Below are 576,716 nucleotides of genomic sequence, written 5' to 3' on the forward strand. Positions count from 1 at the left end.
CACTAAAGGGAGCTGGCCGAAGCTAGCATTCCGTCAGGGAGCGTGGAGAGGTATGTATAGTTTACTATTTTACAGGGGCTGCACCGTATATACAGTATGGGCTAAGGGAGCAGATTGGCGCTCGCTTACACCAAGTCATCGGGACATGTAATACAGCTCTCTGGTTTCCATCCTGTAGATCTCAAAATCTTTTAAACAGACTATGATCTGTTCCTGCATTTGGCATCTCTTTATTATGTTTAATATGTTATGGTAAATTTATGTACAAGCTTTGTTCAAGATGTAATTGGAGGCTGTTACCTGACCTTTATACAAATGTCACAGAGTATGTTCCCATATTACTGTGCTAAAAATATAACTTACTTTGGCTAATGTGACAGAAGGTCATTGGCTTATTTAGAAGATTTAATAAAGTTATGTTCATCCCAAAAGAAAATCACAAATAGTTTACATAAATCTTACAAATATCCTGTATACAATATATCATTCTGCCTGGAAAGTAATCTGATCTCATTTCCATTCATTAAGATCCCAAAATATGTATCATATCTTGCATCATATGATATAATACACAGTGGTGCCTTAGATTATGAGCATAATCTGTTCCGGGGCTGCGCTTGTAATCCAAATCCACTCTTAAACCAAAGCAAATTTTCCCATAAGAAATCATAGAAATGCAGACAGTTGGTTCCACTCCTCAAAAATAATGCAAACAATGAGAAACAGATGAATATGTGATATTATCAGTTACTGTACAGTATAGCAAGCAGCATGTGGAGTAAGTATAGTAAGTGGAGTAATGTATAGTAAGTACATAAACCTGAAAATACAGTCACAGTTTGTAGATATAGGATGGAACTGCAGATCCCCATAATGCAGTAGCGTAGTACAACAGGCTAGAAAAGAGACACTTTTTTCCAAGTGTGAGTGCAGACACATTATAGCAGCAGTGTTTATAGCTGAGTGCGAGTGCAGGCACATTATAGCAGCAGTGTGTATAGCTGAGTGCGAGTGCAGGCACATTATAGCAGCAGTGTGTATAGCTGGGTGTGAGTGCAGGCACATTATAGCAGGAATGGAGAGGATAGGAAACACAAGGGCTGACAGAGACTGCAGGGAGCAGGAAGGAATGAGCAGGGCAGATGTGGGCACATACATGCAGCGCTCTCTGTCCAGGGAGAGAGGGGTTACAGCTATGGAGAGATTACCTCCACAGTCCTGTCAACTGATGCAAGCTTCAGCCTACAGTGCATCTGCTATGATTTGGAAGGTGAGCAAGACTTCCTGGGTCAGAGTACATAGCTGTAGACCGCGCTATGCAGGCCATGCCCCTCCCACCCAGTACAGGGAGCTCCTAAACCAAAGCAATGCTCTTAAACCAAGTTACAATTTTGAAAAACTGTGAGCTCTTCTTGCAAAACGCTCTTAATTCGAGGACTGGGTATATAAGATGACCCTCGACATTTCCAGTTAAAATATAGAGCTTGTGATATGCTCGGCGTATAAGACCACCCCTCTTCTAACACACACCAAATAACAATTAATAAAAAACATCAGACAGCAGCAGGATCTGAGAGGCAGAGAGGGAGGTACAGTAATACTAGTAGGATACAAGGGCGGCCAGGTGGGTGAAAGAGGTGTGTTTTTCTGGGCACAGTGCCAATCTACCGTATCTCTTTTTTCCATACCCCAGATGCCTGCAGCTTGCTCTGCCCTTCATGTGGTCGCTCATACGGAGGGGATGCGGCCATTTTTTAGCTCCCCCCACCATATGCGATGACTGCAGATTGTCCAGTCCGGTTCCAAAGTTTTCTCAGCACCCGCCCTATAAGACGACACCTGGTATATAAGACGACCCCTGACTTTTGAGAAGATTTTCCTGAGTTAAAAAATAGTCTTATACGCAAGAAAATACAGTATATATAGTAGAATTGTCTTAGTTGCCCCTAGCAACCAACCAGGTTCCACTTATCATTCTCACAGATTCCTTGAAAAATGAAAGGTAGAATCTGATTGGTTGCTAGGGGCTACTTTACACCAATTTGATAAATCTCCTCCATATTACCCAATATTTACATAATGTCTAGATCCATTACCACATGCAATAATTTGACATTTGCTATGAGTGTTTCTCTTATATTTGGTAGTAAAAACATTTTTCTAATCCTGGATATCTCTCCTTTAGCTTCATTGCACACAGAGTCTCAACAACACAGTAACATTACTCTATAATGTAAATAAAATCTGGGGTTTTTGTTAAAAACAAAAAACAAAAAAAACTTTATGTTGCAAAGAATATATAAAAGAAATGCAGCTTAACAATGCCAATCAAGCATTAGGAGTCCATGCAGGCTATTGCTCAGCCCCCAGCCAGCCTTTGGGTTGCTGCTGTGATATTTAGCTCTGCAGGGTCACATGTGCATTTCTTGGAGGCCAACTGGTGAAGCATTTATAAGCGTGTGGATAGTTGGAGCAGCTGCGAGGAGGCAACAAGCAGCATTATTGTTTTTTCTGTGAAGAAGATTGACTCCTTTTCGCCAAAATGTCAGACAGAAGCCCATTTGAAACGGATATGTTAACCCTTACTCGATTTGTAATGGAAAGGGGAAGACAAGCTAAGGGTACTGGAGAACTGACACAGCTCCTCAATTCCATGCTGACTGCTATAAAAGCCATTTCTTCTGCCGTGAGGAAGGCTGGCATTGCTCATATGTGAGTCCTTACATCTACAAGTATGATCTGCATTTGTTAGACTTGGTGCACACCATTTTTGGTCTGTAATTTGAGGTTTAAAATATATCTCATTTACAAGCAAAAGCTATAGGAAGCGATAAAAACTTTTTTTTGTTTGTTTTTTGTGTAAAGGACATGGGGGGGGGGGGTGTAATGTGCCAAAATACAGACTTATTTTGCCAAAATCCAGACATATTTTGCAACATAAATGGCGCAAATTATGTTCTTTGCGCTTAATTTCACATCCAAAACATTGGCTGCAAACCATGCTGGATGCTGCAGAAAACAGTACCAAACATGAGGTGGTGAATGGCCGTACATAATTGTGCAGTAGTTCGGCACTGCCTGTGGGTGTGGTTTTCTATTGCATGCAGCTGCCACCATGTGGGAACACACACTAGGCCACGTTTACACACTGTGGGGGAGATTTATTAAACATGGTGTAAAGTGAAACTGGCTCAGTTGCCCCTAGCAACCAATCAGATTCCACCTTTCATTCCTCATAGACACTTTGCAAAATGAAAAGTGGAATCTGATTGGTTGCTAGGGGCAACTGAGCCAGTTTCACTTTACACCATGTTTGATAAATCTCCCCCTTTATTCTTGCAATAAACAGCAGCCGCTGTTGCAGGTTGCAACAATGGCGTTGTTAATTGACAGCCATTGATTACATTTAAGTGTATGGAACAACGGCTGTAGTGTATATACACTACAGCCGTTGTTCTTTTCGGTCCCAGGAAATAATTGACAGGTCTATTTTCTATAGCTGCAGTTCATTAAACAGTGTGCCTGCATTACAAATTAAAATCATGCAGCATGATTTATGTGTGATGTTTTCCGTTCATAAACCTCTGTTCACACCATACTGTCGCATCCTGTCGAAACATCCTGTTGTTTTTTACAGGATGTGGTAGGAAATTTTGGGTTTAGATAATGTCTTGAATGTATGTTTAGGATGTACACTGGCATACCTCCCAACTGTCCCAGATTCCGCGGGACAGTCTCGTTTTCGGGGTGCTGTCCCGCGGTCCCGGAACGCCACCCAGTGTCCCGCATTATATGTGGCCCCAGCGAAAAAAACAATGAACCAGTAACTCGTAACTCACCTGTCCGCCGGTCCCAGCAGCTCCTCTCCCGGCAGAGCGCGCACTCCCGTCATCCTCCGGGGCGGGCAGCTGGGTATACAGACACTGACTGTGCCGGAAGTGACCTGCAGCCTCCATCATGAATCACTTCCGGTACAGTCAGTGTCTCTGTACCCCGCTGCCCGCCCCGGAGGATGACGGGAGTGCGCGCTCTGCCGGGAGAGGGGCTGCTGGGACCGGAGGACAGGTGAGTTACTGGTTTATTGTTTTTTTTTTCGCTGGGGCCACACTAATGGGGGGATTGGCTACTCTGTGGGGCGCTATATGGGGGATTGGATAATATGTGGGGCACTATATGGGGGCATTGGCTACTATGTGGGGCACTATATGGGGGCATAGGCTACTATGTGGGGCTCTATATGGGGGCATTGGCTACTATGTGGGGCACTATGTGGGGGATTGGATACTATGTGGGGCACTATAATGGGGGACTGGATACTATATAGGGCATTTTTGGGGGGATTGGATACTGTATAGGGCACTATTCAGTCAGCAGCATGTGGTGATGTCACGGCCGCGGCGGCGTCCCGTGCTCCGGGCCGCCGCCGCGACCTCCCTCCATCTCATGCAGCTGCCGGGGTCCCTGTGCAGGGACCCGGCGCTGCTACACGTTCGGCCCCGGGGGGCGCCTCACCTCTCCCCGCTCCTGTCTCTCGCTGTGCCGGCCGGCGCGCGCGTCCCCGCCTCCTAGGGCGCGCGCGCGCCGGCTGTCTCAGATTTAAAGGGGCAGTGCGCTCCTAATTGGTAGTTGCACCCAATCACTCCCCTATAAATCCCAGCATGCCCTGTCCCCTGTGTTGGAGCCTCTACATGCTTCCCATAGCGTTTGGCCCAGCTCCCTGTTGTTCCTGTGTCCTGTCCGTTACCTGGTCCCAAGTCCCTGTTCCTGAGTCCTGTCCGTTACCTGGTCCCAAGTCCCCGTTCCTGGTTCCTGTTCCCCTGTCACTCCACCTGTTCCCGTGTCCAGCCTGTCACGTGCTCTCTCATCTGCAGACTATTGCCTGTGCCATCTCCTGCCACGCCTCGCCTGCCGACACCAGCAACCAAGCCAGGGGTAGCGACCTGGGGGTCGCCTGCCGCAGCAAGTGTATCCCGCCTTGCGGCGGGCTCTGGTTAAAACCAGCGGCCCCTTAGACTCCGCTCCCTGGTGAGGTTTGTGCCATCGCTGGTGCCGGTCCAGTGGATCCACTACTCCGGGCGTTACAGTAGGCTCCAACCATGGATCCCGGCGAGGTGCCTGATATCCGTGAGGTAGCCCGAGTGGTCGCCCTACAGGCTCAACAGATCCAGCAACAGTCACAGCTGATCCAACAACTGACTGCAGCCGTACAGCAGCATACCACAGCTCAGCAGTCATCACCCCCGGCAACCTCTTCAAAACTACGACTGGCTCTCCCAAGTAAATATGGAGGTGACCCCAAGTTGTGCAGAGGATTCCTGACCCAGTGCACTATGTATATCGAACTTTTAAGCAGTCAGTTTGCCACCGAGCGCTCTAAAGTGGCTTTCATTATCAGCCTATTGGAAGGTCGAGCTCTGGCCTGGGCCACACCACTATGGGACCGTAATGATCCGGTTGCTGCCAATTTCCGAATCTTCTTGGACGAGTTCCGCTCTGTCTTTGAGGAACCTGCCCGTGCGTCTTCAGCTGAGACTGCTCTTCTCAATCTATCCCAAGGTACTTCCTCCGTTGGTGACTACGCCATCCGGTTCCGCACCCTGGCTGCGGAGCTAGACTGGAATGAGGCCGCTCTGATTGCCACCTTTAAAAAGGGCCTGTCCAGTCAAGTGAAGGATGTGCTCGCTGCCCGGGACCTGCCTACCTCCCTGAACGAACTTATCCTACTAGCTACCAGAGTCTACACCAGGTTCGCCGAGAGAGAGCAGGAGGTCCGGCAAGGACGGCGTCTGAGTCTGCCCCGTCGCCATCCCCGGCTGGCACCGGTGTTCCAGAATCCCGTGGCTCCCATGTCTCAGTCGCCTCCAGAGGTTCCTATGCAGGTGGAACGTGCTCGCCTGACGACTGATGAGAGGAACCGTCGACTGGCCCAAAATCTCTGCCTCTATTGCGGTGGCGCGGATCACTATCGGCAGAGATGTCCCCAACGCCCTCAGCGTCCGGGAAACGCTCGCACCTAGGTCCGGTGGGAGAGGCCTCCCTAGGTGTGAATGCCACCTCTCCAAGGTTGACTATGCCCGTCTCTATCCAGACACCCTCAGGGCAAGTTTTCCAGTCTACTGCCCTCATCGACTCTGGCTCTGCTGGCAGTTTCATCTCTGCTTCGTTGGTCCAAAGATGGCGGCTACCCGTTATCCAGCTTGCCCAACCCCGGTCTATCTCTTCGGTTACGGGGGAGATTCTTTCCGAAGCTGTGTACAGCCAGACGGCACCCCTAGTCCTCCAGGTGGGCGCCTTACATCAGGAGAAGATCTCCTTCTATGTCTTGCGCCATTCCTCTTCCAACCTCCTGCTGGGTCTTCCTTGGCTGCAATTCCATACCCCTAAGCTGGACTGGAGAACTGGGGAGGTTCTCAGCTGGGGTCAGGACTGTCATAACCGGTGTCTGAGATCTCCTCAACCCAAGTGCTCTACAAGGTCACCTGCTTATGTCAAGCCTCTATCCGGGCTACCGGAGGACTACCAAGACTTTGTCGATGTTTTCTCGGCCAAGGAGGCAGACTCACTACCACCCCATTGGGCCTATGATTGCCCTATAGACCTCCTTCCAGGGGCTTCTCCTCCACGTGGTCGAGTATACCCTCTCTCTGTGCCCGAGACTGAAGCCATGTCCTCCTACATCCAGGAGAACTTACAAAAGGGCTTCATCCGTAAATCCACGTCTCCAGCTGGCGCCGGATTTTTCTTTGTTCAGAAGAAGGACGGTTCCCTCCGCCCATGCATAGACTATCGGGGCTTAAATAAGGTGACCGTTAAGAACCGCTATCCTCTTCCGCTTATTCCAGAACTATTCGACCGTCTTCGTGGAGCTAAGATCTTCTCCAAGCTGGATCTCAGGGGAGCGTATAACTTGGTCCGAATTCGTAAAGGAGACGAATGGAAGACCGCTTTCAACACCAGGGATGGGCACTACGAATATCTGGTCATGCCATTCGGCCTATGCAATGCCCCAGCGGTCTTCCAGGAATTCGTGAACGATATCTTCCGAGACCTCCTCTATGTCTGCGTCATTGTCTATTTGGATGACATTTTGGTCTTCTCCCCGGACCAGCAGACTCATGTGGCACAAGTGCGTCAGGTTCTACGAAGACTACGGGCCAATCATCTATACGCCAAGCTTGAGAAGTGTGTTTTCCATCAGCGCAGCCTTCCATTTCTTGGCTATATCGTCTCCGATCAGGGCCTACAAATGGATCCAGCCAAGCTCGCAGCTGTCCTTCAATGGCCACGCCCTGTGGGACTTAGAGCTATCCAACGTTTCCTGGGCTTCGCCAACTATTACCGGCAATTCATCCCTCACTTCTCTACCCTGGTCGCACCCATTGTGGCTCTCACTAAAAAGAAGGCGGACCCCAGACGTTGGCCTCCAGAGGCCGAACAAGCCTTCAATAGCCTCAAGTCTGCCTTTGCCTCTGCTCCTGCTCTAGTCCGCCCGGATGTCTCCAGGCCGTTTTCTCTCGAGGTCGATGCTTCTTCTGTGGGCGCAGGAGCCATTCTCTCGCAAAGGGACACATCAGGCAAGACCAGAACCTGCGGGTTCTTTTCCAAGACTTTCTCCCCTGCCGAGAGGAACTATACCATTGGGGACCGCAAACTCCTGGCCATTAAGTTGGCACTGGAGGAGTGGCGTCATCTACTAGAGGGGGCTAAACACCCTGTTAACATTTACACGGAGCACAAGAACCTCCTCTACCTCCAATCGGCTCAACGCCTCAATCCCAGGCAGGCTCGGTGGTCCCTCTTCTTTTCTCGGTTCAACTATACCATCCACTTCCGTCCAGCCGAGAAGAACCTAAAGGCCGATGCATTATCCCGAGCATCCGATGTCATGGGGCAAGAGGAATCTCCTCGTCACATAATACCTCCCGACCGCCTAGTACCAGTTGCCACTTCTGCTCTGCAGAGACTGCCTCCCGGGAAGACTTATGTGCGCCCCGCACTCCGTAAACGCATCTTGAGGTGGGGGCATTCCTCCTTGGTAGCCGGGCATCCAGGAACCCAAAAGACCGGGCAATTGATCTCCCGTCACTACTGGTGGCCCAATCTCCTCCAGGATGTCAAAGATTTTGTGGCTTCCTGTGCAGTTTGTGCCAGGAATAAGTCTCCCCGTCAAAGACCTGCCGGCCTACTTTTGCCCTTGCCAGTCCCGGACCATCCCTGGCACCACATTGGGATGGATTTTATCACAGACCTACCTCCATCTGCGGGCAATACAGTCATTTGGGTGGTGACGGACCGCTTCTCCAAAATGGCTCACTTCGTGGCCCTTCCTGGTCTGCCCTCTGCTCCTCTTCTGGCTCAGTTGTTCTTCCGACACATCTTCCGCCTGCATGGACTTCCTCTTCACATTGTGTCCGACCGAGGCTCTCAATTTGTCTCTAAGTTTTGGCGTGCCCTCTGCTCGCAACTCCAAGTGAAGCTGGACTTCTCTTCGGCCTATCATCCTCAGACTAACGGGCAAGTGGAGAGAGTCAATCAGATTCTGGGTAACTACCTACGCCATTTTGTTTCCAGCCGCCAAGACAACTGGGCCGATCTACTCCCATGGGCAGAATTCTCATATAACCATCTGGACTCGACTTCCACAGGCAAGTCTCCTTTCTATGTGGTCTACGGGCATCATCCTCGTCCTCCTCTGCCTCTCTCTCCATCCTCCGAGGTCCCAGCCGTGGAGGAGTTGTTATCTGACCTGCAATCGATCTGGGAACAAACTCGACAGTCATTACTCAAAGCCTCTAAACGCATGAAGGATCAGGCTGATAAGAGGAGGAGACCTGCCACAAATTTTCTCCCAGGTGACAAAGTCTGGCTCTCGGCCAAATATGTCCGACTCAAGATTCCCAGCTACAAGTTGGGCCCTCGATTCCTCGGTCCTTTCTCGGTGCTAAGACGCATCAACCCTGTCACCTACAAGCTCCGCCTACCCCCCACTATGCGGATTCCGAACTCCTTCCATGTTTCCCTATTAAAACCAGTGGTTCTGAACCGGTTCTCAGATAAGTCTTCGTTCTCTGCTCCTCAAGCCGTCTCTGACGACGTCTACGCTGTTAAAGACATTCTGGCCATGAAGACTGTCAGAGGGAGAAGGTTCTTCCTGGTGGATTGGAAAGGATTCGGTCCTGAGGAGAGGTCCTGGGAACCCGAGGCTAACATCCTGGACCAAGATCTCATCAAGAGGTTCCTGCAGGTTAGAAAGAGGGGGAGGCCAAAGGGGGGGGGTACTGTCACGGCCGCGGCGGCGTCCCGTGCTCCGGGCCGCCGCCGCGACCTCCCTCCATCTCATGCAGCTGCCGGGGTCCCTGTGCAGGGACCCGGCGCTGCTACACGTTCGGCCCCGGGGGGCGCCTCACCTCTCCACGCTCCTGTCTCTCGCTGTGCCGGCCGGCGCGCGCGTCCCCGCCTCCTAGGGCGCGCGCGTGCCGGCTGTCTCAGATTTAAAGGGGCAGTGCGCTCCTAATTGGTAGTTGCACCCAATCACTCCCCTATAAATCCCAGCATGCCCTGTCCCCTGTGTTGGAGCCTCTACATGCTTCCCATAGCGTTTGGCCCAGCTCCCTGTTGTTCCTGTGTCCTGTCCGTTACCTGGTCCCAAGTCCCTGTTCCTGAGTCCTGTCCGTTACCTGGTCCCAAGTCCCCGTTCCTGGTTCCTGTTCCCCTGTCACTCCACCTGTTCCCGTGTCCAGCCTGTCACGTGCTCTCTCATCTGCAGACTATTGCCTGTGCCATCTCCTGCCACGCCTCGCCTGCCGACACCAGCAACCAAGCCAGGGGTAGCGACCTGGGGGTCGCCTGCCGCAGCAAGTCCATCCAGCCTTGCGGCGGGCTCTGGTGAAAACCAGCGGCCCCTTAGACTCCGCTCCCTGGTGAGGTTTGTGCCATCGCTGGTGCCGGTCCAGTGGATCCACTACTCCGGGCGTTACAGGTGACTGTAGGGGAGTGGCTATGGAGGGTTGCTATGGGGGCGTGGCTATGGAGGGTTGCTATGGGGGCGTGGCTATGGAGGGTCGCTATGGGGGCGTGGCTATGGGGACCGCGGCGCACATGTCCCTCTTTGCTCTTTGCAAAAGTTGGGAGGTATGCACTGGGTGTTTATTAGGCCCAAAGGCATTCCTAAGGGTATGTCCACACTACGAAATATGTGCTGAAATGTCAAGCTCAATCCACCGTCAGCCCAAAGAATTGGCATGTCAATTCTTTGGGCAGAGGGCAGATTGAGCTTGAGAATATCATTAAGTCAATGGGACAGGTGGAACTTCGTCTGCCATGCAGCCTCCACTTGAAATTTCAGTGTGTATTCTGTAGTGTAAACAAAAAAGTAGACCATGCTATCTTTCTGGGGGCTTATACATAGACCGTTATGTAATTGGATTTCCCTGGAGGAAACAGAAAGCTGTTCTGTTTGAACATTGCCCAGGTGTCTTAATGATCCAGCCCATGTGCCGTGGTAACACAGGTGGGGAATAGGAGGCAATCTGCCTGGAGCATTCCTAATGATGAGGAGGGCGGGGAGGAAGGACAGAGAGGGCGTGCAAAGTTAGGGCACAGATACGCCCGTAGGGCACAGAGCTGCAATTTTAAAAGTTATTTTTTATGACAATAACTGCATCACCTGCCAAACTGACCGCAGGACAAATCTTGGATTAAAAGCAGCTATCTGAAGGTACAAGTGGTTTGGGGTCAGATTGTGGGTACAGAGTCGCTTTAAGCTCCATTTACTTCGATGGAACGGAGTAGAATAGCCTGCCCCACCATATAGAATAGCCTGCCCCAGCATATAGAATAGGCAGCCCCTGCTATGCAGCCCCCATGTGAAAAAAACAAAACAAAAACATGTTCACCTGCCACATCGCTCCCCAGCAGCAGTGTCTTCTTCTTGCTTCCTGCTGTTCAGCTTAGCCCTCCAGGATCCTCTGCTGCACGTCTAGTTAGTGACGTCGACCGTCATAGGTGGGCTGTAGCAGACGTGTCTGCGCGCGGCACGTGTGCTATGCAGGGATAAATTTTAAAGGGGTAGCGTGAGGGGTGGGAAGGGGGCCCATCCCAAACCTGGCAGAGCGAGTCAGTGAACCACTGCACTCAGTTCACAACCACTGCAGAGGGTCGCCGGTCCAAGTGGGGGGACCGGCAGCAACGTTTCGGCCTCCTGGCCTTTGTCAAGCAAACTGATACAGTGTTCACAGAGTGAACACTGTATCTGTATGCTTGACAAAAGCCAGGAGGCCGAAACGTTGCATTTTTGTACCCTGATGTGTGAATAAACACACCATTAGTACTTTGGATGCTGTGGGGAATCCTTTTTTCTACGGTTACCAGCGCTCATACCATGAGCCTTCCTGCGTGCATCCCACTAACCTAAGTTGGTCATTTACGAACTATCTCTAAGGTGCTGTTGGATTTATTATTTTTTCTAATGTGGTATTGTGTCTCAGTTCTCCTTTTCAAACCTACTAAAGCGAAACGAAAGCTGAGATCTGTCATGAGGTTTTCTGCAGGCGATTTTAAGCATGTCTTCTGTTTGTTTTGTGTCAGCTGTCAACCCCTTTCTTCAGTTAGTTTGTAAAACAATCTAAGTGAAAGGTCATGATTTTAGGAGGCAATATTTAGTATATTCTGTGAACACAAACAGGCTATGTTCACACACTGCCAAAATGATGGCCGTTTTTATTGGATAGCCACCATTTCATAGTAAATAATGGTCATAATTTTATAACAAAGGCCTATATTATACTAATAATCTGCATTATTTACCGTTAACCCCTTCAGGACCAGGCTAATTTTTGTTTTTGCACTTTGATCTGTACTTTCTATCGGTAGCTTGCTTGTTTTTGTGCGATATTTTGATCACTTATTACCATTTTTCTGGATATGATGTAACAAAAAATCTGCAATTTTGTACTTTGGGTGGTTTTAATGCTTATGCCATTTACTGTGTGAGATCAGGAATACAATAATTTAATAGTTTGGGTGATTCATGCACGGAGATAGCAAATATGTTTCTTTTTATATTTATTTATATATTGGGAAAAGGGGGGGGATTTAAACTTTTATTATGGCATGTGATTTTATATTAATTAAAAAAAACTTTTATTATTTTTTAACTGTACTTTATAGTCCTCCTGGGGGACTTTTATGCTAACTACACTGATCTCTCATAGAGATTAATGCAATACATATATAGTGCATTGATCAATAAGATCAGTGCTTGATTACTATGGGCTGCTGCAGCCCACAGTAATAGAGCGCCAAGCCGGGATCAGTCTCATTTTGGTGCTAAGGCCTGGCCCAGGTAGAAGCAGGGCCCATCCTTAAGTGATCGTATTTTAGGGGTAGATCCTGCTACTAGACACCAGGGAAGGCTTTTCTATAGCCATTTAATTGCCGCTGTCAGTTATGGTTAATTAGCCGGCTAATGGCTAGATGGCTAACATTAGCTACAAATCAGACAACTGGACTAGAATTTTTTTTTCTATTTTAATAGATTTCATACTTTTTGTACGTTAAAAATGTACATATCCTTATGATGAGTAGGGGCAAATGATAGTTGGGGACTGGCTTCAAGTTATGCCTCTGAGAATTCTCAGGCAACGTTCGCACACTGTTTTGACTCATTGTTTTATTAGGCAAAAACATCTAAAAATTTTAGACCTTTCTTTAGACTGTTTTTACATCACATTGTGCCAACATGGCTGTATTTAAACAAGGATTTAAGGAAGGATAGATGGGACCAACTGGGAAAATTCTATTTGTGGCCCAAAACCAGTGTGTGCACATACTTTTCTACAATAAGAATATTAAAGAGTCTTTCCAGGCTTTAAAATCTTTACACACTTGATATTTATGCACCTTTAGGTTTGGCATTGCTGGAAGTGTGAATGTAACTGGAGATGAAGTGAAGAAATTGGATGTCCTGTCTAATGATCTTGTGATTAACATGTTGAAATCCTCATATTCCACATGTGCTATGGTTTCTGAAGAAAACAAAGAAGTCATCATTACACCAAAAGATAAAAGGGTCAGTAATCATTGTAAAGTATTGTGGAAAGAAGGATAAGGTAAAGAAGCATTTTGATGCCAAATTTTGGAGGTAGCTTTCCCTAAAGTCAATGTCTGACTCCTATCAAAGGCTTTAGAACATGACTGGAGATTTAATAAGCCAAGCTAGACACTCCTCCAGAAAGGTAAGTTAGCCATCAATAGACAGCTGTTTCTGTTTTTAGCCCCTCATCAGTACAAATCAGGTTAATGATTGTGTGCAGAGATTCCTTGAGGTTCTCCCCAAGGAGAACCGTTGCTCATTTGGTCCCACAACCATAGACATCGCTTATCAAATCCCCAGTCATGTTCTATGGCATCTTAAAAGGGGAAAGCAGCCTCCAAAAGATGGCATTAAAGAGAGGCTTTGCATATCTTTTTTTCCCGAGACTCTGAAACAAAATGGAATTACTATGTGTAGGTTCACATATACAATGTGCACAATTAGAAATAAGTGAGAGCTATAGCCATAGGCTGTATCCATGTTTTCCCAGTATCCCTAGGGCTGCATCCAACTTCAGTCACTGATATTCAAATGACAAAGGATAGGATTTGAGCATGCTCAGGTTGTGCTCATCTCTAGTTATAATAGGTAGCGTATTATATCCCAGTTATATGCATGAACTCCTTATAAGAATTGAACAGTTGATGTATTACTGTCCGCCGTCCGGCATCTTATTGTATGTACTTTGTGTTTCGTTTTCTCATGAAAATCGCTAGTCTTCCCCAAAAATGTACGCAGACCATGCCATTAGATGCCAATATTGTCCACTGTGCACTTAGAATAGTTGAGATTGAAATGGAATAGTCTGGAGAAAGTAAGATACCATGTCATGTCTTATGCATCAATTCAATGTGACTGATGTATTTGCTATGCTTGAAAATCCAAGAAAGTGCCAAGAGGTCCAATGTTTAGCTGAGAAGGAAGTGCCCAACTCCTCTTCCCATTTACACATATGGGAGAGTTTCTGACATTACCACATTTTTCTGAGTTGGCGGGGACGGTGTAGCACAGCTAAGACAACGAAGGAGATGATGAGAGTGTAGCAGAGCTGCGTTGGCGGGGACGCCGGTGTAGCGGAGCCGAGTTGGCGGGGACGCCGGTGTAGCGGAGCCGAGTTGGCGGGGACGCCGGTGTAGCGGAGCCGAGTTGGCGGGGACGCCGGTGTAGCGGAGCCGAGTTGGCGGGGACGCCGGTGTAGCGGAGCCGAGTTGGCGGGGACGCCGGTGTAGCGGGGCCGAGTTGGCGGGGACGCCGGTGTAGCGGGGCCGAGTTGGCGGGGACGCCGGTGTAGCGGGGCCGAGTTGGCGGGGACGCCGGTGTAGCGGGGCCGAGTTGGCGGTGACGCCGGTGTAGCGGGGCCGAGTTGGCGGTGACGCCGGTGTAGCGGGGCCGAGTTGGCGGGGACGCCGGTGTAGCGGGGCCGAGTTGGCGGGGACGCCGGTGTAGCGGGGCCGAGTTGGCGGGGACGCCGGTGTAGCGGGGCCGAGTTGGCGGGGACGCCGGTGTAGCGGGGCCGAGTTGGCGGGGACGCCGGTGTAGCGGGGCCGAGTTGGCGGGGACGCCGATGTAGCGGGGCCGAGTTGGCGGGGACGCCGGTGTAGCGGGGCCGAGTTGGCGGGGACGCCGGTGTAGCGGGGCCGAGTTGGCGGGGACGCCGGTGTAGCGGGGCCGAGTTGGCGGGGACGCGGGCGATTGTGAGGGGCGGAGCTTGCCGCCGCCGATTGCGGGTGGGCGGAGCCAGTCGCGGGCGCTTGCGGGGGCGGAGCTTGCCGGCGGCGATTGCGGGGGCGGAGCTTGCCGGCGGCGATCGCGCGGGGGGGGCGGAGCCGCGGGTGAGGGGGGGCGGAGCCGCGGGTGAGTGAGGGATGCCAGGGGGGAGGGGGGCTGTGTGCTGCGGGTGCTGGAGGGTGCACCGGGAGGCTCTGGACACACGGGGTGAGCTCTGGGCTGGGGGTGAGCGGGCGGCTGCTATTAGAGAGGGATGCAGTCACAGCTGCGCTGATCACTGTCTCCCTCTGTAACAGCAGCCGCCCCATCAGTGTTCTCAGTCACTTCACTGTGCTGGGACTGAGGACACGTGATGCCGACACAGAGGGTGGGGGCCAGGAGCAGGGAGCGTGTCGGTGTGGACTGAGGTCTGATGATTCTATGCAATCTGTGGAGGTGAATGCAGCTGGATAACAGCAAAACTCTGCAGAATCCTTAATAACTGTATATTGGAAAGATGGAAAGCTACCGGTGGGCAACGTATTAATGCAAAAATAATTTTTTGGGGGAATACCCCTTTAAGTCTTCTGTTCTTCAGTGCTGAACCCCCCCTTTCCACATGTAGAGAGACAGGGCTCAACCACAATCATTGCAACACCTACAGTGTGCAATGTGCAGATCTAAAATAATAAATACAGTGGTGCCTTGGATTACGAGCATAACTTGTTCTGGGACTGTGCTTGTACTCCAAATCACTCTTAAACCAAAGCAAATTTTCCCATAAGAAATCACTGACATGCAGACAATTGGTTCCACACCCCCAAAATAAGGATTTTTTTAAATTCTGGATAACATGTACAGTAAAACAAATGAAACAAACATTCAGAAACAGCTGAATATGTCATATTATAATAAGTTGTGTACTGTACAGTATAGCAATCAGCATGTGGTGCATTATGTGCATAAGAATGAAAAAACAGCAGCAGTTTGTAGATACAGGATGGAACAGCAGGTCCCCATAATGCAGTAGCATAGTACAACAGGCTAGAATAGAGAAGCAGGGCTGCTGTCAGAGGTCTGTGTGGTCACATGACAGCAGTGGGGAAGGGGTGTGTGTTCAGCATAAACCAAACAGGACGTGAGAATCACAGAGCTGTACAGGAGGACAGTGACAGAAACGTTTCTATAAAGCAGTTGAATGGCTGAGTGTAAGTGCAGGCACATTATACCAGGAATGGAGAGAATAGGAAACACAAGACTGCAGACAGAGACTGCAGGGAGCATGAAGGAATGAGTAGGACATATGTAAGCACAGTATAGCAGCGCTCTCTGTATGGGGAGAGAGGGGTTACAGCTATGGAGAGATTACCTCCACAGTCCTGTCTTCTGACGCAAGCCCCAGCCTGAAGTGGATCTGCCATGATTTGGAAGGTGGGGTCAGAGTACAGAGCTGTAGACCCAGCTATGCAGACCATGCCCCTCCTCAACTCACCCTCCCACCCAGTACAGGGAACTCTTAAATCAAAGCAACGCTCTTAAACCAAGTTACAGTTTAGAAAAACTATGAGCTCTTCTTGCAAAACTCTCTCAATTCAAGTTACTCTTAAACCAAGGTACCACTGTAAATTTCTCTAATAGTTAAAATTCTTATCTTTATTTACAAAAAATGGGAAAAAATAAAAATAAAACAAAGTCCAAAATTGCAGATTTTATTTTGGTCCTACCCCCCCCCCCCCCAAAATGGAATAAAAAATTATCAACAAGGTCATATATAGACAGGTACCATAAATAATACCAATGAAAACTACAGGTCACAGTGCAAAAAATAAGGCTTCATACAGCCATGCAGACTGAAAAATAAAAAAGTTATAGGGGTCACAAAAGAGGCAAAATGCCGTCGATAACATCCACTGCAGAATACAGTATCAGCATTTTATAAACATCATCCATACGCTGTAGACATTTTCTGCTTAGAAACTGACATGTGGTGTGGACTCTAAATGCGGAATATCCGCTTCTGTTTTAACAGCAAATTTCACCTCTATCAATGTAGAAGTAGTGAAGGTCAAAGTGAATCTATAGAAAAACATTATGCTAGCACAGGGGTAGGGAACCTTGGCTCTCCAGCTTTAGCTTTGGCTGTCCAGGCATGATGGGAGTTGTAGTTTTGCAACATCTGGAAAGCCAAGGTTCCCTACCCCTGTGCTAGAGCTACACAGCAACAACAGTCACACAACAGTAAATTGACACTTGCACACAACTTGCAGTGCGGTCAATGCTGACAAAGTTGGAAGCGACCTACAACCAAAAGTCCATCAAAGCTGTATTTTGTGCTACTGTTGTGTTGCGGTCGCATTAGGTCACAAGTTGCATCGCAAACACATTGACAATCATGCAACATTGTGTTCATGTAGCACAACCGAGTCGCCATCTAGCCATACCTTTATATATGTGGATGCTGCTACAAATTTCATTTCATATTCAGTATCCGTATGTAGGACTAGGAATAACCAGCAGGTGGCAGTGCAGCTTAAGTTGACTGCTGTTCCTAAATTACATAATAACTTATGTCTGTCATATGATTTTGGTGTAAACATGAATTGACATTGTTTATTATATTTTTCCAATCTTCTAGTACATTATGATGCAGTTATCTGTATATTTCTGCCAAAAATAACTCCTAATAATTTCTTTCAGGGTAAATATATTGTGTGTTTTGATCCTCTTGATGGTTCCTCCAACATAGACTGCTTAGCATCCATTGGAACAATATTTGCCATTTACAGAAAGGTAAGCTACTTAACATGACATCTGGGAAGTGGTCTCCGCAGAATGGTAAGTTTTAGCCTACTATAAGGACCAGTGGTCAGTGTAAAATAATTACAATATTTAAGTATTATTTACTATACATAGTGGCAAAAATTGTTACAAATATGTTTAAACATAAAAATATGATTTAAAGGGGTATCCTCATCACAGCTTATTGTTCTACAGATAGGGAACAACAGGTTGATCCCTGTGGATCCAACTGCCAGGACCCCCACTGTCCCTGCAGTAAATAGAATGCTCCCCACATCTGTGCTCCATTCATTCTTTATTAGGCCACTAAATGTTTCCAGGCAATGAACTCACAAACATTAGGCTGCCCCCATAGGTAGTTCCTGGGATTGTTGGGGGTCCCAAAGAGATCAGGTCACATTCTGATGTCACATTGCCTTAAAGTGTGTTTTGTCTACATTTACTTTTCTCCGTAAATCTATTATGTTACCGTGTTATCAGTGATATGCCGTGTCATGGAAAAAGGAGTTTAAACATTTACTGAGATCATGATCCAGAAGTCAATACCTGTGCGGGCCGAATAGAGAGTAATAGGTGTGACTATAGGAGGCCCGACTGGCAGTACAGACTACGTATTCCTAGATGACTGTTTAGAGGACGTAATTGCCGATAAGTAATTTCTTTTAGGATTTTCACACTGGACCATAAGAAAAGACTGTGAAATCTTACTAGAAATGCATCAGCTATACACAGACTAAATAACATTTAAATACCCATACTGGGTTGCTTCAGTAAAGTTATTGGTTTAAAGCGACTCTGTACCCACAATCTGTCCCCCCCAAACCACTTGTACCTTCAGATAGCTGCTTTTAATCCAAGATCTGTCCTGGGGTCCATTCGGCAGGTGATGCAGTTATTGTTTTAAAAACAACTTTTAATCCTGCAGCGCTGTGTCTAACGGCCGGGGCTTACATTTGTATATGCATTAGGCTGGCACCACCTCTCTGTCCTTTCTCCCCACCCTCCTCATGATTAGGAATGCTCCAGGCAGATTGCTTTATATTCCCCAGCTGTGTGTATAATGAACATGGGCTGGATCGTTAATACACCTGTGCAAAGCTCAAACAGCAGTAAATGTTCCTGGATCATTCCTAATGCTGAGGAGGGTGGGGGGGAGGGAAGGAGAGGTTGTGCCAGCCTAATGCATATACAAATATAAGCCCCGGCCGTTAGACACAGCACTGTAGGATTAAAAGTTGTTTTTAGGACAATAACTGCATCCCCTGCCGAATGGACCCCAGGACAGATCTTGGATTAAAAGCAGCTATCTGAAGGTACAAGTGGTTTGGGGCTGTCAGATTGTGGGTACAGAGTCGCTTTAAGTGTTTTGCCAGTGCAAGTTTATCACTTTGAGGTCCTCAGATGACCTTTAACTCCATCAGAGGGCTGCACATTAGATTGGGCCCTGCATCCTCCAGAGTGATCACAAATGCACAATCACTCTCCATTAGAATCTATAGAAGATAAGAAGACTGTCCAGTTTTGGAGTCAGCCGATCACACATCCTGGAGAATGCAAAGTGATTATGACTGTGTCTGAGCGGTCACACCTCTGCTTGAAATAAGGATGAAGTATATATGCAGAGCCTGGCAGAGAAGCAATGTATAGGGGGTGGGCCACCAGTTTTAGATTAAAAATTTCACATTGCCATTGGATAGCACACAAACTACAATGCACAGCATTTTACGTAGATGAGACTATTGCTTCCATAACATTGTGTGGTTAATTTTTCAGACAACAGATACAGAACCCTGTGAGCAAGATGCTCTGCAGCCTGGCCGAAACATAGTGGCAGCTGGCTACGCTTTGTATGGAAGTGCAACACTTGTGGCGCTCTCTACTGGCCAGGGAGTGGACTGCTTCATGTTAGATCCTGTATGTATTGTGAAATGTGTTCTCGGTCAGAGGATACAATAAATACATAGTAACGGCTGTACTTTCTTTGCAGGCGCTGGGGGAATTTGTTTTGGTTGACAGAAATGTTAGAATAAAGAAGAAAGGAAAGATTTACAGTCTCAATGAGGGATATGCGAAATACTTTGATCCTGCAATAACAGAGTACTTACAGAACAAAAAGTTTCCTCCAGTAAGAAAAAGTTTCTCTATTTATTATATTATGTTCATTTAACAAAATTTATAGATGGACTAGATCAGGGGTCCCTAAGACCATCGTAGGGCCGGACTATAAAAAAACAAACTATAATCAAATCCCAGTGCAAAATGCCCTCCCTCTTTCTTTCCACCCCTTACCCAGCCCCCACTCAACCCCTCACTCCCCCCTCAACTAGCCTCCCCTCACTCCCCCTTCACACACTCAACCAGCCCCCTCACCCCACTTTCAACTCCCCCCCTTCACCTTCACCCCCTCAAGCAGCACTCAAGCAGGTATGTGAGTTACCCCCTGTATGCAGGATCCCCTGCTGTGCCCCATATAGTAATAATGTCCCCTGCATTGTCCTCCATATACTAATAATATGTCCCTGCATTGTCCCTCATATAGTAATAATGCTCCCTGTTGTGCTCTCTATATAGTAATAATGTCCCCCATATAGTAATAATGTTCCCCTGCAATGTCCCCATATAGTTATATTGTCCCCCTGCAATGTCCCCCATATAGTTATATTGTCCCCCATATAGTTATATTGTCCCCCTGCAATGTCCCCCATATAGTTTTATTGTCCCCCTGCAATGTCCCTTATATAGTTATATTGTCACCCATGTAGTTATATTGTCCCCCTGCAATGTCCCCCATATAGTTATATTGCCCCCCTGCAATTTCCCCCATATACTTATAATGTCCCACTGCATTGCTACAAAAAAAAAATTATACTCGCCTAATACTGTCTTCTTCTGTCCTGGCCTCTTCTCTCCTCTTCAGCCGGTCAGTCGCAGGAGGGATACCCCAGCAGGTACAGCAACGTCATCACTGCCCCTGCCGGAGAATCCCTCAGAGATCATTTCCAGGTTACATCCGGGGCGGGGATCATTTCCAGGTTACCTGCTGGGGGATCCCTCCGGCGACTGACCGGAGGGATTCCAAGAGTGCGAGGGGCCCCGACCCGCCCGGGGATGACGACAACGGCGTGGATACGGGGCAAGGGCAGGGATAGGATAGGTGTGGAAGCGCGGCGGGGGCCGTAGTTTGGGGACCCCTGGACTAGATACTTGTGCACATATCAGATTACGAGTTTATTTTTTTAAAGTGTCACTGTCGTTTACATTTTTGGGGGCAAAAATCAATAGTACAGACGATTTTAAGAAACTTTGTAATGGGTTTATTAGCCTAAAAATGCATTTTTATCATGGAAAAAGCAGTTTGAAGCTCTCCCCCTGTCTTTATTGTTTTCTATGGAGAGGGAAGGGGTGGAGGGAGATGAGGCACCAAAACAGGACAATAATGAGTTAATTTATAGCCACATCACCAGGCTATCTTCTCTCAGGTCAGCATTGACCTCTCTGACCTCTGAATATCTGCTTTCACACAGTTCCCACTGTGTAATCATTTGTTCTCGGCTGCCGACTAATCTCCCTCCTTCCTCCTCCCCCTCCACTCTCCATAGAACAGACAGGACCTGACTGTGTAAAAGAGTCGAGATTTCCTGATAATGAGCAGTGGATGAGAGAGAGGAGGGGGTGGGGACCCAGGGTAAGTCTTTTTGAATGCAGATAATGGCATATTTGCCTAATAAACCCAATTACAAAGTTTCTTAAAACTGCCTGGACTATTGATTTCTGCAAAAAAATTAAAATGAAACGACAGTGACACTTTAAGGCCTTTATAAACATCTGGCCGGTTACAATGGTTCCACTGCTCCTGTGCACAAGGTGCAATAAATCTCCCCCCCCCCCCAACTTTTCTCTTCTTTTGCTGCTCATCTGTATTTTCTTATACTCCTGCCTACTTTATGCTGTTTCCAGCAATAAAGTTAAAATTGTTGTCTATGTGGTGCTAAAGTACTAGGCGGCTGAATAAAGTGGATAAGGGAAAATCCTTCGCAGTGTTCTAGCTCTTATGTCATAGAGGGAACCCTAGGCTGTCTGCCAGGGCTCGTGTCTACTTCCATTTTACAAAGTGAAAGTTATGGGACTATGTAAATAAATGTTCTTCAGGAAAAGAGCTAGAAACCGAAAGCATGAATATAAAGAGTACCTCCGCTTCAGAGGCGTTCGGGATCATATATTATAGAGCTATATTAGTATTTGTTATTAATACTGCAAATATCGATCCTGTATGTATGGTGAAATGTGTTCTAGGACTGAGGATGTAATGAAGTCAATAATGTAGAACACAGGCGTCAAACTTAGGCCTTCTAGCTGTTCCAAAACTACAATTTCCATCATGCCTGGACAGCCAAAGCATGATGGGAATTGTAGTTTTGGAACAGCTGGAGGGCCTGAGTTTGACACTTCTGATGTAGAACTTTCTGACACCAGTTTAATGGAATAAAAGAAAACTCTCTGAAATATCCCTTTCACCAGAATAAAGGGGATCATCTGTTCCTTTCTCTTGCTCAGGATGGCAGCGCTCCATACAGCTCCAGGTACGTCGGTTCCATGGTCGCTGATGTTCACAGAACTCTGGTGTATGGTGGAATCTTCATGTATCCAGCAAATGAGAAAAGTCCAAAAGGGAAGGTAACTATCCACACTTACACATTTGGATTAACGTGAGAATTAACTCAGCGGATCTGTCCCTGAATAAGCAGATTTGTTTTGTTTTTACTAGTTGCAAAGCTATATGTAGTACAGGGAGGCTGTCACATGTGCCTTATTTGCATTATACTTCACCTTCACATTATAGAAGTAATGCAATAGTGGGATATGTCCTTAAAAAACAGATCAAACATGAGTATTGTAGATTTTCAGTCATAGACAACAAATCTGCCGGGTGTGAACATACTCTAATTCAGTTGTTCAGTTAGTGTGGTCAGTTGTTGTTTTAATTACATGTTTTGACTGAAAATACAGATCAAATGCTGACCAAATGTAATGGATGGTCTACGCATGAGGAGGTAGATGCTGTGGATCACTAAGAAGTGCTAGAGTGTAAGGAGCTCCTGGTTTTCACCAGTGCCCACCACAAGGCAGGATGGACTTTGCAGCGGGAAACTTCCAGGCTGCTACCCTCAGGGAAGGATCTCAGTGACCACTGACTGAAGAACTGAAGGAGTGCTGGAGTCTGGGACTAGGTACTCTTCCTCGGTGGTAGAGGTGCAGGAGGCAATGTTAGGACGTAGTTCAGAGTGAAGTTGAGCTGGAACTAAGAATGGACTGACAACGACAACAACTGAGCAAGCAGGTGGAGACTATAAATACCCTCAGGAGAACATGCCAGAAGACTTCAGAGCCTTTGGGCTGTGCTTATAAATACAGGTAGTCAGGCGCATGCCTCCCACTAGAGGGAGCCCAATTCTCCAGGAGGCCAGTTAAGAGCAAGAGAAGCTGCCAAAGCCGGCTAAGAGAAAGGGAGATGATCATTGCGCAGTGCAACCCAGAGCAGGTAGGGCGTTGCTGTTACACCAAAATACTGTACGTGAACCAAGCATAAGGCCCCTCTCACATATCTGTTAATTCTGACTAGACTAGAGATGAGCGCAACTCAAGTTCACTCGAGACCAATTGTTCGCATTCGGTGGGGACAGAAGTTGGATGCAGCCCTAGGGAGTCTTGGAAAACATGGATACAGCCTATTATGGTTGTATCAATGTTTTCCAGGAATTCCTAGGCCTGCATCCAATTTCTTAATTCACCAGTATTTAAATATCGAACGATCAGTCTCGATCATGCTTGAGTTGTGATCATGGCTAATGCAGACCCATTCATTTCTATGGCCCCATACTCACATCTGTACATGTAACGCATGTGTGCTGGGGCACCATTGAGAGGTTGCGGGTGCACATCTATAGTTCTGTCCGTATTATATTGGACTTAGATATACCAATAACACCTAAGAACAGGATTGTGTTTTAAGTTGTTCTGTATTTATGATGTTCCTGCTGCGATACTTATGTAAGGTTGCCACACTTTGAGGAGTCAGAGGAAAAGTTACTAGGCTTGTACAATATGTCTTAACTTTATCATGAGTCAGTGACTCTGGTCATCCTCCACCCCAGAACAGCTGACAACTGATAAGAGATATACGGAACATGGTTACCACAGGAGTGTGTAAAAGACATGTTCTGACAAACTATGGGTATAAACAAAAAATGTGGAGCAAAGTCGTCTCGCTCATCATCATATGAACAAGAGGGTGCCTATCCTGACATAAACTATGAATAACTATGAACTGGAATCATATTTCCTTACATTATTGCTGACAGTTATTGTTACCTAATGTTCTATATGACTCTCCTTCTAAAGGTGCCTATACACCTTCATGACTGTTCTCTCCTATCCTTCAGAAAAGGGATACACAGTAGACCCTTATGTGTTAAAATCTTTCACCTACTTAAAGGGAATCTGCAAGCTGAAATTTACATTTCAAATTGCTGACACTGTTAGATAGCTGTTATATAGCACATAGTACCTTTCGTTTATCAGTCTGTGCTTCCAGAACATAGAAAAATGCTTTTATTCTCCAGTGATATGTGTTAAGAAAGGCTTTCCTAAGCTTTGATCTGCTGCCAGCTGGAATATCTGATAACTAAACCTCTCATACCTGACCTTGCCTGACTGATAGACAGCTGCAAACTGGGCTCCAAGCAGAGCAAGGGATAGGAGGAGGGAGAGAAAGGAGGTGTTACAGATTTCAGAAGATCAGGAACTTGGGAAAGCCTCCCTGACACTTTTTACTGGAGAATAAAAGCAGAATAAAAGCACATAATGGAAGCACAGACAGATATATGAAAGGTATCACGTGTCCCCTAGACCTAACGGCTATCTATTAGTTTTAGTACTTTTGAATGTGAACTGCATCTAAAAGATTTACTTTAAGGCTATGTTCACACACCTAGAAAAAGCTCACTTATCTACACAGAATAAAAAAAAAAAATGCTAAATGCATTAAGACCACATTCACATAACGCAAGTTTTCATTAAACAACGGCCGTCGTTGCAGGTTTGCAACAATGGCCGTTATTTAATGACAGCAACCAATTGCATTGAACTCTAAGGAATCCTGACCGGAGTGTATACACACTGGCCGCACAAAAAAACTCATGTACATTTTGACACGCAATTGACAGTGCAGACAATGTAAAGTGCGGCTCTGGCCGCACTTTACATTGTCTGCAATGGTTAATTGGAAAGCGGGCACATCCGAATGTGTCCCTGTGTCCACCTCACCTACTCTCCTGATATGTTTGGCATAGCTTTATTAACCCTTAAAACAGAAGATATCAGTCACTTTTTCTGCCTAGTAATCCTTCAGTTAGACCTATTGGTATGGCTCATGTTTCACATTGAATTGCGACTAATCCAAAAGTATATCAGAAGGCTTTGCCATGTAAAGTGAACAGGCACATTAAGGTATACATTTGGAGTATATGTCCTTGTGCATATATATAAATATAGTATGATCAATTAAAAATGTATTTAAGCAGGGTGATCTACCATATATATTGACTGTGCATGATGGCACCTAAAGGTGTTTGCTCACACCTGGCCTGACCTTTGTTCCACTGATAGAGCACAGTACTGTATGTTTTTATTTTGAGCTGCTTCTGAGAAAAGTCAGTAGTTTTATTGTTTTTTTTCTTGATCCGCCTGCTCTTTGTGAGCGTCCCTCCCTGTCATCCCTGCTTTATCACACAATGTTCCTGTTTATTGAACTCAGGCAACACAGTTCACCTGAAACACAAGTTACTTGGCTGAAAGCCAACCTGTTGCTTTGTAATAGAAGACCTGACACGTGTCCGGATTCTTACCCTCCCCCCACCATCATACCACAGGAGAGTGTTTTTGTTTGCAGTGCTGGCTTTTCCAATGGGGAAGTCTAAGATGTTTACTCTCATAGTTAGTGTAGAGGCAATTTTCTGAAGTCATCTTACTCTAAATTTATATATATATATATATATATATATATATATTCTGCCTTTTGATCAGTGAGCAATGTGTAACCATTAAAGCCCTGTAAATATTAGGCCCTTTGTTTTATAATGTGTCCAGTATAAGGAACTTTATTAATCAAATATACCAGTAAGACACTTATCTATGGTAAGACTTGTGTAATCACTTAGGATAATGCTAGTTCAGAAAACTGACACTGATCAAATCACCAACAAGTGGCAAACAGGCATAGGACACTGAGCTGTAAAGCTTGTAAAATATACATAAGATGTTAAAGGGGTTATCTGGGTAAACAATCCCCTTTCCTAATATCTCCCTTTGTTTAATATAAATGTATAACCTATATTTCCCTTTTTTCTCATATTTACCTGCTCTGGATGCCTAAATTCATCTCCTCTGTGTCCACTCTGACAACACGCTGCTCCCTCTTCCCTCCTCCCTTTCTGGACACAGGACATGTGATCTCCTCTCTGGGGGCGGGGTTAGCTGTCTGTTGACTTGTTACCCTGACCCCCAGGAGACATCATCTGCATCATCGTCATGCAGCTGTTTACTAGTGAAAGTGCTGCTTCCAAAGACTTACGTGTGTTCCTGAGCCTAGATTTCTGTAATATGAAAAGTTACTGCTTGCTGTCAGTGAATGCAGGCATATGTACCTCTCTTGGTGTCACAACTCTGTATATTGTAAGTGTTATGGATGTTCTTATAGTCTGGATGGAAGAAGAATGTTTTTATTCACAGTCAGCAAGCAGAGATCTAAACCTACATTACAACCCCCCCTCCGTAAACAGATGCCCATTATGCAGCACATAACTACACCATGTGCACCTCAGCTCTGCTACATCATCAGCTAGCATTCCATTGGGGTGATGTGATGCAAAATCAGTGAATAAAACAGTCCCGTGGTTACTGTGCAATAACAATGACAGCAGTGCGCAGGAAAGAAAGCTAAGACCAATTAGGGAGATGCATAATGGGAAATGTAGTTTCCTGGCCGGCGCCATCTTGGTTATCGGCTTTTAGAAAAACTTGTAACTCAGGAATGGCAGCAGCTAGAAAGACAGGAGACGGCTCAAAATACTCAGGGGGGTTTGGTGAGTAAGACCAGCTAGCATTTCATTTTTGAACTCTTAGGTGGATAACCCCTTTAATGTAAAACCATACTCCACTATACATCCCTGGTCAATGAGAATATTCAAGATGTAGGCTGTAATGTCATTAGAGTAAAAACAAGTAAGGACATTTATAGCGGACTGATTTTAGTGCAAAAAAGTCAAATTGTTCAAATTTAAGCGATAATTTTCTGGTGTAAACAAAGCAATGATCGAACTACAAACGAAATTTCATTCGTATGTCGTTGACCACATCTTTTGAGCTGACCTCAAAACCATTGTTAATCGTTCTCAAGTCTTTTTTTAGTGTAAACACTCATCATTCACAGAATTTCGATATAAATGCAGTTACAATCTTATTTACTAAGGATGAGCGGATTTACTATAGGAATGAAGCACTGTAAATTTGCTCATTCCTATAATTTAAGAACAACTTTTTATAGCAATTTATCTTCTTGTCTAAATGAGCGCTTAAGCGATCTATCTGTACCTGTAAAAGGACAATTACATTAGCAAATCAAAATCCCTAAGGATAGGGTTTTCTGAAAACTCTGGTGAATTAACAGATTTAGGCTATGTTCACACTGCGTATGATTCCGTTCGTAGATCGTTCGCCGCCGTACATGTGCGGCTGAAACTATGGGCGTGGGAAAAATAGACATGCGGCCGGATGCGTACAAACCGCGAACATACGCCCGTAGTAGAGTTATGCTTCCCTAGCTTGATTCGAAGCGATCTGAGGCAGGTCATTTACTTGGAAATCTTCGCCCAGCCCCGTAAACCACGCAGAACTTTTTGGATTGAAAAATCAAGTTCAATTTGGCTGAAATAAGTACTCCGTACGGGACCGCATGGAAATCCACGGCCGTGAGTTTCAACATTTCCGTCCTCAAACAATGGTCTTGTTCATTTTTCACGCCGCCATATACGATCCGGCCGTAAGCTCATACGTAGTGTGCACTGTGCGGGCGTATATCGTATACTTTCAAGCGAACGCATCAACCTCAAAACTACATGCGTATATTCGCGGTTCGCACTACAGACGGAATCATACGCAGTGTGAACATAGTCTCAATGTTTAAAGGGGTATTCCAATGTATTTAAAAACTAAACTGCAGCCTGATAGGGTTGTATAACATCCTCCCACGCCCAGTTCAGTGCTGGCACTTCATTCCTCTCCACTGCTTGTGTGTACTTACAGAAACTAACAGTTGATCCAGCACTTTGGGACACCTTGGGTCACTGAATATGTGTGTGTGTTATTGTTGGATTTTAATGAACATTTAATAAAAGTATGGAAATTTTACTCTAAAGTGCTGGATCAACTGTTACATTCTGTATGTAAGTCTACACACTTGAGAGAGACTGGACAGGTGAACTGATACCTTTTGCTGTATATATTACAGTACTACACTTACCCTGATGACATGCTCTCCCTGTTCTGCTAATGTATGTAGCTAGGTCTGTAACGTCCTCTGCAGCACACTGTATAAACAGACAGGTACCGCTGGACTGGGTTAGGTGAGTGTAGTGCAATTTGATATTTTTAACACTCTGACTCCAACCTTGACTTCAACTACATCATAAATGTCTGATGTTTAAAGGGATCCTGTCACCATGAAAATGCTATCTAATCTATCAGCATCATGATATAGAGCAGAAGGAGCTGAGCGGATTGATATACTGAATCTTTTCCATAAAGCTATATAACTTGTAATTTATTGATTGAAATCTCTGTTTCCAGGCTAAAGAGTCCAGGTCATTGAGTAGCACCGCCCACTGGACTCCTTATCACAGAATAAACAGGGAAAACCATTAGCAAGTTGCAAGTTCTACTGAATCTTTTGCCACAAAGATACATATCTATCGGCTCAGCTCCTCCTGCTCTATAACATGATGTGGATAGAATAGATAGGTTGGTCTTGGTGACAGGTTTCCTTTTAATAATTCGGAACATCAAATTTCCTGTACTTTAATTTTAACTTTGAACTTTAAATCACCTAAGATGGTACGGCTGGGTTTACACACAGTATACTATAGTATTTGGAACTCATTTTGGTTACTATTTTATTACAAAAAACAGGGTGGATCCAACACAGAAAAGGATGCATTGCACATCTTTCCATTATAGTTTTTCACTGCGTTGAATACTAATTACCTACAACTGCTGTGGCTTTAGAGGTCGGATACGCACTAAGCATTATATATAAAAAAAATTATAGAAATACAGAAACCATGAATAAGAACCAGGAAAGGTTTGAAATGGGTTGGGTTTTACCTGAATGAAAATAAAGAATATATGATTTTATGAGCTGAAGAGATTCTGACTTCTTTCCTGCATTAATTACCCCGGAGTCCAGGGGCTTCTCTTACATGCTTTCACCTTATTGGCAAAGGGCCAAGAAAGCATGTTTACACATTACCATGGTGCTGACCACAACACCTTTACTTTACAAATTTGCAACAAGCTCTGCATTTCATAAATTATACAAATATATATTTTTATGTCCAGTGACTGACCATATACTGTTTATGAGGTTAACCTTATTACATTACTTATCTAGAGCTGAGCTTTGGCCCATATTAATACACAAGTCTCTTGCTAGTGGCGGAAAGACTGTTCACATTCCTTAAAGCTTATCTAAGCTCCCATACGGTAATGTGGTCAGCTTTGCTGCATTTCTGCAGTTTGTTTTCCCTATGGCAAATGACTGGACAGTGTTTGGTTTACCAGTGAGCAGTTTTCAGACCCTGAAGAAGGACATACTATATAATACTATGTATGCTATATAAAGAATGAACTGTAAACCAATACCCAGAATTGGACTAGCGGCTATGGTGTCTTGTGAGGCAATATTGAATGTGATCATGTTGAGTGTTTTCTGTTCCAGTCATTTTAAAGGGATTATCCAGGCTTTTAATAACTGGACACTTTCTTCCAGAAACAGCACATTTCCTGTCTTCAGTCTGGGTGTGGGTTTGCAGCTTAGTTCCACTAAAGTGAATGGGGTGAATTGTAATACAACTTGAGGACAGGTGCGATGCTGTTTTTGCGAGAAAGTAGCTATGCTTTTTCTAATCCTTAATTACACTGTGGTGGTTGCTCCACCGGTGTGGTGGATGACCGGTCACTTACCAGATGGTGAAGTGTGACTCCACTGTAGAAGTGGTTGGTCGGGTATTAGCTCAGCCAGGTGTTATGTTGTTGTGACGCCAGTGCTGGTTGGGCACATAGGTATGCTGGCACACCTGCTTTTATTTTAGTGAGGGTAGCTATACCCTTTTCCCTGTGGTCAGTAACCTGCCGGCCTGTTTGGGGGTCCCTTGGGCGCTTATCACGGTGGTCCGGAGTGGAGTTGTGACCCACCCGGACTATCGGTACCACCACCCACAGAAAGGGCAGATGACCTAAGGAAGATGTAATGGCTGTGTAGGTGCTTAGAGAATAACCACTGAGTCCAGTTAAATAAATAACTTCTTTACTTTTAGAAATACTTGATACAGTGATATACAGCGGACTTCTATCTTGACAATACACTTAAGACTTTAGTGACAGTATCTGTGCTGAGAGCTTAGAGAGTAGTGCAGCCGTGCAGGCTGGGTTGCGTGCTGAGAGGTAGAAGAGGTTCAGAGAAGTAGAGAGGATGTCGAGAGAGTCGCAACCCAAAGTAGTATTGTGCTCTGCCGGAAGTTTAGAAGTAGAATAAATGAAATATTTGAGAGTAGATAGAATACTTGTGCTCGTGTTTTGACTCCTTGGTCTTTGCACCACCTATTGCTCCCCAGTGTCGGGCGACATGTCCAATGAGGGTGACACAAGCCTCAAACGTTGTTACCTGGATTGAGCAGAGTGTTCAGAGTTTTCGGATTACACCCGCGTTGTGAGATAAAGTACGTAGGCTTCTAACAACTTTGCTCTATCCGGATCAGTTCTTCTTTCTTCAGGATACTGTCCTGCACCTTTAGACTTGTTCAGTAGGGTTATGCTGTCCTATCTAACGGTAGAATAAACTAATGACAGAGAAGCTGAACAGAATTATGTATGACTTACATTGTTCTGTGCAGCTAATCCAGAGATATCCTCCTGAACAACATGGACAATAAGTAGTCCTCTCCATTATGTGCATGAGCCAGGTAGTCCTGGATATTCATGATCAGTAGAAAACTCCAGCCACCAGCATCTGATTGGCAGTTAACTGCCTATACACAGCATGGATAGATAACTGTCAATCATCAGCTGGAGGGAGGGGAGAGGGGTGTGGCAAGAATACTATTCTCCTGCATATTAGGAGAATGGCTGATCAGAATCATGTGAGTAATACACCGATCTGTTCAGAATTTCTGTCACTAGATTATGCTGCGCTCATTTAAGGCAACATAAACCCAGTGACAGATTCCCTTTACCTACAAGCTACACAGAAGTTAGCCTACTTACCTCTGTAAAAGGCTTTGGGCTCTGACACTTGCGTACTTCCACATTTAAAGTGTCCTTAGAAATGAGTCTGTACTTTTTTCAGTTACTATGCATAGATATAAAATGTCACCAAGTTGTTTTTTTATGTCCTTTGCAGCTCCGTCTGTTGTATGAGTGTAATCCTATGGCCTTTATTATTGAACAAGCTGGTGGAATGGCAACCACAGGAACTCAGCCAGTGCTGGACGTTCAGCCGGAATCTATCCATCAGAGGGTGCCGCTCATTCTTGGCTCTCCAGATGATGTTGAAGAGTACTTGGCTTGTGTGAAGAAACACCAGAAGAGCAACTAGTTGTGTTGTACATTCATGTACATGTATTTCTGCAGCTCTTAACCTGTGTGTGAATAAATGATAAAAAGTAATGGACAGATTTGGTCTTATTATATAATATCTTATTATCTCCGTAAGTGCTGGATTCTCCAGAACTCAGTGCTCTTTGTGTCTACTATTTGCTTTGCTACCATATGAAATAATTCTGTTGAATCAGTCATTTGACTCAATATGCTGAAGCCTATGCCATACAAGATTACACAGACAAGAAAACTGATGTTCCATGGAAATCATGGAGCAGAGTCCAGAACCCTTCATTCTATAGTCAGCAAGCAGAAGAAGCTGAAAACAAGGGAGGGGTGCTCTGCTGATCCTGTCATGCTTCACTTCCCTGTCAGCTGGTGTTACCATTAACTTCACCCACTGGCAGTACCGACAAGATTCATGCATTCCCTGTGTGTAGCAATGTGCGGGGATCACATGACAAGGGCTTGCTGGAAGGGAAGTCTTGTCTGACCTGAAAGGGTTACTCACACGCACATTAGGAACATGAGTGCTGACTCATGAGAGATTGAAGCAATGCTATCACATGTTGTTGGTTCAGAACGCTTGCCATTGTTAGTTGACAATTGACCTGTATTTCCGGTATAGTGATTGTCATTGAATACATTTAGTTCTAAATCGATCAAGTGCTGATCTTAACACAATTTCAGAGGCATCTGTGTTTGTATAATAAACTCCAAAAATTCTGCAATTTATCAGCAAACCTATAGCAATGTAATTCACAATCCTATCAGGAATAGTAGGCTGGTTTTGATGTGATTGTTTCCATTATTTTGGTGTGAATTACGCAACTGCTGTAAAATAGCAGCAAAATGAGCATTACTTTACTGCAATTCTGCGAAATAGTGGAGAGATTGCATAAAAACACAGCACTAGACTGAGTTTCCATGATGTTCCATGTATGTAAAGGGTCGGTTCACACCATTTAATTTGAGGGTCACAAATATGCTTGTTTTACATGGAAGAAGACCCTACAGTTTTTGCAAGCTTTTTTTGTTTCTTTTTGGAGCCTTTTTATGCATGTCCTGTTTCACAGGTATTCAAATCAGGTCTTTGCTTGTAATTTTTTTACTATTTTAAAGTGTGCATGCACCAAAAGGCTCCACAAATGCAATTATGTTTTTCATATGTAAAATAGCTTAAGTGTAGCCTCACACGTACCGTATCGCAGCGGATTTGACGGTGCGGATCCACAGCAGATTTAATCTAAATAACTGAACACAGCATCAAATCTGCTGCCGATCCTGTACCTGTAAATGCACTCTCAGGCTATGTTCCCACTAGTTATAGACTAAATATTATATAAATATGAGCTGGTGTTATAAAATAACGTCCAATAAAAACGACTGTCATTTTGACAGTGTGTGAACGTAGCCTAAGACAAGTACCATGCACTTATTTTTATGGCTGGTATAATTACCTCTAAAAACTCAACTACTTTTGAACTTTCCAACCTTTTGCCTTAGAATTTAATGCAATTCAATGGGAAGAAATTGACATAAAGTAGGTGTTTTCTGAGGGCGTGAGACATGCTCTAAAGAGCTATGTGTGCAAAGAATGCTATGAGGTTAAAGGGGTATTACGCTCAAACATAACATTTCATATATTGTTTTCCATGGTGAGATTAACAATTTGTTTCTATTATATTATTATTCAGTCTCCTTTCCCCAGTTCTGAGCTGCTGCTTTCTGCTAAAATCTGTGTGAGTTTTTCTCTCCATCTCTCCCTCCTCCCCCCTTCCTTCTGAGATGGTTGATGTAAACAAGTCCCTATTTGCAACTTTGTAATGCCAGCAGGTAATCACAGTAAATTCATTAGCAACTTGATCTCAGATGGGCTCGTTCACACTGAGCAAAAGCAGCTGAATTTCTGCGCTGAATCAGCACTGAAATTTCAGCTGTTAAAATAGGTGCAAAGCTAATTTCCATTGTGTTGAACGGAAATTCTGCTCTGCAGTTCACACGGTGGAATTTCCGCACTGAACGTTCCGCGGCTAATCCGCTGTCCGCCAGAAGAATGAACATGTTCATTCTTCCACTAGCGGAAGCCTATACAAACCAATGGGGCTCTGATTTTCAGTTTCAGCGTGGAATACACGCGTATTCAGCGCGGAATACAAGCGTAATACAAGCGGAAATTACGCGCTGAATCAGTGCGGAAATGGGAAAAAAAGGGGGGAGGAGGATCCTAGTATATATTCTGGTAAAATCTAGTTTACTCGCCAAATACTCGCTGAATTTCAGCGCTGAATGCATGCGGATTCAGCGTGGATTCCTCGAGTATTCCGCGCTGAGTTTGTCAAGAGCTGATTACGAGCTGAACACTTTCCTAGCGGAATACGCAGGGATTCTGCTTACATTCTGCTTATATTCTGCTCGGAATTCAGCGTCAGTTGATTTCAGGCGGAAATATTTCCTCGCGTAATCCGCCCCTTTTGCTCTGTGTGAACGTAGCCTAACCCTCCCAGTATTACAAAGAAGCTACTATGTTGCAGATATAGTCAGGGACTTGTTTACATCAGTCATCTCAGAAGGGAGGGGTGGGGGAGATGGAAAGAAAGGCTCACCCATATTTTTGTGTCTTAAACAGAAAGCAGCAGCTCAGAACTGGGAAAGGGAGACTGAGCAGATAATATGACCAGAACATTCCCATTGAAGTCTATGGGAGGAAAAAAAAAGCCACACCCTCAACTTGCTGCATTTTGGATAAAAAGCCAAATAGCCTCAAAACACACACAAAATAAACATAAAAAAGCTGTGTGTGTTTGTTTTTTATAAAAAGAAATATACCAAAATGCTTTTACAATTTACAATACATCAATTAACATTGTGGAATAAAAAACAACAGAAAAACAAACCACAATAGCACAAGTTTTCAAGAAGTAATGTATTCGGCATAACGTAGTTCATTGTCACGTTCCTCTTATACTTAGGCTTCCTGCCAAAAAGAGAGTCATGCTTTTGAGTCCAAGACAAAACTCCATGGTGGGACGCTGCAGAATATGTTGGCACTGTATAAAGACTATAGGCAGTCATGGAAGTAGAAGACTGACATACGCAATCTTGGCCCGCTAACAGGTCATGTTTTGAGGATTTCCTTTTGTATTTCACAGGTGATATAATTATACTCCGTGCATCAGGTGTTCTTTGTATGAGATAAACATGACCTGTTGGTGGCCATAAGGACTGGAATTGAGAAGCAAGCTCAGACTGGCCCACAGGGGAACAGGGGAATCCCCCGGTGGGCCCTACCCCTTGGTGGGCCCCTGGCAGGAGATGGGCCTCCTAGTCTAACTCTTTTTGACCTAACAGCATTTGGAACACGAATTACAGCTGACAGAAGTCTCGTAACAAATGACAGGCAGGCAGTGGAGTGAGGGAAGATAATAAAGAAACTATACTCACCAGTCCCCGTGCCCCTGGATCGCTCTCTCCCTTAGCAGCTGGAAGTCATTTTCAGTCATTTTTGACAGGGTCCCGTGTATGTCATGGCCCCAGCAGCGGTGTCCATCCTCAGTCAGTGATTGGCTGAGCGGGCGATCCATCAGCCAAGTATGTGATGTTGCAGCTGAAGGAGCTGTAGGAGGCTGGTGACTACTGGATATCATTAAGGAAGAGCTTCGGGGGCACAGGGATGGGTAAGTATATTTTCTTTATTATGTTCCTGCACCTCCCAGCCTACCTGAGATTTGTTAGTTTCATGGGACTTCTTCTTTCAAGAAACTTAAGTGCCATGTTATGCTGTTTGCATAAAGTGACTGACAAGTTACTAGTAGTGAGCCAGCATTGCTGGTCACATACACAGCGCTGTGCAAAGTCACTATAGTAATGTGAAAGGTTTGGTGCTTGTTATATCTGGTGTAAGCAGGGTGGGCCCCAAGAATCAAAGATCCTTAATTTACTTCTACTAAAAACCCTCAAGCTTTCCAGTACTTATCAGCTGCTGTATGTCCTGCAGGAAGTGGTGTATTCTTTTCAGTCTGACACCGTGATATCTGTAAGACTGGAGACTGGAGATTTTATTGATAGAAGTAAATTACAAATTTCTGTCACCAGTTTATTTGAAATAATTTTTTTTCTGCAGTACCCCTTTAATACTGTGGACTATTTTACTTTTAGGGTAGCTTCACACACACCATATCGCAGCGGATTTACTGCTGCAGATCCGCAGCAGATTTGATCTAAATAATTGAACACCGCATCAAATCTGCATCATCAAATATGCTGCAGATCTGCTACAGATCCTGTACGTGTGAACGCACCCTTAAACAGCTTGATCCCCCCTTTTGTACAGTCAATGCAGTTTCTCCGTTGATTAACTAATCAGGTCATGACCGATTTCCTATAAAAGCCTGGATAATATACTTTTACATGGCACCCATACTGTCTTTACTCTGGAGGATTTCCAGGTAGGGATTCCCTCCTTCTCTATTCATTTCAGCAGCTTGATGTATAATACTCTTTGGCCGCCCTTTCCACATACAATTACATCAGATTGTCAGCAGTCTCCTTCATGTAAACAAATCCGCCATATATAACCGTATACCAGTGGATTCTAAACTGACCGGAAATGCTGGGAACTGTAGTGTATAGAAATATCTGTGAAGTTGGGAGGTATGAATGAAGGAAGGACTGACTGCAAAGCATTATAGGGATGTCATGTGTTTTCAGTCATCATCATCATCATCACCATAAGCTTTACAGCAATGGAGCAGCTTTATCAATCTGCCAGAGACAAAACACGGTCTAATTTCATATCTTAACAAGCTCTTATAAAATTAAAGCAGATATTTGATTGGTTGCTATGGGCAAGTTAGACTGTCTAAATTGTGTATGGCAACCAATCACAGTTCAGCTTTTATTTTACCAGAGTAATTTGAGAAATGAAAGCTGAGCTGTGATTGGTTGCTATGGGCCACATAAAACTATAGTTAGTGTGGCCTAACCATAAGCTGTTTGCTTGGTCACAAGTATGTTTAGTGACCTCTGCAGTAAAGCGCATCACCAGTCATTAATGGGTTAATGCTTCACATTGTGTTTACCTTCAGTAACCATGGCAACCGTGCACTGTGATGACAAGCGCTTATGTCATAAAGAAAGTTCCATAAAGCAATGCACCGCGCCCTGATCAGTGCCATCTTGGATGCGCCAGAGGACCTTGAGCTTGTATACTTTACTGCCCCCTACCCTTGATGTAATTTGGAGGTTCTAGCAGGGGAAAATGGGTGGTTTGCTTTAGACTACTCCTTTATCAAGTCTCCACCTTCTTGAGAAGTGGACCTGGATCTGTGAAGGAGAAAGGATACAGCCGCCATCAATAAGGTGACAGATATTGCAGCCAGATCTCTCTCACATCCAGTTTATTATATTTATAATATGGTTTTACCCTCTAAGCCCAGGGGAGGGGCAACTCTCCAGCCATGGCTCCCTCGAGGTTTCCCCCACAGGGGGTTTTTCCTCGCCTGAGTGCTGGAGAGTGACTCTTTGTGAGTCGGGGGTCTGCCATTTTCAGTGTAATGTAATTTTAAATAAAATTGGGCACCTTTGACATCTGATTACAATGTGTTGTGTCTTTATTTTGCGTTCTTTGGTTTAATTTATTTTGCTTGGCAGTTGGGGATCCATCACATATAGCAGAGTCATAAAGCTGCACAATGAGAGCAAGTAGGATGGAGCAGTAGATAGTAGAACTGCATGTATGTGCATATCCCTAATTTGAAGGAACACCAGGGTCACACCAATCATAGCAACATGGACACAACTGTACAAATACATCATATATACACAACCTAGTGGCTCTTATGTGTGGACAGCATGAGGGGCAAGGCAAAGTATTGCGCCCCCACAACTATACATCCAGGTGTGGGCTAGGTAGCTGCCCCCTCCCCCTGCAAAATCCACAGGATAGGGGATATTAAGCTGATTGGTTGGGGTCCCAGTGGTCACCAGAATGTGGGGAACGTGTCCCCCTCAAATAAACAGTAGGGACAGTGCTCCATTAATTTTTTATAGGTCTTGTTTTCCCTTATCCTGTGAATAATTTTGGGAGAGGGGTATGTTCTCATGTAGTATACGGCTGGACCCAGTCTAGGCTTTTTTTCAGAAATATGGCATATAGCATTTTTTGGGGTTCAAAAACGCAGAGACCAGATGTTAGCTGATGGGGAGAAGCTAAACGCAATACACATAGGACATTTTTCTGCTATGTTTTTTTTTTTTGTGAAATCATAGCAGGCTATGCGGGAGATTTATCAAAGGGTGTAAAATTTAGACTGGTGCAAACTGCCCACAGCAGCCAATCACAACTCCTCTTTCCTTCCAGCACTGCCTAAAGCTGAGCTGTGATTGGTTGCTGGGGGCAGTTTGCACCAGTCTAAATTTTACACCCTTTGATAAATCTCCCCCTATGTGTTTGGTACAGTATTTTGCCAGACTTCTATAGGGGGGACTATTGTCATGTCTATATGGAAATTATTGTTTTTTTTCCCCAGTTCTTCGACAGCAAACCTGGAATCACATGATAAAGAATCACATGACTTGTACTGAAAAAAACAATAACAAAAAACAGTAATTTACACTAAAATGGGAAAAAAAGTGCCTGAAAAAACACCAAACAGCAAGAAAATGTGCAACAGTCTTATTCTTGGTTCAGATTTATAGTAAATTAAATGGGTACTCTGGCAAATTTTTTTCTTTCAAATCAGCTGGTGTCCGAAAGTTATAAAGATTTGCATTTCACTTTTATTTAAAAATCCAGTACTTATCAGCTACTGTATGTCCTGCATGAAGTGGTGTATTCTCTCCAGTCTGACACAGTGCTTTCTGCTGCTACCTCTGTTCATGACGTGAACTGTCCAGAGCAGGAGAGGTTTTCTATGGGGATGAGCTACTAGAGAGGATCGAACAGGGCAGATGTTCAGGTTCGTACAAACCCGAACCATCGGCATTTGACTCCCGCCGCCTTCCCGTTCCGTGGGGAAGGTGGAGACAGCCCGAGTACTGCCTGGAAAACGGATACATTCTAGGTAATAGGCTGTATCCCCATTTTCCAGGCGGTATTTGGCGGTAAATGAAAAATGAAAATTGAAAGTATACTTTCGTTATTATGTTCCCACACACCCCTGCCTGCCTGAAATTTATCAGTTTAACGGGACTTCTCCTTTCAAGAAACTTATGTGGAGTGACTGAAGTTACTAGCAGTGAGCTAGCATTACTGGTGACATACACAGCTCTGTGCAAAGTCACTATAGCAATGTGAAAGGTTTGGCGCTGGTCATATCTGCTATATGTAGGGTGGGCCCCTAGTATTAAATTCCCTGGTGGGCCCAAGGTACCCCAGTCCGACACTGTTGAGAAGCATTGCGCTATAGCACCTTGTTAACCCTTAGACGACCCTGGACGTAGGGTTACGTCATGGAAGTCTGTCCCCAGACGACGGACAGAGCGCTTCATAGCAGGTGGGGGCGGAGCGCGCTTCATAGCAGGTGGGGGCCGGCTGCAATCAGCAGCCGGGACCTCACCGGTAATGACACGCTGCAGCGATCGCGCTGCCGCGTGTCATTAACCCCTTAAACGCCGCGATCACGGCGCGACCGCGGCGTTTAAGTGTAAGTGACAGGGGGAGTCCCCTGTCACTTACCGATCGGGACCCCCGCAGTGTGACTGCGGGGGTCCCGATCGTTGAAACGGACTGCCGGAGGTCTCTCACCTGCCTCCGTGCGGTCCGATCGGCGATCTGCTACACTGAGCCTGCAAAGGCAGGCTCAATGAGCAGATCGCCGATAACACTGATCAATGCTATGCCTATGGCATAGCATTCATCAGTGTAGAAATCTAAGTATTGTATGTACAAGTCCCCCAAAGGGACTTCAAAAGTGTAAAAAAAAAAAGTTCAAAACACCAATACACTACCCCAAAGCCCCTCCCCCAATAAAAGTCTAAATCACCCCCCTTTCCCATTATATAAATAAAACATATAAAAATGAATAAATAGATAAACATATAATATACCGTAGCATGCGTAATTGTCCGATCTATTAAAATATAACAAGCGTCATTGTGACCGGTAAACGGCGTACACGAAAAGAGGGGAAAAAGTGCGCAGATTACCGATTTTATGTTACATTATATATTAAAAAAAATCAATAAAAAGTGATCAAAACGTCCGATCTTCACAAATATGGTATTAATAAAAACTAGAGATCATGGCGGAAAAAATGACAGCCCATACAGCCCCATAGGTGAAAAAATAAAACCGTTATAAGCGTCACAATAAGCCCATTTTATTAATATTTAATTGGCAAAAAAAAGGATTTCATAAAAAAATATATATATAACATTAGAGAATCTGTGTAACCTGCATATGGTTGTGTTCGGACTGACCTATAGAGTAATAGTATCATGTCGCTGTTACCTTATAGTGCATTACGTAGACACAGGAACCCCCCAAGCCTTTCCATATTGCATTCTTTTTTACGATTTCACCTATTTATATCTTCATAAATAATATATTTGGAATTCCATCGTACATGTTATGGTAAAATGAATGACGCCATTACACAGTACAACTATTCCTGTAAAAAACAAGCACTTACATGGCTTGTAGATAGAAAACTGAGAGTGCTGGAGCTCTTAGAAGGGGAGGAGGGAAAAACGAAAACACTAAGATCAAAATTTGCGCGGTCCACTGGGTCATTTTGGGCCTGGTCCTCAAAGGGTTAAAACTAAACATAAAAGTGTGATAATTGCAGAATATGTAAGAAAGTGCAATGTAAATAGTGATATTTATTTCTTTAGGGTTCACATATACTGCAGCGCTTAACAATGCTGATACTACATAAACAGCCAAAATCAGACTTTAAGATATTTTAAAAAGAATATAAAAGTAAATTCCAGCTGAAATAGCTTCACATGAGTATAAAATAGCAGCAACACCATGATGACTAAACATTGCATAACTGCACATTCGGGATGTGGTTAAGATATCACGTCATTATGCCTGTCTCACTTTTGTGGTACTGCATTACAGAACATAAGGTTTTGTCTTTTTCCTTTTGTTTGCATTAAATATTGAAGACTTGACATATTTTATGAAGTCTCTTCCAAATTGAAAGTACAATATATGAAACACCTACTCAACACAATAGACTTGTCATTACAAAAAACTAGAGAACTAGTTTTATACACCAATCTGCCATGACATTAAAGGGGTTATCCAGCGCTACAAAAACATGGCCACTTTCCCCCTACTATTGTCTCCAGTTTGGGTGGGTTTTGAAACTCTATTACATTGAAGTAAATGGAGCTTAATTGCAAACCGCACCTGAGCTGGAGACAACAGTAGGGGGAAAAGTGGCCATGTTTTTGTAGCGCTGGATAACCCCTATAAAGCCACCTGCTAAATATTGTGTAGGTCTCCTTGGTGCCTCAAAAGAGGTGGTGTGTGGCAGATCCTCCAAGGATTGGCACATCCCACAGATATGTGATCAGACTAAAGCCCTATTCACATGTCCGCAATTCTGGACAGAAAATAGGATCAACGTATTTCAATGGCCACATATCCGTATTTGTGTACAGAGCTGTGACCCGTGCCGCAAAAAAAATGACGGGCCCTAGTGCGGACTGAAATTCCTCTATGGACAAACCAGTAGTACCCTATGAGATCCAAAATGAGATACAAAAATATGGATTTGAAATCCTCAAATAGTCACTAGATGATTATTAACCATAATTTTTCATTTTTGAGAATCAGCAAAAGATTGTGATGTAATACAGATCGAAATTGGGGGATTGCTAATGAAAAATATTTGTCAAATTTGCGGAGTGAAAAATATACTGACGTGTGAATAGACCCTTACTTGTAGATCTGAGGAAGCTGGAGACCAAATCAAGACCATGAACCATTTGTCATGTTCCATTCCTGGACAATGCATGCAGTGTGATAGGGCAAATTATCCTGCTGAAAGAGGCTACTGCCGATAGGAAATCCTTTTAGGGGTGTACCTGGTCTACATAAATGCTTATAAAGGTGGTACCTAATCTATCTACATAAATACCAGAACTTAAGATTTTCTACCAGAATATTGCTTTGTCTGTGTCGGCTTGCCTTCTTCTCATAGCACTTTCTGGTGCTATCTGTTCTATGGTCGTCCATGTGATGTAAAAGAAAACGTAACTAGACTAAACCGCCTTCTTCCATTGCTTTATGGTTTCAGAATTTTTTGCTACAACAGTGATGTAGGGTCAGCCCATGCGTCATTTCTAGAGTTGAGCATACTTTGAGCGTGCTCGGGCTAGTCCGAACCCGAGCGTGTGACATTTGATTAGCGGTGGTTGCTAAGTTGGTTGCAGCCCTAGGTAGCTTATGGCTGTATCCATGTTTATCTGTACCCCTAGAGCTGCCTACAACTTCAGCAGCCACCACTAATTAAATGCTGCACGCTCGGGATTGGACAAACCCAAGCGTGCTTGAAGTTTGCTCAACACTAGTCGTTACCACTGATAGTAATAGCTGTCTGGTATAAGAGAACCCAAACATGTTAAAGGGAATCTGTCAGCTCCCTGGCCCTACCTTAGGTGCTGACAGTGTGCTGTAGCTGGCAGTCCCCTAGTGAGCATTGTGCCTTTTAGTAATTTTCCATACAGTGGATTATGCACAATTTCATGTCTTCTACTGTAATGAAGAGGCAAAGAGGAGTTGTTTGTGCCACACTCTGGCACCCCTCACCACTCCTTCCTCCTCTTTCTTCTTCATGAATAATCAATGCTGTCACTTGCTTGCTCATCTGTCAGTTTATCTGACTGCAGATCAGTCCTCTGTAGGCAGGTTGTGTCTGAAAGAAACACTCAGATATAGATGAATCTCTCAGCCCAAATGTGTTGGAGCTGTGGTCTAGGATAACTCACCTGTCTAGAGACCAACAGTTCATTCTCTTCCATCTTCAGATTCTTTGATGGAAATTAAATATAGGTCTTTATTTTTTTCTCCCTCATCATTGTATAATTTTTAAAGCTATGTTCAGACAAAGTATTTTTGTTCACTATTTTGAAACCAAAACCAGGAGTAGATTAAAAACGAAGAAAGGCTATGTTCACAAACTGTGAAAACTGTGTAAAATATTGACCAAAATACTGAGCAAAAATACCGTGTGTGAACATAGCCTTAAAATTACACAATAATGAGAAAAAGAAAAAAAAAGACCTCTATTTCATTGCTATCAGGGGATTTGAACCAGATAATTAACTGCTGGCAGGTCTCTAGACAGGTGAGTTACCCCTAGACCACAGAGATTCAACTATATGAGTGTTTCTTTTAGACATAACGTGCCTACAGAGAACTGATCTGCAATCAGAGACACTGGCTGACAGCTGAGGGAGCAGGAGGCCGGGCAGCATTGATTATTCATGAAGAAGAGGGAGGAGGAAGGAGTGGTGAGGGGTGCCAGAGTGATGCACAAAGGAGACACTTCATTACAGTAGGAGACCTGAGATTGTGCATAGTCCACTGCACAGAAAATTACCAAAAGGCAAAATGATCACTAGGGGACTGGACTGCCAGCTACAGCACACTGTCAGCCCGGGAGCTGACAGATTCCCTTTAAATTCAGCTATTTAGTTACCTGTCGCAGGTCTCTTCCTTATCACGATGCAAATGCCTGAACCACAAATCATTGGGATGATCCTGAGCAGCATCTGTCTGCCCTTCCAGCCTAGACTAATATATTTCTCTTTCTATATCAGAACAGGGAGAGATCTATTATTCAAGGCTGGTGAAACAGAGAGAAACTCTCTCTGCCAACCTGATGACTGACAGAAAGTATGACTGTAATGACGGTTTCCCTCTAAGGACCTTGCAGAGAATTTGGACAGAGAGAATTAATTCCGGTGAGACCATAATGCGCATAACCCCCACTGGATCCAGCGGGGGTCATACGCATCATGGTTTCATTGCAGCTCCGTTTCCAAGAAGACCTGAACTTCCAGATTAACAGAGGATCACACCACTAATCCGGAAGCAGGCCGTAATGACAGGTACACTTGAAAGGTATGTTGCAGATTTTCTTTTGATGCCCTATTTGAATACATTGCTCTGTACTTTCCTTTGTAAAAAAAATTCTGACAACTGCCAAACAGCTAAGAAATTTTTTTTCAGACCGCAGTATCATATAACACTGTGTACATTCCACAATTGTCACAAACACTTCCTTTCTACTAGGTCATGATAAAGGAAACAAAGGCATGTTACGTCCAAAGGTCTCAGGTGTTATCCTAGGATTTCCAACATGTCAGCACTATAACAGGAACTACTCGGTGAAAAGCAGTAGAAGAGTGTTTCCCACCCATGTTGTAAGGTTTTGCCTGGGCCTAAGGGCTCATGGATGCCACGGAAAAAACTTCAAAAAGCACTACAATTACACTAGGAAGGCCCAATCTAATATACTATATAAAGTCTCTAAGATGAGATTTTAGGAACCACATATTTTGCTTTATACGTCTTCTCTACTGTCTTGATTGATGATTCTCTAGACCGCTTGTGTCTGAAAGTTTTCCCTTGTGAATTATACATCTCAGACATCACATTCCCTTTGTTATATATATTATTGCAAATTGTGATGCTGGAGAGTTATGGTGCGTTCACTCCAGAAATTTTCATACTTCCATCAAATATATTGGAATTTCAGTGAAAAGGTGCTGAAACATTTACTAAGTACCTATAGGGTTCAATAAACCAAAGATAGTCCACTCTATCCCACAAAGAATAAGCATACTATCGACTAGGACTCTATTCGATCCTATAAATGAAACATTTAATGGCATAAAATAGACTAAACAGGTCACAAGTAGACTATGTTTGGTCTATTGAACCTTATAAGAATTTTGTTCTATACGTTTGAATTCCTTGGTGCTGATATCATATGTATTTCGTGTGAGAGGCTATATGCTGTACCATGTACAGCACCAAGCATCATATCACAAGCAGGTTGCAAATGGATGCTAAGGATGGGCAGAGGGAAAGATGACTAAAATAATAGCCATAGCCATACCATGTTAAAGTACATTTAAAGAAAAAATCCCTATTTCCTTACCCACAAAGCTCTGCATCACAGGCTCCAGGACCCCTGGTGGAAGGCATTTAACCCCGAGTTCCAATGTCGACACGACGCAGGGGAAAATAATTGTCTCATAAGCTAATCAGTAACTGCAGTGGCATTGTCACGCCCCAGTCACTCACTGGCTGAGTGCGCTGTCCATCAACCGGGTTGTGATGTCTCAGCCAAAGGAAATCCTGGAGCCCAGCGGGGATCCAGAAGAGGCAAGCCAGCACTACAAAGTCACGGTGAGAGGTAAGTAGTGATTGTTTATTATTAGTGATGAGCGAGTACTAAAATGCTCGGGGGCTCGTTACTCAAGACGAGTATTTCCCGATACTCGAGTGCTCGTTTCAAGTAACGAACCCCATTGAAGTCAATGGAAAACTCGAGCATTTTTGCAGGGGACCCAAGTTCGGTAGAGGAAAGGTCGTGTGAAAACCTGTCAACCTCAGAAAATGATGGAACCACCACGGAAATGGACAGGAAACAGCAGGGGCAGCATGTATGCATGCCTCTGAGGCTGCCTAATGGCAACATTATGCCTAATTCTGGGCAACAGCTGTGGGATACAATCTGTTGGTGGCTGCACCTATATACACTCTGTGACACCCCCTTTACACTGTGGAAGCAGTAGTGAACTTAGATATGCCTTGTGTAAGAAATACAGAAATCAGAAAATATAGTAGAGGGCCCAATAAAATAGTACTGAGCACTTCTTAGGGGTCTGTGTTCAACACCTAATGTCCTCTTTCTGCCAGCAGCCAATCACCACAGTGTGCTGCTAAAATCGTGGTAGCTGCACTGCAAGTCCCAGCCAGCAGTCCGTTTGGTTGTATTGCTAGTATTCCCTGCCTACTGAAATGCTAATTCCCTCCCTAACGCTCTCCCTGACCAGCAGCAGCTCTGTCCCTGATCTCTTCCAGTATACGTCTGAAGCGAGCACTAGCGGCCGCGATTTTTATATGGCAGGGTCATCTGATCTGGCCAACCAATCGCTGCTATCGACATGTATGGGTCCCACGTGATCGCAGGATGTACCAAAGAGTTTCCTGCATGTTTATTGGCTGAGAAATAGCGCCCAAACTTACAGGAAATGGATGATGAGATTTTCTCGAGTATCGCACAAGCGCGCTCATCACTATTTATTATGTTACCCCCTGCCAGCTGACAATTTTTAAAAATCAGCAGAATTCTCCTTTGATGACAATGACAACAATAAGTGTAAAGAAAGAAGTAGTACGATCACTTGGATTTATCAAGAGGTGTATGTGAAATCTACACCAGCTCTGAGTTAGCAGGCATAAATTGTCCTCACTTGGTCCTGCCCCCTTCACACAAAACTTATGTTTCCTCTGCGCTAAATTGCATCAAAATTGGCAACCTCTTACTGTTCTGCACCAGAAGTGGACTTTGATAAATCCCCCTTATTGTTGATTGTTATATGATTTAAATTGCCCCTGCCCTGTGGTTAGGATGTGTCTGCAATGTTGTCAGTTTAGTCATAACCTAGGATTCTGATGGTGAGCCACACACAGTGGGTCATCAGCCCAAGTCACTGGTGGTGCGGATAATCTTACAGGCAATGCTTCTTAGGGAAAATTCTGCAAAATTATCTGAAGGAATAATGCCACATGTACTTAATAATAATAGAAATGATGATTGTTTTATTGTTGAAACCTAACTGCCATTGCCTAACACTCCACTCATTCTTTATGTTTTGCAATTTTTTCCCACTTACATATAGTGTACATAACTTAAAAATTTCCGGTTTCTTTTCACATCTTTTTTTTTTTAACTTTACCCAGATAAGAATTGCAAGCATGTACAAAATAAGTTAGACAACTATGTTCACGTACAAGCTTTGAACTTCATTTCCTCATTGCTTCACTCTTAAAAGGGGTTTATACCATGAGAAAGAGTTACAATAAAACTGGAATCTGGTGTACTCCAGGTGCAGTCAGAAATAGGTTCGTTAACATCATGTTATAGAGCAGGAAGAACTGAGCAGATTGATATATATCTTTATGGAAAAAGATTTGGTATAATTTGTAACATGTTGATGGAAATCTCTGCTCATTCTGTGGTAAAGAGTCCAGTGGGCGTGTCACTCAATGGCCTGGACTCTTCAGCATGGAAACATCAGAGATTTCAGTCAATAAACTACAAGTTATACTGAATCTTCTCCCATAAAGATATATATCAATCTGCTTAGCTCCTTCTGCTCTATAACATGATGCAGATAGCTTACATAGCATTTTCATGGTGACAGGTTCCCTTTAATCAGTACTTATAATTATAGTACTCTATTATAGTACTCTATTTTTCATTATTTTCCGTTTTACTCTGCATAGATCTAACTCACGGTTTTGGTTACAAATATTGACCAAAATACATTGTGTGAACATAGGCTGATCACCAATGATCTAGTGTATTTTTATGTAACAATACATGGTCATCATGGGCGGAAAGAGTGGGTAGTATATGCTACCATTTTTTTCATTCCATTAATTAAAATACCCCCCCCCCCCCGATCCTACAGCAGCACAACAACGAGGAACATGCTCTAACTTGGGGCACAACGTTGGTACTATTTTTATTGTTCCCTTGAGTTACCTGGCTAAAGTTGTTTTAGGCTGGGTTCACACACAGTATATTTCAGGCAGTATTTGTTCCTCATGTCAGGTCCTCATAGCAACCAAAACCAGAAGTGGATTGAAAACACAGAAAGGCTCTGTTCACACAATGTTGAAATTGAGTGTATGGCGGTCATATATTGGTAAATAACTACCATTATTTCAATACAACAGCCGTTGTTTTAACCCTTTGAGGACCAGGCCCAAAATGACCCAGTGGACCGCGCAAATTTTGATCTTAGTGTTTTCGTTTTTCCCTCCTCCCCTTCTAAGAGCTCTAGCACTCTCAGTTTTCTATCTACAACCCATGTAAGTGCTTGTTTTTTACAGGAATAGTTGTACTTTGTAATGGCGTCATTCATTTTACCATAACATGTATGATGGAATTCCAAAATTATTATTTATGAAGATATAAATAGTTGAAATCGTAAAAAAGAATGCAATATGGTAACCTTTGGGGGGTTCCTGTGTCTAAGTAATACACTATATGGTAACAGCGACATGATACTATTATTCTATAGGTCAGTCCGAACACAACCATATGCAGGTTACACAGATTCTATAATGTTATATATATTTTTTTTTATGAAATCCTTTTTTTTGGCAATTAAATATTAATAAAATGGGCCTATTGTAACGCTTATAACGGTTTTATTTTTTCACCTATGGGGCTGTGTGGGGTGTCATTTTTTCCGCCATGATCTCTAGTTTTTATTAATACCATATTTGTGAAGATCGGACGTTTTGATCACTTTTTATTGATTTTTTTAAATATATAATGTAACATAAAATCGGTAATCTGCGCACTTTTTTCCCTCTTTTCGTGTACGCCGTTCATCGATCACAATGACGCTTGTTATATTTTAATAGATCGGACAATCACGCACGCTACGGTATATTATATGTTTATCTATTTATTTTTATATGTTTTATTTATATAATAGGATAGGGGGGTGATTTCAACTTTTATTGGGGGAGGGGCTTTGGGGTAGTGTGTTAGTGTTTTGAACTTTTTTTTTTTTTTTCACACATTTGAAGTCTCTTTGGGGGACTTTTACATACATTACTTTGATTTGTACACTGATCATTGCTATGCCATAGGCATAGCATTGATCAGTGTTATCGGCGATCTGCTCATTGAGCCTGCCTGTGCAGGCTCAGTGTAGCAGATCGCCGATCGGACCGCACGGAGGAACGTGAGATACCTCCGGCAGTCCGTTTTACCGATCGGGACCCCCGATCGGTAAGTGACAGAGGACTCCCCCTGTCACTTACACTTAAACGCCGCGGTCGCGCCGCAATCACGGCGTTTAAGGGGTTAATGACACGCGGCAGCGCGATCCCTGCAGCGTGTCATTACCGGTGAGGTCCCGGATGCTCACTGCAGCCGGGACCCTACGTGCTCCGGAGCGCGCTTCATAGCGGGAGAAACACCCAGGACGTACAGTTACGTCATGGGTCGTCTGGGGACAGACTTCCATGACGTAACCCTACGTCCAGGGTCGTCTAGGGGTTAAAATAACAGCAAATATTTGCCATTAAATGGCGGCCATTTCAATCCACTCCTGGTTTTGGTTGCTATGAGGACCTGACATGAGGACCAAATACTGCCTGCAATATACTGTGTGTGAACCCAGCCTTAGTGTGTTTTCTTACAGAGGGCACCTTAGGAAGAAAACTAGCAGTAGTATGTAATAGTAAAAGATAACCAGGTCTCTAGGATATGCTTTTAGTATAAGAGTGCCTGTAGTTCACGGATATTGCATATTGCAGTTGTGGTTAAAAAAAAAAGAAAGAAATGCCAAAACAGTTAGAAGTTTTGGGGAGGATTATGGGCAAAACATGCAAGTCCCAGGATGGAGATGACGTTTGGCAGGTAGGTCTTAAAGGGGTTGTCCACTTTATAGTAAAATTGCTCAGTGTACAGTATTAGTAACTGTACTCACAGTATATAGTGACAGCAAGTCCCTGTGTACCTCATAGAGCTACAATCAGACTCCCCTCCTCCAGGCTGTGCTGCCCTGCTCTGTGGTGATTCTGTCCATAAAATGGCTGAGCATGGAGGAGCATGTGACTACTCCCCCACCCCCATAGGCATATACGGGCTGAGTGGTGGACACAGGGGGCGGGACTATGATTTTAGCTCTATGAGGTACACAGGGAGCTGCTGTCAGTAAGTGCACTTACTAACTGTACACTGAACTATTTTACTATAACGTGGTGAACCCCTTTAAGAGGTTTAGGAGTTATATTACTTTGTAATAGGAAAAATTTCAAAGTGGAAAAAAACAACAAAAATGACAACTAAGCAATATAGTTTACTAATAAAGCCAAGGTATAAAGGTTACAAAGGTGCATTACACTGGTCACATGCCTATTGCTAAGTATAGCCTAAGCAGCTATTCTGTACTTAGCATTTTCTAAAGGTAGCAACCCACTAACAATTTTCTTTTATGTCATGAATTCAGAACCTATAATCCAGTTTTAGTAACCAGCATCACTGTATACAAATAAGCCCATTTTAAAAAAAAATCTTTATTTATCCAATTTTTACATGAGTACATACTAATAATACTAATAATATATACTAAGTACACAAAAAAAAAAAATAATAATAATAATTTTATGGGCCCACAAACGACCCTTTCCATTACCCCAGCTACACTGATTTATGGTTCTTAATTCATAAACCTCAGAAAACGTTGCAATTCCAGGGATTGAACCCATGGTGCCCATACCTGCTTATGGGTACCCACACCTGACCTTTCCTTCATCTCTAATTCTTCTACTCTTCTAATAAAATTTACTTCATCCACCTATTCAACTATCGTAGGTGGACCAGTCTCCTTCCAGTGTCCTGGTATTACCGCTCTTGCGGCCACAAGCAAGTGCCTTAACAATCCGTTCTTAATACTCAAGATAGATCCAGGCAAAATTGACAGCGATGCAACTTTAGGAGAGTATTCGACACTGACACCTGAGACCTCTTCATGAACCGCAAAAACCTCCTTCCAGAATATTTGTAGAACCACACACTCCCACCACATGTGTAACACAGTACCCTTTTCTTTGCTACATCGCCAACACAGGTCAGAGACCCCGGGAAACATTGCATGCAACCATCTTGTACCACCTTGATGACTTATAATTCTTCTCCTGCATAGTACATGCTACCGACATCCCGTGTGAAAACAAACGCTTTATACCAGCCCTCTGTCGCAATTGGTTCTCCTAGTTCTCTTTTCCATCCTTTTGTAAATGAGGGTGGATTTTGTGAGGTAGATTCGCACAGGAGGGAATAGTAGAAAGACAGCATATAGGTCGGTGCTTCCTTACATAAGAACACTTTCTCTAATCTAGTGGGCGATACACCACAGCCATCCCCTTTACCTAGCCTACCTACAAAAGAGGATAATTGGCAATACTCAATCCATGATAACTGTTCGTCCGGGAACTGTTGCCGTAGGTTTTCCAGGGGTGGCAATGGGGAACCGCCCAGAATATGCCAAAGTCTGGTATCCTCCTCTCTTGACCACCCCAGAAACTTCTTAGCCGTCAATGCTGGGAGAAAATCCGGGTTTCGAAACAAAGGGGTCAGTGCGCCTCTACACCTTGTCGAGTCCCCTTTTCTCACAACCTTATCCCACATTTCGAAAAAAACCTGAGAAGATAGTATGCTGCATTTCTGTTGGCCTTTTGTCAATCAGAATCCATGGAATCACTTAAAGGTCAGAATGGACCATAAGAATCTTCAACATAACCCATTGTTTAGTCCCTCTGTGGAATCACCGCCACCATATGGTATGTTCTTGGGTCCGGTAATCCTACACCTCCTTGCTCTTTCGGCCGAGACTTATTCTATGCCCTCGTCCTCCCCATATAAATTTAGTAACAGAGACTTTAGCCTGCTGAAAAAGGCAACTGGGGGTTGAATTGGTAGTACCTGAAATAAATACAAGAAACGTGGAATAAAGCCCATCTTTAAAGCGGTTATCTTACCAAACCAAGACAATACCCTACCAGAGTATCTTCTCAAGTCCCTCTCTGTTTTCTCTAATAATGGTAAATAATTCAGTTTAAATAAAAGAGATGGGTCTCCTGGGACTCTCACTCCCAAGTACCTAATTGATTGTGTCTCCCATTTAAACGGGAGAACATGGGACAAATTTTGTACCTCCTGTTCCGGTAGGGAAATGTTTAAGACTTCTGTCTTTGACATCTTAACCTTAAGGGTGCCTTTACACGTACCATATCGCTGCGTTTTTTACATGCACGTTTTGATTTTCACATGATTTTCATGTGAAAATCAAAACTCGCATGTAAAAATTGCACCAAAAACGCAGCGTTAAAAGCGCAGCGATACGGTACGTGTGAAGCTACCCTAAAGTTGGATAGGCGGCCAAATCTCCCAAACTCCTGTAGGATCACATACATGAGCAAGTCATCTGCATATAGAGCTGTTTTTACTTGTATTGGGCCCCAATTAAGACTGTGTACACCGGGGTTCAAATAAACTCATTCACATGCAGTTAACCATAGCGACTACTAATCCACAAAGTAGAAGTTTTAGATTACGAAAAAAATAAATTAAAGGGGTCATATAAAAACAAAAAATAAAAATAGTTGCCTTCTATGGGTCTCTGGGCCCCCACAGCGGATGATGGGCTGAGCGTGATGTCACTGCTGAGAAGAGTCTGCCTCGAAAATGGAGGTGGGAGCATTCAAGGAAGACGCATAGGATGACGCTGGGCGAGCAAGAAGAGCATAGCTTCTTATTCTAGTTACCGTACTTCTTATATAGGCTTTTAGCTTTATATAGATTGTCCGTTCTGTCATCTTTGTATAAAGTGGATGTTACATTACACTTACTGCCACAGAACATAAATAGGAATAATTTTTTCTAGGAATGAGCAAATTTACAGTGCTAGCGATGTGAAGCACTTTGCTGAGCTTGGCGGTCAGCTGTCAGCCAACTGGCTTGGAACTACATGTGTGATGGGGCAACCCGCTGGGGGTAGTAGTTGTCAGCGGTGGTAGGTAGCCAGAGGTTAGGTCACGGTTATGGCACGAGGGGAGGTGACTAACCCACGGAAACCTGACCATGCGGGGCCTTCGTTGCCCTTAGTCAAGGCACCAATAACTAGATCAATGCCAGGGTTCAGAAACATCGGTGGTTGTGCGTTTATTAACACAGTGATTGTCAATAGCAACAGTCTCTCTGAAAGCAACCAGGAATGGGTAGACTTGAATATAGCTAAGCAGATGGGTGATGCTGCAATAGGCCGTGGTGTGACAGAGTTACTTGGAGTGAAAGGAATCTTTAACGGAGAATGAGGGTAGTGGTTCCCTGAGGATGATGCTGGGCGGACTAGACTGAATAGAATACTTGCTGTTAATGATGATGAAATGATAGTGACTTGAGAACGACACCCAGATCTTGAATATACTGCAGAATCTTGAAGATGAGACTGGTCAGGACTGGACTGGAATCTGGAACAGGGCAGCGGATCACCCTGAGTTGCGGCCTTGTTTGGGAAGCAGCAGAGCACGTTCTCTCTCCTGAAGGTGGAGGAGAGAACAACACGACCTCCTCTCTTGAGGGTAGAGAGAAGACTACTGAGGTAGAGAGGGAAGTGACTAACTGACCCCAGCCAAAAGCTCGACAGCTATTGGGGTTACTATGGCAGCCAGGGAAGTCACATGACACTAGGCCAGTTGCATCATCACACCACTAAAAACAGGGAAATAAATATGCATAAAGAAATATCAGACTTGAACACTGGGGGGCAATATAATACAACCAGTTTGCAGTGGGCATTAACCCTTTCTAGTACAGGTACAAATGAAATACAGATATACACAGAGATATAGAGAAAAACCTTCTGTACTGGGACACTGCACATGCAACTCCAGGTGCCTGGAAAAACTGGATGCAGTCTTGGGAGAAGTTTCCTGGGACTGTATCCAGCTTTTTCAAGGCACCTGAAGGGGTATGGAGTTCAGAGGCAACCAGCTGACAAGCCGACCCTTGCCTAACCAATCACGGCACTAGCACTGTAAACTCACTCACTCAACACCTGTTCTTTTCCTTTAAAACATTAATTCATACTAGTCTTACTATAGACACTGAAATGATCAGGGCCAGACTATGAATAAAGAATATAAATTATTCATCATCTCTTCCAGTAAATGTTTGCCGTTCCTCTTCTTGACTTATGTACTTTCCATAATCATTACAAGAAATAAAACATTTTGCTGAATTGAAGGAAAATATCAGCTACTGAAACCTAGTGACTTCTTCAGCGTTCTTGCTCTTCTGTAAGTCCTGACACCCACTGCTCTCATCTGTCTGTGGAATGTCTCCATACATCTGTAACGTGAATACCACTTTATAGCATAAAATATATAAAAAACTAAATTTGCAAACTTTACACAAAGAATTTCCTGTGTCTCTAAATGTGCAGTTTAGCAGAATTACCTGCATTATACATACACTTATGTTAACCACAATAAGGCTGCAGAGCTTAGATTGAATTAGATGTCAAACATTCCAATATAAATGCAGCTGTCCATCTCAAGGGCAGCAAGTCTTTCACTACAAGTGCAAGGTGCAGACCTGCTGCCCATTAATAAGAAAAAATAGGGCTAGACATAGGAGAGTACTAAAATACTTGTTACTCGAGTCAGATCAGCGGCCACAAAGCTACTCCCAGAACACCTCCTGGTTGTACTCCACACCGGTATTACGTAACGACTGGAGTCATGGTCCGCTGTACCACCACTAGCGATGGCGTAAGCTACACCAGGGAGCAGAGTCTAAGGGGGCGCTGGTCGTCACCAGAGCCCACTGGAAGGCAGGATACTTTCTGCAGCAGGCTACCCCTAGCCAGGTTTGCTTCAGCAGCAGGCGACGTGCAACTGGATACAGGAACATAGCAGGACTCTGGACTGAAAGCACAGGCAACAGGAACCACATGCAGAAGGCTCCAACAGGAAATGTCAGGAGAGGTGCAGCTTTAATAGGGAGGTGATTAGGGGCACAATCAGGGGCGCACTGTCCTCCTTAATCAGAGCTAGGGCACGCTTAGTGTTCTGCTGTAGAACAAAATGGATCTCAATTTGTATGTAATGATTAATTTCTTATGCTGGGTTTACACGGAACGATTATCTTTCGAATTTTCGCTATAACAATCGCATTTGAGCGATAATCGTCCCGTGTAAACACAGCAAACGATCAAGGGATGAGCGGAAAAATCGATCATTTTGATCTTTGAACATGTTCTCAAATTGTCGTCCGCTTTTTGCTAAATATTCGCAGATCGCTTCGTGTAAACGGTCTTTCAAAGATTCACCCTGTGAAAGATGGTCTGAAACGATCGCAATAAAGATTAACGATTTTTCTCCTTCTAAACGCTGATAGTTATAAAAACCAAAATTGTTGCTTCAAAACCGTTAGATTGGGCGAATTATTTTTCCGTGTAAACCCAGCATTAGAAAAACATTTATCACCAAAGTATTGTGTGCTCATCTGTGATGGAGCTTTTTAAAGAACATTTAAATGGGCATTGGGCTGTATTCATTGATACTAGTGGAAACACTGGTAAAATAGTTGCAGCAGCTAGATACCTTGAAAACCAAATACATTTGTATGTTGCCCGCACTACTGGTCAGCGAGGGTCTGAACACCCAGACACATAGGATCAGAACTGGTGACATGCAATTTGTTTTTTTTAAATGACAGTAATATTGCAGAGATTATACCAAGATCAACTATCACCTATGCTCTAGCTCATTAGTGGGGGTCTGACCACTGGGACCCCCCACCTGAAGAGTCACGTCTGTCAAGTTAACCTAAATGCAGATGTTTCTCCTACACTGATGTCAGCAGGCAGCTTTGTTATAGGCATCCTGCTGCAGTTTGAGATTTTCACAGTTCAAAGGTTCATGAACACAGCGAAGTGTGTACAGGGGCCACACAGCCACTTATGGGTCTGTGCTACAATACATGCACAACCTCTTTGGAAAAATTCTCACTAGAAGCAATCCCTCTACCACCACTTCCATGCTTCAGCTTTGTGGGATTTATATGAAACCCAACAAATATCCCTTTGTATAAAACAGGGCATTAACCCTAAGGGGACACAGCCAGCTTTCATTTCTGCGCTTCGTTTTTTCCTCCTCGTGTATAAGGCCATAGCGCCTGCATTTTTCCCTTATTTTTTGCGCAACTAATTGTACTTTGCTATGGCAGATGTAATTTTGCCTAAAATGTGGCAGGAAACCAGAAAAAAAAAAAGTGGTGAAATTGAAAAAAAAAGATTTTTTTTATTGTGGGGGTTGTTTTACTCCGTTCGCCCTAGGGTAAAACAGACTTGTTATACATGTTCCTTAAGTTGTTACGATTACTACGATATGTAACATGTATAACTTTTTTGATTTGATGGCTTGTAAAAAATTAAAAACCTTTTAAAGAAAAATAAGTGTTCCTTAAAATCGCTCTATTCCCATGCTTATAGCACTTTATTCTTTGGTCTATGGGTCTGTGTAAGGTGTCATTTTTTGCGCCATGATGTGTTCTTTCTATCGGTACCTTGATTGCGCATATACGACTTTTGATCGCTTTTTATTACAATTATTCTGGATTTGATGTGACCAAAAATGTGCAATTTTGCACTTGGAATTTTTACGCTTATGCCATTTACCCTGTGAGATCAGGAATGTGATAAAATAGTTGGGCAATTACGCACGTGGCGATAGCAAACTTATTTATAAAATGGGGAAAGGGGGGGGTGATTCACACTAGGGGAGGGGGATTGTGTTATTAAAAAAATATTTTTACTTTACACATACTAGAAGCCCCCCTGGGGGACTTCTAGTATATGCACTCTGATCTCTCATAGAGATCCATGCAGTATAGTTATACTGCATGAATCCATGAGATCAGTGTTCTATTGCTTTCGGCTGCTGCAGCCGAAAGCAATTGAATGCCGAGCCGGGATCAGCGCCATTACAGCGCAGACCCTGGTCCGGGTTGGATGCGGAGATTGCCCCCCAGCAATCGTGCCACAGGGGGGCAATCCCCCCACTAGACCACCAGGTATGGAGATGAGCAAGTATTTAGAAGCAGCTGTCAACTTTGACAGCTGCTTCTAAGTACTTAGTGGGCACTGCGATCGGACCGTGCCCGCTAATAGCCACGATCCCAGGCTACATGCGGCACCCCCCTCTGAACTCCCATAGCGGCACCAGGACGTTCAGTAACGTCCTGGTGCAGCTATGGGTTAAAGAGGACCTGTTGCCCACCCCCAAAAACAGCGGTACCTTGGTTTAAGAACATTTGAGCTCAGGTTGTCAAAATTGTGACTTTGTTTAAGAGCTCCCTGTACTGGGTGGGAGGGTGAATGGAGGAGGGACATTACCTGCATAGCGTGGTATACAGCCCTGTACTCTGACCCCAGGAAGTCTCCCTCACCTTCCAAATCCTAGCCGATCCCCTTCAGGCTGGGGCTTACATCAGCCGACAGGACCGAGGTAATCTCTCCATAGCTGTAACCCCACACTCCAGACAGAGTGCTGCATGTATGTGCCCACATCTGCCCTGCTCATTCTTCATGCTCCCTGCAGTCTGTCAGCCCTTGTTTTCCCATTCATAGAACTTCACATTCTGCCGTTTCTGAATGTTTCACCTGTTCTACATGTTAATGTTATTCAGAATTTTTGTGGAACCAATTGTCTTTATATCAGGGACTTATGGGAAAATTTGCTTTGTTTTAAGAGTGGATTTGGATTACAAGCACAGTGCCGGAACGAGTTATGCTCGTAATACAAGGCACCACTGTATTTGTGAAACTCCAGAAGTCTGTCCAGTTTGATATGGATGCTCCTTACAATGCCACCCATGTTCAAACCCTTGTGCAGCAGCCACCCAAGTTATATGCAGAGTGTTAGATGTGAGGGGAGGTACAGAATATGGTGGCCCCAGCCGCTTTAATTTCATGTCAATGTACTTACACAATTCAGTCACTAACTGTTTAGGCTTACCAAATTGTGCTTTACAATTACCCATTGGATTCTGAATGGGCACTCCTGCCTTAAGTGGCCCCATCTATGAAGATTAACAAAGTTAGACCAAACACCTGTTTGTAGTAAGCTCTAGATCCTACATCTTTTCCCAAGTTAGTGACTTTTGCAGCCTGATTTTATACCTGTGCTATTCAAGACAGGATCTGTCCCACCATATCACAGTAGGCATGCATTCGATTAAACAAGTTTTATTTTAAAATATAAAAACAAATAAAAACATTTACACAGTACTAACAATGCAGCTTCATGGTGATGGTTCCCAGCATAGTTGTGATCCTGCAGCATATTCACAATTGTTAAAACTCAAAGTAAAAAGATCAGAACAGGTGCCTAGTGTCAAAATAAAAGTCTTTGTAAAACTACACTAGAGGATAGCTAGCAGATGTCGCAACCCCGCAGTGATTTCCTCTGTCTTTTGCAATGTAAACATATCCTCCGTCACCCCATTTTTCACTCCAACTAAAAGTAGAAAGGGAAAAAAAAAAAAAAAAAAAAAAAAAGTTACAAATGCTCAGCAAGACAAGACTAACGCATTTAACATTGCTACCCTGTACTAAGGCATATTAAAGTGACTTACCACCAGGCCCAGGCTGAAGCACTGGAGGGGGGCTGACCCACCCTTAGTGAGAGGAAACCCCAGCCCCTCTATGATAGGGTTACATTGATCCTAATAGAGTCACGTCATGGAGGGGCTGGGGTTTCTTCCCACTGGTGGGGGTGGGTCAGCCCGCCTCCAGTGCTTCAGCCTGGGCTTGGTGGTAGTCACTTTAAGGCCAATAGTGCTTTATAATAGCAATTTGTTAGCAACACTGAGCCTGGTTAATATATTCAGAATAGATTCCTAAAGAGCTAGCTCAAGTGATTTTGTGAAACTACTTATCACATTAATTTTCACACCAGATGAGTTAATGTCATTGTGGCTTTAATGCTTGAACCCCACACTTACCTGTTTTTAACTATCCAGTATTTCTTTCCATCAACATCCTCTCCCTGGAATCCATAGCCAACGACAAGGACGCCATGATCCAGTTCTGTGCTGCTGCAGTCAGGCTCATAGTAAATACCTAAAAACGTAGGAGTAGGAGTGTGAGTACACGTCAAACATAACAGTGTTACATGTGTCTCAATGTTAATGAGAAGTCTTTAGAGTTAGTGTCATTTGCACCAATTTACACTAGGAAAGTGGAATAGTTTAGTCTGGCCATGCCATCTGCATCAAGCAGTTGATGGTCAGGTGTTAGTACAGACTAGAGCAGTGCCTCAATTACAGTCCTCACCAACAGGTCATGTTTCCTTAGTATTTCACAGGTGATATTATACTCAGTGCGCATCAGGTATTATCACAGGTGTTCTTTGTATGGGAAATCCTCGAAACATGACCCGTTTGAGGCCTGAGGACTGGAATTGAGAAGCACTGGACTAGAGAACTGACAAGTCTACCCAAGATTGTGTAGAGATGCAGCGGTTTTAAAAATTGAACATTACATATGTTGGACCAAAAATCAGGCGATTCTGCACATGAATTTGATCTGGATAGGGAGAGTTTTCTGTTCAGGTAGAAATGAGACCAACATCTTCCCAGGTCTTGTGGGACACTTACCACTCTGGTAGAACTGGAATGATTGATGTCCAGCATCAATGGCCACAGACACAGGGCCAACTGAAGCCACGGCCTTCATCAACTCCTTCTCACTTCCAGAAGTTACATCCATAAAACCAGTGTCATTTGCAGCATTGTTATCAGGGTTGTATTTACACTCCTGGTCATCCTGTAACAATAGATAAGCGTCAGTCATTGCCTATAACTTTACAGGGAAAAAGAAAAAGCCACCAGTAAGTTCACACTTTAAGCTTGAAGGGTAGGATGGAACATACCTTGCCAAGGTATGGGTAAGACTCTTCAGAGTCAATGCCTTTGTTGTCCAAAACATACTGAAAAGCTTGATCCATGAGACCTCCATTGCAACCCTCATTGCCTTCTGGTCTAGAGCAGTCAACAAGGTTTTGCTCACTAAGAGACACCAGTTTTCCAACCTTTCTGAAGTGTTGTCCTTCTAGAGCACCGGTTGCACTGAAGGCCCAGCAAGAACCACACTGACCCTAGAAGACAGAAGATACACTTTTAGACATGTACAGCAGTGCCAACATTCAAGACGAAGGATTATGGAGAGAGGCTGAATGTCTATGGGTTAAGAAATTACAGACCAGGAGTGAAGCATCCTGCCTGGCTAAGCCTGAACTTACTACTTCTGTATACATACCTGATCTTTAACTGGTGTTACATATCCTTCTTTGCGCCAGTCAACACTCTTGGGGGGTTCATAGTTGTTTGGAGACATGAAGGTTGACCCCCTTTTCCTGTCAGGCTTGTGCTTGTAGCCATTCATCACCTGTTGGAATTCTTCTAGAGTCTGAAATGGAAGAGACCAGGTTGGCACATGGCATACACTGTACAAGGAGTTCTTTCCATCAGTAAGTGCCCCATCTTAGAAGCTGAAAGGAAGAGACTAATCTAGTACATAGATCACCGACTTTCTGCATCACCGAGCCCTCCTTTCCACTTTGCCGATGAAGCTCAGGGTATACAGGAGTCTCTTGCCAATATACTCACCATATCACCAAAGTGATTCATGCCAAGCCTGTAAGTGTGCTTTCCCATGGAGTATTCCATGTTGTGCATTTCAATCATCTTCAGGTTTTTCTCCCATAGCATTCGCCTCCAGCTAGCTTCTTTCTGTAAAGGAAAAAATAAGTTCATATCCAGTGCAAGTCTTATTCCAGTAACAGACAAATGTAAGAATTAACCCTTTCCTTACATGCTATATATAGCACTGTTGGGCAGTATAACCTGCTGACCACACATTAGCAGCCGTGTCAGCTGTTGACTGCCAATCACATGCTGTAATGGATGGATGAGAGCTTCAATCCAATGTTGCAGTCAATGGCAGCTGAAGAGTACACTGGACAGAAGGATGGACAAGCCACATTCGTACACCACTTAGGGCCCAATAACATACCCCCCGGAATTACAGGATAACACCACAGACTGTAGAATATACAACTGCATAGCAAGCTCATCTCAAGCCACAAGACCTCTGGCACATGTACACAGCCATCCACACATTAAAGGGGTATTCCACTCAAACATAACTTTATATTTTGCTGCCCATGGTGAGAATTCTTTCCATACTTAACTATTCAGTCTACATCCTCCAGTTCTGAACTGCTGCTTTCTGCTGAAGACAAATGTGAGCTATTCTGTCTCCATCCTCTCCCCTCGCTTCAGAGATGGCTGATGTTAAGTAGACCCTGGCAGGCTGTATCTGCAACATTGTAGCTTCTTTGTAATGCTGGTACAATTAATCAGTGAGTTCATTAGAAATTTGACCTCAGAATAAGCCCCCCAGCATTACAAAGAAGCTACAATGTTGCTGATAAAAACCTGCCAGGGACCTTTTTTACATCTGTCTCAGAAGGGAGGGGGGAGTGGAGACAAACACTCACAGATAGCAGAAAGCAGCAAGTCAGATCTGGGGGAAGGAGACTGAATAGATAAGTATGAAGTGAATTGTTACTCACCATGGGCAGCAATATATCGAAAGTTATGTTTGAGTGGAATACCCCTTTAAGGCTGCACCATAATGTCCAAAAACAATTGCCTGTCCTCTGAGCACCTAGGAGGAGTCTGTGGCACCAAGGGTCCCAGCATTACCACAACACTCCTTGGGTAACTGGGTTAACAGCATCTTTTCAGGATTTGAGCAAAACAGCCCATGAGAAGTAAAAAGCTTAAAGTGTTTGGTTAAAAACACAAAAATGAGGCAGAGATCACTGGTCACACATCTTTCCTATAAGCTAGTGATCAAAAAGTAAAGCAGAACTTGAAAGATTAAAAGGGTACTCAGAATGTTTGTCTTTTTTTAAAGCTGTGGTGTCAAGTTATAGACTTGTAATCTATTTTTCTTCCAGTGCTCTCTGCTGCCACCTCTGTCCAAGTTAAAAAAAAAAAAAAAAACGTGGTGCTTGGAAAGTTCATGCCTGCTAGAGGTAGAAGAGCACTGTGTAAAGACTGAAAATACACCCACTTCCTGCAGAACATACAACAGCTGTAAGTACTGGAACATCTTTAGAATTTATTAAAAATCTACAGAGCAGCAACACCCATTAACCTGGAAGGTGGAATATTTATAACTGATCCCCCTTATATGACCATCATTCAAGTTTGGTCTCTTCTCCGCTTCTGAGCCAATATTTCAGATCTCCCTCTATGCTTTGAATCCTATGATACCATCACATACCACTACATGGTTGGCCAGTACTCTGCACAGAACCTGCACATGTGAACAGACACTAAACTTACCTCTGCAGTCATATACCAAGAGTACTAAAACAAAGCAGCAGCTCAATGGAGGGAGAGGCAAATTTAGGGGGATTTTGACCAACCTCTGGAATCTGCTTGCTGTTTGCAACTGACCCACTGTTGCCCTGCACAATCTGTTGATATAAGTGATCCACTGTCTTGTGGAACAGTTTGCTAGATCTCCCTCACAGGTCCCCGCAGCAAGACCAACTTAGACACCTAGATGACCAAGTTATTCAGTCAGTACTGTTCAGTGTAAATGTTAAGCTTATACTTACCGCTCCGTAAGACTTAGCGTGGAAAGTTAAGTATTGCTCCCAGTACTCATTCAGTGTAGGATCAATCCCAGGGGCAGCAAGTACAGTGGCTAAACATAGCCCTATGGAGAGTATATATAGCATCATGGTTTCTGCAGAGAGATAAGGGTTAATCAGTATTACAGGAACAAAGCAGAGGATATGGTGATCAATGGGGTGAACAAGAGAACGCGTCGGGGGGAGGGGCGCTTCCTTACACAAAACAGGTAGAGGTCCTGAGAGGACATCTGGTACTCTGTAGGGTCACATACGAGTAAGTTATTCCTGCAAAACTGCCCTCCCTAGGAGCAGCATTTTGGAACATTAGAAGCCAGGCTATCCAGCTATATAGATCCCTGATGCAGGCAGTTCCAGCCACTGTTACTGAAGGCCCATAGACACCTACAGCCAGTAGTTAGGGCCCTATGACACAAATGCAAAAAACTATATTGGTTGAATTTAAGCAATAATTTTTCTGTGTGTAAGCAGGCACATTATTGATCAAAGTTTTAGTAAGAATTGCAGATATAGAATCAATTGTATACCCTACTGATGTATAATCTGATAAGTTTAGGTGGTGACAGTCCCTTTAAGGTGCAGGCAATCTACATGTACAGGCACTCCATGCAAGGTTAGCTGGGGCTCACATCTCTGGCACTACCAATGCTTCCAGTATACTTGCAAGCCAAAAACTACCATTACACCTGGCTCTAAGATTATGACCATTTATGTGTGCAGTGATGGGATACAGAGTGCAGCTATAACATTGGCATTACCCAAGCCCAGGCAGCTATAACACACACAACCATTATCCAAGCCAGGGCAGCTAACACGCACATCAATTACCGCAGCTATAACACCGTCATTACCCCAGGTAGTTATAACACACACATCCATTACCCAAGCCCAGGCAGCTATAACATCCATGGTAGCACATCCATGACCCCAGCCCAGGCAGCTATAACACGCACATCCATGACCCCAGCCCAGGCAGCTATAACACGCACATCCATGACCCCAGCCCGGGCAGCTATAACACGCACATCCATGACCCCAGCCCAGGCAGCTATAACATCCATGGTAGCACATCCATGACCCCAGCCCGGGCAGCTATAACACGCACATCCATGACCCCAGCCCGGGCAGCTATAACATCCATGGTAGCACATCCATGACCCCAGCCCGGGCAGCTATAACACGCACATCCATGACCCCAGCCCAGGCAGCTATAACATCCATGGTAGCACATCCATGACCCCAGCCCGGGCAGCTATAACACGCACATCCATGACCCCAGCCCGGGCAGCTATAACATCCATGGTAGCACATCCATGACCCCAACCCGGGCAGCTATAACACACACATCCATGACCCCAGCCCGGGCAGCTATAACACGCACATCCATGACCCCAGCCCGTACAGCATTCCACCCAGCAATCCGTCCGGAAGGACACAGCCCCCCACCATCCCCCATCCCTGCAGCCCAGATGGGACAGGAAGCTCCCGGTTACGTAAGCGGGATGTACGAGCCCGGGGGGACAACAACACCGGGAGAGAACGCCGAGCAGCTGACTCATCATGACCGAGCTGGGAGGGGAAGCATCACCGGGCAGCCAGGTCAAGCCGGTCCGGTATACAGGAGGAGAGCAGAGAGGGAAACGGGTTACATCCCAGTGATACCCGGGGATAGGGAGCGGCAGTGAGATGGAGCACACATACAGCCAGGATACCCCGTCCCGACACTCCAGGCCCCGCTTTCCCCCAGCTACAGCCCATCATACACCACGAGCGTTACCTCTATGAAGGATCACTTGCTGGAACTGCAGGCATTGTGCGGCGCCGGCGCTGTTATATAGTGTGGCTGTAGCTCCGCCCCCATGACGGAGTCCGCCTACAGGATTGGTCCAATGTTTGCCTGCGGGGCTCATGTGACTGGCGAGCGCGTGACCCGCCGTGTTGTTGTGTAGACGAAATGGGGGAGGATCGTGAGGCGGTTACCTCATACCTCCATAGTCTCTGTATACTGGTGGAATACCTCAGTATACAGGGCTCTCTGGGAGGGGATAGCTGGGGAGTTTTCCCATAGTAAGGGAAAAAAGTAAAAATTAAAACATGATTTTTTTTCAAAGTTTTGCACATATTTTTTAACAGTGACTGCATAAGCTTTTTTTTGTTCTTTGTGCCTTCCTGGACAAGTGGGCGTTGCTTTTTGTCGCTGGGACAGTTTTAAAAGTCAAATTTTTGCTGTCCAGAATCGAGAAGATGGCGGTGTAACACTCACGGTTTTAGCATTAAACTTGTAAAGCTCATTGGGAGAGATTTATCAAACTGGTGTAAAGTAGAATTGGCCCAGTTGCCCCTAGCAACCAATCAGATTCCACCTTTCATTTTCCGAAGAATCTTTGAGAAATGAAAGGTGGAATCCATGCTGTAGTTTCATATAGTGAAAAATAAATAAAAGTATCATTATTAACCCTTTCCCTGGCTCAATGTATCACAGGTAACAATGTGCTAATTATTCCGGACGTTACAATAACCTGTAATAAACCTGTGAGGCCCCGGACGTGTCCCGCAGCCGTCCGTCTCTACACATTGTTCCCTCCTTACCAAACACAATAACTTCTTAATTTCACAACTTCATAAAATACATGTCCGTCCGTCCGTGCCGTAAAGACGCTATTGGGACAAGTGGTGAAAGATGTTTCCTGATAAATCTGTGGTCAGTGTAGATGTAGACGCAAAAACGGGAACAGAGCCAGGACTGGTCCTATAACTTAAAGGGAATCTAGTGTATAACTTAAAGGGAATCTAGTATATGACTTAAAGGGAAACTAGTGTATAACCTAAGGGAATCTAGTATATAATGTTAAGAAAATCTAGTGTATACCTTAAAGGGAATCTAGTGTATAACTTAAAGGGAATCTAGTATATAACATTAAGGGAATCTAGTGTATAACTTAAAGGGAATCTAGTATTTAACATTAAGGGAATCTAGTGTATAACTTAAAGGGAATCTAGTATATGACTTAAAGGGAAACTAGTGTATAACCTAAGGGAATCTAGTATACAATGTTAAGAAAATCTAGTGTATACCTTAAAGGGAATCTAGTGTATAACTTAAAGGGAATCTAGTATATAACATTAAGGGAATCTAGTGTATAACTTAAAGGGAATCTAGTATATAACATTAAGGGAATCTAGTGTATAACTTAAAGGGAATCTAGTATATAACATTAAGGGAATCTAGTGTATAACTTAAAGGGAATCTAGTATATAACATTAAGGGAATCTAGTGCATAATTTAAAGGGAATCTAGTATATGACTTAAAGGTAATCTAGTGTATAACTTAAAGGCAATCTAGTATATAACATAAAGGGAATGTGTCATCAGAAAACGATCTTTAAAAAGTCAAGTTTTTTTTATGTTAAATGTATTTCTCTAGATTTCTGTAGATTTCTCTAGACAACGGCCGTGGTTTTACGAAAATATACCTTGTGTGAACATAGCCTTATTCTGTATATTATGCAATAATCCCCAAATCTTAGATTAGAGCTATATAAAGAACCATTGATATGTGTGGACACCGAGTAACAGATTTAGGATACATCGTACAATAACTGAGCTTTAATTGTTACAATATGAAGTTGTATTTTTGCCCACAAAAGCACAGAAGTATTAGTGTGGTCTGCTAAGTGTGTCTGAGTAGCTGTTATGTAAGAGGACCCCTCCCCCGCCCACTATCTATAAGACCTTAGCCCAGGCCCGCACTTATCTAACACACCGCATGAAGCCTGCTCACCGGTGGCAATGCACATATGAATGGCATGTAAAGAGATGGTAACGCATGAATCCTATGCAAATAGATGGTAATGAAATCTTAGCTAGGACAGATTCACAATGCTCAAAGCAGCCATGGCTGAACGGAGCTAATCTGTATCCTGACCAAACATTATTATGTGCCCAACATTCCTAAAGCTGCCCATATACATGTAGCATAAACTGCTCCCTCTTATTCTATTAAAGGGGTACTACAGAAAAAAATCTTTTACATCAACTGGTGTCAGAAAGTGCCAGAGATTTGTAATTTGCTTCTATTGAAAAAACCTCCAGTCTTCCAGTACTTATTAGCTACTGTATGTCCTGCAGGAAGTGGTTTATTCTCTCCAGTCTGAAACAGTTCTCTCTGCTGCCACCTCTGTCCATGTCAGGAATTGTCCAGAGCAGTAGCAAATCCCCATAGAAAACCTCTCCTGCTCTCCAGACTGAAAAAATACACCACTTCCTGCAGGACATAAAGCAGCTCATAAGTACTGGATGACTTGAAAGGTTTTAATAGAAGTAAATTACAAATCTATGGCAGTTTCTAGCACCTGTTAATTTGGAAGATTTTTTATTTTTTTTTGCTGGAGTACCCCTTTAACAATATTACTGATGTATCCCTTATCCATGGTGGGGAAAAGAATCATAGAGGTCAGATCCTTCTTAACCTAAATGTATTAAAATCTGTGGTACCCCTAGAGAATCCTATTGAAACAAACTGGATCGGCAGACATAGGGCTATATCTACAACAAATATTAAAATGGTTTCCAGCCCCATATCTATACAACATACATTACACATAGGGGGAGATTTATCAGACATGGTGTAAAGTGAAACGGGCTCAGTTGTCCCTAGCAACCAATCAGATTCCACCTTTCATTCCTCACAGACTCTTTGGAAAATGAAAGGTGGAATCTGATTGGTTGCTAGGGGCAACTGAGCCAGTTTCACTTTACACCATGTTTGATAAATCTCCCTCAAAGAGTTGTTACTCTGTACACAGGATAAGGCCATGTTCACACGCTGTATAAGACCGGCCAGTCTCAGAAAAGATCATCCCGGCCGGTACTGCAGTACCGGGCGGATGATCTTTAGCGCCACAGGGTTCTGATGCGGGCGCATCCGTGCGCGCCTGCATCAGAACTCCCCACTGCACACACTCTAGCTGGGATGCCCTCAACCTTCAGCACAACATAAGTTCCGTACTAATCACGGCCATTGCAACAACTTGCAGGGACTTAAAGGGATTGTCTGGTTTGTAAATCCCATGTTAAAATACCAATTTCAGTTTCTTTTGCGCACTCATTGTGGTTGTGTTTTTGTCACTATTTCCTTGAAATGGTGTGTTTTATTAGATTTGTCTTTTCCTGTACTATATTGTTACAGTAGCGGGAAGATTTGACTAGGTTTGGAGCTCCAGGTGTTACACTGCTGGGAGTTCCCGATGCCGTCCCGCAGCCTCATGCTCTGTTGCATCCGTAATCTACAGAGCGCGTGCATGCCTCCTTATACCAGTTTCTGCTCCAACTAGCGGTTTATTGCCCAAACTCACAGCATTGTAGATCTGTGTAATTATATAAAGTGTAACTGATCTGTTTTTAAATTTTTAGTTTTACAGAACCGCATAGCAAACCACGTTTTTGTGTACGTTAAAAAAAAAAGGATCCGTTTTTTTATCTGTTTTTTTTTCTATAATGTAAGTAAATGGAAAAACGGATCCTAACGAATGGCATACAACTGCATCCGTTTTTCCATCAGTTCCCCCCCCCCCCCCCCCCCCCCCATAAAATGGATATGTTAGTGTGAACCTAACCTTTGGCATCAAAAACTGCATGTGTGGTTTAAACCTCATAGATAAACTACTACTGTATGTTGGGTAATGTTTATAGCAAGAAAATCACATTTTGGGAAACAGCAGGGTTTCACTATGAGGGTAAAAACATGACTGTGAGTAAATATCCCGCTCAGACTGATGTCTCAAGATGTTATTACCAGAATAACTGATGGAGCATTGATTGCCTAATATATGATTATGGCGATACCGAATATGTATACGTATCTTTTCCAGTTTCAAGAATTTACACAATATAAAATACTTAAAAAAATTCCAAGAATTTATTACCGTAGCCAAGTGAGGGCTTGTGTCTTGTGTGCCAGATTGTATTCTTTAAAAGAAACATTTTTGGTAATTTTTACATTATTAAGGCTGGGTTCACACTGCAGTTTGTTTTTTTTCCTCCATATTTTTGCACCCCCCCCCCCAAAAAAAAACAAAAAAACGGATGAACTAATACATTTGTGTGCATCCGTTTCCATTGACTTCCATTGTTAAAAAAAAAAAAAAGGATTGAAAAATGGATCAAAACGGATCTTTTTTTTAAGAGTGCGACCATGTTTTTTGTGTATGGTAAAAAAAGACGGGATTTTATCCTTTTTTATATTATATATTAAATGTAGCTGTTATGTAACAGGACCCATCCCCCATATACTATCTATTAAAGCTTAGCCTGAGATTAACATAGGTTATAGGGCCACATGGTCGATCATGTTATGTGTACACTGATCTGTTTTTTTAACCCCTTAAGGACAGAGCCTGAAATGGCCTTAATGACAGAGACAAATTTTATGAATATGACCTGTGTCACTTTAGTCATTAATAACTTCGGGATGCTTTTACCTATCCGGCTGATTCTGAGATTGTTTTCTCGTGACATATTGTACTTTACATTTCTGGTAAATTGGAGTCGATACTCATAACAAATCTTTATGAAAAAATCCCAAATAATGTGAAAAAATGTGAAAAAATGCATTTTTCCAACTTTGAAACTTTTTTGCGTATACAGAAAGTGGTTATACCACATAAATTATATATTAAATAGCATAAGCAACATGTCTACTTTATGTTGGCGGCATTTATTAAACTATCTTTCATTTTTTTAGACAATAGGGAGCTTAAAACATTAGCAGCAAATTTCCAAATTTTCAGTAAAATTTCAAAATCAGATATTTTTAGGGACCTGTTCAGGTTTGAAGTGTATTTGAGGGGCCTGTATGTTAGAAAGCCCCACAAAGCACCCCATTTCAGAAACTTCACCCCCCACACTCTGCAAAAGCATATCCAGAAAGTGTTTTAACCCTTAAGGGGAGTCACAAAAATAAAAGCTAAGTGTGTAAGGAATTTGAAAATTTGAATTTTCTGTGCAGAGATTTTATTGTAATCCAATATTTTTCATAATTATAAACCTATTACCAGAGAAATGCACCCCAATAATTATTGTCCCGTTTCTGCAGTTTATAGAAATACCCCATATGTGACCCTATTGCGCTATTTGACGCAACCACAAGCCTCAGATATAAGGGAGCGCCTAGTGATTTTCAACGCCTCCGTTATATTTGGTCATTTTTGACTGTACCACTTCAGGTTGGCAGAGGCTCTGGGGTGCCAAAACCTAAAAAACACCCCTAAAGGGACACCATTTAGAAAACTACACCCCTCAAGGAATGTAACAAGGGGTGCGGTGAGCATCTGGACCCCACAGGTGCTTCACAGATTTTCCGAACAATATGGCGTGAAAAAAGAAAAATTTATTTTTTACACTAAAAGGTTGTTCTAGCCTTCAATTTTTCATTTTCTTAAAGGGATAAGAGGCAAAAAAAGACACAAAATGTGTAGCGCAGTTTCTCCCGAGTACGGAAATACCCCACATGTGGCGATAAAGTGCCAAGGGGGCGCAGGACGAGCCTCCAATGGGAAGGAGCGCCAATTGGCTTTTGAAAGCTGAATTTCACTGAAAAGGATTTCAAGCGCCATGTCGCATTTACAGAGCCCTCGTGCTGCCAAGACACTGGAAACCCCCCACAAGTGACCCCATTCTGGAAACTACACCCCTCAAGGAATCTAACAAGGGGGGCAGTGAGCATATGGACCCCACTGGTGACGGGCACAAATGTGGAACAATGTGACGTAAAAGTAAAAAATTTCATTTTTTCACTTTCATGGCACAAATGTGCCCTTCATCAAGGGGTCCATATCCTCACTGCACCCCTTGTTAGATTCCTTGAGGGGTGCAGTTTCCAGAATGGGGTCACTTGTGGGGGGTTTCCAGTGTTTTGGCAGCACGAGGGCTCTGTAAATGCGACATGGCTTTCATCATCCATTCTAGCCAAATCCAACCTCCAAAATCCAAATGGCGCTCCTTCCCTTGGGAGGCTTGCCCTGCGCCCACATGGCGCTTTATGTCCACATGTGGGGTATTTACGGACTCGGGGGAAATTGCTCTACACATTTTGTTTTTTTTTCCCTCTTTTAACCCCTTGTGAAAATGATAAATTCAAGGCTAAACCAACATTATAGTGTAAAAAATGTAATATTTCATTTTCACGCCACATTGTTCCACATTTGTGCCCGTCACCAGTGGGGTCCATATGCTCACTACACCCCTTGTTACATTCCCTGAGGGGTGCAGTTTCCATAATGGGGTCACTTGTGGGGGGGTTCAACTGTCTTGGCAACACAGGGGCCTTTTGAATGCAACATGGCCCCTCGAAATCCATTCCATCCAAATCCAGCCTTCAAAAACCAAATGGCGCTCCGTCCCTTCGGAGGCTTACCCTGCACCCGAATGGCGCTTTATGTACACATGTGGGGTATTTCCGTACTCAGGGGAAATTGCGCTACACATTAAATGTTTTTTTTTATCTTTTAACCCCTTGTGAAAATGAAAAAATCATGACAAGTTTAATGATTTAGAGTAAAAATTTTACAAAAATTACACTAAATGTTGGTCTAGCCTTGATTTTTTTCCATTTCCACAAGGGGTTAAAAAAGAAAATGAACACAAAACGTGTAGGGTAGTTTCCCCTGAGTACGAAAATACCCCACATGTGGGCATAATGTGCCATATGGACACAGGGCAAGTCACCAAAGGGACAGAGCGCCATTTAGAGGCTGGAATGGAGGATGGAGGCCATGTCGCAATTACAAAGCTCCTGTGCTGCCAGGACAGTAGAAACCCCCGACAAGTGACTCCATTCTGGGAACTACACCCCATAAGGAATCTAACAAGGGGTGCAGTGAGGATATGGACCCCACTGGTGACGGGCACTTACGTAGAACATGTGCCGAGAAAATAAAAAATACAATTTTTTTCATTTTCACGTCCCAAATATGGCCGTCACCAGGGGGCCATATCCCCGCTGCCCCCCTTGTTAGATTCCTTATCGGGTATAGTTTCCAGAATGGGGTCACTTGTGGAGGGTTTCTACTGTCCTGGCCGCACAGAGGCTTTGTAATTGCATCATGGCATCCTCTAATGGGAATGGCGGCCATACTTACTTAGCTGGGGAAAAGGGACAATTCTAATTTATTTGGGGGTATTAGGGCAATTATTAGTTTATAAGGTTGGAAATGACAGGTGTCCATCAAATTCAACCTGTGTTGATCCAGGGGAAGGCAAAAACCCCTCGTGAGGCAGACGACAGTAGCCTCATCACAGGGGAAAATTCCTTCCCGACTCCATAATGGCGATCAGAATAATCCCTGGATCAACGTGACCCCTGAAATAGGAATAAGGGACAGAATTTAGATAATGTAGAACTCCAGTGACGTGTGGTACGTCTTGAAGCGATCCAGTATGCAGAGGCCGGGGTGATCAGGACAGGTGTCACACTGGAAAATGGTGTCCTTCCTGATCCCCCTGTTACGCCACACTCTGCACTTCTTCTGGGGTCTCCCTTTCTCCAGTGTGGGGGACGTCACCTGGAAAATGTTGTCCTGGTGCGATACAGGGTCCTTCATATCCAGAAGCGCTGGGTCCGCTCCATGGCTGCTAAATATTAGGGCACTATTACGGCTTCTGATATTTACGGATTGTGCCGCAAGCTACAGTAGCTCGGGCAGCGAGGGACCAGAAGAGGGGGTGCTGGTATAAAAGTTATCCCCGTACAGGTGGTAACCTTTATCCAGCAGTGGGAAGATCAGTTCCCGGACGATCTTCCCACTTGTTCCGAGGATGGGGGGGGGAGGGGGCATCTGGGGGCTGGATTCGGGTGTCCCTTCCTACATACACTCTAAGGGTACGTGCACACTGCGGAATCGCGACAGATAACCCTTCGTGCATTCCGCAGTTGGCACCCGCCGGCAGACTAATGCAGGCGCACGTCTCCGTCCGTGTCATAGACTCCATTCTATGCACGGGCGGATTCCGCTCTCCGTCCAACGTGTTCATTCTTTGGACGGACGATGGAATCCGCCCATGCATAACATGGAGTCTATGACATGGGTGGAGACATGCGCCCGCATCAGTCCGCCGGCGGGTGCCAGCTGCGGAATGCACAAAGAGTTATCCTTTGCCATTCCGCAGTGTGCACGTACCCTAAATCTGTAAGTGTACCCTGAGGTACTCTCACACAGTTTGTAGAATTTCACACCATACCGTCATCTCTTATTGGGACGGTACTGGCGGAAAAGACGTGTCTGGGGGGCAGCGTACGCTACGCTACCCCCAGACACGTCACTGGATGATGAGGATGATGAGGATGAATGGAGGAAAGAAGGATCCCCCCCATTCATCCTCACTGGCTGTTTCGGTGTCGGAGGCAATAACGTATGCGTCCGACACCGAAAACACCCTGGGGGCCATCTTTATACGGGGATTGGTATATGGGGTATGTAGTGGTGTAGTGTCAAACTTTATTCAATGTAGTGTGGTGTAATGTAGTGTTTTTTTACGTGTTTTTTTACAGTAAGTATAAAAAAAAAAACCTACGCCAACAAAGGAGTTGCTGATAAATGCCGCACTTATGTGCGGCACTTATCAGCAGACCGTGGCAGTAGAATATAGAAAAAAAACACCCTACACCAAAAAGGAGGAGTTGCTGATTAGCAGCGCACTTTTGTGCGATGCTGATCAACACTCAGCGGCGATAGGGTGCGGAAAATAGAAAAAAAAAATTTGAAAAAAAAAATTTTTTTTTCTACATTATGAACATCCCTGTAGCTGCTGATAAGTGTATTACACATATCAGCCGCTAGAGGGCAGCAGAGCGCAAAATACGGAAAAAGCCGACGCTGGAGCCGAAAATAGCCGAGAGAAGCCGAACGTGACGTCACGGAGGAAGCCGAAGACCCGAACGAAGACGATGACGCCGCGAACCCGGAAGACGCCGATCAGGAGCCCGGGACAGGTGAGTAATGTACAAATACCTGCTCTGGACCCCTCGGCTACCTAGCTGAGGGGTCCAGGGCAGGTATTTACTATATTGTGGGACTCTGATCGCCGTGCCACCGGCCCGATCGCCGTGAACGGCCGGCCGTTCACGGCGATCGGGCCGTTGGCACGGTGACCACCATTACTTTTTACAGTAATGGCGGTCGGTGCCGTCCGCGGACAGCACCGACCGCCATTTTTTTCCGGGTCATCGGGTCACCCGATCGCCGCTATTGGCTGATCTGAATTGATCAGCCTATAGCGGCGATCGTAAGCACGGGGGGTGTTAACCACCCCCCGTGCCGTGAAGCTAAGATGGCCTGCTATGATTTATAGCAGGCCATCTTCCCCGACCGCTGTGTGTGAACACACAGCGATCGGGGAAACATCGGGCGTACCTATACGCCCGTTTGCGTTAAAGCCCACCCTGCGGGGGCGTATGGGTACGCCCGATGTCGTTAAGGGGTTAATCTTTTTTTTAATAATGGAAGTCAATGGAAAAACGGATCAAAACACATGCACACAAAAGCATAAATTTTTTCATCCCTGTTTTGAAAATCAACAAAAAAAACGGATGAAAAAAACGCAGTATGAACCCAGCCTAACTTTTTTTGGGGTGTGGGAAAACAATTATGTTTTTTTTTTTTTATGATATTAACCATATAGTATATAACACAATAATGTATACAAAATCTGTGTAAGTTGTTTAGTACTTTTGCAAAAAAGTTTAGATTTTACATTGCATTCTTGAAGTAATCTCTGACAATGTAGAAGTGGAGGAACACTGCTGTCTTACGTGTCTGTATGTTTTTTTTTGCACCTGTCACCTCGTCCTAACAAGTATATACAGTATTGCAAAATAGATAAGCCACTGTTTACTACTTAAAAGGGTACCGCAGGTTGTACACTCTTGTGCGACTTTCACACTGCAGTATTTTGGTCAGTATTTTGTATCAGTAATTGTAACCCAAAACCAGGAGTAGAACAGACATGGAGCCTAATGGAAAGATTTGCATCTCTTTGGTATTTTGGAACCACTCCTAGTTTTAGCTCAATGGATCCCTGGACAATCGAAGACAGCCACAACACTAATAACCTGTTCTACACTGAAATCCCACCTGCACCTAGAATACTGATAGCTAAGATATATTGTATGGATATAGTATGGATTTGTTATTTATTGTGTACATCTCAAACCCAATGGAAGCTTTTCTCTTGTAATGCTCTGGAACCATTACCCTTAAAGGGGTACTCCGGCCAGGACCCCATTTTTTCACAATGGCCAGGGAGGGGTGAGTGAAAGAAATGTCATGACTTAAGTCCCATCTCAGACCAGGAAGCACCAGGAGACAGGAAACCGGAGCAGTAACATTAGGGCAACAAAGATGGGTTCAGGTTGGAGAACCCCTTTAAGTTTGCCTACCATTTTTCTTAATATGTTTAACCCTTTCACGTCACTGATGTGTATATTATGGCAGTGGGCATAAAAGGGAGTATGGAGAGAACTATCCTGTTGATGTTGGTCATTTAATCGCAGTCCTTCAAAGCAATTACAGGGTGCTGATCAGTTAATATGTCCTATCCAGTCATAAGTAATAATTAATCATGCTGCTGTGGTTACAAGAAACATAATAAACATGTATACTTATACCCCTATTCCACAGAACGATTATCGTTCATAAACTCGCACCAACGACCGCTCGTTAACGATCACCAAACATTTTTTTTTTAACGAACGATAACACATAACGTGAACGATATATGTAGTGTAACGATTATTTTGCGGTCGTTACATGGTCGTTTAAAACGTTCGCCGGGGTGATCATGACCATACGACACACCTACTTTTTTTTAAACCTTTTTACCAACAACTTTTTTTCGACATGCTGAAAAACAGTTTTGAACGACAGTATAACGATTTCGTCTTTGTCGTTCGCTCATTTACACCAGTTCCACGAAGCGATTATCGTTAACAAGCGGTCGTTGGAGCGAGTTTATGAACGATAATCGTTCCGTGGAATAGGGCCTTTACCCTCAGCTGCTGTGCTGTGCAGACAAGAAATAACCACTTGACATAGACAGCATTGAGAGGTGTATAGGGTGGGTAAGGGCCCTATCACACGGCGATTATCTGACAAATGAAAGAAGACAATGATCAGCCAAGAAACCGATCATCGGCTGATCGTTGTCTCTCTATATGTTATAAAGATATTTTACCTGTGTTAGTTTTCCTGGCCGCCGAATAATGAGAGAGGAAAGAAAATAATAGAGATTTATACTTACCTGTTCACGCTCACCCGGTGTCCTTCTGGCTTTTTTCTGGGATTTCCCACTAACTTCACTAACTAGCTTCTGAACCGTCTCTGAAGTGACAGGCTGCTCAGCCAATCACTGGCCGCTGCGTTGTCTTGTTGGTTCGGAAGCATCGGAGGCAGCTGCTGTAAGTCAGTAACTATAACGATAATTAATTGTAATTGGCTCTTCAGTATACATTTTTGATATATTCCCCACAGCAGTAAAATAAATTTTTAGATAATTATTAGTGACCAGACAACACCTTTAAGAAAAAGTTGGATTTTTTCCTTTTCAAAATATGGTAAATAATAAAATAAAAGAGGTAATTTTAGTGCAAAAAAAAAAAGCAAAAATGTAAATTGCTTTGGAGTGGTGAAAGGGGTATACAAGGAATAACAATGTCCTACACACCTTTCTTTTCCGTGTAGACATGAATGTGAGCTATTTATTAAATGCTAAGCACACAGTATGAGGGGGAGGACCATTTGCTTCTGGCAACCCCCCTGCTGGCTGCTCTGCTTAAATAAAAACAGGAGGCTTGTTTTGCCCAACAAAAGAGTGTCTAGACTAACAAGGTAAAACCTTTGGTGAAAGCAGATGCAAATTTTCACATTTCCAAAACATTCTGTATTTTTAGCATTGACCCAAAGATAACGCACACTTGATTTACTGCTACTTATAGTATGTACACTTCTCTCATTCTCATCTGTGGTTCAAAAACTGACCATGATATAGGCCAGGGGTCCTCAACTGTCGGACCGCGGTCCGAACCCGGACCACGGAGGCCAGCTGTCCGGACCCCTGGTCAGACCTCTGAACCGCCCCGGATCCGCCGTCCTGGGACGGTCCCCATGTGTCCCACTCCCCACCGCAATGCCTCCCACCCCATAGGCGTACTGTCCTTAGATTTCAGTACGCCTGTGGGGCTGGGGGCAGTGTCGGCCAGGCCCCCGGCTGATACGCGCTTTTTGGGGACGTCCCGAGGATTCCCCAGCAGAGCGCGCATCAGTGACCTTAGTGTATGCCACCGTCCTGAACTTCCCGGAAGTGCAGGCCAGCGGCGTACACTGAGGTCACTGGTGCGCGCTCTGCTGGGGAATCCCCAGGACGTCCCCAGAGAGCGCGTATCAGCCGGGGGCCGAGCCGACAGGAGAAAAGAAGAAGACAGGCGCAGTGGGGAGCGAGGTGCTAGGTGAGTTGTGGTTTGTTTGTTTTTGTCTGGGGGCCATCTATAAGGGGAGCACGCACAGGGGGGCTATATGGGAGCTGGAGAGTGCACAGGGGGGCTATATACTACTGAGGGGGAGAGCGCACAGGGGGATATATACTACAGGGAAAAGCTCGCAGGGGGGCTATATACTACTGGGGGAGCTCACAGGGGGCTATATACTACTGGGGGGAGCGCACAGGGGGGCTATATACTACAGGGGGAGAGGGCACAGGGGGGCTATATACTACAGGGGGCTATATACTACTGGGGGGAGTGCACAGGGGGGCTATATACTACAGGGGGAGAGGGCACAGGGGGGCTATATGCTACTGGAGGGAGCTAACAGGGGGCTATATACTACAGGGGGAGAGCCCACAGGGGGGCTATATACTACAGGGGGGCTACATACTACTGGGGGAGGTCACAGGGGGCTATATACTACAGGGGAGAGCTTACAGGGGGGCTATATACTACTGGGGGAGAGGGCACAGGGGGGCTATATGCTACTGGAGGGAGCTAACAGGGGGCTATATACTACAGGGGGAGAGCCCACAGGGGGGCTATATACTACAGGGGGGCTACATACTACTGGGGGAGGTCACAGGGGGCTATATACTACAGGGGAGAGCTTACAGGGGGGCTATATACTACTGGGGGAGAAAGCACAGGGGGGCTATATACTACTAGGGCAGTCACCCCCTTTGTACCTAATATCAATGGGCTGGTGAGAGAGAAAAAATGCCAGTTTTCCCGCTTATAAGCAGCAATTCTGTATGTAAATAGTTGAACGTTTGTGAAAAGTAACAAAACACGTTTCCCACTGATGTTCAGCTCGGCGCTTCACCTGACAATAGACCCCGGTAAGTGGACCTTCACTAAAAGTTGTTGAGTACCCCTGATATAGGCTATGGTCACACATCGTATTTTGGACAGTATTTGTAGCCAAAATCAGAATGACATTAAAATGACAGAAAAAAATTATAACGGAAGGATTTGCAGAGTTTGGCTACGACCACACAATGTGTTTCTTTGGCCATACGACAGAAGTCTTTTTGGACGGCCGCCCAAAAAGACATCCGTCAAACGACCAAAGAAAGACGTGTGGTCGTGGCCTTTCTGCGTTTACAACCAACTTCTGGGTTTGGTTGAAACAATACTGACAATACTGATGCAGTTACTACGTGTTGACACAGGGGGAGATTTATAAAACATGGTGTAAAGTGAAACTGTCTCAGTTGCCCCTAGCAACCAATCAGATTCCACTTTTCATTCCTCACAGACTCTTTTTAAAATGATAGGTGGAATCTGATTGGTTGCTAGGGGCAACTGAGTCAGTTTCACTGTACACCATGTTTGATAAATCTCCCCGATAGTCTTATACTGATTTATCTCCTCGGCATGTTCAGAAGGCTTCATCAACACATCTTTTTTTTCTGTCTCTAAACCAGGATACTGATTTACAGACAGAAAAGGACCTATTGATTTCAATGTGGTCTATCACACATCTGTTTTGGATCTGGATCTGTTTTTGGCCACTGATCCAGTCCAAAAGAAAGTAGGACTTGCACTTACACTTATATACAGTCTGTTTTTGCGGAGTAGAAGCAATGGGCAACATGTGGACAAACCACCCCATGGCCTTCCCCCCTATCTGTTTTCTGATGCATCAATGATGCCATACTGATTTCTGGGGTCCAAGAAGAAAAACTGATGTGTGGATGAGGCCTAAAACTACTCTCCCATGATAACTTGTTTGTATTTTTTTCTCTTTTATCCTCACACTCACCAATTGTTTTTGCAACCATGGTCATTGTCTCAGAAGTTAGTAGTACATGTGTTGGCTATTCCAAGTCTGTAATGGCCTATGCCATCTGGGATGTTTGTACAAACACTCTAATTTATGACCATCCAGCAGTTGTGGAAGCAAGATGAGGCCTGAACAGGTTTTAGACCTTTAAATGTAAACAATGCTGACAAGCTGGAAAGCAGAGATCTTGTCAACAGCGAGGAAGTTAGCAAAGTATATAATCCAATGATTACAATTTATTTACATAGGATTATAGAATGTAATAAGAGCAGTGAATCTAGGAATAGTTATCCAAGGAGCTGCTCACAGCAAAAACAACTGGTGGCTTAAGAAAGACTAAGGGCCCTATTCCACCGGATGATTATCGTTCGCATAATCGTTAATGATTAACAATCTCAAACGACCGCTATTGCGAAAGACCTGAAAACGTTCACTCATTTCCATGGAACGATAATCGTTACTTATGATTGTATTTGCGATCACTTTTTCTTCGCTATTGCGTTCGTATCTACTGCGAACAACCGAACGACGATTATTCAATGCGAATGATTTGCGAACGTTTTGCAAATAAGCAACGATAAAAATTGGTCCAGGTCTTATAAAGCATCAACGATTTTTTGTTCGGTCATTAATCGTTAATTGCATTTCAACTGAACGATTAGATTCGTTTAGATTCGAACGATTTAACGATAATCTGAACGATAATCGTCCGGTGGAATAGGGCCCTAAGGCCTTATTCACACGTCCTGTTATCTAGGGATCCATGCTTGAGTTAGTGCACATTGATGTCTATTGGGCTATTCAAACCAATCCTGAAAAAAAAAAGACATAGATGAAGTGATTTTTATATTGCTAGGTACGTTGCTTTGTGTTTTTTACATTAACAGCCAGGCAACGGCGTGGGGATGCCGATGCTGCGGTCCTTTTTTTAAATTGCTGCCCAGTTCTTGCACATGCTATTCCTGAGCATCTGCTCGGCATGAAGCACTTTTGACTATATATCTTCCTTATGTACAGGCCGATAAGCTAACCATGTATCGTTGTCCTGTTTAAACAGCTGGGGTCTGGCCGACAATGATGCAATGAATGGGCCGCATAAAGAATTCAGTGTTCATTTATTGGTCCAGCCGCAAAATTGCTTCTGCCTTATGAGGGCCCAACAAATGACAGAGTTGATCACTCACTTGCAGCCTATCAACCTGTGTAAAAGGCCTGAACAATAATTTTTTAGCAACTATTTATCTTGGCTTCCCTATTAAAGGAGAAGTCTGGCGAAAATTTTTATTAGGGTATTGTATTGCCCCCCAAAAGTTATATAAATCACCAATATACACTTATTAAGGGAAATGCTTATAAAGTGCGTTTCTCCCTGCACTTACTACTGCATCAAGGCTTCACTTCCTGGATAACATGGTGATGTCACGACCCGACTCCCAGAGCTGTGCGGGCTGTGGCTGCTGGAGAGGATGATGGCAGGGAGATGCTCAGTGTCCCTCCACTGCCCTGTGTCCCTCAGTGTCCCCCTGCCATCATCCTCTCCCGCAGCCACAGCCAGCACAGCTCTGGGAGTCGGGTCGTGACATCACCATTTTATCCAGGAAGCGAAGCCTTCATGCAGTAGTAAGTGCTGTCAAATGCATCTATCAACAGACTACTGGAGGAATAGAGATTTGGGCATGTTGAAATCCAACTCTTTTACCCTTTTCCCTTACCATAGCTCATGTCTGGGGACCTTTGGGTTGCCCTCATATGTATTCAGTCATCATATAATCCCACCATAATCAGCAGGTTTAGATTAACCCATTTCATGTTACGTTTCCTAAAAAGATCAGGTCCCGGTCTCAGTAGTTATGGCAAACATAGAGCTATGTTTTCTGTTGCTTATACTATTGTAAATCAGCACTTTTCTGCCTAAAATACTCCCAAATCCCTGTATGAATAGTTAACCTCTGAACTTGGTGAGGTTATGTTGGTAAAGGACCGGTTTGTCTAGCCTTCAACAGATGAAGCCATAAATAGTTTTGTAGCTTAATAATTAACCATGTAAACGTAGATTTTCCTCCTATCATAAACATTACATATTTCTTCACAGTTTGAACATTTGTCCAATAACAACATATATGCAATGATGCATTTTGGAGATTCTTCCCCCCCCCCGAAACTAAGCTTGTGCGATAGCAAGTTATATTGTCGTAGTGATAACAATTAACATATAGCCATGAAATTTTCTCAGATTATAGCTACTTGTTCTTACTTAAGGGCCGAATGCACAGTGTAAGTGAGCGCCAATCTGCTATGTCAGCGCTCACTTACTGAGTCTATTGTAGGGCTCGACGATCGCGCAGCAGGGGTTGCACGTACATTGTTAGCGATGTTCGTGCAGCCCTTGCTGCATATAAAGAAAATAAAAACATTTTACTTACTTCTCCACACTCAGCAATTTCCTTTTGGCCTCTTCCTGCTCACTGCAGCCGCCGTACTTGACACGTACTGACACGTCTCTAATGTGACAGGTTGCCCAGCCAATCACAGACCGAGACAGAATAGCATTGGGGCCAGTGATTGGCTGAGTGGCCTGTCACTGCACAAACGGCTTAAGAAGCTTCAGTGGTGGCTGCGGTGAATTTGGAGAAGCTAGAAGGACACAGGGGAGCGTGGACAGGCAAGTATAGCTTTATTATTTTCTGCATACTCTCATCAGCCTAAAAAAAAACGATTGTCTCATTGTCTTCATTACATTAAGCAATATCTGCCCAAATCGCCCTGATTCAGCAGATAATTGCTGCATATAATAGGGCCCTTATTCATTTACAGCATCATATGATGTATTAGAAAACCCCCACCCGTTATGCCTAGTTTACTTCACTGTCATAGCTTTATAAGTTTATGTTCACACACAGTAAAATAAAGGCAAAATACATGAAAAAATAAGTATAAAACATGTCTGTATTTTGAATCTAATAATGTACTATATTAGGCCATGTTTCCATGGCGTAAGAGACAGGCTGTTCCGTGACCCGGCTGGGTCATGAAACGGCTGGGCTCTGAAGAGATCATCCCAGTACCGGCCGGATGATCTTTCGGGCCGCAGAGTTCTGATGCAGGCGCATCAGCACGTGCCCGCATCAGAACTCACCACAGCACACTATAAAGCAAGCTGCCAAAGCCGCTCACTTCATAGTGTCCACTGACAGAGCTTTTTGCAGCCGCTATTCAATGAATAGCGGCCGCAAAAACTGCAATTGGCAACAACGGCCGTAGAAATACGAAAAAATATGTTGTGTGAACATAGCCTTAGGCTGCGTTCACACTACGTATATTTCAGTCAGTATTGTGGTCCTCATATTGCAACCAAAACCAGGAGTGGATTAAAAACACAGAAAGGATCTGTTCACACAATGTTGAAATTGAGTGTATGGCCGCCATTTAATGGCAAATATTTGCTGTTATTTTAAAACAACGGCTGTTGTATTGAAATAATGGCCGTTATTTACTGTTATATGGCGGCATCCACTTAATTTCAACATTGTGTGAACAGATCCTTTGTGCTTTTAATCCACTCCTGGTTTTGGTTGCAATATGAGGACCACAATACTGACTGAAATATATGTAGTGTGAACCAAGCCTCAAAGTGTATGGGAAAATTACACTCTCTGCTGTTTTTCCATAGACCTTAATGTAGCACTTAATTAGATTCAGAATACAGACATGTTTTACACCTATTTTGTGACATATTTGCCTTTTTCCCCCCTGCATTTAAAGATTATTCATTGCCTTGAAGAAAGTTAAATCATGTGCTATGAACTGATGCAAGAAAATTTGCAAAATATTAGATGTATTTGTAAACTTTGGGGCATTATATTATTCACTTGCAACAAAGTCTGTATCTGAGGTATAGTACATATGTGAGTTTTCCAGTGGTGTGTTTTACTATATCCTGTGGTACATCCTGATCTGAAATCCAAGTCATCCTGTAGTATGGCAAGGCTATGCAGGACACAGGATGCCTATGCAATCTGGTTGAAAAAGCCGTGCCATTTGTTTGCAAACTGTCCATTATTGTTACATTAGAATCCTTTGGACAGCAGATGACATGAACCTCATGAACGCTAGGGATCTGCAGCAACATATAGTGGAAATAAACTAGCGGAGATAATCATTGTGACTGACTATATAGCGCATACTGTATTATTTGTATGTTTATTAGTGGATGAAGCTGTTTGTATAGTATACACTGGATGTTGCCTATACATAATGTACAGACTTGTTATGCAGCTTCACACAAACAAATCACAGAAAAAAGCAACAAGTAGACCAAAGTGTCTCGTGTTCCCACAAATCTGAACGTAACAAAAAAACAAAAATAATAGACATAAACAAACTTATAAACAAAAATACCATAACACGTTTTAAAGGGGGCATGCCTGGGGAACCCATAAGGAACTCCTTTAAGCAGAACTTAATTATTTGGCACTGATTTGCTGGAGACACTTGTCAATACGGTATATTTTTAGGATGTGTTCACACACATTGGAGTTTCGTTGTAGTACTGTCACTGTACTGCAGTGTCTTCACAGACATAATGCAGTACTGCAATGAAACTGCAATGTGTAGACACAGCCCCAAGGGTTTATTCCTGACATTACTTGTTAGCCCTTACTGATGATATGTCTTGTGTGTATGATGGGGGAGTTTTTCAATAGCTTGTTCTTATAACTACTGATGAATGTACCTGTACATCCAGTCTGTGGCTGTCCTGCTGCAATTGGTCATACAATTAATTCTAGTTATGACAGGAGCTGTGCCCACCCAGTTCCAGTTATAATATGCAGCTCAAACCCTGCTGTAATTGCCAGAATTGGACATAATACCAATTCCTGATCCTTACAAATGTTGTCTGGAGAACCCCAAATTTTTCTTTAACCTCCTCCCCCTTGCATAACACAATTAACCAGCCATACTTACCCATTACCCCACTGCTGGAGTTCTGCCATCTTCTAGTCGATGCTGTGTTCCCATTCTACCAGCTTGCCCTGATGTCCTGCTCATCACTCAGCTCTTTGATTGGCTGATTGGGGAGTGGGACATTAGCAGATGTTGGCAGAGCAGAAACACAGCCAGAACTGGAAGATGGCAGAACAGGAGCAGTGGGAGGAGCCAGTAGGGTAAGTATTGCTGGTTGATAGTGTTATGCCAGGGGGAGGTTGTAGGCATAAGTTTTCCCAGTGACCACTGCATCTACGTTTGCAAAGGCACTATATATGCAATAAGATTGCAATGTGAAGTCTCCTTTGCTATTATGTAGCAAAAGTATTAAAAATAGTGACATGTCAAAGGTATGGATCAGTGAGGTTACAGGGGCTGAGACTGCTTGGCTGAGTGCTGCGCCTCTTCGTTTCTGTTCAGCTCTCCTATCTGCAGTGTACAGAATCAATTAAAGTCTCTTTGTAAGATATAGCTGGGTAAAGCACATGGCCGTGAGCTTCACATCTGGCTGTCTGCCCTATTAAACCAATTAGAAGAGCCCAGCTACATAGACTTATAATAAGGCCCTTCTTCTGTAATGATTCAGATGAGGCAGCCAGCCAGGTAGTAATGCTTACGCTCTTCATCTGGCTACAACCTATGAGAGCATCAGGTCGACATGTCAAGCATTTTTACAAATTACACTAACACTTTAAGAAGATGAGACTCGTAGGCAACCACTGACAAGAGTGGGATTTCCATGTCCTCCATATGTTTTCATTGGTTTCCTTCTGCATAAAAGGACAAAAATATTGGTTTATTTACAGTTTAGATTGTGAGCCCCATTGGGAACAAGGACTGATGGGACTGTTGATAAGTCCTGTACATTGCTGCAGAATATGTCAGTGCTAAATTAAAGTGACTCTTTACCCACAACCTGCCCACCCCAAACCGCTTGTACCTTCGGATAGCTGCTTTTACTACAAGACCTGTCCTGGGGTCCGTTCGGCAGGTGATGCAGTTATTGTCCTAAAAAACAACTTTTAAACTTGCAAACTTCCGTGGCCTAGAGTATCTGTGCCCTAACTTTGCACCACCCCTCCATCCCACCTCCCCACCCTCTTCATCATTAGGAATGGTACTGGCAGGATTTTTCCTATTCCTCTGCAGTGACAACTGCACAGGTGACTTAACGATCCAGCCCATGTGCAGTGTTCTCACAGCTGATGAATATGAGAATACCTGACTGGAGTATTCCTAATGATGAAGAGGGCGGGGAGGAGGGACAGAGAGGTTGTGCCAGCCTAATGCATAGACACTCTGGGCCACGCCAGTTTGGCACAGGGCTGCAAGTTTAAAAGTTGTTTTTTAGGACAATAACTGCATCACCTGCCGAACGGACCCCAGGACAGATCTTGGATTAAAAGCAGCTATCGGAAGGTACAAGTGGTTTGGGGGGACAGATTGTGGGTACAGAGTCGCTTTAACAGAGAAATCATTATCCGTTCCCAAAGAAATAATAGGAAAGCTGCTCGGTCTCCTATGCTTTAAATCTCCTTTTGACGGAAAAAAGATATATGGGAAAGCAGGAAATCTCCTTGAAATGGGATCTAACTCTTTTTGTAAACATACGCAAAAGTGAATTTTGGGTATTTTAACACTTCTTTTCAGCTTTTCCTGCTCAGTTTTCATAAACATAACCCATTCTATTGTTAGGATATGCTTAGATATTAGACTGCAGTAACCATACAGTCACCTGGCATAGCATGGCTGTTGACTAATAGCTGCACACGCAGCTGTGTTATGAGTCCTCATCAGGCGTCTGTTCCTTGCAGAGATAAGTATACATGTGATTAATCACTTGATACAGAGTTATGTGATTTAGAGTGACTCTTCATGCAACATTTAGTGATGACACTGCTAATTACCCCTCCAGTGTTCAGACGGATTGTGTTTCCTGTCTCACACAATGAGCTGGTCCTTGCTTGTTGTTTTGTCAGCTCAGTCACTTATGGATTTTGGCAGTGCAGTAAGTTGCAACTCATGACCTGAATGTCTTTCGGTGAGTAGAGAAATTGTATGTTTAAAGGGGAAAAGCAGAAAAGGTCCGATCTATTCTGCTCTCTAGTACTCCACTTCCTCCGTCTGCACGTTTGTGCGGATACCGCAGACAAGAGGGGGGCAGGAGCATAGCTGTCTGATGTCACCAATGTTGCGGCGACAATGAGCAGCTATAGGTTATTATGTGTGGGCGTGGTTTCTCTCACACGCAATGCTTGCAGTGCCCGCAACATGCTCCCGCCCCCCTGCTCTCCAGATAACCCCATAACGGCCATGGGCACCAGGGTACCGAGCTATGAAGTGAGCTTAGGAGCTGAGATCACTTCATAGCGGGTAAGGATCTGCAACTGGGTCCTCACCGTCAATGACAGGCCATCACACTTGTGCAGCAGTCCACCATTAACCCCTTAAATGGGGTTTAAGTATAAGGGACAAGAGCAGCTCTGCGTGTCTGCGGGGGTCCCGATCGCATGGCCTGACTGCCGGAGGTCCCTTAGCTTCCTCCGTGCAGTTAGATCTTCACTCTTCTGATAAAGTCTGCCACAGGCAGGCTCTATCAGAAGATAGCAGATTACACTGATCAATGCTAAGCTATGGCATAGCAGTGATCAGTGAATGCAGTCTAATGATTACATGTAATAGTCCCATAGGGAGACTTAAAAAGTGAAAATAAATAAATAAATGTTTTTAAAAATGTGCCTAAGCCCCTCCCCGAATAAAGGTCTTAATCACCCCCCTTCCCATTTTATAAATAAAACATATAAAAATAATACATTTAATTAACATATTATATGTCGTAGTGTGTGGAATCGTCCAATCTATTAAAATGAAACAATATTATTCCCGCACGGTGACCGGAATGAACAAAAAGCGGTAAACATTTTTTATATATAAATTTTTTTATAAAAAGTTATGAATACATCCAATGTACACAAATATGAAACTAATAAAAACTGGTGCAAAATATCATGCCCCATACAGTCCTTTAGGTGAAAAAATAAAAGCGCTATAAGAGTGACAATAGGGTCATTGCAAATATACCTATTTGCAAAAAAAAGAAAAGATTTACTGTTATTAAAAATAGTAAAACATTAGAAAATCTATGTAAACACGCATATAGCTGTATTCAGACTGACCTAAAGAATTTTGCGGTAGATTGAAAGGCGCCATTACAAAGTACAGTTATTCCTAAAAAAAATAAAAATAAATAAGCCCTTGCCTGGCCCTGGAAAAATAAAAGTTATAGCTCTTAGAAGGCAAGGAGGCCATTTTAGGCCTTAGAGAAAAAATAGTAATGCTGTGTTAATACAGCTTTAAAAAAACAACAAAAAAATAACAGAACCATATTTTTTCACAATTTTAACACAAAAACTGCAGCAAAAACTGAATCCATATCTATGGTAGTATACTTTTTGTTCAGTAAGTCAGCAAATCCACATGTATGGCCTCCATTCCATTCCAGTTACTTTGTTAAATTCCAAAACAGTCATCTCGTTCTGGTTATTGAGGTCACCTGGGGCCTAGTTCCTACGTTTGTGATCAGAAAACCACAACCTCATTTCTTCACCTATTGGTTAAATAATGGGGGCATGGTTTCGGCAGCTTTCATGGGAATGAGGGCTAAACCAAATCTTCTTTTATGAGCAATAGCGTATAACGCACTCCTGTGGTCAAGAGTATTCACTTTTATTATAGAACCAGCTGGATGGGAAAAACAGTGCTAGTAATACCCAAATAGTGTGATATACTGTAACATGACTACAGCCCAGGCCAAAAGAGTTCAAAAGAAAAATTCTGAGTGAGCAAAAGAGGGGTTCACTTCTAGGGATATAGTGACGGAACCACAGACTGGCAGACCAGACAGGGCTTGATCTCATGATGTGGGTCCCAGGAGTTGTAATTGCATCTTTTGGACTTTATTGCATACATATCACCATGGGAATACCCCCTTAAAGCCTAGTACAGTGGTGGATATTAAAGGAGAAATTGGGTCAAATAAAAAAAATTAAAAAATCAGAACAGGCAGGGGGTGGGGAGAACATAACAAACAACCTATACTTACTGGTCCTCATGTTTTTCCAGCGCTGCATCCCACTAGGATTCTCCATCTCTCCCCACATCACAACCCGGCTGGTGGGCGTCACACCACTGCAGTTACTGACTGTCTGAGTGAGCTATCTCCCACCCTTTCCTGCCGAGTTGTGAGGTAATAAGAAATGGAGAGAAGATGACATCTGGAAGGGTCTGGGAGCTCCCTGATGCGGCACTCCAAGGGCACAGGGACCGTTAAATATAGGTTGTTTATTATGTCCCCCCAAAACCCCTGCTGGGCCTGTAATCATGAATTTGGTTGGATTTCTCCTTAAAGGGGTTATTCAGCACTACAAAAACACTTTCTTCCAGAGACAATGCCAGTCTTGTCTTCAGTTCGGGTGTGGTTTGCAATGAATCTCCATCCACTTCAATGGAAAGGAGTTACAAAACCCCACCCAAACTGAAAACAAGAGTGGTGGTGTCTCTGGAAGAAAGTAGCCATGTTTTTTTTGTAGTGCTGGATAACCCCTTTAAGGGTCTGTTCACACGTACAGACTTGCAGCTGAAATCTCGCTGCGAGTTCAGCTACGAAGTAAGGTCCTGGCAGGTCCTAGTACTACATACTCACAGCAGTCTGAAAGACCGATGCGAGTATGTAATGCAGCCGCCCCCTTAACCCCTTCTGCTCCCGCTCGGCTTCCGCTCCGCAACCTGAGGAAGGCCCTGACTTAATACAGGGCCAAAACACTTTTGAATAAATAGTTTTTTAATTTTGTTCCAAGATTGCATAGTGTGTTGGTGATTGGCTAAAAGCGTTCACTCCTATGCATTGCTACAGCTGATGTTTAAACCTGCGCCTGGCTCACGTGAAGGGTATCACTGTCCCAGATGGCTTCTGCTGGGTCTCTGTGTTTCCTAATTGCTTCATTCCTCGGTTTGGCTGTGAATGACCCGGATCTGGCAGTGGTGTCATTGGAGCAATTGATAGAGTTGTGCCTATCGTTTTCACAAGTGTACACATTATCCTCACTCCCTTTGTTTTACACATATTACCGCACTAGAAGGCGCCCCTTCTCTCCTGAAGCAGTCATTTTCTATAGACGTCGGATTCATCTTTACTGCTTTGCATAACGCGTGCACTCAGCTTTGGGCCATGATTTCTCTGCCCAGGGACCGAATGCAGGAGCGGGACTTTTAGGGAGGGTTACATATGCCGGGCTCCACCGGGCGGGTCGGGTGGACTCCGCTACGGTATAACGGCTGCAGGTTCCCTTTAAGAGAGCAGAGAACATTCTTAGTAGAATGGTTAGTTAGAAACATAAGATTTGTATTGACAATCCCATTGATGTTTTTGCCCCCTTTGACCATGGAGTATCCCAGTAGTTCTGCTCTGCATTGTAGCTTCAGGTCTTACAGTGTGTAGTTATATATTAGCTTGCTCACTTGTCTATATAAAGGAAGTATAGGTGAAGAATGACTCATAAACGTGACAACAGGGTAAAGGTCGTCTTTAAAAAGATACAAAACAAATGACTTAGATTTGAAGAATTATCCATGGCAATTAAAAAGAACCTGTTACTAGGCGAGGTCCTGTATATTAGGTCACTGTACACATGCAGTATTGCCTCTCCATTGTGCCAGCTAATTCAAACAGCAAAATGCCAATGGGCAAGGCTATAAAATAGTCAGAAAGCTTATAGTTTTCTTGGCTGTTCAGCAGTTCCTATAGGATTTCCATGCCAGGATTTTATATTCTTGGGCTACTGTTCAGGCGGACTCATGAGAAGGGGAAGGATGGGATGGATACATGTAGCATAGGAATAGACCTATTAAACTAGGTAACAGGCTGTATGTGGTTCAACCTAAAAGGGTCTGCATGTCCACAGAGTAATTTTTAAAGATCGCATAGCTGGGTGTAATGCTTCTGAGTGCATAAAAAAGGATTTCATTTAAATATAGTAAAAAAAGAAAAGTCACCATCCATACGTATGTATTGTAAGTACACACCCTAATTAGTGCATACAGATCAATGACATCATCTCTGTTCTGTGTAACTTGTATTCATAGAAAGATTATAGTGCATGTGCCACAGCCAAGTATACATATCATACACGTGCTTCTTATTAGGTTGTCATTCCTGTCATTCCAATCCAGTAAACTGGTAAGTAATGGGAGTCCGTCAGGAGATTTAGGCTGCCCAAACAATGGCCAGAATGTAATCCAGACAGGCTTGTTACTGACAACTATATTTTACTCTGCAACTTCTTGGCATTTCCGAGAAAACAGAGTTTATAACCAAGCTATGGCTTCTGCCCCATCTGACTTGTCTTGATAGGTCTTTCACTAGACAAAAATAGGAGGAGGATCATCTATAGGTTCCGCCTCCCAGACACATCACCTGGTGCCACAACTCAGATTTCAACTATGCTTTCTCTGAAATCCCCCCCTGAAGTTTTATTCGGTACTTGAACATTGTTCCGTATCTGAACAGAATCAGGGGAGATAACTGTCAGCTGAACTATTGTCCGCCAAGGTTACAGGATTGGGGATTCCCATCATAATGATGGAAATCCTCACTCTAAACGTATGTTTTCTCCGGTGGAGATAAGGAGAGAGACAGGAGCGGGGCAGCGGCTGGGTGAGAGGTGGCGACTGTGATAGCAGCGATCTGCTGCCGTCGTTCCGTGGAATATCCTCTATGGGCTGCCTGGATGATCTAGCGATTACCCGCGCCCCCCCCCCCCGTACTCACCCACTCGCTGCCCCCGCGTGTAGTAGCGTCGGCAGCGAGCAGGGAACGAGGAGCAAACAAGCGCTGACATCGCTTATTTGCTCTTCTATGTCGCTCTGTGTAATAGGGGCTTTAGACTTTAGATGGTTAATCCCATCCTGAACAACCACCGACAGATGACATGGTCTTTTTGGTTCTAAAAGAGATAATCTGCAGCAGGGGTGCAAGAGCTTACCCCTCCCCCCCATAGAGAACACAGGGTGAGGGTATTTTTTAACCCACACTTCCCTAAGAATAATATACATTACATCTACAGGAACCTTTTACAACATTCCATTCTGAATCCACAGGCATTAATAAGGAGTCAGTCCCCCTTTACAAGTACAGCAACTTTGGGAAGATTTTGGGGTGTGTCATCCAAAAGAGTATTTGTTCAGTCAGACACTGATGTAGGATGAGATGACCTGGATAGCAGTCTACATTTTAGTTTATTCCAAAGGTCTTCGATAGAGTTGAGATTAGAACTCTATGTGGGCCAGTCAAGTTCTTCCACACCAAACTCAGTCAACCATGCCTTTACGGACCTGGGGCATGCGGGAACAGAAAAGAACCTACACAAACCGCGCCTACAAAGCTGGAAACATACACTTGTCCAATTTAGCTTTCCTTTCACTGAAACTAAAGGGTCCCCTGAAAAATAAACTCCTCCTTTCCTCTCCAAACTTTACAACTGGGGGGGGGGGGGGGGGGGGTGACTTCACAGTCTGGCTGGCATTCTATTACAGAATCGTGCTGGAATTCTATGAGCTCTTTAGAATGACCCATTCTTACTAAGGATGAGTGACATTACCAAGCACTTGGCATTTGACTCCCAGTGGCTGGAGAAGTTGGATGCAACCCTAAAGCTGCCTGGAAAACATGGATACAGCTTGTGGCTAAATCAATGTTTTCCAGGCTTTTTCCAGCCACTGGGAATCAAATGCCAAGTGTCTGTGTTCGAACGACCCCGAAGGTTTGGTACCTTCACCGATAACTAATTCTTATACAGATGTTTGTAGAGGCAGACACTTAATTTTATAGCTGTGGCAATGGGACTAAAAACAGCTGAATTCAATAATTAAAGGGTGTGTCTCCATACTTTTCTCCATATAGTGTATGACACATACCAATGCTTGTTTAATAGCTGAACCTTCCGGCTTCATGAAACATACGTCCAACAAAAGTAAGGAAATAATGAATTAATGATATATGTTTTTTCAGATGCAATAGAGAAATTTTTAATTTAATGTTTTGTAAAACAAAAGCTTACACAAGTGTTGTAATGTACATTGGTCTACAATACAAATGTGGGGCAGCACCATTAAAGCTAGGAAGAAGATTGGGTGCAAGCTGCAATGCTGCTAGACCTTTTTTCCCCTACAGTTATAAGAGTAAAGGGGCAGTGCTAACAGACCTTACTTTATTGAGCTGTTAGACTTGGCTAGTTAATCCATATTGCCCCCCCCCCCCCCCCCTTTCCCAGCAGACAGGTCCCAGTTTGTGCAGGGTTGAGCTGCTGGTAATAAGGTATATGTGAGAATTCCTTTCCACGTGGCCTCAGTGTCTTTATTTACAGAAAGTCTGTTGGGTTATTTGCCAGGGAGAGTGTACTGGAAGTGGGGCTTTTTGGGCTTTGTGCCCTCCCCGTTTCACTTCGGTCCATGGTTTAATTTCATAGTAATGTATTAGCACAACTTTTTGCTAATATTAAGATTTTGCAAACGTTGTAAAAATCTTTGCGACATTTATTAATTGGTTTGCAATTTATAAATTTTTGCACTAGAAGGGGGTATGGTTTTCTATTCGCTGCTTTTTTTGTTAGATATATCATGTATGAATTTTCAGTTTTTACACAAAAACGCCACTTCTACCCTGGCATAGTTTATAAGTAGAGATGAGCGAACCTGGAGCATGCTCGAGTCGATCCGAACCCAAACTTTCAGCATTTGATTAGCGGTGGCTGCTGAAGTTGGATAAAGCCCTAAGGTTATGTGGAAATCATGGATATAGTCATTGGCTGTATCCATGTTTTCCAGACAACCTTAGAGCTTTATCCAAGTTCAGCAGCCCCCGCTAATCAAACACCGAACGTTCAGGTTCGGATTGACTCGAACCCAAACCCGGTTCGCTCATCTCTATCAAAATGTATCTTTTTTAAACTGTGCAGAATTTATGATGGCCTTTGCACCTTTCGAGCTGTTACCTGTAATTTTTCACAGCGGTCAAATGTTTCTACTTGTTCAAAAATATATAAAATATATTTTGTGTGGTTCCGTGCCCAAATAAGGGTCCTTGTACACACACAGATATCTAACAAATTATTGAAGCCAAAGCCAGGAATTGATTTGAAGATAGGAGAAATCTCACAATCTTTTCTTTATGACCTGTTCTGTATTTATAGCTTGTTCCTGGCTTTGGCTGCAAAAATCTGTCAGATATCTGTGTGAGTAAAGGGACCCTTAGCTCTCTTCAGAGATTATCTATCCTGCATATATAATACCTAAAACCTGCTCTTTAGCAGTATAACATATAAACATGTCTATGGTTCTGTATACATAATGCATGGTGAAACCCATGAGGTCATACACTATATAAAATGTGTTACTAGAGAAGTAATAAACTGTATACAGGGAAAAGCTGAGGCATCAAAATGTTATTTATAGATACAGTATATGGGAGTCTAGGTCAGCCTAAAAGTCACTGTCAGATGATCCTATTATATCCTGATTTGTTTAGATACAGTCTTGCTGGTAAATTTAGGTATGAAAATAATTTTATTATATTTATATAATGCTGTGTACTTTTCTTCTATGTTATAAGTCTTTCACTGGCCCTTATGGCTCACTCACATTGGCAGTATAGGGGGTAAAGCCAGCCAAACATCACAAAACAAATCACTTTAGATTTCTTGAATAGTTTGTGATGGATCAAATGCTGAATAAGTGTGTGGTCATTATGTCCTATTTGCTTGGCTGGTGTTGGCAGACAGTAATAATACCAGGAGCCTGGCAGTAATATTACTGTATATTATCACCAGCCATATAATTGGCAGTAACTTCTCTTTGTAATCTGCTGTATAAGCAGTGAGTGAGCACGGGTCAGGACACTCAAGTGACGTTGGTGGGATGTGGTGATAGCGTATAATGCAGAAAGCAATGACCCTTTACCAGCCTACAGTCTGTTACCGTCACCATCTTGTTCGCTCAGCTGCTCACACTGTGGCCTTTCCCAGGTGAACGCTGTGTGTGTATTGGGGGTGGGTGGTTATGTTTAGCAGGGACAAGTAAAGATAGAATCCAGAGCTCAGCAACCATATTTTTCCTTTGGAGTGAGTATATTACAAATTTGTTTATTCCCATACTAAAGCCAAATATACCTATGTGGCTCATTGTTTAACCTGTAACATATGGACTGTAGGGAAGAGAGAGAACTATCCTCAGTGCACCCCAACCCTGAGGACAGTTATGTGGCCCCTTCTATTCAGGACCCTGAATGACACCTCCACTACAGTGACAATGATATCAGTCCAAAACAGCCCCAGCACTTCAGAACAGAATCAGTGACATGACCCTACAATAGTGGCAGTGACATGACCTACAATAGTGGCAGTGACATGACCCTACAATAGCGGCAGTGACATGACCCTACAATAGCGGCAGTGACATGACCCTACAATAGTGGCAGTGACATGACCCTACAATAGCGGCAGTGACATGACCTACAATAGTGGCAGTGACATGACCCTACAATAGTGGCAGTGACATGACCCTACAATAGCGGCAGTGACATGACCCTACAATAGCGGCAGTGACATGACCCTACAATAGTGGCAGTGACATGACCTACAATAGTGGCAGTGACATGACCCTACAATAGCGGCAGTGACATGACCTACAATAGTGGCAGTGACATGACCCTACAATAGCGGCAGTGAAATGACCCTACAATAGCGGCAGTGACATGACCCTACAATAGTGGCTGCTCTTCTAGAACTATGACAGGAACGTGTCTTGGAAAGTAAAAAGGCATTTTTGTCACAAACAGATTACCCGAACAGACCTGGCTGCCAATTATTGCTGAAAAAAGTGGCAACTCTATTTACATGATAATAGATAAAGGAAACGCAGGGCACTCACCGTTAGTTGCTATTCACACCATCCAATTTATTTTGGTATGCACGTAATTTATTTATTTTGTTCACTTTATTGCACGTAAAGTTTTCCTTGTCTGAGCACATAAAAGGAAGTGACGTCATGGTCACGTAAGGGTTCGTCAAAGCGGCACACGCCGCGAAACTGCGGTCACCCATTCCTGTCTCCCCCGCTACCCCTGCATACCAAAATAAATTGGATGGTCTGAATAGCAACTAACGGTGAGTGCCCTGCGTTTCCTTTATCTATTACCTGTTACACGTGTGAATTCTGGCAGGAGCACCGCCAGCATATGGTCCAAGCTACCCCCAAGTGTGATCAGTGCAAGTGGAGCCTAGGTAGTGCCATCTAGCTTTGTTTCTCAGCTCTATTTACATGATGTCTGCACAACTAAATGCCCAGCAATCCGGCTTCTACATGCTACTCTGCTGTGGGAGCACTATGATGTCATTGTCGGCACTTCCTCACTGATTTATGTCTTAAAAGTGATGAAGATGTACCTAGGCTATGCGCCCACACTGTCTTTTTTTTGGCAGTTTAAGTCTAAATAACAGCTGTTATTTCAGAATAATGGCCGTTATCATACAAATGACGGCTAGCATTATTAAATAATGGCCATTATTTGGACTCAAACAGCCCAAAAAAAGACAGTGTGGGAACATAGCCTTAGGCTGATTTGATCTTTTGTGCAGCTGTGAAAATCATTGTTATTGGTCACACATCTCTCGGGAAAACAGGAGATAAGATGTGTGGCCGTATGTTAAAAGAAATATAGAAGATTGTTGGCAGAAAAAGACCACCTGGTCCATCTAGTCTGCTCTTTTAGTATCTCCCTACTTATTATCTTCAGGTAGATATATGTTTATCCCAGGCAGGTTTACATTGAGTTACTGTAGTTTGGAAGTTTGTTCCAAGCATCTACTACTCTTTCAGCAGAGTAATATTTTTTCGTGTCGCTTCTGATCTCAGATTCTGTTAGGATATCAATTTAGCAGCACATCAACAAAATATTTATTGTGGATTGTCAAAAATAACGGACGTTATTTGCACAGTGATGGCCGTTATTATACCAGACAGACTGCATTTGTACATAGTGTGAACCTAGCCAAACTCTGCCCATCTTTTCCTATAACTTTTTACTCCCACTCCTGATTGTGGCTGCAAAAATTGACAGAACTAATGACCAAAATACTGCAACAGATTCACATAAGAATCTGCTCTGTTTGGTGAAGATTTTGGTGTGTAAATATTATGAACGTGTCTGGACCCTTACATGTCCCTGTGCACATTGTGGCCAGTGGACTTGGTTCTATGATATATTACAGAATCTGAATACTGCATGCTTCCGTTTTTAGCCATACCTATGCACAGTTAATTCATTTAGGACTCCATATGTAGAAAACCATGTGGCTTCATTTCGAACTGAATAACAGATTCATTGAATAATATACTCTGGTAGATTTTCTGGTTGGTCTAGGAAATGAGCTACATCTCCAGATAATCTCTCCTACACTGCCCCCTAGTGGTACAGCATGAATCACAGTTTAATTAAAAATTAAATTGCTGCAATATGCAATCTTAAAGCCATGTGCATATAAACTGTTTAGTAGTAAAAAATATACAGTAAATTTAATTTAAGGTGCAATTATGCAGGGATGTTGGATCTGTTGTTACCATTGTTATCTAACAGGACTGAGGTCCTGGGTTTAAATCTGACCAAGGAGACCATCTGTATGTATGCATGTTTGTATATTCTCCCTGTGTTTACTTCATTTTAATCCCACACTTCAAAAACATAAAGCGAGGTAACTTTGGATTGGGGCTCACAATCTACATTCCTGACGGGCACTGAGGTGAGTGATGGCGGTCTATAGCCCACAGAGCATGTTGGGGGGCAGAAAAAGTATTACGCGTCCTGCCGCTGCACTGCTGCCGTTGGCGCGTCTGGTAAGTATTCCTTCTAAAACAACAGTCATTGCCTGTGAACAAAACCATGTCCACACACAATGTCCCATAGCTGCACAATTTACCTGTAATATTGTATAGCATTAAAGGAGTCCGGCCAAAATTTATTTTTTATATGTTATTACTTATGGAAAGTTATACAATTTTCTAATGTACATTAATTATGGGAAATGCTCATATACTGCTATTTCCCTTAATTTAGTGTATCAGGAAGTGTTAGAATTCTCAGAAGCAGTGACGTCACGACGAAAGGTGTAATTCCTATGGAGTGTCCAGCAGGGGGCGCTCTCTATATAGAAGTCAATGAGTACCATTGACTTCTATATTTAGTACGCCCCTGCTGGACACTCTATTGGAATTACAATGGATGTGTGTATGTAATGTAATGTACTGTACTTTGCGATTGAATACATTTATGGAATACTTTGGGGAGCAAGTGGATAGCACAGGTACTACTCCCCCATTATCTGCAGATAATGGGGGAGTAGTACTTTGTATATGTTCCCAGCACCGAGCAGGGAGGGGGGAGGTAGATGGCACCTCTCTCCCTCCCTGCTCGGTGCCCAGCAAATGTATTTATTGATTACATTTATGGGATACTTTGGGTATTCCATAAATGTATTCAATCGCAAAGTAAAGTACATTACATTACATACACAAATCCATTGTAATTCCAATGGAGTGTCCAGCAGGGGCGCACTATATATAGAAGTCAATGGTACTCATTGACTTCTATATAGAGAGCGCCCCCTGCTGGACACTCCATAGGAATTACACAGTTCGTCGTGACGTCACTGCTTCTGAGAGAATTCTAACACTTCCTGATACACTAAATTAAGGGAAATAGCAGTATATGAGCATTTCCCATAATTAATGTACATTAGAAAATTGTATAACTTTCCATAAGTAATAACATATAAAAAATAAATTTTGGCCGGACTTCTCCTTTAAGGTTAAACCCTCTTGTGACAGAGCCCTTGTGGTGCAAAAGTATTTATTGGGATACTATCAAAAAGGTATTCCTACATATACCACATGTGGCAATGGAGTTTAACATACCAAACTACTAGAAAATACACTTTACACAAACGTATACAATTTGTTTGTATGATACAAAAGGATAGTCTATAGAAATGATTTTTACCTGTGGCATTATGCCCTGAAGGAAGTGGTGTATTCTTTCCAGTCTGACACAGCGCTCTTTGCTGCCACCTCTGTCTGTGTCAGGAACTGTCCAGAGCAGTAAAATCCCCATAAAAAACACCTTTCCTGCTTTGGACGGTATCTGTGGCAGACAGAGGTGACAGTAAAGAACAGAAAGTATATGTAAGGGTATGTGCACACTGAGGAATTCTTGAGGAATTGTAGAGGAAAGTTTTCTGCTTGAAATTCCTCGCCTATTTAGCTTTGGCAGAATTCAAGCGGAATTTAAGCAGAATGCAAGCAGAATTTAAGAACCCATTGACTTCGATAGGATTCCTCTAGCAGAATCCTATCGAAGAATTGACATGTCAAAGAATTGACATGTCAATTCTTTGGGCAGAAAGCAGATCAGGGCAGAAAATTCTGCTCTGAAATTCTGCAGTGTGAACAACAGAGCGAAAATCCCATTGAGCACAATGCGACATTGCTTTGTTTATATTTTACGGAAGGAATTTCAAGCCGAAATAAGAGCGGATTCCTCTTCAATTCCTCACCTGTTCCTCAGTGTGCATATATTCCAACAGGACATGTATCAGCTGATAAGTACAGAAAGACGCAAGATTTTTAAAAAAAAATTAGAAGTCATTTACTAATCTTTATAACTTTCTGACACCAGTTGATTTGAAAACTATTTTCTCCCCTGTCCAAGTACCCCTTTAACACCAAGATTTGAACTTGGTAAAACTAATTCACAAATTTTTGAAGTATCATTTGGACACATGGAACCTAAGAGGTAATAGTAATCACTGAAATTGGTACCTAAAATCAAGGGAGACTTCAGGTAACAATTTCGGCATTTACTATTACCTCTTAGGTTCCATATGGCCAAATGATGCTCCAAGAATTAGGAAAAAATTAAACATATAAAATTTTAGAGACAAGCCCACTATTGATTTTAAGTCCGGTACATAGGGAAAAAAATGGTGCAATGTTTTTTTTTTTTTTTATTAAGGCCATACACCTTTAATAACTAAGGGCTGTAAGTCCTCTTGTAGATGTCATTTAAAAAAAAAAAAAAAAAAAGTGAACTACTGTATAAATCTGAAAAGAAAACTCTGCAACAGGCAACATGTTTATTAATAGATATATACATATATAAAAACAAGTTTTAAAATTGTTCTACAAACAAAAAAAGATTAAAAATGGGAATGTCATTCCTGTATATTCACATAAAAGATTTCCTCCATCGCATGCATCTTCAGAGAGAAAGCACACTAATGAAATAGGTACTCATTCAGTATTGGCAGCAAGCAAAACTCCTACAAACAGCTCTGCTTGTTGTTTCAAGTACAGGAAAATCACAAACACGCCCTTGTATATAACAACAATAAAAAGATGCCTGTTGTGTCTAAACTAGAAATATTGCAATGGGTGTTTGTTGCAGGATTCCTTTCGATACAAGTCTTACACTGCAGACGGAGGTTTGTAAGAACCTATACCTGAGATGTTGTAACTTCATCTTGCCCATCTACTCTCAAGGCCTCGCAACAAACTATAAAATAAAGCCTTTTCTGTGTTAAAAATAAAATCTTTCAATCAGTAAAGGAACCAACTGGACAAGCCTATAATACTTTGTCGTGAAAATTTCAGATATTCTTTTGACTCATCAACCATGTACCTGAGCCATACAGTCACATTGAAGACTGCACTGGAAAAATACAAGTACAGTACATATTTCAAGTGAGTTTTGTATATTGAGAGTGCTTAAAAAGTAAAACGGACAGTCTTGTCATGATTATCATGCAAAAAAGTGATGAAGAGGTAGAGAGCATGATGAGATTCTAACTCCAGGGCTGTAGCTATACTCCTGTACTCCTCCCTCCTCCAGCAAGGCACTCACACTATTGTGTTCACTCCGAAAAGAGAACCCCTAAGCCTACCTTCAAATCCACTGAAGATTTTTTTTTTTAAATTGATATATCAAGCAAACCCGAGTGGAAAGTGTGAGTTTCAATTCTAGATATGAGCAACTACGCCTGTCAATTCCTAATATGTACAAAATAACTTCATCTCTTACAGGACAGGGACGGCTCATATCCATTTAGTTGGCAGTCATTAGCAGCACATTCATATAGAAGTTTTGAAAATTCCAAAGTATGAACCTTTAAAAACCTATGACAAAAGGCAACAATTCTTATTAAAAGTAGAAAGGTCACAAAGAACAAAGTTTATAGAGCATGTAACATTCAGAGATGAAATGCCTATAAATTAATAAAACTCATACCCTAGTAATACAGTAAGGTAGGGACTAAACTCTTTACACTGGTTTCAGAGTCTATAATGAATAATAATTCGGTTATCGAGATACTACTGAACTAATGGAATTATAAGATGTGCCGCTGTTGCAGCTTGCGGCATAAGCCTCCTGTCCATGGACATCTAAATTCACCCGAAACACCGACGAGGATTTCAGTAAAAAGTCTGCTGCATCTCGCCGGCCAAGTTCTCTTAGTTTTGACATTAGAATTGCTACAGTGCTCTCGGGAGCATTTCCCCATTCCTGAAGAAGAGCACAGACTGGGCTCTGGAGGAAATCTTTTTGAGTGGCACTGCCAGCATTGTATTTGGCAACTAATTCTGGAAGGCCCAAGTTCATAGCTAGAAGACACCAGTCTTTGCCCATAGGATCTGGAGCATCTAGAAGCCTGCTGAGCTTCCTCCTTACAAGTATATTGAGATCTGAGATGTGATGATCCATTCCTAAGCTTCCTTGGGAGTAAATTTCCAGACTTCCAAAGCATAGGATGCTGCTAAAGCTTTCCTTATACCCGGCCATGGTGTTCGCCAGCGAAGTCTCCTTTTGGGCCTGAGCACGGAAAAAGTCTCTTGGTTGGTAAACCATCACTGGTTCATGATGTTCCCTTAGCTGTTGTGGGCTTAAGTAATGTTTCACAGTTAAAAGCCCAGGTAATGTAGTAGCGAATAAGTTATCAATGATACTGCAGATCGATTCTTGAAGTAAACAACACTTTATCTTCTCAGTTTCCAGTCCTCTAACATGCACTTCAATTCCCTGACCATTGTTGACCAGCAACACCAGAACTTCAGCACCTCTATTTGCCAGCTTGCACCCATTTACCCATAAACGTATATCGGCATCTCCTTCGGCACTCTGTTGGTGTATCCACCGGCACAGGTTAACTTGAACTTTGTGAAATATTCCACATGGGAAAGGGGTAAGATGTTCCACAGGAACAATTCTAACACCTCCATAAATCAAGATGTCCTCCTCCTCATCGGTCCATGACCTATGGAGGCTATCAGTTTTAATAAGAGCTGGGATATCCACCATTGTACCACTGCTTAGATCTCGAGCACATATGTCCATGGCATCTAAAATTTGAACAAGTTCATCCACATCACTGTCCGAGACTAAACGTTGGATATCTTCCATGGTGTATCTCCCTCTATAATGGTGAAGAGCTTTTGGGTTCTCCACGGAGAGCAGCTTCCCCAGGACATTGGAACATAACCATCTAGGGTCTAGGAGCACCACATCTTGGACTGTTTCACTCTGCATGATGTTGATCTTTAAAAAGTAAAAGGGATAACATTAAGCTTATCATGTTTAGATGTTCTTCAGTAGCAGTAACAAAAATACAGGAGGGATCACTAATAAACTGGTAAAAGAACTACTGTAACACTTTCCTAATCTTTTCTGTAATATATATTTTACCAGATTTCTAACATTACTTACAACATTTCATTGTATATATTATTTAGGTAGATGACACAATGAAACATCTTGCAGGTATAAACATCAAGGGGGAGATTTATCAAACATGGTGTAAAGTGAAACTGGCTCAGTTGCCCCTCGCAACCAATCAGATTCCACCTTTCATTTTCCAAAGAGTTTGTGAGAAATAAAAGAAGGAATCTGATTGGTTGCTAGGGGCAACTGAGCCAGTTTCACTTTACACCATGTTTGATAAATCTCCCCCTTTAAAGTATCCAGTCTGTAGAATCTCTAATAAAAGGAGCCGATTTACTTGCCTCTCCCATGCTGTGAAGTTGTTGTGCTAGATTCCGGACGTCATCCTCTGTGGCCAATGGATTAAGTTGTTCTTGCACATCATAGACAAACTGCTGAAACGAAAGCAACTGGTTGGGGCCATTTTGCTTTCTCCATGATGGCAAAATTGAGATAACTTTCTCGCACAATGGAGTCATTGTTGGGCAGTTCTAGAGGGGGTAAAAAAAAAATTTAATCAATAAGTGAAGCGCACATTATTTACAGTCAGACACTCTGGACAGCTGTAAAGTTAAGTGTTAACAGCTTAAAAGCATACTTATATGTTTCAAGAAAATTTTTTAATGATCTGTGGGTGTCTGACCAGCAGCTCAGCTGTATAAGGAGCGTCAGCCAACCCCATTCAATCGAATGGATCTGTGCTGTAGATCCTTTGTTCACTGAAGTGTCAGGAAAAAAAATCATAAAAAGTGATGGTACATAAGGCATCGCTTAACAAGATGGAAAAAAGCCATTTAAAATTATTTTTAACAGTAAATGTATAGATTGACTAGAAAACTGCAATTTGTTACTACTACAGAAAGCCATCAATAAAGAGTTGTCATACGACTTCAATAACTGTCGGCTGACATTTATCTCTCTCGTCCTCCAATACACTGGGAAGTCTTATCTCTCCGAAAACAAATGGATCAGGTAGTGGTTTTCCATCACACCCGACCTCCATCTGTTGTTGTCTCAGGAGACCCATATACATCTTATACTGATACAACATTACGAAGTGTATGGGGGGCTTTAGGCTGGTCAGTGTTTTGTCAGTATTCTAACCAATAGCAAGAGTGGCTCCAGCACAATGCAAAAAGGGTGCACATCTTTCTGAGTTTTTCAGTGTTGGTTTCACTTATGCTTTTTGGATAGAAATATTGACCAAAATAATGACCAAACTAATATGTGAGTGAACACAGCCTTATGCATCACTGTAATACAGATGTGTTGTTCTGACTATTTGTATTCAAATTTATTTAGCTTAAAAAAAACCCCACTACAAATACCTCTTAGAACCCATAAAATGAAAGAAAGATCATATTTTATGGGGAAAAAAGAAAAACAAGTTTAGTGCACATATGAGAATTTCACCACTAGAGGGAGCAGACACCACTCTGAACATAGCAATAGGAAAAGAGCAATACTGTTAAAAAAGGATGGAAAGGCAAAACTACTATTCAAGCTTAGAATTGTACAACTGGGTGAGGGACATCATTTACATGTGTCTATAAGAGCAGAATTCATGACCACAAGAGGTAACAAAGGCCAAAAACATTGTAAGATTTAATTAATTTTACACCTGGCTGTCATTCTATATTGTGTATACACTGTCGGCTAATTTCACATTAACTACTTTGCAGCATATTATTACAATTAAAATATGGACGTATTTTACCTCGAAATTAAAGACGAATTTTGGTATTATTTTACTGTGTGTGAACATAGACTTATAATCTAAGTAGGGAGTAAATATAAAGAACTGATAACGGATAATATAGGAATATAGCTGAAACACAGTGTCACATATGCAATGGCAATTTACTGTGTTCTTTTATAAAGTGAGACATTTTTTAGAGCAACTCTATATCATAGCAGGTATGCAAGTTACACAGGCCGTCTTTCCATCACGTTAAACCTTACTCAGATCTTGATTTTTGACCTTCCCCACTCCCTCACCACCCTCCAAAACAAAAGAGAAAAAAAGCCTGTCATTGACTACAGGTTATCTTAATATTCTAGTATATCACAATGGCAAAACACCCAACACAAGAGAACTATGTGCAGCCAAGGACTTACAGAAATTAACTGGCTTCTCAGTTCCTGAAGATGATTGCGCAGAAGCTTCATATCCTTAGAACCAGATGCTCCGGCATCCAGCACAAAAAGCTTGTCAGAAATCTGGAGGTCATTACCAAACCTGTCAGTGTAGAGAAATAACCATTATTATCCACTATAGGCAAAAGGAAAGACTTGATAAGAAACCTGTCACATACAGAGGATCTTATGGAGAAAACTAAAGGAGCTTATGGCTGTATTCACACAATATAAAAATAAGGGCAAAAAACATCATGATCATTGAAGGAAAACTCCAGTGATTTTTCTTTTCTTTCAAGTGCACTGGCGTCACAAAGTAAGACAGATTTGAAATTTACTTCTATTTAAAAATGTCAAGTCTTCCAGTACTAATTAGCTGCTGTATGTCCTGCAGGAAACTATGTAGTCTTTTTAGTCTGACATCAGTGCTCTCTGCTGCCACCTCTGTCCATGTCTGGAACTTTCCAGATCAGGAGCAAATCGACATAGAAAACCATTCCTGCTCTGGACAGTTCCCAACATGGACAGAGGTGGCAGCAGAGAGCACTGTGTCAGACTGGAAAGAATACACCACTTCCTGCACTTAAACTAAAACTTTTTGTTCCTAATTGATTTATAATTTTTTCGTGATTTTGCACACATCACGACCTAACCTAGATGAGCTGTGCTTACTGTGTGGTTTCTATAGACAGACTAGTTGATAAGTCTTCCCAATAGCCTTTGGCTCTTTAAGGCTACGTTCACACAATGTAGTTTTGCATCTGTCCTCTTGGATGATCGTCATTTTGACGACAAAAGACAGCCATTGTTTGATAATTTTGCCGTAAATAATGACAGCTGTCTAAATGATGGTCGCAAAACGACAGTGTGTGAACATAGTCTACATTTGCAATTTCACACAAAGTACTAGAATGGCTTCCTTATTTTGTTGTGGCTGCTTTGATATATGGTACAAATTTTGGGTTAATGTAGGTTTATAAATATACCCCCATGAGGTTGAAAAAAATCCCAAGGGATATTCACTCTTTTTAATTTGTTTTCCACCATAAGGGTATGTTCAAATTGAGCAAATACGGCAAAAATCCGCAGAAGATTCCTGCCGTGCTCAGTGTCCCTCTGTGAGTGAATGAGAGGGGGTGCGCTCCTCCTCTGCAGCCGCTCTCCGCTTAAAGAAGTGACATATCAGCACAGCGCATGCTCTACCATTGAGAGGATATGACACACTGAGGCAGGCGTAGTTCCGCTGCGGAATTACGCTTATTTTACTCAGTGTGAACATACCCTAACTTGGGCATCCATAGGAGGCACCCAGCAATCATGTGATCATAGAGTCAAGAAAGACAGTTTATGCTACCACATAATACTGGTTAGTATTGCCCAAATTACCTATTCCTAATTTCTTTGAGCAGTGACATATCCTTGTCATATCCAAACTCTCCTCCAGCAGGACGTGGGAGATTCACAATGTCTGCGTGGGTTGCCACCAGGACTACTTTGAGAAGGTTCTTCAGCTTTCCTCCATAGGCTAAATTGACAAAGAGGAACAAGATCATTACACATGATTTTACAATAGTATTCTTACACCTCATGTCCACATTACACATTTGCTGTTTCTTATGATACAGAGAGAACTCCAATGTCGGGTGATGGACAAGAGTCCCAATGGGACCATACTTATCTAGGCCCCCACCACTTATGACTGTTGTAACATGTCTGAGAAGGGGGCATAGTTTGCAAACCTTTACTTTTATTATTATGTCCTTCTGTTACTTAGGTTGGGTTCACACTGCATTCTTGCAATCCGTTTTTTGCAAAAAACGGATGAAAAAAACGGATGCATTTGTGTCTATCCGTTTTGATCCGTTTTTCCATTGACTTCCATTGTAAAAAAAACCGGATCAAAACGGATCCGTTTTTTTTGACTGACTACTTTGTGTCAGTTAAAAAAAACAGATCCGTTTTGATCCGTTTTTTTTTACAATGGAGGTCAATGGAAAAACGGATGCACACTAATGCATCAGTCTTTTCCATCTGTTTTTCATCCGTTTTTTGCAAAAAACGGATTGCAAAAACGCAGTGTGAACCCAGCCTTATTTAGAAAAAAAGGAGGTGGAGGTGTAACCTGGTAGTATACCATATTACAGTATAATTACATAATAGATAAAATAGCAAAAAGATAAAAACATAGAAGATTGTGGGCAAAAAAAAGACCACTTGGTCCATCTAGTCTGCCCTTATATTATTTCCTTTCTTATTATCTAAGGGTAGATATAGGTTTATCCCAGGTAGGTTTACATTCACTTAGGCCTTATTCACATGTCCCGTAATTTACGGATCTGTATTTCAGTATTCGAGTGCACATTGATGTCTATTGGGCTATTCACACAATTAGTAGATTACAAGGATGCAAACCAATGCCGAAATAAAACGAAAAAAAAAACGGACATGTCCTAGTGTGGATCCAGATTTATTTACCGATCCTCTTATAGAAAATAATGGGATCTGCTATTCTTTACAGATTGTAACCGGTTTGCCATCTGCCTGTGGCAGACTGAATCAGAAGATTGAAGACCTGACTGCACGGAGGAAGGTAAGGGACCTCTGGCAGTCAAGCTATGCAATCGTGACCACCGCAGATACGCTGCAGGGAGTCCCGATCGGTAAGTGACCAGAGATGCTTCAGTCACTTACACTTAAGCGCCGCAGCATTTAAGGGGTTAATGGCGGGCAGCCGCGCAATCACGGCGGCCCGCCATTGAGGGTGAGGGCCTGGCTGCAGATAGCAGCCGGTCCTCACCCGCTATGGGGCGAGCTCAGCTCCTGAGCCTGCTCCATAGCCCGGGAACCTGGCAGGGCGTACATTTACGCCCCCCCTACGTTAAGGCCCAAGCAGCAGGGGGCGTAAATGTACGCCCATAATCGTTAAGGGGTTACAAAAACATGGCCGATTCCAGAGACAACACGACTCTTGTCTCCAGTTCAGGTGCGGTTTGCAATTAAGCGCCATTCACTTCAATAGAACTGAGCAGAAAAAACCCGCCCAAGCTGGAGACAAGAGTGGGGCTGTCTCTGGAAGAAAGTGGTCGTGTTTTTCTATCGCAGTCAGTAAAAAAAAAAAAGATTTACGGAAATACGGATGCAATACGGACGCCCAATCTGTAATTTTTAATGGATTGTGTGGGAGGACTCTACGGACTTGAAAACAATACTGAACATGTGAATAAGGCCTTACTTTAGAATCGCCTACCACAACTGTTGGAAGTTTGTTCCAAACATCTACTACTCTTTCAGTAATGTCATATTTTCTTACATTGCTTCTGATCTTTCCCCCAACTAACCTCTCACTGTGTCCCCTTGTTCTTGAGTTCAGTTCTTTTTTATTAAAAGCTAAGGGTTAAATAGATACTGCTGCGAAAGAGGGACAATGGTGCAAACAATGAAGCATTCATAGTGGTGCATGTACAAGCAGAAAGAATATTTGTTGTATATATTTAAGCTCATCTCATGCAGCGAGAGAGATTGCAGGAAGAAGCGCAATTCTCCCAGCTCTATCTAGAAATGGGTGGTGTTTAAACACTCAAATCCCAACTAATCAAAACTTTCAATATGGTTCTGCAACTTGTGGGACACTGTAAATCTCCCATATTTATATACTACTGGAAACATCATTACTGGTGGTGCACAGATATGTTCTAGTTGTTAAATACTTCCCTGGGCCAAAAGTAGAAAGCAGCTCCTTGGGCAGGGATTTACAGGATATATGCTGCTAAGCAGCTCAAAGAATTTGACTACACTTCTAAAACCTAAGCTGAGAAAGTGATCTTATGGTGTGGAAAATCAGGATTAGTGTTGGGAGCTGCAGTCCAGCACCCACTGACCGCATGAAGCAGCTTGCAGCAAGAACACTTGTACTGTACGTAGGAGTGGATTTGCTTGTTTAGCTTTCCCAGTGAACAAATCTAGGACTATGTGACATATATAGAGCACAGAACAGTCTCATTAAGAGGATTTTTTTGCGCCATGATATCTAGTTTTTATTAATTTCATATTGGTGTAGCAGACAATTTTTGATTGCTCTTTAGTAATTTTTTTGTGATATATAATTTAATAAAATCAGCAATTCTGGTGCGTTTTTTTTTGTTTTCGTTTACACTGTTCACCATGCGAGAACAAAAATGTTAGATTTGAATAGATTGGACTATTCCAATGTTTATTTATATTTTTATAATGGGCAAGGGGGTCTTTTAAACTTTTGTTGGGAGGGAGTTTATAAGGTTTTTTTAATACTTTTAAAACCTTTTTTATTACACTTTTTTTCTTTTTACACTTTTATTTACTGTAAAATATGCAGTCATAGGGTTGCATATACTGGTCTATGCTATGCCATAGCATAGCATAGATCAGTGTTATCTGCGATCTATCTATAGAGCCTGCCTGAGAGCAGACTCTACACATAGATTGTGGATCCGACAGGACGGAGGTAAAGAGCTTACCCCCGCCTGTCAGGACATGCGATCGGGACCTCACAGCACGGCTGCAGGGGTCCCGATCACTCAGTGACAGATGCTTGATCTGTCACTGAGAACCTTAAACGCTGCGATCGCTGTAGATCACTGTGTTTAAGGGGTTAATGATAGTCAGCTGCGGGATCGCAGCTGACTCTCATTACCTGCGGCCCCGGACCCTGATGTGAGCAGGATCGCTCTCACTGCAGCGATGCCGCTCAAGTCAGGAATCCCAGTCAGTGCAGGAACCTATATACCTCGGCTCTCGAACATAATTGGTTCTGGAAGGCTGTTACAGAACCGAGCAGTTCGAGAACTGAGCTGTAAGTTCCCATAGGGAACAATGTAAATGTGATTAATTGGTCCTTACACTCCGTCGGTCAGGTGCAGAGCACCCAGCCCACAGAGTGTAAAAACACTCCATATGCTCCACAACAGTGAGAGGCAGGAGCGGGCGGCTATTAAAACTTGCCGCCGCGCTCCTGCTCCTTTCAGCTGCGGGGAATCCCATCATAATGAGCGGAATCTCCGCTTCTTTACAAGGTGTCCTCCGCAGCTGAGAGGAGCAGGAGCACGGCGGCAATTTTAAATAGCCGCCCGCTCCTGCCTCAGAATGCGGGGACGCCGTGTAAAGAAGCCGGCTCCCTGCACTGTCCTGTTTCTCCCCACATCCCCTCCGCCGGCTCAGAGCGCTTCCTATGCTTACCCAGCCGGTACTCTTCTATAGCCTACGGCCTGCCCGTGCTGTTGCGCCCGAAGTCTCGCTCACCAGCTTCTTAGCTTCTTCCTCCAGCTGCTCCTCGCCACCTCTCTAGGGTGAAGGAGAGTCTGCAGAGGCAGCGGGGAGCAGCGGGAGGAAGAGCAAGGCTGCAGGCGCAACAGCACGGGCGCCGTTGTAGGCTATAGAACAGTACCAGCTGGGTAAGCATAGGAAACACGAGTACCGAGCAAAACATCAGGGGGAAATTTTGTTCGAATACCGAATTGTTTGAATACCGAGGTGTTCGGGAACCGAGGTTTTACTGTATACAGATTACTGACGCGAAGGGATGTCACTGTCATTATAACTTTCAAAATCTAAAATCAGCAGAGGATGTAATATAAAGCAAGTTTGCAATTTACATTCTTTTTCTTTTTTATATAGTTATCATGGAAAATACGGCACTTCCAGTGTTTAGTCTCCTTTTAAAAGAAACAAACAAACAAAAAACACATGAAGTCCTGGTCATCTGAGCGCTCACAGAGAAGGCATCAATCAATTTATTGATGGACACATTGAGCCGTGACACTCTGTACTTCTGGGACTTCATGTATTTAGTCTGTTTTTTTCAACAATCACAAGACTAAAATCTGCCTCCAGGAGACTGGACCCGGATTTCTGGTAAGTATAGCTTTTTTTTTTTTTTTTTTACAGCATGATAAAAAAAAACAAAAAAAAACAAAAAAAAAAAAACAGAAAATGAATGTTAATTGCAAACTTGCTTTATTTTACATCTTTTGTTGATTTACAGTTTTGATTTAAAGTTTTAACAGTGACACTTTAATAAAAAATATAACTCATGAATTAATCTTAACACTTTAGGGTGCATGCACACTACAGAATATGCACGTAACGGCCGCTGCGGATTCAGTCGCTGGCCCCTGCTCGCGGCAGCACGCATCTCCACCCATGCCATAAACACAATTTTATGGCCGAGTCGATTCCGCCATCCGCCGAAAGAATTGACATGTCATTTCTTTTGACGGGCGTTGGCATCAGTCTGTGCCTAGAATGGAGTCTATAGCACAGGTGGAGATGCGCTCACCCGCAAGCAGGGGCCAGCGACAGAATCCACAGCGGCCTTTACACACGTATTCCGTAGTGTGCATGCACCCTAAAAAGAATAAATGCGTGTTGCTATGAAGCTGTGCATTCACATTGTTAGGGCTCATGCACACGAAGCAATAGACGAGTAACTGAATAGGAAAGATTTCTGCTTGAAATTCCTCGTCTATTCTGCTCTGGCAGAATAGGAGCAGAATAGAAGTTGAATTTTAGCAGAATTCGAGCTGAATTCAAGCAGAATTTTAAGCAGAATTTAAGCCCCCATTGACTTATATAGGATTCCTCTAGCAGAATCCGCCCAAAGAAGTGACATGTCACTCTTTGGCCCGTTCACACCGAGCAAGAACGCTGAAAATCTGCGGTGGAGCTCTCCGCCACAGAATCCTGCCGTGCTTAGTGTCCCGCTGTGAGGGAATGAGAGGGCGCGCGTCCGCTTCCTCCCCTCTCTGCTCAAAGAAGTGACATGTTTGCTTAGTATGAATGGGGCCTTTGGGTAGAAAGCAGATCTGCGGCAGAAAATTCTGCTCGGAAATTCTGCAGTGTGAACAACAGAGCAGAAATCCGATTGAACACAACAGGACATTGCTCTGTTCATATTTTACAGGAGGAATTTCAAGCGAAAATTAAGAGCGGATTCCTCTTCAATTTCTTTTCTATTGCTCAGTGTGCAAGGGCCCTTAGGCTGTATTCACACTGTGTTTTTGCTGCATGTTTAATGTATACATTTAAAAGAAAAACGGAAGCAAAAATAAATGCTGTTTTTTGCCATACTGCCATGTGCCATTCATTCCTCTGCGAGTATGTAAAATGCCCTCCCCCTTAACTCTGTGGCTCTTACCTACCTGGCGTCCTACTGAGCCAATCAGTGCGCTGTCCTGTTGCAGCCGTGAAATCCAATGCAATGCCGGTACATGTTAACCCACCCATTTTAAGATATACGTTAAACAGACAGAAAAATGCAGTGTGAACCTAGGACTAAATAAACACGCATGAGAACATGGATTTTTCTTACTTACCTATTGGTTCCTCAACAGGCACAAGGGATTTTAGAAAATTGAGCCAGAATATGACTTGATTTAGTTGAATTTCATACGGTTCTTCAAGGCTGAAAACAACTATGTGCACAGATGTGGGATCATTAGTAGCAAAATAATCATAGCTGCAGTGATATGTGGGGTTCCCTGAAAACTCCCAGACACTGAAATCTCCAACACCTAAAAAACAAAAAAAAAACGCGTCATCAGAGGAATGTAATAAGTCCTAAAGAAACTGGGTGCAAACTATAAAGAGTACATGCAATTCCCTAAGACACTTTGAGAATCAGTATCTGAACAGAGAGCAAAGCAACCACAGACGGAAAAATTCCCCAAGGCCCGATCTTTTTAGAAGCAAATTAGCAAAATACAGCAATCAGGTCTGTTTTTTTCCATCTTTATTTTTAGGAGACCACTAAAAACAATTAGAGTCATTAAGGCTAAAGGTCCCCATACGCCTTCAATAACCGATGGCCGAACGATCATCCAGCTGTCCATTATATCTCCATCCACCACCCATTCTCCCCACATACAGGAACGTCGGCATTGCCGAGTGTTCTCTATGGGGAGGAAGAGGTTAGCCGCAGCATTAGTGCTCTTGCAGTGGCTTATCTCTTTCTGAACAAAAAGTTCATGGCTGACCCCGATCACCACTAAAATAGTCAGTGGTTGTTTGGGGGGGCCCATACATGCTAGGCTGTGAGTGGCGGGTTACGCCGACAGTAGTCTAAAGTGTATGGGGAACTCAACAGCCAGATACTGGACAATAAGGGGGGGGGGGGGCATGGCTGATCTACTAGGACAAATATAGGACATGACTTGATTTCTCAGTTTTAACCATAATATGAGGAGATGGAGGAGTATTTTTGTGCATTTTCTATGTTAAGTGGTCAAGGTTTCAATATAAAATACAATGTAGACACTGCAAAACAGACTACTATAATTTACTTTACTGTGGGGCTGTGATGAAATTGTAAAGAAATAATTATCTGAAAATACGGTGCACAATTCTAAGAAATCTTAATGTGAAGAATACCCAAAATAACATACCATTCAGGTTGGCATTCTGGATGTCAATAGCTTTTGTGGACTGGTCGTCAACAGAGCAGTGAGGGTGATGGGATGGAGACACAAACACCTCCAATACTCCTTTGGTGAGGCCCGGCTCGAACATCATACTCCGACTCCTTACGCTGACATTTTCGCAGCCGGGGTATAAATCACAGATGCTAACTGAAACTGAACAGCCAAGAAGAGCAAGATAAGAAATAATTTACAGCCATACATGGATACCAATACACATTTGCTGTAAGGCTCCCGTAAATAATAGAAAAGAAGTAGTAAAAGTGTATGGTACCTTTGAACACTATTTCAGAGTAATTTGCATGAGAAATTGTGTAACTTTTTTTCAACAATTTACCAAAAATACATTTTATATTCAAAAGTAGCTGCCCGTAGCAACCAATTAGATTGTGTTTTTTATTTTTAAAAAGGCCTCTAAAAATGTCACCTAGAATCTGACTGGTTGCTAGGGGCAACTGTTTCCCTTTTCCTCTGCACAAGTTGTAATAAATCACCCCCATAGTTCCTTTATTTATATAGCTCCAACATATTCTGCAGTGCTGTACAGAGATTGTAGTCACTCATCTTGGTCACTGTACCTATTGGGGCTCACAATTATTTAGAGCGTGTGATAAAACCCATGCATGCATTGGGGGACATACATGCAGCTGTTATCTCAGGACCCCAACACTAGAAAGCAATATGGCTAACCTCTGTGCCCCCCACAACATGGCTAACCTCTGTGCCCCCCACACTATAGCTATCAGCTCCTGGTCTCCTCCATGTCATGCTGTCCTTACTGCTGCAGTTTCTACTAGGCTCAGATATTAGCTCCTCCTACAGGGGTGTGGCTAGTGAAATGGGGATGCATAACCCCACCCACCTGATGACTCACTGTTCCCTCACTGGCAGGAACAGGAACCAGAAAGAGAACGTGACATCACAGGAAGTAAAGAAAACACAGGCAGAGTGGTCATGTGACATCGTGAAAACACAATAAGCACCCTAAAAAAATAGAAGTGTATGTAGATAATACAACACTCACAAAGGCCAATGCAATGCTAATAAGGAGGAAAGTGGTGCTGTTTTTGGAAGAATGTGGCATGTTTTTCCAAGCCTGCACAACCCCCTAAAATGTTTTTTTGGTTCTTTTTAAACAAATGCTGATAAACCTTATAAAAAAAAAAAAAAAAGTTCCAAGCAAGGGACTCCTCTCTATGACATCCATGTGTATTAGTATAGCACAAAAATGAAGTGTGGAAGGACATTGAAAACTATGCTATTATTAAACAGATGCTATAATACCCTATGGGTGATAGATGCCCCTGTATACCTTTGTTTAACATACACTATACAATAAACCAAGTTATAAAAATGAGATGTGAACAGAGCCTTACATACACAAACGTTTACACGCCTATCTGTAACAATAATATTCTTGTCAGATTAACTTATACACTGTCCACAGGCCAGACACAGAAGCGAACAATAAAAGAACGTTTGTCTACAGAAGCCGGGAACATAATAATCCCATAGACATTTGCTGCATCCATTCTTTGACACTTTGGAAAATGTTGATGGTCATTACGACGGCCGTTATGGTATGTATTGTATAAATGTTCTGCCGCAGAGTTTGTGGAGAGGGCACAGGCTTTCAGATTGTAGAAAAAAAAAATATCTCTATTTGCATACACCGATCTAATCAGCATTTAATGAGTCCGGCACACAAAAACCCCCTGTCTAAGCTTCTTACAATCATGGGAAAAGAGATTTCAATGAAACCCGCACGGTTCTACTTCCCCACCTTAATATATGCCTCAAGGATGCATTTAAAGCATAACAAATGGGTGAATGCCTCCGTCAGAAGAGGAACCCTGAATAACTAAAATTAATTATCTCTTGCTAGTAATTTTGGATTCCACTTCAGCATAAGGGGTCTTCCTCTCGAAGTGATCTCTATTCATTTCACCAGTGTCAGCATGTTCAGTGTAATGAATAGATGCTTTTACAGCTGCCTTGTTTTCAATAGTGAAAAAAAAAAAAAAAAAAATCACTGGATTAAAAGCATTTTCATTTGTAACCTGAGCACTTTACTTAGCTAGCCTTGAGTGTCAGAGTCATTATATCATACCTTGTTATTATTGCACAGCGGCCCTGAATACAAATCACTCCAATGAAACTTGTGCCACTGCTTAGTGAGTAGAAATTGGACACCTAAGGAATGTTCTAGTACCTCTTGGACTACTACTCATATTAATGCAGCATGTCTCCCATTGAAAGCAATTCCCGTTAAAGGAAATGAAACCGATTTATAACATTTTATCTTGCCTGAGGTTTTGGAAGACATCGGAGAGGGGGGGAAGCGCACTGAATTAGTGGATGCAAGCCGGGGTCTGCGTCTTCTGAAGAAACTGCGAATGAGCCCACATTTCAAGGACTCCACAAGTGTAGTCTTCCCAGATCCGACATGTCCAAATAACTTCAGCTTTAGCCTTGGCTGCGGGGTTTGGGTCGGTCTTAACTGCTGAATGAATAGAGTCCGATAGGTGTCCTGTGGATCAAGGAAGTAACGTTTTAAAAGTAGGTTCTCTCATTTAAATAGTGTATGGCAAATATATATGAGACATGGGCACTAGAGATGAGCGAACCGGGTTCGGGTTGGAGTCCATCCGAACCCAAACTTTCGGCATTTGATTAGCTGGGGCTGCTGAACTTGGATAAAGCTCTAAGGTTGTCTGGAAAACATGGATACAGCCAATAACTATATCCATGCGTTCCACATAGCCTTAGGGCTTTATCCAAGTTCAGCAGCCACCGCTAATCAAATGCCGAAAGTTCGGGTTCGGATCGACTCGAGCATGCTCGAGGTTCGCTCATCTCTAATGGTCATAATACATTACTCTGGTGATTCTTGGCAAAGTTTACAAAATAGTACGTATACATTTCAGTAATATTGTACAAGCCCACCTCTTTCAAATAACTAAACTAAAAACTAGCACTACATGGTGACCACTACAGTAACATCAGCGCCCCACAATGGTAGAGACCCCACTGCGGCCAGCCTAAGGACCCTATTTTTGGCCAAAAAAGGTTGGTATTGCCTGTTGAAGAGAGCCAGCAATGAGGAGCCAGATAGATAGATAGATATATCATCAACCGCCAGCTGTGCATCTTCCCATGTAATAAGGCATGTGTGGCTGACAACCGATTTTAGCATTATAAGGCTTTATGCCCTCCATCACTGAGCCACACCAACACATGACATCAATAATGGTGGCCACACAGAAACATAATCAATTATAAAATTAGATTGCATTATATATTATAGTGAAACTTGTGCTCAGAAGCAGAAGACCAATGTAAAAAAAACACCTGGATGTGTCACCAAGTGTTTTCCTCTATTTGCGGGTCATTTATACAGAGTACTATCCTGTCAACTAACAAAATTCAATTTACAGTAATATAAATATCTTTACAATGTCACTATCGTTAAAACAGCAGTAGTAGATGTTATATAAAGCAAGTTTGCAATTTACATAAATTTTTTTTAATTATTGTGGAAAACACGGCACTTCCTGTGTTTAGACTTTTTTTTTTTTTGTCAAAGAGTCAGAAAACAGGAAGTCCAGTGTTTCCCAGGCCATCTGAGCGCTCACAGAGAAGGCAGTCATGTGATTGATGGACACATTGAGCTGTGACTCTCTGTACTGGCTGGAATTCCTGGGTTTAGTCTCTTTTTTACAACCAGCACAAGTCAGAGAATCTGCCATCAGGAGACTGGATCTGGATTTCTGGTAACTTCAGCTTTTTTTTTTTACAGAATGATAATTACAAAAAAATAAAATGAATGTATATTGCAAACTTGCTTTATATCGCATCTACTGCCGATTTAGATTTAGAAAGTTATGACAGTGACTTATTTAACCCTTTATGCTCGTAATATGAAAGATTACTAAATACATAAAGACATCTAACAGTCCTTGTTAACAAGTTTTTTATTCATGTATACAAGCACTGGAGGAGCAGCACTCTCTACTCACTGGCTGAATATCTCTTACATGTGGGTCCACACTCGGATATATGAAGTGGTGCTTTGCAGCTTGAAGCTTAAGGTTCCATACATCCAACGACAAAGGAATAGAAGGTGCGGCACTCACTCACTTTATCTTTCTTTATTAGTCTATCTTTCTTTATTAGTCTAACACCATCATGACATGTGCAAACAAAAACTTGGCAACAGTCGTTTCATGCTCGTTGCCTCAGTTAGCCACATGGAAACGCAACTAGCGCAAAATGGTTGTTGCCACATGTTATGCTGATGTTGGACTTATAAAGCAATAGAAAGTACTTTAAGTGAGTGCCGCACCTTTTATTCCTTTGTTATTGGACATCTGTATTTATATGATTTATAAAACTCCCATGATTTAATTTTTTTTCTTTTAGATTTTTTTCCTTTGTTATTCCTCCAGGAAACGTATAAATAATCAGCTCTGGTTTTTTTTTACGTCAGACTAGACTGTACTTATATATGTACTTCCATCAAAATTGATTGAACTGCATCATGGTGAATTTAGATATATAATTGCCATATAACTAGTAACAAACACATTTTACAATGACTAAAGAAACTGTGCAGAAAATACCGACCAGGTAATAAATACTGTCACTCCATTGTGTAGTTTTTCTTTTACAATGTATCAGAGCTGGCATTTTAACGTTCACATTGACTGAACTTGATGTTATGGCTCAAGACGCCTGACTGAGCAATAAAAGCTCACTGGTCATAGTCATGAGACATGAAGAACACTGAAGAAAGCCGTATATATTTTACCTGCCCTTATTTACAGCTATCTTATTAGGAAAGCATTGCTAATAAATAGGAATATTTGCATCGCCAAAGTGTATACGGCAGATGGTCCTGATCACCCAGCCTAGCAGCGGTTTTCTGTATTGTACTGACTAAGCGGAGAAATTACCTCTTCTCAATAGGAAGGTCAGGAAGTTAAATGGTCCCATTCCAAGCACAGTATGCCCATTATACAGACAAAGCTGAGGTCTGTTACATACTACATCATTGTGTATCTCCTGGTATGAGCAAGTATATACACAATAGAACAGGGGTGGGGAACCCTGGCTCTCGAGCTGTTGCAAAACTACAACTCCCATCATGCCTGGACAGCCAAAGCTGGGAGTTGTACTTTTGCAACAGCTGGAGAGCCAAGGTCGCCCATCCCTGCAATAGAATTAGAAAATGCACAGCAACTATAAGAGAACATATTATTTTGCAGTATTGTATAAATATAGCAGAAATTCCAGAATTTACTAGAATTTCACCTTGTATTATTTTGCCCTTTATCAAAAAGGAAATATAGTTAATATTGTAATCACGCAAAGGAAAGTGGAGACGTTGCTTCTGTGTTTACTTCACGTCAACCCTGATGTAGGGAGAAGCATTAATCACAGGGCCGACAGTAATACAGGCTGTTCAATCCTATTAGTGTTATGCTGTAAATATGGGCTGGGAGAATGAATGGGATAAGCATATCTTGACATGGGCTCAGCGGAGCTAGACATTTCCTGCAGGAGAAATCACCGCAGTATAGTGCTGCTCTGATGACAAGTGAAGAATACTTCTCTTCTGTACAAGCTGAGCAGACAAATCAGGGCTCTCGGGTTAGTATGTCTGCTGGAATCGAATTGAACCACCTAAATATCAGCAGTTTATTATTTTGCACTATATACCACCAAATGATGAATGCTTAGAGTCTCGACACTAAAGAAAATTGCATTTCAGAAAGAGTTGTTAATGTCGGGAGTGAATAAAGATTTTCTTCTATAGGATTCACATGTAAGAGAAGTATGTCATCAATATAATCAATCATGAATGGGCATATACGCGAGGCCTGGTCTCTCCATTTCCTGGCTGCTGTTTGCCATATTGGATGGCAGTTGGATCACTGGACCTCTACCTCCTATAGTTACTCCAGAATTCTCTATGGTTAGAACATCCCTTTAAGATGCCGAAAAGTAAACAAATGCAAGTTCAAATCAGGTCATAAATTTGGTATATGGACCCAGTGTAATGTAGAATTGCTGAAAATGGGTGTCTTAGACTACACTCCTGTTCTGTAACTGCTTGCTCCTAATCTATGTAATAAAAGGCCAGTCATTCCTACAGCGAAAGGATTGGTTCTTCACAGTGACCACTAAGGCTAGGTTCACACTGCGTTTTCAGCATCCGTTTAACGGATCAGTTTTTTTTAACGGTCAAAAAAGTAGTGTCAACAGTACTTTATTGTGCGTAAAAAAAAAACGCATCCGTTTTGATCCTTTTTTTTTTTTTATAATGGAAGTCAATGGAAAAACGGATCAAAAAACGGATGCACACAAATGCATCTGTTTTTTGCAATCTGTTTTTTCCAAAAAATGGATCCGTTAAACGGATGCTAAAAACGCAGTGTGAACCTAGCCTAACCTGTAACTTATTAACAGATCTGTCATTCCAAAGTTTGGTTGCTGGGTTTAGTTTTTCTGTAACAAAGTAAAGTTGGCTACATCTTGGGGGAGATTTATCAAACATGGTGTAAAGTGAAACTGGCTCAGTTGCCCCTAGCAACCAATCAGATTCCACCTTTCATTTTCCAAGGAGTCTGTGAGGAATGAAAAGTGGAATCTGATTGGTTGCTAGGGGCAACTGAGCCAGTTTCACTTTACACCATGTTTGATAAATCTCCCCTAAGGCTTGTGTCTATATGATGAGGACATAACTACTGCAGAAGTGTTCATGCTTGGGAGCAGTAGAAATGCATATACAGTGGTACCTCGGTCTCAAACTCTTTCTCATTTCGCAAACACTTTTTCAAACTTTAAACAAAAATTCACCCGGAAGTAACTTTCAGAATTCAAACTTCGTTCGGTATCTGAATGATTTTGCGAGTGTGGATGGTGGGTTGTACCTGGTGAGTTTAGCACTGGTGAGGCCTTACATACAGTACAGTGCTTTATAAGACTGCTGGAGTGCATATACAGTACAGTAGTAGTACAGTCAGTGCACCACCATCTCCCAGTCTGTACTGTATAAGACTGCTGGAGTGCATATACAGTGCAGTAGTAGTACAGTCAGTGCACCACCATCTCCCAGTCTGTACTGTATAAGACTACTGGAGTGCATATACAGTACAGTAGTAGTACAGTCAGTGCACCACCATCTCCCAGTCTGTACTGTTTAAGACTGCTGGAGTGCATATACAATACAGTAGTAGTACAGTCAGTGCACCACCATCTCCCATACTTTACAGTGATGGCATGGGAGGAGACTCTATACAGTAAAGGATGAGCTGGTTTTGTTGAATGTTTCTTGTTTAAAATGTTCTGTATAGTATCGTACTGTACTGTACTGTACTGTAGTGATTAAACTTGGCACTTTTCAATGTAATAAATGAGTATTGTAGGTAATTATTGGTGGGTGCTGGAACCAATTAAATACATTTACATTGTTTCCTATGGGAAGACACTGCTCAGTTCTCAGACTGCCTTCCTGAACCAATTAAGTTTGAGAACAGAGGTACCACTGTACTAGATTAGTGTGGAGTGGTGGTGCCAGCTGCCAGCGGTCAGATGCAATAATCTGCTCCATTCTGATTATCTAGATCAGTGATGGGGAACCCTGTCACTCCACCTGTTATAAAACTACAATTGCCATCTTGCCTGGACAACCAAGATATGGCTTTAGCCGTGCATATATAATGGAAATTGTAGTTTTGCAACAGCTGGAGGGCCAAGGTTCACCATGACCAGGGGCGTATTAACTTTACTATAGGCCCCTGGTTGTTCACCAAGCCTGGGCCCCCCCACCCCACTGTAACTATGGAAGCACTAGCCTGGCGTTCATAGTACAGGATTGATAATGTCATGATGTCCTGATGTCCTCATTTGTGCAAAATTGCCATAAAAAAACAGTGATTTTTTGCAAATTATGGCAGAAGTATAGCCAGGAGACAGTACACCATTGAAAGTATAAGTCTTTTTGGGTGGTCATGGGCCCCCCAGGAGCTCAGGGCCCCGGGCTGCCACCCAAAACGCCCCTATTATAATCCACTACTGACCATGACTGATCTAGATTATTCTACCTTCTGTGTTTCTTAGAGCTAAAGTGGAAGGTGCTAGAAGTAGGAAATATGGGAAACATTATTACCTTCCGAAGTCTTCCAAGCAAATTGACAACCTGTTCATGCTGTTCGGCCTTGCCAAGATCTTCCGCAGTTTTGCCATCCTATCAAATCAAAGCACATATGAAAGCTTTAACATGAACAGAGAAGCTTAAAGATGAGCAGGGAGAGAAGGGCATGGCTGAGTGCTTCTCTCCTGGAACAGAAAACATGCTTAGCATGTGCTTCTCCCAGCTCATTTTGCTGACCAATCAAAACCTTTGACATGTCTCTACAACAAATAGCAGTGCCCTTTTAAGTAGGTCTGAGTCTCAGGACCGCACACAGCCATGAACAAAAGCAGAACAGTTTCAGTTTAAGAAATAATTTTTTGTCCATTGTCAACATGGCTGGTTTTTCAAGGTGTTACTTATCCTGTCCAAATTAGATTTAGATGGATTACCAAAAACCTAATCTGTGTTCACACATGAATTCTCTGACAGATTTATGAAGCCAAAGCCAGGAATGGATTTGAAAAGAGGAGAAATCTCAGTCTTTCCATTATGACCTGCTCCCTGTTTATAGTCTGTTTCTGAATTTGGCTTAAAAAAATCTGTCAGATAAATCTATGTAAACGCACCATTACTGCGTGATTTAATTGCAGTAGTTAATCATTTCATTGCCTGACTGCAATGAAACTCCAACGCGTGTGAACATAACCTGATACCACAGCTGTATGGCTCATTTTACTGTTCAGAAAGTCAGCCAATTATTTCCTTACCATGGTCAGTGCTTCCACATTGGCACCGGAGAGACAGAGATAGCGAACAACTTCAAGAATACCATTGTTAGCTGCAAGGTGTAAAGGGGTACGGCCATACTGTAAGAAATAAAGTAATACAAAATATGCTGACAGTAATTCTAGATCCCAGACAGCTAATAAAAAAATGTGAATTGTGAATCACAATCTAAAAAAAATGTCTAGGAAACTAAAGCCTAGTCTCTATAGTTAACATATAACATGTACAAACATAAGCCTTTGTAGACACATGAAACATATTGTCACATGTTACAGTCAATGTGCAGGCGACCCTTGATACAACAGTGAACACTGACACATACTAACTATGGATTCCTAGCTAAATGGGTGCTTAATATTTAACTACCATGCAAGAAACACTACAATATACATGTTTTACAGTTGAAATACTGAATAATGGTGGTAAAATGGACCGGAATCATAACAATAATGGCAACTGACAATGTTATTCCATTTAGGAGACAGTTGAGATTAGTAAAAATAACAGAAAATGAAAAAGGTAGAATTTCTGCCATAGCAGCCTAAAGAGGTTTTACATTGATGCCCCGTTCTCTGCAGTATCTGGCACAGCTTCATCTATACCAATGATAGCGAACCTTAGGCCCACAAGCTGTGGCAAAACTACAATTCTTAGAGTACCTGGGCAGCCAAAGGTCTCTCTGATGATGGGAATTGTAGTTCTGCAATAGCTGGAGTGCCAACGGTTTGATTATCACTGATCTATACTGTATGTAAGCTACTGTGTCTCGTACATCAGACAAAGCTGCACTACCAGATACGGCCACACAAGTATGAACGTCGCTGTGTCAGGTGCTGCTGATCCCAGAGTATGAGCCATTAATGCAAAATTTAGCAAAATCTCTTTAACGCGTCACTCTGTAGACAGTAGACAATACGCTGGGTGAAAATAAAACAATGTAAGAATTGTAAGACATGCTTGATACTTCTGAATTAGGTTATTACTAGTATTAGTGGTTGTTCGGCTCACCTTGTTAGTAATATCCAAATTACAGTTAGCTTCACAAAGTGCCTTTACAATGGAAATATTGCCATCTTTGCAGGCGACATGCAAAGGTGTGTTACCATGACGATCCTGGAAGTCTACATAGCACCCCTGATTGATCAAGGTTTTAACTACTTCCATCTGGCATCTTCTCACTGCAAGATGCAGGGCTATGTGGCCGTCCTGAAAGAGGGGGACAGGAAAATTGGTCAGCTCATTTCAATGGAATGATGATGATATAGAATAGTCACCCAGATCCCACTGGCCACCTCTCTTACAAAATGCAGGCACTATTTTGTCATGTTAATTGCCCTAAAAATTATCAAGAAAGGTGTAGTTACAAACGTGTTATGTAAAAGTATAAAAGTACATGGTAGAACAATGATCTAGTTTGGTCGCCACTGGGGGTCAGGAAGAAGTTTGTCATTCCTCCTTTACAATCTTGTTCTATTTCATATAGGTCAACAAGAGTAGAGATATTTTTTTAAATCAGTTCTGGCTATGCATTAATCTTTAAACGTTAAAGAGTCACGGTCGTTTTTTTTTTGTTTTTTTTTGCAGAAATCAATAGTCCAGGCGATTTTAAGAAACTTTGTAATTGGGTTTATTAGCCAAATATACCATTATCTGCATTTAAAAATCCTTTTCCCAGGTCCCCCCCTCCCTCCTCTTTTCCATCCACTGCAAAAAAAAAAAAAAACAGAAAATTGTGACTTGTTGCATCAGACACAACCTGTCTGTTCTAGGGAGGGGGGAGGAGGAAGGAGGGAGTTAGCCGACAGCAGAAAGCTGAGAACAAAGGGATTACAGGCATGGAGCTGGGTGACAGCTGTAATCAGAACTCAGAGAGGTCAGTACTGACTGTCAGAGGAGATAAAGGGTGAGGGATTTGTAGATTAACTCTTTGTTGTCCTGTTTTGGTCTTTTATTTAGCTCTCCATAGGAGAACAACGAAGACTGGAAGAGCTTCAAACTGCTTTTTCATGATAAAAATGCATTTTTCGGCTAATAAACCCAATTACAAAGTTTCTTAAAATCGCCTGGACTATTGATTTCTGCAAACAAAAATTTCACGACAGTGACACTAACATTATAGGGTTAACTTTTAAACATATTTATTATCAAGTAAGTATTTGAGTATAAGGAGACTACTACCACATAAAAGTATGAAATGAGTCCATGCTAAACAATCAGCATGTACATGCTGCACACATACAACAGCTACAACAACAAAGACAACAACAACTAAGAATGAATACGCCTAAATGGAGTACAACTTTGAAGGGACTTCTAAGTAATGTCCTAAGAATCTGTTGTAATGTGTAACATTAACAATGGCTACAGGTAGTAGACCACATCATGACTTTGGCTCTAAAAAGGCAAAGAGCCTTATCTATTTCTTATATAAGGGCATCCATCTCATGACATATACACCATCTAAATATTACCAGCAGAAACTTTCTATTGAAGTGCGCCCCATTCTGAGTTTTTCCATGTGTAGCAGCTTTTAGTCACTTTGGTGTGCAGAGAATTGCAGCCTGCCCCATTCAATACAATACCAGACACTGCCTATGGAAAGGAATGGCGCTGTTTTGGGAAGAAAGGAGCCATGTTTTTCTAATCATATACAAGGACTTTCATAAAAGCAAACAGGTGATTCTATGAGCCTACAGACAGGCTGTTGGTATGATTTATGAACATGACATTACAATGCAGTGTACAGGTGTTCCTAAAAGAACCTGCCATGTCACTAGTAGCAATGTACTGTAGAAGTAATGGCAGCATTGTTGCCGCCAGTGTAATGGCCTAATGCAGGTTTCGTTGGCTGTCAGAGACTGCTGATAAACTGGTCAGACAGGAGATGCTTTGCACATGTTTTGCATGCTTGTTTAAGTTCCACTTTGGAGTCTATAAATAAGTATAAGGGTACAAACCCACACACCGTATACGCAGCAAATACGCAACAAATACGCAACAAATACGCAACAAATACGCAGCAAATACGCAGCAGTTTGATGGTGAAGATTTAATGCTGAGTTCAGTTATTTAGATCTAATCTGCTGCGTTTTTGTTGCGTATTTGTTGCGTTTTTGCTGCGTATTCGCTGCGTATCGCAGCAGTAAATACGCTGTGTATACGGTGTGTGGGTTTATACCCTAATGAGCATTCCGTCCATCCAATTATTACCCTTGGTGGTTGTAAACATTGCCATTTTTCAGAAATTTCTATACTATTCTCTTTGTGATTTTGTGGGTGATTTATCTTACCCTCCTTAAAAAAATATATAAATATATATATATAAAATTATATATATATATATATATATATATATATATATATATATATATATATATATATATATTTTTTTTTTTTTTTAAATATAATATTATATTTTTCAGATACACTGAAATGAAAAACAAACAGATTATCTATCTCATAACATGATCCAACAATCAATCATTATAGTAAAATGGTCTAAAGCAGTGCTTCTCAATTCCAGTCCTCGGGCCTCACCAACCGGTCATGTTTTGAGTATTTCCCATAGAAAAAAAACACCTGTGATAATACCTGATGCACTAAGTATAATTATATCACCTGTGAAATACTAAGGACATCCTCAAAACATGACCTGTTGGTGAGGCCTGAGGACTGGAATTGAGAAGCACTGGTCTAAAGAGTTAACCAGTTTATGGCCACTCTGGACAACCTACTTTTAATGTTATTATCATGGGCAGAATATTATTAGAACTATTTTTGACCAGCGCTAAGGTACCTGTCAAAATTTTTGAAATTATGACTATGTCTTAGCACTCCAAACTGTGGCTCCACTGTAACAACCTGAAAAGGCTCTGTGGTTCAGCCCAGGTGGCTTGGCACTGGCCATACTGAATATAGCATATAAGCAGGGAGAAGGGAAGCCTTATCCTGTGAAGGGGGCCATTTGCAAATTGCTATAAATCAGAGGCTATATTTTTATTTTCTATCAACTCATGTAGAGAACTGAAGAGATTGTAATTCTATCTAATTATTCGTCCAGTCACATAATGTGAAATACTACTCTGCAGACTCCTGAATAGGTACAAATTGCCAGCAAAGCACAGCATTTACATCCCACTGACTAGCCGCTCGTATATTTTCATGTTTTACTGCCAGGGTTTAACAATGAGGAATTGCAGGTTTCTAGCTGCCGATTAGGTATCAGAGGAGATGTATTTCATGGACATAAATGGCCCTTGAGCCTGTGTGTGTGTAATTTGTGACAACGGGAATCATTCACCTTGTCTGTTGCATCAAGGTCAGCTCCATGTTCAGTCAAGCATTCCACAATATCATGGTATCCTCTTGCTGAGGCTGTCAGGAGGGGAGTTTCTCCTTCCCTGTTGCGGATGTTAACATCGCAGCCAGCCTGGCACAAGGCCCTGGCCACAGGATAGTAACCATGCCAGGCGGCACAATGTAGTGGTGTCTCTTCTTCCTACAAGTGGCACATCAGGAAAAAGCAGTGATGTCATTTATTGAATTTAACTCCTTACAGCACAAATGTACCAGAGAAATAGAATTTTGTTCCCCCTATGTATTGAGTGTACATTAAGACCTTGTTTCATGTAAACCTTAAATGTGTCCATAGGTTTCCACTGTTAGACTGAGACCAAACAACGATCCTTTACCCAGTATAAAAAATTGACCAGTTTAGCGTACATTTAAAAAACGTATCCATTAGCCTATGGACATTATATTAGCCTATGGTTGGCCGATGGTGTGGAAGTATGGTGTCTATCACTGGTATCCATTTAATGGATACCTTGTGAGGCCTTCGGTGATGCCACTGTCCATTGATGAGCACTATCACTAAGCTCCCTGAGGTGCAGATGCAGGGGCACCCTATCTTCTCCACGTTAACTCCCTCCAGAGCAGTGATACTGCAGACACCCATCAGAAATTTTGCATTAAAGTGTGTGTCAAGCGGCTGCCAGCGCTACCATCTCTCTGGAGGAAATGCAGGTGGAGGAAGTAAGGACCAATTGTCGTCCAATGGTGTAACTGTCTATACAGTATATGTAGATTGTGCATAGACAGGTAGTTACATTATCAGAGCGTCCTTGAGTCCTTCTTCTGGAAATGGGTGACATATTTCATTGTATGCCTTTACAGAGGGAAATTACTATTTATTTCTATGTGTCAAGTAATCTTTTAACAATAACATTTAATGGCAAATAACAGCCGTTGTTTCAAAACAAAGGACGTTTTAAAATAACAGTAATTATTTGCCCTTAAATGGCAGCCATCCACTCAATTACAACAGTGTGTGAACATAGCCTTTCTGTATTTTCAATCCACTCCTGGTTTTGGTTGAAAAAATACTGACCAAAATACTGAGCAAAAATACTATGTGGGAAAATAGCCTTATCCTGTATTTATTTTAAACCACCAAATTTCTATGTATGCCTGTGCACTGATGTATTGCCTTCTCCCACAGTGTTTTACCCGACATGGTACCCCAAATAATAAACAAGTGGTAATTGATTTCTTCAGGTTGTCATCTTTATGCAAATGGAACCAGACAAACGTTTGTGCATATACAAAATGATGATTCATCCGTTTAGTATCACTTTCATCCAATCCTATACACTACATATTCAAATTTCCTTAGCACTCTGTACGCCCTATCGCTGTTTAGGTGTTGAAATTTATACATAGAAAAGCCAATGAAAACCATTTATTTCAGCCAATTTCTTACAACTCACAAACACTGCTTCCACCTATTTGTTTTGTTAAACATTTTCTATTTTTAAGGGTGCCTTCACACCTACCGTATCACAGTAGAAAATCCGCTGCAGATCCGCAGCAGATTTAACTAAATGAATGAACACAGCATTAAATACGCACTGTCAAATCCGCTGCGGATCCGCAGCAGATTTGTAAGTGCGGATTTGATGCTGTGTTCATTCATTTAGTTAAATCTGATGCGGATCCGCAGCGGATTTTCTGCTGCGAAACGGTAGGTGTGAAGGCACCCTAAAAGGTATATTGTCATGAATTTACTATTCTGACACTTTGGTGTCTTCTTTGGCCTACCAATATGTTATCATTATCCTTTTAAAACCTTTCAACTTTTTAACTTGCATCATATTTTACACATTGGTTACTGGGAACAACCAACATCTTTTGCTACAATCAATGTTAGATTTCCACCTTGGTAAGGTTTATGAACACATTCCTTTTTAACTTCAGATGAATTAGAATTTTAGCAGTATTTGTATTATAAATGCAGATTACAAGGTCATTTCATGGGTAAAAGTCATGAATATGGAGATGGTTTCACAAAGCCAGAATTGTTCAGCTATTAAATATTGTTTTTCATTTTTGCTATTTTGTGTTTTTCTAAAAATAGGAAGGCTGAGTGCACATCCTCTTAAGTGCAGAGAGTCCACATTTTTTGAGAGGGTGTATCTTACTCATCTGGCAGAGGCTGGATATATGTCAGGAGTGTGTGCTGTGCCTGTATAGCAATTCACATGACAAATCACTCACTGTGATACAGCTATATGTAGGCACATATTATATATACAATTATTGCAGAAATTGTGCAGCCCATTATGTACCTCACATAAAAGCTCTATGTGACACAACTGGATTGTTTAAAGCGCAGTAAGAAAGCTAAAAGACATTTGCGTGGAAAATGTTTTGTAAAACGGTCTCCCATGTTTCTCTCAAAGGCATATAAAAGCATCAAGTTTAGTTCATGGTGTCTTTTTGTGTAGAGCAATTTGTAAGGTAAATGGCCTGTGTCTCCCACTCAAATCGTTCTTAGTCCTGTATATAAGCAGAAAATGACAAGTGATATCTCGTGCACACTCTCTTCAACATCCAAGGGGCAATTTTGATTTTGTAGAGGTACAATTAATCAGTCACAGCTTCACTGTGAGAAGACATGGAGGAGTAGGAGGAATATCGCTCATGTAAATATATATATATATATATCTGCAGGAGATTATATATATATATATATATATATATATATATATATATATATACACTCATATTATGCAACTTACTTTGCTTACGGTTTGATAGCTGTTGTTGCTTGCTAACAAAATATACATAAATACCAGGATTTTCGGGACCCTTTTACATGGTGCTCATTTGTTAGGCCAGAAAGCAGGACTAAAAATTGCAAAACTATTATATTGTTCCATCAGGTGTAGAGATGAGCGAAGTGAATCCAGCAAAAAAATGAATTTTTTTTGGTGGCAAGTTTGTTAAAAAAAAAAAAAAAAAAAAAGAGTAAAATTTAACTGTCCACGCTTCCCCAGTGTTTTCAGCTGTACACTCAGGTAATCACTGACTAAGGGTCCATTTACACAGAAAGATTATATGACAGATTATCTGCCAAAGATTTATAGCCAAAGCCAGGAATGGATTGGACAAGAGGAGAAATCTCAGGCTTTCCTTTATGACCTGATCTCTGTATATAGTCTGTTTCTGGCTTTGGCTTCAAATCTTTGGCAGATAATCTGTCAGATAATCTTTCTGTGTAAATGGACCCTAATGCTGGGTTTACACGGAACGATTATTGGCCCGATCGTACGATCAACGATGTCAGAGTAACGATTTTTTTTTCATAACGATCAGTGTTTAGACGGTACAATATATCGTATGGAAAAATCATTTTGCGATCACGCGCCCGCAGCCCGGCGCCCCGCTCGCTGCCCGGCCCCACGGTCAACCACAGCCCCCTGAGCCGCCCCGATCGCCACACCCGCCGCTCCCCTTTTCAGCCAATCAGTGCTGCCATGCATTGATTGGCTGAAGAGGGCAGCCGGGGGGCGGACGGACTTTCGCACGATGACTGTTTACACGGAACGATCGGCTAATTTTTTGCGAACAACGATTTAAGAACAAGATAAAAGATCAAAATGAACGATTTCTCGCTTGTCTTTCCATCGTTCGCTGTGTTTACACGAACGATTATCGTTCGAATTCGATCGTTATCGTGCAAATTCGTACGATAATCGTTCCGTGTAAACCCAGCATAAGGGACAGCATCTTGTCTCAAACGTGAAAGCCCGCACAGCCTATCGCTAGACGCAGTGCTGACCATTATCAGTCAGTTGGTAGGCTGTCACTCTCTACGCAGCCAATCACTGACTGAGAACAGACAGCGCCGTTGCCAGTTTTTGGCCGAGTGAGTTGTCATTTTGTGTCTCAAAACTGACAGCTCGCTCGGCCAATCACTGGCCCTGGTGCTTCCTGGTCTCAGTCAGTGAGCTGTCACTCTCTCCTCAGCCAATGACGGACAGCGTCGCGGCAAGTCCTTGTGTGCTGTAATTTTTGTATCTCGAGATTGACAGCTTGCTTAGCCAATTAGGGGCCATAGTGCTGTCCCTCAGTCAGTGATTGTCTGAGTGCCCGGCTGAAGACATGGAAAAGGACAACGGAGAAACGCAGACAGGTATGTATAGACTCGATAAGTTCGGTTAGTGAAGTTTGAGGTAAAAAACGTAAAATAAATGTTGTGGCATGTTGGATGAGGTGCTGTACACACAGGGGTCTTCCCAAGTAGCATTGATTCGAGGTGAAAATATCTTCATACATAAGGCCCACAGTACAGCATGTAGAGCAGGCTTGGTGGCTTCATACTTGGAAGGCATAGGCTCTGTGCGCTGCCATAAAAGCTACAGCTCAGTTATGTGCAGGGAGCCTTGGAATCTCAAAAAGCATTTGAGGCTGGCTATTCCTGAGACACCAGACACTTAACCCTAAAGGTCGCACCTCCTCAGTGTTACCAGAGTTATTAAAATGTCCTGTTTAAATGGTAGGACCCAGTCATATGACTCCCTGTCCAACCAGTCGGTGTTCCCGGGTCATTGGGTAACAGAACAGCAGATGCAATCAGTGAAGTAAATCAGTATACATGAAATGCCTTCCAGACATACTTACCTTATCCTGAATATCTGGATTTGATCCAATGCTGCACAGGTACTGTATGACTTCTAGGTGACCGTATCGAGCTGCCACATGAAGGGCGGTTTCTCCTGACTTTTGGATATAATGAGATAGAAAAGTCTAATAAGTGGAGGCAGAGCAAAACAGATGCATAATAGCTGCTTACCAGGCACAATTTATAGAAGTATACGGCACTGCTGTTAAGCAATGACAAACCGTAAACACCTCTAATGTCTTCCATCATTTCCAAATGGAACAAAAGTCACTGAGCAATCGTGCAGTTTCTGGAAAAAAAGCAGCCATGTTTTCCTAAGCCTGGATAACCCCTTTAAAGACTGACTGGTGACAAACCATTCTGTATGTAAAATCAGTCTTATCACAGCATCAAAACTATATAAAGTGAATTTAACCTTTGGTAGATTGTTTCCTTAAAGGGGTAATCCAGCAACAAAATTATATAGATTTGTAATTTTACTCCCATTTAAAATGTCAAGTCTTCCCATACTTATCAGCTGCTGTATGTCCTGCAGGAAGTGGTGTATTCTCTCCAGTCTGACACAGTGCTCTCTGCTGACACCTCTGTCCGTGACAGGAACTGTCCAGAGTTGTAGCAAATCCCCATAGAAAACCTCTCCTGTGCTGGACAGTTCCTGTCTCAGGCAGGGGTGGCAGCAGAGAGCACTGTGTCAGAATGAAAATAAAACACCACTTCCTTCAGCGCATACAGCAGCTGATAAGTATGGGGAGCCTTAAGATTTTTTAAATAGAAGTAAATCACAAATCTATATAACTTTATGAAACCAGTAGATTTAAAAGAAAAATATTATCATTGGATAACCCCTTTAACCCCCTTCCTAACATATAAGGATGTGAAACAGCTGTGAACATTTGTGATAACCCTATAGCAGTGAGGTTGTGCTGCACATTTCAAAATATTTTGCACCATTTCTATCACAAGCCTCACCTTATCTTTAACATCCAGTGGACATTTGTTCTGATGGAGGAATTTCAGTGTCTCAACATGACCATGCCGGGAGGCCCAATAAAGTGCATTGGATCCGGCCTAAGGGAAAAACACTAGTTTAATTGAGAAGACCTTCTCAGAACTGCTAAAAATACATGCATAAAGTGTGTACTAAATGAGGAAATTAAAAGCTGCAGACCTTATCCTGCACATCAATATGTGCTCCACGCTTAATAAGCAATTCCAGCATCTGAATATTTCCACAGCCGGCGGCTATTAATAGCGGAGGGGTGCCATGCTGAAACAAGGATGCAGAATTATAGGAGACAAGAAACAAGAGGCTGTAGCAGCTTACTATTAAACTTTGGGTCAAGTAGTGTTCAAAAACAAGACAAAAGCTGCTTTTAATAATAATAATAATAATAATAATAATAATAATAATAATAATAATAATAATATTTATTTGTATAGCACCAACAGATTCCGCAGCGCAATGAGATCTAAAATCTACATACACAATATAGTAAAAAGAGGCGGTAACAGTGCAAGTAATGTTCTTATCAATGTTCTTTATTACTTACAAATAACATGGGCATTATAGCCATTTGTTAGTGCATACCTCCCAACTTTTTGGGACAGCCAAAGAGGAACACTAGTGGTTCACACTAGGAAAATTTAACAGACATTTGTTTTTAATTCAAGGATGCAATCACATATACAGGATCTGCTGCAGATGTATGTATTTAGTTACATTGACATCTTCAAACCTGCAGAAGATCCTGTGTGTGTGACTGCATCCTTAGGTCCCGTTCACACATCAGTAACCCTGTCTGTAGTTGCGGACAGAACCCTGTCTGTAATTGCGGACAGGATTACAGATGTGTTTCAGTAACTGTCCACATTTGCAGGGATCCGTAACACCTAGAGATGTCTGCATGTGTGAAATAAAGTGTGAATGGGCCCATAATGTCACATGATTCATCCGAATGGAACAATTTTTAGGAGCCAACGTGCATTACATGATAGAATAATATGGAAGTTTGGGTCTATACAGTAAGAAATCAGACACTTTCTAAAGCAACAAATAAAAGTTCATTAATGAAAATCTAATTTTTAGGTCAAAAAGAGGGACATGTAAAGGGCAAAGAGGGACAGAGGGACGTGGGTCAAAAGTGGGAAGTATGGTTGGTGTGAGGTGTTACCTTGTTTGGCTGGTTTACATCATAGTTTGCCAGAGAGCCCAGAAGATGCTGTAGACCAGGAACATTGTCATCATTGATAGCATGGATGATGGCCTTCATAACAAAGGAATCCTCTTCATCCTGGAATGGCAGTAAGATTGTTGATAACAGTAAAATATGTAAACCACTTAAATGCTTTATCATATCACAACATCCATGTTACCACCGATATGTAGCAAACATATTTACAAAAATCATCCAAAAACTTGTAATATACTTAAAGCGACTCTTTACCGGTGCCAGTATTTAGAAGAAAAATGACTCATCAATGCGGCACGGCAGGCAGTCAAACTGGCGTGGCCTAGTGGCCTAGTTCCGGGGCGCCACTCTCCCCGTTTGCCTTCACTTTCAGAATGCTCCTGGGCAGGATAGAGGCAGCGAGAGAGGTGCTGCTGGCCTAGGGCACAGATGCTCTAGGCCACGCCAGTTTGACTGCCCGCCACATTGATAAAAGTCGTTTTTCTTCTTAAAGGGGTTATCCAGTGCTACAAAAACATGGCCACTTTCTTTCAGAGACAACACGACTCTTGTCTCCAGATCAGGTGCAGTTTGCAATTAAGCTCCATTTACTTAAATGGAACGGAGTTTCAAAACCCCACCCAAACTGGAGACAACAGTAGGGGGAAAGTGGCCATGTTTTTGTAGCGCTGGATAACCCCTTTAATCCTGTCCATGGGAGACAGGCCAACCCTCGAATTGGCCACAGTGTGAGGAGCTCTACAACACAGTGTTGGCAGTTCGCTTGTGTAGTCTCCAAGAATTTTTTTTTTTTTTAAAGAATTTTTGATGATGTTCTGTACAGATTAGTACAGTGTTCTTCTTATCACAGACAGTTGACACCAGTATATAGATAAGACAATAGGTAATGCTCAAAGCTCAGCTTCCAACTCTGTGCGGAATGACCTTTGCGCAAGTACAGAGCATGTCCAGGGACCTTTCCTATCCATGTCAATGGGACAGATTATGGCCTTTTTCCATGGGGCTTAATGTAAAGCATATTGCTAAATGCTGTTAAAATACCTCAGGCCAGGCAAGATGGTTTCCCCAATAATAATGTACAAGAAATGAAATAGTACGATCATAAATTGATACAGGTTAGGAAAAAAATCTGTATCTGCCTCTAACCAACAATAAGAAAAATAGAAAAAAAGGATATATTCCCTTTAACCAACTTCAAATGGTTAAATATATCATAGGTTTTGGTGTCTACCCCTCTTATGCAGACCTCTATATCTCCATGGTAACAGACTACATTTGAAACTAGTGTAGTCTGGTCTTGGAGTCATACCCCCTTCCAGCTTGTACTTCTTGCCAATGTGCATTTAACTCAGTCATGCAGAGAGACACAAATCTAAACGATAAGGCCACTTTCACACAGCAGTATTTAGTATCAATATTTGTAGGCCAAAACCTGCAGTGAACAAACAGTAAAGTATATAAATGGAAAGATCTGTATCTTGTTTGTGCGTTGAACCAGTTTTTCGTTTGGCTGACAAATACTGATTCAAAATACTGATACTGAAATACTCCTGTGTGAATGTGGTCTGACGGCCAGATATAGACTGATAAAAACAGCTGGCCATAGTGTTAAGTGATAATAAACAGAAATGTACAAGATGGTGGGCATTATCAGGTAAAACTAATGACATGTCATATAATCCTGGTTAAGTAGACACAACTTTACTGCATACACTTATATTTCTGTCACGTATTATACTCTTTTGATTATCTCCAAGTCTAATCAGTGACCAGGCTACCTAATGGATTTTACCATGAGGAATATGCATCAGTAAGTTCCATCTCATTTATTTGCCCAACTACAGCATGTATTCCCTTTCCAAACATTCATGTTGGTTTTCAATGTATTCAGACAAAGAACATGCATGAAATATATGCAGTGGGAGCATAGCCTAAACTCTTCTAAGCTCATAAGTGATCAAGCCAAGCAATGCAACAGAAGCCAAAGCCTGGTATTAACACCTGCAAATCATCTCTCAGTCTATACAGTGTTCCAGAGCCAGAAATGTTTGCAGGACTGGATGACACTAATGTTTATAGTGCAAAATCCCCTGCAGTAATGACAACACTATTATATGAAGGCATAAAAAGTGCTATGAGGATGTGGAGTTTTCATAGGGGCTTTTTAGAAAGCTATAAGAAGGAATTGATAATTGCACAAAACACTGAAGTGTTTCCAACTCATCTACTGTGCGGCTTCTGCTTTACATCCAACACAGAAGTGACAGGGAGCGGCCATTTAAACAATAATGTAGTAACATTGAAATACCACAAATACGATTGATAGCAGTCCCATATCAGGTACATACTGTATGTATGGCTGGATTCATGCATTACAGAAGAGAATTGGGGAACATTTAAAGTGTCCCTGTCACTTACAAATACTTTTGACGGATAACATTGACATTTCTAAAGATTTAATCCGTTGGGTTTTGAGCGTTTACACCCACGCCGATTGTTCGATAGGGCCAGGAGAAGAGATCTACTGGTTTCTATAGGAAATCCCCTTATTCGCAATTGGGTAAGTGTGGGGGAGGGGGGTGGTTTCAATTCCGGTAGTTGGTCACTCCAAAATGTAGCTGCAGCCGGGTTTAGGGAGAGCCCCAGTGTACTAGGACAGCACTGAACACAGCACCAGTCCTAGAGAAACAATGGAGGGCCTAACCCTTTTATTCTCCATGTTTCCTGTCCCTGGGGGGCAGAGTTCCTCTCTCTAGATGGTACTGTCACGTCGATAGGGAAAAAGGGCAAACAATACAACTGCATTTACATTGGAATCCACTTTAAAAACAGACTGTATATGCATTTTTCCTGTCAGAGCCACTTTGTGCACATAATGCGTTGTTTTGTTCCGTGTATGTCTATAAATGTTAGCAAGCTGTAACCTGACTGAAGGTTAATAGTGTTTATGCATTAGAACTAGTAAAGATGCTCTACAAATAATTGGAGTAAAAGCCACAAATGCTTTTGCAATGATGTGTGTACATAACCTTGTGCAGAATCCACTGCTTGGCATACTACGCTGGAGAGATCATACACTCTCCACACTAAACTAGATTAGATAACACTGCTAAAACCTATGGGCTTAGACAGATTCATTACTTACCAAAGTATCATCACTTCGAGCTATACTCATGTTGCTCCTTGACAAGAATGATCTTGACAGTCTTTGGCACAGGGATATCAAGCGGACAGATTGCTTAAAAGGGAAATTAAAAGGAGACGATTTATTGCAGAAGTGAAGGGTTTATCGCCAAGTATTTTTGCAAATAGATGATCGATAGATAGAGATGGAGATAGAGAGATTATTATAGAGAAATGAATGCATACCATATATAGGCCATATGCCTATTAGGGCATTAAAATATAGATTAATGTCCGCCATCTGTCCATTGGGTTTAAAAATTGTGTAGGAATTAAGAGATAAGAATAAATTAAAAAAAAAAAATCTAAATACTAGAAACACCCTTGTTTTGCATACTGAACCACTATGCACTCGACCAACCTGATAATAAGTGGTAGTATATATTAGCATATATGGCCGATTCTAGTAACAGGGCATTATATATATATATATATATATATATATTAAATATGGGAATATATATATACACACACACACACACACACACACACACACACACAGTACATATTCCTCCACCAACCCATAAAACATCACCTTCCCTGTGTGCTTCCTTGCACATGAAACAAGTCGGGCCAATAAAGTACCAACCATAGAACAATGGAATCATGCACCATAGAGATAGAACACTGCAATTGCATAAAAAGGGGGAAAAGACATACTTTCCATTTCCTCCTGGCAGCAAACTTCTTGAATTTCTCCATGTTCACAGCGGAGGCTTTTCTGCTCAGTGCTTGTAGTGTATCTTTAGGCTGCAACAAGTTGACAAAGAGTAAGAACAGCTGGGACTTTGCGTGTATGGGGGGTTTTGTGTGAAGTACAGATATAATAAAAGCCTACACAATAGATGTAATCACACAGCAGTGTTTTTGTCTGTGTGATTACAAGTAATAAAAGCCGTAAACTGAAAAAGATTACTCCAAAAGCTGGAAGAGGACTAGAAATGAAAGATTTATGTTCTTTATTTTGTGTCAGCAATGAGACATCAGGGGCAGGAATATAGGCCACTTATTACCTCTGCAATAAGCTGCAAGGTAAGATGGAGTTCAGCTTCTCCCAGGACGGGAGTGAAAAGAACGTTGCCACCTATTACAATTAACTCCATCAGTAACCCTGCACTGTACAGTACAAGATGAATTCCGACACTTCCCAGCATGTGGCCTGTGCTCTGAATTATATTAGTTCAAGTCTTCAGCTTCCTGTACCGACATGTGGGTCTACAAATTGAATTCAACTCTACTGGGATGTAGCCTTCTGCTAGAAAAATGTTCCTTCCAAAATAACCAACATGTCACAGCGTCTGATAGATATTTCCCCCTTCACCATAATATTACTAAGAAATATTGCCTAGAAAATGGGAAAATCAGATGTACTCTGAGCATCCTGTCATTTTGGGGTTTCACTAGGTTTATGCCACCTTAAATAAGGGCAGCATAAACTAGTGACAGAAAAGCTGAACAGTTCGGTGTATTACTTACATTATTTCTGTTCTCCCAATATGCAGGAGAATACAATTCTTGCCACACCCCTCCCCCCGCCCTCCAGCTGCTGATTGACAGTTGACTGCCTATACACAGCATGGATAGATAACTGCCAATCAGCAGCTGGTGGGCAGAGTTTTCTTCTTCTCATAAATATCCAGTACTACTGGGCTCATGCACATAATGGAGAGGACTACTTACTGTCCATGTTATTTAGGAGGATATCTCTGGATTAGCTGCACAGAACAATGTAAGTGATACACCATTCTGTTCAGCTACTCTGTCACTAGTTTATTCCACCCTTAAATAGAACAGCATAAACCTACTGACAGAGTCTCTTTAAAGACCATTTTACGCAAGTTGATTATTGGTCGAATGAGCCCTCGTGATTGGTCAAATAAGTCTGTAGAAAATAATTTTCTTTTCTGCAACACTTAAAGGTAAGCTTTGGCCAGGCTGGTGATGCACATCTTCCTGTCTCTCCATCTTCCTATCCCTGTCTATAGCTATAGCAGCATTCCATACAAGTCTCAGGGAAATTTATTATGCGCCGCCCTTACAATCCGTATTGTGTGTAATAAAGTGAAGGATGGCAACAGTATGAGCAACAACAAAAGAAATAATGAACTTCTTTTATTTCATCCCATAAAAAATGTACAGTGTACTGTTCTAAAAATGTACAGTATTGAATGGGGGGGGGGGGGGGGGGGTTCTCTTCCCTCATACGTTCACATAACACACTAATACAGTTACTGTTCTTACCTTAATCCATGGGTGATGCAAACTATCTTCAATGGTCATTCTCTTCCTGTTGTATAATGCAAGAAAATATTGTTACAGAAGTTAAGGTATGAATTATTTACGTATACTACATGAAAACCTAAATGAGTTCCTAGTTTAGCCAAACCCACATTCCCTGGTAAGCAGTGTTTACTGGAAATGCTCATTGGAAGAACAATTTCCATATCCCATGCATGAGCTCTTCATGCAAAAATATGGCATAGGACTCAAATGAAGCAGAACCATGAAAGCCTAATGATTTCCTAATGAATGCTTACAGGTAAATGTGGTGTGCTGACAGAATGAGGAGCCATTGGTTCCCTGGCCTTCCAGACACTCTTGTGACTGCAATATGCCTGCGGTCACTAGAGGCCACTGCTAAGTTCCGTTGCTCGAGTGTTAAATGATACGATAGAAAGTCTCTAATATCTAACATCTAAACTATCCTCTGAAAGAGCAAACAAGAGTAAACCATAGCATCTGACTGATCTCTCTTTTCCTAATATTTTTTTTTTCCACTCTCTAAAGATCCCTATACACAAAGTTCATGAAAATGGAGGACTACAACCCAAACATTCATTATCAGATTATTGTTCTTTCAACTATCAAACTACCTCTAGCTAATGTGTATGGCTATGTGTATTATTTCAAAGCAGATAACAAGATATGGCAGCCTTCAAAGCTCTTAAAGAGGATGTATCACCAGGTACAGTACGTCCTCTAACCTGACACAGGGATAGAACAGAGCCGACACAGGGATAGAATGGCGCAGTCACTGGGAAGCCGGTGTAGCGGTCCATTTTTCGAACCGCGGCCTGGTTCCAGTGTACAGCGCTGTTCTATGCACGGTTACTAGCCGGTGCTCAAGCACTGGAGTTAGGCGGGCTTGTCCCCAGTGGGAGTGAATTCCCTCCCCTGTATGACGCGGCTCCATTGATTCTACCGGCGGGTAACCGCGCATAGAACGGCGCCGTACACGGGAGCCGGGCTTCCCCGTGACGGCGCCGTTCTATCCCTGTGTCAAGTTAAAGAGGACGTACCTGGTGGTACATCCTCTTTAAAGGGGTTGTCACCTTTTGTTCCCCCAAACACTTGAATGTTTAAAGGGCTTGGCCATACATATTACTTTTCAATTTTTGAGAATAGTTGACTAACAAATAAATGAATAAACGAATAAAGCTTAAAGCGACTCTATACACACACACACACAATATGACCCCCCCCCCCAACGGCTTGTACTGTTGGATAGCTGCTTTTAATCCAAGATCTATTCTGGGGTCCATTTGGCAGATAATGCAATTATTGTCCTAAAAAAAACCTACTTTTAAACTAGCAGTCCTGTGTCAAATTGCCAGGGCCTAGAGTGTCTGTGCTCTAGGCTTGCACTGACTCAGTCCCTCCTCCCTGTCCTCTTAATCACTAGGAATGCCCCAGGCAGACTTTCTCCTAATCCTCACCTGTCTGAACACTGCACATGTGCCTTAACAATCCAGCACACGTGCACTCCTTAGACAAGTGATGATTAGAGAAAATCCTGCCATGGGGTGTTTCTAATGATAAGGAGGGCAAGGAGGAGAGACGGAGAGGAGATGCAAGCCTAGGGCACAGACAATCTAGGCTATGCCAATTTGACACAGGGCTGCAAGTTGTTTTTTAGGACAATAACTGCATCCCCTGCCGAAAGGACCCCAGGACAGATCTTGGATTAAAAGCAGCTGATAGTACAAATGATTGAGGCATGGGCATATTGTCGTTACAGAGTCACTTTAAATGTATTGGTATTTTCTGTGTTTTAGGTTACTTGTTCTTTGAATTGCACCCTGGTGCCCCACAGGTCCTCTGCCAGGCTGGTTGTTAGGGGCAGCTGTCAGGCAACCAATAAAGCCCAACTATTAGACAGTGATATTATAATTGCACTGGCATATACAGCAAAGAACGGGTATAATAGCTTGGCAGTAGTAAAGCCAATCTAGACCATATTATTAATCAGATTTTTCCAATATATTATACAGTAGCAAGCAAAATCAAAACTCACTTTGGATCCTTGACTAGAAGCCGTTGTATAAAATCTTTGGCCAGATCACTCGTGCTGCTGAAAAACTCATCTTCAAATTCGTAACTCACAGCAGATATATTAGCCAACGTCTCTTGCTTGGTATCACCAAGAAACGGGGAAGCACCACTTAACCTAGTAATAAAAAAGCAAGATTTCTAATCATTCACATCTTTCAAAATGGTAGAGTTATAAATGTACTTTTTAACTAAATATTATTTAGCACGTTCCAGGATGCAGACATTTGCGTAAATCAGGTACCCGATTCAGATAAAGAGAGTATACTATAATACATTCAATGTACTTCTGTACTCTCAGGCTTAGAAAGCTTTGCTAGACTATAAAATTCATCTTTCTAAAACTAAGAGCATAACACTTAAACACCAAATTGTGCAACTTCTCTAAACATGGTTGACACGCATTTCTTCAGACTTCGTACAATACAAAACATGAAATCCAATACAAAATGAGTTACACCTGTATCTTTCTGCAGATTTTACGGTCATTGCCTAAGTGAGCATCTATTTAGTTAAATAAAATAGAAAAAGGAAAAAAAGGTTTTAAAAATACATAGGGTACTTACAGAATGTATGTAATTACACCAATACTCCTATAAAAAAAAGAATAAAAGCTTAGAATTATAGATACGTCTTGCACCTCACTTCTCTGACCTGACATTGGAAACAACATTGAATCAGTTTCTGTAGAGTTCCTACCCAATACTGGAGGTGCACACTGGCTAAATAAAGTGCAAGGAGTGCCAATATGCTAATTCAGAAAATCCAAGTAATTATAACTAAAGAAAAAAATCCCAAGATAAAAGAAAACAAACTATGCACATCCCAATGTAAAATTGTGATATATGTAATTGAAAATAGCAGACTAAAAACTCTGTAGAGTTCCTTTGACAAACCCAGCGACTACGAAATTGGCTTTGCTCTTCTGTTATCCATCATAGCTAGTTAAGTGCAGTTAAGTGGACTTACCACATATCAGACTCCAAACCAAGTGGCTCATAGTTTACAATTTCTGGAGCTGTCAACACAACAAAGCAACTAGTGAGAAAAACGAAAATGGGGAAAAATAAAAAAAAATCTAAATGACTAGGCCAAATTTTTATTTTTGATTGTTCGTTTTTCCCTCTTTCCCCTTTAATTACTAGAACTCTTTTATTTTTCCTTCTACAGGGCCATGTAAGAGCTTGTGTTTTTCGGGAACAAGTGTACTTTGTCATGGCACCTGTCAATCTACCATAAAATGTATGACAATGTTTCACAATTTTTCTAACAGTAAAAGTTTTTTTTAATTTTTTTTGCAAATTGATATAATTAAAATGGACCTATTGTAACTCTTATAACGGTTTTATTTTTTACACCATGATCTCTGGCTTTTATAAGTATCATATTTATGCAGATCGGATATTTGCATCCCTTTTTAAAAAATTTTTTTTTTATACATAATGTAATTTTAAAAAATGCTGACTTTCCTCCCTCTTTTCGTTCATGCTGGTCACCGTTTAAGAATGTTATTGTTATATTGTAAATTTAAAGTTCCTCTGTGGAACTATTACATGTAATCATTGCATTGCATATACTAATCAATGCTTTGCCATTGCATTGCAGTGATCAGTGCTATCGGCCATCTTTACATAGAACTTGCCTGTGGCCACCACAAGTACAACTCCTCTGACAGTCAGGGAAAATGATAAGTGACAGGAGCCGCCCCTTTCTTAGACTTAAAGGCAATGATAACGGTGTTAAGGGGTTAATAACAGGCTGCAACACAATCGCTGTGGCCTGTAATTGACGGCAAGGACCCGGCTGCCTGGTAGCAACCGGTCCTCACGCTATATGAAGAGCTCAGCTCGCAAATTTGCTTCAAAGTTCTATGCTCTGGGTGGAGCGTACATGTACACGCAAATGCGGGAAAGTTAAAGGGTCGTTAGGAACTTTGACATTGACAGCCTATAACAGTGGCGTTATGAATCTTGGCATCCCCACTGGTCAACTAATTAAATAGGGGGCATTACTCCATACAGCGAGACCCCTTCATTGTTTACCAGGAACAGCTCCATGTTTTTTTTTCGTAACTGTGGAGCTATAGCATTCTGCACCTCAATTACTTTCCAGAGAATGGGGCTAATCTGCAATTCCAGACGGCCACTACAAAATGTAAGAAGCTATGCCCAGTAAACAAAAATTTAAAGTCCCAGTAAAATCCTTTTTTTTCCCTTTGTTTACAATAAAAAATAAAAATATATTTACTTACCAACAAATTCAGGAGTTCCAAATATATTTTTAAATTCATTACTAGTATCAATTTTATGGGCGAGACCAAAATCGATGATCTTAATCCGAGGCTTGGGCGAGTTCCTGTCCAGCAGCATGATGTTTTCCGGCTAAGTATAAATAAGACGACAAAGATAGTAAAGAGGAGATGAACCATATGCCTAGTACATCCTAGTACACTCAACAATATTCATTTAGCAAGCAATCCTCTTAGTTTAACAATATTTAATATTCATAAGTAACTACATTTTTGGATATATTCTGTACCTTGAGATCAAAATGAGCAATCTGCAGCGAGTGAAGGTAGTTGACACCATTCAAGATCTGTTTGAGGAACTCCGTGGCTTCTTCTTCAGTCAAGGATTCTTTCTCAGCAAGAAAGTCGAACAGCTCTCCCCCTGCAACACTGGTAAAAAAAAAGTGTACAATGTGTTATATATCAAGCATTGGTTAATACATGTTTTACAAAAATTATTATATGAATATCAAAATCAATTAAAAAATTCAATATTTACAGTGCAATGGCACAATAGGGAACAACTAGTGCCATTATGTTGATTATTATACAGTATAAAATGCCATAATACCTATGCATTTTCCCGCTGACTTCTAACTTTTGGAACGACTGTATTTTAGGACTTTGGATTTAGGTAAATTTCCAACAGAAACCTACCATATGTTGGAGAAGGAAAACTTTTAACACTATTGCAGAAACAAATGCTGGTACTTCTGCAAGGTTTGAGGTGGCAGGACACACAAGTTCTCTCTATAAATACCTGCATTATGCACCCCTCCTGAACTCCTGCACTAGGGATAACACAATACATTGTACTTGCAAACAGTGTCGCTTTGAAGGGACACTTTAATTATGATATAATTCTTAAACTAAACAAGCTCCATGCTAGTGCCGGGCCGTCCCACAAGACTAACATGTCATACCGCAGTCAACAGTGCTCCCTGTGCAGTGCATGGCTGCACAGCTTAACGGGAAGCCCCACTCGCTGATGCCAGCCACCCATTCAGCCCAATTTCATCTAGCTGCAGGCGGCATTCTGCCTCTGGCCACAAGAGGGTGCTCCCTCAGCACTCCGGTGGCACATGGGCGACGTCACTTATGTGCTTGTAGAGTAGAGAGGGGAATACAATGCCAGAGGACAGAGGTGCAAGCCAGGTGAGTATGTGTTTTTTGTTTTGACATAGGAGGTGTGCCACCATGGGGTGGGAGGTTAAGCTAACTAACAAAGGATATGCCTAACATTGGAAATGCCATCTACGTGGGGGGATGCAAGAGATATGCCTAACATTGGAGCATGCTATCTAATGGAAGGGGGTGTAAGTAACATGAGGATTACTACACTGGGAGATACACCATTCTTGAGGGGACTATCTGCCAGGGGGATGCCTACCTATCACTATATCCACTATATTTAATTTGCTATGCCACATAGCTTTTAGACTAAGGTACTGACATTCCTGTTAAGTGTTAAGTTTTTTTCCCATTGGCTGTCAAACAAAGACTTGGTGTTTGACAATGACTTGTATTGATACTGAAGGTGCTGATACACAGTAAATAAATTTTAACTGTCCATGTCATCTAGTTAGGACCAGGTATGCTGGACTTACAATATACCCAATCATTTGCTCCTGCTGAAGGTTAGCGGCTGCCAGTGGGGGGGGGGGGGGGTGGCATTGATGTAAGACTTGGTGGAAACATATCTGCAACCATTTCATTATTCATTACAGCTGAAACCCCACTGAAATCATTAGTATATTCATCCATGTTGTTTGAATTCATTAGGGATCCCACCTGATCGGCCTGTAAACCATGATGACCCCTTCGTCCTCTGCGGTCACCAGCTTTGCCCTTATATGAGCAGGGTTAAACAACGAACCATGAAAACACTCTAAATAAGACATGAGACATAAGTGCCATGCTTTCTTGAAGATCTAAGAGATACCGAGCAGACAGCACAAGACACTGATAGACAAGTGTGTTAGATGATAATCTGTTTCTACTGTATTTATTCTGCTATCTGTTACCATGTTGCCATGCAGGTTATACCCAAAACTGCCTTCCTGGGAAATCACTTTCATAGTAGATAAAATTTCAGAAAAAAAAGGAACTCTATAAATGTCTACAGGCTATTTACAGGTATGACTACTGGATCAGTATAGTGACAAAACATAGGAAACATGAAGACAAACTTGTCAGTGTAAGCCATTGTGTAACAATAAAAAAAATAAGAAAGCAAGTTTCATAAAATGTATGAAGTTCATTTAAAGAAAAAAAATTAGGCAGAGCCCAGAAATTAGAAAAAAAAAAAAAAAAAAAAAAAGTCCTCAATAGTTGATAGCTTTTATAATGGTTAGGCCCCATGCACATGACCATATCAGTTATTGCTGTCCACAAATACTGATCCGCTGCAGCAGTCAGCAATTGCAGAACTGCAGTAGACTTCTATGGGCTTGTATTACAATTGTGGATAGGAATAGGACCTGTCCTACATTTTGCAGAGCCTTGCTATGTCACGGACATATACAGCGTCCGTATTCTGTCAAAATGTATGGTTCTGCAATTTATCCATAAGAGGGTTTTTGTTTAGGCAACTAAGTTGTCTTTTCTGATCTGTAGGGATAGATAATATTCGGTTGCATCCGATTGCTAACTGTAGGCAGTGTAGCTGTTTATGTGCTTGGGATGGAAACTGAGATATGTTGGATGGTCAATTGCCTTTCAGTACAGTGATGCCTCTATTTTGTAGTCTTGTATCTCAATAACAGTGTCCAGAAAGTTTCTTTAGTAAAGGAATACTTGAGTGTAAAGGCCGTACAACACGAAGCGATTATCGGCTGATATCGTCCGTTTTGGCCAATAATCACTTTGTGTAATAGAAGACAACCATCAGCCGACGTGCTCGATGTCAGCTGATCATTGTCTTTCAACAGGCTGAACACACAATCAAATCAGACTAGCAATGATCTGCTGCCGTCACTCTGTGTAACAGGAGCAGTAGCAGACTGCTGCTATCTCCTATGGGCTGCCCGAACGATCTGACGATCCCCCGGACAGCCCCCCTACTCTTACCCTCTCAGTTGTCAGTGCATGTAATAGCGCCGGCAACAAGCGGGGAACGAGGAGCAAGCGAGCACAAACCTGACAGGTTGCCGCTCGCTTGCTCCTCTGAATCGGTGCGTGTAATAGGGGCTTTAAGGTAGCCATACACCTTCAATAACTGACGGCTGAATGATAGTATAGCATTGTATGTATATGTATCTGAATTGCAAGTTTCTCCAAATCGCGAGTAGCCTGGTCTAATAAAATAAAAAAATTTAATGCATAAGGGCAAATATTTAACCACTTTACATAATAAAACTAGCTGACCCCACAGGCTGGCAGAGTTTTACATGGGTACACTGACAAGGAATGGATCGGATGGGTGTTTGCTAGCACTTTCTGTTCCATGTTGGACACTTCACAGACAGACCTAACTGATTTGTCTAAGGAGACCCTCAAGCTGGATAAGTGAAGGGCCCTTGAAATAACCGGCTCAGTTGGTGCTGTGTTTTCTTGTGGTTGCGCAGGAAGCACATTACATCATCCTTTCAGCCAGTGAAACACAAACAAGTGTTGGGGGGGGATAAGGATTGTGACACTTACAGCTCAAGAATGAGAATGACATCTGCTTTGTTCTCGAACACCTCATGCAGCGTGATCACATTAGGATGTTGGATTTCTTTCAGTATGCTGACCTCCCGTTCTATATCCTCCCGGGTCACCCCACGGCGGCTTGATTTGGTTCGCCTCTTCTTGATAAATTTTGCAGCATACTGCACACCTGTACATTTCTCCTGGCATTTCTTTACCACAGCAAACTGCCCACTGAAATGGGAAAAACAAAGACTATAAATAAGGAGTCAATACATGTAGCAGGTAAAGCCCCAGATCAACAAGCCCATCTGTCATCTCACACATACAACAGCATCCATCCATCCATCCTTCTAAGGGTCAACTTCTCCCTAAAGAGTCCTGCATTCAGATTCATCATTTTGTTCACCCCCTCCCACCAAAGACACCTTTTAAAGTTTACAAGAAAAGTAGATGCCACAATTATACAAACTAATAAAATATAAATACCTGTAAACACAATCCTCCTCCAATTTCTCTATAATGTAAGAGGTAATACACGTAAAGCAAATGTACCATCAGGTTTATCACTTTAAGATTTTTACATCGATAAAAGGTCTGGCTCTGGCTGCAGCTCATCTCTCCCAGGGTCGGGTAGTGATTTTTCATCATGCCGACCTCTATCTCCACCGAAATCCCATACACCTTATACTGGGCGAGCAGCAGGTATGGCTGCCAAAAGTATAAGGTTTATGGGAACCATAAGATAACAGCAGCTTCCTATGGAATGACTTTGTTGTAAAGCATATTACTAAATGCTGTTAAAATAGCTTAAGCAAGATGGTGACCCCCTATAACAATGTTGATAAAATGAAATAACACATTATAAGCAGAAAATACAAACAAATTAGAAAAAAGAACATGTTTCAGTATGTGGCTCTAACCAGTTAAAGAAAACGTAGACGATACATGTCCTTCAAGTATGGCCAACTTTTGCTCAGCATAGTCTTAGGAATAGAAGGTTTGCTACAGGGTGCTTTAGGGATCTTTTACACAGATATTACAGCCTAAAAAAAAACAGATTATTGTCTTGTGTAAAGACTCTACTACACTAAATTATTAATAGCCTTACTCGGCCGATTACTGTCCGTTCAAGCTGGCAATCGTTTAGTGAAATAGCACACATTGAAAGGCAATGATTGGGCGACATACATGATGTCAGCTGATCGTGGGCTTTCAACATGCTGAAAAATCATGGTTATGTCAATAGGAGGGGAAGCAGCAGACTGCCACAGACCTCGATGGGCAGCCTGAATGACCTAAGGATTGTTGGTTGGCCGGAAATCTTGGTTGGTCGCACATCTTCCAGTGTAAAAATGACGGAAGTGAAGGCCTGCCTTGTAAGAGGCTTCGAAAACAAGCACCGATCTGCTAGGGCAATGCTTGTTTCAAACATGCCCATGTAAAATGGCCTATAGTTAAATTTACAAAACAAATAAGAAAACATAGTACATACTGTACATTTAACTATAAATGCAACTCAGTATTCTTTAATGTACCTGTAATGTCATTTCCCCCAAACCTCTCATCTTTCCCCACAGAGAAATTTGCAATAGCCTCTACAGGAGGAAAGATGCTTGCAGTGTAAACCAAGACTGGAAATACCAGGGATAAAGTACATGTGTAAGCTTCTAGCCTACTTAGGCCAATTTGTTACACAGAGCAGGATCAAGTCACACAATGAGTGCAGATGATAGCTTTGTGCAGGAACAAATACTTCAGCAATAACAGTGATTTGCTGGGTGATCTTCTAATGCCTATTGAATTACTTGTGAATTATTAGCCTGAAATAGATCTTTTAAATGAACTTGGCAGACTGCCCCACTTCCCCGCACCTAAGGTGCAAAACCGCTGCTACTACTCATCTGGAGGTGCCATCAGAACACTCCATGTCTATATGCCCGGGATTACATCAATGTCCTAACACTAAACAGAGCACCGCTGTCATATGATGGGGTTAATGTGCGACATCTAACGTCAAGTGACAAATGCAGGAGTATAATTCCATGGTAACCTGAATTTACTTATGCAAATGGTATAAGATCAGATATTAAGAAGTTTGCATTTCCCATGAACTCTGTAATACCATGAGATTGGGAAGTAACAGCATAAAAAGTATGTTCCTTCTAGAGTAGGAATACTTGAGCTATTTTATTAAAGGAGATGTCCTGCAAAAAAGTCCTGCAAAAATTTTTATTAAAGTATTATAATGCCCCCCAAAAGTTATACAAATTACCAATATACACTTAATATGGGATATGGGAAATGCTTATAAAGTGCCTTTCTCCCTGCACTTACTACTGCATCAAGGCTTCACTTCCTGGATAACATGGTGATGTCACTTCCTGGATAACATGGTGATGTCACAACCCGACTCCCAGAGCTGTGTGGGCTGTGGCTGCTGGAGAGGATGATGGCAGGGGGACACTGAGGGACACAGGGCACTGAAGGGACACTGAGCATCCCTCTGCCATCATCCTCTCCAGCAGCCACAGCCCGCACAGCTCTGGGAGTCGGGTCGTGACATCACCATATTATCCAGGAAGTAAAGCCTTGATGCAGTAGTAAGTGCAGGGAAAAAAGCACTTTATAAGCATTTCCCATAATAAGTGTATATTGGTAATTTGTATAACTTTTGGGGGGCAATACAAAACTTTAATAAAAAACTTTGCCGGACTTCTCCTTTAACTATTTAAAGAACAACTCCGGGGAAAAGTAAAAATCCAGTGTGGGCAGGGGGTGTTAGAAACATTAAAAAAAGAACCACTGCTTGTTCAGTCTCTAGTTTCTAGCAGCTTCCTGTTTAGTCACGACCCAGAAGGCACTCCTCACTCAACCGGTCAGTGACTACAGAGGTGTCCCGCCTCAGTCACTGATTGGCTGAGCAGGCATTTCTGAGCCGGGTTGAGACAATGCAGAAACAGGAGCTTATGGGGGCAGAGTAGGGGGCCTGTAAATGGTGAAGCTCCGCTGCAGGGGCACAGGGCTGGGTAAGTATAGCTTCTTTTTTATGTATTACAACAAGGAATTTATAAAATAAGCACTTCTCAGGTAAAAGGTTGATCATGCTGAAGGGTTTGCACTTTGTTATCTTGAGTATTTTATTGGAGTACTCCTGAAGTTGAAAACTGATAGTGTAGGCACTGGTGAACTCACACTACCGCTTCACATTCCATTCTTATCATACAACTATTATATGGTGATGTGTCATATTCAAGACTTATTTCCTCATTGTACTGCATTCAATGGAATGCTCAGAAAAGCCCATACAGTCAGGCTATCACACACATTCATTTATCTTACAAAATAAGTTCATTCCCTTTGTAATCTACACTCCAAAATATATTTTCTATCTAGACTGTCAAATACTGTATTTACAGTAGGGTGTTACATAGTTCTACAGTACACTGCAGTGTTAGGTTACGACAGATGCTTAGTGTATATTGAGTTCAGCCTTATCTGCAATGTCCTTTTTGATCACGGGAAGGTACAAAAAAAAATCTCATATATAGTGGACTTTTAATATAGTAATCCATCCACACTGGCAAATGCAGGGGACATGGCATTAGCGACTATACTTTATAATTGTAAGGAGGCTATGCATAACATTTTAGCAGAAAATTTTCAAACCCCAATTCCCCAATATTTTGTGTGGCCAGACAGCGGGGGTCCCTGTAGTTGAGATTGTGGAGAGGTCTTACCAATGTGCCCCACACAATCTCTTATGCCCAATCCTGTGGATGGGACATACTTGCTCCATATGGGTCAATAAAACATGGGTCAATAAAAAATTTAGTTGCCATACCCTTCTTGATCTAATCCAATATACATTTCAGTGAAATGGGGGGCATAAGGGCAATCTAAGTTTATTAAAGGGGCTTTAAATCGCTTAAAAAAAAACAAATAAAAATATGACGACATGGCCCCTTTATTTTCAAACCAGTTACAAGCCAGGTTGTGTGCTGTATACACAGCTTATTTCTATTCGAATTATTTGGACTGAGCTGCAATACTACATAAAACCTTAGGACTGAGGTGGCACTGTTTGAGAAAGACAGCCATGTTTTTTCTGTATTCTAGACAAGCCCTTTATTTTTGACATGTCTGCAGCAGAATGAGCAGGGAGAGAAGCAAGCTGCTGCAGGCTCCTCTCCCCACTCTGTCTGCTAGGCCTGGACAGCCCTGTAGACTTGCACTGGGAGTCAGCTGGGAGGGAACAGGCTAAGGGTATAGGTCTTCTGTCTAGTTCTCCTGATCGGTCGGGGACTGAACACTTAATACAGTACGTGTTTATGACAATTTTTTTTTTTCAAAAGACAGGTACACATTCAACTCTCTAAGGCATTTTATAATCTGTACATGCAGATACAAGGCAATACATACAAGGAACACATGACTAAAGCTCCATTGTCCACACAACAACAAGATTAGTGTGTAGACTAGGAATCAGTAGTACACTTCTACCTAAAGGCCAAATCTGAAATTAGCTTGGAGGAGTTCATTCTCAGTAATATTGAATGATTTAAGTTTAAAAGGGGTTATCCAGAATGAAAGGAGAGGTGGGTAGTGGTTATGGGGAACATAATAAAGATGTCATACTTACCAGTCCCTGTGCCCCCCAAAGCACAGCATCACCAGCTCTCTGTCGGCTTTTGGTCTTCAATTTCTCCCAGGTTCCTGCATCCTCACATCCCAGCAGGAGTAACTTGCTCAGCCAGTCAGTGACTGCAGTGGATTCCCACCCCAGTGACATCACGGGACCGGCAGCTGCAGGAAGCTGGCAAGGGTCAGTTATTGGTGACTCTGTGCTGCAGGGGCACAGGAGTGGGTAAGTATGACTTCTTTGTTATGTTCCCCCCACCCTCTGCCCACCCTGGATTTTTATATTTGTCCAGAGTTATCCTATAATTTTGGATAACCCCTTTAAACTTTAGTCATTCAACATAACTGAGAAATGTATATGGGAAGGCAGGCCATTTTCCCCATCTCCTGTTACTTTAAGTCAGAACAGCAAGAATACACTTTGCTCCAAGCTATTGTTAGCAGCAGCGCTTCCTTATCTTTATGGGTTATTAGGTGTAATGATAGTTGCAAAACTGGTATTTTAACTTGCAGTAGTGAAAAGAACATGTCATCCACAGTAAGCCACTCCTTTCTGTTTAAACTCGAAAACCCACAATATTCTTCTGTTAAACAAAGCGCCGTTTGCTGAAAGTGAGAATGGCGGAGGTTTTTGGAGCACAATGCACGGAGATGGCTTCAGAGCTCTGGTAGTATAATAAGCTGGGAAGTGATAAATGGACTTTATTATTATGTGTAGAGATTTGCGGAAAAATAGGTTAATGAAGCTCCGGTGGCTCCTGTTTAATATTCTACAAGTCATTATACAGCGGTAAGCTTCATGTATGCAATTACAAGGGGCTAATTGTCAAAGGATACCGCGGATTTAGGGTTTTCATTACATATAATAAGGAGTTTGATCCATCTTTTATATTGTTATGCAGACTGTGCTCATGAGAACACAGAAAAAAATAGAAAAAAGTGTAAATGGTGTAGGAGAGTATATATTATATGCACAATACACACTCAGGCTGGGTTCACACACAGTATATTTCAGGCAGTATTTGGTCCTCATAGCAACCAAAACCAGGAATGGAATTTATAACACAGAAAGGCTATGTTCACACAATGGGGAAATTGAGTGTATGGCCGTCATATAACGGTAAATAACTGCCATTATTTCAATAAAACAGCTGTTTTAAGATAACAGCAAATATTTGCCATTAAATGGCGGCCATTCACTCAATTACAACATTGTGTGGACAGATCTTTTCTGTGTTTTCAATCCACTCCTGGTTTTGGTTGCTATGAGGACCTGACATGAGGACCAAATACTGCCTGAAATATACTGTGTGTGAACCCAGCCTCAAGCTGTATATATGTCACAAGCCGCTATCACGTGCAATAAATGGCTGGTTCAGTCAACGGCAGGATCCTGCAGTTTTATGTCTTTGTGTCCCTTGCTGGTTACAGAGCTCTGACCTTTATTTAGGCCACTTGAAAAGCAGCAATGAACCATCACAGGAACCTCATTGGTTTTAGGTTCTAATGGGTTGGATACATTGGTAATGGGTTGGCCTATTACCTTTGGAAGGCAATGTATAAAACGTTAAACTGGCATGGATTTAGTCACAGTCTAGTGGTGTGACTGACTTCTTTTCTGAGGAAATGATGTCTACGGCTATATATACCAGCCAGATCACTGCTTTTAGAGCATAGTGGTGGTCGGTAACCTAGACAACAAGATGTTCAAAATGGAAGGGAAAAAGTGGGCATATCAGGAGAAGGCTAAGTGTTTTTGCAAAAATATTTAACTTGACAGATGTCAGATGTTAGATGGTGATACCCCTTTAAGGCTTTTCTCAGACAACTTTTGCATAGCCTTATTTTGGGCTTAAAAAGCCATTTTCAACCCACCATACTGAAGTCTATGGGGAAATAATACTAGTTTGGTGCTCCGGTGGTGTTCCCCAGCTCCTACAAGCATCGGTCCTCCCACCCACCAGCCTCTTTAGCGCCACCTATCTCTGCATATTTTATTCTGCATAATACTGTGTCATGACTCACATCAGAGCTCTTCAAGCCTTTAGTCATTTACAGTCTCCAGGTCACTCTGACTGTTGTATATGAGGACTTGCTTTATCCATATTAATTATCTACTTTTCCTTTAAATTTTCTTTTCTCATGTTGGGATGACATTTTTGTGGATTCAGAACCAATTACCAGTTTTCCATAGAATTTTGGTCTCAACTTACAAAATTTTCAACAAACAATAGTCATCCTGGAACCAATTAATATCGTAAGTTGAGGGACCACTTTATTTTTTTCTTATCTCTTATCCTTTGTCAGCCATTGTTTGAGGGGGATGACTAAAATTTTGCAGATTTGTTCAGAGTTAAAAAAAAGAAACAATCTACTGGACATTTTTGTATTTCAGTCTTATTACGATATGCCCCAATATTTCTCATATGTGCAGCCCAGGTGTAGACAGGTTTATCAGTCGCTTCCATTTCACATTTTGAATCACTTTCCAATCTTTGTTTTTTTTTATGGACTAGATGCATCTGAATGGTTAAAAGCATTGCAAACAAGTAGGTGTTCCACGCTATGCGTGTCATTTACTTCAGCACAAAGAACTCTGGGTAAGGTATATGCATTTTCCTCGTAATAAAAAAAAAAAAAAAAAAAAAAAAAAGAGAACATGGTATGTTTGCTTTGAAATTCATCAGCAGGGACCCACATAGGGCTTTGGTCCATTACATCCGCCAAAACACAAGCTACTGATAATCCAGTCACTGTTCTAACCCTTCATCAGACTGGCAGAAAAGAAGAATTAAATTGCACAAGATCAAAGTACAAATTCTCACTTGGTTCTCTTCAAAAGGATGTCAGCTTGCCAACACTATTACATTCTATCAATCTGTAGTGACAAAAAGTTAATCCGGAGCCATGAAGCAAGACAAGATCAACATGGTTCATACTGGTGCTTGGGAATGATGGCTGCAGCACCCTAACAAATGGTTTTCCTGCTGAATAACTTGTCCAATGCCCATTCAGGTGCTGTTTATTGTACACTTTAATGTTTTTATAGACTTTTACCAAGTACAGACCATAGGCATTACTCAGAAGTGGATCTGCCAAAATCATTTGTCTGATCACATGTAACCATGAACGATTGTTATAGCTCACTATTGACCGACTGTGATCATCTGCAAAGAAGTCAGCTGTGTTTATTATTTTTATCTGACAATCTAAGAACTATTTTTCTGTCACAGAAAGTTCCCAGGAAAATAGTTTGCCCTAAGCCTGGTGTCATTGATCGTGTGTCTAGCTTGAATAATTAACATCCAATATGAACTAAAATTATAGAGGAGCGAAGCTGCCAAGGTTGGGGTTTTTACGAACCCAAATGATCAGCTTTTGAATCCCGCTGTCTGCAGACTCCGTGAAGGTGGTGGATACAGCCAGAAGATTAGCAGGAAAACATGGATACAGCGGCTGTATCCATGTTTTCCAGGCGGTCCTCGGGCTGTACTTACCTCCGCGGAGCGGGCAGACTGTGGGAATTCGTACAAACTTAAACCCCGACAGGTTCACACATCAACTAAAACGTGTATGGTTGTGTCTTCAAAGTGATCACCCTGAACAACCATTGAACGAATGATTGTCTACCTTTAACCTGATTCTATCTAATGTGTATGGCCACCTTTGGACTTTTTTTTACTTAATAGCCTTTGATTCCCTTAGTTATTTATATCAATTTTGGGGGGTTATGGCTTTATCTAGTGTATATTTTAGCTTTGGGCATTTACATATAAAAATTATAGTGGATCATAAATTTTAATAGGGCCTGTCTTCTTTTTATTTATTTATTTCCATTGCATGTAGGGTCTGTACCAGAAATGCACCCTACTAGTATATATAAATGGCTCTTTCTTTTTCCAGTTGTTTATACAGTGCTTTACCAAATCATGAAGGCATCCGGTCCAAATGGAGTTCACATTCTTGCTTCATTCACACACTAAAGCCAATTTTATGGGAATCTAATAGAGTTTTCTTTTTTATTTGGGGGTGAACGCAAACAAAGACGGCAAAATCATACAAACACCATTGAGATGTTGCCCCTGGATGGATTTAAATTGGTGCCGAAAAGCAACAATGCAAAATGTGATGTGTGAATACCATTTTAAAAAACACACATTGCTGCAGTAAATATTGTGCTCACCTATATGAATGACAAAATGTTACAAAGCTTGTTTAAAAGCTTGCTTTTTTCTTTTTTTAATCAATTCCTGGAAAGAAGACCGTATGATGAAGTCCTAACACAGATTTCTAGGAACAGCCAAGAGTTCTCTAGAGCATTTACTAGGTCTTAAATATTTAATAGCCACATCTGTTAATTAAATAGCCAATAATCTAATAACAAGACAAAAGCAATTGCGAGATACTTAACTGAATGAATGTAAGTGGTTACACATCTAAGGAGGAGGAGAACAGCGTTCGGGTAAAGTGCCAGCTTTTCTAATGGGCTAAGTAAAATCACTGCCAAATGAGTCTACTGCAAGACATTTTCTCTGTAAGATAACACAGCTTCATGTCAGTGTAAAACATGGGAGTGTACAGTAGTATGGACTGAATACTTGGATGCATTTGTCTTAATTCTGTATACTTCTAAGGTGTCCATGCACAGACTGTGTTCTGTGGAATGGACCTGGAAACTCCCAGCATCATGATTAATTATGGTGTCAGGAGATCCTAAACAGTTTAAAGGTTTGCACTAGTGTACTGACACAGCAGTGTGGCTGTGTCAGTACACTAGAGCAAACTTTTAAACTTTATTGATTTCGTTGGGGAATTCATGCCCTGATCAGGGTCCGCACTAGGACATCGTGGATCTGCCAAAACATGGATTGTGTGACTAGCCCAATAGAAATCAATGGGCTCTATAACTGGCCATGATCACCAACAACTTTGTGGGCTGTGTGAATAAGGCCTAAAAAAATGCAGCACACCTGCCCCACGTGACTATACCATAAGCTGATCACCTTCTATAAAGCGGAAAGAAGCAGATGTTCTTCTGTTCTTTTCTATATGTAAACAAGGCTATTTGCTTCAATAGTTATATATGCCCTTGCAGACAAATAGGTAAGTGCAGTGCTTACAAACATATGAAGCCTGATGGGCAATGCCTCAATTATTTTTGGGTAAAACTTACAAATGTATAAATCCAACAAAAATATACTCTGTATTTCTCCATTTAAAAACAATGGCACATGGAGTTACATGCCCCCTCCCCTCCCCACCCCGTGCCCCCAACCCCCACATCTACATATTGATTAAAGTAAGGATTCAACAAATACTTTGACAAGAATGAAAATTACCTTCATTCTCAGAGTTGTGTGTGCTATGGGAACATAGCAGGTTACTTGCTTCCAGAAAGACCTAGGGTGCCTTTACTGTACCTGATTGAGGGATTGTCCACTGGGCTCCATATATTTGAGAGCTCAACAATTACTTATAGTCTATACTGAATTAGATAACTTTAAACTATATAATCATATTTATTGGTATTTGTGGGGGCCAGGAACGTTTTATGTTCTTTGTGATTTTTTTTTCATAAACATTTCAATAGAACTTATACAGAAAATAAAAGGAAATAAATGCTTCAAATTGCAGTATTTCACCTACAGAAGAAAAACCCTGCAATGGGGAGGTGGCAACCAACCCTTAGCCCCCTTTCACACATCTGCATATTTTGTCCACAATTCCTATATACATAACCGTAATTCTTACAGATCAGCAAAGGAGCTGTAATTCATTCAATCAATGAGTCTGTGCAGATGAAGATGGATAAGGATACACATCCATAATGCTGTCCGTAGTTGCGGATCCACAATTATGGACAGGGACAGATGTGTGAACAGGGCTCAATTCCAATAATTTTGGTTAGGTGTGGTAGTCCAGTCATCTCTACTGTACATACTGAATGGAGAGTGGTTTCCTTATCCTTAATTAAAACTAAAAGGAATAACCTCACAACACATCTGGAGGGTCTCACGGTGACCAACCCAAGACAAAGGGCTGGTATAGCAATCGTGACCAGTTTTGTTAAACATTCCGGTACATAAAATACATTTGCTTCCTTTTATGCCAAACACCAAACAATGTTCCCCAATATACAGAAGAAATATTTATTTCACTTGGCATTGTGTCTTGATAGTCTTTTCAATAAGCTAAAGGAACCAAGACATCTTGTTTCTGCACACCCACAAAAACAGATGGTAACATAGTTATGTAACTTCTGCCACAGTAGAGGAAAAATAAAAAAAAAAAAAAAAGATCTTAGCATAAACCGCTCTGCTAATCTGCTCAGGATACATTTAACCAGTTCTGTGAAGCATCAAGTACTCACTACGGTAGGCCCCGAAATGTGATACCGATAAGGCCTAACATGGTCTACTCCTGCTTGCTTCTGTTACCCAGAGAAAGTAACGACACGGATTTTGGGGGACCGCCATCTATTGTATTCGTGAAGCTTACATGGAAACTGACAGCAGGTAACCTGTTACATTCCCATAGCACACGGGTTGCTAAGGAACAACACATTTTCTTCATCTTCAGCACCGTTTAATGCAATCTTTTTGTTTTATTAATATGATAACTAGGTAGGTGCACTGGGGGCAGGACTATAGAACTTGGTGCACCAATCTGCCCGCCCTTCATGAATATTGAGGCGGAGCTCTGCAGTGACATCACTTTGGTTCTCATCACTGGTGAGTGTTGGATAAAATATTCATAAGGAGTGCTGTAGCCTCACCCCCAATGCACCAACCCACCTAATAAGCATATTAATAAAACACAGGATTACATACAAACAGTGCCAAGGATAAAAGGCAAGAAAACTGCCCTAAGGATTTACTAGACAGTCTGGGCCACAGTTTAACAACCGTCTGGGAACGAGACAAAAAGTCACCAGGGATTTCCCAGCGGCCTCTTCCCTGCTGGATTTGATTGCTAGATCTCTTCATACACACACAAAAAAACAGTTTATAACCAACTATTTCAGACAGAGAAGAGTTTTTTTTTGTGGGGGGGGGGGGGGGGGGGGGGGGGGGAAGGGGTTATCTTCTGGAATTAGAAGGGAAAAAAACCCAAAAACTACTTTTAAAAGAAAAGGCACCAACCCTGTCCTTAGGTTATGTGTGGTATCACAATTCAGCTCCATTCTCTTCAATGAGACAGAGCTGCATAACCACACCCAACCTTAAGCCGCTGTTCCTGGGGGGGGGGGGGGGGGATTCAAATGCAGTACAAGCACAGTCTTACGTCTCAGTGGCAATTATGGATGGTCCGTATGAACCCGAATGCTCGGCATCAGATTACCGCTGTCTGCCCGCTCAGTGCAGCGGGTGGATACAGCAGGAGGACCGCCTGGAAAACTGGGATGCAGCCTATGGTTATGGCTGTATCCCAGTTTTCCAGGCGGTCCTCCCGCTGTATCCACCCTCTCCACAGAACGGGCAGACAGCGGGAATCATTTCCGAGAGTTCGGGTTCGTACGAACCCGAACCTCGGCAGGTTCGGACCATCCCTAGTGGCAATGAATTTAGATTGACCTCCCTCGGCAACATATGGCAGTTCTGCAGTTCCTGACACAAACATTTGGGTTCAGCTGAAAAGATGTGATTAATATTACACTAACGATTTCTCGAGCGCTGCCAGCATTCACACAACGATTATAATTTAAATTCTAACAATATAACGACTTTTTGCATGACAATCGCCCCGTGTAATAGTGCCCTTGCTCAGAATCTTAGTCAGAATCTTTGTTCTCTTCGGGGGATAATTCTCAGTTGTGATCACACCAATCACAACCATAAAATTAATTATGGTTTCTAAAAAAAAATATCTCAGCATGTCATTTATGCCAAACAGAGAAAAAAAATATTATCTGGGTCAATCCATTGGATTCTATGGTTTCTCATTTAGATTCAAGACCTATGTGTTTTAACAATAAACCAGCTGTTCTAACACTATAGATGCATACATTCAATGGTTTACTTATAAACAGTTAAAATCCATACCGAATCACTGACGCACTTTCACAGAGCCGTGATTTTATGGATTAGGATCACGTCTACATTTATTTGTTGTTGCCAAGTCATTTATTACTATAATAAACAGCAACACAGTGATACTTCCCTAATACACTAGCCTCGTGACAGCAGTGTGAACGTTTTATGGGGGGAGGGGGGGCAGTGGCCGCTACTTCTCTAAATGACTGGAGACAAGAGCGGACTGTTACACAACAGTATCCATCTAAAAGGGGCTTTTCATGTACTGGATACAACACCGTTTCATTCCTTTATTGCAAATGCCAGACTCCCCTTAGTATAGGTTTAAAAGAATTTAAGATTTAAAGAGTTATCCGGGATGGCTGTGTTTTTTTTTCTTTTTTCCAGAAACAGCATCAAACCTGTCCTCAGGTTGTGTGTGGAATTGTCTCTATTCACTTCAATGGAAATGAGTTGCAAAACCCACACGCAAACTAAGGATGTCCTGGATAATTTACAGAAAAACTGCTAAAAAGGTAGAAATATTGTAGTCTAATGGACCTGTGAGTAAGGGTCCTTTTACACGGGTTGATTACATCCCGATCATTAGTAAACGAGCGCCAATCTGCTAACTCATTACTTGTTTACTGGAACTATTAGACGGCAGTAAGAGCTGCATGGACATCATTAGTGGTATCCATGCAGCCCTTGCCCAAAGACCCGACAATTTACCTCTCCCTGCTCCTGGTCTTCTCTCCTGTGCTCCGCAGTTTCTCAGCTGACAGGCCGCTCAGCCAATCACAGGCTGGGACCACAGCTCAAACGCTGCAGCTGCTGGGACCGGGAAACTGTGGAGCACAGGAGAGAGGACCAGGACCAGGGAGAGGTAAGGTTTAGGTGTTTGGGGAATCGTCAGCTGTCAGCCGTGCATTGCTATTACACGTAGTGATGCGTGGTTGGCATCCGACGATTTTAGGTCCAAACCTAAAACGACAATCAGCCAATGATCGTTGTCATCGGCTGATCGTTGTCTCTATTACAGTAATCAGCCCGATTCTGCTGATTATTGCTCCGTGTAATAGGGCCCTAACTCATGAATCAAGTCCAGAATATTTTTTCTTGACTAAAAGCAGTTTTGATAAAGATAGATCTAGTAATAACTAAACAGGGAATAAAGCCACCGGGACAAAGGAAATTGGCTTTTGTTATATAAGGGGGTGTACAGTCTATTTAAAGGGTACCTGTCATGAGGTTTTCTGCCCCAATTGGCATGCAGTTGCAGAATTTTTTCATTTAATTATTTTGAATATTGAGAGGGTTTTTTAATACGTGGCCTGGACCACAGCAAAAATAAAGGGATACAGTAAACCGGCCTTCTCCACTACTGCCGCTAGCTGCCCAAGCACATGTCTTCTTTGATAGTTTATTAGTTGCTTTCTCTACAAAGAGGTCACATATAATAAAACCCCCTTTAATACATGGAAAAATCATCATATCCATAACATTAGGATATTGACTACATCAATGCTTACCTGTACAGAAACATCTACATTTCCTTGTTCCACTCAAGTGCTATGGTGATACATTATATACACCAGCAATGTTAGAGGCAGCTAGGTAGATGTTGGAGATACAAGTGGTAGAAGATGTTAATTCCTCAGAATCTTTCCTGTAATGATCCTGTTGCCAGCAGGGCAGATTGATGAGAAAGCCATGTGACTCCTCCGTATGCCATTCAGCGTTTAGGTTAAATTTAGTTGAAAAGCTCTCTGCTAACGGATGTCAGATTGATTATCTCTCTATCTGACATGCACATTATCTTCACAGATTATGTACACTTAATGGTGCAAAGAGGAAAAGCCAGCCTTTGATGTTCTTTAAAGCACAGAATAAACATGAAATTAGCTACTTGACAAGCCGGCCATGTTAAACATAGGTTAAGGCTGGCGGACAGGCTTTGAGCGTGCAACACAGGCCCTGCACCAGGTGTTTACAGCAAACATATTTGTGTGCAGTCTCAGTAGGATTATATAAAAAAACTGCAGTATTACAGCCACTTCTTGGTTAGACATTAGGAGTGCAGCTAAGTATCAGTGATGCCTTTTGGTTTCATTAAAGTTCCTATCTTGAACTGTTCTCAGGTATACACAAGCCATGACTACCATTAAATCTTCTGCGACCGGACTCTGTCAGTAGATGTGATCCTATCAAACGTGTCCGAGGGAGTCAAGTCAAAACATACCTACTGTATATCACTAGTGATACTAAGCAGAGAAAACACAGAAGATGATGCAGCCAAGGGTCTACTGGGTGCTCATGAAACAGGAAAGCATCCTTACTTTAACAGTAGAGTAAGCTTTAAACATAATGTAAGTTTTACAATGGTATTCAGTCTTCAATGTAGTTTACCAGTTCAAGCCAATTTGTCTTTTTTGAATGGCCTAACAAGATCTTTCATAGACCAGAATGGTAGTTGACCAAAACTATTTTCCAAGCCCGTTGGCTACCTGGTCCCTGACATTTGGGGAGTCTTGGTTAAGTGAATGTTTAGTGTAAGCTTTCTGCTCTATATACACAGTCACTAAAAGATGACTTTTTCAGGATGATATTTCAGAACACGATGCTTGTTTTTCTAGTTAATGCACAACTATCGGAAATGACAATTTCACTTTTTCTTCACTATGACTGCCCCTGACATGGTCCCAGAATGTACAACATGTATTTCTGGCACGAGTTGCTAAATAGATAGTATGAATGATATGGAATTCATTGGAATTATACAGCTTAATAATATTTCTACAAAAAAATATGTTACTAGCATTTTTTGCAAGCAGGTTTAGTGAGGGCCCATTTACACAGAAAGATTATCTGCCAAAAAATTTAAGCCAAAGCCAGAAACAGACTATAAACAGAGATTGGGTCATAAAGGAAAGACTGAGATTTCTCCTCCTTTCAAATCCATTCCTGGCTTTGGCTTCAAATCTTTGGCAGTTAATGTCAGATGATCTTTCTGTGTAAATGGACCCTGACTTAGAACAATAATGCTCCTGCTCCTCATCATCAGTCCTACTACCAGGATTATGGGGTGGTGTGGCATAATATAGAGTAGCCAAATGCTTCTAGCCTTCATTCCGAGCACTCCGTTCCATTCAGCTCAGCGTTCCATTGATTTGGCTGTAGAATCAGTGGTACAGGCACTATGGACAGCCTGCTTGGCCTAAATGTGCTACCATGACCTGCAGTAACTCTAGACTCCTGATTAAGCACATCTGGGATGTCATTGGTCAATAAGTGCAAAGGGAGCTGCCAGCAGCGGATCTGAGTGCATTCAGAATGGCAGAACATTCCTTATACAAACATTAACACCCTCACCAATGACATGCCACGGTGGTAAGTGCATGTAATTTTTGTGAACCTCTAATATGCAATACTAAAGAAATCATATTAGTGTTGAACAATTTTGCTGAAAATTGTGGTTTAACCAAACACCTGGCATTTGACCCCTAGTGGCTGGAGAAGTTAGATAGACATATATACTGTACATATATATGTGTGTCACTGTCGTTATAACTTTCAAAATCCAAAACTTTGATGCAGGAAAACCAGGAAAACTTGGAAACAGCCTAGGACTGCATCAAAGTTTTGGATTTTGAAAGTTATAATTGACAGTAATACTTTAAAGAAAAAAATAAATACCCTAACTCATCTCTACAGCTCTTGTTCTAGTGCTTTCCCTTCACCCACTCTTCATTGCTTGTTTCTGCTTCTGAGACGGGTTTCAGCAGGACCTGCCTGCTTAGCCATTCACGGAGTGAGGCGGGACATTGCTGCTGCCAGTCATTGGCCGAGCGGACAGGTCTTGTTGAGACAAATAGTCTTGGAAGCATGAACAAGCAGTCACAAGTGGGAGGTCCAGGCTCCAATGGACTAAAGCTGGGGGGGGGGGGGAGGAGGACGAGGACAAGGACGACGAGGACAAGGACGACGAGGACGAGGACGAAGACGAGGACGAGGACGAAGACTAGGACGAAGACGAGGAGGAAGAGTCATTCTTTTCTACTGCATCCTCAGCATAATAAAAATATCCTTTCAACTAAACAAAAGGAAAGGTAAGGGTGGATACATCTGTAAATGCTAAATATTTCTGTTATTCTGCTCACATCGATGCAATTTAACAACTTCCAAAAAAAACTAATCTTCTAAAACAATATTAGTTATCTGTTAAAATCACACATTATACATACTAAGATCAAAAAACCCCATTGGTATCAGTCTAATACATTCATGGTCTAACCCTGTGATAAAACAGGTCAATATAAATATATGCTAACAGTCTCCATGACTCCAGTCAAATCATAGCAACAGGTCACTCTACTTCAAGCATCTCTTATAAGTACTTCCTCTAACAATTATCACCTTGGTCACTGACCAGAGCTTACCCCTGGGTGTAAACAAGTTCATATTAACTCTATAGGATAGTATCCAGTACTGTATATTGTCTGTACACACTGCAGCCTATGAGTTGGCCTCTTCTCGGGATGCTCTCCAGATGATCTAGGTGCAGCTGTGTTGTACTTTGACCTCCAATACAAGCCACACTCTCTAAGCAGAGGGACCATCTTAGATTAATTGCCGTAGGTGACAAGTTCTCCATAATGTTCACGTGAGACCTTTACAATCTAGGCTTTAGATCTAGAGTGCCTGGAACCAGTAACTTATTGCATGAGTCCATTGTAAGTGATGTTATTCTACGTCCAGGAACAAAGACTGCATTGTTTAAGTCAGCCACCAACCACAAAGTGCTCATGGTATCTTGCCGTGCCACTTTCAGATGGTCATTACAGCATAACCAGATCTTCACAAGCTAGACATTGATAAACGATAAGGTGTTCAGAGATGGACATTTGAAATGGCTGATACATGGTTGATGATGGATCCCTGCCAGAAGATGTCAGATGAATTTCCATGTCAGTAAAAGTTTTTCAGCCTATGTTAGCTAAGCATGTTACATAGGTGAGGTTCTGCCACCACTGCTAGTATAAGAGCTCTTATCATTAATAACTGACTTGAATATCAGGTTCATAATAAATGAAAGAGTATCTGTCACCAAAAAGAGCTTTTGACACCTCAAAAGTTTTTATCGGTCAGGGTATTAGCGTTCAGACTGCGACCAATCAGGAGAACGAGTGAGGAGAAACATGCTCATCATGTGGTGATCTTGGTCACATGAGTCGGGAGAGAACACGCTAAGTGTGGACTTATCCCAGCTTGTTGTCCTGATTGGTCACAGACCGAACACGCAGACCCAGATAAAACTTTTCATATGTATCTATGACATATAAAAATAACATTTTTGACAGTGTCAAATTAAGAAGAAAAAAAAATTCAGTGACCCAGAAAGGCTGCATTTACAAAAGTCATTTTACCTTGCCAGCTAAACAAATAAACTAAATTCACATGCTGATAAGGACAACAATATTGCAGCTACATTGGTTGATAAATGCAATATTTGCTTTTGGATCTAATGGACAAACATTACTGTAAGAAATAAATAATAAGGTAGAGATACAGATACAGAAAGCTGGAAGGAAGATCGTAAAGACACGGCAAGGAAGTAGTTTCAAGTACCAAGAAACGAGCTTGCGGATAGAACAGCGAATGTTGGTGAAAGGATTGCCAAACTGCAAGAAGCTCTATCGAAATGGGATAGTTTGTCATTTGTCTAAATGCTTTACCCACAAATGCCCCCTCCATATGGTTAAAGGTGCAACCACTTTACATATTAAAGTCAATCTAGTCAGTTACTATGGGCTGTGTTGCCTCCACTCTCCACCGCCCATCCCCGACCCCATTTGGGGTTCAGTTTGTGTCAATAAAGCAGGAACAGGAGAGGGAACGAGGAGATGTTCCAGCTCTCAGCACTTCAGGAACTTGGGAAAGCCTCTCTCACACTTTGCACTGGAGAATAAAAGTATTTTTGTACCTTTTTGCAGCATTGGCAGGTATATGAAAGGTACCATGTGTCTCCTGCCCCCAACAGCTACCTAGCAGTGCCAGCTGTTAGGATCCTAAATTCAGCTTACAGGTGCTGCAATTATAAAAAAAGTGTTTTCCCCAGGAACAGAATGCTTGGGACCAACAGCATCAACGTTAGAACCCAGTGCTGCACCTGCCCTTTAACTGTAAACACTTCTAGAAGCTAACTACCTAATGGGACTACCTACTGGGAGATTTGAGGTGGCTAAGCACTACGGGAACAACCTACAGGGGTGGAGGACTACATGAAGATACTACCTACTGGGGGGTGCTACATAGAGGATGCTACCTATTAGGACCAACCTGCACAAAGATGTCTAACTACTCTATAGATGCAAGGAGGTATCTTACTGCTATTGTTGGCACAGATTGATCCTAACTACTATATGGTGGGCACAAGGCAGACCCAACTACTAAACTGTCCCAGCAGAGAAGACAGCTTGATGTACTGTATGTGCCAGAGCAGCTCCCAGTGCAAATGTGTCTCATAGATGCTGGTCCACATTTCATTGTCAAGAAACGGCTGTTTACCGTTAAAAAAAAAAAAAAGTGTACTAATCTACTGTTTTATAAGCTTCTTGTCAGCCTTATGTTAAAACTTGAGATTTTTTTTAAAGCAATATACAGTTTGCCATTGACCCAAACATACAAAAAAAAAAAAAAAAAAAAAATGAGCTGTAAAACTGAGAATGCATTTAGCGACTAAACAAAAAAAGTAGCCCAAAATACTGTGTGAATAGAGGCTATGAACAGAACATTAGCTCCATTATATCTATACCCTATATTATCAGGTACGCTTGTACACTTTAAATAAATGAGAAGATAATTCTTTTTTTATTGTGCACACACAATCCATCACATAGGGACTGCAGCAACAACATGTGTCCAAACACAGCCCTGGCAACTGGCATTAGGTTTGGAACATTTTAACAAAAAGAACAAAGTAGAAAACAATATAGACCGTGTTTTTCTTATGAACAAAGGCAATCCCACACAAGCATTGGCAGAGCACCATGTGTTTTGCAAGGCACACCTCTCCACATCTCTGAGCCAAACTGAAGCAAAACTGAAATATAATTCATCGGTGGAGATAAAAGCAATAGACCAATTTTCCTTCTATTAGAAGAAATGTTACATAGAAACAAAAATTATTTTTATTTTCACCCTTGCAGCACGTTGACTGTATGGCCAAAATGTAAAGCACAATCTGCCCCCCGAAACTGTACCTTCGCATAGCTGCTTTTAATCCAAGATCCAAAAATCCTGCCTGAGGCATTCCTTATAGTGAAGAGGGTGGAAAGGAGGGACAGAGATCCGATACAAGCCTAGGGCATAGGCACTCTAGGCCACACCAATTTGACACAGGGCTGCAAGTTCAAAAATTATTTTTTAGGACAATAACTGCATCACCTGCCAAACGGACCCCAGGATAGATCTTGGATTAAAAAGCAGCTATCCGAAGGTACAAGCGGTTTTGGGGGAAAGTTTGTTGGTACAGCGTCGCTTTAAATTTTGGCCATACAGTCAACGTGCTGCAAGGGTGGCAGGACAGGGAGGAAGGGGGGGGGGGGGGGTTAGATTGTAGGTACAGAGTCGCTTTAAATTTTGCCCATACAGTCAACGTGCTGCAAGGGTGGCAGCACGGGGGGTTGGTTAGAGTGTGGGTACAGGGTCGCTTTAAGCCAGTGTTGAGTAAAGTGAAAGCAGATCGCAACAACTATGAACACCCCCATGGAGGCAAGTTATGATTAGAGATGAGCAAACTAAATCTTCTGAGATTTGAGATTTGATCCAAACTTTTGTATGGAAGTAATCTGTACAGATGATGGCCTCCTCTGGGTCTCTTGTGTCTGTTCGTAGCCGCCTCCAGCTCTCTCAGCCAATCACTGAGACGGGACACCACTATGACCAGTGATTGGCTGAGCGGGCTGTCATTCTAGAGACAAGCCCATCTCTGTAAGCAATTGGTTGAGTGGGATTTTGCCGACTGCGGGGGAAACCAGAGAAGCACGGTCAGGTAAGTAGAGATTACACGACTTTTGAAACTGCACTAAACAGGCGAACATCTGCAATCATTTGGTGGTTTTAGTGTGGTTCATTTAAGGTTTGGTTCAGATGAATCCAAACTTTATGTCAAAGTTCTTCGAACCTACCGAATCTAATTTTCGAAAGATTTTGCTCATCTCTAGTTGTGATGTGTATTGATGAACGCTTACACTGCTGAGAAATGGTTTAGGGTCTCATGGAGCAGAAGCCATACGAACTGCACCGACATGCTGTTCCATGTGGTTTTCCATACCAAGAGTGTGACAGGATTTGGCAGCCAATAATGAACAGATCCTAATGATGTATAATTTTGCAGGGAAACTGCTTCCAAAACCGCACAACCATCATCAATCAATTTGAAAAAAAGATATAAAAACTAAAAAAGTAAAAATTATAAAAGTGATGAAAACATTGTGTAGCTAGTAATTCCCCAGCTTTTACCATGGGGGAACTCCTGGAACAATGTCTCCCTCTGGGGAGTTCCCACAGCCATCTCATGCCTCCCGTAGAAGGGACAGCCCTTACTGCTACAGTATGTACTGGGAATCCCTTCGGGTTTCATAGGACTTTCTGACGAGGAAACAAGACACTAGCTGAACACTGTTTTAATAATATTTTTTATAGCCTTTTCCTTGATCCGCTAAAGTACTGGCATTTTTATGCTAATGTTTTACATCACTTGCCCACCTTGTAGGATGTTTCCTCTTCTTTTATAACAAATGATAATCATCCTGATCTTTCTACAATTTATCACCCACACACATTTACCTGCTGTCAACAAGTCACACAACAAAAGTGTGCAATGCAGGAAACGTGTAGATGGGCACAGACGCGTTTCTGCATTGAAGCTACATTACAATCCAGCCATTCTTTATATGTGAAATCTCATACAGATTCTTTTTTTTGATACACAATGTACAGAGTTTCTCTGTGGATGCTAAAGCCTCAGCACTGACAGCTCCATGTGGTGCAGGGTGTTGGACCCACCAGTCTGACATTAAGTGCCCACACTGTTAGGGCCCTATTACACGGTACGATTATCGGAAAATTGTTGCATCGTTCAAATTATAACAATCTGTGTACTTGCAGGCAACGATCAAAAAATAGTTTGTGTGTCGTTGATCGTTCGTTTACATCTGACCCTAAAATCGTTCGCTCATCATTTAGTATAATTCCACATCGTTCATTCTTTTGCTGGGATCAGATGGAAAAAACAATCATGATAATGTTATTTATGGTGCGTGCACACGATTATCTTTCAAATTTTTGCATTAACAATCGCATTTTAGCTGTAATCGGCTCGTGTAAACACTGCGAACAATCAAGCGACGAGAGAGAAATCGTTTAACATGTTCTCAAATAGTCATTGGTCATTTGCTGAAAATTCGCCAATCACTTTGTCTAAACAGTCTTTCAAAGATTCACCCTGTGTGTGAGATGGGCTTAAGCGATTTTAAAACTATCACAATATCGATTTTTTTCTAACGATTTATCTGATCGTTGTGAAAACCAAATCGTTGCTTCAAAATCGTTAAACAATTGATTGGGACAATTATCGCTCTGTGTAAACGAACCATTACGACTATCATTCTGTGTAATATGGTGAACGATCTCGGGTTAACGATAAACAATCTAGTTTCCGATCGTTTATCAATAAAGACAGCTTCGAGCCAACCGAACCAGAGCATGCAGCATTTGATTAGCGGTGGCTGAAGTTGTTGGATGTAGCCCTAGAGAGTTCTGGAAAACCTGTATACAACCTATGGCTGCATCCGGGCAGCCTTAGGGTGGCATTACACGGGCTGATGAAGGCCCAATAATAACTGTACACGAGTGCAGATCTGCTAGATCGGCGCTTGTTTACTGGGCCTATTACATGGCCCGATTATCGTTTAACAAGGGCTGCAGGAACATCATTACTGATGTCCTTGCAGCCCTTGCTTAACTTTATACATTACCTATCCAGGCTGCAGGGCTCCTCTTGCAGTCTTCTCCCCGGGTCCCGCGTGCTCAAGCTTCAGAGCGGCCTGTCTCAGCTGACAGGCCGCTCAGCCAATAACTGGCCGTGGTGGTCCCGGCCAGTGATTGGCTGAGCAGCCTGTCAGCTGAGACAGGCCGCTCTGAAGCTGGAGTGCGCGGGACCTGGGGAAAAGACCGCAAGAGGATCCCTGCAGCCTGGATAGGTAATGTATATCGTCAGCTGCGCACCCTATCGCACGTAGCGATGCGGGGTCGGCGCCTGACAATTATAGGTTCAAACCTATATCAGGCCAATTGGGCCAATTATCGTTCCATGTAATAGTACCCTTAGGGTTGCATCGAACATCTTCAGCCACCGCTAATCAAATACCTGTCTGCTTGAAGTTTGCGCATCTTTATTGGTGACCTATCCTTAAGACACAGCATAAACAAAAAACATTCTTGACCATTAAATTATTATTTTTTTCAGACACCACAATAATGATGGATTTAAAAATAAATTTATATTATACATATTTATTATTTAAAACAGCGTTCACCAGGTAACATGATTTCAGACATCTCTACTCTTATTATGGAAGGGAAATCGGGAACAAGATTTGCATCCCAGACGTTCTATTTTAGTGATGTGACACTCAGGGTAGCTGAACTGTGGATGGTATACACTGCACGTCCCATAATTACAGCATGTAATGTCTACTATGTATATTACTGCAGGGCAGTGTCATATAGAGCTTCCGGTCGCCTTCATGGAAAGGTTATTGTAACAGGGTGTGTATTCTATTACAACACAAAACAGAATATGGGTGGGGTAGGGTGAAATGAATGGTCAGTATCAGTAAAAACATTACACTATGTTAAATTGTCAGTTCCTCCTTCCAATACGACTAACAGACAATTATATGTTTCAGTGAGTGTGACTTGTACGCCATTCCTCAGAGTGGCCTCTCTTCGAACAAGATCATCAAAATGAAGGGAAGACGTTCCCAACCGTCCCAGTAATGGCTCGGTAAACTGTTCCAACACTTTGCACGCACTGCATCCATTGTTCTGCTACGCTTTCTGCTGTGGGACAAACAGCCCTGTGAATGTACACACCTGCTTAGATAAACCGCACACCTTGTTGGATAGAAAACAAAGCTGTATTTATGTTTCTAAAATATCAACCCACGAGATGATCACATCAGAGCCGGCTACAGAACAGGCCAAACTAAGCACTTGGAGGATTCACTTTATTTATATAGTCCCATTGTATTCTAGGAGGATTTAAACACTTGTCACCTTTCCTTGAGATGCAAGTCTTAAAGGGGTTATTCAGCAAATATCTTTTTCTTTCAAATCAATTGAAATCAGAAAGTTATATAGATTCGTAATATACTTCCCATATTTACTAGCTGCTGTATGTCATGCAGGAAATGTTGTTTTATTTTCAGTCTGACACACTGCTCTCTGCTGACATCTCTGGCCGAGACAGGAACTCTGTCTCAGTTTTCTATGAACCCCCATAGAAAACCTCTCCTGCTCTGGACAGTTCCTGTCTCGGCCAGAGATGTCAGCAGAGAGCACTGTGTCAGACTGAAAATAAAACAATTCCTGCAGGACATACAGCAGCTAAGTAGTAGGGGAAGACTTGAGATTCTTTAATAGAAGCAAATTACAAATCTATATTACTTTTTGACACCAGTTGATTTGAAAGAAAATTTTTTTTTGCTAGACAAACCCTTTAATGGGAACCAATCACTTTCCTGAGGGAGTGTGAGTTTACCCCAGTACCTGCCGGTACTGCTCTCCGATGATGTGCCCGGCAAATACCATTCTATGGGCCCGCGTATTCCACTATCCGGCGAAAGAAGTGACATGGTGTCTATGGAGCTGGCAGAAAGGCACACGGCCATGCGCGCTGACAGACAGCGGAGTTCCGTGGACATTATCCCCGAGAATTCCTCAGTATGAACCCACCCTTCAAGCGGAATTCAAGCCCCATTGGCTCCTTTAGGATTCCACTAGTGGAATCCACCCAAAGAGTTGACATGTCAATTTTTGGAGTGGAAAGCGGATCTACAGCAGAAAATTCTGCTATAAAATTCTGCTGTGTGAACAAAGTGGAAATCCCATTAAACACAACGGGACATTGCTCTGTTCCAATTTATGGGAGGAATTTGGAGCAGAAATTAAGAGCGGATTCCACTTCAAATTTTTTTAGTGTGCACATACACTTGGGTACTAGGCCAAGTCATACTCCCTCAAGGAGGTGATTGGCTCCCTTTAAAAGTTAATGATAGTTGCCCACACATACACCTGTGTAAATGGGATTGAGTGGGCAACTATCTTGAAGATGCAGTGATTGTTTGTGCGTCCCGGCCGTATGATTGATTGACACTTGTAAAGACTCTGCAAACAAGCACTGATCTCGTTGATCGGCTGTTGCTTGCAGCCCATGTAAAAGGAATGGCTGCAGACAAGAGACAAGTGATAAATTCCCCCCAGCGTGTTTACAGCACTAACATGTACAATATACAACATGTGATAGTCTGCAACACTTCCTGTATGTAAACAGTTAATACAAACACCGTTAACAAACACCCTATTTAACCCCTGTACACGTGTCTATTATACCAGTGTTATGCATCTCCATGACATCCACACACACTGATACACACCATTAAACTGAGATACTTGCTATAAATATTCAGAAGGGTTTGCACATAATGATTTACCAACACCCATTTAATCATTCTCTTGGCTATAGTAAAAATCTACAAACCGTTCCTATTTGCCTGTGAGGCATCATAACATTTACATCCAACTGGTTCCATGATGCTATTTTTGCATTGTCTATGTATATTCCAGTCTCTAGAATATGCCATCACTTTATGATTGTGGGGGTCTGACCTTAACCTTTGGAACCCCCACTAGTCACAAAATGAAAGAGGGCTCCACTTCAAGTCTACCACTACTCTCTTTTTACTGTCTTTTTTTTTTTTGTAATTCCCACAGCAGCCACCTCGTCACCCATGCTGCTGTGCATATTGCAGTTCCACAAACAGCCAGGAGGCTACAGGGTGCGATGCAGAAGAAAAAAAACAAAAACAAAAAAAAAAAAAAAAAAAACAGAACACCCTTTATCTTCATGCTGGTGTCTTTTTCTGAGGTAGCCTCAGATACGCTAGCGTATGGCTACACCCCCCACACTCACACTTGCAGTTTTATGGTGGCCCAATAGGTTTGTTGTAAATATAAAATAAATTTAAAGAGGCACTGTTTTTAATAAACAACATTAAATTAGCAGGGGATGTGATATACTATATCTTTGCAATTTACTTAAAGTGTGACTGTCGTTATAACTTTCAAAATCTAATCAACAGTAGATGAGATATAAAGCAAGTTTGCAATATACAGTCATTATTTTCTTGTTGTTATCATGCTGTAAAACAAAGCTGTACTTACCAGAAATCCAGGTCCAGTCTCCTGAACGCAGGTTTTTAGACTTGTGCTGGTTGGAAAAAAAACAGACTAAATACAGGAATTCCGGCCAGTACAGAGAGTCACAGCTCAATGTGTCCATCAATCACATGACTGCCTTCTCTCTGTGAGCGCTCAGATAGCCTGGGAAACACTGGACTTCCTGTTTTCTGACTCTTTGAGAAAAAAAACCCAAAAAACAGAAAACAGGAAGTGCCATGTTTTCCATAACAAAAAATAAATAAAAAAATAATGAATGTAAATTGCAATCTTTCTTTATATAACATCTACTGTTAATCTAGATTTTGAAAGTTATAACGACAGTGACAATCCCCCCCCCCCTGTTTTCTATATGAAATACAATGCTATAAAATCAGACAGACAAAATCAAATTTTCTGTAAAACTGCAGTCGACAGTCCATCACTATGGAGACCAAAATGCAGGAAGTGATGTCAGTTGGCCCAGTGAAGATGAATACTGAATAGCCAGCAGCTGAGTAAACTAATTTTTATTTTTTCATGACAGGTACACTTTAAAGAGGATAGAACGGCGCCGTAACGGGGAAGCAGGTGCCGCGGTCCGTTTTTCGAACCGCGGCCCGATTCCCGTGTACGGTGCCGTACTATTCACGGTTACCGGTCGGTGCTCAAGCACTGGAGATACTGTAGGCCGGCCCGCCCCCAGTGGGAGGGAATTCCCTTCCCTCTATGACATTAGAATCAATGGAGCCGCATCATACAGGGGAGGGAATTCCCTCCCACTGTGGGTGCGCCGGCCTACCTCCAGTGCTTGCACACCGGCCGGTAACCGTGGATAGAACGGCAGTGTACATGGGAACCGGGCCGCGGTTCGAAAAATGGACCACAGCACCGGCTTCCCCGTGACGGCGCCTTTTTATCACTGTGTCAGGTTACAGAGGATGTACCTAGTGGTACATCCTCTTTAGGGTCTGTTCACACGTACAGACTAGCTGCGTAAAACTCGCAGAGAACTCGCATCAAACTCACATGAAAGTAGCTGCGTTTTTTGTGGTGTTGAACTTGCCTGTGAAAATCATGTGAAAATCAGAACTCGCATGTAAAAATCGCACGAAACATGCAGCGAGAATACACATACATTGGCTTGATAGCAATCAGTATCGCTGTGGATTTATGTGTGAGAAACTCACAGCAATAAATACGCAGCGAGTCTGTACGTGTGAACCGACCCTTAAGGTTATGTCTATTCCTTCCATTAATAAATAATAATTCTGAAGTAGGCTGCAGGATAGTCCCATTGTAGTCTAGTCCCCAAGACACAAGTCCATTTGTACAAAAGTACATAGGTGGTAGTGCACCAAAAAGTCTATAACCAGAGTATACCCTTGTTTCATAGAGAAAAAGCAAAACAACTGTTCTACCATAGAGTAGGCACAGGTACCTAATAAAGTTGCAGGTTAGATACAAGAAGAACAATTTGTACCCATGTCTTCCAACATGCCAAATATCTGCCATTTCACTTTAAATTACTGCAGGTTTCTGGTTATTTCCAAGAAAGTTACCGTATCTAGACATAGCTGCATGTATTTCAAGCAAATTCACCTATTGCTCATAAATAATGCAGAGACTGCAAATGTTTTGCAACTCCAGTTAGAAATTGTAGCAAGGCTAGCAAATCTACCCGTCAGCTTGAGGAAAGAGTAGATATAATAGGTGCACTATGGGAAAATAAGAAAATTCCTAGAAGTCATTATTTAGATACTAAGCAAAAAAAAAAATCTTTTAATATTAGTGACAACGTGAACAAAGTACCAGCGGCGTAACAGTAATAGGAGCACTATTGTGATAGTGGATGCGTTCTTTGATTTCTTCTAGAATGCTGAACACTGCTGTCGGCGCACCGTGCCATGCTTGAGTATTCCTAGGAGACAGATGAACAATTTTTTTCCACTGTAATTGCTCAGGTGTAAGGGAAACCTGCACTCCTTTGGGATTAATCATTTATGCAATCTGGATAATACTGCCGGGCATGTACTTGGGTTCATCTAAGCAGATCCTTCCATTTCCCGACATATTAATCGAATTCAGGGAAAGGAAGAAGGAGGTCTGGGTTTGAGGGGGTTCCAATGAGTCGTACTGACGGAAAATGTACAGTGATACACATATCAAATCTATTTACAAAAATTCCATCATCAATGCCACCTGCCATGTTTTCCACAACTCCCTAGGGTGACATCCAACTTTCCAGCTTTGGGAATCAGATGCAAAGTGTACGGGTTTGGGGAACATTGCCGAAACTGAACAGTTTGAAAGGTCTGCTCAACACTACCAGTGGTGCCTCCCATTATTAGTAGTGAGAGGTTTCCTGTTTTTCAGAGTTAGCGCTGTAATCCAGAAGCACTTGGGAAATAGGTGGAGTGTGGCTACACATAAAGAATGTGCCGCATTTTAGTTACATTGGTAAAACATTAGCATTTCTTTCAGTTAAAGGGCCCTATGCATTGGTTATTGCCCCGTGTAAGGGTATATGAACTTGGAGTAATTCTCACAAAAAACTCAGTGAGGAATCCGCCGCTCTCCCTCCCCCGCACCCCCACTTGAAGTTCCGCCCATCACATAGGCTCCATTATATGCTCGGGCAGATTCAGTCGTCCGCCCAAAGAAATTACATTTTTTTAGTCGAACAGCAGAATCCGCCCGACCATAGAATAGCGTCTATGGAGCTGGCAGAAAGGGAAGCTGGAGCGTGCGGGGACGAGCGGCGGATTCTGCACTGGGTTTTCCGCGAGAATCACTCCGTGTGCATATACTCTAACGGTATATGTACATTCAAGATTTTAATTGCAATTATTAATACAAATGCAGGAACAGATCATAAATAGGGGACACGTATACAAGAAAAGACTGAGACTTCTGTATTTCAAATACATTGCTGGTTTTGATGAAAGTTTAGGTCTCCTTGGATACAAGCACCCAATGAGAGACTTTAAAATGCACACAACCCCTTTTGGATCCTTTGGGGACTGCACGCATTACGGTCTTATTGCATCCAAGTGGGCATCCAAGGAGATCCGTACTTCCGATTTAACAAAGGAATTCACCACTGATCCGGCTAGACAGGTACACTTTAATGCCCTTTTACAGGGGCCGATTATCGATAACATACACTCATAGGTACGCTCAATTAGCGGATACCAGCTAAGAGTCTGCCATCTAAAAAGGGCCCTAAATCTGCACCACATCACTGTACCGTATATGTCACACGTGAAGAAACCCTATGTTCCTTCCACATATTCTCCTCACATTTCCATTCTATGCATACGTTTGTCAATTAACTCCTTGTAGATTGCTCTTTACTGCCTTTAATTCTGCAGTATTACTTTGTTTCATTGGAAGGTATTTCTTCATTACAGTATTCTATTGGTAATTCAGAACAGATACAGTATATGGCATAAAGACTTGGTGAGTAAAACACATCTAGAGTTATATAACTCTATATGTCATTTTATCCTTTTGGTCTACTTGAAACCTGCAGCAAATGAAGCAGCCAGATCTGCTCTGAATACAGCATTGTGTTCACAGCGCACAAGATAATTGATTTAAATGAGACATATGATGTTCCCACTGGAATTGTACAGGAGGAGGCTGACAAATTATGTTAACTCTCTAAAATCCAGACACTTTGTAACATTGCTGTTTGCATTTTACATACAGATTGAGGCTGGGTTCACACACCGTATATTTCAGGCAGTATTTGGTCCTCATAGCAACCAAAACCAGGAGTGGATTGAAAACACAGAAAGGCTCTGTCCACATAATGTTGTAATTAAGTGGATGGCCGTCATTTAATGGCAAATATTTGCTGTCATCTTAAAACAACGGCTGTTGTATTAAAATAATGGCAGTTATTTACCGTTATATGGCGGCCATCCACTCAATTTCACTATTGTGTGAACAGATCCTTTGTGTTTTCAATCCACTCCTGGTTTTGGTTGCCATGAGGACCTGACATGAGGACCAAATACTGCCAGAAATATACTGTGTGTGAACCCAGCCTAAAAAAAAATATAGTAAAACTTTGGCTTCTAGCTATACAGAATTTTCAGCTAAATAAAACTACCCTTTTGTAAATCAACAAAACTTAGTACTAGATGTTCAGCATACCTTTATCCCAATGTATACTGGTTACATAAAATCTAGAGAAGAGCAAACCTTGAGCATGCTCGAGACCATCCGAACCCGATTGTTCGGTATTTGATTAGCTGGGGCTGCTGAAGTTGGATAAAGCTCTAAGGTTGTCTGGAAAACATGGATACAGCCAATGACTATATCCATGATTTCCACATAGCCTTAGGGCTTTATCCAACTTCAGCAGCCCCAGCTAATCAAATGCCAAACTATCGGGTTCGGATGGACTCGAGCATGCTCCAGGTTCGCTCATCTCTAATAAAATCAAAATGTGGGATACACCAGCTTTAGGGATAAGCTGTTCCGTCACATGGCTGAAAGCAGAATGAGGCTAAACCACCATATTGAAAACCGTCCAGATTCAAAAGGCAACCACCACTTGAACTGAGTTAACCAAAGAAAATACAACACTCCCACATAAAGGGTATAGTGTAATGAATATAAACGATTCTACGCCCAAAACTACATTAGATCTGACAACAATCTGCATTCTATGCATGTGGATGCTGTTTCTGCAACTCCATTCAACTCCATTCTGCAGAGAAAAGTTACGTGTCGCTGAATCTCTGTGGGAATCTGTTGCTTATTTGCTGTACATTCACAGCACATCTATGGCAGACATACTACGGTCAGCCTCAGATTTCTTCTGGGAAAATAGTCATCAGAATTAAAGTCCAACATACTGTATAAAGGTATGTGGCAGAATTTCGCAGCAGAAAATCCCACCTGTCTCAGTGTGACACTGCTTCTCTATGAGAGGGCTCGCGCACCTCTGCTCCAGCCACTCTTCGCGCAAAGAATTGACATGTCAATTCTTTGTGCAGAGAGCGGCTGGAGCTTAGGTCTGTAAGCCCTCTCATAGAGAAGCAGTGTCACACTGAGACAGGTGTGATTTTCCGCTGCAGAATTATGCCATTTTTACTCAGTGTGAACATACCCTAAAGCTGCAAACACACATACTGTACACACTGTCCATAATCATACCGTATGTCTCAGACTGAACTGTCAGAACTCCCTGCATCATAATTTATAATGTGTCAGCACAGTAGCGCAGAGCTTTAACTGTTTCGGAGCTCACTGTATCATAATGAATTCTGATGCATGGAGACCCGATAGTTGACTCCATGCCATGCTGTCTGCCTATGGACTCTATATTCGGAATGTGGGAAAGAAGCCTTGGTTTAACTGTTTTGATTTAGCAAGTGCTAAAAAAACAAAACTATACTCCTTATAAACAGAATTTAACATTTTTTTTTCCTGGGGGTGATGTAACAAACATGGGTGATTCACTCTCACTTCCCTTGATTGAAGCAGAAGTGTAAAATATGATGAGAAGTCATACACAGCCTTTGCTGTTATGTCCACAACTGGTGCTCAACTTCAGCTTTTGTACATTAGTAATGTATCACTTACAGGATCAGCACCTTCTGCTATTATACAGGGTTATAACTATAGGGAGTGCCAAGGTAGCAAGTGCACCAGCAAGGCCCTGCAGAAAAAGACATCTTATACAAGTGCCTGTGTAATAAATATTCTATGTTTATTGATTACACATATTCCCAGTCTTGAGCTCTTTTCATACACTAAAATAGCTGTATTTGTTAATAATCACATAGTATATCCACGTAATATCGCTATGTATGAGAAGTTCTCTGCTCCCAGCCGCACTGCTGACACTTTAAAACATTCCTTTCTTTTCTAACAATAAAAAGGTATATAACTAGAATTGAGGGCAACTTGAGCGTGCTTGACTTCGATTGTTTGGCATTTGGATACTGGTGGCTGAAGATGTTGGGTGCCGCCCCAGAGAGTTCTGGTAAACATGGATACAGCCATAGTATGACTTGAGTTGTGCTCATGTCTATTTTTAAGACTATAAATTAAGTATATATTGGTATAGAAAATACAATCCTAAATAAAAGGTTTCCTTTGATAACAAAAGGGTCAAGCCCTGCTAGAATGTCACAGATACGGATGATGCATGAATAAGGAGAATTTACCTTTCTTTCTCTTACAGAGGCATAAAAGTGGTAACAGTTGCTTTAGGTGGTACAACACGCTTGGCTATTTCGCTCACATTTGGTGGAGCTATGGTGGAGGCGAGTGCTCCTAACAGAGGCCCAAGTGCTCCTATTAGTATCACCGGACCATGGGGCAAAAGACTAACTGCACCAGAATGGCAGAGGGGAGGAAGGTAAGACACATACCTTCATCCTCCGTGTCTCCTGTGCAGTAGGAAAAAAAAGTCTTTAGATGGAAAAAATTCCACCAATACTGTAAAGATTCAATCTCAGCACTCACCATAAATGCTTTATAGTTTTATTGTGGAAAATTCATATCCATTATAAACGAAACAGGACGTTTTGGCATTAGCCTTTCTCAGCTTTCTTGGCTGACAAAAGCTAACACCGAAACGTCCTGTTGTGTTTATGATGGATATGAATTTTCTCCTTTGCAGTAGGGACATATCAGTAGGTTAGATTCGTCTAACCTCCCGATAGTTCCCCTCTCAAATATTTAGGTCATACATGGTCCCACACCTATCCCTAGAATGAGGGTCCCATGACCTATCTGGGCCTACTTGCGGCAGCCAGAGGTGAGAGACAATTCTGAAGACAGTTAAGTGGACTATTTTATACCATTTCCATAGATATTAATGGGAGTTGAACAACAGAAACAGGGTAGTTTGTGATGCCTATGTGTTTGCACAGCTCCTGTTATGTCTGTGTTATGTGCCTTTTTCATCATGGTGTTTATGAGGTAGGTGATATAATAAAGCTGTGCAGTTCCCTTTATTTGTAACATATATTCCAAACCTATGCACTTGTAGAGATACGATTTCTTGTTTATGATGTTACAGAGCTGATTGATATATAGTTTTGCAGCAACAATTCGTTATACAGGGGAAGGCAGTCATGTAGAGATGAGCTAATTTACAGTATTCAGAAAGCAAGGCGCTTCGTCAGCTCCGCAGTTGGCGTATCAGCTTGCTGCGTTTAAACTTCATGGGGGCCTGGAAAAGCTGGATACAGTCCTGGGAAACTAGGAACAGTTTCCCAGGACTGGATCCAGCATTTATAGGAACCCAGAGCGGCACAGAGTTCAAAGGCAGCCGATTGCCAAGCTAACGAAACACCTCACTTCCTTTATACTGTAAATTTGTTCATCTTTACTGTCAATCCCCATCAGTTACTAAATAGGGCCGCCCATTGGACTCCCAGGCATAGAAAGGCACAAATACAAGCTATACTCATTCTATAACTCATTCCACCCTGTTCAACTTTGACAAGATACCTACACATCCTGACACTTTAGTTCAGTGGAATATTGCTCATCCTCCCTTGCCTTTTAAGGGCCCGCTCACACTATGGATTCGCGCCACATCCCCCCTGCTATGTCTTTGAATGGGAGGGCTCCCGCATCTCCGCTCAATTTATGTCAATTCGTTGAGCGGAGGCGTCCAAGCCCTCCCTTTCAAAGACATAGCAGGAGGGATTCGGCGCAGAGTCTACGGATGGAGGTTCCCGGCAGAATCTCCGTGTCGAATCCATAGCGTGAACAGACCCTAAAAAGGAAGGATGTATACAGAATTTGGGGTCATTTTTGGAATTAAAAAATACTGATGTTTTCATGGAAATGCAGGTGCAACAAAAGAAAGTATGACGGTCAACTGTGTTCCTTTACTCTCACACACAACTTAGATAAAACAGGGCGGAAATAAGATGCGGCTGCAAAATATTCTCTACAAAACAAAACAAAGTGAAATAATCAATCCCTGGCCAGCAGTGTGAGGAGATACTGGTGACGGGATTACATTATCATTGTACAGCTTATCTAACAGGCATTTCCAGGCAGCCATAAGGAAAGGCTTTTACAGAGATTTCTCCAAAGACGTCATTGATGTGCATGGCCAAAATGCTCGGGTATTAATTAAATAAGGTATTGCACACAGAATCGATAAACCATAGCAGGGTTCCCAAAGCAACAAGCACATTTTGTAAGCTTTAGCATCAAGTTAGCAACTATTTCCAACAACACAATACCCCCTGGGTGTCTCAAGTAACTTAATCACTGTGCGAAGAGAAATATAGACTATGCTTCAGAGATTACCTGGCTTATCTATAGTCTGTCATGTGGAACCTATGGGATGATTAAAATAAGGACATCATTAACAAACAACTATCCAAACAAGCAAACAAATGTATGTCAGTCAATGACCCCCGATACAGTACATAAAATCACTGGCTTAAAGGGAGTGTTCATACGATAAAATGTTATAGAAATTGATAGGGAAATGCCTTAAAGGGACTTTATCATCTGGTTAGGGTATCCTAACCTGCTGTCCGATCCTTATAGAGAACATTATGCAAAAGGCACTAAGTGGCACATTAATCATTATGCGCCCTGGTGTAGACCACAGAAAAGGCACATTTTCTGTGGAAACCAAAAATCTGTGCCTTTTCCGTGGCATTAGCCCTTTTCACCTCATGCATCTGCAAACAGGTGTAAATTAAGACAGAAATCTACACCTGCTCTGGAATGGGTATAGATTTCTGCACCCACTGTGCATCAGACGCAGGTTATTTAAGACCAGTATGCTGGTCTTGACAAACGGCCCTCATAGTGCTTTTAATAAAAGCAGATTACCAGAGCGCCATATTAAGGCTATGTTCACACAACAAAGTTTTTTTTGGAAAGAACGTCCACTGTATTCAATTAAAACAGTGGCTGTTCTTTTCAGCCTGGCGCGCATTGCATTAAAATCGATGCAATGCCGCCCACTGTTTACATGCGCGTTGTTCGGTGCAGCTGTGAAATGAATTGATAAGCTGAAACTTGTAGCGAGTCTAGAACATGGATAGACTGTTTTCCATTATAATTTTTCTCTGAGTAGATTCCACTTCTGGTTTTGGCTTACAAATACGTATGCAAAATACCAACTAAAATGCTGCAGTGTGAAAGAAGCCTAAAGCGATGTTTACAAGCTAAAGATTTGACAAGCATTCTGGTGCAAAATCTGATTCACATCCATCAGTCTGTTTTTTTTCTTGCAGGTTTTTGGAAGAATCACTTATTTAGAGACATTTAACTTTAACATTAAAATTGGATTACTCCTTTTTATAGTTAAAGAGATGACTCAGTAACCCACCGAAAGCTGCCGTCACTCAGAGCGATAGTACATCAGCCTTTCCCAACCAATGATTCCCCAATTCATTGTGTACACAATACCGAAGAACGTTCCTCTTACTCGGCATCTTACATGAGGCTAATATTTATAGACAATATTTTAGAACATGATTTCATATAATGTCATGTTTACCCCTCAGGGCCTCGACAATAAAGAAGTACAGTGTTGGCTGAAGTTAAAACAGACTCTGCTTAAAACACAGAGACTTCCGCTCTTTGGAAAATGAATGTGTATTATATTAATGCCAGCGCAATGTGCGCAAGATAGAAGGAGATAAATATGACATTTCCACGAGTTGCATAAGATTTATAAAGCCATAAATGTCACAATCTTAGCAGAGCACCTGTTGAGGATATGGCCGTTTATCACTGAAAGTAAAGGTCAAAGCGTTCTAGCAAACACAAGTACTGTACATGTCTTCTAGCACTGCAGCCTGACTTGTAGCTTGATAGTGAAGTGGAGGTCCAGGTTTTCCTATAGTGCTTGTCTTATAATCAGCGCCATCTCATTGCCGGGTGTCATTAAAGTGTTAAACTGCAACACACACACACACACACACACACACAGCGCTCAGATTATGTAAAATTATAATGCAATGGTTGGAAAGGCTATTCATCCTGCATGTCCACAGGTTACAGATGGTTTTATGAGTATAGACCACCATAGAGAGGGTCTTTAAATCAACAGGCTGTGAGAATTTCCTTGACAAATGTTTTGGCAGCCATTGTTTCTGTAGGGTAATACAGGGTATGGGTGAGGGTCAGAGTGGTGGGGTCACCCTCTCTAGGGTTGGAGCTCTGTCTGGAGGGAAAGCTATACAGAGGATAATTTGGGAATATAATAGGGCACAGCAGCCTATATCCCATATGGAACACTTCTCTGCCCTCCAGCTACAATATGTGAAGTGGTATTTGCCACTCACACACGATATGAAAGTTCTTCCTGCAAATGATGAACACCAGTAATATCCTGGCCTGCATCCATCCCCGTGGTTTATTTGCTTGCTCTCGACAGTCATCTGAATGACAAGAAAGGTTTTTTATCCTGTTTTATTGCAGGTTTTCAGGATATTCATTTTTTCATGATTTTCTACCTTCAGGCTATGTTTACACTATGTAAGTTCTGCAGAAATTATGGCCGTTGTTACTCTGTGATTTCTGCGGCACTTTTGTAGTGCTGCAGGCTGAGGAAATCCCGTCCGGAGTGTATACACATGGTATACACTCCGGCCGGGATCCCTAGCGGCGTCGCAAGAAATTGACATGTCCGTTTTCTGCGGCCGCTATTCACACTATTCTATTGTGTGCGGTGGGAAGTTGTGATGCGGACGCGCACGGATGCACCCGCATCAGAACTCAGCGGCGCTAAAGATCATCTTTTCTCGCGGAACGGCCGGTCTCTTACAGAGTGTGAACATAGCCTTAAAAAGGAAAATTAAAAGATATTCCGTCTTCTAATATGATGGCTATATAGGTTAGCATAGATTTTCTGAAATTTACTACTAAGGATTAAAGGATCTAGATTTGTAAATGCTGAGAAAAAAAATCCAAAAGAAAAGCAGTGGCTGCAGGGGATGTGTAATATTACATGGTGGCTATTTAGATGAAGGTCCTTCACATAATGAATGGACTGCCGGAGCACTGGCTATGGCTTTCTGTTATGTCTTATTGGAGGATTGTGGTGATGCAGATGTAGGTCAGAGCCCCCTTTTTACTATACATGAGGGCAGACTGTAGGACAAAAAACAAACAACCCTTGGTGTCCCATATCCCATATGCAGTCCGTTCCCTTGATTATCCCACTACTTCCTATTTCCTGGAATGACTCATCTAGGCACTGACAGCCTGCTCAGCCACTGACTTCAGAGGTGTACTGTATCAAGTAAGGCTGCATTCACACTTTCCCTTAAGTTGCCCGTGCGCAAAGATCCGTGCACAGGGACAAATTTATAGCCTATTGTTCAGTATTTTCACGGATCTCCAATCAATTCCGTTTAAAAATAGGACATGTCATAATTCAGAACAGAGGCACGGAACAGATTCTCCCTAGAATTCAATGAGATCCGTGTGACATCCATGTTCATGCGTGAAAAACACGGATGTAATGTTATCAATGTAATTTAAAATGCTTTAAACAGATCCGTGAAAATGCAGACGCAAAACGGAACCAAAGTGGATGACAACACGGACGGTTTTGTACATATCACGAAGGTAGCTAGCAGACCACAATCACGTACCAGAAAAACCACTGCCTAAGTCTCTATAAACTATTTTTTTTGGTGTCCGGATAATCCCTTTTAAATGTGCCAAATTGGCTCATACTATATCCCAGAAGTTTGGGAAAAGTGCAATAGTAAATTTACCTCAGTACTTTATGAATTTCATCCACACAGAATAAGAGAAAAAACTAAAATAAAATGTCTACAGGGGTTCAATTTAAGCGTGAGGGACAAAAACAACACCATCACGACTATTCCTTCCAAAAAAAGATCTCAGAATACACAGTATAGAATTCCATCCTTCAACACAAATATGGGTAATTAAACGTTCCTTCTCTTTGTCACCCAAGGTGGCTTTTTTTTTTGCACTTTCCTACATTTGTGACAAGTTCTAAACCTTTTCCAAAGCTATTCATTATGGGATAAACAAGGCCTCTGCAGCTGCAGTGCAACACGGCTTCTTACACCCACCTAATCCAAGCTAAATATATGCCATGTTCCTTCCACCACATATACATATACATTCAAAGCTGACATTTTTAAACCAGTCCTGGTTTGCATTTTTTTTTAAAGTTACAGCTGAAGTTAAAGAACTCTGTTAGAAAGCAGCAATGGAGTACAGTCAACAGGTGACATTTACAAGGTCAATGACAAATACTTACAAAGCATTTACACAGGAAGGGTTTCCTCGCTCTAGCAACTAGAGGTTGAAGCAAGCTTTATTTTATTAGTTATTCCATTGTCTGTAAGGTTCAAACATTTTAAGATACTGTTCAGAAAACATGCCAAGAATTTACTGTAGTGATTGTCCTTATGTTCTTCAGACAAAGCTAACGCATTAACATCTCAGCTCCTCCTGGCAACTAGGTCTTATGGACGTCAACTGTTCACAAATCGAGAAGGTGGTTAGTCAGCGTCAGCTTCTTGCAGGTATATCGGTGCTTTGAGTTTTTTATTAGGACTCCTGACTGCATAGCATGCAGTATTTATTTTTTTTTGTAAGGTAAATTTAAGTAAAATAATAGACGCTATGTCAAAATGGGAGTTCCATCTTGTGGTAACCCAGAGCAACTAATTTCTGCCCAACGTAAGGTAGAATGAGGTGTCCCTCGGTTTGACTCTGTAGTGTGGTGTATTTAACTGCAGAAGCCTCTGTAGAGCCCTCCATTTTGTTTATTAGCTATCTCAGCTCAGCTACATCCATGTTCTAACATGTGCTTGTGTATTTCTTATCTGTATACCAAGAGTTAACAAGAGATCTGTGAGGTGAGCCTTGTATCCTTGGTACCAAGACAGAACCCCTCTGATAACTTGTGCCCCAACTCTACCCTTCTTCTGGGAGGAGTGAGATTCCCTGGTTAGGACCAGGGTAGTGTGTAGTGTCTGGCTTTGCCAGGTGAAGTGACCACTGTTCTCAGTCCACCTTCAGGTCTGGGAATTAGAAGAGAAGCAAAGCAGCATCTTTACTCCCAGAACTACTAGATTCCTTTGGTAGAGGAGCCTGGATCATCTGTTTGGGACCAGTGTAAGAGTAAGTGATCTACTGGATAGAATCCTTAAATGCCAGAGGACTTCTCTGAACCAGTATACCAAAGTGTCCCACTTCAGTTCAAGCTACTGAGATATCCTTCTCTAATTTCTGCAATTCAGAAAACTTCAGTCATTAGGTTCACCCTGCTCCAGAGACCTTCTGCACCGGCCCGAGTGTATGTGAGACTCTCAGCTCTGCCTAACCTATTCCTCAGTAAGCTGCTCATAAAGATAGAAGACCTGAGAGGACCAAAGAGTTATTAGCTGCCTCAGAACCCCATTTCATCACTAAACTGAAAGCTACCACAGATCTCACCATTAACTCCTGGTGTTGGATCATCCTGACTGCATAGTCACCTTATGCAACTGTGTGAACTGTACCAAAGTTTTACCCCAAGTAAAGTGCCTTATTGCTTCCATCCTACAAGTGTGTGGACATTGCTTACTTCAAAGTACATATTACTTTGCATCTCCTGTGAGTGTGCTGAGAGGCCAGGCCACCATAACACCCTCGGACCCCACCGTGACAAGTAGGTTCCAGTTAGGCCCCTGTTGCACCCTAACACCCAGCAACCCCTCACAGTTACCCCAGGATACCACATTCTCACCTACATATTTTGCATACAACGCAGGATCTATGTACTATACGTCGGACATTACAGGCACATGTGCTAATTTTGTCTATTTTAACATTCAAGCAAATCTAGCACTAACCTTGCCCATGCCAAGATCTTAGTATGGGAACATATCTTGGGCACATTAGCATTGCCTGGTTGACTTTTTAGGACTGTTAAAGCAAGCAGCAGATAACTGGGCTCCATATCTAGGATCCCCAGGTACCCCACCAACTAGCTATAAACCTCCAGCCCTGAAAGATGTCAGCAAATCTTTCTGTGCTATAATAATCTCTCTCCAGTTGGGTTAAGGAACCCGTGGTTAGCTAGGGGGTAAGAAGATCCCTGCAGTACTAAGTATCAAAAACAAATAAATCACTTAAAGAAACTGTGGTAGGAGTGTTATAATAAAAGTCTTATAGCATTTAATAATAGTGGAATTACACACATGGTGGATGTTGACAAGGGTTTCTATGGTACAATAGTGTCCCCTGTCTGACCCTGCCTCTTGCTAGGAGGGGAACCCCTGGTTTAGGCAACCCAAAAACGCCAGGAGGGACTTATCCTGCACTAAAATGTTTGTGGGTTTGTCCGGTCAATGGAAAGTCTGTCTTAAGTCATAAAGAAAGAAGAATTGGTGTATATGTGAGCAGCCGGTAATAATGAAGATTGGTGTTGTGGTCTCCCTTCTTCCGTTTTTCCAACGTGTTTCTCTTGTTCGGTAGTTCTTCAGGGAATAGGAAGAGAGTTGAAGCAGAGTTGTGGGGATAGACCTAGCATGAGGCAGGGTCAGACAGGGGAAAACCCTTTGAAAACCCTTGGAAAACCATTGAAACCCTTGTCAACTTCCACTTTGTTAACACTTTTATGCTTTATTTTACCTTTTCTATGTGTAATTCCACTATTAATAAATGCAATAAGACTTCTTATAGCAATCCTACCACAGTCCCTCTACGTGATTTATCCGTTTGTGCTGTAATAATAAGAAATGCACATCATATTGCGGCACAATTACCAGTGCCACAGCATACGTAATAATGGCACATCGGCATCACGTGGATTCCCTGTCGGTGTGCCAGCAGAAAGATGTGACAACATAAATACTTGAGGACATTTCCACTTGCTTATTTACTCAGCTATTCCCAACAAGACCACTCAGCAAAAGACGCTTTAACTTGGACTGGAAAGTTGCGCAGTGAACAGAATGTGATTCCAATTGAAGGCATCTCCTGGTATAATTAAACTCTAGAGAGAGCGAAGCTGTTATTAGCGGCCCCTGCCTTACAAGATTACAGGGCCGCTCCTTTTTGGAACTGCCAGAAAGGGAGATAAAAAATAGACTTTGTTAAACTGCTCCATATGGAGGACGTTATGCAAGATCATTTAGTAAACTCTCTAGAGGAGAAAGCATGGACTCAGGGTCACAATAAAAGGAAATTCACTGTTTCGTTCTTATCTACAATTATGTATGAGATATAAATGGAATATGATGACCGTTTGTCTCATAACCTTAGGGCTATTAACCAATCACACAGTGCAAACATTACAGAGATCAAGTCCTAGAAAAGTAATTGCATCAAGTATAGACAAAGTTGCATTATATTCAATGTGTCCGCCATTACCATTTTCTTAGCCTCCCCTAAATGCGAAAAAATATAACGTATGCAGGACGCCGACCCCACTGACTTATAATGGTTTCTCTCTGTTATCACCAAGATATGCTACTATTTTCCTCATCATTATGGCACAGACTCACAAAGAGCCGTGGGTGCAGATGTGAACGTTGCCTGAGGCCACATTCACACGTCTGTGTCAGTACAGTAGCGTAGATCTTCAGCTGTTTCGAAGCTCACTGCATCATAATTATAATGTAAAAAGTTCAGTCCGTGATATATGGTCAGTTACAGACCATATATCAACGTGTGGATGAGGTCTAAGGCTCTCAAAGCATACATAGGAGACGATTCAACTCTAAATTCATATTTCTTTGAAGTATCAAGTCAACATGGATATTCGCTTGATTTTTCCCAGGAAAGTCCATTCTTAGAAAACATATTGATGGCATGTGCTGTTAGGCTAAGTCCCAACTCTTTATACATCATGTCATAGCCTTTCAGCAGACTTATACAGTAAGGGCCCTATTACACAGAGCAATAATCGGCTGAATCGGGCATCGACAACGATCAGCCGATGAAAACAATCATCGGCTAATCAATGTTTTAGGTTTGGACCTAAAATTGTCGGGTGGTGACTGCGCATCACTATGTGTAATAGCGATGCGCGGCCGACGATTCCTCAAACACCTGACACCTTACCTCTCCCCGCTCCCGGTCTTCTACCCTGTGCTCTGCAGCTTCCCATCCCGGTGGCTGCAGCGTCTGAGCAGCCTGTCAGCCCAGACACTGCTGCCGGCAGGATCGGGAAGCTGGGATAGTTAGACCAGGAGCGGGGAGAGGTAAGGTGTCAGGTGTTTGGGCAAGGGCTGCATTGACATTGCTAACTCCCCGATTATCGGGCAGTCTAATAGGTCCAGTAAATGAGCACCGATCTAGCAGATTGGCGCTCATTTACTAAAATGATCAGGCCATACTCGGCCTGTGTAATAAACCTCTGAATTAGAATTATTGCCTCATACCTATGCTACTGTATATTCCTTTGTCAGCCATAGCCACCAAGGTTAGTTTTCCATTTACTGTAGTGGCTTACTGTATAAGAAAGCACAATCTAATGTACATTGCACTAGCTGTTCCCATCATGCCTGGATAGCTAAAGCTTTGGCTGGAGGGGAATTGGAGTTTCGCAAAAGCTGGAGGGCCATGAGTTTGACACCCCTGATTTACATTATGAAGACACATATTTGCTCCATGGGGCTAGTGCTAGACAGACAATACAAAGTACATTCAAATTATCCCAAGATACAAAGGATAAGTCATAAATATCTGAAAATGGGAGTCTGACTGCTGGGACCCTTAATTCTAGAATACACAAAGCCAATAAACCTCAATATTTTCTGCTGAAGGCTAAAACATTTACATACAAAAAAAACTACGCAAAAGGCACAAAGGAGCTTTACTAAACTTTAACCAAGCATAAAATACAATCCAGCGGCATTGGTAAAACTACGGTATGATAGATAGCAGTACTTGATTTTATAGAACAGCATTTATTTGGACATTGTCCAAATGACTTGCAAGTACAGTAATGGTCTACTAATGGTCTGCAACTAATAAGACTCCAATTTCCATGGGACATTGCATCAGCAGTCATGGGTCTTGGCGACTTTATCACTTAAGAAATCTGCTGAAGTTGCTCATCCAGGAGTAGATACATTTTCCATGTTCCACAAAACTATAAGAAAGAACAGGTACTTGTTCAGTGCCAGAGATCTCAGTCACTCACAAAGACTCTGATAGTGGATGGAGCTTGTTGTCAAATGCTGCAAAAATTACTACACATAGACTGATATAGCAGAAATTGTAATATGGTGCCATTGACTGGGAGCATGGCTGAGACATGACCTCTCCATTCTTTGTCATCAAGCTCATAACACTATTCAGCAATCCCTAAAGCAGTGCCTCTACCGCAAGTGCATTGAAGATTCCCTGTTTGCTATTAGGGTCCGTCACAATAAAGCTAGGCTTACATGGCGACTTTATTGGTGACACAGGGATTATTTCACTTCAATCATACCTGTTATGGCCATTGGCATGACTGGCTGAGAAGCACTTCGTGAATACAACGTCTCTTTCAAGCATAAATAGGTTACAGATATAGCCATGTGATGCTGGTCGACAGACACAGTAATTTACATATAGCATGAAGGATTGACAGATCTGTCATTCTTTGCACCCCCAGCGGAGGTATATACCCATCGCTGCATTATAGAATAGATTATACTTAATACAGGACTATTTTTAGAACAGCACGTCTAAATAAAGATGTCGTCAGGCTCATAAGTGCAACAAATAGGTTGTTCTCTTCCTTTAACTCTTTGGTGTGCTCTATCTGTGCATGCTTTTTAGTGACATGAGATTTTTTTCCCCTTTGGCTGCAATCAATCAACGTGAGCGGATGAACAACTCATGATATAAATGTATCCAAATCCTAATTTTTTTAATTTATTTATTTTTAGCTTAGGAAATCCCTTCAAATATGATCTATTAGAGACAACGTTGATATAACATTGTGATACAAAGTGCTTCAATTTTGAATTTGGTGCCTAAATACCTTAACAGAGGCACCATTGTCCGAACCCCCTATAACTGTGCATTAGGAGACAGAGTTTCCTCCTCCATCCCCATAGCACCTGTCCCCAGCATCAGACCCAGAGTAATGTGATTCTATGGCACAGAGTCGTGCACCGGAGAGGAGCGTTATAGAGCAGGAAGCTCAATCTTTTAATGCATAGTTTTATGGATGGGGAGAATGGTGTCTCGGATAAGGCATATAGGCACCAAATTCAAATTGGAAGTTACGAGCATGAGAAGTGCTCGGCATGATACTTTAAATATAATGTTATTTATCCCGTTCTGTGAACGCTACTTTACCATAGTGCTGCCATAGTTACAGAGTGGGGGGGGGAAGCTTTGTGAACAGCCCATGGTCTATGGTACACTTAATCTGCCTCTGCATACTCAACATTTTCGTTTCTTCATTCATCATTATGCAATAACCTGTAACATATAACTTTGATCTGGTGAAAAAAAAAGTGCTGCAATAAAGCAGGTGTAAAGTACATGCAAATTCATTTCTTATCCTGATCATCATTTTCCCAGCAAATCCACAAAGCACTTGGTAACACAATTTCTAAATACACTATGGAGATAACAAATCATTGCACAGTGTGAGAGAAATGGCCCATCCAGGGGTTTCCCCTCTGTTTCTGTAAATGCAACTACAATTTGAAAGTAGTTATCTCTGAGTGGACACTCCTCATAGGACATTACTCCACCTACTTCTTATATACACCTTTCCTTTCACGCTTCCATTAATATTAGCATGCCGGCTTTACACCAGTGTATGTAGGCTGCAATCAATTGGAAATCCCAGGAGGAAAACTGGGTGGTGCAATTAAGCTCCATTCACTTCAATGGAACTGAGTAGCAAAACCCTGCCCATGTGGCCATGTTTTTGTAGCACTGGATAACCCCTTTAAGTAAAATCAGGTATCTGTAGCTTGTGGTCTATAGAATGTGCTGGCCCGCCCGCCTTATGTAAGGACTCCTTCCCATATAGCTGTCAAAGGTTCCATCCAGCGTAGAAGAAAAACACCAGAGGGACACTAATGGCAGAACTTGTCCGATTGTTGTCGATAGGGTTGTTCCTGAGTTGGATGGAAAAACATCTCCAGCAGAGGTTTCCTATTCTGGGATATTGTATCAGGTGTGGCATCAGTTGTAGTCAGCTTCTGCATAAATAACTAATCCAGATGCACCACATATATGTGGACTGAGCCTAATAGCATGCAATTGGAATTGACCAAGCTGTAATAGTGCATGTAGGTGTAAATGGATGTTAAAAGGTATTTTGACCATGCACTGTGACCTTTCTGCATCCTGCAGGTAACTGCAGGTCTTTTAACCTATGTATTAGTAAGTGTGGCCTTTGTTGGTGATAAAATATGTATGGCTACTATTTCTCTTAAACAGTAGCTCTTACAAATCCTACAGAGAAATATGCCTGTCCATTTGCATGGCCAAAACTCTTGCCATTCTGAATGATTTTTCCTCGGCTACTTATTAATGCTGTTTTTAAGGCTTGTTTATTATGTGTTTTTATTGCACAGGTGTTTTTCTGTATTCATACTGCTACACAGAGGTCTTTGTAACAAAAATGCCACTAACGTCATCCCTAGGCCATGCTGCATTGTGAAAAACTACAACCAACCTCCAAAACATAACAGTGAATAAAAATGCCAACACAAAAGATTTATAAATCTGTAAAACAAAAACGGGTGTAACTTGCCCATAACAACCAATCACAGATTGTGTGAAATAATAATTTGCCCACAGTCACCAGATTGATATATTTGGGCCAAAACCGTATGTGAGACACTACATTTAAGAGTATTCCCTGCACTCAAACGTTACAATCCCACGTAAGAGGAGTTTTGAACTCCTTGTAAGAAGCTTAACAAGGCTTTACTCTGAGCAGGTACTCCACAAATATAATCGCGCAAACGTTTTGTTAGCTCTCCGTAGTAAGCGCACACAGATCCAGGACTATTGGACAAACAGCTGAAGAATGCTGAAGACCAGCACTGTGATTGGTAGAACTCATACAACCATGTTTCTCCTATACCCATACTGGATAAAGTTTTTCCATTTGTGGATTGCTCATTTGAGACCTTGTGTTTTTTCTTATCTTTATTAAGACTTTTAAAAATTTTTTATAGCCAAGCTGCAGTATTAGGGCCCTATTACACGGGACGATTATTGTGCGGAAAATCGTTAAATTGTTCGAATTTAAACGATAATCGTTGTGTGTAATTGCAGGCAACGATCGAAAAATCGTTCGTATGTCGATCGTCGATTTAGATCTGAACCTAAAATTATAGTTAATCGTTCGCTGTAATTCCACGTTCGTTCAAGTTCCGCATTTTTTCACTAATCACTCGGTGTAATTGCACATTGTTCATTGTTTTTCTGGGATCAGAAGGAATAAACGATCATAGTAACAATCGCAATAACGATCATAGTAACGATCGTAACTAACCATTATTGTTCTGTGTAATATGGTGAACGATTTCAGGTTAACGATAAACAATCTCATTTGCGATTGTTTAGCGTTAGTCGTTAATCGTTAAAAATCGCTCAGTGTAATAGGACCCTTAGCTTTTAGCTACGCACTTCTCCTGGCTCTATCTAGAGATTGGTCAGATTCTGGCAGATCAAAACTTTTCAGTCCCCACCCCCACTCCAAAAAGCACACTTTAAAACCAGGAGAGGGTATAATGGTTCAAGTTGTATATTTTTGAGTTTCTACTGTTCTACTATTCAATGTACTCTATAAGCTGCATCAGATCAGCTCCTGAGAAATCACTCCACTCACTATACTGTATTATATTATATATGCTATACTATAATATATTGAATATCTGGGGAACAGTAGTTATCGACTAATGCAGGTTCACACATATAGTGTGCTACAGAACACTATACAGTTACTATATAATGGCAGTAAGCAGGTCAGAAATGAATGAACATATTAGTGGCATCCACATACACCCACAATTGCTATATAGACAATGATATGGACCAAGTTATTTAATGGGACTGTGGGGGGTTTTAGTATTTGGTCTCTGTCTGGGGGAGGGCTGGAAATAAGTAGATGAGACCTATTGTAAATGAGGAATCCCATTCATTGTTATGAAACTACTGTAGTGTGAGTGATGGGGGAGGGAAGCCACCCGCTGACAGCCCTAAAGCAGCTTTTTAGATGTGAAAAGTTCATATGTGTAAAGTGCAGCAGTCAGAGCACATATGTCATGTGCAGATTGCATTGTCACAGTATTTCCAACAACTCCGGTGCAAGTGTTTGATTTCCAACTGGTGCAACACCCCCTCCTATAGTGATGAGTACACGTGACACCAGCCATATAAAGCACACCTACTAATGAGAACATCAGATCAGCTTTCTTCTCTCGCCCTGGACTGCAAGATACCGACTAACAATAGTTTGTCTGTACAATTAATATACGTATGCAAGAGCTCTATGTACATAGCCAGTGTAGACAAAAGCTATTATACAGAAAGCCAATACACTAATGCAAGCAAGCTACAAATGTAGTCCATGTATCAATGCAAAGGATAGCCCTTTACCCTTAATGTTACACTCTCAACTAATACATAGTATATTTTCATCTTTATGTACAATGCGAAAACTAAAACTAAAAGGTCAATCGCTATTTGCATAGGAAACAGTGAGTCACAAGTGTTTAACAGCTAGGGCATACTATATCATTTTCACATGAGCCGGCTGAGTGTAGCTTAACCAATTTAATGGTCCTCCTATTACCAGAGGAAAGTGGTAATTGTAATTATACATATTTAGCACAGTGGCTGCATAAAAGAGAACCATCAATCAGAAGAAGGGCTTGCCATCCCGTCCAGTCCCTGCACTCAGCTAAACAGCCAGCCACAGGCATACAATACCCGAGCCAAACTCGCCGCTCCTTACCTTCCAAGCTCTTCTCCAACGTCATAATAATCCTCCAGGTTTTCTTGTCTGAACACTGTCATGGCGTCTCAATGCTCTGTACAAGCCCAGTGTTTTAGGCACCCGCTTAGATTGTTGGGATCACTTGACATCTTATACTTCCTGTATGGGAAAACATGTATGGGAAAACAAAGTAAATAAATATACTGTACACACAAGTACATTGATATAGCAGTCATATTTTTAAAAAATCTGTATGGAATATTTTAACAGTACAATTTCAGCTTAGTTTTCCTGGATGGCAATCTGCAAAATTTATGGAATCTGCATGTGTTGGAATGTTACTTTCTAGGGTTGGACATTTCCCAGGAAGCTCCTTTAGGCAAAGCTGATGAAGGCCACGCTTGGCCGAAAGTCATCCCTACCGTAATCTGATGCATACTGCACTACAATAAATGAGCAAAACCATTTTGTGAGTGCCGGGTTTTCTCTGCATTCTTCTGGATATCACCGCCTCAAGCACCACCGACCTCCGGAGTGTTGTCCTTCCTACATCTATCAAGCTCAGTAACATAAGACCTGACGAAGAAGACAGTATTGTTCTTCAAAACACATTGGGGGAGATTTATCAAACTGGCGTAAAGTAGAATTGTCTTAGTTGCCCCTAGCAACCAATCAGATTCCACTTTTCATTCCTCACAGATTCTTTGGAAAATGAAAGGTGGGATCTGATTGGTTGCTAGGGGCAACTAAGACAATTCTACTTTACACCAGTTTGATAAATCTCCTCCATTATGTTAATATTAAAACTTTGTTCTCTGCATAATGGCTTGGTATTTAACACAGTCCCCGGCAGGAGGACACAGAGGTGGTAGCGCTATTGACAAGCTACCATTTCCCCATCCCCTTTTAATGATCTGTAGCTTTAAAGGTATTAATGTAACAGCAAAATATAACAGCAAAACTGTCTAGTTTATGTTTAGATAGTTTTTTAAATTTCTCCATGCCATCCTGGACAGCTGACTATTAAACAGTGTTGGAAGGTTCCAAAAGACGGCTCCCCTGTGCCAACTTTCTAAACTTCCAAGATGAGAGGGGGTGGGTGTATATCCTGTTCATCATGTCCAACCAACAGCTGCATGATGTTGCCGATGTTACGTAAGAAGATAGGAAATTAGCATCGGAGAGCAGGAGGCTTTGATTGGGAAGTATTCTGGTCAGTAAAAAGGAGTAGAACAAACAGAGGAAAGACTATAAATGTAAGGACTTGCACCTTTTTCTGTACTTTGATCCATCTCTGGTTTTGGCTATATACTGTACATATTGATCAAAATACTATAGGGCACATTTATCAAAGTTGCACCCCTGGCGTACACCACAGAAAAGGCATCCGTGGCATATACCAGAGGCAAGCCCAGCTCACCAGAACAGTGGGCAGGAGGCATGGTCTCCTCCCACGCCTAAGTTATCATGGTTTATGTCTGAAAAACAGGGATAAACCATGCAGAAATCTACCTGCTGCGGAACAGATGGAAGGCTCTATTACACAAAGCAATTATCAGCCGTATTCGACCGATATCAACTGATAATCTCTTTGCGTAATAGAGGACAATGATCAGCCGACATGCAGGATGTCAGCTTATTGTTGTCTTTCAACATGTTGAAACGTCAACGATCTAGATGGCACCGATAAGCTGCCGTCTCTCCGTGTAACAGGAGCAGCTGCAGCAGACTGCCACGATCTATCGATCACCAGGCAGCCCCCTCCCCCCCCTCGCTCTTACTCAATAGCTGCCGGCACATGTAATAGCTATGACAGTGAGTGGGGAACGAGGAGCAAGCGATCCCTGACTTTCTCCTCTGAATCACCCCATGTAATAGGGGCTGTTGCTCTCTGTGCAAGTCCTGTAACAGGTGCAGGTCTCGCCGGCACAAGCCTCTTAGTAAATCTAGCCAGGTAGATGGAAGCGGGGCTTTAAGACAAGCGTTCTCCTATGTGTGATCCTAGCCTTTGGGTCCAGAAGTGAGTGATCTGTAGAATCATAGGTGTAGCACAGTACTGTAATGTGTTTCTTTCATAGGCCAACTCTACCTAAACTGATTTATAATCTAGGTCAAGTTGGCAGAATCTCTCCTCCATGTTTTATTAGGGTATAAAAATAAAAAAGGGTGTCTTCTGCCTCAGCTTTAATTCCTGGGCTCATTTCAGTGTCAGGTAACGTCATTGTGAACACTCTTACTGGTTACTGATTTTCATGAAAACTACAGGAAACGCATTGTCCAGGAGATTAGGTGAAACTGCTGCCAAAAGGTAGAAACCACAGAGCAGCCCAAACACAAGAGAAGCCCATGAGGGTGGGGGTGGCATGAGCACCAAAGCATGATATGGTTATTGTTTCTAGGAAGAACGTGCGTCTCGGCCAGGACATCTGATGGAGCTTCTTAGCTAAATAACAGCTGTCAACTTTATCTTTAGAAAAACATGTCTAAGCAAACAATGCAAACAAGTTACATGTTTTACATAGGTTGCAAATGAAAAATCACAACGCAGAGAAAAGTTTCACTTCCTTTAACTTGTTTTCTAGTCTGAGCACAACAATATGCATAACCTCCTTCCCCCCTGGAAATGTCCAATATGTCAACGGCCTTCAAGCTGTATAGAGTAAGAACACAAGATTGCTACATCAGTGTAACCCAACATATAGCAGGTTATCAACTGGTCATGAAAAACTATAGAAAAGTCCTCCAAAATAAAAAGTCTGCAACTATCTCTGTTTCTAACCAAAGGAATGTCCTACTGTAGCTGGTATTCTCTATTCAGCCTCTCCTAAAGTCTTGTGAATTTCCACATTATACTGAGGTTCTGTGCTAGAAACAAGACTTTCTAGATTGTTGGGTGCTGTATTAAAGGAATTCCACTGTATATACTCTATACCGATACAGTGGTGCCTTGGATTACGAGCATAATTTGTTCCGTGCTTGTAATCCAAATCCACTCTTAAACCAAAGCAAATTTTCCCATAAGAAATTACTAAAAATGCAGACAATTGGTTCCACACCCCAAAAATAATAATTTTTTAAATTCTGAATAACATGTAAAACAAATAAAACAAAAATTTAGAAAGAGCTGAATATGTGATATTATAAGTTACTGTACAGAATAGCAATCAGCATGTGGTGTATAATGTATAGTAACTGCATAAACATGAAAAAACAGCAGTTTGTAGAAATCAGGAAGTGATAATCACAGAGCTGTGCAGGAGGACAGCGACAGAAACTTTTCTATACAGCAGTGTGTACGGATGAGTGCAGGCATCAGTGGCACAGTGACCGTGGTCGCAGCGGTCGCCGCTGCGCCCTGGCCCGCCACGGAGGGGGGCCCGAGGCCCCCTCCTTGCCTCAGCACTTCCCTCTCCTGCACCCGCCCACCGCTGCATTGATTGATCACTCTTGTGACCGCAAGCAGTGTTTCGCTTGCGGTCACAAGAGTCAGTGTTGGACAGGCCCCCAGCTGATGCCCGGGCAGCACAAGCACCAGGGAGCTGTGTGCGCTAGGGCTGTTACTTCTGGGTCAGGGAGTGCGGCGCTCCCCGTGTCGGAAGTACCAGCCCCAGCGCTCACTGGGAGGCAGGGGCTACAGGCAGCACACATGGAGGAGTCGTCCCTTCTGTCACCTGGTGCCCTCTCCTCTCATCCTTTTCTCACGATCCTGCGCTCCGGGCCAGTATGCAGCCTGCTTCTCGCCCGCTGCCATGATCCCCTGCCCGTAAATGCTATGTCTTCCCATACGAATGGATCTCCGATTATGTCATGACCACGTGACCGGCATGTGTGAGAGGAGCTAGCCTGAAGTTTACATGGAGTGGGGTAGTTTTACAGAAGAGACAGAATGCAGGTGGGAGCAGTGGAGGCAACCTGAGGAAGAGGGTATGGGGAGCAGCATAGGGGCAGTGTGTGTGGTGCAGGGTATGTGAGGAGGCACATAGGGACAGTGTGTGTGGTGCAGGGTATGTGAGGAGGCACATAGGGACAGTGTGTGTGGTGCAGGGTATGTGAGGAGGCACATAGGGACAGTGTGTGTGGTGCAGGGTATGTGAGGAGACACATAGGGACAGTGTGTGTGGTGCAGGGTATGTGAGGAGACACATAGGGACAGTGTGTGTGGTGCAGGGTATGTGAGGAGCCTAATATGTCTGTCTGGCAGATTCTGTGGATTCGTGGCTCAAAGAAGTTCTCATAACGGCCCAGGACGGATGAAGAAGATGAAAAGGGAAGAACTCTGATCAGAGAAGACCTCCCCTGTGAGTCACTGGATATAACTGTACTGTAATTTATATGGTGTACAGAACCTGTGTGAAGCTGCGTCTGCTTCTGTATGACTGGATGAGGTGATAGTGATCTGTGTACAGTGGATTTTGTTCAGTAGCAGTGGTGGTGTTAGTCAGTATGTAGTGTAATATTTGCTACTTGTAATCTGGTACTGTGTTTTATTGGATTTAGCATACAGGATTTAGTCAGTAACAATATGGTGGTGATGGTAATGGTTGTGGTGTGGTGGTAATATTTGCCCCTTGTATACTGGTTTATTGGTAACATTGGTCAGTATACAGGATTTGGTCTGTAACAGTATGACAGTAATAAGTATGGTGATAATTCCTTCCTATATACTGGTATTGTTGGTAATATCGGTCTTAGATAGATAGATATTATCTATCTATCTATCTATCGCATCGCTTGGTCGAGAAAGGGGGGGCCCCAAGTTGAACTCTTGCACCAGGGCCCAAGGGACATTAGCTACGCCCCTGGCAGGCATATTATAGCTGGAATGGAGAGGATGGAAAACACAAGGGCTGACATACTGCAGGGAGCATGAAGGAATGAGCAGGATATATGTGGCCACAGTATAGCAGCACTCTCTGTCCAGGGTGAGAGAGGTTACATCTATGAAGAGATTACCTCCACAGTCCTGTCCCCTGATACGAGCCCCAGCCTGAAGTGGATCTGCTATGATTTGGAAGGTGAGGGAGACTTCCTGGGTCAGTGTACAGTGCTGTAGACCGTGCTATGCAGACCATTCCGCCCCCCTCCCACCCAGTACAGGGAGCTCTTAAACCAAAGCAATGCTCTTAAACCAAGTCACAATTTTTAAAACCTGTTAGCTCTTCTTGCAAAACGCTCTCAATCCAAGTTACTTTTAAATCAAGGTACCACTGCATACCATATATGACATGTGAAAACAATCTAGGAAAGAAATGGACCCCAGGAAAGCTGTGCAAAAAAGAAAATGTGAGTACTCACTAGTCACAAGTTTCAGAGATAAATACTTTATTGGCTTCAACTAAACCTAAGGGCCTGAGGGTGTTCACAAGATCTAATATACTTTTTGATTCTTTAATTTCACAGATTTTTAACCCCTTCAAGACCGAGCCCTTTGATGCGCTTTTTTTTCCCCACCTACAGGGCTGGTTGAGGTGCAATTTTTTGCGCCATGATCTCTAGTTTTTATTAATATCATATTGATGTAACACAAAAATTTTGATTGATTTTCTGATATATAATTTTTTTAAAAATTCAACAATCTTGGTGTGTGTGTGTGTTTTTTTTTTTGTTTACGCCGTTCACCTTGCGGGAACAATAATGTTATATTTTAATAGATCGGACAACTCCGCATTCTACGATATATATTATGTTTATTTACTTATAATTTTTAATAGTTTTTATAATGGGCAAGAGGGTATTTTAAACTTTTATTGGGAGGGGGGTTTATAAGGTTGTTTTATACTTTTAAAAACAGTTTTTAAATTACACTTTTTTTTCACATTTATGCGATGTTCACACTGCGTATGAGTAAGGCCGTAGTGCGAACCGCGAATATATGCACGTAGTTTTGAGGTTGATGCGTTCGCTTGAAAGTATACGATATACGCCCGCACAGTGCACACTACGTATGAGCTTACGGCCGGATCGTATGCGGCGCCGTGAAAAATGAACAAGACCATTGTTTGAGGACGGAAATGTTCCAACTCACGGCTGTGGATTTCCATGCGGTCCCGTACGAAGTACTTATTTCAGCCAAATTGAACTTGATTTTTCGATCCAAAAGCTGCTAGACATTGTTAGCCATGTTTGTGCAGCCCTTGCCTTTAGTGTAAAATAATAAAATATTAACTCACCTTACCATGTGCAGAGACCAGAACAGAAGACAGAGTTGCAGACACCGGGGAAGACCCGAGGACACCAGGGAACATGGTGTGGTGAGTTAATATTTTTAATATTGGTGAGTTAATGATCAGCCAATGATCGTTTCATTGGCTGTTCATTCTCTCTATCAGGGTGGGTTCATACTGAGGAATTCTCGCGGATAAACTCCGCTGAATTCCGTAGGCTGTCCGCACGCCTTTCCGCCGGCTCCATAGATACCATTCTATGGGCCAGCGTATTCCGCTATCCGCCGTGTACGGCGCCGTTCTTTCCACGGTTACCGGCCGGTTCTCAAGAACTGGAGGCCGGGCGGCCCGCCCCCAGTGGGAGGGAATTCCCTCCCCTGTATGATGCGGCTCCGTTAGAATTAATGGAGAATCAACGGTGCCGTACACAGGAACCAAGCCGCGGTTCGAAAAACGGACCGCGGCACCGGCTTCCTTGTGACTGCGCCGTTCTATCCCTGTGTCAAGTTAAAGTGGATGTACCTGGTGGTACATCCTCTAAGTTTTGCCCATGGATAGAACAGAGCCAGCACAGAGAAGCCGGTCTTTTTTTGAACCACAGCCCAATTTTTTTGAACCACAGCCAATAGAATGGCACCGTACATTGGAACCGAGCTGCAGTTAAAAAAAAAGGACCGCGACATCGGCACCGTTTTATCCAAGTGAATACTGCTGGTACATTCGCTTTAAGCTGCATTCACTCATGTTTTTGGGCAACTTTTTGACGAAAAGCTTCTTTTGATGTTTGTAGCACAAAGAGTGTATTGGACATAGAATTTCTCCATATTCTCTTAAACTGACTGTAGGGGATGAAGTGTAGAAAAGCTAAATATTACTATTAAGTGTTACAGTGTATAAAATTAATCGTCTGAATCCACTGATTTCTTACAACAAAGTAATCACCCGGAAACAGCACAGCTGGGCACACCTGCAGTGCGTCTCCCCGAGGACTGTGGAGTCACATTAATGCTCCAACCTCTATTCCTCTAATTTTACAAACTCCTGTTCAAACTTCAACTACTTCATAAATTGCTCGAGTATAATAATGTACTGTAGTAAAATGGTAACAAAGCTTTTCATCACCTATATAAAGTAAACATGCAGCAAACTATGCCTTTTATAAATATATATAATAAATCTATATTGGCCAAAATCTTAGGTGAATACACAGTGTTAGCCACAAAGTTCTTCCACTCCAGCCACTAACAGAGCCTGATTACTTACAGATGCCAGAATTGTACCTGTCTACTGGCATAAGACTCTCCATAGAGCCTGTACTAAGTCTTAAAGGGGTTATTCAGCGCTACAAAAACATGGCCACTTTTCCCCCTACTGTTGTCTCCAGTTCAGGCGCAGTTTGCAATTAAGCTCCATTTACTTCAATGGAACTGAGTTTCAAAATAACACCCAATCTGGAGACAACAGTAGGGGGAAAGTGGCCATGTTTTTGTAGCGCTGGATAACCCCTTTAAGGTCACCATACATTTTCATAAGCCAGCTATTTTCCTCTCCATATGAATGCTGGGCTCACCCAAATGTTCATGTGTTCTGAATGGGAAGATAGGAGGTAGGCTGCTGCCAGACACCTGCCAGAGAACCAAAGCTCTCGGCAGTTGAAAGCCACCATGCCCAATCCTTCTCTCCTCCGACAACCCCCTATACATGTTAGACAGTTGGCCTAAAACTTGTTGTTTGGAAAAGGACACTATCATGACAGTATCACCCTAGATACACCCCTTAATTCTTCTGGTACCCTAGGTTACATAAGTATAGCAAATTAAGTTGGAGTCCCAGCCCACACACACGGCAGAGCAATAGGGTACTTTTTTTCCATTTACTATAAGCTGAAACGGGACATGAAACAGTTGGGCCTTATTACAGGAGCCGATCTGGAGGAGTAAGCGAGCACCAACCTGTCACATCAGTGACTGCTTTCTCCTCGTTCCCCACTCACTGCCAGTGCCATTACATGAACTGACAGCGAGTAAGAGTGGGGAGGGCCGCAGGGAGCTGCGGTAGGGGCTCCTCGGATGATTTTTAGATCATCTGGGGAGCTGCTGCTCCTATTACACAGAACGACGGCCAGCAGACCATCGTTATAGTTCTAAATCCTTTCAACAAGTTTAAAGACAAGGATCAGCTGACATTGTGCATGTCCGCAAATCGTTGCTTTTTTCACAGGAGCAATTGCACCAAGTGATTATTGTCCGTAACAGCCGATAATCGGTCAAATACCGCCAATAACTGCTTGGTGTATTAGGGCCTTAACGCTCACAATTCAACTCAGCCAGGTTCCGGACCATTGTTCTCATCAAATACTTAAATTTACATTGGTCTGTTCATCTTCTCCAGAACCCATCCAGCTTTCCCATAATCATTTCATTTCTGCCTACAATTTTTTTCTTTCCATTACATTAATATAAATTTGTCCAACTCCCCCAGCACTAATACCATTTTTTTTTAGGATCCTCTTTGCTGCCTCCCCCCATTTATCATTATTCATACTTTATGATTAAGCTCCGTATGTGTCATGTAAAGAAAGTTGTGACTAAAATTGTAATGACCAGTATGGAAAATCTCTTTACCGTTTTATTGTTGCAAGAAACAAAGATAAGAAAAACCGCATGGGAAAATTGTCAGATTCCTACAGCGTCTCTATACTATATGCCCATAGGTTGATGGGAGAGGGGGGGGTATCTTTGGGACAGTCACTGGAGCATGTACACCTGGTGTCCGCTTTGTGAATTTAATCTTTCCGTATGACAATGGTTTCAACTTTCATATCTAAACTGGCATCCTAAGGACTTATTCTAGCCGGCTTATATCTTATAACGTGTATATAACCACCTATATCCATAAGAGAGGACAGATGCATCAGGAAGCCAGTCGCCCATCCCTGGATGCGTGCAGCTGGCCATACTGATCTGGTCGCTGCAGTATATACTCCATTCATATATGGAATATGACTCTATATACAGAGCTGCAATCCCACCTGCTGTTGCCACTGTCATACACTGTTACTACAACCATTACACATTACATCCACACCACAGAGACATCATTATTACCAACCGCCTGCATCACATTATTAATTATGGTCAATAATTAATCGCCAGCCACGACCGCCAAGCTTTATCGTGACAAATGAGCTGGGGGGCACTGCTGTCCCCACAACCACCATATCATGCACTACAATAAAGCCCAGCCTTTTCTATCAGTGCCAACAGATAGGAGCCTGCCCCTTCTTCCCAATCACCGAGGCAGCAATAGCAACAAGGAAAGCTGAGAGCGAAAGAAAGGGAGCTGCGGCTTACCAGACAATACCAGGGCGCCATAGGGCTGCAGCAGCACAGACCAAGGGACAATGCTCAGGAACAACATGCGTCCAGTCCAGAGGTGCAGCGTCTTCTCTGTGCTGTCCAACAAGCTGCCACCAGCACAGCCAGAGTGCTGCCTGGGAGTGCACTGACTGAAGGAGGAGGAAGGCTGTGAAGGAGGGGAGAGGTGGGAGGAGGAGGCGACAGGGCAGACTCTCATGGGGAGGGGTGGAGGGAGAATGTGGCAGGTATACTACTGGGTGAGAGAGAGAAGGAAAGCATGGAGTGAAAAGCTTTACCTCAGGGCTGAAGTTACCATCATACTCACATCTCATCCTCGCCGTAACGCAATGTTCTGTATGATATAACTGGTAATAAAATAACAGAAAGCTGCAGAATCTCCTGCAGAACAATCCTTCAAAAATCATTGTGACTTAACCCTTTGAGGACCAGGCCCAAAATGACCCAGTGGACCGCGCAAATTTTGATCTTAGTGTTTTCGTTTTTTCCCTCCTCCCCTTCTAAGAGCTCTAGCACTCTCAGTTTTCTATCTACAAGCCATGTAAGTGCTTGTTTGTTACAGGAATAGTTGTACTGTGTAATGGCATCATTCATTTTACCATAAGATGTATGATGGAATCCCAAATATATTATTTATGAAGATATAAATAGGTGAAATCGTAAAAAAGAATGCAATATGGTAAAGTTTGGGGGGTTCCTGTGTCTACGTAATACACTATATGGTAAAAGCGAGATGATACTATTACTCTATAGGTCAGCCCGAACACAACCATATGCAGGTTACACAGATTCTCTAATGTTATATATGTATTTTTTTTTATGAAATCCTTTTTTTTTGGCAATTAATTATTAATAAAATGGGCCTATTGTGACGCTTATTACGGTTTTATTTTTTCACCTACGGGGCTGTATGGGGTGTCATTTTTTCCGCCATGATCTCTAGTTTTTATTAATACCATATTTGTGAAGATCGGACATTTTGATCACTTTTTATTGATTTTTTAAAATATATAATGTAACATAAAATCGGTAATCTGCGCACTTTTTCCCCTCTTTTCGTGTACGCCGTTTACCGATCACAATGACGCTTGTTATATTTTAATAGATCGGACAATTACGCACGCTACGGTATATTATATGTTTATCTATTTATTTATTTTTATATGTTTTATTTATATAATGGGAAAGGGGGGTGATTTCAACTTTTATTGGGGGAGGGGTTTTGGGGTTGTGTAATAGTGTTTTGAACTTTTTTTTTTACACATTTGAAGTCCCTTTGGGGGACTTGTACATACACTACTTTGATTTTTACACTGACCATTGCTATGCCATAGGCATAGCATTGATCAGTGTTATTGGCGATCTGCTCATTGAGCCTGCCTGTGCAGGCTCAGTGTAGCAGATCGCCGATCGGACCGCACGGAGGCAGGTGAGAGACCTCCGGCGGTCCGTTTCAACGATCGGGGTTACACTGCGGGGGTACCGATCGGTAAGTGACAGGGGACTCCCCCTGTCACTTACACTTAAACGCCGCTTAAACTTAAACTTACACTTAAACGCCGCTTACACTTAAACTTACACTTAAACGGCGTTTAAGGGGTTAATGACACGCTGCAGCGTGTCATTACCGGTGAGTTCCCGGCTGCTGATTGCAGCCGGCCCCCACCTGCTATAAAACGCGCTCCTCTCCGGAGCTCGCTTCATAGCCGGAGAAACATCCAGGACGTAGAGTTACGTCATGGGTTGTCTGGGGACAGACTTCAATGACGTAACCCTACGTCCAGGGTCGTCTAGGGGTTAAAAAAAACTTTAAGGGCTTGTTCACATAACTAAAAACCACACAGAAAAATCTACCAAAAATCAGCATGGAAGAATGCTACTTCTGTGGCAAAAAAAAAAAAAAGTTTTTCTTTTAAAGCGTACTTTTTTCCCACATCTCCCACTGAAACCAGTCGGAGATGGTTTTAAAGTGAAACCATTCTGGGACTTACTACGCATATGAACATGCCCTATCACATACTTAAAAATGCCTATTGAAGAACAAACATCCGTATCAATAACCACCAGCAACAATGGCCGTTATTTGCCCTTATTTTTACATTGTGGGAACATATATGTATTAAGTAGCACCTCTTTGGTGTTGTTTTTTGTATTAATACTTTTTCATTTTGATTATTATCTACTTCTTGCTCTTCCTCTGTAAAGCAGCTCATTCCCAGTTTTCTTTTCTGTTGCCTTACCTGACCAGCTCCAGGCCCACAAATTAATACTATGGCTGTCCTTAAAGTAAAAAACTTTTTCTTTTAAATAAACTGGTTTCATAAAGGTATATAGCTTATCACTTTGTAATTTACTTCTATTGTCTTCTAGTACTTATCAGTTGCTGTATGTCCTACAGGAAGTGATGTATTCTTTCCAGTCTGACACAGAGCCCTCTGCTGCCACCTCTGTCCATGTCAGGAACTGTCCAGAGCAGTAACAAACCCTCATAGAAAACCTCATGGATAGAGGTGGCAGCAGAGAGCACTGTGCTACACTAAAAAGAGCACTTCTTGCAGTACATACAGCAGCTGATAACTATGGGGGACTTGAGATTTTTAAATAAAAGTAAATTACAAATCTATATAATTTTCTGAAATCAGTTGATTTTAAAGAAAAAGATTTTCACCGAAATACCCCTTTAAAGGGGTTGTCCGGCGATAAAAAATTATTCACAGAATAACACACATTACAAAGTTATACAACTTTGTAATGTATTTTATGTCTGTGAATGGCCCCCTTCCCCGTGTTTCCCCCCACCCACGCTAGACTCGGAAGTGTGGTGCATTATACTCACCGCATCTCGTGTCGTCCACGGTCTCCGATCCTCAGCAGTGACGTCTTCTTCGGGAGGCCGGCGGATCTTCCGGAGTGCCGGCCGCCCTCTGCAGCGTCATCCGAAGCTCAGCCGCGTTTGGCTGAGCATAACTGTGCTCAGCCAATCGCGGCTGAGCAGCTGATGACGTGGCCGCGTCATCAGCCGCTCAGCCGCGATTGGCTGAGCACAGTTATGCTCAGCCAATCACGGCTGAGCTTCGGATGACGCTGCAGAGGGCGGCCGGCACTCCGGAAGATCCGCCGGCCTCCCTAAGAAGACGTCACTGCTGAGGATTGGAGACCGTGGTCGGCACGTGACAGGTAATGTATAGCGCACCACACTTCCGGGTACACGGGTGGGGGTGGTGGGACACGGGGAAGGGGGCCATTCACAGACATAACATACATTACAAAGTTGTATAACTTTGTAATGTGTGTTATTCTGTGAATAATTTTTTATCGCCGGACAACCCCTTTAAGGTGCATAATGTAGACGCACCAGCTTAGGGGGATACCGTTTTCTTTTTGCAGTATCATTAACCTATTCTTCAGCAAATTCCTCCCCTCGTCCCCATAGAGCTTACTAGGGATGGTTACTGTTGTATTTATCCCTGACCTGATTACATGGGGGATTCTGGGATGATGGGAGATGGTGTGAGTGGCTACTATGGTGCTAGTCCATATTAATGTGGTGAATATTTTCATCTTGGTCAGGTTTTTATGTCTTGCTACTGAACGTCTGGACAATAAATGTTGGGGCCAGAGTTTAGCTGAGAGTCAATGGGAAAAATGCTATACCTATGGGGCGATTTTTGCTGTGGAGCACTTACAGGCAGTTTGCAGTTTTCTGAAATCACAGCAATAAGAGCAGTAAACTGCTGGCAGTTTTTTCTTTTTCTTCTTACGCATTGTGGCATTTTTTCAGCCCCTCCAAATAACACCATGCAAAAGTTGTGTCGGAGGGAGTGTCTGACAATTGATGTCATTATTACAGTTTAGTGAACTTGGAGTACACTCAGGTTCTTTCCAGGTTAGTCAAAAGTGTGCAGCATTTGATTTTCGGTGACTGCTGAAGGTTGATGCAGCCCTAGGGAGTCCTGGAAAACATGGGTACAGCCCATTGATACCAAGATATTCACTCACCACAAATTCCAGCAGCCCCGTCTTATGTGCCGTGGATGGGGATGCTGGCACTTGTGATATAGTTATTCCTACAATATCATTTCTCCATATACTGCGCCCCCTGATGGACACTTCATATGAATTACACCTAATTTGTGTCGTTGCATTTTTTTTTAGAGAAATTGAAGCCTGTCTGATCTACTAAATTGAGGGAAATAGCACCTTATGTGCATTTACCGTAATTAGTGTATATTAGGAATTTGACTAACTTTCCTTATGTAACAGCATTAAAAAATGCATTTTGCCCGGACTTCTCCTTTAAGAGGACATTTTATTGTAAGTATGTTATACAAATATGTAAACGCTTTATTTATCGAGTAACATTGGGATGGCAGATAAATATATGCTGTGAAACTGCTATGTGCTAGCAGAGTTGCTGGGCAGCAGAGATGTGCCAGAGATTTGTAATTAACTTTCCATTATTCTTTCCAGTCTGGGAATGTTCTCTCTGCTGCCACCTCTGTCCGTGTCAGGAACTGTCCAGAGCAGTAGTAAATCCCCATAGAAAACCTCTCCTGCTCTCCAGACTGGAAAGAATATGCCACGTCCTGCAGGACATACAGCAGGTGATAAGTACGGGAAAACTTGAGATTTTGTGTTAGAAGTAAATTACAAATCTCTGGCACTTTCTGGCACCAGCTGATTTGAAAGATTTTTTTTTTTTTTATGCTATGGTACCCCAAAGGTCAAAGTGCTAAAGCACTGTTCTACAGTGCCAGCCTTGCGGTCAGGCAGGGGTTAACTGCAGCTAAATTAAAACAAATAGTTAACTCACCTGTCCCATCCCGGCGCAGCTCGGGCTCTCCCGGGCAGCCAAGTGTCTGATTGGAGAAGCTCTGAGACGCTCAGCTGCCGGGAATGCTTCGGGAGAATGACAGAGGCTTCAGGAACCTCCGGCACCTCTGTCATTCTCCCGAATGTCTTCCGGAAGCCAAGCGTCTCAGAGCTTCTCCAAAAAGACGCTCGGCAGCCTGGGAGAGCTTCTGGGATTTCCGGCACAGGCAGTGTACATCACATAGCCGGCACCAGGAATGGGAAAGAAGACCCGCAGCCACCGGAACTGTTTTGTTTTTTTATAATGGTGGCCCCATACGGTAGGGATGCGGCCATTTTTAGCTCCCCACCGTATGGGGCAACCATACCTGGCGTATAAGACTCCGCTGGAAAATATGGTATATACTGCAGGGTCATGGGCTGAAGACCACAGCAGATTGTTCATCTTGAGAACATCAGTGAGCTGGAGGCCAGAGTGCCTTGCCTATTGTGAGAGCGTCAGTGCCCTGAGGGCTAAAGTCTCTTGTCTATTGTGAGGACAGAGGGCTGGAGGCTTGAAAAAGGGACTAATGCCTGAGTAGCAGATGTATGATAGTGACTTGAGAGACTGTCACAGACTCTGAATCTAGGAAGAGAGCAGTGAGATACAACATAAACTGTTCCATAAGCTAGTAGAGGGAAGTATCCTGCCAGTTGCTATGCTTCTGGAAGACCTTGTCTCTGGAGAAAACTGCAAAGGAATTATAGCTGTGCCCACCATTTCAACTATACACCCCCACTACTATATAGTTACAGAGTAGCACAGTAGCCATATCCCTCAAAAATCATAATTTTATTTTGTCTTGATTTCTATTATAAGGGAAGTCTAGAAGTGTGGTGACCCACCGGTTGAGAACACATCTAAAAAGCGTAGGGCAGTATCCTGAACACAAGAGGAACTAGCCTGGATAGGACAAAGTTGCCGTAAAGAATGTCTACGTATCCTACCTCGCAGTGTAGGTAACTGGGACACCTACAGACACTTAGCTATGCCCAGATAACCACGGCTGGGGCTTGTAGTACCCTGACAGGATGGGTATGACACTCAACACTGTAGGGCACAAAGTGGTCAGACACAGTCTAAACACAACTACATGTTTCTCTCTATAAGCCGGGAGGTGGGAGAGGAGGTGTCCTGATCAGGAGCTTAGAAAGGCCTCTTTGACTCTTTGTACCAGACAATAAAAGCATGTCTCTACACCCTGGAAGCACAGACAGATATATGATAAGTAACGTGTCTCCTTGACCAAACAGCTACCTAACAGTGACAGCAGTTTGGAACCTAAATTACATCTGACAGATTCACTTTAATCTTTTGCCACCAACACAAGCGTTGGGCCTGTTTTGCCCCATTGCCCTATACTGTTGGCCCTTAACGGAAGTATATATATAATGGTATATAACTATTATAGCAATGTATTATGGGGAAAAAAAACACATGAATGAATAGGCAGAAGTGCACAACAGCATGCTGTGCCCATTCATCTTCGGTCTAACAACTACAATGAGCATTTTATGATTAAAATGGAAGTCAGACTTCGTGTATATTTATATATGTCTTATAATTGCCGAAAGTCCCATAGACTTACCTTATAATTCCATTTACAGCTCATTATAGCTTTTTAAAGCTCCACTTTAAGGACTTTATCTGTGTAAGCGATCTGCTTGTTTTAATTGAAATGTCATTGTTGTTTCAAGAAGTGTTACACAATTAGTAGTACAAGCAAAAGTAGGAAACTTTGAAATATAACTTATGAGAGAAAACTTGTTCTTTCTCCTTCCCCTCTGCTAAAGCTTCATTCACTCTGTAAAACACAGCTCATTGCTGTCTTGGGTTTATAAGCTAGACTAGTAACTCACTGACCAAACAAGATAATTGGGTTACGAGGGGGAGGAGTAAGATTGGAGTGATGTCAGAGAGCAAAGGCAGAACAAGAGACCTAAGAACAAGCTAATGTAAGAAACTTTGTAATATATATTATATCAAAACAACTTGACCTTAGAGTAGCCCTACCAGCATTACAGAGTGCAGAGATAGCCGGCCAGGGACACTGTTTACATGAGCTTTATCGGAAGGGAGAGGGGAGGAGGGAGGTCAGAGTGGAGACAGAGTAAACAGCTCAAACATAGTTTTCTCTTTCTTTAGCAGAAAACAGTAGGCTCAGAACAAGAGGAAGGAGACTGAAAAGATAAGTATAGAACGAAATGTTAGTCTCCAGGAGGGGGAATGATTTAACATGTATTTTACCTAACCTGATAACCCCTATAGTTAACTTACATCACTGTACTGTTTTTACCCGCCCATGAATTTAATAACTCCCTGGCTTTCTCTCTGAACTGTGACCCTGCTGTTGCCATGCAACAGTGCACACCCTTTCCCAAAACCCCCCTTGCAGGATAAGGGTGGGTTCACACTATGGAATCCACGTGGATAAGCTCCAGCGGATTCCGTCACTCGTACCTGTTCACAGTGGCATACCTCTCCGCCCGTTTCATAGACACTATTCTATGGCCGGGCAAATTCCACGTTCCTCCAAAAGAATTGACATGTCAGTTCTTTTGGCGGAATGTGGAATCGGCCCGGCCATAGAATGGCGTCTATGGCAAGGGCGGATATGCGCCGCCGCAAACGGGTATGAGCGATGGAATCTGCTGCAACCTATTTGCGCGGATTCCGTAGTGTGAATCCACCCTCAGGGTGCGTTTAATAAAAACAATAACAGGTCTGATGCAGCTGACCTATAAGTCTCAAACCGAGGAGTACAAACAGAGACACAATACCCAATGTGTAAAAAAGACTGCAATCTATGAGTTCTAGGTATGAGTTCTAAAATAAGTATAGCAGTGTACTTATAACACAATAAATATAATAGCAGTTAAGTGTAGTTAAGGGTGCAGTCACACTGAGGAGAAGAGGCAAAAATTCAAGCAGAATCCACGCCGTAGACTCCGCTCAGAATTCCACCTGCCTCACTGTCTCAATGTTAAGTATAGGGCATCTGCGCTCTCTGCACCTATCCACTGAAAGAAGATCAGGCAATTATGCATACGACTATGCCGGGTTTGTTCCATGCACAAGCCCTATTCTGATTTGATAGGGTTTGTGAACGTAACTCACTCGGCATAGTCATATCTATAGTTACCCGATCTTTGGATGGAAGAAGGGACTGAATGCTGGTCAAGTATGTATTCATATTCACAGTAGTTTTTGGGAGCATTGGAGGAAAAAAAATATTTAACTATTGTTTTTATAGTGTTTACTGTATGGTATAAATACCATGCTGACTTTTTTCATTTTAATTTAGTCTTTAGTATCTAGTATGTATTTAGAAAATTTATCAAGAACTCTTTCAGATATGTAAATACTATTTTTAATAAACAGCGTGTTTTTGGCATTCTTCTTCCACCTTCTACTGCAGCGACACCTCTGGCCACTAGGTTGCACAGGTGGCCAAATGCTCTAGATTTATAATCTTCTTGTCTCCACCTTGTCCTAACTCAAGTATTTTTGTTCAATATTTTTGCTCAGTATTTTGCAACCAAAACCGGTAGTTAATTGAAACACAGAAAGGCTCTGTTCACACACTGTTGAAATTTAGTGGATGGCCGCCATTTAATGGCAAATAATTGCTGTTATTTTAAAACAACGGCCAGTGTATACAAAGCCATACTCACTGGTATGTCAGCCCTACCCCAATAAGTGGTCAGGACCCCATTAAGTGAACAGATAAAGTGCACTTTATCTGAGGAAGGAAACTTGATTCCGAAATGCGTCATATGTGAAGTCTTAGTTAAAAAATTCCTTTTATGATTTTAACCGTGTTCCTGACTACTTATTGGGGCAGCGCCGACATACCAGTAAATACTGCTTTCAGCCACCATTTTTAGTTTTTTCTTTTACACTAAAGGAGGCGGACCAGGGGGGAGCTCTGTAGAGCTGAGAACAAGCACATTTGCATATTTGATCTTACAAAAATGGCGGGCCCAACAGAGACAAAAAGCAGTGGCGTAGCGACCGCGGTCGCAGGGGTCGCCGCCGCGACCGGGCCGCTACCAAGGGGGGGCCCGCGAGGCCCCCCCTTACCACTGCACTGCCCACCTCCCACTCCCTCTTGTGACCGCAAGCAATGTTTTGCTTGCGATCACAAGAGGCAGGGGCCCCCGGCTGTCTTGCGGCCCCCAGGGAGCTCTGTGTGCGGCGGGGGGGGGGGGGGGAAGTACTTCCAGCGCAGGGAGCATCGCGTTAAGAAAAAAACAGGTCCCGTGAAGCTCCGCCCCCTCCGCGCTAAGCCCCGCCTCCCGCCGGGGGAAGCCCGCCAGCGCGTGTGACCTGGGGGCTACAGAAATCATGCAGGTGAGTATAGATTTTTTTGTTTTTAAGGGGATGATGGGGGTGTAGTGGTATGATGATGGAACAAGAGGATGATGAGGGGTGTAGTGGTATGATGATGATGGAACAAGAGGATGATGGGGTGTAGTGGTATGATGATGGAACAAGAGGATGATGGGGTGTAGTGGTATGATGATGATGGAACAAGAGGATGATGGGGTGTAGTGGTATGATGATGATGGAACAAGAGGATGATGAGGGGTGTAGTGGTATGATGATGATGAAGGAACAAGAGGATGATGGGGTGTAGTGGTATGATGATGGAACAAGAGGATGATGAGGGGTGTAGTGGTATGATGATGATGAAGGAACAAGAGGATGATGGGGTGTAGTGGTATGATGATGGAACAAGAGGATGATGAGGGGTGTAGTGGTATGATGATGGAACAAGAGGATGATGGGGGTGTAGTGGTATGATGATGGAACAAGAGGATGATGGGGGTGTAGTGGTATGATGATGATGAAGGAACAAGAGGATGATGGGGGTGTAGTGGTATGATGATGAAGGAACAAGAGGATGATGGGGGTGTAGTGGTATGATGATGATGATGGAACAAGAGGAAGATGAGGGGTGTAGTGGTATGATGATGAAGGAACAAGAGGATGATGGGGGTGTAGTAGTATGATGATGATGATGGAACAAGAGGAAGATGAGGGGTGTAGTGGTATGATGATGATGATGAAGGAACAAGAGGATGATGGGGTGTAGTGGTATGATGATGATGATGGAACAAGAGGATGATGAGGGGTGTAGTGGTATGATGATGATGATGATGATGGAACAAGAGGATGATGGGGGTGTAGTGGTATGATGATGGAACAAGAGGATGATGAGGGGTGTAGTGGTATGATGATGATGGAACAAGAGGATGATGGGAATGTAGTGGTATGATGATGATGGAACAAGAGGAGGATGAGGGGTGTAGTGGTATGATGATGGAACAAGAGGATGATGGGGGTGTAGTGGTATGATGATGATGGAACAAGAGGATGATGAGGGGTGTAGTGGTATGATGATGGAACAAGAGGATGATGGGTGTAGTGGTATGATGATGATGGAACGAGGATGATGGGGATGTAGTGGTATGATGATGGAACAAGAGGATGATGAGGGGTGTAATGGTATGATGATGATGGAACAAGAGGATGATGGGAATGTAGTGGTATGATGATGGAACAAGAGGATGATGGGGGTGTAGTGGTATGATGAAGGAACAAGAGGATGATGGGGGGTGTAGTGGTATGATGATGATGGAACAAGAGGAGGATGAGGGGTGTAGTGGTATGATGATGGAACAAGAGGATGATGGGGGTGTAGTGGTATGATGATGATGGAACAAGAGGATGATGGAACAAGTGGTATGATGGAACAAGAAGATGATGAGGGGTGTAGTGGTATGATGATGGAACAAGAAGATGATGAGGATGTAGTGGTATGATGATGATGATGATGGAACAAGAGGATGATGGGGGTGTAGTGGCATGATGATGGAACAAGAGGATGATGAGGGGTGTAGTGGTATGATGATGAAGGAACAAGAGGATGATGAGGATGTAGTGGTATGATGATGGAACAAGAGGATGATGAGGATGTAGTGGTATGATGATGATGGAACAAGAGGATGATGGGGGGTGTAGTGGTATGATGATGAAGGAACAAGAGGATTATGAAGGAACAAGAGGATGATGAGGGGTGTAGTGGTATGATGATGGAACAAGAAGATGATGAGGATGTAGTGGTATGATGATGATGATGAAGGAACAAGAGGATGATGGGGTGTAGTGGTATGATGATGATGATGGAACAAGAGGAAGATGAGGGGTGTAGTGGTATGATGATGATGATGAAGGAACAAGAGGATGATGGGGTGTAGTGGTATGATGATGATGATGGAACAAGAGGATGATGAGGGGTGTAGTGGTATGATGATGATGATGATGATGGAACAAGAGGATGATGGGGGTGTAGTGGTATGATGATGGAACAAGAGGATGATGAGGGGTGTAGTGGTATGATGATGATGGAACAAGAGGATGATGGGAATGTAGTGGTATGATGATGATGGAACAAGAGGAGGATGAGGGGTGTAGTGGTATGATGATGGAACAAGAGGATGATGGGGGTGTAGTGGTATGATGATGATGGAACAAGAGGATGATGAGGGGTGTAGTGGTATGATGATGGAACAAGAGGATGATGGGTGTAGTGGTATGATGATGATGGAACGAGGATGATGGGGATGTAGTGGTATGATGATGGAACAAGAGGATGATGAGGGGTGTAATGGTATGATGATGATGGAACAAGAGGATGATGGGAATGTAGTGGTATGATGATGGAACAAGAGGATGATGGGGGTGTAGTGGTATGATGAAGGAACAAGAGGATGATGGGGGGTGTAGTGGTATGATGATGATGGAACAAGAGGAGGATGAGGGGTGTAGTGGTATGATGATGGAACAAGAGGATGATGGGGGTGTAGTGGTATGATGATGATGGAACAAGAGGATGATGGAACAAGTGGTATGATGGAACAAGAAGATGATGAGGGGTGTAGTGGTATGATGATGGAACAAGAAGATGATGAGGATGTAGTGGTATGATGATGATGATGATGGAACAAGAGGATGATGGGGGTGTAGTGGCATGATGATGGAACAAGAGGATGATGAGGGGTGTAGTGGTATGATGATGAAGGAACAAGAGGATGATGAGGATGTAGTGGTATGATGATGGAACAAGAGGATGATGAGGATGTAGTGGTATGATGATGATGGAACAAGAGGATGATGGGGGGTGTAGTGGTATGATGATGAAGGAACAAGAGGATTATGAAGGAACAAGAGGATGATGAGGGGTGTAGTGGTATGATGATGGAACAAGAAGATGATGAGGATGTAGTGGTATGATGATGATGATGAAGGAACAAGAGGATGATGGGGTGTAGTGGTATGATGATGATGATGGAACAAGAGGATGATGAGGGGTGTAGTGGTATGATGATGATGATGATGATGGAACAAGAGGATGATGGGGGTGTAGTGGTATGATGATGGAACAAGAGGATGATGAGGGGTGTAGTGGTATGATGATGATGGAACAAGAGGATGATGGGAATGTAGTGGTATGATGATGATGGAACAAGAGGAGGATGAGGGGTGTAGTGGTATGATGATGGAACAAGAGGATGATGGGGGTGTAGTGGTATGATGATGATGGAACAAGAGGATGATGAGGGGTGTAGTGGTATGATGATGGAACAAGAGGATGATGGGTGTAGTGGTATGATGATGATGGAACGAGGATGATGGGGATGTAGTGGTATGATGATGGAACAAGAGGATGATGAGGGGTGTAATGGTATGATGATGATGGAACAAGAGGATGATGGGAATGTAGTGGTATGATGATGGAACAAGAGGATGATGGGGGTGTAGTGGTATGATGAAGGAACAAGAGGATGATGGGGGGTGTAGTGGTATGATGATGATGGAACAAGAGGAGGATGAGGGGTGTAGTGGTATGATGATGGAACAAGAGGATGATGGGGGTGTAGTGGTATGATGATGATGGAACAAGAGGATGATGGAACAAGTGGTATGATGGAACAAGAAGATGATGAGGGGTGTAGTGGTATGATGATGGAACAAGAAGATGATGAGGATGTAGTGGTATGATGATGATGATGATGGAACAAGAGGATGATGGGGGTGTAGTGGCATGATGATGGAACAAGAGGATGATGAGGGGTGTAGTGGTATGATGATGAAGGAACAAGAGGATGATGAGGATGTAGTGGTATGATGATGGAACAAGAGGATGATGAGGATGTAGTGGTATGATGATGATGGAACAAGAGGATGATGGGGGGTGTAGTGGTATGATGATGAAGGAACAAGAGGATTATGAAGGAACAAGAGGATGATGAGGGGTGTAGTGGTATGATGATGGAACAAGAAGATGATGAGGATGTAGTGGTATGATGATGATGATGATGATGATGGAACAAGAGGATGATGGGGGGTGTAGTGGTATGATGATGAAACAAGAGGATGATGAGGGGTGTAGTGGTATGATGATGAAGAAACAAGAGGATGATGAGGATGTAGTGGTATGATGATGATGGAACAAGAGGATGATGAGGGGTGTAGTGGTATGATGATGATGGAACGAGGATGATGGGGATGTAGTGGTATGATGATGGAAGGGCAGGAGGATGAAGGGGTAGTAGTATTATGGTGGAGGTGGTCGTAGTATGATGATGGAGGGGCAGGAGGATGAAAGGGGTAGTAGTATGATGATGGAGGGGCAGGAGGAGGGGACAACATGGGGGGCATCTGTAAGGGGGATAAAATGGGGGGCATCTATATGGTTGATAACATGGGGGCAATCTATATGGGGGATAACATGGGGGGCATCTATAATAGGGACAACACAGGGGGCCATCTATAAGGGGGAAACATTGGGGGGCCATCTATAAGGTGGACTACACAGGGGGTGTATACAATAGGGGGATATGTACTATAAGGGAGTCACATAGAGTCAGGCTACCCACTAAATGAGGGTGTAAAGGGGCCAATACAGATGTGCAGTTTGTAGAGAGATGAGGATGGTGTCAGTGTGAGGAGCCTAATATGTTTGTCTGGCAGATTCTGTGGATTCGTGGCTCCAAAAAGTTTTCATAATGGCCCTGGGCAGATGGAGAAGATGAAAAGGGAAGAACTCCGATCAGAGAAGACGTCCCCTGTGAGTCACCTGATATATTTGCACTGTAATGTATATGGTGTATAGAGCCTGTGTAGAGCTGGGTCCACCTCTATATGACTGGATGAGGTGATATTGGTCTATGTACAGAGGATTTTATTCAGTAGCAGCGGTTGTGTTAGTCAGTATGTGGTAAGGGGGGGGGGGGCCCAAGTTGACCTCTTGCACCAGGGCCCAAGAGACATTAGCTACGCCCCTGATGGTTGGTGATGTAGTTCCCTCTGGAGTTCTCTTTAGGAGGTGACAACCTTGATGTTGGTGAGGTTTAGAGTAAAGCAGACCACAGGGAGTCAAGGTCTTGAGGTGCAGCAGTGACTTTGCTTGAACTTGAGGTACATAACATATACAGTCTCTCTCTGCGTTGTACCTTTCAAGATAGACGTTGGCCAGAGATGAGTCACTGATGTTAAATGGTTGTTATGAGGAGTCACTAGTCAGTAGTAAACCTCATGCCCAGTGGAATGGAAATCTGGGCAGTTTTTGGAGCTCACTGGTAACTTTACTGACGGCTGACTGGAGTTCATAAGGTCATGCACACAGAACAGTCCTGTCATAGAGATGTTATGGCTGACAGCCTCAGATTGGGATACTTCACAATGTGTGTTGGAGGTCCTTAACCCCTTAGGGACCAAGCCTATTTGGGCCTTAATGACCAGGCTCATTTTTCAAAATCTGACCTGTCTCACTTTATGCGCTTATAGCTCAGTGATGCTTTAACGTATGCTAGCGATTCTGAGATTGTTTTTTCCTAACATATGGTACTTTATGCTAGTGGCAAAATTTGGTCACTGTCTTGTGTTTTTTTTGTGAAAAATATCATGAAAAATTTGAAAAATTTGCACTTTACGAACTCTGAAATTCTTTGCTTCTAAAAAAAGAAAGTCACATGACAAAAATTAGTTAGTAAGTCACATTCTGGCTTCATTTCGTAAACATGTTTCACTTTTTTAGGGTGTTACGAGGCTTAGAAATGTATCAGTAAATTATGAAATTTTCATGAAATTTCCAAAACTGATTTTTTTTTAGGCACCAGTTCTTTTTTTAAGTTGATTTAGGAGGCTTGTATATTGTAAACCCCCATAAGTGACCCCATTTTGGAAACTAGACACCTTAAAGAATTAATCTAGGGGTATAATGAGCATTTTAACCCTACAGGGGCTGGAGGAAAGTATTCACAATTAGGCCGGAAAAAAATGGAAAATAGAAATTTTCCAATAATATATTTGTTAAGATTAAAGTATCTCATTTTCATAAGCAACATGAGAGAAAATGCACCCCAAATTTTGTAACGCAGGTTCTCCTGAGTACAATGGTACCCCATATGTGGGCGTAAACCACTGTATGGGCACACAGCGGGGCTCAGAAGGGAAGGAGCGACAATTAGCTTTTCCAGTTCAGATTTTGCTGAAGAATTTTCTGAGCGCCAGGTGTGTTTGCAGAGCCCCTGTAGTGTCAGCAGAATAGAACCCCCGCAAAAGTCACCCCATTTTGAAAAGTACACCCCTCAAAGAATACATTTTGGGGTGTGGTGACCATTTTGACCCCATAAGTATTAGAGGAAAGTATTCAAAAGAAGACGGAAAAAATAGAATTTTTTCAATAATATGTTTATTTAGTTTGAAATTTCTCAATTTCACGAGGAACAGGGGAGAAAACTTACCCCAATATATGTAACGCAGGTTCTCCTGAGTAGAACGGTACCCCATACGTGGGCATAAACCACTGTACCAGGGGCAGAACTACCGCCGTAGCAGCCGTAGCGGCTGCTACGGGGCCCCTAGCATCGGGGGGCCCGTGGTCTGGGCCCCCGGGGCATACTGCCTACAACACCCGGTGGCCGAGCGGGCCTCCCGGGTGTTCAGTGTTCTGATTGAAAGCGCGAGAAGCCATAGGCTTCCCGCCCTGTCAATCACTCTTGTGACCGCAAGCAGCATTTGCTTGCGATCACAAGAGTGTTGCCCTGCCCCCGACAGATCAGCAGCTTACAGGCGAAGTCCCGGGCAGCGACATCACTGAGGTCAGTGTGCGTCGCGGCGGCTGGGACTTCCGGTACAGGAAGTGACGCGCACCCTGTACCGGAAGTCCCAGCCGCCGCGGCGCACACTGAGCTCAGTGGTGGCGCTGCCCGGGACTTCGCCTGTAAGCTGCTGATCTGTCGGGTGCAGATGAAGAGAGAAGAAGAGGCCTGCGACCGACGGGGGATCGTGTGGTTAGGTGAGTTGTGAGTTTTTTTTATAGCTGTATATATATGGGGGATGCACAGCACTAGGGGCTGTATATATATATATATATATATATATATATATATATGGGGGATGCACAGCACTAGGGGCTGTATATATATATATATATATATATATATATATGGGGGATGCACAGCACTAGGGGCTGTATATATATATATATATATAGGGGATGCACAGCACTAGGGGCTGTATATATATATATGGGGGATGCACAATGCTGGGGACTGTATATATATATATATATATGGGGGAGGCACAGCACTGGGGGTTGTATATATATATATGGGAGTGGCACAGCACTGGGGGCTGTATATATGGGGGAGGGACAGCACTGGGGGCTATATATATGGGGGAGGCACAGCACTGGGGGCTGTATATATGGGGGAGGGACAGCACTGGGGGCTGTATATATATATGGGGGAGGCACAGCACTGGGGGCTGTATATATAGGGGAGGGACAGCACTGGGGGCTATATATATGGGGTAGGCACAGCACTGCGGGCTATATATATATGGGGGATGCACAATACTGGGGGCTGTATATATATGGGGAGGCACAGCACTGGGGGCTATATATATGGGGTCTGTATATATATGGGGAGGCACAGCACTGGGGGCTATATATATGGGGGAGGCACAGCACTGGGGGCTATATATATGGGGGAGGCAGAGCACTGGGGGCTATATATATGGGGGAGGCACAGCACTGGGGGATATATATATATGGGGGAGGCACAGCACTGGGGGCTATATGGGGGAGGCTCAACACTGGGGGCTGCATATATGGGGAGGCACAACACTGGGGGCTATATATATATGGGGAGGCACAACACTTGGGGCTATATATATATATATATGGGGGAGGGACAACACTTGGGGCTATATATATATATGGGGGAGGGAAAATACTGGGGGCTAAATATATGGGGAGGGACAACACTGGGGGCCATTTGTAAGGGGAACAACACAGCGGGCAATCTATAAGGAGGACGTCACAGAGGAGGCATCTATAAGGGTAACTACATTACGGGATGTATATAATAGGGCATGCGCAGAGGGGGGAGTATTTATTTTAGTGGACTAAACAGAGGGGTCATCTATAAGGGGACTACACAGAGGGGGCCATATACTACAGGGCAGGGATAGGGAACCTTGGCTCTCCAGCTGTTTAAAAACTACAGCTTTAGCTTTGACTGTCTACACATGATGGGAGTTGTAGTTTTGCAACAGCTGGAGAGCCGAGGTTCCCTACCCCTGGTATAGGGGATGCACAGAGGTTGTCATCTACTATAAACACAGAGGGGCTCTCTACTATAGTAGATGCACACAGGGCCATCTATGTGGAAGACTGAACAAGGGACTATCTATAAGGAGCCAGGGCTACCCACTGAAAGAGGGCTTAAAGGGGCCAAAACAGATGTGCAGTGTGTATAGAGATGAGGATGGTGTCAGAGTGAGGAGCCTAATATGTCTATCTGGCAGATTCTGTGGATTCGTGGCTCGGAGAAGTTCTCATAATGGCTCAGGACAGATGGAGAAGAAGATGAAAAGGGAAGAACTCCCATCAGAGGAGAAGTCCTCTGTGAGTAACTAAATATATTTGCACTGTAATTTATATGTAGTACAGACCGTGTGTAGAGCTGGGTGTGTTGACGGTGTAGTGGTCGGTTGAGGGGGGGGGCCCAATTAAAAGTTTGCTATGGGGCCCAGCCATTTCTAGTTACGCCCCTGCACTGTACGGGCACACAACGTGGCTCAGAATGGAAGGAGTGCCAATTAGCATTTTCAGTGCAGATTTTGCTGAAGAAGTTTCTGAGCGCCAGGTTCGTTTGCAGAGCCCCTGTAGTGTCAGCAGAATAAACCCCCCCCCCCCAAAAAAAAGTCACCCCATTTAGGAAAGTACACCCCTTAAATAATTCATCTTGGGGTGTGGTGACCATTTTGACCCCACAGGTATTGAAGGAAAGTATTCAAAAGAAGACAGTAAAAATGAAAAAAATAGAATTTTTCCAATAATATGTTCATTTAGTTTGAAATTTCTCAATTTCACGAGGAACAGGGGAAAAACCCCCAATATATGTAACGCAGGTTCTCCTGAGTAGAACGGTACCCCATATGTGGGCATAAACCACTGTATGGACACACAGCAGGCCTCAGAAGGAAGGGAGCGCCAATTAGAATTTTCAGTGCATGATTTTGCTGAAGAAGTTTCTGAGCTCCAGGTGCGTTTGCAGTGCCCCTATAGTTTCAGCAGAATAGAACCCCCCCAAAACTCACCACATTTTGGAAAGTACACCCCTCAAAGAATACATCTTGGGGTGTGGTGACCATTTTGACCCCACAGATATTGGAGGAAAGTATTCAAAACTAAACCGTAAAAATTAAAAAATTTAATTTTTCCAATAACATGTTTGTTTAGTTTGAAATTTCTCAATTTCACGAGGAACAGGGGAGAAAACTCACCACAATATATGTAACGCAGGTTCTCCTGAGTAGAATGGTACCCCATACGTGGGCATAAACCACTGTATGGGCACACAGCAGGGCTCAGAAGGGAAGGAGTGTCATTTTAGTTACAGGCAATATGTGGGTGTTTACTGGCTATCTGGGGTGGTAATGGACAATCTCGGGGTGTTTACTGGCTATCTGAGGTTGCGAAAGGGAATCTGGTGTGGTTATGGACAATCTGGGGTGGTTACGAGCAGTCTGTGGCAATCTGGGTAGGTTATGGGCAATCTGGGGTGGTTACGGGCAATCTAGGGTGGTTACGGGCAATCTGGGGGTGTTTACTGGCTATATGGGGGGGTACGGGCAATCTGGGGGTGTTTACTGGCTATCTGGGGTGGTTATTGGCAATCTGGGGGTGTTTACTGGCTATCTGGGAGTGTTCACTGGCTATCTGGGGTGGTGACGTGCAATCTGGTGGTGTTCACTGGCTATCTGGGGTGGTGACGGGCAATCTGGTGGTGTTCACTGGTGATCTGGGGTGGCGACTGGCAATCTGGGGTGGCGACAGGCTGTCTGCGATGGTTACAGAAATCTGTGGTGGTTACGGGCTGTCTACGATGGTTACGGGCTGTATGGGGGGGGTTACGGGCAATCTGGGGGGGTTACGGGCGATCTGGGTGGTTACAGGCAATCTGGGGAGGTGACGGGCAATCTGGGGTGGTTACAGGTAATCTGGGGTGGTTACAGGTAATCTGGGGTGGTTACAGGTAATCTGGAGTGGTTACGGGTAATCTGGAGTGGTTACAGCTAATCCGGGGCGGCTTTTGAATTTGGTGACAGGAGTAAAAAAGTGCCGGCACCATTTGGAGCAAGCGGTCAGCGGTATAGAGTATATACCGCTGATCGCTTGTACTGGGACCACACCGGGTGGTCCCCGATCATTGCCCCATGCTCTCTGCCACCTCCGGTGGTGGAGAGAATGAAGCTTTGATCATTTTTAGGAATCCATCACTGTGAACAGAGTCTGTTCACAGTGATGGCGGCGGCCATCTAGGATCAGATGGACGCCCAGTGAGGGGAGGGTCAGTGACCAGGTCACTAGGGTTAATTCTGGGGACAGGGGGGGGACATGTTTTCATCTCCTCTCACTGTGGATTCACTGTGAGAAGAGATGAAAGCATTCAGCTGCTCTGGCAATGCCCGTTACTGGTGGCCGCCGTTATACTAGTAATAACGGCGATCGCTGGTGAGGGGACTGGCCGGGACCTTCGATAGCTGAGAGGACGGGGGCTGCGGGAATTACCGGCGCCGCTGCACTATTCTGCACCATCGCCATAAAGAGCTGATGGCAGCAGAATAGAGCCCGTAAAAATCCGTATCGGTGGTCACTAATAACATAATACATTTATTCTCTGGGTCGCTACGGTTACGGCGATACCACATTTGTGTAGGTTTTTTTAAACTATTACCACTTTGGCGCAATAGAAGCTATCTTCCTAGCAAAAACCCACAAAAACTGTCGCCGCATTGCAAGATCCATAGCGTTCTTATCTTTTGCGCAACAGAGCTGGTTTTGGGCTTAATAAGTTTTATATGTATATGACTTTTTGATCTTTTAGAACGTATTTTCTAAAGCAGATTGATAAAATACTGCTATTCTGGTACTGTTTTTTTTATTTTTTTTTACAGCGTGTGTCGTGCGGTGTAATTATTGATATAGTTTTATAGATTGGGTCGTTACGGACGTAACGATACCAAATATGTATATGATTTGTGTTTTTGATCACTTTTATGTCAACTTTTATTGTGTATGGGGAATGTAATGCATTTTTATTATTGGGGGGGCTGTGTTGTGTTTGGTGCACACTTTTTTCACTTTTGTTTACTTTTACACTAGTGTACATTACTTTACACTAGTGTAAAATACTTTGATCACTGATACAATACATTGCAGTACCTGATGTACTGCAGTGTATTGTATCATGCCTCATGCTGACAGGCAATAGCCACAGCCCCCCTTGTCAGCATGAGGCATCTCCATGGTGACCCCGGGGACCTTCATTAGGACCCCGGATCACCATGGAGACATCTGAGGACCGGACGATGCCGCGGGACATCGCGATCGCGTAAGTGACCCGCGGCGCCGACCAGGACACACCGGCACCCGTTAGATGCCGCTGTCATGGTTTGACAGCGGCATTTAACGGGTTAAACTGCCCAGAGCGGAGAATCCTCCGCTCCGGGCAGTTACAGGAGGGTGTCAGCGGTCACACTGACTGCTGATCACCCGCTCTGCTGCCGCCGCCGGGCAGTGATTTATTCCGATGCGCCCGCCGTTAAAAGGCGTACGCATCGGAATAAAGCCCATTAGTGGCCGCCGTGAATATGCGTGCGGCTGTCACTAAGGGGTTAAGATGCTTTCAGCTAAGAGAATACACTGCAGACTGCAGTGAGACCGGCTTTTACTGGATATCTAGGCCGGACCTGAAGCCGATATTGATAGGTCCTAGAAGAAGACTCAGGGTACTTTGATGAATTCTCCCTGAGTAGTGGTATGGATGCTTAGGTGGGGACTCCTCCATTCTCCTTGTTAACCAAACTGAAGTCTAGGCTCTCAGCTTTTCCTTTCTTGGCCGAGTTCACACTGAGCAAAACTAGCGGAATGCCGTTAGCCTCCCTCTCATAATGGGAGTGTCATGAATGTGCCTGGGATGAACTCCGTGCGCCCCTCAGCTCGTGCTGCGCCGCTGAGATGGCGCTGATATTCAGTGTTTTGTATGTCTGTGCAGTAACCTGAACCCTGTCTTAACACTGGCCTATTTCTAGTATTGTGTTCAGCCCCACCCGTCTGCTTTGTGCTCTGGCTATTAAGGAGTTACACTGCTGCCAGTTCTGATCTGCAGGTGATTCTGTTTGGAACCAGGAGCCTTGTCCAATAGGGGGCTGGATCTGTCTCCTTGTTCCCTATAAGTATTTGGCTGAGGCTCATTCTAGTGCTGGATATTGAGCTTGTCTGGTTCTGTCTCTCTTGCTCTGTTTATTCTGACCCCTTTGCCTGTATTCTGACCATTCCTGCTAGCTGCCTGCCCCTGACCATACTGCCTGTTTATTGACCTTGCTTTTGGATTGTGATTTTGTACTGTGCTGCCTGATTGTTGTGACCCGGACTGTGGACTACTCTTTATTGTGTTTTGTCTGTCTGTCTTGTCTTTGTGTCCCACCAAGCCAGTACAGGGACTGCCGCCAAGTTGCCCGCCGCCATCTAAGGGCGGATTGCGGCAAGCAGGTAGGGACAGTGGGCGGGGTTCAGCGTCAGGGCTCACTGTCTTGTATTGTCCTGCTGTCCGGTTCCTGACAGGGAGTCTATGGGAGGCATGCGCTCCTGCTCTGTCCGTGCTGAAGAATGAACATGTTCATTCTTCAGCGCAGAGGCGTTGTGAGAATAGCAGCGCGCGCCTCCCATCGTCTAACGGCATTCCGCGGCGGACAATTCCGCTAGTTTTGCTTAGTGTGAACCCGGCCCTTCATCTTTCCTGTATAATCCTGTCAGGACTCCCTGTCCTATTTACTAACTACACAAGCTGACTTCTCTGACAGACTCCAACTCCACAGTAGCTTACTAACAACTACCAATTAACTTCATTCCCTGTCATAGCCAGGTTTCCATAGAAAGCTCATTAACATAGCTCCTCCCCTTGCTAGTGTGGTGTAGCCCCGCTGTGAGGCTCAACTGGTCACTTGCTAGATGGTGAAGTGTGACTCCACTGCAGAAGTGGTTGGTTGCGGAATAGCCCAGCCAGATGTTAGATTGACGGGACACCAGTGCCAGTCGGGCACACATGTATGGTGGCACACCTGCTTTTATTTTAGAGAGGCTGGCTATACCCTTTCCCCTGTGGTCGGTGACCTGCCGGGTTGTGAGGGGGTCCCTTGGGTGCTTATCACGGTGGTCCGGAGTGGAGTTGTGACCCACCTGGACTATTGGTACCGCCACCCACAGAAAGGGGAGATAACCCAAGGGAGGTGTTGTTACTGTGTAGGTGCTTGGATAAGTATTACTGAGCCCTGTTACAATAAGTAAACAAACAAACAAACAAACTCTTCTTTACTGCAGGAATACTTGATACAGTATACAATAGACTTCTGACTTGACAATAAACTCTGGACTGGACTGACAAGACTTGTACTGAGAGCTTCAGAAGAAGAACAGCTGTGCTGACTTGGTTGTGTGTGGAGAAGTAGAGAAAGTTAAGAGAAGTAGAGAGGAGGATGTCGAGACAGTGCCAACCCAATGTAGTACTGTGCTCTGCCGGTACGTTAGAAGTAGAATAAGTAGAATACTTGAGAGTAGAGAGAATACTTGTGCCCGTGTTTTGACCCTTTGGTCTTTGCACCACCTATTGCCCGCCAGTGTCTGGCGACTCACCCAAGAGGGTGACACAAGCCCCAGACCTTGTTACCTGGGTTGAGTAGAGTGGTCAGAGTTTTCTGATTACACCCACGCTGCAAGATAGAGTACATAGGCTTCTAGCAACTTTGCTCTATCCGGATCAGTTCCTCTGTTATAGGATACCGTCCTGCACCTTTAGACTTGTTCAAGGTGTGGGATGATCCCTGACTTGTCCTCTCCGAGAGTGTTTGACACTGCATAGTGTGTAGAAGAGTTGTTCTCAAGAAACGAGTGTCCGTGGTTCCCATGTGTCTGTAGACTAGACTACACTGGACTTGTCCTCTAACAAAGGGACCTGGCATAAGCCAGGGCCCAGCTTGGCTGCTGTAGGGACTGTGCTGGCTTGCATCCGCTCTGCTCAACAATGTGACTAAGACTCCCCAACACTTCCTCTCCCCATGTGACTACCTCCTACAGGGTTTGTAATACCTGCTGTGAGTGTGAGAGAAGAGAGTGTAAGAGAAGAAAGGAAAAAAGAGATAGGTAGAGAAGAAGAAAGATCTCTCATTGGTGCACAACTCACAATCAACAATAACCCCTTGAGTACTACAGCGGTGCAACACCTAGGTACAAGATATACATACTAGCGACATCTAGTGGCAAAACTTAAGTACAACTACATCACCACTTACACTTAGAGTACAGGCTTTTGCGAATGGTGTATCTATTAGCAACACCCATGGTGGGACACCACACTAGAACCTTCCATCCAGCTAGAAGCAGTTCCCTAAGGAGACTGCTGGTGGCACTGCTACCTAACAGCAGGATGTGTGTGTGTGTGTGGATGTCACAGTTTATAACTCAACTTCAGCTTGTCAGCTACACTGGTACCAGTACATACAGTTTACACAACATGGCAATATATTACAACTGGAGGACAAATACTAATCTAAATGTCAGCACACTGCATATATATATATATATATATATATATATATATATATATATATATATATACACAAACACTGCACTCGCTTTTGTATTGAGTGGGGCCTGATACATTTCTGTATAACAGTTTCAAACAGCTTCATATAGAAACAGTGGATTATAAAGAGTTTAGTTAAAAGTCTTCAGCTGTGCTGTACTTAAACACTTAGCATTTATTGCTTTGTGGTGGTCTAATTACAGTATTATAAAACTAGTAGTAGATGTGTTATACTGCAATTCTAGTCCAGCTGGTTGTAACGCTGTAGCTGTGATAAGTCAGCAGTTATAATTCAGATAAACAGCATGATGTGTAGCAGCAGATTTATCAAAACTAAGGCAAAAAGTTTTTTCCTCAGAACAGTGGCACTCCCAGGTACCTGACTGTGCAGGATCTGCAACCATCCCCATTCACTTGAAAGATGCTGTGAATCAGTTCCTCTGCACGTCAATAACTTCTGACATGTCTGATGATATTTCAAAAGTTATTTTTGATTAAGGAACTTTACTGATAATTTTTTGTGTAAAAATCTAATAATAATACAGTATTGTATAGCACAAGGTAGGTACAACTCATACACTTAGTAGTAAGGACATTTGGTCACTGTGCCTTTTAGACTTTGGTAGCAATATATTGCTGGGTTGTGATATGTTATGGAGCTACTTATGGAGCTACTTAAAGGGAACTCATTCCAATTAGACTAAACTATGCTTACAAGCATCTTGTCTGGCTCAGTTTGGCTGGCTGTGGTTAATTAAAAATCATAGTAACAACTCTGCAGATCTTATACAGAATACCTGGAGGGATGCATGCAGGAGCAGGATCACTAATGTGGAAGCCGATTAGCACCATCTCCTATTGGAGGCCTACTAAAAGAATGGCAAATGCAAAGGGGTCCTATTGCAAATTATCCAAACCTTGGCTAGAAGGTTGTAGGACATAGAACCTATCCCTGCAGCATTGACTGGAGTAGTGATTTGATTGTAGCAAGTTCTAGGCTTGACCTTTGCAAACAATAAGGGCTTAGAGGTAATTTCAGGAGCTAAAACTTGTCTTGGAATGTTTCCCCATTTTCTCTGACCAATCAGGGCTCAGAGGTAACTTCAGGAGCTAAAACTTGTCTCAGAATGTCTCCCCATTTTCTCTGACCAAAAGCCAGACTCAGACTGGTTAAGACAAATTTGGGTCAATACTTTTATAAAATAACTAAAATGGGGACTGCTCATTGTTTAAGAGACATATTGTGACCATAGCCCCTTACTTCCATACATGTGACACAGAAAAAATGTTAACTCAGTGTATGTTGTTAAACAGCAAGTAGCAATGTGTCAAGTTATAGAGCAGTGCAAAGAATATACAATACCCAAACACAGTTTAGAGTGCTAAGCAGAGTATGCCACAGCCACACAACAACCGTACATGTAAAGTAGATGGGAAATAATACCTGGACACTGTAGATTATTAAGGGTCCTAGCAATCCATGGATCTTGCTTCACTTACCATCTGCACTGTGGAAATGTGGGTTTCTATCTTAAAAATTATAACAGACCCTATGATAAAACTGCAGGTCTTTAAATGTACCACATGAGGTTTCACCACACAGTCTATTTGGTAAGGGCCAGTTCACACTGAGCAGAAACGGGGGAATTCCGCGGCAGAGAGCTCGCCTTTGCTTCCTCCCCTCTCCGCTCAAAGAACTGACATAATTGACAGGAGAGCTGCCGGAAGCTGCCGGAAGCTGCGGGAGCGGAGACGCAGGCGCCCTCACATTCAGACACTGCAGGATACTGGGCACGGCGGAATTCCGTGGTGGAGAGCGAAATTCAACCGTTTTTGCTCAGTGTGAACTGGCCCTTACAAATACTGCCCTTCAGTAGGCACTGCTGTTTTAACAATCGATCAATATTACAAGTGAAACAGACAAAAATACTTCCTTCTTCTGTTATTAAACATCGTCCCTCTCCCCCCTTCCTGCTAAGCTGACATCCACTCTGAAAAAGAGAGAGAGATCCTAAAAAGTCATCTAAAACAACAGGTACACTTTTAATACTCTGCCTTTTTTTTAGAAGCAATGTGGTAAAGTATTTCAACAGCACCTTCACAGTGGTAAGACGGGCACAATGTAACACAATATGTGTTTATATTTATTCCTGCATAGATTTTGGAGCTGAAGTTTGATCTACTAGCATAAATAAGAATAAACCAAAATGCAAATATTTTTCTTTCAAGCAAATAAAAGTAAACCTTAATGGATATACTAAAAGTTTCACAAAAACAAATGCTTTGGGGTTTTGCACCTTTTTGCCCTTTGTTAGTGAATATCCTTCTTTGTGAGCAACCAGCTAAACTGTTGATGCATGCTTCATACTGTTAGCCAGCAATTGCCTTCTCTTGTGTGTCTCTTCTTTCAGCCTCTACAAACAACGCCTACTTTTTTTTTTTTGCGTTTTCTTAACTTCTTATTTTCCAGACATCAAGCTGATGTAAACATCTTAAAATAGTTTTAGAAAGGATTTGGAAAGATCCATTTGCTAGGCTTACCATCAAAACCAATATTTGTATCACTGAGAATGTTTGTATTGTTTAAGAAAAAAATACACCAACTTTGCAAATTCATCAAAACTATTCTAATATTAGGTTTGGACATCTTCTCTGCAGGCCTATTTATCTCTATGATAACAGACTACAAACAAACCACATGTAGTCTGATTTTCTTCCTAATGTGCATAAGGTAGATTTGCCCCTAGCAATCATTATATAACCTGTTTCTCTGAAAATAAGACATCTCCTAAAAATAAGACCTAGTAGAGTTTTTACTAAATTTCCCAAAAGTAAGACCTGGCAAAGTTTTTGTCTGGAAGCATGCCTGCCAAACAGAACACCAGAGTATGCAGCTGTGATTCTTTTAGTTTGCTGCTGCTGTCCTCTACCTTCCCCATCCTTTGCAGAGCCGATGCATGCAGGACGTGAAGACCGTCACTTGCCGCCAATCCCAATGTTCCCTTCCATGGGCGTCACTTGTAAATGTTATCCCATCGCTTGCTGCCATACCGTACGCTGTCCCTGCTGTGCTGTATGAGTGTGCTGTGGTGGGCTCCCCCTGTAGGTCATAAGCTGCCATACTCTGTGCTCTGCCTCTGCTGTGTATGTGACATGTCAATTCTTCTTCATGGAAAAATAAGACATATACTGAAAAGACCTAGCATATCTTTGGAAGCAAAAATCATTATAAGACATTTTCGGGGAAAAGCAGTATTTATATACCTAAAAAGAAGTTGAGTTTGCTTTTCTCTATTTTACAGTCTAATAAAGCTATTGGCTTGGCTTCCTTTATAACTCAACTAAACTGCCCCATGCATGTAAGGCTATCTTTCTTATTGATGATTGCTAAAAGAAGCGAGGTGATCCAGGTTCCCCAGGTAAGATGAGGGCGCCCACCAAACTTAGTCTATCTCTGAATTCCTGTTTTTGACATTTCACCTCTGAGAAACATCTTTATTTAATGTTAGGTCTGACTGGACATGACAGCTTGATGTTAGTGGAAAATGCCTATCTATCTGTCTGTCTGTCCGTCCGTCCGTATCTATCTATCTATCTATCTATCTATCTATCTGCCTATCAATGACCTTCAGTGTATTTTAGAATAAGAATGTACAACCTTTTCTGACCACATTGCAACCTGCGCTAGTTAATCATAAACTCATTGGTCGCAGCACAGGGAACATTTAGAAGCAGCAGCTTAAAGAACATCTGTCATCTTTCTGTTTCCCTTAAAGGGGTATTGCTTAACTAACACAGTTATACTTGTAGGACTCGTCAGGTTAAATATTTTAGCAAATACATTCACGGAGCAGGTAATGCGTGTACAGGCCGGCAGGTGGTTAAGGGGGCTGTCACTTATATGCGAGTATGTATTCTCATTGAAAATGACAGGTAAGGGATCCGCAGCGGATTTTGCTGCAAATTTGAAGCATAAAATCCAATTTGGATCCAGTGTTGGTTTCTACCCTCAACATATTAGAAAAATTCTCTTTCAAATAGACTTTGGTTCAAATTTGGATATGACTTTGTATTTTCTCATAGAAGAGTAGATGTCGCATATTCAGATATCCTGCCCGTTCCGGCCTCCTCAAACTTTCCCACAAGGCTTTAAAGCAAGATTACAGCTATCTTGCATTATTTTCCTGTTTGTACTGACAAGAATGCCCTAGAGAAGCTGAATGGGTCGAGTACTAATTCTGCTACACTTGCCTAGTTTTAAGCAGGCCGAACACATGTTGTTGGGGGAAGCGAGAATTGGCATGTTGGACTTTCATATGCCTGATAGCTTGTTCCTCAGAATAATTGCTAACAAAAAAATTATCTACCTCTTCCTATGTGAACATGCACGCTCTGTTAATACAACTACACAAGTTTATAGGATAGTCAAAGATAATATATGTCAGCTGTGGATCATTTTATGTGTTTTGCTAATTTGAATGATGGCATCCATTACATGTTTACAATAGGTGAAATGCCGGACTACTGAACAACTCTGCAAAAAGGCATAAACCTGCTTTCCCATCTGCCCTATGAATAGGCTGTATAGTGGTACCTTGGTTTAAGAGTAACTTGGATTAAGAGCGTTTTGCAAGAAGAACTCACAGTTTTCCAAAATTGTGACTTGGTTTAAGAGCATTACTTTGGTTTAAGAGCTCCCTGTACTGGGTGGGAGGGGGAGTGGAGGAGGGGCATGGTCTGCATAGCGTGGTCTACAGCACTGTACTCTGACCCAGGAAGTCTCCCTCACCTTTCAAATCATAGCAGATCCACCTTAGGCTGGGGCTTGCATCAGGGGACAAGACTGTGGAAGTAATCTCTTCTTACCTGTAACCCCTCTCTCCCCAGACGGAGAGTGCTGCTATACTATGCTCACTTCTGCCCTGCTCATTTCTTTATGCTCCATGCAGTCTGCTATAATGTGCCTGCACTTACACTCAGCTATACACACTGCTGTATAGAAAAGTTTCTGTCACTGTCCTCCTGCACAGCTCTGTGATTCTTATTTCCTGATTGGTCCATGCTGAACACACAACCCTTCCCCACTGCTGTCATGTGACCACACAGTCCTCTGACAGCAGCCCTGCTTCTCTATTCTAGCCTGTTGTACTAAGCTACTGAATTATGGTGATCTGCAGTTCCATCCTGTATCTACAAACTGCTGCTATTTTTTTTTTTGCCCTTACTATACATTATACTCCACATGCTGATTGCTATATTATATAGTAACTTATAATATCACATATTCAGTTGTTTCTCAGTTTTGTTTTATCTGGTCTACATGTTATTCAGAATAAAAAAAAATCATTATTTTTGGGGTGTGGAACCAATTGTCTACATTTTAGTGATTTCTTATGGGAAAATTTTCTTTGGTGGATTTGGATTACAAGCGTGGTCCTGGAATAAATTATGCTCGTAATCCAATACTATGCCTATAAGCCCCCATAAGGTTGGGTTCACACAGTCGCAAAAAATAATACAATAAACAAAAAAAACACCATGGCATTTATTTAAGTCACTCAAGGCTAGATGTTAGCTGCAAGTCCATGGCATTTTCTGAGATGCCATACATACTTTGTTGTCTTTTGGAGTTTTTGGTGTTTTTTTTTTAGCTCTGTGGCAGTTCTTCCACAACGCAGCATGCTGGGGGTGTGGTGTTTTTTTTCTGCAAACTGTGACGTTTCTCTCCCATAGAGTTCAATAGAATTCCTTCAATACCTGGAAGCACAAAAAAACACCAAAGGCAGAAAATAAAAAAGCAAAAACAAACATTTAAACATTTACACCTAAAAACACCAGAAAAAAAACCCACCAAGATAATGTTTTTAAGGCAAGAAAAACGTCGTACAAAAGCTGTGTTTAAACAATCCCTCCATCTACAACACGGTGTAATGGAATGCCTCTGTATAGGAAAGTACAGAAGGAGACCAGGTTTTTCCCTGCAAGCAATAAAGGTATGGTGACACATTGACACATATTATCCCTTTAACTGCTAGGAATAGACTCTGTTAGCATCTGTCAGACATATGGGGCCCTATTATTACATTCTGTGTATGCAGTGTAAAAACACTAACATAAGCCTATGATGTTATAACAAAGTTATAAAACAAGTTGAATTATTTCTATAGTCACATGACAGAAACATAAATTTCTTCCGACACAATGCAGGTGGCTGTAGCCTGACATTCGTCTATACATTTCCATTTTATTACATTGGTAAACAGAGGGGGGACTTTTTTGTATCTGCTTTGTTGTCTCTGCATCATGCAAAGAGGTCACAGCATAGACAAAGAGACAGTATCATTGTGAACCCCTCTCACAGACAGCCCCAAACATTATTGGTTGGCCTAGTAACAGAAAACAATGAAGCCCTGGTGGTCTTGTGTGTCATTTGCAAATCCGTGACAACAAATCTTAAATTACAGTTTGTAGACACAAATAACAGGACGAATGAAGGTAAAATGTACGTTGGCTTTTACATCATACGTTATTGCAGGAATTCCCCATGCTGTCGATTAATTCGATCTCTTTGCACAAAGTCAGAGCTAATGGTGCTGAGACGCTGGTAAAAATTGCTTGTTAGTTTTTATTTTAGGCATATGAGCAAAATCAGCAGACACACTCATATTTTCTACTCCTTATAGCGATCAATTTAACCAAATTAAAAGTATCACACACATACATATACCTGTGTTATATATGGACTCTATTTTGCAGCAAATTCTGTGGGGTGTTAGATATGGGGCAAGTAATGCCAAATCACTCCATATTCTCCCAGTCTATACGCTTCTCCATCCCATAATGGTAACTGGTTGTAGACTCTTAAAAACAACAAATGTGTTAAAGTGACACTGTCACCCCCTTTGTGCATTCTGACATCTCTACACAGGTGTAAAGGGTAAATTTAGCGTTTTTCATATCTTATTTCTTATCATACGTCATGGTGTTTGTTCAAGTAAAAAGTCATCTTTTATCAACTGCAGATTGTATTAAGTGGGCGTGACCTTGTGGCATTAGCACCACTTAACCCCGCCCACAACTGCGCCATTGTCCCGCCCCCTTGACACCCATTGATTGGTCGATGTAAAGGGGGTGGGGTCTAGACCTTTCGGCGAGCCAGTTCCAATGGCCGAAGAGGGGGCGGGGCCAACGGTGGTATTGTCCCCGCCCACTTAACACAATCTGCAGTTGATAAAAGATGACTTTTTATTTGAACAAGCATCATGACGTATGATATAAAATAAGGTATGAAAACCTCTAAATTTACCCTTTACACCTGTGTAGAGATGTCATAATGCAAAAAGGAGGTGACAGTGTCACTTTAAAGATGCCCTCTATGTCCGTATATGACAAAGTCCAGTATGTTTAATTCTACTGTTATGGGCATGTCACATGACATAAAACCTTTTAATTGTTAATTAATTGTGTATGTAAATCACATGTAAAACATGTAAAGCGAATAGTGATGAGCGAGTACTAAAATGCTCGGGTGCTCGGTACTTACAAGGGCTGTTGGGTTCTTTGACTAGTATCCCTGCCTACAGGAACGCTAATTCCCTCCCTAACGCTCTACCTGACCAGCAGCAGCTCTGTCCCTAATCTCTTCCAGCATGCATGTGAGGCGAGCACTGCCGGCCCAGATTTTCATATGCCCGGGTCATCTGATCTGGCCAACCAATCGCTGCTATCGACGTGTATGGGTCCCACGTCATTGCAGGATGTACCAAAGATTCTCCTGCATGTTGACTGGCTGAGAAATTGCGCCTAAACTTACAGGAAATGGATGATGCCATTATCTCGAGTATCGAGAGATGGTCGTCTGAGTAACGAGTACCATCGAGTACCCTAATACTCGATCGAGTACCAAGCTCGGACGAGCATGCATGCTCATCACTAATAGCAAACACATTTCAGGATCAGTGTGTAGCGTTCCTGTCATAGACTAGGCTCACACAAGTAACAATGGCGGACTTGGCGGATGATAACATCCTTTTAACTGACAATATTTGTGCAATGACAGCTGTTATGGAAAATGGGCGTAATTTTCACATAGTGTGAAGCAAGCCATATGCAGTGTGCAGTGTCTTATCGCACCATGATGTACAGGTGCGTATGAGAGGCCATTCTGATAGGGGTACTCTAGAGAAAAATAATTGGTTTTAAATCAAATGGTGTCAGAAAGTTATACAGATTTGTCAATTACTTTTATTTAAAAATCTGAAGTCTCCTAATCAGCTGCTGTATGTCCTGCAGAAAATGGTGTTTTCTTTTCAGTCTGAAATAGTGCTTTCTGCTGCCACCTCTGTCTGTAACAAGAACTGGCTAGAATATATATCACAGTCTCTGAATTATTACAAGAAAAGGAGAATCTATTACAAGTTTCTGAAATCTTCTGTTTTAGTTGTCACGTCTGTTCTTCTGCATACTCTCTATTGGTGTATGTCTCCTGCCCTTGGTTTTTCTCTCTTACAACCTCACTGCAGTACATTGCCCTCCTCCCACTTCCTGTCCTCACTCCAAACCCTTTCCTAGGAACTGAGTTACATGGCCTTTACAGCAGGCTATGCTACCTATCAATCGTCTGCAGGTGTCTTCTCCCTTACCTGCGGATCATCTCCTGTTGTCACCTGAATGAACATGTCTGACTAGGACTTAGTCATGTGGAACATTGTGGACAGAGGGTGGACAAATATTGTCTCTGACTACTTCTTTGCTGTGATTTTTAAAACATATCTGCCAATTACCAGAAATATAATAATTCTGTAATAATGCAGCAGCTCAGTAGGAGCACAGTTGGAACAAAAGGGCCTGTGAGATGGCTGAGGCTTGTAGTCCTTATGCTGCTCACAGTCTTTGTCTCACTGGTTACTATTCTGGTACTCGGCCCGTAGTGTTGATGATGTTTGTCGTGATTCCAGCACTCTAGTAGTGCACAGGTGTGATCTTGGTACTTGTTTTGTATGGCCAGTTTATAACCCCAAATGCTCGGTAACCTCTGGGCTTGTTGTGGGTCCCTTGGGCTTTTGTCACAGCAACCTGGAGTGGTAACAGACCCACTCGGGATGTCGGTACCACCCCCCACAGAAAAGGGGAAAAATACCCAAGGTGTACGGTGGTGTGTGTATGGGTGCAGGTGCAGAGTCCCGTGTGTTTCGCACAAAAATAGAATAGTTTACTGTATACATTTTCAAATAGACAGTACACGCTATGCAAATCTTGACACAAACTTGAGTGCTGACTATGAAGTAGACTTGGTACTTTTAGGAGTAGGTGCTTGAAGAGAGTAAGAGCTTTAGTAGAAGCTGTATTGCTTTGTAGAGGTAGAAAGAAGAGGAGAGGGGTTGCCAGAGGAGCCCTTGCCCACAGTAGATCCTGTACTGTGCCGGAACTGTAGTGTAGATATATAGGTAGATAAGTGATACTCGTACTTACATTTAGACAATGTTTAACAGTTAGTGTTAAGCCAAAAGGCTGGTTTTCTGGGACCAAAGGAGAGACACCCTTGCCTAAGCGGAGAATTCTTCAGTCAGGACAGTCACCCCTTAGGAAAAGACAATTGGACTGATCCCTAGTAAAGCAAAGCAGTGACTAATGGCCCTATTCCACGGAACGTTTGTCGTTCATAAATTCGCTAAAACGACCGCTCGTTAACGATAATCGTTCCGTGGAATAGATGTAAACGATCGAACGACTACAGCAAAATCATTGTTCAGTCGTTATAAAATGTTTTTCAACATGTCGAAAAAAAATCGTTAGTCTTTCAACGATAATTCGCTAATCGTTTTGTTGAATTAGAAATCGTGAAATCGTTCACCCAATGTGTTGAAAAACTAGGTGTGTTGTATTCAAATTATCACCCCGGCGAACGTTTTAAACGAGCATGTAACGACCGCAAAGTAATCGTTATCGTTCACGTGTTATATGTTGTCGTTCGCAAAATATAGTCGTGAATTAACGTTCCGTGGAATAGGGCCATAAGCCTACGTATTTCAATGACAGACGCTCATCCACTTGGCATTAGGCTTCACCTCGAGACAAAGACCTAGGACTTTTATTACCTTCCACTCTGATCACCAATAATGAGAGGCAGAAGGCGGTAAGATAAGATAACTGGGACTTATCTAATTATGTCCTTATGTCCTAGCTCTCTGGATTGCTGGATCCCAGCAGTAGGACACCACTGATCATCTTGTTATCCCCTATAGTGTGGATAGGGATGAAATTTTCTTGGAGAAATATCATAGAATATTGATAATCATGCTAGCACATTGCACTACAATGACAGAATAAACTAAGGACCATCCTAAAATGCAGTCTTTTTAGTCTAAACACTTTGTCTATTGTTCCCATTAGTCAGTGCAAATATTTGTTTTGTAAATGACCTTTAGTATCCTGATCCAGTGGTATTTCAATTAACTAGTAATGGTGTGTTTACACACGCAGAGTTATCTGACAGATTTTTGAAGCCAAAGCAAGAAACGGATTTGAAAAGAGGATAGATTCCAGTTTTTTTCTTTATGACCTGTTCTCTGTTTATAGTCTGTTTCTGGCTTTGGCTTCAAAGATGTCGGATAAATCTTTCTGTGTAAACGCAACATTACTTCTGACTGCTATATTAGCTGATCAGATTTAGGTGTCAGATGTTTATACATGTAAATGTGAAATTTTTGATAAAGTCTGCAGCGTGGCCAGTATGCAAGGATACTTAGTATAAAAGTATACAAGGATACTTAGTGACTATCATCTTAATGATTACTTTTCGTTTTAGATTATTCTCTCCTAATGGAACTATTTTTGGATTACACAATGACCATTTACAATGATGTTAGTCAGATCAATGCTTAAATGTCTGTGAAGCACTCTGTAATGATCTTGTCTGAATAACCTGCTATCTATAGGAACATTGATGACTTGTGACTTGTTTACTGGCAGAGCTGGAACATAAATAATTCATAGTTAAGTTCATAACTACAAGGAAAAAAACTTTAAATATATTATGTACAAATTCTAAAAATTAACTTGGATAGATGTTATTATTGTCCACTAGAGATAAGAGCAACTTCAGCATGCTCAAGTCCGATTGTTCAGCATTTGATTGCCGGCGGCAGAAGAAGTTGGATGCAGCCCCAGGGAAGCTGGGAAAACATAGATACAACCACAGGCTTGAGTTGCGTTATTGTCTACATACAATTCAAAGACAAATTAAAATCCATTAGAATAGAATTCCTCCATAGCAAGGGCTCCTGAATAGTGCCTTTGTTGAGTGGTTGACTATGCCTGACTTCTGGACTGTGCCTGAGCCCCTTCTGGTGTTCTGGTGTTCTGTTTGGTGGGCATACTTCCAAACAAAAACTTTACTAGGTTTTACTTTCAGGGGAGGCCTTTACTAGGTCTTATTTTTAGGGGACTTCTTATTTTCAAGGAAACAGGCTATGACCTAGGCTGTTGAATATGAACTTGTGCCACTCTCTTGCTTGCTCAATACTATACAATCTTGCAGCCTGTCCGCGACCCTTGCTTGGATTTCAACCTGCCCTTACCTGTTACTTTTATGCCTTGCCTTCACCTGGACCAGATGATACCCATAACTAGACCACCTTTGGTAAGTTACCTGGTACTACCTGGCTTCCATATTCAGGAGTGAGAATTTAGAGGGTCATTAGACCTAGTTTCCAAGCTTCGCCCAAAGTCACACCAGTTGGGTGGTGCAGCAAACCATCAGGAGAACCTATATGTGAACTTTTATGTGTTGCAAACCCTCATTAGAACCCACAGCAGATCTTGCTGTTGGTTCAGCAGTGATTTCACCCTTGCCCATATGTCTAATAAAATTATGAGATATGTAAAATAAAATTCATCTGCCTGCTACTGTAATTCCCTGCAGTTCTGTCCCATGTCGGTAACACTGTAATAATACTAACAGGTTAAACTATCTGCTCTGATCCAATTCCTAATATACTGTATCTTGAAGTCGGTCATAGCTCAGTATTTCTGATGCAGATTTACAAATCTCTTTTATAAATACCAACAGAGGGAGCTTAGGAGCTTTCTTCATCCTGTCATTGTCATTGTCAGCGCTACCACTATTGGCCTCTAAAAGCAGACAGCATATTATCTTTTAAATCCATGTTTATGCTGAAGATTTGTGGTTTCATATTAGAAAAATAGAGCTCCAACCTCTGCAAGTGCTGTTCCTCGGCTGGTTTGATCTTTTGTGCGGCCGGTAAGTTCATTGTTATTGGCTGCACAGCTCTCTGTCTAAACAGATGTGTGGTTGATAATAATAGGTTTAAATGGGCACACGAACCATACAGCGATCATTTGTGTGGCCTGACTGCTCGATTAATAGTTCCATGAAGGCAGTGCAATAGATCACTGATCTCACTAATCATGTAAAAGTGTAGGCCAACTATCAGTTTGCTTAAGGTGTCACCATCGTTACAACTTTCAAAATCTAAATCAACAGTAGATGTGAAATAAAGCAAGTTTTCAATATACATTCATTATTTTTTTTGTTTTCATGCTGTAAAACAAAGCTGTACATACGAGAAATCCAGGTCCAGTCCCCTGAAGGCAGATTTTCTGATTTGTGCTTGTTGTAAAAAAAACAGACTAAACACAGAAATTCCAGCCAGTACAGAGAGTCACGGCTTAATGTGTCCAACAATCACATGACCCCTTCTCTCTGTGAGCGCTCAGATGGCCTGGGATACACAAGACTTCCTGTTTTCTGACTGTTTCCTGTTTTTTGAGAAAAAACAAACAAACAGTCAGAAGACAGGAAGTGCGTGTTATCCATAACAACTGAAAAAATAAGAAATTACTGTATATTGCAAACTTGCTTTATATCCCATCTACTATTTATTTAGATTTTGAAAGTTATAACGACAGAGACAATTATTTTGTGCACAGTAATAAGTGAATAAATGAATGGTTGAATGAATGTATGAATCTGTGGTGTATCCCCGGGGTGATGTTACATCGGAGGAGCGGCCTGTCTCTTGCTAGCTGGTGAAGTGTGAAGCCAAGATACAGCTGGACCTTGGGGTGTTATTTCGTGACGCCAGTGCCGAGTAGGCACACAGGTGTGATGGCAGGCCTGCTTTTAGTTTACCAGGCCAGTTGTACCCTTTTCTCCTGTGGTCAGTGTCCTGCCGGGTTGCCACTGGGTCCCTTGGGTTAATATGTTCACGGATGGCCAGAGTGGTGTAGTGACCTTCCCGGACTATCTGAACCGCCACCAGAGCCGGATTAAAGGGAGGGCACCCGTGGGAAGGTGCCCCGGGGTCTCCACCACTTGGGGGCCCCCACCAGCCTGAACCCGGAAGCAGGGTTTCCGAGTTCAGGCTGGTGGGTCTGTAGTGATCTACTGCAACCCCCAGCGGGGCCCAACTGGTGGGGGGTGCGTTAGGGGCCATGGGGCTGGTGGGGGTCGGGTGGGATGATTAGTTTCCCGCATCCATGTCCCTGGCGGAGCGTGCAGATCCTCTCCTGCAGGCTGCGCACAATGAAATGACATCATTGTGCAGCCCGCAGAAGATGTGCGCCGCTTATGCCACACAGGAGAGCCCCAGAGATCAGAGCTCCCTCACCTGCCTCTCCTGGATGTGGCTGAACCCGGCATTTGGTAATACACTTGACAATAGTTCTAGACAAATACTTGACAACACAGTGACCAGATCTGTAGAAGGAATGCAGTATAAGATACAGTCAGGTTGACTGAGCAGTGTTCTGAGTAATACAGAGAAGCAGAGTAGCAGAGAGGATGATGCCGCGAGAGTCTCAACCCAGGTAGTACTGTGCTCTGCCGGGATGTTGGAGGATGAGGTAGAACACTTAAAAGAAGAAGAACACCTGTGCCCGTATATTGACCTTTGACTAGTCTTCACACCACCTTATGCCGACTAGATTTGGCTGAACCATCCTAGAGGGTGACACAGGCCCCAGACCTTGTTACCTGGGATAAGCGGAATGCTGAAGGTTCCCTGCTGACACCCGCGCTGCGAGACCGAGTTCCTAGGCTTATTGCAACTTTGCTCTATCCGGATCAGTTCCTAGCTCTTTGGCTTTTGTTGTGGATTCTGTCTTGCTCTGTTACTTCTCCTAGTCCACAGTGTGGGTTGAGGTTGCCTCTGGCTTAAGAGTGCATATTGCTGTGTAGCGTTACTGAGAAGAAAAACTGAGTACTGCCTTACGTCCTTCCCATACGGGGTTCTAGCTAAGAGTGACGTACTCTTCATGTCTCTCACGTGACATACTTCGCCAGCGTAACTAACGTGCGTTGTGAGTGGGTGCAACAGAAGAAATAAGGAGAAAGTTGATAGGAGAGAAGAAAGACACACATAAAGAAACAATAACCCTTTAACCCCTTAAGGTCCAAGCCAATTTTCGTTTTTGCGCTTTTGCTTTTTCCATTTTATGTTTAAAAGTCCATAGCGTTTGCATTTTTTCACCTAGAGACTTATATGAGTGCTTATTTTTTGCAAAACCAATTGTACTTTGCAATTACAGGCATAATTTTTCCATAAAATATGTTGTGAAACCGGAAAAAAATCATTTGCGCTGTCAAATTGAAAAAAAAATGAATTTGTTTTGATTTCGGGGAGTTTTGCATTTACGCCGTTCGCCCTATAGTAAAACTGACTTGTTATGCATGTTCCTCAAGTCGTTACGATTACTATGATATATAACATGTATAACTTATATTGTATCGGATGGCCTGTAAAAAATTCAAACCATTGTTAACAAATATATGTCACTTAAAATCGCTCCATTCCCAGGCTTATAGCGCTTTTATCCTTTGGTCTATGGGGCTGTGTCAGGTGTCAGTTTTTGCGCCATGATGCGTTCTTTCTACCGGTACCTTGATTGCGCATATACGACTTTTTGATCGCTTTTTATTACATTTTTTCTGGATTTGATGCGACCAAAAATGTGCAATTTTGCACTTTGGGATTTTTTTGCGCTTACGCCGTTTACCGTGCGAGATCATGAATGTGATTAATTAATAGTTCGGGCGATTACGCGCACGGCGATACTAAATATGTTTATTTATTTATTTATTTATTGATTGATTTATATTTATAAAATGGGAAAAGGGGGGTGATTTGGACTTTTATTAGGGGAGGGGATTTTTTATTAATAAAAACACTTTTTTACTTTTTTTTTACATGGACTAGAAGCCCCCCTGGGGGGCTTGTATATAGACAGCACTGATCTCTCATAGAGATCAATGCTGTGTATATACACAGCAAAGATCCATGAGATCGGTCATAGATTGCTATGGCCTGCTGCAGGCCATAGCAATCTACTGCCGAGCCGTGATCAGCGTCATTCCGACGCTGAGGCCCGGCACGGCCAGAAGAACGGATTTCCCCCCCGCGATCGCATCGCGGGGGGGAGATCCGACCCACTAGACACCAGGGATGTTGTGCATAAAGCACTTCAATGCAGCTGTCAGGTTTGACAGCTGCATTGAAGTGCTTAATTAGCCGGCGCGGCAACGGGACCCGCGCCGGCTAACAGAGGCACTGCCCGGCTGCACGTGTCAGCCGGGATCAGCGCCGTTCAGAGCGGGGTCCCGGCGGGACCCCGCTCTGAACACCCCCCGCGGCGCCATGACGTATCAGATACGTCATGGGTCGCTAAGGGGTTAAATCCTTCAGCTGTGTGGCCTCCAAATACACATATATAATAAAGTGACATCTAGTGGCGAAACTTCAGTACTGCTTTCATGACCACACAAATACAATAAGTACAACAAAAAAAAGTACAAAAGTTTTTTTTTTTTTTTTTTTTTTTATTAACAACAGTAGCACTTAAAGTAATAGGGAATTCAAAAATGTAAAATTCTGGTGCATTAATGTTTTATTAGTTTGCATTCGATATTAGTGAGAGCATATCACTTGTTCGGTTAAACTACAGATTAAACATCTTACCTGTCATGCTAAGTACGTGCAAAGGAAAAAATGGTTTCTGTTATGTTTTAGTGTCAACATAGAGATAGAGATGAAGATATGTGACATCAGAAACAAAGTAGTCCTGTTTGTTTTAGTGATTTTAAGTTAAGAAATCCTACTAAGAAGTTTTACATAAATGTCAAAAATTATATAGCCTCACAATTTTATCAGCATATTGATGTGTAATTTACGTCTCCCCCCAGTCTTTAGCAGTTGTTCCCTAATGATGTGATCTTGATGAGCTGGAGCATTGTCGTCTATGATTAGTCCTGTGTTGTTCATGCAGAGGCACAATCACTGGATTAATGATGTACCGTGTTTCCCCGAAAATAAGATATATTATTTTTTGCTCCCAAAGAGACACTGTGTCTTATTTTCGGGGGATGTTTTATTTCTCTCCCCCCGGCCTTCCTGGCTCCCCCCCAGCGCTCAGCCCCCAGATCTCCCCCCCTGTACCCCCGCTCTCTCCTCCCTGGCCCTCAGCCCCTGGATCCACCTCCAACTCCGTAGCTCAGCCCCCAGCTCTCCCCTCCCCCCAATGCTCCACCCACGGCTCTCCTTACCGGTCCACTCACCAAAGTCCAAAGTGTAGGAGAGAACCAGCAGCCTGTGGTCGGCGGGGCATAGTGTGCGTTCAGAGGGACAGACAGCAGAGCGTGTGGCTGGAGGGAGGTACGACAGAGCATTTGGCCAACGGGAGATATGGCAGAGCATTTGGCCGGCGTAAGGTATGGCAGAGCGTACGGCCGACAGGACAGTGCCGGCTGTGAAGGTCCACAAGGGGATAAGATGAGTAGCAGGGGGTCGTGACCTTACTTAGACACACCTGTGCACACTGTAACACCACCAAATGCAAGAGTGGCTGAAGCATAGTGCGATGCCCTGGCCCCTGGGGGCCACTTCCGCAGTGCTGGTGTTATGAGCGGGCAATGACCGGGGCAGCTGCAGGGTGTATACTTGTCACGGTATAGGCCTGAGGGCGGCACAGCTGTAGGGCCGGTCTGTGGAATCTGCGGGTGATGATGGGCATGCGATTCTTCGCTGCACTTAGTCAGGGCACCAGTTAGTGGACACCAATGCCAGGGTTCAGTAACAGCGGTTTTATTATAGATGAGGTAACTAGTAGCAACAGTTCTGTCCGGATGCAACCGGGTATATAGCAGGCTTTGACAAATAAAGCAGGAGTGGTGCTGCATAGGCTGTGCGAATACGTGCCGGATGATGGGAGTAGGAGTATGAGAGGAATAGCGTTGCTGGGTGGATTAGCTTGAGAATAATACTTGCTGTGAATCCTTGCAGCGATGAGGAGAGATAACGGAATGACACCCAGATGAGAGAAAAGAATCCGGTCACTTGAGCAGGCAGAAACAGCCGAAGACTGGTATATAGCAGCAGACTTAGTCACTCTTCTGTGGGAGAGGATAGAACCACACAACCTCCTTGCTTGGAAGCAGGGGGAAGACCAAATTGTCAGCAGGAAGTGGGAGGTCACATGGTTGCTCTTGGCCAGAGCTAGTCAGCCATTGGAGGAACCATGGTTACAGGTCACGTGATCAACAGCCTTGCATACCACTGTACACTGTAATAATACACAGGAATACATGAGAACACACATGAGAATGCACATTACCAGAGAATACTAGGGGAAAACCAGCAGCAGTTGCAGTGCAAACACTTACCAGAACAGGCATGGACACAGCAAGAGAAATGGCCATAATAGGAGTAGTAGTCTGCATGTTCTGGGACACTGCATACCTCCCTAGCAAATTTGAGCCGACCTCGGCGAATCTAGAAGGCAGCAAACATGAATAGACTGGACAATCAAACAACAGGAATGAATGATGAGAGTGAGTGTGATGAGGTGTGTGTTTCCCACGCCCAAGGCACAGGTGAGAAGAGAGAGAATGAGAAACCCTAGTGGCAGGACTTCACCTAGGGGTGCCTAACGTACTCTGGCGACCAGGTAGCTAGTGCGTGAACCATCTGACGTGTAAGCCAGGACAACTTAACTGCTGGCGGGTGACCCTCCATATTCCAGCCAGTTAGACAGTAGGTTTTCTGTTAAATGTGTTACCCTACTGGAAAAGAGAACTGTGAAGACCTGTGTACTACCTTGGCGTGTCTGAGTAGTGTCTTGGATACCTGGAAGAGAAAAGAACAAAATAATAAAAGCAAACATACATGGGGAGCTCCCTTTCATACCACTCAATCACACACACAAGCACTCCACAGGCCAAACACACGAAAAGATATCCAAAGTGCGATATGTATGGACCAGTGTGAAGGTTAGGTATGACTATGTGTGATAACTACTGTGTTGGGACAAGACAGAGGTGAACAAATACTTGAAACAAAAAGGAAGGGAAACACAACAGACAACAAATACTGCGAGGTCTTGAGGAGAACTGGCTCACATAAATCTGAATGAAAATCTGAGAGAAATCTGAATGAAAATCTGAGAAAAATCTGCATACGAATCTGAGGAAAATCTGAATACAAACTGGCTCAACTAAATCTTTCCAGCTATAGATATGATAATAATACACAATAATGAGACTGGATGAGAAAATACACTCCTACATAAACTGGACTTTCTCTGAGGTATATGTAAACTGACTTCTCTTACTCAGAGGAGGAGCTATCTGACTTAGACACTGGAAAATATACTGTTTTACAAAAGAGGCACTCTACTCTGAGGCAATCTATGTAACCTTGTGCTTACTCAGAGGAGGAAATACAAAGACTTCAATAACACTGGAATACAATAGTAGAATAAGTGCAATAATGAAATAAGTGCAATAATACCCTGTGTGGAACACACAATCACAGGAAAGTGCATTAGGAAGGAATGGGTTAAGTGTCTCTGTTAGGTAGAGTCTCTTTTAGGCAATTAGACATCCTCCATGTAAAAGGCTCTGGGACAGGCACTAGAGAACCTTTTGTTACTGTAAGTGTCCATCAGCTCATGGCTGGTTAGTACAGGGAACTTGGTCAGGAGGACCAGGCACGAACCTTGAACGTTGCAGGAACTGGAACAAAACAGTTAGACAACAGAAACAGTTTAAGGGCTCTGGTCTCTGTAGCGAAGTGGAGGAATTCCTCTGGTAGAGCGCTCAGACCGTCTCAGCGGAGGATCCTCTTCAACAGTGATTGGTGCAGGTACCGGTGGAAGATCACCCCCAGTGTCTGGTTGTAAAGATGGAGTCGTTGGAGGCACAATTGGAAGTGGAGAAACCGCTGAAACGGGTACAGGGAACGCTGGATAGCCTACGGCCATGAGGAACGGTTCAACTTGGAACATTTCTTCCAGAGAGAGAGGTTTAGCTGGAGCTGCTGGGGGAGCCGGAGGCGTGGATGCAGGTACCGGACACGGTGCTGTAAGGCCCTGTAGGTCCTCCTTAGTGCAACGTTTTATCCTATTCCGATGCACCGTCTGTGGGGCTAGCCCAGGCTTTTTGACTTCATACACATCAGTCTCTGGGTAAGGGATAGAGGAGATGACATAGGGCTCAGGCTCCCAAAGGCTTTCAAGTTTGTGAGAGCGATGATATTTCTTTAGCCAAACTTTATCCCCCACTTGTAGTGGTGTGGCATTCGCCCTTAGGTTGTAGGCATCCTCTTGGCGCTGCTGAGCCTCCCCCATCCTCCGGTCAACAATTTCCCGGGCATCCTGGATTCTCCTCTGATGTTCCCGAACCCAGTCCGTTTCAGGTAGGGGGTTGAAGGTGTCAGGAGCTTGGACTCCAAGAGCACGGTCCTGAGGAAGTTGGCCTTGGCGGCCGAATATCAGGTAGAACGGGGAGTAGCCAGTGGAACAATGAGTGGTATTGTTATAGATCTCCACTAGTTCATCCAACAAGTGGGGCCACTCTACTCTCTTGGTCACTGAAGCCGTTCGGAGCATGTTGATAAAGACCTGGTTAACTTTTTCACACAGACCATTCCCTTGAGGGTGATAGGCCGTGGTGCGGAGCTTCTTACATTCATGGTAGGCACACAGCTCCTGGAAAAGTTGCGACTCGAAGGCCGGACCCCGGTCCGTCAGCAGAGACTCTGGGCACCCATAGTGCTTTACATACTCCTTGTAAAAAGTAAGAGCAGTGGTCTTGGCGGTCAAGTCCCTGACAGGTACCACGACTACCCACTTGGAGTAGTGGTCAACCATGGTGAGGGCGTAGGTATACCCGCATCTTGTAGGGGCTAGCTTCACATGGTCCAGGGCGACTAGCTGATTCGGCCGGTGGGAGGTGATTGGATGCAAAGGGGCCCTGACTTCTCTTCCCCCAGCTTTGGAGATATTACAGGCAGGGCACTCAGCACACCAGTTCTCGATGTCAGCCCTCATCCCGATCCAGTAGAACCGCTGTCGGATAGTGGCCTCCGTCTTGTGTACCCCGAAATGACCGGACCGGTCATGGTAGGCATCTAGCACCATCTTAGCGTCTCGTCGGGGAATGAGGATCTGGTGGCACCTCTCCCCAGAGACCGGATCAAGAGAGTTCCGCAGGATCAGTCCCTTCTGTAAGAAGAGCCTCTTTCTTTGCCTCCAGAGTCGCCTTAGCTCGACATCAGGATAGGGCCTCTTTATCCGCATGGGGACCCGACCAGTAGAGAGGTAGTCATAGATCTCCCCCAGGACACGGGACTCTTCCTGGATGGTCTGCCACCTGGCCAAGTCTTGCGGGGCCCTAGGTGGAGGCGAAGGCGTTTCAGGCCCGGCTACATCAATAGCACTCTGGGTAGCGAACCTTTGATAGAAGGGAGGCATTTCTACGTCTTCCCAATCGCTGTCCTCTGGGGCCTCTTCGCCCTTGGATAGTCGGGACAGAAGGTCTGCATTGACGTTAGCCTTGCCACTGCGGTACTTAATTTCAAACTGGAAATTGGCCAGTCGAGAAGCCCACCGCTGCTCCAGGGCGCCCAGCCGAGCAGTGTTGAGATGCGCCAACGGGTTGTTATCCGTATAGATGGTAACAGGGGTGGCAGCCAGGTAGTCCTTGAACTTTTCAGTGACGGCCCACACTAGGGCTAGTAACTCCAACTTGAAGGAGCTATAATTGTTATCGTTCTTTTCAGCACCCCGAAGACTCCGGCTGGCATAAGCTACGACTCTCTCTTGGCCATCTTGAACCTGGGACAGCACAGCTCCCAGGCCTTGGAAGCTGGCGTCTGTGTAAAGCCGGAAAGGAAGGTTATAGTCCGGGTAGGCCAGGATAGGAGGCGTGGTCAACAGGCGTTTCAGGGTTTGAAAAGCAACCTCCTGCCGTTCGGACCACTCGACGGGGAGTCGTCGGTTGTAGCTTTCTCGAGGGCAACCCCGGAGTAACTCATTGAGGGGCTCGGCCACTTGGGCAAAGTGGGGAATGAAGCGGCGGTAATAGCCGGCAAATCCCAGAAAGCTTCTCACCTCCTTGACGGTCTTAGGGGTATCCCAGTGTTCCACAGCCGAGATCTTCTCTGGATCGGGTCGTATCCCCTCAGCACTCACAACGTGCCCCAGATAGTTCACTTGGGGTTTGAGAAGGTGGCACTTGGAAGGCTTGATTTTCAGGCCGTGATCGATTAGGACCTGGAACACTTCAGCCAGATGATGGACGTGATCTTCGTAGGTACGTGAATAGACAATCACATCATCTAGGTAGAGCAGGACACTCTGAAAGTTGAGATGGCCGAGACACCTTTCCATCAACCGCTGGAAGGTAGCGGGGGCGTTGCACAGACCGAAGGGCATGCTGGTGAATTCGAATAGTCCCATGGGGGTGGTGAAGGCCGTCTTCTCACGGTCTTCGGGTGCCATGGGCACCTGCCAGTACCCACTGGTGAGGTCCAAGGTGGAGAAGTAGGCGGCTGACCCCAAAGCAGCAATAGACTCTTCGATCCGGGGCAAAGGATAGGCATCCTTGTGGGTGATTGTGTTTATCTTCCTATAATCCACGCAGAACCGGATGTTACTGTCTTTCTTCCTCACGAGGACAATAGGGGCAGCCCACGGACTCTGACTTTCTTGGATAACGTTAGAGTCTTTCATCTCCTTGAGCAGTTTCTTGACCTGCTGATAGCTGGCAGGAGGGATTGGCCGATGTTTCTCTTTGATAGGCAAATGGTCCCCAGTGTTGATCCGATGCTGGACCAGGTTGGTCTTCCCGAAATCGAGGGAGTGTTTGCTGAAGGCCTCGTGATACCTTTTGGCCACCTTGAGGATGCCGTGGAGGTATTCAAGTGGGGTATTGGCATCGCCAATATGGAGTTCATCCCACCAAGGGGCGAGAGCCCTGTTTGAGTCCCTTTGAGTGCCACGGATGGAACTCTGATAGGCGATGGTCTCCTCACAGATGATGTCCTCAGGATCGAGTTGGTATAACATGGCCACGTTGGTGAACTTGGGTAGGTCAGCTGAGGAGTCTCCAAGGTTCACCAGACGGACAGGGACCTGACCATTGGAGACGGTCACCAGGCTTCTAGCGGCCCTGACAAGAGGTTGCCCCTCAATTTCAATAGCATCCAGAAGGGCCACATAATCAGCATTGTTGAGGCCTGGACGGACCCTGCACCAGATGAGGAACTCACTGTTAGCTGGGATGGTGATCGGACGAGCATCTCTAGTGCGGACACGGCAGATTTCTCCTCGAGGATTGGCAAATTTCCGCTGAGCGGCGAGCACCTTTATGGTCTTCTGAACGGCTTGCCTGTACTGAGGAGACATAGCACAAGACATAGAGGCATTCAAGGCATCCAACACTTCAGTGAATACATGACGGATAATATTCATGCCTAATACCACGGTCCCACTATCTCCCTGAGCCTCAGTAACAATGATACCCTGACGCGCTAGCTCCCGCTTCCCTATGCAGACAGTGGGTTCCCAGTAACCTAGTTGCACAATAGGACGACCATTACTAGCAATAAGTTTCAGACGGTATTTCTCAACTGGACCTAGGGTTCTCAGATCCCAATGTTCTTCAAACACATGCCTCGGGATAGTGGTAACCTGGGAACCTGTATCTACCAGAGCCTCCAGGGGGACTCCGTCCACCCAGAGAGTCACATGCGGGCATTGTGAGAGGAACCTTGAGAACCACTGTGCTTCCTGCGGGCCTGGATCTCGACCTCCTGGGTGTTGGCCCTCGGACCCAGGGGTAGCCCGTTTAACTGATAGCACTGAGAGCGGTAGTGTCCATGTCGCCTACAGTGGCGGCAATAGGGGCGCTCAGGGGATCTAAGTCTCGGTGGAGGAGGCTGATCGGGAACTGAATACTCAGGGCAGGGGTCCTGTGGTGGTGGAGGTGTTGGATAGGCCCCTTGTAGCCCCCTTAGGGCTTGGCAGAGAGAGTCAACCACTTGCGTAAGGAGAGCAGGGATCGCTGGTGAATTAGCCGGGATAGACTGTTGGGCAGCTTGTATAGCGGAAACTGGTGGAACCATAGTGGGCACTGGAGGTGGGGGTATAGGTCCCACCGGATCCGGGCAATCCGAACCTGGAGTACAGCCGGCACAGGGATTGTCAATGCCAACCACCCTCAGAGCCAGAGTCTTGAAGTCCAGGAAAGGCATTGTAGGGTTTTGGGCAGCTAGCATACGCAGTTGGCTCTGGATGAGTCTAGAGTCCACCCCCTCTATGAAGCGGTCAGTGATCATACTCTCCACAGCCGAGGGGTCTATGGTATCAACCTGTCTCAGGGCCCGGTAGGCAGATTGGAGTGCTAGTGCATAGTCTCTGAGGGTCTCACCTGGCCTTTGTCGTCGGTCATAAAACTTAAGGCGGACCTCCGTGGGTGACTGTACCTCAAATTCTTTACTCAGCCGGGTCAGGATCTGTTGTACATTAGCTTTCTCCGTAGCTGGCCATGACCGCACCTCCTCGGCAGCGGGACCCTCAAGTTGTCCTAGCAGCAACTGCACCTGCTGAGTGGGAGAGAGTGAGACAAGTTCAAGGGTGCGGGAAATTTTTTCCTTGAAATCAGCCAACGTGTGGGGTTCTCCTTTATAACTGGGAAGATTGTTGGGCCCAATGAAGAATGGGACCGCTGCGGCAGCCATAGCAACGGGAGCCGCGGGAAGCCTTCTTTGGGCCGTCGGCGAACTGCCGGACCCGTCAGAGTCACTGTGATGGCCGGTGGACATGACGAGGGGTTCTGGTGTAAGGCGCCTGGAAGAAAGTAGGGGCGAGGAGAGCTGGCGGGAACAGCAGGCACCGATAGGCAGGGTGTCCGGGACCGGAGAGGAATAGGGCGGAAGTCAGCATCAACACTTCCGGCGGTCCGGGCACAATCTCCTTCCCTCCTGCAACAGAGGCTTGGATACTGCAGGGCCGGGGCGGAGCGCGCGCGCGCGCGAAGACAGTGCGTCACCGGTTGACTTGACCCCTTAGCAGGCCGCAGCGCGGCAATAGCAAAGCCTCTGGGGGGATTAGCAGTACAGTTCTGGGGACACTGACAGTTGGCACAACACAGTCTGTATCCTGTTCGTGACGCCAAAAATGCGATGCCCTGGCCCCTGGGGGCCACTTCCGCAGTGCTGGTGTTATGAGCGGGCAATGACCGGGGCAGCTGCAGGGTGTATACTTGTCACGGTATAGGCCTGAGGGCGGCACAGCTGTAGGGCCGGTCTGTGGAATCTGCGGGTGATGATGGGCATGCGATTCTTCGCTGCACTTAGTCAGGGCACCAGTTAGTGGACACCAATGCCAGGGTTCAGTAACAGCGGTTTTATTATAGATGAGGTAACTAGTAGCAACAGTTCTGTCCGGATGCAACCGGGTATATAGCAGGCTTTGACAAATAAGGCAGGAGTGGTGCTGCATAGGCTGTGAGAATACGTGCCGGATGATGGGAGTAGGAGTATGAGAGAAATAGCGTTGCTGGGTGGATTAGCTTGAGAATAATACTTGCTGTGAATCCTTGCAGCGATGAGGAGAGATAACGGAATGACACCCAGATGAGAGAAAAGAATTCGGTCACTTGAGCAGGCAGAAACAGCCGAAGACTGGTATATAGCAGCAGACTTAGTCACTCTTCTGTGGGAGAGGATAGAACCACACAACCTCCTTGCTTGGAAGCAGGGGGAAGACCAAATTGTCAGCAGGAAGTGGGAGGTCACATGGTTGCTCTTGGCCAGAGCTAGTCAGCCATTGGAGGAACCATGGTTACAGGTCACGTGATCAACAGCCTTGCATACCACTGTACACTGTAATAATACACAGGAATACATGAGAACACACATGAGAATGCACATTACCAGAGAATACTAGGGGAAAACCAGCAGCAGTTGCAGTGCAAACACTTACCAGAACAGGCATGGACACAGCAAGAGAAATGGCCATAATAGGAGTAGTAGTCTGCATGTTCTGGGACACTGCAATAGCACTCTCCTTGATGGCCTAGGCCCAGGTTGGCCTCCGTTACACAAGCATTAACAGCAAACACAATGTTAGGCTAGGATTCAGTCTCCCATACTTTCATGTCTTAATGGCACACTATCCAGTTCTCTTACTCTTAGTGTATACTTCATAATGCATTATACATTTAACAAGTGATTGGACATGATGGAGCTTCTTGTTTGTCCATTGTCCATTACTTGTATACAAATAGATGAATAATACAGATGTAGACACTCTAGATCAATGACATCTATGTCCTTGTATTATTTTTTGTAGCTTACCAGTAGGTTGGTAGGTTTTTGTATTTGACAAAAACAAGGTTTCACATTCAGATACATTCTGGGCTCACACACATAATGGAGAAGACTTATTGCACATGTTATTTAGGGGGATCTCTCTGAATCAGCTGCACAGAACAATGTAAGTGATATATCATTCTGTTCAGGTTTTCTGTCACTAGTTTATACTACCCTTAGATAGAGCTGCATATCCTACTGACTGAGTCTCTTTAAATATGCTGTGACTGGCAAAAATAGAACTTTACTAAGGACAGACGTGAGCAGTGTAAATTTGAAAAAAGTCACTAATTTTGTGCAACAAGGCTATTGCACAAAAATTTGCACATCGCTTCTCGGCCTTTTGGCTAAGATCAAGTGTAGTATCTGTTCTTATCAGTTTAATATCTGATACGTCCCCTATCTGGGGACCATATATTAAATCGATTTTAGAACAGGGAGATGGAAAAAGAGCTTGCTCTGTCCTCTCCAGGCATTGACCTGGTATTGCAGTGCCTCCAGGTTCAGTGCACCAAAAAAAACGTAAAATTCCCCCCTGTGTGTGCAGTGCTGGTCAATTTCCCATTGACTTTAACATAGAGCTTTAGAAATACGGCCATATTTTTTTACTATAATATTACAGCCATATTTTGCTTTTATTTTATGTCATATGAACATAGCCTTAAATTGAAATAAACTTGAATATAACAGAACTATTATAGAAATAATATTATTTGGCAGCACATTTAATATTATGCCACATAACATTTATTAACTACAGTACTAGTAAGTACTCATCTAGGTGAATACAATCACAATTGTGCTATGACTGTATTGGAAATGTTGTTTGCAACATTTTTCCCATGAGGAAACAACAGGACTTGCAGGCAACTTCTAGTCTCTATAATTGCAACAGCGTTAGCTGTGAAGATTTACTGGAGATCAGCTCCAGTGTATTACGTAAATGTGTAAGTGCAGTGACACCTAGTGGCCACACTGATAATGGCGCTATTTAAGTTTTGAATACAACTTAAGTCTCTTCCTTGAGTTTCAAAAAAGAACAGAAACTTATGTTACAATATTTATGGACAATGATTCTATCAATGTGACATATATGTGAATAGAAAAATCATCTTAGATATACATCAGTCTTCCGCTTTGACACAGTTGTCGACATTGATGTTGGCAGATGACAGTATGAGGACAGTGACTTATGGGGCATATGATTATCATATGTTGGCTTGTCGTTTATACAGGGTTACAAAACATAAATAATGTTTAGCACACACATTGCAGGGTATTGAATTTCTGTACATTTACCTGAAATGCTCCATTAAGGGTTCTATGTAGCGTAAACTGAACAGATAATGCACCAAAGGATCAATGGTCACAGCCCAGTAGGAGAACACTGCCACCAAAAGAACCACAGTAGTGTTGAGCGGACTTGCCGAAATGTTCAGGTTCAGCAAAGTGCTCCAAATGCTGTGAATTTGACTCTCCGTGTTTGAAGAAGTTGGGTGCCGCCCTAGGGAGTAATGGAAAACATAGATACAGCTAAAGGCCGGGCCCCCCTTGCCAGCCCACCATACAAGTGGGTGTTATGTCCTGCATACAGCACAGAAAAGGTAAGACTCTGCACCATTTTTGTGGCATACACCAGGGGCACATCTTTAAAGCGACTCCGTACCCACAATCTGACCCCCCCAAACCACTTGTACCTTCAGATAGCTGCTTTTAATCCAAGATCTGTCCTGGGGTCCGTTCGGCAGGGGATGCAGTTATTGTCCTAAAAACAACTTTTTATCCTGCAGCGCTGTGTCTAACGGCCGGGGCTTACATTTGTATATGCATTAGGCTGGCACACCCTCTCCGTCCTTCCTCCCCACCCTCTTCATCATTAGGAATGCTCCAGGAACATTTACTGCTGTTTGAGCTTTGCACAGGTGTATAAATGATCCAGACCATGTTCATTATACACACAGGTGGGGAATAGGAAGCACTCTGCCTGGAGTATTCCTAATGATGAGGAGGGTGGGGAGGAAGGACAGAGAGGTTGTGCCAGCCTAATGCATATACAAATGTAAGCCCCGGCTGTTAGACACAGCGCTGCCGGATTCAAAGTTTTTTTTATGACAATAACTGCATCTCCTTCCGAACGGACCCAAGGACTGATCTTGGATTAAAAGCAGCTATCCAAAGGTACAAGTGGTTTGGGGGGTCAGATTGTGGGTACGGAGTCGCTTTAAAGGGGTTATCCAGTAAAAATCTTTTTCTTTCAAATCAACTGAAATCAGAAAGTTATGTAGATTTGTAATTTATTTCTATAAAAAAAAATCTCAAGTATTCCTATACGTATAAGCTACTATATGTCATGAAGGAAATGATGTTTTATTTTCAGTCTGACACAGTGCTCTCTGCTGACACCTCTGGCTGAGACAGGAACTGTCCAGAGCAGGAGAGGTTTTCTATGGGGTCCTGGCCAGAGATGTCAGCAGAGAGCACTGTGTCAGACTGAAAATAAAACAACATTTTCTGCAGGACATATAGTGGCTAATAAGTATTTTGTTGGGCAATAACATCTTAAAATGATTTTGCCCAGAATTCCCCTTTAACCCCTTAAAGACCAGGCCTGAAATTACCTTAACCCTTTAAGGACCGTGCCAATTTTTGTTTTTGCGTTTTCGTTTTTTCCTCATTGTGCTTAAAAGGCCATAGCACTTGCATTTTACACCTACAGACCCACATGAGCCCTTATTTTTTGCGTCACTAATTGTACTTCGCAATGACAGGCTGAATTTTTCCATAAAATATGCTGCGAAACCAGAAAAAAATTATATGCGCAGTGAAATTGAAAAAAAAAAACGCAATTATTTTTCTTTGGGGGGGCTTCATTTTTACGCCGTGTGTCCTATGGAAAAACTTAGTTGTTATATATGTTCCTCATTACGATTAAAACGATATGTAACATGTATAACTTTTATTGTATCTGATGGCCTGTAAAAAATTAAAACCATTGTTAACAAATATATGTTCCTTAAAATCGCTCTATTCCCATGCTTATAGCGCTTTTATCCTTTGGTCTATGGGGCTGTGTCAGGTGTCATTTTTTGCGCCATGATGTGTTCTTTCTATCGGTACCTTGATTGCTCATATGCGACTTTTTGATCGCTTTTTATTACTAGACACACAGCAGTACAGGACATGTAGTATCACACTGTACTGTAGAGAGGAGATACTAGACACACACAGCAGTACAGGACATGTAGTATTACACTGTACTGTAGAGGGGAGATACTAGACACACAGCAGTACAGGACATGTAGTATCACACTTTCCATTCGTCCCTTCGGCAGCACAACAGAGGGTTAACATTATTTCTCTTTTCCTACTAACAGAAGAACCAATCATAGTAATACAAGTATACTAGCAATTAAGAGTAATTAGCACCAGGCACCTCCCCCTTAGCTATATAACACCCTAGAGAACACACATCAGCGTGTTTTTTTCTTCTGTTTTTTTCTGCTAAGAAGAACCTTCGCTTATTCAGAAACCCCTGGCATACCGAGGGGGTCCTCGGCTCAGCCGGTCCCTGCACATACCTCTGATCCTGTTGAAGTCTAGGAGGTAAGGGTATTGCTCCCGGCTCTACTCTCTGGGGAGGGTCTCCGGTGATGCAGTGGCTGGGCTCTTTCTACAGCAGGGTTGCTGATAGTCTGTCGCCCCGCAGCCATGCCGTGTATTTGCAGGGGGAGGGGTCCGGCACATGGAGTATCGCTGTGTGTGGGACATACCCTCTCCTGAACATGGCGCTGCGCCACAAACTTTTGGATACTCCTGGCTGACTATACGTGCGGTGGGCTCCGGGAGGGGGTGGGGCTTGGCTCCGGTCCCCGCACTTGTAGTATCGGCGGGTGCGGGGGTCTTTCCGGGACTAGGCTCTGCTCACTCTGGAGTTCTCTGCCCCACTTCCTGTCTCTATGGCTTCACTCTGCTGAGTGTCTGCCCCACTTCCTGTCTCCATGGCTGCACTCTGCTGAGCGTCTGCCCCACTTCCGGTCATGTGGCAACCTGACTTCCTGTGGTGACGTCATCAGGGCCGAATACCGCGGTTGGCTGGTTTTTGGCAAGTCCGGCCTCCTCATTTGCCCGGGAAGGAGATTTAAAGGTGCTGGGGACTAGGATTAGCTCCCAGCACTCTGCCAGGAGCGCCTACTTTGTGCACATTAGGTATGTCAGCAGGATTAAGGCTGATGTTTTTTTTTACCTGCCTTTTTGTCTATCTGTGTCTTCTATCCGCTTATCCTACTGCTTGCCTCTTAGGATGGACAACCAGCGGGACCATTCCTCATCGGGGAAAAGGAGACGCAAGGACAGACACAGGATGTGTCGCAGCTGCAACCAACCTCTGCCAGACGACTGCGCTTCTGATGTCTGCCAGAATTGTGCTGCCCCGGTTCCTCACGGTAGCATGCAGTCAGAAGCCAAAGAATTCATGGGATGGTTTAAAAACCAGCTTTCCGGAATCTTCAATGAGGTACAAAAACGTCATCATGAGGTACCGATGTCTCAAGCCCTTGTCCCGGCTTCTGTTCTCTCCTCACCATGCCAGTCCTCGCAGGATGAGGAGGACTCGGTCTCTGAGGCCGACTCTGACAAAGGTACCCCGGATCGAGGTCTCCCTGATGATTATTATTTGCTGCAGAAAGATCAAGTGGCTACTCTGATCAGTGCAGTTAAAAAAACAGTGGAGGGCGAACCTAGTTCTTCCAAGCTTCCAAAAAAAGAGGCTCTTTTTTATTTTTCAGAGAGTTCCCATCACGCCCTACCCAACCAACCGCTGTTGGACCCCCTCATGCAGGCCGAGTGGGCGAAACCAGAGAAAAAGGCGGATCTAGGTTCCAGGTTTAAGTCGGTCTATAAGTTAGACCCTGGGTGTTCAGAAGCGTGGGATTCCACTCCCAGTGTTGATTTGGCGGTCGCCAGGTTGTCCAAAAAGTCTATGTTTCCTTCTGACGAGTCTGCGCTTCTGAGAGACCAGATGGACAGGCGGGCAGATGGTTCTCTTAAGCGGATATACCAGGGGGCCGCCCAAGCTGTTAAAGCTTCTATCGCTTCTGTGTCGGTCAGTAGAGCACTCAGGGTCTGGCTGAGCCGGTTGTCCAAGGATCTCAAGGATGGGGTCCGACGGGAGGATATTCTAAAAGATATCCCTGATATGAAACTGGCTGCCGAGTTCCTGTCGGACTACCCCCTGGACATGATCCGCCTTAACGCTAAGTTGTTGGCCTCGTCCACAGCGGCAAGGAGGGCATTGTGGTTGAAGGAATGGCAAGGGGATGTTTCTTCCAAGAACCATTTTTGTTCCTTGCCATTTCAGGCTGGGAACCTTTTTGGCCCTCAACTTACCCCCATCCTGGAGGGTATGAGCTCTAAGAAAGGGGTGGATTTTCCTCAGCCCCCAAGGAAGCCTAGGTTTCGTCCGCAGCAGAAGCCCTTTCGGAGGTCTCCAGCTAGAAAAAGGTTTCAGCAAAAGTACAAGCAGAATAAGTCCAATTACCAGGCCAATACATCATCCTCATATAAGAAAAAGCCCTCTTCGGGAGGAACAAAGGGCTCATCCTTCTGACGCCAGGAGGATCGTGGGGGCCAGACTCGCTCAGTTTGCTGCAGTCTGGTTTCAAACATCATCAGACTCCTGGGTCCGCTCTGTCATCAGCAGGGGCTACTCCCTAGAGTTGGCCAGTATACCCCCAAACACCTTCTTCCGCAATCACAGCGGTCCTCATGTCCTCGGCCTTGTTCAAGATTTTGTGAAGAAGGGAGCCCTCGAGGAAGTTCCTCGACACCAAAAAGGCTTCGGCGTCTACTCACGGGTTTTCGCCGTCCCCAAAAAAGGGGGTTCTTGGAGGCTGGTAATAGACTTAACATTCCTGAACACCTTCCTGGTAAAGAAACACTTCAGGATGGAGTCAATAAGATCAGTCGCCGCAGTCCTGCATCAAGACGACTATATGGCGACCCTGGACCTCAAGGACGCCTATCTACATGTGCCGATCCTCAGAAGTCATCGGAGGTTCCTAAGGGTCGCAATTTCATCAGGAGACCAGACGCGTCACTACCAGTTTACCTGCCTCCCTTTCGGCCTGTCGTCCGCTCCCCGGGTCTTTACCAAGGTTGCGGTAATCTTGGCTGCCCACCTCAGACTCCGGGGAGTCTATATCATACCATACTTGGACGACTGGCTGGTCAAGGCCTCCTCTCCAGCAGTTCTGATTCAACATCTACGTCTGACTCAGGAGACTCTAGAGAATCATGGCTTCATCGTCAACAGACAAAAATCGTGCCTCACTCCAGCAAGAGTTTGCAGGTTCCTGGGCTTCAACATCAACTCGATCTTGATGAAACTGTTTCTCTCTTCGGAGAGATCGGAACGATTGGTGACAGAAATCTCTCACTTGCTTCGGGGACCAGAGGTGACGGTTCGCTCTGCCATGAGCGTTCTGGGGCTTATGACGTCTTCGCTAGACGCTGTTCCTTGGGCCAGAGCTCACCTCAGGCCACTGCAGCTCGACATCCTCACGCAGTGGAACAGGAGGCCTTGGGGGCTGGACAGGTTGTTGAGACTATCGCCCCCCACGAGGTCAGATCTCACATGGTGGCTCCGGCCAGACAAGATCTCGGTGGGGAAGTCTATGTCCAGTACCCCGCGTCTGGTACTGACCACAGATGCGTCAGCCATAGGTTGGGGGGCCCACTTGAACTGCAGGTGGGTCCAAAAAAGGTGGTCCAGACAAGAAGCCTCGTACTCGTCCAACCGCAGGGAACTGCGAGCGATCCGCCTAGCCCTGCGTCATTTCGCTCCTCTGGTCCATCACCAATGCATCCTAATTCAGTCGGACAACCTCCCTGCAGTGTTTTATGTGAACAAGCAGGGAGGCACCAGGTCCCCAGGTCTAATGGAGGAGTGCAGTCTCCTAATGTCGTGGGCAGAGGATCATCTCCTAGACCTTCATGCAGTTCATATCAGAGGGTCTCTCAACATTCAAGCAGACCTTCTGAGCAGAGAGCAGCTGAATCCAGCGGAATGGAGTCTTCATCCGGAGGTGTTTTCTCATCTAGTCAACATGTTCGGGGAACCTCAGCTGGACGTAATGGCGACGAGACTCAATCGCAAGACGAGAACTTTTTGCTCAATATACAGGGCAGACAAGCCAGACTTCCTGGACGGTCTATCAATCCCTTGGAGTCAAAAATTCATCTATGTCTTCCCACCATTTCCTCTGATCATGAAAGTTCTGACCAAAGTCAAAGGGGACAAGGCCTCAGTCCTGGCGATCCTACCTTACTGGCCCAGGAGGGCATGGTTTCCCCTGGCTGTGTCTCTGGCCAAGGGGCGATTCTGGGAAATCCCGTTGAGACCGGACATTCTCTTACAAGCAGGCCTTTACCATCCATGTCCGGAGAGACTGAGACTGACGGCGTGGCTACTGACAGGCTAACCCTTCAGTCTATAGGGTTATCGGAGGACGTCATGCACATCCTGTCGGCCGCACATAGGCCCGCTACGGTAAAAGTTTACAGCCGTATCCTGAAGAAATTTAACTCTTGGTGTAATCTCCGTAATATCCTCTCTCCATCTGTTTCGCATGTCTTGGAATTTCTCAAAGAAGGTTTCAACATGGGCCTCAAGTTTAACACTCTAAGAGTCCATTTTTCTGCGATTAATCATCATTTTGACGGTGCTTTCTCTAACTCGACTCTGGTCACAAAATTTTTTAGAGCTCTAAAGAATCTTCGCCCTCCGGTCAAGAGTCCTTTACCTTCCTGGGACTTGCCATTGGTGTTAGAGGCTCTGTCTCAACCTCCATTTGAGCCTTTTCAGACAGCGGACATCAGATCTATATCCTGGAAGACTCTATTTTTGGTGGCCATCACCTCAGCCAAGAGGGTAGGAGAGATACAAGCTCTCTCAGCGGAACATCCGTTTCTGAGAGTTATGCAAGACTGCCTAATCCTCCGTATGAGACCCTCTTTTCTCCCTAAGGTGGCATCCCTCACCAATATCAATCAAGAGATTTTTCTGCCAGATTTTTTTCCAGACCCCCAGAATGAGACTCATGCCAAACTCCATACCCTAGATGTTAAGCGTGCTGTCTTAGGCTATCTGGATAAAACAAAGGACTTTAGACGCTCGGACTGTCTTTTTCTCCAATATGCTGGGCCCAACAAGGGAAAATCAGCGTCCAAAGCATCATTAGCCCGGTGGATTAAGGGCACCATTGCCCAATGCTACTCGTCCTCAGGTCTATCGGCACCAGAAGGCATCAGAGCTCATTCAACCAGATCGACAGCTACTTCCTGGGCGGAACTAGCACAAGTGTCCATGGACCAAATCTGCAGAGCAGCTTCATGGTCATCACCAGGGACCTTCATCAAGCACTACAGGATAGATGTCCTTCCTAACAGAGAGGCGTCCTTTGGCAGGAGTGTGCTGGAACTGGCGACTACGTAAAAACCCTCCCTCTATTTCCATTGCTTTATATGTCCCTCTGTTGTGCTGCCGAAGGGACGAATGGAAAGTTTAGATTTTACTCACCGAAATCTCTTCTTTCCATGACGTCCCAAGGCAGCACAAGCTACCCACCCTCATTAAATAATATTGCTGCATACTTCACGCTGATGTGTGTTCTCTAGGGTGTTATATAGCTAAGGGGGAGGTGCCTGGTGCTAATTACTCTTAATTGCTAGTATACTTGTATTACTATGATTGGTTCTTCTGTTAGTAGGAAAAGAGAAATAATGTTAACCCTCTGTTGTGCTGCCTTGGGACGTCATGGAAAGAAGAGATTTCGGTGAGTAAAATCTAAACTGTACTGTAGAGAGGAGATACTAGACACACACAGCAGTACAGGACATGTAGTATCACACTGTACTGTAGAGGGGAGATACTAGACACACACAGCAGTACAGGACATGTAGTATTACACTGTACTGTAGAGGGGAGATACTAGACACACAGCAGTACAGGACATGTAGTATTACACTGTACTGTAGAGGGGAGATACTAGACACACACAGCAGTACAGGACATGTAGTATTACACTGTACTGTAGAGGGGAGATACTAGACACACAGCAGTACAGGACATGTAGTATTACACTGTACTGTACAGAGGAGATACCAGACAGCCAACCAGTGCTTGCACTTCAGTAATACTGGGGCTTTACCAGTAAAATGGCCACTTCAAGGTCAATCATCTTGAGGAGAAAAGAGTTAAAGGAGGATTAAATCAGACAAATATATATATAGGGGGAGATAGATCAAACATGGTGTAAAGTAAAACTGGCTCAGTTGCCCCTAGCAACCAATCATATTCCACCTTTCATTTTCAAAAAAGTCTGTGAGGAATGAAAGAAGGAATCTGATTGGTTGCTAGGGGCATTTGAGCCAGTTTCACTTCACACCATGTTTAATAAATCTACCCCATAGTGTGGCATATAATTGGACCATATTACCCTTTTCATCCTATGTTAGAGTGCCTTCACACACACCAGATCCGCAGTGGATTTCACGCTGCAAATTCGCAGTGAAATCTGCTGCGGATCTGGTGCCTGTTCATCCCAATGAGAATACATACTCGCATAAGGATTGACATCCCGCTGCGTGTATGTAAGTTAACCCCCACCGGCCGGAGCATACATTACCTGCTCCGCGATCTGGCTTGCTTTGGGGGTTCGTGGTGTCTGCTTGTCCCGCTCAGCTAATCAGTGCGCCGAGGCAAGCCGGATCGCGGAGCAGGTAATGTATGCTCCGGCCGGTGGGGGTTAACTTACATACTTGCAGCGGGATGTTAAACTCATTGGGATGTATGTATTCTCATTATGTATGTATGTATTCTCATTAGGATGAACGGCACTGGATCCGCAGCGGATTTTGCTGCAAATTTATGTGTGAAGGCAACCTAATACGCAATATTATCTTAGGAAGAAAAATCCTAAATGTATCTGCTTCACAGTATGCAGTAAGAGTATATACACATATGGTTACCCTGGTGGTGTTAGCTAGGGCTGGTCACTTATCATAGGGCCTGAGTGGTGTAAGCCCTCCCTGGGTCCCAGACACATGCCTGTTAAAGTTGTTGGTAGTCCCTTTAGTGTGGGGCATTTAAGTGAAGACAAAGTCCCAGATATCATAACCACTTGAATTACTTTACTGGAATGGTCCTTAAAGGGGAACTATCAGCAAGTTAGATTCGTCTAACTTGCTGATAGCCCCGGAAGACGCGGCAGTGCTCCTAACAGGGGAGGAAGGTAACACACATACCTTCCTCCTCTGTGCCCAATGCGCTATAGGGGGCTATCAGCAGGTTAGATTTGTCTAACCTGCTGATAGTTCCCCTTTAAAGTTACAGTACAGTCTGCACAAGTTTGCAAACAACAGTAGTTTTGCACTTGGAGATTACTGCCAGTGATAACAAGATACTGGAGATAGGTTTGGTTCAGATGACTGGGATAGGAAAACAACAAAACAGAAACAGAGCTTGGTAGGAAATACCTATAACCAATTAAATATAAATAAAAATGATTTATTCTTTGAAGCACAAGAAAACATGCCTTTTAGAAGTGAAACCCCCTTCATAAGAAAAATAGTGCTTGACAAACAATAGTATAAGACACGTTATAATCAGCACAACTAAAAAAACACCAAACACACCCCTAGATAAGGGGGAGGAGTCAGTAACATGTTTACAAACATTCTAAAATAGGGATGAATTGATTAACCCCTTGTCGCATATGGACGTACCGGCACGTCCAAATCTGCATGTAGTTCCTGCAGACGGACGTGCCGGTACGTCCACGGGATGACAGGGGCGCAGGAGCTGCACTCCTGTCATCCCCGGCGGGGCCCAGCTGTCAGTGATAGCCGGGCACCCGCCGCAACTGCTGACATCCGGGCCGTGCCCAGATCCCGGCAGTTAACCTCTTAGTGACCGCCGATACGGCGGTCACTAATGGGCCGGCGCTGTACTGCATTTCATCTCCCCCCCCCACCGTGAATCCACGGTGGGGGGAGATGAAATAAGTCAATCACACCCCAAATCAGCCCCCTCCCTAGTAGGCAGTAACTAACCCCCCTCCCCCGGTGGCCATCGGATCCAGGATGGCCGCCACAATCGCTGTGAACAGACAAAGTCTGTTCACAGCGATGGAAATGTAAAAATGATGGAAAGCCCCATGCTCTCTGCCGCCGGAGGTAGCGGAGAGCATTGGGCAGTGATCGGGGACCCCCCTGTGGGGTCCCGGAACAGGCGATCGGCGGTATATACTATATACCGCTGATCGCCTGTTCCCAGTGCAGGGATGCACTTTTTATCCCCTGTCACCATCAATGATTGGTGACAGGGGATAAAAAGTGCCAGGGTCCGTCCCCCAAGTCGCCCCCCACCCCCCCCATCCCCCCAGTCACCCCCCATCCCCCATCCCCCCCCATCCCCCAGTCACCCTCCTACCCCTCATACGTTACCTGATCCTGGAGCTACTTCCTTCCTATTCGGTGTCCTGGCTGGTTCTGATGTGCGCATGCGCGTCAGAACCAGCCAACTCTGAAAATTTAAAGTGACAGAGACCAATTTGGTCTCTGTCACTGAACTATGATTACTGTGATAGAAAATATCACAGTAATCATAGTAATACAGTGAAAATGAATGTATAAAGTACAAAAAGTGACAAACATACAAAAAAAAAACACACACACACTTTTTATTATAGTAATAATTGCATAATTAACCGTAACCACCGCAGGTTGCCCGTAACCACCCCAGGTTGTCCGTAATCACGCCAGATTGCACGTAACCCCCCAGATTACACGTAACCACCGCACGTTGCCCATAACCACCGCACGTTGCCCATAACCACCGCATGTTGCCCGTAACCACCGCATGTTGCCCGTAACCACCGCACGTTGCCCGTAACCACCGCACATTGCCTCTAACCACCGCACGTTGCCAGTGACCCCCTCCAGATTGTCCGTAATCACCCCAAATTACATGTACCCACCCCAGATTACCTATAAGCACTTCAGTTTATCCGTAACAATGCCAGATTGTCTGTAACCCCCCCCAGGTTGCCTGTGACCACCCCAGGTTGCCGTAATCATGCCAGATTACATGTAACCCCCCCATAGATTGCACGCAACCACCGCAGGTTGCCTCTGACCACCGCACGTTGCTACTGACCACCGCACGTTGCCTCTAACCACCCCAAATTGCCAATGACCCCCTCCAGATTGCCCGTAACCACGCCAGATTACAGGTACCCACCTCAGATTACCTATGAGCACTTCAGTTTATCCGTAACCACCCCAGATTGCCCGTAACCACCCCAGATTGCCCGTAACCACCCCAGATTGTCCGTAACCACCCCACGTTGCCCGTAACCACCCCACGTTGCCCGTAACCACCCCATGTTTACCGTAACCACAGCAGGTTGCCTGTAACCACCCTAGATTGCCTGTAACCACCCCAGGTGGTCTGTAACCACAGCCGGTTGTCCGTACCCACGTCACGTTGCCCGTAACCACCCTGGATTGCCTGTAACCACCCCAGGTTGTCTGTAACCACAGCAGGTTGTCCGTATCCACGTAACGTTGCCCGTATCCACGTCACGTTGCCCGTAACCACCCCAGGTTGTCTGTAATCACCCCAGGTTGCCTGTGACCACCCCATGTTCACCGTATCCACCCCAGATTACCCGTAACCACCCCAGGTTGTCCGTATTAACCCCAGATTACCCTTAAGCACCCCAGGTTGCCCGGAACCACCTCCAGATTACCCGGAACCACCCCAGACTGTCCGTAACCACCCCACGTTACCTGTAATCTCATTTTTTTTTTTTGTATTTTAGTAACTGCGCTATTCTAATAACTGTTACTAGCTGCGGTTTTGCTCCAGCAAATTGGCGCTCCTTCCCTTTTGAGCCCCGCTGTGTGCCTATACAGTGGTTTATACCCACATATGGGGTACCGTTGTACTCAGGAGAACCTGCTTTACAGAATTTGGGGTACATTTTTTCTCCTGTTCCTTGTGAAATTTAGAAATTTTAAACTAAATGAACATATTATTGGAAAAATTCGAGTTTTTCATTTTTACTAGCCAATTTTGAATACTTTCCTCCAATACCTGTTGGGTCAAAATGCTCACCACACACCAAGATGAATTCTTTAAGGGGTGCACTTTCCAAAATGGGGTGACTTATGGGGGGGGGGTTTCACTCCACTGGCACTACAGGGGCACTGCAAACGCACCTGGCGCTCAGAAACTTCTTCAGAAAAATCTGCACTGAAAATGCTAATTGGCGCTCCTTCGGTTCTGAGCCCTGCTGTGTGCCCATACAGTGGTTTATGCCCACATATGGGGTACTGTTCTACTCAGGAGAACCTGTGTTACAGATTTTGTGGTGAACTTTCTCTCCTGTTCCTTAAGAAATTGAGAAATTTTAAACTAAAGGAATATATTATTGGAAAAATTCGCGTTTTTCATCTTTACTGTCTACTTTTGAATACTTTCCTCTAATACCTGTGGGGTCAAAATGGTCACCAAACCCCAAGATGAATTCTCTGACGGGTGCACTTTCCAAAGTGGGGTAACTTATGGCGAGATTTTACTTCGCTGGCACTACAGGGGCACTACAAACGCACCTGGCGCTCAGAAACTTCTTCAGCAAAATCTGCATTGAAAAGGCTAATTGGCGCTCCCTTCCTTCTGAGCCCCGCTGTGTGCCCATACAGTGGTTTATGCCCACATATGGGGTACCTTTCTACTCAGGAGAACCTGCGTTATAAATTTTGGGGTACTTTTTTTCCTTGTTCCTTGTGAAATTGAGAAATTTCTAACTAAACGAACATATCATTGGATAAATTCGAGTTTTTCATTTTTACTGTCTAATTTTGAATACTTTCCTCTAATACCTATGGGGTCAAAATTCTCATCTTACCCCAAGCTGAATTCTCTGAGGGGTGCACTTTCCAAAATGGGGTGACTTATGTTTTTTTTTTCCTTTCTGCTGGCACTACAGGGGCTCTGCAAACGCACCTGGCGCTCAGAAACTTCTACAGCAAAATCTGCGTTGAAAAAGCTAATTGGGGCTCCCTTCCTTCTGGGCCCCGCTGTGTGCCCATACAGTGGTTTATGCCCACATATGGGGTACCTTTTTACTCAAGAGAACCTGCTTTATAAATTTTGGGGTAATTTTTTTCTCTTGTTCCTCGTGAAATTGAGAAATTTCAAACTAAACGAACATATTATTGGAAAAATTCGAGTTTTTCATTTTTACGCTCTAATTTTGAATACTTTCCTCAAATTCCTGTGGGGTCAAAATGCTCATCCTACCCCAAGATTAATTCTTTGAGGGGTGTACTTTCCAAAATGGGGTGACTTTTGGGGGGGTTCTATTCTGCTGACACTACAGGGGCGCTGCAAACGCACCTGGTGCTCAGAAACTTCTTCAGCAAAATCTGCATTGGAAAAGCTTATTGGCGCTCCCTTCCTTCTGGGCCCCGCTGTGTGCCCATACAATGGTTTACGCCCACATATGGGGTACCGTTGTACTCATGAGAACCTGCGTTACAAATTTTGGGGTGCTTTTTCTCTCATGTTCCTTTTGAAAATGAGAAACTTTAATCTAAACGTATATATTATTGGAAAATATTAATTTTTCATTTTTTTACGGCCTAATTGTGAATACTTTCCTCCAGCCCCTGTAGGGTTAAAATGCTCATTATACCCCAAGATTAATTCTTTAAGGTGTGTAGTTTCCAAAATGGGGTCACTTATGGGGGTTTCCAGTATACAAGCCTCCTAAATCAACTTAAAAAAAGTCCCTGAACTGGTCCCAAAAAAAATAAGTTTTGGAAACTTTCACGAAAATGTGGTAATTTGCTGATAAATTTCTAAGCCCCGTAACACCCTAAAAAAGTAAAATATGTTTATGAAATAAAGCCAGAATAAAGAGGAAATATCGGTAATGTGACTAAGTAACTAATTTATGTGATACGACTTTCTTTTTTTAGAAGCAGAGAATTTCAAAGTTCATAAAATGCAAATTTTTTTAATTTTTCATGATATTTTGATGTTTTTCACAAAAAACACACAAAGTAGTGACCACATTTTGCCACTAATATAAAGTGCCATATGTGACAAAAAAACAATCTCAGAATTGCTAGTATACGTTAAAGCATCACTGAGCTATGAGCGCATAAAGTCAGGTCAGATTTTGAAAAATGAGCCTGGTCATTAAGGCCCAAATAGGCTTAGTCTTGAGGGGGTAAAAACAATAAAAAACAATGAAGATTACTATATAAAACTAGTGATCTACAGTGTGTCTTAACAGAAATAGCATAATCTAATATTCAGCACATAGGTGTCCTACCGTACAAAGTATGGACTAAGTATAGAAGGGGCAGGGATAGGTTAGTAATGGAGAATCTCCTACATTTGTGCGCAATTACTATACATAACTTACATAATGATTAACAGGACAACATTATACAAAAGTATATCTTTATTTATAAATCAGACGAGTTAATAAAAAATCATAAAACTACACAGTACACTTCACTAGGACATGCACAGATACATACTGCATATATATACCCAAAGGGTAGCAAAACACGTGTCAAGCAGTCCGGGGGCCCCAACAGTGCCATGGAGTGAGGCATCAGAGGCTGGGTTTGTTTTTGTACTTGTTACTTTTCATATATATTCTTTAGAGTCTGGTCTGTTTCTACCTAGATCAATAAGCCCTTTACTCTTTACTACTATCGTATATGTGTGGGTTTCTTTCCTGGTATAGGGTCTGTACTGCATACCCTATCACAATGTGTATATGACCAGTTTTTCTCTATGACTACCGGTTGCCTCTTTTCAGATTAGGGGAACAAACCCACTTGCTGGATCCGCAGCGAGACCTCTCGCTACGTATTTGCAGCGAGACTCTCTGCGGATCCTGGCCCTATTCTTTCAATGGCAGACAAAATCGCAGCAGGGATGTACATTCCTGCTGCGAGTTTGTCCCCAGCCCGCCCCGTTAACCCCCTGGCCGCCGGAGCATATGCTTTACCTGATCCCGGCTCCTGGGATCAGGTAAAGTATATGCTCGCTCCAGCCGCCCGACCCTCAGCCCCGGCCAATCAGCTGAGCGGACATATAAATCTAAATGTTTCTTCTAATGTTGCTATTGTGATAAAAAAAAATAGTATAATTAGAAGAAGCATTTGCTGTTTAAATTAAAGTAAAGTATTAATTAGTACATTGAGCTTTATTATTGGCAATATGAAGTAGTTAATATTTAATTAATAAAACACATTTTTTGCAATTAAATATACTGTAAATAAATAAATATACATATATTTTTTTTATTAACAGTATATTTAATTGCAAAAGCATGTATTCGTTTTAATTATGCTATTGAACAACAAAAATAACTTTTTTAGAACAATTTTTTTTTTATTAATTAAATATATTAACTATTACAGGAATCGGCATTATTGCCGGTGATCGCTAACCGCGGTAATACCGCTCCCTGTAATACTGATTCCCTGCTTTCCCAGATGTATTCCAGAGGCGTTTGCATCACTTTCTAAAGATGTCTTGGACTTGGTGACCTCCTATTGGTCAAATCTTGATTTCCAGGTCCCAAGGATTTTTCTCCCATAGACTATAATGGGATTCGATATTCAATCGAATAGTCGAATATCGGGAGCTAATCGAATCGAATATTTCACTATTCGCTCATCTCTAATATTCTGATCAATTATATCACCTGTGAAATACTAAGGAAATCCTTAAACACTGCCATAATGTTTAGTGAGAAGGGATGTCAGAAATATACTTTTTTCTAGATAGAAATATTGACAGCAGGAAAACAGAAACCACTCAGTTCATCTAGTCTGCCCTTAATTTCTTTTATTTTTTTCTCTTGTATATTATTATTTGTTATAAGCCTATAATATGTATTATTATTATTATCTATTAAATATTGAGTAGAAATAACTGACTAAAAATCTGCATTTTAAATATACTGTATATACGTCTATGACCAGCAGATGGTGCTCTTTTCCTGCATTGATCCATGAATTCTTGCTTACTGAGCTTCTACCTTTGTCTTTAGGGCAGGAATAATATTACAAAACATACATCACATTAATGCGAATGTAGCAGAATGTATAATACTTTTTATATAAATCCAAAAGTATAAATCCAGTATCATTGTAATTGTAGTGACCTATATATATTTTTTTATATTATTTAGCATAAATTTAATATGCAAACAATATATTTTTTTTTTCCACAAGCCTGGAGAAATAGAAATGGCTGCACATCGCACCCATGGTTAATACGAAAGCTTGTTCAGCTGCATTAAAAACCAACATCCAAAGTAAGTATATAATTTGATTAAACCATATTGCCTCATGTACCACGTGCAGGTCTTCTGATACACACGAGTCTCTAACTAAACAACACTGTGCCGGTCAGCAACCGCCAACCCCACAAACCACTTCCAAAAAAGGGTAAATAAAAATTAATCAATTTATAAGCTACAGAACATGAATCCCTAAATGACTCCATCTTATCTTCCTGAGAGCAAAAGGATGAGGAGAAACTGAAGGCAACCATATGCATGCTGTGGGAATTGCAGAGTTCCTAACTCTACAGCGTTTATCATCCATCTCTTCCCCCAGCCAACTAATACCCCTGTTTCAACCTCCTCCCTATCCCTGCAGCTGGATCTGGTCATACATGCTATACATATATGAAACAAATGCACATGCTATTAAGGCAGAAAATATAGTCAGGTATATATAAATTAATATCACATAGTGGAAGTAGTTTTCACCAACACCAATACAGTATATTTGACATTTCCCCAGTGCCATTCATTAATATTGATGTTATCCTTAGTGTTTTATTTTGTGCTAATGTCAATTGTGCAATTTCTCCTGACCCTGAAAGTTACTCCTACCATTTGTATACCCTGGGATCTGATCATTAGGTTGTATTTACAGGCATTTCATAGTGTAATGTTCCTGCATTTATTATACTGACATATGGAGTCAGCATTGAATTACTAACAATAATATGAAGTGTGCAGAGTTGATTTACAATACTTCACTTTACTATGGCCAAAGTCAACAAAAGGAAGTTAAATTTAACAGAGTGACCTTAGACAAGCAGCTGATTCTATTTACAGAAATGTTGGGGGAAAGCAGATGTCACGCTTGGGGGTATCACTGCAAGAGTATACCGTAAGGGATGTACAATATTTATTCTGGAAATATTTCCTTTCATGAAATAGGTGATATTTTCACTCTTACAGTATATACAGTGTGGACATGTATATGTATTACACAGAACTGAAATGTTTAAATTGGTAACAAAAGCAATAGCCTAATGTGAAACAGATCATATCAACCAAATATGTCAGCTCTCCTGAAATATTTCTCTGTATTGTGGCATTTTTCTGGAAATGCATTTGTAAGTTGACAACTGGGTGTTACCATTAGAGATGATCGAACAGCGCTGATGTTCAGGTTTGTACGAACTCGAACCATCGGTATTTGACTCCCGCAGTCTTCCCGTTCCGTGCGGAAGGTGGAGACAGCCCGAGTCCCACCTGGAAAACAGAAATACAGCCTGGGCCATAGGTTGTATCCCTGTTTTCCAGACGGGACTAGGGCTGTCTCCACCTTCCTCATAAAACGGGAAGACTGCGGGAGTCAAATACCGATGGTTCGAGTTCATACGAACCTGAAAATCAGCGTTGTTCGATCATCTCTAGTTACCATTGGCAATATATCAATCGGGCATGTCCTTATTATGATAGATAGACTGATGGAGATAGAGAGGGATCTTTAGACAGGGCAATATAACCTATGTAAGAGGTACCCTTATAATAATCCTACTTTGGGGACATCTTCCCTCCTGAGACCCTTTTCATTTTTGCACTATAGTTTTTCCCTCCTTGTGTTTAAAAGGCCATAGCATTTGAATTTTTTTCACCTACAGACCGTTACAGCCCTGGCCGCAGCTGCCCGTCTTCTCCCGCCACAGGCGCATGTTCCCCCATGCGGTCTGGCGGGCACCGGCTCCCCCAGACGGCTCATCCTCTCTCTGTGTGCCATCTCTGCTTAAATTTGAAGGGGGCAGTACGTCCCTGATTAGCTGTGTGCACCAAACACCTCCATATAAATTCTAGCCCTTCCCTGACCCTAGTGTTGGAGCCTCTTAATGCTTCCCTTAGCGTGTGTTCCCAGCTCTCCATTGTCCTTGCCCGTGGTTCCTGCTGCCTGCGATTCCCACTGTGTATTCTCCTATGTTCCTGCTGTCTGCAGTTCCAGCCTGTCCTTGTGTCTCCAGATGCACTTCGCCTGCCGCCGTTAGCTAGCTTAGCCAGGGGTAGCAACCTAGGGGTCGCCCACCGCAGCAAGCCCATGCCGCCTTGCGGCGGGCTCTAGTGAAGACCAGTGGCCCCTTAGACTCCGCTCCCTGGTGCAGCTTACGCCATCGCTAGTGGTGGTACAGAAGATCCACAACTCCAGCTGTTACACAGACCCACATGAGCCCTTAATTTTTGTGACACCAATTATACTTTGCAAGACTTAATTTTCCCCAAAAATATGCTTAAAAAAAGAAAAAAAAATTGCATGCTGAACCTGAAAAAAAGCAATTTGCTTTCATTTTGTGTTTTTTATTTATATATTTTTTTATTAACCCTTAGAGGACCGGATCAATTTAAATTTTTTCTTTTCCGTTTTTCCCTCCTTGTGCTTAAAAGGCCATAGCACTTGCATTTTTTCACCTAGAAACCCACAAATGAGCCCTTATTTTTTGCGCCACTAATTGTACTTTGCAATGACAGGCTGAATTTTTTCATAAAGTAAACTGCATAACCAGGAAAAATTCAAAGTGTGGTGAAACTGAAAAAAACAACGATTTCTTTTATTTGTTTTTTTTTTTGTTTTACGCCGTTCGCCCTGGGGTAAAACTGACTTGTTATATACTGTATGTTGCTCAAGTCGTTACAATTAAGTCGTATAACTCGTATAATTTTCATTGTATCTGATGGCCTGTAAAAAATTCAAACCATTGTTAACAAATATATGTTCCTTAAAATTGCTCTATTCCCAGGCTTATAGCGCTTTTATCCTTTGGTCTATGGGGCTGTGTGAGGTGTCAGTTTTTGCGCCATGATGTCTTCTTTCTATCGGTACCTTGATTGCGCATATGCGACTTTTTGATCGCTTTTTATTACAATTTTTCTGGATTTGATGCGACCAAAAATGCGCAATTTTGCACTTTAGGATTTTTTTTCGCTTACGCTATTTATCGTGCGAGATCAGGAATGTGATTAATTAATAGTTCGGGCGATTGGCGATACAAAACATGTTTATTTATTTATTTTTATTTATAACATGGGAAAAGGGGGGTGATTCTGACTTTTATTAGGGGAGGGGGCTTTTTTTTAATAACAACACTTTTATTTTTACTTTTACACTTATACTAGAAGCCCCCAAGTACTCTGATCTCTCATACAGATCTATGCTGCATAAATATGCAGCATAGATCGATGAGATAGGCACAACTTTGACAGCTGCATCCGATTACTTTATTAGTGGGCACGGCGATCGGACCATGCCCACTAATAGCCGCGATCCCGGACTACGAGCGGCACCCAGGACTGCGGTGGTTCAGAGCTCTGCCCGCTCTGAACTCATGAAGGTGCCCTGGATGTACGGGTACGTCCAGGGTCGCCTAGGGGTTAATAACATACTATAACTACCATTACTATAACTTGAAGTCCCCTGGGGGACCACTTTGTACAATACACTGATCTCACATATATACTGAATTGATCCATAAGATTAGTAATCCAGTACTAAGGGCTGCTGACCAGGGCTGCCCATTACAGTGCTGACCACCGACTCAGCCACAAGGACGGATCGCCCCTCCACGATCACATCGCGAGGGGGGTGATCCGTCCACTAGACCACCAGGTTAGAGGCAATGTGGGCATTTAAAGGCAGCTGTCAGTTTTGACAGCTGCATTTAAATAGCTAATTAGCCAGGCTCTGCGATCTGCCACCCCAGCTAATAGCCACGGTCAAAGGCTGCTGATAGCAGACCTCCCCATCCGCATTAGGATGTGCCGTACGTCCTCATGCTGGAAGGGGTTAATGTCTTTTATGTAAAAAGAATGTTTTATTGCCTTAGCATGCAGTCTAGTGAAGCTGAGAATATTGGTAGACTAATGGGTTAAAAAACGGCAATGAGCGTAGCTTGAGTCCGATTGTTTGGCATTTAAATACTGGTGGCTGAAGAAGTTGGATGCAGCTCTAGGGAGTCTGGAAAAACGTAGATACAGTCCATGTCTGTATGCATGTTTTCCCGGACTCCCTAGGGCTGTATCCAACTTCTTCAGCCACTGGTTTTCAAATGCTGAACGATCAAACACTAGAATGCTCAAGTTCCACTCATCTCTAGTTAAATAGCAAGGTTTTGAGCCAGATATATGGTCATCTCTGTTGTCACTGCCTGTTCCCCATGACATTTTATAGAAGCCACAAACTCCAAATGTAATGAAACTGAGCATCTACTATTGACATTTAGTCCTGTAGCTTTCCTTTATTTTCAGTCTTCAGTTTAAGCTCCATTTTAAACAATTTGTAGGATGATATTTCCAGGCCATCCGGGATTACGTCTAGTTACAACAAAATGTTTAGAATGTTTGATTATTGGGATTTCTGAACTGTAATTCATTGGAGTCATTAACATAAACTACATATATTAGTTCCTTTGGTCCATAAATTTGATGTTTTTAGACTTTTTTTTAGACAGGAGGATCTTTGTAATTATTCTGCTCATATAACAAACATGGAGCTATGTCCTCAGTACGTCTCTTACTCTTGGCAAAAAGGCTACACCTAACATCTCTGAGGTAATCTGGTTAGAGTGTAATGGGCATTTTCCAGTAAAATAAAAACGTTATAATTTAGCTCTATTATAAATTTACACCTTGGTTCATGCAGCACTTACAGACAAACAGAATAAAACAAACCTTATATAAAAAAAAAGTTGGACAAACAATAAATAGATACAAATGTGCTTTATTTCTCAAGATTAGACATACATGGGGACTATTACAGCATGCATTGCTATGTTATCTAATATGGACTGGGCATTGGGCAACAAATAAACAAACACATATGTAACTGTATATGGGAAGGCACAGTAAAGCAACAGTCATAAAAAATGATCACTTCCATAGTGCAATGAATACCCTTTAGCAGTACATAGACCTCAATGAAAACCCAATAAATAACCAATTAGGCCCAGAGCATGTCCTACTGCATGACCAAACACAACACCTACTAACCGAACACACATTTTGCATACATCTTTGTCAAGGTCAAAGACTTCAACAAAGCTTACATTTAAAGGCTCTTATTATATACTCTTTAATGCATTGTTATTTATTTTTGTAATTTTTATTTTAGTAATAAATCAGAAAATAAGTTTTGGGTAATTCCTTACAAGATCCTATCATACCTCTAGCTTAGGTTCCTTTATAAGAAGGGAGAAAAAGCAGACGTGTCAAAGAACAACTTCCCTGAAGGACTTCACTTTTAGGGACTAAGGGGGAAATTTATCAAGGGCTATTTTTCGGTGAATAATTGGATTTTTCATCCATTTTTGGTCTAAGTTCTATTTATGAACCAGTATTCAACAGGCAAATATTTTTTAGATGTAACTTTTTTTTTTTATCTGCCTGTTATGAGTATTTACCAAAAAGTTTGCACATTCCGGGATTAACACCCAATTTATCATTTGCAACTTTTTAAAACGTTGCACAAACAGGTGCAGGCCTACGTCTGGTCAGGTGAATATGCTTGCACATTTTTTGCAATTTTGCGACTTTTTGTGTGACTTTTTACTTAGAAACATTCACTATGGCAGTGCTACATTTTAATGAATCAGTCACAGTATATTGGAACAAAATACACACCAATTTGAATAGTTCCACACATTAGACTCTTTAATAAATGTTCCCCTAAGTGTTAGCTGATTAAACAGTTATTACTAACCCCACTTTTATAACCCCAGAATTTGGTACCCTAGAGCTTGGCACCAAATATAGCGGTCTATGTCTAAGGTGGTAACAGTGTCAGGGCTGCGGCGGCGTCCAGCGCTCCAGACCGCCGCTGCACCCCCTCATCTTGTTCTGCAGCCGCCGGTGTCCACATGCAGGGACCCGGCACCTGGGGGCGCCTCGCCTCGCTCCTGTCCGTCGCCATGCCAGCCGGCGTGCGCGTCCCCCCCTCCTAGGGTGCGCGCGCGCCGGCTGTCTCAGAGTTAAAGGGGCAGTCTGCCCCTAATTGGTTCTTGCACTATCACATTTTCCTATAATTTCCAGCCCTGCCCCACCACAGGTGTTGGAGCCTCTACATGCTTCCCATAGCGTTTGGCCCAGCTCCCTGTTGTTCCTGACCTCAGTCCTTGTTCCTAGTTCCTGTCCGTTGACCCGGTCCCTAGCCCCTGTCCGCTGCTTAACCCATTGTTCCTGAGTACTGTCTGCCACCTGCGGTTATGCCTACAGACCTCTGCCTGCACTAACTTTTGCCTGCTGCTCCTGCTACGCCTCGCCTGCTGTCACTAGCAACCAAGCCAGGGGTAGCGACCCGGGGGTCGCCTGCCGCAGCAAGCCCATCCCGCCTTGCGGCGGGCTCTGGTGAAAACCCCTTAGACTCTGCTTCCTGGTGCAATTAGTGCCATCGCTAGTGATGGTTCAGTGGATCCACTAACAGGCTTGCATTATTAGGCTGGGGAGGGCCAATATAAATCGCTCTTCCCACCCTGGGGTTGTCAGGCTGTTACTACTTAGTTTGTATTTGGTTATGAAAAATAGAGGAAACCCACCTTTTTTTAAATTAGAAAACCTGGGGTCCCCCCTATTTTCCATATCAGTCACATACAGTTGTGGCCTCCCAAGCTTGATAATGCAAGCCTTTTACAACCCTAGACACAGACTGCCATTTTTGACTGTCCACGCCTGCTGGTACCCAGTCCTTCGCAGCACCCTTGTGGTTGTGGATATTAGTTAACTTTTTTTTATCCTTCACCTGCAAAACCCCTTGTTAAGCCATTTATTTAAAAAAAAACAACAACTTTATCTTCCTCCTGGAAAAAAAAAGTTAAAGAAAAAAAAAACATCCCAGTGTTATCTCTGTTTACTGCCACAAGGTTTCCTGGGCAGAGGCAAAAAGATTCAAAGCAAACGGGGGTTTCCACACCTGTCGCAAAAGCCCCTTTCTTAAAGTTAAGGGGTGATTAAGGTATTCTCTAGTTTCACCACAAGTTGTTAGTGTCTTATATATATGCTTTTATGTACTGCACAGTTGAAGCCAACTAGTTACTGTTTTCTATATACAGTATTATTCACTTTTTATTGTCCAATGGAGATGGTCTTTCTAGCCTATAACTAGCCTATCTTGTTTTCTTGCACACATTCCTTTCCACCACTCACAGGGTCTCTTATACATCCCTGTAGAAAGTAGTCACTGTGTGGGAGGAAGTATAGCTTCAGTCTTACCAAGATTCTCTTGGGAGAAGGACACACAAAAACAGATGTCCCTGGTTTAGCCAAGCCAGGGCCTGGCTCTGCCAGGACCCTTGTCTGGGACAAGTCTAGTTCAGATAGGTGGTGAGACACACATGTATGAAGCAACAAGAGACACTCAGTTTCTCCAGTCTATCCACTATATCTACTATGCAGTGCTAGGCACTGCAAGAGGGAGAAAGTCAGGGATAAACCCATGCAGAGAACCACTCTACAAACTGCAGGGCAGTATCCTAGTATAAAATAGGAACTAGCCTGGATACAACAAAGCTACCAGAAGGTCTAAATAATCTATCTTGCAGTGCAAATAACCCCGGGAAGTCTCAAAAGCTGCACCCAGGTTACCACAGCGGGGGCTTGTATCACCTAAGTAGGACGAGTACCTCGACACTGTAGGGCAAAAGGTGGTCAGACATTAGTCTACACACGGGTACAGGTATATATCTCTCACTCTCAAGTGAGCACAAGTACACTACATTGGGTTGGGACTCCCTTGACAAACTCCTCTCCTCTACGCTGCTCCACTCTACTTTCAACTCTACAAGCACCGCTACAACTACCTCTACTATATTCTGCTCTCCCGAGTATCTCCACAGCACAAACCAAGTCAAGCACTAAAGTCTGTGTCTAAATTATCCATTTGCTGTCAAAGTGTTGTATATTTTTCAGAGACTACACAGTAAAAGCTGTTTTATCACTGGGACACACCTTGGGTCATTTCTTCCCTTTCTGTGCGTGACGGTACCGATAGTCCGGATGGGTTGATTGCCACTCAGGACTACTGTGACAGGAGCCCAAAGGACCCGTTGCAGCCCCGCAGGTCACCAATCAATTGGGGAACAGTATAAATCGGCCATACACAAGTAGGTACCAACATCACACCTGTCTGCTGGACTAGCGCTGGCGTCACGACAATTACATCACTGGCTGAGTATGCACGCAAGCAGAAACACCACACAATGTGCACCCAAACTTTCTGCTTCTGCTTAGGAAACCCTGTAGCAGTAATCAGCAAGCCAAATCTTTATACAGATGTGTTGGCTTGATGTTTGAGTGGGTATTCAATTTCCAGGGGATTACCTACCTACTGAGATGTACCTGCAAAGGGAATCTAACTAATAAGGGGTAATTACCTATTTAATTCCCCTACCAACCCACCACACCCCACCCCCAAACCCACTCCCAACCCCACCCCCAAACCCACTCCCAACCCCACTTACCTACTCACTCAGAAATGCAGGACACCAAGAGGTGCAATATTTGGGGTACTGAAGGGGGTAAGAAAAAAGTAGAAAGTGTGGTAGGAAAGTGCGGAATCTAAGATTTTTGGCAGATTCTGCAGAGATTAGTCATGGTGCAAGAAGTGTTCATGATGGTCTGAGCCAAATGGAACACATAGATGATAGAATAGACCATATAGATGAAAAGAGAACAACTCCTGTGTGTCTCTGGATGTAACTGCACTGTAACCACTTATACTCTCTGTGTATAGCTTGGATCATTGCTACATGGGTAGTGCACAGTATATGAGATATTGGTCTGTGTGCAGTAGTTTTTACTCAGTATGGATATTGTGGAGCAGCACGGCTCTATCATTACAGTGCTGCAGAGATTCAGTTTCCCTGCTCCCGGCACGATGTTGATACATCATGCCAGACAGGAAACACTCCATTACAGGCCTTCCGTGTCCATAAGGTCCGTAAAAGTGCTTGATTTTTCTGCAGCACTACCACAGGAGAAACTAAGCTTTACAAAGAGCCCATTAAAAGCAATAGGTTGTATGTATTATGTGCAATGCATAGAATTTCCTGTCTCAGAATTTTCTAATGGAATATATATATATATATATATATATATATATATATGTAAAGTAGATTGTCGGCACTCCGGATAACGTGAAAAAACAGTGTAAATTTATTCAAAGTTGTCACAGCATTACAGGAAGGCCATATTATATATATATTATATTATATTATATTATATTATATATATATATTTGTTATATATACACTCACTGGCCACTTTATTAGGGACACCTGTCCAACTGCACGTTACCACTTAATTTCTAATCAGCCAATCACATGGCGGCAACTCAGTGCATTAAGGCATGTAGACATGGTCAAGACAATCTCCTGCAGTTCAGACCGAGCATCAGTATGGGGAAGAAAGGTGATTTGAGTGCCTTTGAACGTGGCATGGTTGTTGGTGCCAGAAGGGCTGGTCTGAGTATTTCAGAAACTGCTGATCTACTGGGATTTTCACGCACAACCATCTCTAGGGTTTACAGAGAATGGTCCAAAAAAGAAAAAACATCTAGTGAGCGGCAGTTCTGTGGGCGGAAATGCCTTGTTGATGCCAGAGGTCAGAGGAGAATGGGCAGACTGGTTCGAGCTGATAGAAAGGCAACAGTGACTCAAATAGCCAACCGTTACAACCAAGGTAGGCAGAAGAGCATCTCTGAACGCACAGTACGTCGAACTTTGAGGCAGATGGGCTACAGCAGCAGAAGACCACACCGGGTGCCACTTCTTTCAGCTAAGAAAAGGAAACTGAGGCTACAATTTGCACAAGCTCATCGAAATTGAACAGTAGAAGATTGGAAAAACGTTGCCTGGTCTGATGAGTCTCAATTTCTGCTGCTACATTCGGATGGTAGGGTCAGAATTTGGTGTCAACAACATGAAAGCATGGATCCATCCTGCCTTGTATAAACGGTTCAGGCTGGTGGTGGTGGTGTCATGGTGTGGGGAATATTTTCTTGGCACTCTTTGGGCCCCTTGGTACCAATTGAGCATCGTTGCAACCCCACAGCCTACCTGAGTATTGTTGCTGACCATGTCCATCCCTTTATGACCACAATGTACCCAACATCTGATGGCTACTTTCAGCAGGATAATGCGCCATGTCATAAAGCTAGAATCATCTCAGACTGGTTTCTTGAACATGACAATGAGTTCACTGTACTCAAATGGCCTCCACAGTCACCAGATCTCAATCCAATAGAGCATCTTTGGGATGTGGTGGAACGGGAGATTCGCATCATGGATGTGCAGCCGACAAATCTGCGGCAACTGTGTGATGCCATCATGTCAATATGGACCAAAATCTCTGAGGAATGCTTCCAGCACCTTGTTGTATCTATGCTACGAAGAATTGAGGCAGTTCTGAAGGCAAAAGGGGGTCCAACCCGTTACTAGCATGGTGTACCTAATAAAGTGGCCGGTGAGTATATATACACTCACCGGCCACTTTATTAGGTACACCTGTCCAACTGCACGTTACCACTTAATTTCTAATCAGCCAATCACATGGCGGCAACTCAGTGCATCTAGGCATGTAGACATGGTCAAGACAATCTCCTGCAGTTCAAACTGAGCATCAGTATGGGGAAGAAAGGTGATTTGAGGTCCTTTGAACGTGGCATGGTTGTTGGTGCCAGAAGGGCTGGTCTGAGTATTTCAGAAACTGCTGATCTACTGGGATTTTCACGCACAACCATCTCTAGGGTTTACAGAGAATGGTCCGAAAAAGAAAAAACATCCAGTGAGCGGCAGTTCTGTGGGCGGAAATGCCTTGTTGATGCCAGAGGTCAGAGGAGAATGGGCAGACTGGTTCGAGCTGATAGAAAGGCAACAGTGACTCAAATAGCCAACCGTTACAACCAAGGTAGGCAGAAGAGCATCTCTGAACGCACAGTACGTCGAACTTTGAGGCAGATGGGCTACAGCAGCAGAAGACCACACCGGGTGCCACTCCTTTCAGCTAAGAACAGGAAACTGAGGCTACAATTTGCACAAGCTCATCGAAATTGGACAGTAGAAGATTGGAAAAACGTTGCCTGGTCTGATGAGTCTCGATTTCTGCTGCGACATTTGGATGGTAGGGTCAGAATTTGGCGTCAACAACATGAAAGCATGGATCCATCCTGCCTTGTATCAACGGTTCAGGCTGGTGGTGGTGGTGTCATGGTGTGGGGAATATTTTCTTGGCACTCTTTGGGCCCCTTGGTACCAATTGAGCATCGTTGCAACGCCACAGCCTACCTGAGTATTGTTGCTGACCATGTCCATCCCTTTATGACCACAATGTACCCAACATCTGATGGCTACTTTCAGCAGGATAATGCGCCATGTCATAAAGCTAGAATCATCTCAGACTGGTTTCTTGAACATGACAATGAGTTCACTGTACTCAAATGGCCTCCACAGCCACCAGATCTCAATCCAATAGAGCATCTTTGGGATGTGGTGGAACGGGAGATTCACATCATGGATGTGCAGCCGACAAATCTGCGGCAACTGTGCGATGCCATCATGTCAATATGGACCAAAATCTCTGAGGAAGCTTCTAGCACCTTGTTGTATCTATGCCACCAAGAATTGAGGCAGTTCTGAAGGCAAAAGGGGGTCCAACCCGTTACTAGCATGGTGTACCTAATAAAGTGGCCGGTGAGTGTATATATATATATATATATATGTTTTCTAGTCTGGACACCTCATTAGAGGCACATTTAAAAAACAAACACAAAAAACAATTAAGGGCTCGGCCACACTAGCGTTTTTCTTGGTTTCTAACGGCTTCGTCTATATTAATTAAACGGATGAGCATAAACTGATGAGCAGACTGATGCAAACTGATTGCAAAATGTTCATCTTTTTTTAATGGTCACTTTGTATTTTGGCTTTAAAAAACTGACTTTTGTACATCAGTTTGCATTCGTTTGCATCAGTCAGCATCCGTTTTTCTATCCGTTTATTTTTCTTCTTTGGTTTCTTGCTGCTTCTGCGCATGCTCAGTGCAAAAACGGATGAAAAAAAACGGATGTGAACGGAAATAACTTCCGTTTTAGATCCGTCCTCATTGACTACAATGTAAAAAAAAAACGGAAGTGCACTTTCCGTTCGTGATCCGTTTTTTTAAGCGGAAAGAAAAATACTGCAAACACTATTTTTTCTTCCGTTCAAAAAAAACGGATCTTGAACAGATTGCATGCAAACGGAGCACAATTAGGGCAAACGGAGCACACTAAAATAGCATGGGAATCTATGGGGATTTTAACGGATCCGACAGTTTCCGTTTTGCTTACTCCAAAACGGAAAAGGTAGACGGAATGGTGCCGGATGGTCAAACGCTGATGTGAACGTAGCCTAAGAATATAATTGTGTTGCATTCTTAGATATTTGCCATCGATTGCATTTGCTATTTTGCTATATTTATTAGATCTAAGATTGTACTTTCCACAAGGGCATGTCTTTAATCCGTCAGAACTAGTTTAAAAAGTCAGATAAAACCAATCTGAGACGATGTAAACTTAATCATTCCACTACTTTTAAAATGCCTTAGTCTGGAAAAATGTTTTCTGCATCATTGTCTGTGAATAGAGAATGAAATAAATATCAGACAGTCTGTCTATTCCTTGTCCAGTGCTTGAGATTTAATTTCCTCCTGGTGACCTCTTACTGGGCCAGTAATGGAACATAGATTTTCTGTGTATTCAGCATCTTATTTCTCAGTCCTTAAATGTCTCTGTCTGCAAAAGTAATATCCCTCGTCTGTGGTAGCATTTATTATTTTATCCCCACTGGGCTCTACTTCCTGTTTTTTTGCAAACTGATGAAGTTTTTCTTCTAAAGCCAATACTTTTTTCCCCTGAATGTTTTGATAGGTCCAAGATTACTGCAAAGCAGAATAAGCAAAAGAGTATTTCTGATCGTATTTCTATCTCTGTGCAGGTTTTCATTGAAAGTTTGAAACCTAAACTTTTGGTTGCCCCAAAAAGACGAACACAATGGTTTTCCTAGAGGTCCAGTGTTCTACAAATAACTACACTATTAGGCAACATCTAAAGGAAAATAATTATTATATGTGTTTATTACAAATGTAATACCTCTGCCCCATTGGTTGAGGTGACGATCTCAGAAGCATCATGCTGCTTGTTATTTGTAACTTCTTTCTGGTATAAAAAGGAAATTAGTTCCTCTTTTAGGCTGGGTTCACACTATGTTTTTGCAGTCCGTTTTTTTCCATCCTTTTTTCGCAAAAAATGGATGCAATTGTGTACATCCGTATTGATCTGTTTTTCCAGTGACTTTCATTATAAAAAAAAAAAAAAAGGATCAAAACGCATCTGTTTTTTTTTTAACATAATCAAAAACATACTTGACCTTTTTTGAGTATGTTAAAAAAAACTGATGGGTTTTGTTCCGTTTTGTTTTTTTTTATAATGAAAGTCAAAGGAAGAACGGATCAAAATGGATGCACACAAATACATCAGTTTTTCCTTCCGTTTCTTTGCAAAAACACATGAAAGAAAAACGGACTGCAAAAACGTAGTGTGAACACAGCCTTACCTCTCTTTTGAGTGGTTGCAATAAAGAAACAGCTTGAATTTTGACCAGACTTCTCTGTTACTGCTGTGATTGCGATACACATTTGGCTTATATCAACTATTTACAAGTACAATACTTTATGTTAGGCTGTTTGGGAGTGAAGGGAATCCACATTTAAAGAATACCTGTCACCAGAAACAATCACCTTTCCTATAGATATTTTATATTGATCAGGGTCTGAGTGTTAAGAACCAGTGAGCCAATAGAAAAAGCAGCCTCCTCTCCCCGCTCTCTGTCTATGAGAGCTGGACAACCCCATAGACTTACATCAGGAGATGTGCAGGTCATTTGACACAGAGCAGGGAGTACTCAGCCCTGGACTGATCAAAACTTTTCACATGTCCCTATGGATCATAGGCTGAAAGCCTAAAGAGGAGAGAGCCAATGTATTTACTGTGGAACTGGGGCCCAGGTAAGTATGAGAGTAATTGTTTTTGTTTGTTGTATATTTGGCCACAACAAGCTTTTGTTAAAAAATGGGAGCACAGTGGGCATTACCATTACAGGGGGGCATTAGAGAGGAGAACAATAAAATGGAGAACAATAAAAACCCATTGAAATTAAAACGATGGTGTGAACCTAGCCATATTCTTCCATCCAAGTTGTTGCTTTTGCTAGTGAGAGTGACCCAAGAAATCCATTACTACTCCCGAACTCCATATGTGTTGTAGTGCAAAGCTTGTTTGTCTTCCCGATTAGTTCATTATCCAAATAATCATGTACAGTTAGAGAACTTTGTGTTCTGTTTGGAAAACAACTTGTTCTTCACTGTAGAACACATGTAAACCACACTGAACAGTTGCAGTATCTACTGTTTATATGTAATATTTAGACTTTCACTATTAATAAAGCGTGCAGGAATTCCTAAACTTGCTGGGGGACGGTAGGTTCTGTTTAAACAATTTATGTATCTGTGTTGAGATTTTGGAGATGATCTCCTGTTGTGAAAGAAATCCTGGCAGGAGGCCCAGCAGGTGGTAAAGTGTAGGCAGTGGTTGGTAGATTAAATGGGAATGCAAAATAAACAGACCTCAACTTTGTGTGTATAGAAGCAAATCATCCTGCATTATCTCATGCACCTGTCAAAGTGTCAGCGCCAAAGTAAATGATGACTTACTATACATTGATAGTCCATAAAGAGGATTACATGTGTGTGCTATATAATTTGGAAGTAATGAAAAAATCCACCTCTATAATAATTATATAGTTATAGGCTATGTTTTCACACCCTCTTTATGTGGCCGTTTAACAGACGGTTTTTAGGACGGCCATCATTTTGAGTAGAAATAACGCCTACTATTTTATAATGATAGCCGTTTCTGTGCAAATATAATAATACTTCATACTTGATATAAAATATTTCTAATATGAATAGTAATAATAATAATGTTATTATTATTGCTATTGTTATTATTATTATTATTATTAATTTGTATAGTGCCAACAGATTCCGCAGCGCTTTATGTGTATCTGCAAATTTTCAATAATATGCAAAAAAAGCCTAATTTTAGAGTCTCGAAACCTAGGACTAGCCAAGTATCCCTCCGGGAAGGACCCAGCCGAGTGTCCTTCTCAGTCAATGTAATGACAAGGGAAAAACCAAGGCCAGGTATCCATCCACAGACAGCTGTTTTGGAGTGTTGCCCCTCATCAGTGTGGAGCAGGATTCTGGCTAAGTGGAAGCAATGCCTAGTTAAGCCATAAGAGAAACAGATCACTGATCTCAGGAATACCGGCTAAAGATAACAATGCTGGCTGCTAGTTAAAGCGCTCAATGCAGTGAAATCCTAAGTGCATTGCTCCCTGGTAAACATGAATATGCAAAAAAAGAGCACGTGGGGCCTCATTTAAGAGTCTCAAAAGGCAGAACTAGCCAGATATCCCTCCGGAAAGGACCCAGCCACAGGGTGGCCTGTGTATAGAAACCACCAAAACCAATATTTTATGCATATTCATGTTTCCCAGGGAGCAATTGACCTAGGATTTCACTGCGTTGAGCGCTTTAACCAGCAGCCAGCACTGTTTTCTTTGGCTGGTATTCCTGAGATCAGTGATCTGTAACGTATCAACACCTGTAAACAATACATTAGACTACACCTGCTCATGGTTTCTTGGACACTCATATAGGTGGCTATAATTAAATTACAGCAAAACAACTATTGATAGCCCCTTGACATCATCCACCGAACTATATTACATCAGATCTATAATATGTTATATGGAAAACATAGAAATGTAAGCGTCTGTGTGTCTCTGATTTCATGCAGAGAAATATGGAAATGCTTTCGCCTGGAATCCAACAGGAAGTCATTTTCAATTAGATGCTATATTACGCCTATGAATTTAGGGTGGAATAAACTTGTTTGTATAGTGGCATACTGAGGCTGGGTTCACACTACCCTAATATGGGTGCATTTTTTACAACTTTAGGCTATGTTCACACTACGTAAGAGACCGGCCGTTCCGTGACCCTGGCCGGGTCATGGAACGGCCGGTCTCTGGCTGGATCATCTCGGCCGGTACTTAAGTACAGGCCGGATTATCTTTCGGACGCGGAGCTCTGATGCGGGCGCATCCCGCATCCCCGCTCGCTTCACTGTGTGAACTGACAGGTCTTTCTGCGGCCGGAATTCACTGAATTGCAGCCGCAGAAAACTACGATGTGTGTACGCTCTGGCCGGGATCCCATTGAAAGTAAGGTTATGTTTCACCCCGCAAAACTACGGCCGTAGTTCTGCGGCGAGAACTACGGCCGTAGTTTTACGTAGTGCAAACATAGCCTTAAGGTCTAGCCGGACTCGGGGTCTGATGACTCATGGTTGGGTTAGGAGTCATAATAGATGCACAAAAATGAGTCCATATTACATTAGTGTGAACCCAGCCTAGAGAGGAAAAGGCACTAAATATATTAAAAGGCTTGCCTCCTCATAAATTTTGCACATCAATGCACCAGACTTTAAAACTTATACCTGCCATAAGCTGTAATAAATTTATGGCATTAATTATATTAAAATCATACCACCCCCTGCTAAGCCTTGCACATATTTTAGAAAAGCTTGGATTGGGCTAAAAATTGTGACATTTGTATGCCAGCTTAAAGGGAACTTGTCACTGACACTATGCAGCCCCCACTAAGGGCAGCTTAATATACTGACACTCTTTTTCCAGAGGTCTGTCTCTTGTTCCAGTATGCCAAACAGTAAACCCACCCTTAGGTCACGACCACACAACAGGTTTTTTTGGCCATTTGACAGCCATTATTTTTGGCCCGCCTTCATTTTGGTGCTAAAATGTGTCCGTTTTATGCAAATTAAGGACGTTATTGCATTTGCAAAAAAAGGCTGTTAAATGGCCAAAAAGACAGTGTGTGGTTGTGGCCTAACTTTGTAAATCCTACACTCTGGTGCTCCGAGAGATAAATCCTGTATTCATTAGGCAGCACTGTCCCTGTCCACCCACCAGTGATTGACAGGCTTATCCCTATGCACAGCAACAGGAACAAGCCCAGTCAATCACTGGCAGGTGGGCAGGGCATTACTAGGCCTTGTATAAGTAATACAAAAAATTACACAAACACAAGTTTAAAAAAAGACTCCAATCACCCCCCCCCCCCCCACGCACACACACACACACACCGCCTTGAGACTCCTTGTTAATCCTTTTAGTAAATAAATAAAAAATAATTGATTTATCTTCTTCCTATAAAAAGAAAGAAAAAAGTTAGAATAAAGGGAAACAAAAACCTACCTCCCTGGCATTGTCTCTGCTTACTGTTTCCTGGGCGGAAGCAGAAGGTTTTTGTACAGAATTTGTCAAAATGTTCTGCTTCTGCCCCCCCAAACCCAGTAGCAATAACATTGGCTTGCTGTGCTGTAAGATTGGGTGGGAATTCAATCCCCCAGGTCGGACACAGTGCATTTGATCCTGGGAATCTATTGAGAGTAAAATAAATATTCATAAATCACTCTTTATGAATTACTGGCCCTATTTTCACTTTTACGGTGCCTTACGCTAATAGAGTAAAATTTGTTATGTGGTGCTGACCACATCTGTACCTACTGGGGACAGCTACTTAATGTAGGGGATTACCTATTTAATGATGGGATTACCTAACTACTGAAGGGATGTACCTAAAAGTGGGGAATAGCCTGCTTTGTGGGGGATTATCTACCTACTAAGGGCTTCAACCTAGTGTCGGATTACCTATCTACTGGGGGCTTCTACCTAATGAGGAGGGGGGTTTATCTACCTACTAGGGTAATCTACCTTATCGGGGGCTAACCACAAATGGTTAGTTACAAACATAAAACACATGGAGACAGCTGGGCATGATACTTAACCCTGTCAGTCCCTCATAGGTGGATGTGGTAACTAAAACCTGCTCCCACAGGGTCTATGGAGCACTCCCCCTAAAAAGAGCGACCCCTACCCCGATCTACCCCTTGGTAGTAGACCAAAAAACCTCCAACTAGTTTCAGAAAATGGTTTGTTTTCCTTTATCAGAGAGGGGCTTCATTGGTGAACTGTCCTCCTTTTAAAAACCTGGTCTTAGTTCTTATCCAATATGGCTGATTAACCCTTTCTCTCCCATCCAATGTGGCCAATTAACTTTTTTTTTTTCTAAATCCAATATGGTGGTTTAACCTCTTCTGCCCCAGGCTGTACAACTCATAGGCTCCTCAATACCTAGTACTTTCATCCTGCTTTCTCTATTAGTATGCTTGGACTCGATTAGTTGCCTTTATTGCTCCTTTTCTTTCCCCCTTTTTTTGATTATTTTTAAAGCATAAGTGTAATGTAATGTAGATAAAAAAAATTATATATATATATATATATATATATATATATATATATATATACATATATATATACATACACATACAAACATGCAAACATACACATATACACACATATATACACATACACGCACAAACATATATATATATATATATAAACATACATATACATACATACACATACATACATACACATATAAAACTAACTATTTCAATATAAAAATAAAAAGAAATAAATACATAAGGATATAAAAAAAATGTGTAATAAGGTCTAATAATTTCTGAGAAAATATTTATAAAAATATATGCACACATACAAAAATGTGCATACATACATAAAAACCCATACAAAAAAAAGCTATATTAGATATATGGTATAAAACATATGCACATCCGTATATGCGTACGTAGGAAGCTCACTTGGGTTTAACTAACCTATTTGTTATATGTTATATATTTTATGTTTTATATAATGAAAAAGAGCTTATTACATAATAACAAGAGTTGTACTTTATGTACAACAAACCCATCTGGGGAGCATGTCACTCACATATTCGGTCCGAATGGAGATACCGAAAAATATCTCAAGACCAGTGTATATGTATATAGGCTTGTTGTTATAGTGCAAATAATTCAATCTCTCCATTCAGACCGACCGGGGTTAACGTGTTCATATCAAAGATCCATTTGGACTCGGCTCTGGACATCTTTTTGATAAAATCACCCTTTCTTTTGTCCTTTTTAATAATTTCAATGCGAAAAACACAGCCCCCTTTGGATTGCTCTCATGTTTATCTCTAAAGTGAGCAGATAACGGATGATTTAAGCAGCCTTTCTTAATGTTTCTAATATGTTCTGACCATCTCGTTTTCAGTGGTCTAATAGTTCGCCCGATGTATAGCTTTCCACATGGATATTCAATTGCATAAATGGCTCCCTTTGTATGGCAAGTGATAGTATCCTTTATACAAAAAGATTGTGTTTTGTCAGCATCGGTGAAGGTAAAAATATTTTTAGGGGCCCTTCCCAAAGTGCAAGCTTGGCATGTTTTACATGGGTAGAAGCCTCCTTTTTTTGTGAGTAAAGTATTTATAGTCGGTCCATTTTGCAATTTCACAGTTGGAGCCACCAGAGAGCCGATGGTTTGGGCCCGTCGGAAAACAAATTTGGGTTTATCCGATAAGCGTTCTCCGATAATTTTATCCTGCTTTAGGAGTGGCCAATATTTCTTCACAATTCTTTTGAAATTCTCTGTTTGGTCATTGAATTGAGTGATTATTGGGATGTCGATATGTTCTGACTCCTCCCTATCATCACTATGTTTGGCCTTATGTGTGAGTAGCGGTTCTCTCGATAGATCTCTTACGTCTTTGATGGTATCTTTAATTTTTCCTGGGGAGTATCCTCTGTTAGTAAAATCCATCAGTAATTTGTTGGCTTCAACATCAAAATCCTTAATATTCGAGCAATTGCGTCGTGCTCGTATCAGTTGGCCCTTGGGGATATTGAGAAGCCATACAGGTAGATGACAACTAGAGAGATATATAAAACTATTAGAGTCTACTTCCTTGTGGTAGCTTTTTGTGTGGATCTGACCGTCTGCAATGAAAATAGTGATGTCTAAAAAATCCATAGAATGTGTGCGAATATTGGATGTAAACGACAACCCGAACTGATTGGTGTTTAAAGAGGTTAGAAATTACACCAGGGAATCTTCAGGTCCATCCCATATAAAAATGACATCGTCAATGAATCTCTGCCATAGGACCAAGTTCCCCCGAAGCCGGCCTTATGGGTAGATAACATGATGTTCCCACCACCCCACATACAGATTGGCATAGCTCGGGGCGAACTTGGTCCCCATAGCAGTTCCCCACGTTTGTAAATAAAATTGCTCATCGTATAAAAAATAGTTGTGTGACAATATGAACTGAATACAATTAGCAATGAATTCTACTTGTTCAGGTGGATAATCAATGTTTTGTGATAGGAAAAACTGGACTGCTTGACATCCCTTTTCATGTTCAATAATCGTGTATAGGAAAGTAACGTCCAGCGTTCCCATGATATAACTATCCTTCCACTTTATCTGATTTAAAAGATAAAACATTGATTATCCACCTGAACAAGTAGAATTCATTGCTAATTGTATTCAGTTCATATTGTCACACAACTATTTTTTATACGATGAGCAATTTTATTTACAAACGTGGGGAACTGCTATGGGGACCAAGTTCGCCCCGAGCTATGCCAATCTGTATGTGGGGTTGTGGGAACATCATGTTATCTACCCACAAGGCCGGCTTAGGGGGAACTTGGTCCTATGGCAGAGATTCATTGACGATTTCATTTTTATATGGGATGGACCTGAAGATTCCCTGGTGGAATTTCTAACCTATTTAAACACCATCAGTTCGGGTTGTCGTTTACATCCAATATTAGCACACATTCTATGGATTTTTTAGACATCACTATTTTCATTGCAGATGGTCAGATCCACACAAAAAGCTACCACAGGGAAGTAGACTCTAATAGTTTTATATATCTCTCTAGTTGTCATCTACCTGTATGGCTTCTCAATATCCCCAAGGGCCAACTGATACGAGCACGACGCAATTGCTCAAATATTAAGGATTTTGATGTTGAAGCCAACAAATTACTGATGGATTTTACTAACAGAGGATACTCCCCAGGAAAAATTAAAGATACCATCAAAGACGTAAGAGATCTATCGAGAGAACCGCTACTCACACATAAGGCCAAACATAGTGATGATAGGGAGGAGTCAGAACATATCGACATCCCAATAATCACTCAATTCAATGACCAAACAGAGAATTTCAAAAGAATTGTGAAGAAATATTGGCCACTCCTAAAGCAGGATAAAATTATCGGAGAACGCTTATCGGATAAACCCAAATTTGTTTTCCGACGAGCCCAAACCATCGGCTCTCTGTGAAATTGCAAAATGGACCGACTATAAATACTTTACTCACAAAAAAAGGAGGCTTCTACCCATGTAAAACATGCCAAGCTTGCACTTTGGGAAGGGCTCCAAAAAATATTTTTACCTTCACCGATGCTGACAAAACACAATCTTTTTGTATAAAGGATACTATCACTTGCCATACAAAGGGAGCCATTTATGCAATTGAATATCTATGTGGAAAGCTATACATCGGGCGAACTATTAGACCACTGAAAACGAGATGGTCAGAACATATTAGAAACATTAAGAAAGGCTGCTTAAATCATCCGTTATCTGCTCACTTTAGAGATAAACATGAGAGCAATCCAAAGGGGGCTGTGTTTTTCGGCATTGAAATTATTAAAAAGGACAAAAGAAAGGGTGATTTTATCAAAAAGATGTCCAGAGCCGAGTCCAAATGGATCTTTGAAATGAACACGTTAACCCCGGTCGGTCTGAATGGAGAGATTGAATTATTTGCACTATAACAACAAGCCTATATACATATACACTGGTCTTGAGATATTTTTCGGTATCTCCATTTGGACCGAATATGTGAGTGACATGCTCCCCAGATGGGTTTGTTGTACATAAAGTACAACTCTTGTTATTATGTAATAAGCTCTTTTTCATTATATAAAACATAAAATATATAACATATAACAAATAGGTTAGTTAAACCCAAGTGAGCTTCCTACGTACGCATATACAGATGTGCATATGTGTTATACCATATATATAATATAGCTTTTTTTGTATGGGTTTTTATGTATGTATGCACATTTTTGTATGTGTGCATATATTTTTATAAATATTTTCTCAGAAATTATTAGACCTTATTACACATTTTTTGTATATCCTTATGTATTTATTTTTATTTTTATATTGAAATAAAGTTCTTTTTATATGTGTATGTATGTATGTATGTATGTATGTGTATGTATGTATATGTATGTTTATATATATATATATATATATATATATATGTTTGTGTGTGTATGTGTATATATGTGTGTATATGTGTATGTGTGCATGTTTGTATGTGTATGTATGTATATATGTATATATATATATGTATATATGTATATATATATATTTTTTTATCTACATTACATTACACATATGCTTTAAAAATAATCAAAAAAGGGGGAAAGAAAAGGAGCAATAAAGGCAACTAATCGAGTCCAAGCATACTAATAGAGAAAGCAGGATGAAAGTACTAGGTACTGAGGAGCCTATGAGTTGTACAGCCTGGGGCAGAAGAGGTTAAACCACCATATTGGATTTAGAAGAAAAAAAAAAGTTAATTGGCCACATTGGATGGGAGAGAAAGGGTTAATCAGCCATATTGGATAAGAACTAAGACCAGGTCTTTAAAAGGAGGACAGTACACCAATGAAGCCCCTCCCTGATGAAGGAAAACAAACCATTTTCTGAAACTAGTTGGAGGTTTTTTGGTCTACTACGGCCTCCTTACTTTGTCTTTGTGACGTCACTAAGATCTACGGCGGAAGTTTTTGTGGTGCACGCTGCCGGCCGGAGCGTGCCCACACTCTATCCACTATACTGCCTGTTCCTGGACTTAAGTTCTGAAGGATTATTACCTGTGCCACTGCATCCAATATCCCGGACTGTTTACACTGGATTTGTATCCTGTTTTCTCTTGCCGCGGACCGTCTGTGCTGGACCTGCTCTCTTATTGTTTGCTCCAATTACCCAGGTAGGATCAGTTTCATGGTATCTTATGCTGGAGAGGGCGAGCTGAGACTTGTAGTGCCTGCATTAGACGGATTGGCAAGGCTGCAGAGTTAGCCAGTGTTGTCTTTAGCCCAGGAGCGGATTTCATATGTGACACTTGTACTCCTTTTGGACAGCATTCTAATATACACATTTATAGTGAGTAGCGCCGGTGGATGCAAGTGGACCACATTGGTGGAATCCGCTAGCTTGCTTGTTTTTAGGAATTATTTAGGGCACTAAGGGTAGGGAAAAGGTAGGGAATGGGATAGAATGGTGCAGAGCCTAGGATGTTTGTCTGGCAAGTTCTGCAGACTTATGGTTGCAAGAAGTTTTCATGGTGGTCCAGGCCAGATAGAGAAGAAAAGAAAGGAAAGGAAAGAGGACAGCTCCCCAATAAGACGTGCCCTATAAGGAACTGAAATTTGCCAACAATCTCATTTGACATCAGGCTTACTGAATTTCAACATACCCAATCTTTCTGTTCTGTGGGTAGATAAACTGCCATAAGTGACTTGCCTCACTCTTCCTATTAAAATGAATATTTATGTGGAGGTAAGGCAAAAAAGCTGATGTACATAGGGCATGATTACCTCCCCCTCCAAAAAAATAAATAAATAATAATCTTGAAGCCATATAAAGGTATAAAGAATAAAATTCTTCCACTTAGCCCAAGCAGGGTGAAACAGAAATGCAATATAGATCCACTAGATATTTGTCTCCAGTCAAAGTGGCCAAATAATATTTTTCCCACCTTCATCTGCTGCCACCATCTGGGCACTGAGGTTATCAGATACTCTAGAGACACTAGCAGCTGTCTGAGCATCTTGTACATATGGCTAGATTGTACTCTGCCATACAGTAAAATATTTGCGCTAAAGGAGAAATAAATAAATCTGCTGCCGGCAGGAGGTGCAGGAACATAATAAAGAGGTTAGTTACCAATCCCTGTGCCCCCACAGTGCTGCATCATGGCTCACATTCAGGGCCGGATTGGGACTTAAAATCAGCCCTGGCACTTGAACCCAAGCAGCCCACATACTATATTCACTCCAATATATTAAGAACAGCATTGCCATGCTGCTGTGAATTCTGCTTCACTACTCCCTTAAATATGTGGGAGTAAGATACAACATAACCTGCTGTGGATTTAATGTTATGTACCGATTAAAATCAGCAGCATCAAATCCGCAATGCATTAGGTATGAACATGCCCTTAGTGAATCAGTGAGGTCAATACCAGGTACACAGCTGTATATCCCGGCATACAGGTGTGGGAGATATGAGAGATAGGCCCTTTGGTCCAGTTTAAACTTTTGTATTTATCCTTTTCCTTACTAGCTGAAGTGTCAGGGAGGCGGAGCCAAACCACAGCAGCACCATTTGCCCCCCCCCCGCATGCCCCTTTCTGCTGTGACTGACTGACATACAGGACGGCGCTGTAGCTGTCACTAGGACACTTTAGCTGTTAATAAAAAGGATTTTTATAAAAAATTTACACTAGACTAAAGGTCCTGTCCTGTCATGTTAGGATCTTACATGTATGTGCAATACAAGATACATTATGAGCTGGTTGATATCTTATGAGCTGGTCTATCATCTATCTATCTCCTGCTCAGTTGCCCCTAGCAACCAATCAGATTCCACCTTTCATTTTCCAAAGAGCCTGTGAGGAATGAAAAGTGGAATCTGATTGGTTGCTAGGGGCAACTGAGCCAGTTTCACTTTACACCATGTTTGATAAATCTCCCCAATTGCCTCTATGGAAGTGAGGCAGCAAACTGGATGCTATATAGGGGGATGCATTTTTTTATTTTTTGTCCATAGTTACTAGTACACTACAGAATGCTCGGGCTATTAAAGTTTTTGGCAGTGCCACAGAATACAGAGCAATACCTTAGTGAGCAATCCTGATGTAGAGCAGCAACTGAGCCTGAGAACAACTGTAAGCAAAGCATAAGATGGTGCAAGAAAAAAACAGAATATATGACAGGAGACACCACACACATATTACATATGTATGAGGTGATGGGGTGAGAAGCCAGCAGGACGCTGCTCAGCACTGTACAGGATTGGTATGCCCAGTGGCGAAGCTTTTCCTGCATCCGGGGCAAACATTCAGTTTTGCCCCCCCCCCCCCCCCCCAGGACACAGTATTGTAGCGGATTTAGCTGCGGAACTCACAGCATTAAATCTGCTGCGGATTCCTGGTACTGTCAATTTGAATGGATTTACATACTTGCAGCGGAATTTTTATTCTACTGCGAGTATGTACACTCCGTCCCCCTTAACCAACAGCTGACAGGAGAATACTTTACCCATCCACTGATTGGACGTCAGGGACATCAGGGAGCCGGAGAGGCAAGCAGGAGTGCGGACAGGTAATGTACAAGCCCGGCGGCTCTGTGTTAAGTGGGACTGGGCTTTACATACTCGCAGTGGAATGTAAAATCTGTGGAATGAAAAATTGTGGGTATATAAAGCCAAAGAAAATAATAGTACCCAGTATCACAGCGGATTTCGCTGCGGAACTCGCAACGTGAAATCTGTTGAGATACTGTATGTGTGAAGCTGGCCTAAAGGGGCTGTCTGGGCAGGACAATTATATATCAGAGAATTGAGGGGAGAAGAAAGGGGGAAAAAGGTCTGCAAATCCACAGACAGGCCTGTGATGTCACATCCCCAAACGTGGAACTGGCCCAAAGCAGCATAATACATAGTACAATACAGTCTCCTTTAGGAAACTGATCACTGATTATACACTTGTATATTCACACACAGAGAAATGCACATTATATAAATATGCAGACACACACACACTGCAAATGAGTGCACATTGAATGTGTACCTGTATATTACACAAATATGCACAATACATTGATATACAAAGATATAAACGCACACACACACATATACAGTGCACACAAATGGACAATACACAGAGCACATACGCACACAGTACATAGTACACACACATACGGACAGAGCCGGACTGGGGCTGAAAAGCAGCCCTGGCACAAAACCCCCACCAGCCCCCATATATATCGTCGCCCCCCCCACACACACACACCCATTTTGCCAGCTATTTCGAACAGAAGAATTTTTTGCTCTACTTGGTCACAATACTTTCTTACATATGTGAAGCCCAGAATTATCACAGAAGAAAAATAAGTGTACACTACCAATATAATCAATAATACCGCCATACACTGACCATATAGTCACCAGATACCAGGTGTACACAGATGCAGCAGACTATTACACCCTCAAGACTACAGAATAGAATACAGCAGTGATATCACATACCAGGTGTACACAGATGCAGCAGACTATTACACCCTCAAGACTACAGAATAGAATATAGCAGTGATATCAGCTACCAGGTGTACACAGATGTTGCAGAGTATTACACCCTGCAGACTATAGAAGAGTATACAGCAGTGATTAGACGCAGTCACAGGTAGAATACAGAACAATTCCAGCGGATCTGTCCGCTCTCCTGTCATTGTGCTGTTCCCCGATCAGACTCCTAAATAAATTATCCCAGACCCCTGACTAAATGGAATCTGCCTCTTACTCACACAGTAAACACTTGCTGTTATTATTACTATGTCACACACTATTAGTACTATTATATAGTGTGTGAGCAGCAGGACTGTCCTCAGAAGATGCAATATTAGCTGTCAGCAGGGGCAGACACAGACAGCAGAGGATCCCTGTGCAAGGATGTGCCTGAGCCCCCCATAACCTAAGTGTCCCCCCACTCTCGCCCCTACATAAGTGATTACACTGGACTCACAGGTGACGTCTTCTCTGATCGGAGTCGCTCACTTTATTTTTTTCTTCCCCATCAGGCCCGGCCATCATGACTAATCTCCCAAGCACAATTCATCTCCGCAGAATCTGCCAGACAAAGAATTTAGGCTCCTGGCATCAGCACCATCCTCACCTCTATACACAGTCCCCATGTATTGCCACACACTGTAATAGTACCCACTCTGTGCCCATATAATAGCCCTCTCTGCACCCCCATATAGTACACAAAGCCCCCTTTGTGACCTCATATAGGGTATATATATCCCCACTGTGCCCCCATATAGTGTATATATATATATATCCCAACTGTGCCCCCATATAGTGTCTTTATATCCCCACTGTGCCCCCATATAGTATATGTATATCCCCACTGTACCCCCATATAGTGTGTATATATATCCCCACTGTGCCCCCATATAGTGTATGTATAGCCCCACTGTGCCCCCATATAGTGTATGTATATATATATCCCCACTGTGCCCCCATATAGTGTATGTATATCCCCACTGTGCCCCCATATAGTGTATGTATATATATACCCACTGTGCCCCCATATAGTGTATGTATATCCCCACTGTGCCCCCATATAGTGTATGTATATCCCCACTGTGCCCCCATATAGTGTATGTATATATATATCCCCACTGTGCCCCCATATAGTGTATGTATATCCCCACTGTGCCCCCATATAGTGTATGTATATCCCCACTGTGCCCCCATATAGTGTGTATATATATCCCCACTGTGCCCCCATATAGTGTATGTATATCCCCACTGTGCCCCCATATAGTGTATGTATATATATCCCCACTGTGCCCCCATATAGTGTATGTATATATATCCCCACTGTGCCCCCATATAATGTATGTATATATATCCCCACTGTGCCCCCATATAGTGTATGTATATCCCCACTGTGCCCCATATAGTGTATATATATATCCCCACTGTGCCCCATATAGTGTATATATATATCCCCACTGTGCCCCCATATAGTGTATGTATATCCCCACTGTGCCCCCATATAGTGTATATATATATCCCCACTGTGCCCCATATAGTGTATATATATATCCCCACTGTGCCCCCATAGTGTATGTATATATATCCCCACTGTGCCCCCATATAGTGTATGTATATATATCCCCACTGTGCCCCCATATAGTGTATATATATATCCCCACTGTGCCCCCATATAGTGTATGTATATCCCGACTGTGCCCCCATATAGTGTATGTATATATATCCCCACTGTGCCCCCATATAGTGTATGTATATATATCCCCACTGTGCCCCCATATAGTGTGTATATATATCCCCACTGTGCCCCCATATAGTGTATGTATATCCCCACTGTGCCCCCATATAGTGTATATATATATCCCCACTGTGCCCCATATAGTGTATATATATCCCCACTGTGCCCCCATATAGTGTATATATATATCCCCACTGTGCCCCCATATAGTGTATGTATATATATATCCCCACTGTGCCCCCATATAGTGTATGTATATCCCCACTGTGCCCCCATATAGTGTATATATATATCCCCACTGTGCCCCATATAGTGTATATATATCCCCACTGTGCCCCCATATAGTGTATGTATATATATATCCCCACTGTGCCCCCATATAGTGTATGTATATCCCCACTGTGCCCCCATATAGTGTATATATATATCCCCACTGTGCCCCATATAGTGTATATATATATCCCCACTGTGCCCCCATATAGTGTGTATATATATCCAAACTGTGCCCCCATATAGTGTATATATATATATATATATATATATATATATATATCCCCACTGTGCCCCCATATAGTGTATATATATATCTTTATTGTGCCCCTCCATTGTGCCCCCCTCTGCGCTCCATATAGTGTTCATATGCCCCCTCTATGCCCCATATAGTTTTTAAATGCCCCCTTTGTGCCCCATAGTGTACTATGCCCCCTCTTTGTTAAGCCCTTGTTATGCTATCCCTCCTCTGTGCCCCGTATTTTGTACCCCCTCCATGCCCCCCAGAGAACCCCCTCTGCCCCCTAGGTACCCCAAATAGTTATTCTATCCCCCATATCTTGCTCCAATTATTACGCCGCCCCAGCAGTGCCACCACCCACAGTGCCCCTACCCACAGTGCCCCCACCCGCGAAAAAAAAATAAATCTCACCTGTCACCCGTTCCTGCCGCTCCTCCACCGGCAGCGCGTGGCATCTCGCTCATCTTCCGGCGCAGGCAGCATAGTACAGGAGACTCTGCCTGGGCCGGACGTCGCAGCCTCTATCAGACGTCAGCGTCTGACGTCAGCGTCAGCGTCTTAAAGACACACGCACACGCTGACGTCTGATAGAGGCTGCGACGTCCGGCCCAGGCAGAGTCTCCTGTACTATGCTGCCTGCGCCGGAAGATGAGAAAGACGCGCGCTGCCGGAGGAGGAGCTGCAGGCCTGGAACGGGTAACAGGTAAGTTGTTGTTGTTTGTTTTTTTCCCCCTCCCGGCCCACCACGCAGTCTTCAGCCTGGCAGCGGCCCTCTGCAACTGATTAAGCAGCACAGCGGCAGAGGGCCGCGGCGGTGCCGTTTATTTATAATGTCTTTTTTTTTTTTTGCAGTCTGGGTGGCCCACGGACTGGTAATCCGGCCAGCCCAGCGGGCATTTGCCCGATTTGCCAGATTACCAGTCCGGGCCTGCATATGGACCATACATATATACATACAGTATACACATGGACAGTACATATATACATACAGTACACACATATGGACCATACATATATACATACAGTATACACATGGACAGTACATACTCACATACATACTTTTATACACACATTAATAGACTTACCCTTTCTGCAGGGAGGGCCCACATAATGAGACATCTTCAGTTCCAGGCCCTGCTGACATCTGCTGAAAGTCTCTCCTCCTCCTGTGTCCCGACACAGGGAAGAAGCATCCAGTGCAGGGGCTGTGTGTGAGGACGCTCAGGGGTGGGGGGGGGGCACTGCTTCTCTCCACAGTACAGTCTCCTGTCTGCCTGTCACGTGTACCAGGATCAGGGACCATAACTCCACATCAACATCCCCCCCCACCCCCACCAAGTGCCCGGCCCTGCTCCTTCCTTGCCACCTGTAACACCAGCCCTGCCTCATGAAGAATAACCACAGCAGAGAGGACAGGTGTTTGCAGGGAGGCTGGCACCCTCCACTAGCCTGGTGCCCCCTGCTCCCCCCTCACTACGCCATCTCCAGTACTTACACTCTCTGCTCCAGTGCACAGCAGCTATTCCCTGCTGGAGCGTGTCGGCATCCCCTCCTTTGATCTCTAGGCTCCTCTGCGGCGCGGCCATAAAGCGGCAGCGGCCCTTAGGAGTTCTTGGGGGGGCGTTGAGGAGGATTGCGAGGCCGGGACGGGACCGAAACAACCCTGGCAGAGGCTGAGTGAATAGTGCGCCGGCTGGCCGCTCTGTTCACTCGGCCTCTGCAGAGGGCCGGTGCAGATCTGCATGGGGACAGGCGGCCCTCCTGAAGCTCCTGTTCCTGTAACGTCACAACCCGGCTCAGGAATGCCCGTTCAGCCAGTTAGTGACTCCTTGAGCAGGCACCTTCTGACGGGTGGTGTCGACCCTGGAATCCAGGAGAAATTGGTGACCGGAAGGAGAGCTGCTGATGCAGCACTATTGGGGCACGGCAATAGGTATAACTTCTTTATAATGTTTGCCTGCACTGGATTTTACGTTTTTGCCGGAGTTCTCCTTTAAACTTATAAGCTCCCACTTGTGGGTGGACAGTAACTTTAACCCCTTAGCGACCCATGACGTATCTGATACGTCATGGCGCCGCGGGGGGTGTTCAGAGCGGGGTCCCGCCGGGACCCCGCTCTGAACGGCGCTGATCCCGGCTGACACGTGCAGCCGGGCAGTGCCTCTGTTAGCCGGCGCGGGTCCCGTTGCCGCGCCGGCTAATTAAGCACTTCAATGCAGCTGTCAAACCTGACAGCTGCATTGAAGTGCTTTATGCACAACATCCCTGGCGTCTAGTGGGTCGGATCTCCCCCCCGCGATGCGATCGCGGGGGGGAGATCCGTTCTTCTGGCCGTGCCGGGCCTCAGCGTCGGAATGACGCTGATCCCGGCTCGGCAGTAGATTGCTATGGCCTGCAGCAGGCCATAGCAATCTATGACCGATCTCATGGATCTTTGCTGTGTATATACACAGCATTGATCTCTATGAGAGATCAGTGCTATGTATATATAAGCCCCCCAGGGGGGCTTCTAGTCCATGTAAAAAAAAAAGTAAAAAAGTGTTTTTATTAATAAAAAATCCCCTCCCCTAATAAAAGTCCAAATCACCCCCCTTTTCCCATTTTATAAATATAAATAAATAAATAAATAAATAAACATATTTAGTATCGCCACGCGCGTAATCGCCCGAACTATTAATTAATCACATTCCTGATCTCGCACGGTAAACGGCGTAAGCGCAAAAAAATCCCAAAGTGCAAAATTGCGCATTTTTGGTCGCATCAAATCCAGAAAAAATGTAATAAAAAGCGATCAAAAAGTCGTATATGCGCAATCAAGGTACCGGTAGAAAGAACGCATCATGGCGCAAAAACTGACACCTCACACAGCCCCATAGACCAAAGGATAAAAGCGCTATAAGCCTGGGAATGGAGCGATTTTAAGTGACATATATTTGTTAACAATGGTTTGAATTTTTTACAGGCCATCCGATACAATATAAGTTATACATGTTATATATCGTTGTAATCGTAACGACTTGAGGAACATGCATAACAAGTCAGTTTTACCATAGGGCGAACGGCGTAAATGCAAAACTCCCCGAAATCAAAACAAATTCGTTTTTTTTTTCAATTTGACAGCGCAAATGATTTTTTTCCGGTTTCACAACATATTTTATGGAAAAATTATGCCTGTAATTGCAAAGTACAATTGGTTTTGCAAAAAATAAGCACTCATATAAGTCTCTAGGTGAAAAAATGCAAGCGCTATGGACTTTTAAACATAAAATGGAAAAAGCAAAAGCGCAAAAACGAAAATTGGCTTGGACCTTAAGGGGTTAAATGCTGTAGCTGCACTTCCTAAATTAAAAAACAACATACAAACAAAAAGACTTTGCTCATAGTTTCTTTGCCAAAAAATACTGTGGAAACAGCTACTAGCTTAGGTTTTGTGTAGAAAAAAAAGTCAAACTTGGAAAGAAGTAAGAATATTAAGCTTGGCTACAATAATAGGAAAACATGTTGGTGGTAATGAATGCACATAATCTGTGGTGGCGGCACAGTGCTGTACATCTCATTCTAGTTAAGCAAGCATTGAAGATAAGATAGAAATAGAAACCAGCAGAAACTACATCTCAAGCTGCAAAATTATTTACATTTCTTAGAAATTTTGTATTGTATATTGTTTCTACATGCTCAGTTTCTTATCAGACAGTAGAGGAAGATATCACCATTAACATTACATTACATTGTAAATTTATAGTTGAAATACAGTCAGCACAATGTCAAAAAGAGATTCAAGATATCCAAGCAGGTAGGGGCGTAGCTAGGATTCATGGGGCCCCATAGCAAAAAACTGTATGGGGCCCCCCTCCCCTACACACTATACTAATATATATATATATATATATATATATATATATATATATATATGCAAAAAAGGGGTCCGTGGAGCCTCAGTTACGAGTCTCAAAACACGGGAATAGCCAGATATCCCTCTCTCCAGAGAAGGAAGCCCATTGCCAAGGGGTGCCTCCTAGTGGGGAGAGCACCAAACCACCCTGATACGTAGTCCCTCAGGTCCTCACTCTGTTGCGAGCTTTGGGACCTAAATAGGGAAACACCAGAGTGGCCCCTGCTAGTCAAAGTCTAACTCTGTGGCAAGTATAACGACATAAGACAAGGGTTACCAAGGCTAGGCATCTATCCACAGACTGCAGTTTCGGGGTACTGGCCCCTCGTCAGTGTGGAGCAGGATTCTGGCTACTGGGGCAATGATAAATAGACCAACAAAACACAACAATGACTGAACTCAGGGAGAACAGTGAAAAATGTTTTCACTGTTCTCCCTGAGTTCAGTGATTGTTGTATTTTGTTGGTCTATATATATATTTATTTATTTATAGATTCTGGCTACTGGGGCAATGATAAATAGACCAACAAAACACAACAATCACTGAACTCAGGGAGAACAGTGAAAACATTTTTCACTGTTCTCCCTGAGTTCAGTCATTGTTGTGTTTTGTTGGTCTATATATATATATATATATATATATATATATATATATTTATATAAAAGCCAATGTCTGATTGTTCTGTCTATCCACTGTATTTATGTATAACAGAACATTAGGAGCCTCATGGTTATATACTAGGTGCAGGAGCAGACTACCTTTTGCTTAATGCTCTCTCCTTCATTACTCCTGCACTGATAACCTTTTACCTCTGTTCTCTGAGCTCCTGCAGAGGTCAGGGTTTATCAGAGCAGCGAGGCAGAAAGCTAATTGTCTTTAGATTATTAACCCTTTTTGTTGCAGCATGTAACAGAACACTGGGTCACTTACACACTGCAATACATAAGGGGTTAAGCAAATGGACACAAGAGGCTCTTATCTTCCCTGTGCTATGGGCCCCATAGCAACTGCCTTCCCGACCTCTATGGTAGCTACGCCACTGCAAGCAGATATGTGGCGGTATTGTTATTTTTACTAGACAGAATGTATTCATCCTGCTGAATCCAAATCTAGTTTATATAATAAGGCTTTGGAAAACCAACCACTCTGATGTGCCGCATCTTCACATATCATCATTCATCAGCAAAATTTTTATTTTTTGATGATTAAATGACTATTTAAGGTCTTGTTGTTGCGTTACACATGTTTATGTTTCACTAAATATTTTGCCTATTTAATTAAAAAAAAAAAACTGAAGTTTTTAGAAAACTTCTTATACAAAAGTAACACATACGTTTTTATCTTTAGGGGGATTCAAGCCCTGACAACCCCACCAGTAGAGCAGAGTAGGAAGCCCTCAGATGGGTGTCTCACCCCTTTAACTGTAACTGAATGCTGGAAGGGAAGTAAGTACATACATTTATACTCTGCTTGCAATAGTTGAGCAGAACTGATCACAGATTGAGGGGTACAATTTGTATAATAGGTACAATTTATGGTCCCATCCAAAGTAAAAAAAAAGTCCCATCCTTGCCAAAAGGATACTAGTAAAAGCAACACATCAAGGTGCAAAAAGTTCTATAGACAAAAATAAAAAAAAATATAAGGGTGAGAATATGGCAGTTTGGCAAAATATTTTCTTAATTATAGTAAAACATAAAAAAGAAAACATAAATTGGTTATTGGTATTGGGTATTGCAGTAATTGTGCTGACCTGAATATTAAATATAAAATATAAAAATATAACATAGCATAACAATATAACAAACATTACCACATGGTGTACGGTGTAAAAACAAAACCCTAAAAAAAATATTTAAAAAAAAAATTATTTAATTCACATTTCATTTTTTGGTAAAGTGAAGGATGTCATTACGGTACATGGAAAAGTAAAAGAGTTATGTCTCTTATAAAGTGAGGAAGAGAAAACGAAAAGGCTTAAATGAAAACTGACTGGATTATTAAGTAAATCACAGGGAAAAAAACCAGTGCTATACTCTTTCCAATACATATAACATGCTGAGCAAAGCAGTTACAACAAGACCATGGTCTGTCTGCTTGTCCATCTTTACATTTTTTAAATGATTTAGTTACATCCATTACGATGATGAGGATATAACCTTTTAAGGCCAGCTAAAAGGTTAAGTAAACATATCTGCTTCATTATCCGGGTAACTTGAGCCAATGTCAGCTGGTAGGCCAAAGTCCTGCTTTAATATAAGAAAAAATAGAGGTCTTCAATCAAGTCCTACAATTGTTATGTTTGTCTTCGGGCCTATATTTCCATGAACTGCCAAACTGTAAATTTTTCATCCCCGATAGAATATTGTCATCAATCTCAATGGATGACATCACCAAGTACCAGATTTTTATTTTATGACACACTTAGACCCTAAATAGAAGAGTGTATTTCACAGCGGTTTAGGATGTACTATTGCTTTCAGCTCTCAATCTTTTTTAGCTTTATGTTTTAGGGATAAACTATACACGAAATGAAATGTTACCACATGGCTGTGTTATACATATAGTACCTAGGGGAATGTGTCATCCAGAGTTCAGACTATTGTAAACTACAGCTGTATTTAAATAGAAGCTCCTCAAATTTTAAAAATCAAATAAACAACAATTAAAGCTCTCAACACGGAGATTCACGTTTCACCAGCTGACTTACTTAAAAAAGAAACATGCAATCTTTTCCCTGCATGTTATTCTTAGTTAATTCATTACATCTTGTACCATTGGGTATTCCTATGTAACGCTTGGAAAGAGGATGTGTGTTAAAACGTTAACCCTTATTCGCGTGGTTTCGGATTATAGGAGGATAATACAATGTTGCTTTATACTGTTACGCTATATCATTTAGACATTAACTCTAGAAGTTTGAAAATGTAACTAGACAAGTACACATGCCATATATTCCAGTCTGGCGGATCAAAGCCCAGTCAGGCTGAATATTGAACTGGTTAACAATCAGCCATATCTGGTAGGACTGGGAAATGTGGTTCCTATTAAAGAACATTTCCATATCTGAAGGTAATGGAATATCACGGTATGCATATCTTTGAATAGTCTAGGAACATAGGGTGATAATGGGGCCATAGTATTTCTACAAAACTGTATAAAAAAATTAGATCCAGTCAGTTAGGAGCACTGCCCCACCCCCATCGTACTGATCTGACCTGCCCGCTCCATTAATTATCATTAGAAGGAGTGATGTCAATAAGCAAAAGAGAAAAGAGAGCAGGCACTACGATCCAGCGCTCCTAACAGCACTGCTTCCCGTTAGCCACCTGACAGCTCTGGTGGTGCTCGCTGCTGAAGGTCAAAGTCCGATGCAAATAGTAGTATGGTAGATGAACAACGGCAACTCACCAATGTAGAGCGGAATAAGATGCTTTATTGCAGGGAAAGAGCAGTGTACAAGCAAATGGTGCGTTCCACAGATTAGAGCAACGGCGTTTCGCGCTTGCACGCTTCAACAGATGTGAGCCAGTTGAAGCGCGCAAGCGCGAAACGCCGTCGCTCTAATCTGTGGAACGCACCATTTGCTTGTACACTGCTCTTTCCCTGCAATAAAGCATCTTATTCTGCTCTACTTTGGTGAGTTGCCGTTGTTCATCTACCATACTACTATTAGAAGGAGTGAGACGGCTTGGTGTGATTGGGGTCGGCCATTGCTCCTAACAGTGCTCTGGGCCATAGATTCAACTACTAACTGCATGAGTATGGTGCAGAGGAGGAAGGTAAGAGACATACCTTCCTCCTCGGCACCCAGTGTGATAGTTCCCCTTTAAAACATTTACATTTAACTTTTTTTTTTCAGGGGTAATTGTACCTGAATATTCTTGACCTTCAATTCACCCCATTCTGTGTGATACCCATTGATTTGTATGAGGTTCTGGTAGAGGCTGTGGCCACAAGTGTCGTTTGCAATTTCCAGTTTTGTATTTTTGTAACAAATCATTTGTAATAAGGACCTGTATGGTAAGTAAAACTGTTACTTTTGACATAAAGAGCAGAAAACTAAGAGCAAAGATTGTCATTCATTATCTATGATGCTCCATCATTATTCCATCAGACCCACAGCCCAATACATCGAATAGCAGGTTTTCATTGTTTCTATAAAGCGGAATATTCTCTTCCCATTCGGCATAAAGTGGAAAATATTTGTTGACACATCTAATATAACTTTTCATACAGATCTAAGGCAGGCAAGCAATTTAAGAGAACATCGATTCATATTCTCCTTTTCCTTATCCATTCTGGACTTGGGTCTAGTTTGCCTTCTTTCCAGTTTCTGCCAGAAGTAGTAGTAGAAAGTAACAAAGTCTCACCGGAAGCAAATACACCTCGGCACTACTGATCAGTGCATGCAGCAGCGTGTGAACTGTGACTAGTTCGCCCTCCGATAAGGGGGGGTGCTCAATCATCAGCAGTCACAGATGCATGGAAACAAAGTCTTCGTATAGAAGTTAAAGATGAGGCACTCACCCAGCCTCATGTGAGTGCCTCATCTTTAACTTCTATACGAAGACTTTGTAGTAGTAGAAAGTACCTACAGTATCATATTGCCTCCTAGCCAGACATTTCTCTAATCTGAGATCTGTGTAAAGAAAAGGAAGAAAAATGTAAAGCTAACTAGAGACAAAGTGAATTTGTTGCCAATATTTTCTTCTCTACTAAATTTGATACATTTCATTCTCCTTCCAGAACTCTAATGAAATCATGTGTATCTATTTTCTAGATTTCCATACCCTTTATTTTTTGTCTCGTGGGTGCATCAGACTAGTAGTACACTCAAAGTCCTTCACTAACCCATACAAATCCACCCTCAGGTCGGTAGAACCCTCACAAGTTATACAAGATGCTGAAATCATGTGAAATACATAAAAACTAAGAACCATGAATTCTGCTTTCCCCGGATCCGCTATGATTGTATTAGGAATATAACAAGCATAAATCCTGTCCTGAGTATCTACATTAAATTATAGCCTTTCTTTGATTCTCTCTATTAACATAAAGCTATGAGAAGGAGGTAGCGTCACTTCTTCAATGTTAGCTGGAAATGTGAAACATTGTCTGTTCACAGCCCGGACATGAGTCTGATACTTCATGTTGGGGATTTAACATCTACCCAAACAAAGAGACTTTTTTCCTCTAGTAATATTACACCTTTGCTCTGAGGTCGTAATGCATTATGAACTAGAAAGGAATTGTTTTTGGGCAGACGAAGCCAGAAAACTGACAGCAGCAGATGGATAATGCTGAGCTAATGGGATTATTCATCTTTAATAAAAGCAAACAGTTGTCATTCGAGGTATTTTCCAATATTTTATAGGTAGAGTTATTACTGTGGTGGTGGTCTGTACAGCATAAGCGGGAGGGATGGAATTTCGGGTCTAAAATAGCAAAGCAAAGTACTTACATCTACAATGATTCTAGTAAAACATGAAGTTGCAGTGATGTGACTTCGCATGGGTCTTCGCATAGGTCTTGTTACATGATCTGAGATGAGCAAATTTTTCAAAAGTTCAGTTCAGTATGTTCACAAACCACCCTAAAACAGCAAAACAATTGCAGGTGTTTAGCTGTTTTGGTGCATTCTAGCTGTTCGTTCATCTCTACTTACCTGTCTGTGCTCCCTCTGTGTCCTTGGTCTCTGGGCACCGGTGTTTCCCGCAGCCTAAATCCTTCTCAGCCAATCATTGACTGAGGGACAGAGTCGTGGCCAGTGATTGGCTGAGCAAGCTGTCACTCTTGAGACACAGGGTAAAATCCTGCTCAGCTAATCACTGGCCATAGTGCTGTCCTCTTTTAGTTAGTCAGTGATTGGCTTAGCAGGATGTCACTCCAGACTAAAAGAGTGATATAGGGACAGAGAGGAGAGGAATGACAGAAATTGGATGATTGACTGGCTGATTGCCATTTTTTTTTTAAATTGTGATTTTTCCGATTTTTGCCACTTTTACAATAGCATGCTTTAACAAATTCTCCCTTCTGTAATAGTCCCAGTATTGTAGCTACTATAGTTTTGACCGTTTTAATGAAATTCTTTAAGATTCGATTCCCTGTAAGTCTCGAAATGTTAAATTAAATGTTTTAAAAAAGAATATTCTGTAAAGTTAAAGTGACTTTATTCTGGAATTCTTGGTATGCAGGAAAACGGAATGTTTTACATCTAGATAATAGGTTATGCTTGTGTTTATTGATGAAAGTAATATCCTTTGTTTTTGCCCTGAGCACACGGATGGCCTACATAAATAAAAGAAACTTGACTAGCGTCATACTCAAAACACAAGGAAATATTTCTGAAAATAAAAACATTGAGGTTATTAAGATGCAGGTGAATAACCAAAATACCAGTTTCTGAGAAAGATACAGGTAAGGTGATAGATGCCCTGATGGAAATATGCTAGCATGCTGAGCCATGTAAAATTGTTTATGTGAGAGATGATTGCGTTCCAACATGTAAGAGGAATACACCGTCACCCCCCTTTAGGTATTGTTCCTTGCATGGTTTGTCCACCTTGGGGTCTTAGATTTCATGGCCTGAGCCTCGATAGGCAGCGGCAATACTGTCTCCACTCATGGTAGCTGACAAACTAAATTTTTATTCCTTTGAGGCCAGTTAACAGGGGTCGGTGCCACCTTCAGCAGAGGTCCAGGAAGAGAGTGAGGTGATCATGAATGCATTGTGGTCATAGAATGCAGCACTAGTTAAAAAAAATTCTTAAAGGCTGGGATCAGGGTAAAAACTAAAAAAAAACTTTGATTCACCCACAACTTAACCACACCACCACCAACTGCTCTGGTATGCCTCCCACAGCACATTATGTGTGTAAATTGTGTACATTACACTGCAGCCAATCAGTGCCTGTCTCTTCCTGGCAGTATGAAAGTGACTGTGGAGGCCAGTGATTGGCTGCAGAATGCGCAATGTATATGACATCATTGCAGCACTTCTGGCAGGGTACTTTGGGACTTCAACAGTGGCAAATTTAGGAGTGAGTAAAAGTTTTTCTATTTTTAACTTCGGTTCCAGCCTGTATAAAATTCATTTACAGTAGTATTGTCCTTTTATACATAATTATGTCCCTGGAAAACTTCAAAGAGGGATAGATTTAATGAGGACCTGCCAGGTCTCCTAACATATCTAGTTTTTAGTAAATGCTTGTACAGCCATACCTCTGTTCTCGAACATAATCCGTTCTGGGAGGTTTTTCTAGAACCGAGTTGTGTTTTTTTTCCATAGTGAACAATGTAAATGTATTTAAAGCGACTCTGTACCCACAATCTGTCCCTCCCAAACCACTTGTACCTTCAGATAGCTGCTTTTAATCCAAGATCTGTCCTGTGGTCCGTTCGGCAGGTGATGCAGTTATTGTCCTAAAAAACAACTTTTAAACTGGCAGCCCTGAGTCAAACGGCCGTGGCCTAGCATATCTGTGCCCTAACTTTGCACGACCCCTCTGTCCCTCCTCCCCAACCTCTTTATCATTAGGAATGCCCTAGAACATTTTTTTCCTGTCTGAACATTGCACAGGTGCCTTAACGATCCAGCCCATGTGCCATACTGACACAGGTGGGGAATAGGAGACAGTCTGCCTGGAGCACTCCTAATGATGAGGAGGGTGGGGAGGAGGGACTGAGAGTTAGTGCCAGCCTAATGCATACACAATCTAGGCCACGGCCGTTGGACGTAGGGCTGCCAGTTTAAAAGTTGTTTTTTAGGAAAATAACTGCATCACCTCCCGAACAGAGCCCAGGAAGATCTTGGATTAAAAGAAGCTATCTGGGGCATAATACAGAGGCCATCTATAGGGGCATAATACAGGGAGCATCTATAGGGGGATAATACAGGGGGCCAACTATAGGAGGATAATACAGGTCCCATCTATAGGGGCATAATACAGGGGGGCATCTTTAGAGGGATAACATAAGAGGGCATCTATAGGGGGATTATACAGAGGGCCATCTATAAAAAGATTAATACAGGGGGGATCTATAGGGGGATAATACAGGGGCCATCTATAGGGGCATAATACAGGGGCCATCTATAGGGGGATAATACAGAGGGCATCTATAGGGAGATAATACAGGTGGGCATCTATAGGGGAACAACATAAGGGGGCCATCTATAGGGGAAAATACAGGGGGCATCTATAGTGGGATAATACTGGGGGCATCTATAGAGTGACAACCTAAGGGGGCCATCAATAGGGGGACAACACGAGAGGGCATATATTGGGGACAACATAAGGGGGCATCTATAGGGGGAAAACATAAGGGGACAACATGGGGATCATCTGTAAGGAGAATGGACAACACAGGGGGTCATTTATAAGGGGGACAACATGGGGGACCATCTATTGGGGGTGGACAACACAGGGGAGTCATCTATTAGGGGGACAACACGGGGGGCATCTGTAAGGGGGAATACACAGAGGGGGAGGCTGTATATGAGAGACTACACATATGGGGCCATATATAAGGGGCACTACACAGAGGGGCATTTATAAGTGGGACTACACAGAGGGGGGAGTATACTATAGGAGATACACAGAGGGGCACCATTTGTAAGGGGGACAACAAAGGGGCCATCTATAAGGGGGACTACACGGGTTGTGTATACAATAGGGGATGCACAGTGGGGGGGCATCTACTATAGTTGACTACACAGAGGGGCCATCTATAGGAAGGGGCTACAGAGAGGGGGGCCATATACTATAGGGGATGCAGAGAGGATGTCATCTACTATAGGGGGACCACACAGAGGGCGGCTCTCTAGGAGATGCTCGTGGGACCATTTATATGGAAGACTAAAAAAAAAGAAGCCATCTATGAGGAGGCTACACAGAGAGAGGGGCATATACTATAAGAGGGATGACATAGAGTTGGGCCTACTCACTAAATGAGGGTGTAAAGGGGACAATGCAAATGTGCAGTTTGTAGAGAGATGAGGATGGTGCCAGAGTGAAGAGCCTAATGTTTGTCTGACAGATTCTGTGGATTCGTGGCTCGAAGAAGTTTTCATAATGGTCCAGGGCAGATGGAGAAGAAAATGAAAAGGGCCATTTCTAGTTACGCCCCTGACTTTCACCAAGGGCTATCAGGAACTGTCTGACAAGGGCCCAAACAGAGACCCTCTCTGGCTGCAACCCACCCATTTAGAGTGAGGATTCCAATGCAAAGAACCTTAACAACATACTCTATGATCATTAAGGTGAGTTTTTCAGTTGTACCGTTGTAGAGCTGAGCTGATCAAAATAAATTGAGCCAGTTGGGCCCTTTTGGAGATGGGGCACTGGGCACAGTTTCTACCCACCTAATATCACTGCCCCTGAGTACAACCAGAAATGGTGTGTCTAGCCTTCATATTTACATTTTTTGTTATGTACTGTATATATTCTTTCTCTATGATTGCTAAATGGTCAGGCTTTTTCTGGTGTGATGTCTGGTGTAAGAGCTACACCGTTTTGAGCAACCCCTTCCCCCTGCCCCCTTGTTCCTTCTCTCAACATGTTCACTTAAATATGTACTACTTATGAACAATATATAAATATGACAATACACTTTAATATAAATAATAAGCACAATAATAATAATAATAATAATAATAATAATAATAATAATAATAATAGTAATACACAAACTAAAAGTGTTCAAGAGGGAGAGGATTCTACCCTCAGCCAAGAGTAATAGAGACCTACAATCAGATTATGCTTCTAATATACAATAGTAATTATTGTCCACCATTCTCACAATTATTCACGACTATCCTAAACCACTGCGGGACTGTTCTGTGTTTTACCCTGATAAGTCATTAATAAAAGTCAAATTAGTCAATAAATCTCTTTATTTGTTTATGTTTTTCAAAAAAACATTCCAAGCAGTCTGGCAAACCCAATGATGTGTAAGCTACGCACAATTACTTATTATACTCCAGATATGACTTTAAGATACAAAATTTTAGCTTGAAATTTGTCAAAAATGTATGTTCTGTCTTGATTTGGCTTACATTTGTACCGATATAAGCCTCTAAAATTATGTTGATTATATCCTTGTTCACAAAATAGCATAGAAGTGCATGCATATTTTACTTCAGTCACTCACCATCCTCACCTGGGCATAAGCAATAAGCATATAGATATATAGCTTTAGAAATTCTCTTCTTTGTTGATTCTTCAAAATGTCTGTGACTTGCTGTAAGTCTCAGATTTGGTGAATAGACTCTTGTCCCCACCAAAATCAAAAGGGTGTAACAGTATTGGTATTGTTTAATTTCACCAGAGTAGCAAAACATACTATACTATTTTTTTGTCATTGTTAAAAAATTGTGTATTTACTTGAAGCGACTCTGTACCCACAATCTGCTCCCCCCCCCCCCCCCCAAACTGCTTGTACCTTCGGATAGCTGTTTTTAATCTAAGATCTGTCCTGGGGTCCACTCGGCAGGTGATGCAGTTATTGTCCTAAAAAATAACTTTTAAACTTGCAGCCCTGTGTAAAATTGGGGTGGCCTAGAGTGTCTATGCCCTAGGCTTGAATCACCTCTCCGTCTCTCCGACCCTCTATAACATTAGGAACGCCCCTGGGCAGCATTTCTTCTATTTATCACCTGACTAAACACTGCACAGGTGCCTTAACGATCCAACACATGTGCAGTGTTCACATAGGTGGTGAATAGGAGAAGTCCTGCCTGGGGCATTCTTTATGGTGAAGAGGGCGGGGAGGAGGGACAACAAAGGCAGTGCAAGTCTAGATCCTAGGGCATAGACACTTTAGGCCACGCCAATTTGACACAGGGCTGCAAGTTTAAAAGTAGTTTTTTAGGCGATAACAGCATCACCTGCCGAATGAACTCCGGGACAGATCTTGGATTAAAAGCAGCTTTCCGAAGGTACAAGTGGTTTTTGTGTGTGTGTGGGGGGGGGGGGAACTGTGGGTACAGAGTCGCTTTAATAATATCAGTTTTTATGGAGAGCATAATGATACAATTCTCCTCTATAGTTATATATACCTTAGACTGCCTTCACATAGCCTCTCTTCTAAGTTAAAATGCTATGGCATTTTGTTTTGTTTTGGGGTTTTTTGCAAAAACAACTGCTGCCAGATGTTAGCTGGGAGTCAATGGAAGTTTATGATCTGCCTTGAACACATGGTGTATATACAAAATCCCTCATGGACAACAGCTTTAACATAGCCAGTCCAAACCTCACTACCCAATTCAGGTTATCCCTTATACCGCTTGGCATGGGCACTAGCTGGACCACGTCTGTGTCTCTCAAGCGCTGCCAGTCAGTTTATTTGGACACCGGGCCATAACCCTACTGTTAGCTATAGCTCCAACCAGCACCCCCTCGGGCTGGCAGAGCGTACTAACACACCGCGCTAGTTGTATTGTAGTATATCATATATATTGCCTACTGTGAGCGCTTACCAGCACTCCTAGGAGTTACTACAGTACCTAGAACTGCTTGGGCTAACGCTAATGCAGTACAGTCTGTTGCATGAAGTAATGCAAGATTGCTGAAGCCGGCAGCCCACACGGTCATTTCTTGCAAGCCTCATAAGTATTTTATTTTTGCACTATTCACTGGGTGAAAAATAACAATTTTAATTGCAAAAATAAAAGTTACGTTTTAAGCCACTGGGGAATCGGGTATTTCCTAGCTCGCTAGAAAACTGATCTGAGCTGATCAATACCTCCCTGGAAGACATAGGGTTACTGTTCATATAGCTTATGCATATGACGCTTTTCAGGGAGGAAAACACCACTGTCTAGTCCCCAGGGGGTTAACTTAACCTCCTGTTGACCAGAGTGTGGTCCAGGGCAGGGGGTGACAGTCTGGTCCACAGGGGGGAAGCCGGTGCCACGCTCCCTTTTTTGAACAGCGGCCCGGTTCCCAGGTACAAGGTTTGTATCGCAGTGCGTCTGGTTACCGGGTACGGCGCCGTTCTATTCCAGGGCACTAGGTAAAGCACTGGAGGCGGGCCGGCCCTGCCCCAGTGGGAGGAAACCCTCACCCCTCTATGACCCCACTCCATTAGAATCCAGTGCCCGCGAATAGAACGGCGCCATACGCGGGAACTAGGCTGCGGTTAAAAGAAAGGACTGTGGCACCGGCTTCCCCCCACCGGCGCCGTTCTATCCATGTGAGAAACTTAAAGTGAATGTACAGCTGGTACATTCGCTTTAAGATCAAAACATTCAAGACCATCAGATAAAATAAATGCAACATCCAGTAAAATAACATTCATGTGTTGAAAGTACTGACTTCAAAGGCAAGAAACGTTTCAATCCCATGCTCTAGTAACTGTATGTATGTATATATGCGCTTGTTGTGGTCTTGTATGAGATAACAAAAATCATGTTTAGCCTCGGTACATGTCTATACTTTATCTGGTAATGTGTCCGGGAATGGTAACAGAAAAACTTGTACTGTATATAAAAGTATAGATAATTGGTAAAATGAAAACAGGATTGTATATCGGCCGCTGCCTTTTTAAAGGTCTATGAGGAAAGAAGCAATTTGGCTGCAATTTTCTAAGAAAATGTTAATATCATTAATGGTTCCCTTGCTTCAGCAGTCCTGCTTTTTCCTATTTGTGTGATGGATAGAATGGCTGAAATCTTTCTCATGCACTGAAACAGGATATCTCTGCAAACTCCTATCCCCGAGGAGTCGTGTTTCTGTAGTATTATTCAGAAATATCAAATATTGCAGACACTCATTAGCTCTTTTCCCATCGCCAAAACTGTCTACTGTGATTGATAAAGAAGCGGGATACAGGAAGAACATTCAAATGCATTTAAATCCTGTAAGCTACATCTGGAAACCATTCATTGTGTAGGCACACTGTGAGTGTAACAGTGCAGACTAGATCCAATAACGTCTCATGTCTTAGATGGGCTAATAGGATAAGCACCCATGAAAGTCAAAGTTTTTATGGGATGTCTACACTTTATAGTCAAAAGACATGCATACTAGAGAAATAGTGTTCCTTCCATTGTATATTTTAAGATTTGGCCAATAAAGCATTGAGACATATGGCAGATATGTAAGAATTCCCAAGCTGCTGTAGTCTCTTCTTAAAGTGGTACTCTAACTTGCTGCAGAAACATAAAGCATAACTTACCTACCCCAGTTCTGAAATCCCCAAAAACTCATTTGTTTGGGGGATTTTGGTTCTATACTTTCTGATTGGACAGTTCCTTACTACTACAATTGCTGAGGTATAAGAGTTATTTTGCATATGCTACAATTTCCAGAATGCAATGCTTTTCTTCAGTTCTCCATCACAGTTTTCCCACCCTGCCTACTACCCTCCCACAGCACTCCTGCCAGTTCCCCACCTAAAGCTGTTGCAGATAATACAATGGCAAAATTGATGTTTTTCCCCTAGTAATCTTACTTAAAAAGTGATTAAAAAGATTATCAATGGGTAGAGATGAGTGCAGTTTGAGCTCAAGTCTGATGGTTCGGCATTTGAATACTGAAGAAGTTGGATGTAGAAGTGGCTGAAGAAGATGGATGCAGCCAAAGGCTGTATCCTTGTTTTCCCTTACTCCCTAGGACTGCATCCAACTTTTCCAGCCACTGGTATTCAAATGCTGAACCATCAGACTTGAGCTAAGTTATATGTAAGGCTATGTATACACATAGTATTTTGCTCAGTCTTTTCATCAGTATTGTTTCAACCAAAACCAGAAGTGAGGTAAAAAAAATATATAATTTTGGTCTATCAGTTCCATTCTTGATTTTTGCTACAAATACTGACAGAAATACTGACCAAAATACAGAATAGAACCATTGAAAAAATAGTACTTGTACTACATAAAACAAGTTCTTATGAAGTTACATTAATGGAAAACAAAAGAAAGGCTAAACGGCTTGCTGAATGTAACAATGGAAAAGTTGTAAAATACAAAGAAAGCTATCTAATATAGGCATAAACAGATGAAGGGGTAGAACGGCACTGTGTTGACTTGCAGTCAATAAGCTTCCAGCTTGAGGGTGCGCGACTCAGGTAACCGACCCCCGGTACCTTCAGGATAGTAATGTAGAAAGGGAAGAGACGGCACTCCGGAATGAAGTGAAGGTGTATTTTATTCACCCAACACGTGTTGGGTGAATAAAATACACCTTCACTTCATTCCGGAGTGCCGTCTCTTCCCTTTCTACATTAATATAGGCATAAAGGTTAAGGCCCTATTACACGAAACGATTATCAGATGTATTCGGCCGGTATGGACGTTAATCGTCTTGTGTAATAGATGGCAACGATCAGCTGACATGAACAATGTCGGCTGATCGTTGCAGTCGTTTGTCTTTCACCATGTTGAAAGACAAACGACTAATACAGCAATGATCTGCTTCTGCTATCTGCTATGGGCTGCGGCCGCGCCTCCACTCACCCGCTTGCTGCCGATGCGTGTAATAGTGAGCTGACAGCGCTCGTTTGCTCCTCTCAGTCAAGCCCGTGTATTAGGGGCTTAACTCCACGCAGAACAGAGTTAAAATAATATTTATACTAAACAATGTAAGAGTTAAAAAAAAAAAAAATCAGAATTGCTGTTATTCCACCCCTTCCTAACACCTGAAATGTTGATCAATGAGTTGTAGGTGCCCCAAAATGATACAAAAAAAAAAAGGCCTAGTTTGTACTACAAAAAAGAGCCCCCATGAGGAGCAAGTATGGCTCTTTTCACACTTTTCCAGTAGAGATATATATCAGGGGACTTCCCGACATATACAGCCGACAGATGCCTGTGATTGATACATGGATACCACTTGGTGTGAGGCTTGCGTTTATTTTTTTCATTTTATTTTTTTAACTGGAACCTCTTCTATAGAATAGCACAGGTATAAATGATAATCTCAATGGAAACCCTCTGAACAGAGGTCAAAATTTTATTGAAAAATACAGATGACCCTGTCTGGACTTGTCCTTTAATAGTTGAATGTAATAGCTATGACTTCAAAAAAATTTATATCTGGTCCGTTTTTGATAATTGTACTATCAGTATCATCATCAGTATCATCATACTATCTATCTAAAACTTGATTTTAAAATAAAAATCTGTTTAGTTCTGACTTGTTTTGTTCTAATTATTGAAAGCCAAAATGTTTATAATGTTTTCCCTTAACAGAGGAACTAATTTACTGGAGCGGATTAATGACTAACATGCTAAAGAATGGCATATTTGTGCAGCGATAATCCCTTCTATCATGTTATAACAGAAACCCCAGAAGCTTATTATGGTATTAACATTCGGATGTATACGTTCAGCATTTAGCCATCTTTATCCAAAAGCCCCATGGTCATAAATGCTTCATTCTGTACCTTAGGCAGCAGCTGTAGCAAAGATGACTATGTATTGATGTATTGGAAAATGTTGCAAAAAAAAAACATACCCGTATTTTCCGGCATATAAGACGACTAGGTGTATAAGACGACCCCCAACTTTTCCAGTTAAAATATAGAGTTTAGGATATAATGTAATCGCCGTATAAGACTACCTCTCTTCTAATGCACACCAAATAAAACATAAAAAACAGACAGACGCGAGATTTGAGAGGCAGGAGGAGGTACAGTAATACCGGTAGGATACAAGGGCGGGCCAGACGGGTGAAAGAGGTGTGTTTTTCTGGGCACAACGCCACTCTACTGTATCTCTTTTTTTTTTCCATACCCCTAACACCTGCGGCTTGCTCTGCACCGCATACAGCAGGGATGCAGATGTTTTCGAGCTTCCCTCACAGTATGCAGCGACCACAGATTCTCCAGTCTGGTTCCAAAGATTTTTAGCACCTGCCCTATAAGACGACACCTGACTTTTGAGAAGATTTTTCTGGGTTAAAAAGTGGTCTTATATGCAGGAAAATATTACCAACATGACCAAGTAGAGGCAGCCCCTCCCCCATCTGAAACACAGAAAAAAATTTGTCAGCTCTCCTAGAACACCATTCACACTAGGCAGGAGCATGTTGCTATGGCTGAAATTGCAAACACACAGAAAAAACGAAAAATACAACAGCTCACCGCAATGGCAAGATACAGACCCAATACAGATATGAAAATCACTAGCCATGGAGAGGCCAAAGTACAGTGTAGGGTCCATCCTGGGTATGAGGCCACCTTATCGTGGTGGGATGGTTCTCACCACTTGCAATTGGTATGTCAAGAGCCTCATTATTTTTATGGAGCAGTTGGGGGGCTGTTTTTATTGATTTACTTGTCTGTATTGGGTCTGTGTCTTGCCATTAGTGGTGAGCTGTTGCACTTTTTTGTGTGTGTTCCCATAGTGCCTGGCGCACTGAAGATAAAGGCAATTTTCTTACTTTCATCATCAGAACCGTTTTCAAGAAATTTGTACCCTAATAGATTGGTTTGGTGCACTGGGTGCCCCTCCTGATACTGGGGGTCTGCAGTGACATCACTCCGGGGCTCTGTAGTGATCACCGCAAATTTACAAATCCCCTCCTGCTACCACTGTAGTCATCTTAAAGGGGAACTATTAGAAGGTTAGACAAATCTAACCTGCTGCTAGCTCCCTATTGTGCACAGGGCTCTATGGAAGGTATGTCTCTTACCTTCATCCTTGGCGCTGTTCCCATGCAGTTTTAATGTAATCCTGTCTCCGGCAAGGCCGCTTGGAGCCTTGCCCTAGAGCACCGATCTGTCCCCGGCTATCCTGCTCCACTCATGATGATAATCAAAAGGCCAAGGACTGGATTGCTGCTCTTGGGGCGGGACAGTGCTCCAAATGGCCTTAACGGACACAGGATTACATTAAAAACTGCACAGGAACAGAGCCGAGAAAGAATGTAAGACTTACATTTATCTTATGCAATAGGGAGCTATCAGCAGAGCTATCAGCAGGTTAGATTCGTCTAACCTGCTGATAGTTCGCCTTTAACCCTTTGAGGACCAGGCCCAAAATGACCCAGTGGACCGCGCAAATTTTGATCTTAGTGTTTCCGTTTTTCCCTCCTCCCCTTCTGAGAGCTCTAGCACTCTCAGTTTTCTATCTACAGGCCATGTAAGTGCTTGTTTTTTACAGGAATAGTTGTACTTTGTAATGGCGTCATTCATTTTACCATAACATGTACGATGGAATTCCAAATATATTATTTATGAAGATATAAATTGGTGAAATCGCAAAAAAGAATGCAATATGGTAACGTTTGGGGGGTTCCTGTGTCTACGTAATGCACTATATGGTAAAAGCGACATGATACCATTACTCTATAGGTCAGTACGAACACAACCATATGCAGGTTTACGCAGATTCTCTAATGTTATATATTTTTTTTAAATGAAATCCTTTTTTTTGGCAATTAATTATAAATAAAATGGGACTATTGTGACGCTTATAACGGTTTTATTTTTTCACCTACGGGGCTGTATGGGGTGTCATTTTTTCCGCCATGATCTCTAGTTTTTATTAATACCATATTTGTGAAGATCGGACGTTTTGATCACTTTTTATTAATTTTTTTATATATATAATGTAACATAAAATCGGTAATCCGCGCACTTTTTTCCCTCTTTTCGTGTACGCCGTTTACCGTTCGCAATGACGCTTGTTATATTTTAATAGATCGGACAATTACGCACGCTACGGTATATTATATGTTTATCTATTTATTTATTTTTATATGTTTTATTTATATAATGGGAAAGGGGGGTGATTTCAACTTTTATTGGGGGAGGGGTTTTGGGGTAGTGTGTTAGTGTTTTTAACTTTTTTTTTTTTACACATTTGAAGTCCCTTTGGGGGACTTTTACATTCACTACTTGGATTTTTACACTGATGAATGCTATGCCATAGGCATAGCATTGATCAGTGTTATCGGCGCTCTGCTCATTGAGCCTGCCTGTGCAGGCTCAGTGACCAGAGCGCCGATCGGACCGCACGGAGGCAGGTGAGAGACCTCCGGCAGTCCGTTTTACCGATCGGGACCCCCGCAGTCACACTGCGGGGGTCCCGATCGGTAGGTGACAGGGGACTCCCCCTGTCACTTACACTTAAACGCCGCGGTCGCGCCGCGGTCGCGCCGCGATCGCGGCGTTTAAGGAGTTAATGACACGCGGCAGCGCGATCGCTGCAGCGTGTCATTGCCGGTGAGGTCCCGGCTGCTGATTGCAGCCGGCCCCCACCTGCTATGAAGCGCGCTCCGCTCCGGAGCGCGCTTCATAGCGGGAGAAACACCCAGGGCGTACAGTTACGCCCTAGGTCGTCTGGGGACAGACTTCCATGGCGTAACTATACGCCCTGGGTCGTCTAAGGGTTAAAGCGTAACTGTCATTTCAGGGTCATTTTTTTGAAAACATTAAATATCAACAGTACAAGCGATTTTAAGAAACTTTGTAATAGGTTTTATAAACCAAAAGAGTTTCCTTCTGGACTGAAAAAGCAATCTCCCAGCCTCCCCCCTCACTGCAGAAGAAGCAGGATTTCTGTCTCCATTATGTGGCTATGGAGAGGAGAGGGGAGGGGCTGTTAGGAGTGACTGAGAAGGGAGCAGTCCTGCACAGCACAACACCCTGCAATCTTCTCTCAGTAAGTTCATAGATAAGCATTGACCTTTCTGACCCCAGAATCCAGCTGTCAGGACAGGGAGGTACAGACACGACAAGACAGTGGGCCCTAGGTCTGAACCCACCCACTGTCCCTACCTGCTTGCCTCAGTCGGCCCTAGGCGGCCGTGGACAACCACGTTGATGTTCCCTGCGCTAAATACGTGCACACGGAACAAGACGGACAAACAACACAAAAGAATAGTCAAACAAGCCGGGTCAAAAATCCAAACAGGCAATGCAGTACAAAATCAGCAAGCAAACAGGTAGTCAAAAAGTCAGGCAGGAGGTCAGGTATCAAGTTGAGCAAAACAGAGAGATTAGGAGTGGGGATCGCAGGAGTAGACAAGGGAAGCTGGGATCAGGGTATTAAGCTAATAACCAGCACTGGAACTCTGTCTTAGCTTCCTTTTTATACTGAACCAGAGCCCAGTCCGAATCCCCATTGGACCGGCGCTCAGATATCCAGGTTCCAGATAGGCAGAGATTCCTGTCAATCTAAAGACCTACTCAGCTGGAAAGATCAAGTCTCCTAGAAAATCAGATTAACTCCCGCATTGCCAGATAGCTGAGAAGCAAGCGGGTGTGGCACACAGAAGCAAAAATAGGTTCAGTTCACACCAGGTTACGACACAATCCTGACAGTACCCCCCCTCTTACGAGGGGCCTCAGGACCCTTATCCAATGGACCAGGCTTGGAAGGATTTAGTATGTGGTATCGCCGAACCAAGCGAGGAGCATGCATGTCTTTGACAGAAACCCACGTTCGTTCCTCTGGCCCAAAGCCCTTCCAGTGGACTAGATATTGCAATGAACCTTGTACCCAAAGAGAATTCAGAATCTTCTCCACCTCATACTACAACTCACCCTGGATGATAAGTGGAGCAGGGGGAGATGACGGAGACACCGGAGGAACATACTATTTTAGGAGAGCCTTATGAAACACATTGTGAATTCGAAGTGATGCAGGCAGTTTTAATCTAAAAGTCACAGGATTAATAACTTCCACAATGGTATACGGACCGATATATTTGAGTGCTAGTTTAGCAGACTGTACTCTTAACCTTAAATTCCTGGTAGAGAGCCAGACCTTTACCCCCAGTTCGTATTGATGGCCAGGTATGTGTCTTTTATTAGTATGTTTTTGATTTAACTCTTGGGCTTTAACCAAGCTCTGATGAGCTTGGGCCCAAACTGTGCACAGTTTCGTGAACAAGGCTTCAGCCGAAGGGTTAACTGAATCTGTGGAGTGAGTAGAAGAGTACCTAGGGTTAAAACCGTAATTGCAAAAGAATGGCGACATTCTAATTGAACGTTGTTCCTGATTGTTTAAGGCAAACTCTGCCAAAGAGATAAAGTCCCTCCATTTGTCTTGGGCATCAGCCACAAAACATCTCAGAAATTGCTCTAGAGACTGGTTGATTCTCTCAGTCTGCCCATTCGTCTGCGGGTCGAAGGCTGACGAGAAGGACAAGGAGATTTCCAACCGTCCACAGAACTCTCTCCAAAATTTCGCTACAAACTGAACGCCCCGGTCAGACACAATATTTTCAGGGATACCATGAAGGCGCAAAATGTGATTAACAAACAATGTAGCTAAGGTGCGAGCATTAGGCAGTTTACACAGAGGGTTAAGATAGCACATCTTAGAAAATCTATCCACAACAACCCAAATTACAGTTTTTCCCTTAGACAGCGGCAGGTCAGTAATAAAATCCATTGAAATGTGTGTCCAGAGTCTCGTAGGCACCGGCAAAGGACGTAAGAGACCCTCAGGTGGCCTACGGGGAACCTTAGACCGAGCACAGGTCTCACAAGCGTCAACAAAAGACTTTACGTCTCGGGCCCAGGAAGGCCACCAGTAATGACGCGTGAGCAAATACTTAGTTCCTGCCACCCCCGGGTGACCAGCCAACATGGAACCATGAATCTCCTCCAAGACCTGGAGACGAAGGTTCGGGGGTACAAACAATAGAGTTTCTGGAGTATTCTGGGGTGCAAGGGACTGAGACTCTGCAATCAAAGTCACCAGGTCAGCTTGTAAGACGGCCACTACTACACCAGGGTTCAGAATAGTATCGGGCTGGTCCCTATGAGTGCTCTCGAGGTCAAAGCTGCGAGACAAAGCATCAGCTTTGACATTTTTGGAGCCAGGCCGATAGGTGATCTCGAAGTTGAATCAAGTAAAAAACAGGGCCCATTTGGCCTGCCTTGGTGTGAGACGTTTAGCTTTATCTAAGTATACTAGATTTTTGTGATCAGTAAGCACAACCACCTTATGTTTTGCCCCCTCTAGGAAGTGTCTCCATTCGTCGAATGCCATTTTTATAGCTAGTAACTCTCTGTTCCCTATATCGTAGTTACACTCTGCCTTAGAGAACTTCCTAGAGAAGAAAGCAATGGGCCGGAGGTTGGTAAGAGTAGCTGACCCTTGAGACAGGACCGCTCCTACCCCCACCTCAGATGCGTCCACCTCCACAATAAAAGGATGCTCAAAGTGCGGTTGTGCCAGTACTGGAGCCTCTGAGAAACATTGTCTTAGTTTGTTGAATGCCCTGATAGCGTCTGGGGTCTAGTTTACCAGATCCGCTCCCTTCCTGGTTAAATCCGTGAGGGGTTTGGCTATAAGCGAAAACCCCTTAATTAATTTTCTATAATAATTGGCGAACCTCAAAAACCTCTGCAGAGCCTTCAGGTTATTGGGTCGCTCCCAGTTTTTGATGGCTATGACCTTAAGGGGGTCCATACCAAACGAGTTTCAAGTTATTTTGTACCCCAGAAATGAGACTTCCTGTATAACAAACTGGCATTTCGACAGCTACGCAAAAAGGTTATTGGCTCTCAGAAGCTCCATGACTGTACGGACATGCAGGATATGTGAGGACCAATTGGGAGAAAAAAATAAAAAAATCAAGATACACAACTAAAAAACGACCCAGATACTCTCGGAATACATCATTAACGAAATGCTGGAAGACTGCTGGGGCATTGCATAAGCCGAAAGGCCTAACAAGGTATTCGAAATGCCCTTCAGGGGTATTGAAAGCAGTCTTCCATTTATCACCCTCCTTGATCCTTATCAAGTTGTATGCTCCCCGCAAGTCAATCTTGGAGAACCATTTAGCACCCACTATCTGGTTGAACAAGTCAGGAATTAGAAGTAGCGGGTGTTGGTTCTTAACAGTGATCTTGTTTAACTCCCGGTAGTCTATACAGGGCAGAAGCCCACCATCCTTTTTACCCACAAAAGAGAACCCTGCCCCCAGAGGAGAGGAGGATGGGCGAATATGGCCCTTACGGAGACTATCTTTAATATACTCTCGCATGGCCTCCCTCTCAGGACAAGACAGATTGAAGATACGACCCTTGGGATATTTGGCATCTGGAATTAAATCAATCGAACAGTCATATGGTCTGTGGGGAGGCAATCTGTCCACTGCACTTTCATCAAACACATCCACATAATCAGACAAGAACTCAGGAATTTCTTCCTCCCCAGGGGAACATTCTGCAAGAGACACAGCAACGCAATGGGAGGCACACTTAGGTCCCCATCGAACAAGTTCCCTGCTGGACCAATCAAATACAGGATTATGTGCTTCCAGCCAGGGTAAACCTAAAATCACATCAGAAGAAAGATTTTGCATGAGAAAAAAATCCAGGTTTTCAACATGAACAGACCCCACCTTAACTTCAAGGCAGGGGGTAACATACCGTACATTCCCTTGAGCAAACGGGGCAGAGTCTGCTCCAGTGACATTTACTGGACACTTGAGCAGCAGGGGACATACCTCTAAACCTGACCAGAAAATGGGGTTAATAAAATTTGCAGAAGACCCAGAATCAACCTGGGCATACCCAGAAATACATCTTCCCCCTAACATCAGAGAAATAGGCAATAAGAGCTTGTTCTTTTTGGTGAAGGTTACCTGTGCACCTGAGTGACCCCCTCGATAGTCACTCAGGCGCCTGGAGTTTTCTGGTGGTGGCACCGGCCTGGAAGGACATCCTCTTACACGGTATAGGCAGAGGTTGCTCAAAAGACGGTGAGCTCGTCTGGTCTTGGCGTCTGCTTCCACGGTTTCTCCCAGAGTGGGTATCACAGGTGGGAAAGGTTTAGGGAAGGAGGGTCTGGTATGGTCTAAAGTACCCCTTTCCTGCTGTTGGTCCCTCAATCGTCGGTCTACCCTAATGACCAAGGTCATGCTTTCCTCAAGGGTGCCAGGCGTCGGGTAGGCCACTAACATGTCTTTAAGTTGGTCGCTCAACACGGGCCGGAATTGGAACCGGAGGGCAGAGTCGTTCCACATGGAAGGACCGCTCCACTGCCTGAACTCCGAGCAGTAGTCCTCAACCGGTCGGTCACCTTGCCGTAGCATAGTCAGGCGTTTCTCAGCATTGGCTGCACTGTCCGAGTCATCCTAAAGCAGTCCCAATGCAGAGAAGAATCGGTCGACAAGTCAGGGGAGTCAGGTGACAAAGAAAAAGCCCACTCCTGAGGGGGTCCCAGGAGAAGGGACATAACAATACCCACTCTCTGAGCCTTGTTACCTGAGGAGCGAGGACGCAGTCTAAAAAATAGTTTACAACCTTCCCGGAAGGCTTGGAAGCTTCTCCTGTCCCCCTGGAATTTCTCCGGGAGCTGGACGGGAGGCTCAGGAGGTACCGGGGAGGTCATGGTAATTTGTCGGGGAACCGTCTCTTGTACCTGGACCCGTTCAGCAAGCTCCTGGTCTGAGGTATTGAGCTGCTGCATACGGTCCACTATCGTTGTCAGGGCGTCCATGCCCACAAGGCAGTTTTGGGCTGGTTATTCTGTCAGGACAGGGAGGTACAGACACGACAAGACAGTGGGCCCTAGGTCTGAACCCACCCACTGTCCCTACCTGCTTGCCTCAGTCGGCCCTAGGCGGCCGTGGACAACCACGTTGACGTTCCCTGCGCTAAATATGTGCACACGGAACAAGACGGACAAACAACTCAAAAGAATAGTCAAACAAGCCGGGTCAAAAATCCAAACAGGCAATGCAGTACAAAATCAGCAAGCAAACGGGTAGTCAAAAAGTCAGGCCGGAGGTCAGGTATCAAGTCGAGCAAAACAGAGGGATTAGGAGTGGGGATCGCAGGAGTAGACAAGGGAAGCTGGGATCAGGGTATTAAGCTAATAACCAGCACTGGAACTCTGTCTTAGCTTCCTTTTTATACTGAACCAGAGCCCAGTCCGAATCCCCATTGGACCGGCGCTCAGATATCCAGGTTCCAGATAGGCAGAGATTCCTGTTAGTCTAAAGACCTACTCAGCTGGAAAGATGAAGTCTCCTAGAAAATCAGATTAACTCCCGCATTGCCAGATAGCTGAGAAGCAAGCGGGTGTGGCACACAGAAGCAAAAACAGGTTCAGTTCACACCAGGTTACAGCACAATCCTGACACCAGCGTTTTAGGTGCCCAGACAATCTACAAACAGCTGACCTTCATGTCACCTCTTCCTGCTCCCTCATCTCCCTCGGCCCCTCCCCCCTCCATAGGGATAGAATGGAGAGAGCAGAGCCAGTCAGGGGGGGAGGCTGGGAGATTGCTTCTTGAGTACAGAAGGAGGTTTTTTTGGCTGATAAAACCTATTACAGAGTTTCTTAAAGTCGCTTATGCTACTGATTTCTGCAATAAAAAAAAATATGACAGTTACGCTTTAAGGCTATGTTCACACTACGTATATTTGAGGCTGTATGTTTGAGGCTGTATAGCAACCAAAACAAGGAGTGGATTGAAAACACAGAAAGGCTCTGTTCACATAATTTTGTAATTGAGTGGATGGCCATCATATAATGGCAAATATGTGCTGTTATTTTAAAACAACGGCTGTTATATTGAAATAATGGAAGTTATTTACCGTTATATGGCGGCCATCCAATCAATTACAACATTATGTGAACAGAGCCTTTCTGTGTTTTCAATCCACTCCTGGTTTTGGTTGCTATGAGGACCTGACATGAGGACCAAATACAGCCTGAAATATACATAGTGTGAATCCAGCCTAAATCTACACTAGAACACAGTTGGGGAGAAAGCCAAATCTTCAGCAATCAATGGGTTATTTTCAGCAGCATTTCTGGAACTCATATTCCCCAAATAAATAGCATTGTCTTGGAGCCTCAATAATTACTTAATAACAAAAATGACAAACCCATTTACTCCCATCTCCTGTAAAGCTCAGCAGTCTTTCCTAAATGATGCCCTGATTGCATGGATTTCCTGAGGATGTAATTTCTTAAGAATGAGTGTAATTTTGTAAGGATTTTTACCAGCAATTATGTCCCATCCAGGATATATTATCGACCATTCTGACTGCTCTGCTTTATGGCTTAAAGAGATTTATATGTACCTAGATCAGTTTCCATTCCTATTTCCTATTCTATATTCTTATGAATATGATACAAATAAATGTGAAAATAGTGAAAGGTCATCCATTCATTAAATATAAGAATTTGTGTTTGTTCTGTACTGCTGCGTTTCTTGTACTTGCTTATAGAAAATATTCTTCCACTGAGCTCATTTTAATTAAAATCTAACTTGTTCTGTATTCCCGTGTCTTGGATAAGAGGAACTGCCAAATTCCTCTCCCAGCCCAGTCCCTCATGTTCAGTGTTTTCCCATCACTGTCCCTTAATGTTTTACAGCTATATATTTACACAAAGGCCTTATTTACGTGGCACTAACATTAAACAAGTTATATGGAAACGTTATTCTGCCACTCAGATTGTCCCGTGTTAGTGCAAATCTCATTCCTCTATGTTACCATTGCCTTAAAACGACCAGCTTCCCCACAGTGGTGCCATTCTATTGATATGCTACATTTAAAGCGAATGGTACATTCTCTTTAATAATAGCAATAACAGTGTCCTATAACAAGGGTAACTATCCCCAAAACAGTGCTGTCTTAAGGGTCTTCATACCATTGACAGCAAAATGTCATTGTTCCACTTTTTGTGATTGCACATTTGAAAGTAATGCGAATACATCCCCATCCTTACTGCATTTATTTTCAGTTAAAATTATTTTCTCATAAGGTCAATCCTGTCCAGATACCCTATTAAAGAAGAGGCCTCCACTCAGGAACCCCATTTATTGACCCAAAACAGAAGGCCACTTGGTAAAAGTGGTTCCTGCTTAGGCAGGCTTAACATAACTAGATATAACACTTTGTAGGTGATGAGAAAAACCCTTAAAGTCACTTCACTAAATACATTTCTCTTTTATATGACCTGGTCAGAGCCAGCGAGTAGATCCCGGTGGTGCTGTTTATTTTTCAAATAATCACCAGTTTCCTGGTACTTGCGTGGGTTAACAGCACACTGGGTGCGTGAGGCCCATTGGAAGTGTATAAAGCAGCCCTATTCCCATATCAAGGAACCAGTGTAGATGGAGGGAACCAGGTTGCGATTTGAAAAATGGACAGTGCCACCAGGGTCTACGCACTGGCGCCAACCAAGCCATATAAAAAAAAAAAATTTAGTGAAGTGGTAAATTCGCTTTCAAAACTATGGACATCGTTGAACTGATTCTTTTTTTTCCTGATTTGTTTTCTGAACGCACAATAAAGCAACTTTCTAAGTGGTCTTTATTAAACATTTCCTACCATTTAGCTTCCGACCAGAGACAACGGTCCTCATTTACTAGGATTGTCAGGTTTTCAACAACCCAACAAATCAATGTTTTAATTTTCCAAGCTGCCAGGATTAATAATGTGTCTCCTGCCCTTCACAAGACAAAACTAAAACTTAGTCTTTCCGCCACACTAAAGATGGCTGATTTTTAGAATGTAAAATGCGTAAAAAATGATGGCTTGATAAATATGTCGGTTATGGTAGGTTTAAAGGGACAAACCAGCGACATGCCCACTTTTCAAGTTTTTAGATTAAAAAAGGAAGGATGAGTGAGGTTTCTGGTGTTTTTGTGTCGCACACCACTAGTAAGTAAGGCGGAATAGTAAACCAGCAGGGGAAAAATCAGCACTAATAAATACAAAGGAAGAATTTAAAAGGTGTCCGTTTTCACTGAACTATAATTTTTACTCACAATTCCATTCAAAAACTAGTATAAAAAGTACTTGGCAGCAGAAAGGGGCCTCTGTCTGTCAGTAGAATCGGAAAAAAACTAACCATGGGTGGTAATAAGCTTTAATAGGAAATATGAGATATACGACTGTCAGGACACATAAAACAATGCAGTGACTGGAAACATTATCCTGTTGCCGCTTATGTATTACTGTTAAGACAATATTTTATAGCCTAGTGTGTTTGAATGTCAATGTGTAAATGAAAATTCAAAGTACCACGGCACAAAATACTATAAAAACGTTAGAGAGTGCACAGTAGTATGTGATTTATGCTGACTATGGGGAAGGAGAAAAGGGAGGCCTTACCACACACAGCAGATCATCTGCTTTATGTCAGAAGATTCAAATATTTACTTTGCGTCCCATCATAGAGTGTGATCTGCCCTCTCCTTGTATTTATACCACTGATCACAATGTTAATCCTTAGAGAATGTTCTGAAATGCCATAGAAAAGGTTTTCTTTCCGTAGAACATTTATCTACGGAATCTTGTTTATCCAGTTTTACATCTCACATTCTTGTACAGTATAATGTACGAAATCCTAGCAGGATTGGCACCCTGCTGGCTCTCAACAATGAAGTTACACTTGGCAGAGCACAACTAAGCAAATCATCTTTCCTACACTACTTCACGTGCATTACAGTTGACATGCAATAGATCTGAAATCAGAAGGATGGCTCTTGGACATACAGTAAGGGCCTGTTCACACTAAGGAATCAGCAGCGAAATTCCGTGCGGAAGCCTCCGTGCAGACTCAGTGCTGAATCTTGCCTTCTATCTGTTTGAATGGGAGGGCTTGCACGCCTCAAATCTCCGCTTCTCTACACTCAAAGAATTGAAATGTCAGTTCTTTGAGCAGAGAGGTGCGAAGAGTGGAGGCGCGCAAGCCCTCCCTTACAGACAGAAGGCAGAATTCCATAGTTTGAACAGGCCCTAAGGCTGGCTTCACCCAATGCAATTCCACTTACTGTTTTACGCGTACGTTAGAAGGAAAGAAAATGAATGTTGCTGTATGACTGTATGTGTAGTGCCCCAGCACAGGTGTGCCAAAATGTCTTTATACACCTGGGTAAAGTAACTCTCTCAGATTCACACAGAAGGGGATGAAGGAGATTGTATTGTGTGTTTTCCCCACTAGGTGTCACTGTTGTATTTATTTTGTATACTGTACAATGCACAGCTGAAGGTCTAAGGGTTAATTGTTTTATGTCACCTGCTATGTTTTCTCCAATCACAGGTGAAGGCTTATTTCCCTCACTTTTCTGCCTATCCTATCTCTGCTCTCCTATCCACACACATCCCCACCAATCACAAACTAGCTAAGTTGGCCCTATAAAAAGGAGCTGGTGGGAAGGTTTTCGAGTTGAGTCAGTGGAGAGTGACAGACACAGAGAGCACAGTTCCTGCTGCAGTGAAGCCAGGGCCTAGCTTAGGCCAGGAGCCTTGTCAGGGACCAAGAGACTTGTTCTTTTTATGCAACTTTCTACCGCTAGCATGCAGTGCTAGACCCTTAGGAGGGAGGGATGTCCTCTGAGGAAAACCTTGTCCACGCCTGGGATAACTTCTGCAACACACAGGGCAGTCACCTGGAGTACTGGCCCCAGTAATACAAAGCGTGAAAAGCTGGTGTATCCTACTGAACGCACAACTTTTCTGGGAAGTCTCAGAAAGTCTGCTCAACCCAGCGCAGGGTCCTGGGACCTCATACTACCCTATCAGAAGGGAGGCCGACACTGTAGGGCAAAAGGCGGTCAGATTTGTGGATCTATATGTGAGTATCAGTATCTTCTTCTTCTACTTCTATTCTCCACTACGCTATCCCGACAAAGTACAATGTTACATTGGACAGGGCCCTCAAGACTTCCTCTACTCTACCCTGTTGTTATAACTCTTGCTACTACCTTTTGCCTGCACCTGCAGTTACCAAAGTCTACATATATTGTGTATTGCACTAAAGTTCTCATCAGTAAACCAAGTTATCCTGGGCAAGTCACTGAACTGTGGTCTATTCTTTTGTACTTGCACCCACAGACCTAATCACACTTGGGTTATCCAAACCTCAAGCGCAGTGCCTGTTTTCCGGGGATGGGTTCCAACACGACTCCTGGCCAACGTGACAAGTCTCTAAGTGACCCAACACCTAGACAGCTGCCACAAAACCGTACAAGGTATGCTGGCATACGGCATATGCAGCATTGGAATGGTCTACCAGAGGACCAGAGGATCCTCCAGTGGGTCCTCCAGTGGGTTCAGGTACATGTGCATGCACACTGCCTTTTGGTGATATGAAGGCCCATCTCTCAGTGACGTTGTGGAGATGGAGATTATAGTGCTTTTACTCACTCCCAGAGGGGCGTGATTACTGCGCTGACACACCCTCTGACCAGCCCCTGCAGCCTAAAATCACCATCTTTCTAGTGGAAACTAGCTGGAACTAGCATGTTCGTTCATCTCTAGTAATGTGACTAAGCTGTTTGGCAGATTCTGCTGAGACGTAGCTAGAAGAAGTCATCATAAAAGTCTGGGCTAGATGGAGAAGAAAAGTGACCAATATTCATAGGAGGGAACTTCACTTGTGAGTCTCTGGATGTATCTGCATTAGGCTAGAATCACACATGGCAGTTTTTGGAAAATTGCCACTGCAGTTTTTGTGCCAAAACTATAAATGAATGCAATAGGAAGGAGAAGTATAAGTCCTTCCTACCTTTATATTTTCCATTCCATTTGAATCCACTTCTGGGTTTGGCACAAAAACTTCCAAAAAACTGCCATGTGTGATTCCAGCCTAATAATCACTTAGTCTAGTATCTGTACAGCTGGTATCTACCTCTACTGGGGAAATATTGATCTGTATAAGTTTTATTTAGTACCAGTATGGTAGTAGTGGTCATGGTGTCATTTGGTAACAGTATATTATTAAAGCGTAACTGTCATGTTTTTTTTTTATTGCAGAAATCAGTAGTATAAGTGATTTTAAGAAACTCTGTAATAGGTTTAATCAGCCAAAAAAGCCTCCTTCTGTACTCAAGAAGCAATCTCCCAGCCTCCCCCCCTGACCTCTTATCTGTGCATTATCAGGCAAACACGTCTTCATTACAGAGAAGCCAGTGAAGACGGGCTCTGCTCTCTCCATTGTAAGCCTATGAAGGGGGGAGGGGCTGAGGGAGATGAGGGAGCAGGAAGAGGTGACATGAAGGTCAGCTGTTTGTAGACTCTCTGGGCACCTAAAACGCTAAATTCAGGTGTCAGAAAGGTCAGTGCTTATCTATGAACTTACTGAGAGAAGATTGCAGGGTGTTGTGCTGTGCAGGACTGCTCCGTGCTCAGTCACTCCTAACAGCCCCTCCCCTCTCCATAGCCACATAATGGAGACAGAAATCCTGCTTCATTTGATGTGAGGGGGGAGGCTGGGAGATTGCTTTTTCACTACAGAAGGAAACTCTTTTAGTACATAAAACCTATTACAGAGTTTCTTAAAATCGCTTGTACTATACATATTTAATGTTTTCAGAAAAATTACCCTGAAATGACAGTTACGCTTTAAATTACTATGGGGGAGATTTATCAAATTGGTGTAAAGTAGAATTGGCTTATTTGCCCCTAGCAACCAATCAGATTCCACTTTTCATTCCTCACAGATTATTTAAAAAAAATAAAAGGTGGCATCTGAGGTGGTATCTTAGTTGCTAGGGGCAACTAAGACAACTAAAACTTTACACCAGTTTGATAAATCTCCCCCTATGTGTTGGTAATCTGTGTTCATTGAGTGGCATTTTATTTGTCCCTATTACTGACAGGTCATGAACCTGTCAGTAATAGTATGATGGTAATATGTATAGTGAATATATGTTTCCCTTGTAGACTGATATTATTTAAGTAGAAACTGGCTTACACCTATGTCTGTGAGATGGATATTTATTTTCTTTTTAATGGGTGGTGTAATACCTGTATTTATATACCCTAGCAATGCTGATGCTGATGCAGGGGTGGAGCTGAAGGGTGGGCCCCCAAAGCTATTCCAGGACAACGCTAACTGTATGAAAGGGACAGGCTAATAACCCCAAAATGGAAATGTTTATTTGTGAATGTCTTCAAAATTGTCTTTGTTTCCGCTTTAAACTTGAAAGAGTTAGTAGCCAAAATAAATGATTATATAACAACAGCCGTACTTCCTGCAGTTAAGACCTGCTGTTTATCCTGGGGCTACTTGCTGCCACTGCTTGACCTGACATTTTGTTAACCTTGTCTGGAGAAGAAGATGTTTTTTCATTTACAATTATTTTCTTGTATCCAGTAATAATAACTCTTACTAATCTCACGGTGTATTTATAAAGGCTGGATGTGAATAAATTGTTGAAATTCATTATTGGTCATTTAGGCATCTAATTACAATACAATTTCTTAACAAAATGCTAATGTGCGTTTTGTAAAATTCCATTTTCATCTGGCAGTTTTATTTCCTTATTCTATTCTCTTTATTTCCCTATCTTATCTTAAAGGTTTCTACTTGTTACATCTAAAGATATTCTTTTTTTGCAAAAGCCAATTTTATATACAGTATAAGCTTATAGTTCATTGCCTTAAAGCAAAACTGTGCACACCTATATCCAGCTCTATTGTTTCTATTAACATCTTTGAAATCATTTGCGCATTGTGAACAGGTGGTCACTGACTGCCAATTACATTGTGAGTATTCATAATTTGCATGACAGTGAGCACTTGTATATGGTTATATACCCCAAGTACAGGTGTACCTATTGTGGGTGCAGAGGTAGTAGTTGACCTGGGTTCTGGTGCCTAAGGTGGCTCAAAGCACCAGATGTAAATATGGCCCTGCTTAAATACGACATGGAGAGATAGGAGCCCCTGCACTTCACACCTATAGCTGACACTAATGCCTCTCGGCTACATTTAAAAACCAACGCCAGGATGTTGGTGTATAATTTGATCAAACCATATTGCCCCATGTACCTCATGCAGGTCTCCTGGTTCCCATGAGTCCCTACACTAACTCTACACTGTGTCGGTCAGCGACCGCCAACCCCGCAAAGCGTGCACAAGCAGGGAAGGAAGGCCATAGAATGGCCCTGCAACCCCAATGTCACAGGACCAAACCCAAAGGGCTCCACCAAAACCCATGGCCTTGCTTAAATCCTGTATTTATCAGCAGTTTTCTCTAATTGTCAAAACATTTTCGATATAAAGGGAGCCCAAAATTGTGTTTATCAACTCCAGACCTTAAGTACCCTCAAAAGGTCATTATTAGAGCATATCCCAAAATAAACTTGTGTTGATACCTGATGTACTGACAATAATTATATCACCTGTGAAATACTAAGGAAATCCTCAAAACTTGAGGACTGGAGTTGAGAAACACTGGCCTTAAACTCTCATACATGTCAAATAGTCAGCAGAAAAATGTGATCGGCACTAGAGGTCCCAGAGTAAACAATCAGCAGTAATTCACTGGATATGAAAGATTCAGTGGTGCTCACTAAATATACGTATCCAGTGTAACAGTGTTCAAATAAAGAGAAAGTAGTGGCACTCACCGATGAAGATGCTGGTGCAGATTTCTTTTATTTATAACGCATGGGCATACACTGTGGGGACGCCAGGTAGATGCAGGTTAAGCTCGTTTCGCGCAGCTGCACTTCAACAGACCCCTCCCCCTGGCCACGTCACCCCTGTACAAATACTTCTAACAATGGTGACGTAACAAACGTGATCATGTAATTAAAATACAAACAATTAAAAACAATAGTACTTGGCAATAATCATTGTAGGAAGCTAGGGCCCACCACCCAACCCCCTCCCAACGGTTGGGTGTCGGAGATTTTAGCGCTCGAAGCCCGGGGCGCGCGCTCCTGAGATCAGTCCAACGCTCAAAGAGAATGACAGAGCATCGGACGCATCGGACTCACCAGTCATTCTCTATGAGAGTTGGACTCATCTCAGGAGCGTGCACGATCAGGTACGCATAAGGCGCTCTAGCGGGGGGTCGGGAGTCTGTCACCCCGGCACAGGGGGTGACAGGTCCTCTTTAAGGCCACCAGGCCCCTCAGGCCCCTGTCCGCAAGATCCATTCAGTTTTGGCTCTATGCAGAGCATGGTGTCTACCATGGTGTCTACACCCTTTGTATCCCGGCAACTTTCACATTTGACATATGGCCACTGCGTATTTCCCACGTGTGCTGCATTAGTCTAGGAGCACACAATCCTGATCTGATAGAATAAAAGTGTTCTCTTATCCGCACATGTAATGCTCGTTTAGTTTGGCCCACATAAAATCTACCACGTTGGCATAGGATCACATAAACCACATAATCTGTTCCACAGCAAATGAAGTCTTTTACATGTATTTGTACATCATTTACAGAAAGGGTGGAGCCTTTAACCATGTACCTACACGATTTGCATGATCCACATCTGTGATTGCCTTTTAATGAGATCAATGATAGATTGCTTTGGGTAGCTTCACACACACCATATTTGCAGTGGATCCTTGGCAGATTTGATCTAAATAACTGAACCAAGCATCAGATCTGCACCATCAAATCTGCACCATCAAATCTGCTACAGATCTGCTGCGGATCCTGTACATGTGAATGCACCCTTAGGGCTGCTGGAGCCAGAAGCAATCAATTACCGAACCGGTATCAGCATCATACAGAAGCTGAGGCCTGGCCGGGTAGGAAGAAGGGATTGCCCCTCTGTGATCGCATTGCTGGGGGACGATCTCCACCACTAGACACCAGGGATGGACTGTAACGTTAGTTAGATGCAGCTGTCAGCTTTGACAGCTGCATCTAACTAGCTAATTAGCTGGCCGCGGCGGTCCCGGGCTGTACATAACAGCCGGGTGCTGCACGCTGCAGCGTCAGGAGCCCTCTCTGCATCTCCTTAACGGCGGCATGTCGCGTATACTCGTCATATGTCGTTAATGGACGTCTTTTAAAATAGAAAACACGCCCCTTTTCTCTTTTTTTGACGTGTGAACATAACCTATGGCTGTATTTTTTTTTTTTTACCGTTTGTGAACCTAGCCTAAATGCTCCAAACATTATCATCGGAAAATCATGGGTCATTGATAATAATAGCATTACTCTCAATGCAAAAATATTCTCATTGACAAGGGAAGAGCCTTTTCTCTGTCTTGTCAACAGTCAGATAACAGACATATAGAAGGTGACCTTTCATCTACTTCTATTGACCTTAAGAGTTTTGGTAATCCTTGTTACCTGGCCTCCTCAGACTTAGAGCTTGTCAGAACAAGAGACTGGAGTGAATTTGCTCCTGTCAGACTTTTTATTAAAAAAATATGTTGAGTGAACTGAACGGAAATAGTGAAAACCTTTCATGTAATTTTTTTTTTTTTGACAAGTCTTGAGTCATGAAAATAAATTTGGTGTAAAAGACATGGGGAGGCATTTATTAAGTCCGGCGTTTTTTACGCCGGACTTAAAAATGCCCCCACAGCTCCGGCGGTACGGGGATTTATGTAGAGGCGGACTGCCTGTACATAAATCCTGTGCGCGCCGGTGCGCACCGCCGAAAACCTACGCCAGCTGAGGACTGGAGTAGGTTTTCGGCGTACATTTGGGCGGAACGGATGATAAATCGCGCGGACTCTGAGTCCGCGCCCTCCGTTCCGCCCACTTCCCGCCTACTTTCCGCCCCCTTTCCGCCCCCTGGCGTACTCGGCGGAAAGTGCCGATTTGCGATTATTTTATTCGCAAATCGGCCATTTGCGTATAAAATAATACGCAAATCGGCACTTTCCGCCAAAAATCATCTGTCCGCCGGATGATAAATGTGGCCCATGGTGTGCTTATCTAACCTTTCTTTAATGGGTCACCCTATGAGATATATTTATGGCATCTTAGCAAAGTAAGTGTATAAAGCCTGCCCAGTGATACTCTAAAAGGTTTCACTTAATGGAAATTGTATTGACTTAGTTTTAAGGAAATATGCAATAAAACTTAGCCAATGATCTATGACATGTAAACATGACATGCAATAAAACTAAAATGGACCATCTTTCTTCCAATGATGTTCAAAGGTGGACATTAAGGATGTTAATGAACACTACAGGGAAAAACTGAACCTATGCCCTGGGGGTGTTTTGGGAATTTTTGTGTCATACACTAGACAAAACACTATGAGGGAAATTGCACTTTTTTGTGCAAGCCCACAGCTTGTGCTGAAATCTGTGGCTTTTTGCCCCTTTACGCTATCCGTGGTAGTTTTAAAAACGGTGGGTGGAGCTTAGCATATAAGGTGGGCATGGCCTAAATGTCTGTTGAATTTACTACAGCTTATGTCACATACTGTTGCTGTCAGAAACTGTGGCTGAAATAATTTGGAGCTGGCATAGATTTCAAAGTGTGGTGCAGGGCTTGGCTGCTGAATAGCTAGAATTGTTATAAGGGATGCGCCTCTTTATAAATCTGCCCAACAGAATAGTGGCAGAAATTTTTTCAAGACCAGTATGTGATGCGCCAGGCCTAGAAAAGACCCAGTTGCCCAGCTTAAAAGGATTAAAAAGAGATGCTGTCATATAGAAAATAATACATCCTATAGAATATATATAATACATCCTAAAAAATCTTATACTTGCCTGTCCGCACTCCTGCTGGCAGTTTCCCCAGTGTTCCTCACTGGCTGCAGATGCTTCACTTCCGAGACAAACTATTCTCGGAAGTGACAATCCACTCAGCCAATCACTGAGAAGGCTATCACTCCTGAGACAAGTCCATCTCAAAAGTAAGGGCCCTATTACACGGAGCAATAATCGGCCAAATGGGGCCGATTTGGCCAATTATCGCCCAGTGTAATAGAGACAACTATCAGCCAACAACAATCATCAGCTTATCTTTGGTTTAGGCTTGGACCTAAAATTGTTATCACGTGTAATAGCGATGTGCCCGATGTGTCGGGCAGTAAGGGTGGCATGGACATCATGATTGGCCGCAGCCTGTGATTGGCTGAGTGGCCTGTCAGCTGACAGGCTGCTCAGATGCTGCAATCGCTTGGACCAGGAAGCTGGTGAGCACAGGAGAGAAGACTGGGAGTGGGGAGAGTTAAGGTGTCAGGTGTTCGGGCAAGGGCTGCATGGACATGGCTAACGCGCCATCTAATAGGTCCAGTAAACGAGTGCCGATCTAGCAGATTGTCCCTCATTTACTAAAATGATTGGGCCGTAGTTGGCCTGTGTAACAGTACCCTAAGTCATCTGCAGTCAGCAGGGGACACCAGAGATACCACCAGCAGGACACCGGGGGAGCATGGACAGGCAATCTTAAGATGTTTATAATCTTCTTTATGGCCGCAGCTATATAGGAAATATTTTCTAAGGCGGGACAACCTATTTAACTAAGACGGATCAACCAATCACAGCTCAGCTTTTATAGCTCAAACTGCTCTGGTAAAGTGAAACCTGATCTCTGAGTGATTGCTATGGGCAACTAACACAGTTTTAGTCTCAGGCAAGTTTAGTAAATCTAAGCCTGCATACCTTTTTCTTGGAGTATTCATTTGAGTTTAGTCAGTTGATGAACTTAAATATGTTTTAAGTCAACCATGTCACTTTGGTTTAGTCACACAAAGAGATTATTAGAACTCCAAATTTAGCAAAATCGTGCAATTTCCCTCACCTGTATAGTTAATTTTATTTAAAATTTATAGTTTTTTTTCTTTTTTTTACAGATCATTTTACTCTGCATAATCCATCAGATCCCAGCTTTTGATGTGGAGTAGAATCATAGCTGAAAACTATATATGGCATTGGTGGTTTCTCCTGGTTTGTTTAGATTCTTAGAACACTGTAAAACAATTTGAGTTAGTCCATTAATTATTACAGACTTGTTCAGTGACAGATGGGATTTGTGACTGCTCAGGACATTTACTTTTTTTAAACACTGGTCCGGAGCCAGCACTGTGCAGCGTTACTAGTGCGCTTCAGTTGAATTGTGAAAAATGAAGCATTCTTTCTTGGCTAATTTTACTTACAGCCATGAGCCAAGACATTGCACTCATTTAGTAGGGTACACAAGGACAGGGCTTGTAACTCAGTATAGTGATAAAAGCAGATAAAAAAAAATAATACAGCTTTCTAATTGGGAACCATTACATGTTACTTACACATTTACTTAATGTGAAATTTCATTTATTTAACAAATGTTCCTGTGTGTTAGGTGATCTCAGACCAGAGTTATTTAAGTTGGCAGGTTATAGTACACAGTCTTAGCAACGGGATGAAAAAATATTGCAATATCCTTTTTCTGTCGTGTCACACTGGAATAAATCAGGCGTGGTTCAGGGAGTATGCTGGAGGAGATACATCAGGGGAGAAGGAGGTCACCGAGACTTGGTAAACTGACCACTAGCTGTATACAGAAAAGTTCAGCCCATTCTGCTGTAATGAAGTTTGTGTTCCCATTTGCCTGTGGATTACATAGACAAGTGTTATTTTTGGGAAAAAATGTCTCATTAACTTTATTGCTTTAGGCGGATTTTTCCACAGACCTGGAATAAAATGCAGAACTGTGAAAATGAAGTAATTGAGTTATGATATTTCACACAGTATATCATGAAGTAAAAATTTAATTAAAGGGGAAGTCCGACAAAATTTTTTATTAAAGTTTTGTATTTCCCCTCAAATGTTATACAAGTCACCAATATACACTTATTACGGGAAATGCTTATAAAGTGGTTTTTTTTCCCTGCACTTACTACTGCATCAAGGCTTCACTTCCTGGATAAAATGGTGATGTCACGACCCGACTCCCAGAGCTGTGCGGGCTGTGGCTGCTGGAGAGGATTATAAAGAAAATTGTAGATTCACAATGAAGGAATCAAAACTATGAATTAATACATGTGAAATTATATACTTAACAAAAAAGTGTGAAACAACTGAAAATATGTCTTATATTCTAGGTTCTTCAAAGTAGCCACCTTTTGCTTTGATTACTGCTTTGCCCACTCTTGGCATTCTCTTGATGAGCTTCAAGCGATAGTCACCAGAAATGGTCTTCCAACAGTCTTGAAGGCGTTCCCAGAGATGCTTAGCACTTGTTGGCCCTTTTGTCTTCACTTTGGTCACCTGGTGACTGCAGAGGCCAGGTCATCTGGCGCAGTACCCCATCACTCTCCTTCTTGGTCAGATAGCCCTTACACAGCCTGGAGGTCTGTTTATGGTAATTTTCATGTTGAAAAATAAATGATGGTCCAACCAAATGCAATCAGTTTTCAATAAATCCCCAACAGTGTTACTAGCAAAGCACCCCCACACCATCACACCTCCTCCTCCATGCTTCAAGGTGGAGTCCATCCGTTCACCTTTTCGGGTCGCACAAAGACACGGTGGTTGAAACCAAAGATCTCAAATATGACAAAAGCACAGATTTCCACTGGTCTAATGTCCATTCCTTGTGTTCTTTAGCCCAAACAAGTCTCTTGTGCTTGTTGCCTGTCCTTAGCAGTGGTTTCCTAGCAGCTATTTTACCACAAAGGCTGCTGCACACAGTCTCCTCTTAAAAGTTGTTGTAGAGATGTGTCTACTGCTAGAACTCTGTGTGCCATTGACCTGGTCTCTAATCTGAGCTGCTGGTAACCTGCGATTTCTGAGGCTGGTGACTCGGATGAACTTCTCCTCCGCAGCAGAGGTGACTCTTGGTCTTACTTTCCTGGGGAAGTCCTCATGTCAGCCTCATGTTTCTTTGTAGCACTTGATGGTTTTTGCAACTGCACTTGGGGACACTTTGAAAGTCTTTCCAATTTTTCGGACTGACTGACCTTAATTTCTTAAAGTAATGATGGCCTATTGTTTTTCTTTACTTTTACTGCTTTTTTCTTGCCATAATAGAAATTTTAACAGTCTATTCAGTAGCACTATCAGCTGTGTATCCACCTGACTTCTGCACAACACAACTGATGGTCCCAACCCCATTTATAAGGCAAGAAATCCCACTTATTAAACCTGACAGGGCACCCCTGGGAAGTGACAACCATTTCTGGCGACTACCTCTTGAAGCTCATCAAGAGAATGCCAAGAGTGTGCAAAGCTTTCACGCTTTTTTGTTAAGTATATATTTCCACATGTGTTAATTCATAGTTTTGAAAATACAGAAAACTCTTTGAATGAGAAGGTGTGTCCAAACTTTTGTTCTGTACTATATATATATATATATATATATATATATATATATATATAAATACAGTATGTATGTATATATATATATATATATCTATATATATATATGCTAATTGTTTTAATTTTATGCTTTTTTGTAAAGCTCAGAAAATTCTTTTATCCGTATTGTTGATGGTTTATGGCAGTGCTCTATAATGCCACACATTACACAAGATGATATCATAAACCCCTGTCCCAAATGGAAAAACATATTTCTGTACCTATAAGGTGAGCAGCATGGCGGCTGCTCACAGAGTTGCAGTTGCAATAAGAGGATATTTAAAGTGTTATTTGTTATCCTTTTTTACTTTGCCTTTATAAATAGATGGAAAAAGTTACGAAAGCACGTCACAAATAAGTTTGAGAGTCTGAATTATCTTTAGGCACTTTTAATCTAAGTTCCGCATTGGCAAGCAACAGTTCAGTCATGTTACTTCAGTAAAATCATGAAAAAAAACTGAGGTTCCCTAGATAAATATATTGTTGTTAAAATACCATGTTCATTTTATATACATTTGTACCCATTTTAGACTGGTGGCTTAATCCTCTGGTGACTACTATTATTTTAGCAAAATTCCATCTAAACCAAGTAGGATATTTGTGGTTTTGGTTTGGCTGAGCTGAAGTATAGAGCAGAACTTCGTTTACTCCTGCGCTCTTAACCATCTCTTGATAACATGGAGAAATATATTTTGTAACTTTGTGTTTAATGTTTATATTAAATTAGTAAATTACTAAATTTTATAATGTTACCTATGGTCAATAAAAATTGGTTATAAATCTTATATTATGACAAGTTTAAAGTAGAATTTGCTTACATAGCATAATTCTTATTTAGTGCATGGCTTGTAAGGTTTACACTAAAACTGAATTTTTTAGTTTTGCCATTAAAGTCATATTGGCTTTCACACTATATGGTAATGTATTACTTATTGATCTCCAAAGTGTGATTTGGTGATTTACCAAGTTTAAGGAGAAGTCTGACCAAGATAACAAATCAGCTGCAGGCAGATGGGTGCAGGAACATAGTAAAGAAGCTGTACTTACCCGTCCCTGTGCCCCCCACAGTGATGCCTTACTGCTCACTGACCCCTGCCGGACTCCTGGATCTCCTGCAACTTCATGACTCGAGCTTAGAAACGCCCTCTCAGTAATTGATTGGGCTGGGCATTGCTGCGGTCACTGACTGGCTAAGGGTGGCCTTCCCTCCAGGTCAGTGAGCTTATGATGCAGGTTTGCAGGAGCACAGGGAAGAGTAAGTACAGATTCTTTATCATGTTCCCACATCCCCCTGCCCAGGTGCATTTTAATAAATATATATTTTCAATTGTTATATTCTGCATGTCTCACCCCCTAACCGTCTACCAAGTTGGTGGCTCCGCTAGATAGATATCTTTAAAAAGCAAAAAGAACATATGTTTGCTGTCTGTGTCTGTGTTTTTATTTGTTGCCTGTGTCTGTGTTTTTATTTTAATAAGTGGTGGTGAAGTTTATTTATGCTAAAAATGAAAAAAAAAATGTTTTCTTTTTTTAATGTTTTGAATTTTTGATTTTTATTCATTTTCCATTTTACTATCTATTTTAAAAACAACGGTAAGATCTTGCAGTTCCCATTCTGACTACTTAGCTAAAAACTGAGCAGACATTGTTTTGTGCAGATCAGGTTTCAGTAATTGTCCTCCTTAGAGTGTCCTCCTTACAGAATGACAGTAAAAGGTGATACCACTAAATAGATAAGGCACCAATTACAATAGCTGCGGCTCTGAGCTGAGCCTCCCTCATCCTCTCCCTCCCTGTAATATGACTTCTGCACAGGTCACAGACCATGCCTAAAAATGCTTACATTCTAGTAAATAGGTTTTTCTCCAGACTATTGTTTTCAGTAAATAATATCCATAAATGATGTTAAAACAGCTTAGGCAAGATATCTTTCCTTTAATGGGAATCTGTCACCCTAGACCACCTACCAAGCTGACAGCAGGACACAGTGGCGGATTAAATGTACTCTGGGCCCCGGGCTGTCCACCCAACCTGGGCCCCCCCCCCCCAGTCAATTCGCCCACATTATAATCTGCTACTGCGACCCCCCCCCCACTGTCCCCAATAAACACTGCCTGCCTCCCCTCCCTGCTGGCCCCAATAAACATAATGTTTGGTCCCTTGCTGCTACCCCCCAGTAAGCATTGCCCACCCCACCTCCACTGCCCCCAATAAACATATTGCCACCTCACCTGGTCCCCTGATGTTGCCCCCCCCCAAGGTCACAGCAGCACAGAGGATGTCAGGAGAGGAGGGTGCTGATCTTATAGGAGAGGACCGAGCAGCACAGAGGATGTCAGGAGAGGAGGGTGTTGATCTATAGGGGAGGTCCCAGCAGCACAGAGGATGTCAGGAGAGGAGGGTGCTAATCCTATAGGAAATAGTCCCCCTTTATAGATGGTGTCCCTCTTTCCCCCTCTATAGATGGTCCCCCCTCTTCCCCCCTCTATAGATGGTCCCCCCTCTTTCCCCCCTTATAGATGGTCCCCCTCTTTCCCCCCTTATAGATGGTCCCCCTCTTTCCCCCCTTATAGATGGACCCCTCTTTCCCCCCTTATAGATGGTCCCCCTCTTCCCCCCTTATAGATGGTCCCCCTCTTTCCCCTTCTATAGATGGTCCCCCTCTTTCCCCCCTTATAGATGGTCCCCCTCTTTCCCTCTTTATAGCTGGTCCCCCTCTTTCCCCCTCTATAGCTGGTCCCCCTCTTTCCCCCTCTATAGATGGTCCCCCTCTTTCCCCCTCTATAGATGGTCCCCCTCTTTCCCCCTCTATAGATGGTCCACCTCTTCCCTCTCCCCCCTTATAGCTGGTCCTCTTTCCCACCCCCCCGTATAGCTGGTCCCCCTCTTCCCTCTCCCCCCCCTTATAGCTGGTCCCCCTATTCCCTCTCCCCCCTTATAGCTGGTCCTCCTTTCCCCCCTTATAGATGGTCCCCCTCTTTCCCCCCTTATAGATGGTCCCCCTCTTTCCCCCTTTATAGATGTTCCCCCTCTTCCCCCCTTATAGATGGTCCCCCTCTTCCCCCCTTATAGATGGTCCCCCTCTTTCCCTCTTTATAGCTGGTCCCCCTCTTTCCCCCTCTATAGATGGTCCCCCTCTTTCCCCCTCTATAGCTGGTCCCCCTCTTCCCTCTCCCCCCTTATAGCTGGTCCCCCTCTTCCCTCTCCCCCCTTATAGCTGGTCCCCCTCTTCCCTCTCCCCCCTTATAGCTGGTCCCCCTCTTCCCTCTCCCCCCTTATAGCTGGTCCCCCTATTCCCTCTCCCCCCTTATAGCTGGTCCCCCTCTTCCCTCTCCCCCCTTATAGCTGGTCCCCCTCTTCCCTCTCCCCCCTTATAGCTGGTCCCCCTCTTCCCTCTCCCCCCTTATAGCTGGTCCTCTTTCCCACCCCCCCTTATAGCTGGTCCCCCTCTTCCCTCTCCCCCCCCTTATAGCTGGTCCCCCTATTCCCTCTCCCCCCTTATAGCTGGTCCTCCTTTCCCCCCCTTATAGATGGTCCCCCTCTTCCCCCCTTATAGATGGTCCCCCTCTTCCCCCCTTATAGATGGTCCCCCTCTTCCCTCTCCCCCCTCCCTTTATAGATGGTCCCCCCCTTTCCCCCCCTTTATAGATGCCCCCCCGGTGAGTAAATAACACAAAAATAACAAAATATAACTCACCTACCCTGCGTTCCCCCGTCGATCCTCTCTCCGGCTGCCTCCGTCTGATGCGCGGCTGCCGGGGGTGTCCGGTCCTCTCCCCGGCAGCGCGCGCATCACACAGCTCCTAGTGCCGCCTGGGCCCTGACTTCCGGTACGTGCGCTCCAAGTACCGGAAGTCAGGGCCCCAGGCGGCACTAGGAGCTGTGTGATGCGCGCGCTGCCGGGGAGAGGACCGGACACCCCCGGCAGCCGCGCATCAGACGGAGGCAGCTGGAGACTCTTGTGACCGCAAGCGAAACAATGCTTGCGGTCACAAGAGTGCAGTGGCGAGGGGGCCTCCCGGGCGGCATTATAATGTGGGCGGCAAGGCATGGGCCCCCCCCGGAGCCTCGGGCCCCGGGCGGCCACCCAAACCGCCTACATTATAATCCGCCATTGGCAGGACATACCTATTCTATTGTTCCCTGGGCACTAGCAACACTACACCTCACTGTGCTGTATGTCCACTCCTTTGCGTAATTAATGTTACGAGGCTTGTGTACAACACAGTGAAACGTAGCAGAACAAGGGCCCAGGGAATGATAGGCCCCACCACCTTGACACTTTTTACCGGAATAAATGTTTTTTTTTTTTTTTTTTTTTTTTTATTGACATAAAAACACAGACAATAAAGGTATGTTCTGCATTCTTTTTGATATCTATCCAGCAGTGCCACCAGTTCGGTAGGAGGTCAAGGGGTTACAGATAATGTTAAAAAAAAAAATTACCATAAAAAAATAGAGACAAATTAGAAAAAAAGCTGTCTATAATTTGTGAGTGTGGAAAGGGATCTAGGCAATACTCACTTTAACATTTTTTTTACATTCTTCTTTTTCTTATTTTATTATATATTATAAGACCTAGAAGCCTTTGGTACTTGCCCTGTACCACTCTCTATTGTACAAGAAGGAGCCACAACAGCAGGGACAATACGTCCAGCAACATTGACAAGGAACCATCAGAGCTGCATAGTAGCTACAGGGATCAAGGTAGGTACGCATGGTTTCTTTTTTAATATTTGCAGCTCTCAAACCTACCAGAATACCCCCTTAACTATTTGATTAATCATTTTGTTCTTCTTTTGGGGCAACAATTCTGGGCTTGGAACCAGTTACCAGTTTTTCATAGAATTACGTTTTAGTTATCCTAAGAAAATACAATGTGCCCAAAAGATGATAATAACTGTAGTAAAATGTTTGATCAATAGTTTCAGAATTCAGGACCCTGCTGAACTGTACTGGGAATGATTTGGCACTCATCCTAGTACTAAATGCTTTCAGAATGAGGAAACAGGCACAACTTCCTCCTCCTGGAACACGCATAGAATCAAATTTACGTTCTTCATAATGCTATGGAAGGCAGCCACACTATTATCGTTTGATGTGCAATCTATAATAACCATTTAAAAATTTAATATCACTTGGACTGGAGTCATTAATGGTGTTACAAATCGTACTCCGTATGAACAAAGGGAAAGTAACAGGAAATGCAGAGCTTTTTTCTCTATTTCTTCTGCCATTTGTGTTGGCAATTAAAACCAGCTGGCTTGACAAAAAGGCTTGAGGAAAAGCTTCACATAAGAAAAACCATGCAAGCCAGCTGTATTATTTATGTCAGCAGCAAGTCAAGAACCCTGGCAGCTGTGCAGCATTGCACTTGTGTGCATCGTTAAGAAAGCAAAGATCAAGCTCCAACAGGAAGAGCCGAAGATTTACTGTAGCGACTAGAGACTCAGATGTTTAAGGAAATGTAATTCAATTCAGAGGTTGTTAGCAAAGAAAGCTCATGTTTGCAATTTCATTCACAAAGACTCGATTGTTGTTGATTTTTCGTCAGTACTCGATAAAAGAACAATATTAAACAATGTGACGACTTTGGACCGCGCTTAACACTTGAGACACTTAGTGGTACTGACACATTGTGTACTTGTTTGCCCAATTATTAGAGACATGTTGCTGATGGGCAAGTGAATAGGAAAAATGCCCCATGATCAACAGTTGATTTAAAGGATTAAGAGATACTGTACTTAGAAGCAATAATAGTGATGGTATTACATACCAACACAGTATGTACAGTCTGACAATAAACTAGAAACAAAAGAGACACTGATGGGCGCACAAATACTGCAGGGAATAATATAGTGCTGCTAAACATTAAATGGTGGTGCTCACATTAGGCGGTAGGGCAACATCTGCAAAGAGTTTGTATGTTTTCTCCGTGTTTGCGTGGGTTTCCTCCAGGTACTCCGCTTTCCTCCCACACCCAAAAACATACAGATAGGTGAATTTATATTGTGAGCCCTATTATCATTATATGCTCCGAACATGGCCCCTCCAATCGCATGAAAAGATCTTAGTCGCCTGCTGCCCTTCCATAAAACAGGGTAACCAGTCTAGAAAACTGGAGAGGATTTGCACGCAAGAACCAGAATACACAGGCGCTGATTGGAAGAAGTTTAGGTTACAACTAAAGATGAGCGAATCAATCGGAAATTCGTTTCACAAAGTTCACGAATTTGCGAATATTTGCAAATTGCATACAAATAAATTTCATTAAAGGGGAACTCCAGGTAGAAGTTAAAAAAAATTAAAATGAATGTCACGTCCGTAGGGGAACAGTGAGCCGTAACTGAACCCAACCCACTGTCCCTGCCTACTTGGACGTACTGCCCTAGGTGGCAGACCCCAACTGGACGGCAGTCCCTACGATGCTAAGTGCAGGGCCAGACAAGAAGAAAAGTCAGCAGTCCAAGTCAAACCAGCCAGGTATGTATAAAGCACAAATCAGAATCAGAGTCAGAAAACAAGCCAGAGGTCAAATCCAAGATAGCAAAACAGTACAAAATCACAATACAAAAGGAATACCGCTTAAACAGGCCAAGGTCAGAAACACTGTCAGGAGCGAGGTACAAAATCAGATTGCAAGCCAAAGTTAGGAAACAAATGCAGAGGTCAGGAACACAGGGAGTCAGAACACAGAGTAATGCTGGTGAAGTAAGGCAAGGCAAAACTATCACTGGCAGCTATGGAGCCTCAGCTGCTCGTTTAAATCCACCACCCCTGATTTGCGTGAAGCACCTGGCAACTCACGATTTGCTCTGTGCTCCTGCACAGCTTCGCTCCTGCCCCCGACTGCTGGTAGGCTGCTTGTCTGCAGCATCAGCCGGCTGGGCATGTATGGGAATGTCAGCCTGCCTCTGCCTCTGCAGACCAGGTAAATACATGACACTGAAACTTCTGCAGAAGCATATAGCATTACTTACCTATCTATCCCAGTATTGAAACTACCAAAAATCCATTTGTTGTGGGGGGTTTTGTTCTGTATTGTGTTTCTTTACTTCCTGGTTGAGCAGTTTCCCGAATGCAGTACTGGTTCCAGGGTGCATTGCTTTCCCTCAGCTGTTCATCACAGTCCTCCAACCTGCCCATTCCCCGCCTAAATCTGTTGCAGAACATCTAGGCTGTGTTCACACATTGCAGTTTCATTGTGTTACTGAATTATTTGCAGTACTTTATCATTTCATTGTGGTCCCACCCACACAGCAGACAGTTACCTGTAATATCACACAGCACACTGTATTCTCTACCTGCAACACCACACAGCACCCTGTATTCTCTACCTGTAACACCACACAGCACGTTGTGTTCTCTACCCAATACCCAATACGCTGATATAAATAAAGAACTTTTTGAGTTTAATTTTTTTTCTTTTCATTTCCACGCACACATTAGGATCAAGTATCTTTTATCTTTGAAGTTGAGCCCCACAATAAGGACTTTATCCCATATTACCTTACAGGGGATGTACTGTGTTTATGCCTTGTTTTTTTTCCCAGGTGGGATTGGCAGTGTCGGTTCTGATCCTCTCTGCCGTTTAGCATCATTTACTTGTGTTACTGCATCATTCTTGTAAATACGCTGTAGTACTGCAATTAAACTCCAACATGTGTGAACACAGCCCTAATTTCACTTCAGACTTTTGCACAATCAGTGAAATCAGTGCAGCACCTGCTTCTGGCCAGTCAGAGATGGTGAATCACTCAGAAGATTGGGGGATCCAGCCTTGTGTGACATCATGCCCTGCCCCCGTCTGCATCATCAGCCTGTGCTCAGCAAACACACACATTATTTGTGTGTAGGAGAGCAATGGGAGCAGGAGACAATGTGAATTGGCACAGAGGCCATTTTTCTTCACTTCCAAGATTTCAAACAGCTAACAGTGTGGCAGAACCGTACAGATATGGTAATACATTATATAGACACCTATAAACTTTTAATGTACTTTTAATAGAAAACAAGTTTTCCTTATGTGGAGTTCCCCTTTCAAAATAGTGGCGAGCGAAAATGTTCATAAATGTTCGTACACGTGTGCGTTTGAAGATGCCGCTAATTATCCGTGTTTGACTATATGAACAATTTATTCGATGATTGCAATGGTTATAACAATCATTTTTGAACATGCGAACATTTATCTTGTTATGTACACAACTGTGTACTATTCGCAACTGTGTAATTTTAGCAACTGCATAATATTCACAACTGCATAATGTACGCAACTGCATAAGTATAAGCTAACATGTACGTTCACTATTGCGGCCACCATGTTTAGCCCATTTGCGAATTGAAGTTCATCAGACTTGGTTCGCTCATCTCTAGTTACAACATCAAGGGTGATGGGAGTCATAGTAATAGCTAAAAACTGTGTTTAATTTGACAATGCATTTTGACTATGAAGTACTTTCGAGTACTGCGATACTTGAGCAGATAGTGAGCTCGAACGAGCATGTTTGCTCATCTCTATTCATTACTAATAACTTTACCACTTTTAGTTACAGTAACATTTCAGTGATTTTACAGTAAGTCATGTTCAGCCCTGAGTTTCTTCTAAATCCTATGTGGCATAGTACATGCTCTTCTTAAACAATGGCAAAATAAATAATTCATATTATATGTGGATCTTGTAGAAGGTGCCTAGTGCTAATGAATACACCTGTGCCCAGTAGCGAAATTAGGGGGGGGGGCAGAGGGGGCTGTCACTCCCGGGCCCACCAAGGCTGGGGGCCCACTGACAGAGGCCGGCTGGTCCAGGTGACAGGGTGGAATTTGCCTCTTGGGCTAGTCCCCCAGTAGCTGTTTAGGGCCGTAGCCGGTAACTATTTCGGTGCCCCGCCCCTCAGATTCATGGAAACCTGCTCGGGAATCTGGAATCTAAGTTTGAAATCCCCGGGCCAGAGTGACCTGGCCCAAGAACACACAGCTATGAGGAGTAGAGACGCCGAACAGAGATCAGGGTGCTTCCTGTGTAGGCAGCCTCTGTATGTTAGTCTGGCTGCCTGCATCAGAAGCTAGAAGAGGAGCTGAGGATGAGAGGTGAGTAGGTGTTTGTTATTCTTTTACTGCACAGAGGGGGCTGGGGGGGGGGGGGTGTTGGTGGAGAAGCTGTACTTATATTTGCAGTCGATTTTGCCGGGATGATCCCAATAAGCTCCGCTCCCATGACAACAAGCTCCGCCCCCGTATCAGAGTCCAGGTTGTATATTGACAATCTCTGCTGTAGCACATGATACCTGAGGAGGACAGGAGGGCTGTACAGCAGGTGGGGTATTAACCCAGTCAATGCCACTGTACTTTGTATGATGGCGGTCACTCAGCTTTCCCACCATCTAGTACTCTAGTGCTACTGTAATAAATGTCACTTAGCTTTCCCACAATCTTGTACTCTTGTAATCTTGTAGTGTAATGGTGGTCACCCAACTTTCCCAGAACAGTGTAATGGTGGTCACCCAGCTTTCCCAGATCAGTGTTATGGTGGTCACTCAGCTTTCCCAGTCGTATCTTGCACAACTACCGCATAGAGGGGGGTATACTACAGAGGGACCTATACTGCACAGAGGGGGATATACTACAGAGGGACTTATACTGCACAAAGGGGGGGTATACTACAGAGGGACTTATACTGCGCAAGGGGGGTATACTACAGAGGGACCTATACTGCTCAAGGGGGGGGGGTATACTACAGAGGGACCTTTACTGCCCAAACGGGGGGTATACTACAGAGGGACTTATACTGCACAAAGGGGGTGTATACTACAGAGGGACCTATACTGCACAGAGGGGGGTATACTACAGAGGGACCTTTACTGCCCAAAGGGGGGGTATACTACAGAGGGACCTATACTGCACAGAGGGGGGTATACTACAGAGGGACTTATACTGCACAAAGGGGGTGTATACTACAGAGGGACCTATACTGCACAAAGGGGGTATACTACAGAAGGACCTATACTGCACATGGGGGGGTATACTACAGAGGGACCTATCCTGCACAAAGGGGGTATACTACAGAGGGACCTATACTGCACAAAGGGGGGGTATACTATGTGGGGGTATATACAATACTTGCAGGCTGTGTGGCTGTACAATTTGGCTCTATTCTCTTAAGTGGAACTGAGCTGCAATACCACACCCAAACTGAGGACAGGGGTGGTGCTTTTTCTGGAAAAAAGTGGATATGGTTTTCTAATCTTGCATAAACCCTTTAATTTTTACATGGTTATATATGTGAAATGTAGAAAGCCTCCTACACTGCTCTCAATCCTTAAAGGGGTTATCCAGCACTACGAAAACATGGCCATTTCCCCCCTACTGTTGTCTCCAGTTTGGGTGGGGTTTTGAAACTCAGTTCCATTGAAGTAAATGGAGCTTAATTGCAAACCGCACCTGAACTGGAGACAACAGTAGGGGAAAAAGTGGCCATGTTTTTGTAGCGCTGGATAACCCCTTTAATCACTCTGAGTAATGGAGCGTAATATACCCTTTATTATTCGAAAAGCATTGTGGTCTACTGAGGTTCCCTAAGTGTATCATAATTGGTTGATGGCCCACTCACACTCACTCGCCCCCCCTAGGTTGAACCCCTAGCTACGCCCCTGCCTGTGCCCTAGATATAGGAAAGAAACATGCGTTGCCTGGAAATTTTGAACACGGCTGAAAATGAAAGCCTTGAGTTGCTCATATATAGTTTATTATATCTCAAGTTTATTGAGCAAGAAAAAAATGCAGGTGCAAAGCTTAACATTTTAGTTACTGAATGGATATTATGCCTCCTGTTAGAGGTAAAACAATGCTTCTTTATTAATGTGGCATTAAGTAGTATCTTTCTATATTTTAGATGTGGATGTGGATGTGGATTTAAAATCGTCACTGTTCAAATTGTCCAGGCAGCATGTTTGTTTTCTATATCTAAGGCAGAGGTGTATTAATTAGTATTAGACACCTTCTACAATATTCATGGAGAGGGGTTAGCCGGCGGGGCAGATCAGTGCACTGAGGGCAGGGGTATTAGCTTCCAAAACATCATACCTGACATGATCGGCACACTGCCTCTCTGCTCCTAGAACCGTGATGCGTCATACAAAGAAATAAGAAAAACAGAGATCTGGAATGCAGATGCACTTGTCTTGGTGATGTATGAAGAGTGTTGATGGATGCTATGCCTAAATATTTATATAAAGCGTTTTTGAAAACTTATGTCTAGTGTTCCATGTACGTTGTATGGAACTGGTTGAGTCAATCAGCCAGTGATGCTTATGGGGGAAGGGGGGGACTGTCAGTTGTGGTATTGTAAAATTATCATTTTGACACTGTGTAATAAAAAAAAAAATCAATGCCACTAAAATTAGTCATACTGCTCCATACATTTTAGGGTCATGTTCATTCACTGTTTGCCAGTTCATTAGGTGTAAAATTGCCTCTTTATAGCAGTAGTTTTTGTTTGTTTTTACTATTGACTCCTATTGACCCCATTAGTAGAAAGGCCCTTTGTTTATATATGTATTAATTTTACAGCTGTAAAATTAAATAGCAAAGGGACATGCATAAATGTCTAAAAAAAACAGCTATATTTTTCAGCATTTTGTCAAGAAAAACTGTGATGTTTAAGATGGAGAATATGGGCAAAAACGAGTAAACATAGCAATAGGTAAAATGTATTATATACTGTGTAACAATACAAGGGCCGGAACTTTAAAAAGTTTCTGCTGAGATGAAATATTGACCATTATTTGGCCTCAAATGTAACGCCTGGAGTAGTGGATCCACTGAACCGTCACTAGCGATGGCACTAACCTCCCCAGGGAGCGGAGTCTAAGGGGCGGGATGGACTTGCTGCGGCAGACGACCCCCAGGTCGCTATCCCCTGGCTTGGTTGCTAGTGACGGCAGGCGAGGCATGGCAGGAGCAGTAGGCAGAGTGCAGGCAGAGGTCTGTAGGCGTGATCGCAGGTGGCGGACAGGACTCAGGAACAATGGGAAGGCAGCGGGCAGGGACTAGGGACAAGGACTGCGGACAGGAACAAGGGACAAGGAACAAGGGACAAGGTCAGGAACAACAGGGAGCTGGGCCAAACGCTATGGGAAGCATGCAGAGGCTCCAACACCTGTAGTGGGGCAGGGCTGGAATTTATAGGGAGTGATTAGTGCAACTACCCAATTAGGGGCGGACTGGCCCTTTAAATCTGAGACAGCCGGCGAGCGCGCGCCCTAGGAGGTGGGGACGCGCGCGCCGGCCGGCATAGACGGAGACAGGAGTGAGGCGAGGTAAGGCGCCCCCCGGGGCCGAACAGGTAGCAACGCCGGGTCCCTGCACAAGGACTGCATGGGAGGTTGCGGTGGCGGCCCGGAGCACGGGACGCCGCCGCGGCCGTGACATCAAATGGACAAAAAATTAGGTTGTGGGAACATAACCTCACTATGTGTAGTTGTTCCCAAAGAAGAACAATTACAAAAAAGATCACGGAGGGGAGATCCCGCCACTAGACACCAGGGATGGTGCTGTGCATTTAAATGCAGCTGTCATGTCTGAAAGCAGAAAGCAGCCGGGGGTTGCGGCGGTTCAGAGTGAGGTAGTGGCGTGGCTCCTCTCTGAACCCCCCTAACGGTGCCATGACGTATGAGATACATCATGGGTCGTTAAGGGGTTAATCTAAGAGCTGTTTTTCTATATGACGCCCGTCTAATAAAAACTGCCATAATTTTGAAAGTGTGTACAAGCCCTCCCCATTCAAACAGATAGCAGGCAGGATTCGGCGCCGAAGGTTCAGCAGGGAATTTCGGTGTCGATTCTGTAGTGTGAACAGGCCCTTAGGGGAAAATGGGCCTCATTTACTAACAATGCGTCAATTTTAAGCCGTTATGCTGTCAGTTGAAGCTGTTTTTTTGCTTCAAATTCATTAATGTAGTGCATGCCTTTCTGGAAGGTTTTTCACAGGACAAAACTAAAACGCGACCATCCCACCACTCTAGAAGTGGCTAGTTTTTAGAGTAAAAGAAAATAAAATTTAAAAAAATGATGGTTTGCTTAATAAAACTGTTGGTTGTGGTGACTTTTAAAGGACACACCCACTTGTCGAATTTTTGGACAAAAATCACGGGTTTGTTAGTTCTTGGACAAATTGTGTTGCTTGCCTTTAGTAAATGTGTCGAAGCACCAAACTGACAAGGAAAATGGGAAGAAAAAACAACAACTTATTGCTAGGAACACATTAATAAATCAGCTCCATTATCTCTGTAATATAGCACTGTACAAGACATCATGTATAACTAGATTTGCATTTCTAGGGAAATACATAGTGCTTGAAAAGAGCGCCCCTTTACCAGTGACTTCCTTTTAAGAGAAACTTTAATCCTGGGTGCCGTCCCTTTAAGAGTGACTTGGGTCCCATCCCTTTAAGAGCAACTTGGCTCCCGTCCCTTTAAGAGCGACATTGGTCCCTTTAGGAGGGACCCATTTTGCTCTTAAAGGGACCCAGGTCGCTCTTAAAGGGACCCATTTCACTCTTAAAGGGACCCAGATCGCTCTTAAAGGGACCCAGGTCGCTCTTAAAGGGACCCAGGTTGCTCTTAAAGGGACCCAGGTCGCTCTTAAAGGGACCCAGGTAGCTCTTAAAGGGACCCAGGTAGCTCTTGAAGGGACATATTTTGCTCTTAAAGGAACCCATGTCGCTCTTAAAGGGACCCAGGTCGCTCTTAATGGGACCCATTTTGCTCTTAAAGGGACATATTTTGCTCTTAAAGGGCCCCAGGTCGCTTTTAAAGGGACCCAGGTTGCTCTTAAAGGGACCAAGGTTGCTCTTAAAGTGACCCATTTCACTCTTAAAGGAACCAATTTCACTCTTAAAGGGACCCAGGTCGCTCTTAAAGGGACCTAGGTCGCTCTTAAAGGGACCCAGGTCGCTCTTAAAGGGACTCAAGTCGCTCTTGAAGGGACCCATTTTGCTCTTAAAGGGACATATGTCGCTCTTAAAGGGACCCAGGTCGCTCTTAAAGGGACCCGGGTCGCTCTTAAAGGGACCCGGGTCGCCCTTAAAGGGATCCAATTAGAGCGACTTGGGTCCCTTTAAAAGCGCCTTGGGTACCGTCCCTTTAAGAGCACCTTGGGTACCGTCCCTTTAAGAGCACCTTGGGTACCGTCCCTTTAAGAGCGCCTTGGGTACTGTCCCTTTAAGAGTGACTTATGAAGTTCCTCTTACACAGCTGCTTGGGTACCTTCCCTTTAAGAGCTGCTAGGGTACTGCCCCTTTAATAGCGGCTTGGGTACCGTCCCTTTAAGAGCGGCTTGGGTACCATCCCTTTAAGAGCAGCTAGGGTACCGTCCCTTTAAGAGCGGCTTGGGTACCGCCCCTTTAAGAGCTGCTTGGGTACCGTCCCTTTATGGCAGCTTGTGTACCGTCCCTGCTACATGCCTGCCTCAGCTATGCTATTTTACTGACTGACCTCTGCTACTTATAATGGTAAAGATCATTGCTCGGTTACCATGACAATCTTACTCATGTCAGTAAGACAAAATCGTTAAGGACCTTCCATACTGTATATTACATCTTCTATTGGCCAATAGTGGACATGTGACTGTGGATGTTGTGATACATTGCCTGACAAGACCTTAGAGTTCCTATTGGCTGCTATATTTCAGCTTTTTGCATATGTGCTGTGATTGGCTGTTAGCGCTTAGAGTGTGGCCATTATTTGCAATGGGCCATTATTTTCTATGGGAAATTACGGGTCTTTAAAAGTAAATTTGTTAAAAACGACAAATCTGATCAAAACGAAAAATAGATAGCACACCTGTCACCACCGAGGGCTTCGAAACGCAGTTTGAACGGAGTCTGTGCGCAAAGCGGTTCGGCTGTATTACGCGCAGAAAAACGGGTGGAAGAAACGGAAGAAGAAGAAGAAGAATACGGATTACAATATAGTGCTTTTCAAGCACTATAATAACAGGGAGTGCCCACAGCTCAATAATACAGAACCAGAGGAACCCCACCTGCTGCCATACATACTCTGTCCAGAATTTGGTGGTTATTTTAATTAGTCATGAAGTCATTCATATAAAAGTTTTAAATGAAACTATGGGGGTGGGGGTTGGGGGGGGTTGGCGAATGTCTGTAATCACATTACACAAACTAGACAAGAAAAAGTCTTCGGCTCTAGTATCAGACATGATTAGTCCTGATTATTTATATTCTCCGCCTGTGTTCATTACAGCATTATGAGTTTTGGAGCGTGGGCATTTTAATGTTGGTAATTTGTTATTAGTTCATTTAGAATGAGAAAACTTCTTCCACATAATATTTCCACTGATTTCACTTTTCATGCTTGTAATCACAGCTGTCATGACTTCATAGCTGTGAAGCAATAATGGGTTCATTTTAATAAGCTCCCGGAGCTGTTGGAGGTGTTCTGTACAGGCCTTGTGAGGCAGCTCACTCCTTTTACTGTTTGCAGTCAAGTTTGTTCTGCAGTTGATATTTATGCAGAAACATTTTTCAAGTGAACCACTTTTATGGGAAGGTAGTCAACTTTGTACTTTAGTTTCTGCCTGTTTCAGAATAAAAACTAAAGTACATTTGGTCTGATATTTATGAAGTAAATTAAAATTTAAAGCAACATTACTTTCTGGTGGAAGAGTAAGTTACAACCCATAAGGATGCAGACAATTTTGTCCTTAAGGGGTTCTCCGGCCCTAATTTTTATATGTTTCTGTCCTATTATTTAAAAAAAAGGTTATACTCACCTCTCTGTGCCCTCCTGGTAAGGGCCGGGTTACCAGCTGCTGCTGCCCAAGGAACTAAACCTGCAGACGCGCCATCTTGGGGAGCGTGGGCGAGACTGATTTCTGTCACATGCATTTCTCTACATTGTCTGAATCATGTTTTTCATGGTTTTTAACTGCTTAAAACACAAACAAGGGGGCGTGGCGAGCCGCTGAGGAGAATGGCCGCAGTGTGAGGGAGCTCCTCTGCCACACAGCTACTTTGCAGGGACCCAGACCTGCCTTACCTGCTCCTGCACCCCAGCATATGTGGAGGGGTAAGAAGGGGACCCCCAGACAACGGCCGCCTCCAGCGGGTCCGGTATCCGGGGCTCCGTCGGCGTACCCGTACCTTACACGGGACGCTGCTGCCTGCACGCTACGGTTGCGGCCATCTTCTCACGCTGCTCCGGAGGCCCAGGAGACATCTGCGTGCCGGAGAGCTGGTGACCCGCATCTTCCGCCTGACGACCTGCCCTCCGGTCCGCTGCCGCGGGTCTTGTGCGCCCGGGCCCTGGAGCCGAGCCTTCCCGCCGACTCCTCTGTGCAGCCTGAGGTTGCCGCGGCGCCATCTTGCCTTCCGGAGCGTGCCTCCGGCCTCGTGGGTGAGTTAACCCCTTCCCTGCTACCTGCCAGCAGCCAGACACTGTCCTCGCCTCACCCCAATTCCAGCACTCTCCGTCCTGGTGCCCTAGACCCTCACCACCTCTCTTCCCCTTCCAGTGACCCTGCAGCCAAGTCCCACGGACTCTTAAAGGGCCAGCAGCGCATTTCCACATACATGATGGCGACCTCAAAACCGCCTAAAAAGGACAAAACTAAGGCTGCCGGTAGCAGCCAGGATGCCACCCTGTCCAGAACCTCTCAATCTGTTGCCCGATCTGGGGTCCCACGTTACTCTGGGGGCAGGCACTCTGACTCGGACTCTGAAGTTTCCCTACTGGGGCCTTCCTCCCCCCAGGGTGTTCGGGATATGCTCTCGCAATTGCCTACAAAGAGTGACCTGCAAACCCTTATCTCTGAAGTAAAAGATGCGTTCAGGGTTGAAATCGCTGCGGTCCGGAAGGACATCCAACATATTGCACTAAGGGTTGAAACCTTAGAGGATGATCATGACTCTACTCGGACATACATTTCTAGCCTGCAATCCACCGTTTCCTCCCAAGCTTCTGCTTTGGACGACATGCAGCGCCACATTGAGGATCTCGACAACAGAGGCAGGCGCAATAACATCAGGGTCAGGGGGCTTCCAGAGGCGACACAGGACAATGATCTAGAATCCACCCTAGAAGGCCTCTTCAATATGCTTCTAGGTGAGCCATCTACCCACAAAATCAAATTTGATAGGGCTCACCGGGCCCTACGACCCAAGCCTACATCCGGCCCACCTAGAGATGTCATCTGCTGCTTGCATGACTATACCTTGAAAGAAAGCATCATGGCCAAAGCACGTTCCCTTAGAGAACTGGATTTCTATGGTGCCCAAATACAGCTCTTCCCGGATCTCTCCTGGATTACCCTCCAAAAGCGACGGCTCTTGCGGCCTCTGCTGACTACCCTCAAGGACCATGATGCTTCCTACAGATGGAACTTTCCGTTTGGCCTTACTGCAAGACGGGATGGACGCTCTGCTGTTCTCCGAAGTCTAGCTGATTTACCTATATTTTGTGACACCCTGGACCTTCCAGTCCCCAAAATCTCTGACTAGACGGTGGCTCCCCCACCTCCTCCCCCACCATCCATCTGGCACTCGGCTAGCCAGAAGAGACGCCGTCCCAGATCCGAGAGTTCTCGCTCTCCCCCTGGTCCTACTGGTTGAAGGAGGGCCCCCCCCCCCCTTCCAGGTTCTATTGTAGAGATTTATATTGTTGCTGATGTTCTGGGTCCCTTCTTTTTGTTACTTATTTGCTATATGTAGCTGTGTGGTTTTATTTGGCCCTCCTCTTCGGAGTGTTCCTATGTTTTTTTTTCCCCTTAGGTGGCTCCCTCCTCCCCCGTGGGGCCGCCAGTTGACAGCCATAGCGCTGTTTTGGCACATTTTATGCCTCGTAGCAGGCCGACAAGGCTTGCACTTTGGGCCATGTGCCCTTCCTTCTACTGGAATTTTTTTCTGTTTTTTGTTGTTTTTATGTCTCTATGTGTTTCCCCTCTTGTTTCCCCCCCTCCCCCTTCTCCCTTTCCCTCCTAGGATTCTACATTGGCCGGTGCTGCTCCGGAGACTGATCCCTTCTAACCGCTATGGCAGAGTGAGTACCCACATCATCGTTAGTGCCATCTTCCCCCTCCCCAATGGCTAAGTGCATATCTCTCAATGTAAAAGGCCTTAATTCTAATACCAAAAGGCGTCTTCTCCTGAGAGAACTTCGCAACCTACATGCAGATGTTGCCTTCCTTCAGGAAACGCACTTCGACCAGGAGGCATCTTTTAGATTTGCCCGTCACTCTTTTCCCACTGTTGCTTCGGCCTCTAGAGGCAATAAGACGGCGGGAGTAGCTATCCTATTCTCTCGCATGTGCCCTATACAGATTTCCTCTTCCTATGCTGACCCAGGAGGGAGGTTTGTTATTGTGGACGGCACCCTACAAGGCCGCCAATTTATTTTCTGCAACGTTTATGCCCCTAACCGCTCCCAGATACCCTTCCTCCATAGGGTCCTCAATCGATTGGCGAAATACCCTCCTTGGATCCTTGGAGGGGATTTCAATTTGCCGTTCTCTGAGACGATGGATAGGCATTCGGTGGACGGACGGCCTACCCCCACAGAACAGGTTAAACTATCAGCGGAGTTCCGCAAGCTCATACGTGCTCATAAGCTGTATGACCTTTGGCGGCTTGACCACCCTACGGAGCGGGGGTATACTTTCTTTTCCCATCCCCATAAGCTCCATTCTCGCATCGATTACCTCTTTGGCAACATACCTACAGTACGACTGTTGCAGAGCGCGACCCTTGACCCCATTTCCTGGTCTGATCACGGCCCTGTGATAGTCCATCTCAAGGCCGTTCTGTCCCCTACGCGACACTGTCACTGGCGTATGAATGATACCCTTTTGAAAAATCAGATTACCAGAGACTCTATCAAGACTAGTATCTCTAACTATTTCTCGGAAAACGAGGGCTCTGTCACCTCTGAAGGGGTTTTATGGGAAGCCCATAAAGCAGTTGTCCGGGGTCATTGCATAGCGGTAGGATCCTGCCAGAAAAGAGACTCCATGCTAGCCATTCAGAATGCCAAAACTACCATAGTTTCCCTGGAACAACGTCTGGCCTGCCGTCCCTCTCTGGGTGTCCTGCGGAGGCTTGTAGCGGCCCGCGAAAAACTTAAAGACCTTTCGTTGCAAAAGGTGGAGAAGCTTCTCCTCTACTCCAAGCAACGCTTCTTTGAAAAGGGCAACAAGGCCCACAACCTCCTGGCGAGGATGCTCAATGACCGGGCTGCCGCACAGTCTCCACAGGCTCTCAGAGATTCAGCAGGGACTCTACACTATCACCCTAAGGACATCTCTTCTATTTTTCTCCAATACTATTCTAAACTTTACTCCCTCCCCTCAACTTTACCATCGGACCCGGAGGCCCGTACCCGATGCCTTTCTGATTTCCTCAGCGAGTGTAATCTGCCTTCTCTGACCGCTAGTGCGCTCGAGGAATTGAATGCGCCGATTACCGTGGAGGAACTTGCGGAGGTTATTAAAGCCCTCCCGACGGGGCGGGCGCCTGGGCCGGATGGATTTTCCTACCTCTATTACAAAACCTTTTCCTCCGAACTGTCCCCTAAACTACTTTCTCTCTATAACTCTTTTCTCCAGGGTTCTCCTGTCCCCCCCTCCATGTCCCACTCCTTCATCACTCTTATACCCAAACCTGGCAAGGACCCCCTGGATTGTTTCAATTACCGGCCAATTGCCCTCCTAAACTCAGACTTTAAGATATTTACTAAATTGCTGGCTACTCGGTTGGGGTATTGGCTCCCTTCCCTAGTCAATGCGGACCAGGTGGGATTTGTACCGGGAAGACAGGGTGGGGACAACACGAGGAGGGCTATTGACCTCATTGATGTAGTTAATCAACAAGAAGAGAGTGCCCTTGTGTTGAGCCTAGACGCTGAAAAGGCCTTTGACCGCCTTGGATGGCCTTTCATGTTTGAGGCATTGCAATGCTTTGGCTTCTCTGGGCCTTTCCTTACGGCGGTCAGGGCCTTATACTCCAATCCCACAGCGGCACTCAAATTTCCCCATATGCTGTCTGAGACCTTTTCTCTTTCGAATGGCACTCGCCAGGGTTGCCCCCTATCACCCCTACTTTTTGTTCTCTGCATTGAACCCCTGGCGGCGGCGATTCGAAATTGTCCAGACATCAGAGGTGTGTCGGTCAGAGGCAAAGAGTTTAAAATCATGTTATTTGCCGACGATGTCCTCCTTACCCTGTCAGACCCGCTCACTTCCCTTCCGAACCTACATTCCCTACTTGGTACATATGGTCGCCTGTCTGGGTACAAAGTCAATACCTCTAAATCCGAAGCTATGCCCCTAAATCTGCCTGACCCCTTGATCGCCCAGCTTAGTTCCAACTTCAAATTTAAGTGGACCTCAACCTCCATAAAATATTTAGGCATCCGCCTTACTCCCTCCTACCCGTCCCTATACTCAGCTAACTACCCAGCCCTCTTCCGGGATATACGGGACCTTCTGGCCAAATGGTCCCCCCACTATATTTCGCTCCTAGGCCGAGTGGCGGCGGTAAAAATGACCATTTTACCTAAACTTTTGTACTACTTTGAGACACTCCCGGTCCGTATCCCCCTCTCAGAGCTGCGTAGTATCCAAAGAGCAGTCTTCAAGTTTATCTGGGTGTCCAAGGGGCACCGCATCCCCAACTCGGTTATGATGAGTAGCAGATCTCGAGGAGGGCTGGCGGTCCCTAACTTCCTTCACTATTACTGGGCGACTCACCTACGCCAAATAACGGCATGGTCCAAATATCTGGCATACAAGAAGTGGGCTGAAATTGAAAAAATATGGTTAGCTCCCTTCCATCTTAACTCTTTCCTGTGGCACTCCTCACCGCCTAGCTTCTCACATCTCTCGCTCTTGGGACCTATCCGTTTTACCCTCCACATATGGTCCTCATGTTCTGCCAGGTTTGGGCTCACCTCCTCTGCCTCCCCCCTGAACTCTTTCCTACTTTTCCCGAATTTTCCTCCTGGTCTCCAATCCCATACTGTCAAACTCTGGGGATCTAAGACACTCTTCCAATTTGCCGACATAGTTGATCCCTTAACTCGTACACTCCTTCCTTATGATAAATTAGCTGATAAATATGCTCTCCCATCCTCAGAACACTTTATGTACCTCCAGCTCCGACACTTTATGGTGTCGCGTCTGGGAGCCCTCACAGTTTCTAAACCTTCGGCTTTTGAGCAACTAGTTAGAATGGGGACTTCGACCTCGGGCCTTATCTCTGACATTTACCGCATCCTTGGTTCCCCAGTTGAGGGAGCCCAGGTGCAGCACTCATATATGACTAAATGGGAAACGCTGTTGGGGAGGACATTACCTCCAGAATGCTGGACTGTTATATGGGACAGAGCTGCCACCTCCTCCATATGTACTACCTACAAAGAATCCCATTACAAAGTCCTGATGTTCTGGTACCACACACCGGAGGTACTCCATAAGTTCAATGCCCTTGGTATCCCCACTATGCTGGAGATGTGTTAGGTTCCCAATTCCATATCTTCTGGGAATGCGAGCTTGTCCGACCCTTCTGGCGGGAGGTGTGTGAGATATCCTCCGCTATCCTCAGTGTCAAAATCCCTAGGGACCCAGGCCTTTGTCTCCTCAACCTTTCCCCTAAAACTATCCGTAAAAAACAAGCCAAATTGCTATTGGTCCTCCTGACTGCAGCTAAGTCCCTAATCGCCAAATGCTGGAAGCAATCGGCCCCTCCTTCCATTCAGCATTTCAAAGCTAGAGTCAGGGAGTTACGCTCTCTTGAGCGCCTTACGGCATCCCTGAATAACAGGCTGGAGGTCTTTGACTCTATTTGGGCTCCTTGGGATCTGTATTGCTCCCCGTCGGCACCCGCCTACGGTACATCCTAGATTCCTATCCTTTGTCGTTTGTTCTCATGTACGTCTTTCCATGTCCTTGTCTTCCCCTTTCCCTTTCCCCCCTCCTACATCTCCTGCCCCTTCCTCATCCTAAGTCTGTGTCCTGTTCTGTGTTGTTCAGTTACTAGCCCAGTATGGTCTATGGACCCTACCCAAACAGACATTGTTTTTCCAAACCCTGACCAGGATCTGGTAGCTGTTTTCTTTATGACTTGTTATTCTTGACCTCCTGTCTGCTCCTGTTTAAGGGTTCCGTTACATCTTTGCCATTTGTATTATGCATTACAACAATGTTCTGCTGCCTTCATATGTACCTTCCCCAGTTTGTATGGTTCTCTGTCTTTCTTTTATGGAAAATCAATAAAAATTACAATTGTTTAAAAAAAAAACACAAACAAATTTCCACATTAAAACAACAATTAGAGCGGCCTGCATATTGTCTGAGGGAATTCTCACCACAGGATTGGAAGATTGGTAGGTAACAAGCCCAGGCGTCACACCCATACCAGACCTGAACTCCGCCATACCAGACCTGACCATACCTCCCCCCCACCCGCCTCAAAAAGACACCAGATTTACTGGCAAGTCTGAAGGGGAGGTAGGGGAGACTAAAAAAAAAAAAAAAAAGTTGTTTCCTTCCCCCTGCTCCCTGGTGCTGCCCCCCTGCAAGGTGTTACCCTAGGCACCAGACCACAGGTGCCTAGTGGTAAATCCGGTCCTGCCCCTCATGTACTCCTGCATTGTCTCTTTGTCCCCCACTTTCCACAGTCACCGCCACTTGGTCTATGGCAGTATCCATGTTTTCCTGGCAGCGGCAGCCCTAGGCTATGTTCACACAACGTTTTTCTTCTCTATTTAAAAGGACGTACGACACTTTGAGTTTAAAATGAGGTCTAAAATTTCGCTGTTTGTCCGCCTGTCAGTGCATTAACAGCTGTTAGTACATTACTCTACTTTAGGTGGACTAATTGCCCTTTGGATGTGTCTTTAATTGAAAAGCCATTAAATTAATAGTAAAAACGGGGAAAGGACAGTGAAAAAAGAAAAACGGGGTGTGTGTGAACAACTAAAAAATAACGTTTGCTGTTTGCAATGGACGTCCGTAAATAATTGACATGTTCATTACTCTGAAGTGTGCACAGACAATGTTTGTTATAAGGACAAAATAAGTGCAAAATAAGGAAAGAAACATGTGCGAGCACACTTGGTACAGACCATAAAATGATATGTACGTTACTTTAAACAGGTAGATTGCTAGCCACTCATCTTAGTAATTGATGTAAGCCATTACAAACATGTAGAAGAGTAAATTATATATACAGAATAAAATGCTAACAGTGTATTGCATTGTTAGACTGCACAGCTTTGACTCTTGACTTTTAGCCTTCAAGTTCATATTTGTTATGTATACAAATGCATTCCCTTAGATCTATCTATTCTAGTGTTTGACATTTGGACTGTAGACATTGGCTAGGGCCTACATCTCATAGTAAACAGCAAAAGGAAATGCTTTCCCTTTTGCCAGATTCTTTGCTTACAGACTGTGGCTATTTTCACACACTGTCAAAAACGATGGCTGTTTTTATTGGACAGCTGTCATTTAACAGCAAAAGTCATTTTATAACAACGGCCATCATTATTAGAATAGCATCCGTCAAGGGGCGTAACTGCATCTATAGTGGCTATAGCATGGGGCCCGCCGCATCAGGGGGCCCCTTGGCCTGCTCTTGCAATACACTGGGCCCCCTGAGCCGTCATCATTTTACAGGCTGAGCGGGCCTCCTGAGATCCAAAAATGTCCCTTTACCTGAAAGAACTTGTGACGAGCACTTGCAGTTATGCAGTTATGACTAGACTTGACGGCTTAGTGGTCATTTGGAGGGGGGGGGGGGGGTGAAAAGTTTGGACAGCTATTTCTAGTTACGCCCCTGGCGGTGTGTTGACATACCCTAATTCTGTGATTTTATTTTCTATAACTTACTGGAAGTTTTATTGCAAAAACCTCACAAGAAGCTAAAAGAGAAGAGACAGAAAACAAGTACATAGCCTAGTGCCTCGTATATTTAATCGGAAACTCAGAGTTTGAACTATGACAGTTAAAATATTTGTATATTTTATTTTTTCCCTATTAACATTCAAAGTAAAGTAAGAATTCTGCAGTTCCTTCTTGGAATTTGTATGTACTTTGCAGATATTCATATGACCTAGCTTTGCTTAAGCTGTGTAACTTCTGACCCCTAATAGGAGTAGTGTGCCCTGCCAACTCAGAGGCTGGAGTGCTTCAGTGCTGGAATGACTTACTTCTGTGGACTAATCCATAGAGGTGAAGAAGGCAGAGAAATGTGACTATGGAATGACATACAGAAGACTGACAGATGTAGAGCGGAGCCGAGGAAGAGGGACAAGGGAACAAAGAAGTTTTTGTGTATTCTTGTATCTACATTGGTGACTGGTGGAACAAAAACAGCTTCTATAGCTTCCAAACAACTAACAATGGCTGAAATTTTCTCTCCCATCTAATAGTACCCGTTTAAGTAACTGATATAAGCCATTTTAAATACACAGATGAATAAATAATATGTAAGGAATAAAATGTAAACTATGACAGTGTATTGCATTATAGGAGTCCAAAGCTTTGGCTTTTGACCTTAAGCCTATAACAAATTCATACTTGTTATGTATACAAACTCAAAACCTCAGGTCTATCTATTCTAGTGTTTGACACTTGGACAGTAGACATTTGCTAGGACCTACATCTTGTAGTAAACAGCAGAAGGAAATGCTTGAGTTATTGCCAGATTCTTTGCTAGCAGACTAATTCTGTAATTTTATTTTCCACAACTTACTGGAAGTGTTATTGCAAGAACCTCACAAGAAGCTAAAACTAAAAGGGAAGGCACATAAAAAGTAATAGTCTTATGTCCCATACATCTCATAGGAAAGAATATTTGTATTTGTTTTCTTATTCAGTGTTTTTTATGGAAAGAAAAACAAGGAAAAGGGGTACAGAGAAAAACTGGGGAAAAGGGGGTACAATATAACAAATATCAAAATAATGTCTAAGTGAAATCAGCAGGCTAACATGCCATGAATACAGCAAATATAACCGTAATATAAATTTAACCATCCAATCAAAACATGCGATGAATAACGTGACGTAAAATCTGTCAGAAAGACCATCCATGCAGTTTGCTCTTTTAAAAAGACCATATTGGAGACATAATTTGCCTAGTGGAAGGGGTAGGGGTGCAAATGCGCTCCTCTAGACAGACATGTAGAAAAAAGGTACATAATAAAATATAGACACAACAAGTAGGAAGATAATTTGAAAGGTCCGCTTATGTACCAGGGCTACAGTATTCTTGGGGATCTGGAAAACTAGACCATGGACACCACATGGTTGCTTTTCGTGATGGGTCACCCTCTGGCTCCGCTTTGAGTTTCTCCATGCGCTGTATCACCATCCCCTCAGCCAACCACTCTGTTACAGCTGGAGTGCCGATACATCTCCAGTGTATAGGGATCACTATGTGTGCTGCCATAGGAAGGAAATGTACCAGAGACTTCCTGTGGGATTTCATCATTCCAGACAAGATTAGGAGTAATAAAATTGTTACTTAATTGGCCCGCTGCATCAGGTGACCTGGGTGTATATAAATCCCAGTCTCCAGATGCTCGACTCCAGTTCATTTCTGTTAGTTGCCAGGGAGAACTGCTGGAACAGGAAAAGGGGTGGTATAGGACATAGTGTGGTAGATAGGTAGGCAAATAGCTTCACAAAACACCCAACACTCCTTTTGAGGACTGTTATACTGTCAGTGTGAGTGGAAAAAAAAGAATTCCATAAAATATACCAGTATTCTACGGAATAGTATACTGGTATATAGCTAGTAATAATCAGTTATCCACAATCCAATTGTTCTTTTTAAGACTAGAAAAAAAAAATTATCTGCCTTACAGTATAGTACCAGTATTATACAGTCTAACCAGTGTCCGTGTGACAGTCTAGTGGTGGTCATGGGGAGTATATGCTGTGGTATACTATTCTACACAGTAACACCAAAAAATTGAAGGCATTTTTTTATATCCCTTTCAGAACAACAAACGACGATATGTTCCCATAGTGGGAAAATAGCCTAAGGGTATGTTCCCACTGAGCAAAATCATCAGAAAGCCTCACCACGGCATCCCTCCTGACTCATTATTAAACAGTATGTCTATGGGAGGGCTCGCGCCACTCCATAGACACACTGTTTAACACTGAGGCAGGTGGGATTATTCCGTCGATTTTGTTCAGTGGGAATTTACCCTTTAAGTGAAATAAAAATTCAGGCACAATAATTTTAATTTGGGGAATTTATACTGTCCGCAATTTAATTCATCGGCAATCCGTGCTTCAAGAAAATAGGACATGTCCGTAATTGTGCCACAGATTCATAGAATATACTCTATAGAAGTGTAGAAGAACATTCGTAGATGGTGCAGTGACATGGGAGGGTTTCTTATTCCACACCAGCGTGTCACTGCGCCTGCGCCATCCATTATAGTGCAAGTAACCAACCTTGTACTAGAATCTATGGGGGTGAAGAAGAAGAACCAAGAGGCGTTGCAGGCCTAGGGCATGAACACTTTAGGCCCTGCCTCACTGACATTGCTGCTGTACAATAAAAGATTACTTTTCACCACAAAGGCGGCACCACAAGGACTTTGAAAAACAGATCCAGGAAGGACTTTAGTTAATCTAATGAATGGTACCAGTGGTTTGGGAGTGGATAAGCTGGTGCAGATTAGATGCACAAAGCCCATTAGACTATATGATATGACAAATTGAACTATACTACTGTACATATCTACATGTCATAGAAGCATTCCCAGGTAACAGACACATTTTACTTTGCCTTTGTTTTTATGGTTTCTAGGTAACGATAATATTCTTTCAACCCGTTTAGCCTAGGACCCTAGAGCACATTTTCCCATCTACAATGCCAAGTAAAGAAATTGATTTTCCTTCTTTTAAAAGAAGCTACTAGTATTATTGCAGCTGGCCACTAAGCTCTGCCAACACATGATGATAGCCTCTTGAAAAGCATGGAAAAGTGTACATAGAAAACATTCATCCAAAATTATTATTTTTTTGTGTCAAGTACTGTGTATTCATTGTCAGATACAATGTTAAAGCGACTCTGTACCCACAATCTGACCCCCCAAACCACTTGTACCTTCAGATAGCTGCTTTTAATCCTAGATCCGTCCTGGGGTCCGTTTGGCAGGTGATGCAGTTATTGTCATAAAAACAACTTTTAATCTTGCAGCACTGTGTCTAACGGTCGGGGCTTACATATGTATATGCATTAGGCTGGCACACCCCCTCTCTGTCCTTCCTCCCCACCCTCCTCATCATTAGGAATGCCCCAGGCAGATTGCTTCCTATTCCCCACCTGTGTGTATAATAAACATGGGCTGGATCGTTAATACACCTGTGCAAAGCTCAAAAAGCAGTAAATGTTCCTGGATCATTCCTAATGCTGAGGACGGTGGGGAGGAAGGACAAAGAGGTGGTGTCAGCCTAATGCCTATACAAATGTAAGCCCCGGTAGTTAGACACAGCGCTTCAGGATTTAAAGTTGTTTTTATGACAATAACTGCATCCCCTGCCGAACGGACCCCAGGACAGATCTTGGATTAAAAACAGCTATCTGAAGGTACAAGTGGTTTGGGGGGGGTCAGATTGTGGGTACAGAGTCGCTTTAAGGCCATGGGTGGGTATTAATACAATGATTAAAAAGTAACACAAAAATCATTGTAAACGCTAAATGCTAAAACTAAATTTTCCTTGTAATATTGCAAACACTTAAAATATTCATCTAAAAAAACATTACTAAGAGGCATGAGCTTCATAACATACTAAGCGCTTCTTTTTTAGTCTGATAGAATCTTACTCTAGCAACAAGCAGGGAAAAAGTCTCCTTGGGAATTTTAGAAAAATAGGAGGAGCAGTAGTAGACGTGATAGTAATACCAGCCAGCCAAAATAACTATGTAATAATACTTTGCATAAAGGGATAATAATGCCAGCCATTATACTCAAATACCAGTTTAGGCCATATTTCCCCAGAACTGAACCAGCAACAGGGCTCACATGACAGTAAAGATAGCCCGTCACAGTTCATTTGACATTATATATATATATATATATATATATATATATATACAGTATATTTTTTTTTTTCAGAATTGGCGATCACAATGAAAGTCCAGAGGTGAAAAAGAACTCAAAGCTAATGGCAAGAGGCCTACAGATGACTGTACCACTACTTTTGGTAGGAACTAACCACTGTAAGCCACCTGTTTGTAGATGCTCTGACCAAGTCACCTTGCAATAACAACTTATAAAATTTTCTCATATCCTTACTCTTGCGAATTTTACTATTTTGAGCATGTACAGATGTATTGCCATCTCAACTAAAATAATCAAAGAGCTGTCAACAATGGAAGAGAAAGAATGGGCATATCAGGAGGCAAGTTTGCTAAATGAAAGTTTACTAGAGGAGCCCTACAATTTTAACTTTATGAGCTGAGATGAGAAAAACCTCTTTAAAGGGGAACTATTAGCAGGTTAGACAAATCTAACCTGCTGATATATCTCTATTGAGCAGGAGGCGTCAAGGATGAAGATATGTCTCTTACCTTCAACCTCAGCACCATTCCCTTGCACTTAGTCTTACTCCTTGGTCCGGTAAGACTGATAGGAGCACTACCCCATCCCCATAGCACCAGTCTAGCCCGCCTCCAGATTGAAAATCATTAGAAAGGGAGGATCTGTGCTATGGCGGTGGGGAATTACTCCTAATGGTGCCTCAGTGCTGCTAATGGTCTTACCGGACCTTAGAGTAAACGACTAAGTGCACGGGAACGGCGACCAAGGATGAAGGTAAGAGACACCTTCATCCTCAGCACCTCCTGCACAATAGGGAACTATCTGTAGATTAGATTCGTCTTAAGATTACCCTTTAAGGCTGTGTTCCCACAATGTATTCTTTTGGCTAAAAAAAACTGAAATTATAGTACAGTATGTAACGCCTGGAGTAGTGGATCCACTGGACCGTCACCAGCGATGGCACTAACCTCACCAGGGAGCGGAGTCTAAGGGGCCGCTGGTTTTCACCAGAGCCCGCCGCAAGGCGGGATGGACTTGCTGCGGCAGGCGACCCCCAGGTCGCTACCCCTGGCTTGGTTGCTAGTGACGGCAGGCGAGGCGTGGCAGGAGCAGTAGGCAGGAGATAGTGCTGGCAGAGGTCTGTAGGCGTAACCGCAGGTGACAGGCTGAACACAGGAGCAATGGAGTGACAGGGGAGCAGGAACCAGGAACAAGGACTAGGGACCAGGTAGCGGATAGGTATCAGGAACAAGGACTTGGGACCAGGTAGCGGATAGGAATCAGGAACAACAGGGGGCTGGGCCAAACGCTATGGGAAGCATGTAGAGGCTCCAACACCTGTAGTGGGGCAGGGCTGGAACTTATAGGGGAGTGATTGACATGTGGACCAATTAGGAGCTCACTGCCCCTTTAAATCTGAGACAGCCGGCGCACGCGCACCCTAGGAGGCGGGGATGCGCGCGCCGGCCGGCACAGACGGAGACAGGAGCGGAGGAGAGGTGAGGCGCCCCCAGGGGCCGAACTAGCAGCAGCGCCGGGTCCCTGCACAAGGACCCCGGCGGCTGCATGGGGCAGGAGGAGGTCGCGGCGGCGGCCCGGAACACGGGACACAGTAGTCACTAACTCCTCAATCATCCTTTACTGTATAGGGTCCCCTCCCCCCCATCCCAGCACTGTAAAGTATGGGAGATGGTGGTGCACTGACTGTACTACTACTATACTGTGTATCCACTCCAGCAATGTTATACAGTTCTGTACAGGATGGGAGATGGTGGTGCACTGACTGTACTATTACTGTACTATATATGCACTTCAGCAGTCTTATACAGTACAGGATGGAAGATGGTGGTGCACTGACTGTACTACTACTGTACTGTATATGCACTATGAATAAAGGATAAAAGGAGGCACTCACCAGCAGTGTATTCAGACCATCCAGCTTTTATTGCTGTGCGCAGGGGGAGCGCACAGCAATAAAAGCTGGATGGTCTGAATACACTGCTGGTGAGTGCCTCCTTTTATCCTTTATTCATTGTTCATACAGCATGTTTATTTCGGATTGAGCACCACCACATACCGGACCCAGCCTGAGATAGTGCCATCTAGTGGAGAGCCAGGCAGTGCCATCACTTTTTTCTTTCTTGTTGGACTGTATATGCACTCCAGCAGTTTTATACAGCACTGTACTGGATGTGTAGCCTCACCAGCTTCAACCCACCATCCATGCTCGCAAAAATTTTGAATTGCTCGCATGTTCGCAAAGTTTGAATTATGAATGTTACTTCCAGGTAAATTTTCGTTCGTATACCGCAGTATTACTGTACTGGGTACCTGCAGGGCTGTATTTACCACTAGGCACCCGTTGTCCGGTGCCTAGGGCAGCACCTTGCAGGGGGGCAGCACCAGGGAGCAGGGGAAAGGAAACAACTTTTTATTTTTTTTATTTTTTTTAGTCTCCCACCTCCCGTTTAGACCAGTAAATCTGTTGTCTTTTGGAGGGAGGGGGGGAGTGGACACAGGTGTGATTACAGAGTAGAGTGAGGGAGACTGGTATGATGGTGTTATCCAGTCACAGTATTGTAGTTTTATCCAGTCACAGTATGGTAGTATTGGTCAGTTCTGGTATGGCGGTATTAAATGTGACGCCTGGAGCTACTACCTACTAGTCTACCAACTCTGCGGTGGGGCGTCTATAAGTTTAGTGCCTAGGGCAGCAGAAGCTGTTAATAAGGCCCTGGGTGCCTGAAAAGGGTTTGAGAACTGAGCAAGAGTTTGAGAACCAAAGCAAACTTTCCTTGAAAATACTGCTTGACTTCCGAGCAGCTTGAGAACCAAGGTACTACTGTATTATAAAAATTTAGGACCATATTAACCTTATACTTAACCCTTGGAGTTATCTTGACTGCATTTAGAACATTCATGTTCTCCCCTCGCCCCTATTTTGCAAATCATGATATGGTAATGCAATCGGTTGACAATTTTAAATTGAACCAATTGATAATTTTTATTGATAGATGACTTTGTCATGTTTGACAGTAAGTTATCCCACTCTGCCTTAGTTATAGGACCTATATCTTCTTCCCAAATTCCATTTCAATCTAAGTGAAGTCCATACATGCCTTATCTAAAATAATCCTATATAATAGATAATCTCCTTTCTTCCCTTCTTCAAGTTTGTTCAGTGTTTGAAGTCCTGGTGTCCATTCGGCAGGTGATGCAGCCATTGTCCTAAAAAACAACTTTTAAACTTGCAGCCTTGTGTCAAATTGGCATGGCCTACAGTGTCTGTGCCCTATGCCTGTGATGCCTCTCCGTACCTCCTGCCCGCCCTCTTCACCATTAGGAATGCCCCTGGAAGGATTTCTACCATTCATGACTTGTCTGAACACTACACATGTGCTGGATTTAATTCCTTTATTTGCCAAAGGGAATAATTTAAAATTTTACCTTCTTCAAGTTCCGTGGAGAACTGCGGGGGCGGGGGGGGCTGCCTTGGCAATTGTTAAATAGTCTGGGCAGCCCATAGAAGATATCAGTGGTCTGCTGCCGCCGTTACCGAGGCTCCTGCGGCGGCAGCAGATCGTTGCCAAGCTGATGGTTTGTGTTTCAGCCTGTTGAAAGACAACGATCAGCCGACATCGTGCATGTTAGCTGACTGTTGGCTTCTATTACACAAAGCGATTATCGGCCATCAGTACCTGTAGAAGTTTCACTCTTGAGAATGGCTTATCCATCACAGCTCTGATTGTGTCAGAGAATACTGGTAATCTTAAGAATTCCAAGAATTGTTTCATCTGGGCAGAGGTGGTATTATTTTCACTAGTATATAGATTAGCATAATATTCCACAAATTCTTTCTCAATGTCAAGATTGTCTGATATTCAATTCCCATTACTAGATATAATTGCAGAGATGACTCTTTTATTCTTCTGTGCTTTAATAACCTAAGAGAGCAATTCATTTGGTTTCCCGTTTGTTTTGGACTCAGAGAACGCCACAAAATGTCACAAAAACTGGCAGTTGTTTTTCCTGCTTTTTTTTTGTATAGGCTTTTGATCTCTGGTGTTTTATCCCTTGCGGGTTTTTTTTTCAGTACAAGTTATTTGATGTTTTATCATGGGATTTCTATTGAAAAATTTAGGGGGAAATGCCAGAAAAAACACCCATATGTATATATAGACTTTTTTTTCTGGAATTTTTACCCCTCTATAGAAGTCTATAGGAGGAAAACAATGTTTAATTGTTTAAACAATGTACAAAACTACAAATGCTCCAAAACATGCCAAACTGACCTAAAAACCCCCCATCAAATTGTAAAACTTCGCCCAGCACCCGCACAGATCAGCTGTTAGGCACCAATTCCAAAAACGGCGCAGGAAGCAGTTGTCCCCATTTAATATGTAGCGGTGGCGACCTGTGACTGCAGCTAATTTTTTTGTGCACTTGAAAAGCTTCCAGCCTAGTCGGCACCCTACTGATCATTGACTGATGGGATATTCTGTGGATAGCTCATTGGTCTATTTTACCCCCCAAAAAACATTAATTTACCCCCTCTTGATTCCATTATGATTGCATAATTATTATTATTTATTTCGAACTAATTGTAATAGCAACAGAACTCAAATCTTTGGGATTTTTAAGTGTTTGCTACAAGTGTTACATCTAAGTCTCCAACTTACATACAGCATATGTCACCTTGGCCTAGTAGGAATATTAATCTTTAATATTGCATTTGCTGCTTCACTGTAAAGGGTTTATTGGCTGCCTAGAAATATTTCTTTTTTTTAATGAAGCCCCGTGGCATTTCCATGTGTGAACATGTCCATTCTTTTAGATTGGAATTGTAATCGTTCACCCATCTGTTCTCAATTTCTGAGGACAACAATGTAATCTTTGTATCCCCTCTCTACACTCACATTGGCAGAGTTGGCTCCTTATTTAATGGCCTCATAACTGAGAACTGCTTTTTGGTGAATATTTATATTTTTGCAACTTTTTTCACTGTGAGGATAGTAGAAATGGTTAAATATGTTTAAACGTTTAAAATACATTGTCAGTGAAAAGAACCGTGTGCAGGTGCAGCCAATGACAGTAATGTGTTTGACATTGGGAGAGATTTTAAAACTAAATGCGACAGAATGTTGGCATCATTTATGCAACTGTCATACATGCCCTGTGCAAGATTTAGGCTATGTTCCCACAATGTCTTTTTTCGTAAAATAACTTGCAGCTACTGTGAATGCTGCCCTGAAACAATTACAGACGGAGGTCACGCAACATGGTGACCGCCTAGACAAGGCCGAGACCCGTATTCAGCAGCTGGAGGACTCTCTGGTATGGACTCTCTGGTTCCTACTTCCAGAGATTTGATAGCAGAGAACCGCAAACTCTGGTCTAAGCTGCAAGACCTCGAAGATCGCTCGAGGCGGAATAACCTTCGGGTTATAGGGGTCCCGGAAACGGTGGCCCAACAGGACCTTCTCTTGTTATGTGAGTCCACCTTGCCCTCCCTCCTGGGCCTCACGTATGATTGTAAAGTAAAACGGGCGCATAGACTCGGTCCTGATCAGAGAAATACAGATCAAGGGGTTTCTCACCCGACTCTTCAGCAGCGGTCCCGTCCCCGTCAGGTCATTGTTAAATACCTGGACTACTCGGACAAGGCGGAAATTCTCCAAGCATTCCGCCGTCAGCGCGAGGCCATAGTATATGAGAACTCCAGGCTACTCATATTTGCGGAGACCACCAGGCAACGCAAACTGTTTTCCCCTGTCTGCTCTGCTCTATATCGGAAAAAGATCAAGTTTGCCTTGCTCCATTCTGCAATACTCCGCGTTTTTCACCAAGATGGCTCCTACTCTACATACCGATCTCCGGATAAAGCCAGAGAAGACCTACAGCTTGATGATGACCCTTCACCAGATGATGACAGGAGGCGTCATGGCCGTCGGAAATCACTCTCACCTAGACATCGGGCCGGCAGTGATGACCCCGCTTCCCCAGCGGCTCTGAGTGGTTTTGTCCGCATAACGAACAGCGACGTAGGAGATCTTCTTTACCACCATGATCTCTGAGGCGTTCCCTTGGTGGTGGAGCTATATGATATATATTATGGGGCACTGTCTGCCTGGTTCTCTAGTTTACTGTTGACCTCATTATTCCTGAGTTGTTATATGGTTAACTATAGTTGTTGCTCCTTATGCTCCTGTTTTATGCCGGCTGCCGGTAGCGTGGTGGCGGTGGCAGGTCTGGTGACGTTAACAAGTGTAAGTCGATGCCTCACAACATGGAAAAAGGTGAAGTCAGTAGACGCTGCTCTCCGATCGTGGTGCGGGGAGCACAGCCGTTGGAGCAGCTTGTCATGTTACTTTTGTTGGGAGTTGGGGAAGGGAGGGGTGGTTAGGGGTGCTCGCGGATAAGGGGTGTTCATCCAGTTCTCGCAGGTTTCATATCCTTAGTAACCAGCAACAATGCTGTGTCTGATATCATGGAATATAAAGGGGCTCCGGTCTCCCCAAAAGAGGGTCATGATCCTTAGACACCTGAAAAAGCTGAAACCAGACATAGTCCTGCTGCAGGAGACCCATTTAGGAGAGGAGGATTTCTTCCGTCTCAAAAAACTTTGGGTGAAGGAGGTGTATGGAGCTCCTGCAGTAGAACGTAAGGGAGGGGTAGTGACCTTGATAAGTAGAGCCTTCCAGGGCCAAGTGTTGGGTTCTGAACATGACGATGAGGGTCAGATGTGTTCCCTACATGTGAAATTACACTCTGAAGATGCAGTTTTGTATAATGTTTACGGCCCTAATGGTAACAATACTGCTTTCTTCAATAGGCTCTCCTCCAAACTTCTGACTGACCCTGCTCCCAATAAGTTGGTGGCAGGAGATTTTAATGAAGTAATGTCGATATTGGAAGACAGGTCCAGTACTCGTTCAGTCCCACCCTCATCGTCTCCTCGACCTACACCATTAGAATTACTGGCCCAAAATGTGGGACTGTCTGACACGTGGAGGCATCTGCACCCAGACTCACGGGAGTATACTTTTTATTCTGCTCCTCATGATTCTTGGTCCAGAATCGATTATGTATTTTCTTCGCCCACCTTTCTCTCTAAACTGCTAACCCATTCAATAGAGGATTTAGTCATTTCGGACCATGCCCCATTATTATGTACCTTCACAACAACTATCCCAAAAGGGCATGACTTTTTCTGGAGATTTCCTATAGGGTTGGCTAGGGATGATGAATTCAAAACTGTCTTGAAGGGGTGGTGGATGGAGTATTCTACCCATAATTCGGCCCACGCTGACCAGCCCCAATTGTTTTGGGATGCCACTAAATCTGTCTTGCGGGGTCGAATTATGGCGTACTAACACTCCCTTCAGAAGAAGGTCGCAGTCAACATAGCCACATTTAGCCTCGCTCTTAGGCGAGCGTACACCAGTTTTTTAACAACCCCATCTGACCAGACTAGGAAAGAATGGCAACAAGCACGTAGTGATTATGAACAATGGATGGAAAGGAAAGAGGCACTTGACAGATCTTATTTCGATGCCCTGCTTTTTAGACATGGGAATAAGGCGGGGCGTATTTTGGCTAGGTTTGCTAAGGGCCCCTTTCCTTCACAGCAAATTCACACCCTACAGGACACTAAGGGAATCCCACATAATCACCCTGAAAAAATCGTGTCTCCCCTTGAAAGAATTCTATCAAAATCTATACGCTAGACCCACCCCATCTTCCCATAGCACCAGGGCCTCATGGCTGGGAGGTGCTTTGCCCTCTTTGACAGAGGACCAGGTGACCCTTCTCAACTCCCCGGTTACGGTAGAGGAGGTATCTGGAGTTATAAAACACCTTAAGACCCGCAAGGCTCCGGGCCCTGACGGGTTTTCAGGGGAATTATATAAAATCTTAAACGAAGATATCTCCCCTACCTTGTTATCTGTTTATAGAACATACATAGATGGGACGCCCATTCCAGGCACATCAAATACGGCTTATATTAAAGTACTCTTAAAGCCTGGAAAGGATCCGCAGTAACCGGGATCCTACCGCCCTATTTCTTTACTTAACCTAGACTTGAAAATTATTTCAAAGATTATGGCGGACAGGTTATCCCGGGTGATGCCAGATCTTATTTAACCAGCCCAGGTGGGGTTTATTAAAGGGCGAGCAGCAGTCATGAATATAAGAAGAGTGCTAGCAGTCTTGGACGAGGTCAGACTCGGACCTCACAGTCATCAATCTCCAGCTCTTTTGTCCATCGACGCTGAAAAAGCTTTCGACAGTGTGAGCTGGGGATGGATGATGGAGGTGATCAGGGGGATGGGCTTTACGGGATCTTTTTCTTACCTATGTACAAAGTCTCTACTCTACTCCTCTAGCGAGGATTCACATCCCGGGGTTTCTCTCCCCTTCTTTTCCTCTCTTTAGAGGGACACGCCAGGGGTGCCCGCTGTCCCCTCTGCTTTTTAACCTGTCTGTGGAACCGTTATCTCGCAGGCTGCAATCCGCTCCTGATGTAGGAGGAGTTAAGGTTGGAACAGGGGAACAGCGGGTAGCGCTTTTCGCGGATGACCTATTGGTATTCCTAAATGATTATAAGAGAGATCTGCCAAATGTTCTACATTACCTGGACCAATTTGGTACCCACTCGGGCTTTAAGATCAATGTAGATAAGAGCGAATTGCTAGCTTTGTCCCCTAGGACCCCGCATCACCCCCCTCCCGACATATGTCTTTCAGTAAAATGGGCCCCGACGTTGTTTACTTATCTGGGAATCAAAGTGGGCAGAGTTCCCTTTACACTATGAATTTTCCTCCCATTATTAGGAAAATCCAGGGAGATCTCCAGAGATGGTCTAATTTACCTCTTCCCCTACTAGCACGTGTATCCTTGTTGAAAATGATGGGTTTTGCCAAACTTCTATACCCGTTGCAGACAGTCCCTCTACTCCTTAAGCATACTGATGTTAAGCTGCTTATGAAATCATTTAGCACTTTCATATGGGCCTCGAAGCAGCCGCATATTTCTCAGAAAAAACTGTCTCTTCCCAAGGACAAGGGAGGTCTCGGCTGCCCAGACGTACGTCTTTATAATCTGGCTTGCCTACTCCACCATGGGATAGATTGGGTGAGAGGTACCAGTTTATACTCTAACTGTAAGCTGTAGTTTCAACTGGTGACCCCCTGGTCGCTCAATTGTTTACTGCATACAAGATTTGCTGCCCTGCCCCCAATAGTCAAGCAAAGCCTACTCCTTCGGGACACAGTTAAAGCTTGGCAACATAGTCAAAGGCTTCTGGGCCTCCCTATTTTGGTTAGTTCACATATGGACTTGTGGCGACACCCGGAATTTACCCAGGGCCGCCTCAACCCACTGTCACGGATTTGGAGATTAAGGGGAGTGAGAACTGCTTGTGATCTAATGAAGGTTTCGGAACACAGGTACCTGTCGTTTGCAGAAGCACAGGAGGTCTTTTTTCTTCCTCCTAGTCACTTCTTGGCTTATCGGCAGATACATGGGTTCCTTTTCTCCAGACTGCGAGACCTACAGAGTGAGTTGTCATCCAATTCTATATCAGGATTTGTACGGACTTCGGTGCCGACTCACTCTGTGGCCTATTTACATGCCACATTGCGTCAGGCTGCTCTTAAGGGGGTGGAGCCGTTGCTGTTTCAGTAGTGGAAAGATAAACTACCCTTACCTGACTTACATGCTTTGACTCTCAAGGGATGGGCCACAGTGCGCAGGGCCATCATTTGTGAGCAATGGAGGGAATCGCAATTCCGTATCCTACATCATGCCACATACGGGTTTACATTCCCTCATACTCTGGAACATCCAGACCGTATTATAGCTTGCCCGAATTGTGGGGAAGCTAGAACGGACTTATATCATGGGATATTCGCATGTCCTCTAGTGCAAACCTTTTGGGGGGAGGTGGTCTCTCTTCAGGGAAAATTGGATCACACGGCCCCCATAGATCCCCCTCTTATGATATTACATATACCGCCCGAGGGGGGCAAAGTAACGTTATTGATTCATACTTTCCTACTTGTGGCAAAACGCTGTCTTCTGTCTAGGTGGCTCACCCCTGATATGCCCACAGCTGCTCATGTAGTGCAGCAAGTCAAGCATTATCTGCTAATGGAACAATTGGAGGCCGAGCCCTCTAGGGAGAGGAGAGCTAAACCCTTCTTCAGGAAGTGGAAGGCATTTATAGGCAAATTCCTGGATGAGGCTGAAAGGCAGAAGGTGGTTAGGCCTTTTCGCAATACAAGGTGGTATCTGATGGCTAATATCGCTGGTACTTTGGGCAGATTAAGTCTTCCGGAATAGGTAGTGTTGCCGAACCTGCTGACTAGGGACTGTGGGGACCTTGGGCCGCGAGCACTATTGGGAGGGGGGGTCGTTGGGGTGTTTTGTTGTGTTGAAATGTCTGTTACCATCTTTATATGCCTGGAAGGAACAAGATGTGAGGTTTCCTTCGTCAAATTTCCTTTTATTTTGTAAAATTGTGAAAATAAATAAAAATATGTTTGAAAAAAGAAAGTTGTTTAAAAAAGCTTGAGGGTTTGTTTGTTTTTTTGCATGTTTGAGTTGTTTTTTTTGTGACATTTTTTTAGGTTTTTCTATGGGACTTACAAAGTGCATAAGGCTATGTTCTCGTTTTGGCCATCTTGTTAAATAGATGGACACTAATAAAAAAAAACATGTTCTTTATTAGCGTCGGTCTATTTAACCGCTTGCCGCAAATTGACGTTTCGGGAACGTCATGTATTGAAGGTAGTTAATGCAATCCCCCCTCTGTCCCTAGCAGAGATCGGGAAGCAGGAGGAGGCTGTGTCACACAGCTTCCTCCCGCTGCCCCTGCCGGAGGGGAGCCGCGCTCCCTTCCGAGCTCCCCTCTGAGCAGCCGGAGGGAGATCCGCTCCCTCCGACCCCACTTCACCCCCCCCCCCCGGAGCCGCGCGAGTGTTTGCACGCGCTCCCCTCCGAGCAGCCGGAGGGAGATCCGCTCCCTCCGACCCCGCTTCACCCCGCATGAGTGTTCGCACGGCTGGGATGATATGGATGAGACAGATCAGGACCCTGCCCTCTAACATCCTAACAAGTAAAAGGACGTTCACCAAATGACGTCACCATAAAGTAGACATGTTGTAGATGTTGCAGTAATAATTAGGCCCTGGGCATTAAGGCCAAAACTGGCTGAAGAGGCAAGGGGTAAACAAGATGGCCACGTTCTTCCTATATTTTCCCGAAGTGGGAACATTACCTTAGCTTAGGGCCGTATTACATGGGGCCATTATCGTTTGACAAATCGTTATATTGCTCGAATTTAAACAATAATCTTTTTGTGTGTATGCAGACAAATCAAAAAATCATTTGTATGTCGTTGATCGCATTTTTTGAGCTAACCATAAAAAATCATTGTTAATTGTTCGCTAATCTATGTACATATCGTTTGTTCATTTGCAGAGAACAGAAGGAGTAAACGATCGCGGTAACAATCAAAATTGCGATTGTAACTAACCTCTATCATTCTGTGTGTTATGATTTACAATTACAATTTCAGGTCATTCTCAAAAGCATTTGTTTGTGCTTGTTTATTGTTAACTGGTGAAAACGAGAAAATCGCTTTGTCTAATAGGCCTTAGGCTGTGTTCACACACAGGCTCTTTTTGTCTATTTAGCAGCTATCTTTTTGGAGAGTCGTAATTTGCATAATACAGATGTACTTTCATCATAAAATGATGGCCGTCCAAAAAGATGTGTGAACATAGCCCTTGGCTGTTTTCCACTTATGCGTTTAGAATGTATTCTCAATGTTGTGTAAACCACGCCCCCATTTACTTCTCAATAGCAGTGCTAAAATAAAACAAAAATGAATAAAAAAAACAGAGGGAAAAACGGATGCATTTGTGTGCATCTGTTGTGATCTGTTTTTCCAATTACTTCCATTATAAAAGAAAAAGGATCAAAATGGATCTACGTTGAATGAATATACATTGTCTGAACATAGCCTAATATTGTATTTTTGAGGAATGCATGAAGTGCCTGATTCTCAGCATATTCGTATTTTAGTAGTGATAAAATTACATGGTTGTAATAGATAAAATAGCATTTATTTCCAACTGAAAAGTATAAGTGATATCTTTCTATTGTTTTTATGAAACATTCGCAATTATTTTGCAACCTTTACATATATGGAATATGTTTTTATTGGAACAACAAAAAAGAATTTCACAAAATAAGAAAGAACTCTGCAATGTTAAAAAAGTAAACAATGGCTTCTACAGAGATTAGGTAAAACATACAAATACACGTGCAGAAAACCAAAATCCTTTGAAGGAAACATTTTATTATGTGGAGCATATATTTGCAATTTGTGGTTTGTTGTAAACTAATTCAATGTAACTTGGTGTTGACTGAAAGGATTAAGTGAAGCAATAAAAAAATTCAATTAACTCAAAGCAGTAACCAATTGAAACAATCCGTGTATCAGTTTACTGTAGAAAGAATTGGAATTCAGTGAGTGCCATAGATACATGGCTACAGAAATACATATGAAGTAATCCACTTTTACATATTTTTATACTACTTCTATGGTTAATCTAAATGAAAATTGACAAAACCTTATATGCTATTGTGCATCAAAGCCACGATAGGAAAAGTATGTTTTATGAATAAAAGCTTCACAGGTTTAACAGTGAATGCATCAACGCACTTTTTAAGGTATATTTCAATAGTTAAAGGGGTTATCCAGGATTAGAAAAACTCAACTACTTTCTTGAAAAAACAGCACCACCCCTGTCCTCAGGTTGTGTGTGGCATTACAATTCAGCCCGATTCACTTCAATGGAACTGAGCTGCAAAATCACACCCAAACTGAGGGCAGCAGGGGTGCTTTTTTGTGGAAGTGAAAAACAAGGGAGCGGGGCGCTTCCTAATGTAATACCGTAGGTAGAAGGGAAGAGGGTGAGAAATGTATACTAGACCCACTGACCTGATAGAGTTGTGCTAACAAATAGGCACAACTCTATGAAGGCCTTCACTAGGCATACACCGCAGCCAGAGCAGCCAGAGCAGGAGCACCAGTAGGTTGGTGTGTAGAGGTAGGGCGATCCAAGTGGGACCAACGGACCAAAGAATCCCTCTTCAGACCTGCCCAGGTGTAAAAATCATTCAGGGAGTTGGCGTGCATAGATACTGTATATGAGGTGTCACGTTACTGCATCCTTCACTTTCGATAAGTGTATTAATGCAACGCGTTTCGGCCAAACTAATTAACAAGTATACCTTTCTAACCATAAACTCCTTTTATGCTACTTTACAAGTTCAAGATTGACAGTTCACTTCTGGGTCTCATGTCCCGGGCAAGTGGCACAACAAGTCACATGTAGCACCGTTCTCACAATCCTAAGTGAGTGCATGAATGGCTCTTGAAGCTGAAAACATGTATTAGACATAAAGCATAAAGTTTTTTGTGCTTACTATTTCGTCTGGTGTGATCTGTCAGGACCGGTCAGGAGCCGGAGTGGAGATCGCGTATGTGTTACTTGACCATGCGCGATGCAGCCTGCAGGACATAGAGCCTGCATCGCACGCGGGAAAGTCCACCCACTACATCATGTCATGTACTGACTTATGAGTGTGAGAACGGTGCTATATGTGACTTTTCGTGCCGCTCGCCGGGGACGTGAGACACGGAAGTGAACTGTCAATCACGAACTGTCAATCATGCGTATATATACGTTCTTGACAGTGAGGGGCTTTTGATGAGTGCGGGACCACTGCAGTGTGAGCGGTTCCCCAAATTAGGCTGGCTGGGGCTGGAGATAATGACAGGCAGCTGCTTTCACACCTGTGCTAAGCTTGTTCTACAGCAATATAAAAGGTGCATTAAGCAGAATAAAGCCATGCATTTACTGTCACTTAGTGGTTAAGAGCAACACACTGAGCTGCAAAAATAAAAACTCTTCCAAATAGGCCATAAAAACCAAACCTGGAACTGGATTGTTTCTATGGTTAAGACAGTCACTTTTTAGGCATCAGTCTTACTGGCTTGAGAAAATGTGGGCTATATGTGAGTTCTATAGCTGGAAACAAAGCAAATTTTTTGGAATAGTTTTATAATTAGATCGTGAATTCTTCATGGCCAAGTTTGTAAAGATGTTTACGTCAACAATTCTATCAGGAAATACAGACAAACAGTACTTTGTTCTACATAACGTTTCATGGCCCAATGAAGTGGAAAATCATGGCAGGAAAATTATGCGATTTGTGAGACTCTTTTGCCATGAATTGCGCATTTGGAGGGTGTCCTGCTGCTCCAAATCAGAAAAAAATCGGAAAACGGGCATTCCAGATGATGCGCTTGCCATTTATTAACCCCTTAGGGACCAAGCCTGTTTGGGCCTTAATGACCAGGCTCATTTTTCAAAATCTGACCTGTCTTACTTTATGCACTTATAGCTCAGTGATGCTTTAACGTATGCTAGCGATTCTGAGATTGTTTTTTCATAACATATAGTACTTTATGTTAGTGGCAAAATTTGGCCACTGTCTTGTGTGTTTTTTGTGAAAAACATCAAAATATAATGAAAAATTTTAAAATTTTGCAATCTTTATTCTGGCTTCATTTATTCTGGCTTCATTTCGTAAACATATTTCACTTTTTTAGGGTGTTACGGGGCTTAGAAATGTATCAGCATATTATCAAATTTTCATGAAATTTCCAAAACTGATTGTTTTAGGGACCAGATCTTTTTTTAAGTTCATTTAGGAGGCTCGTATACTGGAAACCCCCATAAGTGACCTTATTTTGGAAACTAGACACCTTAAAGAATTAATCTTGGGGTATAATGAGCATTTTAACCCTACAGGGGCTGGAGGAAAGTATTCACAATTAGGCCGGAAAAAAAATGGAAAATAGAAATTTTCTAATAATATATTTGTTAAAATTAAAGTATCTCATTTTCATAATAAACATGAGAGAAAATGCACCCCAAATTTTGTAACGTAGGTTCTCCTTAGTACAATGGTACCCCATATGTGGGAGTAAACCACTGTATGGGCACACAGCGGGGCTCAGAAGGGAAGGAGCGCCTATTAGCATTTCCAGTTCAGATTTTGCTGAAGAAGTTTCTGAGCGCCAGGTGCGTTTGCAGAGCCCCTGTAGTGTCAGCAGAATAGAACCCCCCCCAAAAGTCACCCCATTTTGGAAATTACACCCCTCAAAGAATACATCTTGGGGTCTGGTGACCATTTTGACCCCACAGGTATAAGAGGAAAGTATACAAAAGAAGACAGTAAAAATGAAAAAACAGAATTTTTCCAATAATATGTTTGTTTAGTTTGAAATTTCTCAATTTCACGAGGAACAGGGGAGAAAACTCACCCCAATATATGTAACGCAGGTTCTCCTGAGTAGAATGGTACCCCATATGTGGGCATAAACCACTGTGTGGGCACACAGCGGGGCTCAGAAGGTAAGGAGCGCCAATTAGCATTTCCAGTTAAGATTTTGCTGAAGAAGTTTCTGAGCGCCAGGTGCGTTTGCAGTGCCCCTGTAGTGTCAGCAGAATAACCCCCCTCCAAAAGTCACCCCATTTAGGAAAGTGCACCCCTCAAAGAATACATCTTGGGGTGTGGTGACCATTTTGACCCCACAGGTATTAGAGGAAAGTATTCAAAAGAAGACAGTAAAAATGAAAAAATAGAATTTTTCCAATAACATGTTTGTTTAGGAACAGGGGAGAAAACTCACCCCAATATATGTAACGCAGGTACTCCTGAGTAGAACGGTATGTGGGCATATACAACTGTGTGGGCACACAGCGGGCCTCAGAAGGAAGGGAGCGCCAATTAGCATTTTCAGTGCATGATTTTTCTAAAGAAGTTTCTGAGAGCCAGGTGCGTTTGCAGTGCCCCTGTAATGTCTACAGAATAGAACCCCCCCAAAAAAGTCACCCCATTTTGGAAAGAACACCCCTCAAGGAATTCATCTTGGGGTAAAGTATTCAAAACTAGACCGTAAAAATGAAAAAAAAAATTATTTTTCCAATAACATGTTTGTTTAGTTTGAAATTTCTCAATTTCACTAGGAACAGGGGAGAAAAAGCAACCCAAAATTTGTAACGGAGGTTCTTCTGAGTACAATGGTACTCCATATGTGGGCATAAACCACTGTATGGGCACACAGCACGGCTCAGAAGAGAAGGAGTGTAATTTTAGGTACAGGCAATATGTGGGTGTTTACTGGTTATCTGGGGTGGTAATAGGCAATCTCGGGGTGTTTACTGGCTATCTGAGGTGGCAACATGCAATCTGGTGGGGTTATGGGCAATCTGTGGTGGTTACGAGCAGTCTGTGCCAATCTGGGGTGGTTACGGTCAATCTGGGGTGGTCACTGGCAATCTGGGGTGGTTACGGGCAATCTGGGGGTGTTTACTGGCTGTATGGGGTGGTTATGGGCAATCTTGGGGTGTTTACTGGCTATATGGGGTGATTATGGGCAATCTTGGGGTGTTTACTGGCTATCTGTGGTGGTGATGGGCAATCTGGGGGTGTTCACTGGCTATCTGGGGTGGTGACGGGCAATCTGGTGGTGTTCACTGACTATCTGGGGTTGCAACGGGCAAATTGGGGTGGTGACGGGAAATCTGGGGTGGTGACGGGCAATCTGGGGTGGTTGCGAGCAATCTGGGGTGGTTGTGAGCAATCTGGGGTGGTTACAGGCAATTTGGGGTAGTTACAAGCAGTCTGTGGCAATCTGGGGTGGTTACGGGCAATCTGTGGTGGTTACGGGCTGTCTGGAATGGTTATGGGCTATCTGGGGGGGATACGGGCAATCTGGGGAGATTACGGGCAATCTGGGGAGATTACGGGCAATCTGGGGTAGTGACAGGCAATCTGGGGTAGTGACGGGCAATCTGGGGTGGTGACGGGCAATCTGGGGTGGTGACGGGCAATCTGGGGTGGTTATGGGCTGTCTGGGATGGTTATGGGCAATCTGGGGTGGATACAGGCAATCTGGGGAGATTACGGACAATCTGGGGAGATTACAGGCAATCTAGGGTGGTTAAAGGCAATCTGGCATGGTTACGGGCAATCTGGGGTGGTGACGGGCAATCTGGGGAGATTACGGACAATCTGGGGAGATTACAGGCAATCTAGGGTGGTTACAGGCAATCTGGGGTGGTGACGAGCAATATGGGGTGGTTACAGGTAATCTGGGGTGGTTACAAGTAATCCAGGGTGGTTACGGGTAATCCAGGGCATTTGACTTTGGTGACAGGCGTAAAAAAGTGCAGGCACCATTTGGAACAAGCGATCAGTGGTATATAGTATATACCGCTGATCACTTGTACTGGGACCACACCACAGAGTCTGTTCACAGAGATGGCGGCGGCCATCTTGAATCAGATGGCCGCCCTGGGAGGGGAGGGTCCGTGACCAGGTCACTAGGGTTAATTCTGGGGACAGGGGGGGACATGTTCTCATCTCCTCTCACTGTGGATTCACGGTGAGAAGAGATGAAAGCGTTCAGCTGCGCTGGCAATGCCCGTTACCAGTGGCCGCCGTTATACTGACAATAACGGCGATCGCTGGTGAGGGGACTTGCCAGGACTGACCCCACACTCTGCCCCAACCCCTCAGCTACCTCTGATACCTGAGAGGAGGGGGCTGCGGGCATTACCAGCGCTGCTGCCCTATGCTGCGCCATCGCCATAAAGATCTGATGGCAGCAGAATAGAGCCCATTAGTGATCACTGTAAAAATCTGTATTGGCGGTCACTAATAACATAATACATGTATTCTCTGGGTCACTACGGTTAGGGCGATACCACATTTGTATAGGTTTTTTTTTTAACTATTATCACTTTGGCGCAATAGAAACTATCTTCCTAGCAAAAACCCACAGAGCTGATTTTGGGCTTATTTTTTGCGGGAAGATCTGTAGTTTCTATTGATACCAAGTTTTATATGTATATGACTTTTTGATCTCTTTTATGACGTATTTTCTAAAGTGGATTGATAAAATACAGCTATTCTGGTACTGTTTTTTTTTATTTATTTTTTTTACAGCGTGTGTCGTGCGATATAATTGTTATTATTGGGGGGGCTGGGGGAGGCTGTGTTGTGTTTGGTGCACATTTTTTCACTTTTTTTTACTTTTACACTAGTGTACATTACTGTACACTAGTGTAAAATACTTAGATCACTGATACAATACACTGCAGTACCTGATGTACTGCAATGTATTGTATCATGCCTCATGCTGACAGGCAATAGCCACGGCCACCCCTGTCAGCATGAGGCATCTCCATGGTGACCCCGGGGATCTTCATTAGGACCCCGGGATCACCATGGAGACATCGGTGGACCGGATGGCGCCGCAGGACATCGCGATCACGTAAGTGACCCACAGCGCCGTCCGGGATCCACCGGAACCCGTTAGATGCCGCTGTCATGGTTTGACAGCGGCATTTAACGGGTTAAACTGCCCGGAGCGGAGAATCCTCCACTCCGGGCAGTTACAGGAGGGTGTCAGCGGTCACACTGACCGCTGATCACCCGCTCTGCAGCCGTCGCCGGGCAGCTATTTGTTCCGATGCGTACGCCGTTAAAAGGCGTACGCATCAGAATAAAGCCCATTAGTGACAGCCGTTAAATGGCAGCATGGCGGTCACTAAGGGGTTAAAGGAGAATTCTGCCGAAATCAAAAACTATAGTGCAGGCAGGGGTGGGGGGAACATAATAAAGACTGCATGCTTACTCGTCTTCTTGCTGTCGTAGTGCTGCAACTCCAGCTGTGTGACCGCCACCAGAACTTATTTTCTCCTGGCTTCCTGCTACGCCACAACTCTAGTGAAAGTACCCAACCCAGCTGATTGATTGCCCACTCAGCCAGTTAGTGACTGCAGCGGTGTCCAGTCCCAGTAACTGAGTGGTTGAATTGTCAATCCATCAGCAGAGTCTTGATGTTGCTGGAGGATGCCAATAGGGTCTGGGAGTGGTAATGTAGTGTTGCGGGGAAATGCGGATGGGTTAGTTTACATTCTTTATTATGTTTCCCCTACCCGCCTCTACTATAGTTTTTGATTTTGCCAGGCTTCTCCTTTAACTAATTCTTTTTTAGTACAAAAAGTCACCAATAGGTGGCTATGAAGCAGTAACAGAATTTTTTTTTGTTTACATAAATTTAGGCTTTCACAGATGCATGTGTGATCAGCTGCCATTTTCAACAGCATAGCCTCCTAGCTCACCTGATCTCAGCCCATATGAGGTTATGAAGTTTTTTTGAAGGCTTGGGTCAACTGTATTAGATTTGAAGGATAACATTCATTGGCATGTTGTAGGATTAAATGTGACTGTATGTCCAAAGGGAGACATATTAACCATTTATAGCATAATTTGCATATCACTGCAATTTATGCAAACCAAGAAAATACCATTGTCAGAAACCGACCTGACAGGGGAGCCGACTGCGTCCCTAGCGATTGGCCTGGCCAGTTGCTAGAGGCGTGCCAATGGCATCCCTAGCACCCAGCTTGGTTGCTAGGGGCGCGTCGGCGTCTATTCATTATGCCGCAGCCGGGGGCATAACCTGATCTGGGTCTTAATAAATGTGATTGGCAGCCGGCACCGCCAGTGAATCTTTGCTATATGTCCTGGGGCTGGATTCTCAGCCCCATTCACGCCTGGGGCTGGGACTCCGGGCCCCATAAGTATCCTTCCCATTCAATTGTCCTTGCCTACGGTAGTGCCTAGTTTACTAGTGTATTTTGACCTAGCGTTATTTCCTGCGTTACTTTTCTGGTTATCTGACTTCTTGCTCTTGACTCTTCGACTACCCTCTTGGATTCTGTATTGTACTGCGCTGCTCGTGTGTTATTGACCCAGACCTTATACTTTTACTACCTTTTCTCCTCCCAATAGAGAGTAAAAAAAATTTACCTATGTACATATTTCATATCATTTTATTGTTTTAATTCAACAAGATCTTAGTGATACTGCATTACTACTGAAATCCGGGTGTTCCCAGACCCTCTGACTAAAATATCCGAAATGCATACATGTTTGTAATGATCTGATGAAGAGGTTCAGCCTTGAAATGTATTGTTTCTTTTACGTCATTCCAATAAAGGTCTATATAGTTTTTACACTACGATTCCTTCCATTCATCAGACTACTAACTGTGGCAAAGCAGCTCTGTGCCTGAACTCCAGATACATCACACATCTTGCCTCAGATGAGTGAGATCTTGCTCTATTTTCTCTCTCAAATTGTTTGGATCCCCAGATGGGCAGAAGGCAAAGAGTTGTAAAAATCAAGCTTCAGGCGGTGTTGTGCTTGAAGCACGGCTGCAATTGGCCAGCAACACCGAATCGTAGCTACCTTATAACACAACTGCTGCAACATTACGCTGTTTTCTTCCTCTGACAGGGACTTCTGACATTGCATTATTGTGTGTGTTTGTCTTGTTTTGTTCTGTGTTGCACCTAGTTGAGATCAGGGTTTGCTGTCCAGTTGTCCGTTGCCGCAGGGCCTGCTGTGACATCCCCGTATTTTTCGCTTTATAAGACACACTTTTTTTCCTCCCAAAGTGGGAGGAAAAACTAAGTGTGTCCTATAAAGCGAAGACGGCTCCCAAGCAGTGCCGAGCACCGCAAGGAAGCCGTCCTGCCCGCCCCCTCTATTGCCGCTCACTATGCATATGCATAGTGAGCGGCCCTGAGCGACCCCCTCCGCCCGCCCCTTCTATCGCCGCTCAGCAGCCCAGGAAAGTGCAATGAGCAGCACTTTCCTGGGCTTCTGATTGGCTCAGCTAAGTGGCAATAGAAGGGGCGGGCTGGGCAGGCAGTCCAGGAACTCACCCGTCCGCCGGCCCAGCAGCTGATGTCTCCCGGCATTGCGCGCTCCCGTCATCCTCCAGGCACAGGCAGTGGGGTACAGAGACACTGCCTGTGTCCCTGATGTGTTGTGCAGCCTCTATCATTCATGATAGAGGCTACAGGACACTTCCAGCACAGGCAGTCTCTCTGTACCCCGCTGCCTGTGCCCGGAGGATGACGGGAGTGCGCACTGCCGGGAGACATCAGCTGCTGGGCCGGCGGACGGTTGAGTAACTGGTTTGTTGTTTTTCTGTTCGGCAGGGGGGATTGGATACTATGGGGGGCACTGTCTACTATGGGGACACTGGCTACTATGAGGGGCACTGGCTACTATGGGGGCACTGGCTACTATGAGGGGCACTGGCTACTATGGGGGCACTGGCTACTATGGGGGGCACTGGCTACTATGGGGGGCACTGGCTACTATGAAGGCACTGGCTACTATGGAAGGCACTGGCTACTATGGGGGCACTGGCTACTATGGGGGGAACTGGCTACTATGGGGGCACTGGCTACTATGGGGGGCACTGGCTACTATGGGGGGATTGGCTACTATGGGGGGCACTATATGGAGGGGATTGGCTACTATGGGGGGCACTATATGGGGGCATTGGCTACTATGTGGGGCCCTATATGGGGGCATTGGCTACTATGTGGGGCACTATATGCAAAGATGGGGGGGTTTTGATGGCGGGGGGCGGGGCAATTCGCACCTCTGCCCAGGGGCCCATAATGCTGTTAAGAAGGCCCTGCGTTGCCGCCTAGGGCTTCGGAGGCAAGTAGGCGAGGACAGCGGGGCAGGTGACAGCTTCAGGGCTCACCTGTCCTTGTGTCATTCTGTCCCTATTCTAACAACCATTACTGCTACAGGGCCACCTTTCAACTACTTATGTATTGAAATTCTTTATTTAATAAAAGGTGAGCACATCATCTGCACTGCCCATTCTCTGATTTGAATCCTATTTGAAGCAGCAGAACACTCTCCTAAGCCCTCTGAGTTAAATTTTACAGTCCTGTATATATACTTAATGTTTCATCTTTGAGAGTTATAACAAATTCAGTATATAAAAAAACAAAACTGAAATATCCAACGTTAAAAAAAAAAATTATAACTTTATCGGTCCTTGAATTGTCTCATATGAGTAAATACCTTATAAAGCAAAAAAGGAACTTGTCATTTGTTCCGGAAACTATTACTTACATGACAGGTTATGTTAAGGATCCCTAAATCCTGTGATGAAAGGCGACCATGTTGTTCATTGAAAGCAACATTAAAGAAGAGCTGTATGCTAACATTCCTGCGGTGAATTTCTTTTTTTGAGATAATCACAAAACAAACACTGCTAGTAGCTTTCTTTGTTATAATCTCTGTAATCTTAAATAATTTATACTCTGAGGTTTTAAGGAGAATATCTGGATGAAGGAAGGTTCCCAAGACTTTACACATACAGAGCAAACAAAGCATCAAGATTTACAGAAGCGATTTCATCTCTGGCATCAGATGTAAGTCATATATTAATACAGATGAGACTGGGTATACGTAGCATGTGCCTAAGTGAAGAAATACTGTGTTAGGCTATGTTCCCACGTTGGGAATATATTGGGTATGGGTATAAGGTGGCCATCTTGTTAAATAGAATGCCATTATTGATGATTATGATAATCACTGTCACCTTCCCCCATATGTTCCTGAAGGAAGAACATAGCCATAGGCTAAGTTCCCACGCAGTACTTTTGCTCAGTATTTTACAGCCAAAACCAGGAGTGGATTGAAAACACATAAAGGCTTTGTTCACACACTGTTGAAATTGAGTGGATGGCCATCATTTAACGGCAAATAATGGTAATTATTTTGAGACAATGGCCATTGTTTTAAAACAACACCAGCAATTATTTTTGCGATTGAATGGTGGCGAAGCGCTTCGTTCCTATCTGTATTCCATTCATCGGGCTGCGGCGCTTTGAAGTCTGCTCCGCTCTGTGCTGCTCCTCTACGCGTGCTGGAAAAAAGATGGCTCCAGTCCTGGGAAACTGAGAGAAGTTTCCCAGGACTAGATCTTTCTTTTCCTAGCACCTGTGGAGGAGCTGCACGGAGCAGACATCAAAGCTTCGCAGACTTATGAGCAGTATGCCGGTAGGAACAAAGCGCTTCACTTCGTTTCTACTGTAAATTCATGAAATGTGATGGAAAACCTGTTGCAGAATCCGCCACTCGCGGACTGTGGCCCACGCGCACGTCTCCGCCCGTGTCAAGGACTCTATTGTATGCACAGGCAGATTTCGTCATCCGTTCAAAGAATGAACACATTCATTCTTTGAACAGTTGAAGGAATACGCTTGTGCATAGAATAGAGTCCTCACACGGGCGGAAACGTGCACGCCCGTCGCAGATCCGCAACAGATCTTCCGTCACATTTCCAAAGTGTGCACATACCCTAATAATGCATTTTAAGCCGTGGTGCATGCCCATTTTTTACAGGAAAAAAATAAAATCTGACCATCCTGCCACACTAGAAGTGGCTGGTTTTTACAATAGAAGAAGAGAAATGTAAAAGAAAAAAAGACGGTTTACTTAATAAATCTGTCGGTTGTGGTTTTAAGGGACACAAATGACAGATTTGACGGGTTTGTGGACATATTGTGTTGCACGCCTTTGGTAAATGTGTTGGTACACTAAAAATGGACAAAAACCCGACAATTTACTGCTGGGAAAACCTTAGTAAATCAGACCCAGTTTGTTATACTGTGCAAAAGTTTTAGGCATGTGTGGAAAAAATGCTGTAAAGTAAAATTCAAAGTGTTAATAGTTTTAATTAATCAACAAAATACAAAGTGATTGAACAGAAGTGAAATGTAAATAAAATAAATACCCTTTGCCTTCAAAAAAGCCAGTCTGACTGATAAGAGCTAAACGGTTGTGGTGATTCCAGCAGAGGGACATGCTCAGTAGCTCAGTGGGGCAGATATGAGTCAAGATATGGGACTACAAGTTAAAGGAATTATCCAGGCTAAAAAAAAAACTTACAGAAACAGCACCACTCCTGTCTTCAGGTTGGGTGTGGTTTTGCAGCTCTCTCCTATTGAAGTGAATAGAGCTGAATTGTAAATCCACACGCAACCTGAGGATATGTGTGGTGCTGTTTTGCAGGAAAGTAGCTGAGCTTTTTTTTTTAATCAACCCCGGATAACCCCTTTAACTACAGTGCCCACAGTAAATTTTGATTAGTCTGAGACACTCCTCCCATCTTTTCATAGGTTCAGCAGAAGGTCAATGCATGAAGAGCTCATTTCTATTACAACAAGGGCAGAATTCTTATAAAGTACAAACTACTGAACCACCAGTGAGAAAAGATAACTTTTAGGTAACTGACACACATATAGTGAGGGAAATGAGCCTTAGTAAGAGGGAGCCTGGAGGGTTACTTTACATTCACCTACAAAAAGAGTAATTTCCTGTTAAATGTCTGGGAAGTGTGAAATGCTTCACGTGAGGCCTATATTACATTACAGTATCTTTCTGGGCATGACTTGCAGACATGGAGCACTATTCTTTAATTCTCTCCTTCAACTCTTAAGCTTGTGTAAACGATGCTAGAAATATTGTATTTTTTGTGTGCCTAAAAGTAGGAGCTAATATGAACGTACTCAGTATTTGCATAGAAAATCTTACAGTATCCCCACTTGAAATGTGTCATATTTCATTTTAAGTATGTAATGCAGGAGGCGCAGGTAGTCCAAATAATGTGATAGATGACCATAAACAGGGCCGGCTCCAAGTGTTTGCGGGCCCTTGGGCGACAGAGCCTAAGAAGGCCCTTTATCCATCCACTATGTACCCATTATCCACACACTATGCACAACCACTTGAGACACCACTTACATACACAAACACATTATTACTGACAAAGACACTGACTGACTAAAACTAACTGACTGACTCTGACACTGACTGACACTGACTAAGGGCCCTATTACACCAACAGATCTGAAGACAGATTATCTGACAGATCTTTGAAGCCAAACCCAGGAACAGACTATAATCAGAGAACAGGTCATAAAGGAAAGACTGGATTTCTCCTCTTTTCAAATCCATTCCTGGCTTTGGCTTCAAATCTTTGTCAGATCTGTTGGTGTAATAGAGCCTTAACACAGACTCTGACTGACTGACACAGACACTGACTGACACTGATACAGACACTGACTAACTGCCACAGACACACACAGCAGAGTCTTCTCCCTCCTCCTCTCTGTCGGGCTTCTCTCCACATTGTAAGGTTGAGGACCTTAGTGTCATGTGATCAGGTCCTTTGCCCTTTTTCTCCTGGTCCTGCTCCTTTCTCCTGTGTCTGTTCAGCCCGCTCACTACCGTGAGCAGGCTGAGTATTAGAGCACAGGGCCCTTCTCCTTCTCTGGGCCCCTAAAGTCGCTGTGGGCCCTGGTACTTGCCCGGGTAAGCCCTGTGCTTATTCCAGCCCTGACCATACAGAGCTGAAAATAAACCTTACTCTGAAAGAGCAAGGAAGAAGTCACATGAGTGAAGTCACATGCACAGACCTTATATTTTGAAAGGAGTTGTCTTGTTTTGGACACACAGATATCTGACAGATTTTTTACGTCAAAGCCAGGAATGCATTTGAAAAGAGGAGAAATCTCAGTCTTTCCTTTCTGACCTGTTCTCTGTTTATAGTCTGTTCCTGGCTTTGGCTTCATCTGTTAGATAATCTGTAAAAGTTGTCTGAGTTGTCTCATACCTTGATGAACTCTTATCAGCATTTCTGAAACCATTTCAGCCCCCCCCCCCCCCCTTTAAGTGATGAAACTGCTGCAGCTTGTGTCTTATTCGTATGATCACGTGACTCCTACGCCTGAGAACACAGAGCGCTCTGAACAAATCCGGCAGCTCAAAGAATCGGGACGTGTACCCAGCAGTCTGCAGTGAGCAGAGGAGATTGAAGGGGCAACGGGAACTGGAAAAGTGCAATTTTGTGTGTGAGGCCTAAATCATAACTGCAGTTAGTGTATAGATATATGGATAAAGATGAATCAGAACAAAATTAACACACATACGAGGAAATCTATTAAGACACGTGTACGCTTAAATAAAGCCTTGCCCCCAATCACCTGGCTGGATTTACTAAGAGGCGCACACTCCCTAGTGAATCCAACAGGATCTGCACCTGCTGCATGATGGGCGCAGAAACAAGGAGCTGCACGGGAGACCCACTGTGATCAATAACTGTAGACATGTCCGAAAACATATCAAACATAGTTTTTAACGGTACTCTTTAAACAAAACCAAAAGATCGGGATTGGTTGCAGTTGAGCCACATCTCCTACTACAACTGACTACACGTCATTCTTATGTGTAACCAAAATATTGGAAAAAAAATTTGTATAAAATTTTTGGAGATGTGACCAGAGGTATAACATGAAGTTCCTTGCCCCTTCCGAATGATATGTTTTGATAGGTGCAGAGGGGCCTTTGGGCCTCTTGTATATGACATATTCATCTGTTTGCATGTTTTTGTGGCAATAGAGCAACTTTAAGGCTATGTTCACACATTGTCAAAATGACATCCATTTTTATTTACCGACGAATATCGTCCGTTCTTATGAAACAGCAGATGTTATTTGCTGTAAAATGACAGCTGTTCAATAAAAATGGCCGTCATATTGACAATGTGTGAACACTATAATTCTATTTTGAGCCTGACATCCCTCCAATGTATTTAAAGGGTTATTCAAAGAAAGAAAAACATGTCCCCTATCCACAGGATAGGAGACAAGTAAGAGATTGCGTGGAGTTCGACCTCCATACCCACGGCAATATCTGTATCAGGCCACGGCTCCTTTGTTTGGAATAGAGCTGCAGTACGGCATGTGACCCTTAGCTCTATTCATTCCTAAGGAGCCATTGGAAAGTGATGAATGCTGTATTCGTCTGTCTCCAGTGCCTCCACAGAGAATGAATGGAGCCACCAGAGAGAGTCGAGTACAGCAGTCGGATCTTTCCTATAGCTCCACATGAATGAATAGAGCCGCAGGTCATGTGCTGTACCCACAGGTCCATTCAAAGCAAAGCAGCCGCAGGCCGATAAGGGACAAGTAATTCTTTCTTAGAATACCCCTTTAATACTAAAATCACCAGGCATTTATAGGATATTAAGGTGGAGGGAAAACTGCAGAGTAACATGGATATTAAAACATTTAAATCTTTCCACTGAATATTTTTCTAAAGAAACAGAATCATTAATTGGTTAACATTCCATTACTAATCTCAGGAGACTCTTTGCCAACTAAACAACACAACACTCAAAAGGAAAATCTAATTGGCATCTAAAATGCACAGAAAACTAAAGGCATCTAAGTGCTATTAAAAATATCTGACATTTGGAAATACTGAGAAATATTCATAGATTCCAAAAGAAAATTGAACATTTCACTAAGTACTTTTTCTAACTAACTTAATTTTTGCTGGTTCATTTATGGTGAAACAAACTTGTCATATTCATGAAAAACTAGGATTAGATATATTTCAGTTGGGCATACCTTCAAAAGTAGCACTGCAAATGGTCTGGTGCTGAATAAAGTGCTAAAGTGAAGTCTCAGGGTGCCCCCAGACAAAGGTTTTTTGTGGCGTTTTTCTGGCCTCCACAAAAGCACCAGAAAAACGCCAATGCTGCGTTTTCATTTTTGTCTTTATGTGTTTATTGTGTGTCTTTGACGTTATTCAGGTCGGGGTTCGGGCCACAGATTTCATTGCTTAAGTCCATTTTCAGGTTCGAACACGTACTTGAACACACCTAAACCAGAAAAGAAGGGGTTAAGTGACCTGTTTCTTGCTGGGGCAAGCGCCAGACCCAGAACACTAAGTTTGCTGTGTGCTGGGTCTCTGAGAGGAGGGGCAAAAACTGACAGTCTGGCCCCCAGGGAGTTAACTTCACCTACTGTGGGCCAGACTGTGCTCAGTGATGATTAAGGGGGACTTGGGTTTGTGTCAGTCTTTAATCAACTGGCCAACAAGCATGAAACCACTGCTCGGCATACATCAAGCTCAGTGTGCCATGTCTGGTGTAGAAATAAGATGTCTGGTGGTGAGTATAAAGCCTACCCCCGCCCCACACTGTTCCTGTCACAGCAAGGATGCAGGTCACTTAACCCCCTTCCTTGCTGGCATAGGGGCAGTGCAAAATCAGTCTGGCCCCGGGGGGTTAAGTGAGGATTCAATGCATCCTCACTTAACCCCTTGGGTGCCAGACTGTAAGCAGCTATCTGTACAGATACTGCATACTGTAAGGAACAGAACACCTGTCAAAATGATGGGTGTTATGACCTGCCTTTTTTTTTTGTGTCTCTCCTTTTTGTTTTTCAGATATCGGTATCCTGAGGATTACGTTGGAATTGGTAGACTACATCAATGACCAGCAGATGTTTGGTTTAATAAATGGTCAACATGGGGTGTGGGGGTGTTTTTATTTGAATAAAAAATATTTTTCACTTGTGTAATATCTTTTTTTCTTTACTTTACAGACTTAGTAGTGGAAGCTGTATGAAAGACAGCATCTTTTGCTAAACCAGGGCTTAGTGTTAGCTGGTAAAATGTCTACCACTAATCCTCCATTAACTTAACCCTGTTAAGTTACCCCCCTGGGAGCTAACTTTTTTTAGGCTCAAAAAAATACCACATAGATAGCTATTATAGACCCTCTAAAGAGGTCAGTACAGTTTGGACTTCACTCGTAAAAGAAGAGCCCGGCCCAGAGTGGAGTCTGTCCATTGGCATCCATCCCATAAGAACTGTATTTGTATTAATTTTTTTTTTTTGTGAAATTACTAGCCACAGAGCAGTAGGGGTATCTACTACACTCTGCTCTCCCCTATGTCATAGTGCATTGGATATTGGAGTGCATTAAGATGCACAGGTGATAAGTCACATACAATTGGTTAATCTGCACCATGCACCATGTTACTGTAATGGAAATACATTTTACTCTAATGGATATACATTAAAGTGTTAAACCATGCAGGCTTAGGACAAAATTACAAGATACAAACAATGCAAAAATATTCCAGGAACCTAGTGAAGAAATTGTCATTGGTTTGATTATGTGGTAGTTTAGGCTGCGTTCACACTACGTATATTTCAGTCAGTATATGTATATTTCAGTCAGTATATTTCAGTCAGTATTGCAACCAAAACCAGGAGTGGATTAAAAACACAGAAAGGCTCTGTTCACACAATGTTGAAATTGAGTGGATGGCCGCCATTTAATGGCAAATATTTGCTGTTATTTTAGAACAACGGCTGTTGTATTGAAATAATGGCCGTTATTTACTGTTATATGGCGGCCATCCACTCAATTTCACCATTGTGTGAACAGATCCTTTCTGTGTTTTTAATCCACTCCTGGTTTTGGTTGCAATACTGACTGAAATATACTGACTGAAATATACGTAGTGTGAACGCAGCCTAAATCTGTTTAGACACCATATGATGTATGAAATAATTTGCAGTATGTAGTGTTTTTCTTAAAATAAGTTAAATATACTTAAGTGTTATTGGACACTAGTCTGTAAGGGTGGTCCATAGGCAGGCTAAAGTTGGCCCATGGGTTGTCTATCCACTGCTAGGAAAAAATTCTTATGAATTAAGCTTTCTGGAACTACTCAGAGAGAAACTCCATAATACACCAATCTGTGTGTCTGTGTTTCTCTCTCCCCATCTGGCCCCTCCATTAAGGGGGAATTCATGTTAACTTTAATTTGACTCTCACCAGAAATTGAGTCTAGGCTTTGTGGCCTACCTAAAACTTCTGCAACGGCACTGGTGAGTATTGAACGGGTTGGCAGACTCTAAAAAAATGTTATGGTCTGTAATATCAGTAACCCAATGTTGTCCAGCTTCGAGGAAGTGGTGCCAATCCTCGAAGGACCACTTGATGAGCAACAATATCACAATTTCTCTCAGAACATGAGAATTTAGGCACAATGACTGGTATATGTAGAACACTGTAACAATACAGCCCCCATCTCAAACTCAGAGGCGTCCACTTCAACCATGAATGGCTTTGTACGCTCTGCTTGAATCAGTTAGTTTTAATTAACAGTTTAACTAATACTGAAAAGTTCTTAATTACTATTTAATTAACTTATGGTAATAATAATTCGTCAAATAAATGTAGTGAGCAATGTGTCAGGGTGTGTACTTCTTTCCATATGAAAATGAATGAGTAAGCTGTGTACCTGAATCCCATCTAATTGTGCCGACCGGGGGTAATTGCCGCTATATAATACCTTCCTTTCTTTCATTATAGATTAGGAGATTCCTGAACCAGTTTTGTTCCCAGGTAATATATCCCTTTCACCTGCCAGGCATTGTATATGTGACCTTTCAAGAAATACTTTTGAGCAACTTCCTATTTTCGATTTTCCCATATAAACCACTGGTGATAACAATGGGAGACTATGGAATAGAAAAAAGTGGGATAGCAGGTCCTCAAGAAAGACTGAAAATGAGGAGAGTAATTGGAAAGCAATAGAGTATAATTATAATACAAGTAATTTATTAGCTAAAATGCCCATGATATACATAAATGACGAATGATGTTAAATTAAAATACCAATAAATATCAATAACACATCAGAGTGCAGAATGATAAACAGAATTAAAAATATTCAGTACATGTGTGTATATAGAAATATATCTTAATGATAGAAATGGGTAGGTGGTAGTCTCTGAATTAATTTTCTTATATAGGTCTCTGAGCCAACCAGCAAGGGGTGATCAGCCCCGAGAGCGTTGGAGGATGGTAAAAAATCAGTAAAAAATATAAATAAAAAAATAAAAAATTGATAAAAGAATAAAGGTTGCAATGTCCTTATATGTGAATACATATAGATATAGCCGTATATCGGGACTGACACCGCAATGCGATAATATAAATGGCCCGTTGTGGCAGCAGTAAGATGTTATATATGGGAATTGCCCGTAATTGCAACAAACAGCAGTTGGTGAGTAGATAGATAGATATCACAAGACGGCGTGTCTGTGTGAATAGCCCATATGCTGTGGCTTAATGAAGCTTTTGCTGATGGTTTGAGTTATTGAAGGTGCTAACAGCACCGCTCACCCGTCTTGTCGTGGAAGGTGCTCCGTGTGGTGTCAGGCCGTTTAGCGGAGTCTCCCGTCGGGAAGTGCTGTTTGGTTCCGGCGCTTGCGTAAGCGTTTGTGGAGTGCTCACTTTTATGATGTGGCAGTCCTGCGAATGCGTGTAGTCCTCTGTTGCCTGCTGAACCTCGTGGGAATTTGGCGGCTAGTATAAATGTAGACGGCAGGATGAATATTGGTATAAAAGTTCATAAATAGAATGTCGCTTGTGGCTGGACGCGTTTCAAAGCCTCCTTTGGCTTTTTCCTTAGCAGCAGAAAGAGTAAAGTAAAGTAAAGATTTTATACCAATATTCATCCTGCCGTCCACATTTATACTAGCCGCCAAATTCCCACGAGGTTCAGTGGGCAACAGAGGACTACACGCATGCGCAGGACTGCCACATCATAAAAGTGAGCATTCCACAAACGCTTACGCAAGCGCCCGGAACCAAACAGCACTTCCCGACGAGAGACTCCGCTAAACGGCCTGACACCACACGGAGCACCTTCCACGACAAGACGGGTGAGCGGTGCTGTTAGCACCTTCAATAACTCAAACCATCAGCAAAAGCTTCATTAAGCCACAGCATATGGGCTATTCACACAGACACGCCGTCTTGTGATATCTATCTATCTACTCACCAACTGCTGTTTGTTGCAATTACGGGGAATTCCCATATATAACATCTTACTGCTGCCACAACGGGCCATTTATATTATCGCATTGCGGTGTCAGTCCCGATATACGGCTATATCTATATGTATTCACATATAAGGACATTGCAACCTTTATTCTTTTATCAATTTTTAATTTTTTAACTTATATTTTTACTGATTTTTTACTGATTTTTCACCATCCTCCAACGCTCTCGGGGCTGATCACCCCTTGCTGGTTGGCTCAGAGACCTATATAAGAAAATTAATTCAGAGACTACCACCTACCCATTTCTATTATTAAGAGATATTTCTATATACACACATGTACTGAATATTTTTAATTCTGTTTATCATTCTGCACTCTGATGTGTTATTGATATTTATTGGTATTTTAATTTAACATCATTCGTCATTTATGTATATCATGGGCATTTTAGCTAATAAATTACTTGTATTATAATTATACTCTATTGCTTTCCAATTACTCTCCTCATTTTCAGTCTTTCTTGAGGACCTGCTATCCCTCTTTTTTTCTATTCCATTATCTCTATCTCCTAGGGTATAGGAGTTTTGCAGGTTAATCTCGTCTGACTACGTTCTGTTTTGTTCAGTAGATCTCACACTCACCTCTGTCAACAATGGGAGACTGTTCTAATTGAATTCTCTTCGTATTCTGACGAGAGCAAGAAAGCAAAACCATCAACAGAGTCAAGTCTTTAAGTTCCTGGGCCCTGGGGCAAATTCTGGACAACCCCCCCCCCCCCTTACTGTATTGTTCTATATATTATACCAATTTTGTGACTAAGGTGCTGTATGTCTCTCTATGGCACCAATTGGGACTGCATCATTTCATGTGGGACTAATTGGGACTGCATCATTTCATGTGGTCTAGCCCCCTCCACCTTGCCTAAAGCTATACCATAGATTTAATATTTTGCCCTGGTTTAACTGTTTCCTTGATATATCCAGCAACATTTACTAGCAGGATGCTGATGAAATGAGTAATTATTTTCCATTTGGAAATGTTCCAAATGTGGAGAGATCATTTGTGTATTTCTAAACATATTCCATTGGACGAAACCAATTCTTTTACTGCCACCATTGACCCTAAGTAATTTGACCAACAAGTCCAAAAAAATTGCTAAGCCTCCCACCCCTACCACCGCCATTCAAATAATACCAAAAATGCTGAGGAAATGAATAAAAATGTCAAGAACTCCCAATGCCACTATTCACACTTTGCAGGTGTACACAGCCATGGCCGAAACACAGAAAGGAAAACAGACAAGTGCAACAGCACACTGCAAATGCTAAGACAGGTGGTTACTATAGATATTTAGAATTGCACAGATGCCTTCAAAAGTACCAGTGGCCACCAGGGAGTGTAGACAGATGAGTAAATTTATTTTCTATACACTTTTATCAACTGTGCACCTCGGTGGCCGATGATTTTAAACTTAATGAAAGACAACAATCAGCCCATGATCAGCTCTCCAGCCAACCATGACTGTTGTCTTTATTACACGGAATGACATCTGCAGATTCTGATTGGCCAGATAATTGCCCCGCGTAATTGGGCACTTAGGCTTCACATTTCCTCACTTGTAGTGCCCCAAATTGGTAACAATGGTATCTTGCACAGCAAGGTGTGCTGGTAAGTGGGTTAGGGGAAGGGTAACCCTCCTCCCAGGTAGGTCACTCCTTTAAATACACAGGTTTCCTCTGTAGCCATGATCCCCCCCCACACACACACACATACACACACACACACAGCTCAATTCCTTCCTTAGGGTACTATTACACAAAGCGAGTTTCCAAACAACAACGATTAACGATAAACTAACTCAAACGACCACTATGGCGAACGCCCTGAAATCGTTCACCCAATTACACGGAATGATGATAATTACTTATGATCGTTATTGCGTTCATCCTGTCATCGCCAGTGCATTCGCTGCTACTGCAAACGACTGAACAACGTCTTTTTACATGCGAACGATTTGCAAACGATAAAAATAGGTCCAAATTCTATTACACGACCAACGATTTTTCGTTGGTCGTTTAATCGTTGTCTGCTATTACACTAAATGATTATCGTTCAAATTCAAACAATTAAACGATTTTTTGAACAATAATCTTTCCGTGTAATACCACCCTTAGCCATATGCCCCTGTAAATAGTCTCCCCTATTAGAAAGATCCCCACCATCACCACCACTACCACTATCACAGCAAATTTTTCCTATTAGCAAGTCCAATCCTAGTAGCCAGGTTTCCTGCTGTAGGTAGTACCCCCAGTAGTCTAGCAACAAACCTTATGGCAGAGGTGCCCCTGGTGACCCTTCACCCCACCCCCATCCATACACACACAGTTTGCAGGTGGTCAGCTAAGGGGTTTCACCTCCTTGCCTGGAGCTAGTATCAAAATCAGTGCAGAATCAGAATGTATACATTTTAAATTTCAACTCATATTGAATCGTATCGTCTCGGGCCCGCGTCAGACACCAGGAAGCGGTCGGGAACCGGGGACCGGAGCGCCGTGATGCGGGACCCGCTGCTGGAACCGGGAAGGTGAGTGGATGTTGTTTCCCTCAGCCACCTCCTCCCCAGTCCCCCCGCTGGAGTACCCCTTTAAGTGTAACATGTGAACATGCCTTAGGGTCCATGAACATGGCATTAGCACCCTGTTATGAACCCATAGGAATTTAGTGAGACACATTATGGAAAACACCTGCTTAATATGGAATGTATTTAAACATGCCATCATTTTTACATACAAATCTGTATCCTTATCATGGACGTATATCATGTGTGCGATGCTTGGAATGAGTAGACATGGCAGGTCCCAAATGTTATAATGGGCCAGAAACCATTCAGTCAGTTTGTGCATATCTATCAAAGAGTAAAATGAACCCACATGTTTCAGAAACTCACACAAAAATCTGACTCTGGCATGTTTTCCAGATAGAGCAAATTCTTTGGTCTGATGTGTAAGCCTGGATATTTGAAACTTGGAATCTAATACTAGTGAATGTAAAATATGCACAACAGGTGCAGGGGCCCAATTAAGTCATCTTACTGTTTAACCCTTGAGTATGAAGCATGCTACATCCAAACCTAATCCTTAAAACTTTCAATAGTGACCGGATTGTAATACGCTTCCTCAGTCCACTCTTAACATTTTTTTAATAGCTGGAATGCTGAATTTACTGACCCTTGACCAAATACATGCCACGTTGTCCTCCTTACAAGCTGTATATTCATTGGGCATCTCAATGCAAAGGTAAACTAAAGAAATCAGCAAAAGGGTTATCCAGGATTACAGCAAACATAGTTATGTTTTTTTTTTGTTTGTTTTATACTGAAACAGCACCTCTCTTGTCCCCAGGTATGTGTGTGTGTAGAGATTTGATTACCGGTGGCTGAAGAGGTTTCCAGTCCTGGAAAACACAGATACGTTTTCCAGGCTGCCTTAGGGCTGCATTCAGCTCGGTTTCACTGAAGTGAATGAAGCTGAGTTGTACTACTACATACAACCTGAGGACAGGTGTGGTGCTGTTTCTAAAAGAAAGCAGCTGTTTTTATTTTTTTTTGTTTTTAAATCCTGGATAACACCCCAATAACCCAGTGAATTTTAGCCTTAAAGAGGATTCCATTTTTTCTTTTTGGAATAGAGAATGATCTATAATCTGCCCCTTTCCCTTAGTTATTTCCTTATGCAAAAATGGGGTCTGTGGAGCCTCAATTACGAGTCTCAAAACACGGGAATAGCCAGATATCCCTCCAGGGAAGGAAAGCCTACTGCCAAGGGTGTGACTCCCAGTGGGGAGATCACCAAACCAACCTGATACGTAGCCCCTTAAGTCCCACTAAGTTGCGAGTATTAGGACACAAGTAGGGAAATACCAGGGTGGCCCCCTTTGCGTCTAACTCAGTTGCGAGTATTGTGACATGACAAGGAATTCCCAAGCCAGGCATCCATCCACAGACAGCTGTTTTGAGGTATTGTCTCTGGTCAGTGTAGAGCAGAATTCTGGCTATCCTGTTATATCCTTATTTTTGTCCCAATACTCGCAAACAACTGGGACTCTGAGGGGGGTTTGGTGATCTCCCCCCTGGGAGGCACCCCTTGGCAAGAGGTTTCCTTCCCTGGAGGCATCTGGCTATTCCTACGTTTTGAGAATTACAACCGAGGCCCCACAGACCCCCTTTTTTCATATTCATATTTTATAGGGGGCAATGTATCAATGGAGACTCTTGAATGAGTACTTCAGTCCGCAGAACACAGTCTGTGCACGGTCGAAATTCTACAGACGTAGAATGGCCCCTAGGAGTTTGCTAAAAACATTCTGATACAAGCCTGATATTTTCTGTCCCATATCTGTCCTGTTTGTCTATCTATCTATTTATCTACATTATCTATCTTCCTCTGGAATATTCACCACACTGTATTAGTAAACTAAAAAAACAAGATTCATCAAAAATTACTAAAATACATAACATAGAAATACTCTGGTCCTTGATAATGCCCTTGAGCCCTTTACAGATAACACTAAACTCTTTGCTGAATAAAAAATATGGGTCAACAATGAACAAAAGCAGGCAATGAGAAGCTGTTGAATGCTGTATTTCAGATCTCTTTGGGATAACAATAGCCCATTGCTCTCCCCCATGTACATAATTACTCCTCAATCATTTCCCTAATAGCTACAGTCTAATATGATATGCCGACATTTATCCGGCTGTCATCACGGCCTATCATGATACTGTCAATGACTGACTTAATAGGTTGTTATTCCCAATAAAAAGGCCTCTTTGTTCTTCTCTGGTCATAGAAATCTTATAGATGACGCTTAGACTTCAGTCGGCACAATGGAGACTGTCTGGCCATTCATTTACTTAAAATACATGTTTGGAAGGGTTTCTTCAAAAGTCTTAAAAAATGTAATATTGGATGGTAGCACTTGTTACTGTAATGACATCCCATATATCTTCCACATGATGATGTTTCTGCATGCACGGCACATGACCACTGAAGCCAGAACATGATCACAGCAAGACTAGTGGAGGACACCGGACCACCAGCTCATTTTGGGGTGAGCAATTGTTTTTTAGGCTGGCTTTGGCATATACTAAATACTTAAACAATGATGTATAATAATGTTCAGAGAGTGGCACCCTCATCTGCTGACCACAGTCAGGACGCCACTATGCTTGGGTCCATGACATACCTTATCACTTGCCAGCAAAGAATACCACACCAGGATATTCGTCGACCTTAGACACCTGGTGTAAATAGCAACCTACTAGGATGTCTTTACATCAAGCTTAAGAAAGCCCCTTAGATTGGCAGCTTGACACGGAACACTATGCATGATACATTTACCTTGACCAGTTATCTCTACAGTGGAGGCAGCTAACCGGGAGTGTACCAGTGCACCAGTGACCATCTGCCTACATCAATCCTATACAAATTGACCCATCTATTCCCTAAAGGAACCCATCGCCACCTACTGGAGGACACGTGTCGGAAGTCGACATAGGGTCACACAAATTCAATTAAGTAGAGTGATCTGATATCACAGGCAGGAGACACCATCTATTTCTGCCAAATTCCCAGGAGGACACATATTTTCACAGGTTACACCGTTTACACCTTCATCCGAACCCGAGCGTTCGGCATTTGACTAGCGGGGGCTGCTGAAGTTGGATAAAGCCCTAAGGCTATGTGGAAAACATGGATATAGTCATTGGCTGTATCCATGTTTTCTAGACAACCTTAGAGCTTTATCCAAGTTCAGCAGCCACCGCTAATCAAATGCCGAACGTTCGGGCTTGGATGAACTCGAGCATGCTTGAGGTTCGCTCATCTCTACTTACAACACATCTGAACATCATTAGTTCCGTGACATCCATATTATCATCACAGGTAATGTAGGGTAAGCCCTGCCTGGCCTAGGGGACACCCATATCGAGCAGTCCATAGACTGACAGGCAGGACTTTGTAAGGCCTAGCGGTTTCACCCACAGGCTCATGCCTTAGAGCCCTGTCTATGCAATAACTACCACTGTGGTGCTGTGTGTATACTTGTTTTTTTACTCTATATGAGTTTTTTTGGCATATATTGATTAAAGTTAACTTTTAACTTACTAGTCATCCACGTTGTCATTTATTTTTAGTTTATTGTCAGAGAGTGATTAGCCACTGCCAGAAGAGCCTTACCCCACCTCTCTTCACTAAAATACATACATTTTTGTGTAAGCCAAAAGTCAAGAGTATGGAGGGATCGGGATCAATGGCTGAATAAACAATATCTAACAGCTATTGAAGGTGTACGGCCACCTTTACCCATGTATTATGTTATCCTAATTTTTACTTACATTTTTTATACAGCTGCATAGAATATAACCACGGAAATTAGTTAGCCTGGCAAGAAAAAAGAAGAAATTATTTGTGGTTTAAGCTGAAATGTTTATACTTCAATTTTCATCTATCATGTTGCAACCTCTGAATGACATATAATTCCCAAGGGGTAAGTTGTCTAACATTATGATTAAATGTTGCACATAGCTAAATTGTAAAGAACATAAAAGGTTTATACTTTAGTGCAGCTGTCGGAGCCTGTAGCATAGTGACAGATTAACACTAAAATTGAATGGAACCAGATTTATGTCAGTTTAAAGTGAGGATGAGATCAAATTAATGTTTGCAATTTTTTCTGGAATTTTCGTCAAAATTAGCTAATGTAAAATCGTTTTTAAACTCGTTTTTAGTTTATTAATTGGCAGTGGTATATTTTATTTTCCATAGGTAAACATTATGCTGGTTTATTATTAGGGTGTGCAGTTGGAAGGTTGTCACGCTCATTTCCTGTATATAAATTATGGAGACCTAAAACAAAAATAAACCAATTATATTATAATTCTAGGTCATACTAAGGCTATGTTCACACTACGTAAAACAACGGCCGTAGTCCTCGCCGTAAAACTACGGCCGTTGTTTTGAGGTTCCCTATTATGACTGCAATGCAATGTAACTACGGCCGTTGAATGCACACTACGTATCAGATACTGGCCGTTGTTTATACGTCCCCGTGAAAAATAAACATGTCAATTATTTACGGCCGGTAATACTGCAACAACGGCCGTGGATTCCAATGCGGCCGCGAATGTAAAACTTATATCTGCCGAATTAAACTTGATTTTGATGTAAACAATTTTCTGAGTGGTTTCTCGGGCTGGGCGCAGTATTTAAAGTACAGTAAATGACCCGTTTCAGCCTGCTTAAAAACATGCTAGGAAGCAAAATTAAACAACGGCCGTAGTTTCACGACTAGCCCGTACGCTCGTAATTCCATGGCCGTAGTTTAAGTCACAAAATTAAATTGTATTTTTTGTTAAAAATTATAAATCCCAATCACTCCTCACAGGCAGAACTTGTTTTTTCTTTACGATTAGTGCACAGCTGAAAAAACTCCCAGACATAGCCCATGCATCTTTCTTTGCCAAAAGAGTGTCCTTCCCATACATGCTAGGCAGGTATATGTCAACAACTCTTGTTCTTTGCTGTACAGAAGGATCAAGTAATAACAATATATTGCGATGCATACAGGTATGCACGCCATCCAAGGTTTCTACTCTAGCTAGATGTGTATTAGAGGTGTTACATCCTGACGTGTTCTGTAAATCCTGCAGATATTGACCCCCCCCCATTCTCACAAGTAGCATTAAGGCTATGTTCACACTAAGGAATCCGCCGCTCGCCCCCACGTGCATCTGCGCCCGTGCCATAGACTCCATTCTATGGTCAGGCAGATTCCGCCAACCGTCCAAACAAGTTCATTCTTTGAGCGAATGGTGGAATCCGCCTGACCATACAATAGAGTCTATGGGATCGGCGTAAATCAAGTGGAAGCGCGGGGGGCAGGTTATCCTCCTGGATTCCGTAGTGTGAACATACACTTATTTTGAAGAAAAAAAGAAAAAAAAAGTATACATGGTATAACATGGTATGGTTTCAAAATAAGAACATACTCAATATTTTACCCAATTGGTTTTAATTTCTCTCTGCACATCAAAAGGCTAAAGTCAAAATTATATAATATTGATCAGGCAACAAATTCAATATTCACTTGCCAATTCTGGCTGCAATGTCATCACTTTATGAAATAGGAATATCTGTTTAAAGTGTCACTGTCGTAACAAAAAACTTTTGATATGTCATAAAGACATGTCAAAAGTTTTAATGAGTCCGGGTCTCAGTGTTCAGACCTGTACCGATGCCACAGCGCATCTTCTTCCTGCTCTCAGTTAGAAAAAACAGTCAGGCTCCATAGAGCTTCATTAAGTCTGACTCTATTTTCTGAAGCGCGGTCCTCTCGACATTCATTCTCCCGATTAGTACGGGTCTGAAAAATCTCTTTGACAAGTCAAAAGTCTTTTGTAACGGCAGTGACATTTTAAGCCTTAACTGAAACATCTCACCAAGTTTGGAGGCCTAGCACTAGCTGTACTATTTTAACTATTGAGTGACAGCCGCAATCCACAAAACCGCATTCAAGTCAAAGTATTCTTCTGGACCGCAGCTGTAGCTCCATAGTTATAATCAATTAGTATAACTACTGTACAGTAGGCCTGGCCTTATACTTGAGTAGAGATCTCTCTTCAAAGCTCTTCCTTGGGTCAATAAATGTTGCACTGGAGGCTGTAAACTAAGGAATTGTGACAGCTATATATTTATTAAGGAAATCTATAAGGATGACCTCAGTTGCAATATATATGAAAGGCTCTTATCTACATCTAACAAGGCACAGAAGTCAATTCCTTAGGAACGTGCTGCTATTTATATCTTGTTGCTTATATATCGCCAACATCACAGTATTATATGGAGATTATTGTCAGTTACATTAGCCCTTGTGAGATCACTAACTTATCTCTAACTTATATATGTGCTTTACAGCCAAAATAACAGGAAGTTGGTTAACTTATTGGTATGTTTCTTGGCATGTGGGAAACAATCCATGCAATACACAGGGAAAATACAAACCCCAGGCAGAGATTGCACTTCTAAACCAGGAATCCTAATGTTGATTGCTAATAATGTAGTGGTAACATTGTTGAGCTATAAAGCAATATTTAAGGCCCTATTACACGGAGTGATAATTGTCCGAATCAGGCTGATTTGGCCGATTATCGCTCTATGTAATAGAGACAGCGTTCAGCCGATGAAACAATCATCGGCTGATCACTGGTTCAGGTTTGAACCTAAAATCGTTGGGTGCCAACCCACATCGCTATGTGTAATAGGAAGAGATGAGCTGGCTGTATCCATGTTTTCCAGACAACCTTAGAGCTTTATCCAAGTTCAGCAGCCCCCGCTACTCAAATGCCGATCGTTCGGGTTCGGATGGACTCGAACCCGAACCCGGTTCGCTCATCTCTAGTAATAGGGATGCGCGACTGATAATGATTGCCCAAACACCTGACACCTTACCTCTCTGACAGGCTGCTCAGACGTTGCTGCCACTGGGACCAGGAAGCTGCAGAGCACAGGAGAGAAGACCAGGAGCGGGGAGAAGTAGGGTGTCAGGTCAGGTGTTTGGGAAAGGGCTGCATTATTGGGCCAGTAAACGAGGTGATCGGCGCTTAATTACTAAAATGATCGGGCCGTAGTCAGCCTGTGTAATAGGACCCTTAGGGTTCACTTGCCACTGAGTGGATCCCAATGCATCACAGATAAGGTAAATGGGGTACTGCACCCAAAAGGGTCTGCTACTGCATCATTGCAGCAACAACAAAAAAAAATCTGAAATTGATTTCTTGCAACTGTCAGGTCACTGAAACTTGTGGGGCCAACTAGAGATGAGCAAACCTCGAGTAAGCTTAGGTTTGTCCAAACCCAAACTCTTGGCATTTGATTGCCGGTGGCGGAAGAAGTTGTATGCAGCCCTGGGAAGTCCTGAAAAACATGGACACAGCTTATGACGGTCTCCGTGTTTTCCAGGTAGCCTTAGGGCTGCATTTAACTTCTTCTACCACTGGTAAACAAATGCCAAGAGTTTGGGTGTGGACGAACCCGAGCTTACTAGTTGCAACACAACCCCATACACTGTTGCAAATCACTGTGCAGCCTTAGCCTTACCATCTAACTTTTTAGTTATTTTCGAACATTTTAGAATGTTCAACATCTATCTATATCTATCTATCTGGTATACACTATTTGTATATAGACAATCATACATTTTGAAATGCATCTATCTGCTTTACATTTTTAACTAGATCTTCCGAAACAAAGTCCTGAGTAAAACATCCTAACAACGATGACTGGCTGGAAAGCGGAGTCTTATTTCAGCCACTAGGCAGCAGTAATATTTTCACATCAATAGATGAATTGTCCAGCTGTCTTTGGTCTATTTAATCACATCTCCCCCCAGCCCCACAAGTCTACTTTCAGGTAATCTATCAAGAAGTAATTGTAAATCAAGGCATGAGAAAGAGCAGATTGTATTTAACTCATGCTCATTATGACTCTGGAATCTAGTTTTAGTGATATATAGACAAAAAATAATGCATTGTGTCTGTGTTATATATGACTTTTAAAAACTTGGCTTCTAGATAAATCCTGATTTATAACTCGACTTGAACTTAAATTGCTACAAAATGCTTATTTGCAAAGCGGTAATAAGAAGTAGGTATATTTATTGCACAATGGCTTCTCTTGCGAAATATAAAATTTACTCATATGTATCAGTAGGTAAAAGATCGAATAAGGTTTTGTAATAAACACAGTGTTTTATTAGGTACCAAGCGTGTGCAAACCTTAGAGGCAGCAATGGCTGCTGCTTTAGTGTCTAATGGTAAGAAAACTAGCAACCTTACCCTTGACCATCAATTGTACAGACTTATAAAGTGCTCCCTTTCCTTAAAAGCTCTAGAATTGTAATAACAAACAGAGGAGGGAACAAGGTCAATGGCTACAACATAAGGGGAAGAAATGGGCAATTTACTGTGAACGTGAGTTGCAATGAATATGAATATAGACACCCAGGACAAGGGTATCCATAGTTTAGGGGTATTCCACATTAGAACACTTAACCTTTATCCATGAGATAAGGGATGAGTGCCAGATACCCCCTCCTTCCCCCTGCCAATTAAAAAATAAGTCCTTGAGTTTTTGTTCTAAATGGAGCGGCAAAGAATAGAGAATGACTGGAGCATCGGCTACATACAAAGCTAAGTGCAGTCCTCTCCCGGTTCTGAATCATGATTATGTGACATAAAGCTGGGAGAGGATCTCCCAATCGGTATGGGTCTGAACACTTCATTATAATTGTGTGACATGAGCTGTATAATCATCATTATTGAAAAAAGCAGTCTCGGTGTGTCCCCTGTGAACAGCTTGTGTGTAACAGTCTATTGGCCCTACTTCACGGGTCGTCTAGAGGAGCAAACGAGCGCTCTCAGCGCTCGTTTGCTCCTCGTTCCCCGCTCGCTGCCGCCGCTATTCAGCGTGGCGGCAGCGAGCGGGTGAGTGCGGGAGAGGCGTCGGGGAGCTGCGGGGGGGGGAAGCTGCCCGGGTGATCGCTGATCGTCCAGGCAGCCCATAGGATACAGCTGTGTCTGCTGCCGATGCTCCTATTCAACGGAGCGCCGGCAGCAGATCGTTGCTGTATCAGTCGCTTGTTTTTCAACATGTTGAAAAACAAGCGACTGCAATGATCAGCCGACATGAACGATGTCGGATGATCGTTGCACTCTATTCCACGGAAACATTATTGTTCGTAGCGGCCGAATACGGACGATAAAGTCTCCCTGAGTATTTTGAGCCGTCTCCCATCTTTCTAGCTGCTGCCGTTCCCGAGTTCCAAGTTTTTCTAAAAGATGGTCTATCCAAGATAGGAAACTACATTTCCCATCATGCAATGCTTATGACTGATTGGTCCATGATGTAGCAAAGCTGAGAAGGTGATGACGGTGTAACAGAGCTGAGAAGGTGATGACGGTGTAGCAGAGCTGAGAAGGTGATGACGGTGTAGCAGAGCTGAGAAGGTGATGCAGGTGTGGCAGAGCTGAGAAGGTAATGCAGGTGTGGCAGAGCTGAGAAGGTGATGCAGGTGTAGCAGAGCTGAGAAGGTGATGACGGTGTAGCAGAGCTGAGAAGGTGATGACGGTGTAGCAGAGCTGAGAAGGTGATGCAGGTGTGGCAGAGCTGAGAAGGTGATGCAGGTGTAGCAGAGCTGAGAAGGTGATGACGGTGTAGCAGAGCTGAGAAGGTGATGACGGTGTAGCAGAGCTGAGAAGGTGATGCAGGTGTAGCAGAGCAGAGGTCCGCGGGCAGCACAGTGTGATGCAGTGGTGGGGACGGGCGATGGTCCGTGGGCGGCACAGTGTGATGCGGGGGGGGGCGATGGTCCGCGGGCGACACGGTGTGATGCGGGGGGGGGGCGATGGTCCGCGGGCTACACAGTGTGATGCGGGGGGGGGGGGCGATGGTCCACGGGCGCCACAGTGTGATGCGGGGGGGGGGGTCCGCGGGTGGCACAGTGTGATGGTTAGGGCAAGCGGCCGGGACTGCACTGACAGGAGCAGCCTCAGAGTGAGCTGCGGAGGGGGGCGCGGGGGTCCGTGGGCCGCCACCGGGTGTTAGCAGGGGGGAGAGGGGGCACAGTGTGATGCGGAGGCGGTCCGCTGGCGGCCATCGGGTGAGATCTGCAGCACTGCAGCCATCTCTATGGGGGTGACAGGCGGAGGGTAGTGGAGCAAGAAGCTGCTTACATTACACGGTGGGGGCAGGCGGCCGGGGACGGGACTGCACTCACAGGAACGGCAACCGGGTGAGCTGCGAGGGGAGGGGGGGTGTTAGCACAGAGTGTGGGAATGCTCCGGGTGGGGGGATACAGGGTGTGAGCCAGGTGAGCTCCATGGCGAGGGGGAGCACACAGTGGAGGGTGGGCGGGAATGGGGTTAAACAGTTTGTGATTGGCTTGGTTAGAAGCCTGACCCGGCCCATTGAGGACACATGATGCCGTCTCGGAGGGTGCGGGTCAGGAGCAGGGAGCATGTCGGGTTGGACTGAGAGCTGATGATTCTAGGCATTCGGTGGGGGTGAATACATCTAGATAACAGCAAAACTGTGCAGAATCCGTAATAACTTTAGATTGGAAAGATGGAAAGCTATGGGTGGGCAACCTATTAATGCAAAAATAATTTTGGGGGGAATACCCCTTTAAGTCAAGAAAAAAGTCTTCTGCTTCACTGGATACAGATCTCATCTCATCAGATCTTCTGCTGTCACCTCTCCCCCCATCACAACACCCAGCCAGCGGCACAACCCGAATCCCCCCGGACTCATCAGCCACCTTCACCTGCAGCGCACGGTGGTTACCCGCGCCCCCGCATCTTATCGGTACTGACCCGCAGCAACCCTCCCAACTCCCCCCCGGAGCTTATCTGCGAGCGGCAAATGCGGCTCCACCCCACCCCCCACCCCCCGGTGGTTACCCGCGGCACCCCGCCAGCGGCTCGCCCTGCATCAGAGTCGGCCGGCATCGGAAGTAACCCGCGGCACCCCGCCCCCCCGCTGCATCTCATCGGTGCTGACCAGCGACAACTGCCCCCCCCCCCCACCATTCCCCGCGAGCTCATCCGCAAGCGGCAAACGCGGCTCAGCCCGTGTCCCCCCCCGGTTGGTTACCTGCGCCACCCCCACCACCCCGCCAGTGGCACAACGCCTCCCCCGGACCCCGTCCGGCATCAGAACTCACCCCGCGGAACTCCCTGTATACAGCAGCCCCCTTTTCTGTATACAGCAGCTGCTCAGTCAGTGCCCCTTTTGTCACCCCCGTGCCAAAACTCTACCGACTCCTCACTAACTAATCACCCTGAGCCCTCCTCCCCGTGTATGTGCTGCTGTATACTGCCCTGACATCTATATACTGCCCTGCTATATACAGTATATACACTGCCCTGCTATAAATATATATATATATATATATATATATATATATATACACACACTGCTCTGCTATATATAAATATATATATATATATATATATATATATATACACTGCCCTGCTCTGCTATCTATATACTGCCCTGCTATCATGGCACCCAGCCAGCGGCTACATCATCATTATCTAGGAGAAGCAATGCTTGATGGGAGATGTAGTTTACTCAGGGGGACTTGGAGAGTAAAACCAGCTAGGTTTAGGGGCATTTTCTTTTTTTGGCTCTTAGGGGGAATACCCCTTTAAGGCACCTGGTACCACAGCATTATTGCACTTTATAATGTAGATTAAGCGTAGCGTTCACCAAAACAATTGGTGGCTAATCCGTAGTGTGCTATGCTATCAACATACCATGACAAAAAATAAACAGTGATGCATAAAGTGAGTATGCCTTGCTGCTCACTTATTGTAACTTTTGCTTGGCCATCCCCACCCTCCCCATCCCCATCCCCACCAATGAACACTTAGGCCTTATTTACATGTCCCGTAAAGTTGTCCACAAATGCGGATCTGTAACCACGGTTCAACTTAGAGCAAATTAATTTATATTCACACCATTATAAAGCAGAGGGGGTTCCTCCCACTGGGGGTAGGCCAGCCTGCCTCCAGTGCTTCAGGCCGGGCTGGTGCCCGGTAATAGACTGGCACCATGCACAAGAACCAAGCCGCGTTTTAAAAAATGGACCATGGCACCGGCATCCCCTTTGCCGGTGCCAGTCTATTCATTGTTAAAAGAGAAAAGCGATGTGTCACAAAAGGGTCTCGTGACTAGTACAGACAGGCACTGAGCAGTAAGTCAAGTCTTTTATTCCAATGCAATGGACGCTTCACATATTAAATACACAGCAACCTGGTGAGAAGAGCGTTGCTGCTTACTCTCCTAATGTCCAGACAAATCTACATCTGACCCCCCCCCCCCCCCCCCCCCCCCCCCGAGAGACAAAGACTCGCACACTCCGTTCTTTACTGTGGTGTCAGTTAGCAGGGCAGGAGCATATCACTAGCTAGAATCATAAAAGTCACTGATCAGTATTATAATGTACAATGGTAATACACCAAGCAACAAACCAAGTAAGGAAACTACATTAACAAACACATCTCTGTGACAAGATGTACAACTGGTACATTCACTTTTAGGCCATGTTCACACGTTTTGAAACACCAAACTCCATTCATGCACATACACCGTATGTTTTTGCAATTTGCAACAACAGCCATGATTTATACAAAACATACATTGTGTGAATATAACCTAACAGTGTATGACAGTGTATGCCTCTCCCCATAAAATAAATAGATCACCCTCCTTTCCCACTATACAAATAAAGGCCGGGTTTACACTACATAAAAAACACGGCCGTATTTCATAACAACAGCCATATTTGCGCAAACAACGGCCGTTATTTGCAAAATAACTGTTGCTGTTTGCGTAAATACGGCGGTTGTTATGAAATACGGCCATGTTTTTACGTAGTGTGAACATAGCCAAAACATGTAAAAATAAATAAACATATTATATATTGTAGTGTGTGAAACTTTACAATCCATTAAGATAACAAAACTATTCCTTTATGGTGAACGGTGTAAATAAAAAGAGGAAAAAGCGCCAGGATTGCAGATTTTTTGTCACATTATTTATAAAGATAAACATAATAAAAAGAAAAATAATTGAAAAAATTAACAAACATGTTATTAAGAAAAACTAGACATAGTGGTGCAAAGAATGACGCCCTGTAGGTGGAAAAATGAAAGCGCTATGGATCTTAGAAGGTAAAGAGAAAAAGGGAAAATGCAAAAATAAAAAATGTCCAGGTCCTTGATGCCAAAATAGGTTGCAGAGACAATGGGGTTAAAGGAGAAGTTCGGTGAAAATTTTTATTAAAGTGTTGTATTGCCGCCCAAAAACTTGCTACTGCATCAAGGCTTCACTTCCTGGATAAAATGGTGATGTCACGACCCGACTTCCAGAGCTGTGCGGGCTGTGGCTGCTGGAGAGGATGATGGCAAAGGGATGCTCAGTGTCCATCCAGTGCCCTGTGTCCCTCAGTGTCCCCCCTGCCATCATCCTCTCCAGCAGCCACAGCCCACACAGCTCTGGGAGTCAGGTCGTGACATCACCATTTTATCTAGGAAGTGAAGCCTTGATGCAGTAGTAAGTGCAGGAAAAAAGCACTTTATAAGCATTTCTCGTAATAAGTGTACAGTATATTGGTAATTTGTATAACTTTTGGGGGGCAATAGAATACTTTCATAAAAAATTTCGCCGGACTTCTCCTTTAAAGATACTGCAGACTCACACATGTATTCCAATATGGGAATTCCATTATCAGTTTTCCATTTTTCAGAAAACTGTGAATCATAGGATTAAGTCCTAACATTAACATGGAAACATATGCAGAAATACTTAAGAATCTTCCAGTCTCTACAAAATAAAATCAGAGTAAAATAATCCTGTTTAACCTAAGCTATCCAAGTGATATTGCACAAACAGGCCATTATCTCTTATGAACATGTGTACATTTTCTGGAAATAAGGGAGATTCATTAGTCGCTCTTATTTCTTGAACAGGTTTATGTCATGCTTAGTTATCTTGTCACTTGATAAATCTTCCCATAATTCATGAGGCCTGAATGTTATTACACTGTAGTGGTAATAAAAAACACTGTAACTAAGAGGAGTGTGCCAAACTCATTGGCACTGCATCACTGCAGTAACCTTGTTTGCTTGCTGCTGCTCCTGGCAACCCATCCAGCTGTCAAACATGGCTTCAGGCTGTCTGACTCTCTTGGGAGAATTTATATGTTTTTCAGCTTCCTTTCCTTATTAGGAGGCAGGAATCTGTGACACCTATTAGAACAAGTATGCATAAAGGGTAATGACTCTACAATTTATTAGAGGTCTGTTCTTCTTCAAGTCAGCCATCAAATCCAGACTGCATAGCGCATGGTGCATGACTGGCTGGAACACTGTAGCTAGAATGGTCAGCTTGTCTCTATAGTAGAATCACAACTCTTAATATGAGCTGACTGCTACGGCTCATTGCAGAAGCTTAGACATTGCGTTTTATAGATTGCATTAGGCAGAAGTGTAATTGCTGAATAACTATAAAAGTTGAAAAAAGTAATAAATCAGCTTATCTGCAGGAGTAGGAAACACAGTGCTTAAGCATATATACAAATTACTTACATGGTTCATATTTACATGATGGCCAGTTTCACACTTATGTGCATGTGTTAAATGCAATAATGTGCTCATATTATAAGGGGCAAAAACAGCCTTCAGGTGCGTTCACACGTACAGGATCTGCAGCAGATTTGATGGTGCAGATTTGATGCTGTGTTCAGTTATTTAGATCAAATCTGCTGCGGATCCGCACCATCATGTCTGATGGGATACGGTATGCGTGAAGCTACCCTTAAAGTGTGACTGTCATTATAACTTTCAAAATCTGAATCAACAGTAGATGTGATATAAAGCAAGTTTGGAATTTACATTCATCCTTTTTTTTTTTAAGTTATCATGGAAAACACAGCACTTCCTGTTTTCTGACTCTTTTTTTTTCTCAAAAACAGGAAACAGAAAGCAGAAAGTCCTGTGTATCCCAGGTCATCTGAGCGCTCACAGAGAGAAGGCAGTCATGTGATTAACAGACACATTGAGCCGTGACTCTCTGTACTGGCCGGAATTTCTGTGTTTAGTCTGTTTTTCTCTACCAGTACAAGTCTAAAAATCTGCCTTTAGGAGACTGGACCTGAATTTCTGGTAAGTTCAGCTTTGTTTTACAGCATGATAACAACAACAAAAATAATAATAATAATAATAATAATAATAAATGTATACAGTGGTGCCTTGGATTACGAGCATAATTCGTTCCAGGACCACGCTTGTAATCCAAATCCACTCTTAAACCAAAGCAAATTTTCCCATAAGAAATCATAGAAATGCAGACATTGGTTTCCCACCCCAAAAATAATTATTATTCTGAATAACATGTAAAACTAATGAAACAAACATTCAGAAACAGCAGAATATGTGACATTATAAGTTACTGTACAGTAATGGAGAGGATGGGAAACACAAGGGCTGACAGAGACTGTAGGGAGCATGAAGGAATGAGCAGGGCAAATGTGGGCGCAGTACAGCAGCACTCTCTGTCCAGGGAGAGAGCGGTTATAGCTATGGAGAGATTACCCCCACAGTCCTGTCCCCTGATGTAAGCCCCAGCCTGAAGTGGATCTGCTATAATTTGGAAGATGAGGGAGTCTTCCTGGGTCAGAGTACAGGGCTGTAGACCCCGCTATGCAGACCATGCCACTCCCCCACTCCCTCTCCTACCCAGTACAGGGAACTCTTAAACCAAAGCAATGCTCTCAAACCAAGTCACTGTTTTGAAAAACTGTGAGCTCTTAAACCAAGTTACTCTTAAACCAAGGTTCCACGGTGTATATATATATATATATATATATATATATATATATATATTTATATCCCCTTCCTGAGCAGACATCTGAAAACAGGTTCATGTAATTTGAACATCTGAGCCAATGTTTCTGAATATTCATTCTTTGCTTGGAAATCCATTAATCTTTTGTCGTTTTTTGATACGATAGCACAAGGTAATTTTGAGTTTCTTTAAAGGGGTAGTGCGGCGGTAAAGAATTATTCACAGAATAACACACATTACAAAGTTATACAACTTTGTAATGTATGTTATGTCTGTGAATGGCCCCCTTCCCCGTGTCCCACCACCCCCACCCGTGTACCCGGAAGTGTGGTGCGCTATACATTACCTGTCACGTGCCGACCCCCGTCTCCGATCTTCAGTCAGTGATGTCTTCTTCGGCTGGCCGGCAAACAGCTCCGACTGTTCCGAATGCCGGCCGCCCTCTGCTGTTAGCCGGCCGCCCTCTGCTGTTCGCTTGCCGGCCGAAGAAGACGTCACTGACTGAAGATCAGAGATGGGGGTCGGCACGTGACAGGTAATGTATAGCGCACCACACTTCCGGGTACACGGGTGGGGGTGGTGGGACACGGGGAAGGGGGCCATTCACAGACATAACATACATTACAAAGTTGTATAACTTTGTAATGTGTGTTATTCTGTGAATAATTCTTTACCGCCGCACTACCCCTTTAACTATGAAGGATATTTTAGGCCATATACAGCAGTCAAGTTTCACTGTTTTTCCATGCTGGTGAAAAGGGTGTTCCAAGGATTATTTTTTTAGAACTGTGCTCAGGCAGGTGCTTAATAGAGAAATCACGCAGCACTTCCAGGATTATGGTTGACACATGCAATGGCCTGCTAAGGCAATCAATGGTTGCAGCGAGGTCCTGCCCCAGCCACTGTTTGGCTGAGAGATCCATTGCATGTGCCAAGCCAAGCACTGAAGTGCTACACAGCCAGACCAGGAGCAAGAACAGTGGCAGTGGGTGTGCGAGAAAAGTAGGTGTATGTTTTTGATTTAGCACCTACCTGGGCATAATTCTAAAAAAAAAAAGTAAAAAATAAATAAATAAATAAATAATAATTCCCAGATAACTCCTTTAGATGTATGCAAAGTACATAAGTGCATAGAATAATTAAATGGCATTTTTGACTATCAACAGGAAAGGGGTGGGGCCTGCTTCACACTGCTCTGGTCCCCTGATCTCACTTCTCAAAGGGAACTTGAAGCAGGACATTGGCAAGCCTGCTCAGCCATTCAGCAGCAGGGGCCGGACCCCGCTACAGCCGCTGAATGGCTAAGTGGACCTGCCAATGTCCTGCCTCAAGTTACCTTTGAGACGTGAACAGCTGGAGACCAAGGGACCGCGGCTGTGTAAAGTGAGCCCCAGAGCTGGAGCCAGGAAGGTAAGGGGACATCATTGTCTTCATCCACCCTCTCCCTGGCAATACTCACAAAATGCCTCCCCCCCCAGAGTACCCCTTTAATATTTTGGCTTATAATTAATTACATAGGGTAGGGACCCTAGTCATATCATGTACTAAAGCTCCATTGCCAGTTTCTCAGCATATACCATTAATAGAATCTCTAAAACATGTTGCGAATAAGACCTAAGGCTTCAGATAAGATTTGTAAGGGAGTTAAGGGAATTTATTGGTGCTGTGTACAACTGCTTTTACCACTGGGTACCGAATTGCTTTTTAAGCTCAAAACCTGACCTACAGCTGTATGGCCCTCTGAGTGGCTGTTATTTTCAAGAGCTGCTTCTACATCACTCCAAAATGAAACCATTTCATGGTCACTATAAGAACATGTATGGACAGTCATGAGAGAGTTGCCCCATTTCATCTTACGTACTTTCAGGCTATGTTTACATAACTCAAGTAATAATCATTGTTGCTGATTTTCTACAATAGCCGTGGTTAATACTTTACCTACATTGTGCTGCAGCTAGGGGGAATCCTGGCCAGAGTGTATATACATAGTATACACTCCGGCCAGGATCTCTAGCGGCCCCGCAAAAAACGGACATTTCAGTTTTCTGCGGCCGCTATTCATTGAATAGTGGCCGCAGAGAACCTGTCAGTGCACACAATGGAGCATGTGGTCCGGCCGCACGCTCCATTGTGTGCAGCAAGTGCGTCCGCATCCGAATTCATTGGTAGTGAAGATCATCATTGGGCTGCGGGCTTAGAAGTCTGCTCTGCTCCATGCTGCTCCCCCGAAGGCACTGGGAAAAGATGAATCCAGTCCCAGGAAAGGGAAAACTTTTCCAGGACTGAATCCATCTTTTCCCAGAACTCAGGGAGGACCAGCATGAAGTAGAGCAGACTTCAAACCCGCAGCCTGATGAGCAGAATGCAGATAGGAATGAAGCGATCCCCTTTGTTCCTATGGTAGATTCGCTGTTCTCTACTTATGGGGGGACATTTATGAAAGTTCCGCCCAAGGCATACACCAGGGAGAAGGGGCAGATTCGCCGAGGCGTGTGCCTGCCGTATTCCCCTGCTCGTCTGATGGGTAATCCAGGTGTCGAAGCAGTTGTAGATTTGTTGCGCCGGGCGCCTCTTAGTAAATCCAGCCAGGAAAAGGGGTTGGGACCTAATATAAGACTGGTGTACGAGAATGCCGCTCTTGATAAGTCCCCCCCTTGGTATTCTGTTGGATGTTCAAAGTTTGGGTTCAATTTCTTCAGCCACCGGTAATCAAATGCCGAGCGTTTGGGTTTGGACAAAGTGTAGTGCAACACAAGAGAAAAAAACACCAAGGGGGTAAATAATAAGACTATGTAATACATGAGATCATAGAGTTTGTATAAAGGAGCATTTGAGCAGGTCTTGATGGACATATAAAAAAAAAATATTGCCAGTTAAAATAAACCTGGTCATGGATTGTTAATTGGCTTAAGTCATTGGGAAGAGTGGAAATTGGGTGAGGTGCCTCCAGGAGAGACTGAAGAGCATACCTGTTCACGGTCACTTTCCAGTAACTGGCATATACGTAAATCAAAAATCCCTTTACAGCTGTGACTAAAAACAATGTACAAACTGTCTTAAGGAATGACTAAAAAATACAGCATAATAGCACATAATGTAACTACATTAAATGGCAGTACTTATTGTGAGATGGTATATTAAATTACATGCAGTGCTCTGTGTTTTCCTTTGAGAACAGCATTTTTTTCCATCATCTGGTTAGAATTTCTTTGCCAGTTACAAGCCCCAAGTCTTACCATTTCCTCTGCATGTGTTTTTCTAAAGCAGCAAGAGGACACAGTCATTATTTTGCAGGAGTCAGGAATGAGATGCAATTATGGGGCCTATGCACAAAAAGACAGATAACATCGATTTCCCCCTATTCCCTCCCTCCAGCATAATATAGAAGGCAGTCTGTACTTGCAAAGAAGCTGATCTGATGAAGTTCTTGAAAAGAACATTAACACAGGCTGCTTCAGTTTGTTTATTTAGAAAGAAACCATTGTGTCATTCGGTTTTTCTAAGAAGGTCTGAGAAGCCACAGTTGGCGAAGATATGATGCATTTCAAACATATACAATTTGTGTTCATGTTAAGTGGCTTCACATTGTGCCTGCCTCCTTAAGAATGTACCAAATGCCGACTGCTTGCCAAGATCTTGCCTTCTTTGGACTTAATCTTGACATCTCAGTACAATTTATATCCAGACAGCCAGTGTGCTGGAATGTTTGAACAATTTTGGTAATTTGCCTGAGTTCTGTATTTATGCTTTCCTTGGCATAATACATTAAACTGTGTTCTGTTCTCTGGTTTACTGCTGGGGGTTAATACTGTGTTTCACTAAATAAGTTCAACTTGAGCTTTGTGTATATAAATTAGCATTTTGGTTCATTAAAATTTGTGTATAATATATATATATATATATATATATATATATATATATATGCAAAAAAGGGGTCCGTGGAGCCTCAGTTACGAGTCTCAAAACACAAAATACAAATTTTGTATGGGACAATCAATGGAGACTCGTAAATGAGTACGCCATTGGAATTTTTCACTGTTCTCCCTGAGTTCAGTGATTGTTGTGTTTTGTTGGTCTATTTATCATTGCCCCAGTAGCCAGAATCCTGCTCCACACTGACGAGGGGCAAATACCCTGAAACTGCAGTCTGTGGATGGATGCCTAGCCTTGGTAACCCTTGTCTTATGTCTTTATACTCGCCACAGAGTTAGACTTTGACTCACAGGGGCCACCCTGGTGTTTCCCTATTTAGGTCCCAAAGCTCGCTACAGAATGAGGACCTGAGGGACTACGTATCAGGGTGGTTTAGGTGCTCTCCCCACTAGGAGGCACCCCTTGGCAATGGGCTTCCTTCTCTGGAGAGAGGGATATCTGGCTATTCCCGTGTTTTGAGACTCGTAACTGAGGCTCCACGGACCCCTTTTTTGCATATTCAAATTTTGTATGGGACAATCAATGGAGACTCGTAAATGAGTACTCCATTGGAATTTTTCACTGTTCTCCCTGAGTTCAGTGATTGTTGTGTTTTGTTGGTCTATATATATATATATATATATATATATATATATAAATTTTATTATTATTATTTATTTATTTTATTTTTCATCTTACATATATACATACATAAATGTATAGCATATTTTGTTGAAAAGTCCATATGTTATATGTATGTATACAGTAAGACTATGTTCACACATCGTTTTTGGAGTAAAGAACAGACGCTGAAAGGGTGTTAAAATAATGTACCTGCCTATTATTTCTGGATGCTGTTCAGTGAACAGTGTCTGGAAATTATGGCTGTTCACACAATTGAAGGCACGGCGGTGGCCCCACATTACATTTAAGTAAATGGCTAATTCATTTGCGTAAATCAATAGTAAAGAAAGTACGTTCCTGCAGCCGATACCTCTGTACATCCTAAATGCAGCTCAGTGGCCGGCTATTTAACAGCATCCGTTGCATGTTTAATGCTGTGTGAACTTAGCCTAAGGCTTTGTTCACACATTGTTTTTACTTGTCCGTTTTATAATTTTTAAAATGATGTCCATTATTTTGCGGATTGGCCGCCTGTCAGTGCAATAACAGCTGCTGGTACATTATTCTAGTTTGGGTTTAGTAACTGGCCTTTGGAGTCTTTTAATATAAAGTCCATTGAATTTATTAGTAAAAACTGAGAAAGAACGATGAATACAAACTGTGTGTGAACAACAAAAAAAACAACATCCCCACTGTTTGCAAATGATGTTCGAAAATAATTGTCATGATCGTTATTTTGACGTCCACACATATAAAGTCCGTTATTTTATACATTGTGTACATTGGATGTCCGCCATTCCATTGACTTCAATGCATCACATTGCAATCAGTTAAATTGCAGCATCTGCCTTTTCTCTTTTTTGATGTTGTGTGAACATAGCCAAACAGTAACATATTTCATCATGAGAAAACTTCTCATTTTTAATGTATAATGAAATATAAGTAATCTTAAAACGATGTTCACACAACAGTATATAAACAACGGACGTTATTTGGCACTCAAAACAAAGGCCATTGTTTTGAGGATCAAACAAACAACGACCATTGTTTTAAATGAAATTTGCACTGAATTTGATAGACATTCTATGATCATTATTTTGACGTTGCTCGTATGTGCGCCTTTCCGCCAGCTCAATAGACACCATTCTATGGGCCGGCCATTCCGCTATCCGCTGAAAGAATTAACGTGTCAATTCTTTTGGCGGAATGCAGAATCCGCCCATGGATAGAATGGTTTGTATGGCACCGGCGGAGAGGCACGCGGCCGTGAGTGCATACAGGCAACGGAATCCGCCGGATTTTATCCGCGCGAATTACGTAGTCTGAACCTGCCCTAAGGCTAGGTTCACACTATGTAGAAATGATGGCCATCTTTCATAAAAATGGCCATCATTGTGCAAATAACATCCGTTATTTAAAAAATAATGGACATTATGGCTATGTTCCTACTTTGGAAACATATCGGGCAAATGTGACTGTCTCATTAAATAGATTATTAGCATCAGTCTATGTTGAAAGATGGTTGCCTTTCCCAATATGTTTCTGAAAAAGTAACATAGTGTGCACCTAGCCTTATGCAGTAGATAAGACATGGTCAGCCATTTTACAATAATTGATGGTTACAGCTCCCATCCTCCCCATCTTTGTAAACTGACATCTACACAGGTGGCAAAGCATGCCTAGAAAACTTCACGGCCGCAGTGCCACTTAGCCCCGCCCCTCCGTGATTGACACATAGGCCCCCGCCCCTCAGTTGCCATTGGTAGGGCTGGCCTAAAGGTCTAGGCCCCGGCCTATGCAATGAAGACGTCACAGAGGGGGGTGGGGCTATGGTGGTGATGTGGGTGGGGCTAACTGGCACTGTGCCCGCAAAGCCCCACCCAGGTAGCACAATCCGCAGATGATAAAAGATCACTTTTTACTTAAGCACCATTCGGAATGCTGCAACATTGCTACTGCAATTTTTTAGACTGCTCATTGTGCTCCAAGTTCCCCAGGTATTGTTGAGTTCTTCTATGCTGGATGAAGGGATGGCTTGATGGATTAGCAGTTAGTATATACCTGTGGCCATTGCACTGTAGTACATAGATTGTATATATGCCCTCTTCCAGGACAGTTATCTGAGACTTTGTATATCAGCAGTTGGACACATTGTATAGAGTTTAGGGTGTTGTGTGTACTGTTTATTGCAGTTAATTTAAGTTGCGCCTGAGGTTGCACTTTTGTTTTTTTTACAGTGGATTTTTTAAGTTATCAAGTTATAAAAAAAAATTGTCAATGCAAAATCAAACCTATTCCATGAAAAACAAGCTCTCGTCTGGCTTTATTGTAGGGATAAAAACAGGAAACGACAAAAAACGGTTGTCATTAATGTAAAAACTTGGCAGCAAAGGGTTAAACAATGACATGGCTAGTCTGTTGGTTTCCGACTTTCACAAGGTGGAGAGGAAATACTGGAAGGGATATCTCTTGATCTGTGTCTGAACATGTCTCTGTATGTAGATCAATGGCAATAGAAATCCAATGGCCAGCATATTATGTGATCTGCATCTAAAGGAATGCTGGCAGAACACAGATCAGGTTATCCCAGCTTCTTTCAGTCCCTGAGGAATTAGCAAATACATAAAAAAAATCAAAACATAGTAAGCCCTGCTATCACTATGAAATTAAAAACAGAAAAATATCAACTAAATTCAGACTCAACGTCCTCCTCAAGCGTATCCATCCACAGCTTGAATTTGTGTTTGACATGAGCACATCTAGCACAGACGTACTGTTTTATCGTATTTTAGTTTTTATTGTTTCTTACCTGTTTTGGTGCATTGCTTACCCACATAAAAATCCCTATGTGGACAAGGCCTGATACGCTAGAAGGAAAACAAGTCGACGACCACACAAATCTAAGAACTTGAGACATTTGAAAATTCTCACAACAAAAGATATATATGGGAGTCTGTGAATTTTACTTCAATTAGATCTTAACTCGCTTTTTTCCTCAACTGCTGGAGGGCCCTAAAATGGATTGCTTTTGCAAGTCAGAGCAAGTCACTGTATAAATGGAGAGGTTAAGTGGCATTCCCTGTGCTTATGTTATTTATACCCCTATGGAGGAAAAGGAATTGGTTGTTTTGCTGGAAAGAAACATGCATAGGCGTCTATTTCCTTTAAAAAAAAAGGAGTCAAAATAACCGATTTTAAGCCAAAACTCAGAGGTTCTGTGTCTGAATGTTGCTGATTTTGCAGTGTTTTTGAGCCTAGGGGCTGGTGAATAAACACGCCTAATAACCTATGTAAAGCTGTATAACTGAGATGCTAGTAATAAACCTTTTTTCTGGTTCAAAAATGTTAAAAAAAAATTATAAATTTCTTTTCTATTAAAGATGTTTGCATGCTTTGTCCTGTATGTGCCATCTGACTCCTTATGGAAGAGTCAAATTTCTTTGCATCCATCAAAGTACAACATTGTAATGTCAGGAGACCGGCAGTGCTAGCAACCTGCCCATCCATGACTGAATTTCAGAGGATTTTTCTCCCAGTAGACTGAGTGGCTAGCCTAAAGGTACATTCCAGGCAATCTGTTTAGGACACAAGCCCTTTTGTACGCTGTCTTTCTCACCCATTCCCCAGTATCGCTGTAACCTCTATTACCACTAAGAGGCCTTTCAAGTATGAGCTTGTATGGTATCACTTTTCTGAAAATACTGGCCCAGAACTGTACGAATTCAGATACAAGTAAAAAGATATGGCAGCAAAAAAGTCAAACATAACAATTAATGTGTCAAAAAGTCCAAAGCGCATTTTGCAATAGCGGATCGTATTCCAGCTGATGTCAAAACCAACATGCCGCTTATCTAATAAAACGGGGCTGTCATTTATCTGCAGGCTTCTGAGCGCCGAGGAAGAGAAATGCTATTGAATTCCATTGGCTCTTGTACTATGTTATTATCAGTTCACCTACCTATAAACCTGTTATCTACCACAAATCTTTCCCTGCCATCGAGATAATTGCGGTGACATCACAAGACAAGAACACGAGGAGCATTCCTTAAAGTGCAAGGGATTTTCATTAGCTTATGTTTGCTTCCAAGCTGGAGTTAGAGAAATACGAAGATGACACACCTGTAATTATGAAGACTCGCACTAGGCAGGTCACATCTGCTTCTCAATGTTTATTATACATTCTTACAAATCATTGCACGTTGTAAATATTTTTGTAATTTTGCAATGTACCCCAGAAGAACATACCCTGGCTCTATTGCCTAGTGTCTACAGGTGCATGAGTGGTATTCACCGCTTTCAATTATATCTGCATACTCAAAACATGGAAACAAGTAAGAAGTGAGGCCTGCCTGCAGGGAATAAACATGTGCTTGACTTAGATAACAATAGGGCCACTGGCATTAGGGCATTGTAACTGTAATGGGGGCATTGTAAAGGCCGCATTCCACGGGGTGATTATCATTCGGAAAAATCGTTAGATCGTTCGGACTTAAACGATAATTGTTTTGTGTAATAGCAGGCAACGATTAAATGACCAACGAGAAATTGCGGACCGTTTGATAGAATCTGGACCTATTTTCATCGTTGATCGTTCAGACAACGTTCGGTGTAATAACACGTTGTTCGGACGTTCCATGGTCTATCAGCAAGTTAAGGTCGAACGCAAGAACGACCGTAAGAAACAATCATCGTCCTGTGTAATAGAGTGAACGATTTAAGATCGTTTGTCATAGCGGTTGTTTGAGATCGGCAAAAAATCATCCAGTGTAATACCACCCTAACTCTAATGGGGGCATTGTAGCTGTTATTACTTAGGTTCAGACATATTATTTCTGTAAGTTATTGTTCAACCAAAATCAGGTGTGGATGGCAACTTTATAATGGAAAGATTTGCACAGTTTGGCTATGGTCCCACAATGTCCTTTTTACGTTAAAGCCGTACAACTTTATCAAAAGATGGACGCTATTAATAATCATGATCATTAATAATGTCCGTCTTTTGATAAAGATAAACATCTTTTGTGTAAAAAAAAAAGACATTGTGGGACCATAGCTTTTCTGTGTTTTCAACCCACTCCTGGTTTTGGTTAAAAAAAAAGACTGACTAAAAGACTGATGGAAATACTATATGTGAACACAGAGTTTAATCGGTGGCTGTCATGGGAGGTATGTGATCTAAAAGCAAGGAATCAAAGATCCTTCGGCAGAAAATTCTGCAGGAACACTTCATTATTGGAAAAATCCTTCATGCTGATGGAAAAGGTGACTAGAGGCCCTATTACACTAAACGATTATCGGCCGTACTTGGCTAATTACTGACCATTCTAGACGATAATCGCTTGGTGTCATGGGGCCCAGCACAGTGACGGCCTGCTGGGCATCGCTCCGTGCAATAGGAGCCGCAGTAGCAAAACGCCACTCTCCCCTATGGGCCACCTGATCACACACACACACTTAATGACTGCGCATGTAATAGTAATAGGAAGCAAGTTGTGATCTGGTTGGTGCTTATTTCTTTCTCAACATTGTGTAGTAGCCCATGTAATAGGGCCTTAAAACCAAAGAAGGAATCAACTAACATCTCATCTAATTTTGTGTATTCTCTGACTACACCTAATCAGTCCTGTATTTACCTGTCTAGTATATAGTTGTAAAAATTGCTCACAATACAGCAGTATTATTTAAAGGGTATGTTCACACACACAAAAAAAATTCTGGCCGTAATGATCATTATTTATGAACACAATTATTGAAAAACAGACTAATTTTCGCCTCAAAATGATGGCTGTCCAAAAGAAAATGTTGTGCGAACCTAGGGAGAGATTTATCAAACTGGTGTAAAGTAGGATGGGCTCAGTTGCCCCTAGCAACCAATCAGATTCCACCTTTCATTTTCCAAGTAATCTATGAAGAATGAAAAGTGGAATCTGATTGGATGCTAGGGGCAACTGAGCCAGTTCTACTTTACACCCCTTTGATAAATCTCCACCATAGCCTTAAGGTTCATATTTAAAGGCATGGTATAAGTATTTATCAAAAGAGGAAATGTATACGGGGTGGGGCTAAAGGAGATCATCACGAAAAAATTTGATTGCATGTTTAGCATGGTGCTACCCCAACACAACCAAGCAGAATGCTACTGTGGATTTAAAAACATGTAGCGCTCCATGTGACTGGTGAATTAGAATTTTTTATTTTCTTATGTACAAGTATACGAATTCCGATTCATATCCAATCAGCCGTTTAATTTGCCTTATTGCGATTCGCGAGTTCGCCAGCGAATAGCGAATACACATGTAAGCTTACACTTACACAGTTGATTACATTACGCAGTTGGAATATTATGCAGTTGCGAACATTACGAGACAAACGGTCACATGTTCGAAAATGATCGTTAAAACCATTCCGATCAAAACCATTTAACGATCATTCCGATCGTTAAAACCATTCCGATCATGATCGTTAAAACCATTCCGATCGCTGGCTACTATTTTTAATGAAATTCCGTTTGTATGCACTTCGTGAATATTCCTGAACTTTGCGAAGGGAATTTCCGAGTGATTTGCCCATCTCTATACAAGCACTATTGTTGCGCATGGAGTTACAATGAAATAAAAGATGTCCACTGCTTTGCTGTTTGCATGCTTCCTGTCTGTTTTCCATCAGAAATGTAAAGTTTAATTAGGCATTTTCTAATGACATTAAATATTTCCAACCCATCCCACAAATAATCTTTCAATCTATGACATTTCTCCTTTGGACAAGCTTAGACTATCATATTACGTTAAAGACATCTGTTTCCTTTTTAACGCAGAGTCTTTTCCATCTACGCCCTTGATATATTTGTCTCTATCGGTTCCATCTCCAGGCAGTGCACTACGCACTTATTCCCACATAAAGAAAAGGCTGCTATTTTTCTTTAGCGATCTATATCTTACATTTTCCAAAATCAGCTTCATGTGAGTAAAAAGAAGATAAAGGTGTTTTGAATTAATGGCGTGTATAATTGAACTTGTTATGTCTGTATTATACACAGGACTTACTGCAAATAGTCCTCGCTATAAGTCAGCTGGGGTTGAAAAATATATTATTTCAAAATATACAATAAAGGCAAAATTATTATAGGCAGGAATTAAATTGTAGATGACTTGGCAGGCTGCCTGCTTGTGTCCAATGACTTCAAATGGAAGCCCACCCGGCAATATGAAAGAAAAGCACAGTAAATACATTATCCTCAGCAAATGTTCTGTCTTTGTACTGATTACCCTCACACTCAGCCTGGACACCATTTGTCCCCCAGTGGGGATCCCAATGTAATTTCTATACCACACACATATGTTCTAGAGAAGGCCAAATTGCCTCTTAGTGTATTTTTGAAGTGTATATAATAAAACCCAAACCCAGTTTAAACTGGTACTAAAAAAACTATTTTTTTCCACTATTTAGTGGAAGCCTTCTCCCTCCCAATGCTCATTTCAAGGGTTATAGCCATCTGCCAAGAATTCAACTATAAGGGCCTGTTCACACTGAATAAAACAGACTTGTTAACACTGAGTAAAACATGCCTGCTTCAGTGTCACAGTGTTTCTATGGGATGGCTTGTGCGCCTCCATTTCCATCGTTCTCCGCTCAAAGAATTGAGCCGAGGAATTTCGCCTGTTTTGCTCAGTGTGAACATACCCTAAGATCCCTCTCACTTCCTGGTCTGGTGGGTGGGGCTGTGGGGGAGAAAGCAGTGCTAGGATACAGTGGTGCCGAGCTGAATCAGCTCAGCATCTCTTTGTCTCCCACTTAGCTTACACATCTCCAGGGAAAATCCAAGATGGCCACCACTGCAGTCTAAGGGTATGTTCCCACAATGTAAAAATTGATGATGATGATAATTATTAATGAAAAATTACTAATGATGATAACTAATAACAGCTGTTGTTTTACAACAATGACTGTTATTTACCCTTATTTTTAAATTGTGGGAACATAGCCATAGAGACACACACAGCAGCTGTCATTTAATGGTTATGGGGATGTAAGTGAATATTGTTCATACATATACCAACCTTATTACTATAAGCCTTCTGTATTCATTGTTAAGTACTATTGGCCGTAATGTTCCTTGTGCCATTTGACCTAACAGTACAGCAAAATTGTCAGTACAATATGCTATCCTTCCACATTCATGCAGTTATCTCCGGGATCTCCGGCGCTGTACACATCACAACCTGGCTGATGGACCTGCCAGTCAGTGTCTAGGGCAGGATGAGTGGCTGACGGGGCTGTCCATCAGCCGGAACAGGCATTTTCTTCTAAGTCGTAACTTCATCACAACTCAGGGGAAAATGCCTTCCGACCCTGCAGCTCACATCGGGCACAGGGAGACATAAGTTAGGCTTTGTTATTACATTCGCCCCTGCCCTTGCTGAATGCCCATTTTTCAAAATGGCCGGACCTCTCCTTTAATTACCTTATTGGTTAACTCGTATATTCTAAAGCTATGTTCACACGTAGCATTCAATACTCATTTAACATATATTAGCACCAATTTGCCATAAAATATCAATATGTTTGCGTAATTCTGTTTAAATTGTGGGATATCACTAATTTACAGCAAATTTGTGGCAAAATAGAACTAATTACTACTAATTAAACACGCATTAAATGTTGTGTGAACATAGCCCAAAGGACACTTAAGATCAAGTGTTTTAGGGTATAAACCCACACACCGTATACGCAGCGTATTTACTGCTGCGATGCGCAGCAAATACGCAGCAGATACGCAACAAATACGCAGCAGATTAGATCTAAATAACTGAACACAGCATCAAATCTAAACCATAAAATCTGCTGCGTATTTGTTGCGTATCTGCTGCGCATACGGTGTGTGGGTTTGTACCCTTAAAGCCTAAATTTATAATAATTATATTTATAAAGGGAGAGATTTATAAAACATGGTGTAAAGTGAAACTGGCGGTTTTTTTTGCTGGCTTTTTTGCTTTTTGTGTTTTTCAGACAAACAAAAGAAATTCCAATGAACTCAATGGGAGCGAAATGCCACTGCAGTATAAAACGCCAAACCCTCACCGAACCCCAAAAATTCCAGAAAGGAGAGAAATAGAGCACATTAAAAACACTCCAAGTATGGCATTTAATAAAGTTCCATTGACTCACAGCGAACACCTGGCTGCTTTTTTTTTTTTTAGTGTTTTTAGTTTTTGCAAAAAGTTTAGCCAGCGTGAAACCCACCTAAAGCCACATTAATTTCTGATCCCATTTGTTGCACAAGCGTTTTGTCTTTGCAGTCCAATACGATGTATATTGTAAATTATTGTATGAGTCTGCAGATTATACTGTGTACCCGTAACAAGTGATATTGATATGATAGATTTATGGGAATTCATTGTATCTTGCTATAAACAAGCTTATAGTGATCTCAGATTTAGCCACATGTGTGAACGTATCTCAGCTTACAGAATTTGCATAAGTGCAAGATTTTTGGAACATGCTTTGTTTTATGATTGTGGGATGTGGAAAGTGGTAAAGAAGCATGGTTTATAGATTTTGCCAATTATCCTAATGTGTTCTGTGTGTAAAATTATACCCACATAGATTTTACTTAAATTTACAAAAAAGTGTGCCATTATGTGATAGACTCATTGGCATTGGCATGCTGCTGAATGCCATACTTCACAATCCATTTCTCTTTGACTTACATTATAAAAACTTGGATTGCAACTGATCCGTTCTGTTTTCATGTACAGAAAAAAAATGTTGAAATGTTGAATGTTAATGTTAAAATTAAACATATAGAAACAATAAAATGGATGGAAAAACGCACTGTATTATCAGGACTTGTAAGAACCTGTAAAATTAAAATAGGTTTCTTTCTTCATTTCAGAAAAACTAAAAATGAGTATGTATTAAAAGCTTAGGTATAGCTACAAACAAATTCCCCCTACATGAAGAGAATCTCATCCTGCAAAACACAAGGCCCCAGACAGCTACTTGGAAAAATAAAAACTTATGATCACTGGAAAACAAACAGAAAAATCGAATAATTGGTTCGCAAGGCCAGAATTGTTTTGGTCCTTATGGGGTTAATCCATATTTTTGAAAGTCATAGTAACATAGTTAATAAGGTTAAAAAAAACAAGAAACCATCAAGTTTAACCTACAAAAACCCTACTGTGTTGACCCAGAAGAAGGCAAAAACCTTATGAGGCAGATGCCAATTGCCCCATCACAGGGAGAAAATTCCTTCCCAACTCCAATGGCAACCAGAATAATCCCTGGATCAACGTATAACCGGAAATCTAATGCCCATAACTTGTAATATTATGTTTTTCAAGAAAAGCATCCAGGCCTGCCTTGAACTTATTTAATGAATCAGCCATGACATCATCATGTGGCAGAGAGCTCCACAGTCTCACTGCTCGTACAGTAAAGAACCCGCATCGATGCTGATGGTGAAATCTTCTTTCCTCTAGACGTAGACGATGCCCCCTTTTCATGGTTACAGGCCAAAAAGTAAAAAGATCACTACAAAGATCTCTGTACTGTCCATTCATATACTTGTACATTGAGATCAGATCGCCCCCTAAGACGTCTTTTTTCTAAACTAAGCTATTTAGCCCCAAGCTATTTAGGGTTTTTTTTGTTTGTTTTTAAACCCAACTTCTACAGTATTCATTGAAGGCTTCTTCTTTTGCAAACGTGTCATTCAGAACAACAACAACATTATGTGATGCCCAGGGGGCAAAGTAAAAGTGAAGATAGTGTGAATTTTTGTAGGGCTTCAAAACAAGATGTGAAGACAAAGATATTAAGCAGTGTAAAGAAGTAATCGTGGGAGACTTTTATATGCCAGATGTGAACAAGCGAAGCCCAGATGTCAGATGAATTAAGAGGAGGATATCCTGAATCGTGACAAAAGGAAATATGTAAATGATCTCTAACTACCTGATTGCATATTCATAAAGTAGAAGTAGCTATGCTGTGCTGGTAATTTCAATTCCAAGAACAACCTATTTATCCATAATAGGGAAAAAAAACTATAATATAACATAACATAACACAATATAGTACTATACAATATATTTTTATATAAACAATTTTGAAATACATAAAATAAATCAACAGTATACAATGGAAATTGAGTAACAAATCCAGCTGTTCCTTCTATGTAATAATGTGCATACAGGGTAGAGAAAAATGGCTGTAATTGAGTACAGGCATGTATGTAATGAACATGCTTATCCTTTCCAAAGTGATTTTTTTTTTAATAATTTCTTTTTTTAAAAATTGCATTAAAATCTATTTTTTTATTATATGTATGTGATAAAATCAAGCTGTGTCATAGGTCTGATTTAGATTAAAGGGCAACTGCAGGTAGAGGTTTAAAAAAAAATGAAAATTCTGCAGAAGCATATAGCATTATTTACATGTCTATCCAAGTTCTGAAACTACCAAAAATGAATTTGTTTGGGGGGGGGGGGGTTGTTCAGTATTGTGTTTCTGTCCTTCCTGGTTGAGTAGTTCCCAGAATGCAATGCTTTACCTCAGCTGATCATCACAGTCCCCCACCCATCACAATCTGTAAAATTAGTGCTGCACCTGCTTCTGGCCATTCAGAAATGGTGAATCACTCAGGGGATTGGGGGATCCAGCCAAGCCTCCTGTGAGATCACTCCCTGCCCCCTGTCTGCATCATCAGCCTGTGCTCAGAAAACACACACAATGTGAGACAGTGGCATGGTAGATTTGTCTCCTAAGGGGGGATAGCAGAAGGAGCAGGAGACAATGTGGACTGGCACAGAGGCCATTTTTTTCACTTCCTGGATTTTTATCAGCTACCAGTGTGGCAGAACCACACAGATACGGTAATACATTGTATAGACACATCTATATAACTTTTAATGTACTTTAAATACATTAAAAGAGAACCAATCATGGACGAAAGTTAAAAAAAAATTTATTCCCTAATTAGATGCAAATGATAATTTTATTGACATTTGCAAATATAATTATTTTTTTTGCCACGTTTTTGAATTATTCCCTTTTTACTTTCCTGTCTCGAGCCGGCTCTTTTAAAAAGAGCCGGCGCGAGACAGGAAACTCCCGTCATGCAGAGTGGCAGGAAAGGTTCCCATGATCCTTTGCCTGCCGCTCTGTTAATACACAGTGATCTCGCGCTATACAGCGCAAGATTGCTGTGTATTATCTAAAGTCTCTCTTCTCTAATCTATTTATGAAGATACAGACTGCCTCTGCAGTCTGTATCTTATACTTTACCTAATCCTCTTCTTCGATGCAGCAAGGCCGGCGCTGCCATCTTGATTACGTCACTTGCGTTCCAGCGGTGGAACGCAAGGCCCGTAATCAAGATGGCTGCGCCCGGCCTTGCGGCACTGAAGCAGAGGATAGGTAAAGTATAAAGCTACAGACTGCAAATGCAGTCTGTATCCTCATGAAGTCTATCTATGAAGATACAGACTGCCTTTGCAGTCTGTATTTTTATACTTTACCAGATCCTCTGTTCCCTGGCTGTTCCGGGGGCGCGGCCATCTTGATGACGTCAAGCTGGAACGCACCGCTGGAACGCAAGTGACGTCATCAAGACGCCCACCGGAACAGCCAGGGAACAGAGGATCAAGTAAAGTATAAAGATACAGACTGCAAATGCAGTCTGTATCCTCATAAAGTCTATCTATGAAGATACAGACTGCCTTTGCAGTCTGTATCTTTATACTTTACCAGATCCTCTGTTCCCTGGCTGTTTCGGCGCTGCCGCCATCTTGATGACGTCACTTGCGTTCCAGCGGTGCGTTCCAGCGTGACGTCATCAAGATGGGGGCACCGCCGAAACAGCCTGGGAACAGAGGATCAGGTAAAGTATAAAGATACAGACTGCAAATGCAGTCTGTATCTTCATGAATAGACTTAGGGAGAGATATACTTTCATAATAGGGACAGTTATATTTAGGTAATTGGTTCTCTTTAAGGGCAAACACTAGTGTTAACGCCTGGAGTCGTGGATCCTCTGTACCGGAGTCTAAGGGCCCGCTGGTTTTCACCAGAGCCCGCCGCAATGGGCTTGCTGCAGCAGGCGACCCCCAGGTCGCTACCCCTGGCTTGGTTTGCTAGTGACGGCAGGCAAGGTGTGGCAGGAGCAGTAGGCAGGTGAAAGTGCTGGCAGTGGTCAATAGGCGTAACCGCAGGTGACAGAGGCAGTGCTCAGGAACAACGGACTAGGCAGCAGACAGGAACTAGAGACAAGGACAGCGGACAGGAACAACAGGGAGCTGGGCCAAACGCTATGGGAAGCATGAAGAGGCTCCAACACGAGGAACAGGGCATGCTGGGATTTATAGGGAGTGTTAGTGTGTACACACCAATTAGGGGCGGACTGGCCCTTTAAATCTGAGACAGCCGGCGTGCGCGCGCCCTAGGGGGCGGGGACGCGCGCGCTGGCCGGGACTGGAGGAAACAGGAGCGGGGCGAGGTGAGGCGCCCCCCGGGGCCGAGCTAGTAGCATCGCCGGGTCCCTGCACAGGGACACCGGCGGCTGCCTGGGACAGAGGGAGGTTGCGGCGGCGGCCCGGGCCCCGGGCCGCCGCCACAGCCGTGACAGTACCCCCCCCCCCCTTTTTCTTGCCTGCAGGAACCTCTTGATGAGATCTTGGTCCAGGATGTTAGTCTCAGGTTCCCAGGACCTCTCCTCAGGACCAAACCCTCTCCAGTCCACCAGAAAGAAACGTCTTCCTCTGACAGTCTTCATAGCCAGGAGATCCTTCACAACATAAACGTTGTCTGAGGCTTGTGGAGGAGTGAAGGCAGACTTACTGGAAAAACCGTTGAAGACCACTGGTTTTAAGAGGGAGACGTGGAAAGAATTCAGGATCTGCATAGTAGGGGGCAGGCGAAGTTTGTAGTGATCGGGTTTTTACGTTCCTGCACCGCAAAAGGTCCAAGGAATCGGGGCCCCAACTTGTAGCTGGGAATCTTGAATCGGATATATTTGGCCGAAAGCCAAACCTTGTCACCAGGGGAGAAGTTAGTGGCAGGTCTTCTCTTCTTATCCGCCTGGACCTTCATGCGGTCGGATGCCTTGAGTAAAGACTGTCTAGTCTGACCCCAGATTGATTGAAGGTCTGACACCAGTTCTTCGACGGCGGGAACCTCGGAGGATGAAGAGAGAGGCAGAGGAGGACGAGGTTGAGATGGTTGTAAGAAAACCCGAGTCCAGATGGTTGTAAGAAAATTCTGCCCATGGAAGCAGACTGGACCAGTTGTCCTGGCGTGCAAAGACGAAGTGTCGCAAATAATTGCCTAGAATCTGATTGACCTTCTCCACTTGCCCGTTGGTCTGGGGGTGATTGGCCAATGAGAAGTCCAGCTTCACTTGGAGTTGTGAACAGAGAGCGCGCCAGAATTTGGAGACGAATTGAGAGCCTCTGTCAGACACGATGTGAAGAGGAAGGCCGTGTAAGCGGAAGATATGCTGGAAGAACAGCTGGGCCAGACGAGGAGCGGATGGTAGTCCCGGAAGAGCCACAAAATGAGACATTTTGGAGAAGCGGTCAGTGACCACCCAAATGACTGTGTTTCCCGCAGATGGAGGCAAGTCTGTTACAAAGTCCATGCCTATGTGGCACCAGGGACCAGGTCTGGAACTGGCAAGGGCTGTAGTAGGCCGGCAGGCCTTATACGGGAGGACTTGTTTTTGGCACAGCTGGTACAGGAAGCCACAAAGTCCTTGAAATCTTGGAGTAGGCTGGGCCACCAGTAGTGGCGAGAGATCAGTTGCCCGGTCTTTTGGACTCCAGGGTACCCGGCCACCAATGAGGAATGTCCCCACTTCAGAATCCCTCTTCGAAGTGCTGGGCGAACATAGGTCTTTCCGGGGAGTACTCTCTGAAGAGCCGCAGTGGCAACTGGCATTAGACGATCGGGGGGTATGATGTGGCGAGGAGAGTCTTCTTGCCCCATGACATCAGATGCTCGGGAGAGAGCATCGGCTCTCACGTTCTTCTCAGCCGGACGAAAATGGATGACGAAGTTGAAACGTGAAAAGAAAAGAGACCACCTGGCCTGCCGGGGATTGAGGCGTTGGGCCGATTGGAGGTAAAGAAGGTTCTTGTGGTCCGTGTAGATGTTAACCGGATGCCTAGCTCCCTCTAGGAGATGGCGCCACTCCTCCAGGGCCAACTTAATCGCCAAAAGTTCTCTGTCTCCAATAGTGTAGTTCCTCTCAGCAGGAGAGAAAGTCTTTGAGAAGAACCCACAAGTTCTGGTCTTGCCAGATGCATCCTTTTGTGAAAGGATGGCTTCAGCGCCCACTGAAGATGCATCGACCTCAAGTGAAAAGGGTTTAGTGGCATCCGGGCGGACTAGAGCAAGTGCAGAAGCGAAGGCAGACTTCAAGCTAGTGAAGGCTTGCTCAGCCTCGGGCGGCCAATGCCTGGGGTTCGCCTTTTTCTTAGTGAGAGCCACAATGGGTGCGACCAGAGTACAGAAATGTGGAATGAACTGCCAATAGTAGTTGGCAAATCCTAGGAGGCGCTGGATAGCTCTGAGACCCACAGGGCGTGGCCACTGAAGAACGGCCGAGAGCTTAGCTGGATCCATCTTGTAACGCCTGGAGTCAGGGGTCTACTGAACCGTCACTAGCGATGGTAGTAACCTCACCAGGGAGAGGAGTCTAAGGGGCTGCTGGTTTTCCCCAGAGCCCGCCGCAAGGCGGGATGGACTTGCTGCGGCAGACGACCCCCAGGTCGCTACCCCTGGCTTGGTTGCTAGTGACAGCAGGCGAGGCGTGGCAGGAGCAGTAGGCAGATGATAGTGCACTTAGAGGTCTGTAGGCGTAACCGCAGGTGGCAGGCGGTGCTCATGAAGAATGGGTAAGCAGCGGACAGGGGCTAGGGACCGGGACAGCAACTAGGAATAAGGACTGAGGTCAGGAACAACAGGGAGCTGGGCCAAACGCTATGGGAAGCATGTAGAGGCTCCAACACGAGGGACAGGGCATGCTGGGATTTATAGGGAGTGATTGGTGCAACTACCAATTAGGGGCGGACTGGCCCTTTAAATCTGAGACAGCCAGCGCGCGCGCCCTAGGAGGCGGGGATGCGCGTGCCGGCCGGCACAGATGGAGACAGGAGCGGGGCGAGGTAAGGTGCCCCCCGGGGCCGAACAGGTAGCAGCGCCGGGTCCCTGCACATGGACCCCGGCGGCTGCATGGGGAGGAGAGAGGTCGCAGCGGAGGCCCGGAGCACGGGACGCCGCCGCGGCCGTGACAGTACCCCCCCTTTGGCCTCCCCCTCTTTCTTGCCTGCAGGAATCTCTTGATGAGATCTTGGTCCAGGATGTTAGTCTCGGGTTCCCAGGACCTCTCCTCAGGACCAAATCCTCTCCAGTCCACTAGGAAGAACCGTCTTCCTCTGACAGTTTTCATGGCCAGAATGTCTTTAACAATGTAGACGTCGTCCGAGACGGCTTGTGGAGCAGTGAACGAAGACTTATTGGAGAATCGGTTGAGGACCACTGGCTTTAAGAGGGAAACATGGAAGGTGTTTGGAATTCGCATAGTAGGAGGTAGACAGAGTTTGTAGGTGACTGGGTTGATGCGTTTTAGCACCGAGAAAGGACCGAGGAATCGAGGACCCAACTTGTACCTTGGAATCTTGAGTCGGACATATTTGGCAGAGAGCCAGACTTTGTCACCTGGGAGAAAATTTGTGGCAGGTCTTCTTCTCTTATCCGCCTGGTCCTTCATGCGGTCAGATGCCTTGAGCAAAGATTGTCGAGTCTGTTCCCAGATCGACTGCAGGTCAGACAACAATTCCTCCACGGCTGGGACCTTGGAGGATAGAGAGAGGCAGAGGAGGACGAGGGTGACGCCCATAGACCACATAGAAGGGTGACTTGCCTGTGGAACTCAAGTCCAGATGGTTGTAGGAGAAATCTGCCCATGGAAGCAGACTGGACCAGTTGTCCTGGCGAGCAGAGACGAAGTGTCGTAGATAATTGCCAAGGACTTCATTGACCCTTTCCACTTGCCCGTTGGTCTGGGGATGGTAGGCTGACGAGAAGTCCAGCTTCACTTGGAGTTGAGAACAGAGAGCACGCCAGAATCTGGAGACGAATTGTGAGCCTCTGTCTGACACAATATGAAGAGGAAGACCATGCAGGCGGAAGATATGCTGAAAGAACAACCGGGCCAGGCGAGGAGCGGATGGTAGTCCAGGAAGAGCCACGAAGTGGGACATTTTGGAGAAGCGGTCAGTAACAACCCAAATGACAGTGTTACCCGCAGATGGAGGCAAGTCTGTGACAAAGTCCATGCCTATATGGCACCAGGGACGGTCTGGGACTGGCAAGGGCTGAAGTAGGCGGGCAGGTCTTAGACGAGAGGACTTGTTCCTGGCACAGATGGTACAGGAAGCCACAAAGTCCTTGACATCTTGGACTAGGCTGGGCCACCAGTAGTGGCAGGAGATCAGTTGCCCGGTCTTTTGAACTCCCGGATGCCCGGCCACCACAGAGGAATGACCCCACTTCAAAATCCATCTTCGAAGTGCAGGGCACACATAGATCTTTCCGGGAGGCAATCTCTGAAGAGTAGATGTGGCGACTGGCACTAGGCGATCGGGAGGTATAATGTGGCCAGGGGATTCCTCTTGCCCCATAACATCAGATGCTCGGGACAGTGCATCGGCTTTCACGTTCTTCTCAGCCGGGCGGAAATGAATTAAGAAGTTGAATCGTGAGAAGAAGAGTGACCACCTGGCCTGCCGGGGATTGAGGCGTTGGGCCGATTGGAGGTAGAGAAGGTTCTTGTGGTCCGTGTATATGTTGACCGGATGCCTAGCCCCCTCTAGGAGATGACGCCACTCCTCCAGTGCCAACTTAATAGCCAAGAGTTCTCGGTCACCAATAGAATAGTTCCTCTCGGCAGGGGAGAAAGTCCTTGAGAAGAACCCACAGGTTCTGGTCTTGCCTGATGCGTCCCTTTGTGAGAGGACGGCTCCAGCGTCCACTGAAGATGCGTCAACCACAAGTGAAAACGGCTTGGTGGCATCCGGGCGGACTAGAGCAGGAGCAGAAGCAAAGGCTGACTTTAGGCTAGTGAAGGCTTGCTCGGCCTCAGGTGACCAATGCCTGGGATCCGCTTTCTTCTTAGTTAGAGCCACGATGGGTGCGACCAGGGTAGAGAAAAGTGGGATGAACTGCCGATAGTAGTTGGCAAATCCTAGGAGACCTCGTGGAGGAAAAGTTCCAGGAAGGAGGGGGTAGAGAGTCCGCCTCTTTGGCAGAAAAGACGTCAGCCAAGTCTTGGTATTCTGCGGGTAGGCCGGGTAGAGGCTTGACCGAGTCAGGTGACGTCATAGAGCACTGAGGAGGCTTCAGACACCGGTTAGGACAGTCCAGACCCCAACTGAGAATCTCCCCGGTTCTCCAGTCTAGCTTAGGGGTATGTTATTGCAGCCAAGGGAGGCCCAGCAGGATGTCGGAAGAGGAATGGCGCAAGACATAGAAGGGGATCTTCTCCTGATGTAAGGCGCCCACCTGGAGGACTAGAGGTGCAGTCTGGTAGTGTACAGCTTCGGTAAGAGTCTCGGCCGTGACCGAGGAGATAGACAGGGATCGGGCTAGCTGGGTCACGGGTAGCCGCCATCTTTGGACCAATGTGGCTGCAATAAAACTGCCTGCAGACCCAGAGTCGATGAAGGCAGTAGTCTGGTGCGTTTGTCCTGAGGGTGTCTGGATGGAGACTGGCAGAGACAACCTTGGAGAGGTAGCATTCACACCTAGGGAGGCCTCTCCTACCGGACCTAGGTGCGAGCATTTCCCGGACGCTGAGGACGTTGGGGACATCTTTGCCGGAAGTGATCAGAGCCACCGCAATAGAGACAGAGATTCAGCTCCAGTCGGCGAGCTCTCTCATCAGAGGTCAGGCGAGCTTGTTCTACCTGCATCGGAACTTCAGGAGTTAACTGGGGTATTGGCGTGACTGAATTCTGGAAAACCGGTGCCAGCTGGTGATGGCGACGAGGCAGGCTTAGTCGCCGTTCTTGCCGGACCTCCTCCTCTCTCTCGGAAAACCGGTTGTCGACTTTGGTAGTCAGTAGGATGAGATCGTTCAAGGAGGTAGGAAGATCTCGGGCGGAGAGCACGTCTTTTACCCGACTGGACAGGCCTTTCTTGAAGGTGGCTATTAGAGCGGCCTCATTCCAGTCTAATTCTGCTGCCTGGGTGCGGAACTGGATGGCGTAGTCGCCAACGGTGGAACTCCCTTGAGAGAGATTGAGGAGAGCTGTCTCAGCCGAAGACGCACGAGCAGGTACCTCAAAGACGGAGCGAAACTCGGCCAAGAAGGTTCGGAGATTGGCAGCAGCAGAGTCATCTCGGTCCCAGAGAGGCGTGGCTCAAGCCAGAGCTCTGCCCTCCAGTAGACTGATGATGAAAGCCACTTTAGAGCGCTCGGTGGAAAACTGACTACTTAAAAGTTCAATGTGCATGGTGCATTGAGTCAGGAATCCTCTGCACAACTTGGAATTGCCTCCATATTTACTCGGGAGAGCCAGTCGAAGTCTCGAAGGAGCTGCAGGAGGTGGAGAGCGCTGGGCTGTAGTATGCTGCTGTAAGGTGGCCGTCAGTAGCTGAATCTGCTGCGACTGTTGCTGGATCTGTTGCGCCTGTTGGGCAACCACTCGGGCTACGTCACGGATATCAGGCACCTTCCCGGGATCCATGGTTGGAGCCTACTATAACGCCTGGAGTCGTGGATCCACTGAACCATCACTAGCGATGGTAGTAACCGCACCAGGGAGCGGAGTCTAAGGGGCCGCTGGTATTCACCAGAGCCCGCCGCAAGGCGGGATGGGCTTGCTGCGGCAGGCGACCCCCAGGTCGCTACCCCTGGCTTGGTTTGCTAGAGACGGCGGGCAAGGTGTGGCAGGAGCAGTAGGCAGGTGATAGTGCTGGCAGTGGTCAATAGGCGTAACCGCAGGTGACAGAGGCAGTGCTCAGGAACAACGGACTAGGCAGCAGGCAGGAACTAGAGACAAGGACAGCCGACAGGAACAAAAGGGAGCTGGGCCAAACGCTATGGGAAGCATGTAGAGGCTCCAACACGAGGAACAGGGCATGCTGGGATTTATAGGGAGTGTTGGTGTGTACACACCAATCAGGGGCGGACTGGCCCTTTAAATCCAAGACAGCCGACGCGCGCGCAAGCCCTAGGAGGCGGGGACGCGCGCGCCGGCCAGGACACACGGAGACAGGAGCGGGGCGAGGTAAGGCGCTCCCCGGGGCCGAGCAAGTAGCACCTCCGGGTCCCTGTACATGGACACTGGCGGCTGCCTGGGACAGAGGGAGGTTGCGGCAGCCCGGAGCAGGGGACGCTGCCGGAGCCGTGACAACTAGTTCTGCCATGAACAATGCTAAATCAATGCAACTTCTGGAGTACTGTGTTTTCAAGTATAACCACAAACATAGGACCAGTTATCCTAAATAAATACCTGACCAGACCTTTACTATAGAGAATCCCCCAAAGAATGATTAACTCTTGACTTGAATGTCTTAAGTTGAAAATAGACATTTTATTAAGACAATCCAGTTTACAATATAAACACTATGGGGGAGATTTATCAAACATGGTGTTTACAGAGAAATGAAACTGGCTCAGTTGCCCCTAGCAACCAATCAGATTCCACCTTTCATTTTCCAAAGAGTCTGTGAGGAATAAGAAGTGGAATCTGATTGGTTGCTAGGGGCAACTGAGCCAAGATAATCTTTGGCAGTTTTTCTGGAAGTTTTGGAGGCCAGAAAAAGCAACAAAAAAGCTGTGTCTGGGGGCACTGAAGAGGAAAGAGGTAAAGCCTTCACTTACCCCTCTAAACATCAGGAAAATTAAAGGGGTACATTTTCCCCAGTAACTGAAACACATTACAAAGTTATATAACTTTGTAATATGCTTCAATCACCTATCTGCCCTCCTTCCCTATCTTTTCCCCCCTCACCAGGAAGTGAGGTAAACTCATTCTTACCTAATGACTGTTGACCCCAGTCTGTTCTGTGGAAGCCATTTTGTGACAATGACATCACCAAGAGGGAGGCTGGTCTAAGCCCTGTTAGGCCAGCCTCCCTTTGTCAGATGACTCAGGTTTCTCAGCTCTGATTGGCTAGACAAGATGTAAGCCATCTAACAGTTTTACAGAGTCAGTTAGACATCACAGGATACAAAGTACACCATGGGAAAGCCCAAACCAGGAAATAAAGAAAAAATAAAGACACCAACTGGAGCTTCAGGGACATGCAAACAGCAGGAAATTTAAACAGAGACAGACTCAGGAGGGATGGTAAATGTAAAACCTATGTTTATAATTGGGTTTTTTTTTTTTTGAGGAACATAAATAACATGTTAATTTTACCATGGGGCGACCAACGCCAACACAAGGAGGAGAAAATGTAAGCAAAAATGAAAATTGGCTCCATCCTTAAAGGGTTAAGAAGGTGAGAAACCAAAATACTCTCGGTATTCTTAGAAGATTGTGTGTTTTCTTGTTTTACAGAACAAGTGATTTAAAGGGAAACGGACAGCACTGTGGCCGCTGCTATATCTTCAGGCTGTTGTCAATGATTTTAGAGGAGGTGGGACTGTGGCTGGAAAGCAGAGCGGGCTGAGGCTTAGCAGGGCTGGTGCTGACTGTGAAGATACAGGAGAGCTGAGCCTGTGTGGGTGCTTACTGTCTCACAGACACACCTCTGTTACACTGTCAGCCTGGAGAAAAGACGCAGCACATTGCCAAAGGTATGTATGCAGTGCTCCTGGCTGCATGGATACATGCATATCTGTGCTGTTAGTTTCCCTTTAAATTCTCAGAAAAATAGTTTTAGGGTAGCTTCACACGTACCGGATTCGCAGCGGATTTCACACTGTGAGTTTGCAGCGAAATCCTCTGGGAATTCTGGTAGTGTGAAGTTCTATGGGGTTACATAACTGCAGCGGAATTTTCATTCTGCTGCGGATATGTCACCTGGCCCCTTTAACCCCCCACCCCCACCCCGCAGCCCCCAGTCCGGAGCATACATTACCTGCTCGGCGTTGTCCCGGAGGAGCAATCCACATGTCAGGCTCGGGCCAGGGTCTGCGCCGTAATGGCGCTGATCACCGCTGCAGCAGCCGGAAGCAATCGAGTGCCTATCTCATAAGAAAAAAAAAGTGTAATTATTAATTTAAAAAAAGCTTCCCCTAATAAAAGTGTGAATCACCCCCCCTTTTCCCATGTTATGAATAAAAATAAATATATAAATAAATAAACAAACATCTTTGGTATCGCCGCGTGCGTAATCACCCGAACTATTAATTTATCACATTCCTGATTGCGCACAGTAAATGGCGTAAGCGGCAAAAAACCCCAAAGTGCAAAATTGCGCATTTTTGGTCGCATCAAATTCAGAAAAATTGTAATAAAAGCGATCAAAAAGTCGCATATGCGCAATCAAAGTACCGATAGAAAGAACACATTATGGCGCAAAAAATGACATCTCACACAGCCCTATAGACCAAAGGATAAAAGCGCTATAAGCATGGGAATGGAGCCATTTTAAGGAACATATATTTGTTAACAATGGTTTGAATTTTTTACAAGCCATCATATAATATAAAAATTATACATTTTACATATCGTTGTAATTTTAACGACTTGAGGAACATATATAACAAGTCAGTTTTACCCCAGGGTGAAAAAATGCAAGTGCTATGGCCTTAAGCACAAGGAGGAAAAAACGAAAATGCAAAAATTTAAATTGGCCCGGCCCTCAAAGGGTTAAAAAGGTTTTGATTGACATTACAGAGGACATTTCAATAAGTTACGTTTTTGGTTGGCACAGCGGGCAATTCTTGTTTTATATAAAAATACTTTCAAAATTGTTTGAAAAAATAAAAATAACAAAGGGGGTCACAGTAAGAGTTGACCCACATACAGCAGTTTCTTTAGCTACAAAGCTGTGGTGAATCGTTATTAAAGAGGAGAAACCCACAACAGAAACGGACATCATACAAATCTGCACTGCGGGGAAATTTCTGTAAAAAATGTCCATTTGTGTTCAGTATCGTTCAGATGTACTGCTATCCGCAGCATATTTTAGTTATTCCCATATATGAGTAAAATCTGCAACGTGTATTTACATTAAAGGAAAAGTCCCATGAAATAATAATAAAAAAAAACGCAGAAAGGCAGGGGATGCAGGAAGATAATAAAAAAGTTATACTTACCTATCCCTGTGCCTTGTAATGCCGCTCCTGAGTCCATCTGGCCATTATGTACATGGCCAATCAGTGACTGGGACACCTCTCCCTGGACTGCATAAACCTTTTCCAGGCACCCAAAGCATCTCTAAATTTTTTGGAAAATAGGGGTGATTTGAACTTTTAATAGTAGAATGATTCATTTTTATACTTTTTTATACAGTGGTGCAGGGAACACCCGTTTAGAGGGGGGATTCCCGTCATTACGGCGGGAATCCCCACTTCTTTACAGGATGTTCCCCGCAGCTGAGAGAAGCAGGAACACAAGGCAAGTTTAAACAGCTGCCCGCTCCTGCTTTTCTCTTTGCTGCAGGGAACAGGGCAGATAATGACAGGAATACCATGCACTGTCGGCCGCCTGGACTACTCACCTAGCAGCAGCTGGCTCCCTCTTCCCCCAGCAGATCTGACTCCTCCATCCGTACTACAGAAGCTCCCGGCACCCTTTTCTAGGCCACCAGTGCCCACGCTCCAGTGTGGCGGCCATCCACACTACAGCCGCCACCGCCTGCTTCTTCCCATCGTCTCTGCCGACTCCCCAAGCTGCGGGGAACACCCCACCGGACAACTCCAGCTCCTGACATCCGTCTCCAGGCTCCTGAACTGGTCGCTGATCAAAATTAATTGACGGGAATCCTCGCTTCTGTAACCTTAGTGTTCCCAAACACCTCAGTAACAGTCAGCTGAACAATAGTTAAGCTCACCGTTATCTCCCCTGATTTTGTTAGGATACCGAACAATGTTCAAGTACAGAACAAAACTTTAGGGAGAAATTTTGTTCAAATACAGAAGTGTTTGAACACCAAGGTGTTCTGAGGGAACTGAGGTATTGCTGTACTTTTTTTTTTTTTTTTTTACACTATTTTAATTTGCCTAGGCAACAATTATAAGCAATCATTTGGTTGTTTATATAGATTAGTGTGGTGCATACTGTACTCTACAGCAGGTTAGTCATGATAGAGGCTGTGGGCTGCAAAGTTAACTTGTTAGAACCCCACAATACATTGCAGGGATGGTGATAAATACACTGATCCACAGATGACACAGGTAAAAACTGTTTAGATGCCACAACAGCCTTTAAATGACTGGCATCAGAGTGATCTCCAATGTTGGCAGTTACTAACGGTTGTTGGCTGCAGATAGCAGCCAGCACCCACTAGGTATGGCACAGACTTATAACTCACATGACACAGCCCTCATAGCCCTTCTGCTGTCACCAATGGCAGTGTCGGGAACTGCAGGGCTACACAAGTTACACACAATAAGCCTTCTCTAATATCTGTGCATGTTAGCATTGGAATGTACATTAAACTTAGGGAAGCCGTGTTAGTAGCGCTGCAGCCGTGGCACTGTGTAGCAGAGTGAGCTTCTTCTCCAAGTGTATTGTCTGTTCTACTGCATTAGAACAGGCATCAGGTGAAGCTTTATATATCTGTGTAGGGACAGGGCTTATGTAGCCGTGCAGTTCCCGACGGTGTCAGCCGACGGGCCATGTCGTCCTGTACTGTTGCCACTTAATGTAAAAATGTAAGAAAAAAATACATTTTATTTGCCAAAATAATGCCAAAATCCCCTTTAAGGGTTATTTCACAGCAAATAATATAAATATTAAAAAGCTGTAAGAATAGCATCTAGGATCAGCACCCTTGTAGGCAAAAAGGGTCCCCCATCTCAGGGGACGCAGCTATATATGCAGGGGGAGAATGATTAGAGGGATGGTTGAACATGTGGACAGTTCTCTTCATTCAGGTTTAGGTAGATTTCTCTGCATTTATATACATAGGGTCAGGGTATTCTTCTATTTACTAAGAGATATATATTTTTCTACATATACAATAAACAGACAATATAAGGTAAATGATGTGAGTTGTCAGGTAACGCTGCTCTGCTGTACTTTTCTGGCCGCCTGCAGACATCACTGCCTCTTGTGGTTGATGCCTGAGTTGCTGTTAATATTAATGTGGCATTGCAAGTTAGTTATAGGAAAGCAAATATCTTCCTGGCCTCTTGAACCACAAGACCACATTAACCAGGCTTTTTATAGCAATGGACAGTTCTCTGTAGAAGAAGCCTATGACAGAGTAAACATTCTGATCTAAGTTTATGATACATAAGTCATTACTTCTTTACACGCAGTTCACATAAGCTTATATGCTACAGTATATCTTACAAATGTGTATCTATATAGTGCAAAAAGAGCCTATGGGGCCTCATTAAAGAGTCTTGAAACACAGGACTAACCAGATATCCCTCCGAGAAGGGCCCAGCCAAGGCAAGGCTCCTGTAGGGAAACCAACAAAATCACCATATAAAGTGGCCCTATAAGTCAATGTAATGACAAGGGGAAAACCAAGGCCAGGTATCCATCCACAGACAGCTGTTTCGGGTTCTCCCTGAGATCAGTGATGTGTTTCTTTTATGGCTTAACTATGCAATATTCCCACCTAGACAGAATCCTGCTCCACACTGATGAGGGGCAACACCCCGAAACAGCTGTCTGTGGATGGATACCTGGCCTTGGTTTTCCTCTTGTCATTACATTGACTTATAGGGACACTTAATATGGAGGTTTCCCTACAGGAGCCACCCCTCGGCTGGGTCCTTCTCGGAGGGATATCTGGCTAGTCCTGTGTTTTGAGACTCTTAAATGAGGCTCCACAGGGTCTTTTTTTTGCATATTCATGTTTCCCAGGGAGCAATGCACCTAGGATTTCACTGTATTGAGCACTTTAACCACCGTCCGGCAGTGTTATCTTTGGTCGGTCTTCCTGAGATCAGTGATCTGTTTCTCTTATATAATGGTAACAGTGGCATGTTGTATTGCAGATTTGCAGGGACAGCTGGCACAATAGAGTGTCCTTTAGGGCAGCCTATGTATGACCCACACTGATAAAGTATGTATTTTATATGTTGTGAATCTGTATCTCTATTGCTGTAACACTTTGTTGTAAGCTCCACAGCACGGTACAGTAGGGAGGAAAGGAGTGAGTTTTCTCACCCACTCATAAGGAAACAGATAATCACAGCTACATTCCTTATGCTGGTAAGCAATTCGACTTGTCTGTACTAAGTGCAGACGATGGATCTACTATAACAAGACACTTATTTTTTTTTTTTTAATATGGAGTCTAGATGGCTGCCCTGCTCATGCTTGAACTATAATAGCTGTTCATCACATCCAGAAAAATGCAGTCAGTACATCTGAGCGAAGATATTCAGCTGCCTCAGGCATTTAGCCTTGCCCCTCAACAATCCAGGCTCATACTTCAATTCACTGGATATCTGCAGCTCTATTGTTTACAGGAATGTGTTAATATTTATTAAATATCAGTATTTTATATATACAACATGCCAAATATTTTCTTCTCAAACACCGAAACATGTAAGATTTATATTAACACAGAGATAGAAAGCGATCCAGTAAATTTAAAGAGTCACTGTCCTATTTTTTTTTTTTTTGCAGAAATCAATAGTCCAGGCGATTTTAAGAAACTTTGTAATTGGGTTTATTAGCCAAATCTGCCATTATCTGCATGTAAAAAGCCTTTTCCCAGGTCCCCCCCTCCTTCCTCTTTTTCATCCACTCTGAAAAATCTGAAAATTGTGACTTGTTGCAGGAGACGTACCCTGTCTGTTCTAGGGAGGGGGGAGGGGGGAGGAGGAAGGAGGGAGTTAGCCGGCAGCAGAAAGCAGATAACAGAGGATACAGGCACGGAGCTGGGTGACAGCTGTAATCCCAGCTCAGACAGGTCACTGGTGACTGTCCAAGAAGATAACGGGTGAGATATTTGTAGATTAACTCTTTGTTGTCCTGTTTTGGTCTTTTCTTTAGCTCTCTCCATAGGAGAACAATGAAGACAGGGGGGAGAGCTTCAAACTGCTTTTTCATGATAAAAATGCATTTTTCGGATAATAAACCCAATTACAAAGTTTCTTAAAATCGCCTGGACTATTGATTTCTGCAAAAAAAAATTTCACGACAGTGACACTTTAAAGTGAATGTACCCTTTCGATAAGTGAAATCTATTTTCTCTACTACCAGGCTGCCGCTGGCGCAGAGTTCCTGTTGATGCGGTCCATTTTTCAAAGCGCCACCCTGTTCCCACACTTGGTGCCTTTTCTTCATGTGCACCAGCCTGTTCTATGCGCTGGATGTAGGCCTGGTACACCGAATGTAATGAGATCCCCTCCACTCGGTGATGCGTCCAGACTTGATGCTAATTGATGCGCCCCCATTAGAATCAAGTCTGGCAGTGTCACCGGGGGGAGGGGATATCATTACACTGGGGGTGTCCAGTCTACCTCCAGTGCATAGAACAGGCTGGTGCACATGAAGAAACTGGCGCGGGAACTGGGCAATGTTTTGAAAGAAAGAAAAGGTAACGGATACAGCTCACAGGTTAGTTGCAATTTCACAGCAGCGGTTAATCCAGAAGAAGGGTGCACAGACTACTAGGTGTTGGCCAGACGCTGTGAACGAAAACAGCGAAGGTGCAGAGTGAAATATAACCTTTATTCAGGCATCTAAAAACTAGAGTACTTCATGAGAATACCTGTGCATTTCGCACAGTAGCACCACTGCACGAAACGCGTAGGTCATATCATGGAGTACTCTAGTTTTTAGATGCAGATCCAGATCCAGTAACAAAGGAAAATTTGTCTGTGTGAACCACGCTCAATGTCCCAAGTATGTGTCTCTCACTGACATGTGTGATACCGGTGTGCTCAGTCACTCAGGCCGCCACAAGCCCGCTTGTCAAAATGTATATGTATATATATTTGCCGGAGCACCGTACTTATAAATACGTCTTTTCAACTTCTTATATATCCAATATATATCTTTTTTTATTTGCTGATATACTCGCATGCTGGTTCGCAATGGTAGCTCTGGGCTCTTGCAGGTGTGCATAGAACGGAGTGGGCGTTCCTTACTGCCGTGACGCAGATCCAGATCCAACACTCTTATCACTCTGCACTTTAAAGTGTCACTGTTGTTTCATTTAATTTTTTTTTTCTTCAGAAATCAAAAGTCCAGGCTATTTTAAAAAACTTTGTAATTGGGTTTATTAGGCAAATATGCCATTATCTGCATTCAAAAAGACATTTCCCAGGTCCCCCCTCCTCTCCTTTCTGTCATTCACTGCTCATTATCAGGAAATCTCGACTGGTTTACATCAGTCGGACCCTGTCTGTTCAATGGAGGGGGGAGGAGGGAGATTAGTCACCAGCAGAGAGCAGAGAAAAAAGGATTACAAAGTGGGATGAAAGTGATATTCAGAGGTCAGTGCTGATGTCAGAGGAGATAGCCGGTGATGTAGCTGTAAATTAACTCTTTTTTGTTTTGTTTTGGTGCCTCATCTCCCTCAACCCCTCCCCTCTCCATGGAGAATGATGAAGACAGGGGGGAGAGCTTCAAACTGCTTTTTCATGATAAAAATGCATTTTTCGGCTAATAAATCCAATTACAAAGTTTCTTAAAATCACCTTTACTATTGATTTCTGCAAAAAAAAAAAAAAAATGTAAACGACAGTGACACTTTAAATGTTTTAAAAATGGACGGCGCCCTGGGATCTCTGCACTAGTGCCGACTAGGTAGTTAAAAAAAAATCACTTGCTAAAAAGGTACATTGGCTTTATCAGCTCCAGATAAAATGACATGGCCCATAGTAAAAAGGTAAATTCTTCTGGCGCATTTTACGTGTGCCACATCCTCTTTGTACAATGTGTTCCTTGTGCTTGCTGCGCACTTAATATGTCCTGGAAAATCTAATTTTTATTTTTTTATATACTATTGGGATTTTACCTGAAGCTGATAAACAATCATTGAAATCTTAGAATAATGGTGCCAGATCCCTTTCTGTCTTTGGGATATCACTGGTGTTGCCATCATGTGTGAACACTGAGGTGGATGAGCAGGGAGCTGCTGATCCCGCATTCTCTATATAGTCACACTGCAGATTTTGTAGCAGGAATATCTCAGACTATTACTCAACTTCAACTAAATGGAGCTGCATTATCAGCAAGCACTTAGATTTCTGAACACCTCATTCAGATAGCTCGGACATTGGGTGAAATATCTGTAACCTGCCATGTGGGAAGATATCTTACCCCTGACTCCTGCATCCTCCACTCTCCTCCGCATTGGTGGTAACCTGGTAGTTTAGTAATCCTGTATATCCCTCTCTCACAGCAGAGAGCGGCTTCTCCCAGCTCTATCTAGAAATCACTGGCCGCTCTGAAGACACAGAAATTTATTTAAATGGAAACTTCCAGCAGGTTTGTACATATGAACCTTCTGTTATGTACCTGAAGCAGAGGATCAGCGGATTCCTGCACCCGTCTTCCTAATTTCCTTCATGGCGTTGTGTTGTTGTATTTAGATCCTAAGGAAAAATGTAAATAAGCCCCTCAGTGCTCTGTCCTGTCCGCCGACTTGTATGTCCCCTACTACTTATCCATATTCATCTATGTATAAGTAGCCACTCCTGATGGAATGGAGTGCCATAGACTTTAATAGAAATCAGTATCACTGCCGATATAACTTGCAGTGTGAAATCCACTGCAATTGCGGTATGTATGAATCCAACCTTAAAGGGGCATTCAACTTAAACATTACTTTTGATATGTTGCTGCCCACGTTGACACTAACAATTCCATCCATACTTGTTATTATCTATTCATTCTCCTTCTCCCAGTTCTGAGCTGCTGCTTTCTGCCGAAGAGAAGACACAAAAAAACTGTGTGTGAGATTTTCTCTGTCTCCCCCCTCCTCCCTTCCGAGACAGCTGGTGTAAACAAGTCCCTATCTGCAACTTTGTAGCTTTGTTGTAATGTCAGAAGGATTAATCACAGTGAGTTAATCAGCAGCTGGACCTCAGAATAAACCTACCAGCATTATAAAAAAGCTACAAAGTTGCAGATACAGCAGCAGTCTTGGGGGGGAGACTGAGAGAAAATCTTACACACAGCTTTTGTGTCTTCAGCAGAAAGCAGCAGCAGCTCAGAACTGGGGGAAGGAATCTGAATAGATAATAACAAGTATGGGCAGCAACATAAGAAAAGTTCTATTTGAGTGGAATACCCCTTTAAACAGTTGTGTTACATTGGTGACTACTCTGCTGGCCTCCTCCATATAAATATGTATATCCGTGCTCTTCCAGCTGTTGGAGAACTACAACTCCCAGCATGCCCTCCCAGCCTAGGCGTTGTAGTTGTCCAGCAGCAGCTGCCCCCATAGCCTGTGGTGTATGACAGAGGAGGCTGCAGGTTGCTGTGTATGGAGGACACCGTGCCGGAGGGGGTGGGCTCTGTGTCATGGCGCCCCCCACCCCTCTCCATCCATCACCATCCCCCTACACTACATCTCACACACAAAAAACTTCCAACAACAAGCGGCTGGGCCAATGGCAGCAGAGGGAGCCGGGAAAGGGGCCGAGCACGGGGCGAGGAGATGAGGAGAAAAGCAGCGGCCAGCTAGACGAGCCTGGCTGAGAGGAGAAGCCGCCGCACCGGGCACCGTACGATGAGGAGAGGCCGGCAGACGTTTCCCGCACTTTAGAGCCGGTGCCCCCCCCCCCTCCTGAGGACCTCACCATGACTGGGAGCGCTGCGCCCGCACTGCTCTGAGGGGAGCACCACACAGCCCGGGATGCCATCTGCCTGAGAGGGAGCCCGCGGGCACCGGATGGTGTGAAGGAGATCCATTGTGATGGCTGCTGGCTGCGGGCTGCCCTGGCTGACGCTGCTGCTGCTGCTGGCTCCCTGGCTGCTGGGGCACTGCTCGGCCCAGAGGGTCTGCTGGCAGGCCATGATCCGCTGCCAGGCCGACAAGGATTGCCGCTTTGCCTACGTGCAGTACACCGAGGCGTGCGGCATGGTGCTCAACGGCGGACACGGCAACGAGCCGAACAAGCGCCGCTGCCCGAGCCACTGCATCAATGCCATCATCCAGCTGAACCAGACGGAAGCCGGGCCCGCGCTCGAGACCTGCGACTGCTCCGACGACGCGGCGTGTATCGCCACCAAGCAGGCGATCGAGCCGTGCATGCCCCGCAGCACAGCTAAGCGGGGCACGGTGATCGGCTGCACGGCCGCCCGCAAAATGTGCGAGAAGGACATCCGCTGCGCCCAGTCCATGGTCAGCTACCTGCAGCACTGCGGCCAGCTCATCAACGGGGTGACCTGCCCCAACAGCTGCAGGGAGGTGATCGCCGACATGATGCTCATCCCCAAGGCGCTGCAGCTCAACGACTGCGTGTGTGACGGCATGGAGCGGCCCATCTGCGAGTCGGTGAAGGACAGCATGGAGCGCCTGTGCTTCGGGCCCGACGCCGACAGCAGCAGCGGGGAGGCCGACGACTACGTGGACTATGAGTACGAGGACTACAAACCTACCAGAGCCACGGATGGGGGCGCCACATGGACTGCTGCTGGCCCCCTGCTCACCACCCTGTGGACCTGTGCTCTGCTGGCCGCCCTCATCTGACACCATATACATATATACTTATGCCTATTCCCAAAGTGCTTCTTATCCAGGGCTCCTGGACCACAGAGAGGTCGGCCGATCAGATCGGATCAGCTGTGGTTATATATGGGGCAGCCGATCTGGGATTGGTCAGGATTGCTGCATATGGGTCTCCTGTATATGAAAGGGTTAATGGATGGTTTATTAGGATAACTTCTCCCAGCCCCAGTCTTTCCTTAGCTTTACCTGAGCACATCAGCCATCTCTAAGGTTGTATTCACACTCTGCAGACTATTGTCCCACAGGACTCCATGCACTGGCTGCAGAGAACAACCTCATGGATGAAAGAGATTGTCCGTAAAATCTGTGGTGTGTGTGTATATACTCCTTAGAGGGTGCCTAGAGAAGTGAGAATAGTCCTCTATATACTATGCAGTCCTGGTCCCTTAGGACAAGCTATGCAACTTATGGTGCATTTACACAGACAGATTTCTGAAGCCAAAACCAGGAACAGACTGTAAACAGGGAACAGGTCATAAAGGAAAGACTGATCTCCCCTTTTTTCCGATCCATTCCTGGCTTTGGCTTCAAGAATCTGTCAGATAAATCTGTCTGTGTAAACGCACCATTACACCTAACCGGCTGATCTCTAGCACCCTTATGGGATGGCGATGATGTGTGGTAGTGTAGAGGGTGCAGCCCAATGCTGTTTATTGCCTTGGATCCTCTAACACAAATACTGGTTACAAAGAGTCCCTGGTTTAGTGTCTACAGCTCCTAGGCAGCAGTTTTGTGTCTTTATGTCTCCATAGGACTCCTAAATCCTGTGTATTGTCCCTGTACGGTCAGGCTGCCTTTCATCTGTCTCTTCTTGCTAACATCAGATTGGACCGGTAGCAAGAAGTAGAGGTGACGGTTTGTTTGTAGTCTGTTACCATGGAGACGCAGAGTTCTGCACAGGGGTTGTAGCCACAAAACCTGAGGATGTTTGTAAACAAGACTTTGCCTCCATTTTTCTTTTTACATGCAATTGAGGATTTAAAACGAAAATTGGGTGCAGAGGCGGCCATGTTTTTTAAAGGTGTTTTCCTTGAGTTGTAAATGGCAGCTGTTCCTATTCCGGTGCCCACCCTGCATGGAGATGTGTGCGTTCTGTAGTAGATAAAGTGGATGAGATTCCCATTTCAGTTTACTTATTGTTTGCTATGGGCAACTTATCCAGTTGTTCTTTCTCCAGTATACATAGAACCCCTTAGGGCAGAATGTACATTGCAGTGACTATACTATCCATGCAGTACCGAATACTTACAGCTGCCTCTTCATGGAAACCCCTTTAAAGGGGTTATCCAGCGCTACTAAAACATGGCCACTTTCTTCAAGAGACTGCCCCACTCTTGTCTCCAGCTTGGCCGGGGTTTTGCTGCTCAGTTCCATTGAAGTGAATGGAACTTAATTGCAAACTGCACCTGAACTGGAGACAAGAGTCGTGCTGTCTCTGAAAGAAAGTGGCCATGTTTTTGTAGCGCTGCATAACCCCTTTAAGGAGCTACAGCTTAATATAGCATTTTGTAGGTTTAACGTCCATAGATGCTTTCAGATCCCACCGATGCTTTGTTAGGATAGTGCTGTGTGTGTGACACGATGGTGACAGTGTTGTCATATGGTACTGCCTATATAGTGCCGAGGCGCACAGTATACAAGACCCTCTCACAGTGCTGTATATGCTGCCATATCTTTATACACAATGCAGATATTTTTATACACATGGAGACCGGCGTCACTTTTATGGTACAGTTTACTTTCTCCTCTTCTTCCATTTCCATACCATCTTGATGCTGCTGTTCCATAGTGGAAAGAATATGCACCTGGCACTGTCCATTAAGCCCAGATAGTGCCACCTGTTCCAGAGCTCTGCACTGCCTCCATAGACTTGTAAATAACCCATTACTGGAAGTCTCCGCCAAGAACTATAAATAGTGTATTTAAAGGGGGAAAAAAGTGTTAGCAGCTTTATATCTGTACAGATTTTTATATAAATTGTATTCCAGGAATAATTTATTTAGAACCCGTCGCCTCCAACCTGCGGCTTTCCAGCAGGTTACAAAGCGCCGGCTGCCGAGCCGCTGGATGGAGGGCTACGGATTTAGGATATAGAGGTGAATTCTACACGTTGGCAAAACAAGGCTATTATGTCAACCGACGGTACCCAAAACCTGTTCATCGCCCCTGTTCTTCAAATGTACAGTTTATTTTATAGATTTACTGAAGTGAAAAAAAGAGAAATTTTATGGACTTTGTAAAAATGTGTAAAAAAAAAAAAAAAGACTTTTTTTTTGTTGTTGTTCCATGACTGCCTTACACTTTTGTATTTTTATAAATGAAATAACAAGAATATTTGACAAACATAAAGACTTTTGGGTGTCATTCCTCTTGGTTATTTTACTCTAGTTTGTTTAGAATTGTTGCACTAGTGAAGTGTCCGTTATATGGTCAGATCTAGTGATAGCCTAGAACAGGGGTAGGGAACCTCAACTCTTTAGCTGTTGCAAAACTACAACTCCCTGTCCAGGCATGATGGGAATTGTAGTTTTGCATCAGCTGGAGAGTTAGGGTACGTTCACATTTACCGCATCCGCAGCGTATTTTCTGCAGCGTATCCGCAGCAGATTTCATTTAAATAACTAAACACTGCATCAAATCTGCACCATCAAATCTGCTGCGGATCCTGTAGGTGTGAACGCACCCTTAAGGTTCCCTACCCCTGTTCTAGGCTATCGCTGGCAGGAGGATAATGCTCTTCTCTATCACTGATCCCATCTGTCAGGCAAACACTGGTGGCATTATCAGTCCTGTGTAATCCATAAACCCAGTAAACAGATGATCAGACACTTAAAAAGTTGTCATATTGTTTGGAGGGAGCCGGTGCGTTGGTTGGCTGCCAGTACTACTGATTTCCTCACAAACGCCCTTAGATAAATAATTGCGCTCCTAAGCTGTGTGGAGTGCTGCTCATACACTTGACCTTGTAAATAGCAATGTTTGCTAGAGGAATAAACTGGGGCCATTTGAAGATCGTTCAAACATTTCACACAAAAGAAAGTGGGAGACTCGAGTCCTGTGGGGATTTTAGCTTTTTGCCAGCGCCAAGTTCGGCACACGGGACGTTTATTTATCCTCTTCAGCTAATGTTTATTTAACTGTGCGCAGCCAGCAGCTCATGCCCACCATGCCAGCCCCTTTCCCTCTTCTAAGAGCTTCACATAACTTCAGTAAGTCGAGCGATTCCTTCAAGAGTTAAATGTAACCCTTTTGTTTAAAAGCGACTTTTGATATGTCCCTCCTCCTTGAGAAGTTAAAAAGACATTAGCAGCAGAAAGGAGAACACGCCGGCAGCTGGACTGATAATTAACTCCTACAATAAACCCAACACTTGATTCTACAGGCTCCCGTCAAAAGCATCTGCCCAGTATAAATCAACACTGGAGGGGGAGGGGGGGAAGGCCTCCACTCCCTTCTATAGGAAATCTATACCAAGTGCCCATGAGAGCTGGATGGGACGTTCAGAGTATGTTTTTGTTAACTAATGCTGCGTGTAATCTTGTTTAAGTGACTCGTATTTCAGTATGTGGCGTCACTTTCACCAAGGTTCCAAGGCCTGTGAATATTTTTAGGTATAATCTCAAAGAATATTGGCTGGACAAGAGATTTTACATGGACGGGATGTGGGCCTAAGGCTGGGTTCGCACTACGTTTTTGCAAAAAACAGATGCATGTGTGTGCACTCGTTTGTCCATCAACTTGCATAAAAAAAAAAGATTCGTTTTTTTTTTTTTTTTTTTTTTAGCGGACACAAAAATGAGGTTGACCATGTTTTTGTGTACGCATAAAAAAAGGAATCCGTTTTGATCTGTGTTTTTTTTATTATATATATAATGGAAGTCAATGGAAAAACGGATGCACACAGTTGCATCCATTTTCTGCAAAAAGACGGATTGCAAAAACGTAGTGTGAACCCAGCCTACGGCTGGGTTCACACTACGTTTTTGCAGTCCGTTTTTTCATCCAAAAACAAATGCATTTGTGTGCATCTGTTTTTCCATTGACTTCCATTATAGAAAAAACATCCATTTTTTTTTTAACGTACACAAAAACTTAGTTGACCTTATTTTTTTGTCTGTTTTGATCCATTCTTTTAATAATACAAGTCAATGGAAAAACGGATGCACACAATTGCGAATTGCAAAAATGTAGTGTGAACCGGGCCTTAGTGGCTGAAAAGTCATTGGGTCTGTTTAACCAAATTAGGTAATGTGTCCTTATTTTTTTTAATTTTTTTGCCTGCCTTGCTTTCTGGGTGACAGTGTATTTGTCTTGAGAAGCACTTCAGTGACAAATGTTTAAGCGAGTGGAGGACAATGGTGGAGAACAAGGAGGCAGTTCATTGAACTGACAGTGACCATACAGTAAATAGAACGAGATTCAGGCTTCACTGGGCAGCCAACCGCACAGAAAAGCTTTTGTACACACATACAATAGACATACATAGGGGGCTCTGTTTTTAATGGAACAATATATTGAAAACAGGCATCCATAACTCGGCAAGAGGGGCAAACCTGATATTCACTTTTATTTTTAGATGTTCTCATGAACTGGAGAGGCACATAGAATAGCCACCCTGTGGGGTGGAAGATGACGGATTAGAAGCGCCTGTGTCTCTAAGATTTCTGCATTTTATTATAAAAATATTGGGTAGTACTGAAATAACAACATTCGTAGACTGGTATTCAGGGGTTATGTTTTTTTTTCCTGTCTGTTACTATTTAAAGGGTTTATCCAGCAAAAATAAGTTTCTTTCAAATGTACTGGTTTCAGAAAGTTATATAGATTCGTAATTTACTTCTGTTTAAAAATCTCAAGTCTTTTCGTACTTATCAGCTGCTGCATGTCCTGCAGGAAATGGTGCTTTCTTTTCAGTCTGACACAGTGCTCTCTGCCGACATCTCTGTCCAGAGCAGCAGCAAATTCCCATAGAAAACCTTTCCTGCTCTGGACAATTCCTGACTCAGACAAAGGTGGCAGCAGAGAGCAATGCCATTTCTTGCAGGACATACAGCAGCTGAAAAGTATGTAAAGACTTGAGATTTTTAAATAGAAGTATCTCTAAATCCATATAACTTTCTTATACCAGTTGACTTGAAATAAAAAGATTTTAGCTGAATAAACCCTTTAAGGTTTTTTATAGTATGACTTTATTATCCTAATGTGCTTTAATACAGTATATTACTTAGGCTATGTTCACATGCTGTGCAAATGACGGCCATTCTGTCATGAATGGCCATTGTTTAACGCTACCTACGGACAGAATTAACAATCATAATTATTCATTCCTTCTGTAGGTAGTGCTAATATGTAGTCTATATAAAGCCATAGAAAGTGATAGACTGTAAAAAAAAAGTCACAATAGTGACTTTACATTCTGTCTTGTTTGGGCATTTCTATAAGTAATGTAACCTTATATTAATTGTGTGTGTGTGTCCAGTCTTTCTTAAAATATTACAAAAGGCTCCAAATGGCTTAAAAACTACGGGGGAGATTTATCAAACATGGTGTAAAGAGAAACTGGCTCAGTCGCCCCTAGCAACCAATCAGATTCCACCTTTCATTCCTCACAGACTCTTTGGAAAATGAAAGGTGGAATCTGATTGGTTGCTTGGGGCAACTGAGCCAGTTTCACTTTACGCCATGTTTGATAAATCTCCTCCAAAAAGCTAATATGAGTATCATACATATACCACTTAATATGTAACATACAGTTACTTAAACAGTATGAGCCTGAGTTCACATGTAGTATTTGGTCAGGAATAGGTCAAAACACACAAAAAAAATGGAAACCTTTTTATTACAGTTTTTTTTTTTTTTGTTTTCCAGTCTTAGTTTTTGTTTACAAATTCTGACCAGAATGCAGTATGTGAACCCAACCTTAAAGTGTTTTTTTTTTAATATGACAAAACAGAACGTGTCCTTCCTATGCAAATAGAATGAAGTATGTATATGTTATATTAAAGGTGTATGGACCGTGCACAGGGAAGGCTCCCAGTCTATCATTCCTTAATACATGTGTTCACATATCTCCGAGCAAGGGTAACATAAGAAGGACCTCTTAACTTGGAGCATTCTGATTGTGAGTAAAACAATGGAAACAGCAAGGAACCCAGGATCACAGCACAAAAAGGCCCTTCTGCATAAAGGATATATATACGCTTCACTTGTCCCCGCTGACCTCTGCCAAAGCCCTGCTAGCTTTGCTTCAGTCCACCACTCTTCAATTCTATTAGGTCACTTGTGGCTCTTAAAAGTAAACTGTTTACACTACGTCTTATGTACCCGAATCCACGTTCACATGATGTGTGCTTTCTCTTCAGCAAACATATAGCGTTTGCTTACATCCTTAGTAGAAGTACTGTTACAGTCCCGCATAATAATGCCCAGTGGGGACAATAATGTTACTGCAGCCTCACTGACCACTATGTATCATCAAACTACAAGAGTGTTCATGGATTTCAATGCAAGGTTAGAAGTAGTTAAACACACCACCTAGTCTACCCCCCAAGGAGGTGAATATGGGGTATACACTGTACGGGTAGAAGATCTGAGGCGTTCTTTGCAGAAATGCTTCCCAGGACACTATTTAGACAGTGTCTTTCTCTTGCTAAAAAATGATCTAGTACAAAATAGTGAACTGTATACACTATATATTGGCACAAAGATGGCCATTCTCCCAGTAGTAACCAGGGGCTCTAAATAAATGATTTCAACAATGTTTTATTAAAGGAGGACAAGAACCCTCAAGCTGCATTAATCGGTGAGAAGTCGAGTGGCACTTTTGTCATGGAAATGTAAAGTATATAATAGTTGAGGCAAACAATGTGTGGGCCACTTCATTCTTTCAGCTGTGCTGACACCTCTCAGTGAGGAGCTGCAGGGAAGGATGTGGGAAAAGGCTGCTCTCTGGAGAAGCTCGTCGCTTACATTTTAGAATCCTTTGCTTCTGGGAAGAAGTAACTACGGGAGAGACACTGGTTGTTTCACTGGCTGGGAAGTATGAAATCTGTGCGGAGCTTTACTGTCATGATGATTATTGTGATTTTTACATAAATGTTGAATACAAAATAGAATTGAGTACAGAACGTGTAAAAGTGTTGAGTATGTATTAAAGGGTTCCATGGTTTCATGTAAGGTATGCCCAAGGCTGGGTTCATACAGCGTTTTTGCTATTCGTTTTTGTTTTCCTCATGTTTTATCCAACACATGGATAAAAAACATGCATCTGTTTTGATCAGTTTTTCCATTGACTTCCACTCCAAAAAATGGATCAATACACATCCGTTTTTTTATCATACACAAAAACAGTCAATGGAAGTAAATGGAAAAACAATGCACTCAAAGGCATCTGTTTTTTGCATAAAGCAGATAAAAATATATTGGATTGCAAATACACATTGTGAACCCCAGCCTAGCACAACACTAAAGTTCTAAGGGTCCTATTACATGGGGGTGGAATATCAAGCAGCAAGGGCAGCACAGACATCATTAGCGATGCCCATGTAGCCCTTGCCTTTAGTGTAAAATAATAAAGTATTAACTCACCTTACCACATTCCCCGGTGTTCACAGAGGCCTTCCCCGGTGTCTGCAGCTCTGCCTTCTGTTCCAGTCTCTACAATGATGATAGACCGCTGGCCACTCAGCCAATCACTATTACACGTAGTGATGCGCAGCCGACAATACTTTTAGGTCGGCCGATTATCGCTCCGTGTAATAGGGCCCTAGGTTTGTAATAAGCTTACCCCTTACTTCCCTGAAGAAAATTAGGAGAGTACTGTAGATTCTTGGAGGTCCGTGTTTATTTGCACTGGTATTGTCTATAACAATCTATACAGATATAGGGGGAGATTTATCAAACATGGAGTAAAATGAAACTGGCTCAGTTTCCTCTAGCAACCAATCAGATTCCACTTTTCATTCCTCGCAGACTCTTTGGAAAATGAAAGGTGGAATCTGATTGGTTGCTAGGGGCAACTGACCCAGTTTAACTTTACACCATGTTTGATAAATCTCCCCCATAGACCCTACCCTAAAACCAGTGTATAGTGATATAATCACTATGACAAACCGCCATATTAAAATCATTTACCTAATTCTGTGTAGGCACCAAAATGGCACTTATCTGTAGAGGGGTGGAAACAAGAAGGTGTCCTCTAGCATCTGGTACCAAGATATTAGTATCAGTAGCAGATCCTTTAAGTCCTGTAAGCTATGAGCTGGGATCTCAGTGGACTAGATTTGTTTCTCCAGCACCATTTACAGATACTCAGATAGAGATTTGTGGAATCTGGAGGCCAGCTAAAAACCATGGGTGCATATTTGACTTTCTGGCCGGGTCTGCATAGAAAAATATAAAGATATACCAGGTATTCTTACCTGGCTCCTTCCCCCACTGCTGCTAGTTGGCCAACCACCCAGTCTCTGCCCAGGCAACCCTCTTAGGATGCCTTTACACGTGTCTGATCCCAGCTGAATAAGTGTTCTTCGGAACGTTCCCAATAATTGTCCAGTGTAAAAGGTGTTCCTCAGCACTGAAGAAGTCACCGATGGCGCGCTCTAATTGGCAGTAATCCCACCTCTTTGGGAGCATTGGTACTCAGGGATGGCCCATCTGGGTGTGATTCTCAATGCTAGAGCCTGCTGCACGTCACAGATTGTCTGTCCCTGAGTGCTGTCACTCCCAGAGAGGCAGGATTACAGCCAACTCGAGCTTGCCATCCGCAACCAGTTTGGAGCTGAGGAATGCCCACATAGCTAGTTGAGGGTAATTTACATACAGCACTGGACATTTACAAGCTTTATTCAGGGGGTATATATAAAGCCTATAGGTGTTAGTCAGACGTTTGGAAGTGCAGGCGGCTTTATTACTCGGTACGTATAGCTTCCTGGGCGTTTTGGCAGTGATTGTTTCCCTTTAACATGCGTCAACTGTTATAGTTTTACAGTTGCAACTGTCACCATATAGTGCTGTTGTTATGTTAAAACTAATAGAGAAGTCATGCTTTCCTGTCTGCGCTCCCCCAATGCCCTCCTGCTTGCTTTGCCAGGACCCCACTCAGTGACGGCCCGCTCAACCAATCCATGCGATGTCCCATCTCAGCCAGTGATTGGCTGAGCGGGCCGTCACTGAGCAGGGGACCTGGAGACCCTGCAGCGTGGACAGATAAGCATGACTTATTTTTTTATATGGTGCACTATAAAGTCACTTTTTACAACACTATGAACTCAATTCTACTTACAGTGCCATGAAAATTAATTCTACTCAAAATTGCAGCAGATTTCACAGCGAAACTTGCAGCATTAAATCCGCTGTCATACGATACATGTGAATGTACCCTTTGGCTAGGGTCACACTATGTAAAAATGACAGCCGTCTTTCATAACAATGGCCATCATTGCACAAATAATGAACGTTGTCTGTGCAATAACGGCTGTTGTTAGGAAAGACGTCCGTCATTTTTACATAGTGTGAGCCTAGTATTAGGGTGTAGTATTAGTGCTATACTTTTGCTTTGTGTGTATTAACCCTGCGGTTTTCATTTCATATTTTCATCCAAACTTCAGAATAGCCCTTTAAATAGAGGTTCTCTTCTCTTTGCCGACTAATCTAGTTAACAGTAACACAGAAAGCTTACCTTTCAAGATTGAATGGGACAAGAACACTTTTGTCAAGTTACATGTGGATGAAGCAAAAACAGGGTTTTGTAGTCACAGGAAACATTAGTTCCATCACACACATCCAAAAATATAGTCATAACCAGTATACATGAAGAGAAGGCATGGATGCCCATAAAGCCTGTGTACTTGCTGCAGCTGCACAGAGACCCAGAGGGTCATTTTGTTTGAAGCAATAGATTGCAGCAGGGAGCCTTTCCTACTGTGTTAGATTTTACAGCTGTGTTTTGGTGGAGTCGTGGCTTAAAAGGAATCTGTCAGCTGCAATTTGTGTACCAAACTGCTGACACTGTTAGATGGCTGTTAGGACACATGGAATCTTTTGTATGTTTGTCTGTGCTTCCAGAACATATAGAAATGTTTTTATTCTATAGTACAAAGTGTCAGAGGCTTTCCTGAGCTCCTGACGTGCACCAGGCTGTAACACCTCTTAGGGCCCTATTCCACCGGACGATTATCGTTCGCATAATCGTTAACGATTAACGATCTCAAACGACCACTATTGCGAAAGACCTGAAAACGTTCACTCATTTCCATGGAACGATAATCGTTACTTATGATCGTATATGCGATCGTTTTTTCTTCGCTGTTGTGTTCGCATCCACTGCGAAAGACCGAACGATGTCTTATTCAATGCAAATGATTTGCGGACGTTTTGCGAACGAGCAACGATTAAAATAGGTCCAGGTCTTATAAAGCGATCAACGATTTCTCGTTTAGTCGTTAATTGTTAACTGCATTTCAACCGAACGATTATCGTTTAGATTCGAACGATTTATCGATAATCTGAACGATAATCGTCCGGTGGAATAGGGCCCTTACTCCCCCTCCTATACCTGACCCTACTGGGGACTCAGCTTCCAGGTGTCAATCAAGCAGGGAGGGGGAGAGAGGAGGCAGCCTGCAGCTTATTTTAGGAGCTAGGAAAAGCCTTTGTGCCACAGAATAAAAGCATTGTTCTACATTTTGAAAGCACAGCCATATATATGAAAGGTACCAGGTGTCTCTCCAACCTGGGCAGGGCCTAATTTAAGACTAATCTAAGTTGATAAATGTCCCCCACACTGCCTAGCCTATGGATAGGTTGTTAGTGAGAACTCCCCTTTGAGAGGACAGGTCTTTCTCCTAGTGGTATTTTTCTTGCTGGAGGTCAGCACTGAGAGTATTACACTTGTAATAACTCAAAAATAATGCTTCAAAGATTAGAGCCATACATTATAAATGAAATAATATGTGGTGCTCCCATTGAAATAAACTATGTGCTGACCTTTGAGATCTCTTTTCCTCCCTCTATTTCTCTCTCGCATATAGGGCAGTCTAAGGTCAGGGATATTTGTTTAAATTCTTCTCTATTATATATATATTTTTAACAGCACTAAGTAGCTAACCCCGTGATATAGCTGCCTAGCAGATTTTTTCCTTTAGCTGTCCTCTGGTGACTGTAAAATTGTAATTATTTTTCCAGATCCTCTGATATTTTTCCATTCTGACCAGAAACGATGGATATGCATGCATCCATTTCACAGCTTATGTTATAGAGTATAAATATCACACCACAGTTATTCTGACATTTTGGAAAACTGGCTAAAACTGCTAAGGTTCACAGGTTAAGTCCTAACAGTGGAATTATATTTAGTAAGAAATATTAGTATTTAGTCATACAAAGTAATGCAGAGCATTGCAGAAATACATTTGCATATATTTAGTTTATAATATTATTTAAAAAAAAAAAGGACCCAGATTTATTGTCCCAAAAATGTGTCCGAATTACAATATATAAGTAAAATGCAACCAATCACAGCTCAGCTTTTTTGTTGTTTTATGGCAATTTTGCACAAATCAGGACATCATGACATTATCTGTCCTGTACTATGAATGCCAGGCTAGTGCTGCCATAGTTACAGTGGGGTGGGGGGGGCCCAGGCTTGATGAACAGCCCGGGGCCTATGGTAAAGTTAATCCGCCCCTGAGGAGGGGAGTCTGATTTTAGTTCTATGGGACACATAGAAAGCTGCTGTCAGTATATACAGTGAGTACACTTACTAATACTGTACACTGAACAATTTTACTATAAAGTGGTCAACCCCTTTAACGAAAGACACCTGTCGTTTCTTAAAGTTGATGTGTTGGAAGCGAGACCAATGGCTAAGCATAGGGATCTTTGACAAAGGCCAGATCATGACTTCTAGATGACTGGGTCGGAGTAGTTCTGAAACACCAGCTCTTCTCAGATGTTTGTAGTTTGCAGTGGTTATATCCAAGAAAACACCATGGATGAACCAGAGTGCCCATGCTAAACCCATGTCCACCACTAATACACCCTACAGTACAATGGGGACTGGAACAATGGAAGACGGTGGCCTTGTCTTAGTAATCACATTTTCTTGTGAATCATGTGGATGGCCTGGTACATGGGTTTTACTTACCTAAGGAAGTGATGGTACTATGGGAAGACAGCAGAGGCGATAGCGGTAGTATGAGGCTCTTAGTATTGTTCTGCCTTCCTTCGTGGTAATGTTGACATCTACCACTCACCTAACTATAGTTGCAAACCAAGTACAGCTGTTTGTGGCAATTGTGTATTCTAATTTCAGTGGCCTCGTGTTTGGCATCTTGTGGGAGACCTTCTGAATACTGGGCATATGGTTTTAATGTTATGGCTGATCATTACATGTTTGTTTTTTTATAGCAATATCTGTTTCCAGTTGGTGGGAAATGCGACTCTGACTGCATGTAATATACCCTCTATTCATTGTCTTCTTAATTGTTTAATACTTTGCGTCGTGTATTTAAAGACCCTTTCAGCAAAACACACTGCCACTTTAAGAGGATCCAGCCGCTTCTATTAATAATTGCATTGCTGCCCTATTATTGTGTAAGAATAATGAGGGAATTAAAGTCCTAGCCCCCAACCTGAAGCTATCCTGAAATGTTTTCAATTAACTCTTGGCACCAACAGGAAAGCATCAAACCTTTCCCATGCTGAAATATGGAAAGTCTGCAGGGAACATCTCAGCAGGAGAGGAATTTCATTAAAAGCAGCACATCATAATTCAACGACTTCTCCTCTCACTGTGAGCTGCTCTATTGATAAGGACTCTGAGGCGATTTTATGGATTTGCAAAAAGAAATGATTTCATAAGATCTTTCCAGGCAGTTTGTTTTGGCTTTTTGTCTCTGCTATCCGACCTAATGAAAAAAAGAAGAGAGAGAGAGAAAGAAAAATGACATTTAAGGTCAACTTTCCAGCATGAAGATATTAAGAAAGAATTACAAGCGGCAGGGCAGGGCAGATTCCACAAACTTTACTATATTCTTCTCTTTTTCTGCTTTTCTCTAGTAATCATTCCTCCTCTTTTGATGGTCGTTCAAGGTCTCGCAGTCTTCCTCCTCCTGACTAATTTCCCTTTGCTTCAAAGCAAGTAAACACCTTGGTTTATTTTCGGCAGACACAGATGGTTCCAAGGCTCTGGCACATAGACACAAACATGCCAAGAATACTTGTAATAAAATATACCACACACTTCTTTGAAGTAATTAAATAAATTCATAAATAAATTCGTACATTTTAGAAAATGATGGGGGAGATTTATCAAACTGGTGTAAAGTAGAATTCTCTTAGTTGCCCCTAGCAACCAATCAGATTTCAAGCGACTCTGTACCCACAATCTCACCCCCAAAGTGCTTGTACCTTCAGATAGCTGCTTTTAATCCAAGAACTGTCCTGCTGTCCATTTGGCAGGTGATGCAGTTATTGTTCTAAAAAACAACTTTTAAACTGGCAGCCCGTGAGTGTCCTATATTGTGCATGCATTAGGCTGGCACAACCTCTCCATCCCTCCTCCCAACCCTCTTCATCATTAGGAATGCTCCAGGCAGATTGTCTCCTATTCCCCACCTGTGTCAGCCCTGCACATGGGCTGGATCGTTAAGACACCTGTGCAAATGTTCAGCATGGAGAAAATGTTCCAGTGGCATTCCTAATGATAAAGAGGGTGGGGAGGAGGGGTGGTGCAAAGTTAGGGCACAGATACTCTAAGCCACGCCCGTAGAGCACAGGGCTGTAAGTTTAAAAGTTGTTTTTTAAAACAATAACTGCATCACCTGCCAATCGGACCGCAGGACAGATCTTGGATTAAAAGCAGCTATCCGAAGGTTCAAGTGGTTTGGGGGGGGGGGGCAGATTGTGGGTACAGAGTCGCTTTCAGTTTTCAAAAAATCTGGGAGGAATGAAAAGTGGAATCTGGTTGCTAGGGGAACTAAAACAACTATACTTTACACTAGTTTGATAAATCTCCCCTATGTGTAATAAATTTATATAGACTGATAGGCTGGTTTGTTGTAAAGCATGCAATTTCACAAGGCACCCGAATCTACAACAGGTTCGGCCAAAGACTTATTTCTTATGGTTTTAGTGTTAAAGTGTCACTGTCGTTATAACTTTCAAAACCGAAATCAACAGTAGATGTGATATGAAGCAAGTTTGCAATCTACAATTATTATTTTTTTTATTTATCATGGAAAACACGGCACTTCCTGCGTTCTGACTTTTTTTTTTTTTTTCAAAAAATCAGAAAACAGGAAGTCCCATGTTTCCCAGGTCATCTGCACTCACAGAGAAGGCAGTCATGGGATTGGATTGATGGACACATTGAGCCGTGACTCTAGCTGGGACGTCATGTGTTTAGTCTCTTTTTTTCAACTAGCACAAGACTAAAAATCTGCCTTCAGGAGACTGGACCTGTATACAAGTAAGTATAACTTTGTTTTACAGCATGATAACAAAAGAAAAAAATAAATGTAAATGGCAAATTTGCTTTATATCACATCTATTGTTGATTTAGATTTTGAAAGTTATAACGACAAGTACACTTAAAACAACTAGGTATAGCGTAAATTTATAAGTAAAATAGGCACCTTTGAGTGCAGTATTTTTTTTTGTTTTTATTATGGTGTAAATGCATTTTCTCTTTAGTTTTTTTTTTTGTTTGTTTTTTTATTTCTGTCAGAAAAAAAATCTTCTGGTTGAGTTTCCAACCCTTTTCTGTCATGCCCCAAATAATCTTCTAGGCTATGTTCACACATAATTGGAAAGACAGACATTTTTATTGGTTGGTCGTCATGGGAGGGTCTGTAATTTTTGAGTGTAATTTTTATGGACGGACCATTGCCACTTATTTAAATGGGCACTGTCACTAAAATAACTTTTGACATATCAGACATTTTAAAAGTTATTGATCACAACAGGTCTCTCTGCTAACACTTGCTCTGAACAGAAGATATAGCCAGGGAGAGATCGCAGCAGCATGATCCTCTCTCCGGTTGGCTGCTCATTCTGTCAAAATTTTCTCATAGACTTACATTGAGAATATTGGCAGACTACTCTCTTAGAGGGTTAAAAATTTAGCAGCAATTTTCCAATTTTTTTTTTAAATGTCTAAACTAGATTTATATAGGGAACGGTTCAGTTTGAAAGTGGAACTGAGGCGTCTGTATGTTAGAACATCACAAACAGCGGCCGTTGTTGGACATGGCGTGTCCAGCAAACAGCCTCTGTTTTGCAATGTGTGAACATGGCCTAAGGCTACGTTCACACACAGTAAAATACGAGCAAAATACGTTCATAATTTTTAGTGAAAATAAAATAATGCATGAATAGCTGGGGATAAAAAACAGCCAGTTTTTGAAAAAACAAGTCTTAACTAATGTTTATTATCTCTACACCCATTCTCAGTTACAGTTGTTACAGCTATTCAGTGTGTGCACTGCTGCCCAATTTCTCATTGACTTTAAAGGAATGTATTATACATTAAAAATGTGGCCATATTTTTTCTCCCTTCAATTTACGGACATATTTTGGTATAATTTTACTCTTTGTGAACATAGCCAAAACGTGGCCAGTTTATGCAATTTACAGGCATATTTTTTTTTATTAAACAGTCGCATTTTGGCACGAAGATTACAGCCAAAATGTCCAAAAAGCAGTTGTGGGAACATATGTTTGCATTCGGTTGTAATGGCTGCCATTTTGTTTGGACAGACAACATTTGACGGCAAATTTGTATAATTTTGATGGTGTGTGAACATAGCAAGATACTTGCATTGTGTTTCATTGTACATATCATTTGATTCTTCTTTTTTTTTGTAATATTTGCTATTGCATGCTTATATGATATGGTTTTCTATTTACTGATATCCTGTCAAATATTGTTAAGGTATAAATTTTAGTCCATCATTCCAAATTAAGGCTATGTTCACACTACGTGAACAACCGGCCGTTCCGTGACCCCGGCCGGGTCACGGAACGGCCGGTCTTAGCCCGGATCATCCCAGACGGTACTTAAGTACCGGCTGGTTGATCTTTCCGGCCGCGGAGCTTTGATGAGGGCAAGCCGCTTGCTTCACTGTGTGAACTAACAGGTCTTTCTGCGGCTGGAATTCACTGAATTCCGGCCACAGAAAACTGACATGTCAGTTTTTTTCGGCGCCGCATGGGATCCCGGCTGGAGCGCATACGATGTGTGTATGCTCCGCCAGGATTTCATTATAAATAAAGCTATGTCCCACCCCGCAAAACTACGGCCGTAGTTCTGCGGCGAGAACTACGGCCATAGTTTTAGGTAATGTGAACATAGCCTAAGACTTGAAAAATGTTATTAGAAAGTCCGAACATCTTGTAGAAATGTTATATCATTTCCATATTTATTTCTTCTCTTCTGGTTATTTCTTTGCAGCATATGTTTTATATTATTGGGATAACAGGAAAAAAGCAACTGGCTCTCATTCAAGGTATGCATTATTCGGAGAAATGGAATGTGCACAATAGAATGACTCATAGTCCATTTTTATTTGCAGATGGGAGCAATACAATAGGATCTCTTGGGTCAGTAAATCGTAGTCTATAGGTCTAATTATCAAATTGGGGGAAAAAAAAAAACAAAATTAAAAAAAATAAAGCCATTTTTTGTTGAAAGACTTTTTATACCTAGTAATAACCATTATGAATTGTATATTTCCAAGTGAGGATAACAATTATTGTCCAGTCTTGTTAAAATCATAAACAACCAAAGTCTCATTTATCAATAGTGATTGTGTTACATATACAGGATTATGAACACTATCAGTGCTTCTCATCCAAGATTTACATGCTTTAGGGTACATTCACATGTACCAAGTTTGCAGCGCATTTCACACTGCGAGTTTGGCAGCGAAATCCGCTGCGTTACTCTGTACTTTCATTGCCTATGGCTCTGCATTCTCGCAGCAACAATGTAGCAACTGCCCACTTAACCCACCAGCTGCCGGGCTTTGAACAAGCTTATACATTACTTGCCCGCGCTCCCGTGTGCTTCTCCGGATCCTGGATCACTGACGTCTCGCTCAACCAATCAGTGCAATGTCCTGCTGCAGCCACTGATTGGCTGAGCGAGACGTCAGTGACCCAGGAGCCGGAGAAGCAGGCGTGAGCGCGGGTAATGTATAAGTCCGGCCGTTGAAGGGTTAAGTGGGCAGTGGCTACATTTTCGCTGTGAGAATGTAGAGCTATATGCAACGACAGTACAGACTATCGCACCGGTTTTTACTGCCAAACTAGCATTGTGAAATGCGCTGCGAACTCGGTACGTGTGAACGTACCCTTAACACTAAATACACATCTCAGTCCATTTGCTGAAAAGAAAAGACTACCATCCTGAACAAAATTAACAAGTAACACCACTAATCACTAAAGATTATTATATACATGAAGTTGATCCATATTATAGATAGATCATGCACCATACAGTGCCAGATACTGTAATAATGTATAAGATAGTATTGATCATACACTTACACAGTTATAGGGTATGTTGACACTGAGCAAATGGGACAGAATCCCGCCTACATCAGTGTCAGACGACATCTCTATAGGAGGGCTTGCGCGCCTCCGCTCTCATTTGCTCTCCACTCAAAGAATTGACATGTCACTTCTTTGACTGGAGAGCGGAGGCATGCAAGCCCTCCCATAGAGATGTCGTCTGACACTGAAGCAGGCGGGATTCTGTGGCGGAGAGTTCCGCCATGCAATTCCTCCCCATTTGCTCAGTGTGAACATACCCATAAGGTGAAACGATACTGCAATTAGTTAACTATAGATAGTATATTATGACCCCACAGTAACCACCCACTCCCAATGCGTGCTTCGCATGGGGTGCTTTGTCAGAGAATTGCTGGCTACAGGGTGTATAGACATTTGTACTTGAATTGACCAATAACGTTGGAGAGTGCCAATGAAAACACATAGCATTTAATGAAAGATGAAAGCTGTAATATGATTGGTTGTTATGGGCAACTGCTCCATTGTACCTCTGCCCAAGTTTTGATAAATCTGTAAATTGTCAAGTTTTGACAATTGACAAAGATTGTTCCTTGGATGCTGTTGGATTCCCTATTTCCAGTTCTACTGTCCCCTCTTGGGATTGTGGACTCTCTAGCGTGCATCCATTACACCTGGCAAGTTGGATCAATTGGTACTGTTTGACTTTACCTGCTTTTTTTGTTTAGATTTTATCAGGCATGTCAAAAGTTATTGATCCAAGCAGGTCTCACTGCTGACGGCCGTTATAAATGAACATGAAAATTAACATTTTCCAACAACAGCCGTTATTTGTCCTTATTTTTACATTGTGTGAACATAGCCTCGCTGGGTATTATAGCGCCGAAACATGCTAAATAGCAGCCATAGAAAAACAGTGCGTGAACATAAACTTAAAACATTCTTTTAGGGTATGGTTCACACACATAGTAAAAGAAAAGCAAAATACAGCCATAATTTTATGATCACCTGTGTGAAAAGGTGAGACAGACATTTTTGAAAAAGCTGGTCATAAACAGTGAGCCGTTTCATTATTTTGAGGCTATGTTCACACAGTGTTTTTTTAGATGAAGAACCCTTGCACTGCATTGAACTCTATGGGGAGCAACGCTGTTCACACACTGAATTGAACAACAACCATTGTTCCCCTATGGCCACACAAATAATTGACATGTCAGTTATTTGCAGCCGCTTATGCAGGAAAAAAGGCCGTACATTGCATAAACTTCATTGGTTAATTGGATTGCAGGCACACCCAAATGTGGTCACAATCCTAAAAAAAGAAAATGAGGTTCCTTACGTCCAATTTCCCACTGACTTCAATGGAGCGCAATATTACATTGATAATACAGAATTGTTTTTACCTCATAATTACAGCTATATTTTGTCATTATTATACTGTGTGTGAGCATAGCCTAAATTTGAAGTGATGTATAGTGCAATATTTTTTATATTTTTTCTTTATAAATATTATATATGAAGTTTATGATGAAGTCATTGTTTAGGAGTAGAGATGAGCAAACTTGCCGAAAACTGGGGTTTGCACAAACCCAAACGATTGGCAATTGAATCCTACTGCCTCGTGCTGCAGCTAACTTTTCTAGGCAGCGGGAATCAAATGACAATAGCTCGGGTTTGTACAAACCCGACCTTTTGTCAAGTTCACTCATCTTTATTTAGGAGCAACATTCTCACAATCTTGGCTGGGGCCAATGCTTACTAAGGGTACGTGCACACTACAGAATCTTGACGGAAAACCCGTCGTGGATTCCGCAGCTGTTCAATCTTTGAATGGATGGCGGAATCCGCCAGTGCATAGAATGGAGTCTATGGCACGGGCAGAAATGCGCGCAGCAGAGTCCATGAGCGGGTGTGAGCTGCGGAATCCGCGACAGGTTTTTCATCGGCATTCCGTTGTGTGCACATGCCCTGAAGGTGCTTATGCACTTAAGATGGCTATTGCTCAGTTGGTTAACAGTAGAGATGAGCGAACCTCGAGCATGCTCGAGTCCATCCGAACCCGAACTTTCGGCATTTGATTAGCGGTGGCTGCTAAATTCGGATAAAGCCCTAAGGCTATGTGGAAAACATGGATATAGTCATTGGCTGTATCCATGTTTTCCAGACAACCTTAGAGCTTTATCCAAGTTCAGCAGCCCCAGCTAATCAAATACCGAACGGTCGGGTTCGGATGGACTCGAACCCGAACTCGGGTCGCTCATCTCTAGTTAACAGCCATACCTCCCAACTCATTCACATGCAAGTTCAGCTCAGCAAAGTGTACTCAAAGGTGGATTTAAAGGCAAGAGGAATAAGTTACTACTAGAAACCTCTGGTTGTAGCTTATTTCTTGTATGAACAACAAATTGAGGCATGCAACTCTCAAATACACAATAGCCAATTATCGGTCCTACTGAATATGGCTGATTTCCTCTAATGTATATAGGTAGAAAATGGAATATTTAATGAAAATAACCTAAATAGTAGATCAGTGCCAACAATAATGTAGATGTTATGGCTGGAGGCTAAATATTTACAGGGAATAACAAAAAATAACTGGTCTTCTTTTCTTGCTCCTATTAAACATGAGCCTACAAGTTAGTCTATGAAAGCATTCCCATAAAAAATAATTCATATTCTCCTTATACATTTCCATTATTATCACATTCTTAAGACTGTTCTCCATCGGTAAGGACATTTACAGTGAAAGATTTCCCCCCATGCCATTACTTTGGCTTTAATTATAAGGAAGTTCAAATACAAATAGCTCTGAAATAGAACCTGCCACTTTGATTTCATCACACCAAAACCTTGTTGAGATCAAACCTTTGAAAAAAAGAAAAGATTTCTAATCCATTTAGAGCAGCTGAGTCCCAACTCCCAGCGCCTTGAGAGAGTGTCAGGATTAGGATTCCTCAAAGAGCTCCCTCGGATAGCACTTCTTACGCAGCTTTCAAATAAATTGTTGCAGAATGTAGTTTGAATGCTTCCATTCTCCGAACGTGGAGACTACTATAGCACAAATGGGAAATGGGCTAAGTGATAACATCTACATGTCATCTTTATGCTGGAAGATGTTGTGTTGGGTTGTGTTGCAATGCAGCAACACAAAAGCTCATGACAGGCAGTGGTGTTATTAGTGTTAAAGATTATTATTGTTGTTGTTATTATTATTGTATTATTATTATTATGCATTATCTATCCACTAAAGCGCATTAAAACCATCAATATCACATTAAAAGAAATGCATATACAGTGGTGCCTTGGATTATGAGCATAATTTGTTCCGGGACCGTGCTTGTAATCCAAATCCACTCTTAAACCAAAGCTAATTTTACCATAAGAAATAATTGAAATGCAGACATTTGGTTCCACACCGCAAACATAATGATTTTTTATTCTGAATAACATGTAAAGCAAATGAAACAAACATTTAGAAACACTTCATATTATGTTACTGTACAGTAATGGAGAGGATGGGAAACAAGAGCGGACAGAGACTGCAGGGAGCATGAAGGAATGAGCAGGGCAGATGTGGGCACATACATGCAGCACTCTCTGTCCGGGGAGAGAGGGGTTACAGCTATGGAGAGATTACCCCCCCCCCCACAGTCCTGTCCCCTGATGTAAGCCCCAGCCTGAAGTCAGGGGCGTAGCTAAAATCTCATGGGCCCTGATGCAAGAAGTTAACTTGGCCCCCCCCCACCCCCCTCAACCAGTGATGCCACTCCAAACCTCCCTATGTCCAATACAGTAGTTAGGTGCCCCTTTGTCCGCCATATAGTATGTAGTATGCATCCTCCTGGTAGTTATCCCCAAAAGTAAATTGGCTTTGTCTGTGTAGGCAATCCCTCCAAAGATAACCTTGCCCCTTGCCCCTCTGTATGTAATTCTTCCTCATATATTAGCCCCACTGTGGGAAGATCCCTCCCCTGTAGTAATCCACCCCACCATTTTAGTCCCGTAGGTATTCCCCCTCATGTAGGTATCCCCTATTTGTAGTTAAAAAAAAAAAAAAAAACATACTCACCAGGTTCTGCAATCCTCAGGCATTTCTTTATTTCTGTTTGTCTGTCTTTATTTTTCTCCTATCTAGATATAGAAGGTCACTGCAGCACTCAGAAGTAGTTAAAAAAAACTTGATGTTTATTTCACCCAGGCAGTGAGCGACGTTTCAACTCCTTATTGGAGTCATTATCAAACTGTGCCATAATGACTCCAATGAGGAGTTGAAACGTCGCTCACTGCCTGGGTGAAATAAACATCAAGTTTTTTTAACTACTTCTGAGTGCTGAGTGACCTTCTATATCTAACTACAGTCCTTTTGGTCACACACGGACACACTGCTGGGTACCTACCAACATTAGCCCTTTTCTGAGTGCTGCATTTATATTCTACAGACTATCTATCTATCTATCTATCTATCACAGTATACAGGTAGCACTATACCAGTTTGTGGAGTCCGAGTGCCAGCGGGGACGGCTCTGACCAAAAGCCACGTAGTTATATCAAGGTATTCCCCACAGCACGTCTTGTAGATCAAACAAAGTTATTTATTCAATTTTCAAAATTAACAAAATAACAGTGCAACACAACAAAAGTGAATCTGATGCAACGTCTCTGCAGTCTCCACCGCCTTTCTCAAGCATATCTATCTATCTATGTATCTATCTATCTATCTATCTATCTATCTATCTATCTATCTATCATCTCTCTCTCTCTCTCTCTCTTTCTCTCTAGCTAGAAAAAGTCAATATTAAAAAAACATCCTTTTTTTTTAACATCACTGCCTCTAGTCCCCCCCCCCCCACACACACACACACCGACTCCCACACCCCAATGTACAGCTACTACTCATACAGTGACTTGCAATGCAGGGAGGGACTGGCAGGAAGAGAGACCATCACACAGTGAGTGACACACCATGTAATCCTGTGTGTGGCTGCAGGGTGCCATTGGCGACACTGTGTGATCGCATCCCGCCAATTCCCTGCTTTGGCCCACTACACACACTCAGGCACAGGGCAGACAATGGGCGGGACGTGGGTGCAAGCAGGGAATGGGCGGGGAATGAGCTGGATGTAGGCGGGGAATGGGCTGGTTGCGGGCAGGGCCCCACACAGCTCCAGCGCTTGCTGCTTAGCAGCTGCCTGCATCCATGGGTCTGGATGACCCATGAATGCAAGCAGCTCGCTAAAGGTGGGAACACAGTGAAATGGAAAAGGGGGGCCTGGATGCCCCCCCCCCCCCCCCCCCGCTGGCGGCCCGGTTGTGGCCGTGACCATTGCGACCGCTGTAGCTACACTACTACCTGAAGTGGATCTCTTATGATATGGAAGGTGAGGGAGACTTCCTAGGTCAGAGTACAGGGCTGAAGACCACGTTATGCAAACCATGCCCCTCCCACACTCCCACCCAGTACAGGGAGCTCTTAAACCAGAGCAATGCTCTTAAAACAAGTTACAATTTTGAAAAACTGTGAGCAATTCTTGCGAAACACTCTCAATACAAGTTATTCTTAAACCAAGGTACCACTGTATATTAGTATATAAAAACAGTATTTCTAGTGAATTGTACCAAGGTGGTTCTTGCATGTGCAAACAGATCATGGGTGTGTTTCACGTAATCCCTTTAATTAATTCATATTATTTTTCTAATGGAACTGTACAAAAACATTCAAGGACACACATCTAAACTATCTGTACAATCTCAGGAGCAGTAGATCCGATATACAGAATACAAGAGAACCATAGGATTGTCTCGTGACCAGACTTTTTATGACGAGTTCATAGAAAGATAATGATTTGTAATTTACATTACAGGTTTAAGAAAAATAGAAAAGAAAAACCCAGCATTCCAAAAGGTGAAATTTTGCACAAGGCATCAGGCCCAAACCACCCCCAGTCCTGAAAGGGGTTAAAGAGGAACTATCAGCAGGTTAGGCGAATCTAACATGCAGATATGTCCCTATTGCACGGGAGATGCTGAGGAGAAAGGTATGTCTCTTATCTTCTTCCTTGGTGCAGTTTTGGTGCAGTTAGTAGTTTGCTCCATGGTCCTATGAGACCGCTAGGACCACTGGAGCACCCGTTTGGAGCACTGCCCACCACCGCTGCCCCGGCTGGCCCGCTCCATTCAGCCAGGGGGTGGATCAGGACTATGGGGAGGGCAGTGCTCCTAGTGATGCCCCTATGTTCATATCGTTCTCATCGGACCATGGAGCAAAAGAGTAACTGCACTAGAATGACCCCAAGGAGGAAGGTAAAAAACTTCCTCCTAGGCATGTCCTGTGCGATAGGGAGCTATCAGTAGGTTAAATTCATCTAACCTGCTAATAGCTTCCCTTTAAGGGTACGTTCACACTTACCGGATTCGCAGCAGATTTCATTTAAATAACTGAACACAGCATCAAATCTGCACCATCAAATCATCTGCCTGATCTAAAGATCTGCTGCAGATCCTGTAGGTGTGAACACACCCTAAAGGGGATTTTCCCCTATCCACAAATAGTTAATAACTAGTTAATTGTCCTTTAATTTTTTAAGTTGGGAAAACGTCTTAAGGCTATGTTCACACTGCGTATAATTCCGTCCGTAGTGCGAACCGCGAATATACGCACGTAGTTTTGAGGTTGATGCGTTCGCTTGAAAGTATACGATATACGCCCGCTCAGTGCACACTACGTATGAGCTTACGACCGGATCGTATACGGCGCCGTGAAAAATGAACAAGACCATTGTTTGAGGACGGAAATGTTGAAACTCACGGCCGTGGATTTCCATGCGGTCCCGTACGAAGTACTTATTTCAGCCAAATTGAACTTGATTTTTCGATCCAAAAGGTTCTGTGTGTTTTACGGGGCTGGGCGAAGATTTCCAAGTAAATGACCTGTTTCAGAAAGCTACGAAACAAGCTAGGGAAGCATAACTGTACTGCGGGCGTATGTTCGCGGTTCGTATGCATCTGGCCGCATGTCGATTTTTCCCACGCCCGTAGTTTCAGCCGCACATGTACGCCCGCGTACAAAATGCGACCGGACTCATGCGCAGTGTGAACATAGCCTAAGGCTAGATTTACACTGGACGTATCCGCAGCAGATTTCACTATGCGAGTTTGCAGCGAAAACCGCTGCAGATGCCTCTCCTGTCACTTCCAATGTGATTCCATACCGGCTCCCGGAGGTCTGTGCACTGATTGGCTGCGCGGGACCTCCAGGAGCCTCAGATGTAGCTAGATCGGGGAACAGATAAACGATCATCCCTGCAGGGGGTTAATAAGGCCGGGACTTACATATTTGTTTGAAACCACATTGAAAGTGTCAGGAGAGGTATCTGCAGCTGATTTTTCTGTAAAACTTGCAGCGTGAGATCCACTGCGGATATGTCCAGTGTGACACAATGTAACGAAAGTAAAGGAAAAATGCAAATTAAGTCTGTTATTAGGAACTTGAAAATGAATAACAGCCATTCTTTTACAGCAATGGCCGTTACTTGCACTAATTTTTACATTGTGTGAACAAAAATAATATATTTTAATGATAACATTGAATATAAGTACAGTATTTATGTTCTAGTACATTGTATGAACATTGCATAAACAATTACAATATGTTTAATTTTGAGCCCATAAGCCTCCTTTTACACCTCTGGCCTTGTTAGGCCTTGTCCAGATCACATTAGAGCCACCATAAGTTTACATCTGGAGCATTTCCCAACAAAAATCTCTGACAGGAGCTCCTTAAAGTGACTCTGTACCCACAATCTGCCCCCCCCCCCCCCCAAAAAAAAAAAAAAAAAAAAATTGCATATATTGTAAAAACAACTTTTCAACTTGCAGCCCTGTGTCAATTTGGCGTGGCCTAGAGTTTCTGTGCCCTAGGCTTGCACTGCCTCTCTGTCCCTCCTCCCCACCCTCCTCATCATTAGGACTGCCCCAGGCAGCATTTCTCCTATTCATCACTTGTTTGAACACTGCAGATGTGCCTTAACAATCCAGCATCTGTGCAGTGTTCAGACAAGTGATGAATAGGAGAAATCCTGACTGGGGTGTTCTTAGAGGTCTCAGGCCCGCGTCAGACACCAGGAAGCGGCCGGGCACCGGAGCGCTGCGATGCAGGACCCCCAGCGAAAAAGTGCCCCCCTGCTGGAGTACCCCTTTAAACATGCTTGGATAAACATGCCTACAATAAACATATATCTATCTATAGGGCAGACTAGATGAACCAGGGAGCCTTTTCTAACAACAATATTCAGTCTTATAACATATGCCACAGCATAGGTATTAAATGCCTTAGGTCACCCATAGGCTTCAGTGATAAATACAAAATATATACTTTACAGTTTTTCCAGGATGCTTCTGTGTAGGAGTTGTTGGAAACTTCTAAGCTGAGCTGCAGAAACTTTTTACTTTTTACCAAAAGATTTATGTGTGTGGTAATGTTCCCACAATGTGAGAATAAAGGCCGTCTTTCTAAACGGCCATCATTTTACAGCTAAAAATCAACTATCTTTTGATAATGATGGCTGCAAATAATGATCATCATGATCAATAGACAAACGTCTTTTGGTGCTAAAATGAGGAGAATAGCCTATAACAGTTAATGACCTTGCAAGTACCGAGTTTCATACAAAATTACAGTATATCTTTATAGACGGGAATATTTCTTCCTTAGTGCCCCTTTTTCTATTACAATAAGATCCACCAGGGGCCACCTGGATTACTTGGTTCCACTGGACAACTATATAATACACGTCAGGAATTCCAGACTTTTCCTTGATAGCAGATGTTTGGGGAAAGACCATTTAGGAATGGGATGTGGAGGCATATGGCACCAGCTTTTTCATTTTCTCTATTGAATACACACGTATGGGCATCTCTAGTAAAGATGAGCTAATCTACAAAAGGAACAAAGCGAAGCGCTTCGTTCCTATCGGGATTCTGCTCATCAGGCTGCAGGCTTTGAAGTCTGCTCTGCTCCATACCGCTGCTCCACAGGTGCTGGGAAAAGATGGATCCAGTCCTGGGAAACTAGGAGAAGTTTCCCAGGACTGGATGCATCTTTTCTTAGCACCCAGGGTGGAGCGGTACGGAGCCGAGCAGACATCAAACCCTGCAGCCTGATGAGCAGAATCCCGATAGGAACGAAGCGCTTCGCTTTGTTCCTACTGTATATTCACTCATGTCTAATCTCTAGTCTTTACTGTAGCTTTGATTATTCTATTCTATAGTTTGATTGAGTCCTCTATTTGTTAACCAAGGAGATCAAGATCTGTTCACGACGGTAGGTTTTTTTTGTCTTGATTCTATGGAGACCTTATAAAATAACCCTGTAGAAGTTAAAAAATAAATAAATAAATAAAAAATGAGTGCAATGAACAAGTAAAGCAAAAAAAAAAAAAGAAAATATAAAAAAAAGTAAATGTTTTCCATTGTATCTGCTTACAAACAGAATTACCCGTTATATACTGAAACATTTTTTCAGCTTCCATTCCCTTTCTGCATGCCGGGCCGATTTTGCGTGTTCTTTGAAATGAGTCATTTTCTGAACTTAACACTTAAAAAATGTGATTTTGTGGTGATATCATTTCTTTATGCTACATTCTATGATCAATCTTGGTATGTGCCAAGAAAAACAAAGCATGCAGTTATATTAAGAGGCAAGAATATTTGCCTTACTGTTATCTACCACTAGACATGTTTTATATTACATGTGTGGTCCATTGCAAAGTTTATATAGGTCTATTGAGTAAGCGGATACAGTCTAGGCGATTTCAGAAAAAGTAGTGAAAGTCATGTCAAGCATCATGTTCCTTGGGGAACTTTCTATTCTCAATAGAAAATCTTATTGCAGATTAAGCTGCTCAAAAAGACAATGGGCCTCCTTTACCGATGATCAAATGAATAAATTCAATGTATGTGTGCATGATTTTTAATTTACATTTTTCTCCAAAACAGTGCTTTTATATGACGTTCAAGATGTTTATAAACCAACAATGCCAATAAAGTATTCCTACTGCAAAAGTCACGGTCACAAACACACTCAGGCTATGTTCTCACTATGTAAGTTCTGCAGAAATTACGGCCGATGTTATAATGGCCGTGATGTCTGCAGTACTTACATAGTACTGCAGGCTGAGGGAATCCCAGCTGGAGTGTATACACATAGGGGGACATTTATTAAGTCCGGCGTTTTTTAAATGTCCCCACACCCCCCGCGGACTGCCTCTACATAAATCCCGTGCGCGTCGGTGCGCACAGCTGACGGCATATCTTCGGCATATCTTTGAGCAGAAAAAATGATAAATCGCGCGCCCCCCGTTCCGCCCCCCCCCCTGCGTACTCTGTGTGTAGTGCCGATATGCGAATATTTTATTCGCAAATCGGCCATTTGCGAATAAAATCATTCGTATATCGGCACTTTACGCCGAAAATCATCAGTACGCCGGATGATGCATGTCCCCCATAGTATACACTCTGGCCAGGATCTCTAGCGGCACCGCAGAGTGCAGTACAGTGAATAGTGGCCACAGAAAACCCTGTCAGTTCACACAATGGAGCGAGCGGCTCCGGCCTCACGGTCCATTGTTTGCTGTGGGGAGTTCTGTGCGGGCGCGCATGAGAACTCATTGGCGCTAGAGATCATCCGGCCGGTACTGCAGCACCGTCCGGGATGATCTTTTCTGAGACCGGCCGGGTCACGGAATGGCCGGTCTCTTACAGCGTATGAACATAGCATCAGAGTGTCAGCCCCTATGACTACAGAATCAGACCAACAAATTACAAAAACTCCTGTTTATTATTTATTGAATACATAAAAAATGAGTAAAAAGTTTTATTTTTGCTCTGCCCTCGGACAACAAAGCAAATGGTGTACAGATTAATAGTTAAAGGCTTTCTATAGATACGCAACTCCTTGGTAGGCTTTCCAAGGAGAGTGGAGTAGAAACGGGTCAGCTCTCAGATTATTGCTTTTGCCTACTAGTTGTAACAATCAGTGGCAGCAAGATGACACCGACTGACCAAAACTTTTGACAAGTCAAAAGTTTGTATAAGCAGGGGTGCACTGTAACAATGGCTGACACTGCTGTCTATTGTCTTGGTGCTATCAGTATGTGTCCTAGAAATTCACGGACGGACATTTTTCCTGCATGGAATTGGTGACATAGACCTTTCAAAATTTATTTAAAAGTAATACCCAAAATGCAAAAACTGATGCATTTCTTTGGATCTGTTTGAATCAGATCTGTTTGATGTAACGTGATGCATATTGCACTAAACAAATAAGCTCATATTCATCTGGTGAGTGCTGGGTTCCTTCTATACATACTACTGGATCTCTCCACCTCATGCACCACTGACCAGCAGAGTGCCGCCGTCTTCCTACTCTCTACAAACTCCTATCTTGGCAGTTTAACCCATTACATACCAAAGTCATGATTGTGGCATATCTGCAGGGCTCTGTGACCCCACTGGCAGCTCAGTGACACAATTGTCAGGTACCAATGTGTTTCCATGGTGTATGCACCTCTATTTAGCCATGTCAGAGGCATGGCTGTATAGACTGCCTGTCAGCATAGTGCTTCCAGGCATGATACACTGCACTACAGTAATAGTGCAGTGTATTGTATCAACAATCAGAGGATCGTTAGTGAAAGTCCAATTAAAATGTATAAATTCCTAAAAATGCCTCTACATATGTGGCATTGCCTCATCCTCAACCTGAACTACAGAACTACATCATTAATTATCCTGCATCATAAACACTGAAAATAAAATAGTTTTAAAAATTCGGTGTGGCTGTACTCATACTGATCTAGAGAATAACAGTATGTTATTTGTTACTGCACAGTGAATGGCTATATTTTAATGGAAAAATAGAGTAACATTTAGCCTCCATATGACTGTGCCAACAAAGAAAATAAAAATGTTATAGCAAATGAAGAAGAAAACGGCTTGAGCAATAGGGCTTAAATTGGCTTGGTCACAAAGGGGCTTGAATATCAAAATTCTTCTGTACCAGCAACAACCTGATCCTGGAGACTTTTGGCATGTCCTTCCATGGGTCTGCCCATCTGGAGGGGCCTCAACATTTATCTCCTGTGCTTAGCATAGCGGAGCTACTGCATCTCTATCCTATTACCAAGTGTCAATATCTGTAACTCATTTGGCAAGACCAAATTGTGTGACTAGGGAGAAGCAGTGTGGGTATTATGGCATGTAGACGTGTTATTCAACCCTTTTCAGCTGGGGTAAAAAAAAAAGTCATTTAGTGACTCACAGTTCACGTTGTCTTCTGAGGTGTCACTTTTCTTTTCCTCTCCTTCTGGCCCGGACCCCCATGATGATTTCTTGCAACTACAATTCGTCTCTTCTGAACCTGCCAGACAAACATCTTACACTTTTACAACTTCCACTTTTTTGTGTCATGTGCATTAAAGTCAGTAGGTATGTGGGTTGCCCCTATTACTATATGGGGACACTGCTGTGCTCCTATATAGTAATAATGCCTCCGACTGTACCGCTGTGCTACCCACATAGTAATGATCCCCCCTGTGCTCTGCCCCATATTAAAAATGCCCCCATGCTATCACCATACCAATAATCCCCCCTATGCTGTCCCCATAGCAATAATCCCCCCTATGCTGACCCCATATCAATAATCCCCCCTATGATGACCCCATATCAATAATCCCCCCTGTGCTCTATCCCCATATTAATAATCCCCCCTGTGCTCTATCCCCATATAAATAATCCCCCCTGTGCTGCCCCCGTATAGAAATAATCCCCCCCCTGTGCTGCCCCCATATTAATAATCCCCCCTGTGCTGCCCCCATATTAATAATCCCCCCTCTGCTGACGCCATATTAATAATCCACCTGTGATCTGCCCCCCCCCATAGTAATAACCCCCCCTGTGCCCCCCCCATATCAATATTCCCCACCTGTGCTCTCCCCCCCCCCCCCCCCAAATATTAAAAATCCACCTGTGGTATGACCTTCATAGTAATAAACCCCTCTATGCTGTCCCCATAGTAAAAATTCCAACCCCCCCATGCTCTGCTCCATAGTAATAATCACCCCCTGTGCTGCCCCCATAATAACAATCCCCCACAGTGCTCTGCCCCCCATTGCCTAACACACACACAAAAAAAAACATTATACTCACCTTAAAACATTCAGAGAGTCCCTCTCTCCTCTTCCAGCCTGCGAGGAGCAGGCCGCTGCCGTACACATCTTCTCCCTCCAGCAGGCACAGTAATATGATGCCACTGCGCCTGGTAGAGGGAGAAGATGTGTGAGGGGGCGGCAGCGGCGACCTTACAGGTGATCGGCGCTCAGTTGGAGCGCAGTCCAGGGGAGCTGCGGGCGTTCGGCTGGTCGGGCGGCCAGTCGTCAGGACAAGTGAGGAGGCTGCCAGGCGTGCGGTCTGGGGGGGGAGAGGGGGTGGGGCTGCGAGCGTTCTGCTGGTCGGGCGGCCGCGCGTGGGGACAGGTGAGGGGACGGGCATTCGGCCAGTCGGGAGGCCGGTCTGGGCAGGTGATGGGGCGGGGGGCTGGGGGGCCACGGGGCGCACGCAGCAAAGTGAGGTCCGGGGGATGCCACTAGTGCCCCCAAGCTGTTGGCGCCCTGTGCGGTCCCCCGGCGCGCCCGCCTATAGATACGGCCATGGCTTCATGTGTAGAATAGAGATGAGCGAACCTCCAGCATGCTCGAGTCTATCCGAACCTGATCGTTCGGCATTTGATTAGTGGGGGCTGCTGAAGTTGGATAAGGCTCTAAGGTTGTCTGGAAAACATGGATATAGCCAATGACTATATCCATGTTTTCCACATAGCCTTAGGGCTTTATCCAACTTCAGCAGCCACCGCTAATCAAATGCCGAAAGTTCGGGTTCAGATGGACTCGAGCATGCTCGAGGTTCGCTCATCTTTAGTGTAGAACAACAATAGCCCCACCTAAACCTCTTCTTTGATCATACTCCCTTAACCTCTTAAGGACATAGGACGTATGCGTACGTCATATGTCCTCACTTGCACTTCAGCTTTGAAGTGCCGCGATCCCGGGTGCCGCGAGTAGCCCGGAACCGCTGCTATTAGCGGGCACGGTCTGATCGCCGTGCCCGCTAATTAGCTAATCGGAGGCAGCTGTCAAAGTTGACAGCTGCCTCCGATTACCGGAGGCAACGTTTCCCTGGGGTCTAGTGGGGGAGATCGCTCCTCCGGGACCTTGTCCCGGAGGAGCGATCTCCGTTACTGATGCCGGCCGGGGACGCGTCCAAGATGGCGCCGTCCTCGGCTCGGCACTCGTTCGTTTTCGGCTGCAGCAGCCGAAAGCAAACGAGTGCCGATCTCATGGATCTCTGCAGCATATCTATGCTGCAGAGATCTCAATGAGAGATCCAAGTGTATATACTAGAAGTCCCCTAGGGGGGCTTCTAGTATATGTGTAAAAAAAAAAAAGGGTTGTTAATAGTAAAAAGCCCCCTCCCCTAATAAAAGTCTGAATCACCCCCCTTTTCCCAGGTTTTAAATAAAAGTAAACAAATAAATAAATAAATAAACATGTTTGCTATCGCCGCGTGCGTAATCGCCCGAACTATTAATTAATCACATTCCTGATCTCGTACGGTAAACGGCGTCAGCGCGAAAAAATCCCAAAGTGCAAAATTGCGCATTTTTGGTCGCATCAAATCCAGAAAAAATGTAATATAAAGCGATCAAAAAGTCGTATATGCGCAATCAAGGTACCGATAAAAAGATCACATCATGGCGCAAAAAATGACACCTCCCACAGCCCCATAGACCAAAGGATAAAAGTGCTATGAGCCTGGGAATGGAGCGATTTTAAGGAACGTATATTGGTTAACAACGGTTTGAATTTTTTACAGGCCATCAGATACAATATAAGTTATACATGTTATATATCGTTTTAATCGTAACGACTTGAGGAACATGCATAACAAGTCAGTTTTACCCCAGGGCGAATGGCGTAAAAACACATTTACCCCAAATAAAAGAAATGCGTTTTTTTTTTCAATTTCACCACACTTTGAATTTTTTTCTGGTTTCGCAGTGTACTTTATGCAAAAATTCAGCCTGTAATTGCAAAGTACAATTAGTGACGCAAAAAATAAGGGGTCATGTGGGTTTCTAGGTGGAAAAATGCAAGTGCTATGATCTTTTAAACACAAGGAGGAAAAACCGAAAACGTAAAAACGAAAATGGGCCATGTCCTTAAAGGGTTAAAGGGGTTGTTCACCCAAATTTTTTTCCTTTCAGATCAACTGGTGCCAGAAAGTGCCAGAGATTTATAATTGACTTATATTAAAAAATCTCAAGTCTTATAGTACTTATTAGCTGCTGTATGTCCTCTAGGAAGTGGTATTATTTCCACTCTAGAGAGCAGGAGAGGTTTTCTATGTGGATTTGTTACTGCTCTGGACAGTTCCTGACATGGACAGAGGTGGCAGCAGTGAGCACTGTGTCAGACTGGAGAAAAAAAGGCCACTTCTTGCAGTACATACAGCAGCTGATAATTACTGGAAGAGAGAGTTTTTAATAAAAGTAAATTACAAATCTCTGGCACTTTCTTGCACCAGTTGATTTGTAAGAAAAAAAAATTGGTGAACTACCTCTTTAATATTTGATGGCCTTCCCTGAAGGGGTTTATTTTATTTACCATCTACAGGATAGGCCATCAGTAGCTGATTGCTTAATCAGCACTCCTGGTGATCAGCTATTTGCACAGATGTAAACAATGTATGGGGTCAGAAGCCTTGGCTCTCTACATAGTGTAGCAGTGAAGCTCCCATTGCAATGGATGGGTGCTGTGTTGCAAAAACCCGACACCTCAATTCCACAATTTATCGAGACGAGGCTTCCAGATGTGTAAATTTTTACGGCAAGGGTGTCGTGTCAACTCCCCATCAATCTTTTCTGTGGAAAACCCCTTTAACATTCCTTAATCATAGTCCCCTTTTTTATCTTTGTGAAGAGCTGCATCACTATGCAAACACAGATATGGCACCAATTTCCTCAGAATCATTAGCCTTATAGGAGAAGTCCAGAGAATTTTTTTCATTAAAGTATTGTATTGCCCCCAAAAGTTATACAAATCCCCAATATACACTTATTACGGGAAATACTTATAAAGAGCTTTTTCCCTGCACTAACTATTGCATCAAGGCTTCACTTCCTGGATAACATGGCAATGTCACTTCCTGGATAACATGGTGATGTCACGACCCGACTACCAGAGCTGTGCGGGTTGTGGCTGCTGGAGAGGACGATGGCAGGGGGACACTGAGGGACACAGGGCACTGGAGGGACACTGAGCATCCCTCTGCCATCATCCTCTCCAGCAGCCACAGCCCGCACAGCTCTGGGAGTCGGGTCGTGACATCACCATTTTATTTAGGAAGTTAGGCCTTGATGCAGCAGTAAGTGCAGGGAAAAAGCACTTTATAAGCATTTCCCATGATAAGTGTATATTGGTGATTTGTATAACTTTTGGGGGGCAATACAATACTTTAATACAAAATTATCGCTGGACTTCTCCTCTGAAGTTGCCCATAGCAACTAGTCTGATTCCAGCTGTCATTTTTCTATCTGTGGTTAGCAAATGAAAGAAATTATATGATCGCTAGCGATGGACAATTACCCCTCCTCCTCCATTTGCCTACAGCAGCTTTCATAAATGGTGCTCACTCTGCCCATAGTAACCGCTGACCTTTATAGTAACAAAGCAACAAAAACTTTGCATGGTTAAACTACCTCTACAATGAATAGGCCGTAATATTTCATATATGAAAATAGGGTTATACTTACCGCTTCCTGCTGCATCTGAAACTATGATTTGTTGTATCATTTACATTTATACGGGCACACTTTATTATATCCCTAGACATGTTTTCAGGCATTTGATGCATAGCTGCTTTTATATTGCCTTTTTCCCTCTGTAAGGCCCATGAGATCCCTATACATACAATGCTAACCCTCAGAGGGCCTACTCACCCCTAGCCTCCCATCCCTCCTGCAGCCTTTTTTTGGATGTGCACTTTTCAGCAGCTTAGAGAAGAGAATTAGAGACTGAAATAAGGAGACAGATCTAGAAAGAGAGGGAGAAAAGAAGCAAAAATCTTGCTGACACGGGGCATAACTTAATTTTCACGGTGCTGGGACAGCTGTATCATGTAATCTGCCATGGCATGCCATTAAAACTTCAATGCCTTTACTGACCCAGAAGGGAAATTCAGACCGTGGAGAGTCTTTTGAAAAGAAGTGGTGATCTTTCACGATTTATGAGCTTGTCTTAAAGAAACAGACTCTACTCACTTTAAATTAATCGCCTCTTTCAGGGTACATTGAATTTGGGGGCCTTACTACTGAGAACTGTGAAAACATTGTGAAAAACACAATGATCACCAATGTAATAATTTTCATTTCATTTATGTATCCTGCTGAAACAACACTTACACAATGGAAGACAATAGGTGCATTAAATTCCATTAGAGTGAGTCAGTTTAAAACAAATCTGGGCACATAAGGCACACAAATGTTTGTGTAACTTGGGGGGTTGTATAAAGAGGTAAGTATAGCATGCATATATGGCAAGTGTTAATAATCCCAAAATGTATTCTGAAAATTAATGTCAAGATTTAATTACAGAAAACAAAATTAAATTCCTTTATTACTTTTTATTTCATTGTTAGGGTGCCCTCACACATGCTTTTTGTGTGGTGTTTTTCAGGCCAAAAAGAAAACGCAAAAAAAAGCTGTACCCTCAGCATGCCGCATTTTGACAAAACTCAAAAACTCCAGAAAAGAGAGAAAAACAGCACACCAAAAAAAAAAAAAAACCGCTGTGTATGTAAGGCAGATCATAAACTTCCATTGACCTCCAGCTAACATCTGGCTACTGGTGTTTTTGCAAAAAAAAAAAAAAACATGGCATTTTTCAAAGATTTTAAGGCAGTGTGAGGCCAGCCTTTGACTAGGTTCACACTATGTAAAAAATGACGGCCATTTTTCATAATAATTTGTGTCATTGCTCAAATAACGTCTGTTTTTTTGTTTTTCATTTTTACATGTATAGACTGTGTCCAGTTGAGTTCATCTTAGGCTATAGTAACACTCTCATAATAACTAACTTGGTAAACAAAAGAGATGCCAGTTATAGGAGATGTTGTGATGCTGGGGAATTGTTAGGCCTTCTTTTCACTCTTTAACCTAACAATGGAGCTTCGAGAGGCTTATGATCAGTGGGAAGTGAAGATCCTTTGTCTCTCCTCCATTTATAAATGGCTGACAAAGCACAACATTCAAGCCACAGAGTCCTATTATCTTGTCTCTTTTATTAACAATTATTGTGTGTTCAAAGCCAAGTATTAGATCTTTGCATTTTACTGGGTGACTAATACTGTAGTATGTGTAACAGCTATACGACAAGTAATTATGGGGGAGTTAATGCAGGAAAATCTATACAGACAAGTACAGCCATTTACGTAACACAGACTTCAGTGCAGTATAATTATATCCATCTTATTACAGGCATGAAATAAAGCTGTGGGGCCACTGCAAAACCCACATTATTACTAGGCACAGTGCCCCATGTTTTATGTCAGCCCTGCCTGGTACTACAGCTTATCAGAGCTTAGTGCCATTTAAGTGAATAGGACTTAACTTCATTTTGTAGCAGGCAAAACCTCCAAAATAGGTACAGAGCTGTGTCTGGTACTGAAGAAATTGTAGCCAAAAAAGGCACCCAAATCACCCAAAAAGTCACAGTCCCTCAGTCCAGGGCCGTATTTACTACTAGGCACCCGTGGTCCGTTGCCTAGAGCAGCACCTTGCAGGGGGAAGAAAACAACTTTTTTTTTAGTCTCCCACCTCCCGTTCAGACTTGCCAGTAAATCTGGTGTCTTTGAAAGGGGGGGGGGGGGGGGAAATATGGTGGTATTGGTCAGGTCTGTTAATGCTATGTTATCCAGTCACAGTATAGTGGTATTGGTCAGGTCTGGTATGACAGTGTTACCCAGTCACAGTATGGTGGTATTGGTCAGGTCTGGTATGGCAGTGTTATCCAGTCACAGTATAGTGGTATTGGTCAGGCCTGGTATGACAGTGTTACCCAGTCACAGTATGGTGGTATTGGTCAGGTCTGGTATGGCGGTGTTACCCAGTCACAGTATGGTGGTATTGGTCAGGTCTGGTATGGCGGTGTTACCCAGTCACAGTATGGTGGTATTGGTCAGGTCTGGTATGGCGGTGTTATCCAGTCACAGTATGGTGGTATTGGTCAGGTCTGGTATGGCGGTGTTACCCAGTCACAGTATGGCGGTATTGGTCAGGTCTGGTATGGCAGTGTTATCCAGTCACAGTATGGTGGTGTTGGTCAGGTCTGGTATGGCGGTGGTAAATGTGACACCTGGAGCTATAATCTACCAATCTACCAATCCTGTGGTGAGAATTCCCTCAGACAATATGCAGACGGCTCTAATCATTGATTCAATGTGGAAATTTGTTTATGTTTTAAGCCGTTAAAAAACATGAAAAACGTGACTCAGACAATGTTTCTACATGTACAGAAATGCTTGTGGCTGATACCAGGCTCCCATTTCTTCCCCAGTGGTCATGTGCTGTTACCAGGATTATTGGCCATACGCCTATTGGTTACCGCATGAGGGTCTGGTCTCGGCTGCATGTGGTGACGTACAGTAAATGTGGGAACGCGGCCTACGACTGATCAGATATCAATATGATGTTCAGAAACTAGAAAATCATGATGCTAATTGGTGAGTGAAGATGGGGAATCTTCAGGTTTAGTGTCCAGGGGCAGCAGCAGTTGGTAATATGGCCTTGCTTCAGATTTTGAAGGACTCCAGGAGTCAACCCCCACAGATCTAACATTGATGGGCTACGTGTCACTTCTTTGAGTGGAGAATGGCGGCAGAGGAGGAGCGTGCTCTCTCCCATAGAAAGGCTACGGTACATTGAGGCAGTGGAGGAGATTCCGCGGAGGAGAGATCCGCCTAATTTACTGTGTTTTAATTTAGTGTGAACATATGCCAGCTCTATTTTTAATGAGCATCTTCACAGTTGCCATTTTGCCTGCTTGATTGAAATTTTTATGATGATGATGATTATTATTATTTTTTATTTTTTTTTACACTTTTAAGACCCCTAGGGAACTTTTATAATCAATTAGACTGCGTATAGAGGTGAATGCTGCACTGAGGCAGACAGCACAAACAGCTCTACTATGGCAGGCACAGAGGTCTAGTAATGGCCTGTAGCTGTCATAGTAACTAATCGGTTATGTTGTATAGGTACTGATCAGACACCAGACAGGAGCGGTACAGGTCAGTAAGCCATTTAAATGCTGCAGTCGTTATTGATCACTGCATTTATAGGGTTTAGTGTGATTGCTGATGTTGGTCATTAGCAGTACTCACCAACTATGAAGTGCATGTGAGTCTGCTTTGTACTCCCCAGCCTTCCTCCCCCATTTATCAGGTACTTTGTTTTCCATGTCTGGGTTAAAACGCGACACCTACCACTATCTCATTGATGCAACTCCAAGTAATGTCAATGGGAGTTACGTAAAGTTTATAAAACATCTCCTTGGCTTATTTTAGAATCCCAGCTCTCGCAGCCAGAACTCCTTCCAGAGCTAGGTGGGACCCATATCTATCAGACATTTATAGCGTATCCTGTTAGAGTTTGTTAGCTGTGGGCTGATCTCTTGGCATACACATATATACTTAAGACGTTAACTTTTAAGTAAACTAATAGAATATTTTCAGCCATACAGATAATAGTTCATATAAATGTTGTTTCACAAAGTAACAAAGTAATGACATCACGTGTTATATACCAGTCCCTCAAGTTCACAATATTGTTATAATTCTGCTCTTACATACTCTTTTACCTCTGGCGTCTCACCCTCTTCTCTGACATTAAATGCAACAACCTTGTCAGAATGAATAGGAGTTTTCTTTTATCTCCTACATAATAGCAGCTTGTTCCCTTTTCTTTCTGCTCCACTTATCTGAGAAGTGTCCAGTCTTGGTTTCATGACTCGTATTTCTATAATTATGACTTTATTCAACTTAAAGGGCCCTTTATCTTTAAGGCTAGATTCTTATGCAGTTTTTCATTAGGTTCCCCCCCCCCCCCCAAAAGACCACAGAAAAACTATAAGTGCCTTCTTTTTGGCACCCACTCCTGGCTTTGGCTTAAAAAATGAATCAAAGCTTAATGAAAAATACGTACATGTGCAGGCTACAAAACCTGGAAAGTCTGATCTTTGACATACAGCAATGAAACCATTTGTAAGGGACACGCCAACGTATCGCTCTTATGCTGCGTTTACATGAAACGATAATTGACCCGATCGTACGATTAACGATGTCAGAGTAACAATTTTTTTTTCATAACGGTCAGCGTTTAGACGGTACGATATATCGAACGGAAATTTTGTTTTGCGATCGTTTACGCCTATCTCACAAATTGGTTAAATCGGCGAACAACGGTTTACAAGGAACGATCTGCGAATTTTTTGCGAAAGACAAACGTCGATTTTAGAACATGTTGTAAGATCAAAATGAACGATTTCTTATTCATTGTTTGATTGTTTGCAGCGTTTACACGTACGATTATCGTTTGAATTTGATCGTTATCGTGCAAATTCGCATGATAATCGTTCCGTGTAAACGCAGCATTATGCTGTACAATAATAAGCGGGGTCAAACACTGCTTCTAGGATAGCTGTGTGTTTCTGCCTCTCTCTTCTTCAGGTGTGGGACTGTGCTGGCTTATCTTTTCTACCTTCTTTACTTTTGTCTTCTTTTGTCTTTGTGTTTTGCAAATACTGTTGTACCTGTAGGGCCCTATTCCACGGGATGATTATCGTTCGGATAATCGTTAACGATAAACCATCTCAAACGACCTCTATTGCGAACGACCTGAAATTGTTCACCCAATTACACGGAACGATGATCGTTACTTATGGTTGTTCTTGCGGTTGTCTTGTCGTCGCTATTGCGTTTATCACTACTGCAAACAATGTCTTATTCCATGCGAACGATTTGTGAACGAGCAACGATAAAAAATAGGTCCAGGTCTCATTAAGCGATCAACGATTTCTGGTTCATCGTTTAATCGTTAACTGCTATTCAACCGAACGATTATCACTTCCCGCGGAATAGGGCCCATAGGTCATTTACCCTTAGGGACCCTATTACATGGGCAACCCGATCAATACTGTAAACAAGCATCGGTCTGCTAGATCGGTGCTTGTCTACTGGGCCTGATAATTATATACCAACGTTAGTGATGTCTGTGCAGCCTTTGTCCAAATAGTTTACATTACCTCTCCACGTTGCTGGTGTTCTCCTGCGCTCTGCTTCCTCCCCAGTCCAGTATGCTTTAGCCGCTCAGCCAACCACTGATCGAGACTGCCACGGCCAGTGATTGGCTGAGCGGCCTGCCAGCTCAGACAGACTGCTCTATAGCGGCAGCGCGCTGGACCGGGGAGGAAGCAGAGCACAGGAGAACACCGGGAACGTGGAGAGGTAATGTAAACAGTGACAATCGTCAGCCATCAGCTGTGCATTGCAGTTAGGCATAGCAATTCACGGTCAGCGACTGATGATTTTAGGTCTGCGCCTAAAGAAACGATCAGCTGATGAAACATGATGTCTCTATTACAAGGAGCGATAATTGGCCGGATCGGGCTCCAGGAACATTATCTTTTTACAGTTAAATTGTGGACACCATTGGGTGTACCCATAATTCAGCTAACCATTGACTACAATGTAAAGTACAGCTGGCGGCGTGAATAGTTATTACTTCGGGACGCTGTTCGGCGAACAGCGTCTAGAAATAATAGGCATGTTCGTTATTTTAACGTCAAAATAACAAGGTGGGAACACAGCGGGTGGCGCTGCAGAAAAGAACGGACGCTGATTTCATTTCAATCCGCATCTGCTCTTTTTAAAAAAAAACAAAAAAAAAACAACGGGAACATAGCCTTAGAATGATGTCACTGTGATAATAATTTTATTTCTATAGCTCCAACAAATTCCACAGGACTTTACAATTCTTTATAGTACATACATGATAAACACTGTGAAGTCATAGTATAGGAATATTGTACACAATGGGCCTCATTTATCAAAACTAGCTAAACGGAAAGCTGTCTTGGCTGCCAATAGCAATCCTATATACTGCAGCCTACATTGTGGCCCCTTAGGTGTTGGACCCTGCTCCATCTGCTTCCCTGGGGGCTATGTCCATGCTGTAGTGAGATGTAGAGTAGATGAGGAGTATTAAGAGGAAAAATAACGTATTACATTCCAAAAATATAAGGTTAAGTTGAAAGATGAAACTTCTCAGACTAGTTTATTGCTGGTTTGTTGGTCTGAAACCAGTCAGCTATAGATAGCACCCCCTCTCAGACATAGGATAGAGCTGAAAACTGTTACAGTGGGGTGTTTTACGCTAAATAGGCTCATATATCAGCTACACAGTGCAAAATGAAAACCATGTGTCAGAGAAAGCCAGTCAAGGAAATTGGTTAAGGCAGGTGGTGTGGGGTTAAGGTTATGGAGCTAGCTGGCAAAGAATCCATTTAAAAAAAGGCCAGACTATTACATCAAGGGTGAAAATTAGAGTTTCTTTGTACTCTTCTAAATACTTTTTCTATTTATATACTTTCAGTTTTGCATGTAGGTATTTCATAAGTGATGTATAAGATATTTGTACAAATGTGTATCTACTATTATTATTGTTGTTATTACGTATTTTCATTTTGAAGGATTGTCTTTTTAAGCTTATGATAAGAGCATTCCTCTCAGTGAGAAGCAAAACAACAAGCTGGTAAGACTGCTATTTTGTTTCTCATTGGGAGCAATAAACTTCTTTTTTTAAGTGGCTAACACCATACAAACCTTTCTTCTTTTTATGGCAAAGAGAGGTGACAGCTGGTAGAATTGCTTATCTTATAGTGAAAAGAACATACCCATGTGAGCAAAGGAAAGATTATGCATGAACTGGTCATACATCCGTCATATGAGGGAATTCAAATATGAAGATTAGCAGAACTGTATATATAACTATAACATTAAAATCAGCTTTAAAGAAAAATTAACAGCAGATTAGAAGACTCTAATCTGCTGCCTGAGGCGAACTATAGAAAGGCACCCCCATGTAGATAGATAGATAGATAGATAGATGTGTTTGTGTGGATATATACCGTACTCAGATATTCACTTAGGCAAATATTTGAAACCTGTTAAAATCCTATACAGAGACAATATCCCGCTATACATTGATAATATATTGGTAGATACCAGTGCTACATATTCTCAGCAGACTGTAAAAATGATGACAGTACACTTATTTTCAGTGACCTCAAAGTAATGCCTTTCTTGATTGGAGTCATTAACTCTTCTTTTTCTTTTCAATCCATCCTGAGCCATGACTCTTTTTTGTAGAATCTGCAAAGAGAACCATTTTAAGGATCCCTGCTTCAGCACAGCAGTTAGGTTCCCCCATACAGTAGTTAGGCGCCTCTGTTCCCTCATAGAGTAGGTATGCCCGCTTTAAGCCTATAAAGTATGAGCCCCCTCCGTGCCCTGAAATAGTAGTTATGCACCTATGTGCTACCCCCATATAGTATTAAGCTCCCCTATGCCCCCATGTAGTAGTTAGGCCTCTTTGTGCAGGTAGCCCCCCCCCCCCAGCTGGTAGTATTCCCCATATAGGCATCCCCCTGTAGGTAGTCTATATTCACCAGTAGGTGCTACATAGTACAGTTAGCAGTCACCCCCAAGTAGTTAGTATCCCCCAGGTAGGCATCCCCTCCAGTAGTGTACCACCACTCCCCCCAAGTAGGTAGTGACCGCCATGCAGGCATCCCCCTTCAGTTAAAATCCATACTTACCTCCTCTTCCTCACCACCCGGTGCTCTATAATGTCACTCAGCGCCAGGATTGAAGGGGTGGCTTCCTGTGATCCAGAGTGCTGCATTTATTAGTAAGCACTCATCAGACAAGTCCTGGGATGATGTATATTTATTCAGCTGTCTGCAGTGAAAAGCAGCTTTGAGTTATGCCAGATGAATATGAAATAAAATGAATGACCAGCAAGATAGCAAGTTGTGATGCAAGATATTGTTCACCAAAGAACACTATTAACAACTTAGTCCAGACAAGTTTATGGCATTATAAAGCATCAATGACAGGTTTAATATAACAGGTATTTTTAATTTCTGTAGCATGTCGCTGCCATGATGACTGCTCCCATCATTATGTTAAATCGAGGCAGCCATTAAGGATGTTAGAACTTAGGAGTAGGCAGACCTAGACGCAGTGCTGCCAAGAGTTAATTGTTTGAAGGGGGCTTTGCTTTATTAAAGTGACACCAGAGGCCATGGGCCAAATTTCACTCAGTTGTTTTGTGCAAGGAATTCACTCTTTATGTTGTCTCTTTTCATCACTGAAGGCACTCTGTGCTCTTTGGGCCTAGGGGACTATTGAGGTACAGTCTTAGTGAAAAGAATGCAAACTTGGGTCATAAATATGTTAAATTGGTGTGTGGGTTTAAGTAGTTTTGTAAAGTGAATAGAAAAAGAAACAGACTAATTAATGAATATGAATCGGTGTGAAAAAAAAACAAACCTTGCGGCATGTAATAATACTAAGTACTGCTTTAGGGGTTAAAATTGGCTTGTTGTGCCATATGCATATTTACAAAGTGAACAGGAGAAAAAAAGACATGGACACATACTATATTAATTATACATTTATTCTAACGTTATTCTATATGTTATATATACAATGATAACAATAAAAATAAACAGGCAAAAATTCAAAAGTCAGCGAGCACATATACTGGTATATCCTACACCTCTGTAAGCAAGCATACAGTTTAAGTGATGTGCGCCAAATGTATTCATTCGAGTCAGAAAATGAATTCCTTTTCTTTCTACTCTCTTGTAACTTTAAAAGTGTCAAAAAAAGTTACAATTTTTGAAAATAAATTAAGCACATTTCATGATTTGTGAATAGAGATAATTTTGGCCGGTTCTTTGCCACAAAGTTTGGGTTTGTCTGAAGCGAACCTTAAAAGAACCGTACTAAGGCTAATTTAACACTGTATAAAAATGATGTCCGTCTTGCATAACAACAGGCGGTATTACACAAATAACGAGGAGAAGAAGAGAAAAAAAATCAAGGGAAAACAGTATGAGAAGTAATTTTACTCGAAAGGGAAGAATGGTGTCAAGAAATATAATGGAATCTGTCAGGAATGGGATGAAGCAGACCGAGTGTCGTACTTGAGCTGTAGTGCTCCCCTGGTCATTTTCTACTCGGGGACTGGAGATATGGTAGTTCAGTGGGCCTTCACCCATTCCATATCCTTTTTTTACTTTTTCGTGCAAATCGTTCATGCTGCCATGGAGATTGGCAGCACAGATATACATATATCCATACTGTCAGTTTCCAGATCACACATACAGTACATACTTACCATCAGGGCTGATGTGCAGTTTGGCACTGTCAGCTTCCATACTGGCGCGGCTGCATCTACAGGTGGCCGCCGAGCCTTCTTCAGAATGATTGACAGCCGGAGGAGACAGGGCGGCAGCCTGAAGACACAGTGGCAGCCACAGAGCAGCAGGGGAGCTGACAGTGCCAGACCACACAGCTGTGCTGAAGTTCAGTTTACCTTGTGATGTGTGATCTGGAAACTGACAGCATGGATATATGCATATCTGTGCTGTCAGTTTCCCTTTGCTATTAGCCGCAGTTTACACACGAAGATGTGTAGCCAATAAAGATGAATTTTAAAGCTTCCTCAAAATATGTGATCAGCTGAGGATCTGCCATTTTCCTTCTTGACATGGGTTAACTATTGGCCACAACAGAGATTCTACGAACGCTTCCGGCCGACAATTGACCTATGTAAAAAGCCCTTACCTAAAGGCATTGTAGGTTGCAACACAAGCATTAGCGGTATTGTAGGGTGCTGATCGCATACAGTACATCACTGTTTGTTTTACAGTTTGATGTAAATATCTCCTGATCAGAAGCCGATATACTTTACCATAGGCCCCGAGCTGTTCACCAAGCCTGGGCTCCCCCAACCCACTGTAACTAAGGCACCACTAGCATGGTGTTAATAGTACAGGATAGATAATGTCATGATGCCCTGAATTGTGCAAAATTGCTGTAGAAAAGCAAAATTTTTTTCCAAACCATGGCAGAACTTTAGGCAGGAGACATTTCACCACCAAAAATATCAGTCCTTTTGGGTGACCATCGGCCCCCCCAGGAGCTCAGGACCCCGGACTACCACCCGAAACTGACCTATTATAATCCGCTACTGCACCTGAGCATTTACATGCATTTCTACATGGGCTGATTATTGGAACAGGCATCAATGGCATCTTACGTGTGCTCCATTTTACACTATAATCTTTTGCAAGCAGGAAACTCTCTTTGTATTTCATTGTTTCAGTGTTTTTTAGTAGTTGTCTACAGTTCTGTCCCGTATTTCAAAGCAATGTGGCATATTTTTGCATCAAATAAATAAAAAAGATGGTAATATTATACACATATCTACAGAATAATGTCATATCCACAAAAATGTAGACTACAGACAGCCATGGCACCATGGAGTCTGTAGGTTCCTCACCACATGCATGGGCGTGAGGTTGTAAACCTTAACACTCTCCATCTGTTAGGAAGAATCTGGAAGTATAATACTTGGGCCAAATCTTGTCTGTTAGTTCCTCGCCCTGTTGTCAGCAAACACAGCTTTCACACTGAACATGTTATTACTGCCAGGGATTATAAGCAGATATGTGAAACATTTTTGAGCACTGTCCAGTGTAGTCAACTCTTAATTTTTTCCACATTTAAAATTCTTTACCTATTAAAGTTATTTGTATACTTGTCGGCCCCTCCACATTTCATCACATGAAGGTTTACTGTCTGCAATGTCAAATTGTGCTATGGTTTTTGTAGTGGTCTATGGTGGAATTTTCTTGAAAATATAACCTCATTCAATAATACTTTAAACAAATTCTTGAAGATTACAAATACAGTGCCCATGGGCCTTATGTATCGTCTAACAAAAAGTTTTATTGTTGCCTACTACATCCAAATTTCCTTTTTTTTTTTTTTTTTGCAGGATTGGAAAAGAAGAAGATACAAAAGGTCCAGCCCAAAAATCCAACATAACAATTGGCTAATAACAAAATTGGCCAATGGGCCAATCAAACCAGATATGCCCATTACAGTTGTCATATATCCCAATCTGGATATTTTTGTAATGTTTTGCAAGTATAGATTTGTGCTATAATTTGTGCTGTCATAAAAATGTCAGCTGTGCCCTCTTCTGTGTTATCACTGGAGTTGTGGATCTTCTAGCGATGGCATAAGCTGCACCAGGGAGCGGAGTCTAAGGGGCCGCTGGTCTTCATCAGCGCCCACCGCAAAGCAGGATGGACTTGCTGCGGCAGACGAACCCCAGGTCATTACCCCTGGCTTGGCTTGTTAGGAGATGGGCGAGGTGCAGCTGAAGACACATAGGCAGGCAGACAGGATAAAAGCAGGACTCACGGTTGGAACCGGCACGTACACATTTATAGGGGAGTGGATTAGGTGCAACACCAATTAGGGACATACTGTCCCTTTAAATTCCAGAGCAACCTACACATGCGCCCTAGGAGGTGGGGATGCGCGTGCCAGTCAGAGGAGTGTCGGATAGAAGCTTGGCCAGGTGAGGCGCCTATATGGGCTGAAGAGATGTTGACGCCAGGCACCTGCACATGTGCTCCGGCATCTGCCAGACACCGCAGGCATGGGACCCACCGCAGCAGTTACTTTCTGGCTAACTTCTCACACTTTTCTCATACCTTCCCAAAATAAGAAAAGTCTAAATAGCACAGACATGGTGCAAGCTATGGTTTTCGTCTGGCAATAAAATAAAATCACTTACTAAATTCCCCCATGTGTTTGTTATATTTTTAATGTTGTAGCTGTTTTTTTTACTTTACATTTTCTGTATGGGGTGTATGTTCTCATATAGGAGTGAAAGGGGAGATACATTGGGAATTTATCAATGGATTTTGTGTAGGTTAGGTCGAAAAATTGTCACAAATTTTGGAGCAATCACATTTTTTCCCCATAAAATGCCATTTTTCCTGTGTTCTGCAAAAATAATTAAAGTACAAACACAAGTACATTTGTGACTTCTTCACGCCAGTTTTCTAGTGAAAGCAATGAGTATAATATTGCTAACCTGCCTTATATAGGCCTCTGGAAATTCAATACTGCTCATTAATGGCCCCCTATCTCCAGGATGTATGTCATATTACAATTCACCTCCATTCTTTTTGAACAATGGAACTGAGCTGCAAAACCACTCCCAAACTGAGTACACGAGTGGTGCTGTTTCTGGAAGAACATGGCATTGTTTTTCTAAGCCTGGATAATTCCTTTAAATCCCCACCCTCTGCTGACCATGTCCTATGAGTTGTAACAGAAAAAAAGCAAATAAGATATATGTAATATAAGCGAAAAGTCACAATGTATTTTATAATTTGTCTATTAAAAGGATAACTACAATGTTTAGCAGACGGCAGGATACACTATGAGAAAAACTGCCACACTGCTTCTGCCATGATCCCGAAAGCACTGCTGGAAGAAATCCGTACCTGGCGCATGGCTGCATGGGGAGCATGACAGGACCAGTGCGGAAAGGTTTTTTCACAGCATATCCTGCTGCCCCAAAATATTATAGTTACCCTTTAAGTACTGACAGTGCAGACTTTTTAGAGAAGGGAGAAGGAAGGACTAAGATAAGCAGTAACAATATAATGACACATAAATAATCCTACAATGCATGTTACATAGACCAACATATATGCTATGATTGATCCATCAGAACTGACCAAACATAGAAGTAAAATATTTTAAAAAAAATTCAATGTAAACTTTCCTCATTCTGCAAATATTTAAAATAAACCATTTAAGTGGGGTAGATTGTTGTAATTAAAATTTTGTGAAACCCACATTATCCACTTCTAAAAGTCCTGTATTTGCCAGGGTGTACCATAAAACGAGGCTTGTCCTCAAAGTACTGAGGCAGCCACCACAAATGACTCTCCAATTAGGAAAACCTATAAACATTACTGTTTTCATGGTGTGGTGCGAGTACAGTCAAATTGCGGTTGTATTTCTAATAAATAGACCTGCATGTCAATACCTCAACTCGTAAAGAAATGAGAAGGTGATCCTCTACTTAAGTAGCGAAAACGAAATCAGGAAGCATTAATCAAAAGGCTTTTTTTATGTGGCAGGCTCGATGTTAGCAGCTTCTATCCAAGTGGATATTGGACCCATATGAGTGACAGATTTCTCACATCTAACGTCTTTTAAAACAAATATGGAAACCACGTTTGTGGTTTCGCTGCTAAAAGTATCTGAAGCCATAAATGATATGTCAGGTAAATTCAACTCGGCTCAGAATGAGAAAATGTGCAATGCTAGGTTTGGAATGACATATATTTGACATGTTATGCAACTGAGCACTATGTAATACAGGCAGACAAAAAATTTACCTATGCTTTTTTAAAAATATTTTTTACCCATACATATATATATTATTGCTATATATTATATTTTAATTTTTTTGTTTTAAGCAGGTTTTTTTAGTTTTTTTACAGGCAACTTTGGTGGCATTTCATATTTAGCATAATTTAGTACGTGCTCTTTTTCATGTTCTATAGCGAAGCCTAGGAAGAAAAATGCCAAAAAACATAAAACAAAATTTTAAAGTAGCCTTCACTTTACATTTAATTCTAGTAAACTCCATTTTGCATTCCTTTACCCCAAGCTTCCAGCTTCCTCTTCTGTTTGTAGGCTTACCAATGCAGAGCTGCATATATTTATTTTCTACTACATAAAGACGGACGGAATCCACCTGACCATAGAATGGAGTCTATGGCACGGGCAGAAATGCGCGCAAGCGTGGGCAAGCGGCAAGTTATCTGTGCGGATTCCGTAATGCTCATACCGTATGCCCATTACAAAGTTACTGATAAACAGATTTTACCCCTTTACTACCAGGGGCAGGTATGTTGAGGCTTCTCTTTATTTCAGAAACATGGCCCACTTAAGTCAGTGCAGTCCTGCGGGGTGCGGTAGGGGGGTGCAGGGTTTGTATACCAGCCCCTCCAACCCCCCTCTCCATATAATATTTATGATACAGTAGCGGCTATCTCTTAATAATAATAGTAGCACATAATGATCATGATTAGAGATGAGTAAAGCGGAAAATAAATTATATCTTCACCTATCCATACTCCCCCGGTGTCCTTCTCTGTGTCTTTTTAGTTGTTTTAGTGCACTTTGTTAAGGTTTGGTTTGTGAATTTTACGGCAAAAATGTGTGTACCTGGAAAACCTTTTTTTTTTTTAAAAACATTGTACTGTACTCAGGATGATTTTTTGGTGCTGTCTGCCGTCTGCCTTCTCCCAATAGATGCCGCCACGTTCTCTTAGTGAGAACATAGTCTGAATGTCCTATGGAAGATATATATGCACGGAAGAGGATCCATGACTGTCGTAGTCTTTTGTAATCCTTGTATGCACAGGTAAGGATTACTAGTCAGAAAGAAAGAGACAGAGTAGATTTCAATCCTCTGTTTATTTGCTGAGCACTTATTAAGCAGCACTTTTCTATTCCCCATGCTTTGAAAGGAAAGCAAACCATAAAAGCAGACTTGACCTTTTTCATTGGTACATCATAAATCAGGCGTTAAAGCAATGGAGAAAACTTGGAAAAAAGGTTAAAGGTGACAGGAGGTCACAGAGAGGTGACAGTGTGGCAAACATCAAAGGGAGGAGCTAAGCATATTAACCCTTTCCTGACTAACCAATTATAGGCATACAATGGCTGTTCTCAGTGTATTGAAAGAAAAAAAGGCAAATGAAAAGCTAAAGTAAAATCAATCATATAAATGAGAAGACTAGATTGTATAATACATCTCGTACACATCACAAATCATCAGAGAGCTAAATAATTGTATGTTTTCACACGCACTAATAAGGATTTTATTTATATATATATATATATTTATATATATATATTTATTTTTTCATCCCATCAGTGCAGCTAACACTCTGCTGCGATGTGTGATCCAGACTGTTCAACTTTAATAGCAACATGGCAGGAGGTTAGACAGAAAGAGGCTCTACATGTAACCCCATCAGTGCCATCGCTCCTTTAAGCAAAGTCTATGGGCTACTGTTTTGAGATTGACAGCCATGTTACAAAGCAATACAGATGTATTGCAGTGTATTATATAAGCAGTCAAACAATAGCCTACTCGCTTAGTGGACTGTAAAAAAATTAATCAATAGAAGAAAATTAGGTATGTTCAGAAATCTTTTTAAAATATATTTTTTTCTTATCAAGTTCTGTGTTTCACAGGCATGCCGTCCATGGAAGGCCTGACTTGGAATCATTCCCCCCCAGCACGGCACCATCTACAATATGATGCTGGCAGCAGGGAAATTGTGTGAATATTTGCAGCGCTGTAATAACACAGCCAGGCAGCTGCTTCACTACAGTGTCGCAAATATTCAAAGATGGAACGTGTATAAAAGGCCTTAAGGGGTTAAGATCTATGTCATTACAGTAGATAATTTCTTAACTGTGTTGTTTACTTATAGTAGTTGCAGCCTCCGATTTTACTCACATAGGGCTGTAATTCATACCTTGTCTGTGGTGCACTATGTATACTTGGGAAAAATCTCCCATATGTTTTTATTGGCCAATGTACAGTTGGTGACATTTATCAAGATTTGCGTACGCCTGTTTTAAACAAAGCCTGCCCCCAGTTTAACAGACAAAATCCGTTCGGCCCTGGCCCCAGGCATTGCGCAACATATCTACACCTGGGAGCAGGTGAACATTTGTGCCCTGATTTACACCTTAACTGGGTTCACACTATGTATATTTGAGGCTGTATTTGTGAGGCTGTATAGCAACCAAAACCAGGAGTGGATTGAAAACACAGAAAGGATCTGTTCACATAATGTTGTAATTGAGTGGATGGCCGTCATTTAATGGCAAATTTTTGCTGTTATTTTAAAACAACGGCTGTTATATTGAAATGATGGCAGTTATTTACCGTTATATGGCGGCCATCCACTCAATTTCAACATTGTGTGAACAGAGCCTTTCTGTGTTTTCAATCCACTCCTGGTTTTGGTTGCTATGAGGACCTGACTTGAGGACCAAATACTGCCTGAAGTATACAGTGTGTGAACCAGGCCTTACACCGACAAGCACGCCTCCTCCCTCCCCACCGTGCCGCATACAACCCCCCCCCCCCCCCTCCTAGGCGTCTTCATAGAAAGTGAATGGGAGAGAAAAGGCTGTTGGTGCACATGTGCACCAGCAGCCTTTTCATTGGCTGGAGCGCATCACATGGCTTCCAGCTTGCTCAACCCTGATTGGCTGAGCTTGCTGGAAGCCATGTGATGCACTCCAGCCAATAAAAAAGGCTGCCGGTGCGCAAGCGCATTGGCAGCCTTTTCTCTCCCATGGACCCGTAAGTGAGAGACATCGCTGGATGGTGGCAAGAGGTGACGGAGGCGCGGACGGCGGGCGAATCGTCACCAGAAGGATGGTGAGTATGGTGTCGGTGTGTGTCTGTTTTTTTTTTTTTTCTGGTACATCACTTTTCTGATATTTACATGGATAGAGCGCCGCCGACAGCTGCTGCCGGTGCCACAGTCCTTTTTTTTAACCGCAGCCCAGTTTCCGCATATGGCGCTGTTCTATTCCCGAGCACCAGCCAGGGGTGAAGCATCCCTCCATTAATTCTTATGGAGCCACGTCATAGAGGGGAGGGGGTTTCCTCCCACTGGGGGCAGGCCGGTCCGCCTCCGGTGCTTCATCCCTGGCGGGTGCCCTGGAATAGAGCACTCTATCCATGTAAATATCAGAAAGCGATGTACCGGTGGTACATTGGCTTTAAGCAGTATAAAATCAATGCAAAATAGTTACAGCCATCCAACAGGAAACCCCTTATCATATATTTTAGTTAATATTATTAGTATTATATTAGGAGCATTTTAATCAAAGCAAACCTATGCATCTAGACCAGGACTTGCATTTGTCCACTGATCCTGAATTCCTTGCTATAATTTCTACTTTGTATAAGACAGACTTTACTGTTGTATTTGTTTTTACACATAGAATGTATTCAAATCAAGCTACTAAGCTCTATATCTGGAATACAGATGTATAATTCATCTCCAGATGTAGCGCAATTAACAGCGGGGTCCACACAGAGAACAATCAGTGAGCTTGATTAGGATTACACTAAAAGGGGAAATGTCAATTGTGAAAGTCTTTGTTTTACTATGGTGTCATAATGGTGACATACGGTGTCATAATTTCAACAGTTTACTGCAAAGATAAATATACCTACATGTTTCAACGTGCCTCTGGTGTTCAGGAGCAACTGTGCACAATCATACAATGAAGGGATGGCATAGCACTTAGCTAACAGATCAATCTGTAATGTCGTATGCAATATCCAGACCTACAGCTTGCCTGTATACAATATATGCTATGGCTCAAGCTCATCAAAATGGTCCCATATTGTCCCCTGTGTGCTGCCATGTGGCACTCTCTGATCACTGTTTATGGGAAAGAACACTTTTATTTTCATTGATCTTCTGTTGTGTACAGTACGTAGTCCCCAGAGGCAAGCCAAACTTTTTTTCCTTCTCAGATTCTCATGAAATCCATGAGAATGAATTTAACATTTAAACACTTCAGATATGAGCACAAACAGTATTTGGTGTAGTTGGATCAGTATTTTTATCAATACCAGGAATAGGTTAAAAAAAAAAAAAAAAAAAACAGAAAAGGTGCACATTTTTATTTGATAGTTTTTTTAAACTTCTGGTTTTGGTATTTTTTTTGGTGCAATTTTTTCTATTATAACTGAATGTGAAGCAGTTTTTAGACCGTGGAGTTCTATTAGACTAATTCATTGTTGCTCAAAAAATGTAAAAATTGGGGAAAAGTTTTGCACAGTTTTTCACCACCTCCTGGCCAAGTGACAGGTTTCAACTATAAGGCTATGTTCACACAACGTATGAGACCGGCCGTTCCGTGACCCTGGCCGTGTCACGGAACGGCCGGTCTCTGGCCGGATCATCTTGGCCGGTACTTAAGTACTGGCCGGGTGATCTTGAATTCCGGCCGCAGAAAACTGAACTGTCAGTTTTTTCCGGCACCGCATGGGATCCCGGCCGGAGCGTGTACGATGTGTGTATGCACTGGCCGGGATCCCATTGAAAGTAAGGTTATGTTCCGCCACTCAAAACTAAGGCCGTAGTTCTGCGGCGAGAACTACGGCCGTAGTTTTACGTAGTGTGAACATAGCCTAACACAGTGTGCCATATTCTTGCTTTCCATGCACAAAATTTACAATCAGGCAGACATGCATTAACCAGCGATCATGGTCTGCAGCCTGGTGTGTACAACAGACACAGCTTTTTTGTGGAGTTTTTCTGGCCTACAAAAAAATGCCAGAAAAACTGCCCAAGATTATCTTGGTGTTTTTTTACTTGTGTTTTTGACTTTAGGTGTGATGGACTTTTTTTTTTTGCAGTACAAATTCTATTGAATTCTATGAGAGAGAAACGCCAGGAGAGGAAAGTAAAAAATGCCACAGAGAAAAATGCCAAGTAGGTACGGCATTTCATAAAACTCCATTGACTCACAGCGACCATCAGGCTGCAGTGTTTTTACTATAAAAAAAAACAAAAAAAAAAAACACTTTTTTTTGCTGCTTTTGCGAAATTTTTGCCAGTGTGAAACCAGCCTAAAGGAATACCAATCTGTGAATGATTGTTGCTCATTCTAAGGACCTGTTTGACCCATCTTAAAGCCCATAGCTTGTAAAATTTGTAAACTGATAGAATGAGAGCTTAGGGACCACCACAATATATCACCATATGTATCTTTGTGGAAACTTGAAACATATGTTTAGGTAGCACCTGTCACTAGTGTCTTCACTGAGAATGGGTACTCTTTAAATACCCAGGAAGCAACAAAGCAATGTACACTACACAACATGCAAATAAATACTACTGCTTCTCCCAAGAGACTAAGGGCCCTATTCCACAGGAACGATAATCTGCCGAATCGGCCCCATTCGGCCCGATTCGGCCGATTATCACTCGGTGGAATAGAGAGAACGATCAGCCGATGATCGTGTCATCGGCTGATCGTTCATTTAGGGCCAGACCTAAAATCATTGTTCCCCCACCGCACATCGCTACGGTGGAATAGCGGTGCGCGGTGGGCGACCGACGGTTTGAGAAGCGCAGCATACATTACCTGCAGAGCTTCTCCTCCGCTCTGTCTTCCTCCCCGGGTCCCGCTCGCTCTAGCTTCAGAGTGGCCTGTCAGCTGACGGAGCGCTCAGCCAATCACAGGCCGGGACCGCCTGCCTGACAGGTCATTCTGAAGCTAGAGAGCGCGAGACCCGGAAAGGAAGACAGAGCGGAGGAGAAGACCTGACAGGTAATGTATGCTGCAAGGGCTGCAAGGACATCGGTAACGATGTCCCTGCAGCCCTCTCTCAACGATCATCGGGCCGTGGAATAGGCCCAGTTCGGCGCTCGTTTACATAGTTGATCGGGCCCTCATCGGCCCGTGGAATAGGACCCTAAATATACTAAATAAGGGACTCTAAACACTACAGAGTGCCAACCACACAGTTACCTGTTGTGTGGTTGAGTTTCTACAAGGGCAGTTTAAAACCCAATTCCCAGTGAGATGCAGACAAGCCACAATGTTGTATGTGGTGCAAAACCGTTTGACTAGCGCTCTGTAGAAGCCTCAACTATGTGCAAGCATAATATTATGCAGCCTCTGCCTTCATGACTGGTAGCCATATGAATGACTGTTCATCAGTATCTTGGTTTACTATATAACCTAGTAGCTTGTCTGTATCCTGCTAGGAACTGGTTAGTAACTGTTAGCCAATGTAGTTAAAATCCAACATTTTGGTCGCCATTTATTTTGTGTATGGACAGCCTAAAGTCAGCTGCTGACTAAAGCTAAACGTTAAAAAATGTTAGACATGTAAAACGTTTTGATTGGTCGGGGTGTTTGTGACCTTAGTTTGTACTGAGAACTTACCTCCTCGACTCGCTGCTCTCCCCATTTTTTTGCAGGCCGGAGATTTTATAGTAAAGGCCATATTACACGGGCCAATTACCTGACAAACTGGGCTGATTTACATTGTGACCATATGATTAGAAGTGAAAGCGGAAAATTACCGAGACAAAATCTGCACAGCAAAACTAAAGGTGCTTATACACTTTCAATAACTGTTGGCAAACGATTTTTCGGCCAAAAGTAACTTCTGTTTGGGATGGGGTAAGCAGCAACCAGACTGTTCTTGCACTGACTTATTCCTCCCAGGACAGAAGGGTCAGGCATGAAAACTTCAGAGGCAGATGGTTCAGACTATTTTAGTATAAGGTGTATGGGCACCTTAAATGAGTACTCCAGCAAAAAGCTTTTTCCCAGTAATTGAAACACATTAAAAAGTTATATAACTTTGTAATATGCATCAATCACCTATCTGCCCCCCTTTCCCTATTCCCCCCCCCCTCAACCCCCCCATCAGGAAGTAAAATAAACTCATTCTTACCAAATGACTGTTGACCCCAGAAAGCCATTTTGTGGCAATGACATCATCAAGAGGAAGGCGGGTCTAAGCCCTGTTAAGCCAGCCTCTCTTTGTCAGAACACACAGGTTGTCAGTTAGACATCACAGGAGACAAAGTGCATCATGGGAAAGCCCAAATCAGGAAGTAAAGAAAATTGAAAACTGAATTGAAAATTGAACAGAGACAGACTCAGGAGGAATGGTAAATGTAAAAAGTATGTTTGATTTTTTTTTTCTTTTATCAGCGCCGGAGTACCCCTTTAAGTGTTTCCAGAAGGGTTTGATTTTTCAACATTTGTTACTTCTGGACTGTACTAACTAAAAGTTCCCTAGACAAGATGCTGGTTAGGCCAAGTACTTTTTCTATAGAGCATATATAGGGTTATAAAGAATAATCCAACCTTTAGAAAATAATAGCCTGTTCCCAAGATTAATATATCTGCAGAGATCAACTCTGTGTTGCCAGGTACTGCATCATTGTCCCACACAAATAGTGTGGCATGTGCAAGCACAAACTGCAAAAGGTTGTAGTGCTTCTATATGTACTGTGGCCCCATCAAACAGCTGATCAGACCACCTATCTAATATTGATTATTGATTGCCTATCCTAAGAACAGGCCTTTAGCTTTAAAATACTAAAACATCTCTGACTCGTTTACGATGGGCAACAATAAAAGGCGCAATATAATTCAAGAAAAATAATATTAGCATTATGTAAATTTTAAAAAACTACAGTCTCTTTTTAAAGGAACCTACGGATAAGTTAATGACACAATAACAACCTATACATTCTGTATTCCCGTTACGTTGTGTTGTTATTGTTTGTTTCTTTATTTTATAGCAGTCACCAATGCTGTTTTGGTTATTTATACAGGAAAGTAAAACTGGTTCAGATAATGGTTCCATATTGACTTGTGTCTAGTTAACGCTCTAATCTTTCGGCAATCACTCCTCGCTGTCATTGAGGCCGCTGACAGTCTGCAGCCATGTTTACATAAGAAGTCTCTCCAGCATCTAATTAAGTCAATTATTTCTCCTGAGAACTTCTGTGTTGTTCTTTTTTTTACTACTACAACAAAACTGTCCAAGTTACTAGCCAATCAGGATTCAGGCCATACATGTAATTGTATATGCCTTTCCATAGGGATAGGACACTTTGGGGACGGTTTAACTCTTGAATTGTCACTTGGCTTTTGTTGGCCATCTGTTATCTAGTCGAGCTGTGGACTTTACTTATTTTCGCAGGCGGTTGTGACAATACAACATTTCTGCTTGGTGATAATTAGTTAAGTTGTGGGAAAACTTTCAAGTAATGTAGTTAGTCAACTACAGTCTGAGAGTCAGAGATTCATAGAGTAAACAGTTTATTTAGCAGTGTATAGTACATGTCCAGTTCTTAGATGGTCTCTAGAGATGTGGCATTACATTTTCAGATATGCTATAGGATACAAAAACGGGTTATCTGTTGAAAAAGATTAAGTAAGGGGTCTCATGTCCTCCTAGTAAATGGAGCAGCAGCACACATTCTCAGCTAAAGTTCCATTCACTTTCTATGGGACATCCAAACATAGGCAAGTTCAACGCTTGGTAATGTTAAAGGTCCAATAGATAGGGAATAAAACAGTGACTGAGCATGCACACCTTGGTGCCATTCACTCAGAAAAAATTTGTCCTCTGTCCTAAATGTGGGGTAATCTTATATGGTTAAGTTCACACATCGGGGTTTTTTTTCAGTAAAGAACAGACGCTAATTGCAATGGCATCAGCGTCTGTTCTTTACTGCAAGGGCAGCATTGCATTGAAGTCAGCCCGCTGTGTTGACATATCGTTATTCTAACACCCGGAAACAGCAGCAGTTCACACAATGTAATGTGCAGCGGCGGCCGTACATTACATTGAAGTGAATGGTTAATTGATTTGTGGGCACACCCAAAGGTGCCCGCATTTCAATTGTAAAAATAGAACGTTCCTGCAGCCGATACAGAGTGCAGCCCGGCGGCCGGCTGTTTAACAGCGTCCGTTGCTATGCAACGAACGCTGTTAAACGATGTGTGAACATAGCCTTTCTGAAAGTGTTATGGTCGATTACCAAAGATGTGAATTTCATAAGCAATAATCTATTTGCACGGACTGGATAGAAAGAAGTATAAAATATAAATCCCTCTAACCCCTAGTTTTTTCACTCTCTTACTCCTAGTTCAGGGATCTGTAATTTAGTGCAGGGAATTCCCAGGGTGGTAGTCTCTATTAGAAAAAGCTAAAGACTTCTAGCCTGGTACCATAAGAGAAGACAAAGGGCCCTATTACACGGAACGATTATCATTTATTAATTTTCCATAAAGATAGAAAAAAAACGATTATCTGTCCATGTAATAGCACCCAGCAATCAAGCGACAAACGAAAAATCCCCCTTTTTTTCAACATGTTGAAGAACTATTGTTGGTAGTTCATTGATTGTTCGCATATCTGTTTGTGTAATAATGAAAAGTAATTATAATAAGTCGTTCGAAGGTAAAATATGTTGTGTGGGCTGTCCTAAGGAATGATTAGCATCCTATTATTAGACAAAGTGATTTGTAACGATTACCGACTAGCGATAAACCATTGCAAATGAGATTGTTTATTGTTACCTAAAATCTTTCAACACATTACACAGAACAATGGTCGTTAGTTACGATTGTTACTACAATTGTTTACACCATCTGATCTCAGTAAAAGAATGAACGATGTGGTATTATGCTGCGTTTACACGGAACGATTATCGTTCGAATTTTCACAATAACGATCATATTTGAGCAAAAATCGTTCCGTGTAAACACGGCAAACGATCAAGCGTTCATTTTGATCTTTCAACATGTTCTCAAATCGTTGTTCGTTGTTCGCTAAAAATTCGCAGATCGATTCGTGTAAACAGTCTTTCAAAGATTCACCTGAATGTGAAAGATGGGCTTAAGCGATTATGAAAACAATCGCAATAAACATTTTTCTCACGAATTTTCTAATGATTTTTCTAACAATTTAACGCTGATCGTTTTAAAAACCAAATTGTTGCTTCAAAATTGTTAAACGATCGATTGGGCGACTTATCGCTTCGTGTAAACGCAGCATTACACTGAACGATTAGTGAACAAATGCGGAACTACAGCGAACAAATGTGGAATGATGATTTTAGGGTCAGATCTAAATCAATGATCAATGACACATGAATGATTTTTCCATCATTGCCTGCAATTACAGAGGACGATTATAGTTTAAATTAGAACAAGATAACGATTTTTCTCACGATAATTGTCCCGTGTTATAGGGCACTAAGTGCATAGTCAGACTAGCAGAGGTGATTGCAGGTGGAGTTCAGTCACTACAATGTTCTTATGTGTATAAATCTAGCCTAAAGGGATACTAACAGCAGGTTAAAGGACACTAACTTGCTGTTATCTTCCGATAACACATGGAATAGTGAGAATGAAGGTAATTCTATTACCTTCACCCTCAGCGTCGTATTTAAAACCTTTTTTATTATTATGTAAATGAGGTGGTTCGATACACAGAGGGTGGTACTACAGGCCTCAGTGCACTGATCTGAAGTGATGTGTGGCCAATGATGTCCCTGTATGGTGCCACCTCATTAATAATAAGGAGACAGTGGATGGGTGGGGTGGAGGGCTGTAGTATTGCCCATAGTGCACCAAAGTACCCAATTTACATATTAAAGCGAATGTACCATCAGACCTTGGTAAAAAAAAAAAATTGCGGTACCTAATTTGCGCCAGAGCAAATGCCACCCAGTTCCCACTTTCAGCACCATTTTGCTCTTGTGCACCGGTCCAGCTCTATGCTCTGGAGGCGTGCCCAGCATTCCCCAGTGTGACACTATCCCCACCCCTTGGTGACATGGCAGTGTTGATTGTAATGGAATCACATCACCAAGGGGATATCATCACACTGGGGTGCGCCAGGCCCGCCTCCAGTGCATAGATTTAGGCTCCCGTTGCGCAAGAACATAATGGTGCTGAATATGGGAACCAGACTGCTTTCTACAAAAAGGACCATGCCACCCGGATCCCTGTGTCGGGCCCGATAAAGTAAAACATTTTGGTGGTACATTTGCTTTAATCCCCTATTTATTTAAAAATAGGGGATTCATCGAAAATGGCGCTATAGATGAAGGTAAAAAAATTACCTTCATTCTCAGCATACCCAGCCCCAAGGGAAGTTAAAGGAAACCTTTCACCCCCGCACCCAGAGTCCGCCTGACCCCCTCGGTAGAGCCCTGGATACTTGCCCCATCCTGCAAGTCCCGGTCCAGAAGCCGGTCCCACCAATGAGAAATCACCGCCAGTCGGTCTGCGTGCACGATTTGTAAATGACAAGAGATGAGTCCGATGTCCATAGGAAACCAAAGGTTTCCTTTAACAGTATGTTAGCGCCATCTAACCAGTTGTTAGTTTCTCTTTAATAAAAAGAGACAAGTGCAAGTTTAGTGGCAGGGCATATATATGAAACCATATCCCACATATAGTCACATACAACTTAAGGGTATGTTGATACAACCCGCAAACAACGGCAGTTGTTAACAATGAAATTTGCATTGAAATCAATGCACAACGGCCGGAAATAACTGACATGCTCATTATTTTGACAGCCGTATCAAACATCGCCCATTTTTCAATACATCATGTGAACAACGGCCATTGTTTGCATTGACTTCAATGCAACCCATTTCACTATGAAAAGAACGGACATTGTTTTAAATTAAACCAATGGCTGTTGTTGTCTTAAAATGTATGCTGTATGAACATAGCCTAAAGTTGTAGGGAAAACTGGAAACAAAACTGTATATACCCCAAACATTTAGATGCTCAGTTAATGTAACATTGCAGATAAGATGCTACCTATGTTTGCTAAATTACTTAGTATCTAATATAAGTGATAGGAAAAGATTAAAGAAATTAAACAGATGGTAACCTGAGATGTATCTAACAGGGATACAGTAGAAGTGTGAAAACTTTTGGGCACAGGTGTAGGAAACTGGAGGAATAAAGGAAGCGTATGTGTTACATAAGATTATCGATTAACATGCCCTAGATGTTTGCCTGGTCTTCAGATCATGTTTAAAGCTCCTTATCCATGCTGCTCTTTATAGTACATGGATTCATATGCTTGACATTGTAATTTTAGATTCTAAAAAGGTGTAAATACTTCTTTGAATAAAAGCTCCAACAATTCGCAGACCGACATCTATTAGATTAGTAGGATCATCTTACTTTTCCTCTTTTTCATGTTTGTTTTTCAAAGGCATTCCACTAGCCCCTAGTCACAAGCAATGTAATTGGATTACAATTTACATCTCTGGAAGTGCCACAGCAACCAGATTTTTTACAGTAGCTGAAATCTGTCCAAGAGGCCATAATTCTAGCATTAGGGTTAAATAAAAATGAAATTTATCTGTACGATAATGTTAAAGGGGTTTCCCAGATAAATAGTATTAGGGTAAGATGAGAAAATTAATCCATGTGTATTCAACTGCTGCCGACCCGCCAATGGTCAGAGCCTCCTGTTCTTCATCCCAGCACATAGGGAATACACATTTAGCTAATCATTGGGCGCAGCATGGACCCACCTTAGCCAGTGATTGGCTGAGCAGGCACTTCCTATGAAGGGGGTGATTTATTAGGACAGGTGTCTCATAAGGAATTCTTAAAGAAATCACCATCTTTACAAAGGAGTACTTTGACATCAAATAAAAAATAAACCAACTGCAGAATTATAAAACCTTTCATACCTGTTTGCCTAGTTCTATTTTTCATGGTTTTACTTCCTGGATGCTCAGTTGCGGAGTTGCTCAGTACTACAATGCCCATAATGCATGTCAGCTGGGCTGCTACTGGATGACCAGGAAGGGAATGGTGAGGACATGGACAGTGAGCCCTGGACTTACTTTGCCCAGCTGTCATTGTCTACTTGCCTCAGGATAGCCCTAGGTGGGTGCGGGCAACTGGGCAAAAATTCCTTTAAGGCCCTATTACATGAAACGATTATCGGGGTGTATTCAGCTGATGTCGGCTGTTAGAGCCGATAATCGTCTCGTGTAACAGAAGGCAACGATCAGCCGACATGAAGGATGTCGGTTGATATTGCAGTCGTTTGTCTTTCAACATGTTGAAAGACAACTAATACAGCAACGATCTGCTGCCGTCACTCCGAGGGATAGGAGCAGTGGCAGCAGACCACTGCTATCTGCTATGGGCTGCCCGGACGATCTAGCGATCACCTGGGCAGCCCCCCCCCCTCCTGAAGCTCCACGCAGCCCCCCTGTACTCACCATCTTGATGCTGCAGCGCGTGATAGCGGTGGCAGAGAGCAGGGAACAAGGAGCAAACGAGCACTAACAGTGCTTGTTTGCTCCTCTCAGTCACCCCATAGAATAGGGGCTTTACATGAGTCTGAGGTGTAGAACACAAAAAAATGGATGGTCGTACGGGCCGGGGTCAAAGCTAACCGACAATGCGGTACAGAATCAGGATCCAAAGAAGAAGTCAGAGATACGAGAGCCGAGATCAGAGTAACCAGATAAAGAGAAACAGAGAAATACAACAAAGGGTACGCTTAGCTCGCTCAGGTGAGACTAAATAGCTAACATAGAGTATAGGACAAAAAGACAGAGGTACGGGCATGACAACGCATTACTTTCTCTTAGCTGTTCATCACAGTCCTCCCACCCTGACTACTCTCCTCCCACAGCAATCCTCTTCTCATTTCATGGTAGACTATTGCACAGTGAGGTTGCAGCACCTGCTGCGTTCATTCCCTGTCTGCTTTGGTAATGCTCAACACAAGGCAGCATACTGTAAACATATCTCCCTCTCACTAAATGTCCCAATACAGATGTATATGTGTATATGACAGGGAGATGGTGATGTTGGCTGGAAGAGCTGGCCAGAGATGGTGGAAAATAAGAAGAAAAAGCAATAAAACTTTGTGTAGTTACATGGTTTTGCTGTGTTTCCTTTAATGGTTTTGGTGGTGCAGCTTTCTGCTTTACCAAAGACAACATACATGAACACACAAGACAAGGTTTCACAGATGCACTAGTGACAATTGTTTTGTTTTTGTTTGTTTTTTTAAATCTGAGAAAAAAATTCATACATATAGTTATTGATGGTATGATTTGTAGCAATAATAATTTGAGGTAGTAATAATACCTATATAAATTTTAGATATACAAAGATATTACTATAGTGGGTCTACCGGTGCCTGTTGGTGCTTAAAAGGTCTCTCAAGAAGACACCAGAAATATTAATGACACAAAGTAGACGAGGAGCCCAGTTCTATATTTTGGCGAGTACAGAAGCTTCAAGTTATACCCCTACTGATATGGCTGTAGCTGAAAATATAAAAGAGTAAGTAAACCTCCTATATTACAGCATTGAGTAACTGCTGAGATTTCCCTTCTACCACAGCTACAATTTTTCATTACTTAATGTGCCTCAAGTGTACAAAGCACAACTGGATACGGGGAACACGTCATTTCCTGTGAAACAGACATTGAGAGAAAAAAAAACAAGACACTTTTTTTCAGACTGTCACTTTCCACATCTGCGTTTGCCAAGTAGCTCTTAAAAAAACATTACGGCCACTTTTCACGGTAACAGCTGGCTAGTCACAGGTGCCACCATACAAAACACACACACTTTTTTTTTTCTTTCCTTATTCTATTTTTTATTTTAGTTTTTTATTGTTGTTGTTTTTGTGTATGAAAAACAAGATGCTACCTTAAAAAAAGACCCAAACAGGGCTTTACAAACAGGGTGAATAATGCAAAAAAAAAAATGTTTTTTTTCTGTCTGTGAAAGTGATGTTAGCACGTATGTGATGTGGAAAATGTACAATCTGTCAAGAAGAGTGGAGAAAAAGTGTGCATGACTTCACACCAGCAGAATGCTTTTCAGGGTGTAACCTGATGGGAAGCAGGATGATAGAATTACACTCTGCAAGGGTATAGCAGGCTTTTCACAGCAAGAGGTAACTTACATTGCAGTCTCATGGAGCGAGCCCAAATCATTTAAACGTGTGATAACTGCACAGTTTACCGACAAGGAACAAGGTTTATGTCATGGTGTCCACATCTCACAGATCAAACAGATTACGAAAGCAACCATATGGTAATCTTGGTCATCTATATGGCATTTGTTATTTTGTTAATTTATTGGCCATTATTTACAGTGTACAGATGTATCACGCAAAACTGTACAGAAAATGCATTCACATTGGTCACTTTTACCCATGGGGGATGGTTATCATTAGGGCTGGGCGATATGGCCAAAAAATAAAATCTCAATTTTGAAGTTTTTTGGGGACAATTCTCGGTTTAAATCTTGATTGATTTATTTTTGCTAAATAAACATTTTTCTATTTGCAGCATCAGATACTATTTTAATGATGTTTGAGAGTGTATTGTGGCGGTATAGTGGATTAGGGGTGTAGTAGTACAGGTATAGATGAGGGGTGCAGTAGTAGTAGTAGTACAGGTATAGATGAGGGGTGTAGTAGTAGTAGAGGAACAGATGAGGGGTGTAGTAGTAGTAGTACAGGTATAGATGAGGGGTGCAGTAGTAGTAGTACAGGAACAGATGAGGGGTGCATTAGTAGTAGTACAGGCAGGGCCGGCCTTAGGGTAGATGGCGCCCTGTGCGAAACCGTCTTCTGGCGCCCCCCCCAGGACACCATAATAATAAAAAAAAATATATATATATATATATATATATATATATATAAAAAAAATATATATATATATATATATATATATATATATATATACATATATATATACACACACACACACACACACAGGGACGGAGCTGCTGCTGTCCCTGTGGCTGTGCTGTTTCTGCAACAAAGTAGCTGTTCCTTTCCAATTTTAGACAACCCTATTAAAGGAGTTATCCAGGATTAAAAAAAACATGGCTACTATCTTTCATAAACTGCTCCTTCCCAGTCCTCAGGTTGTGTGTGGTATTACAACCCAGTTCCATTGGTGTGAATAGAGACAAACTGTAATACCACATACAACTAAAAAAAAATAATACATTAACATACGACAATACTCAATACTAGACTCACAGGCGGCGTTTTCTCTGTATGAATGGCAGGTGATGTTTTTGCAGGCCCTTTTTCTTTTCTTCTTGTTTAGACCATCATGGAGACTTTTCCTGGTGACACCTCGACTCCGCAGAATCTGCCAGAGAAACATATTAGGCTCCTCTGTAATGCAGCACCATCCTCATCGCCATACAAATCCTCATCTGTATCACTTCACACAGTAACAGAGACCACTCTGTGCCCCCATATAAGCAGTGTGTCCAATACATGCCCCCAAATAGTAGTCAGGCTGAGCTGTGCCCCCATATAAGCAGTATGCCCAATACATGCCTCCAAATAGTAGTCAGGCCCCCTCTGTGCCCCCATATAAGCAGCATGCTGAATACATGCCTCCAAATAGTAGTCAGACAGCCCTGTGCCCCCATATAAGCAGTATGCCCAATACATGCCTCCAAATAGTAGTCAGGCTGCACTGTGCCCCCATATAAGCAGTATGCCCAATACATGCCTCCAAATAGTAGTCAGGCTGCACTGTGCCCCCATATAAGCAGTATGCCAAATACATGCCACCAAACAGTAGTCAGGCCCCCTCTGTGCCCCCATATAATGCACAAGCGCACTTATTTGTCACTTGAGCACCAGAATGTCAGAGCAAGAGCGATCTCCTGAGATAGATCATAGAGAGAGGGAATTGGCAGTATCGGAGAAGGAAAGAAGGGAAAAGATGGAAATAAGAGGAAATTTGGGGAAAGATGTAAAATGGCGGTTAGCCATTACAAACAATAGGAGAGAGATGAGAGGAGGGGGATGAGGAGGGTGGGCAGGGAGCTGTACAGAGAGGAGATGGGGGTAGCTGTAGATAGGTAGGTGTAGGTAGCTGTAGGTAGATAGTTATAGGTAGGTAGCTGTAGGTAGTTATAGGTAGCTGTAGGTAGTTATAGGTAGCTGTAAGAAGATAGCTGTAGGTAGCTGTAGGAAGGTAGTTATAGGTACCTGTAGGTAGGTAGCTGTAGGTAGTTGTGGGTATCTGCAGGTAGGTAGTTATCGGTAGCTGTAGGTAGATAGTTCTAGATAGTGAGCTGTAGGTAGTTGTGGGTATCTGCAGGTAGGTAGTTGTAGGTAGTTAGTTATAGGTAGTTGTAGGTAGGTAGTTAGTTAGTTATAGGTAGTTGTGGGTAGCTGTAGTTAGTTATAGGTAACTGTAGGTAGGTACTTGTGGGTAGCTGTAGGTAGGTAGTTGCCACCCCCTCCCCATGTAGGCACTAACAAACACACATACAAAAAAAAAAAACAGACACTTTAACTCACCTGGCTCCCCGCCGCGTGTCTCCTCTCCTCAGCTCGGCAGGCGTCGCTCCAGTGACGTCACTCGTCCGTCGGGACACACAAGACGCTGGCGATTAGCCATAGAGGCGCCGGGGCAGAGAGGCAGCTCTGTATACTTATCTTTGGTGTAGAAAGGAACGGTACGCTGTATGTCTGTAGGAGCACCGTTAGAAACCACTGTAGGAGCAGGGTGCCGGGCGGCCAGCAGGGGGAGCGATCGGGGCCGACAGACATACACAACATGCATTATGTGACAGTGTCGTGCTGTGTATGTCTGTCCGCCCCCGATCGCTCCCCCAGCTGGCCGCCCGGCACCCTGCTCATACAGTGGTTTCTAACGGCGCTCCTGCAGACATACAGCGTTCCTTTCTACACCAGATAAGTATGCAGAGCTGCCTCTCTCTGCCCGGGCGCCTCTATGGCTGATCGCCCTGCACCCTCCTCCTATAGTGTGCCTGCGCTCCTGCAGACAGAGACAGCACACATTTCTATAGCTAGATGTGCAGCTGTCACTGTCTGCCAGAGCGCCCCCCTGCTGGCCGGGAGTGATGCGCCCTGTGCAACCGCACAGGTCGCACACCCCAAAGGCCGGCCCTGAGTACAGGTATAGATGAGGGGTGCAGTAGTAGTAGTACAGGAACAGATGAGGGGTGCATTAGTAGTAGTACAGGTATAGATGAGGGGTGCAGTAGTAGTAGAAGTAGTACAGGAACAGATAAGGGGTGCAGTAGTAGTAGTAGTACAGGTAAAGATGAGGGGTGCAGTAGTAGTAGTACAGGTAAAGATGAGGGGTGCAGTAGTAGTAGTACAGGTATAGATGAGGGGTGCAGTAGTAGTAGTAGTACAGGGACAGATGAGGGGTGTAGTAGTAGTAGTACAGGTAAAGATGAGGGGTGTAGTAGTAGAACAGGTAAAGATGAGGGATGTAGTAGTAGTACAGGAATAGATGAGGGGTGTAGTAGTACAGGAACAGATGAGGGGCAGGGACATAGCCAGGAGCATGGGGCCCCATGAAACATCGAACACTTGGTGACTGGAGGGAGCATGGGGTAGATGGGGGAGGAGCATGGGGCACACGGGGGGAGGGAGCATGGGGCACACTGGGGGGGAGGGAGCATGGGGAACACTGGGGGGAGAGCATAGGGCACACTGGGGGGAGAGCATAGGGCACACTGGGGGGAGAGCATGAGGGTCACTGGGGGGGAGGGAGCATGGGGCACACTGGGAAGGGGGGAGCATGAGGCACACAGGGGGAGGAAGCATGAGGCACACTGGGGGAAGGGAGCATGGGGCACACTGGGGGGGGGAGCATGGGGCACAAGGGGGAGAGCATGGGGAACACAGGGCAGACCTGGGGAGCAAAGGTCAGACCAGGGAGACCATAGGGCAGACCAGGGCAGGAGGCAATACCCTTCTTCCCCTCTGCCCGGGCGCACACCTCCGACACTTCCGCTCCCCTCCCAGCTCCAGCACCTGCAGTGACACTATCACCATCACCAGATCCTTCAGTCCCTGCAGACTCCTTCAGGGACCCCCATGTGCAGGCGGGAGGGGAGCGCGTGACACTGCTGGGCGCTCTCTCTCCCCGGGATCTACTTCAGTAGCTGGAGCCCCCAATCATATTTTTTTTAATTGATTTTCGATTTTCAAAAAAAATCTAATCAATTCTCAAATTCTGGGCGAATTAATCGAATCCATACAATTAATCGTCCAGCCCGAGCTATCATTATTTATTAATATAATGCCATCACCTTCTAGAGCTTTGCATGGCATAATATGGGGCACACACAAGAGTCAGTGGGGGTACAGACAAGTATGTAAAGCAGTATGTGGAGGATCCATTGGCCCAGATTTACTGCTACAAATGAGACAGAAGTCTGCTCAAACTGCACAAATAAATTATCTTACTGTTTGTGGTATGTCACATTTACTATGGGTTTTAAACACTTTTTAGTCACTATTCTCTTGTGCTGACAAAGAGCTATGGCCTTGGTAAAAGTGGTGTAGTGTTAATAGAGGAAATCTGATGCTTGGTTTGACTTCCATAAACCACTATGATGGATCAATACAGCACTTAAAGGGGTACTCCAGCGCAAATCTTTTTCTTTCGAATCAACTGGTTACAGAAAGTTATAAAGATTTGTAATTCACTTTCATTTAAAAATCTTGCCTTCCCATACTTATCAACGTCTGTATGTCCTGCAGGAAATGTTTTCTTTTCGGTCTGACACAGTGCTCTCTGCTCACATCTCTATCCAAGACAGGAAATGTCCAGAGCAGGATAGATTTATCAAACATGGTGTAAAGTGAAACTGGCTCAGTCGCCCCTAGCAACCAATCAGATTCCACCTTTCATTTTCCAAAGAGTCTGTGAGGAATGAAAGGTGGAATCTGATTGGTTGCTATGGGCAACTGAGCCAGTTTCACTTTACACCATGTTTGATAAATCTCCCCCAATGTACGTAAAGATGCTCAATGGTGCAATGTTTGGCGAAAACCACCCTGGCGGATTACAGTGGCTGATAACAGTTGCTTATGCAGGACAGATACAGGTACAGTATCTTAAAACTTTTTTCTGTTTGGCTAAGGAAAGTTAGCCATCCAGGTGTACTCAAGAACGTGTAGGAGTTTCTTGTGGGAAACTAAAGAATGAACAACCCCTTGAGTATCAACTGTGTCCTGGCATGATGGACAAATCTTCTACAGCCTTTGAGTTAATGTCTAGTGTCACTTCTTCTACTAGCCTAAGAGGATAATGTTTTTTCAAGGGCCTCTTAGCATCCGAAACCTTTGAGGAACTCGGCTCAGGTTCAGACACCTTTATGTCACTGGGAGTCAACTGGTTGAATCTCATCACTACTACTCTGTGCACATGTACTCCAATCATCTAAGGGACCAATAACTCCCCTCTTAACTGATAATCGACCCATGTAAAAGTATCAGCAATCAGCAAAGGGACAGGAAAACGCCCTCTCGTCGACTGATCGCATCTTCTGTGCAGACGGCTTTACATACTCAGCGGACTGAAAAATCCACTGTGAGGCTATGTTCAGATGTGGTAAGACACCGGACGGTGTCAGAAAAGACTGGCTGGATGATGTTTTCCGCTGTTAAACTCTGATGCGGGTGCGCCCAAATTCCCCACTGCTTACAATGGAGCGTGTGGCCGGAGCCGCACACTCCATTATGAGCACTGACAGGGTTTTCTGTGCCCGCATCAGAATTCCCTACTGCTTACAATGGAGCGTGCGGCCGGAGCACTGACAGGGTTAGCGGCCGCAGAAAACTGACATGTACGTTTCTCCAGGCACCGCTAGGAATCCCAGCCGGAGTGTATACCATGTGTATACACTCCGGCCGTTATTCCACTGAAGGCAGCGCTACGTAGTAATCACGGCCGTTGTTGCAAATCGGCAACAACGGCGATGATTATGTATGCAAACTCATACAAAATGACAGTACTGGGAATTGCAGCGGATTTTGCTGCAGCACTCACAGCGTGAAATCTGCTGAGATTCAGTACGGCAAAAAGTGCTTTTGAAAAATATAACTCGATCCTGAAAAAACATAAAGTCTTGAAGCTGGATTAACACTGCCTTAAAATATTGGAACAATGCCAATAGAAACAACTTGCCATTTTTTGTTTTCTTTTGCAAAAAACGCCAGCGGCCAGATGATAGCTGGAAGTAAGTGGAAGTTTATAATTTGCCTTACACACACAGCGTTTTTTGGGGTGGCGGGTTTTTTTCCTCTCCTCTCTGGCGTTTTTGAGGCTCTTTGGCAGTTTTTTCAAAACGCAACATGCTGAGGTGTGGCTTTTTTGGCAAACTGTGGTGTTTTTTCTACCATAGACTTCAATGGGATTGTGCTGGTTGTCTCAAAAACACCATTGCTGGGTGTATGGCGTTTTTTTTCTGGCATTTTTGTCACCTTTGGCAGAGGAAAAAATGTTCAGTAAACAAAAAACCTAAATCACAAAAAACACACATTCACACAAACACACAAAAATGCCAGAAAAAGCGGATTGGCAGTTTTTCTGGCATTTTTTTTTCCTTTGGAGGCCTGAAAAACGCCAAACAAAAAAGATGTGTGAGGGCACCCTGATACAGCTAGCTATATCAATGTAAAATATAAATTAAGTTATGACTTATTGGCGTGCAATGATGAAGAAATGAAAAAACTATTTACTTTGCTTCCGTTATTGTATATATTTCCCTCTTATGATATTTCAAGTTTTTTATCCACCCTTTATGATACCTCTATAGCTTTGCTGCCTTTTGGCTTAGATACTGTTTTTACACTAGCATGAGTTTACACGTCCTCATTTAAATCACTCAAAGCAAAATATAGAAAGTGTAAAGAGTTTGTACAAATACATGTATAAACAGTAACTCACTGAGATCAAACAAAACTGGACTGATTTAGAGACTAACGCAACATGGCAAAGGCTTGAAAAAAGTTGGCACCCACACATGCTGAATGGGGGTTAATTGGCTTTTGTCACTCAGCTTAACTTCTTTGCATAGATAAGTGTTGTTAATCTTTCCAGCAGCCGTGTGTTAAAAACAAACAGTCACATGCAAATTACCTAACAAATGTATAACATAGTAAAGACTGGACATTTTGGTCCAATTTATAGGAAGAGTGTACAAAGTAACAGCCACAAGGTCATCTTCAGGCATATGTAGGTCATATACCTAAATCCCCTCCCACACAGTAAATTTGGCTATAAATGTATCAATAATGTGGCTGGTCCTGAGCAATAATCAATCTGACAAAATTATTACAAGTAGAATTGTTGAACAATTATTTTGGTTAGAAGTTGATGTGGCTGGTACTGCAGTACTTAACCCCTAGACGACCCTGGACGTAGGGTTACGTCATGGAAGTCTGTCCCCAGACGACCCATGACGTAACCTTACGTCATGGGTGTTATTCCCGCTATGAAGCGCGCTCCGGAGCGGAGCGCGCTTCATAGCAGGTGGGGGCCGGCTGCAATCAGCAGCCGGGACCTCACCGGTAATGACACGCTGCAGCGATCGCGCTGCCGCGTGTCATTAACCCCTTAAACGCCGCGATCGCGGCGCGACCGCAGCGTTTAAGTGTAAGTGACAGGGGGAGTCCCCTGTCACTTACCGATCGGGACCCCCGCAGTGTGACTGCGGGGGTCCCGATCGTTGAAACGGACTGCTGGAGGTCTCTTACCTGCCTCCATGCGGTCCGATCGGCGCTCTGCTACACTGAGCCAGCACAGGCAGGCTCAATGAGCAGAGCGCCGATAACACTGATCAATGCTATGCCTATGGCATAGCATTCATCAGTGTATAAATCAAAGTATTGTATGTAGAAGTCCCCCAAAGGGACTTCAAAAGTGTAAAAAAAAAAAGTTCAAAACACTATTACACTACCCCAAAACCCCTCCCCCAATAAAAGTCTAAATCACCCCCCTTTCCCATTATATAAATAAAACATATAAAAATGAATAAATAGATAAACATATAATATACCGTAGCGTGCGTAATTGTCCGATCTATTAAAATATAACAAGCGTCATTGCGACCGGTAAACGGCGTACACGAAAAGAGGGGAAAAAGTGCGCGGATTACCGATTTTATGTTACATTATATATTAAAAAAAATCAATAAAAAGTGATCAAAACGTCCGATCTTCACAAATATGGTATTAATAAAAACTAGAGATCATGGCGGAAAAAATGACAACCCATACAGCCCCATAGGTGAAAAAATAAAACCGTTATAAGCGTCACAATAGGCCCATTTTATTAATATTTAATTGCCAAAAAAAAGGATTTCATAAAAAAATATATATATAACATTAGAGAATCTGTGTAACCTGCATATGGTTGTGTTCGGACTGACCTATAGAATAATGGTATCATGTCGCTGTTACCATATAGTGCATTACGTAGACACAGGAACCCCCCAAACGTTACCATATAGCATTCTTTCTTACGATTTCACCTATTTATATCTTCATAAACAATATATTTGGAATTCCATCATACATGTTATGGTAAAATGAATGACGCCATTACACAGTACAACTATTCCTGTAAAAAACAAGCACTTACATGGCTTGTAGATAGAAAACTGAGAGTGCTAGAGCTCTTAGAAGGGGAGGAGGGAAAAACGAAAGCACTAAGATCAAAATTTGCGCGGTCCACTGGGTCATTTTGGGCCTGGTCCTCAAAGGGTTAAAGGTGTTGTCCAGCAAAAAACTTTTCCTTTCAAATCAACTGATATGATAAAGTTATATAGATGTGTAATTTACTACTTTTAAAAAATCTCAAGTCTTCCCATACTTATTAGCTGCTGTATGTCGTGCAGGAAGTGTTGCTTTATTTTTAGTCTGACACACTGCTCTCTGCTGACATCTCTGGCCGAGACAGGAACTGTCCAGAGCAGGAGAGGTTTTCTATGGGGATTCATGGGTGTCAGACTGAAAATAAAACAACACTTCCTGCAGGACATACTGCAGCTAATAAGTATGGGAAGACTTGAGATTTTTTAATAGAAGTAAATTACAAATCTATATAACTTTCTGATGGAAGTTGATTTGAAAGAAAAAGATTTTCCATGGACAACCCCTTTAACCCCTTAAGGACGGGGCCCATTTTCGTTTTTGCGTTTTCGGTTTTTCCTCCTTGTGTTTAAAAGGCCATAGCACTTGCATTTTTTCACCTAGAAACCCATATGAGCCCTTATTTTTTGCGTCACTAATTGTACTTTGCAACTACTGACTGAATTTTTGCATTAAGTATACTACGAAACCAGAAAAAAATTCAAAGTGTGGTGAAATTAAAAAAAAAACGCATTTCTTTTATTTGGGGGAACTGTGTTTTTACGCCATTCGCCCTGGGGTAAAACTGACTTGTTATACATGTTCCTCAAGTCGTTACGATTAAAATGATATGTAACATGTATAACTTATATTGTATCTGATGGTCTGTAAAAAATTCAAACCATTGTTAACAAATATACGTTCCTTAAAATCGCTCCATTCCCATGCTTATAGCGCTTTTATCCTTTGGTCTATGGGGCTGTGCGAGGTGTCATTTTTTGCGCCATGATGTTTACTTTCTATCGGTACCTTGATTGTGCATATACGACTTTTTGATCGCTTTTTATTACATTTTTTCTGGATTTGATGCGACCAAAAATGCGCAATTTTGCACTTTGGGATTTTTTGGCGCTGACGCCGTTTACCGTGCGAGATCAGGAATGTGATTAATTGTTAGTTCGGGCGATTACACACGCGGCGATACCAAACATGTTTATTTATTTATTTATTTGTTTACTTTTATTTAAAACCTGGGAAAAGGGGGGTGATTCAGACTTTTATTGGGGGAGGGGGCTTTTTACTATAAACAACACTTTTTTTTTTTTTTTTTTTTTTACACATATACTAGAAGCCCCCCTGAGGTTAGGGTTATTCCCCCCCCTGAGGTTAGGGTTATTCCCCCTGGGGGACTTCTAGTATATATACTTTGATCTCTCATTGAGATCTCTGCAGCATAGATATGCTGCAGAGATCAATGAGATAAGGCACTCGTTTACTTCCGGCTGCTGCAGCCGGAAGTAAACGAGTGCCGAGCCGGGGACGGCGCCATCTTGGACGAGTCCCAGGCCGGCATCAGTAACGGAGATTGCTCCTCCGGGACAACGTCCCGGAGGAGCGATCTCCCCCACTAGACACCAGGGAAAGGTTACCTCCGGTAATCGGAGGCAGCTGTCAACTTTGACAGCTGCCTCCGATTAGCTAATTAGCGGGCACGGCGATCACACCGTGCCCGCTAATAGCGGCGGTCCCGGGCTACACGCGGCACCCGGGACCGCGGCGCTTCAAAGCGGGGTCGCCAAGCGGCCCCGCTTTGAAGTGCTAATGAGGACATATGACGTACCGGTACGTCATATGTCCTTAAGAGGTTAAAGGAAACCTGTCACCAAGACAGTGCTATGTGATCTATCGCCATCATGATATAGAGCAGGAAGAGCTGAGCAGATTGATATATATCTTTATATATATATTTATATATATAGATTTGGTATAAAATGTAACATGTTAAATGAAATTCCTGTGGTAAGGAGTCCAGTGGGCGGTGTCACTCAATGGACTGGACTCTTCAGCATGGAAATATCAGAGATTTCAATCAATAAATTACAGGTTATACAGAATCTTTTCCCATAAAGATATTTATCTTTACAGGTAAGTATATCTTGATTGCTATGTTCCCACCACCCCCTGCCCCATCCTGTTTTTAAGTTTGCCTGGAGTACCCCTTAAAGATGCTTTCACATGTGGTAGGCCCCTTTCACACCTTTCTTTATTATGTCCACATTTTTGGACCTGCAAATGCAGACAGAATAGTGACCCATTCATTTATATGGCCCCATACTCACACACACAGGTGTTATGGGTGTGTGTTAGAGCACTTGTTCCAAGTAACAAGTCAGTGCTAATGTGGAAGGCATCTTTTATGGCCATAATGCTATTAGTGATGTTGTGGAAAATTTAAAACGCAATTGTAGGACACATCAAGGTGTTACATGAACACAGAATGTGGACTGAGGACAGATTAAGGCTGCAGCAGATGAGAAAGATTAAAACTAAATCAGCCAAAGAATAAAATTCTTTATACACATGTGCTTGCATACACATATATGAACAATATAAAACTATAGTAACCTCTGTATAAAACAAATATGGTATAAAAAGGTCATATAAAATTGTTAACATAGGATCCTTAATGGTAGAAAAAGTCACATCTGTGCTACACATGGTTACAAGGCTAAGCTGCACAATCATAAAACTCCTATAAAGCACATTATGAATTTAGACACCCTTAGGAATTTAAAAGTGACTTGCAGATGGTGACTGAAAAACTGTGAAGAAAAAGAGAAACAACAACTTAATCCGTGGCTTACTTAGTAAACATACAACTCTTCTATCTATTAGTGCGTGTATATGCTATTATCATCTTTTGACAAAGTAATGGGTAATGGGCATTCAAATGTTTGTTGCTAGTAAATTGTAGACATTTTTGCAAGTTGGCAAAATTTTTATTGGTCTAAACATATTCTCTCTAGCTATGGATTTTTTTTTTTAGGCTGGGTTCACACTACGTATATTTCAGTCAGTATTGTGGTCCTGATATTGCAACCAAAAGCAGGAGTGGATTAAAAACACAGAAAGGATCTGTTCACACAATGGTGAAATTGAGTGGATGGCCGCCATTTAATGGCAAATATTTGCTGTTATTTTGAAACAACGGCTGTTATATTGAAATAATGGCCGTTATTTACTGTTATATGGCGGCCATCCACTCAATTTCAACATTGTGTGAACAGATCCTTTCTGTGTTTTCAATCCACTCCTGGTTTTGGTTGCAATATGAGGACCACAATACTGACTGAAATATATGTAGTGTGAACCCAGCCTTACCCTGTAAATTAAAATTTTAGCATTTTAATTTTTCCTCCTTTCCATCCCGAGCTTGTTTTTTGAAGGACTAAACATACTTTGTAATAACACAAAATTTTAAAGTATACTGCATACCAGGAAAAAGATGTTTGTACAGCAGGGCTATGTTCACACAACGTTTTTTTCTGGCTGTTATTTGATACTTAAAACAGCGGCCATTGTTTTCAGCATCAAATATCAGCTGTTGATTAACATACTCTTGTGGCCGTCATTAGATCGACAGCCCTTGGTACATTATTAAGGTAGACTGCTGGGTGAGGCTCTCTTTTGAAGGTCCATTGAATTGTTAAGACAGTGAAAGAACGGTGGGAAAAAAAAATATGTGTGTGAACAAATAAAAATAAGGGGCGTTGCTTGCAAAATAACGGCCGCCAATAACTGTCATGAATATTAATTTGACGGCCATGCAAACAGCCATTATTCAATACACTATGGGGGAGATTTATCAAACACCACGTTTGCTAAATCTCCCCCTATGTGTATTGACTTCAATGTAGATAATGCAGCGATCACATGATCTGCAACTTGCTCCAATAGACGCTAAGCAAGCTGCAGATCATGTAAACGCCGGCACCCACATCACAAACAGGGGCAGAGCTGGAGCCCCCAAATCGTCAGTAGACAGCTGTTTTTGCGTAATTGCCCCTCATCAGTACAGAGGAGTGTGCTGAGAGGCTGTGGCATCAAAAAGCTGCTTTGTATATTCTACTTCCCAGAGATAGAAGTGCCTGTAAGTCTCCAAAAATCTTTATCATGCTTTATGAAACATTCCCCTTTTGTCCTATAAAAAAATTAAAAACTTACTATAAAGTATAGAAATCAATTTGTAGATAAACGCTTCCTCTTAAGGCCATTGGCAAATTGTAGCCTAATGTACAAGTGAAAAAGATAACAATAAAAATAATATATTAAAATATCTAAAATCGATATAGCCATAACTGTACTGACCTATAGAATAAAACATGTGCAGATATAAACACACAAGGTACTAAAAGCAATTATAACATTAGTCATAGCAAGTATATAAAATATTTATATAAAATATTAATAAATTAATCATTATTAATAATAATTAATAATAATGTGCTATACATATACAATTAAAAAACTTGTAATAAAAAACTTCCCGCTGCAGGCTGGCACATATACTCACCCGTGATGATCACTTCCCCACGATGCGGCGCCATTTCGGTGCTAAGTCACCGCTCAAATAACACTGACACCCATGTGACTTTTTCGCCAGCTGTCTTGCATCTAAAGCCCCTATTAAACGGGGCGACTGAGAGGAGTAAACGAGCACTGTCATCCCTCGCGTGCTCTTCATTCCCCTCTCGTTGCCGCTGCTATTGCACGCGGCGGCAGTGAGCGAGTGAGTAATAGGCGGGCCACAGGGAGCTATGGGGGGCTGCCCGGGTGATCGCTAGATCGTCTGGACAGCCCAGTCTTCTGCCGCCGCTCCTATTCCCTAGAGCGATGGCAGCAGATTGTTGCTATCTTAGTTGTTTGTCTTTCAACATGTTTCAACACCGTTCATGTCGGCTTATCGTTGCATTCTATTACACAAGACAATTATCGGCTGTAATGGCTGATATCGGTTGAATATGGCCGGTAATTATTTCCTACAATAGGGCCTTAAGCCATCTCTCTCATAGGTATGCATTAAAGACAATGAGAGGCATTTATTAAGTCCGGCGTTTTTTACGCCGGACTTAAAAATGCCCCCGCAGCTCCGGCGGTACGGGGATTTATGTAGAGGCGGACTGCCTGTACATAAATCCTGTGCGCGCCGGTGCGCACCGCCGAAAACCTACGCCAGCTGAGGACTGGAGTAGGTTTTCGGCGTACATTTCCCGCCCACTTCCCGCCTACTTTCCGCCCCCTGGCGTACTCGGCAGAAAGTGCCGATTTGCGATTATTTTATTCGCAAATCGGCCATTTGCGTATAAAATAATACGCAAATCGGCACTTTCCGCCAAAAATCATCCGTCCGCCGGATGATACATGTGGCCCAATGACTTTTGGACTTCAAAATCCCTGAGGAAAGAAGAGAGGTCAGAAGAAATGCAACATAGGCGCCAGTGGGATCCGAACAGCATCGGAGCACCAGAATAATGCCATGAGAAAGCGATCATCATGGGTAATTATACATGCCAGCTTGCAGCAGGGACAGGGGGAAGGGTGCAAAAAAAACAAAAACAACAACAGAGTGCTGCTTTAGGCCCAAATTGAGCAGCGTTGCCGATTCTGTTTGATATGTAGAGGTCATAGATGAGTAAGGATGCCATGTCATGATTTTCTAGCTGACCAAATGATTTCTTCTTAGAGTATTTAATATGGTTTCTACTTGGACCATGTGGAGTAGAGCTCCATTACAAGGCCCGTATGTCCCTGCTCTCTGTCTACTCTGGAAAGAAAGAAAAATATCGGCTCTTCCAAGCTAAACAAGATTAGTGTGAATGTTTACAGACAGGAGGACTGGAGCTGTTTAGGAAAGCTAATCTCAGCATTCTGCTCTTTCTATTTGTTGTGAACTCCATGAAACGCTGCTTTCACATGTAACCTCCGAGTGTCGGAGCTCAGAGATTCATTGCTCTCATGGTACCATGGCCCTTGTCCAGATCTGACCCAGAGAATCTGAAGATCATTAAGGAAACTTGGGACTTTTGGCTCCTTAAATAAATATTGTGGTCTCACTTAAGCAGTTTGCGGACTGTGACCGTACTTCTTAACCACTAACCATTTGGCACTGTGTGACAGGACTGATTATTTTGTGTTTTCTTCCTCTCAAAGGACGGAACTGGTTTCCTGAACTTGAGAGACTCAATCTATTTTTATATGCCACTGGTGGTTAAGGTGCTACAGTGAAATAATATAGGAAACATTTCATATTGCATTTATATAAACCCCAAAACCAACTTCTACTCAGGCTTCCAGTGGATTTGGAGTTACAAATTCTCCAGATTAAGCTCTATACTAATTATGTTGGATTTCAGGCATAGAGCTCATTTACCGACCTAATACATGCACTTTTTTTTTCTTCCATTGTTGATAGTTGGTTGTGTAGGTTATAGACCACCACTCTGCTCTAAAAACTGTGGTCTTGCTGGAGTATATATAGATGTAATGTAGATTTATAGAGTTATAGGGGGAGATTTATCAAACATGGTGTAAAGTGAAACTGGCTCAGTTGCCTCTAGCAACCTATCAGATTCCACTTTTCATTCCTCACAGACTATTTAGAAAATGAAAGGTGGAATCTGATTGGTTGCCGGGGGCAACTGAGCCAGTTTCACTTTACACCATGTTTGATAAATCTCCCCCATAGTGAATGTATACAGTACAATATACATAAATATGTACACTAGGGAGGACATTTATCAAGACTGGCGTACTTCCCCTCTTTTTCGCCTTTTTCTAAAGTCAGACAGCCCTACGCTTGGTGCATGCTTTGGGCAACAAATCTACACCTGTTTCCGCCTGTGAGCGGGCATAAATCATGATAAATCAGGCACGGGGGAGGCCACATCTCTTTCCCACCTTACCGCACCCCCTCTGCCCACCCATCAGGCAAATGGGTGATACGGCTGGAATACGCGCCTTTTGGCTATGTTCACAAAACTTTTTTTCAGCTCAGTTTAAAAAATGTTGAGTCTAAAATAACAGATGTTATTTAGCAGCCTGGCATTCCCTTAGTGCAATGACTGGTGTTGGTACATTATTCTAGTTTGGAATTACTAATTGAACTTTGGATGTCTCTTAATTGAAAAGTCCATTGAATTTAATAGTAAAGACAGAGAAAGAACAGTGGAAAAAGGAAAACTGTGTGTGAACTACTAATAAAAAACGTCCGCTGTTTGCAAAAGACGTCCGAAAATAATGATCATGTTCATTATTTTGACGCCCGCGGCAAAAAGGTCTGTTATTCAATGCACTGTGTGCATTGGACGTCTGTCTTCCCATTGACTTTAATGCATTGCCATTGCAGTCAGTTATATCGCAGCAAAAATGTCCGTTATTTTAAATATGAAAATCGGCCGCCTTTTCTCTATTTTTGACGTTGTGTGAACATAGCCTTTCTGTGGCATATGCCAGGGGTTATCTTAGTAAATGTTCCCCTATAATTATTTATACACCAGCCGGACAACTGTTATTAGAGCAGAGTGGTGTAGTGTGACTAAGACAACTGACTGTTATCAATGGGAGAAAAAAAAAGCAGCATATCACAAGAAGCAGGCAAGTTTTCGAAATAAATATATTTGCTAGAATACTTATTTTGATAAACCCTATAAGTTTAGCTATGTAAGCTGGGATGAGAACGCCCCTTTAATAGCATGATACACAATAAAAAGTAAAAAATTCTACAAAGGAATAGGAAATCAGCATCTGGAATACATAATGCAAGCAGTTCTGTGATACATTACATGGTCTGGTCAGATTCCAAGGAACTTAGATAGACTTCAAAGTCTGGCTGAACATCAGTTAAAGTGCTGCTCAGTCCAGATATGTAAAGTGGGTGTAGATGAATACAGAGGATTTATTACCATTTTCATGAGAAAATAACATCACAGGTTCCCCACTCCTATCCCATCAACACATGCTGGGATCCGCTTCCTTCTTGTTTACCTACAAATGTAGATGGAGACATATAAAGGACGTTGTATTTCATTGGGTAACAATATTGACATTATTATTCAGTGTTTTCAAAATAATATTTTCCAGATTAGCTCCAAAAATTTTTTATCTAGAAAATGACAAAAGACTATGTTTCCAGTATTTCTTCTAGTCTGTCGATACATCTTCAAGTTCTTTTATGTTGCTAAAGAGATGCTGCTGAAGCCTTTCGGACAGGCTTGTCAGGGTTTATGAAGTCCTTGTGACATTATCATTTCAAACAAAGGATCCTACTCAGATAACAGATGAAGGTTAGCTTTGAAGATAACCTATACAGAGAATGAATCCTAGTACTTCCTAATCTGTGTGATGTCTCTATTTCCTCCATGGTTTACTTATGTAATATTATACATATAGAAAAACTAATAAAAAACTTACTTTAATCATTTACAAATCTAATATTTCCACCACTAGAGCTAAGCTTCATTATTAAAGTGAATGTACCATCAGTACATTTGGGGTACACATGGGGAATCTACCATTGCTTTGGGGTTTTTACATGAATGGATCGCCACTGGGGCGGGGATGCCGGTGGCGTAGTCCTTTTTTTGAACCACCGCCCAGTTCCCGTGCACAGCGCTGGTCTATTCCCAAGCACCAGCCCGGCATGAAGCACTGGGGACAGCCCCACTGGTCCCCAGTGTGACGATTTTCCCTCCCCTCTGTGACGTGGCTCCATTGATTCTAATGGAGCTGCGTCACAGAGGGAAGATCGTCACACTGGGGGCCGGTGGGCCACTCCCAGTGTTTTATGCCAGGCTGGTGTTTGGGAATAGACCAGCGCCGCGCACAGGAACTGGGCTGCGGTTCAAAAAAAACACCAGACCGCTGGCATCCCCTCACAAGTGCCGATCCATTTATTCATTTTTTAAGCTAAAATCCAGTTCTGTGCACAATAATCACTTTCCCAAATTTCTTTAATTTTCAAATTGGCAACTAAATACCTGTACAAAGTGGCCATTGTCTGTGGTCCTAAAAACTCACTACTATGCATTAGAAGATACAGTCTCCTGCTCTGTTTCCATAGCACCCATAGCCAATGCGAGACCCAGTGCAATGTCATCATATGGTGCTTTGTCTCGTGCTGGCTACAGAAGCTAGGGAGATGGAGCAGGAGGCTCCCTCAAATGTGTGGCTATAACCAGCTGGGGGCATAGGCAATGGCTGCTGTGTACACTTATTTACATGCCATTTTGGAAATCAATTTAAAAACGTGTGCACAGTGCTACACTGTAATCATTTTTCATACAACCTTATAGGTCCAGTTTAACTAATCTCTCTATTACTGTGTTATTACATTACAATACTAGATGGAAAACTAGTTGAATTTCTTTCTTAAAGGAGAAGTCCAGTCATTTTTAAAATCTGGCAGCCATCAGGGGCAGGGGGGAATTTGATCAAGAGTATGAACTTACCTCTTCCTCATGCCTGCGGTAAGCGGCAGGACCTGCCTTGGGACCCCTTCTTGGGACCTGATGGATAGACTGGCCGCTTAGCCAACCAGTGGCTGGAGCAACGTCCCGCTCCGTCCATCAGCCGGGTCGTGACGTGTCAGCGCCGGAGATCATCCGGATCATCCGGCCAGTACAAGGATCATCCGGCCAGTACTTAAGTACCGGCCGGGATGATCCGGGCAGAGACCAGCCGTTCGGTGACCCGGCCGGGTCACGGAACGGCCTGTCTAATACGTAGTGTGAACATAGCCTTAATGGTAATGGTTATAGTTTTGTCTGTCAGTTAGGCTGTTTTTCTTTTTGTTTGTTTTTAAACTGCCACAGTTTTTGAGCCAAAACCAGAAGTGGATTCAAAGTAATGAGTAAAATAAAGGAAGCACTTACATGCCTTCTACCTGTCAGATCCAATCCTGGCTTTGGCTCAGAAACTGCAGTGATAGTTTTAACTTAACTGTTGGACATTTTTTAACATAATTTTCTGTCTTTTATCCGTCAGTTGTGTATCTACTGTAAATATACAGTACAGGTAATGCTTACTTTGCAGTACGTCATCTTTTTTTTAAGAGATACGTGGGGTGAAATAATGAACTTCTAGAACCGGACAACATATGGTCACATGACAGTTCTCCAGTTCTCACAGGAAACAGCTGTACATATCTGTTATCCAGGTCACTCACATAGATGATAAAGTTTCACCTTTCACAGTAACATTCTGTTAGCTTGTTTCCAAAGTATCTGAAGCAAAACACGCCTTGTATATTTTCAGTCCTTCCTTTATGTGTAATTGAACTAACACGGCTACTCAGTTTTTTTATTCAGACAAATGTGTTCTCTACTTGAGAGGGTTTGGAGGCGTCCAGCTGGGTGGTTTATTTTAACAATTGATGAATAGACAACTCTTAACATAACTCTCTTTTTGAGCCTAGCTGTCTGCGCATAGCTTTACTACCATAACACTACACATTAGAGATATTTATGTTTTTACATGTCAAAGAGAGTCAATTGAATGTAAACAGTTAATGAAAACAGCCTAGCCAGTCTGTAAACACTTTAACACTGGGCTTACCACTCACACCATCTCAGGCTGGAAACTTGCTAAGGTTTGGTTTAGAAGTTTTGCATTTGTTTACAGAGACTTCTATAGTGACCTGAGGAGTAACACCAGCCAATAATCACTTCATGTAATAGGGCCTTAAAGGGGTTGTCCAGCAAAAAACTTTTTCTTTCAAATCAACTGGTGTCAGAAAGTTATATAGATTTGTAATTTACTTCATGCAGGAAATGTTGTATTTTCAGTCTGACACAGTGCTCTCTGCTGACATGTCTGGCCGAGACAGGAACTATCCAGAGCAGGAGAGATTTTCTATGGCGATTCCCATAGAAAGCCTCTCCTACTCTGGGCAGTTCCTGTCTCAGCCAGAGATGTCAGCAGAGAGCACTGTGTCAGACTGAAAATACAACATTATCGCTGGACAATCCCTTTAAGGCTTTTAGCTCTAATCACAGTTATGGTTCAGCAATTATTGGTGACCCACACCTAAGGGCTTTACTATTTGGGTACCATAAGCAACCAAACATTAGAGATGAGCGGACCGTTGGACTTTTGGTCCGACGGCATCGGCGCTCTCTCGTCATGCCTGTGATCTCGGCCGCAAAGTTGCGATCCCGCGAATATGCGGCCAGGATATTTCAACATTGATTCCCTGGACTATCCTGGCCGCATATACTCACAGGCATGATGAGAAAGCGAATTGCTTTCGGACCAAAAGTCCGAACAGTTCGCTCATCTCTAGCAAACATTGACTCTTTTTCTCTCCTATTTAATGACTAGTAATCGTCTTTACCTGGTATGCTATTATATGTACTTATTAGTGTATTGTTATTTTACTACTTGTTTTTTATATATATTAATAAATTAAAGGGGAACTTCAGATAAGAAAAACTTGTTTTCTATTAAAAGTACATTAAAAGTTAAATATATATGTCTATACAATGTATTACTGTATCTTTACGGTCTGCCACACTGGTAGCTGATAGAAATCCAGGAAGTGAGAAAAAATGGCCCCTGTGCAAATCCACATTGTCTCCTGCTCCTTCTGCTATCCCCCCTTAGGAGACAAATCTTCCATGCCTCTGTCTCACATTTTGTGTGTTTGCTGAGCACAGGCTGATGATGCAGACAGGGGGCAGGGCGTGATGTCCCAGGAGGCTTGGCTGGATAACCCCATCTCTGACCAGCCAGAGGCAGCTGCTGCACTGGTTTCTCTGATTTTGCAGAAGTGTGCAGTGAAATTAGGGCTGTGTTCACACATGTTGGAGTGTCATTGCAGTACTGCAGCATATTCACAAAAATGATGCAGTAACACAAGTAAATGATGCTAAACGGCAGAGATGATCAAAGCCTTATTGTGGGGCTCAACTTCAAGGATAACAGATGCTTGACCATAATATGTGCATGGAAATGAAAAGAAAAAAAATTCAAAAAGTTCTTTACTTTATTCCAATATCAGCGTTACAGGTAGAGAATACAGTGCTGTGTGGTGTTACAGGTAGAGAATACAGCATGCTGTGTGGTGTTACAGGTAGAGAATACAGTGTGCTGTGTGGTGTTACAGGTAGAGTATACAGCGTGCTGTGTGGTGTTACAGGGAGAGAATACAGCGTGCTGTGTGGTGTTACAGGTAGAGAATACAGCGTGCTGTGTGGTGTTACAGGTAGAGTATACAGAGTGCTGTGTGGTGTTACAGGTAGAGAATGCAGCGCACTTTGTGGTGTTACAGGTAGAGAATACAGTGCTGTGTGGTGTTACAGGTAGAGAATACAGTGTGCTGTGTGCTGTTACAGGTAGAGAATACAGTGCTGTGTAGTGTTACAGGTAGAGAATACAGTGCTGTGTGGTGTTACAGGTAGAGAATACTGTGTGCTGTTCTGTGTTACAGGTAGAGAATACAGTGTGCTGTGTGGTGTTACAGGTAGAGAATACAGGGTGCTGTGTGGTGTAACAGGTAGAGAATACAGTGTGCTGTGTGGTGTTACAGGTAGAGAATACAGCATGCTGTGTGGTGTTACAGGTAGAGTATACAGAGTGCTGTGTGCTGTTACAGGTAGAGAATACAGCGTGCTGTGTGGTGTTACAGGTAGAGAATACAGTGCTGTGTGGTGTTACAGGTAGAGAATACAGTGTGCTGTGTGGTGTTACAGGTAGAGAATACAGTGTGGTGTTACAGGTAGAGAATACAGTGCTGTGTGGTGTTACAGGTAGAGAATACTGTGTGCTGTTCTGTGTTACAGGTAGAGAATACAGTGTGCTGTGTGGTGTTACAGGTAGAGAATACAGGGTGCTGTGTGGTGTAACAGGTAGAGAATACAGTGTGCTGTGTGGTGTTACAGGTAGAGAATACAGCGTGCTGTGTGATGTTACAGGTAGAGAATACAGCGTGCTGTGTGGTGTTACAGGTAGAGAATACAATGTGCTGTGTGGTGTTACAGGTAAAGAATACAACATGCTGTGTGGGTGGGACCACAATAAAATCATAATTTACTGCAAATAATTCAGTAACACAATGAAACTGCAATGTGTGAACACAGCCTAGATGTTCTGCAACAGCTTTGGGCGGGGCATAGGCAGGGTGGAGGACTGGGATGAACAGCTGAGGGAAAGCATTGCATTCTAGAACCTGTAGTAGTGTGTACTGTACAACTGATAAACCAGGAAGTGCAGAAACACAAAACAGAACAAAACTCCCCAAAACAAATTTTTGGTAGTTTCAAAAAAGGAATAGATAGCTAAGTAATGCTTTATGCTTCTGCAGAACTTTCATTTTTTTTTAACCTCTACCTGGAGTTCCCCTTTAAGTCATATTTTAACTGGAAAGTTCTAGTTGTGAGAGTGACTGGTGTTTCACACGGGTCACATGTATGATTTTTAAAATGCAAACAGACTGAAAAGTATGGCCTGAAATATGTGGCTATATTCCCACAACGTCCTTTTGTACATGAAAAACGTCCGTCTTTTGATAAAGAAGGATGTCATTAATGACATTCATCTTTAGCAAAAGATGGAAGTTTTTCACGTAAAAAAAAAAAAAAAAAAAAGCTGTCATGGGAACATAGCCATAGACTGCTATTGTGCTATGCTGGTATTGTGCTACTCTTTTTAATTTATTTGCAATAAATTAAAACTCCATTTTATGTTGCTAAAAAGTCGAGTGTGCAATATAGCCCAGTGAGTTCTTTCAAGTTAAAATTAGCCAGATTCATTTTTAAATGGCATATGTCTAGGTAAAGTCCCACAAGCATCTGCATGAGCAGTTGATGGCCTGCAATGCTGAGCACATGGGGGGGGGGGATTTATCAAGACCGGCATACTCGTTCATCGGTCTTAAATCGTCCCCGCCTCTAAGTAAATCCCCGCCTCTAAAAGAATCATCATAAACGCGGTGCGGGAGGAGGCCAAGGCTCTTCTCACCTTGCTCTGCTTCCCCCCACCCCCCTCATGCTCCCCCTGCCCGCCCATCAGACTAGCAGGGAAAAGAGCAGGCATACGCCAGGCAAATCTGGGACTTTTCCCTGGCATACGACCGAGTCATAACCTTTGTAAACGTCCCCCATAATCTTTAGGTCATAGAACTTATGAACCATATAAAAGGTGGGTCCACAACTCAGCAGCCCTTTATATGAGCCACAGCAGAGAGTTGCTGGAACTCTGATGGAACCATGTAAAGTGCTTGGCTGACCATTCGTATAAGTGGCAATCCCATTTCAATTGGAAAAGGGATCAGTGCTTAAATGAATAAATATAACTTACAATTGGCATTTTTAATCAACCAAATATATTTAGTTTGTTCAGTCTTTAGCGCCTCATAGGAAAACTAACTAAGAAAGTAATTTAAAATGTTTCAGTATATTATTAAGGTACCATCTACTCGTCTACCAAGAGGACACAACATTGTTATATGTAGTGACCTATTATAACAGTCACAAGACAAATAGACTTAAAGAAAGAGAGAGATTTTACCATGATTTGGATTTATATAGGGTGTTGATAAAAAAAATAATTTCAGACTAAAAAATAAATTATTATATACCGGGAAAAAAGAAGGGGTTATTCCAGGTTCCCACAAGTGAAATATCATTGCGATAGAAGAATATAATGCCATATGTTTCTGACAGATGTTTTTCTGCTTTATTAATAACGTTCTCAAAAATATTTAATCTTCAGCCAACATTTAAAGTTAGCGTGGAGATCGCAGTTTCTTTTGCTAATAATATTGTGGGAACCATGAATGACTTTTACAGCATAGCATACATACAAATCCAAAATTTTCTTTCTTATACATGTTTCCAAATAGTTTTTTTTTTAGTATTATTACATACTTATTACTCAAAATGATGATAAAACAAGAATTTAAAGAGGTTCTCCAGCAAAAAAAAAATATTCTTTCAAATCAACTGGTTTTCGTGACATAAATTTGTAATTTACTTTTATTAAAAAATTCTCCAGTCTTCCAGTACTTATCAGCTGCTGTATATCCTGCAGGAAGTGGTGTTTTCTGCTGCCACGGTGATCTCTGCTGCCACCTCTGTCTGTGACAGGAACTGTCCAGTAGTAGCAAATCTCCATAGAAAACCTCTCCTGCTCTCCGGGCTGGAAAGAATACACCACTTCCTGCATGACATACAGAAGCTGATAAGTACTGGAAGACTTGAGATTTTTTTTTTTTTATAAAAGTAAATTACAACTTTCTGGCACCAGTTGATTTGAAAGAAAACATTTTATGCTGGGGTACCCCTTTAAATGGCTACAACAAACGTGTGCTATATTATAATGACAGACATTATTTGTACAATCACCGTTATCATTATGAAATAATGGCTCTTATTTTGCCTCAAAATGACAGCCGCCTTAAAAGCTGAGGTCTGATTGGTTGCTATGGGCAAAACCAGGCAGTTTTAGTTTCCGGGTAGATTGGTTCATCTAGTCCTATGATCGCTGTATTACAATTGATAAATGTACAGAATAAAAAACCTCTGCAGATCCATTACTTTAAATTTATACTATTCTAGATTATCCCCACGGTGTCTCTTTTATTGATTTGTATCAAGAAAAAAGTCTACTTGTTTTTTGCTGATACTAATCAGAGTACTTGATCTTACATACTCTGGGCATTATAAAGATTACCCAATGTTACACAACATATAGTATTATATAGTGAATTTATGGGATCTACATATCTATCATATTGTTCCCAAAGTCCAAATTCACTAAATATAGTCTGTTTAGTGGTTGAAAGCGTTAATATAGAACAGTTTCCAGTTGGTTGGTATCTTATTGGGCTCAACTTCAAAAGAAAAAAAAAACTAACAAGTCATTCAAGAATGCACTTTCACAGCCCAAAATAGCTATATTAGCAAATGTCAGAGATGTCCTGGCCAGCTGGTACTTGTGTGTTCTGGTTTTATCAAATATAGCCAGAAAGAATCAATGAACATTTTCGACATGTCTCCCTCTTTTGTGTTTGTGTCCTGACACTAACCGATCAGGAACCCTGTCTGATTGCTGAAGGAGTTCTACTTAAAGTGGTTGGCCACTTTATAGTATAATTGTCTAATGTACAGTATTAGTAAGTGTACACACTGTATACTGGGCATCATAGAACTAAAATAAGACACTCCTTCTCCAGGCTGTGCTGCCCTGGTCTGTAGTGAGTTTGTCCATAAGATGGCCGACATGGAGGAGCATGTGACCATGCCCCACCCCCAGTGTCCCCCACTGGGCCTGTATATACCTATATCTATATCTACCTATATATACTATATCTATTAAGTACAAGTACACTTGTTCTTGATAAGAACAAGCCCTTACATGGCCCTGTAGATTGAGAAATAAAAGCGCTATAGCTCTTAAAAGGTGAGGAGGAAAAAACAAAAGTGCAAAAATGAAAATTGGCCTGGTCATTTAAGCCATATTGGGCTTGGTCATGAAGGGGTTAAGATGTTTTGTTTTCCCTTCGTTATTTTTATACATATATGTTTTTATTTGTACACTTCAGTTACTGCCTATGTAAGACTGGGTTCACACTGCATTTACTTAAGAAAAAAGAGCAAGTGGAGCCTCATTTAAGAGTCTTAAAACACAGGACTAGCCAGATATCCCTCCAGGAAGGACCCAGCCAAGTTGTGGCTCCTGTAGGGAAACCACCAAAGCCACCATATTAAGTGGCCCTATTAAGGAAAAACCAAGGCCAGGTATCCATCCGCAGACAGCTGTTTTGCGGTGTTGCCCCTCATCAGTGTAGAGCAGAATTATGGCTAGGTGGGAGCAATGCCTAGTAAAGCCATAAAAGCAACAGATCGCTGATCTCAGGGAGACCAGCCAAACGATAACACTGTCAGCTGCCTGCCACAGTGCTCAATACAGTGAAATCCTAGGTGCATCGCTCTGTGGGAAACATGAATATGCAAAAAAAGAGCCTGTGGAGCCTCATTTAAGAGTCTCAAAAGACAGGACTAGCCGGATATCCCTCCGGGAAGGGCCCAGCCAAGGGGTGGCTCCTGTAGGGGAACTACCAAAACCACCATTGATTGGTTTTCTTTACTTTTTTTTTATTTGGATAGGATGGTATCCTGAGATGTTTGAAAGAAGGTTGACCTTATTATTGGTTCTTAAAAAATACAGGAGACTGCACATTGGAGTCCTATTTGTTTAAGAAATGGCCTAGACATAGTCACATGTCGACTACAATCGAACCATTAATCTAAATGGGCCCAGTGCCAGAATGCAAGTGTATATCAGTATACCCATTTGACAGGATGTCCGTAAATTCTTTGTCTGTAAAATAGTGGTCTGGTCACTGTTGAGGGCACAAGAGCTTTTGGATGATTCATTTTTAACAGCAGGTGCAAATAAACAAAAAGAAATCACAATAAACTGAACAAATGTTTCAGTATTTTAGGGGTTAAAGCTCAAAATATAGTGTGAGAAAAAAAAATCCCTGAACTAAGCCCTTTAATGAGCAGATACTTTATAAAGACAAGCACAATAGACATATCTAACCCCAATTGATAGAGCTAGCCGGCATTGGCCCTAATTGGAGTTGTATATACAAGTGTTTAACGATGCTATTGTTTGAGCTTGCTGTCTTCACGCATGAAATTCCCGTATGGAGAGTACTGTATGCAAAGGCTATTCCATTCTGAATGCACATCTGCGTGTATGCGCTGTGCCAATTCATAAAAAAAAACCCTGACCCAGTCCTAGACACTCTGGCAAAGTGTGCATTTCCACCCAATATTCAAATGTGACCATGAGAAAATGTCCTTCAATTAAGACCATGCAGCCGTTCTCCAGGGAACATTGTGTGCTCTCCTATTTGCAAATATCAAAAGAGTCACTATATTTTTACTGTCTAAAGACCCTGATAAAAGCTCAGCATGTGAAGCTACATACTGACCCCCCCTCCCAGTAATTGGCATCATTAAGTGCCAGGCATGAGTGCAGTCTTTGATGACACATCTGGCACAGCTGATCATTCAAAAGTCCAGTGTTAAGAACACAAACAGCATAAATTCAAAGGGCACCGCTAAAAGGTGAAAGAGTAATTACCATTACAATTGGCAGCACACGACAATATAGTTGTGTCTGTGCTTCTTTGGGTCTCGGTGGGGGCTTAGAATGCAGTGAGAGTGGGTGGGACACAGGATGGCCGAGTGCAAAACACTTAAGAATTCTTCAGTTCTCAAGGAGGGGGTATTGAAGTCTCCTCCAGGAGTCAACATTAACTCTTTTCAGCTAGCTAGAAGAGTTCATAAAATCAGTTACCAGTGATGTGAGTTTTGAAAAAGATCTGCCAACAAATAGCTTTGCAGACATCTCCCTGAATGCATTCATTTTTCGGCTCACAATGGAGGAACCACAAATGATGGACGTGACTCACTTCAGTAACGTTTAATATTAAGCAAGCAAGACATTTTATTCAGACAATCAGATGCCACTCTATAGCAGTGTTATTTAAAGAGGTATCCCAGGAAAAAAAAACTTTTCCCCTATCCACAGGATAAGGGAAAAGTAGGGGATCGCCAGTGGTCCAACCTCTATACGCTCTGCCGATCTCCTTATTGGGCCTTGGTTTCTGTGTAATGAATAGAACCGTGGGTACGGCATATGACCCGCAGGTCTATTCATTCCTATGGAGCCGATGGAAAGAGCTGATTACAGTGCTCTTCCGGTGTAATCGTCTCTTTTTGTCGCTCCATAGGAATGATTAGAGGCACCGGTCACATCTCATACCCACGGTTCTATTCATTACACAGAAACCGGGCCCAATATGGAGATTGGCGAGGGGGATATAGGTTGGCTCTGGAGCCGGAGCCGCACTTTACCATGTCTGCTCTGTCAGTCTTGTGCGCCAGCTATTCAATGAATAGCGGCCGCACAAAACTGACATGTCAGTTTTTCCTGCGGCCCCAAAGAATCCTGGCCGGAGTGGATACAGAAAGTATACACCTTGTCCAGGATTCCATTGAGTTGAATGGGATCGTCAATTTCACTAAATAACGGTTGAAAAACTGCAACTATGGCTGTTGTGTAATTAAATTTTACGTAGTGTGAAATTATCCTTATGTATGAATGTAAGATGCTTTGGTCATGTGTTCCCTCTTTGCCAATAGCAGCTCACAGAAGCTTATCGTAAAGACAAGAGAGAAAATCCCTAGTCTAGCCCCTCTGATAACCTGGAAGGAGTGGACCCAAACCTTAGCTTTGGCCAGAGCACATGTCTTCTAGCTTAACTAGTCAGATTAGTCAGTGAGCTACAGTATGTTTGCTTAATATCCTGTGTACAGTATTAATACAGTATAGCCAGTCTGAGACAATGAAAGCTGAAGATAATTCCAGGAACACGTTTCATCCTCCTTGTGTTGCATCTGAGTGCAACCTGACCATAAATATTCTTGTTTGTAAAGGTCAAGGCAGAAGAGAAGATTTTACCTCCAAGGCCACTGAACTTGCTGTCCACAAGCAGAAAGCTTGACTCTGAGATCCTATGTACATGTGAGAAGAACAAGCTACAATCAAGAAAGACTGTCTCTGAATATCAACTCCAAAATAGATAACATCCATCAACAAATGATAACCCCAAGCATGGTAGATCCCATTGCCTCTCACATTTCCGGTTCATCAATCTCAGCCTTTGAACCATTCACAGAAGAAGAAGTCTCCGGGGGTCCTCTCCTCCTCTTACCTAACCACCTATTAACCAGTCTCTAATCCTTCATCTCTAAACTCCTAACCCCTATCTAAACGCCTAACCCGCTATCTCTGAAAACTCTTCTTGACCCCTTACAGTCTGGTTTCCGTACATTTCACTCTACAGAAACTGTCCTAACTAAAGTATCTAACTATCTTCCAGACACTCTCTAAAATTTCTCCTGGATCTCCCGGTAGCATTTGACACTGTAGATCACCAGCACCTTAAAGTTAATTGGTGACCCTGTGACTGCTTATTTACCTACCGGCTCCACTGGATAGCCTTTAGAACGTATCTTTTTTTTTTGCCTGTGTTTGTGGGCTACCTATCACCAACTTAGGGCTAAGGCTATCTATTACCAACTTATCTACTCGCTTAGTGTTTTGATTTATTTACTACTTACCTGCCCAGCTAGTGTTAATGAGCTACGCATTACCTTGCTAGCTAATATGGGGTACATCTATGGGGGGGACTATTTTCTACCTATCAGCCAGGATACCTTTTACCTTCTTATATACTAACCCAGCTAATATAAGGGGGAACTCTATCTAAAATTGAGGTATTGCTAACTAATAGAGGTTTACTTACTTGCATACTCACCTATAAAGTGTGTGTGTGTGTTGGGGGGGGGACTTCCTAGAAGGGTTTAGCCATCTACCAAAAGGTAGTCTATCTAAATATTTTATAGGAGGGCTACCCATCTACCTATAAGGGGTTTCCCTAACTATTGTTTGGGAGCACAAGACTATGTAGGGGCACAAATTGGGTGGGTAAGTATGGGATAGGGGATAAAAAGCTGATTACCGAGTGTCTGACAATTTAAACAACTCGCACTTTGAAGTAAATGCCCCAGTAGGTAGGTAATCCCTACCTATAAAGCTCTATGCCAGGGATGACAAACCTTCGGCCCTCCAGCTGTTGCAAAATGACAATTCCCATCATGCCTGGATAGCCATGGCTAAAGCTTTCTTATGGGAAAATTTGCTTTGGTTTAAGAAAGGATTTGGTTTACAAGCACAGTCCCGGAACGAATTATGCTCGTAATCCAAGGCACCACTGTATAGGTTACTCTCCTGTAAGAACGGAAGATTTGTCCCTGTGTATTCTAACATTGAGCATACTATGTCTTTGAATCTGTTGTTTTGTTAAATTATGAGCAGTCTGTAAATGTTCCCTTTTCTAGCTCCATTACCTTCTCTTAACCAATGCATTTGCCTGGTAACTTTTGTAATGTAAATACAAGGATGCATTTGATGGCTCTAAAACCAATTTCTTTTAAGTGTACTGTAGTAAAGTGGCTTAAATCCATCCAGAAACCCAGAATGAAGTGCTCTATTCTCTTTGTGTTGCTTTATGGGAATGCACAACATTGCCAGCTAGCGTACATAGCTTGGCAGAGTCCAGCTGTCTGTTCTGCCTAGGAACGTTGTCCAGACATACTGCTGTTGGCAAGGTGGTCTTTACCCTTCTGGGACAGGTCATGTGGCAATGTCTGCTAACCTCCACAAAACACCTTCACATACACTTGTTCAAAACAAATTTCTCCAGAGAAACCTGAAACTTTTACAAGGGACGCTTACCCCAGGTCTAATAAACAGTAATAATATTCATTTATGTGAAATATTAAAATATTACATATAAAACACACATTGTCAAATGGATAAAGTTCTGTATATTATAAAAGATTTGTAGATATGGAATTGATCTTGTTGAATATTTACAATTCACACAATGGAAAAGTACTTAAAAAGATTCAATACTAGTAAAGCTTTATTGGTCAGTATATTTCTTATTCATTCTCACACCAGCCTTTCATATGGAAACTGTGTTTATGGCCATTGTAAGTATCAGAAATTTATTGATAATATGCATTTATATTGTCAGAATGTCATTTCACTTTAACACCAGATTCTTAGTTAATGTAATAAATTGTAATAAACTAAAATGAAGTATGCCAGATGGTTTAAGACTTTGAAGCTGTCTCAGGTAAAGTCTGTGCATAGCTACGTGGTTAATAAGGTAGAAAAGACAGAAGTCCATGAACCCACAGTATAACCTTACTGTATTGATCCAGAGGATTTTCCCATAAGAAATCACTGAAATGCAGACATTTGGTTCCACGCCCCAAAAATAATGATTTTTTTAAAATTCTGAATAACATGTAAAACAAATGAAACAAACATTTAAAAACAGCTGAATAAAGTGAATATGTCATATTATAAGTTACTGTACAGTATAGCAATCATCATGTACAGTATTATGTACAGTAAGTGCATAAACCAGAAAAAACAGCAACAGTTTGTAGATACAGGATGGAACTGCAAATCCCCATAATGCAGTAGCGTAGTACAACAGGCTAGAATAGAGAAACAGGGCTGCTGTCAGAGGTCTGTGTGGTCACATGACAGCAGTGGGGAAGGGGTGTGTGTTCAGCATGGACCAATCAGGAAGTGAGAATCACAGAGCTGTGCAGGAAGACAGTGACAGAAACTTTCCTATACAGCAGTGTGAATGGCTGAGTGTAAGTGCAGGCAGATTATAGAAGTAATGGAAAGGATGGGAAACACAAGGGCTGACAGACACTGCGGGGAGCATGAAGGAATGAGCAGGACATATGTGGGCAGAGTATAGTAGCACTCTCTGTCGGGGGTTACAGCTATGAAGAGATTACCTCCACAGTCCTGTCCCCTGATGCAAGCCCCAGCCTGGAGTGGATCTGCCAAGATTTGGAAGGTGAGGGAGGCTTCCTGGGTCAGAGTACAGTGCTGTAGATCCCGCAATGCAGACCATCCCCTCCGCCACCCGCCCTCACACCAAGTACAGGGAGCTCTTAAACCAAAGATGGCTTAAACCATACCAGAACCTTGCCTAGAATTATGGCACAATTTTTGTGTATGGCGTCACAATTTCAGCCACTCGTCTTTTGCCAGGACAAGCCCATCACCCTTTAGGGAAGCCACAGGGAGCATTAAAGTGTCTATAACACATAATAAATGTGGTGCAAAGCATGTAAGCAACCACGGTGTGGTTCACTTGTCAAAGCTCTAAACACAGTGAAAACCTAGGTGCATGAGTGATTGTTTTGTCTGAGTGGTCTACTAGACATTGTTCCCACTAGCCACACTGATGAGGGGCAACACCATGAAACAGCTGTCTGTGGATGGATACCTGGCTTTGGTATTTTCCTTGTCATTTCCTTGGACTTGTAACTGAGTTGGATATTGTGGTATTCTTACAGGAGCCATCCCTTTCCTTGATTTTCTTTCCCTGGAGGACTATCTGACTATTTCCATGTATTGAGACTCGTTAATGAGGCTCTGTGGTCTATTTGCATATTTGATTTTCCCAGGGGGTAATGCATCTAGTTTTTCACTGTTTTGAGTGCCTTAACTAACCACAGTGTCTTCTTTAGCAGGTCTCCCCGAGATCCGTGATAATTTTCTCTGAGTGGTCTACTAGGCATTGCTCCAGCTAGCCAGAATCCTACTTTACACTGATGATAAGCAACACCCTAAAACAGTTGTCTGTGGATACCTAGCTTTGGTATTTCCCTTGTCATGTCCATAGACTTGTAACAGAGTTAGATATTGACTTAAAGGGCCCCCTGTCATAGTAGTTTAGGTGGTATTCTTACAAGAGCCCACCCCTTTGCTTGGTTTTCCATGTTTTCAGACTTGTTAATGAGGCTCCGCAGACTCTTTTGCATAGTGAGAACAGAGCTTTATTTAATTAAATATTGCCTGGCCTTTATTCGGTGTGAAACAATGCTTTTTACTTCTATCTGCATATTTTAATATATTTTTTTAAACATGTATGTAGCTATTTCCCAAGAGCCTTTTACATGAACCGATTATTAGCCAGGAACATTGCTAGAAATGCTCCTGTGGCCAATAATCGGGCTGTGTAAAAGTGACAGCAATCAGCTGAAGACCGGGTAAACGCCCAATTAACGACTGATTAGAACCTTCTTGAAAATGTATCTTTATCGGCTGCACACAATCCTGTGTAAACAGATAAAGGGAAACAGCACATATATGTACATATCTGTGTTGTCAGTTTCCAGATCGAAAGCAGTGTATACTTGCACTGCTGCTTGTGATCCAGCATCTTATTTTCCTGTCCTCCAGCTGCTGTTCTATCTTCAGACCACCTCCTTCAGATTGATTGACAGTGAAAGGAGGCCGGACCTAAAGATACAGCTGGTGGCCAGAAGGCTGGAAAAGCCAGATGCTGGATCACAAGCAGCGTGGTAAGTATAGACTGCTAGTCTATACTGTATATATATTTTGATTGATACAAGAATCGTTTATGCAGCCTGGGAACCTTAACCCGTGTTAAGTCACAGCAAATGAGCAGACGATCAGCGCTCGTTTGTGGCCCCTGTGGCCAACAAATCTATGTGTCTAAAAGGACCATTAGTTCTGTTTCTGGTTTAGAATCTAATATGGGCATCACATCATAACTAATTCACCTAGCTATGAAGTTGTAAATTGCATACTTGCTATTTAGTTTTCACAAATTGGACAGCAGTGACCATTTATGGTTGGGTATCTATATCGTAATCTACCCTTTAAGGGTAAATTCACACGGGCGTCTCGCATAAAAAAAACGCAGCTAATCCGCAATACATTTATTATTCTTATTATTATTAATACGTGTATTGCGGATTAGGTGCGGATTAGCTGCGGTTTTTTTATGCGAGACGCCGTGTGAATTTACCCTTAGGGGTTGCCAATATCACTTAACATCCATAATACTTCATTTATAGTATCATCTATAGTTAGTCTGTAAGCTCATGCATGCGAGCAGGGACCTCACTCCTCATGTATGGAGAATTATATGTTTATCTCTGTAATGTCTATTTTTTGTCTATGTATGTACCCCCAGAATTGTAAAGTGCTGCGGAATCTGTTGGCGCTATATAAATAAAAATTATTATTATTATTATAGTAGTTGACTAATTTGATGACTCACATAGAACAATGGAGTGACATTTGTTATTATATACAGTTAAAGTTTTTGCTGCTATCTGAACAATTTCTCCATGTTTTTCTCTTATTTTTGTTACCTACCATATTGCACAAAACAATGTGGTGTATGCATTAGAATTAGTGCCCCTAAATATCTCATGAAAAGGGAATCTAGTATCATGCCTAATAGTTTAGTACTTTGGCAGCTCCACGATCCATGATAGGCCTGCCAAGTTAAATATTTCACATTTACAGTGTAATTACATTTCAGTCCAAGGGGAAAGTAATGTTACGAACATGCTGGTTTTATACATTAAGCAAACTTCAAGGACCACTAAACCTGAAATGCAGCAACTCAACATGAGATGCCATGTTGCATAGATACAAGAGATGAATGTTGCAATGCCAGCATTCTAGAAGTGATTTATTGCTGAATGTTGTACAGTCTTTCCCCTCTGTATTTTACTACATTTTTTTGTGCTTGTAGTGTTTTTGTTTTTTTTGTTTTTTCATTTTTGAACAGTGTTTAGAGTTATGGGGGGGGGGGGGTAATCAAGGACCCTCCCACTCTTTCCCGGCAGAATTCATTAAGTGGTGCGCGCCTCTTAGTGAATCTGTCCGGCCGCACATGCCCGAATCTTTTGCCCGGCCCCTGTCATAACTTTCATAAATGTCCCCTATACTGTTTTAGTGTTAATGTTTAGAATATACAGATTGCATGTAAAGAACAATATTATTAAAATATTAGTTTTCACTTGAGTACATACATCTACAGCGCCCCCATGCACTATAAGGACATATTATACAGTTAGATTCTTCTAACGTGCAGATAGTTTCCCATCAAGATTTTAATTCTTAGTACTGTGGGTTTTATTTACATTGTTTTCTATGTCAAGCGGATGTCCATATACTTTTTTAGCTATATAGAAGCATCACACAACAACATGTACCGCATATATATATTTTTTCTACATATGTACCTGCTCACCTGTACAGTAATGTAAATTAGCGACTTCCGTGTGAGGTGTGTGTTGGGAGTGTTTTCAGATGTACACCCTAGAATACACCCTAGGTCAGGCATTACAGGACTTATGTTTCTGTAGCTCTGTGACGTCGCTGCAAGCAGAAGGCAGGTTAGGGCAGCAAAAACTATAAAGAAGTGTCACTTGTATGTAAATGTCAAGAAGACTTGGTGGGACTTGCAATTATATATAATAAATACCCTTTAAAACAGGGTATACCACAGAAAATAGGCTGGAGGCAATATGTGTCACGTGCATTGAAAAGTATGTGCTATAATTCATCATTCCGATCTACAAATTATAGGTTAGATTTCTCAAATAATGTGCAATATTTGTTAAACTGTCGTCCTCCTAGAGATCATATCAGTCTGTATATTTTTCAACCTGTATTTCAGAATTAAATATAATGGCTTATACCAGGGGCGTAGCTAGGATTCATGGGGCCCCATAGCAAAAAACTGTAAGGGGCCCCCCTCCCCTTTGCACAACACAAAGAAAAAAAAAAAAATATATATTATATATATATATACATACAGTATATATAGGCTCGGTAATGTGGGCAAAATTTTAAGTCGCTTACTTACTGGCAGAGCAGAGAGCCAATGGCTGCTTGTTCTGTAAATCCACTGTATGTAAACTATAAGGGCCCATTAGGAGCCTTTATGGTTAAATACATACTGTTGGAGCAGGAGCAGACTACCTTCTGCCTATTCCTTTCATGTACTGCAGTATGTGAGTGACCCAAAAGTTAATAGGAAGACAAGGAGATCTCTGTTTCACTGCTCCTGCACTGATAACCCCTGACCTTTGGATAGAGCTCTGCACATTTTCCTACTTGATTGCAGCAGCCGGAGAACAGAGGTCAGGGGTTACCAGAGCAGTGAAGCAGAGATCTCCTTGTCCTCTGCCTATTAAGCCTTTTTTGTGTTGCAGTGTGTAAGTGAACACTGAGTCACCTATCCACTGCAGTACATAAAAGGTTAAGCAGAAAGGCACAGGACAGCTCTTATTTTCCCGGTGCATCCCTGGGCCCCCCTCCCCCATGGGTCCCAAAGCAGCTGCCTACCTTGCCTCTATGGTAGTTATGCCACTGGCTTATACCATTATGGTATACCAGACTTTATCTAATGTCCCTATAGGCTTTAGATAGGCTGTTCCCACAATGTCTTTTTTACATGAAAAACGCCAGTCTTTTGATAAAGACAGATGTTTTTAAGGGTCATGATCATGACTATCAAAGCTGTCTTAATTCTTATCAAGATTGTCTTTGTTGCCCATAGCAACCAATCAGAGATCAGTTTTAATTTCTTATATTGCTTCGGTATAATAAAAGCTGAGCACTGATTGGAACAAAGAGAATCTAGCTATAAGAAGCTTCATAAATCTCCACCAGTATTTCCAAGAATAAATCAGAGCCTCCCAATAATAAATGCCTGGTATAATGGTAACCACAAAACCATGATTATGACAATGAAGGAAACATATGTTGGTAAAAACACACATTTATTTGGCTTTAAGCTATTTCGGCTTTCTGCCAAGTACCTGCTTATATTAAACTATAATGTATAACCTGGAAAATTCCGGCTAGGCATTCCTTTGGAGCACACAGCCTAGAAATTATTTTGTTCTGATGCTTTTTTTCCCCATGAAATGACTAGTACAGCTAAATGCAGTTAAATAATGTTCATTTCTATCCTCTAGTTTTAGTAATTTTACCTTTGTCAAGAATTTAAGCAAATTACACAACTTTTATAGTGTAAAGTGGGGGCAATGTATTGTAATTATGATATTTATACAGTTCCTTTAGTTATTTTTTTTTTTTACTACACTATATAGCTATGGTAACCTCACTGCCCATGAAGAGCGCCTCTTAAACATAAGTTCTAGATTCTTAATAGAATCTTAGTAAAATCTAGAACTTATTTTCTCCAGCATGTGCAAAGGTATACTTATAGGAGAGATGCCACTATAACATAAATGGATCTCCTTTCTAGTTCATGCATTATGCATTGACAGCAGTTTTTCTCCCTCTGGCTAGGTATATACCACATTTAGGTATTATAGTTAATTAGTCTATTTGAAACCAACCAGCCAAATTTATGCCATAAGGACATTCTTTTAGCAGTTTCTGATGAGATGTGAACTCTTTCCTGGGAGACAAAGGTGGAATAACCCTCTAGGCACATTGATGTAACTCAAGCCAGTCAGCCTGCACTGTTCAAAGATATTATGATTCCTATGAGGATTGAACTGCAGTGTTTTGTCTAACTTAGGCCTTACCGCCTCAGCTTGGAGCCTCCATCGGCAGTCTCATTAGAGTTGATGGAAAGCATACAGCATTTTTTTCCTTACGGAAACCATAAAGGAACCTGATAGATCCCATTATGTATGAATGAGTTCCATCTTAAAGCAGGTTCAGCAGTTAATCTGTGGCTTTCTTCTCTTTGGACCTCTTTAAGGGTCCTATTCCATGGGCAGAGCAGGGCCCGATCAACGATGTAAACGAGCGCCTATCTGCTAGATCGGCGCTCATTTACTGGGCCTATTCCACGGCCCGACAATCGTTAGCGAGGGCTGCAGGGACATCATTACCGATGTCCTTGCAGCCCTTGCAACATACATTACCTAGCAGGGCTTCTCCTCCGCTCCGTCTTCCTCCCCGGGTCCCGCGGTGCAGCATCATCTCCAGAGCGGGCTGACTGAGCTGTCAGACCGCTTAGCCAATCACTGGCTGCGGTGGTCCCGGCCAATGATTGGCTGAGTGGTCTGACAGTTCAGTCAGGCCGCACCGAAGCTGATGCTGCGCCGCGGGACCCAGGGAGGAAGACAGAGCAGAGAAGAAGTCCTGCTAGGTAATGTATGTTCATTCTTCAGCGCGGACAGGGCAGGAGCGCGCGCTTCCCATAGACTCCCATTATGAGCGGGAGGCTAACGGCATTCCGCGGTGGACAATTCCGTCGCGGAATTCCGCTACCTTTCCTCAGTGGGAACGGGGCCTAAGAAGAAAGAATGAGGCAAGTTAGCAATGTCTTTCTCTAATGTCTATTATTTCAGATTGTTAAATTTTAAATATGTATCCTACAAATTGATCAACACCATAATCAAGTAAAGAAATAATTCATCTTTATTGCACAATTGTAATAAAATTATTTATATAAAATCATATACATCACTGATTACTTTACAGACAAAGAAACAACAACCAGGGGATTACTCAGGGTACTGGGAAAAAAAGTTATACACCTGTATGTGGTGTGATAACATAGAAAAGTATTAGATTACATAGTACTCTGGCTCCATCTGCTGGCTACACACAATACTGCATATAGAGTAATTAAAGTACTTTGTGCATTTCAGTGACTACTTTAGCCTTCACACCAACATCACAGAAAGGATGTTGTAACTTTTAAATTTAACTCTACTATATATTCAAAAGGGGGTGTCTGTACCATAGGTGAATGCTTTGTGGCTGCCGTAAGGCCCCCGAAGAAAAGATTAGTTTTAACCCTAGTTTAAATGGTGGTGAGAACCTGCAAATGGATTTGGTCTCAATAGGTTCTGCAACAATGGCAAATAGGGAAGTGGAAAATTTATAAAAAATTAGATTGCCCCAGGACCTCCTGTTGTAGTTACTGACTGAACTCATCTGTATACCACTGATAGTAATAATGAACCCATATTACTTTACAGCTTTAATTTTCCTCTTTCTCACCAATACTTAGGTGCTATTTCAAGCAAGTCTTTTCACTCTATAGCAGTGCTTCTCAATTCCAGTCCTCATGGCCTCACCAACAGGTCATGTTTTGAAGATTTCCTTAGTATTTCACAGATGATATAACTATAGCCAGTGCATCAGGTATTATCACAGCTGTTCTTTGTATGGGATAGCCTTAAAACATCACCTGTTGGTGGGCCATAAAGACTGGAATTGAGAAACACTGCTCTATAGGATTGCCATATAAACAATTATTTCTGTGTTTAAAGCCTTGCATTTATATATGGGACCAGTAGTTTTGTAACAAGGATAAAAGAGGTCTTCACTTGTGATAAGCAAACTTGCCAAACGTTCGGGTTGGCCTGAACCCGTACGTTTGGCATTTGACTCCCAGCAGCTAGAGAAGTTAGATGCAGCCCTAGAGAGTCCTGGAATACATGGATATATTTATCAGCTGTCTTCAATACCAATACCAATAAACCATTCAAACAACCTCCTTATTTATTGGTTAATACATGGATTATTTAGTCTCAAAATCTGCAATGATGAAATGGGGAAAAAATTCTAAGGATTTAAATTTGACATAATGCATGTTAAAATAAAATTCCTGGCAAATCTGGCCTGAGGGTCCATTTACACGGAAAGATTATCTGACAGATTATCTGCCAAAGATTTGAAGCCAAAGCCAGGAATGGATTTGAAAAGAAGAGAAATCTCAGTCTTTCCTTTATGACCTGATCTCTGTTTAAAGTCTGTTCCTGGTTTTAGCTTCAAATCTTAGGCAGATAATCTGTCAGATAATCTTTCTGTGTAAATGGACCCTTATGGTGCATTTACACAGAGAGATTTATCTGACAGATTTTTGAAGCCAAAGACAGGAATGGATTATGAACAGGGAACAGGTCATAAAGGAAAGATTAAGATATCTCCTCTTTCCGAATTCATTCCTGGCTTTGGCTTCCAAAATCTGTCAGATAAATCTCTCTGTGTAAACGCACCATTATGCTGGGTTTACACGGAACGATTATCGTGCGAATTTGCACGATAACGATCGAATTTGAACGATAATCGTACGAACGATCGCACTCCTTCTTGTAATAGACATAACAGTGTATTAGCTCTTCCAGGAGTGTTCTTTTGAGCAATATGAAAACTTGACCTGACATGAAGGTAGCTGTTACTTAAACTGTTCTTCATAAATAGACTTGTAAGAGCTCCTGCTTAAGTTCAAATTTATTCTCATAAAAAAATTATGTTGGTGGTTACCATCTATGTTCTATGGCATTTGTATGCTTCGTCATTCTGTGCTATGATGGCATTCAGCTTAAACCAAGTCAATTTCAACGGGGTGACAGGCTCCCGACCCCCAGCTAGATCCCTTTATAGTTACCTCATGTCGCCGAGTTCTGCTGCCGGTGCCGGGACAGAGATATCCTGGTCAGAAGTTGGCATGCGTGCTGTGGAGAAAAACATGTCTGCTTTCTTTAAGAAACAGCACAACTCTTGTCTTCAGTTTGCGTGTGGTTTTGCAGCGCAGTTTATTGAATAAAGCTGAATTGCAAAACCAAACCCAACCTGGAGACAGGTGCGGTGCTGTTTTTGCTAGAAAGTAGCTGTTTTTTTTTTTAATCCTGGATAATCACTTTAAGATGCCCTTATAAAGGTTCACTGTAATTGTGGACTGTGAATACTTTATTTTAACACTTTAACACTTTATATATAACTGGAATCCCAATGCAGCCGACATAGTCAAGGTCTGACTATCTCTGCAGTCATACATTGTTTGACACTTAATAAATTACAGACTGTTTCAGCATGTGTGTCTCATTAGCCAATCCTAAAAGCCAGTTCCTTTTAAATATATAGATGTAAAGTAATAAAACCCCTTCTCCATTTCTAACAGGACAATAAATATTTTAACGGAGATCACAATACTTTCACTATTTCTCATTAGGCTATATACATGTATGTCCATAGTTTTCGTACTGACTTGCCTCCTTTCTGTCCTTCAGACTGTACAAATGTATATCCTTAAAGGGATAATCACAACCACACTAAAAAGGCTGTTACAGCTGTAAATACATCCCTATATGCCCCCAACACTGTTCCCGGACATATAACTAAACACTGTGAGTGTTACTTATATGTCCTGAAAAGCCACTTTGTATCCATCTAGTGATGTTCGCGTTCCGGAGCTCCGAAGTAGTCATGACTGGCGGGAAATGTGGCCGGCAATCATGCCTCCCTGTATAGAAGCAGCATCACACATGGGCTGTACCTGAGCGCCAACGCTGCCAGGGATGCGTGATTGCTGGCATGATTTCCTGCCAGCCGTGACTACTTAAAAGCTCCAGAGCGCCCAAATGACGTGTGAGTTTTACAAAGTAGTTTTGGCATGATTGGTTTCCTTTAAGTCTTTCCTACCATTTTTGTAGCCTGTCTTTGGACCTTTTCTATTTTATTAATATCTTTTTGTAGGTGAGGTATTCCAGATGTGGTCTGACTAGAGCGCTATACAGCGAGATTACAATCTCTCCCTTCCTACTGGTTATTTCTCTAGCTATACAGCCCAGGATATGATTAGCTTTTCCTACAACCTGGCTGCACTGGTGACTCATTTTGAGGTGTGAAATTATGCCTCTTTTCCTCTGTGTGAACGGACTCTAAGGGTGCCCTCTAAGGGTTTAGCTGTTTTATGTGCATCAAGATGGCTGAACTTCCTTTTCCTCTGGCATCACATGACATAGTTGCCGAACCAAAAGGGTACAAAAACGCCTGAAAAAAAAGCCATACACAGCAATGGCATTTTTGAGAATACCAGAAAATTCCCATTGTGGAGAAAAACGCCACACTTTGCCAAAAAAAAAAAAACACACCCTCAGTATGCTGCATTTTGAAAAAACTGCCAAAGAGCCTCAAAAATGCCAGAATGGAGACCAGCCTTCTGGGACCAGTGTCATTTTTGTGGCTTCCAAGAGGAAGGACTAGAGTCAACGTCAGCATATACCACAACTGGCGATTTTTAAAGTTTGTTAGCCAGTGGGGGCAGGGTGGAACCTAATAAACAATCACTAACCTGTTCCTTCTCTCTGCAGCAATGGCTTGCCACAACGGGACCTCCGCTGGGCTCAAGGCCCTCCTTCTGCTCAGACAGTCTGTAGCAGGACACCACTGCAGTAACTGATTGGCTCATGGGGCAATCCAACAGCCCGGTCGGGTATGTTCCCCCAAGTCGTGACGACATTGAAACTTGGGGAATATGCCTTCTGGTGGGAGGCCAGGAGTCTGTGATGTGGTGCTTCAGGGGCAAGGGGAGAGGTAAGTAGTGATCATTTATTATGTTCCCCCCTGAGCACCAAGGGGCCTATTACATGGGACAATTATCATGCAAAAAATCGTTATATCATTTGAATTTAAACGATACTCATTTCATGTAAATGCAGGCAACGATCAAATGACCAATGAGAAATCATTCATCCAGTGAGCCGGATGAAGCGTCTAGTTCCGTGAAAGGGCTGTCACTTATTATCTGTGGTGAACGATTTCAATTAGCTCTTGTTTGCGATCGTTTATCTTTAATCAGACCCTAATAATAATGTGGGATTTTATTTTTTTTTTTTTTGTTTTGGAACTGTCTTAAGATTTTTCATGTGCATTGTATAGAAGTTCATCATTCAAAAGTAAAGTTACGTTTTGTTATGGCAACACAATTGCACATGTCTGCATTGATTTTTATATCTTAAATGTATCATATTAAATACCATTGTAAAGTGCAGATTTTAAAGTGATACTGTCACACACACGCCCCTTACTCTATGTGCGATTCTCCGCACCATCCACAAGCTTAGATACTGTTAATTCTCTATATACTTGTATAAATGACTTGTCTGCGTCTTCTTTCTACTCTAAAATCACTTCATTTCATCGGTGGACAGTGCCAACTAGGCGGGGCTTCATGACAGTTGGGCCCTCTGCCCAGCCAGGAAATGGGGGTCAACTGTGATGAAGTCCCGCCCAGTTGATACTGTTAACTGATGAAATTAAGTTCTGGTAGGGGGGTTACAGTATCACTTTAATATCAACCTAGAAAGTTCTAAATACATCATAGTTTTTAACGAGATAACTTCTGTTCGAACACATACAGTATATGTAATGTATTCATGAACACAATGACATTAATTTATGTTCTCTGGAGAGGAAAACCTCTATATGCCCCATAGAGAGCAAATGCCACATGCATTTTAATGGTAGCTTTTTTACACTTTCATAAAAATTAAAAAATCAGAACCATAATATGGGACCATAACAGGGAAAACATAGGTCAAAATTTAGACAAATTGTTGATACACAAAAATAACAAAGCCTGCTGTTTCCGCCAAGATTTGCCTCATGTCTGTGGCCAGCTCAAACAACTGGTAGCAATCATAGTGTTGGCTTATTGTAGTTGCTCTTCATAATACAGATTTAAACAAAAACAAAAATTGCCATCAAATGACTAGTTCCTCACTTATTTGCACCATTTTAGTGTAAAAGTATTGACGTGCATTTTGTTCCTCTTTTTCTTTTGAAGAAGTACTCCAATTTTTTTTTTTAAATCCCTCACTAGTCCTACAGCACCATATGTTTAACAGCGGCAGCCATACATTTCATTATTGTACCTGGGTCATGTGATCACCTGCCTGACCCAAAGAAAATCACAGTGTTTATTTTGTCAGGGGAAGTGGTCTTTCCTGGGCCAGCTGACTTTAGTGATGTACAGTTGACATTATCACCTATCAGATCCCTCCCCACCCAGATCTGTATGCTGCTTCCATCTCTATGGGATCAGAATATATTTTATTCGTTTTTTTAGCGCTATTTTACCACTAAATCTCAGCAAAAGCATTATAATAATAATAATAATTATTATTATTATTTTGGAAAAGCGCAACAATACAGCCAAAATGCAGTAAAATATTTATGAAAAATGTTGTAATGCTATGTTTACACTACGTAAAATAGCATCCGTTGTCCGCGCCGCAAAACTACGGCCGTTGTTTTGAGGTTCCCTATAATGACTGCAATGCAATGTTACTACGGCTGTTGAATGCACACTATGTATCAGATAATGACCGTTATTTATACGGTCCCGTGAAAAATGAACATGTCAATTATTTCCGGACGGTAATACTGCAACAACGGCCGTGGATTTCAATGCGGCCGCGAACGTAAAACTTATATCTGCCGAATTGAACTTGATTTTGATGTAAAAAAATTTCTGAGTGGTTTCTCGGGCTGTCCGCAGTATTTAAAGTAAATGACCTGTTTCATCCCGCTTATAAACATACTAGGAATCAAAATTGAACAACGGCCGTAGTTTCACAACTAGCCGTAGTTTTGGTCGCAAAAGTCCGGCCGGTGAAAACAACGGCCATTGTTTTACATAGTGTGAACATAGCCTAAAAATGTAACATCTAAACACAGCCTAAAGGCTTCCAATCTTTATAAAATGGTAACATTTCTCTAAAAAAAAAACCTCAAGCACTTGCAACCTAATTGTAATGCAATAATGAGACTTCACACCCTCTCTCTGCAAAGCCAAAAGCTTCATGGGAAATGTAGGCAGCATTGGAAAATCATTTCTATAATGGAATTGTAATCAGTGTGGTTGGAAAACAAAGCCTGCCCCATCAGCCATCACAGGTAAGTATACATAAGAACCTGCACATTATTATCTATGCTACACTATATCTTACCTCCAAACATTTTGGACGACCAAAGAGAGACATGTGTGGGTCACTCTAGAAAATGTTACAGAAATTTTATACTTTTTAATTCAAGGATTCATTCACTCATACAGGACCTGCTGCAGACTGATGCAATCACACATACAGGATCTGCTGCAGACTAATGCAATCACAGGATCCGCTGCAGACTGATGCAATCACACATACCGGATCTGCTGCAGATTGATACATTTAGTTCCATTAATATCTGCAAATCTGCAGCAGATCCTATGTGTGTGACTACATCCTTAGGTCCCATTCACACATCAGTAACCCTGTCTGTAATTGTGGACAGGATTACAGATGTGTTTCAGTAACTGTCCACATTTGCAATGACCCACTGTCATAAAGTGTCGCACAATGGATAAAAAAAAATTGTGTGGCACAAATCATGGCCTCAAAATGGATCGGTAAGACCTACAGATGTGAGAAAGGATGTGTGAAAAGGGGCCATAATATCACATGGATCATTTGAATAGAACAATATTTAGGATCCAATGTGCACCACATGATAGAATAAAATGCAAGTTTGGGTCTGTTTTACAGTAAAAAACCAGACACTTTCTATTAGGGATGGTCCGAACCGAGTTCGGTTCGGGTTTGTACGAACCCGAACTCTCGGAAATTATTCCCGCTGTCTGCCCGCTCCGTGGAGAGGGTGGATATAGCGGGAGGACCGCCTGGAAAACTGGGATACAGCCATAGCCATAGGCTGTATCCCAGTTTTCCAGGCAGTCCTCCCACTGTATCCACCCACTGCACAGAGCAGGCAAACAGCGGTAATCCGATGCCGAGCATTCGGGTTCGTACGAGCCCAAACCTCTGCAGTTTCGGACCATCCCTACTTTCTAGACCAACATGAAAAAAAAGTTTATTAATGCAATCTAATTCCAGGTTGAAGAAGAGGGACATGTAAGGGGAAAAGAGGAACAGAGGGACTTGGCTCAAAAGTAGAGACTGTCCCTCCAAAAGAGGGACACTTGGGAGGTATGCTGTATAAGTAAAATAAAATAAAAAAGGCTGTCCATAAGATGGCCGACATGGAGAAGCATGTGACCATGGCCCGCCCCATGGTCACATGCTCCTCAATGTCGGCCATCTTATAGACAGACACACCACAAAGAAGGACAGCACAGCCTGGAGGAGGGAAGTCTGAGTTTTGCTCTATGAAGTACACAGGGAGCTGCTGTCAGTATATACAGTGAGTAAAGTTACTAATACTGTATACTGAATTATTTTACTACAAAGTGGCCAACCACTTTAATTTACAACAGACCCTGGCACTTCCAAACCATTAAACTTCATGCTATAAGTAAAACTCCGTCCTTAATTCCTTGGTTGCTATCTGTGCAAGAGATCCTTATAGGAGCAGTAGGATTTCAGACTAGTATTTAAACATGTAATCTAATGCAGCATGGAGTCATAACATTCGAGCTATTAGACAGATCCAGTAATCCTGATAATGAAGCCCGTATGTGGAGGTGCTAAGGGATTTATAACAAAGAAACACATTTAACCCCATCCTTACAGACACACTTTGGTACGTCATTTAGTCAAGTGTTTTAGCCTCTCATTAAACTATAATATCATATTTAAAAAAAAAAAAGAAAAATAAGACAAAGAAAGAGAAATTTCTGAATCCATTACCGGAAAAGGATAAGTATCTGGAATAAAATGCAGAATGAACGTCAATGTGAAATTTATATAAATCAAATACCATACTATTTAATCATTTTCCCCTTCTTTTTATTTGGCCAAGCTGTTGATAAAATCTCATTGGCCTAATGCTAATTTGGGCTAAGAATTGCAGTCAACCTTTGCTGTGTATTTTATAATGGAAAATGTGGTCTCTTTTTACACATGGTATTAAGATTTAAAGGAATTTCTAATTATAAAGCTAACATTGCAGAAACACTTGTTATTCATTTATGTTTTTGTTCTCACTGAGAAGATGCCAATAGCTCAATAATTGACATATGTTTGTAATGAAAAGTGTTTCCTTCAGCAGTTTTTAATTTTGGTTCTGCAAGAGCAATTTTTTTTTAAAGAAAGAAAGAACATTAAGAGTTCAGAGGAAAATTAGTAAAAAAAATGAAAGAGTGTGAGATAATGATGATGAGCTACAATCCATTCTATACATCCTGATAAGCAGCATAATAACATTAAAGGGTTAGTTCAGGGGAGAAAAAAACTGGAGCCAGTATGTCCTGCAGTAAGTTCCAATCTAGAGAACAGGAAGGGTTTTCTATAAGGGATTTGCTACTGCTCTGGATAGTTCATGTCATAGACAGAGTTGGCAGCAGAGAGCAGTGTGTCAGACTGGAAAGAATATGCAAAAGAAGAGCCAGTGGAGCCCCATCAAAGAGTCTCCAAACACAGGACTAGCCAGATATCCCTCCGGGAAGGCAATGCACCTAGGACTTCACTGCTTTGAGCGCTTTCACCGGCAGTGTTGTCGTTTGGCTGGTCTTCCTGAGATCAGCAATCTGTTTCTCTTATGGCTCTACTAGGCATTGCTCCCACCTAGCCAGAATCCTGCGCCACACTGATGAGGGGCAACACTCCAAAGCAGCTGTATGTGGATGGTTACCTGGCCTTGGTTTTTCCCTTGTAATTACATTGACTTATAGGGCCACTTAATATGGTGGTTTTGGTGGTTTCCTTACAGGAGCTGCCCCTTGGCTGGGTCCTTCCCGGAGGGATATCTGGCTAGTCCTGTGTTTGGAGACTCTTTGATGGGGTTCAACAGGCTCTTCTTTTGCATATTTATGTTTCCCAGGGGGCAATGCACCTAGGACTTCACTGCTTTGAGCACTTTCACTAGCAGCCGGCAGTGTTGTCATTTGGCTGGTCTCCCTGAGATCAGCGATCTGTTTCTCTTATGGCTCTACTAGGCATTGCTCCCACCTAGCCAGAATCCTGCTCCACACTGATGAGGGGCAACACCCCAAAACAGCTGTATGTGGATGGTTACCTGGCCTTGGTTTTTCCCTTGTCATTACATTGACTTATAGGGCCACTTAATATGGTGGTTTTGGTGGTTTCCTTACAGGAGCCACCCCTTGGCTTGGTCCTTCCCAGAGGGATATCTGGCTAGTCCTGTATTTCGAGACTCTTTGATGGGGCTCCACGGGCTCTTCTTTTGCATATTTATGTTTCCCAGGGGACAATGCACCTAGGACATCACTGCTTTGAGCACTTTCACTAGCAGCCAGGAGTGTTATCGTTTGGCTGGTCTCCCTGAGATTAGCGATCTGTTTCTCTTAAGACTGGAAAGAATACACAACTTCCTGCAGGACATACAGCAGACATGTCAATTCTTTGAGCGGAGGTGCCCTATACATAACACTGAGAAACCGAGGCAGGTGGGATTCAGAGCAGAGTCTGCGTCGGGGATTTCGCTTGGAATTTCTGCCTCTTTTCCTTAGGGTGAATGCACCCAAAAAGTGATATTGTCACCCCTTTCTCTGTGAGGACTTCTATACACAGCTATAAAGCCTAAATTCTGCAGTTTCATACCTTATTTTATAATACATTTCTCGGTGCTTGACCCAGGGAAAAATGCTTTTTATCATTGGTGGATCGTACCACCTGGACGGGGCTTCACAACCGCTGTGCCACTTCAACCAGCCCCCATCAGTGCCATAGGCCCCACCCCTCTGTGACATAATCAGTGTCTAGGCTTCTAGATTTGTCCATTCGAATCTTCATGATTCGGCAGATTATCGCTATGGGTAATAGGCCCTGAGACCAAAGGTATGATTTGTTTTCCCCCCACTTGTCCTCATGAAACTGACAGCTTCCAACTCCTTTAAGGTCAAGGGGTGCAGCAGGGGTGCAGCATCATATCAGCATTATGTCCTTTTCATTCTCACAATGGGAGGGTTCTAAAGGTTGGACGTCCACCTTCAGTGATAACATACACAAGATTGAATAAATAATTATATAGAGCTAAAGCAAAAGGGGGATTTTTTGGCCTATCTAAAAAAGACTGACACTGTAGATCCAGCTGCATTAGGGAATACAGTCCTGGAAAGGCAATGTTCCTGCAGTCTCCACTGTAGTGGAAGTGTATTACATGCCAGCCGTTCACGTGAATAGCCAACCATGTATTGTATAGATAGATGCCCTGAATGTGAGATGTTGCCTCATCTCTAGCAGTAATACCTCCTGAGTCTATGGCTGTGTCTAGTATTGCCACTCAGTTCCAATCCCTTGAAAAAAGCAAACTTTTTTTCAAATCTCAGACAGCCTCTGTAACGCTTGTAATATGATCGTGCAGGCTGAATCCACCAAGGTGACTACATTTCTCTACGTTACTAAATGAAAAGTCAGATATTCAAAGATTCCATTGTATTCCCAGTTGCACCTGATGTATGAGTTAGAAACTTAATCCTTGGCTTTTTTTTCCAAGTAATTTTTCCAAAGTCATTTGTCACTTTTCTGTGGCTGTGGAAAAATATGCGCCATAGCTTCTGGAAAAACAATCATTTTATTTCAGCTTTTGTAATGTTATCACATTCAGAACAGCATTAGCAGCTCAAAAAGAAACTTTCCACTAATATCTGCGAACAATATAGAGTGAAGATGCTGGGATTTTATGGACAGCTTTAGGATATGTTCACACTATGGGATCATAGCTGGAAAAGGTGGTTGTCTCGTAATATTGATGGACACAAATAATGATCATGATTCATGATCATTATTTGTTACTGTCAATACTACAAGATGGCCGCCTTCCTTTGCTTAGGCACCCTGGGGGAGAGTTATCAAACATGGTATAAAGTGAAATTGGCTCAGTTGCCCCTAGCAACCAATCAGATTCCCTGTTCATTCCTCACAGACTTTTTGGAAAATGAAAGGTGGAATCTGATTGGTTGCTAGGGGCAACTGAGCCAGTTTCACTTTACTCCATGTTTCATAAATCTGACCCGATGTTTCATAAAAAATGGCATAAATAAAAAGTACAGCTCTCCCTGCATACAGGCCCATCCATGGAAAAGTTAAAAAGTCATGGATCAAATAAAAAATCTTCATATATTATACATTTAATGACTTGGTACTTCTATGGCAAGTCATGCACTGGGGTCACAATTTTTTTTTTTAGTTTTTCCGAATACGTTCATGGCTCATTCTATACAATACTGATTATAACAATGTGATACCACAAATAAGAAACTAGAATTCTGGTACAAATACGTCTTAATGAATTATATTGTGACTATAAGTAATGTAGTGAATTACTACTTTTACAACATAAGTGCAGGTCTAAACAGAACTGTGCACCTGGGCAGTGCCAAGACTGATACATTCACAGTACACTGTAATATGTGATATCAAGTTGCAGTGGAAACTCCCATTCTCTACAAATTACAAGAACATATATACCTCCTGGGCCCTGTGTAGGCATTTAAAGAAACCTACAGTTGAAGTAGAAAAGTAATGCCAATTTTTATTAATACATCATGGAAAGAACATAATGTCTCTGTTTATTGCTACTGTATAACCCCAAGAATACACTTATATACTATATTATCATTATACTAACGGTCATAAAATAAAACACCAGGCTCTGTACCTGGATGTACCATATCTGACAATACTCTTTGATTTAATGAATTAATAAATCCAAAATATGGGTTATTTATGTATAATAATCTATCTAGATACAGATTCTCCAGTGTGATATGGGGAAATGAATGGATGGGTGAGATAAAGAGATGAGCAGATGTCTATTATTTCAGTTTTAAAGCATGGCATGCCATCTGAACATTTTACCGTCAGTAACAATAAAAATACATGTTGGCATAGTTTAACATTTATCTTTAATTTACCTTCTATCTCTCTCTACCTCGTAGATTGTAAGTCCTTACGGGCAGGATCCTCTTTCTCCATGTACGGTACATGGAGAAAGAGGATCCTGCCCGTAAGGACTTACAATCTACGATGTACCAGTCTGCCATTCATACCTTGTAATGTGATGTGTTTTAATCTTGTAATGTTTCTGTTTGTTACCCCCTATCGCTTGTATAGTTCTCTGGAATCAAAGGCGCTTTGCAATAATAGTAGTAGTAGTACAGCCACTAATTTTATAATTTTTTTTCTGATATATAATTTAAAAAAATCAGCAATCCTGTACTGATCTATGCTATGCCATAGCATAGCATAGATCAGTGTTATCAGCAATCTGTGTATAGAGCATGTCTGACAGCAGACTCTATACATAGAACACCGAACCGACAGGACTGAGGTAAGTGACTAACCCTGCCCATCTGTACATGCGATCAGGACCCCCACAGCATGGCTGCGGGGGTTCCGATCATTCAGTGACAGATGCTTCTTCTGTCACGGAGTACCTTAAACGCCGCGTTCGATATAGATTGCTGCGTTTAAGGGTTTAATTAGAAGCAGCTGCCTCTCATTACCTCCAGCCCTGGACCCTGATGCACTCTAGCGCCCTCTCATTTCTATTTTGGGACTGTGTAGTTGTGTGATTTTTACTTAGTTTTTCTTTTTAACCCCTTCGGGACCAGGCTAATTTTGTTTTTGCGGTTTCGTTTTTTCCTCCTTGTGCTTAAAAGGCCATAGCACTTGCATTTTTACACCTACAGACCCACATGAGCCCTTATTATTTGGGTCACTAATTGTACTTTGCAATGACAGGCTGAATTTTTGCATAAAGTACAATGCGAAACCAGAAAAAAATTCAAAGTGTGATGAAATTGAAAAAAAAAAACACATTTCTTTTATTTGGGGGGAATGTGTTTTTACGCCATTCTCCCTGGGGTAAAACTGACTTGTTATGCACGTTCCTCAAGTCGTTACGATTAAAATAATATGTAACATGTATAACTTTTCTTTTATCTGATGGCCTGTAAAAAATTCAAACCATTGTTAACAAATATACGTTCCTTAAAATCGCTCCATTCCCAGGCTTATAATGCTTTTATTCTTGGGTCTATGGGGCTGTGTCATGTGTCATTTTTTGCGCCATGATGTTTACTTTCTATCGGTACCTTGATTCCGCATATACGACTTTTTGATCGCTTTTTATTACATTTTTTCTGGATTTGATGCAACCAAAAAAGCGCAATTTTGCACTTTGGGATTTTTTTGCGCTTACGCCATTTACTGTGCGAGATCAGAAATGTGATAAATTAATAGTTCGGGCATTTACGCACGCGGCGATAGCAAACATGTTTATTTATTTATTTACTTTTATTTAAAACCTGGGAAAAGGGGAGTGATTCAGACTTTTATTAGGGGAGGGGGCTTTTTACTTATAACAATACTTTTTTTTACACATATACTAGAAGCCCCCCTGGGGGACTTCTAGTATATTCACTTTGATCTCTCATTGAGATCTTTGCTGTATAGTTATACAGCAAAGATCAATGAGATCGGCACTCGTTTGTTTTCGGCTGCTGCAGCCGAAGACAAACGAGTGCCGAGCCGGGAATGGCGCCATCTTGTAGCGGTCCCCGGCCGGCTTCAGTAATGGAGATCGCTCCTCCGGGACAACGTCCCAGAAGAGCGATCTCATCCACTAGACACCAGGGAAATGCTGCGTCCGGTAATCGGATGCAGCTGTCATGTTTGACAGCTGCATCTGATTACTGTATTAGCGGGCACGGCGATCGGACCGTGCCCGCTAATACCCGCGGTCCCGGGCTACAAGCGGCACCCGGGACCGCGGCGATTCAGAGCGGGGTCGCCGCGCCGCCCCGCTCTGAACGTCCGCACCCGCGTGAGGACGTACAGTTACGTCCTCGTGCGGGAAAGGGTTAAAGAGGTAGTTCACAAAAAAAATATTTCTAATCAGCTGGTACCAGCAAGTGCCAGAGATTTGTAATTTACTTCTATTAAAAAATCTCAAGTCTTCCAGTACTTAGCTGCTGTATGTCCTGCAGGAAGTGATGTATTCTTTCTAGTCTGACACAGTGCTCTCTGCTACCACCTTTGTCCTTGTCAGGAACTGTCCAGAGCAGTAGCAAATCCCCATAGAAAACCTCTCCTGCTCTCCAGACTGAAGAATACACCACTTCCTGCAGGACATATTGCAGTTGATAAGTACTGGAAGACTTGAGATTTTTTTTTTTAATAGAAGTAAATTACAAATCTCTGGCACTTTCTGGCTCAAGTTGATTAAAAAAAAAAAAAAAAAAACTACCCCTTTAACTACCCCCAAAAGGGCATTTCACCAGCGATCCTCTGACCACTCATATATTACACTGTACTACTGTTGTAGCACTGTGTATTTATACTTGTCAGCGTTAGGCTAACAGGAAATGTACACAGCCTCCATGCCTCCAGCACTGGCACGTACATGGAAGGCCTGGGGTCCTTCATCAGGTCTCTGGCTGCCATGAAAACGAATTGGTACCCAGTGTTTACACCCATTGTAGAGGGTCATGAGCTTACTGTCTGTTTCTCCAGTGGACCAGAGGGGGCTTGACAGGAACCATGTGACGGGAGAGTATCTGTGCTTCAATTTTGCTAAGGAGTTTGAGTTTTTTCTTCTCTTGTAGTAAAACTCTAAACTTTCTTAATTATGCAAAAATAACGCATGTAGGAACACTTACATTGTGGCATTCTATATTATAGGAAAGATAAAAGTTTATATGAAGAGAAAAAATGTCCTGGCCACTGGTGTAGTTTACATTACCCAGGTCTGCAGTGTAATGGATAGCTCTCCTGTCAGGTTCTGTTATGCCAAAGTCCTGTGCTGGGACCAGTGTACACAGTTAGGCTATGTTCACACAACGTATATTTAGCATAAATCACGGCTGTTGTTGCAATTTGCAACAACGGCTGTGATTTATACTAAACATACGTTGTATTGGAATGAATGGAATCCCGGCCGGAACATATACACATAGACTGGTCAGTTTTCTGTGGCCGCTATTCATTGAATAGTGGCCGCACAGACATATCAATTCACACAATAGAGCGTGCGGCTCCATTGTGTGAAGTGGTGAATTGGGATGCGGGAGCACATGGGTGCACCCACATCCGAGTTCACCAGAAATGAAGATCATCCGGCTGGTACTGCAGTACCGGCCCTTCTGTGACCAGGCCGGGTCACAGAACAGCCGGTGTTATACGGCATGTGAACTTGGCCTTATAATTACAAAAATATAAGGTGCATTGAAGTAAACTTTTACTAAATACAGTGGTGCCTTGAGTTACGGGCATAATTTGTTCCAGGACCGCGCTTGTAATCCAAACCCACTCTTAAACCAAAGCAAATTGTCCCTTAAGAAATCATAGAAATGCAGACAATTGGTTCCACACCCCAAAAATAATGATTTATTATTCTGAATAACATGTAAAACTGATGAAACAAACATTCAGAAACAGCAGAATATGTGGTATTATAAGTTACTGTATAGTAATTGAGAGGATGGAAAACACAAGGACGGACAGAGACTGCAGGGAGTATGAAGGAATGAGCAGGATATATGTGGGCACATACATGCAGCACTCTCTGTCCGGGGAGGGAGGGGTTACAGCTATGGAGAGATTACCTCCACAGTCCTGTCCCCTGGTACAAGCCCTAGCCTGAAGGTGATCTGCCATGATTTGGAAGGTGAGGGAGACTTCCTGGGTCAGAGTACAGTGGTGTAGACCCTGCTATGCAGACCATGACCTTCCTCCACAGCGCTCCCACCCAGTACAGGCAGCTCTTAAACCAAGGCAACGCTCTTCAACCAAGTCACAATTTTGAAAAACTGTGAGCTCTTAAACCAAAACAATCTTAAACCAAGTTACTCTTAAACCAAGATACCAATGTAGTTCTGTTTTATTTTGCTTTATTATGTGATTGTAGATATTAGAGATGGGCGAAGTTCACGAATATTTGCACGAATTTGCGAATATTTGCAAACTTCATAAAAAATAGTGGCAAGCAAAAATGTGGCTAATTGTTTGTGTTCACCGATACAAACAGTTTGACGATCGGAATGGTTATAACAATCATTTTTGAACATGCTAACGTTTATCTTGTGATGTATGCAACTGCGTAATATTCACAACTGCGTAATGTTAGCAACTGCGTAAGTATAAGCTAACATGTGCAGTCGCTATTGCAGCCACCATGTTTAGAGAATTGCGAAGCGAATCTGGCGAATTAAACACCCGATTCGCTGTGAATCGGAATTTGCCAGATTCGCTCTCTCATTTCTAGTTGATATATATATATATATATATATATATATATATATATATATATATATATATATATATTTATTTATTTATTTTTTTAAGGAAGGTTATCCAGGATTAGAAATGGGGTTGCATGTGATAGTATCACAGTTCAGCTCCATTCACTTCAATGGAACTGAGCTACAATACCACATCCAAGTTGAGGACAGGAGACGTACTGTTTCTGGAAAAAAAAAGTGACTGTTTTTCTAAGACTATGTTCAATGTAGAGAGGGATTTTAGCAGGAAAAGACGGTCGTCTATTGATAATGATGGCTGCACATAATGAACATGATTATTATTATTATTATTAATCATTATCAATAGACGGCTGGCTTTTCCCTCTAAATGATGACTTGTTACCATAGTGGGAACATAGCCAAAGGGACCTATTACACTTAACAATAATTGGCCGAATCAGGCCGATTCAGCTGGTTATCGCTCTGTGCAATAAAGACAACAATCAGCCGACAACAATGATCATCAGTTGATCGTATCTTTTGGTCAGGACCTAAAGTAATTGGCAGCCGGGCTCCCATTGCTACGTGTAATAGTGATGCACGGTTGATGTCTGATGATTGTAGTATAAAATAAGAAAGTATATACTTACCTTATGACATTCCCCAATGTCATCAGGCCTTCTCTGGTCTCTGCAGCTGCAGCTCTGCCTTCTGTTCCCTTTCTGTTTCTGTCTCTACACTGACAGGCTGCTCAGCCAATCACTGGCCGAGACAGGACCGCGATTGGCTAAGCGGCCTGTCAGTGCAGGTACGGGAACAGAAGGCAGAGGTGCAGCTGCAGAGACCAGGGAAGGCCTGAGGATACCTGAGAACATGGTATGGTAAGTAAATACTTTATTATTTTACACTAAAGGCAAGGGCTGCATGGACATCGCTAACAATGTCTGTGCATCCCTTGCTGCCCGATAGTTGGTCCATATACTTGCTCAATACATACGCTTTATGATCGGGCCTTGTAATAGGACCCTTAGTCTGGATAATCCCTGCTCCAGCAGTTCAGAGATGTGCTTTTCAGTAGCCATATCAGCATAAGGAACTGGTGTCACTCACTGATGCGGTGTTGTCAGCATTCTCTGTGACCTGCTGCAACGGTGTTGCGCAAGCTGCATGATTTCAGGACTATTTTTAATGCAGAAAGTGACATGGAAAATTATTTAAAAAAAATAACATAACCAAACGTTTTAAAATATGTGGTTAAAATGAAAACAATACTTCATTTTTAGATTATACATTCCCTTTACAGGAGAAATGTTCCAAAAACATTTTGCAGCAATACAGCACTTTCTGCCTTTTGTCTTAACTCCTCATAGACTGTAGCTTTTGCTAGCAGGGCCCTCATTCCCCTTGTTTTAGTATGTTTTGTGTAAGGCTATGTTCACACAATGTCAAAAATAGAGGACTAAAATAGATAGACTGCAATGGCAATGCACTGAAGTCAATGGGAAGACGGACGTCCAATGCACACAATGCATTGAATAACGGACGTTTTTACTAGAGATGAGCGAACTGCTCGGACTTTTGGTCCGAAAGCAGTTCGCTCTCTCATCATGCCTTTGATCCCTGCCGCATATCCCTGTTGAATTCCCTGGAATATCCTGGCCGCATATTCGCAGTAGCGCAAGTATGCGGCCGGGATTAAAGGCATGATGGGAGAGCGCCGATGCCGTCAGACCAAAAGTCCGACGGTCCGCTCATCTCTAGTTTTTACCACGTACGGCAAAATAATGAACATGATCATTATTTTCAGACGTCTTTTGCAAACAGCGGACGTTTTTTATTAGTTGTTCACACACAGTTTTCCTTTTGTCACCGTTCTTTCTCCGTTTTTACTATTAAATTCAATGGACTTTTCAATTAAGTCGCATCCAAATGGCAATTAGTAATCCCGAACTAGAATAATGTGCAAACACCAGTCATTGCACTAAGGGGAGGCCAGAAAGGTAGATGACATCCGTTATTTTAGACTCAAAATAACAGCCGTCATTTTAAACTGAGCTGAAAAAAACGTTGTGTGAACATAGCCCAATTCTGTAATGTATGAGTGTCTATGTACTTCCAGAATTGTAATAGCGAAGTTGTCAAACTGTTGCCCTCCAGCTGTTCCAAAACTACATGCCTTGACAGCTAAAGCTTTGGCTGTCCAGGCATGATGGGAATTGTAGTTTTAAAAAAATAGGGAGGCCCCCGAATTTGACACCCCTGTTGTATATTATACCAGTGTAAATAGGCTGTAAGTTACTAAAGTTACTATATGTTTACTAGTCATTTCTGATTATCATCCCTTATTTTGTTTGTTCTTGCAATTTGCCTCCATTACATAACAAATATTCAAAAACTTAAAGGGTTATTCTGGCCGGGAATTCCTTTTTTGGCAATTTGCGGGGAAGGGGTGTGTGAAAACAATTACACCTACTTACATCTCTGGCTCCACCGCTGCCACCCACATTCCACTGCTCCAGTCCCCTGGTGTGCTCTTGGCCTTGAGACGTGACGAGGCAGGCCCACTCAGCCATTCAGGGGCTGAATCGGTATACTGGAGTGGTGGAATATGGGCGTCAACGCTGGAGCCAGAGAGGTAAGTAGATGTAATTGTTTTCACCACCCCTTCCTTAGGCATTGCCAAAAAAAGGGTCCTCACCAGACTAACCCTTTAATACATGCACCCTGTATAGTATATTACAAATTCTTGACTTCACAAATAGAGATGAGCGAACCTCGAGCATGCTCGAGTTCATCTGAACCCGATCGTTCAGCATTTGATTAGCGGTTGCTGCTGAAGTTGGATAAAGCCCTAAGGCTATGTGGAAAACATGGATATAGTCATTGGCTGTATCTATGTTTTCCAGACAACCTTAGGGCTTTATCCAACTTCAGCAGCCCCAGCTAATCAAATGCCGAACGATCGGGTTCAGATGGACTTGAGCATGCTCGAGGTTCGCTCATCTCTATTCATGATCTTATGAATGCACTTGCAGAGATGCTTCTTCAGGGGGTGTTGGTCAGTACAAACCAGCCTAGAGAAAACATAGGGGAAGATTTATCAAACATGGTGTAAAGTGAAACTGTCTCAGTTGCCCCTAGCAACCAATCAGATTCCACCTTTCATTTTCTGAAGTCTGTGAGGAATGAAGGGTGGAATCTGTTTGGTTGCTAGAGGCAACTAAGACAATTCTACTTT

The 576,716-nt window shown here is 42.9% G+C and overlaps 5 protein-coding genes and 1 non-coding gene across 8 annotated transcripts; 4 read left to right on the top strand and 2 right to left on the bottom strand.

The window, feature by feature from the left end:
* The first annotated feature begins 2,440 nt into the window (after positions 1–2,440).
* Positions 2,441–31,598, top strand: LOC138787101 (fructose-1,6-bisphosphatase isozyme 2). The gene is made up of 7 exons (XM_069964237.1): positions 2,441–2,712; positions 12,907–13,069; positions 17,498–17,590; positions 19,373–19,513; positions 19,587–19,724; positions 22,154–22,273; positions 31,329–31,598. The coding sequence occupies exons 1-7, from the start codon at positions 2,543–2,545 to the stop codon at positions 31,521–31,523; spliced, it is 1,020 nt and encodes a 339-aa protein (XP_069820338.1). The 5' UTR covers positions 2,441–2,542; the 3' UTR covers positions 31,524–31,598.
* Positions 31,599–57,543: 25,945 nt separating this feature from the next.
* Positions 57,544–382,709, bottom strand: CTSL (cathepsin L). 3 transcript variants are annotated; one of them, XM_069961763.1, is made up of 8 exons: positions 63,823–63,989; positions 62,010–62,140; positions 59,983–60,105; positions 59,633–59,782; positions 59,247–59,471; positions 58,972–59,140; positions 58,318–58,435; positions 57,544–57,830 (listed from the first exon to the last, which is right to left on the bottom strand). In XM_069961763.1, exons 1-8 carry the CDS (start codon positions 63,953–63,955, stop codon positions 57,731–57,733), a joined length of 1,149 nt encoding a protein of 382 aa, XP_069817864.1. In that variant the 5' UTR covers positions 63,956–63,989; the 3' UTR covers positions 57,544–57,730. The 3 variants fall into 3 exon arrangements, with proteins under 3 accessions (XP_069817864.1, XP_069817866.1, XP_069817863.1); XM_069961765.1 differs by lacking the exons at positions 57,544–57,830; positions 58,318–58,435; positions 63,823–63,989 and adding exons at positions 58,687–58,877; positions 382,704–382,709 and having other exon boundaries at positions 58,927–59,140; XM_069961762.1 differs by lacking the exons at positions 57,544–57,830; positions 58,318–58,435 and adding an exon at positions 58,687–58,877 and having other exon boundaries at positions 58,927–59,140.
* On the bottom strand, positions 98,577–203,019 carry DAPK1 (death associated protein kinase 1). Its single transcript, XM_069961761.1, has 26 exons — positions 202,872–203,019; positions 193,373–193,513; positions 145,313–145,534; positions 141,922–142,060; positions 141,635–141,764; positions 140,353–140,401; positions 139,950–139,976; positions 139,349–139,501; positions 137,296–137,341; positions 135,715–135,804; positions 135,017–135,109; positions 131,854–131,973; positions 130,851–130,949; positions 130,652–130,750; positions 129,682–129,780; positions 125,018–125,215; positions 121,726–121,923; positions 120,699–120,797; positions 119,965–120,042; positions 114,099–114,321; positions 111,759–111,947; positions 110,691–110,888; positions 104,731–104,869; positions 103,327–103,447; positions 101,511–101,699; positions 98,577–101,046 (listed from the first exon to the last, which is right to left on the bottom strand). Exons 2-26 carry the CDS (start codon positions 193,432–193,434, stop codon positions 99,814–99,816), a joined length of 4,293 nt encoding a protein of 1,430 aa, XP_069817862.1. The 5' UTR covers positions 193,435–193,513; positions 202,872–203,019; the 3' UTR covers positions 98,577–99,813.
* On the top strand, positions 252,968–253,157 carry LOC138787632 (U2 spliceosomal RNA). The gene has a single exon (XR_011362398.1). It is a non-coding gene; the product is annotated as a U2 spliceosomal RNA (small nuclear RNA).
* LOC138787102 (lamina-associated polypeptide 2-like) lies at positions 256,669–258,402 on the top strand. The gene is made up of 2 exons (XM_069964238.1): positions 256,669–256,846; positions 256,940–258,402. Exon 2 carries the CDS (start codon positions 256,941–256,943, stop codon positions 258,243–258,245), a length of 1,305 nt encoding a protein of 434 aa, XP_069820339.1. The 5' UTR covers positions 256,669–256,846; position 256,940; the 3' UTR covers positions 258,246–258,402.
* Positions 382,710–455,047: 72,338 nt separating the features above from the next.
* Positions 455,048–458,540, top strand: GAS1 (growth arrest specific 1). The gene has a single exon (XM_069961766.1). It carries the CDS (start codon positions 455,376–455,378, stop codon positions 456,150–456,152), a length of 777 nt encoding a protein of 258 aa, XP_069817867.1. The 5' UTR covers positions 455,048–455,375; the 3' UTR covers positions 456,153–458,540.
* The last annotated feature ends 118,176 nt before the right edge of the window (positions 458,541–576,716 follow it).

This window comes from Dendropsophus ebraccatus, chromosome 3, assembly GCF_027789765.1.
Source record: "Dendropsophus ebraccatus isolate aDenEbr1 chromosome 3, aDenEbr1.pat, whole genome shotgun sequence".
Lineage (NCBI taxonomy): Eukaryota > Metazoa > Chordata > Amphibia > Anura > Hylidae > Dendropsophus > Dendropsophus ebraccatus.

Coding starts and splice junctions, on each gene's coding strand:
- LOC138787102 (XM_069964238.1), top strand. CDS start 256,941: ATGGACAACCAGCGGGACCATTCCTCATCGGGGAAAAGGAGACGCAAG.
- CTSL (XM_069961762.1), bottom strand. CDS start 63,955: ATGAGCCCCGCAGGCAAACATTGGACCAATCCTGTAGGCGGACTCCGT. Junction 60,106..62,009: donor ACGCTAAGTCTTACGGAGCG/GTAAGTATAAGC, acceptor TTTCCTTTACAG/AAAGAAGCTAGCTGGAGGCG. Junction 58,878..58,926: donor GATGTTGGTCTCATTTCTAC/CTGAACAGAAAA, acceptor GTGCAGAATCGC/CTGATTTTTGGTCCAACATA.
- LOC138787101 (XM_069964237.1), top strand. CDS start 2,543: ATGTCAGACAGAAGCCCATTTGAAACGGATATGTTAACCCTTACTCGA. Junction 2,713..12,906: donor AAGGCTGGCATTGCTCATAT/GTGAGTCCTTAC, acceptor ATGCACCTTTAG/GTTTGGCATTGCTGGAAGTG. Junction 13,070..17,497: donor TTACACCAAAAGATAAAAGG/GTCAGTAATCAT, acceptor AATTTCTTTCAG/GGTAAATATATTGTGTGTTT.
- GAS1 (XM_069961766.1), top strand. CDS start 455,376: ATGGCTGCTGGCTGCGGGCTGCCCTGGCTGACGCTGCTGCTGCTGCTG.
- DAPK1 (XM_069961761.1), bottom strand. CDS start 193,434: ATGACAGTGTTCAGACAAGAAAACCTGGAGGATTATTATGACGTTGGA. Junction 135,110..135,714: donor CTGCCAGGAGGAAATGGAAA/GTATGTCTTTTC, acceptor TTCCCTTTTAAG/CAATCTGTCCGCTTGATATC. Junction 111,948..114,098: donor GATGTCTTCCAAAACCTCAG/GCAAGATAAAAT, acceptor TTGGCTGTTCAG/TTTCAGTTAGCATCTGTGAT.